Source organism: Anser brachyrhynchus (assembly GCF_964034855.1).
Source record: "Anser brachyrhynchus genome assembly, chromosome: 1".
Lineage (NCBI taxonomy): Eukaryota > Metazoa > Chordata > Aves > Anseriformes > Anatidae > Anser > Anser brachyrhynchus.
In genome coordinates, this window is record NC_137694.1 from 35,629,693 (window position 1) to 36,195,702 (window position 566,010).

At 40.7% G+C, this 566,010-nt stretch overlaps 5 protein-coding genes and 3 long non-coding RNA genes across 20 annotated transcripts; 5 read left to right on the top strand and 3 right to left on the bottom strand.

Moving 5' to 3' along the window:
• Positions 1-20,746: 20,746 nt before the first annotated feature.
• On the top strand, positions 20,747-95,935 carry USP15 (ubiquitin specific peptidase 15). Of its 5 annotated transcripts, XM_080576947.1 has the most exons (22): positions 20,809-20,929; positions 37,032-37,159; positions 42,148-42,278; positions 45,011-45,137; positions 49,504-49,649; positions 51,883-51,944; positions 62,550-62,633; positions 72,943-73,087; positions 83,436-83,609; positions 84,001-84,159; positions 84,838-85,062; positions 86,992-87,075; positions 87,166-87,260; positions 87,438-87,626; positions 88,446-88,561; positions 88,682-88,957; positions 89,255-89,325; positions 89,696-89,811; positions 91,618-91,767; positions 92,158-92,261; positions 92,840-92,928; positions 94,032-95,935. In XM_080576947.1, the coding sequence occupies exons 1-22, from the start codon at positions 20,841-20,843 to the stop codon at positions 94,215-94,217; spliced, it is 2,946 nt and encodes a 981-aa protein (XP_080433073.1). In that variant the 5' UTR covers positions 20,809-20,840; the 3' UTR covers positions 94,218-95,935. The 5 variants fall into 5 exon arrangements, 4 of the variants coding, with proteins under 4 accessions (XP_080433074.1, XP_080433075.1, XP_080433072.1 ...); XM_080576946.1 differs by lacking the exon at positions 62,550-62,633 and having other exon boundaries at positions 20,754-20,929; XR_013945210.1 differs by lacking the exons at positions 92,158-92,261; positions 92,840-92,928; positions 94,032-95,935 and having other exon boundaries at positions 20,747-20,929; positions 89,680-89,811; positions 91,618-91,652.
• A 15,305-nt stretch (positions 95,936-111,240) lies between these two features.
• MON2 (MON2 homolog, regulator of endosome-to-Golgi trafficking) lies at positions 111,241-184,848 on the top strand. 4 transcript variants are annotated; one of them, XM_080592057.1, is made up of 36 exons: positions 112,220-112,329; positions 120,892-121,022; positions 127,085-127,148; positions 130,472-130,599; positions 131,455-131,586; positions 134,166-134,295; positions 136,062-136,159; positions 136,760-136,885; positions 137,648-137,842; positions 138,591-138,715; positions 139,065-139,204; positions 141,694-141,847; positions 143,900-144,132; positions 145,417-145,498; positions 146,193-146,374; positions 147,688-147,800; positions 148,009-148,113; positions 148,357-148,437; positions 148,524-148,597; positions 148,676-148,766; positions 150,101-150,202; positions 153,405-153,515; positions 154,300-154,475; positions 156,972-157,134; positions 157,611-157,904; positions 158,697-158,895; positions 159,742-160,370; positions 165,176-165,319; positions 165,877-165,894; positions 166,159-166,287; positions 168,166-168,356; positions 177,284-177,344; positions 178,650-178,773; positions 179,640-179,847; positions 180,686-180,768; positions 183,191-184,848. In XM_080592057.1, exons 4-36 carry the CDS (start codon positions 130,513-130,515, stop codon positions 183,352-183,354), a joined length of 4,944 nt encoding a protein of 1,647 aa, XP_080448183.1. In that variant the 5' UTR covers positions 112,220-112,329; positions 120,892-121,022; positions 127,085-127,148; positions 130,472-130,512; the 3' UTR covers positions 183,355-184,848. The 4 variants fall into 4 exon arrangements, with proteins under 4 accessions (XP_080448184.1, XP_080448181.1, XP_080448182.1 ...); XM_080592055.1 differs by lacking the exon at positions 120,892-121,022 and having other exon boundaries at positions 111,244-112,329; XM_080592056.1 differs by lacking the exons at positions 120,892-121,022; positions 165,877-165,894 and having other exon boundaries at positions 111,247-112,329.
• Positions 184,849-192,428: 7,580 nt separating this feature from the next.
• On the top strand, positions 192,429-226,472 carry LOC308195177. The gene is made up of 2 exons (XR_013951312.1): positions 192,429-208,419; positions 218,725-226,472. It is a non-coding gene; the product is annotated as an uncharacterized lncRNA (long non-coding RNA).
• PPM1H (protein phosphatase, Mg2+/Mn2+ dependent 1H) lies at positions 223,648-362,836 on the bottom strand. 3 transcript variants are annotated; one of them, XM_080592100.1, is made up of 10 exons: positions 362,235-362,830; positions 300,325-300,490; positions 284,630-284,974; positions 277,316-277,428; positions 262,475-262,559; positions 255,816-255,934; positions 242,641-242,704; positions 240,860-240,967; positions 234,790-234,941; positions 223,648-228,727 (listed from the first exon to the last, which is right to left on the bottom strand). In XM_080592100.1, exons 1-10 carry the CDS (start codon positions 362,480-362,482, stop codon positions 228,580-228,582), a joined length of 1,548 nt encoding a protein of 515 aa, XP_080448226.1. In that variant the 5' UTR covers positions 362,483-362,830; the 3' UTR covers positions 223,648-228,579. The 3 variants fall into 3 exon arrangements, with proteins under 3 accessions (XP_080448226.1, XP_080448227.1, XP_080448228.1); XM_080592101.1 differs by lacking the exon at positions 362,235-362,830 and adding an exon at positions 334,748-334,779; XM_080592102.1 differs by lacking the exons at positions 223,648-228,727; positions 234,790-234,941; positions 240,860-240,967; positions 242,641-242,704 and adding an exon at positions 250,144-251,636 and having other exon boundaries at positions 362,235-362,836.
• LOC308195172 lies at positions 362,338-377,580 on the top strand. Of its 2 annotated transcripts, XR_013951308.1 has the most exons (4): positions 362,338-362,474; positions 366,407-367,881; positions 371,146-371,370; positions 376,500-377,580. It is a non-coding gene; the product is annotated as an uncharacterized lncRNA (long non-coding RNA). The 2 variants fall into 2 exon arrangements; XR_013951309.1 differs by lacking the exon at positions 376,500-377,580 and having other exon boundaries at positions 371,146-373,024.
• A 68,248-nt stretch (positions 377,581-445,828) lies between these two features.
• AVPR1A (arginine vasopressin receptor 1A) lies at positions 445,829-451,481 on the bottom strand. Its single transcript, XM_080577007.1, has 2 exons — positions 450,006-451,481; positions 445,829-448,626 (listed from the first exon to the last, which is right to left on the bottom strand). The coding sequence occupies exons 1-2, from the start codon at positions 451,339-451,341 to the stop codon at positions 448,343-448,345; spliced, it is 1,620 nt and encodes a 539-aa protein (XP_080433133.1). The 5' UTR covers positions 451,342-451,481; the 3' UTR covers positions 445,829-448,342.
• Positions 451,482-518,010: 66,529 nt separating this feature from the next.
• On the bottom strand, positions 518,011-521,101 carry LOC308188269. Its single transcript, XR_013945307.1, has 3 exons — positions 521,032-521,101; positions 519,064-519,088; positions 518,011-518,457 (listed from the first exon to the last, which is right to left on the bottom strand). It is a non-coding gene; the product is annotated as an uncharacterized lncRNA (long non-coding RNA).
• Positions 521,102-549,944: 28,843 nt separating this feature from the next.
• On the top strand, positions 549,945-563,011 carry RXYLT1 (ribitol xylosyltransferase 1). Of its 3 annotated transcripts, none has more exons than XM_080604083.1 (6): positions 549,945-550,965; positions 551,526-551,702; positions 552,675-552,777; positions 558,276-558,590; positions 560,739-560,909; positions 562,016-563,011. In XM_080604083.1, exons 1-6 carry the CDS (start codon positions 550,821-550,823, stop codon positions 562,431-562,433), a joined length of 1,329 nt encoding a protein of 442 aa, XP_080460209.1. In that variant the 5' UTR covers positions 549,945-550,820; the 3' UTR covers positions 562,434-563,011. The 3 variants fall into 3 exon arrangements, with proteins under 3 accessions (XP_080460209.1, XP_080460210.1, XP_080460211.1); XM_080604084.1 differs by lacking the exon at positions 549,945-550,965 and adding an exon at positions 551,200-551,349; XM_080604085.1 differs by lacking the exon at positions 549,945-550,965 and adding an exon at positions 551,280-551,301.
• The last annotated feature ends 2,999 nt before the right edge of the window (positions 563,012-566,010 follow it).

Consider the following 566,010-nt stretch of genomic DNA (forward strand, 5'->3'; position numbering starts at 1 on the left):
GGGAATGAAACACTCTCCTCATTGTTATTCTTCATGCTAGAGTTTTTCTGTGTGAGTAAAGATCTGCAGCACGTTTGATTATTTTTCTTTTCAAAGCAAATACAGACCTAAAGATCCATGCAATCAGAAAGAAAAGGCAAAAATAAAGAAAGAGTAAGGGTGTTGACTACCTAGAGGTAGTCAAAGAGGTAGCAAAGAGGCTGGTAAGGGAAAGAGCAAGCTGGAAGTAGCCCGGTGTGTGGTTGTCACACTGTTGCAGCAGGCACTGCAGTACACATGCCTGGGTGAGAACTGGAGCCAAATTAAAAGCCTGTTTGGTTATAAAGACAAATGTGGTCTTACCTCATTCACTGGAAGCTGATACAATAACAGCACACTTTCCCTAGCTGGTAACTGTGTTTCTGCATTCACAAGCAGCTAAAACAATGCAGAAGGAATTGAAACAACCAGATCTGCAATCAGCAGCATAATTTCAGTATGTTGAGATAGACCAGAAGTAATGTGAATCCACTGGGGCCAGATGTTCCTGCCCCAGAAGTGCGAAATAACTGAGGACCCTGAATATGTAATAGAATAGGGTAGCTTTTACTGTTGCATGGGTCAGTGTAGGACCACAAACTGTTACTAAATTAAAAGTAGCCCAAGTACACCAAAAATGCAACTACAGCAGCTAAAATGCAGCTACAGCAGCTACTGCACTTCAGACATAGCTAGCACCTTGTAATTATAGGAGCACATAGACCTATATCAGCTGCATGTATCATTACCCTGACTGTGTATGGTGAGACCAGAGAATACTCCGTAGTTTAATACTGCTGCCCTGCTGTTACAAGAATTAGGCAAACACATCTAAGACAGATCTGTTATAACCTAGTTAAAACAATACCAACAAGTCACATTAAAAAATAAATAAATAAAATAATTTAAAAAAAAAAAGAAAAAGAAAAAAAAAAGAAAAAAAGAAAAAAGAAAAAAAGAAAAAAAGAAAATTATACAAAGCAATGGATAAGTGAAAACTTGTTCAGGAAAACATAATTATTCCTTATAGTGTGATGCTGCTGCACACAAGCAGTTGTTCTAGATCCCTTTGCCTGACATGTGAAATTCTGAACATGTGCACAGTACTCAGGCACAGGTTGCGTGACACCATGCAGGAAGATGTGCTTTCAGGAAGCTTTTCTATGTTCTTTCATGCCAAGTCTAACACTCCTGGGAGGAACTGAAATGATCCATTACACCTATGCAGTACAGCTGGTTTTACAGATGCTTACTTAGTAAGTCTGACTCATCTCCAAAGGTGCATTTGTGCGTGCTGTACATACACGATATGATAAATTTACCATTTTCTGGAAATACCAGATTGGCTGTCTTTGTCCTACACGGCCTGTATTTATATCTTTCTGACTGGAAAATCCCCAACAGAATGCTGTGGCCTTAGAACGCAGCTCAGTTACAAAACACAGTTATTATATGAATGTCCTCTCTCTCTATCTTTCTTCAGTTTGTTTAGCTTTTGAGTTAGTGTCACTACATCTTACTTTTCATCACTTTGTAGGGCTCTTCTACAGACTGAAAGAAAAGCATAAAATGTAAAAATGGGCATTGGCACTCACAACAGGTGTAATATTTGGAACAACTTCAGCATTTCCATTTCAAGTTGAACATCAGAGCATAAAAAGCAGGGAAATAAACATTTGTTTCAGCGTGTGATAGTTGTATATATGTTGATCTAGCATATTTTTATATGTTGATTTTACCCAGGGGCAGACTTGTTTCTGAGCTTCTAAGTGGTGGGAAAGAAAATGTATATGTTGGTAGACACAAGTAGATTTTGCCTCTAAGAACTGATGAGTTCACTAATATCTACCCACAAGTTTGATCCTTGCCAGTGACGGCACTGCTTTTTAGATTAGTAGTTAGGTTTCTCATTTTGTTCATAAAAAATAGTTTTTTGCTTGAGCCTTCCATTGAGTTATAGGTAGCACGATAAGCAGGGACACCTCAGCATAAGAGACCTACAGTGTTTTAGAGCTTGATGTTCAGCATCAGATGTCCTGTTCTGACCCCTCTTGAGTGTCAGTGCTGCCCTCCAGTGTATTTGAATAATCCCCCCACTTTGGTGTCACCTGCTGGGAGTGTTTGCTACTCTGTCCTGCAGGTTGTTAGTGAGGACTGTAAGCAGATTGACTCCAGTATTGAACGCTGAGAAACGCCACAAGTGACTAGCCACTGTTCATTAAGCCTGGTGCTTCAACCAAATTACACCCACATTGTAAGACATCCAGTAAATATCTGCCCAATTTGGCTGCAAGGGTGTTATGGTAGACCACGTCCAAAGCCTCAGCAGAGTAAAGACAAACAGGCACCGTGGTCCCCTGCCCCTCACTGCCAGCCGTTTCATAGTAGATTTTCCTTGTTAAATCTATATTGACTATTCCAAATCACCTTCTTGTCCTTCGAGTGTGTGGAAATGGCTTCCAGGAGAATTTTCTCCATCACCTTCCTGGGGACTGACCTGTAGTTCCCCACACCCACCTTGCCTTTTGCAAACGGGCACTTTTGCCACTTTCCAGTCATTCAGGGCCTTCTCCTGTCACCATGATGACAGGTGATAGAGAGAGGTCTCACAGTGGCATCAGCCACTTGGATGCACTCAGTGCACGTGGATGCACCTGGTCCCACAGACTACTTTAAGTCCATTTTGTTTAAGAGGGCCCTGTTCTTCCCCTATCAGGGGTGGTGCTACGCTCCCCCAAACTCATCCTCAAAGCAGAGTTAAACAAAGATTAAGAAATCCTGGGATGAATGCTGTTTGTCTAACATGTTGCATGGAATATGATGCAAATGGATCTTTCTTTTTATGCTATTCCATCAAAAAGAGCAAAATCCCCCAGGCTGTAAGTACTGCAGCTATTTTGAAACAGGGATGCTTCCTTCTAGTACTTGTAAAGCACCTAAGCTCCCTAAAGGGAAAGATTTAAAAACTTGCACTCCTCATTTCTCATTTGCTACACCTTGACAAGTCACCACTGAGCTTTTCTTTTTTAGGCCTTTTATATATCATCATAAGGCACCTTACTTTCTCCATGTGATAGAGACTTTGTGCTGCCAGCTGCAGCTTTTGAGTCTTGCTCTGGGTGAGGCACATACCAAAAAGTTAGGTGTTGACATATTTTATGTAGTGACTCCAAAACTTTCTTGAATCTATGTAATCCACGTGGGAAAAGAAAAAACAAATCTGATCAAATGTAAAATAACATTTTGGGGAATAGACCTACATTTTCTGTTGAACATATCACTTGCTTGATTACCTTATGTATCCAATAAGCAGTGTGCCTGTGTTTTATTACACCAAAAGGAATAGTCCATGGCTTTTGGGATGGCTACAAGGCCACCTGTATTGCACAACAAGGGGTAAATGCCAAGAACATTAAGTGTAGTGCTGGTTGCCTATTAGAGCTAGAGTACTACTCATGAGCTTTGGAAAAGCCCAAAATTATACTGAGAAAGAAATTGTGAGTCATTTTTCCTTTGTCTTTTTTTTTTTTTTTTTTTTAACTATTCCTCCTCCTACATCTGTGGGACCCAGCAGGAAATAGAAACAAACATTAAATCAGGCATCTGAAGAAATAAATTGGGGCAGGGGGGAGGGAAGAGGAAAATGTTCATATACATCTGGCCCGTAGTTGGGTTAGAATACAAGTACTCATTCATTGCCCTTATATGCATTTTTCTTAATCTGATACAATATGGAAGTTCCCATTTTGCTGTGTATCAAACAGCATGAGCCCTTACAGCCATGCTTACAAAGAATGTTTTACCCCTGGTTAAACATATGTTAACTTTGTTTCAATTTTATATTAAAGGTTGCATTACAGACAAAATTGGAGGGGAAAAAAAGCAATTTTTTAATTTAAAATTTAGCAGGAAAGTGATGTGCAGGCCTCCTTACCTAATGAGATTTTCGTGTCATTTTAAAACAAATATAATTATTTCCAAAATTGATGTCTTGAATTATTTTCATGAATTAATTATGTTTATATATTAAATTATATTACAGGAAAGGAAACCTTGTGAAAACAGAACGTAAAGCAAACAACAAGTAAGAACACGAAGTAAGGATCAGGTTGATTTTACAAAATGAATCATACTAAGTTTTTTCCGAAACCTGTTTACTGGGGGTAACATATGTTGGCAGATTTGAGAACTCATCTACAAGAAGAATTAAACTTCACTGTAGAGATTCATAGCGCCATATATTATCTCATGATATAGCATTTTCTAATCTGTGTGGTGTCATTTTAAAAACAGGCATCACAAATTCTGGTAAAAAATGGTGTCAAAGCTTATTAGCCCAGTAACTCAGTTCCCTCATGATGGAAGATAAATTAGGGGTCTGTCAGATGTGTTGTTTGCCAAAAAAAAAAAAAAAAATAGTCGTCATGAACTTACCTGGGTTATTTTTTCTAGAGAAATAATGCTGTCTGTTTTATGGTTACAACACAGTCTTTCCAATACTATCATATTAAGTTCAGTAAGGAAATTTAGTGAAGGATACAGTGCATTAAACAGGAATAAGTTGTTCTGTCTCAGTATTTCTTTCTGATTTAAAGTTTTTCTTACTCTGAATTTTAAACACCTATATTTTAATAAGGAAAGGAAAATTACACTCAAGAATGTGCTAGGCTTGTGTATACGCATTAAAAAACATTAAAAGATGCCTTAAAGGTTATTATAGACTTTGCATTTTATGGTGTTTTAATAGTAAGGCAAAAAGAGGTGTATTTTGGTATCATTTTTCTGAATCTTGAGTACAGGCAAAAGTAGATCTTCTGAGAGTAAAGAGCAGAAGTACTATTTTTTAGAATATTATCTACTGAATTTATTCCAAAACAGCATGTAACTTGGGGGAAAGAAACCAACACAAGGGCAGACTACTATAATTTTTAAATGTTCTGAATTGCAGATTTTTAAGACATTTTCAAAACCAGAATCACTAAAAAGGAAGCATTTCTTTTTAAGGGGAGGGAGGAAGGGGAGGAATTAAAGAATCTTTCTGCTTGGATGAGAACAAACAGGTATTAATTCAACATGAAAAAGTGCCTCTGATTAATGAAGAATCAAAAAAAAATCAGCTCCATATATGTAAAAAGTTACATTTTTCTACTTAGAGTAGCTGCTTTTCAATGAGATTACAAACATGTAGCTAGCGGATTGCATAGTAAACAGCCTGAATATAAGGCATCTCTCAGTATAAATATGAAAGCAAGCTGGATGTACCTAGAGAGGATTACTGCCACTTAGATCTCAGGATATGCAGGGCTAGGAAGTCCTACGCCGAATGAACTCTGCCTTCCTCTTTCATCAAATATGTGGTAGGAAATGCTAAAGGATGTGTGGCTTTGACTTTTTTCTGCTTTTGTGGCTCTTATTGTCTGATTCCTTTGAAGGGAGTAAATTTGTGCTCGGCAGTCCTTCCGATTAACCTTGCCTGATTCACAGCTCAGACTACGTGGTGGCAGTGCTGCGATGCCTCGATACACAGCCTCCCTCTGGTGTTACAAACAAGTCTATACTCACCTGGCTGAGGTGGAATAAATACCTGGTTACCCACGTTAAAAAGCCACACGTAGATGGACAGAAATGTCCCCACTTGACTCCCTGTGCCATGTGTGCCCCTGCCTGGGGCAATCTGCCGAAATGCTCGCCCTGCGGGATCGGCTGCTGCAGGGCTCCACCACCTGCAGGATGGCCTCATGTAGCACAATATCAGCTCAAATTCCCATTTCTTTCTCACCCGTGGGGCATGGTAAACATGAGACTAAATCTCCTGGTTTGATCTTGACTGAGGGTAACACTTATTTTCTGAAATCCAGCCCTAGAACAATGTAAGGGTGGTGAGCAATAATTGCGAGAGCCCTGGTCCTGGGGGATGTATCTTGCATGGTCATGAGAATCATTTTGACATTATCATTCTGACCAATGCTTAACCACTTATATTAGTCTTCTAAAATATAGTTTAGGACCAATCCTTTCTGTGTGTCCTTTGCAGGCCAGATAAATTTACAAAAATCAAAATTAGTTTGTTTTTTTTTCTTGTGCTCCAGGCAGGGCACAGACACACATAGCAGCTGCAGTGACAGGCAGGTACGCTGGGATTCAGCACCTGGAAACAGACTCGGTGCTCAGGACTCAGCGTGGAAAAAACTTGCTTTCTGGAACATTTCGGAGGTGTCTTGGACAAAGATGCACAGAAGGCACAGCCTAGGAAGCAGACTCCTCTGCTGCTAGAGTGATAAACCCACTGCGTAAATCTTCTTGGTTTTCCTCCCACTTTAAGCTCCACGGCAGATCAGTCCTTCCCTGCCTGATTCCAGAACTACCTCGTTATCCACAAGTGCCCTGGTTTTCACTGGTGTTAAGCATCCACAAATGTCAGAGAACCACGTAGAGGTATGGGGAGGGGGGGACGTCTGGAAAAAAAAAAAATCAAAGTACGGTAATTGAGAGATTTTGCCGCTAGATGTCAGCAGGCAGAGCACAGACCCGACACATTACCTTAGGAAATCTTGGAAAAGGATGTTTCAGTTCTCCTTCCCCTTCCTTCCCCCTCCTCCTCTCCTAGCACATATATGCATATACACATAGGAAGAAAATCACCTAGGGAATACTTCTTTTTGGTTTATTTTTTTCATCGTAACCTTACACAGATAAATAAAATATATATATATGTATCTAATACCCAGTTATGCTTGAAAGAAAGGGCAAAGAAAAGAGTTGGCTAAAATTTGCAGTGGCTAAACAAACTGAACAATAACAAGCTCTGTGAGCTCTGGAGTTAATGAGGACTTGTTTCCTGTGGATCTTATCCTATGGTTAATTGAAGCTTTTCCTATTCTGGGGAACTTTGAATTTTCTTTTTTTTTTTTTTTCTGTAGGATGACTCCAAGGAGCAGCTCTTCAGAGATGCATTTGTGGCTTTTCTCTCTTCTTTCCAAGCACCTTTCCTTATTGTAACTGAATAGCTTTGAGACTGCTACCCATCTTTCAGATTTTTTATGGTATCAGGAGGGGTTCCAAAATGCGCAAACTTTGCTTCCATAGGAAACCTAGCAAAAGAAAATGCAGACTGCTATTACACACTCAGACTTACAAGGCCATTTATTTTATAGTACAACTTTGCTAAAATTACTTAACACCTGAACTTGCACTGTCAATTTAAGTGTTCCTCTAAATTTTCTGATGATTCCTTATTTTTCCACCCAGTTATGAATTTATGGAATGTGCCTGAATTGACCATTTAGTCTTTGCTGATGAAACCCTAGTTCCTATAACTGCATGTTATTGGGTTACCTCTCCTCCCTTTTTTCTGCCTTCTTTAAAAAACTAAAAATAAAAACAATAAAAAAGCAGATAGCATGAAATACAATTGTTTACATCAAGTTTTGACTTTCCTCCAGTGCAGTGAAACAGGCAGCACTGATAACAGTGAGAGAAGAGCAGATTGGCTTCCTCTGTGTGCTTTAACTCCAGCTAAACTCCAGAATTTCTACAATTATTCCAGAGAGAATAAGATCAAATGCTCAGCATTTTTCTCTTATTGCAAGCTTATGCTTACTCGAGCTCTTTTTGATTGTATGTATTTTTCTATGTTAAATTAATGAGCTTTGCTTTATTATCCTATCACATTTTAAGCTTTGATTAGTCTAGCTCTTAAAATGTACATTAAAAGAGTTTGATTTTATTAGCTATTATTTAAATGATCACCTTAAATTAATCCCTTTCTAGTGTGAAGCTGTTTTTGTTGCATTACAATCGTGGCTTATCCTTCCTGACCTGAGATTATATGGCATCATAAAATTTAGCAACAGATTTTAAAAATTAAAGGGAAATTTTATGAAGCATGAATGATAGCCATGCAGGCTCATTTATACTAGTCTATAATAATGATTCCTTCTGAGCTATTTTTACAGAAAGAGGTCAATGCTATGAAAACTTAGAAGGTAAAGTTTTAACATGACTGACATTTTAAACAAATTTCAGCAATTTCACATTAAAATATCATTTTCAGCAGATAGATTCAGAGCCATTTCCATGTCTGGTAACACAGCTACACAATTAGTAAATCTGTTGTTGGAGTCATACCCAGCAAAACTTCTAAATGCTATACTTGGAAAATGCCCACGTGGATAAGCATGAGCCAAATTTACTCCTTTTGTAAACAAGTTTGAGAAATGATGATGACCCTCGTTCAGAAGCGAAGTCCATACACCTTATTGATTTCCTGGGGTTAGATTTGCCTGGTTTTGGGGTTTTGTGTGTTTTTGTTGCTGCTGTTTTGTTTTGTTTTGTTTTGGGGGGCAGTGTTTGTTGTTTGTTTGTTTTTAATAGCATAATAACACCATAATACACCCTGTCTACACTGGAATAGCATATGCTTGCTCAGAACACCTCCATTCTGTCACTTCTGTTTCAGCCCAAGCTCCTTCTGTCATGGTAAGCTTGTTCTCCCTTTTTACCCTTCTCCTCTATTGTCAGTACTGCAGGGACTCTGGAGTAAGGGCAACTTTCATCCTAGTGTTCATTGATGTCTGCCTTTCTTCCAGGATAATCCAGTACTCTCGTTACATGATGCACATCTTTTGAGGTCAATGGATTCACTCACTAAATGGAGACATCTGAATTCGATCATAAATGCTGACAGAGTATATGAATTTTTAATGTCATAATTTAACATGAGACAATATTTTTTAAGTACTTACACAGGTCTCCATATGCACACGCTGCTCATTCTAAAGAAAAGTCAAACTAATTCATTCACATTTTCTCAATACATTAAAATTATCTTCCCCACCTGCCCTGTTACCACCCCTCAAACAGGTAAACAAGTGGACAAGAAGTGGTGGAAATTGGTTTTCCAACACAAACTGAAACTAAACGTTCTTGGGTTGTCACAGATCAGGAGGGAAGAATAAATGGGCAACCAAGATGGTTTTGCTCTTATAAGAGTGACAAGCTACATTTTGTCCTCCAGTCCAAACTGATGGAAAGCTCGCAAGTATAGCGGTTTTTTAATGTCTAGAAACCCAGACCTTTAACATAAGCAACACTGCTTGAAGACAACACTCTCTTGAACACAAGCAACACTGACTTATACCAAGAAAACAACTGCAATTCAGAAGGCTTTTGGATCCTTCTGAATCTTACTGATATTTGTATGTTTGCCCTGGGCAGGCCTCAGTGGACCATTGTCCAGTATTCTTGTTTGAAGCAATAAAATGTGCAGGTAGCTGTGAAGATGAAAACTCGCCATCTTCTTGGAAACATTAACGGTACATGGGATCTTACCAAAAGTGCCAGGCTGCGGGAGTCTGGATGACAGAAGTGGAACACACCTTCAATTCAGACAAGAAACCAATGCCTCATCTTCAGTTTAGTTGCGCCTAGCTTCAAAAGTACCTGCTTGCATCTTATATTCTCCTGGATATTCACACAGATGACCACAAATAGAAGGCTGGGGGGAGTTTCTGTGGGGCCCACAAACATAATACACTGAAAATGTTCACCCTGAGGGAAAAAAAAAAAAAAAAAGAGTAACTTCATCCCAGTGGTCGTTTTCTCCCATCACACATATGGGTCCTGAGCTGTGAGAGAAGAGCCTTTGTGCACAGACACTGCTAGTTTCTCTTTCATGGTAATATACCCAAGGGAAATTCCCTACCACTCTGGTAGGGTATATTTAGACACAGAGAGATAGGGAATGACCATAGGGAACTATATGATGGACCGGAGAAGTGGTTGGTGCCCAGAGGCTGTGGTGGGTCTGCTGGAGGTGCTGTGACAGGGCTGGCTCTTTGTGGTGGCTGGGGCATGGCTGCCCCCATGGGCCTGACAGCTTCTGCTGCTCCTCCGGCTCACTCCTGCACTGCAGAGGGCTTGTCCTCAGCCAGCACCATCCCAGAGCTCTTCTAAATCACCTTTCCAGCATCACTACCCCATCAGGAGAAAAAAGAATGTTTTATGTATTTATTTGAAGATCCTTATAAATTCTAAATGAATGAACTTAATTTTACAGGGTTCGATGTCAATCAATGAGCCTTTTTATTACATTATAGGTTGAAGGTCATTCCAAATGTCACCAGTAAAATAATTACATCTGTATCTGAACAAGGCATATGAGTCTGACCTACACTGACTGACCATCTCCTGAAGTACTTACTTCATGCTTCTTTTTTCAAGGAAAGTCCTGCATAACTTACAACATTTACATTAAACTCCCAAATAAGGAAGAGCATATCTATATTTCCATTGCTAATGTGTCCTATTTTTCAATAATTTGTTATTATTTTAGTGTCAGCTAGCAAAAAAGCAAGACTGAACCACAGATTTTCACTGTCAGAAGCAGACAGCAGCACAAGAATAAGCTTTGTCCAAAGTGCAAGGTTAAGGTGTAGATTGGGGTTAAAGCAGACAAAACACAAGACACAATCTAGAGAGCCAAAATAGGTGTCTAAACACTTCTTATATATCAAGGAGTCTAGCTACACTGGTAAGCACATTCTCAAAGCCAGATTTTCCCATTCCCACCACCACCCCATAAATCCTCAAGCCCATGTTTTGGGACTGCTTTCTATCCTAGATTGGCTGTTTGAGTTGTAGGAAATACCTGAGATTTATTTTTTTTCTAAGAACATTGCAGCAAATTGAGCCCAGATCACCATTAGCCAAGCAAAAAGAAATGAGTCAGGGGATTTTTTTGTAGGTCTGCTGCTCAGTGTAGGTATACCTGCAGCAGATGAATACTACAACACTTATTTTCACTCTTACAGCTGGATTTCCTCTACTAAATCTACTGTGTGGGCACAGCAAATGCTCCTGGATGTCTAAACCCCTAGACATTTATCATTTTGCAACTCTGCAATTGGGAAGTGACATGGCTAATGATATCCCCGCAGCCAGAAAGCTATAGAGGGGCTTATTTTAGGTCTAAACCCCAAACATCCAAAGCTGAAGGAACCTGCCAAGCCTTCAGTGCTGAACCTGGCAGTGTTTCATGTAAGTCACTTTTCCCCTCCAGTTCTTTACATGCAGAACCCAGATCTGCTGCAGTCCTAGAGTCTAGGAGGCACACTCCCCAGCAGTGAGCTAATGTCCAGGGCTCTCCCTTATTACCTGACCAGGAACATTTCTTGCATAACCCTGTATGCCCTAACAGGATTCGCTGCGTAAGCCTCATCCATCACCCAGTGAGACTCCTGTCATACAGCCAACATCAAGAATATCTGGATTTAAGTAGATAACAAGGTCTGCACACCACTGTACAAATCTCCTTCACCCATAAAGCTAACACTTATCCCCTGCAGTACCTGGCTGGGGGGCTGGAACAAAACCCCCAGCAGACAAGCGGGGAGCACTGTGCCCGTAATCAGTGCACCTCCCTGGGAGGAAGGCAATATAAATTCAAGTCCCTTCCATATTTGGGCAGGACGGGGAATTAAAAGGAACTTTAAAACTGGAGGTAAATGTCCTGGTTATTGTACAGGTTGTCTGTCTTATTCTCCCTTATATTTATTTACTTATTTGTCAAAAAAAAAAAAACTGTCTAAGAAGATGATCTGGTTTAAGTGAGTGCATAATTCTAGGAGTATGTTCACAGCTTAGGATTCTCAGGAAAGAAAACTTGAAATGGTTGTGTGTAATTTCTTATGTTTAATTCTAGATTGTTTCAGGTGCTTCCCAAGCCATGGGTTTCTAAGGCCCCTTTTCTTGGCTGCCGATTATTCACAGGTATTTTAAAGAGGCCCAGGACCTGAACTTGATGTTAAACCTATGTACTGTAACTTGGGATTCTCATATTTTCCCCAAAAAAAATAACCTCTAATACCTTTACATTTCAAATTTTTCAATAACTGTACATTTATAAGTGCGTGTTATGAATAAGACCTAGGGAATGAAACAGCACCTTGAACATTTTCAATATTTCAGTTAAAATGATTTGCACTTTACAGAGATGGAAGGCTACAATGTTGGGGAAGAAAAAAATGAGAAATGGATTGGAATTATTTTTCAACACATTTAATTAATTCACCATTTAACTTGATTATTCTACGTAGGCAGTGGGTAAATGTCCTTTTCCAGGCACAGACAACCCTGCAGAAAAGGCTACACCCTCCCTGCTGGAGCCCCTTTGTTTGCTTTGATAGTAGATGCATGTAATCTCCCTCCAGCTCTTTTCATAATTTGAGGGTTGAAAATACTTATTGAGAAATAATAGAGGTCAAAAAAAATATTATGAAAGTTATTAGTTAATAATGCTCTTTCCCTAGTCTAAATGGATTGTTACACAAAAAAAAAGTTGTGGGTATTATGTTGGAAGTTCACCTGGTAGCTATTAAAAGTAACTAAATTATGAAAGTATGCAAATTCGTTTGTTTTCTAGACTGCACAGGATAGTCTGTAACTTAAGCTTAACTTTTATGGTTTTTCACATATCTGTGTGAGGTACATTTGACTGTTCTTCTCTATAATTTTTATTTCTAACAGAAGAGATAAATAATTATTTTTTAATTAGGAGTTTTGACCTGAATTTATCAGGCAGCTGCTTAATGTCACTGTTTTCTTTATCCCTCAGAAATAACTTTTTTGCAAATTTAAATCACCTTCACCCAGAAACAGCTTCAAAGCTGATATAAATGCCAATCAGTTTCTAATTTTGCCAAAGTTGATTATAAATGGACATTAATATGGCTTTCATCCTTCATAAAATCAAAACCACTGCAGTTTCAACAAATAATCCTGGTGTAAAGCACAATTGCCTAAGGCAGTTTTTGTATTGTTGTTGTCGTTGCTGTTTGTTTGTTTGTTGTTTGTTTTGTTTTGTTTTTAATTATTAATTAATTAATTAATTAATTAATGTGAAGCCACCATTTCAGTCTTCATGTTAATAGGATTTTTCTCAGAAGACAACACTCCATCCTGGGTGCTTAGTTGTTCAAAGATAGAAAAGAGGAGATGTTTCATTTTATTGAGAGGACAATTAATGATTAATAGGAAAATAATACAGGGCTCTTCATTTTTTAAATACATGATGACTTTATGTTAGAAAGAGTACAAGCCAAAGTACCATCATTGAGATAACACTACTTTGTAACTTCTCAATTATTTTGACAGCGCTTGCTACTTTTCAGTCTCAAATTTAGATCTCAAAATTCAGAAGACACATGAAGTAGGACTGACCTCACCAAGCTTAGCTGCCAAACAACTCATTCTCTAAATTCTATTTGTAAACAACTGGAATACACCTCCAGACAGCAATTTATCTCACCATAACACAGAAGGGATGAATCATTCTTTAGAAGAGGCCATCTCTAATTGACTTCATTGACTAATGAAGGACTATATCCAACAAGCTAAGACTAGACATTAACCTTTAGGTATTAAACTGAGATCAGATGAGTCTTATATACGGTGAACTAAGAAAAAAAATATTTTTTCATACTAATACATAGAGGTGGGGGAGAAGTTTTTTTTTTTGTTTTTTTTTTTTTTAATAGTATGTCCATATTCATTCATGCCTTTCAACTCAGTTGCAAATTTGGAGAAAAAGAAATTGAGAAATCAGTTGCAACTGAGAGCTATAGAGCTACAAGCCAGATCCCAGAGGTGCCAAACACCTGCAGTCCCCATTGACTCAAAAATTATTGCCTCAAAATATTATTCCCACAAAAGTGATTAAGATCACCACCTGGTGATCTTTTGAGGTCCCTTCCAACCCGAGCTGTCCTATGATTCTCTGATTATGGTTCATTATTCTTTTAGCTTCTGGGTTATATTGTCTAATTCTAGAATGGAATAAAAGATTTGATCACCATTTCAGACAGTCTGCCACATCTCTGTGTGGTACAGAAAAGATACGGCTTAGCAAATTTCTCTTCTGCGAACACAAAATAAGTTTTTTAGTTACTTGTCATACAATCATATTTTCACCCTTAAACAAGTCTAATTGCAATATGTGCCACAGTTTGTCACAATATACCCCCTTTCTCCATCGGCTATCAAACTTTTACCCTGACTCAGTAGTAGGTACTTGCATTGGACCATTTTCACATGAACTGCTCGACTACAACACATGACCCTTGCTTCTGTTGCCTATTTTACACACAGACTATATTTTCATTGCTACCTGCAACTACATGTCATTCGCTTTCTTTTTCAAATGATTTTCCACTTCAGTTGAAGATTAAACATAACAATATTATATTTATTTTCTTAGAATGTATTATGTTACATTCAGCAGACATCAAATCATGTCTGGAAATGTAATTTACATGTGTGCCAGGAAAATAGACCAATTTATAATAAAACATGATGTTACCTATCAAACAAATAATTTAAGGCCAACACACATAACATAAGAAATCTTTATTTACAAAATAATGAACAATTTTAAATCTTAACATCTCCCATCTCCGTTATTAGTTATGTTAAAAAAAAAAATGTGGATGGCCCCGTGAGATTAAAGTCCGATTGTGGTCAAGACTATTCACAAAGCAAGAGAAAGCCTTGTACCCAGCAATCAGGTTATGTCCAAAAAAACAGGAAAGATAAAGGCAAGGTAAGAGAGAAAGGGGAAGAAAGCCATGGAATAGATCAGTGGTCCAGGTAACAACAGAAACCAACTTCCAGCCTTCATTCCCAGTCCTCAGTTAATCTGACCATAGTTCAACCTTCAAAGAGTTCACAAAGTTGTCTCACAACCATTTGAAGTAAGCAATACTCTATGTGCAAAAAATTAAAATAACAGTCTATCTATACCTACATCTACATCTACAACTACATCTACATCTGTGTCCATGTTTAGGTTTAAATATATCAATATCTGCATCTGTATCTGTAACTTTCTATAGATATCATCATGTTGTTAAGCTTCACAGAGTTCCTGCATCAGAAAAGTTATCCAAGCTTGTCCAAGGTCACACAGAAATGGCATCATAATTTAAATCAAAGCTCAATGAGTGTTCCGGGAGTGCTGAAGTCATATGTGAATTAGTACCATGTGTAACTTAAAAAGAAAAAGGAAAAGGGGAAAAAAAAAAAAAAGGCCAGAACAAGCCACTAGCATAGACATAATTATTTAAGTATAAACTTTGTAATTGCCAGTAATTTATACTAAAGAATTCAATGAAAAATTAAAACCCATGAAGTTCATTAGTTGTTTTAAGAGTTGACATCTTTTTGTGTGTGTGTTAGTCTGGTGCTTTCTTTCCTTACTACAACATAGCTTTTGGTAATGCTATAGAAAGTTTGTTTGTTTGTTTTAATCCAGATACTTTCATATATCCAAGCCCCTATTTATTTTATTTGTAATGTAAAACAGTTAACTAAAGCACACATGCCATTAAAGAAAAGACTGAAAATGGAATTGACAACACAGTTTTAAAACTCTTAAGAATATTTTGTATCTAGACTGGTTAACACATTGGCTTTGTTGTGCTTTTTGCCTCATCTCAAGTACTAAAAAGATACTGCACTTGTTCCCACGCACAAACACAAAGAATAAGACCTGCTACACATACAAGTATGTTCCCTTAGGTGTTGTTTGTATCACCCACTGAAAATACCTCTCCTAACTCATACATCTTCTCCAAGAGAGGTGACAGAAGCATCCTTTCTCTCTCCATGTAGGATGACTTTTCTTTCCTCTTGGCTCAGCTGAAGATAAAAAATAGCCAGTAACAAAAACCCACTGGGGCTTCTGGAAGGAGATTTACACCCATGTTAAGGCATAGACATCACGCAAGTCATCAAGGAAAGGATTTCTTTATCCCTCATTTTTCTTCCTTTTTTATTACAATGCTTACTACTTAAATCTGTTAAACATGTAGCATAATACTTCCTGAGACAAATACTTCTTGACACATTCATTTTTCCATACTTTAAACTCATGTTGAAGTCTATAATATAGCTTCATGAGGGGCAGATTTTTAAAGGGAATACTTTTTGGATATTCAGATACTAGGTAACATAGCATTATTGACTGTAGGGGTGAATGGGCTTGCAAAGACTCACAGGAAGGAGATCCCCTGGCTGTTCCACTTCACACTATGCTGGGAGTGGAGATATTAGCTTAATGGATGTCATCCATATATGTATGTGTTTGTGGGAAAAAAAAAAAAAAAAGATGTTGATCTAATACATCCTATATTAATACATTGCTTCATGTTCTGTTGGAATTCTGTGTTATGAATTCCATGATGATGATGTTTCATTCTGCCTAATGAAATGAATGGTGATTTCTGCAATTTGATTGCTGCTTATGCTAGGTCTGGCTATAAATCTCTTATTGTCTCCTCCCTCTTAAGCACAACATATCTTCATAGAACAGCAGCGTATTTTTGGCACATAGAGTGCCAGCCTTACCAAGTCTACATTATGTTTAAATTTCCTACATCTTCAGCAGCTAATGCTTTAAGCTTACATTATGAATCTTCCTTTTAAAACTTTTAACAATTATGTTAGTTGATACGTTTCATGTACAGTTAATATATTTGATTTTACTTCTTAATTTCAAAACTAAACAGTTCATTTCATAAGCATACAGGAAAAAAATTGGATCCATCCTGATGTGCAAATCAGATATAGAAACTGATAATAATTTTGACATAATCTGTCAACCATGGCTAAAAACTATTGCCTTTTCAATTAATTGCTGTGTTTCAAATTCTTGAAAGAAAAATATTTTTTAAGGAGAAGTACAAAGTTCAACTAATTTGTACTAATTTAAAAATAAACATTTTATGTCTAGATAAAAGCATTGGGTTTTGATCTGATTAAATCAGATCATAAAAAAGTCTGTGTTTCAATCATTCTTCTTTCAAGTCCAAGGCTATTAGAATCGAAGTGTTCAATGTACATTAAACAAATGCTTAATCAATAGAAGTACAAATTAATAGCTAAATTTATTAAATTAATTGGAAACATCATTTTAATAGTGATACACAGCATTTTTACCTTATTACTCCTCTGATTAATTGTATATTCATTTAAGAAGTCATTCTTCAGGAAATTTAAAAATCAAATAAAAGAATGTTTCCTAGTATTAAAAAATTCTAAACTGAAAGGGAAAACACTGTCATTTCCTCCACTGTGATGCAATTAGGAAGACTTCTGGAACACCCTTAGTTGATCCTACTGAAATTTCTCTATCATCATCCCCCTGTATTCTGATCGATGAAATTTCTGACTTAATTCTTCCAAGGACACTGTGTTACTAGACCATGAGATAAGAAGGTAAAGAAGACAGAGTATGTCATGTTACATAAATTAAAAAGTAATAGTCACTTCTCCAGGAGTCTATATGCTTGTTCTCTCATTTGAAAGATTCTTTCAGCAATAGTGATTATTAAAAATGTACTTTAAAATGTAGTAGACTGATTAAATCAACTATATAAATATCAAATTTTAAAATGCTGTTTTTTTTCTTATCTCAACAAAGATGTGTTTTCACAATTATATCTAGCAACTGCAATCCTATCTAGCTACAAAAAAGAATTTAACATGGTCACATCCAGCCTATGTGAATGGAGTAAACCATGTGCAGAGTAGATTAGATGGAATACTATCCAAAAACTCCAGTGCAGTCATGTTTTAACTTTCAGGACAGGATATATTAATTTCCCCACTGCTCTGCCTTCCAAATGTATACCATATTTTCTTTCTCTTTTTAAAAAAATGTACATTCTTATCCGCTTCTATCCCTCATTCATTCCCTGCTTCCTTGGGTCCCCCCATCTTTGTTTAGTACTGATTTTTTTTTCCCACATCTTCCCTTCATATATTTACCTTACAGACGCCCTGCTTTATCTTGCTGTTATATAACTCTAGTCCATTGCTATTTCTGCTTTCTTGCTTTTATTATTGAGCTGTTTCAAAGATGATTGTAATTCTAGCATTTAAGGAAAAATATATATATATATATATATCCAGAAAGTAGAGTATGGAACAAAAACAGCAGTGGTGACACTGATAATTGATCTTTTGCTCCTCTCAGATATTCCAAAAGCATATTAGGCTAGTAAAATTAGCTCTAAAATGGCTTCCATCAGACTTCTCACCTAAAAGTGAAATTACTTATGTTACCTATATGACTATATGCATGAATGTTAAATACACACTCATCTGTACCCATTCTGTTGTGGCAGGCTCTGTGCCTGATGCAGTTCTAGACTAAAAGGGAAATTCATGCTACTACCTTAGTTATAAGGCCACCATATACACGAGTGCTTGGTAGACCATTGGAGTAGAGAAACTGAAGCCTCATTTTCCCCCTCCATAAATTCGTAACTGTTGTACAGAAGGTTTAGGAAGAAAACAAAAAGTGGAGAAGAGATTTTTTTCTGTTGTACCTGTGAGTGAGACTTACAGATGTCTATCATTTCTACAGAATTTATTGCGTGCATGAGTGTCCTCCATTGAGAAGCAGTGCTTCTCATATCCACAAACAATGAAGATATACTTTACATTTCTCTATCCAAGTCCACTAATTGACTTGAAAACAAGAATTGAGAGCTTAAACTCTATGTTGTATTGGGAATCAATAGAATCATTAGTGTACACAGGTTGTTATCTGCAGACCATTTGCTGAATGTCTGAGCCTCTATGCATTGCATTAATTGTTTCCTTTTTTAGGATCAATGTTTAGAACCACAAAAAAACATGTTTAGAAAAATGCATCATATAGCAGTGAAGTCAGGTAACAACAGAGGCCCAGTGATTACTGGAAAGTCTGCCACTTCTGCTAGCCTTACAATTTCCTGCTTTCAGTTATATCAAAAGCAGGAAGACATAAATCTATACTACAAAAGATTATTTTTCATCAGAGAAGGTAGGTGGTCATTCATCGGTATCTCCGGCACTGTCTCTATCTACTAGATTAAGATGAAGATCCTTGGGCACCTTTGAGGATAGATATACTTGGAAACAGTTCCTCGCTAGCTCAGAAAACTTTAGTAAAAATACAGATTTATCACTAATTGGCATTTTTCAATAATTTTGAGCAAAGGAAAGACTACCTCAAGTTTACACTGCTGTTGTACTGTAAAAGGCACAATTGCTTCTTGCATAGCACTGAGAGTCTCAGAGTTACTCATCTCTCCATTTCAATTCTTAGAAAAAGCTCTGATTTAAATGGCATGTCATGTGCTTTTCTGTCTAGTAACTGTAGCACCTAATGTATATCTAGTATCTGTTTTTGTACCATGAATAGACTGACCTAAGGAACAGAAGTAACTGCATTTATGCTACCCAAAACATAGAGGCATAGGTGGCTCCAGGTGAGTCTTTAGGCAAAGCAACCATGGTGGATCAAGAAATATTTTTTCCAAATTGACAAGAAAATATCTTTTTGTAATAATTTAAGTTTGGCATACAGGTAACTTTTGGTGTTTAAAACATTGTATTTGTTTACCAAGATGAGGAGATGGGTGTCTCCACATGACAGATGTCTTTAATTTACTTGTTCTTCATCTTGGAATTTCATATTCCAGCTCCTACAGAAGCTGTGAATGTCACCATCAGTCCCTCCAACCTCTTGGGAGGTATGACTTCCATATCTGTATTCTCTTTCCAGATGCAGGCCCTGCCTTTGCCTTTACTTCAACATCATCATCTTTACTGATAATCCTGGCAAAATATTTACTTAGTTTTGGACTACCGTGGCTGTAAAGGAACTTTACTCCCACTCTTTTTTTTGCCATGTGTGTATCTAAAGAGCAATCTTTAGTGCTGTTTATAACAGCTACATGCTACTAGCTCATACGTGCTAATTAGCCAATAGCTAGTAACGTCCAATAGCTTATAATATACGAGTGGCAGCCTATGATGCATTTCTAGCATTAGTCATACAATTCAGCATGCTATAATGGCTTGGGTGGAGGAAGGGGGCTCAGCATACATCTGCGTGCATTATGGATACGCTGCTGGATCTGCAGGAGGGAACTTTCCAGGTGTTTGTAAGCAGCATTGCCCCCTGACCCCCAGCCCAAGATTTCTGTACAACTTGGTGAAATCTATACACAAGAGAGAAGAGAGAGAGAAAGCGCTCCTCGTTACCGCCATGTAACACGGGGACTCGTTCGGGTTTTGGTGAGGTGCCAGATGTCAGGTTGCAGTGTTTGTACGGACATCAGGCCCAGATAAGAGGGACTGAAACAAACACAACAAATTACGTTGTGGTTTTGTAAAGGTCTGGGAAAGTTAAAGCAAGTCATCGAGCACATCCACATTCCCAACAGCATTCGCACAGTGACTTGGGTTATGCAGCTATCCCAACACCGGGAATCCAAACCACTCAAACCTATGGACAACACATTCACCAGCAAGGCACAGCACCTCACCACGCATACACCTCAATGACAACACTGGAGGAATGCAAGCAGCCCTTTATTCCAGAAAGGCGATCTCCCCTTTCTGCCCCATTCTGAAGCGTGGTCTCACAGACAACGATCTGCACGGGGCATGCCGGGCTCTGGCAGTGTCATGGGGCCACGGGGACACGGGGCCACGGGGACACAGAGCCACGGGGACAAGGGGACACAGGGCCACGGGGCCACCGCCACGGCCCATCCCTCAGGCAAGACGCGGCCCCTCAGCGGCGAGACCTCCCCGCCGCCAGGCGGCCTTGCGGCGCGGCGCCTCCCCGCGCCCCCTCCCCGCGGCCCGTGGGCAGGGCGGGGGCCGAGGGCGGCTCCCCGGCGGCGTCAGTCCCAGCATGCAGCGCGGCCCGCTCCTGCCCCTGCCGCCGCCGCTGCCGCCGCCGCTGTCGCTGCCGCCGGGGCGAGAAGATGGCGGAGGGAGGCGCGGCGGATCTGGAGACCCAGCGCACGGACGTGGCGGCGCTGCTCAAAACCGCCCTCCGCAAGGGCGACACTTGGTGAGGGAGGAAGGCGACGGGCACCCGGGGCTGGCTGGGCGACGCGGGCGGCTCCCTTCGCCCCCGGTGGCGCTCGGCCGGCGCGGGGAGCGCCCTCCTTCCCCTCGGCCCCCCCACACCCCCCCCCCCCACCGCGGGCGGTTGGCGGAGCCGGGGGGGCACGGGGAGCCGGGGGGGGGCGGACACGGCAGCGCCGTTCTGCTCCCTCAGCCCGGATCTGGGGGGCAGCGGCGGCGGGGGGGAGAGGCCGGGGGCGGCCCCGGGCTCTGCGGGGCCCGGAGGCCGCGGGGCGAGCTGCGAGGCCCGGGGAGGGCAGCCCCCCGTCAGCGCTTCTGCCGTTCTTTACCCCGAAGGGAGGAAACGGCTCGGGCTTTTTTTTTTTTTTTTAAACCAGAAATTATAGCTCTGGCCTCGCCGGGGTGTCCTGAAGCCCGTCCGCGGCTGTCATTTCATGCCTTGCGTTTAAACTTTGACGGGGAGCGTGTGAATTCCCCAAGGAGCAGCCCCCGAAGGTGCGAGCAGGCCCGGCCTGATGGTGTGTTCCGCAGCAAAACAGGGTTCCTGGCCAGCAGAAAGCGCTGCTTGGTGGGCCGTGCGGGTTGTCAACACAAGAACCCATGGCTGAAAAGATGTAGGTTAAATAAGCACAGCCTTCCAGCGTGCGCTTGGTAACCCAGCTTCTCCAGTTGTAGTTCTTCGAGGCTAGGTTGCACGCTGTGTGTTTTTTGGGGGGTTTTGTCAGGGTTTTTTGAGGGAACGAAAAAAAGGGAACTGACACTTTTTCCACCGCTCAGCCTCTTCATCTCTTTCCTCGTGAAGCTGTCACCCAAAGACAAAGGCTGAAACGTTAACTTACTGAAAATTAAGTACAAATACGCAAAAGTAGAGCTAACCCACCTCGTTTCAGCTGTCATCACTCACTGTTCCAGTTCTATAAAAGACTATATTTAACAGTGTTGATACTGCAGCATGTGTCAGAAGCATACATTCTGATGCATTATTCAAATACTGCTGAGTATATGTTCACTTTTTGGCATATGAGCAGGCTGCTCTTCAACTGAAAAAGTATAAGCAACTAGAAAAAGGAAATCAATTCGAACGGTAGTGTTGAAAATGACCGGCAGTAGTACAAGAGTGCTTAGGCATGTGATCTTCTAAGCGATTTTTTTAATGGTTTTGTTGAGTATTTCCTGAGTACTAAAAAAAAAAAAATCTTGAACAGTTAGTATTATTCAAAGTGAAACTAGCTTTATGACTGGTTTGCGTAATGACTAACACGATGCACTTATGGACAGAGCTGTATTTTTTTTTTATTACACTAAATATTTTTAAATGGAAAAGTCAGTTAAGTGAAATAAGTTTCTAGACATTCTCAGAAAATAAATATATTTCAATGTGATTTTGACACTAATATTAATCCAGTGTTGCAGAGCTGAATAAGCTATGGCAAAGTCCCATTAATTTTGACTTATGAACTATTACGTCTAGGAACATGAATGCATATACAGGTACATTCATAGGATTAATAGTTAGAGCTATGTATTTAACTTTACAAATTAAGGAGTGTGTTTAGTCCAAGTGCTTTATTCAGAGATATTTTGGTAGTAGCTTTTTATTCTTTTGGGGCATTGGTAAGGAAACATAATAGCTAAAGTGCTGTAAGTCATGATTCAGAATTGCAATTTTCATTCATTCATTCAATAGTAAATATTGCTGAAAAATGTGAGCAATGCTGTATCAGCTTGTTCTGTTTGAGCTTTCAAGCACTATACTTAAATACAGTGCTTTTAAAATTACCAGCTTACACAGACAGTCTCCCAAGAATTCGGAGAACTGTAGCTATGTATAAAGTATAAAGCTTTGGGGGGTTCCCCTTAAGAAAAAAGGAAATGAAGAATAGAGCAAGGGGAGGCAAGCCTGTTACTGTCTAGAGAGGGCAATGAACTTCATCAGTTCTTCACATTTACTGTAGAGAGAAAGAAACGAAACTGGTTTAAATGCAATGTTTCTAAAGTTAGATAGTGAAAAGTTAGTTTGATAGAATACAATTATGTTCAAATACCCTATTTGAACAGACTGTGAGCTGTAAAATTTGCTTCATGGAATGTTTTCAAAAATACCTTGGGCATAGTATGGATAAAAATATATTGCCTCAGTGGATGGACAAGATCAGTATCTTCTGTTCTGTCTTCAGGGACAGGAATCTGGGCTAGTCTGTCCAGGTGGTCTTTTTTGCATTCTTTTATGGGCAGTTAATAAATTAAATGATTAAACTAGGAGAGATTGAGGATTCTTCTTTCCATTTTTCTTGTTTTTCTAAATAGATAAATTAATTAAACATCAAATTTAAGCTTTTCCAAGCAAGAACCTCCTTATTTTATTAGTTGTTTTAAAAAGTGCTAACTACTTTTGTTCGTGAATTCAGCATTAAAACCACATTGTCTTTCCTCAGAACTTGCATTATATATATTGCAATATTTTCCAAAGGTCCTTCAGGTTCTGTGGTTCAAAGACATGTCGTTCTGTTTCAGAAGAGAAGAAATGCTCAATTTCATCTTGTATTTCACAGTCTTAGGATTGCATATGATTACTTCTCAGTGTAATTCTGCTGATGAGAAGTGAGAAGAATTTTTTTTAGTGTTTGTGGAGATTTTAACCTCTCGTTCAGAAAGACAAAAAAAAAATCGGTTGTTACTACTGCAGACAAATGTGAACTCAGTGTCCTCCTATATCCACTCTCAGAAAGTTAAGAGCTGTTGGCGTTCATCAGTTTTTAACCATTGAATATTTTGCATGACCAACTGGTCTTAATGTTGTCATTTAATGCCTTTAGAGCTGCAGTGCTACTCTTAAGAACCTTGCCAAGTTTTTCTGCTTTTACAGTGTCACTGAGATACAGTTTTCAACACTGAAAGATACTGATCTTGGAACAGTTTTCTCCAAGGGTTGCTGAAGACTCTGTCAGTTCTTGTGTGATTATCTCTAATTTTCTCCCTCGTATTGAGGTATAACTTGTTGTCTTTACCTTTAAGACCACTTTCAGCCCTGCTTTCCCTGTAGTTCCTGTTCTGCTGAAGCTCTCTTAGTCAGCAATGTTGCCTCAGTTACTTAAATAAGACATTACAGATGCTTTCATACTCTTTACTTTGCTACCTCTTACGCGCATCAGCCCTCTGTGGTCTAGGCTTGAGACCACATATCTCACCTTCAGGTATCACATGCCAGTAAATGGTTCACTTGGTAATGGGTAACAGTGACTAATAAGGACCAACAACATAGACTTACCAGTGAGTTTCACCAACTTTTCTCTCTCTTTCTCACAGAATTTCCCCAACGTGCTTTTTTCATCTAACAGAAGAGAATATAAATGACATTTGTATTTCTAAAAGCAGCAACTTGGAAAAGAATTAGGCTGTTACAGTGGGCAGATAACTACCGTGAGTTTATTTGGTGTCTATGGGGAACAAATGCAATCCTTAGATGCTTAAATAGGGAATACTGAGTAGCAGTATAGAGATGTACAGTAATATATTGCTGATACCATTCTTGCTGCCCAGTTCTGGTGCCCATGTGTCACAGACGGTGTTCATTTGGAATGAGGTCAACATTCTCAAATTTTAATAGAGGAGGAGAAATCCTTGCCTAACGGAAAAGAACTTAAGAGCCTTTGTCTATTTCAATGGATTGTTGAGTGCTGTGCTGACATACTTACTAAGAAGAAGACATCTTCTAGAATAAGGGTTTTTAAGAAGAAGACATCTTCTAGAATAAGGGTTTTTAAGAAGAAGACATCTTCTAGAATAAGGGTTTTTAAGAAGAAGACATCTTCTAGAATAAGGGTTTTTAAGAAGAAGACATCTTCTAGAATAAGGGTTTTTAAGAAGAAGACATCTTCTAGAATAAGGGTTTTTAAGAAGAAGACATCTTCTAGAATAAGGGTTTTTAAGAAGAAGACATCTTCTAGAATAAGGGTTTTTAAGAAGAAGACATCTTCTAGAATAAGGGTTTTTAAGAAGAAGACATCTTCTAGAATAAGGGTTTTTAAGAAGAAGACATCTTCTAGAATAAGGGTTTTTAAGAAGAAGACATCTTCTAGAATAAGGGTTTTTAAGAAGAAGACATCTTCTAAGCTAAGGGTTTTTAAGAAGAAGACGTCTTCTAGGATAAGGGTTTTTAGGCTAGCACATAAAGATTTCTAGCTGTGATAGCCAATGAATTTTGGTGCCGTTCTTCAGCTTACCTAATGCTGAGACAAATGCTCAACCTGTTCTTGATTTTTAAGACTTGCAAATTACGAAAACTATAGAAGTATAATATTTTGTGTTCTTTCAGATGTGTCTCTGATACACATCACTTCTGAAATTCTGGTGATTCCAGAGAGGTACTACTGTTATTGAAGGAGTATATTTTTTGGAAGGTGAAGAAAATATTCTCATTTTTTGCACTGTAGGAATTTTATTGGCTGTTTCTCATTGTAAAAGTCATAGTCACTGAAGAGAATAGGTAAAATTTTAAGTGGGGTAAAATGCTTTCCAATGAATGATTCGGGAAGTTCATATTTAAAGGATTTCCCCTCCAGAAGGGGGGAACACAACTTTAAAGTGTTTCCCCTAAAAAAAATTGTAAACATTTATATACTGGTTATAATGAAAACTTGAGTCTTGAGTGGGAACATACAGCCCTACTTGAAAACCTTGCAGTGCTCGTCACTGATGATAACCTTGCTGTTGAAGTGCTTCGCTTTAATAACATTTTATACCGTGGTCTTCCTAGTGTTTTCCATGTTTGATCGTCCATCATTGTGCTGTGCATTAACAGACTCTAGATTGAACAGTAATGGAAGATTTTACTTGATTTTGCTGACAGCATGGTGAAGTGTAATGGACTTGCACCTCAGTGACATTTGGAAAAACTTCCTGAACTATTACAATGAGAAACCAGTATGATGAGAAACAGGGAACTCCCTTGTTATTGTTCCAAAGATAGAATTGACATTTGGGTTCTTTTTCTTTCAAATGGGGCTTGAGTTGCTGATTTTTTGACTTCAAGATCTTACGGCTGAAGTTCTGTGTTTAATTTATTTCACTGGCTGTGGAGCGGTGCACCATTTCACCACCAGCTTACGGAGATGTACAAAGTGTTCTGTTTAAAATTCTTCTGGGAGAATGCTTGCAATGGAAATAAGTAGGTGTAAATCTCTTGTGTTGATTGATTGGGCAGGATGAGAAAGGCATGTTTGTGTTAGGCTTTTACCTGAAAACAAGAAGTCAAACGTTGATTTAGGAGTTAATTTTTTTTCTTTTTGGAGAAACCTTTGCTTTAACGGATAATTTGCATATGTATTCAAAATAAGTGCTTCTTAATGTAGTGTTCACAAGTAACTTAAAATTTAACACACAAATGCAGTCATTTGTTTTGACTTACTCAGGGTTTTGGTCAGCTCTTGGTGTTATGTGTGAAGTGCTGCTTAGGCTACTGCAGCACATTATGGGAACTGAGCACGGGGGGCTGTAGCGGGTATTTGACTGAAAATTGATTTGGAAATATGTCGGTGCATTTCATTCAACAAACATTTAATTTCAGAGGAGGGGTGTGAAATACGGACTAAGAGTTCTTAAAACTGATTTAAGTGATTTATTTTTTCTTTCTTTGACCCATTTTTTTCTTGTGGACTTACCTACTTTTTGAATAAATTGATGGTTTAATTTTTATGTAATAAAGTAGAATAATTGCCTTCTTGAACTTTCAAGCACTTGTTAATTTTGAAAGAAATTTGAATTTTGAAGGCATTTGTTAGTCGTGGGTATACCTCGTCAAGCAATTTTGTCTAGGCTAATCAAAGTAGAAATACAGGTACAAACTCCTTATTATCTTTCTTCTTTTCATAGTTGGAAGAAAGAACAAAAATTGGATACTGTGCCTTTAAACAGGAGTCCTAATTTGCTTTCAGCAACACCGTTCCACTTTGTCCTCACTGTTGCTTCATCTATACTCATGCACAGTGACAAGGTTAAAAAAAAAAATCCTTAGCTATATCTCTGGACAATTTGTACAGTTTTGCTGTTAAAATTATGATTGCTTGTGTGCAGAAGATTTGATGTTCTAGCAGTCCACAGTGGGGAAATGAGTGTGTTTCTCCAAAGTATCTCAGTAGCACATTAAAGTTAACTGCTTTGATTTTGAAAGTGAAAGACTGACCTGCTGGGTAGTATAAATAAATTTAGGTTATGTTACCTCTTGTTAATTGTCTCAGTATATAGCTGAGTAATGTATTCAGAATGCTTTTGACAAAAATAGTGTGTACCAAGATCGTAATCATACTGTTCATTTTCCTATCAACCTGTGTGTTAAGGTAAAAAATGAATCCAGTCATACTTCTATGATGCTGATGCTGGGTTAAGGTTTATTGCATCAAAATGTGTGGTAAGCCACGGGTGAAGTTAAATTACACAAAAAGCCAGAGGACCATGAAAGAATTTTAGAAATCAATTAGCAGCTCTCCTGCTAGTTCTATTAATTTCTTCTGTTAAGTGAACAATGCCCGTACGTGGTCACGCAGCAGCAAAATTTTAAAGCTTTAGAAAATTTATTATTAATTTTTATTAATAATTAAATTATCTATAAATTAAACTATTTATTTAAAATTTTATGTAGAATTTTATTATTGGTTATAGCTTTATTTTTTTGTTCTCGTTAGTGTTTGAAGGCTGTTATAAAGTCATCCCAATTTTGCCTGCTCAAATTCTCTACACTTGATCATTCATAAGGATGCAGTCTTGTTGATAAATTTAATTGACTGACCTAATATGAACACACATTTGAATATAATGCACGGCTACCAACTGATAATTATGTTTTCATATTGAACATAGGGCTAAGAGGACCAAAATATTTTTACTGGTATCCATATATTGGGAAAACATACTAAAAGTATTATGTACCATATAATTCGTAGGTTATGGTGAAGAAACTGCAAGTCCAGTAATGAATAAGAGAACGCAAGCAGGAACCAGACTGATGGCCCTGCAGCACAGAGATCAGCAGTCCTTTGTAAATGCTGGAAATATTCACCATCTCGTCTCGCTTTAATGGGACCCAAAGAATAACAACACCTGCAGTGAACCGTTTGCTGAGTGTTGTTGTCTGTAGGAGCTAGATGAGGTCAGAATAACTGATCTAAACTCAGCCTAAATATAGATTTAGTCTGTGTAGTGTCTTCAGCTAAAGCAAGTTTGAAACAGTCATCTTTCACTTTTTAATGCTGGTTTACATTATTTCTAAACAAACCTTGTTTGCTTCTAACAATAAGAATGAAGTAAAAGATCACATGCTTAAATACAACTTTGAGGTATATATTATGTAAAATAGTTTAAGGTCGTAAGTAATGTGTGCCTTGAAAACAACCCAAGCATAGGAAAAGAGGAAGAGGAATAAATATTGCACTTTCTAATTGTCAATACTTTTCAAGAAATCATTCAAATAAAAGAGTTATGTAGAGAAAAATTATACCAAATGGGGAACTTAATATTGGAAAATAGCTTCTGTATGGGATGAGCTAGGTATGACCAACAGTTATCATTGCTTTTTGAGGAAATAGTCGATTTTATGATGTCAGCAGATATGAAGGGACATCCTCATTATATTTTTCAACCCCCTTGCATGATCAGTAAGCTCACAGTGGCCTGAAGTAAGACTCAAAGACAAGTAAATGCAACGTGAGGGCAAAGGGTTCAAATAAGGCCTTTTGTCATCAGCTGCTGAGAGGGGAGTGTTGCTGGAGGTTATGGTGCAAGATTGCGAATTTCAGCTTTTTTGCCTTTTGTGGTGATGACGCTGAGTCCATGTGGTATTGAAACTTGTTGCCTTTCAAAGGGAAAGTTGCATCTCGGTGGACTGGAGTTTAAGTTGTCGCTTGTACGTTACAATCTCCTTCAGACAGACAAACCACATTTTACAAATGGGAGCAGGCATATCTTTCGAAGCCCTCTGAAGCTCCAGTCAGAAGTAGTGAAGTGGGCCACGCTTGAACTGGGACCATTTCCGTGTGTGTTATAGGGTGTTTTCTTTTGTTCTAAGCAAGTAATGTGAGGTGACCGATTTATTTATACCCATGAATGCTGAGCATTTGCTTATTTAAAGTTAATCAGCTCCCCTTGTTGCGAAGTTATCTTGATTTTAAAGGTTTGCCCCTCAGCACAGCATATCTAGGAATCCAAGACAATTTTCTCTTTCAGTCTCGGCTACAAGTCCCGAAGGTGGGTTTGTTAGCCTGTCCATTAGCTTGGCCGCTGATGTCTGAGAGCAAAATGTTGTGTTTCCTGCTTGAGTGAAGTCTTGATTCCATCAGGGACAAGTAGCAAACATAACTTAAATAATGGTTTTAAAAAACAAACAATCCATAGTTCTGAACTTTGCCGAGATGTCTTGGGGTAGCTTCCTCCATCGGCTCCAGAGGTCAGAAAGCTGCTGCAGTATTTGGACTGGTTTGGAACCCTTCCTTGGATTAGGTAATAGTAACAAACATACAAGTGAAACATCGTAACAAGCCTGATGTGCAGGCATTTTCTATCTCTGTTTTACTAATGCATGGTATGCTATTTTTGTATCTGGGACAGTACATATTCAGTGAAGCATATCTAGTCTCGAGTGCATGCTGAAAGTTTTTGATGTTTCCCCTAAAACGTGCTGAAATTCACTTAAGAAATTAGGTTTTAGCAGACATAGTTCTGTTTACTAGAGGTATGTCTTTTCCTCTTAAAATACTGAAGGTCTGTCATAGGTAAATACTTTGTTTTCAGATGGTCGATTATATCATGGGTATTGTAACACTAACAAAAAGATAAAGTAGGTTGTAAGGTTTGCCTGCTTTGTTTTGTGTAGGTGAGTAGTCTTGTTGATCTTGCTGAGAATGCTGCACTGAGTATGTTTGTAAGATCAAAATCTATAGTCTTAAAATTTCTGATTTTCCCTTTTTCCTTTTGTGCTAAGAAGTCTGGATTTTAGTAATGTGCTTTAAGTGCTTTAGGAGATTGATCCCCTAAGCTGAGCATGTTACAATTGTATTTCTTTTGTAGCATAATCTTGAACATGCTAAATCCTTCTTGCATAAAGATGAGGGAATTGTATGGCATTTGAACACAAATTTCCATTTTTCCTAATGGAAAAATTGGGGAAAAAAAAGGAAAAAAATGGAAAAATGGAAAAAAAATCTGTTTCATCTGTTGCTTGAGAACAAGTTCTTGTGAAGGTGCAAGATTACAGCTGCTGGGACTGTGTTCCCTAGTAAATAAAAACAACTTCTCTTACCCGTATCAGATTGCCATTGAAGTGAAAGTAGCCAATGCTAATATGCCTAACATATACAGAACATATATGTACATACATATAGCCAGTAATCCACTGTAAGAACTCGCAGCTACAGTGTTTGTTAACATTTTTCAAAATCTGTCCCTATATCTGTAATTTCTCTTTCTTGGCTACATAATTCACTAAAACCTTCTGTTCTGTGTAATGCGTGTGTTATCTCACAGTTGTATAAAGCTGGTCTACTGAGTTCGGTCTTAAAAATATCTGTCTGAGAATAAACTCCCTACTTGTTTAAATTAAGAAGCATAAACAATGTTGGTGGATCCTGAGTTGATGAAAGGGTATTATCTCTAAATAGAAATTAAATTCATTACCAGACTTCTTATATAAATATCCTGCTCATCTTTGTTCATAAAGGGTGTTAAGAGCTGAATATTGGGATAATGAATAAAGCAGTACTTTCTAAGTTATGATTTCTTGTCATGGGTAGGCTCTGGTAAGACCTCAAAGATCAGAGGGCTGGAGCAGCGCTCCTATGAAGACGGGCTGAGAGAGTTGGAGTTGTTCAAGCTGGAGAAGAGAAGGCTCCGGGGGGACCTTAGAGCAGCCTTTCTGTACCTAAAGGAAAACCGGGCCTGCGGGAAAGCTGGGGAGGGACTCTTTGTCAGGGGGGTGTAGTGACAGGACAAGGGGGAATAGCTACAAACTAAAAGAGGGTAGGTTTCGTTTAGATATTAGGAAAAAAATCTTTACTATGAGGGTGGTGAGGCACTGACACAGGTTGCCCAGAGGCTGTGGTTGCCCCATCCCTGGAAGTGTTGACGGCCAGGCTGGATGGGGCTTTGGGCAACCTGGTCTAGAGGAAGGTGTCCCTGCCCATGGCAGGGGTTTTGGAACTAGATGATCCTTAAGGTGCTTTCCAACCCAAACCATTCTGTGGTTGTATGAAGACATATATAGAGCCTTATCAAATCTGTAATAGTTTCAATCCAAGTTTGATTATTAGGTTTTGATGTGGTCTGTAAGCAGTCCTGATTGTGGCATTGGACTGTTTCTCCCTTAACCAGGAAGATCATTTTGTTAGATCTTCTGTGTTTTGATCTTACTGTTTAAAAATTACTATTCAAGTATAGATATAAACAGCTTCATATTACAGGCTGTATTAACTGAAGCTTTGCCCTTGAGTGCATGCAAATTACATGATCTTCCCTTCTTTCTACATGATCTTTTCATTAGTCTTCAGAATGCATCTTGCAAAAAAAGGATGGAGCCAATTATTTGTCTGCAAGTAATCAGTTTTACTGATGCTTAATAGATATTAACTTATTTTTAATAGCTACAGAATTCAATTTTAAGAATAGTGGTTTGCACCAGTTTAACTTCTTTATTTAATTAGTCATCGTGTCTTTGCCCGTACGTCCAAAATACACCAGCTAAACCAAGTACTACTCATTGTGAATTAAAGCAAGAAAAAAGGAAAGAGATAAAGACAAAACAATTTGAGTAGCTTTCAAATTTTTGGCATTAGTCCATTTTTCATTTTGCTTTTCTACATTGTACTACTAGACAGATTTTGTTCAGATAAACTCAGATTTTGATTTTTTTTAAGATTTGGTTGTCCTTAAGAGGTTTTCTTTCCAGGCAGAGAGCTTGACTGTGCCTTACAGTTCTTACCAGTCTTATATACATCGATGATTTATAGATGGCCTTTGATCTTTTTGTGCTAGAAATATGAATCTATTATTTGAGCATGTAAATACAGGTTCCGAGATTATAAAAGAGGTTTTCTAGGTTTTTGCATTTTTGTGTTAGGAAGCAGAAATGTTAGAAGTCTTCAGTAAGGAGAACTCTTTATAGAGACATTGCAGAGGAGAATTTGGTCAGTAGCAAAATTAATTAATTGAGTGTGGAAGAATAACAGTTGATGACGTGTTGAGGTGGTAATGATGAACATTTGAAATCTAGAACAATGGATCCCAAGCTTTCTTGCACTGTTACGTCCAAAAATAAATTTCTTCTGTTATTTGTATGATCAGACATTTAATGCAAAGCATTTGGAAAGTAATATGGCTCTACAGGAGCAGTAATTTGTGAGGCAGCATGTCCATTGTTTTAATGAATGCCTGTGTGATAATTTCCCTTCTGAGTAAAATTATAGCTTTCCTTTTTTAAGATTCAAAGTTTCATTCAAATTTAGATGCATTAAGTAGAGGCCATAGGGTGGAGTGGGGGACAAGGCTGGCTGGTCTGCTGGGAGAACGGATGCCCGAGGGTGGCTGTGTTCATGAACACACCTTCTGTGGCTGTTACGGAACAGTGCTGGGAGGCCACAGCAGAGGAGGAGAAAGGTGAGAGTGCTGTTGGCCTTTCGGATGCTCGCAAGACTGAAGCTTCTGTGTATAAAGCAAAGGATGATGGCATATCACAGTAATCAACTTCAGTATCCCTTTTTCCATTTACTAAAGAAAAAAGACTCAAATATTAAGAGTCGGTTGTAAAAGGAATTGGGAATTGTACAGGCAGAGTGAAAAAACTGGATTTTTGAAAATGTGGGAAGAACTGCTGCTACTTGTACTTTAAAAAGACAAAGACACAAATACCAATGATTCAATTATCAGCCTTTTTCCTTTGCCCTGGTCTGCCAGGACAATTATCTTCAATATCAGACTCTATATTCAATTACATATGAACTCTGTATAATAAAGTCACTCCATTTAACTTTATCGTACCAATTCAAGCTTCCATGGTAGGGTCTAGTGTGTGTTTTTCTGTTCCAGAAAACAGAAGGTAACACTCATTTGATTGCGATGGTTAGTTATTGTTTAGCGAAAATTTGTTTGCAAGAGATTTGATTTTCTTTTTGTAATTTTCAAGTGAACTATATTTGGTTTTCACTGAATTTTCCAATTCTTATTCATGTGATCTTTTAAATTAAGTAAGTTAAATTGCCTAATGCAGGCTTCTGTCCACTGTATTCTCTCTTCCCCGCTCATTTGTGGGTAATAGATAAATACTTTGCTCATGAATTTGGTAGGGAATCGTTTAGAGGAGAAACTTTAAAAGCCTAATGCTTTCTCTTTTGGGTCTGTACCTCCAAAAACATTCTTGTGTTCATTGAACCAAATCAAATCTGAAGATATCTGCATCTATTGATTTTTAGAAACACAGGTACTTAGTATCTTTGTAAAATTTAAACCTATTTTGCTTATTTTTTTTCCTCCAGTATGGCTTAGGAGGACTTTAAGGTAGTAAAAATATACTTGAGAGCCTCTAGTAACAAACATACCAAATATTTTAAAGCATATAAGGGAGCTGTTGTGATGCTGCTTCACTTCTGTATAATGCGTCACTTCACATTATATACCTGTTCTCACAAGCTTGTCATATTTGATAGTAGAAGCTGACTCTCATTTAATTTCACAAGTTTAAGGTTTGGTACATATGTATTGCTGCAATGGTCATTAACTCTGGTATGGTACTATTGGAACCTGAAAAGGTGAGTTCAGCAAAAGCTTTAACGTAAGAAAGTAAGGCTTTATGTGGATACTTGTGTTGCAAAATGAGTTTTTCTGTGTGCAGAGAATCACAGAATGGTTTGGGTTGGAAGGGACCTTAAAAAACATCTAATTCCAACCCCCTGCCATGGGCAGGGACACCTCCCACCAGACCAGGTTGCCCAAAGCCCCATCCAGCCTGGCCTTGAGCACCGCCAGGGACAGGGCATCCACAGCTTCTTTGGGCAGACTGTGCCAGTGCCTCACCACCCTTGGAGAAAATAATTTCTTCCTAATATCTAATCTAAACCTACCCTCTTCAAGTTCAAAGCCCTTCCCCCTTGTCCTATCACTACATCCCCTGACAAAGAGTCCCTCCCCAGCTTCCCTGTAGCCCCCCTGTAGGCACAGGAAGGCCACTCAGGTCTCCCTGGAGCCTTCTCTTCTACAGGCTGAACAACCTCAACTCCCGCAGCCCCTCTTCACAGGAGAGGTGCTCCAGCCCTCTGATTATCAAAAGATGCAGCCCTGCTGCGTCAAAAGTGTGGCCAGCAGGGCGAGGGAGGTGATTCTCCCCCTCTGCTCTGCTCTTGTGAGACCCCACCTGGAGTGCTGTGTTCAGCTCTGGGGCCCCCAGCACAGGAAGGCCATGGACTTATTAGAATGAGTCCAGAGGAGGGCCGCAAAGATGATCAGCCTGCTGGGGCAGGCTAATTTGGAAGGGTTTAGTATTGCAAAATCATAATGTTAGGTATCTCACCGTTCTGGAGTAGGGCTTCAGCCATGCTGGTTCATGACACATCTGATGTGATGCAGTGTGCCCAAAACAGCCTGTTAAGTCCCTGCCAGTTTCCAAGTTTGGAAAGGGTGGAAAAGGATATTTTTGCAGCAAAATACTTTTCATATACATTTCCCTAATATTGTTTAAACCGAACTTGGGTTTTGTATTTATTTTTTTTTAAAGTTCTGGTTCAGAAAGCAATTTGAGGCCATTGTCTGACTACTTTGCTAAGTTTTTAAGATTACAGAAAGAAAACTTTGCCCTTCTAGTTGTAACAAATGTTATGTACTGAACAACTTCAGAAGAGACACCAACTAGTAGTAGAGAGAACTTTTGACCAGTAGTAGCAGGTCGTGGTAGTAGAGTAGACCCAAGACCACATGTTACACTGCGAGGTGGCTGAGGTACGTGCAGCAGGGTAGGGCTGGCAGTGGTGCGGTGAGGCAGAGAGCTGGTCCTTAGCCAGAGCTGTTGCACTGGCAGACCTGCATCTGTGGCAGTTGAGCCACATCTTTGCCCCTGATATTTATGGCGTTGTACATATGGTTGTTACACACTAAGGCTGTGGTTCGTAATTATTCCTAATGCTAGGAGTAGCTTGTTCACAGACTTATTATTAGTGTTGATGTAATCATATTTTGAATCAAGACTATTTACTGTGTAAATTAGGATGTTGTTGTCACAGATGTTGTAAAGTTGCCTTTCAGACCTTGGTGTTTGATGTTTTTGAAGAAATATAGGGCAAGTAAGCATCCAAAAGCCTGCAGTGATCTCCTATACAGGTATCTAATGCCTCCTACCTCATACTTTCTGAAGGGCTTTTATCTATATATTCATGTGCTTAAGGAGTGCGTTCTACAGAAGCTGAAAAGTTGGGACTTAATTGAGGAGAGAATCTGAGGACTTGACTACTAAGCCTTCTGCTTCGAAGTACTACTCAGGAGAGATCAGTCCTTTAGCAGAAATTTGCTATCAGTCCTTCTTGAGACTGTCTCCAGGCTTGATCAGTGGGTGTAACAGAGAAAAACTGGACCTGAAAAGAAGAAATAAGTCAAGACTTAGGTATCTTTGGTTTGCTAATTCTTATTGTAACTACAGATTTATGGTTCTGTTAATGTGTTTTTTAAAACCTGTTCAGAAAAGTGCGTATCCAAGCAATGTTTTTGTTTGTAAACAACTTCTTCAGTTACAAGAACTGGGAGTGTTACGGGTTTTGTTCTGGGTTCTTCCATGGTACTTGTGAGTAACTCTGACAGGGTTACTAAATGCTTACTAAAGCTGTATGCGTTAGCAGACTGGAATTTGAATCACCAGGAAGCGTTTTGAGATGTCTTAAAGGTTCAGTAGGATGTTCTTGGTGTGCTGCAAATAGGAGCTCAGTAGTCAAACATTGGAGAAAAGAATGAAGATTTACCTATGCTCTCTAGTTTGATGCAGTCATTCATCCTGATAATTGTATTCTGGCATGTCATAGGTTAGTAGCAAAAGGGTTGGTACACAAAAGAGATGAGATGGATGCTTTTAGGAAAAAGAAAGAGTGGAAGTGGAGTCTTTAGGGAAAAACAAATGGGATCACCAAAGAACTTTGGTATCTTAACGAAATTCTATACTAAAAAGAAATATAAAATGTTAGATATCACTGGATTCAGTAAAAGCCAAGCTAGCAATAGTTTAACCTGGGTAGAAATACTGTGAAGCTGGGTTTAGAGAGATTCCTTTATATGGAAGTGTGAAGTTGTTAGTTGTGTGTAGCAGGAACATCTAGTACTGCCTCAAAAGCAGGACGTTTACTGTATGTGTTGATGCTGACTCAGAGAAGAAGACACCTAGACTCTCAGGTTCTTGACAGGACAGCAGAGTTCCAAAGTTTTGGGGCTTGCATATGAATGTTACAAATAAAACTACAGCAGAAAAAATATTTTACTGAAAGTTCTCTCTCATTTGTTAAAGGACTGTCTAATTTTAAAGCTGTAATAACTTGAATCTCTTGAATTCACAAATTGAGAACGGGAATTAAAACTGATGATGTTTCATGCTAAAAAGGAAAATGTTTTTGAAACTTGCTATTTTTCAACATCTGGTATGCTGTATTGGTGGTCTTGCAAAATTGTATTTGCCCACTGTGATTAGTGAGATCTTTAATTCCTCACGATTTACAAGTCTTTTTTGGTAGAAGATGCTGATAATGTTTAGCAGGCCAGGCACAAAAACATTCTTCATTTTCAGAGGCTGATATATACAGGTGCGTTAATAGGAATGATTTGGTCACATGGGGAGTAGTAGCATACAGATCACACTCATCTTTGAATTTTAACTTCTTTTTTTAATACCTGAAGTGACTATAAATGAAAGGTGTAACGGTCTAGCAGCTATGGTAGAAATATCCACTTGAGATGCCACTCAAATTCTCCCTCTAAAATAAAATTATATTATTATGCATAACTTCTAAATTATGTTAAAATAATGTAACTTTGTTTTAGATTTTGCAAATAATGAGCTTACCTGTCTTCTTCCATTTCAGGTATCTAGTGGATAGTCGCTGGTTCAAACAGTGGAAAAAATATGTTGGTTTTGACAGCTGGGACAAATACCAGATGGGAGATCAGAACGTGTACCCTGGTCCTATTGATAATTCTGGACTTCTCAAAGGTAACTGATTCTGTCTGTGTAGTAAGCCAATACTAATGCTTAGTGTAAACTTGTTACAGGTTGTTCATTTTTTGTAGTCAATAGTGTAAATTAATCTCAGCATTTATGAAGGTGAACCTTTGTTGTTGTTTTTTGCAGACAGTGACAAGAGAACTAGAATAGGTTTCCCTAATGAAATAAAACTTTATAAATAAAATTATTTGAACTCCTTTACAATGGTAACAAATATTTAATAATATAAAAATTACTAGTTTGTCATGATGGCTTGGAATACCTTGGGAGATGAAATTTAGTTGAGTAGACAAACAGCTAACCCGAGTTAACCAAGATTTTTTTTAGCTGAACTAAAATGGTTTGTTTAAAATAACATTTTAAGTTGAAGTATAAAATTTATTTTTGTAAACAAGCCCCAAACACTTACTTTGATTCTGGAACATTAAAGGAAAAGGTGTTATATAATTTAGTGATAATATAAAGTGGTCAGAAATGACTGAGGGTAGTTTCCTGATGCTTTTTGGTCTTCTAAGTACGGTTAAACTCTGTCACTGTTTTAATTGCACAGTTCTGGCTGACTCTTGCTGAACTGTCAGATTTGTGGACGTAGGTCTCAGAATTATCTCCCAGATATTTTAAAAAATTAGTCCTCAGGTCAAATTTTATATTCGGTGTCTAGGATTGAAATAGCATTAAAGCTATAATTATTTAATATGTAAAACCTAGTGGATACAAAATCTAATAGCTAACTGGTCTTCATCTTTGTAGTTACAGAAAATATAATAGTAGTACATAATTTATGTGTAGTAATGCCAATTTTTACTACTTGATGGGGTTTATGATGACCTATGACTGACTTAATTCAAAACTTCTCAGCTCTAATTCGTATCTCATTATTTCACAAGTTATGTTAAAGACGATTGCCTTTTTCATGGGATTTGTCATACCATGTTGCACTAGTTGTCACTGTGAGTGCATGTCTGACAGTGACTAATATCAGTGCCTTTGAAGAAGGTGCTGTATTGTCATATGCTCTTTTCACTCACAAACTTGAAGGTCTTTTTGCTCCAGGTGAGTGACTTTTTTTCTGAAGTGTGAGGATCTAGTTCCTTTGTACATTCTTGTAGTAAATCTGGTAGTGAGGCAGGCATGTTCAGGTGACACTTGTCAGTGAAATCAGATGTAGCAACATCCTTTTTTATCCTCAGTGAGGCAGCAACAGCTTATTCTTTCTTCCGTGTCTAACCACTTTGGGGAAAAAAAAAAAAAAGTGACTTCTAGATGTGCGAGGCACCGTGCTGGATTATTGATAACTTAATCTGTGTTCAGATTATGCTTAAAGTTGCTTTGAACGTGAAGTCTGTGTTGGGGTTAGCCATCCAAATCTAAAGTTATATTAGCCATTTTGCTAAAAACTCCTGACAGACTTTTCTTAGTATCATTTTGACACACCCTTTTTCAAAATAAACACAACCTTGGGGTTTATGAACTTCATTGTTTGCTTAGGCATGGTTCTGAAAATGCAGCTCTTCATTGGCAGTGATACCATGCTTCCAATTACTGTCTGGCAGCTATTGTTCCTGTGTGAAGGAAGTTTTAAAATTAAGGGCATTAACACTTACCAAGTAGGAGCTGTGCTTCGCCTGCTGCAGAGCAGCAATACTCTGTACTAGGTTTTCAGTGTAGTATAAATAGAACCTGAAAATGCTTATGTTTTTAATCCTGTCTTTGACACTTAATAAAGCTGTATGTTGTATACACTGGTTGTTGTCATAGTATTCTCTTTCAACCTGATTTACTCATCTAAAATGGGCTTGCTTTCTCAGGTGTTCTTCAGTACAATGCAGTGATAAGGAAAACTATTACTAAATTCAAGAAAATAATTTCAGAAAACTGATGTAGTATGTTGTGCTCATATTACTTAAATGCTGTTCCCTTATTTCCAGAACATGTAGATGAAGAGACAGCAATGTAAATTAACAGGTAGAGATTTCAGTTAATCCCAGCATACTCAGATATGATGAAAGTACACCATCTTCAAAAGAAGAATTATATAGTCAACGTTAGATGAGCAAAGCAAGCAACAAGGAAGTAGTTATCTAGAATAGTTGATTGTTTATAATTAGAAAACTGTTCCATATGAGGGACTGAATTGTCAGTGTCAGAGGGATTCTTTAAGGAAATAAGAATCTGAAAAAAATTATAATAGGAAAATGCTGGAGGCTTCAGAAAGATGGAATGGAATCCAAATGTTATCTTCTACTTATAAACTCTTATAGCAATATCAGGTCAGTACAGAAATGCACTATTAACTTTTTAAAGAGATATTTGGATCTAAATATATGTTTATGGATTTCTCTCCACAATCTACTCTCAGTTACAGTGAAATGGTCTTATGGTACTACCAGCCACCAGAAGCATAGCACTGAGTGGGCCACGTAAGAATTGATAGTGTAAGTCATGAATTGTTTCAGCAAATGTTTCTTGGATACAGTTCCTGAATATAGATTTTCCTAATCAGTGAAAACAGTTTTGAATCAAAATTTGAAGCTCTTGAAAGTTGTTACTTTTGCAGATAGTTTGAAATAGACTGGAGGAAAGAAGAAAGTCTTTTTTTCAAAAGGCACATTGGTTGACATCTCATTTATTAGGTCACATTAATTATATTTATTTCCATAAAGAATTGTGTTTTGATTTTCCTGTGTATTCACTGAGATGTTCATGTGAAATTCCATTTTACATTTTGCTTCAACAGTGTATGTATTATGGCTCCCAAAGTGGAATCCACAATCTGAGGTTGTCTTTCTTTGCCCTCTGTGTTGGGTTCCTGTTGATATCCCTAACATTTACCGTCTCTTCTCTGACTGACCTCCTGAGTCTTACAGAGCTCTTGAACAAATGAGGGGAAGGGTGCAGCAGCCATAATGATTTCTGTAATTCAACCAGATAGGAAGTAAATATCAGATTTATTGACATCACAATATAAAAGTCTATCTTTGTGTAAGCAAATCTAGAATCACTTCTTACCTATACTTCAACAGATTAAACAGTATGTGACAACTTGTCTGTAGCAGTGTTTCCATCTTTGCTATTGCTACTTAAAGTTACGGAAAATTTTAAGAAAAAGCAGCTGAAATCATACAATGGTTTTGAGAAGTAAAAATCCTGTAGAGTTTTAAAGTAGTTAGGAGCAAGGTAGTTAAGCTAAGAGAATATGTTGAAGCCTGTGATTTTTCTTGCTAAAATTGCAACAAATACTTTGGCCATTTCTGAACTTCATTATCCCCTCTTCTAAAATAACTTTATAATATTAATAGCTGCCTGGTTGTATTTAGGGGATGTGTTGTTTAGCTCTTCCTAGTAAGTAATTTATGATTTTTATTGGAGAAAAATGCATGCAAACCATTTGTACCCTCTGACTGCTCACCAAGTCATCTTTAATCTGGACAGTTTGCGTGTTACCAACATCTACCATGTTTTGCTCACATGGCAAAGTACTTGGCTGGAGAGAGAAAGAAAGAGTCAGCACCAGTGGTAAACTAACAGAAGTAGAAGAGTGCTTTTTCCTGTGTTTTCACCATTCTAGTGACTAAAGCAAAAAGTGTTCCTGTTTCCCTCATTTTCCCATAAAGCCACAAACCCTTTAAGCTAACTGAAGCTGTAGCATATACAGTTGAGTAGGGAGATTCCCAGAGTCTTGGTAAGCTGGAATCTTGTTCACTCCTCCCACAAGAAAGTGAACACGCATCTCCTAAATGTCCTCAATAGTGTTGACCTCCTGCAGAAAAGTTATTGTTAAAACTAGTTTTATTAAATTCTTACGCACACAAAAAAAGATAGCTATTATTAAAGGATGATTACTTTTTTAAAATGTGATGGTTTTTGATGCTCAGACTTTTTTTTTTAATTGAGGATGCCTTATGTTGTTTGTTAAATCTGTGCAGAGGGGACACAAGAGAAGTCATTAGTGCTTTTCATGTGCATGTAATATTCAGATCTTATTTTTGTCCTTACAGAAAAATGTAGATAACCATATTCATTTCGTTTAGAAATATTATTTACAAAAATATTTCCAAGAGGAAAGCCAATATTTGAAGCAATTTGAGGTTATTTAGCCTTACTTTTACACTCAGTTTTAATTGTGTACTTTCTACAATTCATTCCTGTAGGACAATGAAAATAGACTGTCTACTTACTACATGTTTTTGTACTTCATTAAACTTGTAATCCTGCTTCATTCTTTGGAGATAAATGTGTGGGTCTCCCTGTTTGATCTCACTCTGTGTAGAGGGATGTTTGCTGCCCTGTAGCTGTATACTTCCAAATGCACAGACAGCTGCCTTGATTGTCCGAGGCTTGCAGTGGTGCAGATCTAGAATCACTTACACATATAGAATAGCTGCTCTCTTACTACTGTAATAAGCATTGAACCAAAGCTAAAAGCATGCTACTTATGTAAGAGGTTGCCAAGCTGTATGTCGTTCAAGTGCTGCCTCACTGAAGAATTTGGTAGGGACTGTGTTTCCAAAGCACGTAGGATCCTTTAAATAGGAGGATTGTACCATGCTATTTTACCAGTTTGTCATGGAGTGAATAACTTTGAACTTTGCCTCAATCTACTGTAGCTTCTCATTCTTTCGTATTCAGTCAAGGCTGTTGCAGTAACGTGAAATGGAAGTGTCCGTGGTTATGTGGAAATACGTGCAAAGGTGGGGAAATGGATTGGATTCTCTGAAAGCTGTGTGCAGTAACAAAATAGGTGCTCGTGATTGCATGTTGTTTTCATCTGCGTTCATGAGAGCAGGAATACTACCTGTAATAGGTATGATATACGTGTACCGGATAGCATGCCGGAATAGTTTCAAAAGTTTTGCTTTGAACGCCATAACGTAACTGTGACTCAGAAAATAGTTTGCTATTTATATGAAAAAATAACGTTTCTTTAAAAGTTTAGCAGAATTAAGTACTGAAGTGAGAATATCTTTCTCTTACAGATGGTGATTCTCAGTCTCTCAAGGAACATCTCATTGATGAGCTGGACTACATCCTTTTGCCAACTGAAGGCTGGAATAGGCTAGTTAGCTGGTACACGCTGATGGAAGGTCAAGAGCCAATAGCTCGCAAGGTACTCTTAAGTTACCCACTGGGATGAATGTGATTCAACTGTAGTCCTGCAAATATGCAGGAATTCCACAGGAATCCATTAGAAGTTGTATTTACTAGAAGGTTTTAAGCCCTGGCCTGTGATGACTATATAGACAAATCCTGCTTTAGTTGCTTATACATACCTAATTTTTATTCATATTTTAGAGACTCAAATTTTGAAAACTGAGAAACAAGGATTGCAAAGAATGTAATGCTTTTTTTTCTGGAAATAAGCCCGCTAATTTTTCAAGATTTTTCAAGAAGATCTTGCTTTAGAAACTTGTAAGTCTATTAATGCAAATGATTTTGTAATTAAATATAAAACCCTAAAACTGTATTGGCTGTATTAGTGAAAAGTCTAGTTCTAATAGTGTTAACACTGGCAGAGTAATTGGTTGTTCCTCTCCTGATGAGCAGAATCTTCTGCGTTCGGCAACTTGCTATGGTAGTTTTTTGTTTAAGCAAAAAACAAAACAAAAAGTTATCTGAATATAACTAGTCCGTGGTACAGTGGATACTGTGACCCTATATCAGTATGAGACTGTCAAAAATTAACATATTTGACTGTTTGCTCTAGAACCTGTCATCCTTATTGTTACGGTAATATAATGTTTTACCAGTTTATTGATGAGATAATCATTTCTGTTTGGATTATTTCTCAATATTTTCAGAATAGTGATTATAGTTGCATCATCACTGGAGTGAATTACTATGTTTTAGAAATGGCAAACATACCCAAATGTATTTTAAACTGATCTTTAGGGCATATTCTTTAAATTAGAGATCTTTATTTCAATTCTTTAAAAGTTGCTGAAAGAATCTATTATGATTAAAACATAGTTGGATATGCTTTTTGATGTAATACATTTTTTTCACTCTTTGACATGAATATGATCTAAATACACGCATGCTGGCTGCTTAATTCAAATGTGTTCCTTTCAAACAATCGCCAGATTTAGCTATAGAATGATTTTTGTCTTCAAGATCCATTTGGTCAGCAAGGAAAGTTTGTTTTAACATTTTCTTTAGTACATTAAGGGACATTCTTTTTTATAGAAACATGCCTGGAATGTCTCCCATTTTTCTTTAGTTCTGTAAGAGCTGAAATCCGTCTGAATGGCTCTACTTTAAAGATGTATATGTATTATCAACTTGGTACTCTTCTTCCTGAAGATGAGTTTCAGCGAACTGAATGCTTTTACATCATCATTGTAAATGTTCAGCAATTTTAAAATTTTAGAGGGAAATAGAAGGAGAGAGAAAGTAACGAAAGTATATTGCTTTGTACTTGCAAGGAAGTGACTGGAAAAATACATGCAGTGTAATGAGTGGCCAGGTAGATTGTCATAGATTCATTATGATCTGCCGGTATGAGCAGTAGTTGTCATCTGAGATACATATTCCAGTTCAGGTAAGTGAGGGTTGTTTTTTTTTTGATGCTTTTCACACTTGTTCTCAATTCTTTTTCCTATCTGTCTTAATGTTTTTTTCATAGTGGTGGCATGGTGCTTTGATACTTTTCTTTTATCCCCTTTGTTACCCCTACTTTTTGGGGTAGGAGTTGGGGGCATGAGGAAGGTGTTTATTGAATGTGTTATTTGACATTTATTCATGTCAAGTAACATGAATTTATATATGGTAATGCATCTACTATGTTGTAAATCTTATTCTAAGAAATGTCTTAGTCATATTCAGTTTTGTTTACTGCAACTATTTTGTTGTTACTCTAGTAGCTGAAAACCTGAGTAAGCTGCTGAATTTAAGATACGTTTTTATTTAAATGTAATGACTGCCAGCCATGATAGTTAAGGCAACTGAACAACAGTGGAATTGTTCACTATTTTTTTGTTCCTATAGCACATACATACAAGTTATATTACAAGTTATATTTGTACAGCAGATAGCAGATCTCTACTAGCTATTAGCTGGTGGCTTTTTTTTTAACCATATTTGTCAGATGTATCACATATCAGGGTGATGGTTATTTTGGGAACAGTCTACATGACTAAGTACTGCAGTTACACTTTGGAAGATCAAAAGGAAAAACATTTAAGAGGTGACCCTGAATATTTTTTTCTACATTTTACTTTTATAAAAAAGGAATTCCTGTATACTTTTGTAATTTTTTTTGTAATAGTTTGTAATAGGAGTTACAAAAATGAACAATTACAAACAACTGTAATGAGTAGCTGAAATTTCAAATGAATGTATTCATTATCAGAACATAGCTGATATTTGTAGGTATTGTCTAAATACAAGATTTGTTTAAAAATCAGCTATGCGATATCCAGAATTTAGTAATGTGTATTGGTATAGATAAGTATTCACTAAGTGTGAAAACTAGTTCTTCATGTTTTGAGGAAGCAGCATACAATGAATTTGTTCTGAAATAAAAAATAACTTTTGGTGTTTATCTTTTGATTAAGTATCTTACCTTTAGATTAAGTATGTATATTTGTGATTTCCACTGTACTTAAGACTTTGAAAGTCATGGTGTTATGCACAGATAAGACACAATGGTTGAGAGAAAACTTTTACTTTTCAGTTTACTGTATTTCTAAAAAGTTATAGTAGAGTTTCAGTTCTAGTTTTTGACATTTATTAAGTGTCTTGCTTTCCCTGAACTTAGTTTTTTTAAGAGGTCTCCAATGTTTTGAAGTGTGTATATAAAAATATGTTTGGACTGATACTTCATGTCAATCTGTTTTTCAGGTTGTTGAACAGGGTATGTTTGTAAAGCACTGCAAAGTAGAAGTATATCTAACAGAATTAAAGCTTTGTGAAAATGGAAATATGAACAATGTTGTCACGCGAAGATTTAGTAAAGCTGATACAATAGGTATGGGCAACTATTTTAACATTATATGATTGTTACTTGTTCAAATAGTATGTTATAGTGAATTCTGAATAGATAAGTCTCTGTATAAAATGATAGGTGGGCATTTAACCATTACAGAGAATGAGACTGGTCTTTTTTGGGTCAAAATTAGAAATTAAACAATTGTAATAGAATTTTAAATACAATTAAAAAAATAAAATGTATTCTATCTAGACAGCTGTGGTAACTTTAGAGATTTGCGCTTTTCAGAAAGTGAGCAGTGTAATGTTTTTCATTACCTTAATTGGATTCCATTGTGCTTTTTCTTGGCTTTTGGTGTGTAAGAAGTGCAATTTTTCAGGTGTTTCCATAGATGTATTTCATTAGTTAAAACTTGATAGTCATACATAAGGAAAAGGAATGAAAACACAGGAATTAATTGGATTTATAAATTAATGCGTAAAGGTGACTTATAAAAGTAAACTTCTTTGGGCTGTGAAGTGGCAGGCCAGACACACTTTCTTAAAGTAACCGAGTCCTGTATTAAACCTGTATCTTATCTTTATTTTGCATGTTCTTTAAACATTGTGTCATTTTTTGAAACCATATTAAAAACATATTTGTCTCTGAAAATAACAATCAGAATGTATACAAAGATATTGTTGATCACATAAGCTCAGTTTTTGGTGTATTTTTGTATGTGTTTCTGAGACAAGATTCTTTCAATGAAGTATATTTGTGCAGTTAAACTTGTGCTTTATGCCAAGGGCATAAAGTCAAGCCCAGCCATTGCTCTTCATTACTTGGCATCAGCATAGTCTTTTCAGCTTTAACTTGTAGTAGTTTATACTTGCTACCCCTTAGTTTTTTGCAGAATGCATGTTTTAAAAACAGAATAATTTTCCCTCATTAGGTTTTAATTTTCAAGTTAAACAGATAATCATCTGCTTGTAATAGAATAAAAACTTAAAAATTGTCAAATCTGTCCTTGAAACAAGGCTTCGATGTTGTATGTTAATTGGCCTTTTTGGGATCTGGTTTATATTGGCAAGATGTACTTCGTTAGTCTCTAAGCAAACGTAGAAACTTAAAAAAACCAATTTCATGTTATCTTTCCCTGAGGACCCAATACAAGCTAGTTTACAGCTATATTGAATTAAATTCTAGCATTGGAATTATAGGTAATGGATGAGTTTCTGATATTTGCTTTCTAATCAGAAACAAGACATTTTGGAACAACCATTCTGGAATTAGTTGGATGTGTGTTCATTTTTTCTTAGCATAGAGAGAATGATAATTATGAGAAAATTCTCATAAAGGGTAACAAGTAACGATCAGGCTCACTGGCAACCCTGTTCCAGACACTGGCCTTATTTGGTTTCCTGAGATGTGGATGAAATGCTCTTGGAAGCCTTAATAACATATCTTTTTTGAAGCTGAATCTTCTTAAGCAGAGCAGAAAGCTGTGCCATCCTAGCCAGGACATCCAAAAGAGTGTATTACAGAAAAAGAACCAGAAAAATCAAGACCAGTTTTAAGAGTGAAAGAATAACTGATTCCTGCATTTCCCTTATTTCTTAATAAGGTGATTTTTTTTTTCCTGTCCTTACATTAAGTATATTTAAGGTAGTTCTAGTATTCATAGAGCTTGTAGCAGAGATGCTTATTGTATCAATAAAGAATATGTAAGAGGAATCTTACAAAACCTTAAATATTGTTCGCTCTTGCTTGCATATGCCAGTAATGATGGGCTGCAGAAGTGTTGTAGTACAGAAGTCAGTATCAATTCCTTTGTTTTTCTGCTCAAGTAGAAACTAAGTTAGACTGTATGTCAGCAAGTTAGTACAAGATAGGAAAAAAGTAATTATAGAGGACAGACCTGATAATGACAGTCACTTTCTTGGGATTGTATTGGACATATCCGATGTGTTCCTTGGACCTTCTTGGAGATCTCCTACAGTTGAGGACTCTCACCTTGGAGGCACTGCATTTTAAAGACTGATGACCAAGCCTTTTTTATTTTATTTATTTATTTTTTAATTATTTTTTTATTTTGTTTTAGTATAAAAAGAAAATGAGTTAGACGTAGTTCAGGAAGCATTTCAGTCTGGTTGTTGCTGATCATTAGGACTTCTGAGTGAATATGAGTTAATGAACTCTTGAGGAGTCTTACTTATATGAATGTATGAAAACAGTTCAGTCACCACCTAATCTGTAGACTTCTTCTACCTTTATTCAAGAGTTTTATGAGTGAGAAAATGACAGAAAGACTGTTGGTAGCCTCATTTACAGATGAGTAAGAGTCAGGTTTTGTCTGCAATGCCTTAAAACAATTCCAAAACTGAACTGATAAACTTCATAGAAGATTACACCAGAGGCCCTGAGTCTATGTTTTTTTGGGATTGTTGCCAGTAAATTATCTTGGCAAATGGCTTTATGACTTGTCTCTGCCATTAATTTGCTGCAGAATAAACGAATGGAAAGCTTGCTGCCCTTGAGGAGAGTTTGTTGTGGGATCAGCCTTTCCCTTCTTCAGGAAGCTGAGATTACTGCAGCTTAGTACAGATTAACATCTTGCAGTTTCCTTCAGACAGTGCTTGTGATAGCACTAGTCCTTAGGAGCCAGGGTGTCTTTGTATTAGGATCCTCTGAACTCAATTCTCACCCTGACTCTTCTACATAGTGTTGCAGAATAGTGCTTAAATCATGCATCTGTTCTCATTTTTCTTTTTTGTTCGTATTTGTACTTGAACAGGCACGTTCATTCTAGACCATAAGCCAGCAGTTCAGTGATACTTGGTGGAAATATACTTCCCAGGGTCTCAGACGTAGTGTATATTGTATCTAATCTGATAGGATTGATGCTTTCTGTCCCATAACAGTTCTCTGAGTGAAGCTGGAATAGGAGATACTAATTTAGTTCTTGCTAAGAATAAGAGCTGAAATGCTCAAATATTTAATTTTCATGGTTATTAATAAGTTAATGAAAAAGTATCTTTTGTGACTATTTTTTTCTAGTAAACACCATTGATAAATCTAGATATTTTTTTTTTTCTGGAAGACTGTGCCAGCTACATTCAGTCTCACATTCAAATGTAGTTTTATGAAACCATTGGTTGCGAACTGGTTCTGACCAAAAAGTCAACAAAAAGCCTTGTTTCTAGCTCCTACCTTGCCTACATGTTATCTTTGTTACAGAAGCAGATGAACAAGTTAAACAGTTGCCTTTATACTAAAATATAAGTTAACTAGTTTAGAAGGAAATCGTATTCAGTTGTCTGCAATATCTACAAATATCATTGGCCGCTTGTCATGCATTTCACAAATCAATGGCTGGATTTTTAAAAGATACTTCTAAGCATCAGGTCTCATTTTGACTTTTCATATTTAGCACAGTGATAGTAGAAGAGGATCTTAAGGGGGCAAGGGGAATTCTAGTGTTTCAGCACTGATGTTTTCATTCTGAGAATAATAGTGTTTTCAGTGATCATCAGGAAGGCAACTGTATGTTTCATGACTCCTGTTTTGTTTTCTGTGCTAGTTGTCACAAGGCTTGACTGCCACGGGGCTTTATGAATGTACCAATTTAAAAACATCGAAGTGAGGTTGCTGTGATGTAGCACTGCACATATTAGTTCAAATTAAAGCACTCTTTCATAAATTTGACTTTGCATAAGGAGAATGGAGTTAATTATGAACTTAAACTCCAGTTGTACGCAATAGTTATGCTACCTCAAAATTATGTTTCTGGCAAGTAGAGTAGGAGATGGCAGACCTTTTTATGACAAATATTTCAGGAACAACAAATCTTCCATGGTTCTTCTAGAATATATTTCTGTACTTCAGTTTCACAGAGTAGTCTTTAATTTCTGTGAGGGTGAGAGTTAAATATAGTATGTGTTTGTGGTGGTCAGTGCTAATTGCACTGGAATGTGGGTAGTAGAAGGTTTAAAAAAAACAGACAGATTGATTTAAGGAGAGGAACAGAAGGACTTGCCCTCCCAGCCCCTTTTTTTTTTGTTGTTGCCAATTTCACATCTAATCATTCCCTATCCACCCACACTCCTGTGGTACCACGCTTTGTGAAATGAGTAGACAGTACCTAGGGGTACCTCCTGTCATCTGTTACTTACGCACTTTTCTTTATTTGGTTTGCTTTGCTAGGAGATTCAGGAGGGAATAAAATACACCTCTGACTATTTCCACCTTAAAGGCATGCCAACTGGCAACTTCCTGCTTTTCTTACAGCATGATGTAGTTGTAGGGCCATTGCTACAGTTTGATCTGTATTTTCAATATAAAAAAATAGTAATTCTGATGCTTTATTTGACTTTATAGTGTTTATCTTGTTAAATGCTAACCTTCTGTTTTCTCCTTTTCAAAACAGATACGATTGAAAAAGAGATAAGAAAAATCTTCAATATTCCAGGTGAAAAAGAGACCAGATTGTGGAACAAATACATGAGTAATACTTTTGAACCATTGAATAAACCAGATAGTACCATACAAGATGCTGGTTTATACCAGGGACAGGTACTGTGTAATATTTCCTTTTTTTATATGTTTATTTTTTGCTTATGAAAATGTAGCTCATTCCAATAAATTTTCTGTCTTTTTAAGTGCAGTTTAACTCCTGTCCTAATAGATGGTGTTAGGGCTAGAGGATTTTTTTTAAACAACTTAAAGTAAAAGTAGTCTTTGGGTGTATATGCATAATTAAAGGTGAGTTTAACACTCCTATAAAATTAAAAGTAAATGAATGTTACATTGCTGACTTGAACTTGGTAAAAACCTGAAATAAAATGTTCCTAGGATCCGGGATATGTTCCTACAATGAAACCTAAATTTAGGATAATAGAAGACTCGAATTCCAGTGTCCAGATTTCAGAAAGAAGTTAAGAAAAAAATCTTTCAGATAAGAACTATAGAGATAAGAGCTCAAAAGCCTGTTTTTGCATGAGACTCCATCATCCCTTAAAAATAGCTTTATAGGAAGATTTTTTACAAGATAATTATTTTAACTTTACAAATGAGAGTAAAGCTGTACAAATATAAATGTGATCTGACTGAAGAATTTTATCGTCAGAATGTTTTTTCAGATTACATTGATTCTTTAGTCTTCAAGTTGGGTTTTTTTCAGCAGCTGTGGTTCATGCAGTCATGTTGCAAAATATGAGTTGATAAGATTTGATGGCAGTAATTGTAGACAAGATTGTGTTAAAATATTTCCTTTTACCTTGAAATACTTGGCTTTGGCCTACTCAACAGCAGTATTTATGCTGTGCTTCAGTTTTCTTTTATGGCATGGAAGGTAAGTAATCAGTGCACCAAAATAACAGCTTGAACTATTGTGCCCTTTAACTTCATGCCGCACACACTTAAACCCTCACACAGTTAATTTTCACAATGCAGAGGTCTTGCTGTAAGGACCCAATAAAGATTTGCGTCAAAGATAAAACATGCAAATAGCCTCTATTCCAGTGAAACATTAACTGTGAAGCACGCATGGTCTAATATAGCCATAAAAAGATCTGCAGGTGACATCTGTACTTTCAGCAGAACAAATATTTTTCAAAACAGAGTTTAACCATGGCTTCTGAAAATGCTAAATGCCATGTCAGAGCATGTGTTTGGGTCAGTTGTACTTGCTGACACACAAGGTTGTTATTTTTATTGTCAAGCCTCCTAATTTAAAGATAGTTATTCTATTAGTCTATCTAATCTAGTAGTTATTTTTTACCATGTAATTATAACCTATAAATTGTTTTGAATTTTTCAGTTTGTTTCTGAAGTGAGCCTTTTAGGATTCCATTGAACTTTTACATCTGCATCTTCCTTCAATTTAGTAGTTTCTGAGAATTAAAAGGAAATATTGGTAGTTTTTTTTATTATTATTATTATTTTAGCATTCAGGACCAAAGATAGCAAACCACTATCTTCCAGACAGAAAATTATTCATGATAGAAGGCTGGTTTTCAGTGGCATGTCTTAATGTGTTCAGACTGAAAATAGGATTTCACCTTCAAATGGCAGCATGATTTATGTAAGGTTTTGAGGACAAGTGCATGTGTGTATGTATGTCTGTGTGTAGACACACAAAGATATAGCTTGGCAGTTAGTGTCCTGGAATATCAGCATAAAATTAGGGAGAATTATTTTCATTTGAAAACTAAGAGTTAGATTCAGTTCAAATATTGGAATCTAGTTGCCATTTCAAATGATCTCGGCTATCCCAGCTGTCAATCCAGAAAGGCATGAGCTTTTTGTAGGTCCTGTGTCATGTCTGCCAGCGTAGGGCAGATATCTCAAATACCCAAAGGCGTTTCAAATGGCACTTGCCTGTGTTTGGGACTGAGTGTTCTGTGTTCCCGTTTGTACCAATAACAACTTGAGTTAAATGAATTTCATTAGACAACTGTCCTGTTTGGAAAATCAGTATTAGATGAATGCTTCTTAAAACAAACAAAAAACCCTCAAGACTGTGATTTTCAGAATATCAAGGCAGAAAATGTTTTTGGTTTTGTTTGTTTGTTTATTTTTTACCTACCTGTGTTGCGTGAGGCAAAATTCCTTTGGTTCCATTCTTTAACAGATTGATTGGCTGTTGTAGAAACATGATCTCTACAAATTCATAGGTTCTGTTTAGGTTGGTCTTCTGACCTCTTTATAAGATCTCGCCATTTTACTCTAAAATTGTTGAGGTATATTAAGCGATGTGCTGAAAGTTGCCCAAAGTGTTTTTACAATTTATTTTTTTTTGTGGTAGGTACTGGTGATAGAACAGAAGAATGAGGATGGAACATGGCCAAGAGGTCCTTCAACTCCTAAGTAAGTTGTGAGTTTGTCACGTTCGCTATAGCTTAACTATTTTCCCATGTTATTTTGCTCTAAAACACAGCTGGTTTTAAAAGTGGCATTCTATTTTTAAAATCAACATTTAGATGTTTCAGCTGAAAAAATGCAGAATAGTGTATTTGTTTTAAGTGCTGTGCATTATAGAACATAACATAAAAACGGTGACTTCCTGCATATGCATTGCATAATTTTGTTGCTTTAGGCCAGTGATACACTTTGTTCTGTTTAAAAATAGGGGAAAAAATGTCTGTAGTAGGAAATTGTAAAACTTTGCTTATTTTAGATTTCTGTTTCAAGTGTAATTGTTGGGAGAACATAGATGCATGCATTTTATCTGTATTTTTCTTACGTGTAAATGTTTTCATCACTATCTTGTCCTTTTATCTCCAGAGCACATAATGTGTACACACAAACATTACTTGAATTTCAGTCTGCATTGCCAGGATGTTGCTTTTGCTCTTTGTTGGGCTGTCATCAATTTACAGATTATGATGTTATTTTTCTTTTCTGTTTTTTTCTGTTGCCATTATGACCAGCACCTTGATAACAGCAAGTAAATAGAAGAAGACTTAAGTGTGGCTTTTTTCATTTAGCTGGATACTTCTAAATCATGTTCTCTGACATATACATAGGTTTTGAAGAACAGTTGGAACTTCTAGTAAACTTGCAGGATACCAGCCATACAAATAGTCAACTGTTTTTTCCCCTTTGTTGATGGGTTCTCAAGCATATATTTTACTGAAAAGTTCTTTTAAGTTCATTTTATTCTTTTTTTTTTATTCTGAATTTATGTAATGAGATTCACTGTTTTTAAGACATTTTTGTAGAATCTTTGCTTATCATTTGAAGGGCAGAGATTCCTAATCTTTTTGGCATTTTATCTCAAGCACTTATTGGGAGCAACAGCTTATATTAAGTTGCTTAATGAAGTTTGAGTTGTTCAATTTAAGCATAATATGAACAGTATAATCTTGCTTAGCAAGATATGACAAAAAGAATTGAGAATGTAGAGCACCAGAAAGAATAGGATGCAAAATAATAGAAGTTTAATCTCTGACTTCAAAAAGCATCTAGTTAAAATGTAAGTTCTTAATCAAATTTTAAATGTAGATTTTGAAGTTTATATGCATTTAGGTAACTTGAGTATCATGGCTTCTTTTGAAAGTTTTGATAGCAAGATATTCTCGGTACTGGTAACTGCTTTGATTCTGCCAAATTTTCGTTATGCTTTTTAGAAGGCGTTGAGAAACAGTATGTAAATTAATGTATATCATCTGGAAAATCTTTGGTTGGGGACAAGTAAAATGGCTATAGAAAGTTCTGGTGTCGGAGTAGGCTTATAAGTAAATCGGAAAATGAGGTTGAATGGTTTTACTGTGAAATGGGGGTATGTTTCTGAGATTCGGCAACTGTCACAAACATTGACATTTGGTATTCAGATGCGTTGTAATAATGGAGGGTTTGCAATGTATAGTAGATTCACATAGAAGCTGTAAACAAGCAGTGATGAGCCAAGGTTTTTACATCTGTCTAAAACCTTGTGAAAAAATATAATAAATGTTTAAAAGGGTAAAAATACAATACACTTGCTTTTGAGTCTTCTGTGTGAGATACACTGGGATTGTTAGTATTAGTTTGTCATCAGTAATAGTATGCCCCCATGCACCTTCCTACAGTCCTGTCATTGAGTACATACATTTCACTGAGAGCTGGGAGTAGTGCTTCGTAGTGCCTCTTTTAGAAGAGTACAAATTGCAAGTATAATTTCTGAGTCCAGAGAATAAAATGCCATATTTAAAAAGGTCAAAATGTAGAGTATTGGAAAATGTGAAATATTTCTAATGCTTGAAAAGGCCAGGATCATTTTCAGAACGTCATGTGAGCTTTTCATAGAATCACAGAATAGCCAAGGTTGGAAGCAAGTCTGGATATAGCCTTGTCCAGCGGCCTGCTCAAAGAATGGTCCCTTGGAACAGGCTGCTTGGGTCTGTGTCCAGTCAGGTTTGGAGCATCTGCAAGAAATGTCCTTTCAGTGTCTACCACTGAGGTCTCTCTACCACCAGGTATTTATACACATTGGTAAGATCCCCTCCAGAGCCTTTCTCTTCTCCAGGCTGAATAGTCCTGGCTCTCGCCATTCCTCCCTCAGTGTGTACTGGTGACGGGGTTGTTCCTCACCACGTGCATGACTTTGCATTTCCTTGTATGAAACTTGATAAGGCTCCTGTCTGCCCATTTCTCCTGCCTGTGGAGATCCCTCTGAATGGCAGCACAGCCTGTGTGGTGACAGTTGAAAATGAGATAGTAAGGTGTTTTGCACATTTCCCCTGACTTTTTCTTCTTAGCAGAAGCGTAACAAGCAGTCTTTAAATTGATTGCTTCTATTGGCAGCTTTTATACCCACTGTAGGTGATGGAAGGGAGGCTTTTTTTCCTGAAGAAGCATGTTAAAGGCATGATCATCTTTTCCTGCAGCAAGAGAACATACTTTGAAGGATGCAAAACTGTGACCTCAGTTTGGTATAGAGAAGAACACCTTGGAAAATAATTCTGATTTTCTCATAATGAATCAGTACAAGTGATTACAAGCTCACTTATTAGTGAGCTTTTTATTACCAAAACAATTGTTTTTTTTTTCTTATAAAGGAACTTGGAGGAATTGATTTTAGGCTTGAGATTGTTTTTATATAGGATGAGAGACTGCTGTGCAATTGAGAATTTCAGCTCTATGGCCGGGCTTGTCAGTGCTTAGATTTGTTTTATGTGTACTGTTCTTCTAACTTCTGAACTTAGGTTATTTTGGAAGCAATTGCAACGCCTCCTGTTTTAAAAACAAACACAAAAAACAAAACCAAAAAAAAAGCCCTCACCTTTTAAGTCTACTGATATCTGCTATTATCTCATATTTTAACACTGCTTGTAAAATGTGTTTTTGTCTGGAAGTATCTGAATGCAGTGTACATTTTTTAGAATGTGTACAGGGTCAGTCTTCTGCCTTGGGAACAGCTGGATTTTTGGCACTCCGCAAGGTTCTGTTTATATCAACTGCTTGTATCAGCTACTGGGATTTTGTTGCTCAGGAAGTTTGGCTTCTGTGAAACTGTTTCTAGTGAGCTCATAGTGACTTCTCTTCAAATGTCTTTACTGTCATCCGTTCCTAAAATAGCTATTATTCAGCATTAATGGATAGTTCTGCAGAAAATTTTGTTAAACTAACTCAGTGTGTTTGTATCCTTCTGCTGAAAATTATTTCACGGGTGCGGGGGTTGGAATGTGTGTGGAAAAATATTTTAGTGGTTTATTGTCATTGACATGTTTTGAACTGAGATAACAAAAATCTCAGGCTGTAGTTTGCATAACTGAAGCAACTTTACTACAAAACCAAACTATTTGTGTTCAGGAAAAACTGCAACAATTAAAATCTTCATACAATCTGTGATTCCAAAACGAGACAAGGAGAAGAAACGAACTTAAGCTTTGAAGTTCCATTAGGTACCAAATGAATAGCCAGGACAAGCTTTCTGATAGTTTTTTAAGACGTTGTTATCTGTTTATATGCAAATATATATAAAAGCAAGTTAGAGAAACATAGAAAGAGACTATTTAGTAAAAACTTATTTTCTAATCTTAGAAAGGCGTTGTATGCCATTTTCCTAGAAAACTTAATAAACAAGCATTAATTAATTTAAATCCATCAGGTTCTTCAAAAATTCAAAAATGCTTCTTACATGGCAAAAGCCTAAGAATTTCCTATTTATCATATATATATCTGTAGACAATAAAAGTAATAAATTTAATTCTGGCCTGCTTTTTTAGACATCACTGTGGAGTTAAGTCTCCAAATAGCTAGCTGCTACTTTGCACGATTTACAGATGGAGTGCTGTTAGCTTTAATACATTTCTATGTAAAAGGGAATACGTTGATTTTTTGCCCATACAAAAATTTGAAACTAGAAACAATCCTATATTTTTCTTTCTAAAATAAGTTATTTTTGTCATATGGTAAGGTGGTTTCTGTTTCCAAACGACACGCTTTTATCTTGGAGAATCACTAAAGGCTCTCAACTGATTTTTGTTGTTGTTCTGTTTTGTTTCTGAGCTGGCTCTCTGTATCTTTTTTACAGAAACAAAAAAGAATAAAAGATAAATAGCTATCCCCTCTGAAATAATTTAACGATTGCATATCCTAAGTTTTTAGGAAGCAAATATCCATAATTCTTCAAAAGAAAAACTGCTTGTGTATTGGAATGGAAAGTATCTAAAACCATGAGTTTTAGTGTTTTTCCCCAAAGCAGTCGATGCACAGACAGGTGTGCCTTTCTGCTGACATTGCCGGGAGAAAGATAATTGTGGAGAACAGAGCTGGCAACTGGGGACTTACTTTTAGGTCTTAAATTGTAAAAGCAAGAGCTTTTCTGCCAGTCAAGAGCTAGCCTGCAGTTTGCTGATGCATAATAACTTGTTCAACTGCAATAACCATGTGTCTGAGCCCCTGTGGGTAAACATCAAACATTGGTAATGTACAACAGAGACGTTTTCATGTTAGTTTAACAAACATGGTCATTAATATCAGTTAATACAGGGTTGAGAAGCTCTAACAAATGCATGCCCTGAACTCAATTTTTTTTTTGGTTGCTGCCTGTTAAAATATCAATCTTTCATACTCCCAAAGAAACACGATTAACTGAATTAATTGTTGGTAGTGGGGTATTTTTTGTAAGAAGAGAATAGTCCAAACTGAAATAGGATAAAAATACTAAAGCTAGCTTTAAGATATTAAATCCTATGTCAGCCTAGTTATAACCACACCTTCACAGAATCAGAGTCCTTGAAGATGGAAGGAGTTCACAAGATGATCTCGTCCAGTCCCCGTCCTCAGAACAAGGGCAGCTAGAGCAGGTTCCCCAGGACTGTGTCCAGTCAGAGTTGGACTATCTTCAGGGGTGGAGAATCCACAGCTACTCTCTCTGGTCAACCAACTCCAGTGTTTGTCCACTCGCGCTATAAAAATGATTGTTTAATCACTTTCTTTTTGTGAACATAATCTTATGTTCAGATGGAATTTCATGTATTTCAATATGTACCCAGATCAATATATGTCCAGGTCTCTCCTGTACTGGGGAGCCCAGATCTCGTCAGGGTAAAGTGCTGAGAAGAGGACAAGGCTCACCTCCCTCGACCTGCTGGCAGTGCTCCTCCTAATACAGCCCAGGAGGTTGCTGGGCTTCTTTGCCCCAAGGGCACGTTGCTGGCTCATGCTCGGTTTTTCGTTCACCAGGACCCTAGGTGCGTCTCTGCCAACTGCTTTCCAGATGGTGGGCTTCCATTCTTCCCCTAGTGTGTATTGTTGACGGGGGTTACAGTAACTTTTCTGTATCCTCAGTTACTAAGTTTGTAAGGTCCTTTACCTCCTTGCCCTTCTCATGCTGGTAGGTGAGCTGTTGTGTATCAAACTAGTTTCAATGTCTTTGACTTTTTGTGGTGAGCTCTGGATGCTAATACCAGCTTTTGTCTGCCAAAAAGGAACAGGTTTTTGACTGTTTCAGTGTTGACAGTTGACCATCTTCAACTGATCAGGATTCGTCCAGGAAAAGAGAAGTTGCACGAATCCTTCACAGATCTGGATTAGGCATGAAATGATGTATTTGCTTATCACTTGTTCAAGTGATTAGTTAATATCTTCATTATAGCCTATTATATCAATTTTAAAGCAGTACTGAATCATTTTACATTATAATTTATTGCCCTACCACTCAGTCTGTTTTGAGAGTGGAGAAACAAGGTGGCTGTTTGTCCCATGCCATGCAGAGATAGTCATAACATATCTCAAGTTAGAAGGGACCTACAAAGATCATTGAGACTTGCTTTTGATCTTAATTCTAATACTTGAGTTTTATCTTGTTCTTTTTGGTGTCTCTAGTTGTTGTGTCAGCTCTGAATTGGTCAATTGACTTAAATGAACTGGTCAAAGAGGGTATAACTTGTGCTGAAACCATTTCATTAAGACAGCTCTTATGATAAGCCAATGAAAGACAAGCCCAGCACAAAACTCTTTTGAAGCCTAAACAATTCCATGTTGTTCACTAGTTTACCTTGTTCTTCTGGATGTTGTCTTAGAATTTATGTGCAGAAATTTGATCTAACGTAATAAAATTACAGTTACTTAGAACACTGCTGGTAGATTTGGTTTGAGGCAATCAGATTTTTCTGTGTTCCTGCTAAAGGTTTTTTCTTAAAGGGTATTGCTTTTTATTATAGGGAGAATTTGACTATTACAATTGTGTTTCAAATTACTAATACATAGCAGTCTTCCCCTATATACTTACTAGACTGACAGTTATGATCTCAGACTTTATGTTTTTATGTAACTCCAGCATTGTCCTTGTGAAAGGACGTTCAGTTATTAGCAATAAAGACAAATACTGCCAAATGTATTATGGAAAATCTTGCATTTACTAATACGTACCATTCTGCTGCAGAACATACGCATTTTGTATGTTTGCTAGGCAGTGCCCTAGTGTTTTTAACCAACAGTAGAGTATCTAAAGAAGCAATATATGCTTGTGCCTTACAAAGGTTTAAAAATCACTTTAAAATGTGTTGAAATCGGGCACAGTGCAAAACTCAGAAACCTCTGAAAGGGTCTCTCTGAAACCCAAGCTTTAGTGAAGAATAGGTTATGATTGCGGGGGGGGCTGTGAGGAGAGGAACATGAGGTACACATGCTATTCTTTCCTACCTTTATAGTATCTGTATCTTCTGCCTCTTTCTTCATCAGACCTGTCCCCTAAGTACACTCCGGCTGGCTTTATTCCCCTCAAGTGTTGCAGAGCCTCTGCTATTACAGGAATGCTGTGATTTGATCACTCACTCTTGATGTTTTCTTTTTTTCAGAATAACTGGTAAATGAGATCACTGTGCCTGGGTTATTTTTTTTCCTCAACTCTTTTTCATTTTTTAATTTTGATGGTGGTCTTCTATTGCTTGCTTGATTATGTGTTTTCAAGGAGCCACATGTGTATGTCTGCAAAGATGTGCTTGTAAATATGAATGAACAGAGTAAGTTCTTTGCAAAGTGCTTCTTGAAAATATGCCTGTAGAAGACTGAAGTCATGGTTCATATTAACAGTAAGAGTTAAGATGGCTTTGTAGCTGATACGCAGGCACTGGAGAACAGGTCTTCGGCTTTTCAGGGAACTTGCTTCATTTCACTGGTACAGTCTAATACATTAGGGTGTGTTAAACATAAAATGTACTCTGCCAATAAGTCCGAAATGCTTTAGGCAAGGAATTCTAGCCAAAACTGTTGTCTTCTATGCATACTGAACAGAAATTCAGAGCAAGAATTGCTCTGGTTTTGCTACTGAGAATCTTTCTGGTAGCTTGGCCATGGAAGAGAGTGTAGTCTGGAAAGCATAGTCTAGCTGCCCACCAGAGTGGATAAAAGAGCATTCTTCTACAATTTTGAGTTCAATTGTTGGCTATGTTACTATGTTAAATAGATATCTACAAAGTTTTGAGATAGGGATGATAAATATTGTCATATTTCTTCTTATTTTTTTCTGTTGTACGAGAGAGAATGCTGAAAGAACTCGTTAATGCTGATTTTTTCTTGCAGTAGGGTGAAGTTGAATGAAAAAAAGAGACCAAAATACTGCTTGTTTCAACTATCTCTTTGTAATTGTGTCCTATAATAAGATCAAAATAAATTCCAAGATGGTGGCTTGAACCATGATGCATGCTTTTAAGAAGTCCATACAACTTGTAACATATTAACTTATCCTTTAAACTTCAGAGTAAAATTAAGTATTCATTGATCACATTCAATTTTCATAATATAATTTAACTAGCAATGACACAGATAAGAAAATTATACAGAATTCTTTTAGACTCAATAACAGAGTCCAATTTTTGTATAGTTGATTACAAGAAAGTAAAGCACATACCACTGTTGAAGCAAAGGTTAAATACATGTGAGTAGTTAATCTGATGGAATGATTTTTACATCAAACATTGAAATATTTAGAGATTTGAAAATTACTGTGGAGCTCTTGCTTTATTTCTTGCTTTATATTACAAATGTTTTTATCATATACATAACGTCTACTGATGTCAAAACGCGCTCAATAAGTACAGATAGTGCAATAATGCAAATAATGCCACTTCAGTCACAGAAAATCTAGGGTTTATTTTATATCTAAATGCAGGAAAGAGTTATTGTACTAACTTTAATCATTTAATCTAGTATATTTGGAGTTAAATTTTTATTTTTTACCAGAAACACAGATTACTAAGTATACAGTTGAGAAATGCTGAACTTAAGAGGAAACATTTTTTTTCCATCTTTGCTTACCGTTTTATGCTCTGGCTCATATATGTTGTTTAGACATCTTTGGTGGTGGTTGAATGCCACAGTAACACTAACACATATTGAATTTAGCATACTCCTAAAAGAATATATACTTTGTCGTAGAACCTTGTATTTAAAACAGAGTTGAATTTTTGTTGTACGCTTGATGGCTCATTTTTGCTTAGGAAATTCCTAAGTTGTTGCAGTTTGTTTATTTTTATTTTTCTGATGGATACTTTTGTCATTCTTTTTATACAGTGTTAAGGAACGGAAGGTAGGGCAGTACTTTCAGCTTTAGTGCTTATTGTCCTTTCAGGGTTTTTTGTTATTCTTGTTTTCATCTTCCTTTTAGTGACTGGGGGGACTTCTGCCAATATTGTTAACAAGTTTTCCGACAAGCATTGAAATGTATTAAAAGTTCTGAAGAGCTATGAATTAATTCCACTCATCTTTGTGCATAGGATTTAGCAATGTAAGCAGCTGTAAGCAAATAGAAAGGCTGCACACCTCAGGGTTGTAGGAATCTCTTACTGTTTTACATGTCAGGTCACTGCACCGAGCCTGTCTGAATTTAAGAAGAGATTGGACTGTGCACTTAGTCACATGGTCTGAACTTTTGGGTAGACCTGTGCGGTATCAAGAGTTGGACTTGATGATCCTTAAGGGTCCCTTCCAACTCAGGATATTCTATGATTCTATGATTCTATGTCATCACTTCATATTTGATAGTGAATGCTGAGTTTTAACTAGATATTTTATCATACTGGCAGAGCATCACAGCAAGGAGTAAAACAACTGTCAGTTTCTCTAAGAAACAAATTATTTTTAGTTTTTGGCTGGAAACCAGATTTTTATTTGTGTAATTTATTCTGGTTTCTTTGAACCATTAGACAACAATTATTATGCATCAAGTTTTGAACTTTAAAACAATATTGCATTAGAATTTGGCTTAAATTACAGAAAAAGCTTCAAATTTGTTCTGAAAATTTAGGTTTCCATTCAAAATGACTCGGTTCAAATACCTTCTTTAAAATAACGAATGTGCATAATTTAACTTTTGTCTTGAATTCAAATAGGACTAAACTAACTTCAGATTTTTATCTTGTGGACATAGTCTGTGTATTTTACTTCTTTGAAGATAATGCTCAAAGGATTTAGATTGATAATGGAAATCTACTGGAAAGCTTTTAAGTAACATTTTTCTTCATGTGGTAATACAGCTTTTCTTTTGGAGAGGTTTATTAATAAAAAGTTTAAAATAAATGTGAAAATGTACTTGGAAAAATTCCCTGTGTAAATATGTCTATCTCCTTGCAGAGCTTAGTGCTTCAAATGTGCTTAAAATACCCTGAGCATGCAGAATTTCTTGTCCTAATGTTGTGAGATGTATTTCAAAGCTTTCCAAGGACAGCTGGAGCTTTATCCAACCCAGCTGGAGTTGCACAGGGCCCACAAAAAAGTAATAAAAAAAAAAAAGGCGTGAAGATGCCTAAAAACCATTGAGCCTTTTCCATGGTTTTCTGTAAGATCTAGAAAAGGAAAAAACAAACAGAAAAAGTCAGCAACGTTGCTGTGTATTGTATTTAATTGTTAAATTAAGGGGGTCTTTATGATTGAAATATTCAGTATTCTTATAGTTAAGAAGAAATTACTTAACCAATAGGGATGAGCATTGATGATACTACTTTTGGCTAAAGAGGTTTTAAGGCTTACTTAATATTCTGCATAATATCCTGGAGTTCTTTTAACAATGTTAATAGGGCAAATTTAATGAAATGGTTTCATGCTGCTGTTAAACTAACCTTGGAATATGTGTCTTAAGCATTTCGATGTCACATCTCAACGTCCGTTCATGGTTAAATTAAAAATCCCTAAAATTTTTATGTTAGAAGACTTGCATTCTAGGTTGTAGAACATCAAAATATCTGTTGTCTTACTGTAAACTGAAAGCATTTTTTTTAGCACAGTGGTCTGTGATTTTTTTGTTTGCTTTTTGTTTTAATAGCACTATTTCTTCAACATGATATGAAACTGTGAAACTTTTTAAGTTTTAAAAAATGGGTTCTGAGAGATGTGTGTCATGAGTATTTTTAGTGCTTTGCCCATTTAAAAAATATATATATTTCTTTTCCATGCTTGTTTATATGCATTGTTCTTTTGTTAGCTTGCTTTCAAGGTTTTTAATATCTCAGCATTTTTATCTAATTTACCATTTTCATATTTTTAAAGGTCCCCAGGTGCATCCAATTTTTCAACTTTACCAAAGATCTCTCCATCTCTATCAAATAATTATAACAACATGAACAACAGAAAGTAAGCAAATATATCTTAAAAACTATATTTAATTGAATCACCCCAGTGTGATATAAACAGATTTCCATGTTACCTAGCTTAAGAATTTTGATTTGTTTGGACAGTATTTGGATTATGAATTGTTACTGGTCACTATTTTGCAGTGTAGGTGTTGTAAAGCATGATAGCAGGAAACAAAACTCAATTAAAATGTTTGGTAACTCTTAGCCCTCAGATGCTAAATACAATGCTGAGCACTGTAAGAAAATATATGAAGACTTTATTTAGATTTTTATCCTTCCAAAAATACATTATTATACTGTCTAGTGTTAGATGGGGAGCAAAAAAGTATAAACTGCTTGCAGTTGTGATTGTTGGGTTTTCCCTTATTTATTGATTCTAAGGTATTATGGCAGCATGTATGATAGCACACACTGACTTGAGACCACGGTAGCTGAATTGTTTTAGCTATAATGGTTGTCATAGTAATTATAGCCATGGATTAACTATCAGCAGCATAAATTCTGTGTCTTAGTGCTAGGAGACTTCAGAGATCTGTTTGCGATTGATGTGCTTAAGTATTGCAATGTACAGAAGCTTAGCAAAAGAGACTTCTCACTTTCAAAGGTTTTCTCCTTTCTGTGACAAAATAGAAATTTTATAAGGATTATGATAAAAATCTAAAAGAAGAGCTTTCATATTCCAGTGGCCAACCTAATGTGTAATTTTTTTTATATGTGGCAACTGTAAAAAGTTGGTGAATATAGAAAAACATGGAATTATTTCACTTTAACAGATACTTGATAGAGCATCTTTCAAATACTTGACGCAAGAAAGCATCCATCTCTAATGTAAGCTGGGGGAAATTAAAGAGGCTTATTCTTACTATTCCTTCAAATTGAAAATATTTTTCCAAACATGCATTATGTGATCAAACATGAAGATGTTAAGTATTAAAAAGGTGATACAAATATTAAATATCTTACACAGTATCTTCCAGTTAAATACTGCATTTATCAGAAGTGATTTTTCATAAGGGGTGACGTGTCACTTGTGCTTCTACCAGTTGTGAGTAGCCCCAAGTCTCAGCTGAAATCCATGTAATTAACTGCTGTCTGTTGTACTCTGTGTGAGTGTGTAGTAAATAAAAAGTATACAGTATCTATTGTCTGAAAAATTACTTGACTTGAGCTGAGCCTCTAGCTGAGAACTAAGCTCTTTCCCCCATTGCATATGCAAAAGACAGTTGTAATGCCAAAAGCGAAGCTCAGCAGTCACTATTTCTTAGTGAGATCACATTTTGAATTGTCAGCATTTTTTTCTTTATTTATACTTAGCGTCTCTGTAGTGATGCTTTAGTTATTTCTAGGAAGCAGGTTTGAAACCTGTTGCCAGCTCTTGCAGCTTTTAAAGACAGTTTCCCCACTTGCTTTAGCTGATTTTAATTTTTGGTTTCTTTTCAAGCCAAAATGGGAGCTGTGGTTGTGGTTTTTGGTTGTGGTTTTGTTGTTTTTATTTTTCAATTTGAGGATTTTCAACAGAAATGCATGTTTAAAAGGAAGTGATATAAAATTGAGATTTGATGAGGTATTGTTTATTTGAAGTGCCTTAAGTATAACATCAGAAAACTTAAATTAGAAATTAGGTGTGTGTGCTCTATAGTGTTACGAAACACCAGCCGTTTTTCTGTTGTAACTCAAACCACTGTATATCTGACAGTTATGTAAAGCAGATACTCAATTCAGAAGCGTGTATTTTTCCTTATAATGCAATAATCTATTTATGATGAGTTTTTAAAATATATTTTTTAAAAAATCCACAGATTTACAATTTGCTAAAATATATAATACAGGAAAATCTGTAGCAGAACTTCTGTCAGAATGTATATTCAGGATGGACTAGGTCAGTAAAAGAGAAGTCATATCCATCAATATACTATGTACTGTTACATGAAGAACTTTTGTCTTCAAAAAGTACATGTATTTAATTACATAATTCTGGGTTAAGAGCAGTTTTCTCCTATTTTCTACTCTTCTCCTAAATACCTCCTTTTCTAAGAAAGTACTTTAATTTATGCTATCATCTTTTCGCTGCTTTCTTACAAAACTACTTAGGTCAGCTTTGCCCGGAATTTATTTTCATGTTTATGCCTTTATTGTCTTTTACATTTCACATCATATTCAGTACAAAAGCAAAATCAGGCATTTGTGGCTTTCTAAGATCCATTGGCACCTCTATATGGATATAAGACACAGTGACTCTAAGAAAATACCAGCATTTGTTTTTGAAGATAATTTCAGCTGACAAAGCTGATCTGTGAGGCAGAAAAAGCAAACAGCAGGTTATGTGTAGCGATAGTTAGAGATGATAGTACTTCACAAGTCTGTTGTTGCAGTCATTATAGAGTGGCCATGTTAATAAAATTGTTAACATTCTGAAAAGCATCATGTTTCTTTATATGGTATGCATTTCTATAAAGTAGAATATAGCATAAAGTTTTGGGTTTTTGTTTGTTTGTTTTAAATTGCTGATCATAGAATCACAGAATGGTTTGGGTTGGAAGGGCCCTTAAAGCCCACCCAGCTCCAGCCCCCTGCCATGGGCAGGGACACCTCCCACCAGACCAGGCTGCCCAAAGCCCCATCCAGCCTGGCCTTGAGCACCTCCAGGGATGGGGCAGCCACAGTTTCTCTGGGCAACCTGTGCCAGAGCCTCACCACCCTCAATAGTAAAGAATTTCTTCCTAATATCTAATCTAAATCTATCCTTTTTTAGTTTAAAGCTGTTACCCCTTGTCCTATCACTACACTTCCTGATAGAGTCCCTCTCCAGCTTTCTCACAGACGCCCTTTAGGTGCTGGAAGGCCACTGTAAGTCTCCCTGGAACCTTCTCCAGGCTGTGAACAACCCCAACTCCCTCAGCGTGTCTTCACAGGAGATGTGCTCCAGCCCTTTGATCATCTTTGTGATCCTCCTCTGGACTCTCTCCAACAGGTCCATGGCCTTCTAATGCTGGGAGCCTCAGAGCTGTATGCAGTATTCTAGGTGGGGAAGTATAAATTTAAAGATGGATAAACGTTAATTGCATATCATCTGTAGAAGCACTTTCTTCTTGTTGTACCTGACACACAAGCAAATAGTATGGGGAAAGTGATGTTTTTAACTATAGATGAGAATGCTACCTTAATCATCTTTCTCCAGATGATCATGAAAAATATAAAAGACAGTAGTAGTATTTGCATAGTGACATACACTTCTGCATCTCCAAAAAACTGATAGAACCTAATTATGCATTTGTTAAAGTGATTGGTCACAAAAACACATTGGCAATATGTTAAAATGGTTGAAATATTATAGAGCTGTGTAAGTATTCCAAACTTTTCATCTTCTGAGTTCATTCTTGCTGCTCGCATTCTTTTTGGAGCACTGCACTGTCAAATTGTGTCATTTCCAAAGCTAGCGATGCTATTCCAAACTTTCTGTACTGTAGGCACACTCCACAGAACTCCAGCTATACAATGGGTGCTCTGCATTACTGTATCATAATCTGAAATTTTCTGGGAGGTTTAAAGGCATGATACAAAGGCTGTACATAAAAGTAATTTCAACTGTTGGACATTCAACTCAAAATTTATAAATTTACAGATAAAGGTAGGTTTCTGAATGACATTGTATTACCATTTTCACTACTCCAAAAATTCTGGCTAGCTGCTCAGGGGTCTGAAGATTCCCCCCACCTCCACGTCTTGCCTTGTTTTTTGAGCAGCAATTTCTTTTAAGAGCCATCAGTATTTTCTTTCCATTCTTACCCTTACTTGATTGCCTCCATTCTTGTACTACCCCTTTACTTTTCCATGCATTATTCCTTCATTACAGGCAGCTTTCTAAAGGTTTTTCAGGAAAAGAAGATGTGGGGGCACATTATGAGAAGTTATTTTTTCTAGGGCATTTCTGTTTGAATAGTTTATGTAGACTTGCCTCTCATCTTTACTTGTTTTCCATTCTTAGCCATTTACTAATGGCTGTTATTAATCCTGTATTTTTGTCCAGTCTTAAAGGAATGAAAAGAAACACAAGGTAGTTTAAACAAAAATAACTTATAGAAAAAATGAAGTTTACGGACTCTAAAAGCTATAAAGAGAAATCTCCTGGTCTCCTGCATATAGTAGGCACTGTATTTTGCTTGATGAGTTTGGATGAAATATCACTGAAACCTGAAAGCTTCTGCATGTATGTGGTATTTAACTCAAAAAGAAAAGGGATTTATGGGCTTCCTGATATCCTCTCCAGTCCATTGATGCCCATTATGATTGTCAGACTTAATTCCTAAATCAAGTAGTACAGTTAATTCACCAGTTAAAGGACTGTTAATCAAGATTTGGGTGCCTTTTGAGAAGAAGAGCTCTATCTCAGTCATGAGCTGTGAATGTTTGATGCAGGAAGCCTGGGGTGCATTTCATGGTCTAACACTGTAGGGTTGCATGCAATAATCAAATGGGTTCCTGTGGCCTTTAAGCTTCAGCCTGTGCTGGGAAGACTTTCCAGAACATACGTGCTATTGATAAGGTCATTTGAATGCCAGTATTTGTGGTGGCAGAATAAAAGTCCTGCTATTTGCTGGTCACTCCCTTATATCCTTATTTTCAGTGCTGTTTCTCCTACAGCTGCTGCCTGCACTCATCCTCCAAGCTTTGCTAGTTCAATGCAGGAACTGGTGCTAGCAGGGAAGATGCAAGATCTTTGTCTGATGTGAATGGGGCATGAATATTTCAAGAATCTCCCTGAAGGCTGCAAAAGCTTTACAATGACCGAAGTGTTGATCCCTGTTTTCTGATTGACCCAGAACTGATTTCCAGTTAGTGAAGCCTGTTTTGAAGGAGGTGGGCCAACACCTTTTTCCAGAAGCCCTAGTCCATGGATGGCTTCATTCCTCCACACCCTCTGGTGACAGCCCTGGTATCAGCTTGGGAAAGTGTTTGGCACTGCCTGGGAGCTGTGGCAGGACAGGTGGATGAGCTCTTTATAGAAAACCACAGTGATGCCTGTGAATCAGGCAAAAAGTCTGGCTCCTGATCCCCAAGTCTGGGGAGAGCCCCAGAAGGGTGCTGGTGGTTTGTTTCTTGTCTGATCAAGGTGGGAGTGCTCTCCAGGATGAGTTCAGTCCCACTCCGATGTCCAGTTGCAGGGAAAGAATTTTTTAGTTCCTCATTATCCTGCCACTTTTGCTCCCATTTAAAATGAAATCCAGTTGGGTGTTTCAGTGTGGCTCTTGTTGCCCTGGCAGACTAGGACACAAGACCAACCTTGCTTGCTTTGTCTCTCCTACTGGGGGCACAAGGCTGCTGATCAGACACCCTGACTGCTGTTCGTGGCTTTGCGAAAGCCTTTTTAAACAAAGGTTTCCCCTTTTAGTGCTTCACTCTCCTTCCTCTTATGTGTTTCAACGCTGTTGTTTTACGAAGAGGGTGAGGAGTATTTAACGACTCCCACCAGAGGACCCTACTCTCAGCTGAAGCTCCTAACTCCCCCCTGGTGGATCAAGGATATGATTTATAAAAGGTGTGCTGCAGGGCACATAGATAAGACACCAGTTATCCAACTGGGAGTGCAGATAGGGAAATCACTAGATGTGCACTCACGTTGTACTCTACACAGTACATGCGTGTGTGTAAAGGACATGTTTCACTCTAATTCCATTTCATGTTTCTTCTCCATCTTGAGGAATGCTGATGTCCTATCTTTATTCCTCACTTGTGATTTGTAAGGAGTTATCAAGATTAAGTGCTGTCCTTTTCTCTCTTATAAGAAGAGAGTGCTTGAGCCTGTTGATTAAACACATCCCTTGCTTTTCCCTGTTCAGGCACAAATTTCCAGACTCAGACTCTGAATGTAATTTCTGTTCTTCCCACACCACGTGCGTGTTGCAGAATTTTACTGTCACATTCCAAACGTGCAGTAAAAACTTTTGCAAGTTATTAACAGTCGTGATGGGTACTTCAGTTTTGACTGCTTTAGCCTTTTGGATTGGTCTCTTTTGGTTTTGTTGATATTTTCTTTTGTTAATGAGAGATTCTAACCCTTGGAGATGTGGAGAAAAATGGATTGAGGCAGAATTGCATGGGGCAGCCTTTCTCTTTGGCAAGTCAAATGGCCCAGGGGAGCCAGCCCCAGAAAAGGGGCCCTCAGCTCCCCCAACCCTCCTCCTCCTTCCACGTGAGAGCATCTTCCAGGCCACTCCCAACGCAGCCGCCTTTGGCCACGCATGGGCCACTCCATCACAGAGGCTTGCTGAGGTCACAGTGGCCACCACTGCCCCGCCTTTGCTCCGGGCCCTATAAAACAGACCCCCTGCAGCTGGCCCACCATTCGCTGAGCTTCTGGGCCCTCTGGCAGCCAGCCTGTGTGGCGGGAAGACGACCAGAAGCAGTAAGGCAAGCGGCAGCCTCCTCGGTGTGACAGGACAGCGATGCAGTCCAAGGAAGCACCGAGCAGGAAGGCAGCTAACAAGAAGAAGTGTCGTGGGCAGAGGGATAGCGCCCGCAGCACAACTGACACCAGTGCTCAGGGGACCTCTGGCACGCAGCCCACAGACACTTATAGGCGGTACCACTGGCACTGCAACGAAGCGGGGAACAGGCTGCCCCCTCAGCCGTACAGCGACAGGGGGCCTGGGCCGAACCATCGGTGCAGTGATGGTGTGGAGCGAAGGCAGGAGCGTCAGCTGGACAGCCGTGTGGAGCACAGGCGTGCCTATCATCCAGAACACAGTGCGGGACCCAGCCATGGCCATAAAACAGATGGCAGTGTCGAACCCATGCATGGAAATCAACCGGACGGTGGCATGGGATCTAGGCATGGATCTGGACGACCCCCTGGTTCGGCACCCTGGCCTGAAAACATTCCAGATGCAAGGCGTCCTGTTTGGGCAGTCCCGGGCAAGGACTGGCTTATCCTCCTGCCAAACACCATGGAGCCCATGGAGATGGATCCACCAAAAGATGTGGAGGAACCAATGGAAGTGGATCCACCTCGGCCAGATCAGACCTGCGACTACCCTGGCATTTCTTCTCTCTCTGCCATCAGAGCGCACCAGCAGCGTCGCAGGAGTGCCCGGCGGGCTCCCTACTCATTGCGCAGGCTCCATCCCAAGCATTAGCTTGGAGCTACCAAACACCATGGATGTCGTGCAGGCTTACCTGCAAGATGTCCCGGCAATAAAGAACTGTGTTGCCGATTCTCAGGGGTTGCGTGAGTGCTTCTTTCCCATCCCCCAGCCCTTGTGCAAGAGGTGGCATCCCTTCCACACAGAGCCTCGAGGAAGAAGACAAGAGAGGACCCAGCTCCCTTCGGGCTGCTGCACTGGGGTGACAGGAGGAGTCCCCGAGGGCCACCATGCGCCTTTAACATTAATGAAAATAGACTGACGGGTGAAAATAGTAGTGTGTAAGCAATTATGGGTGGCTAATTTCTTATATTAGGAGTGAATTTCTATATCTGAGTAATTGGTAACAACAGACATGGAGAAGGCTGAGGTACTCAGCAACTTCTTTGCCTCCGTTGCACTGGTAGACGGGCTTCCCAAGTCTTTCATTTCCCTGAACCTATAGATTGAGGCTGGGGGATCAAAGTCCCACCCACTGTAAGCGAAGAGCAGGTTTGAGACCACCTGATGAATATAAACAGGTACAAGTCTATGAAATCTGATGACATGAATCCCAGGGTCCTGAGGGAACTGGCTGATGTAATTGCCAAGCCTCTCTCCATCATAGTGGAAAAATCCTGGCATTCGGGCGATGTCCCTTTTGAGTGGAAAAAGGGAAACGTCATGCCCCTACTCTTCAACAATTAAAACAATTAGGAGACATTTCTTCTCAGAAAGAGCGGTCAGGCATTGGAAGGGGTTGCCCAGGGAAATGGTCAAGTCACCGTCCCTGGGGGTGTTCAATGAAAGGGTGGACCTGGTGCTTAGGGACATGCTTTAGTGGGTGACGTTGGTGGTAGGGGGATGGTTGGACCAGATGATCTTGGAGGTCTTTTCCAACCTTAATTTTTCTGTGATTCTATTTGTTCCCTGAGAAGAAAAATAAATGAATACACCTGACTCAAGGGATGAATATGGTAACCATATTCTCTAAAACCCTGAAATGTACTTCTGTGGGCCAGTACGGAATATGAGATAGGCATGGCTTTCCATTTTAAGTAAACACTGATAGTTTATATTTCTTACAGCAGACCAACACTGGGGATCTGTCTGCATTACAGTTATCTTGAATTACAATATTATGATGTTACTCAGCTAATTTAAGGAAATCTTTCACATGAATGCACTATAGCCAAAAGACATCAGTTGCATTTCATAGCTTTTTAGTTCCTTCCTAAGATAATGGTTCTTAAAGTTGGGGGTTGGGGGAGATGTAGAGAAGAAAAAAGGAGAGTTTAAAAAAAAAAATGTTTATTATCTCTACTAAACCGATAAAGCTCCTAAAGTTCCCAAAGAGGTCTCTCCTGATAACCATGTGAAATGCATGCTCCTTGAGTCATATGCGGAAAGCAGCAGCAAGCAAGCAGGGATGAGAGTAGAGGCTTGCCACGTACCCTGTATGTGTGCAGTTTGTGAGGAGCGTGTTCCTTTTGCGCCAGTGACCAGACTGTGCTTTTTCTTCCTGGGGGAACTGAGGCTGCCAGTTTAAAAGAGTTGGGGTTGGTTGCAGTGTCTGGGCTGCAGTTACTGAGGGGAGACAGAAGGTCTCTCTTTTCCCTGGATGAACCCTGGTCTAACGATGGGGGAGGGCTGACCACAGAAACAAGCTTGAAAAGGGTAAGGGGGCCCTGGAGTTCAGAAAATATCTTCTCTAAACTAAGTAAGAAGGATAGAAGTTAATCTTAAATTGAACGGGCAGAACTAACTTTACAGGAGCTTTGCATGGAGGATGGCCAGTAAACAAAATGCCATTTAGCCAGTTTTGGGGCAAGACAGAGAGTGGAGAAAATGTTTAAGTATTGAAAAGGGAGGTGTGGATACCTACGGATTAGAAAGTTAACTATTAAATAAAAACAGTCAGATGTAAAAGTTTGAGAACAATGTCTCCAAGGAATGGTAGAGCTATAAACTACACAGGTTTGTGAGGCCATCAAAATATGGGGCAAATTTCTTCCCCTTCTGTTTGAAATTTTCAGTAAATCTTGTGATTAAAACAAAACAACTCGTATTTGTGAAAAGTGAGTAATTATCCACTGTGGGGACAGCTGGAATGCAGGTGGATGTAAAGTGTGTTACACTATTGAGAGGAATAATGGCTGGAGTATATACCAAGGGACACTGCTGCATCCTCAGACTTCTGAAATTATAAATCTCAATTATTTATCATGATTGATTATTTTCACTGTGTATTTTTCCCTGTCATCCTTAACATTTAGCTTTCAGATTTTTTTCGCATTTCTTCTAATGTGAACAATGCTCAGTGACTGCAGAAATGCTCTCGAACTTTAGCCAAAGCTATCAAGCAGATTTAAGTATGCTCAGTGCCTGAAATTGTTTAAGGAAGAGTTTAACCTTTCTGTTTGTTTGTTTTAATCATCTGTGATATTGCAGAGCATCCTCTTACAAGATTCTTCTGCTTTTCTAGTGTTCTCCAATATGTTTACTTTACTTCTTGGGGGGTTCTTCTGTATTTAGTATTTGCATGATTTCACCTGGAAGCAAATTGCTTTGAATCTTATTTTATCTAGTTCAGTCCAGGTTTTCCAAGTAGATGTGTCATAGAGATCGATAAGGAAATTGTTACAAGGCACTTTGTGCATTCTTTTACCTCTCAAGGCTTTCCGGCATTTGCATGCTGGATTGTGCAGCCCGAGCATGGAAGCTATAAATAGAATGCCTGATGCAGTGAGGCAGCTATGCCACAGTGGCCTTGGAAATCTCAGCTCTCACCTGTAACTCTGCATTCACATTCCCACTGTCCTCGCTCTCTTGCAGTAGCAGGATGCAAAAGAGACATAAATGATTGATTGCTGCTGGTGGTGTCTAAAGTCTGAGTGTGTTAAATTTGACGGAGCAACGAAGAAAAGAGTAAGCTGTGAAGCTGCTCCAATCAAAAAGGGGTAGGGATGTAATAATTGCAGTTATTGCAGTACATTAGATTTTGGTTGTTTGCAGAGGTGACTTTTAAACTGAAATTAATGTAATTACCAACTTTAAACTTTTTTTTAAATCCTTTCTTTTTCACAGAAGTTGCTTTAAAATTTGTCATCATTTAATGTACTCGTATGTGTGGAAGTACTATAGAGAGTACATGTTTACATTTTTAAAAGATGTCTTGTTTTTTTACAGTGTGAAAAATTCAAACTATTGTCTCCCATCATATACTGCTTATAAGAATTATGATTATTCAGAGCCAGGAAGACACAATGAACAACCAGGCCTATGTGGCCTGAGTAACTTGGGGAATACATGTTTCATGAATTCAGCAATTCAGGTATGTACTTTAGAATAAAATGAGCTTGTCTTATTATTTGGAAACAAATATGTTGTTATATCTTGCCATGTTTGGAAACTAACATTAAAAGACTCCATTAAGAAGCAGGATAGGATCAATACTGAGAAATAATACAACTATATTTGTGTATTGGGAAAACTGATTTATGTAGCTGCGTTCATTGTTTCCCATGTTTCTTGTAGTGGGGAAAGTCGTCACTGTCAGAAAGAGATTTGACTGGCATTTTAGATGAATGAACGTTTAAGTGGGATTCATTGATTTTGTAATGATTGCCATGCAGGCATGTTTTGAAAAATACTTTTTCATTTTGAGATATGCTAGTGTATTGGTTGTAGAGCTAAGGTGTCAAAAAGTAGATGACCAGTGGATTACTAGGCCTTAATTTCTAATCAATTGTTATGGGCTTTTAGTGCACAGGTTAACATGGAGAGAACCTTCAAATGTATTTCCGCATCACCCCTGTCCTTTGAATAGTCACTATTTCATAGATGAGATATTTTACAGGAATTTAAAAGCTAGTTTCCTTGCTATGGTTGCAATAGAAATACTAGTATACCTGTACTCCTGCCAGGACAAGAAAAAAAAAGTGAAATGACTACTTTTTTTTTTTTTTTTTAAGTGGAAGCTGCAGTGGGATAATCACAGAATCACAGAATGGTTTGGGTCCAAAGGGACCTTAAAGCCCACCCAGTTCCAACCCCCCTGCCAGGGGCAGGGACACCTCCCACCAGACCAGGTTGCCCAAAGCCCCATCCAGCCTGGCCTTGAGCACCTCCAGGGATGGGGCACCCACAGCTTCTGGGCAACCTGCGCCAGTAGCTCACCACACACACAGTGAAGAATTTCTTCCTTATTTCTAGTCTAAATCTACCCTTATTTAGTATAAAAACATTACCCCTTGCCTTGTCACTACACTCCCTGATAAGGAGTCTCTCCCCATCTTACCTGTAGGCCCCCTTTAAAGGAAGTTTGCTATGAGGTCTCCCCAGAGCCTTCTCTTCTCTAAATTAAATTCATTAATGATCAGGAAGACCCAATAATTTAGCTTGTTTCTGTTTAATTCTGGAACTCAAGTTTTTGTCACCAAAGCAGTCTTAGGTCAAAAAACTGTGAAGTGTATTTAAATTCTTTTTCATGTTTTTTCCTATTGAGTATAAGGATCCTGGGTCTTTACCAAGCATACTTCATATTTAATCTCCGTAGTCATCACAGGGGTTCCTGACTTACACTGAATTTCTTCTTTAGCCTGTTCAGGAAAGAAGTAGTTTCAGATAACGTTTGTAAGCTAAGTTTATGAAGTTGCTGAAATTTGTTCAGAGGAAGAAATGTTCCAGAGATACATAGCCTATGTAGGTTTTCTATCTTTTTTTGTATATAAAATCAAAGAATAATTTGGGTTAGAAGGGATCTCAGAATGATCATAGGTCCAGCCTTCTGCATGCATCCATTGACTGTAGTCCTGTCACTGTGTACCTCTGAGAAGTGTCTGGCTCTACATTGTCCATAGCCTCCCATTAGGTAGCTGCAGACAGAAATGCGCTTTAGGAGAGTGGAAGATACACCAGGGGGTCATGCTGCCATCCAGAGGGACCTCCACGGTTTGTATAAATGTGCTGAAAAGCATCTCATGAAGTTCAGCAAGGAGAAGTGTAAGGTCCTGCATGTGGGCAGGAAAAGCCCCAGGCATCAGTAATTGTTTGGTGCTACACAGCTGGAAAGCGGCTTTGGAGACAAGGATGTAGACATCCTGGTAGACACTAAGGGGAACATGAGCCAGCGATGTGCCTTCTCCACTAAGAAAGCTAATGGTATAGAAGGCTAATGCTATTCTTGGCTGCATTAAGCAAAGTATTGCCAGCACGTGGAAGAGGTGATCCTTCCCCTCTACCTAGCACTGGTGTGGCTGCACCTGGAGTATTGTGTCCAGTTCTCGGCCCCCCAAATACAGGAGAGACCTGGATATACTGGAGAGAGTCCAACACAGGGCCACCAAGATGGTGAAGGGCCTGGAGCACCTCTCCTATAAGGAGAGGCTGAGAGAGCTGGGACTGTTCAGCCTGGAGAAGCGGAGCCTCGGGGAATCTTGTCAATGTGTATAAATACCTGAAGGGAGAATGCAAAGAAGACGGAACCAGTGGTGTCCAGTGCTGAGAACAGAGGCAGTGGGAACAAACTGGAAAACAGGAGGTTCTGTCTAAACATCAGAAAGCATTTATTTACTGTGCAAGTGGCACATTATTTACTGAGCACTGGCACAGGCTGCCCAGAGAGGCTGTAGAGTCTCCTTCTTGGAGATCTTCAAAAGCCACCTGGACGTGGTCCTGGGTGGCCTGCTCTGGGTGTCCTTGCAGGGTCTTGGACCAGATGAGCTCAAGAGGTACCTGCCAACCTCAACCATTCTGTGATTCTATGAATAAAATTCTGTATGTAACCTCTCTTGATTATTGAATTGCATCATCATACTACTTACTATAAAGTAAAAAATTAAGAGTATATTTTTGTGTCTAGTGAGTGAGTCAGAATCAACTTAGAGGCTTAAGAATATTCTTAGTACGTAGCAAAACACTTTTTAAATGAAACTTCTCTATCAGGCTAGACTGATTAAAAACAAAGCTAATTTTGATTGTAAAACAGATAAGCTTCAATTTGTATGCATGTAGATATAAAAACTTTTAGGTGAGAATGATTAGCATGGGTTATTGTGCTTAGGTATCTTATACAGCTTATTACACTTTACATCAGCATCCCACTGTGTTAACAGGATTTCGAAAATATATTCTGATGTTTACGTTCCAAAACAAGCCAGCCTTCATTGCTTTTCATTTCTATCTAAAGAATTGAGTGTTTAAATAAGAATTACAAGGAACTGTAGTGTAAGCGAATAAACAGAATTTTGCTGATTCACAAGACAGTGCTGTGGTAAGAAAATTAAAAGGACTCGTGTTTTTTGAGCAATGCAGCTTTTAGTTTGGCTTGCTACCATTCATTTGTCCTTGGCAGTACATTTATTTCAAATGCATTACTTGGCAGCTTTCTTTGCAAGGAAGTGTGACGTATCTTTCGGTTCTATCTACTATATCTCTCAAGGAAAGGATTTTTCAGAGTTTAATGTTATCCAAGAAATCCATGAAAATGCTTTTTATTGGGAGTATGACATGTTATTAACATGCTACAGTTTCATACACTGCAAAGTCTACTGTCTTTTTCCTTTTGCAACCACTTAAATTTTGCATTTTTTCCAATTATGTTTTCAGTTACACTGAAACTGTAGATTTTACTGTGTTAATTTGCCATTACTTCTGCCTTCTACTGTTAACGGGCTAACATTTGCTTATTCAGGCTAAAGGTATTTAGTGCTTGCTTAGTAATGTGTAACACCTATGGCCAAAGCGCTGTGAACACATTTGATCTTGGAAGCAAAGAGGGGATGGGCTCAAAGAGGGGGGGGTGTTGATTGGAAACAAGGGAATTGTGCTTGGGAATATTGGATGCTGTAGTCTTTGACCTGGATGATGGAGTATGCCGTACCCTCGGCAAGTTTAGATATGATACAAAACTGGTAGTAGTGGCTGACACACCAGATGGGTGTGCTGCCATTCAGAGGGATCTCCGCAGGCTGGAGAAATGGGCAGACAGGAGCCTCATCAAGTTTCATACAAGGAAATGCAAAGTCATGCACGTGGCAAGGAATAACCCCCGGCATCAGTACACACTGAGGGAGGAATGGAGGCCAACCATCTGGAAAGCAGCTTGGCAGAGAAGCACTTAGGGTCCTGGTGAACGAAAAACCGAGCATGAGCCAGCAATGTGCCCTTGGGGCAAAGGAGCCCAACAAGCTCCTGGGCTGTATAAGGAGGAGCACTGCCAGCAGGTCGAGGGAGGTGAGCCTTGTCCTCTTCTCAGCACTTTACCCTGAGGAGACGCACCTGGAGTGCTGGGTTCAGTTCTGGGCTCCCCAGTACAGGAGAGACCGGGACATACTGGAGCAATTGAAAGGTGACAAAGATGATTAAGGAACTAGTTAACTCTGTCATTAAATAGTTTGATGTAGAGTTTTAAGTGCTGGAATAATTTCCAGTTACATTCATGTACGTTCTGTTGCAAAAGCTCTGTCTTGATCCCTTCCATTCAGTCAGTGCTGAAGTATATTCAATGTAGCTTCCTGGAACAGAAACAAAGAATAGTTTATCCACTTCTGCTGACTCCCACTTTTCTCTGCTCTTCGTTCTACCCACCCAGCACTGAGATTGCATTTTCTGAAGTATTGCTGTACTGCCACCTGTGGATCTTTCCTATGTATTGCTTTGCCCTTTTGTGTGATGATAGTATTAAGATCTTAGTGGGTAAAGTTTTTTTTTCTTTTGCTGTGAAAACCTGAGAATTCACAGTTTTCACTTTGTGAAGCAAAAATAGGAAAAGATTAAAGTATTTTTTAAACAAAAACACTTCATATGTTTTTTATAATTTTTTTGTTGTTTGTTGTTGTTTTGTTTTGGTTTTGCCATCACTGTGATTATGTATACTTTTGAACAACAGTTGTTGAGAACTTTGAAATGGAGTATTTCAGGAAATGTCTTCAGAAAGCTGAAAAGCATTCCTTTTATGGTTAGTTCATAGAATCATAGAATGGCTTGATTTAGAAGGGACCTTAAAAATCACCTAGTTCCAGCCCCCCTGCCATAGGCAAGGATGCCACCCACTAGATCAGGTTGCCCAGGGCCTCATCCAACCTGGCCTTGAACACCTCCAGAGATGGGGCATCCACAGCTTCTCTGGGCAGCCTGTTCCAGTGCCTTACCACCATCCAAGTGGAGAGTTTCCTCCTAACCTCTAATCCTAAATCTCCCCTCTTTCAGTTTAAAACTGTTCCCCCTTGTCCTGTCATCTGATTGAGCAAAGAGTCACTCTTTTTTATAAGCCTCCTATAAGTACTGAAAAGCCGCAATGAGGTCACTCCGGAGCCTTCTCTTCCTTAGGCTGAACAGCCCCAGCTCTCTCAAGCCTTTCTTCGTAGGAGAGGTACTTCAGCCCTCTGATCATCAGTGTTACAGCTATGATTTTATCCAAACAAAACATAATGCTTTTCACCAAAACCTCAAATTAGTATGTTTTTATTGTTCTGTTTCAGTTGCCATAGGCATACAGAGTCTGGGTCAGAGTGTATTAGCTGAATGTTTTTGTCACCACATCTGATACTAAGCTCTTCAGACAAAAGTAGGACAGACAGGTGTAAAGTAATTCACCTCTTCTACAACTGGGATCTCTTTTTCAGTCAGTCAGCTCTTGGTCTCATATTAGGCAGCTGAAATAGGAAACTTTAGTGTCCCTTGTGTAAAATTTGTATTAAGTAGGGCAGCTCAAGAAGCATGATACCTATATGAATACCCAATGTTTAGCTTAATTTCATGATCTCATTGTCTCCTTCTCATTTCCACAGTTTACTGGCGTAATAGGTAACTTGCTTTGAAGTTTTATTATCACTCCCATATAATATCCCCTATGAGATGTGAATAAGTATTTCCTGGTTACCTTAGTATCATAGGATAATGCAGATTAGAAGGGACTTTAGGAGGACACTGGTGCAACCTCCAGCACAAAGGAAGGTCAGATTTGAGGTCAGAAAGTGTTGCCAAAGGTTTTACCCAGTTGAGTCCTGAAAACGTCCAAGAAGGGAGGCTGCACAACCTCTTCGGGCAACTGGCTCCACTGTTTACTGTCCACATGGTGAAAACTTTTTACCTTGCATTGAACCAACAGAGATTAAGGGTCTAAGCCCATTGTTTCTTGTCCTGCTATTTAACACTGTGAGGAGCCTGGTTCCATCTTCTCACTAATCTCTCTGTAGGTACTAAGAGGTTGCTGTTGGGTCCCCCTGAAACAGTTTCTTCTCCAAGCTGAACAAGCCTTGATGCTTCACCATCTCCTCACAGGCCAAGTGCTCCAGCCCACTGTCTGTCTTGGTGGCCCTCTTTCTTCATACGTTTTACTTCCTTTTTTATCAGTTAAACAATCAGATCCTAATAACTGTAAGAGTGTTCCAGTATTTAAGGTATGGTTTTAGAGGAGGATAGCTTGACTTTTTAGTTTTCAATCCATGTGGAAGTTTGGATGGACACGGATGACAGGTAGAATCACTAACAAGATTAACAAGATAACATCAGTGGGTGACGCTGGTTAGGCCTCTGGGAGAGGAGATTGAAGAAGGGGAAAAAAAACTGCTGGGCAGCAGCATCTGGGAGAGTGACAAGCAAGAACCAGCCCTGTGGGCCCGAAGGTCAGTGCAGCAGGAGAGCAGGAGGTGCTCCAGGCACGCAGCACAAGTTCCCCTGCGGCCTGTGGAGAGGCCCCTGGTGGAGCAGGCTGTCCCCCTGCAGCCCATGGGTCCCACACGGAGCAGATCTCCACGCTGCAGCCCGTGGAGGAGCCCCCGGTGGAGCAGGTGGATGTGGCCTGGAGGAGGCTGCGGCCCATGGAGAGCCCCCGCAGGAGCAGGCCCCAGGCCGGAGCTGCAGCCCGTGGAGAGGAGCCCACGCAGGAGCAGGGGGTCTGGGGGGAGCTGCCGCCCGTGGGGGACCCGTGCTGGAGCAGTTTGCTCCTGGGGGATGGACCCCGTGGTACGGAGCCGTGTGGGAGCAGTTCTCGAAGAGCTGCTGCCTGTGGGCAGCCCCCGCAGGCTCAGTTCGGGAAGGACGGCATCCCGTGGGAGGGACCCCACGGGGAGCAGGGGCAGAGAGTGAAGGAGCAGGGGAGATGAAGTGTTAGGGACTGACCACAGCCCCCATTCCCCGTTCCCCTGCGGTGCTTGGGAGGAGGAGGTAAAATAGGGTAGATGGGAGGAAGGTGTTTTTAGTTTGCTTTTAGTTTCTTACTGCTCTAGCTTGTTAGTAATAGGTAATAAATTACATTAGCCTCCTTGTGCTGAGTCTTTTTTGCCTGTGACAATAATTGTTGAGTGATCTCCCTGTCTTTATCTCAAGTCCTTTTCATCATATTTTCTCCCCCATTCCTTTTGAGGAGGGGGAGTGAGAGAGCAGTTGTGGTGGAGCTCAGCTGCCCAGCTGGGTAAAACCACCACAGTAAAGCACTAAAAATAATCTTTATTGTTCGGTTTCCTGTGCTTCTTAATGCTTCCCACACGCTGCCAGTTACACCTATGCTTTTTAAACAGTGGACTCTGACAGTCTTTATAAATTGTTAGCTCTCCTTTTTGACTCAGTAGTTTAGAGTTTTTATGGACTGTTCGTGTGCACGTACATCAACAGGGAGTACAGTGTTGCATAATGCAGCTGATGCACAAAGTGCATGAAGCATTGTTTTGTCCAGTTGCATTGTTTGATCTAGATTTCTTGGAGGTTGATTATGATCCTCTCATAGTGATTACGTAAGCAGTTGTTATCTGCAGATTGTTCTGCTACAGATTTTTTTTTCCTTTTTCCAAGTAATTAATATGCAGTGTGGAACTCTAATTCCAGTGTTAACCTTTGTCATGTTGAAGACTGATACTTCTGTGGCTTGTCTTATAGTTGGTGATTGGTCTTGGAGTTTCTGCATTGTTGCATTCTTTTTTTTTCCTGTGATCACCCAGCTCAACTACTAGTTTGGGTTCAAAGAGTAAACACTTTTCTTCACAAAAGTTTTGCTGATTAAGTAAAGCTTATGGAGACTGCAGTGCCTGAAATTAAGTGCCATTCTGTTGACTTGTTAGTTCACAAAGTTTTCTGTAGTTTTACCGTATTTGTTTAGCTGTTGTTATTTTCTGTTATTCTTCATCCGTTGGTATATATGCTAGTTTACCTATCTCTGTGTTTTTGAAACAAAAAAAGTAGGTTGAACAGAGCATGTAAATCTGGTGACTTTGCTGTCTAGTAGATTGCCTTGGTTGTAATAACTCCTTTTAACTGATGCTTTCTATAGGGCTTCCTTGATACCTACAATATATTACATCAGAAGGAGAAAATAAGAATATAGGCTTCCTTTCAAATTGGCTTCTGGATGCTTTGTTTCCCCTTCTGGTGTTAGTCATGATCTTAAACAGGCCTTCTTTGCCAGCCTTTTCAAGAAGTAAACATGCTTGCAGCTATTTAGCTTTGTCAATTATGTTGATATGTTATGCATCAGTGGATATGTGGCCAACTGTATTAGTTCTTTTAGGAGTTACTCTTCTAAAACTTATGGTATCTGAGATTGTAGAAAAGATGGCAGCTCTCCATCTCAGAAATTGCCACTTTCAGGTAGATACTTGTGCATTCCAGTTCTTCTGTTAATGTCATCTTACACTGGAATGTGGAAATAGTTATAAAGAAAAAGGGAAATGTACTATAGTAATCTTCCTGCCTTATATGTACAGATATAAATGAATATTCTGAGAAAGAGACAAAACTAATTTTGCAGGTGAAAAGTGGAAAAACATATATTTGTTTTTTTGGTGAAACAACACACGGTCAGCACGTTAAGTGTAGTGCTTTACTAAAAATATATAGAAAAATTTGCTATTTCTGCATTATTTAGTTCCTTGTTCTGGACATTCCTCACACTAAGCTGATCAGCTGAACTGATTTGATCTCCTAAACCAGCCCAAAAGTAATCCAGACCAGAAGAAAAGTGAGGAGGAAAAATAGTTTTTTGACAGGTTAGTGAGATAAATATGTTTATTGTGCAATCAGATGACTATCAGAACCAGCAGAGAACATGCATTTTTATGTGAGCTGTAGTTTATAGTTAGTTTAGCATTGTTTGCACTGTACTGTTTCCAGTTATGTGGCAGAACTTGGAAATCAACCCACTCATTCAGGTTGATACTAAAAATAATCTGTTGAAAGCTCTGACCATTTCTCTGTGGCTTTGAGAGACCAAGTGTTTCTCTAACTCTTAGCTGTGTGGATCGGTTCAGAACTGACGACATAGGTCTGTGAGGTCGGGGGATCTTGGGATGACCACTAACAGGAATAAAACCTCTTTGCCATTTGGCAAGAGAAAAATGAGCTTTTGTCAATGCTCTGTCCACAAGGGCCCATAACATAAGGATATTTTTTGTAATGTTCATGGCTTGTGAAAGCCTCAGGTGATGAGGGAAAGAGAGGAAGGAGTGTGAAATGGCCATGAAACTCAGCTCTCTCTAGCATATAACTGGTTTTTCTTTGAAATATTTCACAAGTGTAACAGGCAAAAAATAGAATAACTTTTTTTGCCCTGCTTAATAAACTTGTAATTCTGCCAGTCTCAGTTGTTGCATCTTGCACAGTAACGTATGTGGACCAAAATTTTTGTGTCCCCCCACCCTTTTTTTTTTTTTTTTTACAGAGAGGCAGGTGAGACTGATGAAATATCTGATCTTTCTTAGAATCTTTAATAGAATAAAGAATGCAGAAAGCCTAATAATATGTGATGAAAAAACTTCATTAAATCTATAATGCTGAGGCATTTCTGAGTGCTGGAAACATTGTTTGTGGTGTTTTTTTTTGAAATGCAAGGAGTAGCACACACAAATTCAAAGTAGTTCCCTAAAATTGTAAATGATAGTGCAGTGATTACATCCTGTTATTTCTAAGTGCTGTCAGAAAAGAGAAACTGGTAGAGAGGATAAATGATTATCTCAGTCTAAACTAAGGCCCTTGCTTTCCTTGAGCTACTTTTAGCAATGAACAGCTTCACAAAATTTAAAAGAACGTTTCACAAAACTTAAAAGAACATAGAAAGGTCTGCGCTAATTCTGATCCAGAGTCTGGTCCATTCAGCATAGTTTATTGTTCTCAATGGCATCTAGAAGCAGATGCCTTGGAGGAGAAGAAATTGGGCAAACATCCTCACGTTCCCTTCCTTCCTACCCCTGCCAAAAAGTGTTTCCAACAATTTCCAGCTCACTTTTTTTTCTGATATTGCATACTTTGATTTAATAAGCCCCACTGGCAATCTTTTCCAAGTACTTTTTATTGTCGCTGACACCTTGTAACTTTGTGCATTTATAACATCTTTCAGCAAGGAGTTTCATAGTGCTGCTATTCATTTGTCAAGAACCACCTTCTGTTTGTTTTGAACCTGGATAGAAATTATGTTGTCACACTGTGGTTGGTTGGTTTACTGTGTAAAATAAATTCTGACATAAAGCTTTCAAGAAACATCATCCATACATGACTTGTGATGATAGCCATAGCCAGTCTTGGTTTAAAATCATTATTTCTGGAAAAAAAAAAATATTTTTTTCCTTTCTGGCAGTAAGCATTACAGTGCAAAGTATTTTTTATGACTACTTTAGCAAACTGCAAATGTATTTTTTGTTTTTTTTAGAACTAATTCAATCATTCTAAAGATTCTGTATTTCTATTTACAGTGTCTGAGCAACACCCCTCCTCTTACAGAATATTTTCTCAATGATAAATACCAAGAAGAGTTGAATTTTGACAATCCTTTGGGAATGCGGGGTGAAATAGCAAAATCTTATGCAGAGCTCATCAAGCAAATGTGGTCAGGAAAATACAGTTATGTTACCCCAAGAGCATTTAAGGTTAGTGCGGAATTTAACCTGAATGTAAAATGTTAGGTTTGTTTTTGTAGTTTAAGCATTCAAAACTTACAAAAATATGCAACAATAAGAATTTGAAGTAATATTCAACTGTGTGTTGTCCATTCATGTATTTAAATATATATCCAAGTGGGTTTGTTTTGTTTGTTTGTTTTGTTTTGTTTTTGTTGTTGATGTTTTGTTTTAACAAACAGTTAATTGTGTCAACTGTCATTGTGGTTTGGTCTTTGTAAATTAATTTTGATTTCCTGTCTCTATTGAAAAGCTTATTTTCTTAAAGTTTTATCTTTTCAACTTTATGCTGTAGCATCTCAGAAGTAGCTGTTCTGTATAATAATTAAGATGCTAGAAGTATTTCTGTTTTTCTTTTTAGACACAAGTGGGACGATTTGCACCACAATTTTCTGGTTATCAGCAACAAGATTGTCAAGAGCTACTGGCTTTTCTCTTGGATGGCTTACATGAGGATTTGAATCGAATTAGGAAAAAGCCTTATATTCAGTTAAAAGATGCAGATGGGAGACCAGACAAGGTAGTATTTTTGGTGTTTGACTTCTTGGTTTTAGTCAAAGCTATAAGTTGCAAGACACTTTTGCATCATTGTGCGTTGAAGGGTTGGGACATTGATGAGGAGTTGCTTTTTCTGGAAGAGACTTCAGAAAATAAGCCAAGACCTTAAAGTGGAGCTCTTACTCAAGTATATGTGTACACTTCTATTTTATTTGAAGGGAAGCGAGGGAGGTTTTAAATGCTTTTTGTTCAATTCAATGCTGAGTTCAGTTGGAAAAACAATTTCCATTCTGTTGTTCCTTTATTTTTATGTCTGTAGTATGCAGTGTTCTGTCTTCAAGACTCTTAGTTCAGGGAAACTCCTCTGGCATTGAGCTACAAACATACAAGTTATTACTCTTGTAGTATGAGGAAGTACAGATGGGATTTTTAGTTTTATGTTCTTATGTCCTGCCCCAAGCCTCCTGAAGTCTCTGTCAGGATTTGCGATGCCCAAAACTGAAAGGATCTCTGTCCTAGGAAAAGCATATGTCATTTGAACTGTGATCTTGGTAGTAGTAACATACCTTACAGAGTTCTTTGGAGTAAGATTTTAATGCCTTGGTGGTAACTTAGACTGTTCCATCAATACCATAATTAGTAATTCTTGCTATTCGTTTGCTACTGCTGTATCATAACCCAAGATGTGTTTTAATTACAGGTGGTTGCCGAAGAAGCCTGGGAAAACCATTTAAAAAGAAATGATTCCATCATTGTAGATATATTTCACGGCCTTTTTAAATCCACCCTAGTCTGTCCTGAATGTGCTAAGATTTCTGTAACCTTTGATCCATTTTGTTATTTGACACTTCCATTACCCATGAAAAAAGAACGCACTTTGGAAGTTTATTTAGTTAGAATGGATCCATTAGCTAAGCCTATGCAGGTAAGCCTCTTAGTTTATGTGTGAAATGCCTGATTCATGCAGCATTAACAATGAATCTGAGCTCCTTTATATTGCTAAAATTTACAAGTACAAAAAGCAAATCCAACAAATTTTTAGTTTTCTGACATATGTTCTGAAATGCCACTTAGAATGTCTGAGGAAGACTATAAATATGTTCTTACATTTCTATCCATTTTAAGGAAGATACTGGTAAGTTATTTATGGCTGTGTTAATAAGGTTTCTTAATCTTTAAAGTATATGTTTTCTTCATTTTTGATTTTAATGTTGCTATAATGGATTTATATGTTTTTAAATATATATATATAGGCTTAATCCAGACTTAATTCCTGAGTTTATTAGCCTCAAAAGAAAAATATCAGAGGACTGGTGATGTGATGCAAAAAAAAAAAAAGGGGGGGGGGGGGGATAAAATGTGTTAGGTTGTCCTGAATTCCCCATGCTGTCTTAATAGTCAAACTATGCTTTGACTTAATAGTCAAAAGAAAAATTTTTAGATGGGATTTCTTTATAAAATAATCTCAGTTGCCTATTTTTTTTGGAAGGATAGTATTGCACACCTAAGAATGGCATGAAAAAATGTACATAGATTAATGGTAACAAAATAATAATGAAATGGTTCTCGCTGTAAGGAAGGATAGGTGAAATAAAATAATACACACTTTAGGCAGACTTGCAAAAATGCTTTAGTGTTTTCAAAGGCAGTATGAGTTAGGGAAATCAAAGGTAAAGGAGCAGGTATTAACTAATGGGAGATGAGTCTGCTAGCAATTCATTAAGTTATGAGAACAGGATATATTTTATTAAGGAAAAAATAAATAAACTTGGGGTGTAATCTGGCTGGATTTGCACAAGCGATGGACAATATTTGAAGATAACCCCTGTATGACATGAGATAGTAATGCAGGAATGAATATAGAGATTGACTCATAAAAGTGCACCTGAACACATGCTCTTTCCAAACTATAAGACTTAATGAGATACCAAATATATGCTGTACGTGTTAATTAATGACAGTTATAATGCCTTATTTCTGATTTTGTTTATATCTAATTAATTGTGTCTTTATTTACTATGCAAATAACTCAGCTATTTGGAGTTTCATTACCAGCTGCAAATGTACTGCACTAAGAAGCCACACAGAGGTTTTCTCTGTTAATTATCAGGTTCTGTTTCTGCAAATGAAATTATGGAGTTCAGCCATTAGCCATTGCATTCCAGGCAGAAAGTACCAAAGAAAAAGCTGTTAACACAATAGCAATCCATGCGACACTTTCAGTAAAGGCCATTGAGATATTTTGAGAATCAGTGGCTAAGACTAGTAATCAGGAAAGAATTCCAGAGTATAACCATCCGGAGCGGGGGTGGGGGATGGGGAAGATATCCTGCATTTTCCTACCAAAAACTTTTGGCTTTAGTTTTAAGAATACACAATATAATGCTTCACTTTTTTTCTCTTACGAAGTTTAGGCCAAAATGTTTTCATAGGACAAGTTAAAATAAAAATAAATTCTGGTAGTATTTTATAAACAATTTGTATTGTGTTCCAAATTAAAGAATATAGTCAATAGCATGCATAATATTTAGGTGCCTAAATAAGTAGATGCTGTTGAAGTACAAGTAATTGGTGCTGTTAGGTCTTCTTATGGAGAAAATAAAATCTGAAAAAGGACTTTATGGACCAATAAAAGCATTCAAAGTGTGCAATTTTGTATAAGTTGTGATGGTAACTACATTTTCAACATCTTACTGAATTTGTTAGTTGATTTAAATACTTTGTACCTTAAGTTCAAGAATGAAAGATGTGTATGAAGTATACTGAACATGTATTAAGGTTTTGGTTTTTTTGTTTTTCTCATGTATCTTTGATCTATTAGGAATTAAAGTGATTTTTATTTTATTTTTTTTAGTACAAAGTAGTCGTTCCAAAAATTGGAAATATATTGGACCTTTGCACAGCATTGTCAGTTCTGTCAGGTGTTGCTGCAGATAAGGTGAGAATAATTTCTTATATGAAGGCACAACATTGAACACTTTAACGTATATCAACCTGATTTAATCGTACATACTCCTTTTTCTTTTAGATGATTGTTACTGATATATACAATCACAGGTTCCACAGGATATTTGCCATGGATGAAAATTTGAGTAGTATTATGGAACGTGATGACATTTATGTGTAAGTACAGGTTACATGCTTCATGACTTTTTTGCAGTTTTAGTTATTTGCATAGATTAAAACCTAAACATAAGATAAAGACACATCATGTCTTTTTTATTATTTTCTTCAGTTTTTTCCCTTGTAGTCTTTTGAATAATAATTATCCTTTGTTTACAATTTTTTTTTCCTTTTTAGGTTTGAAATTGCTATCAATAGAACAGAAGATACAGAACAAGTTATAATTCCTGTTTGTTTAAGGGAAAAGTGCAGGCACACCAGCTACAGCCATAGTGGTTCTTCACTGTTTGGTCAACCTTTTCTCATAGCAGTGCCTAGAAACAACACTGAAGATAAACTGTATAACTTGCTGCTGCTAAGAATGTGGTAAGGTTATTGTTTAAAGAAAAACACAAAAGAAAAATGCTAATAGTTAGAATCAGTAGGTACCTATTTTTTACATGCATTGGTAACAAATTGATTAGATTTCAGTAATTTTTTTATTTGCTTTCTGCTAAATATATTAAATCTCAAATTTTAGCCACTTGAGATATGAATAAGTGTGGATTTTAATTTGTTTTTTATTGTTAGCTTGACCACATCCAAAAATTGAGAGGTAGGTGGAGAGTTAATTTGTCAGTTTACAGAAGTAATTCGTATCTGTTAGGTCTTGGTAAAACAGAGGTGTTTTGTCAGTTAGTCTGCTGTGGTTACACCTCCTGTATCTACTATACAAGTTTCTATTCTAATTTATATTATAAAACTGTATGGTAGGCACTTTTTCAAACCAGACTGGACTAAGTGTCATTATATGGAAGAAATTAGTTGTATAACCTCCAATTGAAATTTATGCTTAATTTTCTGTTGATGTAACTTTCCCCATAAGTGAACCCATATATTTCTTATTTTAAAAATATAGTTAATTAACAGTAAAAGATGTTGTTGCTCGTCAAATAAAAACTGATAGAAGAGTCAAGTTTTATAAAATCAAATAACTGCCAAAAATGTGAGATCATAGAGCAACAGAATTTCAGATGTGCTCGTAACAATAGACGTGTTAGGCAGTAGGTTTATTTATTCTAAATAAATCAGAAAGGATTGCAAGAATACAGTCCATTATAAAGGATTTGCTGTAACGATTTAATTCTCTGGTTGAACAATCAAATCCATTGAATCTTAAGTGTTGCTTTCATTTGTTACATTTAGCCGATATGTAAAAACATGCACTGAAAGTGAAGACACTGAAGGATCCCTACATTGCTGTAAGGACCATGGTATCAATGGTAATGGCCCAAATGGAATACACGAAGAAGGTTCTCCAAGTAAGACTGAATATCCAAACTTGTACAGTATTTTGTGTTCAATTTGAAATTGAAGTTAATTATGTATTGTCTTTCAATTATTGTTATTCTGCCTCATTTCTCCCTCCTCAATTGTTTCAGGTGAAATGGAGACAGATGAACAAGATGATGAATCCAGCCAGGATCAGGAACTTCCTTCAGAGAATGAAAACAGCCAGTCAGAAGACTCAGTTGGAGGTGACAATGACTCTGAAAATGGATTATGTACTGAGGATACTTGCAAAGGTCAACCACTCACGGGACACAAAAAGCGATTGTTTACATTCCAGTTCAATAATTTAGGCAATACTGACATAAATTACATCAAAGATGATACCAGGCATATTAGATTTGATGACAGGCAACCTAGGCTTGACGGTAAGTCACAGGGAACAGGTTGGGCAACATTTGATTCTGATGCTTTTTTCTCAGTTCCACAGAATAATGTTTCATTCTCTCTGTATGCTATTTGATAAACTTTTTAAGAGAAAATTCTGTAGAAATAATTTGTTCTTGTAATTAGGTCTTAGAAATGAAGAAATTGTTTGTACTTCAGTTTTTCATCTTAAATTCATGTCAGCCTTGTTTAATTTATTTTGAGTGTTTGCCCAAAGTTGATACAATTTGATGTAAAACAAGAAGTAAAATTAAGATAAAACATCTTTTTAATCTTAGAAAGATCTTTCCTTGCTTTGGATTGGGATCCTGAACTGAAGAAGAGATACTTTGATGATAGTGCAGCAGAGGTAAGCTTTTCATGTTGCTCCCCTTTCCATCACTAATAAAATTTAAATGTGAAAAATACAACTTACTGATTGTGGCATAGAGATAGTAAAACTCTTCAAAAGAAGCAGCTACGGTATCTTTTTTTTTCGTGTTATTGATAGTAAATGTTACCATAAATAAACTTCATTTACACATGTAAGTAATTACCAAATCTGAGGCTTAGAAATTTAGAAATAAGTCTGAAACTGTGAAAACTACTTTTGCTTGAATGGTTTCTGATCAGTTTTTCCATATATAGGAGCTATGTAGTTACTGTTCATAGTAAGACGACATCACTAAAATGAGTTTTGTTTCATTTGTTCTCTTAACTCAAGAAATACTTCTCTTTAGGATTTTGAAAAACATGAGAGTGTGGAATATAAGCCTCCCAAAAAGCCTTTTGTGAAATTAAAAGATTGCATTGAGCTGTTCACAACAAAGGAAAAACTAGGTGCTGAAGACCCATGGTAAGGACAAAACATTAAAATTTTCCTATTCTGTGGTTTGTGTTTCTCAAATTTTTTCAAAAACAAATATTATCACCGATACCTAATTGATTTCTTATGGTCTTTTTGAATCTTTCCATATATTAAATTCCAAGCATAGTTATACTCTAAAATAATATTATATATTAATTCACTGTATAACTAAAAGTTGTCACTGTATATGGAAGGTTATATTTGTATGGGAGATGATTATTCAGAATTAGAAGGAAGGGTGAGATCCAAAAGATATCATAACCTGTGAAATGTGATCCACAGTGAATTAATAAATACTGTGCCAGGTATAATACAACGGGTCAAACAAGTATTCTTTTCTGAGATGGGAAAGGTTGATGCATACTAGAGGTCTTTTTATGCAAATATATAAATTGCTTTGCATAAAATATGAAATAGGGATGTGCTTCAACAACAGACTCAAAGAATGGGGGATGTCTGTAATCAGTAGAACATTTCAAATTCATGTTCCAATCATATGTCATTAACTTTTTGGTAGAGACTGTTGCTGTGATTCATGGTTGTTCCAAATTCTGAATTGGAAGGATGTCGGAATATTTACAATTACAGGATTCTTCCATAAGATCATCCTTCTCCAGGATTGTTCTAACAGTTAAGAGTCCTCCTTAACACCTGAAGCTCAGAATTCAGTTTGAAAACAGGGTCTGCCACTTCTTTTGTGGATACTTAAAAGTTTTGGAGAATTCCAAACTTTTTTAACCAGAGATCCTCCTTTATTTTGGGCAGGGGAGAAGGCTGACTCGAAACTTCTCATTTTTTCTAGGTTGAGTAGATTATACAACACTGGACAAACTATTTGAGATATAGCTCAAGTACCATGAAGTGCTTCCCTTTTTGCAACACGTTTTAAGTAGAGTGTTGGAAATCAAAAATAAAATGAAATACTGGTACTGCTGAAGTAGAGCAGCTGCTTCTAGATACATTTCACAAGAAGTCATTCATCACATTTTTTTCTTGATTTGTCTGGTCTTCCCAGGTCTCATCACCCCTAGACTAGTGATATTTGTATTGCAGATACCCTCAGACAAATGAGAACACAGTTCTTCAGTCACAGCCTTCCCTTACAATTGGTGCAATGCGGTCTTCTGCAGCCCTTCCTAATTAAGGAATTAGGAATCTTTTCATCTTCTTTTCCTAGATCTTTCTTGTTAGATACCAAGAAGTGGAATATGCATAGGCAGCTTTACAGAAGAGTTGTTTTCATGCATGATTCTTACTTACTTTCCTCCCTGAGCCTTAGTTCTTGAAAGATTCAAGTATTCAAGTAGGGAGCAGAAACTTTTATGATAAGTCACAGCCTTTTTAGCACTTGCCTAATTAGAGAATAAATGTAGAGAGCTTTTGCAGGTTCCAGTAGTCATTTTAGTGGTGAGGGGGATGGGGTGGGAGATGGATGGATTTGAAAACTGAAACTTGGAAGAACCACAGTTGCCTGTGAATTATGGACTCGCTTGTACTGAGTTTTCCTGACCTTTTGTCTTAATGTGAGAAAACTGCTTTAAGTAAAGACTACAGAGACTACGATAGGAGAAGAGATTGCTGTAGCGGAGGGTGATACTAACGTGTTTTAAACACTGTCAAGCTTCACTGTAAGCCTTCTTGCACAGCAGTATCTTGTGTTTTAAACTAGAAGTGGTATCAGTGTGTGTAAGCTTTTGCTCATTCAGTTCCTCCCATGTTGCTGGCTTTCTCTATAGCAATGTATTGAACATATATATGGACTGCACTTATTTAATTAGTATGTTTTTCTTTTAGGTATTGTCCAAACTGTAAAGAACATCAACAAGCTACCAAAAAGTTAGACTTGTGGTCACTTCCCCCAGTACTGGTAGTCCATCTGAAGCGCTTTTCCTACAGCAGATACATGAGGGACAAGTTGGACACACTGGTTGACTTTCCAATAAAGTAAGAAACCTAAGTGTTTTGGTGCTAGAAGGGTAACAGCATGACTAGGACATAAGTTTAATCCAACAATTGTGTAGAATGTTTTTGTTCTCAGCTTCCACGCATGGATCCAGTAACTACTGATGATAAAATGCTTGTAAGTGAAAAGTATGAATTTTATAAAAATATAATTAGAGTAGATAAGTATGGAAGAACTCTACCAAGCATTTGGGGTAAGATTACTGGTTCTGGTTCCACTCTTCAGACTGAAAGAGATGCACTGTCAGTATGGTGTGGTATATGCATGTTTTATGGAAAATGTAAAGTAAAGGGCTCAAAACGCGAAATGGATTAATATATATAGAGAGAGAACTAGTATTTTAATTTATTTTTATTTGTGCTTTTTAACAGTGACTTGGACATGTCAGAGTTCCTTATTAATCCAAATGCAGGGCCTTGCCGCTACAACTTGATTGCTGTCTCCAACCACTATGGAGGAATGGGAGGAGGGCATTGTAAGTTATTTCAAGTATAATCATTTTACATATCAACTTTTTATGTTTATTTAAGTATCGATCATTTTCAGTGAAAGCCATTTTTTAATGATTGAGGGGTAGTTTTTTTTCATTACCTTGAAATGTTTTCACGGGTGTTCTAATAAAAAAAACTATATGAAATGAGCTTTCAAGGATAATTGTAGTCCTTTTACGCTTCTAGTTATGGATATTGTGAAAAGAGAAAGGTTAGGAGATCTGTAAGAGCTACTGTAGTCTGACAATTTATTTTGTCTTACTCGTCTGTATTTTTGTACATTGTACATCTCATTGAAAGGAGAGAGAAAAATGAAAAAGTGACCGCGGGTTTTTATTTCACCTCTCCTTTCTCTATATACATTCTCCTTAGAAAGGGAATGTTATTGGTTAAGTGTTGTTTAAAGGAATGTAAGAAGTGTGAAAGTGTAAACTTTCTAATAGTGATAACAGATTTTTAGTAGTTAGAAGTCAAGTGTTTGACAATTACAAACTGTAGCAACTGATTGCAGTAGATCTAAGAAGATACAAAGTCCTTAAACGTTGCACTTTTGTTGTTCTAGATACTGCTTTCGCAAAAAATAAAGATGACGGAAAATGGTACTACTTTGATGACAGTAGTGTGTCAACTGCATGTGAGGACCAAATAGTGGCAAGTACTTTTTGCTTTTCTAAAACTGACACTGTTGATGATACTAACTTGAGGGAAGAAAAGCAAAGTGTTAGTCATGAACCTTGCAGTACATTTGTAGGGAGTAGATTGTCTCACAGTATCACAGTATCACAGATTTCTAGGTTGGAAGAGACCTCAAGATCATCGAGTCCAACCTGCGACCTAACACTAAGTACTCCACTAAACCATATCGCTAAGCTCTACATCTAAACGTCTTTTAAAGACCTCCAGGGATGGTGACTCCACCACCTCCCTGGGCAGCCCGTTCCAATGCTTAATAACCCTTTCGGTAAAGAAGTACTTCCTAACATCCAACCTAAAACTCCCCTGTCGCAACTTTCGCCCATTCCCCCTCGTCCTGTCACCAGGCACGTAGGAGAACAGACCAACCCCCACCTCGCTACAGCCTCCTTTAATGTAACTGTAGAGAGCGATAAGGTCGCCCCTGAGCCTCCTCTTCTCCAGGCTGAACAAGCCCAGCTCCCTCAGCCGCTCCTCGTAAGACTTGTTCTCCAGACTCCTCACCAGCTTGGTCGCCCTTCTCTGGACTCACTCGAGCACATCCATGTCCTTCCTGTAGCGAGGGGCCCAAAACTGAACACAGTACTCGAGGTGCGGCCTCACCAGAGCCGAGTACAGGGGCACAATCACTTCCCTAGACCTGCTGGCCACACTGCTTCTTATGCAGGCCAGGATGCTGTTGGCCTTCTTGGCCACCTGGGCACACTGCTGGCTCATATTCAGCCGACTATCAACCAGTACTCCCAGGTCCTTCTCGGCCAGGCAGCTTTCCAACCACTCATCTCCCAGCCTGTAGCTCTGCTTGGGGTTGTTACGCCCCAGGTGCAGGACCCGGCACTTGGCCTTGTTGAACTTCATACAGTTGACCTCAGCCCATCGCTCCAGCCTATCCAGATCAACATGCAAAATAATCTATTAACATGCAAAAATAATCTATTATGAAAGCTTTGTTTATCTATATAATTTTAGCTTATGGGCCTAGAAGGAAAAAAGAAAAAAAGACTGATTTTAAATGTTTTGTCTGGAGTCTCATCAGCATATTATACTCTTCTCTTTTACAGTCCAAAGCAGCATATGTGCTCTTCTACCAGAGACAGGACACAATCAGTGGAACTGGCTTTTTTCCTCTTGACCGGGAAACTAAACAAGGTGCTTCAGCTGCCACAGGCATCCCATTAGAAAGTGATGAAGACAGCAATGAAAACGATAATGATATAGAAAATGAAAATTGTATGCACACTAATTAATGGAAGAACTAGAAGCCATAAAAGAGACTTTCTTACTGGGGATACCTATTGAAAGAGTGAAATTGCCCAACAAATTAAAAATAAAAATCTGAGATGGGGAATTTCAGATAACAGAATGTAAATCTTTATTACATTTTAACATGTGCAGTACTTGAAGTGAAACAATAAAACCTTTAACAGAAATTGTCTCTAATGCATTTAGTCTTGTATTCACAAGCTATATATAGGAAATCACAAATAAACCCCTTTTAAGTTTTCTGCTGCTGTTCTGATGGATTATGTTTTCTTTTGTTTTGGATGTGAGTTAATAACTAAAATGTTAAATCTGTGGACTTCTGACATTTATTTTCTTAGTACTGCAAGAATACTACTGCCAAGTCTAGCTCCTAGATGAATACATTCATGTACCTTAGGCTGTCACACAGACTACAAGTAAAAATGTCATAAATATATAAGCAGTAGTTTTCTTGAAACATCAAATTTTTGTTTCTCCCTAAAAATTAATATTTTTTTTTAAATTCGATCATGATAGAAGAAATAGCTTGAAAAGGTGTTTTAACCTTTTGTGATATAGTTGAGCATCCAGAATATTACGTTCACCTTACTGCTGCTGTGGAACAGGTTCTGGATGTCATGCTGCATTAACAAAAAGATTTTCAATTAAATGTAAGTATCCTTTGTTGCTTGTTGGAATCTACGCTGCAGACATAATTCCTGTTATCTTGCTTATAAGACATGCATAATTTTAATCTGATGTCAGTCCAAAATTTAAAATTGTGCTGTAAGTTCTCTCCCCAGTTTTCATAGTCTGACAGCTTGCAAACTACTCTGTAATAGGGTCAGATTTAATAGTATTCTGTATCAATAGTAATGACTGTGCATCGGGCTTAGATGAGATTTTTTTCAATATAACCTGCCTTTAAATTGTTAATGAACAAATTGGTTTTAAAGGTAGGCCTGTTAATTTTCTTTGTGTGTTCCTGATGGAATTCACCATAGCCTTACTGCATATCTGAAAAGGTAACTCATTATAATAAGAGAATTGGCATTTGCATGTTCAAGTCAGAACCTGTACAGTATATAAGGCATAAAAACTTCAAATTGGATTTTAGTTGACTATGTTCAGGGGTCCAGGATGCCAAAATAAGTGTGACAGTTTGAAACATTTTTTTTTAATTTGCTGCTTTCCCTTTGATCTAGTTGGAAGAATGTATTGTTGATTTGTATACAATACTGCCTTTGAGAGGAACCCTTAACTGCAGGGGCACACTTCACATATCTACTACCTGGAGAATCGCTTTGTGTCCCACTGTTTAAACAGATAATGAAAAAAAAAAAGCAAAAAGTATGATGTTCTTCACTTGAACTAATCAAATACAATAGGTTATAAATTGTGTATTGTAAATAAAAGTTCACTCTGTGAGTGCACATTTTGGTAAATTATTTATTTATGTTAGCATTAAAAAGTTTAAAAAATTGCATTTGACCAGGATATAAATGAGGTATGTTGGACATGGCTTTGCTTTATACCTTGATATTAAAACTGGTGTTTCATCCTGGTATTTTAAAGCTGCTTTGAGTTTTTTTTTTTTTTAATGTAAACTAACCTCCTGCATGACAGAGGTTAAAATTTTGTCTGCACTTGAGTTCACTTGGGTTTACATTTGAAATGCGCATGTTTATTTATACAGATTTCAATAAAGCTATTCAAGGCCTTATTTAGTCTTTCAGTTTCTTACAAAAACTTTCACCACAGTATTTGTGTAGTGGGTAGTCTTTGTCTAATCAGAAGATTTCTGTTATCATCAGTTACAAAATGGCTATTTAATTACCAACACAGAATAAGATTAATAGCATTTCCATAAGATAGTATGTGTAAAACATTCTGTTCTGTCATTGTCTGGTTCTAAAAAGCATTTATAAGGAAAAAAAATGATGTGATAAATAAAATTTAAAAATACTGTAATAATTATCAAGTGGGGAAGATATTAACCCTGAATTAGTTTGTGGAATGAGGCAATAATATTTAAGATTGGACAAACTGACATGGTGGGGAAAAAATGGTCTAAGTTTTTTGCTTAAAACCTCATATTTAGGTGTAGAATATAGCAGCCCAGTACAAAATTAAGTACAAAATGAAAACAGCTCATCAGGTGAACTTGCTAATGTTAATAAGAACACTTGAGAGAGGATGATGTGTGGAGTAGAGAAAGCAGTGCTGGAGAAGTAACCACCTCTTTGAATACCACACACAAATTTACTTTCCTACAGAAGGCCCCGTTCATTCATACTCCCATTGGTTTTCCTATGTCACGTTAGCCTCTCCCTTCCTTAGAAGAGTTCGTATTTTACTTCTGTTGGTATTGTAACTTGAAAGAAATTTTCCTAGAAGCTCCATTGCTAGATGTATGTGCCAAATAAATACTACCAGACTGCCTGAGCACCAGGTGTAAAACATGTTCACACATCAAAGATTCATGGAAGGGTTTAGGTTGGAAGGGATCTCAGACCATCTAATCCAACCCATGGGACACCTCCCACCAGACCAGGTTGCTCAAAGCCCCATTCAGCCTGGCCTTAAATACTCCCAAGGATGGGGCATCCACAGCTTCTCTGGGCAACCTGTGCCAGTGCCTCACCATGCTCATCGTGAAAAATGTCTTCCTTATATCCCATCTATATCTACCTTCTTTCAGTTTAAAGCCATTGCCACATACCCTGTCACTATAGACCCTGATAAAAAGTCTTTCTTATATATATTGAAGGACTGCAATGAAGTCTCCTTGGATCCTTCTCTTCTCCAGACTGAGCAACTCCAACTCCCTCAGCCTGTCCCCATAGGAGAGGTGCTCCAGCCCTCTGAGCATCCTCATGGCCTTCCTCTCGACTAGTTCTAACAGGTCCATGTCCTTCTGGTGCTGGAGGCCCCAGAGCTGAACGCAGCACTCCAGGTGGGGTCTCACAAGAGCAGAGCAGAGGGGGACAATCCTCTCCCTCGCCCTGCTGGCCACACTGCTTTTGAAGCAGCCCAGGACACAATTGGCTGTCTGGGCTGTAAGTGCCCGCTGATGACTTATGCTCAGTTTTTCATTCACCAGTATCCTCAAGTCCTCTGCAGGGCTGCTCCCGATCCACTAATCACCTGGCCTGTATTGACATTGAGGATTGTCCCAACTCAAGTCTGCAGGAAATGTTCCCTGAAGAGAATAATCAGAACCCCGGTTTTAGATGGGGGCGTCATGAAATCAGAGTTACTTTGTCCAGTAATTCAGATTTCTTATAGATATAGATGAAACTTAACCACTTTCACCAGAATTCATTTAGACTGTTGACAAAGGAGGAAAAAATCAACACTGGGAATGTCTTTCATGGATCTGCCACTGATATCAAAGGGCTGCAAAGCCCTTTCAAAAAGATGATACCAAAACAGTAAAATACCTGTTTTAACGTGTTTTTGATAGAGGTGCTGATTGTTACAACACAATGTAAGTCTTCTCTGCTTCTACCTGCCCAGTATTCTATCTATATATACACCAAGTGATAAAGTACATACCATCTCTAAATGCTTTATCATACCTATTTGATGATCCTGCCTTCTCTCCCAACTTAATTTCAGGATACCCTGCTAACTTTTGGTGTAACATAACCATGTTAGTCTCAAAGCAATTTTTAACTATTTATATTTAATTTTCATGATTGCTCTTTGTGCTTCAGATCTCAAAGAGGGCTTATGTGGCTAAGGACACCTAGTTCCCCCCCGATGTATTGGTTGGTCTTATATCAGTTCTATAATGTTTCTGCAGCTTCTTTGGAGGCTGCCAGAATGTTAAGATACGGAAACTCAATTTGAGTTTGAAAATTAGAATTTTGATTCAAATTTACTTAGTTAGTTGGTTTGCCTGAGAGGAGAGGACTGTGACTGAATTACTTCATGTGAACAGTATCTACGCATACTACTTAGTCCTCAATAACAAGGTTAAGAAGATCCTATATAGGTAGCTCATACTCCATTTTTTCCTCATTCTTGCAAACAAAAATATCGGTGACATTAATATTTGTATTTTCTGTGAGATTCCTCCTCTTTTTAAGAGCCCAACCTGACATCAGCAACTACAATAAAGAGCCTTGGTCCCTTAAAATAGGTGCCTACTCTTGGTTCTTATTGCATGGTTTAAGATTTTCTTCTCTTGAGTCGTAGGTTTGAGTGGTTGTCATTGAAGAGATCTGGAGCTTGTTGCTGCATTTTGCATGTGGCTGCATATTTCCCTGACTATCTAGTTAGCTGTTAGACATCTGGTTAGGAAACTAATCTTTTTCATACTGCCTTCCACCTGAGGCAGGTGGTGAGAAGTCATTGCAGCAGCCCAAGCACAATACCATTGTAACCCAGCTCTTCTTTCCAGATCATAGTTGCTTTAAGTTTGCGTGACCTGGGAGAAAGAAACTCTTTTTTCTCCCGCTCTTTTTTTATTTCTTGATGCTCCCTAAATGATTTGTATTGTCTGGAAAAGAGAACAGGATGCACAGAGACACATGTACATACATGTTTAACATGCTGGGTGAAAAATTTCCAGGAAGCTTTCTTGAGCTAATGCAATTTTCCTATAGCAATGGCAACTATGAAGATTCATTATTGTGAATCTTGTTCTTCATTAAGTGCTTGAGGGTCTTCTTTGGAAGTGAAAGACAGGCTCACTTTTTTCTTTTAGAGCCTGTTCCCAGCAGACCTTCTCAAAATGCCACTTTCATAATCTGGGAGAGGAGGCAGAAATTTCATGAGGATTCTGTATTTTAGGACATTTTATAAGATGCCCAGGCTAACTTTTGGAAGTTCTTGGAAAATGTCAATTAGAAAAAAAAATAAATAGATATTTTAGTTTCTAAGAGACGTTCTGTTATTTTTAACTTGACTTCTAACACACTGAGTTTGTAAGCTTCCTAACCAGACATAAAAATCAATGACTTTTCTATGTGAATGTCTCAAAGGTTTCCGGGAATTTAGCCAAATTGTTAGTTTGGTAAAATTATTATGTATTCACACATAATTCATTCAGTGTGGACATGCTTAAAATTAAAACTACAGAAAGATCATTATCTTTTACAATGTCTATCAAAAGCTGTTGGCACTCACCTAGTCTTATAAATAGACAAGAAAGTGCTTCCTGCCATTTCTTTTTACAAATCATTTCTGACAAAAAACCTGCAGTATGCTTTCTTTTATTTCAGTTACAGTGACAGCAAGCTTTTCGATGGCTGTAAGAATCAGCACGAAACCAAAAAAAAAAAAAAAGGCAACATATAGTAAACCTTGTTAATGTGAGAGTCACAGAAACAAAATAGAGTAGGAGGCAGGAGACAGCTTGCAATTCCCAGTTGCACTACGGGTCTTTCGACAGTGACTTATTATTTAAAGCTTGGCCAAGGGCAAGGAGAGGTGAGGAGCCGTTGCCCGTGACCTCTTTAGTTGGCCTCACCCAGCACTCTGGGTGCTCCGGTGCCAACCAGTCCCTTGATCTTTTTTGTCATCCATTAAAATTGAAGTCCTGCCTGTCTTCCTGGCACACTGAAGTAACATTTGTGACTTACAGTTGAGATGACAGGCAAGAAAACTTGTCAGATATTACCCTGCCAGATGATACAGGAACATCTTCTGCATCTACAGCTAGCTGCTAATGGGAAGGCTCTACCACTTATAGCCTTGCCACCAAATTCACCCTCTGTTATGAAGAGCAATGTATTTTTTAAGTGAAATCATCAGGGGGAAGTCAGTATGACAGGCAAAGAAATTAATTGGCAGATCTACCAACTTTCCTCGAAAATTATGCCTTAATCTGTGATATCAGGCTCTAATTTCAGAGTATGTTTTCATGTTGTTTTTAAGTGCTAGTTACTTTGACAAAGAAAATCACTACAAATGTAGTAAGACACAATTAATATGAAAGCTATATTTGACAGAATAAGCATATTCTTAATGTGCAGGCAAAGTGCTTTTTTTCCTTCAGATTTTTTGTTCTTTTCCTTGGTTGGGTAAACAAATTGTGAAAACAGTTCCGTTTCCTTATTTCCAGTGTTGAAGGGGCACCACATGCTCCTAATACATCCGGAGGGAGCAATCTCACAGGAAAAGAATGAAATCTTGGAATAGCATGGAAACCCCGGAAGAGCCCAAATGTTACAAATCTGTAGCCAGGTATCCCATTAGGTAGGGAATGAACTGGGTAACTGTATGCCAGGCAGCATTAACAGTCCTCCTGGGCCACATAATGGAAAAGCTGACATAGGACTCAAATGATAAAGGATTCACGTCAGTCAATGTAACTTAATGGAAAACTTTTCATTATTTCTTATTTTTATTTTTTCATTTAGATATTACGGTGTTCTTAAGTGCAAAATAGCATTGATAAATATTATAATACAGGTGCACCAGGAATAAGTTAATTATCACATCAAGTTTCAAGTTGCGTATCATGTGGTATCACCCAATACATTTCGAAAGAGTAAGAACTAAGCAACAGTCTGCAAATAGTTTTCCTTAGGAAATCATTGTGGAGTAGGGGCATTACTGGGGACATTGGTGGCACTTGTTCTTAAATTAATGTTCTCATTCAGTGTATGAAATACTCAGATCATAGCTATAGAAAGTGGGTAATAAACTATATATATTTGTTACTACCCCAGAAAGTAGCAAATACCTGAAATTTCGTGCAGCCCTAGGGGCCAAGTGATTCCACGTGTGAAAGAGTGGCATAAGAACTTCTCCTTGGATGCGTAAGCAGATATAAGAGGGTGGTTCAGCCTTCCTAAGTCTGTGGTAAGGATCCTGGGAAAATATACCATGTGAGTTACGACCTTTTAAATGGTACGATGTAACCTGGGAGACATTATACCAAAAAAAAAAAAAAAAAAAGATACAACCCCAGAGTAAATGTGTGTGTGTGTGTGTGTGTTAAACCTGGGCTGGACACCTCTTCTAGACCAAGTAGAGAGGCAGTTGGGGTGGCACCAGCCCTTCCTCTGCCAGAATGGAGACCTCCATCTGCCTTATCTGCCCTAGTTTTAAAATCCCTGCACCTGCAAACACCACATTCTTGTCAGAGGAATGTTCTTGCCTGTTCACACCAAGTGACATCTCTTACAAGATCTATGAGGTGCTCTGAACGGAGGACCGAACCTGCAGGCATTTCCTCTGAGCTCAATGCAGTTTGAGTCAAGGCCTTCACTCGCTGGCATTGTAGGTATTTGGTACTTGGGGAATAAAACCCATACTCGTACTTCAGAATACAAAATGATTTTTTTTTCCATGCACTATTGCTATTAATATAAATCATACTCATCAAGCTCCACCAAATCCTGTCTGCATGACCAATGACAGCTTTGTTTTTTTTGTTGTTTTCCAAAGATAACACTTGGCCAGGTTACTTCCCAAACTGGCACATGTACCTTCCTTTTTGTTCTTTCATTGTAATGCTGGATGAGCATTACTGCTTTTTTAATGAAATTTCCATTAATGAACAATGACAGATGCAGACATGCCCATGGTGAAAAATACATGGTTCCTCAAAAATAAAAATTAAAAACTACAAATCATGTAATCAAAATAAAGTCTGCTGCTGGGTCTGAGGGCAAGAAACCATTCTCTAAAACACAATGAAAAGCATGGGGAAAGAATTCAAATGAGTTTTGCTTGTTTTCAACATCTGTTGATGCTATAAAACACAAACTGCTCTGGGGGTGTTGTGGAAATGTGTCTCAGCTGAGGAGAAAATGCTCAGACAGAAGGGACAGCAATTAGTAACTCTGCACCAGCTATACCTATTAAGAGCTACTACAAACAGCATGTCTTCTGCCGACTCAGATAGATGTTTCTCGGTGGTATTGAAGGAAGACGTGGTTTATGAGTGCTCACATAGTACCTGTTTCCTTCTGCAACTTGCTGAAGAGAGGAACGGGCACTTGGATCCCGTTGTAGTTCTGCTCCCCCATCCAAGGTGAAGCGGCAGCTTCCACAAGCTCGGTGTGCTCAGCCACAAGTGAGCAGGTCAATAAAAGCTACCCAGCACTGCTGCGCCGTGGTTGCATTGCAAAACCAAATAAAGCACATCATCTCTCGTGCTGACTGATTCTGCGTGACCTAATAGCTGCTCGGTGAACTAAATGCAGTGTCTGAATGACCTATTTATTTGGTGAGACTGATGGCCTGTGTAATTTTGCCATGAGTGACAAGGATCATAAGCAGTAAGCTGAGACGGCGCCTCGTTCACTCTTCAGATGTCCAGTTCTCAAACACGAATAAGGATGAACATGTCTCTGTCTGTTTATCTGCTCGAAAGTGTTGAAATCCCCTTATGACGGGCTGTGACATGCGTCTCATAGCAGGCACCCAGCTCTGCTGCCTCCACAAGCGCTCCCCTGGGGTGTCCCCACGCTGCAGCACCCCAGGGTTTGCTCCAGATGTTCCTGCGCCAGGCGCCACCACCCTGCCCGTTGGAATCAAAGAAACTATTGACAGCAAGGTTTTCCAATACACCCCTGACTATAGCAGGGGGGTTATAGCAGTTTAAGCAGCTGTGGCATATTTATAAATGCTGAAAGGATTTGGAAGCGGGAGAAACTTGGAGTGTGGGCAAAAATAATTTTATTTGCAGTTCTTGTTAGACTTCTGTTCAACTTTGTTAAGTCTATTAGCACGTGCAAGTTTTTCACCCTCAGACACTCACAAAGCAGCAGCTCAAAAACAAATAATCTCATGCACAAGCATTTGTAGAACAGAAACACAGATTCAGACATTTTTCAGGACTGTGCTGGGACTGTCAACAGCAGCACTTTAATTTTCACATATTTCTCTTTAAAAAATTTCTTTGCCATCATTAAGTTTATGGCTACAGACACTATGTAAATGTTTTTATTTTTTACTGTAAATCATTTATATACTAAATATGTTTTCTTTTCAAGTTCTCAATTTAAAACAAAATGCACTTTTTTGTTGTTTTTGTTTTTGTTTTAAGACCAATCCAGTACGCTTCTGGGCAATAAAGTCAATGGAAATGTTTTGATGAAATGTAATAAAAAAAATTGAATTTCTGATGCTCACAATAAACAATAACCAAGATCAACTGATGGGATGGAGGCAATAGAAGTTTCTTCATAAAACATTTATTTTGAATTGTTCAAATAACTTGTTTTTACAGAATTTGAGGAAATTAGCCATACATGTTGATTTTTGGTATAGGAAATTATGACTTAGAAGTTGTCTTCAGGAAATGTAACCTTATATATTTCGGTAATAATTTTAAATAAGATGGTGAAGATTAAGAGATAAATCAAAGATGTTTGTAGAATTACACACTGTGGGAAGCATCCTCTCTCTACAATCTTTGGATTTCTGTTTGGTTAACATCATGCTCAGTCTGAGATTGTCATTTAGAGACCTCATTTTTATGATGCAAATTACTTCCTTAATATCAAGTGTGATGGATTATAATATCACAGTTTTCCCTGTAGCATTTGACAATATTATTAGAATTTGACTGACATGTAATTCTTTCTCTGAAATAAAAAGCCCATATAGACATACCAACTTAATTTATTTAACTCATAAAATCTTCCAAAAACGTTCTATGAACAAATGTGCTGTTAAAAAGAAAAGTAAACAAATGAGACCTAAAAATTTAAATTTACATACTCCATTCCTGAACAAACATATCAAGTAATCCAATGAGATTGTACATTAGTAGGAAGGGAAAAAAAAAAAAAAAAAAAAAGCTCATGGCAAAGAGGAAGAAATGGTGCAGAACTGTGAATGTATATAAAAGCCATGAATCACAGCTAAGACATGGGCAGGATTAAGCAAAAGACTACCACATGAATAGAAAAAATGAATGTAATGAGAAAGTAGCTGTGGAATATTTATAAGGATGGGCCTGGGGTTTCAAATACATTCTAAAAAAAAAAAAAAAAAAACAAAAAGCAGCATCCTATGAATAAAATATAAAAAAAAAAAAAACCCACAAGTCACTAACAGGCAAACAAATACCAACATCTTTGACAGCTATGAGTTGCCTTGTAGAGAAAGAAAACAAAAGTAACTTGGTTCCTAGCAATGGATTTAACTTCTTAGTGAAAGATACAGAAAACTACTAGAAAAGAAAAAATCTACAAGTGATTCTTGTACATTATGAGGTTATTTTTTTAAATAAGACAGTAACAGAAGAGCCATACTATGTGGCAAGTCCTAACCTAGTCTTAACCTAGAAAACTGCAGTTTGTGTGTCCGAGTATTGGATAATTTTGAAAAACAGGTTTACAAAGGAAGGCTCCAAATGTCTTGAAGGGAAAAAACAAAGTGTCAAGTGCTTTGAAACACTGCTGTAACTCTGTCAGTAAGGCTGGTCCTGGCTTTCTATGGTCTTGCCTCCAGCAAGACAAGACATTCAAGCCCACCTGCGTATCCTGCATGCCAAGTGTGGCTGGGCTGATCAGGAGCACAGCCATTTCATGAAGACTTTGTCTAGTCCTGGTTCATGCTGTTATTTTATAACTAAATTGTTGTTGATCAGATCTTAGATCACGGTGAGGTTTTGTTAGGTAAGACAGGAGCAGAGGTGTAAGACCCCTGAAAATAGATGGCCGTAGGAATCTACTGATGACCATGCTGCCAAAGGGGAAATAAGGTCTCAGACTGGCTGCACAAGTTTCAGATGAGCTCCCCACACAACCCACTAAATGGTCCCTTCAGTAGCTCTGGGACTTGGCTTTCTGCTTGGAGCAGGGAGGGTTCAGACCAGGTATTCCCTATGCTCAAGGTAGCAGCCAGCCAAAACCCACCCACACGCTGGCAGGAGGAGGCAGACAAGGTCATCCACAGTGCTCTGTGAACCAATGTCAAAAAAAATAAAAGGCTCCCATTTGGGAAATACCCCTCGCAACTTCTGGAAATGCTCTCAAAATGCCAGTAATTGTTATGAACTTGCTGCACGTAGGCATACTTGGCTACGGACCCACCTGCTTGCACCCAGGCCAGGATACAGATACCTGCTGCGGTACAGCCCTGCTTCATTTGGAATACATGTCCCAGATATGTGTGAAAGTGATCTGCGTAGCCAGCGTACTACAAAGGAAAGCATTTGGCTCTTCAAGATTGGATTTCTTTGGATGTCTTCCAAACACCCTGAGAAGTGTGTTCATTCTGTTTATCTGTTTTGGCTCAACCTGAGTAACAAAATTTCTTTCAGATGCTGCTTATAACCACAACCACACAGGCAGCTATGCAAATATTTGTATAAAGGGCAAAGTTCTTTGAATGAAACGTGTAGAAAGGACTGTTTTAAGAGAGGTCTATACTCTGTACCAAACAACGCCTCTGTACCGAACAGCTGTTCATCAAGATCTCTTCCATGAGAAATCTCTAATGCTGCTTTATAGAAAGAACCACCTGTAAAATAACTGAGTGCTCACACTGTAGTTGGGAGGAACTGCGCTAGAGGTGCTCAAAAGTACACAGTCATGCTGAGTCCTGGTGGTCGTGCCCGCAGCACAGCCGTGGCAGTGTCAGAAGAAAAGAATACCTACATAGTGTGCTGGCCTCTGGGCTACTTAGCTGAGTTTGTCTATTTTTATAGATAATATCTGTATTTGTAGACATTGCTGCAACGTTGGCTACATAGATGGAGGCCACCCCTAATGCAAAGGACCTAATACTCCATTCAGTAGATGGAAACCCTCCTGCAGTAATAGTATCACTCTGAAGCCCCGGGGCTGCAATATGGAACAATTTTCTTTAAGGATTCATGAAAGCCTGGGGAAAGCACACAGTGGCTTTTTTCCCTCTGCTGCAGCAGCCAAAAAGAATTATTTTTACACAGGGGAACACCCTTCTACTCTCTGCTGTTGCTTTGTGATTAGTAGATTGCCTGTAGGCTACAAGGCGTCTGGAAATGTTTCTATATTTCTCATACATGCTGAAACAGAAATAAAAAGGAAATGATTAAAAAGATGCAGGGAGACTCTTGGCAAATAGATGCGAGAGCAGCAAAACAAACAGACTGCAGCACAATGTGTATTTCTGACATTGCTGACAGGCAATTTCATGTTACACACTCTGCAGTCAGAATGAGATGCTCAGGAAAAGACTTCTCCAGAGAGTGCAGCTGAACCCTCTGCCCAGTGCAGGAGGGCTGAATCAAATCACACGGCAAGAATCAGGATTATTTTTGCTTCAACAGATCTATGCCTTCATATCTAAACTGAAATTCCTGACAACAGACATGAGGTTGCAGTAAATTCTCATCAGAAGTGCAATATTGCTGAAGTTTCTTCATCCTCTACCCCTCACCTCATGCTGTGCTAATTGTTCAGCTGGTAGCAGGGATGTTCAGCGTGAGAGTTTTCAGTGTAATGAACTGTCAAGTAAAGTCTCCATCGCAGTTTCTGTATTTCTACATTCCACATTTGGCAGGAAGAAAACACATGAATACACCGTGCTATATACCATGCTGACTCTTGCTTATTGTCTTCCAGAGAAAACTCACAGGTGCTACCTGAACGGATAAATCAGTTATCTAATTAATAATATTATTTTGGAATGTACAGATTCGTTTTAATGCACAAAGGTGTTTTTTTGTTTATTTTTTATTTTTATTTTTTTTCACAGACCAGCCACATACCTCCTGTGTGAGCAGGAAAACATATTTAATCTATTCTGACTTATCCTCAGTTGCAAATACCAAGGGGACGGGAGCTGCTGAAAAGTTCTGGTGAATATCGTGCATCTGTTTGTCTGCTGTTACCCTGCTAGCTCTAAGACAGCAATAAATTAATTCCAGCAATGGACAGCAGTTCTTTCTCAGAAAAGATGTTAACAGGTTCACCTGATTCAATTACCAGTACTCAAAAGGGCAATGCAAACAAACAAACAAGCAAACAAAACCACATTGATCAGAGAATCAGTTTGGACAAGATTTAAGCAAGAAAAGTGGGAAAAGAGCTTTGCTGGCTGGTTACACAGGAGTCAGGAAAGCATCTAAGCCTCTGGCTGAGATTTGTATGTAGCGACTGAAGCAACTGTGCTGTAACTTCGTAGGGAATCATTGCTGAGTGCCTAATGCATGTCATAGGTGTAACATTCTGGGCATTCCCACTTCACATTTTTGTTGGTGTCTGTAAAGACAATATAATATAATTACTGAGAGTTTGCAAATGACAAAGAGAATGAGTCACCGGCAGACAACTGGGATTGCTCTTGCAGTTGACTAAAGAAAATAAAATGTATGTTAACAGGCAAATATATAAACAAAATTTGTACTAGCTTGTAAACACACGCTCATATTTGTGCAAAAAGGAACAGCCTAAACTCACAGGAAGGGGAATTCATGCTGGAAAATAAAATATTCTTCAATGTACTGGATGATCTATCTTCCCAATACAGCCACATCCTAAAGGAACAAGTCTGTTATTCCATTAAAAAACAAACAAACCAACCACAGCTACCGGAGGGCAGGTTATTTCATCTGCTTTTAACCCATTTATGGCCACAACAGAAATAGTCTCTTGCCCAGCTTCTAGTGTTCATAATTTAATGAGTTTATGAAGTGTTCCCATAGTATTGCACATCTTCAGGGCTTCTTTCTGCTTACACAGACCAATAAAATGCATATTTTTTTAGAAAGGCCAACAAGAAGTATTTTGTATTAACCCATCCCTCACTCTTTGAATTTAAAATTTAAGTTTGCCTTTTGATATCAGTATCTATGTTCAATCTACTATGAGGCAAACTTTTCTTCATCATAACTCTTAACTCTGCAGTGGCAAAAGCACAGGAAATGTGTACAAACACCTTTACTTTATGGTGTATAAGTTTATGGTATCTCATATCCTGAAGATTGTTTAGTACTGTGACTATGTATAGATCCACAGTAGTTACAAAAGCACACAGGTGTATGGGTAAAACAAACTCAGAGGAAAGACTACAATTCTTCCCATCAACATGAAACCACTTCTATTAACATGTTGAAATCAGTCAGTTTTCCTTCTCTGCATTGTGGCAACAGAACCCTGTTCTTGTATTCAAAGTCTGAATCTGTAAATGCCTATCAGGATGGATTAGAACTAGGAGTAGACACCTGAAATTAATACAGCTGAGTGCCATCCCATCTTTAATTGAATCAGAAGGACTGATGCACATCACTTGGAATGAACACGAGCAGTGGTGCTGAGAGGTAATTGAATGAATCACAATAGGTCTCATGAGCATTTTTGTTGGTAATTAGGGCAATAAAGCTACAGGGAACGATTTCAATCACCCACTGCCCATCACAAAATAATACAATTTAGTATCAAAGCAAAAAACAATATAATAATTACAGCACAACACAAAGTTAACTTAACATCTAACTAACATTTTTAACTTGCTAGTCAAAACATGCCCTCAGAAATGTTCCAATACACCTGCTCTACTTTCTGATTCAAAAGGTACTTGAAAAGAAATTGACTTATTTAAAACATATGAAGACAGGCTAGTATTTTTACTTAGGGTTAAGAGTACGTGCAATAATATCAATTGCAATGATATGCTATTACAGTCAGCAGCATTCACACCTGATTAAGTGTCATTCAAAGATCCTGACTAGTTTAGTTTAACCACTCTGCTTTTGCTTAACTAGTAAATCTGCATTTACAAAAGGTGTACATCAAAGCAGTGAGAAAGATCATCTTATGTTTAAGAGACATGCCAGAGATTCAGGAACTGTGCAGTTCCCAATTCTGGTATTCAGCAAGTCTGAAGGAGGTTACAATGCTGCACGCACTTACACGATTCACCTCCAAACCTGTGAGAAATCCTGCCGTATTTGGCTGCCTACACTGAGCAGACCGAGTGTCAAGGCCAGCAGGTGAAATGATAATGCACGAGAAAAATAAATGACAAGAAGTGAAAGAATGAAAATAGAACAAATCTTAAACTAAATTGCTGAGACGTGAATGTCAAACACACAACGGCCTTCACAGAAGATACACAGAAGACTGTACTTAACCTGAAAAAAGCAAACTTTAATTAATAGACATGTTGCTTATTAAAGTTATTTTATGCCCAATTACCTAAAACCTGGAATTACAACAGGTCACAGCAAATTCAGAAGTGCTCCACTTGATTCAAATCACTTGATTTGAATCACTTTTCTGCTTATACTGTGTCACCACATATAAGCAGAAAATGTGATATTAAAAAATAATAATCTCAATTTAAGCAGCAGAAAAAATTCCCCAGAATACACTGTCATGGTATTTTTTAAGAATAATTCTGAATTCTTGTACTGTGTGTTGGGTACTATTAAAATTTTATGTCCAGTTTTCATTTGACATAGATAAAGGAGGGTGCTGTTAATTTGCAGAGAGGACAGGGGACAACTAAAAGCTAAATACCATGCATCGTAATAGACAACTAGAGAGCTACAGAAAGACTTTTTTTCATTGATCTCAACAGACCAATAAACCTGACGTAATGTAATGAGAAAATTATTTTAAGACTTGAACGTATTAATATTTTTTGCATGTGAAAAGAGTAGCATATGGTCCTCTTTTTCCTGATCTGCAACACTGAGCATCAAACAAATTAAGACTAGTGAAAAGGGTGGAACATCAGATAGAAACAGCTTTAAAAATTTTTTAGATGGTACATTTAAGAGAGGTGACAGGGTTGCTGTGAAGGTGTGGCGAGTACAACAGGCCTGTGGCATGCTTCCAGTTCTATGGCAATACATACCTAAGATACCTACATACATAAGAAAAGACGGATAATCAACAGATATGAGCTGACATTATAAAAATAATTAACATTGTTAAATAGTCCGCTTTTTTATTTTACTCAAGAAACCATAATTTCACACAAATAGTATTAATTACAACACAAACAACACATAAAACATTTATTCCTAAGAGAGGTGTAATATTTTACATTCCCAAATATTTATTGCTACTATTCTGAATTTTTTTTACAGAATACTTATCAAAAGAATTATACACCAACAACTTGTCAATTTTACACCAATGCAGTAATCATCTATTCCCTCGGTAATTTTACTTCAGAAATAAGGTACTACTCTGTGAAGAAGGGTGGAAAACCAACTGCTATGGCTTTGATTAAAGAAAAACTCATCTATCTTCCATACACGCTAGTTGAACAGGCATTCACAATGTAAAAGCAGTCCCCCACCTAAACTGGCTGTTTACAGTATTCTTGTTTCATTAAGCTAAACACAAAGGCCTGCAGGAAGTACATACATACAATCAAATACATACTAATTTCCTTCCCTTAAATGTGATTAATCTCAATTCTTCTTACTTGTCTCACAATTGTTAATAGGGTCCTAAGGCTACATGTCATTCTTGCGCATCTCCCTCATTTTGATTATTGGGATAATAATAAGAGCGTGAAACTCTAACTCAAGATGTCACATTCAAATTCTACCCAAAATACCCGGTCCCTTTTCTTTAGAAAGGCAGTATTATAAAACAGTTTACAGACCCTTATTCCACAACAAATTATTCATTTTTACTTGGGCAGACAGGCAGACTTGGTGAGTATTGACAGGCCCACAGCTAACAGTGTCCATTAAGCTGTATAAAACAGACAGGTGGAAATGTCCAAACAACAAAAAGGAAGTACACAATTAAAGCTTACCTAAGAAATACCTATGCATAGTCATAAATTGACTTAATTAATTTCCTCATTCTCCAAGCAAACCATCCTGGCTTCTTATCGAGGCATTTGGATTGGGTTGTGCACTGCCACTGAGACTGAAGCCCCGAGTGTAAGCGCTTAGGAAAATCCTTGGGAAAATGCTTTCTGGTTAAGCACATACACAGTCCTACTGAAAAGACTTTTTTGTTTGTTTTAAAATTAAACATATAAAAATCAAAGCCTTTGAGAACCCACAAACAAATGCATTTTGAAACCTTAAAAATGCTGTAGGCTCCTGTTTTTTATTTGACCGACCACAGGTGAAATCCTGAACTGCTTACCTGAAGGCACTGATCTTAAAATCAGTTATTTATCAAGCAATCCTGCACTTTTTGCTTCTTAAAGCATACCTTAAAGACTTGTGTCTACAGATGAATGTGCTTACTAGGAATAGTAACACCGTGCCACTGGCAGCCTGTTTACGGTATGGCTTGCAATGTGTATCATAGTAAATGAACCCCAACAAACTGCTCAAATTTATGACAATTTATTTTCCTTTTTTTTTCATGAAAAGACAGAAAACAAAACAGAATCTTAGAACATTCTTTGAATAAAACTGGAGACTTCAGGAAAATCTGAAGACAATCCATTATTTAAAATAGAATTATTTCAATGTTATCCCCCATTTTGCTTAAGACAATTTTTCAAGACTCTTAGGGTAGAAAGTATGGACCATAGGTAGTTTTTAGTTCCCTGGAGTTAGGGAATTACAAGAGAATCGCCCTGCATTACAGGCAGACAGCCTTTGAGGCTGAAGACGTAAAGCTACCAGAATATGGAGAAATCGCTCTTTCAGGAAGGACATTTTGTGAAATTTAACCGCCAGGACGGTCCCCTCAGAGAGCAGCTCCAAGCCAGCCCCATCCTGCGCGGCAGCCAAGCCTTTGCGGTGGCTGAGGTTACACGGGGAGCATTACGAAAACCAACGGTTGGCGGCTGAACATCTTTTTGCGTGTGTTTTCGGGGGACTACGTTTGAACCAAAACACTTCGTAATTCCCTAATTCCCGGCCGGGCGGAGGCCGCGGCCTGCTGCTCTCCCCGCCCCCGGGCTGACGCGCCGCGCTGCCGGCGCCCGGCATTGTGGGAGCGGGGAGGCGGTGGCTCGGAGGAGGAGGAGGGGGAGGAAGGAAAGAGGGAGGAGGGAAGGGAAGGGGCCACGGCTGCGGGTTCCGGTGTCGGGCGCGGACGTGTCGGCCGGGGCCGCGGAACCGCAGGCGGTGCCCCGTCCCCGTCAGCAGGAGTAGCAGCGCCCGGCCCTGGCGCCGCCATGTCGGGGACCAGCAGCCCCGAAGCCGTGAAGAAGCTGCTGGAAAACATGCAGGGGGACCTGCGGGGCCTGAGCCTCGAGTGCCGCAAAAAATTCCCCCCCGTCAAGGAGGTGAGGAGCGGCCGGGCCCGCTCTGGCGCCCGCGGGCGATCGCTTCCAGGCCGGGGGCAGGGGGGGGAGACGGCGCCGGGCGAGGGGAGCGATCGCGGCGGCGGCGGCCCCCGGAGCCCTCCCGGCGGAGCCCGGGGGATAAAGTTTGGGGCTGGCGGCCTCGCATCCTCCGGCCGGGGGCAGGCGGCTTGATGCGGGAGGGGTCCCCGGGGAAGGTGTTATCACCGGGGGGAGGCGGGCCGGGGGGCCTGGGGGTGCCCCCTGCTGCCGCCTGCAGCCCACGAAGCCCGGGCTTAGCTCGCTTGTTCCTCCCGCTGTCAAAATTGCTGCTCGTGTCGGCTCGCTGCCTCAGGTCTCGGTTTGCTCCGCGAGCATCCTGAGTTTAGTGGTCTTAAAGAAGAGGGTTACTTGAAAACAGAGAGAAAAAGTCTATTTTCCCCTCGTTTTACATATACGTCTGAACTGCGTGGTTCTCTCCTCACGCAGTCAGTTCAGCTTCTTCCCAGTCAGTAGTTGGTCACTTGTCGGTTTGGAAAATATTTTTGAAGGAAAAACACTAACATATTTACCGGGATTATACCCCAGAAGCAGAAGGGTAACTGGGAAAATATGAAAAAACCTCTGCCAGTTTGGAAGAAAGTAATTATGTCTGTAATCTGACGTTCGCTCCAATTAAGTGATAGCATATTTAATGTCCCATAAAGTATTACGTGCTTGAGCAGATGAATTGAAACTAAGTGGCCGTGCTCGCTGGGAAAGGCTCGGAGGCACATGCACTGTAGCAGAGCATGATACCTATGGTTATGGGTTGCAGGGCATTGCCAGTATGATTTGAGGAATAGTGTGTTGTCATACAAAGCCAAGAAACGTGGCAGTCAGTTGGACAGAGATCTGTGTGTGTTTTGGGGGCAGGTTGGGGTGCCTCTTCCATGGTCTCCAGTGTGTTACTGTGTGACTCCAAATGAGTTGTTCAGTCCCTGAACAAGTTTCCCCTCTGTGACGATGTTTACTGTCTTCAAGATCTATGAAGGGGATGGGCAAGATAATTCTTAAGTTACTGTTTTTGATATTGCTTCATTATACTTGCTGTGCTGTGGGTTAGAATCACCACTGCACGTGCAGTTCCTGGTTTGAGTTCAGCACACTTAAAATTTTTGTGCAAGTACGACTTTTGTGTTCTTGTTTACATCTCAACGGAAAATTTGGTTTGCTTACTTTGTTAACGAAGTGTTTTGAATGAAGTTGTTGAGTTGCCTGGAGTTCGGGTAGGTTTCCTTTACAGAATAGTGCAGAAAGGTGTTTGCAGAGAGGGGGAGTTTGTGCCGCTGTGAGTCGTGGCCTCCTGCGGGAGGTCTGGGTGAGCAGCAGTTCCTGCAGGAGGACGGCGGCAGCAGTTGCAGGAAATGCTCCGACTTCCTTGCTTCTGGAAGCCTCCCCCAGCCTCTAAGGGAGCAAGTATCCTTCTTTCCTCTCTAACAGCAACTGCTGGACAGGTATTTTAATTACATGCATTTGTTCTACTCATGATTAGATTTGGCTAGAGCCATCAGAGGAATGGCATGCTCTTCCAGCTGATTTGGAACAGCACCAGCTTTTTGAACTGCGTTTAAACATAGGCTTTTTAAAGTAAATTTCTACTACTTATAATCTCAGCTTATACTTTCAATGTAATTAGACTGTTCTCACAACCACCGCCTCCAGTGTAGTTTATGAGCTTACCTTGCAGCTAATATGTATGTTTCTATGTAACACTGTAAAGTCCTACTGTCATAACTTAATTTTGGGCTAGGAGTTTTTCAATAGGTTTGAGCTCTGCTGTAGTTGCTAGTTACATTTGATAGCTACTTCATGCAGGTAAACTGCTTCTAATAGTCCTTTCAGTATCTGAGGTAATCTAAAACTTTGCTCACAGCTATTTGTTGCTGTCACCCCTTTCTGAAATCATGGATGTCTACTTTATTTATTTATTTATTTATTAATATTGTTAAAATTCTGCAAAGTGAATTTAGCTGACAGTTTTGCTGCTGGTAAAAGTAGTGGTGTAGTTCTCAAATCTACTTGTTGCTCAAATGATTTATTTGAACAAATCCTTTTTTTGATCAATACTGTAAGAACATAGGTGGTATGATCAGAAAAATAGTGTCCCTTTAATTCGGTTGGGCTTTAGGTTTCACTTTTTCATGGTGCTTCTAATGCATATGTTATTAAGAACTAATGCCATATTTATTAGGTACAAAGAGACCAAAACACTATAAAGTGTTTCTTTGAACAGGCAGGTAGATGACACAGCTGAGGAGCTTTATGGGATTTTGGGGCATGCCAGCAGAAAGGGGACAGCTACTGAAGTCTGTAGCACTGAGACCTTATCCTCTGTTAGAAGACTGAAGTAAGGTCTTAAACCTTGTTGGCAATGGAACATGAACTCTTTACTGTTTTCAGTGCTTTGATCTCATATTTTTCGATTACTTCTGAGACTGTAAAGTTGTGGGTTTTTTTTGTAAGTCGTATTTATGTGGAAATCATGTAGTTGTAAGTCTGATCACCTAACAGTAGCTTCTAAGGTTGATGCTGATACTGTGATAATCCGTCAAGAAACCTTGAATTTATAATTTTTTTTTTCCCTCTGTGTTAAACTCATGACACAATTATGAGGAAAACTTCTTTCCTTCTAGTTAGCATATCGTTTTTAATTAAGAAATAATGGAATAATAAAGTCCATTATTATTTCACGTGAATGGAATCCACACCTCATCTTTGCTCCGCGTGACAGATCATGCCACGAGCACATCAGTTGGTTTTCCCAGGCGATGTCACTTGGTACATTGTAAAATGGGAGCTCCAGCAAGAATCCCTCGGTTTGAAATTTGTGTTGCTGGCAATATTTGGGGACTAATTAATGTAGTAGTCTTACTGTTTCTTAGGAGTGCAGCAAACAGCGATTACTGCTTGATTCCAGATCCTCATCTGTTCATCGCTAGGTGTTCTCTTCTGCTTCTGTTGGATAGGTGCGTGAAGTCCTGCATGATACTTCCTCACATCAGCGCTGACTACAGACGTGCCGCAAGCATGAAAGTTATACACGGTGACCAAAGAGTGATTTGCTGGTTATGTCTGTCGTATGCCAAATCTGCTTATATTGGCAGATGTACAAGGAATGACGCTGCTGGAAAAAAAAATCGTATTCTTATTTGCACAGTTTATTTCCATTTCCCAGTTGTAAAAGTAGACACCAGCCTGGGATGTGATTGAAGCTGTCAGGGCGAGTGTGAATTAAGCAGTAACCTTGGAGTTTGAAATTACAGAGACTGAAGCAGTCTTCAGTACCAGCATCAGTTGCGCTCCTGTTATCTTAAGTAATCTGACATTTCTCCTAGAAAACAGAATCGTGTAGCCATTATTCTCTTGTTTTTAATACTGTGGGCTCTAAGCTTCTGCTCCATGTTAGAGCATTGCAGCACTTAGCTTCTGACTCTGGACTGAAGTGTGTGGTACCCGCGTGGAGCTGGACAGACTGTTTTAACCTGTTAGTGACTGAACTTTCAGTGTCCTTTGCTGGGTGTGCGGGAAGCTGGCTTATCGGAGTTTGTGCTGTCATCTTTAGTGATTTAAGAAAGAAATTCTTTACTGTGAGGGTGGTGAGGCCCTGGCACAGGCTGCCCAGAGCAGCTGTGGGTGCCCCATCCCTGGAGGTGCTCAAGGCCAGGCTGGATGGGGCTTTGGGCAGCCTGGTCTGGTGGGAGGTGTCCCTGCCCATGGCAGGCGGTTGGAGCTGGGTGGGCTTTGAGGTCCCTTCCAACCCAAACCATTCTGTGATGTACTTCATGGCTGAATTTTAAACAAACAAACAAAAAAAATCTTGAGTAAAACAAGCCTTTTAAACTCAGTGATCTGGAGTAAGGATTTTGGCTTATCAGGAGATAGACAATAGTTTAGTGTGCTAAAAGTTACCTACTTTTGTGTACACTGGATGAAAATACTTATCAGTAAGTTGCGTGTGAGTTGGGTAAGTGGTTTCACAGGGCGAGAAACTTTAGAAATATAAGGAGAAAATATTTTTATTAAGCAGAAGTGAGCAGAAAGGGGAAAACTTAAGCACATTAAAATTCTACTCTCTCTGAAGCCCAGATTTGTTTCAGCCATAGCTAACTCCTTGATATTTAGGTAGATCCAGTCCAACCATCTAAATAGGCTTGTAGTCTCTAGGTTGACATGGGTTGGCTTGTTCGTTTAAAAGTGAACCAAGCTTTTTTTTCTTTTTTTTTTTTTTTTTTTTTTTTTTTTTAATAAATAAGTAACAAATCTGATCCAGCTCTGCAGAGTTACAGAGATGCTTGTCTTGGTGGGAAGGAAAAGGGAGGGAGCAGGCGGGCTGGGGAGTGTGGGACCAGCAGCCCAGCAGGGCAGGAGCGTGCTTTGTGCTTGGTGGTCGTGTAGTGGGCTGCGTGTTTTAGGGTGTTTGCTGCTGGAGTAATTTGGAGCAGTATGTCTGGAAAAAGAATAATGTTCAAGTCCTCTCGGCCTTATGTGGCTATTGGAAGAGCAGCAGCACTTTTTTTTTTTTTACCTTTGAATACTTCGGTCAGTTGAAGTGCCCTCTAGAGACTCCTGAAAGGTAGCTTTTGATATCCTCTCTGTGCTGTCTCTCTTCCAGACCTGTGTTTGAGATGGAGCAGGATTGCTCTTGTATAAAACTCAATAAATAGTTAAACACCTTTGGCATACTGAAATATTTTGGGGACAGTGTTGTAAATAGATCTGCTGAGTCTAGGAATAATAACAGAATCCAATTTTGCAGTCTTATTTTCCTTCTTTTATTAATAAACCTACTTGCAGACAAGCAATATTAAGTTACTTGAGTGAAAATTAAAAAGGTGTGAGCAGCTTCTGAATAAAGCAAACATTTGTTAAAATTCTTTAATTGTAGTAGAAGTGACGTGGGCTAGCTGAGCAAAGAGATTTTTATTTTTATTTTTTTTCTTTCTGAGGGGCTGTCTGTTGTGTCTTGCGAACACAGCTTTAGTTCATGCAGTTCTTCCCCGTTGTCCACTCCTGCCCATCGAGATCCACGTGGCAGCTCCATTCGCTGGGTTAAATCCATCCGCTTCTGGAATGAAGCGCTGATAATGAGCACATCTTAGGGCTAAAACCAAAACCTTAGTTTGGAAGCCTGCCTTGGTAGGGAGTCTCTCTGATGTCACTGGGTAACTGTGAAACCACATGTGTATTGCAAAACGGAAACGTATGTTAAAAAGATGCAGAACTGTTCATTAGGTTTTAACGTTGAAGTGATAATCAGGTTCCTAATGCAACTGTCAGGAACAGTTTAAAATAAAAACTAATGTTCAAACAGTGAAACTTGTGCTGTAACAGCAACAACATTTCAGAAAGCTTGTTGAATGTAGTGCAGGACACAAGTCAGAGAAAGCTGAGGAAGAAAGCGGCATGCTGGAATGCCTTGTGATGTGGGTATTTGAGTCACTTGACGCATTGCTAGCATTGACGGGTTTCTGAGAGCTCTGTGTTCGTGCTGGTCTTGCAGAAAAAGGCAAGAGCCAAACAGACCAGGCAAAGAACACATCTTTGTACATAGACCATTCCCTACAGTAGTAATGAAGTTTTTGGGGTTTGTGCTTTATTTTGCTATTAAAATGAATTAAATAATTCTGAAGTTACAGTCTACAGGGAACCTGAACTATAGTGAGCTTTCAAGGTTGGTTAATTTTCATGTCTTCACAGTATTAGTTTGGAAAAATGCAAGCACTCTATAGAGTTTTCTTTTTTTTGCTTGTTTGCTTTAATGGGTATTCACTTATCTCACATTTTGAAGGTTCATTTGAAATAGAGCAAGTGATCTGTAAAATGCATGTTGTCAAAATTTCGGAGCTTGCACTCAAACATATGTCTCGTGCATGTGACTGGAAATTTTTTCTGTGGCATTCTTTGGTTGCCAGCCAGTAGCTGAGCTGATAACTTGCAACAGGTGAGTGCTGATATTTCCTACGTTTCCTCTGTAATGCTTAACCTTTACCAGTTGCCACTTCGGTTAGCTTCACGTTTGGGATCTATCAATTTTGCAATTTTTTTCTTCAATATTGCTCTATATGCAGTAATACTTTTTCAACGTAATTTTTAAAAACGTACTGCTATGTTTCTAGGGGACTGCCGTCTATTCAAATGTGTTCTGAGTTTCAATTTGTGAAAATTCTAGGTTTTGTATCATCATTTTAATCTGTGATAAGAAATACCATGTTTTCAAGAATGGCTGACACTATGATTATAGATCCATTTCCCCCATCACGTAATACCTTACAATTTAATGAATGAATACATGAGCAATATTTTCCATGCCTCAGTCTGTCTGTAAACTTTTCAAGGTAGACTGCAGAGCAGGTGCCTAGCTGTGGGTGTCTAAGCTCCCTTCATCGACCATACAGGGTCTCTCTGTTACGGAGATACGGTCAATGGAGCGGGTGGCCAGGGGGTTGGTTTAGTCTGTCACCAACACATTCACGTATCTTTGCCACGTGATACCTAAATGTTTCTTGTTTAGCTTCCAGCAGCCGGTCCAGAAGAACACAGGCCTTCCGTCTGCATGCAGTTGTCTCAGATACGGAGGTCTAAGCTTAGATGACTGCATAGAGCCCCTCCTAGGGGGTCAGCTGAATTAGTCCCAGCTGAGTGCTTCTTAATTCTTGAAGCCTCTCCTTAAACCACCTCCAGTGCAGTGGAAGTCTAGATGCTTAAATTTGTGCACCTTCATCCCTGCCTACATTCTGTGGCTTCCTGAAGACTAAACAGGAAACCTGTAGCAGAAATTGGAAATACTGGGTGACTTGAGCTCTCAGCCTGAGCCCAAAATGTTAAATGTTTCTTTTCACCAGGTGCCAGGCAAAGAGCCATCGCTGTCATGGGCCTGCAGTCTGTGACTAGGTGATCGAATCTCGTATTTGTGGTGATGCCTCAGAGGTTTCCTAGTGCAATCTGTTCTGAGTGACAAGCTGAAGGCAGAATTAGTTTGAACTTCAAGTTCAAACTCCTAAACCTCTGAAACAGGTTTTTATGTGCTGATGAGTGTTGTGACAAAAGTATATCATGAAAATTCAAGTGCTCTGTTCCAGTGATTTGTAGTCATTTGTGTTCTGCTTAATGGGTCTCTCAGAAATGCATGAATGCTTGACGTGGGCACTGTCAAGATGTCTGTACACTATATATAGATATAATATTACTGTAATTTATACTTATAATACAAAACTAAATATGGGGTAAATCCTGATTCTATATTACTGTGCAAGAGAGAAGTGTAACTTAAGAATTTGTTGCTAACTAGCTGTATTTCTTCCGTGTCAAGTCTTGGTTAAGTTTTTTTTCCCCTCTGTCTACATCATTGCTGTTCAGTAATGGATTGTTGTGTGTTACTCGTTCTGATTTGTTCTATTGATTTATATGTGATGGCTTTCCAGCTGAGGTGTGTTTCGATTGTCAAATGAAAACTCTTGATACAAAATGTTGGCATTGCATTTTCTTTACCTCTACATTCATGTCAAGTGAGTTACCTCCAGAGGTATCAGCTCTGAAGCAATTTAGATAACACTGGCACCTCTCCTGGCATTACTGATGATTAACCTTCAGGATTCTGAATTGGCTGCTGATACTGCAAGCTGACAATTTCGGAAGATTAATGGATCAGAGGAGTAAGGGTTCCAGTCAAGTGAAATAGCTACTTCTAACATCAGGGCAACTAATATAGTTGCACGGAAGCTGGAGTTGAATTTTTTTGTTAATTATAATTAAAAAAAAAATCTGCAATATCATATCTTGAATTGGTGGAGAAAGTGTATAGCAGAATCACCTAGTGTTCCTGTAATTGAGACTGGCACCATCTTTGAGCAGAGTCAAGTCTAACATGAATTAGTTTGATATCTTCAACTGTAGTCCCTGTTCTTTGGGCAGGAAATGTAAACTAATTATTTTCTTCACTGAGTGTTGGTAGATCATGATGTAGAATAAACCAGAACAATTTTATTTCCAGGTTAAGTGTGAACAGTTAAAGAAACTAATTTGTATATAAATAGGGACTGACCATCTGCTGCAATTTCTTGTCTCTAAATGTGAAATAAAGGTGATACGAACTTTAAAATGGAAAGCATAATAATTTCTTGTTTAATGAGGGCTATTTAATGATTCATACAAATCACAAATTCCAAAGTTAAAGTTGAAAAACTAGCTGCTGCAGCTTTTGTATGGAAGGTTTTGTTATAGTGAAAGTGGTTTACTGAAATGCAGTCTTCAATTTATAGAGCGAGAAACTTGTGTGAGAATTACAGAATTAGAAGTGGTTTGAAATAATTATTGTTTTTAGTTTTACCTGCTTTCTTTCTCTGCTTGTACATATATCCAGTGATAAACACATCTGAGCAGTGATTGTAACAGGTGCACATTCTCTACAGCCTCCCATTAGTAGTTGTAGGGATTAACAAGCGCTCCCCTTAACTTTGTCATCTTCAGGCTGAACAAATGCAGCTCTCGCATCGTCTCCTTATATACTGTTCTCTACCCCTGTAGACCTTGGTAGACCTTGACTGGACTCACCCCATCATGTCAGTGTCTGCGTGGGGAGCCTGAAGCTGCACGTTGTACTCCAGCAACACTCTCACAAGAGCAGGAGCGAGGGGGAGACTCCATCCCTCAACCTGGTGAATACACTTGCTCATACAGCCCAACGTGCAGTTGGCCACCTTTGTGGCAAGATGTTAAATGGTATTAACCCCACTGTCCCTCCCTGAGGAGAACCACTAGTAACTAGTTGCCAGATGGATTTCATACCACCTGTAATAACCCTTCGAGCTCAACCGTTTAGTCAGTTTTCCACTTGCTTTATTGTTCACTGTCTTTCTGATCCAACTATAAGAATACTGTAGGAGATTGCATCAAAGGCTTTGCTGTAGTCACACTATAGGGTATGTGCTGCTTTCCCATTACCCACACAGCCCATCATCCCGTTTTATGAGGCACTTGGGTTGGTTGTGCTCATGCTAAATTCACGTTGGCTGTTCCTAGTCTCCTTGTCCTGTGTGTGCCTTGAAATGCCTTGCAGGAGGATTTGTTTCATAACCTTCCCAGGGACTGATGTGGAAGATACTGGCCCGAATGCTCTTCCTTGGCCTCCTTTGAGATGTGTGTGGTGCTTAGCTCACCCCACTCCAAAAACCTACCCCAGTCCAAAAACCTTCCCAAGTCACCATGGGTGACTGGTAGAGGGCGGCCTTCCAGTGACATTGGCCCTTGGGCACGTGGGCTCCTGTGTTGAGTTGACTGAAGCACTGAGCTCACGTACTCCCAAATTGTGCCCACCTTTCCAGCGGGTGGTGTTACATTCCCAGAGGCTTTACTTGTACCTTTGATCCAAACCAGCAGAATGTGAGCAAGCTCTAGTCCAAGCATGTTAAATCATCCAATATAATAATTCCTTGTGAGAATCTTCATCAGACCAGGTTTAACTTCACCAGTTTAAATCACAGATGGAATAAACGTATATGAAAGGGAAGGGTCTGAGCAGGGATTGTACTCCTGAGGAGGCGGATAAAAACGTGGAAGGAAGGTACAGCGCATTTTCACACAGATGTGGTACACTCGAGTGCTTTCGTGGGGTTGGTTTATTGTGGAGTTTTTTGTGTGCGTGTCCTTTTCCAAATAATAGTTTAGCAGTGCAGTAATGGTCCAGAATGTGCTTTTGCAAAGCAAGCTGGAATAACATTGATGTGAAACTGCACTTTAGGCAGGAGAATCTCTTACCTAAGCTATTGGCTATAGGGTTAGTGTTCCGGTTAGAAAGGCAAAAAATGACAGATAGGAAAAAATTGCTCTTTTTATTTCACGTAATGGCTGCGAAAGTGACCATAATAACACACATTATTCTCATCCAATCTTAGTAAAAGGTTTGCAAACAGTATGATGTAAATGCCAACACAGGCCATCCTACCTGAAAGGACTGAATGCTTTTCCTTTCAAAAGAGAGGAATCAAAAACTTGTGTGGCAAATTTTATGGCAATTTTGATATCTCTGGAGACAGCAGTTTGCTCTGAGCATATAATTGAAACATCGATAGTCATTCGGTGCACTCGTGGTGGAAATGTTGGGGTTTATAGTGTTTTGGTAAGAATACTATCCAATCAGAAGCTCATGTGAAATATATATTTAAAGTTGAATCAGTCTTTAGTAGAAATTAGTACATGCCTGGCTGTTTGCGTGGTAATATCATTTTTGGTTTTAAATAAAAAAAGGCGCTGACTTCTGGCTCTAATTGTGAGATGCCACTTTCTTTGAAGATCAGCAAGTTGACTCTTCATAAAACCTCTTAAAAATCTTTTCTGAAAACTTCTAAAGATTGCTGAAACATTAAAGATAAAGGGAAAAGGGCTGCTGATGAGAAAGAGATTCAGGATTACAATTTCTTGTTGTCTTTCCCTTAGGAAAAGTAGTCATCTGGAGTTGTTTCTCAGGACGGGTAGCTCGTTCACACTTACACCAGATTAAGAGCGTTGGGATCTCTGTGGAGCAGCTGAAGTGCCATCAGATCCCATCCCAGCTGGCCTGGTGGCACCTTGCTTCCCTGTCCACATGCATTGCCACTTTGCACTAGGGCTTCGACAGTGGTTTTGTTTGTGAGAAGCGAACCACCACCCTAAACAATTACGCAGTTATGAATTCAGGCGCACTGCGTGCCGTTATTCCTTATGGCCTCTCTTTCCTTGGGCTGCCAGGTAACGTTATCATCGTGGTGGTAGCTATACTGGCATCTCTTGGTAACGAAGGCTGATCCACAGCAGTGAGGTTTGAGAGCTTTCAGTCCCTGAGAGACGGATTTGAGAAACTGGTGCACTGAGGCGCAGCTGTCACCGGGCTGTGGAGATTGGTGGCTTCCCATTTCATTCAGTAGAATTGCATACCTTAATTGTCCTAATGTTTAATTAGTGAGTTATAGATCTTTATATTCCATACACGTGTGATTTACATGGAGAAGCTTACATCTGGGACTTGAACACTGCTGGTTGTTGGAAGATGTTGGTTCTGCCTGAGGCTGAGTCAAAGGTTTGCCTGGCAGTAGCAGGGCACTGGAGCAGGAGCAAAATCTGTGCCACCCGCTTGGTGCTTCTGGCCCTGTATAAGGCTGACGTTGCCAAAAAGCTGGAAGATTCACACCATGCATGTTTGAACTGAGGACTGAGAAATTCATGAGGAGGGGAAGAGTTCTGGATCTGAGAAACTCAAACTCTTGATTTTTGTTGATAAATTCTCCACTTGCGTTTGATTTCAGAGAATCATGGAATCATAAAGGTTGGAAAAGACCTCCAAGATCATCTGGTCCAACCATCCCCCTACCACTACTGTCACCCCCTAAGCCATGTCCCTAGGCACCACGTCCACCCTTTCCTTGAACACCCCCAGGGACGGTGACTCCACCACCTCCCTGGGCAACCCGTCCCAGTGCCTGACTGCTCTTTCTGAGAAGAAATGTCTCCTCATTTCCAATCTAAACCTCCCCTGGCGCAACTTGAGGCCGTTCCGTCTAGTCCCATTACTAGTGATTTCCAGGTAACCAGCAAATATGTGGCAAGTGGCAAGGAAGCAGAGCGATGGTGGGACAAGTGCTTGAGCCCAGAGGATCCCGATGGGTTTTGCTGTGAGATTATAGACTGCTTGATTAAAAGCAAATCAAAGTATGCAGAAGAGATTCATCTGAATACAGGCCATCACTGAGAATCCACCTCTGCTCCTCACTGATATTTCTGCCGAAACTGAATGCTACAGTTACTGCAGCAGAAACACGAAACAAAACCCAATGGTGGCAAGTGGGCATTTGAGGCATTTGATTTCAGTCCATTTCAGTTATTAGGGTGGCAGAATTGGAAATCTAATTGACTGAAGTTTTCAGGTACACTTGAGTTTTTTTATGTTACAGGAATTATGTATGTATTTGCTGCTTCTTAAAGAGGTAACTGACTTGCTCATTAGACTGCTGTTAATTGTGGTGCTAACAGAAACTCTGATTATGTTACTTTTAAAGCGGTGACTTCCTAAAAAAAATCAAGCCTTATATTTACACGAAAGTAATTTACTGTATTTACACCAGTAGATGCACAGGTTGATGCTGGCCATCTCCCTGATTAGTGGTTTTATGGTATCCTTTTCTGATGGGGCAGTCATCCGTAGAGTGCTGCAGGAATGCTCAAATTGAAGTAAATTTGTAAACATAGTACCTATTATTAATACGTATTTTCTCTTGCCAAGTTAAACTGAGGCTATCCAAGTACACTTTTGTACTGATGTGTATAGGATAGCCAGATAACAGTTTATAGTCTCATTTTTTTCTATTGTTTATTTTTCCACTAAAGTCCTTTTTTGTAGATGTTATGTGGTTATTTTTTACATATGTAGTAAAGTGTTTGTTTTTTTAATAGGGTATGTGCAGTGTAGTTAGTTTTAAACTGTAAGCAGTTTGATTTGGAATTCTAAATAGAAACTGGAAAACAAAGCATAACCCAGAAAATCACAGAAATTCCTATATATTTTGGAGAAAAACTGTCGTATTCAGAGTGGTAGTAAAAGCTATAAGAGCTCTTGTTTTGTTTTACCTTTTTTTTTTTTTTTAAATTATGCTATTTTACGTGAAAGGTAACAGACAACTAAATGGGAGATGTTCTGTTGTAAATCAATTTTTTCCTTTTTTCGTGCCATGTTTGGAGTATGTGCAGATGTTATGTGTGTGGCAAGCTCATTGTTTGTTTGATTCGGAGGGAATTTGTCAATACTGGCAAGAAATAAATCACTTACCAGTAGATGTGATGAGGCTTAGTTTGAAGATAATTGAAGTTGGACTGTGACGAATCCGTCATATTAATGAACAGGAGCAATTTGTTGTGACAAGATTTCCCCCCCCCCCCCCCCCCATTAGTTGACATTTATAAGTGAAGTAGGACAGGGATTGATTTAAAACTTAGACACTTCAGCACATTAAGTTAACATAATTGAAATAAATGAGAGTAGTCTTTGGCATTCCTCATTTTCATTATGTGGAAGATCTATTTGCATCTTGCTTTGTGCTCATTTGAGCGTGTTCCCTGTTACTTCAGACACTGTTGATACTGTTCTATAAATATATATATATATTTTAAAGTAGAAACACTGTTCAGCAAAGCTTATGTAAGTCCCCAGAATTTCACAAGTGTATTGAAGTGGTGGTAGGCCTGTGTAAAGTCTTCCTATGTTTATGTTTGGAAACAAAGTAAATGGTGGAAATTTAAGTTCCATTTTTTAAATTTAGCTCATTTGAGAAATGCAAAATCTTAATGAAAATACTTGATTTTGAATTTACGCAGTCATCTTAGTCTGGCTTTCTGGGAAATTTTATTGGGACAGTGTTTCAATGGAGGGGAAATGTTACTGCTTGGTAGAACTACATACGGTTGCTTTCATATTTCTGCCGCCACAGATTGCTTCTCTACTTGGTTTCATACAGTGATAGCACACTTTTCTGAACAGTGATGTAAAATCCAAGGAAAAGTGGAAAAGCTTAGTGTGTAATGTACACAGAAACATGAAGCTGAGTTAGAAAGTGCAAGTGTGCTTTAAAATTTGGCTGAAAAATATTCTCCAGAAGCACGTGTCCTGTCATTTGGGAAAAACGGTTGCATTTATTTTTGGTGCACAGTGTGCTCATTGAAATTTCTTTAGTTGTTTCCAGAGGTTTAAGATGTATTAATGGAATTACAAAAAATGGACAGGAGCCATTTGCAGTGTATTTTGAATTTTTTTTACATAAAACTTGACAGAAATCATAATTTTGAAAGGGAAAGAAAGCATCAGTGTTAAATTTTCAGTTTGACTTGATTACATTAGGAAACAGGACTTTGTGATTTATGCTGGAAGGTGTTCGTGGAGGCTAAGCGGGGAGCTGCTGATACCCCATAGTGGTATGTGACCTCCTTGCTCTGCCCTTCGGTACTGCGCTGGTGCTCAGCTCCCACGCACATCCCTCCCACCCAGGTGTCCGGCTGGGATTTCAGGTAATGCTCGTGGGGAGGTCAGGGCGCTGTCAGTGTGGCATGGTGGCCAGAATTGAATATTGTTAGGAAGGCTTGTAGAAGTTGGACGTGGTGCTGCATGGGGTTAATTTGTATGGGGAATTCCAGACACAAAATGCATGGGAAGTTGGGTTTCCTTCCAAAAATGTTAGTAAGAGTGTTAGCTTGCAAATCGAAAATGCTCTTACCTGATCTGAAGAACAGTGGTAGAATTCGAGTGTAGTGTACCACATCTGATTTATTAACTGGATTTCACTGCTTAAGTCTTATGTATTAAACATTGATACAATTACTGATATTCACAATTCCTTCAGTATTTCAACCTGATGAATGTGACAGGTTATAATGTAACATGGTAGATGTTTGACAGGTTGAAACTGTATGAAGGCTACTTGCCATTTTTTTTTGTTAGTGAGTTTTCTCTGCATTCTTAAGACTGGAAAATAATTGAATGAAAACAGTGTCTTCTAAAAATATCTACCCCACAGATTATACCCCTTTCTGTACAGTTCTGGAAAGGAGTTTCAATTCTACATTAGCGCTGCTTGCTGAAAACACTAGAGATATTTTTTTCTCTGAGACTGTACATTTCTATTTATCTTATATGTTTATCTCTTTGCAGATATTGATGTGTGAAATCGCATCTAAACTACTTATTTTCCTTCCCCTACAGGCTGCTGAATCAGGAATAATAAAAGTGAAAACGATAGCTGCACGGAACACTGATATTTTGGCAGGTAACTATTTGCAGTACAATGGGAAAAATAAACTTGGGTCACATATCAAAACATTAAAGATGAGTCTTGGTTATGTGTTATAATCCTAAATGCCTTTTAGTGTGTGCTACATCAGTGATGCTTGTTGGCACCTAGCAAAAAAATCCAGTAATGTTGAAAAATTCTACTTCTCTATCATGCTCAAGCTATGTTGATGCTGAGAAAGGTCTCCATTTTCAGTGGTGGTTCTACAAAAGGAATTATCCACTTAGAAAAATAACAAGAAATTATTAGGCTTCAAATTCTCCATATCTTACTCATTGCCTACATTCACCACAGCTGTTGTTGAGAGCTCTGTGTAGCATTCTGCAGCGTGATCCTCATCTGTGTGTTTACTGTGAGAGTCTAGCCTTTGGAGACTTGTACCCGGCAGGCAAAAATCCATCTTAATCTGAGACAAGGTCGTTCAGTTTGAGATGTACCATTGCCTTGAGGGACAGGAGAGCTGCAGCTTTGTAAGTGCTTAAAACAGTATCCCTTGACTTTCTTCAGCTGTATTAAGTAGTATGTAAATTGATGGCTTCTTACCAGTTGCTGGTAAAGCCTTTGGCCAGATTTGAATACCCCCGTATGCTTGAGTGTCTACCCTAGCTGTAGTCAAAATCCTTATGAAGATAAATTATTTTAAAGGTCCAAATTAAATAGATATAAAACTATTTCTTTCTTTCGAGGTGTGTAAATCAGATATTGTTAAGGAGGCAATATCTAGGATTACTTGAAGTAGCAGTCCCACCCTTCAATATTTCACTTTAATGCCTCTTTTTTATTTGTTTATTTTCTTTGTTTTTCCTGCTGTCATGAATGCTGACATAAGTGGGAAAGCTATGCCAGGTAATGTCAGCTATGCATCAAAATCTATATATGAACAAGAGAAATCTCTAGTTAGCTATTTGGGAAGTAGCAACGTTCTTTGGCATATTACTACGTAAAGATTTTTACATTTTAGAAAGCTAGTTCGTGTTCATGCAAGGATTTTTTTTGTTTGTTTGTTTGTTTTTAATCTTCATTTCAAAGTGCAGAGATGCAAAAGATTATTGGTTTGGGACATGGATAGGCAGTCATTTATCTTTCGGAGGGAACACCTTCTGGTAGTTGGTCAATTTTTGTCATTAGTTTTCATTTGTAAGGTTTAAACTAGAATGTAGTTAGCATTTGTTTCATTCATGAAAAACAAAACAAACAAAAAACCTGAACAATGACAGTAGAGAACTAACACTGTGTCTGGTGATGTGCTTAACTTGCCGGAATTCTGAGGTCACTGATGTAACTTGTCTTCTCTTAGGAGAAGCAAAACAAAACAAAACAAAAAACAGTATCAGTCTTCATTCTTGGCAGTCTGCATGTGGTTTATAGTTTATTTATGAGGATTTGAGTAATTCCAAAGAGAAGTGAGCCTGCGATTTATAGCATGGCAGACAAATGTGAGAAATTATTTCCGTGTGGCTCGGAGATGTGCTATTTTTAAGTAATTCATGCTTTTTGCTTTAGACATTCTTTTAAAAAATTACGATTATGATCTTTCTGATGGAATGAAGTAGTAAGTCTTACTTTCCCAAAATTTCTTTTTCGACATGGTTTGTTATGATAGGTGTCTTTTTTAATACACTCTTTGGTAATTTTGGTATAGCAAAATGGAAGCACAAACAGATATAAGAACATTTTTGTATGTTTTAAGACTGAAACTGAGGTAGCAATTGGTACCAAACTAGATCGACCAAACATTAATTTCAGCTTTATAAAGTAAAAGTGCTTATATAGGTCCTGTTGTGAAGTTGCTTCTAGTGGCTTATAGGAAAAATACCAAGTTTGATTTTAAAATCTTATATTAACAATAAAAGATTTTTGGTATCTTTTTAAAAAAATTTTGCTTTCTTCTTTCTGTCAGTTTCTGACTTGGTGGCAAGTCGGAAAGTTGTATGAGTAAGGAAGCTTTTGTATCCAGTCCAGCGTGAGCTTCCTAAGCTCTCTCAGCTGTGTGTCGTGGGATCTAAAGGCAGCTTAGTCCTCTTGTTCACACTAGACACTGACGGATGCCTAAAATTACATGTCTTCATTCATGTTTATGCTCACATTTTAATTGTCTTCGGTGAGGCATTTGGTGCAAGGTCAGCCTCTGTCAGCTGGACGTGAAGAGTCTGACATAACTATGGACTGTCTATGTGTCAGTATTACCTTGTGAGAGCTACTACATTACCAAAAAAAAAAAAAAAAGAAAAAGGCATCTATTTTAGCCTGTTGTTTACAAAGAAATTTGTTAGTCATGTGCTAGTACTTTGGTTTAAAGTATTATTAAAATATGTTTTTATAGTTTTTACCCTGATGTTTGCGTCATTTTTTTTCAAGTTGATTATAGTGATACTTAATAAAAAACCTTCATGAGAGACAAACTTCAAATTGTTTAAAAAAAAAAACAAAAAACTTGATCATCTTGCATTTTTATGTGGGAATATATGTTTTGTTTGTTTGTGGTAAGATCTGTGCTCTAAAAATGTGTTAGTCTTTTTCATAAATGTATGTTTATTATAACACAGACTAAAACACATTGGATGACATTCAGTGTAAGAACACAATCAATTTTCAGCTGTGAGGAAATTTTTAGCATCTGAAACGAGCAGCTGAACTCCTAATAGTTTTCATGAATGAACAACAACATATGTGGAATGTTATATTAATTGCAAATTTTTTTCTCCTTTAAAAAAAAATATCCTGAAACTCGTCATTTCTCATGAAAATGCTTTTTTTTAAGAAGCTGCCATTCCTCACTGAAACGCCGGTTGAAGGTGTATGTATCCAGGATACAAACATTCAAGTCTCCTTCTCCTCCTGCTTTATTGATGGCATTTTGTTCTTCCTCTTCCTTCTGAGAACTTGGTACTTCTTGTGCCATGCATTGTGTTGCTTCTGAATTTAGTTCTGAGGTGGCATAGAGCAGAAGGAAAAGGCTAACAGAAGGAGATTGGACAGAGAGAGTTTTGGGGTAGGCAGAACCTTATAAACCTCACAAAACCAAATGGATTCTAAGTGGACATTTTCGATTTGGAAAGAGAAAGTTGCTCAAAGAAAGGTGAGATGTTGAGAAAGGGGAGAGAAGGTGCTTGGAATTAGAGCATTAGGGTAGCTGTGGAGGTGAGCCTTGGCAGCCGGTTGTCTTTCTTCCCTGTGGTGCGAAAGTAACTCTCAAATTTCCAAGACTGGAGATTGCTTTTTGTTAATAGGTATGATTAACAAATTTTATATTCTTCAAAGTGTTAAAAATTGACTGCTTCCGTATCTCTTTTCATAAGCGTTGAAAGAGAACAGCTCAGAGGTAGTTCAGCCTTTTCTCATGGGTTGTGGAACAAAGGAACCAAAGATCACTCAGCTTTGTCTAGCAGCCATACAAAGGCTCATGTCCCATGAAGTTGTTTCAGAGGTAAGATCAATCTTCATATAAATACATAAATATTTCAATGTGAGAAACACAGGCCCCAAATTGATGGTGAACACTTTTTTTTTAGGAGATTGTTTATATTACAATGAACATAGTTTGCAAATTATATTGCTCTTATAGATTTAAAAAAAATGTAATTTAAAAGAAAACCACCATTTTAACAATGAAAAAAAAAAAGAGTGATTGGGAAAAATACTAATTTCTAGAAGGAGCTCATGAGAGTTCAAAACAGCTTATTTAGTTTGTATTCTTATAGCGCAGGAATGGAATGTGTAATGGTCCTTGATAAACATCATACTTAAGATTACATCCATAGAAGTTACCGAATGTGATAACGCTATATATTGTGTTTGTTACATATTACTTTCAAAAACAAAATAAAATGGGTGTACATTTCCTGCAACTTTAAATGTTTGTTGATATATTATGGTACCGCATATAGAGTGTGGTATGAAGTTGGTGAAAATAATAGCGAAATATATCTTTGATTCTGCTTGCATAGTATAAAATTAAACTGATATTTCTCTGATATGAATGAATTTTGAGGGTAAAGTCTCTTCATACTGTCTTTAATGTTTCCAAATAGACAATGAAGTATATCCATTTTACCTTGGACTAAAAATTAAGAGATTCCTGCTGTCAATTAAAAATACATGTTTTGTGAAGACTGTAACAATGAATTTAGCTTTATATTCTGAAAGTAGTTCTGTGGTATAGACAAGCAGGCAAATTTGAGTGATGATACGCAGTTACAAGAGTGCTATTCTTACATGTGTACACGATATAAATAGTATATAAACATCTTAATTATTGGCACAAAATATTTTTTTCTTGTAGGCTGCAGCAGGAAACATTATTAATATGCTTTGGCAACTGATGGAAAATAGTCTTGAAGAACTTAAATTGCTTCAGACGGTTCTTGTACTTTTAACAACAAATACAGTTGTGCACGATGAAGCACTGTCCAAGGTAAGAATTTGTTACTGCCAATTAGAGTACTTATATCCAAGAGGGGAAAAAAAGGGAGAAATTCTACATAGGAAGCTTTTGAAAATAATGGAAGAAGAGGGGGATATCTTGATTCTGTTGTATCTATTGGCTTTATGTTTAGACTCTGAAACGGAATTTCTTCTAGCTTCCTTTTTAGTCTGTTTTTTAATTCCTCCACAACAATAAATTCCTGACCTAATGGGGACTTTAAATAAAAAAAACACTGAACTAGTGCTTATTCTTCTGATCTACTAAATTAGTCTTTTCTCTTTGTGAAATCAGAGCACATGACACAGTGCAAGCTGGCACTACTACAGCAGATATTAGAAGCTGCCCCCCCACTCTGACCTGAATCTCTTACCTAAGTAGTCCAGTTATTGCTCTTTCAGTCTGACCTGAAATAACATTATGAAAATTTTAAACATACACAGTTTCGGATGTTATGTTACAACTAAGACAAAAAATAAGTGTACTTATCATTTTAATCTTAAATTATATGACGAGGAACAACACTATTTACCCATCTGTGAATTGTAAAGTTCTGTTTAAGTTCTTTCTCTAGACTACATTTTATTTGCTTTCTCTCCAACATAAGGTAGATTTTTTAAAAACAAATCATTGTGAATTACTGTCTTTGTTATGCTCTGCATTCAGTGTGTCAGTTTAATATAAGAGGGTTTTTGAGAGAATAGAATTCAAGAATATTTTTAAGGTGTTATGTTCTGATGGAGTGATTTCAGTTTTTCTTTGCTTCAAGTTTTAGAGAAACTACCCAGGTTGTTAAATGTGTAGATGTTAAAAGCATTATTAATTTACTTAAACAAGGAAAAGAAAAACATGAAAAGAGAACAAAGCCAGGTTATAAAGTTCTGCTGAACACAGGATGATAATGGAAAATTTAAAAAATGTGTAAATGAAAAAATAGAAATTAAATAGAAAAATAGAAACTAAATAGAAACTTGGTGAGGATTGAAGGATTTGTCAGTCAGTTCATTTTAACTTGAGAATGCAAACTATGTCAGGCTCTTCATCACCATCTTGTTTCTTTTGTTCCAAATGATGCTCATTTTCGAAATTAGATTCTGTGTTCTAGGGCAGAAACATCATTTTTGAAGAAAATGGAATTCATTTAGAAAATGGGATTCTTGGTCTTTAACTGGGTAGCAGATGTTCTTTAGCAACCTGCAATAATGTTGTTTTATCAGGTTTGAATTCAGGAGACAATTGCTGTTTAAGGCTACCATAACTTTCTCTTCTGCATATCCCATATCTTTCGTGGCAGTGTAGTACACATCTCATCCCTTGTTTATTCTGATTCCCCTTCCTCTGTACCCTTCCTCCTTCCCCCTTAGGTTCCTGGTATCTACATCCTAGTTCACTTACTCTTTTTTTTTATATATACATGTGTCTCCCAAACACATTTTTCAACATCCCTTACTAATTTCTTCATATCTCTCTTGAAGGTATGGAATTACTAGAGTTTCCACGTTAACCAAATATGAGTCTTACTTAACATGGATTGGTTTGTTGCTTCCCCCCCACAGGATACTTCCGGGATTTTTTGAGAAGTATTTGAAAGTTATGTTGTTTTTTTTTTTCCATGTTGAAAAGTTCTTGGTGAAAATGAATGTGAGGCAAACGTGTATTGCATATTCATGTTTCAGCTTGACTGGCTGAAATTAAGAAAGCTACTGGTAAACCTTCTTGTAAAGGCCCTTAATATAGGCATTGCAGTTAGGTTAACCTACGCAGTCATGCAATGTCTTCTTAAAGTCTAAAGGTGTATGATGTATTGTAAAATTTCAGACTAAAATGTTGGGGGGAGGATGCCAGAGTCCACAAGAAAGGGAAGTTGTGCGTATTGTGTGGCTCAGAGCATACAGCACCATGGCTGGGCGTGGCTCAAGTTTGTGCAAGAACATGAAATAAGGACAAAAGAACAAGAAATACAGGTTTCACCACATACAGATATTGAATTTCAAAATTAATTATAAAATAAATAATTATTATGTGTTAGAGGTAATACTAAATCCAATGGGAAACACTATTCAGGTCACTGCTAGCACAATGACACATTAAAATATACACCTTAGTGAAGAATAATAGCAGCACAACCAACATGGTTGTTAAACTATTGTGATTTAATATAGGAGAAGAATGGTGTAAGATTATGTCCATTTTAACTTTGGAGTTGCCTGACCTTTCTACAATTAACTTTATAATTCCAATGTCTTTTTTTGGCGTTAGTATTCATACAAGTTTTATGTAGTGATTACGATGTATTTTCTGTATGGTGGTTACTGTTTTATTGGTGCATCATAATGTCTTTAATACCATTTCTAGTTTACTTTTAGGAAGGATTACTAAAGAGATTTTTGGCTAGGATAATCCATAAACATATTCTGATTCTTCAGATTTAAAGTTATTAAAGAATTTTTTTAGGCAACCTTTTGACAAGCTATAGTGGAAAATATTCCCCAATCGGCTATCTTGACTCCTAGCTAAAAGATAAAGATATGGTGTTGTAAGATGTGTGTCTTTTTTTTTTTTTTCCCCAGGCAATTGTACTTTGTTTTCGATTGCACTTCACAAAAGATAATATCACGAATAACACTGCAGCAGCTACAGTGCGACAGGTGGTTACTGTTGTATTTGAGAGAGTGGTTGCTGAAGATGAACGATATAAAGGTGGGCATACTTCTTACTCTGCTTGCTTTTATTAACCTGTTGTTTGGACACACATTAAATGTTTATCTTTTTCAGATAAAGTAGTAGTAAAAAAAAATCTATAAACTTTATAAAAACAATCATAGACATTATTCATTTTTAAGGACTTATATACATTTATTAGTATTCAAAGGTGATGAAATCATCAGCCACTCTGTCAGTCAAAGTCAGTACACTATATATACATATATAGATGTATGTGTATACACACACGAAAAATATATAAAATCTATTTTTTTTTTCAAACTGTGAGAGATGGTCTTCAGGTTAGTATTGTGAAGGAATTTGTGGTGAGGGAAGAGCAACTGACATCATCTACTTGGTCTTACACAACGCATTTGATACTTTCCCCCATGATATCCTTGTCTCTAAATTTGGAAAGACATGGATGTGATGGATGGACCACACGGTGTGTAAGGAATTGGCTGGGTGGTCACACTCAAATTGTTGTAGTCAATGGCTCAATGTCCAGCTGGAGTTCAGTAACTAGCGATACTTCTCAGAGGACAGTATCGGGACCAGTGCAGATTAACGTCTTTGTTGGTGACATGGACAGTGTGATCGAGTGTACCCTCAGCAAGTTTGCCGATGCCACCAAGCTGTGTGGTGCAGTTGACACTCTGGAGGGCAGGGATGCCATCCAGAGGGACCTGGGCAGGCCTGAGAGGCGGGCCTGTGCAAACCTCATGAGGTTCAACAAGGCCAAGTGCAAGGCCCTGCATCGGGGCCAGGACAATCCCAAGCACGAATATAGACTGGGTAGAAAATAGATTGAGAGCAGCCCTAAGGAGAAGAACCTGGGGGTGCTGTTTGATGAGAAGCTCAGCATGAGCTGGCAATGTGCGCTTGCAGCCCAGAAAGACAACCGTGTCCTGGGCTGCCTCAAAAGCAGCATGGCCAGCAGGGTGAGGGAAGTAATTCTTCCCCTCTGCTCTGCTCTTGTGAGACCCCACCTGGAGTGCTGTGTTCAGCTCTGGGGCCTTCAGCACAAATAGGACATGGACATATTAGAAAGTTCAGAGGAGGGCCACAAAGATGATTAAAGGGGTGAAGCACCTCTCCTATGGTGACAGGCTGAGGGAGTTGGAGTTGTTCAACCTGGAGAGGAGAAGGCTCTGGGGAGACCTTACAGCGGCCTTCCAGTACCTAAAGGGGGCCTACAGGAAAGCTGGGGAGGGACTCTTTGTCAGGGGGTGTAGCAATAGGACAAGGAGTAATGGTTTTAAACTACAAAAAAAAAAAAAGGTAGATTCATATTAGATATTAGGAGGAAGTTCTTTACTATGAGGGTGATGAGGCACTGGAACAGGTTTCCCAGAGAAGCTATAGATGCCCTGTCCCTGGGAGTGTTCAAGGCCAGATTGGATGGAGCTTTGAGCTACCCGGTGTAGTGGGAGGTGTCCCAGCCCATGGCAGGGGGTTGGAATTAGATGGTCTTTGAGGTCCCTTCCAACCTAAACTTCTATGGTACAAAGTGAGGGTAATTTAGATAACTTAGTATGAAATGAGCAACAGTAGCGGTTCTAAAGAGAATGTTCATTGTAAAGAATTGCTTGTTATTCATGATCTTTGGTATTCAATCTAATCCTTATTTCTGTAGAAATGGTAAGTTGTTGAAGAATTGTCTGGCCATTCTTTTAGAATCTGTTTGTTTGTAAGAGCACTTAATATGTACTTGATTTTGAACAGTTCCGTTGTTAACAAAACTGACTTCTGCTTTTACACAGACACGATCGAACAGCCAGCTGCGGTTCAAGGAAATAGTAACAGAAGATCTGTCAGTACACTGAAGCCGTGTGCTAAAGATGCATATATGCTTTTTCAGGTAGTTGGGCAGCATATACTTAACACATCTGCAGTTATGATTGGGTGATTGTGTGTCTCTGTAAGAAATTTCAGAAATCTGCGGTTGGCATATTGGTAAGGTCCTTAACCAGAGCTTCAGGCCTTCTTAAGTGTGTTTATTTTAGTTGACAATGATACGCTGTACCTGAGAGGGATGACTGGAAAAGCTAAGCATGCATGTTGGCATTAACTTTGAGATTCTCAGTTGCCTTCGCCAAACACTGCTACCACAGTCTTAGTTCTTGTGTTGGTACTGTATATTAATATAAAATGTATAATGAAAAGTAGTAATTTATATTCGTCGTATCAATAAAAATCTTCTTGACTTAGCAAATTCATTGATTTTGAGATATCTTTGAGGGCAAGAATAAACACAATTCCTGCAAGGATACCAGTAAATTTACAAATTTTTTTTTTGCATTATAATTTAAGTAAAATATTTGAGGAAAAATTATGTTGAAGTGTGAAAATTACTACTTACAAAGAAGTTGGAGAATAGATTTTTTTGTAGACTCAAAAAAAAATGATCACAGTAAAGGACTGTGCAGAGAATGTAAATGTTATTGTATTTCTTTTTAAGGATCTTTGTCAGTTAGTTAATGCTGATGCTCCTTACTGGCTCGTGGGTATGACGGAAATGACCCGAACGTTTGGCCTTGAACTTCTTGAGTCAGTCCTCAATGACTTTCCGCAAGTGTTTTTACAAGTGAGTAGTTCTTGTAGAGAAAGTTAGGAAGTCTTTTCTTCACATGTGTAGTAATCTTTACACATCATTAACTTCTCTTTAATTTAGTAGGAATACTACCTTCAAAAGGACCTGTAGCTTTTACATGTTCGATTTTTCTTTTTATTTGATAGAGAAGTATAGCATGCTTCTTGTCCACTTTTTTCTATCATTCATACTTTGCGCATTTTGTGGAACATGTAATACTATATTATACTTCTTATTTTGCCAGTTGCATCCCCTCCAGAGTTGTATTTTCTTATCTTTCATCATTTGTGACACTGATGATGATACAGCTCTGTAATTTAATTTGTAGTATCTCAGTGAAAACTGTAGCTTTGCAACACTTGCAAAGCAGTAGCAATCACAACTATGATTTGTGTGCATCTACAATATATAAAGGCACCATAATATTACAGTAACACATTTTAGCAGACACTAGATAAATTAAGAAGTTTAATATATAATAAATGATGTTTTAGCAGGCTATTTTAATTTGCAAAATACAAGAAGAGGAATGTACATATGAACTTGACCGTGTGATTTCATCATGTTTTTTGGTAGCTTTAAAATGGTGTCTGCCTTTCTTCCGTTTGATTTCATGAGCTTTTAATTTATACCAAGATTTACATGACTTCAGAGTACTTGATCTTAACAGTAAATGTAAATAAGATGCATAATCAGAGCTACTGAAGTCAACTGAAGTGTATCTGTTTATAATTTGTTTTTTTTTTTTTCTTTCAGCATCAAGAGTTCAGTTTTCTTCTTAAAGAAAGGGTATGCCCTCTTGTTATAAAGCTCTTCTCCCCAAATATCAAGTTCAGACAAGGTTCTAGCACATCATCTTCCCCAGCACCAGTGGAAAAACCATATTTCCCCATCTGTATGCGCTTGCTGAGAGTAGTTTCTGTTTTGATTAAGCAGTTTTACAGTTTGCTGGTAAGATTATGTTCAAATTTTCTTTATGCAATTCTGTTTTTCTAGATATATACTAGTACTGTGGTGAATAATAGCATTAATTACCTGCTGGGAACTGTTGACATATACTGAGGGAAGAAAAGTCTAAATATTGTCTTCGTCTTACATGTGTTTGTGTTTACATGTATTCTACACGTATTATTTTATTAAATGTGGGCTTATACAAATTCTCTGAGTAGATTAACTGTTGTCTTTTCTACACTTCACTTTCTTTCAGTTAAGATTTTGGGAACCTTTTTAATCTTCCTGTATTGTTTGTCTGGCTTTAGATAACATTGATTACTGTATTTTGACAATACTTGCTAAGAGGCTTTTGACTCCTGTTGCTAAAGCTGTTGACAGAATGTTCATTAAAAACACATGTTCAGCTGTTCTGTACCTCCCAAGTTTTAGGTATTTGCTTTAAAAAAAAAAAGCTTTTTTTTTTCATTTTCATTTGTTTACTGTAGCATATTTATGATTTTTGTTCAAATACCTTTAAAGAATTTAACTCTTTCAATACAATTGCATATGTATTAGCTTGGCAAAACAGATTATTAGGTATGTTTTTTGCATAATTTTGAGTAAATACTTAGTGAAGGTATTTTTTAGATCCTGTGCAAAATTTGCACAGATAGGACTCCTAAGATGAAACAGAAGATTTTTGGAGAAAATATGCTGCAGAAGGCTTTTTCTTTTAATCTAATGGCTATAAACAATATCTTTTTAGGTAACAGAATGTGAGATCTTTCTGTCATTGCTGGTTAAGTTTCTGGATGCAGACAAACCACAGTGGCTAAGAGCTGTTGCGGTAGAATCTATTCACAGGCTTTGTGTGCAGCCTCAGCTATTAAGGTATAACATACATCAAATTTCACTTTTACTTACATTTTAAGAAATCTTTTTATTTTTCTCTGGTGGAAAATGCTTCCTAAAACGTCATAAATGTCTTGAATCTTGAAATTTACATGCAATAAACTCTTCAAGATAATTTTGTATAAATCAGTAGGCAATACTTATTATCCAGGAAGGACTGAATTATAATTATCCTCATACAGTGTATTCTAAACCCTCTCTGTTTCACCAGCATCAAAGAAACATTTACTCAAAACTGAAGTTTATTCACCTAAATATTTGCAGTTAAAATGTGCTTTTAGTCTCCAAATTGTCAAATGCTTATTATATTCCCTAAAATACTTTTCAGGTCCTTTTGTCAATCCTATGATATGAAGCAACATTCCACGAAAGTTTTCCGTGATATTGTGAATGCTCTGGGGTCCTTCATCCAGTCACTATTTCTTGTACCAAGCACAGGGAATGCATCAGTGACACCAAACCAAACTGGTAAAAGCCTTGTCCTTGCTCTCATTAAAAATTTTTTTTTCTTTTGTAATGATCAAATTAGTTTTTTTTTGGTTTGATACAATTCTCTAGCATTCATTAAGCTAGTTTTCAGGTCTGTTACACTAAATGATTTTACATCTGTACCTGTGTCATGGAGAGGACTGCTCACAGCCAACAGAGTAGCAGTCCTACTGATCTGTATCTGCTTCTACAAGCTCCTTGGTTTGCAACTTTTCTGAGGGAAATTATGAGGGATGTATCTCTAATTTCTGACTATTATAAACTTGACTGAATTCTGTCTGATTCGGGGTGGATGTCATTGAGGGCTGCATGCAACTGAAGTTAGTTAGACAGTTCCCTTCCTCTTTTGAGAGGTGATAGCAAATTTGTCTGGATTTTTAGGGACAAAACTGGACGGAGGAAGCTAAAGGGTAAACAGACGGATCTGTGCTTTATGGATAATCTTTTTCTGTAAGCTGAAAACAGTCGCTTACTGAAACTAAACTTAATTATCTTTTCTTGCAGCCAGGGTTGTGGTGTTTCACAGAGTATATTTATATTTGGTATAAGGAAGAATCGTTTTCCTGTTAATCCCTTTGCAGGTAGTCACATCTGAATTAGGGCTTTCTGCTTCTTCCCAGGGTTCTGGAAGCAGAAACCTCAGCAACAAACAACATAAGAATTTCTAAGGCTGTCTTTTGACATGCCTTCTTAAAAGAGATAATTATATTTTAATTACGTTTATTATCTCTCATGTCTACTACTAAATTAGCAAACATTAAAAAGTCGGTGTTTAGACTCGTACATCCCAGGATTCCCTCATGAAGTTTGAATTACAAGTTGGTGTTAACATTGCTTCCGTGAAGAAATTTATGTCAGTTGTTGTTTGATAGTTATCTGTATAGAAGCTGATAGAAGAATTCTATTATTTCTAGGTTAGTTTAATGCACTTAAGTAAATTAGAAAAGCATAAAACTGCATATTTTCATCATATAACACACACCACACACACAAGAAGCCATTCACCAAATCCTCATTCTCCTCAAAACTTACATTTTTTTTCCTCACGTGAAACAGCATTGCATAAGGGACATACCCTTAGTGCTGTCACTATTTTTCTGGATTATCGTTCCAGTTTGTTTGTCCTTTACCTTTTCAATTCCTCTTGTCTGAGCATTTTTCATGTCTCTTTCTTATGCATATCTCTGTGCCTCTTTTCCTTCTGTGGCCATCTCTAACAAAGAACATATCAATTCTTAATTTTTGAACTGAATCTTCTGGCCGCAATGGTAGTCCTGTAGCAGCAGGCTGTTTTATTCAGTTGTGGTTGACTTCAGAGCTTCAGTTTTGCAATGGGTAGCCATTTCATGGGAGAAGGTGAAAGCTGCATCTGCCTAAGTTTTGTGTCACTATTATATTGGTGTAAGCCTTTTTACCACTGTAAGGAGTTAAGTTGATTTAAAAAAAAATAGTTTATAAGTGTGACTGCTTGGTGAGATCGCAGAAAACTGCACCAGTGCAATTGTGTTCATGTCAGTGGCAGTGCTTGGTTGACCACTTTACCAGTATGGTATTGGTTTTTAACTTGTTAAGCTTTACTGTGTTGAAGTGTATTCCCATATGTTTTTGCATGTATTCATATTGTCTGGATTTAGCAGTTTAGCCTCTCTACATAATTAAACGAGAGCACACCAAAATGGCAGTTGTTATTCTGAAGTTAGGTGCTGTGAGTCACCTTTTTGGGAATCTGCACTTGTGGTACCTACTCCTAGTATGTACAGACTTCTTTCGATGTACAGGAAATGTATTTATACAGACTTCCTTGTCTTTTCATCTGTGTTTGTTTGTTTGTTTTGTATTTTTGGCTTTTTGCATTGGAACCAAAATTTATTCCATCCTAGCTGTTGTTTGGCATGTTGTTGGCTCTTCCCTGATGATGTTAATTTGTACCTTGGGATGGCGCAAATTCACACACTGGAGTTCTCTTTGAGTTTCTTCATGTGGCTTTTCATTTCTGAAATCTTTAAAGTTTGCGGTAATCTTCAGTCTTGGAATGATTAGCCTTACTTTCCTGCTACTTCTAAATGCAACTATTCAAATAGTCCTTAAATTTTATTTAAATATGTGTGAATCTTCAATAAAATATATATTATTTCATTGAGTCTATTTAAGTTCGCTTTATTCAGTGTGTTATGAATGCTGCTGTTGCTATGCCTTTCACAAAACATTTTATTCTGACTGAAAGTAGGGCAGTTAGTATCAACTACACCTTTAAAATTGATTCTTTTGCACATAATACCATGTTGCAGACAGCAGGGGGAGCTCAAAAATAGTTTTTTGTTTTGGTGATGGTGATGTATTGAGCAGGGCATCTCAGATAAATCTACATGTCTCAACTTAAAATAATAAGTACAGAAAAAGGATGTTTGCTGATCACTAAAATTAGCCTCTGGGAATGGTTAATTTTAATACTTTGGTTTCCTGAACAGGAAGCAATGCATCTGGGAGCACTGGATCAGCACAGACAAACCCTGGAGTGCTTGGAATGGGGGGCGGTGCAACTGTATTACCTGCCTTCGAGTACAGAGGAACTTGGATACCTATCCTGAACGTAACAGTACAAGGCAGTGCTAAAGCTACCTAGTAAGTACCATTATCTTTTTGTATGTAACATACTTTTGTTTATAATTTGTCTAAGGATTTTTTTTATTAGTGATGATTGAGGTGTTCGTTTAGCTGGCATTGAGGTATATTATGGCCTTTCTTGTGCAGTGGGGTGGTCTGATTTTTAACTGTTTTGTCCAAATGCTCTGTTTTCTGATCCAAACATCCCCTATGGCTCTAGCATCTGTTGGATTTTTTTTTCTACCATACTGTTGTTGTATAACTCTTCTCTTTTAGGCCTTGTTATAGTATATAACAATTTTAGAATGTATTCTGGTGGGCTCTGCAATGACAAACATTAAGGACATTAAGCCATCAGTGGAAGTGAAAAAACAGTTTTCTTAGACCCGCTTTACTGTATTTACACTTTTTATTGAACAGGATGTTCTGGTAGATATTGGCCAGGTTGTCATTCCAAGCAATGTATTGACCTATAGATGAAGGTTAGACTGTGAATACTTCTTAGAATGACCAATTACTAGTTTTTTCCTGAAGATTTTGCAGAGTGGAAATGTTTCTAAATTTACAGAGCTGTGTTACTAGGTTGCAATGCTTTTGAAATAGTGAAAAACAGTGAAAATCTTTTCACGTCACTCATGACCACTGAGGGTCCATCTCTTCCAAATTATTATACAACCTCTTCCAGATCATTTGTACAGCCAGTGAAATTTTGGCACACTAATACTCCGTGAAATCAGCAAATAGCATAGATCTCTACTTTTTTAAGGTACTTTATCTGCCTTTCAGATTTAGAAGGACAGATTCATCCTCAGATTTCAAGACTTTAACAGCAAATATGTGTTGACTTTTTATTCCAACAGTGACCATGAATATTCTTTTAGGTTGCTTGGCTGTTCTCAGGAACTGAAATTTTTTAAACAAAAGTAGATAAAAACTATTTCATGCTTTGTCCACCTACTGCAGCCTCCTGCTTTTCTACCTTTTCATTTTTCTTAATTGTTAACTCTGTTTTTGTGTCTTAACTACCTTATTTTTGTCGTTACTGTTCCTGTATGGAATGAGTATTGTTTCTTCCACCCCTTTTTAAGCTTGCCCTGTCCCACTATAATAGGAGAAAAAAAAAGTTGAACATATGATTTACCTATATTGCATATGCCCTCAGATATGTCTGGCAGCCATCTTCAAGAAAGTTGAAGTAATAACTGAAGTGTTACATTTTTGGAGAAAGAAAGCTTTTTGGGCAGAAAGGAATAATGGCACTACTGTATAAAAGTATCTGGTATATTGTAGCTAATATGTAGACTAGGAATGCCTAGTCTGTCTAGCAACGTTTTGTAAAGTAAACCATGAAATAGTAGTTGTTGGGGTAGCAGGTAGTTTCTGTAACAGACCACCTTGCCTTGTGCAGACGCTGCTGCTGTGGCAGCTACAATCTGTTTCCTGTTGGATTTTTAACCCAGCAGTTCTTTTAAAGTAAAATATGAAGAAAAGTGGCAGTGAGGCTGCAATTCCAGAATAATGATGGTTTAACTGCGTGGTATTCAGCAGTGAATCATGTAAACGTTTCCTCTTTGTACAAGTAACTTACATTGTCTACCTGTGCATATAGGTGATGGATATTTGGTCATACATTATCTTCCTATGGCAGGCTTTTCCATTTGTGTGAACTGAAAAGATAACGATCATGAAACATCTGACTTTTTATCAATTTATTATAACAATATTTACATTGTCATGACTTTCTGACCTATCATCTCTGTTATTGCTATGTGCTTCTGTTCTTTGGAACAGCCTTATAAGTAAAACAATAATGAAAGTCGAATAATTCATTCAGTGATACTTGCTTATGTGTGTTAATTTCTTAAAATATTTATTGACAGGTCTAAATACTGTACTCAGTGTTTGTTCCCTTTCATTTGCTATTTTATTTAATGACTCATTTACTCTTTTCATTAGTGACTTAATAGTCAAGTAGTTGATTTTCTTGAGTTGAGAATGCTTGTTTTTGTCACTGTTCTTACTCACAGTTTTACTATTACATGATTGCTTGTCATGCTTTCAATTTTTCAGTTTGGAAATGCTGGACAAAGTAGAGCCACCTACAATTCCTGAAGGCTATGCCATGTCGGTGGCATTTCATTGTTTACTGGATCTTGTCCGTGGTATCACTACCATGATTGAAGGAGAGTTGGGAGAGGCAGAAACAGTCAATCAAACCACAACAGAGACAACTTCATTACCAGCACAAGCTTCAGAGCGGCAAGACTTGCAGTCTGTATCTGACCAATCAGACAAAGAGCTAGGTATTTGAAAATGCAAATATTATATAACATACAACAATTTTATGTAAAGCAGGAGTAAGAGAGTTGATGCTTTGTTGTTTGAATTTACTGTTTTGAAATCTTATGTAAAAACTTTTAATGAAGTAAGGGTTTTTTGTTTTGTTCGTTTGTTTTGTAACAGAGCAGCAGTTATCTTAAAAAACTTGACCTGATATACTGCTTCTGTCCTGTTGCACCTTAGCCGTACACTCCTCATGGTGTATTAATGCTGTTCTACAGCATTAATACCATGTAAGTGGGATGTGAGGGAGATAATAGACATTCTGTTCTCCAGAACTACTCTTCTGCCTTCCTGTGTCCTTAGCTTTTAAGGGACAGCCTGAATGAAAGAAATGTGGCAGTTACGGCCATAGTACAGAAAATTGTATTTCTGCTAGCAAGATGAAAAGACAAATGTTTTAATGGAAAGACTTTAAATAGCATGCAAGTATTTATTTAGGGAAGAATTTACCTTCTTTAAAAGTGGAAATAATACCAACTACGTCTTGTATTTGTATAGCATATGAGGACCCTGTATATCTACGTACAAAAAGACTTGGGTCTTCAGTGATTTTGGCTTGTGTACAAGGAAGCTGAGATTCTAGAGCCGAAGTTTGGACTGAGGCATCAGCTCCACAGAAGGGAGAGGAAATGGGTTTGTCTGGAGCAGGGTCTGCGGCCTCAGCAGTGCAGAGCTCTCCATGGTGCTGCAGGCAGCTCGCGCTGTGCCTGGGGGCTTGCCATGGCCTGGCAGAGGGAGGGAGGAGTGTGGGAATCCATATGGGCAGATTATAGCTCTGTTAGGCTATATTGGTTTTATACTAGAGAAGTGAAAAAAAAAATCCAAGAACCTGGGGAAATGTAAATGTGAGTGGAGAGAGATTTTTCCTTCTCTGAAAAATTTCAGTAGCGTATTTCTTGTTTATCCGATGTCCTGCACTTATGCACTTATGCCTGCTTGTTTTTGTAAACAATGATTAAAAATAGTTCTATATACCTTCATAGGGTTTTTAAAATGTAATTTAGAATAAGTATTGCACTGGTGACATTTTTTACTTCAGCAATATTACTTCAGATGTGACTGTTTGAGTAGTAATGGTGTGTGTTTGTGTACACATGTATGTGTGTTTGTGCATACATATATACATGTGTACACAAACTTGAAAAGTTCTGGTAGCAAACATTGAATGTTCATGATAATATTTGACTTTAATAACTTTCAATTGTGCATTTCTACTATAAACAAGTATATGTATTTCATTGAAGTTAACAGAGCTGTCTGGGAAGAAATGGTCAATGCCTGTTGGTGTGGCCTTCTTGCTGCATTATCCCTCCTACTTGATGCAAGGTATTTGGTCTTCCATTTGTCTTGATTTTTCAATTCCAAGCTGTATTTTGAACTGAGTTTTTATATTGGTTGACAGTTGTTTGAGAGAGCTGTTTGTAGTGCGTAAGTAGAGAGGTGTCTGTGGGTTAGTGATGGCTAGACTGAGCTGTTACAAGTAAACTACATGAAGGTCCCCAAAATACTAAAGTAAACCTTTAATATATTTCAATATAGAATTAATCAGATTTTCAAAGACTTGCATTTAAACTATTTAAATGAATTTTATTCCTTTATTACTCTGAATGTTTCAACATGTTGAAGTGATTCTACTCATGTTGTGACTAATGTTTATAAAAGCCTAAATAATATCTCAGTACTTGTTTTAATGTACAATTCTTCAAGTGGAAGAGCTGTTTATTAAGTAATAACCTTGGTAATTTTATTGTTGCTTTCAGAGAGTCTTTTGCTATCAAACACTATTTTCTTAAATTAGTGTTAAATATCTCCTTATAGTTTCCTTTGCCAAGTCATTCATAACTAAGGACCAATTTTATAGGAAACAGACCTGGAGAATTCTGTTGATTGGTTATGCTTGCTCTTCAGTATTTATAGCATTGTCAGTTTCAAAGTATGAGTTCTCATTCATTTCACTTTTGGTTAGCTGCCTTCTGTGCCACGGGTTAATTCTTACTAAATGATGTATACTGTTTTTCAGCACTGATGAAGCTGCTACTGAAAATATTCTAAAAGCAGAATTGACCATGGCTGCGCTTTGTGGAAGACTGGGTCTTGTAACATCAAGAGATGCCTTTATCACTGCCATTTGCAAAGGTTCCTTGCCTCCTCACTATGCCCTTACTGTATTAAACAGTACAACCGCGGCTCTGTCCAGTAAATGTAAGTATATGGATTTTCCTTTATTATTTAAATGTGTTTAATTTTGTTCCATATATTGTCCATAAATCTAAACCCCTATTTTTATCAGGGTATGATTGCAAAGACACACAACAATATTATTGCTTGGCATAAAGCACTTGGCTGTACTAAATTTACTCAAAATCTATAGTCAAGATCTAGACTGCCTCCTTTCCAGAACTACTTAGTCTTGCAGCATCTGCTAGGTATCATTCTAGTCAACCTAAAACTTCCCTGGATGCTTAGCATATATCAGAAGTTCATATTCTAAGGAGATCTGTCTGTCATCCTAAAGATCTGTTAGGATATGTAACTAAGGCATTCAAATTTCAAAAAAGTCCCTGTCAAGAAACTCAAATAATTAGTATCTGACTAGAAGATCCTACATTTGTGGTGTGCTACAGTCTTTTCTACAATTGTATAGTGATTGGGAGTACTTACTAACTAAATAGAAGGTCTTAAGTTCTGAGCTCCGTTGAGCTTCAAAGAGATTCAATCGGTGCTTCCCATATCCTGAGATAATGTTGTAAATCATGGGGCATGTCAAGTGAGGATATACTGTTTCTGATTTTGAAAATTAGTTGCTGTGTAGCTCGAATTCCAACTACCTGGTGAATAGGCAGTTGGGTTTACTATTAGACCTCTTAATATGAAACAAAAATACCGTAGTATTAAAACAAGGAGTGGAACCTTTTCTCCAGCTCACAAGCTAAGTGTATTATTAGATCACAAGTCTGTGAAGCAGTACATGTGACTGAGCTACACTAATCTCTGGGGAGATGAAGCAGTGAACTTAATACTATTTTAGTTAGGTTACTCTTCTTTTAGCAAGTGAATTATAGAAAGGGTTGCCTGTAGTCCTGCATTGGGAAGACTTCACTAGGTAGCACTTGTGAAACCTTAAATCTGAGAACACTAGTAAAGTGATATCGCACAGTCATACCATTTACAGATAATAACCACAGGTGACTGAGTTGAGACATAATCTGAGGCTTGTACCTTAGCATCTTAGCACTAATATTTTAGTCTCGACACAAAACATATTAATATATTGCAAAAGAGAGGGAGAAATTACTACTAGTTCCTTTAACCCCATAAGATAATAATATAGTAATCTAAATATAACTAAAGGTTTCAATGAAGTATTTCAATGAAATGTAAGCTATCTTAAAATTAATACTGTGAAAACATTTTTAGGAGTATGTTTGCTGTCACTCAGGAGTGGTGGTGGTTGTTACTGCATTAAGTACTGGATTTAAAATTTGTTTGTTTTTTTTTTTTTCATTTTCTTCTAGCATATTCCATTCAGGGACAGAATGTTCAAATGATCAGTCCCTCAAGTGAGTCTCATCAGCAAGTTGTAGCAGTAGGGCAACCCTTAGCTCTTCAGCCACAGGGAACAGTAATGGTAAGTACAACTTGTAAACAATCTGTCCTTCTTACATGCTCCTTTCTGCATCTCAGCGTGTCTCTGTTTTCGTCACAAAACTAAAACCCATCAGGTATGAGCCACTATGAAGAAAGTTAACTCTATCCCAGCCAAAACCAGCTCACCTAGAAACACTCTTATTACAGAATAATAAAAAACGTGTTTTGATTTTTTTTTTTCTTTCCAGCTGACTTCAAAAAATATTCAGTGTATGAGGACATTACTCAACTTAGCTCACTGCCATGGAGCTGTTCTTGGTACATCATGGCAACTTGTCCTGGCTACTCTTCAGGTATGATTCAAAATATTTATGGTTTCTGATTTCTTGCATTTCTTTGTACTTTAGTTTTGAGATTTTATGTGACTAACCAAAAAAAAAAAAAAAATTCTATTAATGGTGTACTTTGAATTGTCTTGAGTAAGTACTGTAGTATTTTCCTTGAATTCTGGCTAGTTGGAAGGCTGTAAGCTAACTTGAGTAGAATGTTTGTTTCATCTCAGCTTTTCTGCTGAAAATCATCCTTTTGTATTTCAGCATCTTGTGTGGATTCTGGGGCTGAAACCTGGTGTTGGGGGTGCCTTAAAACCTGGAAGAGCTGTGGAAGGACCCAGCACAGTAAGCATGATTGTACATTTTATAGTTAATGATTATGCAGTATTTTCTGTTGCAATCTATGAGATAATTATCTGTCTCTTTTCAAGGTTCTGACCACAGCAGTTATGACTGATCTACCAGTTATATCCAACATACTTTCAAGGCTTTTTGAAAGCTCACAGTAAGAAATCTTATCTTACAATTAAAATAACGCGTGTGTATCAAACTTGGTTGGGTTTTGATAGCTGTTATTTTTCAGGTACCTTGATGATGTGTCTTTACATCACTTAATAAATGCCCTTTGCTCCTTGTCTCTGGAAGCCATGGATATGGCCTATGGAAACAATAAGGTATAAAAAGAGTTGTCTATTTTCTTCTTATGTGCCTTTGTGAAAAAAGCAGATGACTTCTGCATTTGTCTTTTAAGCTAACTATTTCTAATGTTAAAACAGTAATACATTGGATTTTTTACTCCAGAATAAAAAATAAATTATGAACCAAAGAATGTCTTGTTTATAATGGCTTCTATGATTACTAAATCCTGTGGGCATTCTCATCGTGTTATTGCTGTGGTTTTTGTTCGGTAAGGAATAATGTCATGTGTTTCCATTTATCAGATCATGGATGGATAAAATTTTAAAAGTCCTTGTAATTTCAGAGGATAGGTATTCTGACTGGCGCAGTATGTTCTGTGAGATGCTAATTTTCAAAAATTTTTATGATATATTTCAGGTAAAGCATAACAATTTAGATATTAAATAAAAAGGTTTTTCTCATTTACCTGGGAAAATAGTAGTATTCCTGTTGGCCTCAGAAAATAATCTTTAGCTCAGAAAGTTTAAAGACTGTGTGATTGAAGAAAATTGAATATGTCTTCTAGTCATAATCTAATCTCAGAGGAGGATTTGTGAAAGTTTTCACTTGATCTATTACACTAGAGATAATGATGACAAAGTATACTTGATAATATTTGACAATTACAGTAACAAGGCAAAGAAAAGATAATGAATTAAAATAAGATCTTTTGTGTGCTTAAAAACCGGTTGAAAATGAGAATAAAATATCAGCAGAAATGTGAATGGTGAGGAGCAGAATAATTCCAGTGCAACAGTCAATTTTGAATATATGTCTATTGATTTATTGGAGCTTATAGAAAATATTTGCATGTGTATTTGATGAATGGGAAATGTACCATATTCCTGCAGGGCGTTGATGAAGCAGATGGAAGATAGAGCATAAGGGGAGTCTTAAATGTTGTATATGAACAAATAATATAAAATTTTAACTTTAAAAGTTGTGATGGAAAGAAGGCTGGTTTGCTAGTAAAATATGTTATAAAACTGGTTGGAGAGGGGACTATGTAAAAATGGGAGTTTTGATAGGATTATTATGGCTCTGGTTTATTGTTCAAACTTGGAGAAAACTATTTAAAAAAAATATGAAAAAAATATTGTTCGTGATAGGCTGTTGCTACCCCCTTGTGGCTTCTCATGAAGTACTGCAGAGGCTGTGGAAACTTCCCAGCCATACTACCTCGGCTGTGAATGCTGTCACAACCGCTTGTGAAATGCAGTACTCAGTGGAGACTTAGTTACATCTTAATTTACAAATTAGAACGTAGTGAAAGGCTCTGACATTATCTAAGTTACCTCAAAGTCATGTGTTCAAATTCCCTTTTACTAAGGAACCATCGCTTTTTGCTGTTGCTAAATTACTGGAAACAGGACTAGTTAACATGCACAGGATCGAGATCCTTTGGAGACCTCTGACGGGTCATCTCCTGGAGGTAAATAATTGCTTTTATCAGTTGTCCTAGAACTTAGTTTGTAATAAGGAAGACCTTGTGGCAATGCATTTTTAAAGAGTAAATATTTCTTTTAATCTGACGTGTATTTAGGTGTTCTGTTTCATGTTAGTTGTTTTTGCACTTTGATTGCATCACAGCTTGAATTTAAAAGTTAATTTAAATATTTAAATTCCAGTATTTTGTAGTTCTTACTGACTGTCTTTATGTTGCTGTTGGTCTTTATATATATGTGTTTTACTTATGGTAACACAAACAGGCTTTATTTGGGATTCATCTAGGGAGATTTTAAGATATGTTTTTATGTCCATACCAGATGGATTGGAGCCATTAGGTATACTAATGAAGTTTGTTTGTTTTTAATAAATGTAAATTAACATTTAAAATGGTTTCTTAAAGAGAATACTAGCAACATAGGTGTCATAATCCCATTTCAATTTGTAGAGTATTTTGACTCTTCCTTGGAAAATGTGTTTCAACAAGGAAAAAATCTTAAATTCTGAATTTGAAACTAAAAACAAGGGAAAGAATATCATTGTAAAGTTTTATTTCTTTACAGGGCTAGGTAGAAGAGTGAAATACAAGAACAGGGTTAGGTTTACAGAGGGTAAAGGACTGTAGTGCGTTAACCTTGGCAGGCTGCAAAGTGCCAACACACCACCCTCTCCCTCACCCTTCTAAGCAAAACAAGGGGAGAAAATATGATGAAAAAAGCTCATGGGTCAGGATAAGGACAGGGAGATCGCTCACCAATTACTGTTAAGGGCAAAACAGACTTGACTTGAGGAAGATTAATTTATTGACAATTAATAACAGAGTGGAATAATGAGAAATAAAACTAAAAGCATCTCTGGCCAGCCCCTCCCTTTTCCCAAGCTCATCTTCTCTCCCGATTTTTCTACCTCCTTCTCAGCCACGAGCGGTGCAGGGAGTTGGGGCTGTGGTCAGTCCATAGCACTTTCTCAGCCACTCCTTTCTCACTTCCTTCCCTTGCTTCAGTGCGGTGTCCCTCCCTTGGGATACAGTCCTTCACAAACTGCGCCACTGTGAGTCCCACGGGCTGCAGTTCTTCAGGACTGCTCTAGCATGGGGCCCCCTATGGGCCGCAGTTCCTTCCAGAAAACCTCCTCGAGTGTGGGCTCCTCTCCACAGGCTGCATTTCTGGTCAGGAGCCTGCTCCGCCGTGGGCTGCAGCTTCCTTCAGGTTGTGTCCACCTGCTCGGGCATGAGGTCCTCTGCTGCAGCGTGGAGATCTGCTCCATGTGGGACCCATGGGCTGCAGGGGGACAGCCTGCTCCACCAGGGGCCTCTCCACAGGCTGCAGGGGAGCTGCTGCTCCAGCACCTGAAGCACCTCCTCTCCTTCCTTCACTGATCTTGTTATCTGCAGAGTTTTTCTCTCTCACATTTTCTTACTCCTCTCTTACAGCTGCTGCACAATGTGTTTTGTCCTTTTTTAAATATACTGTCACAGAGGTGTGTCAGCAGCATTGCCAACTGGCTTAGCTTTGGTCAGCAGCAAGTCCCTTCTGAAGCTGTCAGGAACTGGCAGTGCCCGCCACAGGGCAGCTCCTGGCCTCTTCTTACAGAGGGCATCCCTGCAGCCTCCCACCCCCCCACAAAACCTTGTGATGTAAGCCCAATGCAAGCAGAGAGATTTTCTTCCTCATTTTCCAGAGTGTCAGGTGCTTCCTTTGAACCACTGTGTTATTTCAAACAGTACGAAGGATTGGCCGCCTCTACATGGAGATCATATCCACATAATCTTTTATCTAGGAAAAAAAATTCGGATACTTAAAGGTTTAAAGACTTAAAGCACAACTATCTCTTTCTCTTGTCCTTTCTTCATCTCCAAGACAATAAGGTTCACCATCCACATCTTGGGACACCGTGTTTTCATCTAGTAAGCAAGCAGCCTGTTTCAGTCTGTTATCCATTTTGGATATTTGTCAGTGTTTTGTAGGAAATGCATAGTCTATATCAATTTATTTTAAAGTACTGCCTTATTTATGTTTAAACCTTTGTCTTTGTGGTACAGTGAGGAAGGAGAGAGCACCAGCTGCAAATTCAGTTAAAAACAGCCTGAGGGAAGAATTTCTTCTCTGTCTCTTAAACTGATTATCTGATAAGATTCGGAGCACAATGAAGTATTTCAAATTTTGTCATCTTATATAAAGTAACAAAAAAAAAATCAGTAGAATAGCTATTTCTTCATTTTTTAATACGAAGCTACCTCTTCTGCATAGCTCTCCCTTTCAGTTTGGCTAGTGTCCAATAAGGAGACAGCCCACCAACCCAATCCAAACCATCTGCCTTTCTTATCATCCTGCCTTGGACTTTGAAAGGTGCTGCGTTCTCTCACCACCCGAGCTAGAGCTGGAAGGGTGGATATCAAAAATTATATAGAGGTCAATGAGTCTGTAGATACCTTATTTATTTGAGGGCAACAGATACAGGATTACAGTTCATACTGTGTATCTATGCAATGGGTTTGCACAGTGCTTTTATTTTGTTCTTTTCTAAAAAAAAAAATTAGAAAAAATACTAGGTTTAGATTACAAGAAGACAAAGAGAAGGGAATGAAGACATTTGAACTTAAGTGTGAAACAGTGTTCACTGTTGTTTTGTCAAGTTTTTGAAATAATGATACATAAACACTTATTTTACATTCAATAAGTAGTCACTTTTTGTATTTGGGACCATTGAAAAGCAGACGCTTATTGAGTTGATTAATGTGATGCTTCCTTACGTGATTATGTAAGTTAAGCTGTGTGTGTGAAAGATGAAACTTTAGAATTTTATAGTAGCTTAAGGGTGAGTTAAACCTAAGAAGAGCTGTTTGGTACCTTTTAGCCCATCAATATCTGAAACAGCAGTTAGTATGTTGATTTTGGAGAATGTATTGACTTGAACTGCTGTGGTTTTCAATTTGTTTCCTTCTGTGTCTTTCACTGCTTCCTGTTGCTTCCTTATTCAGAAGGTACGTCCATTCAAAAAATAATTTATTATTATTTTTTTACTATTAAATTTAACATTTAGAGATTTTTTGTATTGTTGTAAAATATTTTACTAAAATATTGTATGTTAAGGTCCACTACAATTTAAATACCAATTTTAAATATTATATATATTCAAATTTTGGTTAAATAAAAGTGCCTTTAAACAGAACACTGTTGTGTTTTCAGGTCTGTCAGCATCCCAACTCCAGAATGAGAGAATGGGGAGCAGAGGCTTTAACTTCTCTCATTAAAGCAGGTCTGACATTCAGCCATGATCCTCCATTATCACAGAATCAGGTAAAATAAGTTTATGGAAAAACTGCTTTCCTCCTTTTCTGGAACTTATAATGAACATAAAATCAAAATCTTCCCTAGAGGAAGTTTTCTGCAGTTCAGTGAATAGGAGGCATTCATAAAGCAACTTTACCATTGAGTTTATAAAGCCTACAGCTGTAACATTCAGTTATAACTATTGAAAATCACCTCGTGCATTCTAATGAGCTACCCTCGCCTTCCTTTTTCAAATACATAACAAAGAGTGGTGATGCTTGCATATTATGTCTGTTTGTTAGAACAAATTGTGGATCACCCTCATGAGTGCAAAACAATTCCAGAATGTTTTGAAGTATGTATGTGAGGTAGTGGCATGTAAAAAAAAATAAATTGCCTAGCCTTCTAAATCACAGCTATTCAACCCGTTATTAATAAAACATTGTAATATTTTTACTGAGGTTCAGTGGATAGTATCTTCAAGGTCTGTTTAGTAGGAAGCTGAGTCTGGCCCTCCTGAATGAGCATAAAGTTGCATGATGACTTTTATGCAACTGTGACAGCATGCTGTAGCTGCTCCCTGAGGAACCTGAAGACCTGGTAGAAAAACAAAGAAAAAATGCAGATTTCCTGCTGAGATCCTTTACAAAGAGCTTTTTTAGAAGGGCCAGTCTAACACTTGACTTTCAGCATTAAACATCTTCTTAAGAATCTTAGATTGATATTACATGGTTTTACATATTACACATTAAAATAATTAAGAATCAGTTAAAGCTTATTAAGGATGATAAAACTTACTGTTTACTTTTAGAGACTGCAGCTGCTTTTATTGAATCCACTCAAGGAACTGTCAAATATTAGTCATCCTGATATCAGGATCAAGCAGTTGGAGTGCGTGCTACAGATTTTGCAGAGTCAGGGTGACAGCTTAGGACCTGGTTGGCCATTGGTCCTTGGAGTCATGGGGGCAATCCGAAGTGATCAGGGGTAAGTGGTCAAAATAAAATTTTAAAATCATGTAAAATGACAACAGTAGAAAGAGTCCTGCTTTTATTTTCATAATTTAATAACTACTTTGATAATAGCATCATTTTTGTTGTCATTTTTAGCTTATGAACAATTTTACTCAACAGGCATACAGTTTTGGTAATTTTTGATGTAGTGCATGCTTTCATTTTACCGACTTACTCTTTCAGAAGACCAAAATAATTGTTATAGCTAGGGAGTATGACTAGTCTTCTTGCACACAAGGGAAAGTAAGAGGTGAAGTTGCAAGAAGTTCTTTTGAAATGAGCAGTGGAATGAACATCTGACCCTGGAACTGTAAGCATCAAGAACTATTTCTGCACGATTGGACTGTATTATTCCTTCTTTGGTATTAGTCATGACTCTGTGTACCATGATAGGTCATCAGAAAACTTGGGTATTGAAAGAATTCACTTTGGCATATATCTCTTTTCTGTCCATCTTAGTTTCTGTCTTCTGGTCGTATGAGCACCTCTTAAGTCCCTTCTTCAAGTGCTTGGAGGATTTTGCTCTTGTAGCAGTATTGCTTGCTCTGACGGTAATACTTGCCAAAATCCCCAAGGATATTGGCATACTTGGTTGCGAGCATCTTCTTTTTGATAGCCATGCTTCCCTTCCTATAAAGAACATAGAATACTTTTCTTCAAACACATAGCATTGTTTGACCACCTCATATCAACTACTGTAGGAAAAAAAGATTAAGCAAGCCTTCTTTTCCTTGGGAAACAAATAAATATTTTGCTTTACTTATAGCTGTGATCTCAAAGTGTGGGCACTACTATACTCTAAGTATAAGCTGTTGACTATTAGACTTTATTCACAAGTGTCTTCCTTCTGCTCTGAGAACTTCCTGGAGACCAGGGTAGAGATCCATTTGCATTCCAGAATGTCTTGGCAGGCTGATATAAATACAGAAGATGCCATTTTGAGAACCACTGATCCTGAAGTCACTTCTGATTGCACAATGCTAGCCTGCAAAACAAAAGGAAATCTTCCTTTGAAGAATTTCTTTTCAATGGGTTGTCAGTTTATTTTAAGGGTAGATAAGTCACTACAGAATATTTCAAGAGCTAAACTTAGGCTGCTTACATTTGTATTTACCTTTTGGGTGGCTATCCATAACATTAAGGACAATTTTACATTTTGATCAGCTGTATTGCTGTTCCAACTTGCATGAAGAGCTTTGAAACCTTTCTCCAAATGCATAGTGAGGACATTAATTAGGAAATTAACTTCTTTGAATTTGTTCTAATGGCCTTGCATTTGAATATAGAAAAAGAGGTTACTTGCCCATTATTGCAGTTCTTCAAAATGAGCTGTGTAACTATACTTTCATTTCCTGCCTCCTTTCCTTTTCCTATAGAGTCCTTGAAGATCACATACCTGTGAAGTTTTGTAGTGGAGAGGGAACTGCAGCAGTTTTGGGTGTGTTTCACTTCATAGACTCATGTAATGAATGCAAAGGAAAGTAGTGTGTGAAAATTTCCTCCATAAGTTTAGCAAGGATATATCCTTTGATCTTAATGTGGTGGGATGGGTGCCTATTTGCAGTATGCATATTATTACGTAGAATTATTAGTTATACTTTTATTGTCCATGTGAACTTTTGTGTGCATTTCTCTGGCTTCCATCTCAGGCTGGCTGTTACAATACGGTGGTCCACCTATGATACTCATTTTGAATTAATTGAAAAAAAAAAAAAAGGTTCTTTTATTTGGGATTCTGAAATAAGTAATTGACATCTCTACTCTGATTGTTTTGTTTTTTTCTCCCTGGAATATATATTCTGAAGGACACTCATTTTCTGTGTCAAAAACCGTTGGATTTTTCTTTTGTACGTTAAATATTAAGCATTGTAAAAACTGTACTTAAATCTAAATACAGCTGTAGCAGTTTGTCTTCCCTATTTTGTATTTACCTTTACTCCACTGCTCTTTTATGATTCCTTCATTTTGTCTCTCACTAAACAAGATTTTGGTTGTGGATAGTCTTCCTTCATGGAGAACTCCTTCTCACAAACCTTTTCCAGACCACATTTTTATTTTATCTGTTTGTGTTCAGAATTTAATTCTGAAGGCAGAGTATTTATTAAATACGTATTTAATGGCAGATATTTTCAAAAGACTTTGACTAACATAATACAGTATTGAAGCATGTAAGACTACCTTTGTATTAGCATGCATCTTTCCTAATAAATAAAAATACATTTTTCCCACCCATTTGGCATACTTTAGGTACATACTTTAAGTTGAAACTTAAACTGAATGTCATATCTCAAAAAAGTATAGTTGAAACATTTTAAATCTTGTAAATTCATTTCAAAATTTATATATATATATATTTCTTTTCTAATACTGCCATCTCCTGATGTACTGTATTCGAAAAGTTTCTGTGCTCTTGAAGAAACTTGAAATTAGAGTGTGTGTATGTGTTTTGTTTTTGTTTTGTTTTTTTAAGAGAGTCCTTAATACGGACTGCATTCCAGTGTCTTCAGTTGGTTGTGACAGACTTTCTTCCAACAATGCCATGTACTTGTCTACAGATAGTTGTTGAAGTTGCAGGAAGCTTTGGACTTCACAATCAAGAGCTAAATATTAGCTTAACTTCAATTGGTTTGTTGGTGAGTTTTACATTAGCCTACAGTGATGCTGCTTCTAGCTTTTTTTTTTTCAAATGAAAATTAATCTGTAGTCTGTTCTACAAATGAAAGCCAAAACCCGTTTTTCAAATCGTTACTGACATCCCATGCAGTCATTTGGAATCATATGTAAATTGAATGAGCACAGTTTATCTTTAATCTTCCTGACTCCAAGGTTGTATAAAACAAATAGTATTGTGTTGTAAACATGTTCACCAGTATCATATTTTTAATACAAACTTTTCCTTTTTGGTATCTCACGTATAATTGTGGCTTAAAAGCTAAGGCTGAGAAAATTACTTTCTGTACCTTACAGCATTTATGTGCTATCTTATTCCATCAGTGTAGGGAACCTTATAAAACACTTTTAAATGTGAAAATGAGAAACAATTTATTTCATGATCGTTAAGTGTGTTGTAATATTTTTATTGTGCAACAACGTCTTATTTTTTTTCTAGTGGAATATTTCAGATTATTTTTTCCAAAGAGGTGAAATAATTGAAAAGGAACTAAACAAAGAAGAAGCAGTGTTGCAGAAACAGGCAGAGGAAAAGGGGGTAGTGCTGAACAGACCTTTTCATCCTGCACCACCATTTGACTGTCTTTGGTTATGTCTGTATGCCAAACTTGGAGAACTCTGTGTGGATCCCCGACCTGCAGTTAGAAAGAGTGCTGGGCAGACGTTGTTTTCCACTATTGGTGCTCATGGAACTTTATTGCAACATTCAACGTGGCACACAGTGATATGGAAGGTATGTCGTGTGAGCTTCTTCTAAAGGTTTTTAAAATTTAATTCTCATTCTACTAACAGTTGGTGTACTGTTTCAATGTCCATTAGCTAGTTTATTAACATTCTTTTAAAGATAACATATGGTTGCAGAAGTCTGACCTCTCATTTTATTTTTTTACACTTTTCTCTTGTCTGTAAAACCTCTTATGAAATGCAATTTTTCTATCTTGATCATTTTTTTCGTACACAGGAGTTGTATAAAAGGGCTATTCCTTTCCTGCACAGATTAAAGACTCCTCCTGTTGTGTGAAAATATCACCATATTTTGAGAGTCACCACATTTGAGATTCATCTGATTGGATTGATCTTATATTAGATTGAGCATTGCTTTGCCCTCTGTTTTGTCTCCCTCCTTTGAGAGGGTCAGTCAGATACCTTGTTCTAGATCACAGTCATGTTGGTTGTGCCTTGTGGAAAAATTGGGCTGTGGTTGAGTCTATTGCCTACTGCGCCTGTTGTTCAGGTATCTGAGGTCCATAGATTAGTACAGATCTCTAACAGTAGCCTTCTGTTAGTACTAACACTGTTCTCAGTGGTTCCGATCATGCTGTTTCTAACTCTTCTTAAGTGAACATCAGTTAGCTGATAAGTACTCTTAGCTGTTGCAGGGACTGTGTAGAATAACGGAATTCCCAAGATGACACAGGGACATAAAGGATAACAGAAAATTTATTATTTTTGTTGTTTTACTGAGAATATAACAATGTTATTTTAAAAGTTGCTCCTTTTTTCATTTTTTTTCTGACTATTGCAGGTTTTATTTCACCTCTTGGATAGGGTTCGAGAATCTTCTACTACAGCTGACAAAGAGAAAATTGAATCAGGAGGAGGGAACATCCTCATCCATCATTCAAGGGATACAGCTGAGAAACAATGGGCAGAGACATGGGTGTTAACACTGGCTGGAGTTGCAAGAATATTTAACACCCGGAGATATTTACTGCAGCCTTTAGGTAAAATTTATGGTTTAAAATTACTGAAAGATACAGTAATGAACTTCCAGCTTTGTATGTTTTTTTCTGTTACAGTACCAGGCAAGAATCTTAATCTTAGGTTGGAAGTGTGTTTCTATTGTCTCACCTCAAATGTGATGACAATTAGAATTTTTAATTCATACTCCTCAGAGCCCAAAACCCTAAATACCAATTTCCTCTTCCATGTCATGGTACTTGAGATGAAATCTCAGTAGTTACAATTCTGTGTGCCAAATAACCTGAACTTACAGTAGCATGATAGCAATAATAATTTTTGTGTTTGGTTGATTGCCAGAACATATTTTTCCTCTTGTTAAGGTTACAAAGGTTAATGAAAGGTTAATAAAAACCTCAAACTCCAAAAACGAAACCTTTCTTTACAGGTCAATTATAGAATTTAAAAATTCCTTATAAAACGCATTACTTGACTATAGATTTGACCCTTTATTCCTTGTGTATGCTGAACACTTTGAAATCAACAGGCATCTGCTATGCATAAGAAATTTTTTTCACTATCCTGAATAAACAAAACATTTTTTTTCTGGTATGACATATGATACATGATATATTGCTAGTAATTTTGGTATAAACACTCATATATTATTGCGTTCTTCATATATGTGTGTTGCATTTGTTGCATTCATTCTCTTTACTTACTGTCAAACTGATTAATTTTGAAAGGCATTGAAGCAGTCCTGTAACTTCATGAAATTTCTCTGTGTTAGAGGAACAAGTACTTGAAGAGCCTTTCAGAGATGGAGTTGGGTGGGGAGTGAGACAGCAAGCGGATACCAAGTAGATTTTTTTTTTTTCTATTTTTAACAGGAGACTTTTCCCAAGCCTGGGATGTTCTTCTTGATCACATCCAATCAGCAGCGCTCAGCAAAAATAATGAAGTTTCCTTGGCTGCTCTGAAAAGCTTCCAGGAAATCTTACAAATCGTTTCTCCTGTCCGAGACTCAGAGAAGCCTGACACACCACCTGCTATCAATGTTTCTGTACCTGTGGTGGTAGGAACAACAACTGCCACTAGTCTTGGCAGATCGTTCATGAGAACTGACTCCATAGGGGAAAGAATGGGAAGATACAATGGATCTGAACTACCTGTAGTAACAGACGAGATCGAAGATTTGAATCTTTGGTGGGCAGCTTGGAACAGCTGGTATAGGATTGGTTCAGAAAGTACAAAGCCTCCAATTAATTTTGATAAATTGACTTTCATTCCCAGCCAGCCTTTTCTTACAGCTTTAATTCAAATATTCCCAGCTCTTTACCAACACATCAAAACTGGTTTCAGCATGGATGATCTCCAAAAGCTGGGTGTCATTTTGCATGGTGCTGTTTCAGTTCCGATCAGTTCTGACGCTTCCCCTTTCATCCTTCCATCTTATACTGAAGCAGTTCTGACAAGTTTACAGGAAGCAGTGCTTACAGCTTTAGATGTTTTACAAAAGGTAATAATGGGACTTCAAATGTGTGGTGAAAGGTAAACTACACTCTCTCAGTTCTTCTTCTTGGAAGTATAGTGCGGTGACTTAAGTGTTCACTTATTTAAATATGCACAGTGTACTGTTTTATAACAATCAGAATTCCAGTCCTGGTGCGACCGAGGTGTTCTGCATTCAAAGGAGTGGTGTAATCTTTATGGAATGCATTTTTGCTAGGTTGCAGAAATACCTTAAGTGTGGTGCTACGTTTATATCCATTTACTGGTCTAGCTAATATTTAAGTATTGTACTGTTATGAGTGTCTGCACATGGAGCTGGGGAAATAATCTCCCAAATGGTATTCCTTATGTTGCCCAGGCACTACCATGAACAAAGTCTAGAAGAGTGATGATCATGAGAATTTTGAGTACGTGCAAAGCATAAAACCTAAAAAGGTTTCTAGCAGACTACCTTCTTAACTCTTATTAATTAGTCATTTAAGGAAAATGGCACATCTCTGCATAAAAAATTCTTAATGTAGAACTCATCCTTGCACCGTTCATGCAAATTAATTTGTAGACAGCAAATTAGGGTGCCCTTTTACTAGGTAGTAAAAAAACATAAAAGTATTCTTTTTCTTGCTGGAGTAGTAAAAGACCTTGCAAATATGATCATTCAGAAAACATTTATTCAAAAGAAACAAAGTTGATAATGAATGAGATCATGTGTTTAGATTAAGCACTGCTTTAAGAAAAAGACTTGAGAAATGCCAGAATTAAAACTGTTCATGTGACCTGACTTTAGTCACTTTGGGCTTTCATGTTATGACTGTTTTGCTTAACTACTTGGACGTACCTTTTTTAAAATTCTTTTGTCAGACAGGATCCTGTCTCATTCAGCTCAAAGAATGTATGGTGCCTACTTAATGAGCAGCGGTTCAGTGTCTTGTTTTCTTTTTGCTTAGTGAGGGTTGGCTTGTGTCATACTTATTTCAACCCCACAAGAAAGGCAAAATCATTATCTTGCAGTCATACCTTTAGTTTGTGGGTTTAAGAAATATGAATGTATTTTGAGAACGGAACTATAAGATTAGAAGTTGGTATTAAATTTCAGTGTTGTATGTGGGAATATAAGTAACACGAAGCTTTAAGACCAATTGTATCCACTAAACCATCACCCTATTCCAATCAGGTTTACCCTTTTTGTCTCTTTTCCATTCCAGCAGCTCAGCCTTGCTGAGTTAAAGTAAAGGCTTCTGGCACTTTTCACAGAAAAGGTTTCCACAAATTTTAATATGAGGAAAAACTGCATATTTTTTTCTAGTCTTGTTCTTGTCACGGTGCTAAACTGTTTTAGCTGAAGTTTTCCAAAATGGCAAAAACAACTGCAACAAATCCCTGTGAGAAAGAGACATGTCTACGTTACAGGCCCAAGCCTTTGAAAATACAAATAGGAAGTCATTGGTACACTATCAAACAGTACATCCCATGGTTGGAATATATATACATATATTACTAATAGAACATCAATAAGGTCATTAAAAACTAAGTTAAAATATATTTGGAGATTAGCAAGTTCTGTGAAGTCTCATGATCTTCCCTCTGAGCTGCGTAACCCAGTAGAATTCACATGACAAGGCAGTCAGCCAGTGCTATGTGTGAAGCAAAGGCTGGCTGTGAAGTGGTTTTGCTGGATGCTTCAGTGTCTTTTTCCTGTGTTGAATTAATGCTCAGGAATACTTGCAGGTTCCGGTGGGATAGTTAAAGAAGAGCATGTAAATATTTGCCTGCTTCAGTGTTCAAGTGTGGGATCAGATTAAAGTTTTGTTCTTTGTCGATGTAGAAAGATTTAGGTTTTCATTTTGTAAGAAGTTCTGGAACAACATTGCAGCTGGAATAGCTGGAAAATGATATGTTAAGACCGAACCCCTGGCTGTCCTGATAGAGATTTTATTATGTGATTGCACTAGCAAAGGACATGCTAATGCAAGAACACAGGAGTGGAAGGCAAGCTTAGTAGTTCTTGTTTCAGATTTCCATGTGTTGAATCCATTTTAGACCCTTCGTTCATTTTCTTTTTTATTCCTCATTAGAATTTGTTTTCTAGTCTTCCACTGTTGTAGTCTAAATGCCTGCTTCATCATATTAGCTCAGCTAAAATTTGTACCCAAGCCTGAATTCTCTGACTGTGCTCACTGCCTACCTACATTCAGTCTAGGTCAACGCTGCAGTGAGCCAGCAGGCTCCTCAGACAGAGGAACACAGATACATATTTGGTTATCAGATACATTTGAATTCTGCTTCTGTAGGCAGTATGTATGTAAACCTCTTGAGCTGTGGGTGTGGTGCTCAAGGATATATTTACATTTACAACAGTTAGCACAGACTTAGCCACTGAGACCAGTAAAAATAACTGTAGTCTATGACAATAGCTGCAGTGGGAGTTGTTAAATAAATCTCAAACTATACAAAAATTTGAAGGTTTGCTTCAAATTACTAGAATGCTTTAAAGCATAAACTTCTAAAACTAAAGTACCGTATCCATTTTTACAGCAAACAACGATCAGCCAAGTATTATGTTTTAGGGTTTCAGTGCATTTTATTGTTACCTGAACATTACTTTTTGTTTTATATGTGTCTCCTTACTTAAGGATGTAAAGATGCACTCAATGCAGTAAATACTACTCTATTTTATAAGCAGCTCTTAAAGATACTTTCAGCATCCTTGGTCACACACTTTACTAGGCCATTTTTGCATTTTTCATAATGATGCATTTTTTATTCTTAGATAAAAAATACTTGGTGTCAGTCAGAAACATAAACCTCTTTGAAAATCAGTTCTAGATAGGTGACTTTTCAAAGTACGGATGGAGTACCAGGTCAGTTACTTTTAATATTATACAGGTAATGTTAAGAGCTGAAAATACCTAAGTAGACTGGACAGAAAATGCTTCTATTTGTAAAATAAAATTTTACAAGAGTTTCATAAAATATTAAGAACAAGAACCTACTGATGCACAAGCTTTAAGTAGTAGTTATTGCTTTTGTTCACCAGTACAGAAAAAGTAGCATCTGCAGAAGCTCTGATCCTAAAATGAGTAATAATAACAATAATAAAAATCTAACAAGCTAGAATGAACAGCAAGTCTATTTGGAAGTTTTGCCGTTACAGATGTTAAGCGAGTCTTCTGGGGGTGATGTTGAAGATACGTGTACATAAGTTAGATCTGTATGAAACTCATATAGGAATTTCTGGATGCTCTTTTTCCCTTTCTAATCCATGTGGTGTTATAAAAAATAATTTCTTACATCAATTATTTTGCATTAACCTGTTAAGATTTAGTGTAGTGACTTTGGTGCAGCAGCATATCAGCTGAAATGGTCTTGCAGTGTGTCGAGTGCTTCAGATCAGCAATTAACCTTCAGCATTCAGCCACACAGGGGAGCATCTAGCATTCAAGTGCCTTTTTCTGAGGTCAGTACAGTCTTGGACTTGAGAGAAGGACAGCTTTCTTAGGAGGAGCAGTATTCCACTATATTCATAATGTTGGTTAAGTTTTGGGGAATTAGACATGTTTTGAATTGAGGGAAGCTGTGGAAAAGAGGCTATTAATGATTCATGGAGTGCTCTGGTGCACGTTGTAGATTGCCTGAAGGTGCAGCTTGGTTTTAGGATGATCTAGAGATGGCAGTGTCTGTAACCCCTGATGGCTTGCTCCCTCTCACGGCTGAGGACTTAGGATATTTTCTAGCCACTCGACCGTCATGGCTCGACACAGCCTCAGCGTTGAAGCTCTGTTTGAACAGCTTCAGAGCTGGTGGCACCTGGAGTGAGTTTGGCCACAACTTGTCATGAATGAGCTTCGGTTAATGGAAAAGGGTTTGACTCCTCCCCAGAGGAAAATGACAGTACAAGCTCAAGACCTTTTTGTGGAGCAATAAATAGACTGTGTCTTGAAGCTTTGAGAGGAGGGACCTGGAGAGGAAAAGCAAGACTTTGAAAATGACAGAAAATAATTGGAAAAGCTTCATAGAATCTTTGTATCTGGCTTTGAAAATAGATGCCCTACCTTTTCCTTGGGATTTATTTTGCAACAGGAAATTGTTACGCTATGGCAACATGGTATTTCTTTGACATCTTCTAAGTACACCCTTTCTAAAATGTTTTCCGTTTTAACACAAGATTATGTGTTTCAGCTATGCCAAAATGATATCATTCTGATTTTATTTATGTAAGACACAAGTTTAACTACTTATAGAAACTTTGTATGAATTACTTCTGAGATTTAAATGCTTCTTGAAGTAGAACTTAAAGAAGATGTGTCTGAGTGAGATCAGTAGTCAGGACTTGTATATGACCTATAAATATGTCATGTCAAAGCAGAGTTTGTAAAGAAAATGTGTCATTTATTAGACAAAATGAGATACCTGGCCATATATAGATTAGTAAATACCACTATCTTTCCACATAGTTTTCTGTAATAAAATAACAAAACTTATTTTAAGTTTAATAAGAACTGTAAGAACTAAAAGTATTAGAACTATACAATTTCTTTTATACAGCATAAATCTTGCATGGTCCAGTTCCTGCATGACACTGTAGTAATCATTCTGTATTTATGCACTGAGATTATTTCATACTGATTGTGTTGTTACAGCTTTAGCATTTTGTTGGTATAGTAAAATAATTTGTGAGCTAAGTTAATAGTAATCCTTATAATTCGCAGAGGTAGCTAAGAGGCAGATATGGGGATTTTTTTTGTAGGAGCTCTTTGGATTGAGGCAGGTTTTTAAATGCTGATGCTCAAGCTTTTGTATTTTCTTTTGGTATAGGCTATATGTGTAGGCTCAGAAAACATGCAGATAATGTATCCTGCAATCTTCGACCAGCTATTGGCCTTTGTCGAATTTTCCTGCAAGCCTCCCCAGTATGGACAGCTGGAAACAAAGCACATTGCAAATGCAAAATATAATCAGGTAATTTATTAGAAGTCTCACTTGTTTCATTTGGCTGGTGAACACAACTCACCTTCAGATGCAGGTTGTTTAGCCAGATACACTTATTCTATCTGTAAAAATTTTGCTGTGCATGTTGTGTAGTAAGTTGTTTTATTAGTATTTTTACATGCTTTTATCTTCTTTCACTCCCTTTGAATTCTACTTTTTCTTTTCTTTTCTTTTCTTTTTTTTTAATATTCTGTATTCCTCCATGTAGGAAGATTCTTGCCTGGACACCAGACGTGATGAATGTGTCTGAATTTGTCCAGTGAATTAAACTATCTGCTCGTATATTTGATACTATATTAAATAGAAAGGCACCATAGTTTTGAATGGAGAAAACTCCTTCAAACTGCACATTTTTGAATTGCACATGCAGGAGAGAAACGGGACATACTCAATAATTCTTTATATCTGTGTACTCTGCTGTTCACTGAGCATGAGCATCTGATTCGGTGTAATCTAAGAGGTAACTGTTATGTATGTATTAATTCTTCTTATTCTATTTGTCCTGCAACACAATGGAATCACACTAGATACAACTATTTGCACCGGTGAGTTAAATTTCCTTAACGATTGTCCTAATGTAGTTGTCTTGCCTAGATTGCAACATTTTTCCTACTTAAATGTACTTTACTTCAATGTGGAGTACATTTTCATAGTCAGACCACACTGTATTTGCAGTTTTGTTGCTTGGACTATATTCTTAGCAAACCTTGCATGCATTAAACTGAGAGTTCAACACAAAGCATACAGTTTTTGTTCCTTAATTAATATTTTCTCGCAAATAGTTCAGTAATTTACTATTTTTTCCCTAGGCTGAATGGGTAGCATTGAATTATGTACCATTTGCTGAGAGATCATTGGAAGTGGTTGTGGACTTATACCAGAAGACAGCTTGCCATAAAGCTGTTGTAAATGAGAAAGTTCTTCAGAACATTATTAAGGTAAAGCTTTGTCCTGCGTGTGCTCTGAATTAAAGAGTTTATTTTGAAAATAAAGAATTTGATTTTGAGATCGTGTTGATAAACACTTTCTGGAAAGTTTAAAATTTTAGTTTAAAAAAAAAAAGTAAAGATAGGCAGCAGATAATTTCTTGTGATGCTACAAACGCTATTAATTGGGCTGTATGCATTGGTCTTCAGCTGGATGATACAGCATCAGTATTTCAATATTATTTCAATATTAAGACAAAAATCAACAAGTGTGTTTTCAGCCAAACAATAGTAAGCTTCGAAAGTATTATGCACCTGAATCTGAAATGCAGGCCTCTTAATAAATACTACTGAAGGCTAAAGACAAAATTGGCATATATATTTTTTGTGGAGGTGTGCTCTAGCTAGTACTTTTGATCTACTTTTAATGGCTTTGTGTGCCATTAATGTAGCTATAACATGTTATGGGTGCACAGATGTGCCTTTAAGGTGAAAGTGCCAAACTCATATTTTTTAACCCTGTTTTTGCAAATGAATTTGGCAAATAATGGAAGTAATGGTAAATGTCTGGGAAAAACTATATGGGTCCTAGGTTAGTAATGACTTGGCTGACTTCAGGTTGTTCCTGTATAGAAATTTAGCAACATGGATGTGTTTAAAGTAGTTACATGGTATTCTTTGGAATCTGTTACGAATTACATGCTTGTGTTTCAAAATTAATACATTTGGTTTCCACTTCTGTTTTAATGGGCTAGGTGAAACTAATATAAATGCTATTTTTCTCTAAAGTTCACAGTTGATAATATTGTGGTCTACTGCAGCAGATGAAAAGACTTCTGAAATGACTTTTCATGTGTCTGAAGCTCATGTTGATATTAGAATTAGATTTGACTCATGAGCAATAGCATCAGAAGAAAGTATTCTGTTTATCTCTAGGGTTATGTCCTAGCTCTGATAACTATTGCAAAAAATAATTATAATTAACTTAATCCTGAGAGTGAGTTCTCCCTTTGCTTTCCTCAAATCAGAAGCTTCCCTGAAGGTATTAGGGACGTACATGTAATGCCCAAATTTAGTTAATATATATTTGAAATGTAAATTAAAGAATTAGATTTCCAAGATAACTTGGTATCAGCTCCTAGTTAGTTCGTTGTTGACTAACAATGCTAGAAGGAGTAGATATAGTTCTAGTACATAAGCTTGAAGTTTTAAACATGTTATTGAGTTTCTTTTATAGATACTGAAGCTGTCTTTCTATCCAGAATTTGCTGTGTTTTAATCTGCTATACATTTGTGCTGTCTAGCAGCCTTTATCTTCAGAATTTCATCAACTCTTTTTGCTTTTATGCTTCCTGTGGTTTAACAGTCAGCAATCACCAGATGTTTTGCAGTGATTATGTGTATAGTTCAACTTTTGCATTTTAGGAAAAGTTTAAATTTAGTGTGGCTTTTTTTTCTTTTTTTTTTCTTTTAAACCTTTGGGAGCACTTGAGAGAACTTTCTAGGTACAGAACCAAACTCTGCAGAATATACTTATGGCAAAGAACTGCCAGCAATCTTGTAGGTGTTAGGTAAGCCCATTTGTCAGAGTTGGCAGAAATGGTGGATGGTAATACAGAAAATTAGTAGGTACTTTCGTAGTGTAATTGGTAATGGATCAGATCTGGCTTCTAACCTTGTATTTGTTAATAGACCCATGCTTTAGCCAGCTGGCATGTGGTAAATTGTCTTTATAATTATATTTTAAAAAGACCATCTCATATTACCAGCAGAAAAGATAAAAATGTGTACTATCATCTATGTAAATGTCTGCTGAGATCTACAGAAATCTGTCCTATTCTTTGATTTCTCTGAGCAACTGTGAATTTTATTTGAACTTGTATTTTGCAGACACTGAGAATACCTCTTAGTCTGAAATATTCCTGTCCTTCGGAAAGCACATGGAAGCTAGCTGTTTCCTCCCTTCTCAAAGTTCTCTCTATTGGACTACCAGTTGCAAGGCAGCATGCATCTTCTGGAAAATTTGACAGTATGTGGCCAGAGCTAGCCAATACGTTTGAAGATTTTTTGTTTACTAAAAGGTAAACACTTTTTTTTTCTTAGCTGGAAAATACTAGTAAGTAATTTGTTCACTAAAGTAGTAAAACACTGTGCCAGTAGAGTTCAGTATAAACAGCCATATCAGTAGTTATTTGAAGATGATTCTAAGGAATGAAGGAAAAAAGGTAACCAGTTTTTCTACTTTAAAAAAGTATACTTTCAGAAAGTAGTAGAAAAAAAGATCATTCAAGAGGTGAAATGTCAAAGCAAGAAAGAGCTAAACAGCTCTGAATACAAGGTATAGCCATGCTGGTCAGGCCAAGAAATTCTGTATGGACTCCCAAGGATGCTTGCTGTGAATTTGATAGAATTATTGATGTGTACTCAAATTAATCAGAACTGCAGCTATATATATATATATATATATTTTTTTTTTCAGTTTAGGTGAACACCATTATCTCTATGTCTCTTGAGTTCTGTCTTAAACTACTCCACTTATTATGAATTTTGGAAAATTATTTCTTATCTTGCTGTACACTTAGAAGCCTGTATTTATCTTACATGTTTCTGCACAAGATAAATTTATTGCAACTTAATAAGTATGTTCTATTTATAATACTTTGTGAAAAGGGTAGCAGGCAGACAGGTGTATGTACATAATCTCCCAAGAATGGAACACTGGAGATGTGGACATGTTGAGAAAGTTCAGAAAGGAAAAATGATGATGATCAGACATTAGACAATTTGACCCATGGATTTGTTCAAACAAAAGAATATATTATTAGGAAGACACATTAAATCTTGAGAATATGGTAAAAGATTGCTCCAGAGAATAATTCTTTTGCTATAAATAAGGTTAAGTACTGTAGAAGATTGTTTAGGAAGGATAAGGAACTTCCATCTCCTGTGAACATCTGTGGATGCTTTCAGCAGTAGTTAAAGTATATCTAATTGTGCCTCAGATTAGAGGGCAATATGGAAAATGAAAAATTTAATTCCCTGATTTTCTGTGTATGTTGATTTCAGTAGCAAATTAATCTGTCTTTTTAATAGGAAACAGTAGGGTTCTTCTGTACCTAATGCTAATATTCTGTATTTGTGTTTGCAGACTTTTGTGTGCAAACACAAAAATCAGCAACCAAATACAGCTGTATTTATTAGTGATGAATAAATAACAGCTTATCCAAAACAGACTAAAATTAGATGCCAATGAAATTTAATTTTAGAGGCATATCTGTTAGTAAAAATGTTTGTAATAATGAGTGTTTTGGGAATTTCACCAGTAAGGTTGTAAGACAATTGAATGAAAACCCTTTATTTTGTCTTTACATTTACTTGAAAGAAATAATACTAGATAGGAGGACCTGAAAATCAAGAAAAGATCATTGAGACTACAGAAAAGACTCTGTTCACCACAAATTTTTGTTTTGATGCTTAGCTGTTTCTTGAATTTAACGTAATCTTTGCAGTATTTTTTTTTGTTTTGTTTTCAGCTGCGGTTAGTAGTCCTGCTTCCATTCTGAGACAAGCTATCCCAATCAGCTAACACTCTATAGACAATACCATTGTTCAGTTTAGAAAACTAAAATGAAGATTTTTCAGGATATTTAGGAAAGTGTATGTTCACTTGGAAGTTACTTTGGGAATACATAACTGCTATTTACTGTAACTGGATTATTTCTGAGTATCTGTGAAAAAGATGAAATACTCATTTTCCTGTTTTCAACTGACCCATATTGGTCCTGCTACAGTTTGGGCTATTAACCATTCTTAAGTCCAGGGAAGTAAGATTATCACAGATCTTCAGCATAATTCAGGATAACCCGTTATCATCTGCATGACTTTTTTTGGCCAAGTACGTCATCAGTTTTTCTTAAGTGAGTGATTTATACTTTTCTTGAAAGCTGTTCCAACCATAGAAATTCCATCTTAATATGTTGCTTGCTAAAAACAATCATTATCAGTATTAATAACTTTTGCCAGCTGCCATGCATGGGAGAATATTCTCTGGAGGTAAAGGAAACACAGTACTTCTGTGAATGTAATGCACAATAACTTGTTTGTCTTTGCTTAAAAGTCTGATTTTCTCTCTTTAGAGACCAGAGCATATACTATAATTTTATATATAATTTTATATATATCATATATAAATACAATATATAGATATAAATATATAATACATAATATATATATATAATGTATTTATATATAAATATAAATATAATTTTATATATAAGATGTGCACATAAAGGAATAGAAGAGATCAGCATTTCCATCAAAATTAAAGCTTTCTCAGAGAAGCTACATGAAACTTTTTAGCTCTCTCACTTCGAAGCTTTAAGGTTCAAAAGAATTTGAGGGACTAAGAGTAGGCCGGTGATTCATGGCACCTCATGGAAACACCAGGGTAACTTCCCAGTTAACCAGCCTTCCAGTTAAAGGCCTGGGTCGTTTCTCCTTCCAGGGTTGTTATCCATAGATGGTTTTTTGCGTATATAATAGTGTGGTTATTGGAATATCTGGTTTTGGTTGTGTTCCCCCCTCCCCATCACATCCATCTAGTTTGTCTTCCCAAGTGGATGCTCCTCCTACTTACAGTCACAGCCCTATCCTTTGGTAGCCTTCTACCTTCCGCTATAGGATAGATAATCTTCCCGTTCCCTCCATCAGCCTGAGCCAAGTAGTCCTAATATACGTTAAAGCTAGGAAGGGAGCATATCTGCATTACGGCAGTAGTCAGGAGGATTAGCAATAGCAGTCATTTCTCCTTTTCTTCATCCTGTTCCTCCTCTTCCTCACCACAATGCTCCTGAAGTTTGGCTCCCTCACTGTGATGCAAGCAGGGTTCTAGAGATAGCTGTGGAAGTTCCCCACATGGAGGTAATTCTCTTCTGATTTCCTTTGGTTGAGTCCTTCTGCACGTCTGTGCAAGCTGCTGTGAAACAAGCCTGGGCAAATAGGATAACCTGTCCCTTTTGGTTTAGAATTTTCTAAGTTGTGTCTATTAGTGGATTGTAATTGGAGTATAGTCAGTGTCTTACGTTTGTAGTTGTTTCATGAGGAAATTCAATTCAGAATTTTCAAATTAACATGTGTTCTCAGTTTTTTTCTTTGTTATAGTGCTAGTAATAATATATATGTTAATCACAGTGGTGACTTATTCCAGAGTAATTTGGGAGGATCTGTTATGGTTTTGAAAGTAACAGCCAAAATTTAATTATTGAGTTGAGGTACATGCCAACCTTCAGATTATAGCAAAACACAGTGGAAAAGTACTTGCTAAAAACTGTCCATGTTGGTCCTTCATTTTAGGTCAGCCAGGTGTTATAAAGGCTGTTCTTTAGTGTACTCACTGTTTTATTTATGTTAATAATGAGTTGTAGTTTTTGAAACTTTTGGTAGTACCTAGATTTTTGTCTGTATCCCCAAAAATGAATTAACCAAGCCACAAACACACCCTGTGCTCTCAGTTAGATTAGTGACTTGTTCATTTGACTTAGTTTTAGTGATCTGGTGACCATAACTACAGTTTACAGACTCACAGTTGCAGTAGCTTTCCAATGTGCAAATAGGTCATGCAAGACGAGGTCTTTCTTAAGTCAAGCGTAGAACTGTACAAATCTGACGGCTTTGCTGAAGACCGGCATGGACTGAGAAGGTTCTGGAGCTCCAAGCATTTGGAAGTTGCAATTCAGAGATACCCAGGAGGCTATCAGTGAGACATTATTGCATTATTTGGATTTTCACTATTATCTAACATGTCTAGTTTCTCCTGTCACCCCTTTTAATAATGACCTGAATACAGTTAGAACTGAAAATTGACTTTCTTATTTCACCGTTCTATAACTTGCCAAGCTCTCAGCTTCAAGGAAACTGAAACGTTTTGTCAAAAATAAACTTATTTTTCTTCCCTTCCGTGACACCAGTACACTTTCCCATACACTGCACTTTCCACTATTTAGCACTGTACATGTTACATGCTGTTTTCTGTCCAGGCTTCATTCAAAACTAGGTAAACATCTTCCTTCTGTACCTGCCCCTCAGACCCTTGTTCTTCAGAGCTGACTTCATGCTGCTGGGATGGTTCTAAATATGAAATGCCTGCATCTCTGTAAACCTTGGAAATGTCTTTCTGTATTCAGTCCTAACAGCAACACTGCAAAACAGATTTGACTGATTTTTCCCTCTAGCTTTGTTCATTAAAATATCCCAGTGTATACTGTCTCATTTTTCTATGCTCATCTTCCAAGTCTACCTGGCTGAAGAACCCAAAATTTTCCTAGTGTAGAGAGATAAAACTATTTCTATTTCACTAATGTTTTTAACAAAGATCTTAAACTTTATTCCAATTTAATTCTTCTAATCACTGTGGTCCTAGAAATCACATCTGTAGATCTCCTAATATCGCTCCTACCTGTGAAATGGAGTTGGTATTGGTTAGGCAAGAGTCACTGTGGTAAGAACCCTTAAAAATCTCTGAACCTCTCTGTTTAAAATAGTGAGCCTCCTCTGCATGGCCTTTTGGACAGGAGCTGGTTTTCAAGCCAGCAGTGGGGCTGAGTGAGAGGAGATGCACATTGATGTTTGGCATGTACAAAGGCAGCAGAAATGGTCTTTGCAGCTTTGTACATCAAGCAATTATAAGCGATATAGCCAAAAGAGCCCAGGTAAATGAAAAAGGAAAATGTTACTGTCATAGAGAATTAACAGCTTCCAAGCAACAAGCTCCAGCTTTTTATTTTGTTTTGTTCGTTGTTGTTGGTTTTGCTGGTGTTGTTTTTTTCCTTTAAGCAAGCTGCAGCTGAGGAGGCTCAATAATCTTGATTTTTATTATAAATCAAAGTGACATTTAAAAATTAATACATTTCATGTAACTTAATTTACACAAAATTGTCTTCTAGTAAGAGGCTGGTCTGTTTATTATTTCATATCATACTTCTTTCCCAGAGGCTTTCATGGAAGCATGTCAAGCCATTATATAAAATAAAATTCAACAAACGTGCATATATATAATTTACTAGAGCAGAAGTATGTGCTCACATGAGGGAATTAAATCAATACTTTCCAAAAAGATTCTTGAGAGCAGAGTGCTGCTGTGCACAGCAGGACTCTCAGTGCCTGTTAGCTCTTTGTTGTTAGGTTTTAAAGCCCTCCCTAGACAGTGGGCAGCAGCTGTGGGAGCTCTTTACCTGGGAAATCCTGCACAGAGCCATAGTGTGCATTGCACTGCCTCTGATCTGCACTATCTTGACGCTTCCCGTACGGTTTGGCTGTATTGCATCAGACAAGCAAAGCTTTTTCCCCTAGACAGATGTTTCATATGGACGCTTTACCTAAAGGGGGCCCACAGGGAAGCTGGGGAGGGACTCTTTGTCAGGGAGTGGAGTGGAGTGATAGGACAAGGGGGAATGGCTTTAAACAAGAAGTGGGTAGGTTTAGGTTAGATATAAGGAGGAAATTCTTTACTCAGAGGGTGGTGAGGCCCTGGCACAGGCTGCCCAGAGCAGCTGTGGATGCCCCATCCCTGGAGGTGCTCAAGGCCAGGCTGGATGGGGCTTTGGGCAGCCTGGTCTGGTGGGAGGTGTCCCTGCCCATGGCAGGGGGTTGGAGCTGGGTGGGCTTTAAGGTCCCTTCCAACCCAAACCATTCTGTGATTCTGTTATAGAACTATGCCAGGGAACGTAAAGTGTTTGGGCATACCCCAAAGGCAGCTGAAATGCTGCTTTGGCAGGGTTTTGGTTTAGAGTGGTTTTACTTAGGAGTAATTTCCTACATGAACAAAAGTATGGAATAATTTGTGGCGTATATGGTAGGTCAGATATGGATGACTGGGTAGAAAGATCATAAAACGTCCTTAAATAAACCTCAGCTCAGAAGGTCAGTCATTCATAAATTAGGAAGCGTCAGAATGAAAGCTTTCCATGTAATTCAACATGACCTGCATAAGTGCATGAACATCTTAATAGTTTGTGTTACTGTTTAAAGGGTTCACATAGTTAACTTTTTATGTTACAAAAGGTACAGACTGAACAGCTACTTAATATTTTATTCTTTGCTTTCAACATGTAACTCCAAACTTGCTGACAGCCTAATACACAAACTGATAACAAATATTACTTTTTTTTTCCTGTGTGTGTCTCTGGTCATACACGTAACACTTGAATATTTCACAGATAGTGGTGAAGTTATCTACATAAAACCCCTTTGAGGCAAGGAGGTATTTTCAAGCAGGAACATTAATAGATATTGTCATAATCATCAGAACTGAACATTAGCTGTAGGTGTGCAGGTTGGACTCCAGGTGTCTCATGCTAAGCACCCAGGAGACAGAAAAAAAAAACAAAACAAACCTACTTTGCAAAAATCTCTTACTTGACTTGGTCAGCATCATATAAGAGCACTGGGAGGGGAAAAAAACAAACAAAAACCCAACAAACTGTTATCCAAATTAACCAGATTTAAATGAAACTTAGAAGACTCCAGCCTTTCATGAAAATGAGAGTGGGATAGAGAAGACAGGCCCAGATGAGTACCCCCGTCAAAAAAAGGCTGGCACAGGTCCATGGTCATATATTTAGCAGCTGCCTTGCCAGTGAACAAGAAAAAAAGACCTACCTCCAAAGTACCCGCTGCACCCGTCTGCTCTTTCCTGGGGAGGGGTGTGGGGGTGGAGGAAAAAATCAAAAATATGGGGGTAGAGGAAAAAAAGGGGGGTTGCAGAGGGAGTTTGGAAACGAGCCAAAGGATGCTGGTCTGCTCGCCGCTGCCATACTTGACTGCTTCCTCAGCGCGCAGGCCAGCTCGCTTCTTTGTTCAGTCCAGGGCTCTGTTTTCCTTGCACCTGCCTGTGTGCTGCAGTAAATCAGGCAGGGAATGTGGCAGATTGGCCATCTCATTTCCCTTCCTTTTCAGTAGTGACCATCCTGTGTACTTAATCAGATGGTTTCTCTAGAGAAAATAAGGCATCATCTAATATAAGATGCATTGTAACGTGCAAACATACGCTACAGTAGCAAGTTGAAGTACCACAGGCAATCTTAATTCCAGTATTTCTAACAGTTCCTTTCAAGTGGTCAAGTTTCCAAGCTCTTGCTCAGCTTGAAGATTTTAAAATGTTATTTAAAAAAACGAAAAGACAAAGTCAAATTATGGGAAAAGGAGATAATTTAATCTGTGGAATTATATCGAATTTTTATGGCTCCTCGTCTCTGATTTTTGTTGCTAATGCTGTGAGTCATTCCATTAGCTTGAAGAGAGTTACCTTCCAGGCAGGTCAGACGCTACAGGGACACTGAACCCACAGTCCAGTGAGTTTTGCAATTGTCTTTAAATTTCAAAGGGACGTAGGTGTGAAGATTTTGACTTCTGCTCTATGTCAGAAAAATGAGCAGCATACCTAGGTCAGAACAGACAGGTATCTAGACCTGTATGCTGTTTTGGAGGGATTACTGGGCTATCTACTGAAGAGTACAAGGTGACCACAGAGTGATGTTTTCATGAGCTCCTTCAACCTCCTAGTTTCTGTAGCTCAGAAAGTTCCTGTACCACAGGTTGTCGTTGGCTCTTAATTGATTTTTCTTTTAATAATTTGGCTATTTTGAGTCTGTGTAGATTTTAGCAGACAAATCCCATGATACAGGATTACAAACAATGTCTTTCAGAGTTTGTCTGTCATGTGAAGTATCTCCTTTGATTTTTATTTTGTTAATCTTTTTTTCTCTGAACCTGCTGCTTAGTTCTCTGCCTTCAGTTCCTTATTTGTCAGCAGAAATTATATTTAAAGTACTTAATTTGTATTAGTAAAAACAGTAAAGTGCAGTAGGAGCAGGTCTGTAAAGCAAAACAGCTCATGATAGAATCATAAAATCATTAGGGTTGATGAGGACCTGTTACCCACAGAGCGCTCACTTTATGTGCTTTATTTTGGAGTGGCTCTAGTCTGGCTTCCTGTCATGCAAATGTCTTCTAGAGCTTAGAGCTGTAGTCTTTTGGTTTGGTTTCATCAAAAAAGAATCCAGTTCAGTGCGCTCTGAGAACCTAAGTTTGTAAACAGGGATGTCTGAAAGATTAACTTGAAAATCCCATGTGGGATCCAAACTAAGACTGATGAAGGCACATCAGCAGAAATAGTCGATTGCTTAGTAGGAAGCCCTTACTCTTTCTGTCCTGCTGAGGAGCTTGGACCAGTAACTCAACGGTAGCATAGTCCAGCAAAGGAAAGAGAATTTGAATCCACTTAACAGGTGGATTAACGTAGGGTCTTGTAAAGTATGGAGTAATATTCCTGGTTGAATTACTTCTGGACATTTTATCTGTAAATAGATTTTTATATAAAATGGAAGAATTGCAGAAAGTCCTGAAATTCTTCAAAATTATTCTCTGTAAAATGGGTTTCTCTCTTCCTAAAATTGATTATGAATGAGAATAAGTATCAGTTGTCAAGAAAAAAAAATGTCCTGTTAATGAAAAGGATGTTTCATTAACACAAAATGTAAAATTAGTTCTTTTTCAAATAACTCCTGAAAATCAAAAATCTCTCATAATCCTGCATAGTGAGAGGAAAAACTAAAAAATAATGAACTGGAATGCCTAGATGATACTTTCACAGATGCATCTAAACAATTATTATGACTTTTGCACATATAAGACAAAAGAGATTATTTTGACATTCATGTGAAAAATGGTGTTGGTGTTGCAAGTCCTTAAACAGGCCCATCAGCTGTAACTCTTCAATTTAGTGCTTACTGCTGTTTCCCTTAGAACCATTTTTAGCATTATTACATTTTATTAGATTATTAGATTATTTATTATTAGATTATTTAGATTTTATTCTGAAATGTTAATCATTATCATATAACAGTACCAACTTGATACATGTAATAACTTTAGATGTACTGCATTTTCCCTTGCTTAGCTCTCTACACATTCTGTGAATTTAAAAGTATAATGTAGTATGTTTTTTTTATAGTACACCTCCTGATAATCTCTCAATCCAAGAATTTCAGAAGAATGAGAGTATTGATGTTGAGGTAAGGAGACTATAGCAACTGTATTATGCTGTCAAACATACAAGGTTGTGACGTTGACAGGTAGCATTTAGTTCCTAAATAATTTTTGGAAAAGTTTCCCATTCATTATTTTTTTGAGATTTTTTTTCCATTTGAAAATGAGACAAGAAATTCAGAGGCTCAGAATTTGGCTGCTTCAGGGTTTTGCAAAGGATAGAAAGCTTCATACCGAAAACTTCATGTCCGCTTGAGTTCAAAACAGCATTGAGTGGAAAAACCAGAAAAACAGAATGTCTTTCTTTCTCTGACCCATTATCTGATTCTTACTTATTATGTTATTGCCAAGCAATTACACAGGTAATTGTAAACCAAAGGAAGCTGATGATTGAAGCTAAAGTGAATGCTTTCTGTGTTGAGGGGTGGCATTCATTGTTGCCGTCCAGATGTGTTCTCAATACTAAAAAGCTTGTGCAAAAATGGAGAAATGATGTCTTGTTTGTGCAGTACAGAGACCACTGTAATCGTAAAGGAAATCATGCTTGATTGGATAACACTGAAGAAAATTAAGAAAGATAATACTTGGAGTGAAGAGAGACTGGTCCTCCTTTACTCCAGGACAAAGAGATGTGTTAGATCAGGGATGGTTTACAGAGGAAAGGGAGTTGCAGAGAAGGCATGGCAGTATCTGTGGGTTTGATCTCCTGTCATCTCTCCAGAACGGCAGATAGAATGTGAAGATTTCTGGATAAAAAGTACGAACAATTCTGTCTGCAGCGGGCAGAACTCTGAAATCTAATACATTAACTTACAGAGATGTAAACCCACTTTGTTCCTGTGTGTGAGCATCAAGACCAAAGATAACAGCATTTCAGTTAACGTGCCTTGCTTTTAAGCTTGTTTAGATAATAACTCACATGTTCTGTTTCACTGATGTCACATTGTAAGCGTGTGATATATGTGCTAATGTCATAGTGAGGATATTGAATTGGGTGGAGGGAGAGGGAGATTTCTAACATCAGATCTTCTCTTTTCAAAACTGTAAAGAATGTACTTGAAGAATATACTTGAAATGTCAGTGGAAATCTGAATGATAACTGCTTCAGAAACTCAGAAGTAGGAGAAAAACAAAGTTGATTAGTCTGAGTTTAATCTGTTACACACATCCACAATTTTTAGATGTATTTATAAATTATAAAACCTATCATTGGAATATTTTGTGAAATTACATTAGGCATGTCTCTTTTGTTTACTGTTTCTTTTGCCTTCTACTAGAATTGCAACTTTAATATTCAGAAAACCAATATAAATTTCTTTAATTTATTTTAGGTGGTTCAGCTTATTAGCACAGAGATACTACCGTATGCTAATTTTATTCCTAAGGAATTTGTTGGTCAAATAATGACTATGCTCAATAAAGGCTCGATACACTCTCAGTCATCCTCATTTACAGGTATGGTAGCTGAATGACAAAAGATCTAGAAAATGATGTTGAAATAGTCTACTAGAAAATAACAAAAATGTTGGCAGTACTTATTCTAATAAAGACTTGAAATTCCATGACATGTATGCGCTATAGACAATTTAATATGCAGCCTGTTTTTATAAACTATATTTTGTCTCATGGAAGTTGCAGAACATTCCTTGCAATTTTTTAAAATTATTTCCTTACTTTTTGGTCAGTATCATGTATAATATTGTACTTGTGGTTTTTCTATAGTCTTTTCTGAACTTTCTGTGTAATTTGTTTTCTGTTATGCCAGCTGCAATTGTTGACAGTAATTTCAGGCAATTGTAAGACAGACATGATACCCAGTTCTTAAAAATTAAATGACCGTAACATAACTATATAGTGTACCTAACCAGATACTCTCTTTGTCTTTAAGAAAAAAACATTTATATATTTATATATATGTATTTTTGAAAGTTAAAATGACGTAAAGCATTACAGAGAAAAACAATTGGATTGTACAGTACCAGATATTAGTACTGGTGATGTGGAACTGGGGTTGCCGTTACCTTTTTCTTAAATAAATAAATTTGCTTGAATGTATTTTGTTATCAAAGCAGTGTTAAGTAGGTGACATGTTGCTGAATGTATTGAATATTCTTCCATTTCTTGAACTGTTGTGAATATTGCACAGTCACTTTTTCTCAGAATGTGTTCTTAATATATGTTGATATCACCGTTAATCTTAGTATCTTTAGTACTACAGGAGTGATAATCTTTTTGCAGAATATTATTAACGGATTGAAATGCATCATTTAGGGTATCGGCATGCGCACTACACAATTAAATATGATGTTTTACTTTGACAGAAGCAGAAATAGATATTCGAATGAGAGAGGAGTTCTCTAAGGTGTGTTTTGAAACACTGCTCCAGTTTTCATTCAGTAATAAAGTCACAACTCCTCAGGAAGGCTACATCTCTAGAATGGCACTTTCTGTGCTCTTGAAAAGGTCACAGGATGTATTGCATCGCTACATAGAAGATGAGAGATTGAGTGGCAAATGTCCTCTTCCACGGTATGTTCAATGTCTTTAGGAAATGAAGGGTATTCCCAGTACTTTATGGGAAAAAGGCTGCACTCAAAATATGTCTCAGTCATGCGTGTGTGTTTGGGGTGTGGGTGTTCTAGGTCTGTGTGAAATTTAAAGCCTAAGAAATATGTGAGAAATACTACAAAGAAATGTTGATACCGAAATTCTGTTGACTGGAAAAAGCTTTAAAAACAATGGTCATGCTCGGTGCTGTTACGGAGAAGATAGGGGTATGACTCAGTAATAAATATTTTCAATTACTGAAACAATGTTTCTGATATCTCTGATATTTCTGAAATCTAATTTCCCTTTATTCCTACCTGAACTATTTATAGTTTCTAAATTGAGAGGTGGAGAGTCTCCTTGAAAATAAGACAAAATATCCAAATAGCAATACTGTGAATCATTACTCAAGTAATTGTTCTTGAAACAGAAAATTGCCCTAAGTACCAGGAAGTTCTCTCAAATGGGAACTTATTTAAATTTCAGTTAACTTCAGCTGAAATGTTTTTTGAAGCTTTTGATCATGAATGATGCAATTGATTCTTTCCATGTTAGTTAATCATGTACATGAATATTTTCAGATTGAGATATGTATGCAGTTACTCTTCCTAAACATCAACTTGAAAGCCATCCTAGCTGGCAACAGCTATGATGGTTGGAAAGTTAAAGACAAATGATAACCTTATTCTCTTAATATCCTTTTTTCTTGCTAGGCAGCTGTTTTCATTACATTTTTTTTAATGTTGTGTAACTTTCATAAAAATTTTATAGTCTTGAAACAAAAATAAGTAGTTGACTGTTTGCATTTTTCCCTTTGTAGGCAACAAGTAACAGAAATCATATTTGTTTTAAAAGCTGTCAGTACTCTCATAGATTCACTTAAAAAAACTCAGCCTGAAAATGGTAAGTTATTGTTAAATAACCTGGTTCCAAACAATATAAAATTGTATCTGCCACAAAGATTTATTTATTCCTTCCTGTAGTGCTTTTAATACGAGTTGGAAAGGAAAGTGTATTCTGTAAGATTCAGTGTTGTGTAATTCTATGTATATGTAGGTGGCAGGTAGACAAAACGTTTTTTTTTCCAGTATAGCTAACAGTATATAAAGTTCTAAGAAATGTTTAATAAATAGAAAATTTCAATTTCAGATGTCTTTTATTAGATAGAGCTTGCTGTCTTTTAAAAACAAACAAAACTTCCATAAAATGTTAACATAATTCTTAAATATACGTAATTGTATTTGTTAGTTTTGCTACATTCTTTTTTTTTTCCTCATGATACCTCTTTAGGCTGCCGTGGATCTCATTCCCATAGGTGTACTCTGCAGTAAAAGGGGTGTACAGGTGAAAAATGAATGGGCAGGCTGTTAAATACCTAAACATGAAGTCTTGCTTTCCTTCCCTTTCTGCTGTAGTACCTCCTGCCCCCATAATGAGAAACATGCCTTCTCTCATTGATGCTAAGTGATGTTGTAAATGTTTGACAGATGTATTTAAAGGACTGATTAGAATGGGGGATCTGAACTTCACTTATGTGAATGTGTCCTGGTCCTCCTGTCAGCTGCACCTACTGTATGTGTGGAGGGTGCCCACCGGAAAACTCAGTTGGAGATACTAAATCAACTTCTGATAAATAGATACCTTTCTGTTGTACTCATGGGTTGTTTCCCCTTTCCTGAAGTTGCAGATACTCAAGTTGTTAACAGATGCCTACGAGGAATGTTATTAGTATGCTCATACTGCTTAGTGCTGTCTCTTTGTTAAACTAGTTGTGTTGTACTCCGCAGCTCTGACAGAATAGCATATATATTGGTTCCCTCTACCTCCTTTTTTTTTTTTTTTTGATATTGTGAGGAAGGGAAAAAAACCTTGTCAGTCCTGAAACAAAGTAGCCTTTCCAGAAAAACCTAGGTGAGTGGATTTTCGTTTGCAGCATCAGTGAGCAGGCATGTTGATAGCGCTGTTTCCCAGGCTGACAGCAAAAGGCTGAGGGCAGACGATGATCAGAGGGCTGGAGCACCTCTCCTATGAAGACAGGCCAAAGGAGTTGGGGTTGTTCATCCTGGAGAAGAGAAGGCTCCATGGAGACCTTGTAGTGGCCTTCCTGTACCTAAAGGGAAAAGCAGGAGAAAGGAAAGCTGGGGAGGGACTCTTTGTCAGGGGGTGTAGTGATAGGGAAAGAGGAAACGGCTTCAAACTAAAAGAAGAAAGATTTAGATTAGATATAAGAAGGAAATGATTTATTCTGAGGGTGGTGAGGCACCAGAACAGGTTGTTGAGAAGCTGTGGATACCCCCTCCCTGGAGGTGCTCAAGGCCAGGCTGGATGGGGCTTTGGGCAACCTGGTCTGGTGGGAGGTGTCCCTGCCCATGGCAGGGGGTGGAACTGGGTGGGCTTTAAGGGCCCTTCCAACCCAAACCATTCTGTGATTCTGTGATAGAAGTACTCCAGAGAACATAAAGTTTTTGGGCTGAAGTGCTACTTTGGCGAGGTTTTGGTTTAGAGGGGTAAAATAGCCAGCTCAGCTGGACTATTTCCCATATCCCTCTTCCTGCAATGAGAGACATTCTACATTGATCAGCATGTGGTAGTGAGTCCCAAAACTGCGGCGTACTTTCTTATAAGAGGGCCACTGGAGAATCACTTCACACCCACTTGTCCTAGCTTTTAATCATTTTATTTCTGTAATAAAAATGCTATCTGAAATCAGGGTTTTGTTCTCTCTTGAAATGAAGATAAAACAGAGACAAATGAGGAAATGATGTAATAAATAAGATTCATTAACAATGTTTAATTTCACTTGTTGGACTAATGAAATTTACCATGGATATTCCTGTGTCTTGGTACAGTGTTTCTTCCTCTGCTTTCTATAGTTCTTATAGCCTGGATTGCTTTGAAATTAGTAGGCCTCATTGATGACATTTCCAAAAGTGAAGTGTGTCCAATTCAGCTTTCTACCAACAACTGAGAAAAGCAGGCAGAAAATGTATGTGCGTTATGGACTTAACAAAAGTAGTATCTTCAATTTGTCAGTTATTCTTCATCCAGAAAACATAGTTAATGAATTGTGTAGAAACACAAGTGTGTGGTGCCGTTTTATGGATATCCCATCTGGCTTGCAGCTGCTGCTGCAGAAGGGTATGGCTCTCCTGCAAATCCTGCATCATGGCTGAGGACCATGTAAAGATGTCTTAGTGTCTGTATAGCACTAGGTACCTGTGTTTAGGCATCTGAGCGTGTTCTTAACTTACTTGTGTATCTACAAATGCATTGCAAGAACTTGGATGGTACGAAGTGATCTAATCTGTTCTTTTCTTCATTGCAGTTGATGCTAACACATGGGCGCAAGTTATTGCCTTGTACCCGACTTTAGTAGAATGTATCACCTGCTCCTCCTCGGAAGTGTGCTCTGCTCTGAAAGAGGCACTTGTTCCCTTTAAGGACTTCATGCATCCACCAGCATCCAAGGTACAGAACGGAGAGTCTTGACCCCATAAAACTTTTTTTTTTTTTTTAATTTTTGAAGGAAAAAAAGTATCCAAAAATGTTTGTTCCCAGGTGAAGTTTCTCTGAGGAAATCTCTTGTGGCTAGTACTTGGCAACTAATGTTGACTGCCTTTTAACTGTACTAACAAGAGCTCAGTAATTCATGAGTACAGCCTATATCTCAAAGGTTCCAGAGTGAGTAGCAGTGCAAACCTTTAATAAATTTAACTGAGTAGTTGGAATCATTTATAATCTAATGTACTTGCTACAGTATCTTGAAGTGGTGATTGAAAAGTGGGCTTATGTACAGCTTGTTGTGTATGTGTTAATGATGTAATTAAAAATATTTCAATTCAGTCAGATTTATTAGGCTGGTGTTTTGCACCCTTTTTTGAAGTACGAATTGTACTAAAATTTTATGCAAGATGGTACTGTAACATTCCATATATCTGTAACCAGCCTTTGTAAACAAAGGGAACTGATATACTTGTGTGTATAATAAATGGTACAGTTCTGTATAAAATAGTTGCATTTATTATTTAAATTCTTTTTAAAATATTGATAATGTTAAATGCTTGAAAATGTATTTATTATAAGTTGTACGCTTGCATTTTTACTTACAGTTTGCCTTCTAAATTGCCAGATATGATCATTCATATCTGATCATGTTCTTAGTTTTTGCTTAATTGAATGTATCTTCTCTGTGGCCATTGAACATCTAAATGAAGAGGTCATACGACAAAAGATTGCAGCAAGCAGTCAGTAGCCTGTTGATCTCAAACTTCAAAGTAGTTGACCTGAAATAAGTTTGAATATGCAGAAATCCACTGTAGCACTTCAACACTACCATACCTCACTTCATAAAATATTTAAGATGTTTGTTATACTCAAATCTATCCACTTTTGTAGTTGCAGCCTTGCTTTAAAAAAAAAAAATAATACTCGGGGGTCATTAGCCTTTTTTGACCTTACTTGCAGATATCATAGTCTTTGAATCATGACCCAAGAAAGGTGATTTCAAATATCTGAAGTACTTGGCTGTAATATTTTGTTCAATAATTTTAAGTGCTTTGTTTTGTAATGTCTTTTAAACCCAAATTGTTCTAACCTTTTAATTATATACTGTCTGATATAAAACCATGAGAAGTGTATTTTTGAAGTTAGTTACTCATTTAGAAGTGCAGTAAAATTTGTCATTAAATAAATGTGAATTTTCTTTTACTTTCACATAATACACAATTAAAACAAAACACTTTTAATAGTATTGTTTTTAAAGTTTGTAACATAGCATTTAAATTTTTATTTAATGAATTATCTCAATAATGTTTCACCTGTATTCACATATTTTTAAGCTGTGATGTGAAAGCACAAATGCCAAATGTTTTGAGAGAAAAAAAGAAAAGACGGGTGCCTTTCTATTGGTTTCAGAGCTTACCTTTAGGTTTTTGTTCCTTGAAGTTTTTTGTAGATATTAAAAGTGATTATCATGCATAAGAAGTGGTATTATATGTTTGCTTTACTGTTTGCTGACTAAAGAGATATTAATTGGTACATGTGAATAGATGGAGAATTTGTAGGAGCTTCAAGTGAGGGTGTGAGGAACTGGTCAGGGTTAGAAGTACCCCATGTGAAATGCTGTTACGCAAGCACAGCTTTGAAGAGCTTGCTCCCCTAAGACTCCAGTTTACGATCCTTTTAAAAAGGATATTAAAGAGGCTTCAAGAGCTTGCACATATGTCTTTGACAACATTGCATGGAACTTAATCTTCGAGTGTGGATAGTTTTTAAAAGAACACACATTTTACATTAAAGAAACAAGCACTTTCCAGTAATAGAATTTAAATCAAAATAGCCTATTTGGAGAAGCAGTTCCAGTATACTGCAGACCTGGGTCCCAGGTACAAATAATAACGTTGTCATGCTCTGAAATTGAAAACCTTGCAACTGCTCTACTACTTAGTGAAAGATAAGACAAGGCCTATTGGGTCCTTAAAGAAAATAAGCAAGGGGTCAGGCAGGGGAAGGGTATTAATTTGGTTTAAAATCTATCTATCTGCTAGAAATTCTGGCAAAAGGCATGCAGACCAAACTGTGGATGAGTTTGTTTCCAATTAATTTCTAATTGTTTTTTTTTCAGTGATAACAGATACATTCTGTCTTAAATGAAGCATGTCTTCACCTTTATCTATATTTTAAAAAGAGGGTACGTGGGTGTGTAAGTCCTACTCAGCTCTAAAGCGTAGAGTACTTTACCAGCCATGGATATTAATCTTCTAAAGACTGAAATAAACTACCAATCAGTTAAACTTCCTTCCTTTCCTCTTAATTACCACATGAAAAATATTTATTCTATTTGGGGCATGTTTTGGACATACAAGTTGAGGCTGACCGTACTCAAACTGCTTTCTTGTATTTTGTATAAGTATTTTGAGAACTGAAAGCAAAGATACCTGGTTTAGAAAATACGTTTTTAATTGACTAATTTTGTTTGTAAATAAGAGTTATTCTAGTTGCTTTGCCTTCTTACCCAGCACTAGAATATTTCCTCCAACTTTGAAGTATCAGATTCTTGTTTCCATTTGTACTTTTGGCTAAATATTCTTAGGGCCTCTTTGATGCAAACAGCATTTTTTGAATATTTAAATTGCATAGTTTTATATCCATTCCTAGCAAGACAAATCTTGTTAATTAATTTAATTAATGCTGCCCATCAAGTAAACCCATGTGCTCAATTCTGTAGGTTTGCCTAGGCATGTGAAATAAAGCAAACAGGCATTTTCATGATTGGGGTCTGCATTGTGTTGCTGAAATCATCTAGAAAGGGGGCTCAGCTGATTGTACAGAAGTATGTCAGCTGGAAACTAGGGGATAAACGTTAATTGCTGAATGTAATGACATTCTTCAGCTTTCTTCTTCCTCTCCCCAACCTTAACAAAGATTCATATTGCAAAACAAAAGAAAAAATGTGAGGGTCTTCTACATTATTACAAGGGTCCATATCAAAATTTTGGATTATTTGGGAAAACTTGTATGTCTCGGTGCCAAGGGATTTGAGGGTATGCCTTGGTGTACGCAGGGATTTAAGATGACGTAAGTAGCTCTAAGAAAAAGGAATAGATGGCTCAAACTGGGAATTTTTAATGGAAAAAATATTCTTAGAAGTAACATATAGTAGTTAATTTGCTTATCATCAGACATGCTTATCTACCAGGGCATCCGTTTTGTTCCCTTGTACGTTTGCTTGCTTCCCTACTGGCTCTTATCAATGTCTTGTTCACAACATCACAGAATGGATGAGGTGGGAAGGGACCTCTGGAGGCCATCTGGTCCAACCCACCTGCTTAAGCAGGGACACCTCGAGCAGGTTGCCCAGGACCACATCCAGACAGCTCCAAGAAGGAAGATTCCACAACCTATCTGGACAGCCTGTGCCAGTGCTCAGTTACTTGCCCAGTAAATAAGTGCTTCCTGATGTTTAGATGGAACCTCCTCTGTTCCAGTTTGTGCCCACTACCTCTTGTCCTAGCACTGGGCACCACTGAAAAGAGCCTACTTCTGTCTTTGCACCCTCCCTTCAGGTATTATTGTACATTAATAAGATTCCCCTGAGCTTTCTCTTCTCCAGGCTGAACAGTCCCAGCTCTCTCAGCCCTTCCTCATAGGAGAGGTGCTCCAGGCCTTTGATCATCTTGGTGGCCCTTTGTTGGTCTCATTCTGGGGAGTCTAGAACTGGACGCCTAACTCCAGGTGTGGCCTCACTAGTGATGAATATAGGAGAAGGATCACCTCTCTCAACCTGCTGGCAATGCAATGCCTGATGCAGCCCAGGACACCATTAGCCTCCTTAGTGGCAAGGACACACAGCTGGCTCATGTTCAACTTGGTGTCCACCAGGACTCCAAGGTCCTTTTCTACAGAGCTGCTTTCCAGCCAAGTGGCCCCCAGCGTGTACTGGTGCCTGAGGTTGTTCCTCCCCAGGTGCAGGACTCGGCACTTCTCCTTGCTGAACTTTGAGGATCCTATCAGCCTATTTCTCCAGCCTGTCCAGGTGCCTCTGGATGGCAGCACAGCCCTCTGGTGTATCTGCCACTGTTCCCGGTACGTTACAAGACATTAAGCCACGTGAAATACATGGTCACTATTAATTACACCTGCAAGTCGGAGCATCTGAGATACTTCAACAGTTTATCATTATATTCTTTTTTTTCTTTTCCCACCAACACCTAGGTTGTTCCTTCTTGCCAAATGGCAAACCTTCATGTAGCTGGCCTTGAACTTTTCAGGCAAGACACTTTTAGTGAGATCGATAACTTTTTTTTTCCCTCAGTATATCTCTGCCCATGGCAAACACAAGTCCTAGTCAGCAATGTAGTTTACAGAAAATTGTTTAGATGTTCAGGATACTGCTGTTGTTGGAAAGGAAAAAACAAAGCAAAACAACAAAAAAAACATGTTTTCTCCTTATCTGTTCCTGTACAGCTCATTTCTGTGTCTTTTACTGTTTGTTCACATTGAATTTGCAGCTTGCTATTTATTTCCTGTTGTGGGCAGTCATCTTCTGCAACCTTCAGTTTGAATCCTCATAAGATGAGGCTCTCCAAGTGAAAGAAGGAAGTGCTGCACACAGTTGCACTGTGAGCGGTGCACATTTTGACTGTAGATACTGCTATGGTGCCTATAAGGATGTTTAGATTGGAGTATTTCAGTTTCCGAAGTGTCAGAAAGGTATAAATGAGGCAGCTATGGTACAGGTTTTGTGGATCCGAATTGGGATGCAAACTAATGGCAGATGTAGGCTACATCCGTACAAATACAGTTCCATCAACAAAATATTAATTGACAGAATATTTGTATTCTCTGAGAAAAGCAAAATTATAGAAAGTAATCAGTTGAATTTCTGCACTGGTTAAAAAATTTGCCTCTTAAAACATAGGTTGGTGATAACTTCCAGTAATATTTTGTGCTTTAAAAATGTGATAAATTAATGCATTTTACGGTGTCTTCAGAAGCAGTAAGTTGGTTTAATTCATGTTTCATTGTATTCAGTGGAGATTCTACTGTGTAACTTCACAAGGGGAAAAAAGATGATCAACACTGACTGTGTCAAAAGATCATAGTCTGCCACATCTAATTCTTTGGAATTTCCTCAGTTGTGTAGCCTCAGACTCCAGTAACTTGGAGTATATCCATAATTCTTGAAAATTACTTTCAGATTACGTGATGACAACACTAGGACACTGCAGCTGTGTCCTTACATATAGCAGCGAGTTCTGCTGCCATGCTCTTTTATTTTCCTGTTTGGATGTGGTTTTGTTTCTTTACTTCACAGTAATGTGAGAAAAAAATTGGAATCATTTAAAATTGGAGTTGAGATAAAAGCATCCTTCTGTTGTACCTTTGCATGTAACTCTACTCATAATTTTTTTCTCTCTGTGTTTTTGACGTTTTCTCCACTTGCTCTGACAAAGGGGAGTAGATTTATATTTATAGTTTGCTATATGTGCCCTGGTACTCAGATAAATTGAGTTGAGACCTTGCTTAGTGTAACAAAGTGTGAACTAGCAACTCTCCTCAGGGTTCATCTATTTGTTCTCTTCTTCAGCCTAAAGCAATTGTAACAGGCACTGTAGAGTAGTGTTTAGCCTTATTTTTAACATTATCTGTCTAAACACAGCTATAAGGGAAGATTACAGAAATTCTAATTTTTTTTTCTTGCAAATAGTACTCTGGAATTGTACTGTATGTGATTATTGCAGTATATAGGAGTAAATGAAGTAAACATGTTAATGTCTAACATTTTGAAGTAATCTTTACAGTCATGTGGAATAACAAGTAAATTCTTTGTAATTCCTATTTCATTTAGAATTTGGGTCACACAAGTGATGAGGTTCACACAAGCAGCTAAGGCTCTTGTAGCAGTTATTTAGCCTGTGCGACTAGATAACTAGTGGGAGACAAAATATGTATTGGGGAAGCAGAGTGATTTGTTACTTTCCATTGCTTGACACCTATGTCAGCAATGCAGAAAAAAATAATAATTAAAAAAAAAAAACACACTGAAGTATGAATTTCACCTGTTTGTTTGTGTTGAAAAGGATATGTATTATTCCACTGGATTTTGAGACTACTTTCAATTGTTCCAAATCTGGCAGTATAAAAGTTTGTTTCTTTCACTTTTGTTCATTTTACCTATTGAGATCAGAAGGACTGCATGAGCTGTGCATATAAGCAGGAATTCATTCCAGCCAAATAGTTGCTCTTTTCTCCTTAAGTTTTTTAAAGCTAGAGTTCCACGTTGCATTATTTTTTTGTTTGTTTGTTTAGAGAAAAAGTATCCAATTCCTGCTGTATCACAAATGCAAGCTATTGCAAGCTTTTACCACTAAGAAGCATTTTATTTCCTGTCTTCCCAAACTAGTTACCAACTGTCTTAAGAATGGGATCTGTTCATGGACATTTGTTTGATCTCTTTAAATGACTTAACAGTAAGTTGATAACTTTTACTGCATTATCACTTACTATTTTGCCATCTGATCGGTTACTTTAAGACACCATGTATTGAAGAACGATCAGGTATACCAGTATTCTTTCCTTACCCTTTGTTTTCTGCCCTTATTTTTCTGACAATACTTTTCTGGTGTGCACTTTCCTTCAGTTGTAAGTTGTGGAAGCAGGGACACCTATTTGTCTACACAGTATTTTTCATATCAGGGCAAGTGCAATAAAAATGACTGTAATAGTTCATGTAAAACATAGGTTTCATTTGGGGAGTAAATACTCTTTAGGTTTCACAAGTATGTTTCAGTTATAAATGTGTGTTTTGCCATATTAATACAAGCATATTAGAGTTGTGGTGTTTCCTTCTTGAATGCTGGAATATGTATCAGACAAGGCTACTCATTTCTTGTGATGAAATACATTAGAACTCAGCATTTCTTTGCTTCTTACAGCCTTTAGGTTTTATTCAATTGAAAATACAGAGATAATGATGTAGGCAGGATGTCCAAAAAATTCTCTTTAGATTTTGAATTACACAGAAGTCTTTCACCAAAAAAAGGTGAAATTGCATGAAAATTAGTATTACAAGTAGGCTAGAAAACAGGATTATAACTCAACTTCTCAACTGGGAAAATTGTCACCCAAACAACAGGATGTAGTTCATCCAGATGACTGTAAGATGCTGCACTCAAGTAGCAGAGAGTTCTTTCCATTTAATTTTGCCATCTTTATTGAATAGGAGGCTGAATTTCAAAATAGTTTTGATGGTTTTCCTTAGGAAATTGCTCCAGTATAAAAATGCTTATCTGTGCATACAGCTGTCATTAACACTATCAAAACTAGCTCTGAAAACATGTTTTGCAGCAATGTCTGTTAATAGAAGTATAAGTCAAGTCTAAACATCTTTTTAAACAATTAAAATTTAACATTTTATATAAGCTTTCTCAGCTGATAAATTTCTGTGCATAATCCATAATTTAATATTATAATTTTTAATCTATACAATTATGGTGTAATTGTATTTAAACTATCTAGTCAAAACTTCATTTAGAAAAATGTGCAGTTTTCTATTTTCTGTCAAATAAATACTACTCACCTCCTACTCACTCTGTTTTAAACTATTTCAACTTAATGGTGTATGTTAAGTCTCAAAGAATTAAGATGTATCAAAGACAGGAAAGAATTATTGAAATAAAATAGTAATGAGTGCTACTACCAACAGGGTTTTACTTTGTTGCATTGTAGAGTTCATCATATAGAAGAACTACAATGCATTAGTTACCATTCACATTCATTTTTTTGTGTGTTCTGATTCAGGATGTAGTAGTTGTGTCCTATCAGTTCGACAGTAACATGCTAAGAACTGATCCTTCTATTTCTGAGTTTCTTATTTAAGCATTTATGTCTTCATTATGAAACAGATTTGATTAAAGAAAAAAAAAAGGTACAATACCTGCATGTTTTGGCCTTATCTGAGTGTATTTGCTATGCTGTCTGCAGCCAAGAAATGAGTGATCATTGCTCAAATTTCCTTTATCATCTACATTTAGGGAAATTCTCAGATAAACTCATTTTTAAACTCAGTATCATAGGCTTTTCATGTCAACACGTTTATTCCCACCAGTGGTCCAGCTGCCCACCTTATGAACTTCTTAAGGAATCTCATTTGTCAACACTGTAATCCTCTTTTCACCTGAAGCATGTTCCGAACAGAAAGGATGCACTACCATGTTATTCTTTGATCAAAAATACTCCATAGTTGAAACATACTCAAAGGCCTCAGCCTGTGCCTGGAAGTTTAAGATTGTTGAGGAGGGTCGTTGTTGGGTTTATTGTTTGTTCATTTTTCCCCCTTAGTTTTTCAGGAGGGATTGCCCATAGGTAAGTAAGAAAGGAAATCACTTGTAAGTCAGATGCCTGTTTTGCTTTCGCACACCCTGGTATTCAAGATGGAATGATAACTACTGCTCTCTGTGTACAGAATGTCTGCTTTAGACTTGCCATGAGCCAAGCGACTTGGCCATGACCAGTAATATTTCCAAAGTTCACAGCTTCAAGACTGCAGAGGCTGGTGAGGATGACAGACTGTTGGGAAGTTGAAACTTGACATTGCCTTGTCTGCTGTTCTTAATGTTAACTATTTCTTACTTGGAACTATTAAAGTTGTCAGAAAATTGCTTATTTTTCTGGCTTTCTTGCCAGAGGACTCCCACTTCTTTCCCCCATCACATCACAGACTGATGCCTGGTCATATCAGGGAAGGGACTCAGAGGCCCCACAAAAAATGGCAGCCAAAACTGGATTGCTACCAACAAAGGGCCTTTAAAAAGCACAGAGAGAAGTCTGGTTTTGATCAATGTCTTTCATGAGGAAGCATGGAAGGGGACTAGGAGTATTATGTACGTAGTACTACTCACATGCGCATGTACAAAGAACTGGTTTCTGGAGTACATCAGAACTATTAGAGTTATACTTACTGAATATCTGTTCATGCCTCTGGGCTTGGCATTGTAGCATAATATGGCACTGCCTTACCACTAAAATGAGCCCTAGAGTCTGCAGACAGTACTTCCTAGAACAAATGAGGAAAGATAAATGTTTATTTTAGAAAAGACTGATTTAAATTAAATATTTTCCCTTAATATATGACATCCCCTGTTAAAGCTGTGTGCACTATAATCTCTTAAAATTTTAAGCAGTTACATGTTGCCAAAGCCTTAAAGAGAACGCAGTGAATTGATGAATCTAGTATGCAGCCCTGCCTCTTTAGAGAGTAAGAAGCAAGTTTTTAGAGCTAAACCATGGTATGTTTGCAGTAGCTTCTTCTTTCAGTTCAATTTCACTTTATCCAGCTCAATTCAAACAACCAGTTTGGAGAAAGATTAGGAGTTAAAAAAGTGGAAAGCTTGCTTTTTCCTCTTCCATGCATAGGATAGATTTGTGAGGGGAAAATGTACTGTGTCTAAAAGCTGAATGCAGTGCTAGCTAGAAACAATTAGTTCTGTCTTCTTTGTAACAATGTGTGTTTCCTGAATGTATCCAAAACATTCAAAATAGACCAGTCTAAGAAATAATTATTTTGAATGCTATTCTCCCTATAATTCTACTTTGCATCCAGATAGAGCTCAATGCAAACTAATAAAATGTTAAATAATCAGGAAAGATGTATTCAGAACCATTTTCTGATAAAATAAATTGTAACCATATAGAATCTACTAAATAAGCTATTCAGTTGTTAAATGTGTAAATGCATTTCCTAATTAGACAAAGATTGGCAATCTCAGTGCAAATACTACATTTAATTGCAAAACAACATCTAAATAATTGCTAATGAAGTAGTAAACTTTTAGGAAAGACAAATACAGATGCAAAATAAGGTAAAAAACATAGTTCCCTGCTTATTTGTCATTGTTAAAAACAGGTCATTCACTATTTGTGGAAAAGATTCAAACTCAGGAGACGCTCTTACCAGAGAGGTAATCTAGAGTATTTACTTTAAGAAATACAAGTTGGATTAATCTTCTAAAAGTTTGAGTTGCACCCCAAAATTAAGTAGCCTGGCTTTCATTTACAACTAGGGAAGACGAATAGCTAGTCCTATCAGGACATCCATTCCATCCTAAAAGAGGCCAGAGAAGTTATCATGTAGAAGTCCCAGTACATGCTATGGGAATATAGGACAACTACTTTAGGGTTAGACATCTGCTGTTTTATGGTTGTTTGTTGGTTTGTTAGTTTTTATTTTATTTTATTTTTTTCAGTTTACTTTAGGCAGCTCAAAAGAGGGAAGATGAATCTCACCAAAAAATAGTAGCCAAAGTAAATGCAGCTGACCTCCCTACTGCAACATGTCGATGGTGCTATAGTTTTTTTTGATCTACCCTAAGAGCACTTTGTTTGTTTGTTTTAACACATCCTTTGCAAGGGCCTATTCCGAGGTTTGGCTCTTCCCCCCCCCCCATATTTCTTGTAACCTCTCTGTGTGCCAGGGTAGGATTCTCTGTAGTCATGGCATTAGTCTAAATACTCAGATAGGAATTACAAGCTCTATAGTTACTGTTAGTGTAGAAAATGTGGCCCTTTCTCAACCTTAAACTCTCCTTGCTACTGATCTGCTGTGGTTTTCCGTAAGTTCCACAATTTGGATGAGTAAATGACAGTATTAAGTTGTTGTCACGAGCTCAGTAAACTGAACTGAACATTTCAAGTCCTGCTACATTTTTGCACACTCCTTACCAGAGATTTTATTTCTTTTAATACATTTAACTGCTGCTTTCAACCGAGTTTCAGGTCAACAAGGTTACAGTTACTTCTGATACATATAACTTGGTGCCTGAATGCTTATTTTTGGCATCTGAATTTCTCACCTCTAAGGGAGATGAGAAAGTATTTGCTACTAAGCATGACTTCTTTGAAAGTCTTTACACATTCACATTCTCAGTAAAGAAGACTTGACTTACTAAAAGTAACTGAGGGCATCAACCCTCAAAATCTTTCAGAGCTTTGCATTACAGGGTGTGGGACAGTGTGAGGGTATCACAGAGGCGCGTGGCTCCCACAAATGCCGTGGACTGGCAGCTTGCTGCTTGGTGCCCGCATCCATCTGCAGCGTTGCATGTGTTCCAGCCTTTTAGTTGCTTTCCCATTACTTTCCAGCATCTACTTTAATAACTTCTAGATTTCAGATAAATGTAAATCCCAAAAGAAAATATCAGTGTAGTTGTTCTGGTTTGACGTATTCTAAATTTGTGAATTATGCTATCTGCCATTAGCTTTTAGTTTCATTTTAATTCATTTCAGTTCGTTTAATTAATGAATGTAAAAGGTACCTTAATTCAGGAAAAGGAGTCACCAAGACATGACTTTTAGAAAAGTCGCTTAACATTATATAGTTGAAATATCCTTAGAACAGGAAGGAGAGGAAAATTGTTTGTTTGTTTGTTTGTTTGTTTTAAAGCCAAAAAATAATCTGGTCTTAACTAAAAACTAAATATTCTTACTATGTATATAGGATTTTTTCCCACTAGTAATAGCTTTTGAAATATAATCTTGGTATAAACAAATCTATCTGAATTTTTGGATAGGGGGAAAAAAAGCCATGGAACTAGCAAACTTTTGCTTTTCTCATTTTTTTTAAAATAAACATATTTTATCAATTTTAGATGGTTTCTTTTTCAGAATTGTTTATTCATCTGTACGCAAACTTAACCGAGTAGGACCAGAGCCTGCATTTACTTAGTGCAGCCATTTCTTTGTGATACTTTGCTGCTTCTGAGCTGACCCCAAAGAGCAGAATCACTGACTCTTGCTGTCCCCGTGAGAAATACCATCACATGGCTTTACAGAGGAGTCGGGAGAAAGGGGGCTGGAGGCACCAGGAGCTGTAGTGTTCTTCAACTTTGCAGTATCAGAAACCTACATACTTTATAAACATACCAGAAACTCCTGGTCCATTTTCTCCAAGATGTCACTGGTTTAAATGACGTTTAAACAAGCAATCGATGTAACAAACCCTGTTGCCTAATATAGGTAGCAACTTTAAAACAGCCAACTACGGGATCATAATGAAGTATTTTAATCTTTGGCTCTCCAGTTTCTTTAAGGGGGCAGTGTTTTGCCTGCTTTCTGGTGTGACTTTCTCAACTACAAATTTGCTGCGAGTTGTCAGCGAAGGCATGGATTTTATTCTCGGACCCATTTGTAGGTCGTTTTGCGCTGGAAACTCGGAGGCTATTGTGTTTCGTTTGGCGGTGGCTGGAGGCTGGGTTATATTTCCACATTCTGCATCGCTGATGCTAGCACCATCTTCCCAAAGCGAACTGCGTCTGTGGGTTTGACTCTGGCAGCCTCCTTCCTCTCGTGTATCGGTACTTATTCTTCTGCTGCCCCCGCCACCCTGAAGGCTGGCAGCCTGGGGACCGGCACGGGCCGAGGTGCCGCCCGGGGGCTCGCTGCTTCTCCTCGCAGACGTCCCCGGGAGGCCGCCCCGGGTGGGGGTGCGGGGTGCCGGGTGCCGCCTCCCGCCCCGCCCGCGGCTTTTCCCGCCTCTCGCGGGGAGCCCCGGATCGAGAGCGGGAGCCTCTCCCTGCCGCCACCCCCCGCACGCCAGCGTAACGCCCTCCTGCGCAGCCCGGCGGGAAGCGAGGGGCAGAGCTGCGGCGGCGCGGCGCAGCGCCCTTCTGTGAATAGCGCCCCCCCCCCCCCCCCTTCCGCCGGCCCGCGCCATCTTGACTACCCGCCGGGGGCAGCGCGTCCCCCCCTCCCTCTTCAAGATGGCGCCGGCCGGGTGAGTGACACGTCCAGTCACGTGGGCGGCGGATGAGCCCCTCTCTCCCCCCGCCCCGAGCCATCTCCATGGCTCGGCCGGACACAGGCGGCGGCGGCGGGGGACGGGGACGGAGCCGCGGCGGGAGCGGGGCCCCCCCGCTTCGTCTGCGGCCTCGGCAAGGCGAGCGGCTCCCCCCTGCCCGGGCTGCGCCACGGCGGCTCGGCGCCCTCCTCCCCATCGAGGGGGGGAGCCCCGGGGAGGGGACGGGGGGCTCGGGGCGGCGGTGAGGGCAGCGGGCAGGGCAGGGGGGGCTGCCGGGGCTGCCCCGGTCCCGGGCGAGGCGGACGAGGAGGGCTGCGGGGGGCTGCGGGGGCTCGGGGTGGTGGCTGCCTGCCTGCCTGCCTGCCTGGCGTGTGTCTCTCTTCACCCCCTTCCCCCGTTTCTCTCTCCCCTTTCCTCCCTCCTTCCTTTCCCTTCCCTACCCCTCCCCTCCCTTCCCCATCTGTTATAGGCTGGCGGAGCCGTGGCTGTTTGAAACTAAACGCGATCTTTACTGTACCAGCTGGGGTCTGTAATGTATCTGATAAACGGAGCGCTCGCCGCCTCGGCTGCAGGTCATGCAAGGAAAAGGGCAAAGCTGGGGAGGGAGCTGGGCGGGGTTTCCCTTTGCTTTCCACAGTCAGGCGAGAGGAGTCTGGTTGATGTCTGCAGCAGATAAAGGAGACAAGAGGATCATCAAAAGACCCCAGAGCCCTTTTATCTCTCTGCTGTTTCTTCCCTCTAATTCCATTTGCCGTAGACGCGTTGTCTGTCTGCTCCTTTTCCCCCTTTCAGGAGGGGCCGGGCGCACCAGGGCCCTGGCTGAGGTAGTAGTTTGTGCTGTTGGTCGGGTTGTGACATTGCCCGCTGTGGAGATAACTGCGCAAGCTACTGCCTTGCTAGTGCTGGTGATGATCAGCTGCAGATGAAGACAATGGCAATGGGAATCCCCTTTGTTTTCCCGGGATTGCATGCTGCTGAGGTGGCAACAATTCCTTCTCCTCCTACTCCTGCAGGAGCCTAGCCTTGGCCATGAGACGCGTGGGGTTTGACCCTGTCAGTAGGATATTGTTTCTTTCGCAGGCTGGATGAAAAACCATTAGTTTCACACTGTTCGGAGGGCGCTTGAATTTGGGCTGAAGAGCGGGTGTCTGCGTTTTTTTTTCTAATGCTTATTATTCACATGGCACCACTGAAAGGTGGATTTTCTATTTCGTGAAGACAAGAGATCAATGACTAACTTGTATTTTCTGTGTTCTGATTGTGCAAAACTTGTATGTGTGATCTTAAATGCTCTTATTTGAACAGTAAAAATTCTGAGTGTCTAGCAAAGGTGAAAATATGTAAATTAGCACTTTACATTGAAAAGATAGTTGTTCTACAGTTGTTAGTGTTGACTAATTGTACAGCTTGGAGCTAACAATTTTTACAGGTGAACTTCTGAGATGCTTTTCTTTTCTGTATTGTGATTTACTTATTGTGAAAAGCAAACCCATGAACCTGCTACTGTGAATTAATTAAAATTGCTGGTATGTTTATAGTGATGGCTAAGGGTATCGTTTTGATTGAACCTTAGTGTGTTGACCACTTATTACAATGGCTTAAACTTGAAATGCATTAAAACTTTACAATAAATGTGCTGTCTCTTATGTTTTTAAAAATGAGTTAACGTTTCAGTAATTAAAAGATCTGAGTGCAATTAGGTGATGGTTAATCCTTTGAGTGCATAGTGAAAGTTTATAGCTAAACACTTTAAGATAAGTTGGTGCCTTAGTACTGCTTCTAATTCACAGATCTAATGTATTTATAATGTTGGGAAGAGTTAGGTAAACTTACAGATATTTCAGTTTCTTTGCCTCATTTTTGAAGTTTTAGAACTCTTTATGGGTTTAGACCATATACAAAGGTTGCTCTTCCACCTCTGCTGAATGTGAAGTGCCCTGCAGAATGTAGGGAATGTTGTTTTTGCTGACAAATTTTATTTGATAATACTTTATTTGTATGCTGTGCAATATGTTATCTGGTAATTCAAGCTCTGCTATAACTTAAACTTTTTAAAAACTGCATGTCCTCATGCTCATTAATAACATGCTGAGCATTCTTGCTTGTAGATTCTCTTGGGGGGGGGGGGAGGAGGGAAAAAGCTATCATGATTGTTTGCTGACCATCCACAAACTTAAACATACCCTGGCTTTTTTTCCAACTGTGACTGAAAAGGGCATTAGGATACAATAGGTGCCTGCTGTTCATACCCAAAGAAACATTTCCCAAACAGAGCCCCTTGAGGTTTGCTCTGGAAGTTACGGTGGTATTTTCACCATCTACCTTTAGGCATCTATTTTAACTGGCTAATCCACCAGTCCCTCTCTCCTCAGCGGAGGAGGCAGAGCTAGATCCTTGATGCAAATGATGCTTTCAAGTGCCCTAACATAATTTTATCTGAATTGTCCTTTCAAAGGAGCTTGTCTCTGAAGGTTGATTGCAAGGGAGGTGAAGGAGCTTTTCAGCTAAGCGAAGTGCCTGTAGGTGGGTGGTGTGAAATTGTCCTCTATCTTGCCTTCCCTTCCTATGCTCAGGGAACTTGGGTAAAACTAGGACTTGGCTTCCTTTGTCACTGTTTTTTTTTTTTTTCTGGGGTGGATAGAATCAATGGGAGATGTTCCATATACTACCATTGAAGACTTGTTCACCTCCTGTGTAGAATATTTCCCTTAAACTTTGTTTGCTGCCTGAGCAATCAATTCTTCATGCTCTGGATGGTGACTTGAAAGTTCAGGAGAATGTCAAGAGCCTATACTAAAATAAGATAGAACTACTAAAATAACGCAGGTCAGAGGAACTACTGCTGAGGTGTTGTGTAATGCGTGCGGTGGTTTGTCCTTATGGCCATGTAGGTCTTGGTTACATATGGCTTGGTGGGCTTTAGCAACATACATCAGCTTCCTCAGGGAGTTGCATTCAAGAGGTTTAGCTTTGCTTTAGGGATATCCTTACATTTCTTAATTCAGAAGACTTCTCAGTATTGCATTCAAAGTACAGAAATGAGAGTCCAGGCAAGTTCATTCTTAGCTTTGTCACAGTCTCAGTATTTATTGCTTAACTGTCCAACTTACACAGCTTATTTATATGAATAATGCTGCGACATCATGCTTCAAGGCAAAAACGATTAATTCTTCAGTGGAACAGCCTCATCTCAGTGATGTTGCAAAATTGAAGCTGTTCTTTCTGAAAATGCTGTGGAAAAACCTAAAATGGAAAGAGTAGCTCATGTCTTGCAAATTCAGTGATCCTTTATTGTGATTTGATGAATTAGTTTGGAAAGAAAAATTGCATCATGCCAATTAAAAAGCTGTACTGCTGGCACATTATTGTCTATGGCATTGTCTCTTGCTGATTTTTTTTCTCCCCCTTTTATTCTTCAGAGGTTTCACTCAGTCAAACTTCTTGTGTGAATTTGTTATAGAAACATTAAAATAGGCACATGGCTGAGTTGATGGAATTTCTGTGCAAAGTTATTTAGTTTATAGTATCCCTATTGTGTATTGTTTGCTGTGCTGGATGAGAAAGTACTGCAAGAAATGTTCCTCTGTAGCTTTTCTGAGCACTTCTTTTGACTCATGGAATAATAAAAATGCATTGAGATTCACAGCATAGTCGATTAAGCTTTAGATGCTCTTATTCCCTGGTTTGATGTCTTTTTGCGCTATTGTCTTACCTATTTTGTGAAGAACAGTCACCAGCTGCTCACCCCTCCAGCTACTGTCTGTCAATGCTGCTTCTAAAGATACTGGCACACATCAACCTAAAATCTTAGATTCCAAATAGTCGCTTCCCTGCAGGGTGCGGTTGCCCTCTCTCTCACCAAGGAGAGTGCTGTGTTCCCATGCTAGCAAAACTGGGATTTGAGAACTTGCCTTCAGCGGGGGCTGCTGCGGTCCTTCTGCTTTAACAGACCCTGGGCACAATGGGCGAGACCTCCCGCTCGCCTGGGGAGCCGCTTAAGACAGCAAGAGGAAATGCAAGTTTCGGGAGAGTTGCATCTATTAGCACATGAGCACTTAAAGTGTAAGTTACAGGTCCAATTTGTCCCTGGATGCTTTCAGTTCTCTGTCAGAATGAGTACCAAATTAGCATAAGGAAATGCTGGCACTAGTGACTATAAATACAAAGAATGCAATCTACTTTCATTTACATTGGAAATACTGTATATAATGACTGGTTATCGGATCCCTTCCTGGTCCCTCATCACCTTATTCTGTCTTTCCACCATCTCCACAGTAACTTTTGTGGCCAAGAACTGTCTTCTTTCGCTTGAAAGAAGGTTGATTTTATTTTATTTTTTAAATGATCATATTCTTTTCACTTGCATGAAAACTTTTAAGCATCTCAGCACTAAAGCGGTGTGGTGTTTCCCCTTTCACCTGAAGACAACTCAGAGTGCCTCATCCCGTTCGGAGGGTTGCTTTCCCTGTGCTTCGCTTCATCCTTTGCAAGGAGTGGGGATTTTGCCTTAACGCGTCTTAAGCCTTGTCCCATGAAGGAATTAGTATGAAAATGCCAGCATTGAACGAGCTGAGGTAACGCTTGCTCTGCCTCCTGTGTGAGGGTTTGTGTGTGTCGCAGGGAGAGGGGCTGGTTTTGCTTTTGGTTCCCTTTTGAAATACCACAGGAGGAACTGTTAAGTGACCTAGCGTTACCTGCGGCACGTGTCCCTGGAAGGATACTTGACGCTAAGACTTCCGACCTGACAGGCAAGTGAAATCCTGGTATGCCACCTGCAAAGAGGAAACAGTTAAGTGTGGAAGCAAAAAAAGTATGGGAGCAGACTTCCAGCTGTTTTGAAATCAGCTTCTTAATCTAGTTTCTGGTTTATCTGGTAAAAATCAGTGTGCCGTGGGGTTTTTGTTTAGATTTTGTTTTGTTTAAAGCAGCCGCTGATGCCTTGTGTTTAAGTCTGAAGCTTAGTTTGCAGTCTAAAAGAGATTTTGTTCATTCCCAAAGTTTCTAGACTGCGCTCTAAAAGGGGAAGCTTGTCCAAAAACTGGAGTTGGCAACTTTGAGCACTGAGATCGTGACTTGATATAAAATATATTTTGTTTGTTCATCTTTTGTCTGTGCTTCTGTGTATTGCAATGTGTGTAAGTGTGCAGTTGAAGGAATCTTCTTGAAAATTAAAATAAATCTTCTGTTAATAGTACATTTTAGTTGTAAAAAGCTTTGATTACAATCGCTAAATGCATTTCAGTATTTGAAGTAAGAAGTAGTGACCATAGGTAGGTTTAAGTGAAAGCTGTATTGCTTTTGTCCAATAAAATGATATTTTAGGTGAATTGTGTTTCTGTAGAGGATGATGGGATTCACCAGTCACTGGTGCATGCAGCTCGCACAGTCAGGCGAACACATTTGTCTCTCATGCAGTGGTGAAGTGCGGCTGTATGCCTAACAAGGAACACCAAGGGGCCAAACATGAACTGAAAAACTGATGCATCTTTTTGAGAGCCTCAGTGTTGTTCCCTCAGCTGGTATGGATGTGTGGGACTTCCAGAACCGTCTGAAAACTTTATTGCTAAGTTAATGACCTATGGGTCATTATAGGTACTAATCCATGTAAAAAAAGCCACCATCTGGCTCCATTTTTTCTATTCCCCATGTTGACTGGATAAATCTCATTGTTATATAAATCGTGTTGTTACATGTTTCTTTGAGTGATATTTAGATACGTTGTAGCTGAACTGAGAGGTATGCCTGAAGAAAGATGAGGCCAAGGAGGTAGGCATTTAACAATGTGCTCTCTTCTTGTTCTCTCTCTTCCTAAATCGAACACACATTTTAGAAGGAAGGGGGATGTGGGGCCAAAGTACAGCCCTCTCTGAAATGCTGCACCTGCACGGTAGATGCATGGGCGAAGTGATCTGACTCTTCGTGGAGCCGAAGCCCTGGGCTTCTTCCAGATTAACAGGTCACCTCTGTACTGCAAGCCAGCAGCTGTTCTTTACAGGGGGAAAGCTGATCCCAAAGTTCTTGCTAATGCAGGCTGTTACCGTGAGGGGAGTCGCTGTTGCATGCCTACGGACTACACCAGCATGCACAATTTACGTAAGGGTCTTATATAAACCACAGCCCTTCAGCAAGTCTTGCAGAGTTGATTCGCAGCTCTGTGGCATTAGTTTTTGCTGCTTGTGTCTAGCAATGACAGCTTCAAGGCCATCTGCATCATGTGGGATGGCACAAGGTCATCTACAACGATGTAGTTGGAGTTTGGATCATAGGTGTTCTGTCATCTTAGCTTTCAAACACTAATGTCTGCAAAGCTGCTTGCACCTCCTTACAGGTCTGTGCCGTGCTACAACTTGTTCTTTATCAAGAGGAGAGAGCCTTGCTTCCTCTAGTCCTGACCACGTGGACAGCTACTTCAGAATACATAAATCTGAATCTGCATCGCTGGGTGGCTTGTAGCATGGTAATGCAGAAACTTACCAGCTGTAGGGAACTACGAACTGGATCTATTTTTCTCTATGTTGTCTTCTCTAAAGGCCTCAGGCTAGGCAGAAAATAAATCACTTCCTTAAATGTTCTTACCCACCTGCATTACCTCGTTAGGGACCGCTTCTGACATATACAATGGGCTGTACTGAGTATGTGACATCTGTGCTTCCTGAGGTCTTCTTCCCCAGGTGGTAATCACAAGTGTTATCAGGTTGTACACATGCATTGCCACTGTCCATATCTATCCTGCGCTGCTCCGTGTCATGTAACAATGTCTGATTTATGCAGTGCTTTCTCAGATGCTGAGGTTCTGCAGCCTAGTGATCTACTGTGGCAGTGAAGCAGTGATCTTTTGAGCTGGGCTCATTGTTGGTGCCATCAGTATCAGTGTGGCCTTTCATACAGCAAAACTTGAATACGGAGCCAAGAAATGCTGCTGTCAGAAATGGATGCAGTAGGTTACCTTGGTGTAACCTCACACAGGTTTGGTTAGAAGGCCTAGAACTAAGGCTGACAAGGTACGTATGGTACGGTCGGACTTGATGATCCTGGAGGTCTTTTCCTACCTAAAAGATTTTATGATTCTGTATGCTTGCACGGTATGAGAGCTAGCACTGCTGCACTGTGTTAAATGTTTTAGGTTTATCAGCCTGCCAACTACAATGCTTTCATTTCCCAGGTCCCTTAAATTTGTTCCCATTTGTTCCCATTAGCTTTCCCACTGCTCCCCAGCCTCCTGAACATCTTTCTCCTTTCTACCACCTGAAAGATTGCTGCGTAGTCATGATGGTCCTTGATGTTGTGTGTGGTCTGTTGTGCATCCTGTACCCAGCTGCTATCTTTGCTACTTTAGTACATGATTATAGGCTGGAGTAGAATAGAAAATGGGGAAGGATGCCAGAGGAAGCAAGTACTTAAGTTGTACCATTTTTTTTAACAGTTGAAAAGTAAAAATAGTTTAGTAAGGAAGCAAGGTGCAAAGGTTAAAGTAGATAAATAGTGTTAACAATCAAATCCCAAACAAAATGATCAGTGCAAGGTCTAGAAGGAACAAAGGCCCTTAAATATTTCTGCAGTATGTTCTCCCCTCCCTTCCCTAGGCTTGTACTTCCAGCAGCCCTGCTGCTGTAACAGCGTCGTGGTGTTTAGGATGTCACGTCTCCTGATAACCCCCAGCACCCACCACGTGAGCTGCAACTAGCTAAAGTTGAATTTGGAGGCAGCACTCAAACAGCTCAGGTGCCATTAGGATCTGCTTCAGAAAAGACCCAGTGCAGGTGGCTTACCTGGTCACAGTGATCACAGTAAGCCTGGCCAGATGGCTTCGGTCAGCTCATGTGAAGGCTGGGCTTGGCATTTGCACATAAAATCCTTTACGGTAATTTTGAGATCTTTGTGGTATCCTCCGCAGCCCACTGTGTGGAAGGAGGGGTTGCAGGCAGCTGTGGAGCAGGAAGCACTCCTGCTCTACAAGAGGATGAAGAGGGGCAGAGAGTGAACATCGCAACCGAGCAGCGTACAGGTCTGCTTCCCAGCACCTCTGTACTCTGGCAGTTGCATCCCGAGGCCCAACCTTGCAGTTCTGTGTATGGATGCCAGTATTGTTCAACCCAGTTACCAATGGTCTACAAGGCAAAATGCAGCCTGTGGTGATAGCTGCAGATGACACAGTGACTGATAGGACAGTACACGGGGAGCATTTACTGTTACAAAGCCATCCAAAATGTTTTATTAGTCACAGTCCAACGTATTCAATGTTGTCAATTGTGAAGTACTATATCTACTAGCAAAAAAAGTAGGCTACATCCACAGGATGTGTTGTGTAAAGACCTAAAAGTAGTTTGAGGTAACAGATGGCAACTCTGTTATATAAAATTATTTGTAAACGTCAGGAAAAAAAATAAAAATAGATTTAATTCAGTCAAAAATTCCTACTGGTTTAAAGAACATACTGAGATTATATCTGATGGATAATAGGAGTGTGTGACAGCAGAACAGTGAAGTGGACCTGCTCTTTGGAAAGGTAAGCCTAAATGGTAGAACAGGGGGGCTTCCCCCTCTTACCTCCTTCAGAATTCATTGAGTAAAATGACATGCGGCTTTACCTGCAAGTCAGCAGCAAGGTGGTCACCAGACTTCAATCATGATGCACTGGAATCACAAAGCCTTCAGATTAAGTGAAGGCAGCAAGGACTGAGGTATCTTACACCTTTACTCAATTTGCTGTAGTCCCAACCATGACCTGAAATACACGTACTTGGCTACTTTGCTTTACCCCTTTGTGCCTTCATCTTTCTTTTCTAGTCCTGATTTTTGCTTTCATGTTAATGAAGTCCTGTTAAATTAGTCAAAAGCTTGTCTTCTACAACCTTGAGGCCAGGTAGAAAATAACGTCTTTGATGTGATACTAGTTTGGCCAGAGCTTGACATCACAGAAAGATGACACTTGGCTGTAGTGGCTGGTTTGGAAGAATTTGCAACACCAAATGGCATTATCTTATTTGTTTAACACTTAGATATTTTATTTCTCCCTTTCTCTCATGTTATGTTTGTGCTTCCCTTTCAGCTTCATGGCACATATCTCTAGGCTATTTCAATTTGTTTTCCTATCTCTAGAGACACTGTCAACGGTGTCTTGGTTTGTCAGGACTGTCAAAACAGAAGTGTTTTTTCTGTTCAGCATTTTGTATACCTAAAGTAACAGGAAAGGGAAACAAATGAAGCTTTAGGTTATCCTTCAAATGATTTAACTGGGTAGGATTTGTTACTGCATCCTCCACAGTCTTCATAAAGGGCTCCTACTTTTCTAGTATGGTTGATTGTGATAAAGTATGAGAGTATGAGACTGTTGGTCTCATAACACTGACATTTAATACTGTTCAAGATGGTATCATGTTAACTGCTTTGTACCGATTTTGGCAGGATGCATGGACCAAGATAGTCAACACAGGGGCTATGTATCATAAAGCAAAGACTTAAAAAAATAATGAACAAAGCAAACAAAAATAAACAAACAAACCAACGATCTGGCGTCATTGTAGTCTGCTCGCTGTGGACTTTTGCTACTGTGCTTCAGTACACAGAAAAATGATTGTTGTGCTGAACAAAACCAATCTTCCCATCGTATAGTATTTGATTATTGCATATTGATGGACTGATCTTAATTCAGAAAGGAAATGGAACTATTGGAGAGAATTCAAAGAATGAAGTGTTCGGGGAGGGGGGGAGTGTCTCAAGACGCAAACCATACACAATTGCAGCAGATCAATGGAAAGGATGGAAGGTAGCACAGCACTTAAATATGGCAAAGCAAACTGATCATGGGGGGCTTTTAATCACACAGGGAGGCATGAAGATCCAGTTGGATCTTATGCCATTAATTTCTATTGTTTGAGTGTTAGGAATAATTAAATATTTGAACAATTGACTGGGGAAAGTGGTAGAGTAGAAATATATTATAGGTCTTACATATCTCTTCTAACCACATGATATGATCCAGAATATGAAAAAAATGATACGAGTGTAGTACAGAGTAGGTGATGACAGTGGTACTGGTAGGCCGAAGCTGTACCGGGGAGTAGCTGTCTTCAGCATCAGACTCCAGGCTTACTCAATGGCTTCTTACTTCATGCGGTGGGTGCTGGACGTCTCTTTCTTATGACTTCGTAGTCCTGCCATCCTTACTGTGCTTCAGTTCCTCAGCTCCATTGAGTCCAAAAGGTCAATGACCATGGTAATAATGGTCCTTCTCTTTCTGTAGTGTAAAAATCTCCAGAATGCATATGGCTATTAATTGAAAATTCAAAGTCAGCATTTTCCTTTAACTCCTTTCCTTCTGTCATCGAGAAAAATTAACAACAGACTATGGTAGTATTGTAAGCCACAGTTTTCTCTATAAAAAAAGAGTTACTGCATGCCTGTCACTAGTGTTTCCTTGGCTTCATATTCTGGTGCTATCACTATTCCTAGAAATCATGCTAAGCTCACGTTCCTGATTCAGGTTCCCACATGTCCACCTCTAGCATAGGGACGCTTTTTTTCCCTGTTGGAATGAGTCACTTCTTTCTGGAACCTTAATGAGTCTTCTTCAGTGTCATCCTTTCTGCTGGATGCTCTTCTGATGGTCACCTCAACATATCTGACAGGGCTGTTGGCTATGCAACATGCTCTGAGCTGTCCAACCTCCAAACCCACTTTTGGAGACCTCCTTCCCTGTATCTGGGCGGCCTTCTGCCCTCCCACTAGCAACAGCACCCAGGCATAGCTTCGTCTGCAGGAGCACAGGATCCTTTGGTCTCTTCTTCTTGAGACAATAATGTCCACCCGTCGTAACCTACACAGGGATGGACAATCTCTTCCTTCCCTGAGCGGTTACTGAGCTCATTTTCCTCTGCTCATCATCAAAAGGTGGGTTTTGCCAGTACAAGTAGGGTGGTAGCGAGTGAAACACACTTGGCCCGCTGCCTGCTGTAAGCGTACTGAAATGCTTGGACAGCTACTGCTGCAGCGTGCTGGGAAGGACGGTGGAGCAGTGGGCAGCTCTCAAAGGCAGCTCTCCTGAGCATTTTTATTCCAATGACACTAAGTTGTTTTTTTTTTTCCTCTGCCTTCATATGTTGGACTGTGGACAGGCTCCGGAGGAGGTATGCTGTGACTTTAGAGGAAAATGGCTGGTGAGAACAATTCTGCAAGGCACAGTATTTGCATCACTACTTAGATGTAGGTGTTCTTTGCTTGTTTTAGTCAGTGGCAAATAGCTAGTGTAAATACCTGTTGGTGTTATAGTTTAAAGACAATTATTTCTCATAAATGGAGAGTTTGTATGCTGGAATAAAGACTTGCCTTACAGTAGGATGGCTTTGGCAAATAGATTACAGTGTTTTGTTATGGCATGGCTGTACAGAACACTAAGGCAGCTTCCTTTGCTATCACTGGCTTGGGTTGTGGATAATGCGTTGTTTCTGTTTGGGTGCTTATTTGAGCACTGCTACTGCAAAGGTCTTTGTTTTAAAATTTTTTACTTAGGTTTAAAAAAAAAAAAGTTCTCTGCACCAGGAAAGTCTGTCCTCTCAAACACTTGGTTTTGTTCTCTTCTTTATTCTAGCAGGTTTTGTTTTCCAAATTACTGAAAGCATTAGAATCACTCTTTGTTTAGCACTGTATATTCCGTGTAAGTCTTTTTCTGCTATAGAAGGCAACTGTGCAATTGCTGAACCCACTGCTGGGTATGGTCAGTATCCCTTTGAAGGAATGCAGATCATATGCTCCATTTACGGAAGCATCTGAGCTGCTGCTACAGCAAGAAACTATTGCTTAATGTGGGCCATCAGGTCAGTCTATGCTATGGTCTGCTTCTCACAAAAAAATAATAAAATAAAAACAGCAGAAAAAGGATGTGATAAAGGCTTATTTCCCTAGATTCCTCATTCTTTTCTGCACAGATGATATATTTATTTTTAAGTATCTGTGTTTGTGCCAACAGATTTTTTTCTTAAGCTAGTGCTGAGAAATTGCTCTTCCTCTCCAAGGACACTCCTCTGTGACCTACTGTAGCATAACCAGCTAAACTTAATCTCTGCCTTGTTCAACACTTGAAAGAATCCATTCACAGAATTGTTCGAGGAGCCTGGACTGAGATTTTTCAGCTGCCCCAAGTGAAACTGGGGGATCAGCAAGAGAACGAGGACTTGAACAAGATGGTACACAGATGAGTCTGGTGGTTTGGAAGAAGCAGCCTGAAGCTATGGCAAAAATGACTAACCTTTTCTATTGAAACTGTAAGTATTCTTCTGAGGAGTCTGCAGCCAGCTGCCACATCATTGTCACCTAAACCACAAATTGGTGCAGTGGCTGTATTGTTAGGCTGTATGTTACAACGTATTGAATCTGATCAAGAACATGGTTTCCTGTTTGTAGTTCAGGGGCATTGCTGTGTAATGCAAGTCAGCTGCGTTTCTATTTCTGCAGTAAGTGCCTGTAGAGCTCTACATGCCTTAAAATCTATAGAAAAAAATATAGAGGAATGAAGAAACTCTGTCTCACTGTCATACCTGAGATTATCAGAGATGCCTGTGGATAGTAACTACAAAAACGAAAGGAGGAACTGCTTGAAAAGCAACACATATAATTATATTTCTGTCTGTCTCACCTCCCTTTTCTTATCTGTACCCAAATCTAGCAGGCTGCAGGATGGGTTGCAAATCATTGCATTTAAGATGATACTTGCAAATGATGGAAGGAAATGTGAGTTCTTATGCTGTTTGACTTGACAGCAAATGAATGCTGCTCCATGTAAGAACATGCTGCTTTATATCAAGAAGTATATAAATAAGCAAGTCTTTAATAGTTGCACAACTGAAGGAAGAAAAAATATTTTTTTCAGCAATAATTCCACTTTTCTTTTTTCAAGAAAAAAGGATAAGAATTTCTTCAAATTTTCTTTTTATTTACAAAGTAAGTTACATTCTCCAAGTGATTATGCAGTTTGGAAAACAGATCTGTACATACACATGGAAAATACTTTTCTTATAATGAATGCATCTATTCAAGCGCTTTTTCACAACTTCGCTGATGGATCTTTTACTTTTTTTAATGATTTTAACCATTCCCATGAGATGATTTTCATTAGTCTTTAAAAAAAAAAATACTGTATTTGAGAGAATCCTAGGTTCTGAAATCAGAGTAGTTTCATACATAAACTAATGAGGTCATTTTCTTGCATAAAATACATGTTTTTTTATTTTTGTTGGAACAGTATTACCTTACTGTGTAATGGATGTAAAATGTATCTCCTGAGTCAGTGTTCCTATAACATAACCCTTTCTCCCTTTTCTGAATTTGGTTACTCCTTCCTAATAGGACTACATTGCATCTCTGGTGATGCTTCTGCCTATTTCAGGTGACTTCTTAATTTATCAGCATGATACTGTATTTACAGTGACTAGACTTTTGCTCTATTCCATTTCAAACAATTTCAGTAAGAATCTGTTTTTTCTATGCCACCTCACAGTTGTTAATAAATACATTGAGAAGTGTGTTTTGGGAATGGATTCTAGTAGAACATGTTTCTAAAACTCCTTTAAGTTAATACTAACGCTAGTGCATTTCTTCTTTCTGCAAAGTTTGTTTCCCTATCAAACAAAGCTAGTTTAGTTAGTTGCACTTGATTGATGATGATGAAGTTTACTACTTAATTATTATCTTAATGGTGCTTGAAATTCTCATGGTAAGTTTAGTGTTTCATAAGAAATACAGAACTGTAAGCCCTTATACACACATGCTGTTATGTTTTAAAATAATTTATGTACTTGCCATTTCCCCGCTTTCACCTCACTTCACCTAACTGTGATCATGTAGAAAGACTGGTGGATAATTCCAGTTAAATATTGCTACTTCCTTCACTTCCCTACAAACACACATCTCTTTAAGAGAAATTCTACCTACAGCTTGTGACAACGACATACGTTTTGATGTATCCCCAAAGACAACAAAATGGGAGTGAAAGAGGAGAGACTATTAGATGGCTGAATTTTTGTATGTTTTGAATTTATTTATTTATTTATTTATTTATTTATTTATTGTATTTACCAAAAGAGAACAACTGCAAAAAGGCAAGCAACTAGTGGAAGTGATCTTTTGAATCACTGGTGTGCAGTTCAAATTGTTGAGACTGGTGAGTAAAGGAAAAATAAAGTTGGGGAACAACTTCACTTTGCTTTAGTGAGGGATGAGAAAAAGAGAAAAAAATGAAATAGAGTGGTAGACAATAAGGGGAGCGAAAGCAGCTTCAGCACAGAAGAGGACAAAATTGTGATAGTAGCTAGCACCCAATGAGTAGTGAACATGATGAATGGACTGTGAAAGACAATAGATGATGGAATGGTCTGAAGACAGAAGAAAGAAAAGATGGAGAATCTAAGGAAGGTGTAGTTAGTATTAGAAAGAGGACGTGTGTAACTGGAACTTCCTTCTAAAGAAAAATTGGTAGGCTGTAATGAGAACAGGTCCAGAAGCTAAGATAAAAATTACAGATTTGGATCTGAAAACAATAATGTTCTAATGAACAGAAGTGTACAGATTTCCTAGAAACTTCAGTGGAAATTCCCTGTTGTCTGAAGAAGGAAGGGTAAAGTTACGTTGATCAACAGATGACTCAAGAGTTGGTGCTTAGAAAAACGTTGATGGGTCACTGAGAACACAACAGAGAGTATTACTCAATGCATATGCTCAGAGATACTCTGAGATTCAACTAAGGCCCATGTAGAAGACAATTAAGTCGAGATAGAACTGTATTTACATATCATCCATGCCTACATAAACAGAAAGGGGAAGACATAGGTTATGAAGGTTCATCACATAATATGGCATAAAGACAGGCATGTTAGAGCAGCAGTGATTCTAGACAGACTTCTGGGATCAGGGGAAAAGCAAGAGACTAGTTTTAAGAAAACATTTTGTAAACTCATGAGAAGGCTTATTCAAGACAGTTGCAAAAGAACAGCAAGGGATAAAAAAAGCCCCTTCCTATTTTATGCTCCTAAATGTTTATCTAGATGTTCTTCAACTGTTTCTCTTGATCCTGACTTACAACAACTTGTTTTGGTTAACCATTGTTTTGTCATGTCATGCTACTGTTATGTGCTTTTTATTGCAGCCAAGTAGTTCTTAAGCATTTCAGCCTTTCCCATGTCTCTTGAAACAGGAAGGTAAAACAAATCCATAGTCACATGCTTGTCTGTTCTTTTTCTTTCTCAGAAGCTTGTTCTCCTTTATAATTTTACTTGCTTTTTTTTCTTCCAACCTATTACTTGGCTATGACTGGACACTTTTAACCTGACTTTCTGAGAAAACAAGATCTATGTGATTGTGCATCTGCCACCCCTTTGTTATGAACTTTGAATTCACTGGCTTATTTCATCCACATTTGGCCAACAGTGAAAAATATTAATTTTCTGAAGAAGTACAATTTCATCTAGGCATCTGCTACTGGAAAGACAAGATCGCTCTTACCAGATATCTTAAAATCCACGAGAGCTCATTTTATAGGCACAAATCCAGAAGAACCAGGCTTTACTGGTTCACATGCTCAAATCTTTCAAAATTCCTAGGCCCCATGATGCGGTTGCACCAGGTGGTGGCATTTAAGAATTTTAGCCTCGGAGACCTGGTGTTCTCAAGGCATGGTTGGGAGACCTCACCTGACAGTTAGGTGCCTGACTTTAAGTATTACTGTAATGGTAGCCTAGATATGGTGCAATGGTGGGACATTTAATGAAAACTGCTAGCATAAATGAAGCCATTTCAGTCTCTGTTGTGCCCCAGACTCTGAGGTAGTTTTCATTTTTTGGTTTGAGAGATGTTGCTGTTATATCAATACACTTTTTCATATTCTTCTATTTCCTGGCAAATCTTGGTCTCATTGTTCTGTGGTTTCCAAGTTTAATTAGTCTGATGGGGCAGAAAACATGATGAACACAGGAAAAAAAGCAGTCTAAGAAAAACACATGAAACTTGAGAGCTTTGCTAAACTAATAGGATACATGCATGAATCATTCTTGGTCCTGGTTTGAAATACTGCTGCTCATCCCCGTCTAAGGGAGTATCTACAGAAAGCATGCCAAAAATTAGCATAGGCTTTCTCAGCAGTAGTCAATGGTGAATATATATCCAAACAGTCTCTGTTCAAAAAGAAAAATTCAGCTGTTAGTAGGAAAGAGGGCATGGTGAGAACGCAAATATTTCATAGTGGTTCTTTCATAAAGTGCAGTTTTTAAGAGCATAGGATAATTATATTGAAGTTATATCTTTGGGAATTTTATTGTTACGAATAATTTCTTGAAAATTTGTATCCTCATTTGCCTAGTAATGCCGATGGCCTAATGCTAGCCACAAGAACTGATTGCGAAAGCATTGATGGTAGGAATAATGACATTAGAGATGAAGCATGTTTCCATTAAACATTGAAATTTCAGTTAAATAGCTCTGACTATATATACAACTGATGATAACCAGCAATTAGTTCCTTTCCATAGGGAAGAGACTGAAAGCAGGAAATACAGGATTCAGCATTTTTCTGTTACACGAATTCATTCCATATAAACAATCTATTTCCTTCTTCTGATCTAAAAGGCTGCTTTTGTGCATAATCACATAGTGTGTAACACGTTTATACTTATAGGTAATAGCTGTTATCCAGAAGATGGCTCTTCGCATATGAAGTGCCATCAGTGCCTTCATCCTAAAGATAAACAAGATTGATCATACATCTTTGATTTTGCAACCCTACTTTGTTTGCTACTCCTCCACCAGTTGTGTACTGTTTTCCATCTGTTGCAACATCATGCATTTGCACTCAAGCGCCTGATCACTTACAAACACTCTCTAACAGAACCCCAGTGACCCCCTCCTCTCATATCTATTAATGGCATCACTTGAAGTTGAACAAAATTGTCATTGACTTTGTGATGCGTCCTTGTGAAAGCAAAATGGAGGTTCACAAATTTTCTACCTTATTGCAGTCCTGCAGCTTCCAGACTCCACTTCGAGGATTTCTCTTACTTCTTTATTTATAAACAGTATGCTCTACACCTGGCTAATTATTAATACCTTGTTTTGTTTGTTTGTTTGTTCGTTTCTGTGGACCAAGTCAGGCTGGATATGTTATTGGAAGTAAGTCTTTTTCCAGGAAATATCAAGTAATGTTAGATCTTCTGCAAACAGTTCCACGTCTTAATGCAGTTCCATAAACTTCGTGCTAGTGATTTTCCTGATGTTGAAGGGTTGCCCAGCTGAATGAGTCCAGCGTTCCCATCAGCTGCCTGAGTTCGCTCTAGAGCTGAGCCTGCAGAGCAGTGCCATGTTCTTCCATTTAGCTCCAAGCCCATCATCTCCTTAGCTGCGGAGCTGGCGCCGCCCTATGTATGCAGGACAGCCTCTGGTCACTGTCTGTAGGCCCCGTGAGGTCCCAGAGATCAGGCGGGTGCCTTTGTGTGTCCCTGCTGACACAACACGAGTGTTTAACACATATACACCTTGGATGGAGCTGTGAGGGGCAGGAGGGCACCGTGGCAGGCTTTCTTTCTCGTTGTCACCCCTACCCACCCCACTGTCCTGCATCTCCAGCTCAAGGAGCTGCCACCATTTCCCTCACTCAGCCTCAGTCACTGAGGCAGCAGGCTTGTAGCAACCCCGCAGCCGCAGCCCCTGGGCGATCAGGGGGTGCGCGGGGCTGCAGGGTCGTGGCTGGGCCCTCTGTGAACCTGTGGGGTGCGGCCTGTGGCAGTGCTGTGGTGGCTGAGCCCTGCCAGCCCTGAACATCAGCCTCCCTGCTCCTGCCCTGCCCTGTGGATGCAGCCAGTCACCAGCTGGAGTGAAACTGTGCAAGGCTGGTGGCCCTGAGGTGTCTTAAAATGTCACCAGGGCTGTTCAGTCACATGCAGCATCTCATCCATTCTCCTCAAAATAAAGGCTGAGTCAGAAGCTGCACAGCCGTGGATGAAATGCAGCTGTGTGTTGGGTCCCGGCTCTTAGCTTGTCCCAGAAATGGGCTGGCCCCACCCATAAATGTGCTGACTCGCCTTTACAAAATGATTTCTGGTGATTTGGGAACACTGTAATAGGAAATACATAGAAGCTAGGATCCCTCTTTTTTTTTTTTTTTTTTTTGCCTTCACTGGTAATGCCCAGACTGAAACATCACACAACTTTATGCTTATTAACACACATATGCTCTTGTATCATACATCTGGCCTGCAATATCAGGCAAATTCGCTTCTAGTTTGCATAGTTTTGCACAGTTTCTTTCCTGCTGGTGCCATCCTTGCCCATAGTGGTTGCTCTTCTGCGGTGCAGATGTTTGCTGAAGCCCTGGAGCTCACCAAGAGGCTACACCTCTACATGGGTTTTAGCTGTGTGAGCTGGCTTCCGGGCATATCCTCCACTTGTGCACTGGTAAGTAAGCCACAACACAAATTCAGCTTCTCGTGGGCACCAAATTTGCTCCTACTACCCGACCCACATCAGTAAATGTGATATTTAGCTGACAGTTCTAACTCTCTCGCACACATTTTATGAATTTCTGTGGACGTTACACTTCACTAATAAGTTGCATAGCATTTTGTCTAGATTGTGTAGATTGTGTTCTATTTACTCTGTTCACTCCTTAGGCAGAGCAATGCTTTTCTTGTTCACACAACATAATCTATATATCTGGGGAGTCCAGCAACCCCCCAGTGTCCTTGTTTAAGCTATTGATATATCTAAGCTATTGCATTTTTTGTTGTGTTTTGTATGCAATTATCTAAGTGTGACTTTAATCACAGTCTTGGCCAAGCAGAGATTTCCTTCTAGCATTTTTCAGGGGAATCCCGTTTCTGGTCTTTGTAGGGGCTGGGTGTGGAAACAGCAAGGCAGGCACACTGTAAGGGAGAGCCAGAGGGTGTGCTCCAGATCTAGGAAGCAGCACAGCATCAAAGGAAGGGGATGTCTTTCACTGGTTTAATGGTAAACACACTGGCAGGTCAGAATATTTGCCTGCAGATTGGTCTTGCAGCAAAGACACTTTTTTTCTTTTTCTCCCCGCTCCCCCCCATTCAAGTGGCTCTTAGAAGTTCAAAGAAAAAGAGGAGGAGGATGTATAAGCCCGATATATCACCTCATCGGGCTTGTCAATTGTTAGATATTTTTCCAAGTTTTGATCATCTCAAATGCTCTCTCAGGTTCTTGCTAATGCAGGAATACTTTTGCAGACATACGAACTGAACAATTTTGTTTCTTAGTTGTTAATTTTCTTCCTTAAATAAATGCATTAGAAGCCAGTTGTGATCATGTATGTTCTAGTCCTGAACTGCTGGTGCTTCAGCAGTAAGTTACATAGGTTAGACTCTGAGATACCCATTAAACCATCTTTGTGACTTTTAAACAAGACAACTCCAAGACGAACAGCATTCCAGTATGTCACATGGAATATAACCCTTAAAAGACATTTTTTTTTTCCTGTGCTGATAAGTGAAGACTAGGTGTACTTTTAAATGAACCTGTAAGACTCGTTTACATCTCCATACACAGTAGTGTTGTTAGAATGAAATCAGTGCTAAATTAAGGGATTAAAAATAAATAAATAAATAAATAAATCCATATCCATTTGCTGAAAAGCAGTCATTTAGAAGTGTTCTTGATGTCTGTGCTGCTATATATGCTTACTTGTAATTTTCCAGAATTTGATCAGAACCTATCCAGACTGTGCTTTAATTGGGAAGAAGTAACCATCGTTGTTCTGGGAGGTACAGAGATGTGTTTTTAAGCAGGTCAGTGCTCTGAAGAAGAAAGCTCACTTTATTTATTTAGGAGAACCATTTCACGGGTAAAAACATTGTGTAAAAACATTTTGTATGATACATTAACTATATTTTCCCCATTAATTTGAATTTAAATAAAATAATATTGCACATAATTTATCAGATTCTCCTAATGTCTCTGTAGTGTGCCATAGGGAACGACACAACTGTGTGATGATGGCAGGAAGTGCAGGCTGACGTAGGTCTTTTTGTATTCTGCAGGTCCGTAATGTGGGCTTCAGCTTTGTTTTTATTTGCATGGGTTTTGGGTGTTGTTTTAATAGTTACCACTGGCCTCCCAAACCTTTTAGTGAAATAGGTAATTGTGTATGCATTTTTTCTTCATTTTCTTGACAATGTATATAAGATTTGTGTGGGGGAATAGCTTTTCTACATAGCTGATAATTTATTATATTGTCTTATGCTGTCTTTTCAGTTTTTAAAATAACTGTTATTATTTCACACTGGAGGGCTTAAATATTGTTTTCTGCCTTTTTTCCCCCATTGTTTGGAGAGTAACTGGACTACCTCAGTTTCAGGTCAGATAGCATTTCATCAGAACAGTGAAATGACTGTAAGCATTCATCCCCAGCGGATGAAATTCTAACCTGCAGCATTTCAGTCTCCCACCTTGAAGAGTGGCAAGACAATTACTGAGATCCTTGTAGATGGGCTTTAAAGCTGGGCATAATCCAGCAGCGAACAAAATGCATAACCCTCCAAATCAGTGACATTTAACCCAACTGCTCGTCAGCCCAGGTGAAAAGATAAAATTGGCACTCAACTGTTTCCAGCTCACTTTCCTGGTTAGTGCTGTAAATATAGGAAATAATTCTGGGGAGCTGATTTTTGTACATGTGCACATGTATGTGCCAACACACCCTATTCTGTATTCAAATTTTCTGGTGTAGGTAAACTTGTAAAGCATCTGTATTTCATTTCATGCTCCCCTTAAAAGCAGTTGTTCTGCCTGTGGAGAGAGCATTCACCTTTCCCTTTGCCTTTCATCCTTTCTGGTCTTATTTGTGCAGTGAAATTGCATCACTCAGTTGTGACATTTCAGTGGTGGAAGCTACACTCATTTTAACCAAAAGAATATCCTTCTGAAACAAAACCTAGGTATATGTACATGTCAACAGATATGCTCTATAACTTCTGTAAAGAGAACTGAATGATAAAAATAGTAAAATATGTGAAGCATTTAGGTAGTTCTGAAATCTACCCTTAAAAAAAGCAAGAGCCAGCAATCCCTTGTACCAACTTCTTTTATCTCTTCCAAAGCTATTTCTCATTTACTGTAATGCTTAACAATCCTATTTCACAGTGTGCTTTAGATTCCCAACAACAGAAAAAAAAAATACTTAAGGAAAAACAACTTGCAAATCCAAGACCAGGCATGTATTTGTGTGCAGTTCTAAATGAAGCTTTACCATTTCTTAACTAATGAGGATCTTCTCCATGTGGAATAAATTCTTAGTACTTAGCAGCATTAGTAATGCTTCAAGAAAAAAAAAAAGTATTTAAAATGGTTCAGTTGCCAACTGTCTTTGACTGTCTCGGTAAGACGTTGAAACAGACCTTCTGCTCTAAATTAATAAGGCCAATCTCAAACACACAAAGCCCAGAATGACCGATCATTCTTCTGGTGTCCTCGCTATCTTTACTGAGGTCAGATAAATCACTTTCAAGCTGTTAAATCAATGATCATAAATTAGGGCTCTGTTTTTACAGCGCCTTGTGGGAAATTCTCATGGTTAAATTAATCTAACAGCTGCAGTGAAGAGCACCTCCCACAAGATCATGTCAAAAGTTCTCTCCCCCCCACCCCCTTTTTTTTGTGTTAAAGGGGAAAAATGCCTGAATTATTTGTTTTTACCTAGCGCACAAAATGGAATCCCTCGGTCTGTCCCTGCTAATTCATGTTTCAATTGTACCCAGCTGTTTAAATTGCACTGCGCAGAGATTGCCTTGATCCCCAGGTGCTGGTACTCCATCTGTGCTGCTCCGAGAGACTATTTACAGCAGAGGTTAGGCCAGCGATTGCTGGGATGGAAAACTCATTTCTCAGCCTGGCTTTTATTTACACTCTTATTAAAGATCCTTTCACTCATGCTGGAATGGCAGCTAGTGGCTGCACTGAGCATTTGGCGTTGAGCCAAGCAGCGAAATTACCATGTCGATGAAAGATAGCCCGCTTCCATTTTAACCTTTCACTGTTCTCCCCTTTCCATCTATATTTGCATGAAGAAGGATGATTATTGAAAGAGATAGGGGGACAAAGGGATGAGAGAATCCTTGTCAGCTGAGCTTTTCAAGGGATAAGCCAATGGTTTGTGACCAATTTGGAAAAATCTTTACTGCCTTATTAATTTCCTACTCCTTTCCCTTAATTGCTATTAGAGTTTATTTTCACATGAAGCAACAGAGCTGCTCATGCTCTGCTCCTTTCCTCCCCCCACTGCTTCCCCGTGCCTTATGAGCACAACCCTGGGATATGTCTGCAACGTTGAGGTTTCTCCTTCATCCCCAATGCAGGTCACACAGAGCCACAGCAACACCCACAAAACGCTTTTCCTATGAATATGCCTCTTAGAAATGAATCGCCTTCCTGGGAGCAAGTGGCTCGTTGCTCACAGCATGTCACACCACCGGGGAGGGCAGGGGAGGGTGCGTGCACAGTTGGTGGGGGAGGCTGGCATGTTACAGACCTGGCTGCACTTAAACAAATGAAAATAACTGTTTATCCAGAAAACTCAGCACATCTGTTTTGGGGAGCAACACAGGCTTGGCAAAAAGCACCAGAATCCACCTCAGCTGTTGTGAGACAACAACCCACCATCCTGAGCGCCAGCTACAGCACAGCACAACGAGGACAAGAGCCCCAGATCCTCAAGCCACGCTACCAGACTCCATTCATGAGACAGACAGCCCGTGCACTTCAGTATAGCCATGCTGCAGGTTCTTGACTGCTACCAAAGCAGTGCTTGTCTTTCTCTTTACCTTCCCGGACAGCAGGAGAGGAGTCTATTTTCCATTTTCCTGGGTGGAGGAGCAGAGCAGTGGCTGTACTGAGAGGTTTACAAGACTTGGTGTTCTTGCTCCTGATCCTATTTTGGATAGTGTGCAAATATTAGCTTTCATATATTAAAAAAAAAAAAAAGAAAAAGAAGAAAGAAAAAAAAAAGGCAGTATTTCCTGCAGGATTTAACCTTCTACCTAGCTGCTTCTGTCCTACTGTTGTTTAGCCACGCGACCACTCTTTAACCTCACAGGTCACCAACAGTCATCTCTGCTCATGCCCAGGAGGCTCAAATGCCTGCTGCTGGCCGGGTGCCAGCGGCTGATGGGGACCAAGCACCTAAAAGATGGAGGGTTTGTTAACAAAAGCACAAATGTGGACGTGGTTGTATTCTGGGTAACAGATAGCTAAAAAGGGGGTGTTTGCAGACCACCGCTTTCTTTCAGCCCCTGGAACATGCACAAACAGAGCACACTTTCCCATATCTTAGTTGCTGTTCAAAGTTCCTTGCTATATTTTTTCATACATAGATGCAGAAAATTGAATTCATAAGTCTATATAAAATATGTTATAGATAATACATACAAATTATATAATTAATATATAAATATAACATTATGTATGTGCTTATTTACCAGCACTCAGTCTGTGCCATTCAGCTAACTTCAGCACTTCAGGTTAGTTGGGTTTTGTCCTTTGCAATTCCCAACTGATCGAGTGCCTGAGCACCCCTCTGTCTGCTTTCCCAGTGAAGCTATCAGCAGGGAAATTTTGCAGAAGCGGTAGCAGAGAAGCATTACTTGGAAGTTTTACATAACTGTAATCTTTATTTTTTTTTTTTTTTTTTTTTTTTTTAATTTTGGAGCTAAACAGACCTTCTCTAAAACACCATTCTCAGAAAAATGTAACCACAGAAAGATTTACTGTCTGAGCATTGTGTTTAATATTTTTCCCATTCATAAAATACTTGTATGTCTGGACATGAGACTCAGTTTGAAGGGTGTGTTTTGCTTCTTGTCTGGCTCATTTAAACTGCTTATATGCTAGTGCTCAAGCAGAGAAGGGGGAAGAATGATGTCCCATCTCTTATAAAATATTATAAAGGCTCAGATGGAAAATAACATTGCATGACTGCTGGTAGACAACAAGTACTAAAAGGTGTGTGCATGCTTGCATGTGTGTAAAGACCACCAAACTATTTATTTGGCTGAGAGCAACGTGAACTTCTTCCTCAGCAAATGCAGCATAAGAAGTTTATTGCTTGTTGTTGGAGTACCTTGTTCTCAGCGAGCTGAGGTGCAGTTGACATTTGGCTGCCAGCTTGGGAGAGCTGGAGGATGATAATAAGATGTTTGGTGCAATTACCAGTGCTACCTACCCAGGAACAAAAGTAAACAGGCACAACTCGAGGATGAGCGCAGCTTTCAGCGTCAAGGTCTAACTCACTTGAGGATGTAGCAGTTCCCTGCTTTTTGTACATTCTTTGGCGATTTCCTACTTAAATAATTGGTTTGTCTGCTTCTAGATCTAGGAGAAACGCAACTGGATTTGGCATCCTCTCGCCTACCCCATCCCATCCCAGTACGTGCTAGGATATTGCCCTGTACTGTGGAACAGCTGCCACAGCCCACAGCCGCTGAGGCTCTCCAGCTGCAACGGGGTTTAGGATTAAAAATTGAACTAACACACATTTCAGAGCTCTGGATGGGCAGACGCAGTCTGAATTTTGGAAAAGAGCAAAATGACTGCAGGTGTGCCAGTTGCTTTTACATCCCTGTCTTTTATTGAATATTATACTGTGCAGCGAAACTGAGGAACAGTTTGTGCTACTTGATGAAGAGGCTGTCTTGTTATTTGTCTATAACAGCTACTTTCATGGGAAAAGTGTGTTTTCTTGTAATTTTACTTCAATATATTGCAGTGTCTCTATGCTTGTCTTACCTTCCTAAAGAAAAAAAAACAGCAAAATTTCATTGTTTTCTGCTTAGTCCCTGAAAAATTGTAGCAATAACTACAGAAATAAGTGACAATTATCACACTGGAAGCCAAAAGCTTCATCTGAGCTTGTGTGGCTCTTCCAGCCAGCTCTTCAGTTACTGAGAAGTAGTTTCCCTACAGAATAGTTGGGCCGAAGAACTGGGGCAACAAGGTTCAAAAATAGAGCCCTCCAAAAATCAACTAAAACCCATAAAAGTTTTCCTTTTAAAGTAGGAGAATTCACATATTACATGCATGTATGGTTTCATTTTGAGGTAATGAGCCACATTAAGTAAAAGATAAAAAAGGAATTGTTTCCCTTTCCGCTGGGCTTCCCTTCGGCTAGCAGTGGTTTCTGCGTTGCTGGTGAGCATCAGCTGCCACGGGAGATGAGAGGTGGGGAGAGGTGAAGAGCCAAAGGCTCAGTGGTTCTTCCAAAACAACGGCTACCTGCTCCAAAATATTTTAAATTAAAGAGGAGCATGGTAAGGAGAAGGAAGGAAGGAAAAATAACACCCACAGCATAAATGAACCCTATGCTGGGGTAGAGCCTGCAGGGAAATGTCTTGACTTACCATAGAAAAGAAAAAATAAATAAATAAATAAAGACATACACACACAGAAACACACAGAGTGGTAAATCCAGGGATGAGTGTTGGGTTTAGGGGCGATACCAGATCATTACAGTCAGTTGTAGAGCTGTCTTTACAGAACACCATGAAGGATTGCCTTCTATTGCTTGAGGGAATAACTGCTCAGGAGTAAAGGTCAGGGACATTTTGACTCTTTAGAGACTGAGATATTATGCAGTAATACGCCCAAGAAAAACAATGCAGTTCTAATCTTAGGTGGCCTAAAATTCATGAGGGTTCAGAGATCTCATCAGTCTATGCATCTAAATAATCAGTCTTAAATTAGCTGCAGGAAAGATCTAATTATTTTTTCTACTGCAGCTTCCTCCCTCTCCCCTTAGTATTTTGTGGCAGAGTGCTGAAGAATATTCCTGCAGCTTCAAATTCATGATTAATTATTCTTAAATTATTAAACAGGAGTCTCTGAATCATCCTTTCTCTACCTGTAGACACGTTTTGTCTACCTTGATCGTATGCCTTTTATTAGCCTTGTCCTCAAAGCACAATATTTCCTCAGGTCACTGTATCTACCTAAAAAGTTATGCCATCCTCTGTTTTGCAAACTGGAAGAACCTACTTTAAAAAATAAATAAATAAATAAATAAATCCTTCATCTTTCCTTCTAATAAGAACAGGATGTGCAGTAACTTCGGTTTACATAAGCATTCCTGGAAAGCACGAGTGTGACTCTGGAATCAATAAAAGCTGCAGTGTAAGAGTATAAAAAAGTAAACTTTTTGTGAAGGTATGTTGCTGTATAGGGGTACATTAAGAAGACAAAACTTCAGGCCTCTGTTTTACAGCAACTGCACAAAATACAATAAATTACTGGGCTTGTTCCCTTCTATAGCTTTAGGTAACAATGTACATTCAGTATAAGAATATGAAAGTATTATTGCACTTACTGCATATAGGGATTATAGAAACTGATGTCCACATCTGAAGACTTGTATCTATTACCTAAAAATGAAAATAATGAGCCTTACTTGAGCTACAGTCTGACACAATTTAGGGTCTAAGAGACGCAAAAGCAATAGCACGATGCAGAGCATGCTCCTTTAGGCGCACTTGGCGTGGGACAGCACCCTGTCACTGCACACTACCGACACTGATTTATTCAGCTTGCACTAGTGAGGCCGGCAAAGCTACTCCAAAGTGTATTTGGACTGTAATTTTAAACCTGACTCAGTGGTCTGAGTGCAGTAGTAAATGGTAGGACTTAGAGGAGAGTAAGAAGAACCAGGCTGAAAACAACAAATCCTTCATCCTTGCTCTGTTACGCTCAGTTAACACACCGGGCACATGCAGCATTTTAAAAACTGGGGTAGCACTGGTGACACAGAAGAAATGTGTTCGCTGCTCTTAAAATAATAATGGGGAGAAGTAGTAGTGCTACAAGGCAACATCTGAAGAGGCAAACAGCAAACAGCACGCCCAGATCTCATCCCTGTGCTACATAAGGACATTGCCAATGGCTGTGCTGGTACAGTGCAAAGAGGCAGGTGTTACCTCCCGCCTCTTCTGTACCTTCAGCTACAGCTTTGGTTGCTGAATTACCATGACGACTTGCTTCGATGGAATCAATGAATCGGCTTCGGTTTCACTCTAATAAAAACTTTGGAATGGAATTTGAGATGGTGATTCCTGAGAAACTGGGGAGGAAAAACATATCCCAACTGCACTGTCATTTCAGAACTTGCACCCAATTTTTCATACCACAGACAGCGGAGAGCTGAGCACTCTGCATAGCTCTTCATTGAGTCAAACACAGCAGCTGGCAACCCGAGCAATGAATCATAACCTAAAAGCAGCGTGCAGCTCACAGGGCTCTCCTACAGCTGAACTCCTCCGGATCACCCCATACGCTGAGGCACCTCTCAGGGATCTACTTCGTTAGATCTGGTGTGAGAACTCTCATCAAGGACTTGGCCTTTCCCTGGTAAAACACTGTGTGCTGCTTGACTGTGCTGCGCAATTAATACACAAGGAGACTCAGGTACTCTTCAGGACAGTCAGAATAATAATGGTTATAGATATAGATGTATATATATAATTTAAAATTTTATTTAAAATTTTGCGCATACACTTCTTCAGCATCCTCCTCTTTTTTTTTTTCATTGCACTGAAAAGTTTCAAAAAACACAAAATATATCCCTTTACTAAACATTTTTTTTTGTTCTTAGGTTACAAAAAGATTAACATTTCACAGTCACAAAGCATAAGTACATTGGTCCAAAACATCTTCCTCCAGCAGGTCCTCCATTCTTCAGGACATATAAAACCTAGAGAGTTTTACAGGTCTCAAAATAAGATGACTTGTCCAATGAAGGGAAGAAAACAGTGACGGCTATTAAAAAAAAAATCCCAAACAAAAATAAGATACCTATGAAAGAACATCACCAGCAACAGTTAAAAAATAAAAAGAAAAAATAACAATAATAAAAAAATGAGACTGGAGGTGGACAAGGGCATCCTCCTTCAAGTACGTCACAGGTAGAAATACAGCAGCACAGTTACAGCATTGTTTGGTCACGCTCTATGACAGCCACATCACTAAGTCTGCATCTAAGACATGTGGAGGAAAACTATTTACACACCGAGAATGTCAGGGAGGAACAACAGTTCTGCAGAGTTTGCAGCTCCTGTTTGATACAAGCGTTGAAATTATTTGCACATAAGATAAAAAAAAAAAAAAAGGCAGCAAAATGCTGATGCAGGAAGAAACACAGAAGATTGGCTTGGAGTGTGTAGTGTTCTTTAAAACCTAGTAAAAGCTCAAAGCCAAAACATCAAGTGCAGTTCTTAGTTCTTCAAAAATATCTTGGAGACACAGAGTCTACCGCATCTCATAGACCTCACCTGTCGTATTTTAATATGGAATCAACTTCAACATGAAAAAGCATGGCTAATGGCAGGCCATGACCGCTTTCCTTTAGCTTGTTAGACCTGTTGCTCTTCAGAAGTCCTTTTATTAAAAACATTTTCTCTCTCCAGCATGAGGCCATTGAAAATTAGCCCACTTGGACAACAAACTTCTGTGTTCATACGGGAAGCATCACTGCATTAATTTTACAAAAGACAGTTGCATGCGTCACTTAAGGTGTAAATGAAATTCTGAACTGCTGTCTTCATCTAATTAAGTAAGGGTGAGTTCAGGCTGTAGTGTGAGAGAAAACCTCTGAAATGTCTGCCCTACATTCTGCAACAGCATTCACAGGGGAATGGTAGAAGCTTCTTGGGTCTGGGTTTCTAGAAATTGGACTGGACCAGGCACCAGAAGGCAATGTTAGATGGCGTTGTCTGCTATTCTGAGCTATGTGGCATACTATTTCCTTCCCTTGCTGGCGTCCAAGGAATGAAAACTTGCCTAGCTTTCTGAGCAGTGCCAACGCACTGGCAAGGATACAGCACTGTGCAACGGCAGCGCTAATACAGATGTAACTCAGGGCTGAGGCTCCTTGCTGCTCACACTTAAACAATTTTGGATACTAAGAGAACTTCAATAGCCAAAAAAAACACCAACAAAAACATAGTGCTGACGGCATCAGGCAGTGACTAAGATGATGTGCCAAGGACCTAAGATTTGGACTTGGTGCCTAACTTGCTCCAGTTCGAGATGAGCTCCTGATTTCAGAGATTCCCTGAGCAGCAGAGCAGCTACAAGTCTGAACGTGGCCGTATCCATCCTGTGTCTAACTGAAAAATGGCATTGTGCATTGTGGACCACAGCAACCCTTCCTCCCTGCCGTCAGTGATTTCTAATGCTGTGACTCCCCAGTAATGCACTCTGTGATGAAGTAGGGAATGCGCTTAGTTATACCAGCTTCACACAAACCTCCCCAACAAATGGCTCCTGCTTCCTAGTCGTGCCATGCTTTGGCGTGTAGATGTATTCATACCATGCTGTGAAGCAGAGCACAGAGCACAGTGCAGGCATGTAGGAAGCTCCTAATGAAGGCGAGTAGAAGTGAGAGCCCAGGTGCTAAAGCGGCGTATCAGAGATGAACCAGCGACACTCAGGGTAGGCAAGCCTGTAAATGTGTAACGGGGACTTTGTAAAGAAGCAAAACAAAAAAACATCACAGCATAGTTTCAGTCACATACATCTGAGTAGAAAGCTTTTTATTACTCTTGAAAATTTTCAGAATTGATGCTAATTGATGTTAATTGTTGATCCTGTGCTTCTGCCCTTTCCAGGAGAAGAGCTCATAGCTAACACAACTTGACTCAGGTAGGCGCAGCAGCTGCAGAGAAGCAGGCTGACTGATGGCAATGCCTCAGGTGAACAGCAAAACTGGAGGCTGACGCACAAAGCCATACTAGTGCCTGCGAGATTTTGCTCTGAAAACTGATCCCTGAATTTGCTCCCACCGAGTCATGCACTCTGCTGCCCCATCTCTCTAGGGGTACATTTAAAAACACCACTGAAAGAGAAGATGCATTTTCCATTGCCTTGAAATTTCACTTTTAAATTTTGGCTGATGCTATCCCGGAAATTAATTTCTACCACATTGTACTCAGTGGTTTTATAATGACTGGTGTGAATGCTGACACCATGTTACTGAATAATGAAGACTAACACATGGGTACCAAAATATTTGACTCTGGCTTGTAGCTGGTAAGAGCAAGCATCAGCTTCTTTGCTGTTCACGTGACTTCGGAGGAATTGCCATTAGTTTCTTCATTAAAGAGGATCTTTATTGCTAAAGGACTACACAACTGCATTTGCAAAGAGACAACAGGAGTTACACAGAGCATGAAAAGCATGTTTACAAGTTTATTAGGCCAAAAAAAAAAAAAAAGACTGCAAGAGAAGATCTCTTGCTTGAACTTCAAAACATACGTGGGGCCATGTGAAAAATACTCTAGACTCCAAACCTGCCGATCTCTTTTCACCCATTTGCTCATACAAAAAGATGTAAAGGGGAAAAAATAAAAAGGAATAGATAGTGTGATAACACATAATCAGATACACGGTTGATTTATACTGAAGCTCTAGAACATAAAACCTCAGTGTTCTGCACAGCTTTATCATATGCAGGCACTGGGGCATGCATGGAAGTTTCCAGGCTAAAATCATGCAGTTTGCTGCATGTGTGAGCCATCACACACTCCGCATCGGCTCAGCTCATCTCTGAAACTCCTACTGGGTCTAGAGACTTAGAGAAGGGCATTTGAAATTCTCTGAGAATGTTGCACACGTACTTTTGGATGCAATCAAATAAAGCATCTGGGCAGCTATACCAAACAGCACTGTTCTTTGTTTACATAGCACGTTATAAATTATAAAACTGGCAAGCTCTAAGCTACTCCTGTTCAGGAGAAAGTCTGCACACCTCAGGGAGCACAAAGGACACAGCATCCTCCTCTTAGAGCTGGCAGTTTCTCCTTTAGAAAGGATATAACATTTGTGAGATGCCCAGTCAGTGCTCTGCAATTATGTCAGCTCCCTGTCTTTTGGCTATTCAAGAAGTAGCTTTTATGTACAAGCCAGATTAGCAGCTCCAAAAGAACGTGGTCTGGGAGCAATTTAGGTTGAATCTGGCTCCCCAGCTGACACATCTGCCTATATATGAGAACCTTCCTTTTTTTTTTTTTTTTTTAATTGCAGCCAATGAAGTGAAGAGCTGTCTGTCTGAAGAGCAGGCAGCTAGGTTAAGCTGCAGATTTGCTCAGTTGTTACTCCCTTGGACTTGCTTTTACTCCAATAACGTACTCAGGTTTTCTTTATTTAAATCAATTCAGTACTGCTAAGAAAAAAGCTGATGAAGCTAGTGAAGGGTGAAGGGCTGGTAACTATCACAGTGATCTTTTGATCCTCAACTACAGTCCTCAACAACTGAGAGGACAGAAAGTTATAAGCTGACACTTTCTGATCGCCAAGTCAAGCAGGAAGCAGGAATATGCTGAATAGTAAGTGAGGCAGGAAGAAGTGAAATCATTCTTAAACAGATCACTATCTGTGTACCCAAACTGATAACCAGAACAATATCGTCACTTCAAGTAGAAATCCAGCCGAAAATATACTCAGGAGCCCAAATAAATTTACCGAATCCCAGCTGATGCAAAAGCTGTGTGTTCAGGGATCCTTTCAACAGGATAAGGCAGACAGACCCATTCAATGAATGAAAATCTCTGATCCCAAAGAAACCACGACCTCCAGGTAAACATCACATAAAGCTGAGTTTGCTTGCTCTGTATAAGCATGGTATACACACAACAGGGAATCTCGACAAATAATTCCTCGCATCAGAACAAATCTTGCAGTACAAGACTGTGACCTATTTCTCCTGGACAATTTTGCAGCTGGCTGTTTTAGCTGCAGTAAACAGGTATAGTCGCACTAAAAACGATTTCAGTTTTCCTACTAAAATACAGGAGTATAGTCTACTGAAGAAGAGACGAGAGGAAAAATGGGGATTCAAAGGATTACACGAGTTTGCAGTTGTCCATAGGTAAGTCATGAAAGCAACTTTTTGGAAGAAGAAAACTTTTGAGTCTCATATATATATATATCTATAAAAGTACTTTTAAATGAGATGTAACCCAAGTCACTACTCTGAATATCTGGGGTTAGACTTCAGGAGTCTCCATGGCTTCTGATACCCACCTCTACTTTCAGAACTGAAATGGCTCTTCCAAGCTACATAGTAAACTGAAAAAAATTAACTCATATTTCATGTCTTCACCTGGAGGGATGACAGAATCCATAATATGCTAGCAGCATTTAAATCCCATTCCCGTTAAGCACCAAAACCTTTTCTATAGGGGAGTTGTAATCTTAAGGGTTATCTTTAATCATATACAGTATATGTGCAGAGCCCTGCCTTTCGGGCAGAAAAATACCCCTCCAGCATTAGCTTTGAACAGATTACATCAGTTGGAGATGTCCCGGTCAGATCACCAAAAACACATCGTCTCTTAGAGGCCCTTCCTGAAAAGATCCCCTTTCCGCAACCGCTCCCGATGCTACTCTCACGACTGCTTGTTCCCGTGTATTAAAGGAATGACGTAGACAGAGATGTCATCTCCAGAGCCCAGCCTGTCGTTGGAGATTCGCCAGCCCCGGTCCTTCAGCACTCCCCTGGCTCGCATCACCAGGTCCTGCGCCGCCAGCGTGTACCTGTGGAGAAGGCAGAACACAGCCAGGGAGGGCGAGCGTTATGACCCAGCTTGGTGAAGAAAGCCTGGAGACTTACATTTGTCAGGTACAAGGACAAGTTACTCAGAAGCAGAGAAATGGTAAGCACAACATCCCCACAAAGCAATTGTTCATAATTCAGTAGCAGTTTTTGTCTCAGAAGGTATTTCACAGGCAATGATCAATCAAAAAGCGACCGGTCATTTTAAGTGCCCAAATTCACAAGTTTTCAGAAAATATTAAAAAAAAAATGCTTTAACAAGTTAAGTTTCTAGGAGTAGTCCAAAAAATTGAGGACACAAGTAACTCTGCTTGTTTACTGAGACCTACACTTGGGGACTGAAACACCTGGAGATAAATATGGGTTTACTCATTCCATAGACAAACTGTAATAAAGAATGTGATTTGAAAACAAGCAATATTTAAAAATAAAATCCGAATTGCCCTTTAAACCAAGTAGATAAGCTATTTTCCTTGACTATAAGAATGATTTTTGAATTTCTTTTATAGTGAAACCAGAAAAAGAAACTTAATACAGCCAGATTCACAGAGTCCACAGTCCATTCACATTTATGAGTTCAATGAAAACTGTGTGAATGTGAGTTGTCAAGTGCTTAATTTAGTGAAATATTGACAGTTTCATGTTCCTTCAAAACTCCCAGACTGTGCTGGGCTGAATGGCATTGTATTTATGGGAGTTATTTTCTGTCCTTAGAAAATACCAGATGCTGCTTGGAGGCTGAAGGGTATCAGAGCACAAGAAGTGGTGCAGAGATAGTGCTCTGCCCTGCGCCAGCCAGAATGGAGAACCGGTTGTTTACAACTGGATTATTTCTAAAATGAGTCCTTATTCAACAAACCTTAGCCCAATGCAATATTGATCAGATATGTCATCCCATATCGTTTTACCTGCTGTTACTAGATCAACACATCTGTGTGCTAATTTAGAAGTTTCCTCCGAAAGAAATCTCATTATGGATGAACAAGTACTCCAATCAATCCTCAATCCAACACCTGCCTGAGATGTTTTGAATTTAGTTGGGTGGAGCCAAGCTTCTCTATGATTTGCTGATTAAAAATTAATTGAACAGTTAAGAGACTCAAAAAAAAAAAGGAACAAAAAAGACACACATTCAATATTGTGTCTGCCTGTATTTTATTTAAATCTTAAGTATCAGCCTGTGATGTGATGAGGGGCTCTCTGTAAAGCCAAACTCACAGACAATCAGAAGCAGAGCGCATCTGCATAATTTAAAGAAAGCAGGAAGGATGAGAAGGGTTGGCATTTCAAGACTCCCTTTCCTAGGGAGGATCCTTGTCCAGAAGTGATCTGCCCAGATCTCATCTGAGGCATAGGAAAGAACAGCGCCTCCATTGATCATAAGCAGTGGACAAAAAAGGGGTTTATTAATTGAGTATCCAAGGAGTGTTCTAACGCCAGATAATTTCACCAAAGAATGAATTATTAAATGTAAATGCTATCAAAAGAGACATTATTCACCCTCTTGGGATAACAGAAGAGAAATACCCAATTTATTACGTCCTGTTTCTACAATTTTGGTTCCTTAAGCTCAAACAACTCCTTTGAATCAGGAATAGATTTACTTGCTCTACTAGAAAGTTACTTTTACTGCAAATAAACCAATGTTTCACAACACAAAAGGTTCGATGTTAAATCCAAATAATGCTCTGCGAAGCAATGCACTACCTGCTCCTAGTGGTACTGAGGGAGTGGTAACATTTCCAGGTCTCTCTAGTTTTGACACAAAATTTACTTTTAGCCATAAGAGGAGGGCCCAAGGGTCATTTTGCACCAGTCAAGTCACGAACTCTAACACACACACTTGCACAGACGCTGTCTGCAGGTTCCAAGATCTGTCTGCACCAAAGACCTCAAGGTGTAACAGCAGGAGGTGACAAGAAGCACTGATTGTACTGTCCTAATAACGACATGAAATTTTGTTTTCCAAGGGGAAAGAAACAAACATACATTACTTGCATTCCTCAGTTCCCAAATCCCCAAATCAGATGCAGGGCTAAGAACAAAAGGACTCCACGTGGCAGGCAAGAAACTGAAATATTTATTCACAGCATGTCTGATGCTAAGAGAGTTTTGGCTAAGAACATCTTTTTCAAGGGTTTCTCAGCTATTGTCAAAATTTAAGAGAAGCAAACCCATCATTCTGGGAGAAAACTTTGCCTTCCTTCTTTTTCTAATTAACTAGGGCTCCCCACATCTAAAGAGTACAAAGGAATAAGTACTGCTCTTTATTGTGTAAAGATGTGCTGCTTAATGTGTGGAGAGGGTAAGATAAAAAATAAAAAAGTCTTTACGAAGCCAGAAATCCTCCTGTACAGACTGTGAAATACACAAGAAAACCAGCACGTTGAAGTGGAGGAGAAGGAAAAGGTGAAGGCAGCAGCGAGGTAACGTATTCCTCTCCCAGCACAGAGCTGAATTGAGTGACGCTGTTCAGCTTGGCACTAGAGGAGATGGGGCGAGTTTCTGGTACCTGGAGATGAATAGCAGCAGCAGTCCATTATTGAATGCTTTATTCTCCAGCGCTCTGAACTTGGGATTCAGCTGTCAAGACAGCATTAGAGAACTGCTGAAGTAGTTTTAAAGTATCTACTTCCTCCTAATGAACAGCCTCGCTGTAATACAACTTCTGTGTTTTAAGAATAAATATATATATATTTTCTCTGGCTCAAGCTTTCAGTATTGATCAGTGAAAGTACTGCAGGGGAAACGGTGGCAGTGGGGGCAACAAGCTGTTGTCTGAGCAGCTTCTTATCCGCTCACACACAGCAGAGGTGGAACAACTCCCCAGCACCCTCATAAATCTCCACATGGGGTGAGAGAGAGGAAGGACAAGAGGGAGGATGAGAAATAAAAGATTCCCAAGGTCAGTGTGTAAGCGTAAGTGCAGCCGAAGGAAATGGTCAAGATTCATGCTTCTCTTCATCTTCATACTTTCTCAGACAGATGATGTATGAAAAAGCAGCAGTGTGTCGCTACCACCTGTTCTTCGCTCAGGGTCGCCTTCATGCTCTTGTGGGCCACAGTACCCGTAAGAAATGAGCTGGCTAAGAAATCCAGCTCAAGCCTGGCTCCTTCGCTCCATCGCAGCATTGCCCAGCCCTCGCGGAGAAGCTGCTCTCTGATCAAGTCTGTTCTCGTCACCCGCTGCCCAGATCCCCTGAGGCTGTGTCTGCATGGCTGGGTGAAGACTTCACTCCCTGTGCACTTGGAGATGCCCAGGCACATGTTACGTTTGACAGGATTCAGAAATGTTTTTCTGTGGGTAACAAACACTCAGAGCTCTGACAGTAAATACCAACAGGAGAGAGTCCCAAGAGCTTTCCGGAGGGCTATGAGCTCTTATCCATCAGGCTGTAAAATGACTTCTAATTCAAACGGGAGGGATATTGTTCCCTAAAAGAGCTAATTACATAATAGATAAGTACTGTGCAGCTCTAAAATCTTCCTATTTTTATTTTCCCCTTTCTCTTTGTTAAATATGCTGCTGTCAGGGAATAAGTAGGCTACTGGGTCAGATGGATCCAGGGTCCAGGGGCTGCTCCAAATGGTGGGTTCTTCAGAAGACCATGGCATTACCAAGCCCAGGGGGCAAGCCCCTTACATATTGACATGTTTTCTGCATCCCTAGAGATTTTACATTTCCAGCTGATCACCTCACCACAGACTGTTACTGCACCCATCACAGAACTTGACATTTTGTGGGATAACATCTCCTTTAAACACAACACTGATAATGCTGCAAACACGATTTTCCTGTCTCTGAGTAGGGAGAGGAATGAACACAACTCCATCGTCTGAGCTGCTATGCTATTGTAAATTCATTAGTTATACCTCATTTGGACCACTGAAGTAATTACATAAAACCTCTCACACAGTACTTTAAACCCTTTAAATATTCTTTATAACCAAGCAGCAAGAGCAATTCCACAAAGGTAATTTTCATAAATATCATTGTAAACTATATGAGGGACTGTTCTAATTACCTTTTGCAAGCTAGCGTGAGAAATGTCTTGCTACCACTATTTGTAAGCCTCTAAATGACCTGGCACAAAGTTACTTAAAAGAACAAATTAATTTTCGATTCAGATGTCCATTCATAGACCAATAGGTCAAACACTAATAAATGTGTTTGTTCTAACTCGTAATACAGCAGGCCCAATTCTGGAGTGTGTCGTACTCACACTGGTACAAACGAGACTAATCCCCCACAATTACTGGGGCTAAACCAGCATAAATAAATCTAAATCAAATAAAGAAAACATTTTTTCTTCACTAAGACTTCTATGAGTATTCTATAATGGATGAGAAATTACACACCTTGAAGGTCAAGCAGATTGAACAAGGAATTCCCATTCCTACTGCAACAGAAGTGTTGGCTATCTCCAGTGCTGGAAACACCAGAAGGAACAAGACCGACACAGTGCACCCAGACTGTGTTCACAGCTAACAGGCCCAGCCAGGACTGTAGGAAGAGTCAACCTTTCCCAATTACCAAAAGACAATGGAGGCAGAGTAGGGCACAGGTACTGCATTATACTAGCTGTGTTTGCAACAGGAGACTCAGGGATGCAGAATTCAGAGCAAAAGCTCCCTACCACCTCTGAACAGTGCTAGGAAAAAATGGGAAGGCAATTGGGTTGGTCTCCTCCTACCTTCACTGAACAGCTGATCTGCACAGCACAGTGCCAGGTGCCCTGGAAGTGCTCCTCACTAACCATGCCTGATCTCCTCCCAGAGGGAGGGCAGAGGAACTTTCATGGCTTGCTGAAGTAGAGATGGGCCTGTGATTTGGAGTGGCTGCCACCTTAAAACCCAAGTGGCCGTCAGGGTGTCCGCACCCACTGCGTCCTCCCATTTGATGATGGAGAACAGGGCTCACCCCGTGAAGATGACCACTCAGTAATAATAGAAACATAAAGCATTTTGAGACTGGTTTTCCCCATACCCTCAAGAGCCGCCACATCTAAACAAGTGAAACTCGAGCTCTCACACAGTCCTGCATGTTCTCGCTTGGCTGCTGAGATATCCCACTGCTTATGTCCCAAACTCCACTTTCCACGGGTACAACTGAGGATGCTTTAAGGGCTCTTTTCACCCATACTCATCCCAGAGAGAGGGTAGAAGACAGCAATGGCTAGCCAGGCCTAAAATCAGGAGCAACAGGCGCCTCCCTTTCAGAACAATCTCTGGAGGAGGATGAAGCTATTTCCACTTTCATCATCCTCCCTTTTAGGAGCGAGAGACTTCTGATCTCCGGCTTGATGTTTTAATTCACAGTGACACTGAACTCGGCAGCAGACAGACACTCCAGGCACACACTGCTCCAGTTAGTTTGGGAAGTTTTTTGCTTGCTTGATGGTGTATTTTAAAGGGAGAAACTGACCAAGAGGAGATAAAGGCAGGAAAATGAAGAGGATTACATGGGCTACAATTATGAAATTAAACAGAATCCAGCTACATGAAATAGAATAAAACTCTGCACTTAATTTGTCACCACAGCTGTCCAGCAGCTGACAGGCACTGGGCATCCCCTACCAGAGGTGGGTTTAAAGGCCACAGCATGACTAGGAATGAGTGGCACCCACACCACGCAGTATTTATCCATAAGTATAGAGTGTAAGAGAGATACCGATAAGGTCCTAGCAAGAAACAATTCCTTAGTGTTAAAAGACTGTCCAGAGCAAAGTTAAGTGTGACTGCTGGAGACAGAGACCTGTTGTCATGTTCTTCTAAGACCTCAGCCTCCTTCAGTTTCCATATGATCTATTATAGCACACAAGATGGATCCTGTGCCAAGATACCATGATCCCACAACTTTCCTTTGAAGGTAGGCAATTCTGAGTTATAACTGGAAAAAACAAACCCAAATCACATTTGCTGTAGGGACTCCATCCAATGTATAAAAAGGTGCATATCTGCTGCATATTATCTACATCATATGTTCTACACAAAAAGCACTCTTAATTCCAGAGACACTAGAAAGTCAGAGATGAGCACAAACCTGTGAGGATCATCAGGGTCACAGTTTGGTAGGAAGTTAGTGACAGCTTCTGCCACTTCTTCGTTTAACAGAACATCCCAGAGTCCATCAGTAGCTAGGATCAGAACATCATCCGGACCATGCTCATACTGCAGGAGGTCGTAGACTCTCACCTAAAACACACAAAAAACATCATGAGAGACATCCCACAAGCGTTGACCCAGCCGGGATGGACCCAAGTGTTCCTGAGCGAGGCTGCTCAAAGCAAGCCTCTGATCAAAGCAAAGCCTCCCCCAGCCCAGCTGCCTGGTCTGCATGCGAAGCTCTTCCCTATCGCTGGCAGGGCTAGTCAAATGGAAGCTGAATAATTCATTTGATGAATTTTTGATATTTTCTAATAAAATATTCACAAATAATTGTTTTCACTATTTGTCCAGACCCATTTAACTCTGCCAAATAAATTGCGTACGTTGTGCATAGCAGAAGGTATCTCATTCGCCTTTCCAGGCCCGAGGCAGGCGCTGCGCTTCCGAATGATGCCCGGGCAAGGGAGCAGTCCCACAAAATGGAGAGAAACTATTTACCTGCTCGGCTGTGTGCATCTCTACGGCGTTCAGCGGGTAGAGGCTCACTTGAGACTTGCACAGAAGCGAACCCCCAAGCTTATCTGTGTTAGGCTGTTTTGTTAAAATGCCGGCTGGCTTCAGCACCACAGCCAGGGTGACGGCCGCTGCCAGCACTGCCTCACGGCCCGTACCGCGACCCCCGGCCCTCTCCTCACTGGGGCCGGGGAAAGCCAGGAGCGGGGGCAGAAGCCTCAGAAGGGGCTGGGAGGCCACCAGTTGAGCCCAAATATGAGCAAAGGTCATCATGAGCATTTTAAAAAGAGCCTTTTGGTGGCTGTACCTCTCCTTCCAGCACACGCTGTATTCCAGCTGACAAAGCACCTGCTCTTGCGATTCCCAGGCTCCGGCAGGGAGCCCTTACAAAGCCCTCCCAGAGCACTTCAATTACCACAGCAACAAGCCCCATCTGAAAGAAGTGTGGCAACCCCGGCACGGCAGACAGGAGGAAACGATGATCTGAAGTTTGGAAGCAGCACACCTTGTCACACATCCTGCTCCAGCCTTGGGCTTCACCGACAGCAGCAAATTGGTCAGACAAGCACTTGGCATAGCCAGAAGACATGGAGCTGTTTTATTCTCCCCCCTGGTGCACTCTCCCCTTAGGAGCCATGGAGCAGGAAATGCACATAAAATGCCTGGACCTTTTAATGTAATTATGATTTTATGGGACTGCAAGCAGCTCTGGAGAAACAATCATCTAGACCTCACTGCTGATCCTTACTTGTTTGCCTTTCACTCAAAAGCACAAAAAGGTCATTTGTAAAATGTAACCTTCATTTCATTATCTAAGGTAACAGCTGAAAAAGGACTTTGGAGAGGATTAAAGTCAAGGCAAGATACTCTCTTCATTAGAGCATATCTCCTTATTCAGATTGAGTGGGAATACTATTATAGAAAAGATCCTTATATGCAGCACAGCTCTCTTTTCAAGCCCCCTGCACAAAAGGCAGCAGTTGTCATCTCCCAGAATTTAGTTAACCTTTAACAGCCCAGAGTTTACTGGGCTTCAGGGGATAAACTGGGCAATGCAGCAACCAACAAGCGTACCACACATTCTGGTCAAGTCTCCTAGGTATAAGCAAGTATCTCAGATAGCATCGTGGCTAAAGCTCAGGGATCCACTGAGCAGCAAGCACCTCGTACAAATAACCAAGCTTCTAACATCACAATCTTGTACATTGTTGACAAAAACGAGCTGTTTTAGAGCTGTCCAGTCTATCATAGGTTCAGGTTATGCTTACAGACTGCTTGGACCAGGTGCAGAAACGAGCCAGCTTCCACCTTTCACAGAGCCCTGCCACCAGCTCCCCTGAGCCTCCCAGCCCCTTCTACTGCCCTGGCAAACTTTTGCCCTCTGTAACATCTCTGGAGCAACAGGACACCCCTTGAAGGCTTCCAGTTAGGTCACCATACTTCTACCATCCACTGATGTCCTATTTGACGTGGAGCAGCAGAACTGGAGACCTGTGAAGTGGTTCAATCTGACTTCAACAATCAGCGAATGCGAAAAGCCAACTACAAGGAAGCAGCACCAACACCCGTGACAGTAAGAGTTGGGTTACACCACATTTTCTCTCGACTGGTACTTACAGATCTCTGCTGAAATTCAGCAGTGGACACTCGCCACCAAACCCACAGTCACACACAACACCTTTCTGAATATGCATTGCGCAGTTCGTCACACAGTGCCTTTTTTCATTACAGGTATTTCTTTCTAATGTTGCTCGCCTACTCGCAATTAGAAGTGCTGAGTAAAATGCTTTGGGCAAGCAACAAATAGGCAGGTGGGCCAGTTTTATATTTACATTTCAAACAACCTACCCACTGGACAAAACCTGTGTTTGGCTCATGCAAAGGACCACACCAGCGCTGCGAAGGCGCTGAGACTTGCCAGCCAGTTCTGTTTGTAAGAGGCAGCCAACACGAGTCCCTGTGGCGTGAAAACTGTTCAGACAAAGTGGCACAAGAGCCTGCAGCCTTCTGAGGTGCTCCCAAGCAGCCTGCCTGGGGGAATTCAAGCCACACAACAGTCCGCATTCAGTTGCCTGCACTATTGATCAACTCAGTCTCTTCAATAAATTAAACCCTTTCTTAATTGTATTGTCCCTTTTTATGTGCAGTGTTATCCAGTGCGGCTCCACTGGCAAACGACGAGATCTTTCAATACCACCCTCCAAGTAATTTATATGTAAATAATAAAAAGCGGGTCCCAACATTGCTCCCTGCAGCACTCACCAATTAATCTCCTTTTAGCTTTTTACTGCCACCCTTTGTTTCCTGCCCTTTAGCCAATTTCCAGTAGACTGTGCCAACTTTCCACTTAGTCTATAGCTTCATATCTTTTATATTAATAACCTGTGATGCAGAACAGTTTCTCAAATGTTTTTTTCAGAAATCAAAGTGCTCAGGCAAGATCATCTACGGCATTTTTATTTTTTTAATTCTCTGGTAGACATAACCCTGAAGGACTTCAAGCTACTAAAGCGTGATGTTTGCTTCCTTAAACCACCTTGACTCCCTTTGATCAAAGATTACTTCTGTAAGTACTTGCCTCACTTGTTCCTTTAAACACTGTAATTCCCCAAGATTTCTCCAGAAGGCAGATGTGAATCTAAAACGGCTTCCTTTGACATATTTGTGAAGTCATCACAAAGATTTTATTAACGTGTTTGGATGGGGAAGAATTCTCCTTGGTTACCTTCTTACCATTTGCTCTGAGTGGTGGCGTTGGGTTCACCAGTGGCAAGGGCCAGGTGCTGTTGTCGGAGCCACACTGCGTCCACCGAACGGCTGAGCTGCTGCTTGAAAAATTTCAGGATGAAATTCTGCTTTTCCGCTGCAACAAGAAGGCTCTTGCTGAGCTTTAAAAAGCAGAATTTCCTGCTGAAAGCTTTCAAATGAGCTGTTCCATTATGAAAAATAAATATTTAATTCCATGCCAGAGAGCCTCAGCCATAGCTTGCCTGCTTTGTGCTACTCCAGTTCATTATAAAAGGCTCAATTCTCTAGAGCTCACCAACCTGCAGAAGTCCTCCAAATCTGGTCTCGTAACAGCTGAGCCACTGAATCCTGATTACATTTGTCAGTCTTGGCTACATGACTTCTCCTCCCATAGCCTGGCGCTCTATCAAAATGTAAATTCATACCACCCCCAAATTACTTCTACGCCTGTTTCTGGATATAGTCACACGGACGCTTACCTTGCCTTCAGATAAATTTTGGTGGACACGCCATAACAGAGTTTTGTCACCCTGGCAGTAAATACACTGAAAACTCACCACCTTGCCCCCAGATTTGGAAAGGACTCTGTAATTACAGCACGGAAACAGAAGCCAGACTTGGATTCTCCCCATGTCACGACTCACTGTGAGGCTTCACTTCCTGTGCCTCCCCTTTTCCAGGTCTGGAAACCAGACAACGTGCCTCCCTACCTCTACAAAGACAATTCCAAATCCAATGCTGCACGAAGGCCAAATGTGACTGCTGCCTGAGGCCACTGCACTTCCAAGCGCTAGGCTGCCCAGATGGCAGCATAAAGAGGTTGTTTCTTAATGCTGGTTTCTGTGCAAGGTGTCCACATATGGGCAGAACAAGTCAGAGAATGTGAGGAAATAAAGCACTGGAGCCCTCTCTGGGAAGAGAAGGAAGAGATGGTTAAGAGAAGAGGTGTAATGGAAAGCAAGTTGGAACATATTTTACTTCCTAATAAAATTCAGGTTATGTTGTGTTTTTTTCCTGCTTTCCCACATCTCTAAATTGAGGTGGCAGGTGCTCTGTCTTTCCTCCTGCTGCCCTAGTACATTTCTACTGAATTTAACTGAGAAGGGAATATGGAAACAAAGCTAATTTTGCTTCCCTTTAACAAAGTAGTTAAGAGATCCTGAAACGTGGATAGCATAGGAACTGAATGACATATTCCAGAATTTGAACATGCGCTCGCACACACGCACTACACACAAATCAGAAAAGCCCATGAGAAGCTTCGGTTTATCCACACAGACAAATACAGCAGCAGCAGCAATCAGCAGAGATGGTACTGCTGAGATACTGTGCTGCAGCTATTACATTCCCCAGAAATGCTGGGTCTCAGCAAGCCAGAAAGAAAAAATAAATAGGTAGAACTGCATCATTGCACTGGCACTAAGCAAAACCATCAGAGTGATGAGGGCAGAGCTGCTGCCTGCCTGGCTGAGAAGTACAGCAGCAGGTCCCCAGTGGTGGGCACCACACACTCAAAAGGGGGAGAGGGAAGGGACTGGATTGACAGCAAGGAAAAGCGAAGAAGGGGCTGTCTCTGGATCGCCTCTTTTTCCTCAGGGCCAGAATCTCTCAGTGCTTCATTTTGAAATACTCAAAGATGTTCTAAGCAAGGTCAATTTAATACTTTTGTTCCTTTCTAGCAGTGTTATGCCATTTGTGTATTTTCATTCTCTCACGCTGCTGTATCAAGCAATAAGTTCAAGGTCAGATACTGGGTATGGTTAAAACAATGGAAAGGCAGCTCACAGTGGACGGCTCTCAGCATTTGGGCCATGGCAGCAAAACCTCCTCTTTTCGTGCTCTCATAGGATGGTTTGCCCTTGCTTAATATTTTATTGAAAATGTGTCATCTGTTCCCTGATGTAGGAACATGAATAAAGTTCCAGAGAACAAAGTGAGGTTTGAATGCTTCTTGTTAATAACCAAACACATTCAAACCCATTTAAAAGCCTTTGTATCCCTCACTGCAAGGTCTATGGTGGTCAAACACTAGAATTGTTTGTGTCGAGGCAAGTCAAAACAATGGAGGCATTTAAAACTGGTTTCCAGACAGGTGAGTAGCAGGTTCACTACCCCTAGTATAGTAAATATTGCCTAATCTCTTTTTTATGCCATCATTTGGGAATGCACATTGCCATTTCTGACACTATTTTGGGTTTGCACAGAACCGCCATTTAAAATTTAGTACTGGATGTGAAGGGGCAGCCAGATGGAAGCATAAAGCATTCTTCCAACGCACTCTTGGCGTTTTCCTACTTAGCAGTTGGATCTGGTATCCTCTGCCTAAAACAGGATGCCATGCTACCATGGAAGACATCCAATGCTCCCTTCTGCAGAACACTGGTTTGTCTCAGCTTCTGTGAAGGCTGCATGATCCAGGCCTCAGAGCACATGAAGATGGGGAGGGATGAGTGTCTGCCACGCAGAATGTCACACTAAGGACAAGAAGGTGAGAAGACATCAGTGCTCTGCCTGGGATGTGGAGCAACCAGAGGCAGGCACACAACTGGAGCAGGAATTGTTAACATTCATACTCCAAGGGAGTTACTAACTTTGGGTATCACCCCACGAGCACCTTTAGGAAGTGCAGTGTGTTACCGAGATTGGCCACAAGAATGGAGTCAGATTTCGGAAGAACAAATAAGCACAGTAAGTATATTTGTTTCTCTCCCACAAATCAGATAGTCAGAGCTTGGCTGTTTTACCTCAGGAGATGAGGACAGGAAAGGTTTGATGTAGATATTGGAGTCATGCACCTTCAGGTCGTGGTCTCCCAGTCCTCGTGTCACCCCAATTGTTGCCATAACCCGAGCCTGGAAATAAAGAAACGGGATCAAAACTTGTTACGTGCATTGTGTCGACATGGAAAGAGATAACATTCCTACTCCACAACTGTCACAGCTAGGGATGAACTCCCCTTTTTCTCCCAGAGGCTTGAGATCTAACATAGCTAATCAATGTAAGAACTTTTCACACATCATTTCCATTTCTCATTTTGTATTTGTGCACATGCCAGTCTAAGTATGCCCATCTTAGACTGTGACCATCTGTAAGGGACTGGGACTATGGAAATCTAACTCAGTTGCCTCACTGTCCCATGGTAATCAATGAGAGCACTCCTTCAGCAAATTACACTGTTAATATGAAGTAAACAGGTTTTATAAAAGGAATAAGGAGCCTAATTAATCACTTAAGAAACCTGTGGCCTCTTCCTTTTGACATATTGCCACATATTTTCTTCATCAAGGCAAATTGCCAAAGGCCACCTCAAACTGCTGAGTACACAGAGTGCCAGTGCCCACTGAGGTCCCTGTGGAGAGCTGGTCCAAATCAGGTCTGCTCTTACCTCACATCTAATGCTTCCTTCGCTAAGCATCCTCCTTTGAGACAGGAGCTGTTTCCCAAGAGGTGATGGGCTCTTCTTCATTAAAGCTTCTCCAGAGCCTGACCAGGCAGCCTGCCCCATGGGCACCCTAACTCCCTGCACATCACCCCCCCAAAACACTACCTTTGCTGCAGCAGCTTCTGAACAGGAGAGCTCACAGCATCAGTAACAATGCAAGGCTGACTCAAAATTATTCTGCCTCCCTAACCCCTGGCTCCATAAGGCAAAAAGAGAGACAATTAAAAAGATGTGCATGAAACATTTTGCAAATAATTATAAACCTAACCAAATTCAGAGATAAGCTGCAAGTCCGAACCTTTAAAACTTGGGGTAATTCTGAAGAGCGTGTATTTTTGCACTGAGATAAGAACCTAATGCAGCAGGGGAGCACTATTTAGAAACACAGCGAGCATACGAATATCGGCAAACTGACACCACTGCGTCCTTGTATTGATCTTATTGCTGCATCCAGCTAAGCTTGCTGGGATCAGCACTAATGATCTCACTGTTCTTAATCAGGGAATTGGAAACAAAGTTCACCCAAATGGAAGGGTTCGCTTCTTACTTTCAAGAAAAACTATCAGCAATCACATCAGAAAAATTCAACAGTGAGTTCACGTACACTAGCTGAAGAAAACATGTTTAAGGGCTGTTATACTTCCTAAATCCCGCCTTGATCCCTCCCCTTCCTAAATTAGGGTTTTTGCATCTCAGAGCACTGTAAAATATTTTTAAACATCCTCCTGCTTCATTTCTGGCAAACATGACTTATTTTGCTATCTTCATCCATCCTAGTTATATTTTACAATCAAAACAGAAACATTTAAAGTCATCTATTGAAGACAGTCTCATTGCAGCCTAGTTACTTGCAATGAAACAAAACCAAAATGAAACTGAACAACAAATGACTTCTCTCCTCTCTTCCCTCCACCCCAGACATGAGACTGATTTATAACAGAACCAAGATATTCTTTCAAGCTGTCAAAACAATAAAATAAAGAGATACTGAGTGGAAAACAGTGGACTGCCACAGGCTAAATCAAGTGGTAAACAGCAGAGAATTTGTTCTTCCTTTGGTCTGAGGAAAGCACGCGTGCCCACCTTCTTGCCTTCTCCATATATTAGGGGAAACTTCAAGTCGTCTTCCTCAATGGTTTTGTATGCCCTGTGGGGGGGGGACAAACAACGTTTATAAGGCTTGCACTCAATTAGTGACCCACTGCCCTGAAACAAGCAGATGTGATTATTTAATTATTATTATTATTATTTTTAAAATCATTATTTTTCCTAGGGACTCTGCCTTTGATCCGAGATGTACATTTCTTTTTCCATGGAAAGATTTGTCCTGAAGATTTAGTCCATTTCACCACAAAAAAAAGTGACCATGAAGTATGTAACGTGCCAACCTGCTCCTACTGCCTACAAGGAAAAAGAGGTGGACTGGAATAGCATCCTCATCAGGTAACATATTGTGGGTTATGGCAGTAGCTATACCATAACACAGTGCCATTAAAGAAAAAGGAACAAAACGAAAAGCCAAGAAACCAACCAAAGCCCCGATTCACACCGTTAATGTGAAATGGTGAGCAACAACTGAGTGTGTATGTGGTCGAAGTGTGAAACAGCTCTCTGGTCCTGTTCTCACCTTTCAGGACTGCTTAAACTAAAGGCAAGCTTCACATGTTGAAGACTTTTAGAAGGCTATTTAGTGCTCATTTGACCTTGACTGCAACATTCAAGGTTGTCAGAAATTTTACATTTTGCAGCAGTTTTCCAATGGCTGTGAGACAAGAGAAGTAAATGTTCATGCTCTGATTCTGTTCGCTTCATGCCTGCGTACTCTACCTTTTACACATCCAGCTGTTGACACTGATGAGGTGAGAAGGTGAGCAATTTTGCAAGTGAGAAATAAAATCAGAAAAATAGATGGCTGTCACTCTCACAGCCACAGAGCCCTGTGGCTTGTGTAACATAACCTGTGGTCCCTCTTTGGTCAGAGTACCTCACCCCATAGCTTTGCCAGAAGGACACGCTTCCCTTCATGCCACAAAATTGTTCCTCCCCATGCTTTCCCTGGGTGTTGTCCTCCCTTTTGTTCTACCCCTGCCCCCAGTCCTCGGGGTGATACCAAAATCATTGTCTGAGAGCACGGGTCAGCACTTTTTGCTGACGTGGAAGGGACAAGCAGGAGAAGGGAAGGGACAGCAGCAGGTCTCTGCCAGCCCCTGCTGTGTGGCTCTTGAGCTGGGCTGCTTGCTTGAGCTCAAGGGAGTTGCATTCGATTTAAGCAATGGGACACAAACCAGCAGGAAATTAAAAAGCAAAGGTGAAATCCTAGATTGTAATTTACCTGCCCCGTGCCTCACCAAAATACGGCACAGACCTGGGATCAGTAAATGGTGCTGGATTACACAGCTATGCATGCTGCAGCATCTAGGCAAACCTCTTAAAAAGAAAGTAGAGTAGACCCACTTGAGACCCCCCTTTCATTTCTTAGTAACCATAGGTAGGGTCCATATTAGGGCTTCGGGGTAGGGGGAGAAAGGAGAAAAAGAAACCAAAATCCAAAGACGAAACAGTAGTGGAGGACTCCACTCCCACGCTATAAAACATCACTACATGGGAAATCCCTAAGTGGAACCAGGTAAGGTTTGCAAAACACAGTGGGTGCTTCACGGGAGACCAGAGAGTCAAGAATATCTGGGGTACGTGGGCCAAGGGATGCTATGGAGAAGGCACTTAAATGGCTTCTGTACTGCGGGAAGGGAAACTACAGCTCTTAAACCAAAGGCCACAAATCACTACACATAGCGAGCATGGTAAAACTTCATTGACATTTAAAACTTGGATTGGCATTTTCTTGGGAAGGATGAGTCAGTCAGTCATGGGCTTTGCTCCTGTTCCTCTTCTTACATCCAACAGGCAATAGATAAAGTCTACGCCTCCCTCACCAATTGGGATATCCTGGTTTGAACAAGGAGGATAATTTTACCATCGCTCTATTTACTCCCTGACTGGTCGCGAACACACCCCAAAGCTTCCAGTTAGAACCACAGCTCTGGAAGCCCTGGCAAAACCTCCCCGAGGAGGAGTCTGAATTCTTCTCATTCCTTTCCACAGAGGCAGTTGTGCTCCGACACCAAGAAAAACGGTGTCAGCTGAGTCTGTGTTGGTCATCGGAGTCAAATGACTAATCCAAACCATAAGCCCAAGAAGACAATTCCTATTGGATTTTTACACTGCTGCAGATATTTGTTATAAAAAGCAAATACGACTAAGCTGATGTGACTTAACTATTTACAACCCCCTTTCTAAAGGAAAAAACAAACCCATTCTTTACCCACAGATTATATTATCTGCATGATAACTAAAAATACTGAAGACTGAAACCCCCACTTCACATTGTAAGTAGCCAAAACAGGGACCAGCTTTTCATCCCACTCTCCCCCCCTCCTCATTTTCCTTTGTAGCACCTCACACCAACTGTGCTTTAGGAAGAAGGGTAAAAAAGAAGGGAGGATGGAAGGGAAAAAAGCGTCAGTTGTTCCTGCGTCCTTTGAAAGAATGGTCCCCACGGTTAAGTCCAGCATCTTTTATGGACCCACCAAAAAGACAATCATCTTCCACTGTGACACAACGGTGCAGGGATGTTGGTAGAGGCCATGTTGCAAGGGCTGAAGCTAACTTGTTTCATCAACAGATTAGGAAGGGCATCTGGCTGGCCTATGACCTCCTGAAGCTATGTGACTCAGTCAGAGATGACCAGAGGGCCACAGCGATTTGTTTCATGGTTTCTCACAAGCAAATCATCTCCTGGGCTCAGAATGTGGGTGTCAAGACTCATCTCAAATGCACCTTTTTTCCTATTGATATTGCTATTGCCTGAAAAATTATAAGCCCTTGAAAAACAATGCTTAGAACTGCAACCACAGCAGTGGAGCTGGCTTGGATACACTGAAAAGCAACGTAAGACACTTGAGAGAAGTACCTAAGCCCTGCACTACTAGCGAAACAGAATTAATAATATATGAGCCTGTGGTTTCCTGCAAAAGAATGATGAAGGACAGCTTTTCAGCTAGCAGCTCTGCAACTGCGCCGGGGCGAAGGAAGGAAGGAAGCTATGAAGTTCCCGGTGATTTATGCCGTGTGAAACCTCCTGTACTTTGTACATGTGTTTATTTCACACAGGCTACAACCTTCTGGACTATTTCACTTGACTTTATGTAGAAAAGTTGCATTTATACCTTCCTGTGCTCTTTAGAGAGAGAGTATGCTGTATATAAAGATGTAATATGGCAATAGGTATATCAAACACAGACATATGGAGAACCTGAGGGGGTTGTTTGGCTTTTTTAATGCCAACACAGCCTTATTCAGACATCCCTGTAACTCAGCCTATCTCGCTGTTTTAACAAACATAAAGGCAGGGTTGCGGTCCTCTGAGCTCCCCATCCTCCCCTTCGCCATCCCAGAAGGATTCCACAGACAGCAGGGCATGAGAAGACAGGTTATAAGGTTATAAGGACAAGGCCATACTACTGCTTGCTGCTCTCAACGAGCCTAAATCCTGTCAGTGCTTCTGCCACGTAAACCTCTACTTCTCCAAATGGAAAAACACAGGGGGTGGAGAAGGGGGAGTAGAAAAGGCAAGCTTGTGCCCAGCTAAATCTAGCTGCATTTTTTTCAGTTAACTTTGTTTCTTCTTTTCGTTTCAAAAGAATTATGAAATGCTACTGCTGTCCAAAAATACTGAACTAGGGCTTGACATATGTACCACCCACAAAGTTACATTTGGACTCAGGATCAACATTTTGGAAAACCAGGCCAAATCGCACCAGGAGCCAAAAGAGATGTCAGAACGAAAGAACTAGGACTGACATGATGTTACTCGTATGCAAACTGGAATCTGCTCTAAATACATGGCGAAAAATCACCAGAAGCTGATAAATGCCCAATACGATCTATGAAATAAATTTCCTACAATACCTGCAGTTGTTAGCAGTGCTTTAGACACTTGTTAAATAAGAGATTGTCAAAATTACCTGAATATTGCTGGGTCAGAACTTAAAAAACTAGTCAGCTCCCAAACACAAATTTCAGAGCCAAAATCCTAGATAATTTCTTACATATGTTAAGCATTCTCCTGACATATAATTTGTTCTTAAAATTGGTCTTCTGAAAGCAGACACAAATTCATGTAAGAGTAGAAGTTGTCAGTGACAGAAAAAATAAAAAATCTACATTGTGTTCTCTATTACAGCAAACTGTGCAAGTCTACTGTTCATTGAAGGTATTGCATTGGCATCCCCAGGCACAACAGATGGTAGCAAAAACACAATCTATGCTGACCTGGAAGGCTCAGTTCTGCAAACAACAGGAGAATCCAGACTCCATGCCCACTGTGTGCTCTGCTTTTCCACAACACTTGGCTTTTGAATGTTTGCTCGTTTTTACATCTCTGCTAGTGACACTTGATAGTAAACTGAGGAACAGCAAAAAGAATTGCCATCAAAAAGGCTTTAGCTTGAAGCATAAAGCAAAACCCACTTGTGGCAAGCACAAAGAAAAAGCACTACACCATCAGAAATGTCTTAGTTTATATTGAACACAAGGATGAAGATTCTCCTTTGAGACATGTTTGTGGATGCAGTGTATTTCTAGTACTACTTTGCTATTACACTGTAAAAAAAAAAAAAAAAAGACAAAACCAAACCAAACACAAAACAACAAGCACAACAAAACCCCTCCAGCAAACCAACCAGCCTCCCATCATCCTGACCTGTGTTACTCAAGCTCGACCTTTCTTGGTCATACCAATAGAAAACTAGATTTTTATCCTTGAGCAACATAAAATTTGAAAGAAACAGTTCCCAGTTCCCCCTCCCCTCCCAGTCCTCCCAAGCAATCAGTGGACTGGAGCTATTTTTGAATAACAGAGCTCAAATCACCAACCCAGAGGAACCAGTTTTCCTTACTGTCTATTGAACTACAGGTATCAAACCAATGCAAGTAAGTGCTTACTACCAAATTTTCCAAAAGGAGAAATGATATGTAGCACAGGTTAGGCAAAGAGCCACTGAAAATCTTGCAATTTATGTCTCAATCCAACCATAATTTTTTTTAAATGTCCTTACACGTGTGCTTTGCGGAGTCAGGCTCTCTAAATCCAGAGAGCGCTGTCTGATACTAAGTACCCTCTAGATATGTTAGTTTTAATGTTTCAGTGCTTCAGTGTCTTTCCCCTATTACTCATCTGACATAGTTTAATGAGGCAAAACTACAATATACAAATACAATAAAAGCACGCAAACTATAGCAATGTTTATAAGAGAAAGGATGATGGCAAACCCAGATGGATTAAAGAAGACAGGCATGTGCACATATGCACAAAACAGTTTTTAGGGAAACATCTATTCTAAACAAAGACACTCTAATAGGGTTTCTTTCAGGTAAAGAGGAAAACATACAAGTTTTAAAATATCTCTTTTTCCCAGAAAAGGCAGCAACCCCTTTTTCTAAACTGAAACTTACAGTGTTTAAATTTTGCAAATTCCAGCTCTGTCTACACATGTATACATTTAAAAAAGTTTAAAATCTCACAGCATGGCTTGCATAGAGATATTTTCTCCAGTTTGGTCAAATCAGACTGGTACTTGAGCTGTGGGCTTTTTCTGGAGAGGACGTGTCCCCCAAGTACCAGGTACTGCTGTGGAAGTAACTCCTAAGCAAAGCGAACTCCACCCATCTTGGTCAGCCCATTTTACAGACTCGAGCGTTGGCATCCTCTCTCAGGCACTTCCCTGAGTGTGGCTAATTTTTTACTACATTTGTCTCTAATGGAGCATTAAAAGAAAGTGGCGGAGGAAAAGTTGGGGAGAAGGTAGCCAAGGACCTAGGGAGGACCTTGTCCAAAAAAGGGCAAATCATGAAAAAATGTAACTGAGGGTAATTTATAAGCACCTTCCCTTACTACTTTTGTGTTCAGGAGGACAGGAGGGCCAAGTGTATTGCAAGCACTTTGCCCCACTGCTTGCGACCGGCAGAGCTTCTCCACCTGCAAGCAACTCAACCATGTGCAGACACTGCAGTTAACACAACCAACGGATTCATGTTCTGCAACAGTTTCAACAGGTCTTTCTCTTTCCAGTGAATTTGCTGACTCAAGTACTTCTTAAGATTTACTTCATCTCTTCTACTTTTAAAAGACAAACAGGAAGGTTTGTCAGCAGCTCACCCTGAAGACAGAGGGATAGGGGAAGTGGGCTGTCAACACCCTATGGGCATAATTCACTGTGATGGACAGAAGAACTGCTTGTAAATTCACATTTTGCTGCACTTCTTGCTAAAAGGCTGGGGTGAAGCAGATGGGAGAAAGACTGCTTGTTCACCTGTAGTGTTTGCTCCACACTGGCTCGTTGGAATCATCTGGAAGGAAAGGAGGTCGCTGGTAAGGAAGGATCGTGGAGTAAACTCTTCTGAGAAAGATTCCTGTAGTATAGGATGGGGTGGGCAGCAAGACAGCAAGCAGAGCCCTTGCCATCCCACACAGCAGTGCTGGAAGCTCCTTTGGGGAGCACGGGGCCTCCTCTCAGCTGGGAGCAGAGCCTTCATCCAACCCGAGTGGCAATGGAAAGGAGGACTCCATGGGAACCCAGGAAGGTCACATGGAATATGTGCAGCTCAAGAAGCCAGAGGAAGCTTCTGGACTAGAAGGCAGGAGTGGGGAAAGAGACTGCACCTCCCCAGGAGGAAGACTTGTTTGTGTTTGTTTTCAGATTGAAGATTATTACCGTATTTCAGTTTAGTTTCTGGCTGATAGAACTAATTCCACGAACTGGGAGCCTTTCGGTGTCATTGCACATGAAGCACCTGATCTTGCACCAAGGCAAAGCCCAAGCAGAGCTGTACAGCCATGTAGGGACAGGTCTTGGATAAACTGCTTGCAGAAGATGCTTCTGCAGGACACGGCTCAGACCAGACACTTTCTTGCCAGGCTCTCTTGGCCTCAGAAAGACCATTTACAAAGACCTTTACCTCAGACTTAGTTTCCCCCTTTGTTGCAGAACTACTACTTTTTTTTATTTTTGCTTTCTCCTGCCCCAAAGACGCCGGCTCAGCTCCTGTGGCATGTGTTCCCCTGGGGACCCTAGAGCCATCCATCACTGCCAGGAGACGTGCTGTATGCAGCAGGCCAGCTCCCACCTTCCGCTGCTCCTGCAGAGAGGGCCGAAAATCCCCAAAATGCTGGGGCTGTGCACGCCGAGTGCCTCGCTACGGGAGTGAAGACAAAAAAGCCAGGCAAGCGGCCGCACACTACGGTTCCTGCTGCAAAAATGACACCCTCTGTCTCCTTTCTCTGGAAAGGCCTAATGCTGCTAAGGTGGCCCGTAATCATTAAATTATGAAAATGTAAATTGCTGGGAGGAAATTAATACCAGGAGTGACTCGGGAAAAGGCTGCTTTTTTTGTGAAGTAATTATGAAATTAAAATTTGATCTCTCCCTGATGATTGTGCAAAGGATACGGCTGAGGTCTCAAACACAACAATACTGCCGGGGTTTCAACAGAAGAAGCGCAGAAGGTTTCACTCGACAAAAAAGCTCAATTAAAAAATGGGGGGGGGAAGGGGAGAATGACTTTTTGTAAATTACATGAATTTGGCTAAAAGGCGTAATCAAGCAGGTTATGGCACAGGGTCTGCAGACTTCCAATTACTTTTTACAAGTTGGAATCAAGCTGTTAGGAAATGCAGCTTATCTGAATAAGACTAATAATGCTAAGCTAATTAGACCCAGCGGCATTAGCCGGCAGATAAATTCAGGCAGAAAGAGGGACAGTGTCACTTTAAATGCTGCCTTGGGATCGGTGGGAAAGCTAATGAGGAGTGTCAGTCGGGGCTGTTTTATTAGGTGGCTCTCCGGAGGATATAGCCCGAGGTTTCTGTAGCAGGGCTTCTGTGCTTGATTCAATAAATCAATTTATATTAAACGGGGGTGCAGCGCGGGCGCCTGCTTCATAAAGCTCCCGGTGGCATTTCTCAATCTGCTTACGCGCTCCTCGGCCGGCCTACCTGAACGCGCCGTCAGAGGACATGGAGCGGGGCAGCAACGAACAAGCAGCCACACCAGCAATGTTTATTCAGTCGGGCTCACGCATTACCAAGCAAAACATGTACATTGGCTCCTGCCGTGGCACTCCGGATCCCCAATAAGTGATTAATGAGACCCTGGGTTTTGTGAGCTGGAGCCTGAACCGCAGGCCGCGAGGCAGGCTGCACAATGAAAGCAAGAAGCATCCATCCCAGACCAAATAAAATGGCTTGAAAAGTGAAGTTGCTTTTTTAATCAGATGCTCAGAGGCTGAAAGACATTCCCTGTTGGAAAAGAAAAGGGCGAGCGCAGAATAGGCTGGCGGCTTGCCAGCAAGTGGCCAATATTGACTCTAGAATAAAATGGTTTTTGCTTAGCACCAGCCCCAGGGCACCAGCCTCGCTGCTTGGGAATAAATCACACGCGCAGCGCTTCCCCAGAAGGGGCTGGCCGTCGGGCGGCTGGTCACGGGCGGCTGGTCACGTACCGCAGCAAGGCCTCTGGAGGCACAGGGCTGCTGCTAAGGGCTCTGCAGCCCCTGCAGCAATAGGGCACGCTCGGGTGGAGCATGCGGTCCTCCCGCTCGCTGCGTCCTGGGGCTTCAGCCCAAGACGCGTGGCTGGGGCTGCGCCGGGTTGAACCGCTTTTCATGGGTCCAGTTCAACTCCGTGCAGTCCTGGAGGGCAAAAGAAGTCACAAACAAATCAGCTCTAAAACCGGACTTTTGTCTGGGGCTGTTTTGCCACTAAAATCTACTGGAGTCAAAACACTGAAGCTTTGATCTGAAAACAAGCATTTAAAGAATCCTACTTTAATGAGAACAGCAGAAAGGCCACTGTTTACGTTCCAAGGAGGAGCAAAAGACTAATTTTGAAACCACAAAGGCCGATGCCAACTGGTAGTGTCTTCTGGCTGCCTCTGGTTAAACACACTGCTGTACGGATGCTCTGGCACTGCAGGAGGCTGACGGAGGAACACTGGGAGAAGCAGCTTTGTGTGTACACATGCCTGTAAGGGGCACAGTAAACCAGAAAATCACCGACAGGTTTGAGGAAGATGTCTCAGATACATTCAGAGCAAAGCAGAATTGATCTCACTGGACTTACCCAAGTGTAAAGGAAAACTTGCCAACCGTGTCTTAAATGCTAAATAAAAGGAAGAGACGGAAAACACTAATTCTGTGCAGTCCTTAAAAGGAGCACAGTAATCATCAGGCCTCTTTCTTTCCCATAATTTCTACCTCTTTTAGCACTGGCAACACTTTGCTCTTGTGGTCAGAGTCCTCCCTGATGCTTCTGTTGCCAGGACATGTCAGTGTCACCAGAAGTACCCTCCTTTCTGATACAAGCTTAACCTCTGCAAGCCACGGACTGAAAACCCTAGGCCAGAGATCCAGCTGTGAAAGACTGTTAGTAACACAGATGTCTGCCAGCAAATTACAGCTCGAGACAGCTCGGAGGCTTGTTCAGCAGGAGACACAGCTCTTAAGACGCCTTGCCAGCTGCAGTACGCGATCTGCAAGAGTTGCTCAAGCACGATGTGCGGGGGGCGAGGGTGCCAAAGGGGCAGCTCATGGTCAGCTCCCACCTAGATGGGATTTATTTTATATATATTTAATACAGCAGATTTCCTGTCCCAAATCCCACAGGAGTGAAGGGAGAAAGGGTGAAGGGTGGGAGAGCTGGGGGGAGAAGGGAAAGGCTGGTCTCAAAGCAGTTACGGGCAGCCTGGACTAGTGATGCAGCACACATTGCTGGATCAGTGGTTGTCCTAATGCTGTGGGGAAACTTGGCAGCTCTGCTACCACTGTGGGCTGCTGAGACAAAGCCAGTGTGGAAACTTCACAGGGAAAAAATAAAAAGAAAGAAAGAAAAAGAAAAACGAGAAAAGAGAAAAGAAAGAAAAGGCCAAATGCATTATGACAGACCCAAAGACAATAACCTTTTGTAATCCAAACGAGCTGGGCAAGCCAATTCATTGTTGCGAATCTGAAAAGCTCCAGAGCACAGGAGAAGGGTAAAAAAGGAAAAAAAAAACAACAACAAAAAAACCACTCATACAGCTTCTAATAGAAAACACAGAAAGTGTCCTGAATTTTAAAATAAAGCAGTTCATTTTCCTGAGGAAACATCACATCACTGAGTTTTACACCCTCCCACTAAAGGATGCAGTAAGTCAGTGTAAGAGCGGCTGCTTCTTCCCGACATCACCTGCACCTCTCCATGGGTACATGCAAACGTCAACACACAGTGAAGTCACCGACCAAAAAAAGACTCAGACAATTGATCTTCTGCATTGTAAGTGACAAAGGTTTGGCAACATTTTAGCATACCGGGCTCTGGCTGGCCAAAGTAGCATCTGACGTTTTCTAGAAAAGGAATATATATGCTAATTTATTTTCTGTGATAGATTTTGTCCATAGAAACAAATGGAGAACAGATATGTCCATGGCTGCTGGACCCTGATGCACCAATTAATTCTAAGAATTAGAAAGGGAAAAAAATAAGAGCAAGACTCTTGAGGTAGAAAACAATCACTGAAACGCCAGCCACCTCAAACCATTACCTCTGAGGGCCCATCACGCTGGAAATCTAACATCTTCTCCACAATATCAACCAGTAAAATTGACCCAGACTTTTGGATAAATAGAAGCAGATTGCATTTCCTCTGCTTAGGTGCTCACTGCATGCAATTCAACAAAAAACAACACTTCCTTGGGCACACACCCTGAGAGAAGAAATGGATCCTTGTTTAAAAGGACTCTGATTTAAATAAATCTTACAATGACAGACCAGTTCAGGACAATGAAATGGTGAGCGAATCAAACAAAGAGGTAACAGATACACTAGCTGTGGGGTACAGAACAGCTAGAAGATTCTGATTCTTTTATTTAGGACAAGAGTGCAGCCCCTATTTTCCACTTCCTGCCAGAAGTCAAAAGGAACAGCAGGGAGAGGTAGCATCATCACAGTCTCCACATGCATTTGCTTGGCACAGGCCACCTGGGAAAACACTGAGGTGAATTTAGTCTTGAATTTTCAAGTCACAGTTTAAGTATTTGTTCTGGAACAACTACTTACAGCTAGGTGTATTTGTGTTAAATCAGTGATAATCCTTGCACTGACCACATTAGAATCTGTAACTGGATCAATGTGTGTCCCATACTTCAGGAAATTCAGAAAAATCAGCAGGAAAATCAAATCATTTCTCCCACTTGCCATATGCTAGGGTTAACAGAGTTCACACATCAGTACTGAAAAACAATACATTGAGTCAAACTGTAATCCATTTAGACTTACCCAATCTCTTCTACTCACTATTCCACATTTAAAACATGTTCCTTCTTATTTATCTTTCTTCTATCGCCAAACAACACTAGCTGTGCAATAACCATTCTGAATAAGTGCTATGCATAGATTCGCAAATAAGGCACAAACTGATACGCAGAATTATCCCTTTGTTTAATTTTTAACCATTCCAACCTTGTATGGACCCCAACATCCTGCTTGCAAGCTGAACTTGCGCTGCAGTTTCTGACATGGCTCTCAAGTTCATTTGGAACGTCTACTGTGCAAAAATAGTTATTTTTCCCAACTCATCCTTTACTTGCTATTTATCAACACCAAATTTGATCACTGTTATGCCTATTTGTGTAAGTTGTTTAAATCTTCTCAGTTCCTCACAGCCCTTCTTGTTTATTAGTAGAAGGGCTGTATCACCTGCAAATACTGCAACTTGAACCGTTCTAACCACATTTCCTTTCCAGACATCTAACCAACTGGGGAAAGGCCAAAACAACTCCTATGAACCTGGAGAAACCCTCTTTATCTTCCAACCAGTGAAAGACTTTTGCTCTTACCCTCCTCTTGGCCCATGATAACTACTGTAGCTCTCCCCAGAATTAGTTGGGTGGTTTGGCTTTTTTTCTTTTTTTCTTCCCCCCTCCCCCCCCCGCCCAGTAGCTTCTCACATCTTGGAAAAAAGCTTTCGGAAGTCTACATGAAGCCATTCTTTTCTAATGTCTTCAGAAATCTATGAGTTTAACAAGAAAACTCTCCCTTTGCAGAAACTGGGAGACTGTCTCACGATCTTCCAAATACTTTACTGTTCAAGTCCTCAGTTGAGGCAGTGTTCTCATTTTGTTCCCATTCTTTCACACATGCCTGTAGCCTATTTAAAATGTGCAGCCATAATTTTCAGGGAGAGATTAGGTATTTCTACTAGCAGCTGTTCAGGATGATGGACAACGATGGTTATTCCCAGATTAGCATGTTCTGTACAGTACAAACACTCCAAACTATATTATAAACTTAGGTCATTATTCTGTCATTAAAACATCATTATATTTATGGTCTGTAAAGTATCAGACAATCAGAAGCATGTGGAGTTGTAGTTGTGTGAGTACATCCAAGTTTCCAAACATACAAGAGCTCAGGTGTTTTTACCCCCTCCATCTTTTCCTTTCCTGAATGAACATTTTCTAAGGATGCTAAAACACAAACAGCAAGGAAGTAAAGTCCATTTACATACACAGGGCCTGTTCCTTTATAGGTCGTATACACAGTGCTCAACAACAAGGAGTTGGGCTTCTCTAAGTGAGAGTCACTTGAGAAGGAGCCTCTTGAGCTGACACAAAACAATGAAGTCATTTAGCCTGAGACAAAAACCTCATCACTCTTCCTGTCAATACTGTTCATTGAAGCCCTTCATTTTCGGATGGCTATGACTCCTATTCAGATCCACCTCTAAAACAGTTCCTCAAGGATTACCCAAATCAGGTGTTAGCTGCACTAGAGCATGGAAGGTAGCTCTTCCCTTTTGCAAGCACTTCTTGGCATGCAAAGACACGGTTGCCCACTGATCCAGATTCTGTAAGAAGCTACTTGCAAGACAGGAGAGTTGTTCAGCTTTCACGAATACCCCCTGGCATATCTTCCGCTTTAAGTGTTTGCTCTGCTTTGAGTGCTCACACGCTAAAATGAACTGAGGTCCTGGCTGTGGAGGGAGGTCAAGTCATTTCAAATGTTAACTTCTAAAAGAAAAATACATCTGAAAGAAGAAAATACCTTTCCTTATAACACACAGGTGTATACCTCCACCTTTGATGCAGTTTAATCAAAGATGCATACAAAACAGGCATGGGTAGAGGGGAAGATTGACCCCATGCTGAGAAGGGCACATCCTTACCAGCCAGTCATGTTGAAGTCACGGTAGAGCATCCTTTTTCCAACTTCCTTGCGCTGCACCCTCCGTGGAAACTCTAAATGTGTGAACTCATTTCCCAGCAAGTGGGGCTGCATGTAAGCCTGTGGGCAAAAACCAAGCCACAGATACCACATGAACATCATAAAACAAGACATCATCTATTTTTAATGAGATAGCATTACCATCCCTTCTCACTCCCTTCCCACACACTTTTTTTTTCCCTTTTTAAACAAGGAGGACGACAAGCTCTGCTTTGTGAGGTGCACATACACCAGTTCTCACAATATCTGGTGTCTGGCAGTGGCCCTACTGGGAGTAGTCCTCTGTCCCTCAAAACCCCTCATTTCTTCTCACTGCTTCTCAACATTTGGGATCTCTAAAGTACGCTTCATCCACTGGCCCTGAAGGAGTCTGCAGGGCTTCGTAAAGCAGAACATATCCTTTTGCACGTTGGTGACCTGAGAGAATGAACGGTCAAAGGACAAAGCCATCGAGCAAGCAGAGACTTGGAGGGGTGCATGTGGAAAGAAGCTCAAGCTGTTTGACACACAGTGCACCTATGTTGACAACACACGCAACCTAATGTTACTCCAACACTTGAATTTTCACTGTCTCCAGAAAAAAATGAGCAATGGTTCTGCTCCTTTTTACCTGCTCAGCCTGCTGCACCCCACTGCACAGACACCGCAAGTAAACGTGAACTGCAGAGCACTTTATTTTGGTTTTTCTAAAAAATACTTCCTTCATACAGGATATGACTAAAGAAAAGCAGCGACTGATGTTTTTGACAGTGTGAACGTTCAACCAGTGCTGCTGCTGTCCCTTCTGGTGTGCTGCTCTCCAGATGCTGGGAGGCCTCCTCAGTGGAGCTGAGCCCAAGGCCTGTGCGCTTCAGAGCTGAGCGTGCTTGAGAACAACGTGAGGCAGCTTCAGCTCTTTGTCCACTGCACACTTTTATACACAGATCACCTGACGCAATAGGTTAATCCTTAATCATACTGCATTTCTTCCTTCTGAAATAAACCTCACTCGTTTTTCTTTAACAAATGCATAAACAATCCTTTCCCCCTCTCTCCCCAAAGCCATGCCGTGAGTGCGCTTTTCTGAAGATAGAGTCAAATTGGCTATGGAACAACAAAAAAAGTTGCATTTCTCAACCTTTCTGCAGATAACTCTTTTTCCTTATCCAGCCAGTTAAGGCAATAACGTCTGTCTTATCTTCAGCAGCAGCTGCCATCGGGGCAGACCAAATGAGCATGCTTTAGTTGCTGGGTTTGTCATAAATCTAGCGCTCATCAAAGGTGAGCAGCAGGAAGCAGTGGAAGCCCTTATTGATCTACCTGGCAGCTATCATGCAGATAGTTCACAATAAAATATTTCCTGCATTTAAGGGCTGAACCTGCTCCCACTCAATTTAAAAGGAGCTGGATCAGGCTCAGCGCATGGCAGTGCTAACCGTCCATCAGCCTGTCCCCGCTCCTTTCACAAAACACCTCCCAGCTCTGCTGAGATGGGGCCGAGGGAGATGCTGTGTAGCTGATAAGATTGGATTCTGCTTTCAAGAGGCGGCTTTCAAGCACACAAGTGTGATCTTGACATTGTGATCCCTTCCTGAAACAGGAGCTCCATCAGATTATTTCCGTGCGCAGTTAAGGGCATTACATTTTTTCCCCTGCAATCTACAGGCACCCAGGGTTCCCTCCCCCACCCAAATATTTGTTTCAAGGGCCCTCTAATTGGATTGCTGCTTCTCAATACAGATATGGATGAGAAGCACTACTGACTTTTGAGTGGCCTAGCAGTATTAGTCCAGATGAGGTTTTCCATACTTCCAGAACTTTGGATTCCTTATTGACAAGTATATGTAAACTTCGTGTTCATTTTTGCTCAAGTTGCAAAGAAGTTGCAACATCCCTAATGATGTATGTATTGTTATGCACAACAGAGCTGCGTTTTAATATTTGTTCTTTCTAATCTATGACTTTGTAAAAAAAATGAAGCTAACAGTCTGCTTAGAAAGTGCAGTTCAGTTCACTTTTGAAAATGCATAGCCTACCTTGATTGAGTCATTACAAACCACTTCTAGCTAAAGACTGGTGTCATCTACCTACAAAAAAACCAAGCCTTACTTAAATCAAAAAACCTCATACCTGAAATCAAAAGCTATTTAACCCTTAGATTATAAGATTACTTATTAGGCTAGATCATAGGTTCAGAAGAAATAAAGTTACAGGCTTTTAGCATTTTTCCCCTTGAAAACAAGAATTTCATTATTGAAAAGGGAAAGCGATTGGGAGAGACTGCATTTCATAAAGATTTACTCAGATGGAAAGTCTGAGGTCACAAGTGAAATAAGATTAATAAAGCTGGCAGAGTTACCAGAGGACTGCTAATGTTCAAATAAGATTTCTCTTCCGCAGCCAAGCCTCAATGCTTGATTTACAATCTAGGGATCTTAACTTGATTCTAATATTTTTGGCGTCAGTGGAACAGAGGGAAAAGAGCAATTTGGAAGCTTCTGGTGCTGTGAGCTGAATTCTTATGTGAAGAAATTCATTTTTGGGGAGGTATTTTTTAATTTTTATTCTCTTTTTAACAGTTATTCTTGATGTTTCACTGGTAATTCTGCAGAGAAAAGAATGATACATTATAAAACTCAGCTGACTTTCAGTCAAGTTTGTTGAGAACTGTTCTCCATTTACTACAAGGCAGGGCTCTTCTCCCTTTCCACACTACCCAAACTATGCTGAACCAAAAAATAAATATAAAAAAAATAAATAAAAGCAACTCAAGTCTACAGGTCCTTCAAGTAGATACACAAGCAGACACTAAGAAATCCCATGACTGATCAAAAGAGAAACAAAAACAGTAAGTTAACTAATACCAGGATTTCAGCTGTGATGAGGCACCACATTTTCTACTTTTCATTTGTTTAGTCACAATTTGTAAGAACCTCAGATTAGGAACATCGTCCAGAGAACTTAAAATGTAATAGAAACAGTGTCCGTCAAACACTTTCTATATCCTTACGAGGCATGTTCAGACAACTTTGCTATTCTGTGTTATGAAATGGGAATATTTTCCATCATTTTTCTTTTAGAAGCTGTTACAGTTTTTTTGGCATAAATCTGGCACAGACTGTATCATATGTTTGGTACTCAGCCATTTTATGGTGTATTTTGTGGCTGGATGTATTACATTCAACATTAGCTGTATGAAATGGAGTCTGCTCAGGGAAATATTAGTCACGCTTCTTTCAAAAGGCCATTTACTTCCTGCAGTGTTTCCTAGTGCTCAGCAAAGCAAACATGAAATTAAGATAAACCTAGACTTATACACTTGTATGCTTGCTAATTAGGTTGCAGGGAACATCATACATACCTTATCATACCTTGCAAGTCTCTTTCGCTCACCCCTCTTCCAGCTCCTCTGGCATGTGCTGCTCTAGGACATCACTGGCACTAGTAGTTTCACTGCACTTCTTGGCATTTTTAGGCTTACTGTTGTCCCATGCATCAGCCATACCTTACAATGTCATCCTCTTATTGTATCGTACCATTTTCTCCTGTAGGATATTCTACTACTTGGGAACACCTCTCACAACCACATGTACAGCACAACACATCCAGAGGTTCTCCAAATTACTCAGCCAGTACCATATGGCCAGATTCACGTTGAGCCGAACGGACATAACTAAAGGTGGTGGTGGTAGAAGAAAGGAGGAAAAGTGGGAGCTGAATCCATCCCTGGATTGGTCCTCCCTTTGTTACAAAAGGCCATTCCATAAAATCACGTGCAGCAATGACATCTCTGAAGTGTGACTTTGGTAACTAACAGAAATACACCCACCTGCAATAAGCTCATTCATCACTCGTTTTAAACACGTTTTCCAAGGGGATAAGTAACAAAATCTAAGCCATTTACTGTTGCAATTTAGACTATCATGACTGAAATTAATAGCGTCCTCAGAACATGAAACGAAAATTGCCTCTGGCACTCATTGCCCGCACAACTACTGCACATACCAGAGCAGCTCCCAGTCAATGCTGCATTTCGTTCTTTCTCCAGATGTACTGATACAGAAAGCCAGAGATTTCCTTGAGTAGGCACTGTGCAAGTTCTGCCAGAGCACTAAAGACCCCAAAATTCAAAACTAAAGGAGGAGCATGAACGCCTGATGGTGGAAGAGAAGCAGTGTGTGCCCTGACCCTCTTTGGGAAGCCAAAGAGCCAAGGGGATACTCATGGCAGGTCTTCCATCATCCCACAGGAGGCCCCAAGGAGCTGCGTGCTGGGCCTCCCACCGCAAGGACAGGGTACAGGACGCAGAGATGAACGTGCCCAGAGTTGCCCAAAGGTCAGAACGACTGGGTAGTGACCTTGTTCTTTTGAAGCTGCCATGCCAGAGGTCATCTGCATTAAAACACGAGCTGGGTACAGAAAGCATTCGTTTTCCCCTTGTTTATTCAACCAGCACTATTTGGAACACAGCTGTGTGTAGGACCGGGATGGAGGGCTTTATACAGTGATACTCTCATGACTGAACAGCTCATTTTCCCCAAGATTTCCTTACATGTGGAAGTTGAGGCCCAGAAGATAGAGGATGAATGCAGAAGGCACCAGTTAACCTAAACCAACACCTTTTGTGGCCAAAGTAATCAACAGGCACTAAAGGCAGAGGAAGGCTTCTTCAGCCTGCCTATGCTAACAGTATCTCCACAGGCTGCTGCCATTCAGGAGCCTGCCTGCTGTAAATTCATACCCTCCATCTGCCTTCACAGTAACCTCCCTGCATAGACAAGCCCTGAGCAGAACGGTATCTCTGCATTTAGCAAGTAAAATATTTATGCTAAAATGATTAAGCAACTTTCTTCCAATTGTTCAGCAAGAACAGTGCAATTTGTTTGGAATGGGGAAATTCAGCCTTAACTGCAAATAAGAAAATAAATTCAAAGCAAATCACTTTCGGGTAGGAACAACAAGAGATACAGAGAGCAGAACAACAGGAGAGTAAGCCCAAGGTGAGTAAGGGGAGTCCTTTGGGGTGTAATCAATGGGACAGATGCAAGAGCGGAATGTAACATTCCTATGGTAATATGTATATGTAATGTTTATGCCAACCTTGCAAGGAATTGGGGGTCGATTTTTTAAACACTAGAGTAAAAATGTTACTAACAGAATGCTGTGTTTGAAATTATCTCTGATTTTGTTTCACGCTCTTGCTGCCTTGCATGTATTTTCTTTGAACATGATACCCATAGTCCTGGCATATTTGTTACATATAGAAACAAAATAAACAAACAAAGGTAAAAAAAAAATCCAAAGGAAACAGCAGAAATGCTTTTCAGATCAGCTGCTGTTTTCAATATAAGCAAGAAAGGACATCAAAAGAGAAAAATATTCCTTGTAGGCAATGTTTTATCTTGTATTTCTTACAGAAGCACCAGACTTGCTAGATACTAAAGATACCTTTTATTTTAAAGGCAAACAAATTATTTTACATGTAACTGGAGTGTAAATATTTATTAGGCCTCTTTTCCATTTGGCTTACTGAATATGAATACTCCCAAAGTAGCACTTCCTCTGAAATTTTCAGCCTCAAGCCAGTGAATCTGACTAAAAACTAAACATGATGGTTGTAGAAACATCTACAATTTTCTTTAAAATCTTCCACCACCATCTTCAACTCCTGGCATTTTGTCTAGTCTCAAACTACAGCGCTCAGGCCAGGTTGAAGATAGAAGATACCTGAAGAGCAGGGAATGCCACCAGCCTTGGCCTGTCCACCTTGCTTTAGACAAAGCTAATAGTGAGCCTGCCTTGGCTTAGGCTTGAATTCCTAGGAGGTAAAAGCAGGAGGCCAGAGGAAGCAGAAAAGAAATCTCTTGGACGCGTTAGGAATGGCATTTTGATAAACAGCCAACCAACTTCAACCAAATGATCTGACTGTCAGTGAAACACTTGAAAAGCAACAGGATTGTCTGCATGGAAAACAACATGCAGTTTGACTTATGTTGACTTGGTGTATAAAGCGTCCTGCATCCCCTCGGGTAGTCGCCCTGTCACAGCTTTATGGGTGCTCCTACATTACACAAAACTTGTCTTTCTTCACCCATCCTATGCTGCAGCTACTAACGCCCGCTGAGATCACCTCTACGTTGGACTTCTTTACTTGAGCTGGTTCTACTGGCATACTATTACAGCAAATGAATAAAACCCTGCAATACTGTCCACATGTGTGCGTAGAGCACTCTGTGGTATCTTATCCTGTCACAAAGTAAACACTGGGATGTACTGAAATACCTCTGTGGCTTGTTAGCTGTGTGTCTGAGCTCTCATTATCCAGCACCAACGAGCTGCTTAAGGTCGGCAGCTGCACAAGGCACATAAGCACAGCCATGCCAACCGATGGCCTCTACAAAAAAGCTAAGATTTGTTTCACCAGGATTTGCATTGTCAGGCTTTTCTGCATATTTACTGATGGCTAAAACACATATACACGCATAGTCAACCACTAGTGTTCAGCAGATGTGTGGTCCTCCACTGAGCCCCAGTAACTCAGCTGCAGGTTTCCGAACCTCAGACGTTCCTGGGGCAATGCTCAGCAGCAGCAGCACCTGATTTGGTTCTCCAGTCTCTTACCAGATACTGAAGTCGCTGGCGTTCAGTCTCTGGAGTGAATTCTGAAGACATTGGAATGACTTCACCATTTCGGATTATTATAGCCCTGTAGGAGTAATAAAGCATCATTAGCAGAAGGAGGGGAAAAATGTAAAAACACACAGAAAACCACGGGGTAGGGTCAGACTCTTACTGTCTTCAGAGTCACAGTAAAATAAAGCCATTTCTTTCCTACCGAAGTTCTCAACAGACAGAATAACAATTCCTGCCATGCATCCTTTAGTCTGGATAACAAAGTATATTTGTATATGCCAAGTTCATTTCAGAGCACACAAAAACATCCAAGCAACAAAGGCAAGAGTTATTTTAGCTGATGTCTACTGGGTATCCTTATTAGTGAAATGCAGACACCCAGAGGAGATGCTGCAGAATCACTGATTGCAGAACAACTCTTTGCAGGTTTTAATCCCAGCTGGGGCTGACACTGTCTGAAGCACTGGCTTCAAATGACTCATGCGAGCACTTTCCAATTATTGATTGGTCATATGTCATGTCAGAACATTTCTTCTCCAACAGCAAATGGAAATGGAAAAGCAAATCCAGTTTAACAGAAATTTAACTAGCTACCTGCCAAAAGCAGACAGGTAATGGAATGATTATAGATCAGTGGGGAGATTTCACATGTACTTCTGCAAATGGCAGAGAACAAATGCTCTCAAACACCTGTCTCTTGCCTTTTACTCTGCTTTGTTGCAAGCAAAACATGGCCTGGTCCTTCCCTGGTGTAATTCCACTAGCTGAAACACAGTTAAGAGAAGGTAAAATTTATGCAGTGTTCCTCCTGCATTTATTGGTCATATATTGACTCACAAAATTGTATTGCTTTATCTATTATTTGGACAGTTCTGTAAGTACAGTAATGCTTGGTGCTTTCAAACAGCTGGATGAACCCTCTATCATCCCAAAGATTTTAATACCTGATTTGGAGCTGTTTCTCAACCATCAGTTGATTAATTCAGTGTTTGGGTAATAGCAGCATGCCTCTTGAATTCGCACAGAATTTGCTGTGGATTAAGCAAGTAACCGGCACTCGGATTGTACTTTCTACATGTCTTCTTTTATCTCCTTTGTGTGCTCTTTTAGTCTTGTTGATGTGATATTTACATGCTAGCTTAATTCTCTTGATAATTTGATCAATTTGCTGGTATTGCTTCATGCCAGGTATTCTGATAGCACTGCAATCCATCCAAGGAATATGGTAGGCGCACAAATACTAAAAAGTTAACCTCTAAAGTCAAAACATAGGCATCCTGAGAAAACCAGCTCTGATACAAAATAGCTTTGCAAAATCAGCGGCACTGTATAATTTTCCAAGTGCCACGGATATAATATTGGACTAACATAGACTCTGAATGATCACCTAATATTGGTACTATGCAAATGGTAGGAGCATTACCACAGAGGAAAGGCACTGCTCATATTTCTAGAGATTCACGTGGTAAAGAACATACAGGTACAGGACTGAGCTGCACTGGCTGAGGTGGGAAAAGGCTCCAGTGCTGAGGGGAAAACAGCTCTGCTTTGACAGGTAACAAATTTACCACTCCTGGACTTGCAGCACTCCCTTGCAAATGATCATTTTGCAAATTAGAGGTGGCAAGAGCATAATCCTACACTCTGCAGGATCCCACTGGCCCTCCACTGCTACAATTAAAAACAACGTTGCATGCTTGAAACAAGGCAGACATGGTGGTTGTAACTCATTAATTTATTTAGAGAAATTTGTGCAGAATTTTTGGTGGAAATCCCTCTTTATGGAATCTGAATGCATTACAGGCTTACAAAAATGTCAGTTTGAAGGTTTGCTGATTTTTTTTCTACTTTAACAGCACACTTGGATTTCTGAGACAGTCCTTTAAAACTGAAAAAAGACCACCACTGCCTTTTCTGCAATGACATCTTTGCTTTTATTTTTGCAGTTCTTAAGGTATTCAGATGTGAACCAGGCTCATTTAACCAACAACAGTGGCATGTTTCATAGGTAATTTGACTCACTTGAGTAAGCTCAACTTGGAGGGACTGTGGGTTTAGTACAGAGTTAAGTACTCTGGCAATAGCCTAGGCTGGACTGATCAAAGGAGCTGATCAGACACAAACCCAATTTTACATACTAGTTTAAGAGAGTCATAAGGAATCTCTTGATCCTGTGCTTGTCTGAAAGAGCTAGAATAGAAACACAAAGTGACCTAACTGCTAGCGTGTCAAGCTAATTTTTAAATTATCCTTTGCTTCCCCTTTAATCACCATTTCACAGGAAATCCACATTTTAAAGACCACTGAAGTCTGGGGTTCAGCTTTTTCTTTGTGCACACTGACATACTTCCTATATATGCTGATGGCTATCCTTCTCACTTCTATGGGTAGAATTGGGCCCTAAGGGACCAACATCATATAAAAAGCAATTCAGAGGTGAGTGGGTCAACCTTTCATGGCTCAACTTATTTTCACTAGAAATTGCAGCCACCTGGGACAAAAAAGTACAACCCGGCACCGAAAACCTTTGCGGGGGGAAATAAAGCAATGATGTTGATATGTGATTAAATAGAGACTCAGTTTTATGTTTTTCATTAATGCTTTCAGCAGTTAGATTTTATTCAACTCGAAAGTTACAGCTGCTCATAAGAGTCGAGTGATTTGATCTGAGGAGTTAAACAGCCCCAGATATTAGCAACGGGAGGGATGCAGACGCACACATACAGGTCGCTGCTCTGAATTCAGCTCTGCTGGGCTTGTTATCCTGTTAGCAGTCTCGTTAACTTTCCACACCAGCTGCTTAGTAGTTTCCTGACAGCGAGGGATATTTCTGACCGTCTACATGACAAAAACGGACATATTTGTTGGCAGCCTCACCGGAGAGGCCGGGTGTGAAAGCCTGGCCCGGGAGCTGCTGCACTCGGTGGGATTTTTCCCTGTGATTTAAGAGGTGCCGAATCAGTCCCTAATTGGGCTCAGAGACCAAAGTGCCCTTCCAGTGACCTGGCAATGACGGAGCTGGAGCAGCGAGGCTGCCAAGTGCAGCCTGAAGGCTTTTCCCATGGAGCAGCCTCCAGAGCCCCACATCAGCACCACGGAGGGAGCCTGGTGTCAAGAGCAGCCCCAGAACTGCTTTTGAACACCCACTCTATGTAGCTCTGCAGAACAATTAGTTTTGGCTTTACACTTCCTAATGGACCAACAAGCAACATCGTGTTACTTGGACATTGCTGCTACTGCCACGCATGGAAGATGCATGCGTGTCATGAAATAGTGCTCTGCAAGCATTTAGCTCCCTGTGCGTCGTGGAAGTACGAGCGTATTATTTTATACCAGAATAAAGCTGCCCTATTAAACTGTCAAAAATAGCGACGTAGGAAGCCAGAAAACTTGAAGAGATGCAGTGCTCAGGGAGCATCTGATTCTGCCATGTTTAATGGTGACATTTTAATTTCAACCACACTGGTGAAACACATTATAGCACGGCCACAGGGCAAGCCTGCCAAAGGAAGCCGGATGATTCATGTTTGTAGGGAACAAGCATGTCAACACTAACAAAATATTCTTTGATGACAAGGTTACTTCAGCACCATACCAATCATTAATTTATATCAGCAATGAAGAAGTAATAAAAAAAAAAAGCACAATAGTGTTTTTTTTTGGCAGCAGAGGAGGTCAGGAGTCACAGATCTGCAGCCCTAGGTGCACTGCCCTCCAAGCTCTGTGGCTCTGGCACCTTCTCCATGTAGCATCATCTCAGCGGGAGAAAAGGGAAACTGTTCTTAATGGCCTCCATATCCTCACGGCTCACGTCAAGCACTTTTTGATCATTTCTAAAAACTAGGGATCTCACCAAGTCCCCTCCCCTCTTTTGAATTTAGCTACCTAATGCCCAGCGCAGGGCACCACCCGCACGGACTGCAGGACTGCACTTGCCCTGGCATTACATGGACACATGCACCACACAAAAAAAGAAAGTACATTCACCAGTTTGGAACTGGTAAATATTCACAGGAAACAGGAAAACATTGGGGAAAAAATCAGCCAAAGTAGTCTAAAATGGAAGAAACAATCTGACTTTGTATCTCTTTCCTGGCCAATTCACTTTGAGGATTTTCTGATTTGGAAAACGCCTGCCCTTAACAATGATGTGGAGCAAACGATGTGCCCGTGCTTCAGTGTGTGAGATGGGGCTGACAGTCACGGCGAAGTCTGCAGCAGGCTACATCCCCCAAGTCTCACACACATGAAAAAAAACATTATGAGCTTAAAAGGCTGCATACAGATCTGCAAAAAATGTTACATTTATCTTTTAGATCGATATAGCTACATAGTCCATGGTGCACAAGTAAATAATATTCTGAGTATCTCAGCATCTTAGGCATTTACTTATTTTCTATATTCAGATTTGATACTTTAAAACAATAAGTGGTGCTTTAGTATATAACCCCCTTTGAAAATAGGTGGTGAGTGAAAACAAGCAGAGTAAAAATCTGCCAGTGTGCTGTAGTGGAGCTTTCACACTCAAGATATAGCAACAACACACTAGCCCAGGGAAAATATCAATACAACAATTACTTCTGCATTTTTAATATGGATAAAACAGCCACCCCTCCTTCAAGCAAGCAGGGTTGGTTGTTTTTTTCCTTTTTTTTCCTCCCTTTCTTTTGTGAAGAACACAATCAGCTGAGAATTGCACAGCATCCTTTCTGCGTTCCTTATGAGAAACAAACAGGGGAAACTCATACATTTTAGAGGAAGCTATTGTTGGTTACTCTCACTTAATCATACAGAGAAAGAAACACTTTAGTGAACAAGGTCAAAAGTGTAATTTCACTGCTGTCATGGGCCCATTGGGATTCTGGTGCTCAAAACAAAGAGGCATCTCCTACTGTTAGGAGTATTCAGGGGATGCCCTGATTCCATTACACACTTTTCCAGCCAAAAATGATTTGAAACGCAACATTAAACTGCACATTCCTACAACCAAGGATAAAAATCTGGTAAAGGTGACAAAGAGAGACCATTTGGAAAACGCTTTTTGACAGTGTATATCAATTCTGAGCCACAGGGAGGATGTATCTGTTTTGTCAAAAGGTGTTAAGCATTGTGGATTCGGTACAGACGAAGCAGAAAGTGTCTGGCCTGTCTGGAGAGGTATTAGAAATGTGTCAATGGAAAAGAAAGAGGGATTAAACTGACAGAAAGAATAAGGCAGGGTTTTATTACATTCAAAGACGGAACCAAGCAGTAGATTTTAATTAGGTGTGTCACAAAATAGCTGAGGAAAACAAAATATAAATCCTAGAACCGTGGAATTGGTCTAGGTGGGTGCTTGTTTACTACGGTAACTAAATGCATGCATTTAAAGAAGCCGAGGAAGCACAATGCTACTGCCTGGTGAGCTTCAGACTGGTTCCGTTTATTTATGTTTTCTTAATTGCTACAAAATGAAAGAGGAGTGATGATAAAAAGATTCAGCATAATGCTCACCTCGTCTATAAATTAAGTACTGGAACTTCACCGTTATGAACAACGATTATGATTACTGCTGAGTTTTAAGACCTTCAGCCCTGGCACCTCGGTTTCACTTACTACTAACTGGATCACTCTCCTTAGTCCCATGCAGGATCATTTTCCCATGTTTACTTAGAAACCAGGTGAACAAATACTTCATTGCATTGGCCATAATCATGGAACTATAGTGCAAAGCCTTTAAACGATTTCCTTAATTTTATGAATTAAGTCAGGCTGGGGATAGTGACATAAGCCATTATACAACGTTTAGCTGGCATTAAAACAGGCCCCAGTGATGACATATCCATCACCGTAAAACCCAGAGGTGAAAGCAGCAACCCTCAGCAACACGAACAGCAAAACACGCAGCTGCCTCCCACCTGTGATCCCCAAGGTACGTTTCATATATGCCTCGCTCCTACTTCGCATCTCTACCAAAAAAAAAAGCCACAAATGGGGAAGGGGTACAACTATTAAATTTGCCTCTGCCCTTAGTTTCGATCTACTGCCACAGAGTCCTGCCACCCTGCTTTCTTCACATTTCTCAGTGTGAACATCAGTGTGATCATCAGGCTGTCCACAGCTCCCTCAAGCCAATAATACAAGGTGCAAGAACTTAGGGGCTGCACAAGGGCAGGGTTAAAATAATTTCCTGCACCAGTGTCCTTTGGCATTCCCTGCAGGAACCATGAAGAACCCTCCCAGGCTTTCGGGAAGGCCCTGGAGGGCCATGAGCCCTCCCAGCAGCTGGGGTGGCCACGTCAGGGGCACTGGTGTCCAGCACACCCGTGCTCCAGGAGGACGCCAGTGCTGGGCTTCAACGGGTATTGCATCCAAGGGCCCCTCTTCATTTCCTTGCACCAGGACTGAGCCAGCCGTGCTGCACCACCTTGGGGTGCTACAGGCATCTCCTCTTGCTTTTGCAAGAAACATGGGAATAAGTTATAAAATTCAGTTTCTGTAAGAAACCTCGGGAGTCATCTTTCAGAGGCATCGTACCAGCAAGCCAGCTGCTCCTGTAGCACGTTTGTAGGGCTTTATGTTGTTTCCAGTTACCTGATTCATTGTATTTACATTTCTAATGCTTATTTGGAGATTCCTGTGAAGAAGGAAAAATGAGGAATTTTTCTGGGAAAAATGAGGGTGCTGATACACTCTACAGCCACTATTTTGCTGGTCTGATTTAATAAATAATTGTATTATTTTTAATAAAGGATCATGACTGGGCAGGTAGAAGCTATTTCTCAAAGCAGGATAATATTCATAGCTTTCCATGGAAGTGTTTACTCCTCATTTATACCAGCAGCCGAGCCAGTCAGCATCTTCCTTACTGCCACTAAGAGCAATAAAAATCTGAATTTTTAGAGCTCTCCCATTCCATCTTGTGTATTCAGCTAACTTAGTAAGCAGTTAAAGGGACTTCCTACACCCGGCAGCCTCCCTCTGCCCCACATATTGCATCCAACAGTGAGAGGCACTTGGCCGTCACCAGCACTGTTACTAAACTTCTTCAGTCGTTTCTGCATAACTGCTCACTCCCTGGTTTTAAATTAAATATAACACTGGGCTTGTAGGCTGTCCACAGATGAGACAGCCTGGAGAAGACATACTGGCCGGTGATTTTTGACCCCTGGAGCTCAGAGACTCTTTGGCGGGATGTACCTCTGTTCCTAGGAGATTCTCCCTTAAATTCCCTGCTCTACTTTAGGTCCTCATGTGGACTGCTTCTCTGAGCCAGTCTAAGTATGGAGTTGTTATTATTAGCAGTTGGCTAATTATTAGCAGTCAGCTTTATTAACAGGGTTTCATTTTAAGGGCTAATTACACTTTTTTTTTAGTACTCCTCCCATCAGTAATGTGATGGTGTTGGCTATCTGTATGTGATTTTTTTCCTTTATTTATTTATTTTTGTTCATTGGGAAAGTAACTTTTACTATCAAAATATCCACCGGTGGTGCCTTTGTATGTCTACCTATCCATATCTACCTTGTACTATTTGCTACTCCAGTACCAGTAGCATGACCCCAAAAGCCAGCTAACTGCACTGAAACATTCTGTAATGAATTGCATGTACTTTCCTGTCGCTTTACATCTGAACGCACTGATCTTCCAGCAGCCAGGAAGCCATTACAAGCCAGTTTGCAGGGAGAGGACACTGCTAGCCCACAAAAACTGCCTGCCAATGGTTCCAGCATGCTTACATTGGAGATTTGCTGCCCTCATGGGATTTATCTTGCCTGTGATGATTTCAGCGTATTCTTCATCTGAACACTACCAAGTCCAGGGTCGCAGCGATGATAGCACCACCACATCTCTGCACTGGCTGAACGTGCCACCCATTACTCGGGTCATGCCAGGGAGATGAGCAAAGCAGCGCAGTCACATCTCTGTGACCAGCTCTGTGCCTCGGGACCGGTATCTGTGGAATCGAAGTCTGTTTCTCTGCTGTCCAGGATATCACATTCATCTCCAGGACGAGTTACTATGGCAACTAAACCTGGGCTTAGGGATGAAGGCATCGCTGTGCAAGCCAGTGCTTGCTTTGCCAGTAATATGGCTGGGATACAGCTGACCACAGAAGATGGAAGAAGTGCAGGTTTTTTTTGCCTGCTGTTCAGCGACTTACCACTGAGGATGTCAGAATGATTTTTGCCCCTAAAGCATTACATCTGCTTTGATTTCAGCTTTTCTGCTTTCTTAACTTAGCAGCAGAACCTTCCAACACATTTCAGACCCCAGGAGACCAAGCAAGCCTCGGGTGCTCCCCCTGGCTCCCCTCCTGAGGTATGGATGGAAACTAGGGATGGAAGGTGTCCAGCCTGCTTGGCATGCCTTGGTGCAGGCCCTGTAACACTGCAAGCAATAACCCACTGGTCTCTCTCAGGTCAGCTAAAAAGGCACAGATTAGGAAGACATTTCTGAGCTCAGCTCTGTGCACTGCGACGTATGGATTCTGCTGTGCTCCTTACATCACGAGCTGCCTGGACTCAAGATCACAGGCTCTTTACGTATCAGCATGGTACCAGTAAGGAGTGGTTAAAATTACGCCTTAGCACCCTTTGCTCATCTTGCCTCAGATTATGAACTCTACAGGCTACACGCAGAAAATACATGTGAGGATATTACACTGTGAATTTTGTCCCTGATGAGTGCTTATATGCACCAATAAAACAACAAATGTTTTATGTTTGTTTGTTTGTTTTTTTTCTGGCTTGGTTAGTTGTTGTTTGTTGTTGTTGTTTTGTCTTTCAAAAGGCTGAAAAAAACAAGGAGGATGACAATTTATAGAATCCATTGCTCCTGGAAACTAATACCAATGAACTGTGGCTTTGCAGCTTACTGAGAGAATTTGAATAGCAAAAATTTCTGTTCTTCCTCATAACCTGAAATGTAAAGACTTCATGGATAGAAATCCATGTGTGTGATAGAAAATCCTGTGTGGTTAGGACCGAAGACTTGACTGAATGTACCACACATAGAAAGTGTTTACAATGGCTGCAACACCTGCTAGATTGCCATAGACATTGCTAAGGCATACTCTCTCCCAGAAAAAACAAGAGTTTGGAGAAGAGGCAGGACTTTTTTTTTTTTTTTTTGTGGTCTTCAAAAGCCTATGAACACTGACTGCCAAAGTAATCATTTCTGCCAAGTCAGTGCTGGATAGCATGTGCCAGTGCTTTGGAACTCGTCATCCACCGCGTCGTTAGAAAACACTCTCTCCCGTCACTGCACTTTGAGTGCAACAACTTATTTCTGATCCAACACTTTTTCTCCACACCTTTGATAAAGTGCTTCCTGAAGTGCCTCCAAAAGCTTCACCCAACACGAAATTCTGCACGATGATCTGAGGTCACCGCTATTCCTGTGAATCCTGTGCTCTTACTTCTCCTTGGAAGGAGGCCAAGTGGCAGAAGGGAACCAGAAGTGTTTGGAAGCCTGACTTGCAGGCCCTGCAGAAAGGAAGAGAAGCTGGGGAAACAGTGAGATGCGACTTGGCCGTATCTTCTGGGTCTGACTAAGATGTCACGCTCTTTTCCAGCATTTTCTGCTAGGCAGCAGAATCAGACTTCTCCACCTACCAAACTGCAGTCAGTGAAGTAGAATGTGCGTGGGAGAGACTAGCTTTGTTTTGAATCCAGTCCCTCTTCACTTCACAGCCTCCTGAGCAGACCAAGCAGAGATTGTCTGTTGCCCTGGGAAGACTAAACACTTATTATTTTTGAGGGATTCCGCCAAAGAATTAACTATCATCTAAAAAAAGGAAGTGCATGCAGCTTGGCCAAAACGTGGTCTGTAGGTGTTGCTCTTGCCTCGGAGGGGACACCACTTGAAGATTTGAAGCAACGAGAATTTTCAAAGGTGGAGGAAGTGTCACCACGGATTGTCTGGTGACAGGGCAAAAGAACCCTGTGCATGGCTCAGATTTGCAGTTCCTCTTGTCTCACTTTTAGGGGGAGACAGGAGTAAGAATGCTGCTCCAAATACTGCAGATTGAAGAAGTGCAGTAACTGAGTTAGTCTTTCCTCCAGGGACCTCTAAGGCGAAACACAATCATTGTTTATGCAGACACAGATGTAAGGAGAGTTTAAACAGACAACTAAAAAAAAAAAAAAAAAGGAAAGATACACACAATTTAGATTAGAAAATGGCTAGTTAAGAAAAATCTGAAAATTAAAGTTTCTTAAAAGATACTGTAAACGAAAGACAAAAGCAAACCAACTCTACAATAATAATATACTAGAACATTGCTTGGCTTCCACCCTTAAATAATGTTAGAACTTCTGGCAAAAATCACCCTGCTGAAGTGCCTTGAGGAAGAGGTCAAATAACATGAACCACAAAAATGGGTCAGAATCTTCAGTTCTGATTTCTCAAAAATTCTAGTTAAGCTACAGTGTCAGCCAACAAATATATTGCTGCTTCCATGCTTTGCTCATTTACTTCATAAAACCACGATTCCCCAAATTTTACCCCCTTCAACGAGAACTGCTTATGAGAGAAGCAGCTAACAAACATCATGACACAGAAGAAGTATAAATGTAGTGAGATTCAACACAAGCAGTAAATCTGGAAAGAATGGAAACAGTAAACACAGTAGAATTCCACTTTCGATTTACTATTATAGTGCACTGTGAGAAGTCAGTGTTAAATACACATCTGGGCAACTGAAGCTACAATGAAACTGCTTAACCTGTAGCCACATGGAAATGCCACAAAACCATCTATTCAGTAAGCTCCTATCATTTAGCTATCCCAAATGCCTTAGCATTAGATCTACAATCGCAAAAAAGAAGAGAAAATATATTCTGGATATGAGGCTACATGTTGAAACAGAGGGTGAATATACCCTGAAAGATGAGCACAGGGAGCAAAAAGCAAGGAAGAAAGAAAATTATTAAAAAAAAAAAAAGAAAAAAGAAAGAAAATAGAAGGAAAAAAAAAGCTGATGAAGTAGAGCAAAAAATCCAGTGATCCTGCAAGTCTATGAAGCCTCCAAAACATCAGGCTCTTTGCTTTGATGCCATCTTATGCCAATAAATCAAAAAAGCCCAAGAACTCATTTGCAGATTTAACGAGTGTTTCAGGGCCTATGGAAAAGTCCAATCAACTTGTGATGTTCTGCATCTTATATAATGATAAAAGCACTGCCTACCTAAGTGGCTCCAAACACAGCACAAAATGGCAGTGCCTGCAGTCTCTGAGCAGCTCCTTAGCCAGACAACATGAAAGCCAGAAGAATGCTTGTGCCAAAGATGGTTAATATGATCATATCGCATTAGAGTCATTGGAGTGATATTGGGCAAATGTTATGTTGCGTGAGGCTATACGGTAATGGGCAGTAATCAGTAAAAACATTTTAAGTCCTTGTTTTACTACTGCTTCATCACTAGCTATAAAACAACATACTAATAAAGAACATAAAACTAAAAAGAACCGAGATTAACAAGGCGTGTTATGGCAGTTTAGAAGTAAAAGTCACTTTAGCAATATAAAACTGAACAATACTACTTAAAAGGATGAGTAGAGATTTACTACTCATTATTAAAAATAAAAAATAAAAAATCAGCTATTCAGAGAGTCCACAGCATATATATCAAATTGGTAAGCAAAGTACCAATGCTCACTAGAAAGGCACTATAGATCGGATAGCTGACTACAGCACTGTCAGTCCCTGCCTAAACAACCTTGCATGGACAATGTTAACCATTGAGAGGGGGAAAGAGAGAGGGAGGCATTAAAAAGCTTTGGCCAACATTCAGACATAAATTTTGACTGTACAAGTAGGTATATTTATGGCAGAGTTCAAGAATGATCAGCAGGCCATTAGAGAATGAAAGTGGCTCCCTCCAAGTTGTTTTTATCAGGCTCTGAAGACATCACCTCATTTTTAGTAGGGTTCTGGTATCATGTGCAGTTAACATATAATTATTACAGAACTGTGATTGCGTCGTTAGCAGAAGTTTAATTATATCATTGACATTAGTGATGCCATAACATCAAGCTCAACAATAGTTCATAACAAAACGTACAATTAGCACAATTTTTCTCCCTTTTACACCAACCAAAAGTGTTCAGCTTGGAGAAGCCTAATAGTCCCTACAGAAGTGAGCTAGGGCTGAACCTGAAAGGATTGCTGGCTGGTAATTTAGTAATATGGTAATTAAAGTCTTTTCATGATGTAATTACACATCAGCTACAAAAGGACAGCTGCTATACAACAGTGCCAGGGTACGTGGCATGAAATGATTAGATTTGAGAAGCTTTAGTGGTTAAACTGAATACCACAGACATAAGTCTGAGGTATAGCTGGCACCACATAGCACATTATTATTCAGGTCTCACACTTGGCGTTTCCTTAGTCTCATTGTGATAGTAACAGTTTGTTGTATGTACCTTGGTCCTGTGACAGCAGAAGCTGTTCAAAACCCACCTTTATAAACTTCTGCTGTTTTGAAATTGCCTGGAATTAGAAGACCAAACCCTCTTCTGGGCAGAAGCGGTACAAATGAGGTTTGCGTAAACTCAGAATGTTCATTTCTCACCCCTGCAGCATGAAATCTCCTCTCATAGACTAGTCTGTTGGAAACGTAGCTTGATTTATTTGCAGTTGTTTTTTTCTTCCAGTGTGGGAGTGGAGAAGGTAGCAGAATGAGGATTGAGAAGAGCACAAATGAATAGGTGAACTCAAGGAAACTAAAACTCCACTGAAGAACGGAGGGTTTTGGCATGTAGTTCCAAAAGCAAAAAGCACAAAGTCCCCTGTTTGGGAAAAAAAAAAAAACAAAACCCACTCTTCTCCTCAAGAGTATATAAACATTTTGTTTAGTAGTTTCCTCATAATATTTATCGCTGCCCTCATTTGTATCTGTACAAAATACAAAGTTGACCACACAAGGCATGAGACAGCAAAAATGCACATATTTTTCCACTAACAAGAATAAGAGCTTGGCTGCAGACTGGGCTCTTAAAAATACAATAATGCACTGTGCACTCTGGCAGTAGGCAGACAAGCTCAGAACTGCTTTTCTAATCCTAAAATGTCATTTTAGAGATGATAAGCAACTTGGATGTTTCACAGACAACTGCAAACACTCTTCTGAAGCATGGGAAGTAGTGGGAAAGATCAACCAGTCTCCTACGTTTTAAACCTTTTATTGAATATATTTTCTTCACCTAGGAAAATCTACAAACAGGCCCATTTGAAAATGACACTGGAACCACCTCAAGACGACCATCAATAGGAGTTTCTTCCCATGAGTACCAGGAGGTAAGAAAGGAACTGAGACTGCTCTCAGGGAGCGGAGGAAGAACCCTGGGGAACTGGAAGCAGCCCATCATTTAAGAATCAAGACCTCAGCTACTCAGAAGCAGGCCAGTTTTATACCACACAGTTAAGAGACAATACAGCAATTCAGCTAACTTGATGGAAGAGATTCAACTTTACTTCAATGGACAGAAGCATAGGAAAACATGATTATTTTCAATTTAATGGAAGAGAGCTAAAATGTAGTGCAGCTAATGGTTCTGATGAGCGGATAGGTGGTCTACTCAAATGTGTCTGCAGCCACCCTCTGTGAGGACTCATTTGCTGTTTGATGGGAAAAGGAGAGTCAAATTTGGCACTTGTCAGAAGGAACCTGTTGAGCAATTTACAATTTTATTCAGCAAATTCATCATATTAAGAACAATCACCAACAAGAAAAGAATAGCAACTTTATGCACAATGGATTTGTCTTATCTCCGACACATTTTAAAGCAGCCAGAGGCAATAAGAAACATATTTGGTTTGTTACAGAACACTTTGCTCTTGAATGTTGTCTCTGTAAATACATGGCTGTACACAGAAAAAGCAGGAACTGTCAGCACTCAAAACTCAAAAAACATGAATGCGTAACTGTAGCAGTCTTCATCAGAAGACATGACTCAGTACCTGCACAGACTTTAGTTATTCAGCTGCTAACTAGCTGGACCCAACTGCAGACTGTGTCCTGTGGAGAACTACTCTCCCTGGCCTGCTTGTGGAGAGCGCTGCCAGAAGAAATATGTGAAGGTCTGAAGTCTTGCAAGAACAGCCATTTTCTCTCTGGCAGTGGTATGACCACAGAACAATAGAGAGGGAAAGTATGCTTCTAGTTGTAGCTGAGTTAGAAGACAAAGCAGCAGCTTTTCATTCACGAGATTTAAAGCATCCAACTTATAACTAAAACAAAGCGACAACTCTTGAACTACAGCATTCAGTTCTGAGAAATGGGCGAGTACACAAGTCAGAAGAGGCTATGGTAAAAAAACAGCGATAGCCCCTCTCCCTCCCCTCCTCTTCCACTGAAGGACTAGAAGCTATTTGTTTACAGGTGACTACCGTCAATTATATCAAAATCTTGATAGATGAGATGGTGTCAGGTGGTTTGCTGAGGCTAGGCCTACGGACAGGGGCCACCAGACTTCCTATCGAACCAGTCAGCCCCACCAGCTGATCCAGATGCAGTCCCCTTGTCAGTGTTCAACACACATTTCTAGTACAACATCTGTTTCAATGGCTCTTTAGTGACTTTCTACTTCCCTGCAGCCATCACCTCATTCAGAAACAATAACAAGGAACTGAAAAAGAGTCAACCTACCTGAGTGCATCCACCACTCAGTTAGATACTGGAAGCCTGTCGCTGCCTTTCGCATTAATTTTTGGGAGAACTGTCAAGAGTCCAGCCAAAAAACAGAATCCCCCTCGTGATAGCAGTTGCCACTAAAGAAATCAGTAATGCCAGATCTTGGGAGTTTGGAGGTGAAAGTTGGGGAGACATCACGCTCACTTACCTGCTATCACCAGCATTTGCCACGTACAGCTTCCCCAATAAATACACCACCACAAGGGCTGTGCAGCCACCAGAAATATTATACACGGTCCTCTCTCGTTCTATTTGCAAATCCTATGGGAGAAGAGAAGAAAAACGTATAAAGAGAGCACTGCAATTAATGTTTTGGAAAATGAAGACTCCTCTAAAAGATTACAGTCTTCTTTAAACTGCAAGTCCCTCTGGCTTTCTTTATGGTTACAGCTTTGGCCACATGGTCAGGGAAAAGAATGAGAAGTCTTGGACTAGCTACTACTTATACAAAGCTGAGAAAAAATCAGGACAGGAGACTGTAAAACATCACACATCAAGGAATAAATGGCAAGGCTGAGGGATGCAAGAGATTTTGCTATGGAAAAAAACACAATGGAGGCAAAGATAAATGTAACTTCACAACAGGTACCTGGTGGTATAATTGGAGAGCACTTTACATAGACAGCAAATAATTAATGAGACCTAGCTCTGACATGAATAACTACCTGCTCTCCAAACAGGGGGCTAGGGTTGTGGAGCGTACACCTTTACAAACAGCAGCAAAACACATTCATGCCACTGAGCTACCCTTCAGAAACACAGAAGGGAGGGATGCTAAACTTGTGAAGGGAAACAAACAAAAGGTCAATAAAACAGCATTTACTGAAAAACACCAGGCATTCACAGACTTGCAGGATGAACCATAGTATTTAAGGCTGTGTCTTATTTCACCACTATTATGAGGCCCTGGAAAGATTTAATTTATGCACATGCATGGGTGCAAACGTAGGGAGGTAAGTACCTACCCAAGCAGTTTTTCCTGTGTTTAACTTCCAACTGATTCTGAGTTTAATAAATTATATACATTAATACATATAATATATATATATTATATTAATAGATGTGGAGGGCACAAGTCACACCTGTCTCTGACAGTCAGTCAAGCCCAGGAATATGCATTATCCCAAGAAAGACTGGAGATCGTGAAAAAAAACCAGGTAAACTAGCTACTTCCCAGTACTCTGTGAATCTTAAACAAAAATTGAATTGTATGCCAATGAACTCATTCTGCTGCCCCTTAGTTGGTCTTGTGGTAATAACCCAACATGTTACAAGCTACCCTCCTCTCCCAAGTCCAGAATCAAGCCCCATTTCAAACTGGTCTTTCTCTGTGATATTGGATTCAGACAGGGATCATCATTTAACGTGGCTGTTGCAAATACTGGCAGATCTTTCCAGCTAAACCCTGCCTACTTGTATGCATTTTTTATTATGAATATATTTGCCTCTGTGTGTGCTCTACTTCATTTTCATATTTGCACTGAGCAACAAACAGCTCAAATTGTCCACGCCTTGGGGTATGGGATTTAGAGCTTTATTTCAGAGCTAAATTTATCCAAAGAAAAGCACCACAACAAATGCTAGCCATGACAGCTGCAATTTGATTGAAAACCTGCAGCGCCGAAGCAGGCTGGGACCACTCTTTGTTTCCTACAAATTTCCGGAGAGGGAGGTGACCGGGGGCAGTGGCGGGGATGCTCGGCAGTGCTCGGCTGCTGTCCCGAGCGAGCTGGGCAGGGAGGGCTCCCATTTCTAACAGCGCCTGTCACAAATAATGCTATTCCTGGCGTGCAGGCAGCCCGATCCCATTTGTGCCATGGGGCGGGTGGCGGGGACAGCGAGAGATGTGCAGCGCTACCCGACGAGGCCATCCTCCGCTGCGCAAGGGAACTGCACACTGCTTTCCTGCGGACAGCGGGGTTTGCTGCAGATCTTGCAAGTCCATTCGAGGATGGATTGTTGGGGGGGGGGGGAAAGCTGTTGTTACTGAGTTGTTTGTTTGTTTTTTTTTGGTGGTGAGGACCAGGAGAAAAACACCTCAAAGCTAAAATCAAATCTTGCAGCGCCTTTGGTCACAGACATGGGCTGCTTGCGAATGCCAATTTATCTAATCTTGCCATAGAGAAGCTGATTTTTCCTCCCCGTGGTTCCTATATATTTTTAAATTAAGCTGAAAAGAACAGTTCAAAGGAAGCAGACGTTTCTAACCATCAAAATAATTTAAACTTACAAATACTACAGTGGATTTTCCAGGCACTGCCAGGAATTTTAAAATACCTTCATCTCTGCTGCTCAGGGTATCCTTTGAGACCTTGAAACAAAGTACAATTCCTCACCTGGCTTCAGCCCTGTCACACGTACACTTCACGAGTGCTAGAATACCTAAATTAAAATTTATTTCTTTCAATAAGCAGAACTCAGAAGCATTTATTATGGGAGAGAAGATGGATAATCCTTAGGGCCTCATTCACAGAGTTTCCTTGACTTAAACTAGATCTGTGTACTGAAGGTGAAGGTTTCCTACATATCAACAAAATTTGAGGGAAAAAGGTAAAACTAAATAAAGCCCACAACTGCCACTAACTCATTCTGATGTAGAGACATTGGCTTTTAATGAAATACTTTATAACAGTGCTTCTTGGAAAGTAGTGCAGCACAAAGGGGGCAGAAACTCAAGAACCCCCTGAAGCCTTTAGAGGTGTAAAGGGGCTCATTCCAGACAAAGCCCAAGTACGTACAAAGCTTTCCTGACTTCCCACCTGGAGAAAGATTTCAGAGCAACTTTTTTTCTTTTTTTTTTTCACCTCCCCTCTTTTCTGGAGGATGCAACTTATCTCTCTCTACACAGCAATCTGCCTGCTGGGGAAGAGCTGAGCAAAACTGAGCTGAATCAACTGATGCCTCGTTCAGTCCAAGGGGCAGCACGTGGCGCACTCTCAGACCCCGATGGAGCTGGGAAACTTCACTCACCAAGTAGAAAATGGATGTGAAGTGCAGGCTGGCAAACAAAGGATGAAGAAATAGAGGGCTCATTAGTAGCTGGGACAACACCTCTCTTTTAGCTGTGAAATTGTTTAAAATAAAGAGATTTCTGTATCCTGTGTTCAAAAGGCAATCTTTTAGTGCCAAGGAAGCAGATAATTTAATCTGTGCTCTGTTCTCCATTTTAGGGAGGGGAGCAGGTAGGAGCAGGGTGCCCCCGTGGTTGCCTCACACCTGGCCCCACCAAGTGACGGCGCACAGGGGAGGACGGAGCCAAGCCTGCAGAGGACACTGAAGTGCTGCGAGGCATGTTTCCAGAGCGGGTGATGAAGAACTGCGGTCACTGCTCCGCTGATTACAGAAGCAGCCTGAGGACGTAGCGTGAGCCCTGGGACAGACCATCACCGCTGCCTGGACCACCCGAAGGTGTGTCCTCAGCATGCTACAGCTCAGACCTGAGCTTCCCAGAGCAAAAGCACTGGTTCGTCATGCTACTTAACAATCTCTTCCAAAAAAAACAGGAAGATTATGCCATGAAGCCCGTATCATTCGCTCAGTCGGAGGCTCACGGCGGCTTGCTCGTGCCACCTCGTGGAGACCTGGTGGAGGGGCTCGGGTGTCTGCGAGCACAGCGTGGGCCGGTGGTCTGGGGGTGCTGCGGGACCCCACCTTCTCCTTGCCCCTTCTTCCAGCAGCGTGTGTTGGACACAGCTGATGCAGGATCGCACATGCAGGCTGCTGGCGTGCTGCAGAGGCGGGGGGAGAGGGTAAGAAAGCTGCAAACGTGGTGGTACGGAAAGCAAGCGCCAGCCGCATCTGGTGCCAAATTAAATTTGGCATCTTGAAAACAGAGGTAGGTAAACTCATCAAATCGCAGCACCAGCATTTCAGCTAGTCATTACACTGCAATAACTACTAACGAAACTGCTTGTCATCTACATACATCCTCACTGTAGGCCCTCCGGGACATTTATCTTGCTATGACAGCAAGGAGATTTACTCCCTGTGCAAAGGCTACAAGGTGTCTGTTAAAGGATAAAAATAAAAACAAAAGACCACGTTTCAGAGGGCAAAAAATCAAAATTCACTCCTTAAATTGCTTTAGCTCTGTCAAAAAGGCACCAAAATGCCTGTAGCACTGCTGCAAGCTTCCTTACTTCTATTTTCTATTTCTATGTGGCGATTTAACCAGAGGATTTTTTTCCAAAAGAAAACCATACAACATATGCTGCTCTCAAGATTGGTGCCATTTTCATTTGAAGCATTTTGTAAAAGCATCCCTCTAGATTTCGTGTGAGTCAAATGAATTTCAATGAAGAAGAAAAAGCATGGACTTGGAAGCATGGACACAGAGAAAGAATGGACGCAAACATATACCTTCCGATAAATAATGCAGCCCAGTTCTGTGCCATTTTTTCCTGTCCAAAATTAAATAGGGTTCAGTGTGGAATACGTGCCTTCTCTCACAAGACTAAAATAGATAAAAAATTGCAGTCATACATACAAGGTTAAATTCAGGGAAGGGATTATAGTTTGATGCTTCTAACTAGAACTGAAGAGCACTTGCATGTACCCTCCTGGTTCCTAAAACTGAATCTCTAAATGCACATCTCAACACCCAAGAGATGAAATTACAGGATTTGATTTACTACACCTTCAGAACTTGAGCTAATTTATTTCCACTTAACTGAAGTAACTGTGGTCACTGACAGTTACTGACATTGAGAATTATCATTATTATTATTACTATTTTAAACGGGACAGTAAATTATCAGAGAACACCCCACAGCAACTTGCTAAACTCAGTTTCAACACAGAGAACACCACCTAGAAGTACTTCAAAGAGTGGAAATCTTAATTGCTTAAATTTCCAAGTTAGGTGATGACTTAGCATGTAGCAGCTTCCTACAGTGTTTTGGTGCACGTAGCTGTAAGACAAACACTGTCCAAAAGAAAATCACACCTGACAAAGGAAAATAATTTTTAAAAGCCATTTGATAGGAATAAATTGCATTTTGTCTGTCACTCAAGGCTGAAACAGGGAGAGCTTAACTAGAATTCAAAAGGACGTCAGGGAAAAAAGTAATGGCATGCAGAAAAAATCTCCCAGGAAAAGGGGACAAAACCCTCATTAAATAAACCTGTTAGGCTGGACTGTTACTTAATAAAAAAATAAAAATAAAAAGGAACCAGATCTACCCAGCATTTTCACCGGGTTCAAAGGGTTCCTTTGCAGTGCTAGGTCTTTCAGGAAACAACACCGAGAGGTCTGCCTACGTGTCCAGGAACATGAGCTTTCCCCAAGTGCCAGGTAAAATGATACACCCTGCTGGCACTGAACCCTTGGAAATGATGCAAGTCTCCGCTGTGCTGAACTAATTCAACAACATCCACGATGTTCCAATACAAAACAGGACCAGATAAACAATGTACTCTGGAGGAGAGGCCCAAAGCCTTCATCCAAAGCCTGCTAGGAGTATAAACTAGCAGAAAGTTAGAGAGAAGTGGGATTAAGACAAATCATTGCAGGCACAGCTGAGTCTCAGGAGTACTGACCGTATGAACTGCTCCCCTACACAGACGTTTGTGCAAAAGAAAATGGTCCTTTGCCTAAACCAATTATGATCACAAGACACCACCTAGAGTTTAAAGTAGATATAATTATCTAATGCTTTTCTTAGTCTGACTTTTTAATAAGGCTTCCTTTTAAAGTAAAAGATAAGGCCAGGATTGTATTGCATTGTGATAGCCACAGTTGGAGTCAAAGTAAAAGTGGGAATTAAGGTACCTGACCTGTAGCATATGACCAAAGGCACAGGGAGGAAAACGAGATACTCTGGACTTCAGTTTAGAAAAAGGGAGGACAGATTACTATGGTCTGTACATGGAATACCCAGCCATCACATCTGTAATAAGTTATCCACGGTTTCTACATTTCTACTGTACTACAGCTTTTCCACTGCTCAAGGAAAAATGCTGTAAGAAAAATCCCTGGCCACACACTAGGGTAGCATCCTTTCTCAACAAAGAAGGGAGCAAGCTAGTCCCTCTTTCTGAAGGGGACATGGTAAACTGGCAGGAGATTTTCACGTCTTCTGCTTTCCTTTCAGCTAGCAGAAACTTAGCCCAGTAACTGCAGTGCGCTCATCTGCTCACATGCCACGCACTGTCTGACACCTGAACTTTGGCTGTGGGTCTTACTCCTGCACATACCCACCTAAAAGTTGGATGATGCTGTCGAGACGCAGTTGGTGGATATGTTTCCCTGCACATCCTTGGGAAAAAAGGGCAATCCAGCAAGATAACTGCCATTCAGAATTCAAAGTGAAACACCACTTTGTAGTAACAACTGCAGTCTCTAATTAGATGCATGTACTAAACAAAATTCACATATGTCAGGAAAAGCTATGATTGAATCCTGCCTTTGTACTTCTTTCCAGACAACAAATAAAACCTCTGGGAAATGCTCATTAGTTCAAAAACCTTCTGCTCAAAAAAGAGGCATAGAGAGAGAGAGAGAGAGAGAGAAAGAAGACATCTCCCAAGACCTTATCCCACGTGTACTTGCTGGCAGACCAAGCCTTTACTCTGCCTGACAGGAATTATTTTTAAGACCGTGAAGAACTGAAGGGGAAAGTGCATAGCAGTTATATCAATTACAAAAGCTCAAAGAGAAAACACAGCCTTCCATGGGGAAATTGGAGGATATTCTGTTTGCACAGGGTCATGATTTCTTCTCAGATATCGTTGCTGTACACAAGTCAAAGTGAGTGGTAAGAACATACTTCATGCCCCGCTCACCCACTCCCAACCAACCTCACCCAAGAACTGCAGGCACTCTCCCCACAGACACTGCCTTATGAGCAACCCCAATGAACTGCAGGTCATTAGATCAAGGAAGCTGGCTTTCATCCATGTCCTTGATGTGATTTTAGGACTCATTTTTGTGCAGTTGTGGGCGATAACAACAAGTGTCTGCAGTGCAAGGGATGCTGAGGTGCCTTCGCTGCTGCTCCCATAGGGCAATGAGGCTTTCCAAGGCGCATGTCCATATGTGTAGCCTGATGGCAATGGCCAATTCTGAATGTGCTACTATGAGGCAATGCTAATTTTTAAGATTAAAAAGGAAAAAAAAAAAAGAAGAAAAGATGAAAGAAAGAACAACAAACTTCTCAGTCTTTCTAGCAGAGTAAACCACTAACGATGTGGTCATGGCGCTACCCGGGATTTAGGATGTTGCTCCTGTTTGTCCGCTAGCAAGCCTGGCGGCAGCTTTGACAAAGGGAGATAAACAGTTCCCTGCCTCACAGAGACATAACAGCTAAACTCTTGAGGCTCTTAAATACCATCTATGTATGGACAGAATTATTTAAGTAGAGAAAAAAAAAGTGAAAAAAAATCCCTTGAAGTTCATTTTGTCCAGGCCATGTGGCTCACTGATGTATGCAATGAGAACTTCAACACCCAAAGACGCACGTACCATTTCCTTGAATGCACTTTCTATAGCCCCAATAACCAGGCACTCATGGGGAATCTTCTTCTCGGTGAAGAAGCGTGTTGGAGGGGTGCTGGGTGAGCCCGGGGCCCCCACGCCGCCACGCAGGGAGGCCGCCCGTGTCAGTGTCCTGCTGTTGGTGGCCGGGTTGTCAGGCTCCTCTCCCAGGCAGGTGGGGGGGAGGACGGCCGTGTTCCTCAGGATGTCCACGATCTCCTGCAGCTGTTCCAGGATATGGTGCTGCAGCAGTTTGGAAGCGACCACCGCTGCTCCTGACCCAGCATGTCCATCGAACAGGGACCAGTAGTACAGGCTGATCCCATCTGTGTCCTGGGGAGATGGGAGGGGAAAAAAAGAAAGGAAAAGAGACAGTCACCGTCATGCAACCACAAGTTAGATAAGTGACGGAGCAGCCAGTGGCACAGCTGCAGCACGTAAAACGCAGGTCACTTTCCTAGAAGTGATCTTTCTACTGAAAAGGAAATAACCCAGCGTGTTAGTACAACTCTTGCAGGGAAGAGACATGTATTTTTGCCTATTTTTTAACCTCCGCAAAAAATACTAACAAAAAGGTTGAGCTTGCAATCTTTTTGTACCTTACAGTCATCACAGAATGCCTTGACAAACACAGCTACCCCTGTGAGACTGCCTTCATCTCCTAATGACTGTGTAGAGGAGAAGTACTGGAGAGTCACATCTTTGACATATGATGTACCACTGTGCCTAGCTAGTGCCACGGTGTGACCCCTACCTCCGTGACTGGCAGGTAAGGCCCACCCATGCTGACAGAGGGGACAGCTCAGGCTTTTCCTGTCTGTGTCAGAACTGGATCCAGCACAGAGGTCCTCAAGGATGGTAGATGCAACTAGGTCCAGCTGCACTCTTCCTGTACTAGCGTACACATTCACTGCCTAAATATTCCCAGTCCCCCAAAAAATTTCTTGTACGGTAGTGGAGTTACACGTCCCCTGATCAGAAGAGCTATGGCAAATGTTTCAGGATGGCTCTCAGCATGATAGCACACTTTTAGATCTCACATCTTACCTCAGTTCCTAGCAGGCTGGTCAACACAGTTGTTCTCATACAGGCAGAGAAAGTATCTAAAAAAGTAATTTTTTCTATACGTTACTAAGAATAAGGTGTATGTGGTAATGTAATATATTTGTTCAGCAGTTTTTGATCAACGATATGATTCTAAAATATTTCTTCACTTCTGCTCTACACAGTCTCCTTCTGATGGGTGTAAGTCATCTCCGCTCTTGCTCTGATTTGAACAGAAACCACGTTCTCATGGTGGTGTTCAGTATCACTAAGATAGGGCCCATTAACCCAGGCCTCAGGGTAGACCAAGTTCTCAGCAGCACAAGCTCAGATCTGCCTGAAAAAGCACTAAGGAGTCATACCCTAGATAACCCCAACTCTTCTGGAAAATTCACCTCAACATCCTCAGTGAAACGTTTAAGGACTAACAATACCTGTCTTTGCATGATAGCATATTTGGCAGCAGCCTCAGGAAAGAGTATTTCCAGTCTCTTTCCCCCTCTGTTTCTTGTTAATCCTGCACCTTTTCCCAGCTTTACTGAAAAAAACTGTTTGTGGGGCTGCCTTGCAAGCCAGAAGGGAGTGGGCTAATAAAGATTTTGAAATAAATGATTTTGCAAGGGACATGAATCAGGCAATTCTGTTGCAAAACACCAAATACTACAAAAGCATAACCTATATCTCAAAGCAGTCAAATAACTTCAAAATTATGTCTGAACTTTGTGCTAACTATGGTCTAATTTAGGATCGCAGACATCCTAGCAATAGCTCCACAGCTAAAATGCATATTTATTTCATTCACCCAAAACTGCTCCCTTACACAGCAGATCAGCATATGGTCTAGACACCACCTGAATCCTGTTACCCCATGTGCCAAAAGCACTGCTTATTTCAGAATTGTGCACAGGGTTGTGAACCACAGCTCCTTTTACTTTTTGCTGTTCCAGCAGCTCCGAAAAGGTGCCAAATACTGGCAGTAGGGCAGAGAAAACAGGTTGGATTAAAAACGCCATAAACTATCATTCACAAATCCAAAAGTAAATATTCATTGCTGACCTGAGTTACAAAATCTGAAACTTAATGCAAAATGTCTCATTCGGCAACATGTATCTAGACAATCACTACAAGTTCATGCTGTTCAAAGTTGTGGAAAAATTGCCTAAGGTGACTTGAAAATTAAACCGATATTCACGTTTTAACAAAAAGGTACAGCACTGAAGAAGCTTCCAGGGCGCAGTGTAGCTGTGCTAACAAAATGTTCCCTAGGCTCCCAGCCTTAGATGCTATTGCACCGGGGGAACCTGGTGTGCTGACTCTAAGGAACAGCACGGAGTGTGGAGCGGTGTGGAGACACCGCGGCTGGGCTCTGTGACCAGCTGGGGACTCCATTGTTCTTGTGCACACCGAGACCGGTCAGCTGCCCTGAGCCAACCACCTACCATGGTTTTGACAAAATGCTGTACTCTAGTGAACTTTGCTCATTATAATATCATTATAATGCCAAAACACACCTCCATCCCAAAAGCCACCCACCTCCAAGGTGCGACCACCCCTCATGGAGCACGCGCTCTGAATTTCTCGCAGCCTATTCCTTTAAACAAAAGCCAGAAAACTTTGCACCAATCATATCCGAGACATGCATGACCAGAGTCACTCAAGCTCCACCTAAAAGATAGAAAATAATATAAATTGGCTTAAGGGAGAGAGGATGTGAGGGAAGATACCATCACGAAGGATACCTTCTGACTTCTGGGATCAGTCGACAGGCTGGACCTCTCTTCCTCCCCCCACTGGGACACCTCTGGGTAAGATCTGAACACTTGGTCACACCAAGTCCCGCCCCCCCGGGAAACTTAGAAATCTCTATAGGGTCTTTGTGCTTTTTAACGCATTAATAGCCAGCCTGTGTTACTCGTACTTCTGGCATTTGAGTGTGCTTTGCAGACAGTGAATTTATCACCAGCAAGCCAAAGAACCTGTGTACCTGTTGCTGCAATAAACTGCACTAGATTGCATTGAACCTAGCTGTGACAGTTCTCATTGAACGTGACCAAACTCTTTAAGTGTGGCTGTGGCGGTTCGTGGAACGTGACTCGAGTGAGGGTGTGCTGCGTTACGTGTGAGTCTGTCATCGGGGTAGCTCGGTACCCTAACGCAGCCGGACTTGTAAGGGCTAACAGGTCACCCCTTTAACGCAACAGAAAAATTGCCATAATCGGCAGGATCGCCATGTATAAACTGCTGCAAAAATACAACTGTGCCCCTTCCCAGGTTGCGAGGGAGTGGGCTCAAAATTTTTGGAAAGGTGGAGAGAAATTGGTAGAAAGCATTAAGCAGTGCCAGGCTGCACAAAAGATCAGAGTGGGAAAAGTTAAAGGTGCAATTTGTGCGGTGTTAGGAAACTGTTTGTCTTCTGCTCAGCAAGGAGCTAAGGAAACTCCTGCTCCCAAACTAATTTCTGATGTGGAATACACGGCTTTGAAATCAGAAAATGAGGCGTTAAAGTCATCATTGGCCTTTGAAAGGGAGATGGGAAAAACATTAGGAATCAGTGTGGATAAACTTTTGAATGAGAATAATAAACTTTTGAATGAGAATAGTCATCTTAAACAATTACTGAAGAAGTATAATCACCTGTTAAATAAAATAAAGTCTTCTGCTCTAGTTAAGCAGGTTCATAGATTAATGCATAGTGCAGACCCTGAAAGCTGGAATGGTGATATTTGGTTTGACAGTGATGATGAGGTCAAAAAGACTGCCAATTCTGAACCTCAGTCGATTTCCTTGAGACCTTTGGTTAAAACTGAGACCACTGTTAATGATGGAGATGAGATCCACACTACAGTGCGAACAATCCCATGGTCACCAGCAGAGCTGATAAAAATACAGGAGAAGTTCTCAAGGTGGTCAGGAGAATCAGAAGTCAAGTACGTGTGGCGAGTTTCTCTTGAAGGAGGAGATCAAATTATGTTGAGTGAGGAAGAAGCAGGAGGCTTTTGGGGACCAGGAGTATTTTTAACCACCACACCAGGAGACCATAATTACTCCTTAACTGCACGAGCTGCATACTGGGCAGGTCGTATAGATCCCCAGGAGAGAGGGGAACCACTGGAAATTAGAGCCACAAGCTATGCTGACGTGGCTATTGCAGTACAGAAAGCAGCCTGCATTCAGGCGATATATGAAAGAGATGAATTTAGGAAATCCCCGATGTTGGCTCCTATCAACCCAGCTCGATTAACCCCTCTCATCCGTGGACTCCCTGATTGTCTTAAGATGTTTGTAGCAAATACCCAGGGTCGCATACAAGCTGCTCACAGGGATGGTGATCGTGGTCGTAGGCGAAATCCGTACTCCCCCATTCCTACCTGGAGTGAATTTGTACAAGATATAGATAAGTATGCACGTCGAATGGGCTGGATTAGTTTGTCCCGTACTAAGCCCCCAGATTACTCCTGGCGAGCATGCCAAATCCACACTCAAAACCCCAAATACCCCAACTTTAAAGAGACATTCAAACATCATAAAGAACGGGCTGAGTTGTGGCGTAAGGCCATAGCTTTGGGTGTACCCCGACCAATTTTGCGTTGTGTCCCTACGGAGAATCTCCGTACATTAGTCCGATCTCTGGTTAAGAAAAATATTCCCAGTGGGGAGAGCTGCCTAACTGGAAAGCCCCCAGCCCATAAGGAAAGCACACCTCCTGCGCCAAGCCCAACTGACAAGGCAGAGTATCAGCAAAAAAACTCCTGTCCCCGGGGAGGGCAGCAAGCCACCCTGCTTGGCGGGTATTAGTAATTTAATGGCTCTCTGCTGAATACTCTGACCCTACCATTGCCTTCCCGTTGGACCCCCAAAATATTGGTAACCTTTCTCCTTGATACCCAAGCCCAAATGTCTGTAATTACCCATGAGACAGCACAAACCCTGGGCATAAGACCTGGTCAACGCAGGGTTAAATTCACAGGAATCGATGGTGTGGAAAAACAATGCCCCACCGCAAAAAAATTCACTCTGGCTGCCAGAGGTACAAAAATTAACCAGGGCAGAAGTGTTAGTCGGTTCTGCATACACTAATATAGATTGTTCAGGAAAAGTACACCAGATTCGCACCTGGTGGATTTCACCCTCTTTCTAACCCTGCCGGTTGAATACAACCGAGCATGTTTTCTTTCCTTTTGTGTTCACAGGAATCCCGAGTGAATTGCGTGTGGACAGCTGGAGAATGACAAATCAGCAGTTTGGATTGATAATGCTATGCTTTACCCTGACCTTAATGCAATCCCCTCTGGTTCATAACCAAAAAGACCCAGAACGGCCGTGGTCCCAAGCCCATGCTAAATACACTGGATTATGGGAACACATGCCATCAGGGAAAACTTAAACTTAGCTACTGTGGTTGTGCATGGAGCTGAGGTGTTTCACCGTGACATCTCATAATGACCCTTGGACCACGCATTGTCACAATATAGTGCAAGTGTTGGAACACTGCAACTCTTTAACCTAGCTGGTCTCTAAAAAGGATAGAGCTATAACTGTGCATTAATATCTCAGAAATCAACTCAAAATGTACCACCTTTTTGAGAACTGCCTATACTGGATGGTTAGCATGGTTACATGAACGTTCTCTGAAAAAATCTCGGTGCACGCCACCAGATGTAACTGGGTTATTTGGAACAGGATTAGGTATATTAAATAGCATTGATGCTGAGGTCCTAATGAGCTGAATAACTGCTACTACAGATGACCTAAGGAAATTGGAACGTATCCTTATTGGCCTTAGGAGCACGTCAACGGCTTCTATCAGACATTTTACCCCATTGGGAACAAACTGAAGAAAATGATCATCAATTAACTGTAAACACCCTTGGGAAAACCCAAGGTAATACTTCCCTTGCCTTGAGCTGCATCCAAGCACAGTTATGAATACAGTCTGTAGCAGCAGCTATTATTAGAGAGGGAGAAGGAGGAACCTTACCCACTGAAATCTGAAAATTGATTTGGGATAATGCTTCAGAATTTGAAAAGGAGTTTCAAGCATGGTGGCAATTAGTCAACTTTACCCATTATGCAGAAAGTGATAAAATATTGCCTTAATAAGCAATGACACAGTATACAATGTATATCCAATCATTGCATTAGGACTCAATCATAATGGAACTATACTTTATTCTAAGGAACATAAAGTATGGGCCCATCAAAAGGGAGGAAAGTGGCAAACAACTGATGTAAATGCATGTATTGTGCATGACCAAAAAGGCTTCATTTTTGAAAGTAACACGCTTGAAGCCCAAGACATTTGTTCTTGACACTGAACAAAACATTTGTCACTTTGAGATACATCCTAATGAAACCCTTGAAACTATTTGTATATATTGGGACAGGCTGTGTTTGCACGAGAACCCATTGTGATTCTACAGTCATAGATAATATTACTTTAAGTACAAGTAATGACTCCAATGTTCATGTTTGTAACTTTACCAAGATTCTAGGATGTGATTTTAGTTACTCAGCTCCTGTCATCTCTTACCAACTTATTACATCCAATTATACTCTACTTCATGATCTGCTGTCTACTCCTATTGGAATGAACCTTACACTGGTGAAGAAATTACTGTTACATGAAGCTTTGAAGCAGCTGAAACGAGTTTGAGAAAATGGACAAAGGACTCTGATTATTGTCCATCATGATATAGAAGAAATACATCGAGTGATGAAAAGAGTAAAGAAAAATGAAAAACACCACTGGTGGGACACTTTGTTTGGATGGTTGCCAACTGACACAGGAATCTTCAACAAGATGCTTCACCCGGTTGTTGTTTTGTTAATACTCACTGCATTATGTTTTATACTAACAATTAGTTTGTATGTTAAACTTTGGATTATGATACCTACGAGACATATATATACTCGATAAACCTCACCACAAGAACATACATGATACACCTGATACATTCCAAATGTCGTGAAGCTTGAGTGACTATAGTCATGGGGTGGATTATGTGGAATAATTGCCTAAGGTGACTTGAAAATTAAACCAATATTCACGTTTTAACAAAAAGGTACAGCACTGAAGAAGCTTCCAGGGCGCAGTGTAGCTGTGCTAACAAAATGTTCCCTAGGCTCCAAACCTTAGATGCCATCTCACTGGGGGAACCTGGTGTGCTGACTCTAAGGAACAGCACGGAGTGTGGAGCGGTGTGGAGACACCGCGGCTGGGCTCTGTGACCAGCTGGGGACTCCATTGTTCTTGTGCACACCGAGACCGGTCAGCTGCACGTTTGCTGCCCTGAGCCAAACACTTGCAATGGTTTTGGACAAAATGCTGTACTCTAGTGAACTTTGCTCATTATAATATCATTATAATGCCAAAACACACCTCCATCCCAAAAGCCACCCACCTCCAAGGTGCGACCACCCCTCATGGAGCACGCGCTCTGAATTTCTCGCAGCCTATTCCTTTAAACAAAAGCCAGAAAACTTTGCACCAATTGTATCCGAGACATGCATGACCAGAGTCACTCAAGCTCCACCTAAAAGATAGAAAATAATATAAATTGGCTTAAGAGAGAGGGAATGGGAGGGAAGATATCATCGTGACTTCTGGGATCAGTTGATGGGCTGAATCTCTCTTCCCCCCCCACTGGGACACCTCTGGGTAAGATCTGAACACTTGGTCACACCAAGTCCTGCCTCCCCAGGAAACTCAGAAATCTCTATAGAGTCTTTGTGCTTTTTAACGCATTAATAGCCAGCCCGTGTTACTCATACTTCTGGCATTTGAGTGTGCTTTGCAGACAGTGAATTTATCACCAGCAAGCCAAAGAACCTGTGTACCTGTTGCTGCAATAAACTGCACTAGATTGCATTGAACCTAGCTGTGACAGTTCTCATTGAACGTGACCAAACTCTTTAAGTGTGGCTGTGGCGGTTCGTGGAACGTGACTCGAGTGAGGGTGTGCTGCGTTACGTGTGAGTCTGTCATCGGGGTAGCTCGGTACCCTAATGCGGCCGGACACATAACAGCTATATGGTCACCCCTTGAATGCAACAGAAGTGCAAAAAGTTCGTTGCTGAATAAACACTATTACTTAAAACCCTATTTGAAATGCACTTTCAGAAGTCTCAATTATAAATATTACCATTTTATTATTATTATTTAAGCTTATGGCATTGGTGCTCTATGTATAGAGCATCAACTGCATGTAGTAAAGTTCAAAAGTATCCTTAACCACTGCATCAAGAATATAGTCCCCTATACAAGGGAGCTCCTCCAAGCCTGACTTCTACCAAGAAAAGGAATTCAGCAACCTATTGTGCACACTGTTCATTTCATTATTGAAATGCTGAGAAATGGGAGGATTGTCTCGCAGTACTGGATTACTCACCACAGTAAGTATCATACAGGAAACATCCTATAGTTGTAGGGGAAAAAAAACAAGTGCACACAGCTCTGAATGCAGCTCCATATCCAGTCCCACCCACTTGCCTAGTCTGGTAAATTCATCAAAAACATTATATGAATTTTTACCCCCGAGGGCATGTCTGGCAGTTGTGCCAGCTCACTCGTGGCTCAGAATCACTCAAAGTCCACACAACTCCTGGCTGTAAAGTTCTGCACTAAGCCATTTTTAACAGATAACAGGATTACTGACCAAAGAATCTGTTTGCAAAAATAGTTTGCTATTCATGCAAAATGTGAAGTAGTTTGCCAGCAGAGACAAGTGTCCCAAATTGGTAGTATTTCAGCTAGAAACTGAAACCGTTTATTCAGAATGGCAACACTGCCTCCTGGGAGTTGGAGATCAAGTTGCTTCTGCTCCCATTCCTCTCTTAGGGTTTGGTTCCCTGGCCAAAATCCCTCTCTTATGATGCACCATGGATAATGCTTCCACTGTTTATATCTTCATACCATTCATAAGGTGCAAGCCCTTCACAGATGTGCTGCCATTGCTGGTGAGGTTTGTGTGTGTACACATAAAGGCATTATATCTTGTCCTGTTTCAGCTAGGACAGAGTTAATTTTTCTCCTAGTAGCTGGTATGGTGCTGTGTTTTGGATTTAGGATGAGAATAATGCTGATATCACACTGATGTTTAATTGTTGCAGAGCAGAGCTTACACCAAGCCAAGGACTTTTCGGCTTCTTGCTCTGTCCTACCAGCGGGCAGGCTGGGGGTGCAGCAGGAGGTGGGAGGGGACAGACCCAGGACAGCTGACCCAAACTGGCCAAAGGGGTATTCCATACCATCTGACGTCATGCTAAACAATATATAGGGGTGGCTGGCCGGGGTGGGGGGCCGGCTGCTCGGGGATAGGCTGGGCATCGGTCAGCGGGTGGTGAGCAATTGCATTGTGCATCACGTGTTTCGTACACATTATTATTAGTAGTACTATTATCATTATTATTTTCCTTTCTTTTCTGTCCTAATAAACTGTCTTTATCTCAACCCACAGGCTTCATTTTTTTTGATTCTCTCCCCCATCCCAGAGAGGGATTGGGGAGGGTGAGCAAACAGCTGTGTGGTGCTTGCCTGCTGGCCAGGTTAAACCACATCATATCTCTAACTCTATTTGGAACAGAAATATTTTACCTTCCACCTAGAGGATTTGAATTTTGATAGTGCCCCCTACCCCAAACAATTTCTATCAGAAACCTACAATTAAGAGCTAGTCGCTAAAAATAAATTATTGAATCTTCCAAAGCAAGCCCCCAAAGTCTGTATTAGAGCTGTTCAGAAAATAAGGCAGAGCACAAAGTAATTCATTCTTTACTAACACAACAGTCATTTAGGATTAGCATTTACAAAGAGGTGTTCATACCAAGCTACTCTTTATCCCATTCCTGCTCTGCTTTCTCAGCTCAGTTCTTGTGGCTGCAGTCACCTCGCTTCATGTGCAAGGTTTCTGACAGTGCCCTTGCCAAGCAATACACAGCAAATGGCCATGATGAGAGCAAAGCTGCCTCACCACCTGATTCGGGAGCAGAGCTAAAGGCTCTGTTGCTGGAAAAGACTAGTCAGAGCCAGTGCAGCTCTTTGTTTCACTGAGCAGTGGTGTCTTGAACAAGAAAACCTTCAAGGCAGAGAGAAGTTTCCAAGCAGGAATGTCCGAACACCAAATACCAGGACACAGATGGGAAACTTACTGTCATCCACGCACCTGCTCATGCCTTATGCCCCTTGTTCCTTGGTCTTCTGCACACTACTTTGTCATCCCTCACACTAGAGGGAAGAGAGTGCAAACCTGGAGCTCCTTTACCTCACCATCAACCTTGAACCTGCACTACAGTGAAGGTGGTAGATCAGAAACAATAACACACATTTTTGCAGCAGGGCTGAAAGACCCTGCTCCAAGAGATCACCTCTTGAGTTCTGCTCTAGCCAAAACCCTCATCTTCTCCAGAGGATGGGAAGTTTTCTTCCTCTTACCCACAGCTGTGCCAACCCTGCCACTGTAGCCTCTGGTGTGCATGGGCCAGATGTGATGCTCCAGTACCTACTGGATACCAGACTCATGTCAGCTTAGCAGTAAAATAAGGTGTCAAAGACCATAAAGTTTTAAACAGATCTGAATGACAGGCCATGACAAAATATGAACCTGAAATGTTATCATTTGTTTCCCCTAAGCCACTGGGAAGCATGCGTTAGCACAGAAAAGCTCATGTGGGCCCCTGCTGCATTCTCAGGCTGTCATTGACCTGAACATGGCATGGTTATGTCAGCTCCGGTGGTTCCTGTGTACTTCACCTAACTTTAAAACAAGACAGTGTTGCTACCAGTTCAGCTAAGTTCAGACATCCATACTGCACATTTCTAAGACAGTTCCCTAGATTCCCCTTACAACCAGTGGAAGAAAAAAAAAAAAACCCTGCACTTTCAGACTATCCTCATCTTATTCCAAAGTGGACTTATTTCTTCCTATAAACTGTAGAAATAGCCTATATAACTGAGAGGTCTGTATTATAAAGTTATGGGAGATGACTACCACAACATTTCTCTTATATTATAACTTTGATCTTATCTATCATATCTTTGTATGAGATGCTCTACTGCCTTAACTTCAGCTGGGATCTGCAGGCACTACTGTAACAAATATTAGTCTCCACAAACTTGTATATATTCCTGCAAAGCCTGATTAACTTCTGAACTAGCAAAAAGAATAGCCATTAATAACCTATTAGCTATCTAAATAAGGAAGCAGAAATGAACTCATTTTCTACCTCCCTGAGAATAAAAACAGCTCTGTTTGAAAAAACTGAATTATCCAAAACCCGTGCCAATTTGCTGAGAATTAAATATACAGTGCAAATAAGGCAGAAACTCAGAGAGCAAACAAGAGTTGGCAGCCGGGACAGCCAGATGAGACAAAAGGCACAAGAAGATCCTCGCTTTTCTCCGACAGCTGAGATGCCTTCTGTAGCCACCATGCTACTATCCATTTTGGTGTGCATACACAGGGCTGTTCTCCATCTCTCTCATTCGGGGAGCTTGAACTTCCTTCCAACACAAAGGTATTATCATTCTTCAATGTCTCAGAGACATCCATTTCTGCTAGCTCTGGTGGTATTTTGTCTTTCAATCATGAATCTCCATTCATTCATTCAACTGGACAAAGCCCTCAATTGGGAGTATGATAAGTCAACACACCCTGATTTATTTTAGATTTTCCTTCGTTCAGATTTAACAGCATTCTAAATAGCTACAAGACACAACAGGAGAAAACAGATCCTTCACTGCACTGACCTTACAATTCATTTCCAGTATGCACTAGGAAATTTAATAAGCTTCAGACTCCACATCTGCTGACCTTGCGCTCAGGCACATGCAACAGTCTCCTGGGTTTTGTAATTGTAAAACGTAATTAAGACATGCAAAGTTTTGGGTCAAGCAATGGATGAGAAATCATGACAGCAAATGTGTATAAATAACTGGAGGTTGGTTATAGTAAAAAGTGGGCAGCTTTAGAAATATATAGCAATCAATTTCAGACATATTTTTCAGGTAAGCTAGCCAGTGGTCCTGCATTGTAAACCTTGAGAGATTTTTTATGCAACTAATTCCAAACAGACAGATGAATCACATTGCTATTCAAGAATTGTTCTGAAAAAAACAAAACAAAAACAAAAACAACCAACCACAGTCCACCCTACTACTATTGCACCAAATAAGAAGTACAGATACAAAATGCAATGGAGTAAGTCTTGGGTTCAAATAAAATCGCAATTGGGTGAGCAGCTGCCATCCCATCCACAGAAGAAAGCCTCCTCGTGGCACCGATGGTGTGTTCAGCTACATACGGTAGACAATCAGGCTTGCGTCATACAAAACAAGCACTCCTTCCCATCTTTGTGACACAGAGAAAAACTACAGCACTATTAATTATGTATTTCCATGGTACGATGACAATTAATAATGCATCACGTTAAGTCCTGCCACCTGACCGTCACTATGACAAGACCCTGGCATATGACTCCCATTTCACTCACTGATGGTCTCCAGCGCTCGCCACGGCAGTACCCCTGTTAGGGGGCACCTCAGCCACGTGGGTAGGCCCTGCTGACTTACAGGTTGCCACAGGGCCGCCTGTCCAAAGACCATGTAGCAGTGGGGGAGCAGGACATATTTCCCTTGTGAGCCATGCTTTAAAATAAGCAAGAACCGAATTTTTTTTTTTTTTTTCCCCTCCTTTGGACAAGTACTCAGTAAATCACTTCTCTCATCCCTTCTTTCTCCAAAATTTCTATGAAGTGCTTCACTACTCAGGTATGATTTCAGATCATGCATTACAGGAATGTCCCCAGAAGGCATTTACAGAATTCAGCCCCTGGCTTTCTTACTGAACACTTGCTGGGACGATATCACAACATTCACCGGAGTGTCTCAAGCATGTATTTCTGCATCCTTTTGATACAGAATAGTTGCATCCTCATCATGTTTAACACTGACTCAGATACTCTTTAAAAAATACTTGCTTCCAATGCTAACAATGTTATATGAGGGCAAAATACAATACTATATTTCACAGCATAAAAATACAAAAAAAAAGAAAAGTATAGTAATTATAGAAATAATATTATCATTATTTATAATCTTTTTTTTTTTTTTAATATTTTCAAGTAGCAAAAGGAAGTACCAAGTACCAAGGAAAAACATCCTATCAATTGCTAGTGTAAGACTGCCCTCTAGTAGAGATAACATTCTCCAGAAATATGCTGCCTGCTTTGGGAGAATATATTACAAATTTCTATTCACAAGCTGTGGTCTAATAACATGGCAGAATAGGTTTTACACAGCTAAATAATGAGTGTTACAGCACCTTCAAAGGTCACATAGTAAACAGGAAAATCTGTAGATAAGAACATATAAAAACCAGGATAAGTGGCATGGAAACAGTACTATACTGTACAGATCAGCTGGTTCTTCACTTCAGATGCTATGCACTCTTCTGGTCAAAATGTGTAAGAAATAAAAGAAAGTAAAAAGATTTGAAATAAAAAGGTTTCTCTCATGAAACCTGAAAGGAAGTAGTTATTTATGCCAAAATGGAGATGAAAGGTACAGAATCAAAGTAGGAAATACACTAATAAAGAGAAGAAATTGGAGAAGTCTATGAGCTTTCTCATTACACAGGGCAACGGGATATTTGATAAGGCTAACAATCATTTAGTCTAAAATGAATAAAAAGAGCAGCTTTCAAAAATATGTACTCAGTTTATAGACCCTACCATTACGGTGCCATAACAGTATGATAACCATAATGTTAGATAACATCAGGGCTATTGAAGACATCTTTCCAATAATGAAATAAGTTTTATATTCCTGTATTTTGCATGCAATCTAAACATATTAAGTACTTAATGTTTGGACAAAAATACCTTGTGGGGAAACTGATTAACTGTGCAGTAAAGTATATACAAACCTAGCATGCATTTTTACTCTCTTGGGAAGAAGCATCTGATACTACTCAAAACTGGAAGTTAACTGGACTTGCGAAGCATCACTGTGAACCTTTATGTTCCATGCATGCTCCCAAAATATGAAAACAGAGGCAAATTCAGTACAGCTACATCCACCCATGCCATGGATTCAGAGGTCCCTGATCTGGTTTCCCACAAGCTAGGCCTGGAACTTCAATGAGGCGCTAGAGCAGCGCTAGCGTCCCTACACAGGTCAGGGTCTGCTCCAGGGTCCTTGTAGTGTGCTATGTGCATGACAGCAGTACCTTTGGTGTCAAACAAACCCATCACGTGGACCAAATACATTGTTGCTTATCTTTGTGTGGTTTACACATGTGTATATGTACTGTAGTCAGACACTTGCTTCATTAAAAGCAATTAATGCATACAAAAATTAAATACACTCGTTGGAATCAAGCATTTGTGTAGGTCAATAGCAGAGAGTTGCATGGTCTTTCTAGGACAGACAATTTTTTTTCTGAAGACAGACTATTAAAAATACTTTTTTGCCTTGCGTGTGTGTATGCAAAACTGATTAGTCTCAGATTAGGGCACAATTCTTTATCCTGGAGGGTGTAAATATGTACTTGGAAAAAAACATTGTGACAGTCTGAATTCAATGGGGAATATCAGCACGCAGGAACTAGTACAGATGATTTTAGGAAAGATTTGAAAGAGGAAAGGACAAGACTATTTGCAAACCTCAGTCTGAAGATTTTGCAGCAATAAGGAAGTATGAAACAGAGCAGGGGGAGCACGAGGTGAGGAGGGACACGGTGCAAGAGGAAGTTCTTGTTCCTCAGGACCTCAATGACCCCTGCAGTCATCAGGTGTTCACCAAGCCATGGGGTTTTGGGAAAGAAACTGAAGCAGACTTCTAATTATTATATGGTTTAAAAACAAACAAACAAAAAAAAGAAAAGATGTTCTTATAGTCCAACAGAAGACTAATCAGTACTTAGGGAGAAGCTGTGCTCTCCCAACAGCAGAGAGACAGCATATCCACATTGTCTGACTCCAACATCCAAAATTTAGGGAGTTTACATGTCTGAATCTAACACAGTATCAATCGTTGCTGGAGCCTGAGCCCATGCTAAAGAATGGATGAAATAAGACAGACGAAGAACAGAAGATGATTACCAACAAAGAAGTGCATGATGTACATCACTCTCCACAGAGAGGGCTGCAGTCCATGATCACTGAATTCAGGGTGCTGGAGGACCTTAACCTACCTACATAAACCAAGCTGGTAACACACAATCCTGTTTCAGTAAGAAGAACCCAAATAAAGTCCAACTCTTCATAAAATGGTGCAACCGTATAAACAATGATTCTGTTATGCTTGCAGTGACCTTCACTGGACAAGATAACCACAACCATTAAAGTCAGTATTTCATAGCAGTAAATTTTTCAGGATTATGTTTTCATAAATGAATTATAAAGGAAAATCCAAGGAGTACTCCCTTCTGCATATTTAAACTAATATGCAAGGAGCATTTTTCAGTGAAAAAAAAATCAAGTAGTAGAGCTAAGAAAAATTTAGTTAGGTGTTCTGCATTTACACAGAAATAATATCATGTAACTGGAAACACATGAAACAGTAAACACTTAGAGTTCTTCTTTCGGTGTCCTATCACCACATCCCTTTATTTTTATTTTGTACTTCACAGAAGTCTGCTTACCGAGTTGTCTTTCAGTTGGAGACCTTCTCCGTTCGGCAGTGACGACCTCCGTTTTGTTGAATTCTTGTTTGGTGTAGAATTCGCGCCTCCAGATTTCTTCTTGACAAACAGGACTTCACAGCTGGCTTGATCTTCATTGTGTGTACTCTTCCCTGCATTTATTACCCTAAAGGGAGAAAAAAATCAAAAAAGAAATTAAGGGACATAGTCCAAGTTAGTGAAGCACAGAAGCCTCCAACTGTATCTTATATATGACTCAACAGGTAGTATTGCAAATACCAACTGAATTACAATACCTGACTTTTGTATACACATACACCCACACACATGCATACTTGCTTGTTTCCATACACCTACATTTGGCATAACAAGCATTTCTCACAGAACTATATGAGTAAGAACCAATGGTATCACGAGCGTGTTTTACCCTTAGGCATGACACACTTTTCTTTACAGGGACTACCCGATGGTCATGTCTGACATCATTTATGCCTCCCTGTTGAAACAAGAGATCCCCAGTTGCTTTTCTACAGCAATCTCTGCGATGCTGAATAATGAATCTGTTGGCTGAGGGTGTGTATTTGGTCAAGTTCTGAATCTTGCACAAACAAAATACCTGCTATAAATCTAAGAGTTGTTAGCACTAAAGGTACAAAAGAGAGAGAGGAAAAAAAAGGAACTACTGTTGGTCTGTTTAAAGGACAAGACTTTGCCTTGTATTCCAACAGGCAAATTGCACCACGGCAACACAGAGATGCATGGTGAGACAATAACCAAGACACCATTTGTTTGAGGCGGCGTTTCCAGCACTAGACAACCAGTTTCACGTCAGGCACACAGTGTCTTGAAAAACAACTGCTGCCTCCCCAGAAAGCACAACAGCTTGAAGGCATATCATAACCCTGATGGCAAGTTGAAGACATACGTGAATTCTTGATCTCTAGTGTTTTGATTACAGTAAAATTTTACATAACAAAAAACCTTGATAGAAGTTGTTGGAAAGCAAAGAAAACAAAAATGGAAGGCAGGCCTGCAGGGGACTCTGCATCAGCTTTTCTCTTCTTGCGGAAATGTCAGTTCTGTGTCAGTCTCGTTAAAGATAAAATACTCTTTTGATTTTTTAAGAGCAACATGATACTGTAACATGCAAATGAGCATTTCTTTCTTCAAATAGAAGAAACGTGGTTATACTCTATATGTGCATCCACTACAGTTAAGTGCTTCCAGAAAGTTTCCTTGCAGTGCTGAACATCACACGCTGCAGTCACACAGAAGAGGGGTTTTATTTGCAGTTAACACCTGTATGCATAATGCCACCAGTTGTTTACAAGTATTTCATGTAAATAAACACCAACTGTAGATAAAATCATTTTTGGAAACACAAAGCAGAGATTAAGGAGCCTCTAGTTGGGAGGCAACTGTGCGTGGTTTAACCACGCGCATTCTGTAGTCCTTATCGTTTGAGCAAATGAATGGAGATACTGATAAAAATACTGATGCAATAAGCTTCTAGTTCGAAAACTTGACATATAATCAGAAGTAAAAATACAAATACCAAAGAACTGAAATCAGCTGACCAACACTTCTTTAGTTTGAAAGGCTATGAGCATGATTAGAGTATTGCAGCAGCACAGAAAGAGCAGTTTTACAATAAACACTCTGCTCAACTGACTACTTTCCTTACTGATGATGCTAGCTGTTTTCAATCCTTTTTTTCTTATTAAAAAAAAAAAAAAAAAAGGGAAAAGACAAATTGAGCCAAGAGCTACTCCTTACAAAACCCACTACACTCCTTAGCACTTCTCATTCCTTACAAAAATCCCTGAGGTGCTGGAGCTGCTCTGGTCTCTGAGCTTGGCAATGGACTTCAGGACTTCAATGGCAGGAGATGTTCTAATGCTCAATGGTGTGTTAAGTTACACACAATATGGTATCATTTTACAAAGCTCTTACCAAGAAAATTTGTCAAGGCACTGAATGCATGAGAAAACCTACGAGAACAAAGTGACCTGACAAGCCAGCCTGGCAGGCAGCTGCTGTGGGACACAGCTGGCAGCTGAATCTGTGCATTGAACACCTTGCTAGGAGAGGGCATGGCCAAAAGGAACCCGGCAAGACTGAACACCAAAAACACATGGGGGTTGGGGTGTCAGTATATTGAGGTGGGAGGATTGCGGCTGTGAAAGACAAGTTCCTGCCTACTATTCCAGCTTTTCCAATTATTTCGGAAATAAATTAACCATAACGTCAAAACAGTGCTTATGGGCACTACAGGCAATGCAGGGTCCAGATGATAGGAGGTTCCCCTCTCCTGATATGGGCACTCTTCTGCCCTCACATCCTACTTCATACCCCAGCTTCTGGGAAAGGGCTGCAGAAAGCCCCACGATTTTTAATCTCAACGTTTGACCTACGTGTTTGTAATTACTAACCCTGATGCCTAACACAGAAGCTAGTAACACCTTCTGCTCCAACAGTTCTGTGTCACTGCTGTCTTTCGAAATCATTTTTTCTGTGTAGTTTCTTAAATCCCTCCTTGAGGCACTTCTTTCAACCAGCGTTCCAATGCTGTTTTTACTGTAGTCTGTGAGAGCAAGGAGCAAAGACAAAGTCGTCAGGATAAAAACCACATCTGAACTGCTTAACAAATAACAAAGCAGAACTAACAGGTGTTCATATCTCTAAAAGATAACTTAATCACACATCTTTGAAAATTTTTATGGAAAACCTACCACCCCCCTCCATCAATAGAGGAAATGCCTCAACTTCCTAAGCTTTTCAGTTCCCCTTCATATTTCTTTCTGTCCACCCCCCAAAAATGTTATCCTCCACTAAAGTGAACAAAATGAGATCAAGCATTACCTTATCACACTTAATAAAAGAAACACCCTTCCAAAAAAAATCTCCAACCATGCAGTTGCCCTCACGTCCATTATGTTATGGATGCAAGTAATAAGAAAATGTTAGAGGAAAAAGGGGGAAAAAGAGATAAAGGCCTATAATTCTCTAGCTTTTACTCAGACACACTTTCAAGGATTTTTTTTTCTCTCCCCATAACAGTTCCTGGGGGAACTGTTGAATTAGACCTGTTCATGACCATCAACTCCTTCCCTCCTCTTCCCCATTACCCATTTACCTGTTATCCAATCTTTTATGAAGTTCAACCCAAACAGCATATCTACTTTGGATCAGAAGTCCCTCTTTTTACAGTATTGGCTGTCTCTATGGTGTAAAACACATTGCTCAATAATAAACACACAATCCTATGGCTTAGTCCACGGTACAGTAGTGCTAGCAAAAATACATCCTACTTTGCAAACAGGAGCGTCACGAAACCTGCGCGGCAAGATGGTAGGATTTCATCACATTTACAGAGATACCTTGATAGACACTTCAATACGTTACAGACTGATCTGATTCGCTGAAAGCAAATCCCCCAGATATGAGCCAGCTAGTTTGTCTGGCTCACAATTAGCATTCTGCTGGTACCTCACAAGACCCCAAATCCCATCTGACTGAATGGAGATGTAGGTCACACTGTGCTTCTATTCTTCATTGAACAGAGCTCAAACTCCTGCTGCCAACATCACTGATTACAAAATCCTAAATTTATGTTAAAAGAACAAACCAGGACAGTCAAACAAACCCTGGACAGCTTCTCCGTAACCGTTTCCTAACAAAAACACAACAGCCACATCTTAGGTCTTCTGAAGCATTCTCATTCAGCCCTCTGTTTTTTAAGTTTATATCAATACATTTACGCTGTGGAACACCTTTGGCTGTTTTACTCTTCTCTAAACCATACTCGTTGAGATTGCATTAAGTTGTATTTGCTCCAGCAGAAGCTTCAAGCTATGCTTTAGGAGGACTGTTTTACGCTGGTCTAGATCTCAAACTCTGAAAAAACTTAAATAAGTAGTCCACATACTTTTTTTTTTTTTGTAAACTCAGAAGTCTAGCAAAACTTATGTCTCATATCTTGACAAAAATATCTGGGAAACGCAAACAGTTTAGCAGAAATACTGAATGATGCATAGCTACAGCAGTGTTCATAAAAGTGCTTTTTGAAACTTAAGGACTATGAGAGCTCCAAGACTTCTCCTTGCACCAGGGAGCCACCATGCACCAGGAGAAGCACAGGAACTGACTCCACACCTACTCCAGACTGGCCCCAGCTCACAAATAAAATTCATTACCAGGGCCCTGATCTACCCCTTCAGTCACTGACAACCACTTGCAACCACATGATAAATCCCAAACCCTATCTGCTTCTCTCTACCACAGTTCCTCTCTCCAGTTACTGGGCTGCATCAAAAGAAGCGAGGCCAGCAGGTCAAGGGAGGTGATTCTCCCTCCCTTCTCTACTCTTGTGAGACCCCACCTGGAGCACTGTCTTCAGCTCTGGGGTTCCCAGCATAAGAAGGTCATGGACCTGTTGGTGAGAGTCCAGAGAAGGGCCACAAGGATGCTCAGAGGGCTGGAGCACCTCTCCTATGGGGACAGGCTGAGGGAGCTGGGGTTGTTCAGCCTGGAGAAGAGAAGGCTCCAGGGAGACCTTACAGCGGCCTGCCAGTGCCTGAAGGGGGCCTGCAGGACAGCTGGGGAGGGACTCTTTGTCAGGGGGTGTAGTGATAGGACAAGGGGGAATGGCTTTAAACTAAAAAAGGGGAGATTTAAATTAGATATTCAGAAGAAATTCTTTACTATGAGGATAACGAGGCGCTGGAACAGGTTTCCCAGAGCAGCTGTGGATGCTCCTTCCCTGGAGGTGCTCAAGGCCAGGCTGGATGGGGCTTTGGGCAACCTGGTCTGGTGGGAAGTGTCCCTGCCCATGGCAGGGGGTTGGAGCTGGGTGGGCTTGTCCACTTCTGATAAAGATACAGAAAGCAAAGCCTTAAATAAAAGATGAGTTGATGTTCTCAAGTTACTGCTCTCTTACAGAACGCTTTTCTCTGTAAACTTAGTTTAGAAAAAGCCTTGACTCCACCCAAAAAAAAAAAAGCTGAAAGTCCCATAAGATGTTAAAAAAATACCTACATAAAAAAAGCCCTGCAAAGAATTTATGTCCTTCAAAATAACCCACGCCTTTCGAAAAATAAAATCTTCCAATCACCAAAACATTTTTTTCTACTAACCACATCTTTACCTTTCTTCCCTCAGGATGTTCTCTAACTTCATCATTTATCTAATTAGTAGACACGTAATCCTAAACATCCATTAAACTTTACAACCTGGAACATACTCCTGTCTTCTTCATTATCAGTTTTCAGATTATCAACAATTCTAAAGAGTTATTCTGGGAATAGTTCACTATCCCAGTATTCTGGGAAATTTTTCACTAGGGAAGTAAACAATTCTTTTTCTAGGAATTAATGTCTTTATTCAATAACTACAAGAACTAAGCAATGATACCCAAGAGCTTTTGTTAAGGTTATTTCTTTATTTTCTGTGGATCAAAGTGACTCTCTGCAATTCCAGCATATATAAGTTTCTGAAAAAAATAAATCAATTTGTTAACCCTCAAGCAAATAGAAAAGCTTTTTATACCCTCCTTAAGGCTTATCAAAAAGGAGGTAGACAAACATGGATATATCCATGGGCAGCTCATTGTTTATTTTGATTTTCAGTTTAAGGCTGAGGACTGAGAGTGCAGCAGGTACCCTCAGCACAGAAGTCTGTCCATGGTGCAGCACGACATCCTTCCAGGCTCCAGCAGCTCAGAGGAGCTGCAGCCAGCCTCCTTCCTTACTCCAGCTGGGGTACGCGTGTGTAACACTGCCACCATCAGTGGGACAACAGCTTGCAGCCAACCTAACCAATGACACAGAAGTAGCCCAGGTTAATTAATAGTGTGTCTGTGAACGGCAGACAGTATGTTCCTACAGTTTTCCTATATAATTCCAGTAGTCATCATTTCACTAGAATGAGGATTAAAGATACAAGTACCCTCTTTCATAAACGTGTTGCTGGCTTTTCTCCCCCATCCTCCATACCCACCCTTCTCTTTTTCTTTTTTTTTTTATTTTTTTTTCCCTCCCCACTAATGGATTAGCACTGGAGTGGATGCCACTGCCTTTTTCTGTGACATCTCATTTATAGTCTTAGATTTCCAGGTAGGTGGCTGCTTCCCCCCCCTTCACCCACACAAGATTTATTTCTGCATTGGGAATTGACTTGAAAGAGATTTCATTCTATCTGCTCAAATTCTCCCACAGATGAAAGGAAGCTTTTGAAACAGGCTAAACAATTTCATTCATTCATTACTGTAACTGTGATATTGCTCACATCAAAAACAAAATACCCACTAGTATTGTTTACTGTGGGCAGAAACCAAAGCCATCTATGAATAATTTGTCTGAATCCATGGGGTTACATAAAATCTTTATTTTCTTAAACAAGCTGGAAGTGAATTTTTCGCCAAAAAAGATGAGTCTTGCGATGCTCCAGTGTGAAAATGTTTTTTTGTGTGTGTGTCAGCAATCACACCAATATACAGGGCCAAACCCGCTTTAGGACTGAGCTAGAAGCTATTACACCTGCCAGACTGATAAGGACTAAATATGGGATTAAAATAGGCAAGGTCCAAAAGAATATTTTACATTGAAATATAAGATAGAAGTCAAAAACAACGCCAAAAAAAGTTTTTAAAGTTTCCACAAGTTTGGTGTAAATGAACACAAACTGGTAATGCATGCATGGCACACCACCCACCTACACTTTCCAAAAAGATAAAATACCGTACAGAGCAACTAGAAGCTACAAGGCAGTTTTAGGTCACAGTAGTGGAGCAGGCTCCATGATCACTAAACAGAAAGGGACGAGCAGCAGCTGTGTTAGTAATTAGGATGTAGGAAACGACATGAGTAATGCAATGGTCAGTGAGCCTACAGCAGATGCTGAGCTGGTCTGGTGGGAGGCACATGTGGTTAAGAGTGATCTCACTTCAAGGCTGAGCAATCTCAGCCACGGCTGGAAATAGAAATGCCCAATTCTCCTTCCTCACTCCTCTAAAGGCTATCAGCACTGGATGATAAGAGAATAATAAGAGATGATAAAAGAAAAACAAACAAACAAACAAACAAAAAACTAAGCAAGAGACCTGGAGGATAACCGGGACAAACAACTTCAGGCTGACCAGGGTCCTTCTAACCCGATGTCCACTAACACACTGACTTCCAGCTTTTTCTTTTTGGGAAAACTGTATGTAAAGATATTTCTACAGTATACAGGAAGAAATTACTTTGAAAGTTCTTCACTGATGCTTCTTCTATGAATAGCATACTCAGTCTGGTGAAGTCTGCCTTTAGATGGGTTTATTTGCACAAAATCTGAAGATTTTCATGCATAATTGGATTTTTCTAGATTTTTGTTGTTTGTAACGCAAAAAATGGTCATCACCTTTGGCTACTGTGACAAGTCAGGGACTCAAATTGAAGCAGAAAGCACTGAACAACAAAACAGGTGTGAAAAGAAAACGAACCTTTATACAGGAAAATACTTCAGCGCTGTTCATCAGCATGAGAATTGCTCTTGGGCTTCATTTTACACATTAGGATGGACAACTCCTGAAACTGAAGCACCCAGCTCAATGTTCAGAAGTCATGCTATATGCACATCGTGATAGTGACTTCTGAATGTTGTTCCCAACCACTTTGCCACACATGACTTGTTAATTCAGCCTTGAAGGGTATTACTGAGAGTTCACTGACGAACAACACTTGGCTTTTGGCTTCGCACCGAGAAACAGCTCTGTGGATAGTAGTTTTGAGCTGTATTTTGATGAGAAACATCTTTGGCTCAATTCTTCAGCCCACACTCAAAGAAAAAACCCAGCTCTTCCCTTCCCTTGGCTCTGACGCAGGGGAACAGCAGCCACTCCTGTGCCTGTTCCCAGGAGCTGTACAAGTCCTTACGGGCACGGGGCTGAGGACAAGCTTGAACACAAGCATTGGTTAAAAAGATGCAGAGGCAGGGACAGCAGCCTGCCCCATACCCCTACAGAAAGGGGCCCTCGGGCCTCACAAATACTTGCTTTGCCTACAAGCCCCACGCTGCTACTACTAAAACAACAGCCCCACAAACAGAACACCCAACCAAATGCTCGATTTGAATTCACAATATTTTATTGTGGCGCATAAGTGAATGTTTGCACATGGCAAGGATGCATGGAGAAAACAAAATACCATTTTTTGGTGATTTCTTTTCTGAAGTTCTACTTGTGAAAGCACATCCCAAATAAACCCTTTCTTCCCTAGAACAATGCCAGTTAGATGCAAATAAAATCTCTCCTTATACTTACCCTGAAGCGAGTTATATGTTTAAAGGACTTCAGTAAATCCCATGCCATTAGGCTACGCTGCTGTAAAGCGCCATCTCAGCTCTCTCAGGGTTAAGAGAAATCACGATAAATGGCTTATGCAAAACTGGTTCAAGCTTCAAAAAAAATTATCTCTCATATTTAGCATGTGTGAAAGTTAACTGCAACAGTTTGGTGGTGACAGTACCAATCCCTTTTATACAGCTGTCAACTTAAATTAGCCCCAAGCTAATCTTGGCAAGTGTGACAGAAAGCGTACACACTTCCACAGATAAGCACCAACGCTTTATTCACAATAACCCTCTACTACAGCTGGTATTGTGAAACCCCTATAACATGAAAGATGTCAATTTGGTAATTTATTCTCTAAAAGTCATTATAGGAAACTCTGTATGTATGCAAGTACACAAATGCAAGTCAAGAAAAAAAAAAGGAAACATTATGTACAGCTTTGTTACCAAGAATCCGTAAGTAGAAAATCAATTCAAAGCCATTCTTATGCTGGTTATTTTTAGGAATAGCTTAGAGAAGACATACACCCTGCTGCTGGAGTTTTACGTCTGTCAATTCTCCTCCAGAGAACATCAAATGGCAGATCTGCAGGAAGTGGCCATGTGCAAACCACACTACAACGAATCTTTGCCACAGAAACATGCCTCAAAAGTCAATCTTTTAGGTCTACTATTTAAATTACTTTTCTAGACCTCATCTTTGAAGCCATTAAGATAAAAGCTTGGTGTGATCAAAGGCAGTTGCAATCCCTGTGAGGTCTCACAACAGGTACGAAGTCAACAGCAGAACCAGCTGACTGCTGCAACTTGTACACAGACCTTTCCATTCCCCTCAGGCCACCGGGGAATTAGAGTCTTGTCAAGATCTGTAGAAAATACATATTAGAAAATGATAAAATATTAGTGTCCCTGCACCCTGCTACACCAAGGAACAGCTTGTATTCAAGAATTATAATTGCAGTTGCACAAATACGAAATATACACTAAGGTAGCGACTGAAATTGGAAGTTCAAGAGTAATTAATTAACCCCTTGACAAGACTGCAAACAAACACTAAACAAAGCTGTACGTGGACTGAAAAGAAAACCCTGCCGAATGCAACAGTTAATTCTGAAAGTTAACAAGGGAGTCAACTTCTCAGGCAAAAGAGGAAAGGTGCACTTTCACACACATCCCCCGTCTTGGCTTTCCCTGTGTAAGCAAACCTCCACATGGCAGCGTGCTGCCCACAGGTACACCTGTGCAGCAATTTTTTTTTTTTTTTAAACCCAAATCAACATATTTCCAGAGCAACACTGAAGAGACAACATGAAGGCAGAAAGAGCGGATGATGTGGAGGACAGGTCCTGCTTAAAGGAACATTTCTGGAGAAAATAAAGGTTATGCAATTGTGTCTGATGAGCTGAGGAATCTAGCAAAGGAAAAAAAAAAAAGAAGAAGAATCATAGCTTAATGCTATCTGTCTGCATGTTATCAAATACTAATCTGTAGCTTCCTTTGGAAAATCCATCCATTCTTCCTTCTTCGGAAACTAACTTTTGCCAGAAAGCAGTACAGAAATTCACAGGGTGACGAGAAATATGGCTGCTCAGACAGGTTTGCCTTCAGCTTCGAGAAAACAAGCCCAGAGCACTTTCACCTTGGTGCTCACCGTTGCAGCAGCTGCACTGAGCCAAGTATTTTTAATCCTCTTAGGTGTCTACACGTGCCTACAGTCACCTACATGTGATGGCTGCTACAAGCATGGTCCCCAGAGGTGAGATCTGTTCAGATGTCCACGGTGCAGACAGCTAAGTCCGAGCTAATCATCCGGACTTTATTTATAAGCAAAGAGAAGGAGGACATCTGGGGGCATGATTCATCTGACCTATTTTAGCTGTTTACATTAACATGAAGTGGCTTTTCCTCTTTGTGGACAATAAAAAAGAGCCTAGACACTTACACAGCAGGTTGCCCATATGATGCGATCAAATGATTCCCACCTTACATGCCTGAGCTTATGTGGCTGGGGGCAGCAAAAAAACGAGACGCCAACTTCTCTTTCAGTAAGTTTCCTTGCTGTTTGAAATGCATTTTCTTAGTAAGAGAAGTCCCGTGGTGTGACTAATAGTGCCACCCAGTGCAGAGAGCCAAGGCTGAAGGAGAGGTGGTAGACAAAGAATCAAATGCAGCAAAAATGATTTTTAAAGTAAAGGCCATGGACATGTTATGAGTTGCCTCAAATCTGGCTCAATAGCTCCTGATGTGACAAGTGAATTTAGCATGGTGCAGCAATTTAAATGCATCTAAAACAGCTGGTGGGATTCTCAAACACAAAGAGAGATAATTGTCAACCTTATTCACAGCAATTAAATCTCTATGGACTGAAATAGAACCTATTGTTCCCAGACACCCTGGGACTGGAGCCAGAAGGAACTTCAGTGGAGCAGGAAGTTGGCAGTTTGGAAAGGGGCAGAAAACTGTGCAATTCTCTGGCATAAGAAAAAAAATCACAAAAAAACCAAACCGACCCCAAAGACAAGCTCAGAGATTTATAGAAAAAGGCTTTCCTCTTGCAAAGTAATAGGGAGACACCAGAAATTAGCACTGAGATAGATGTCAATATGGGCTTATCTCAGTGTGTGCTCCACACAAACGGAAGCGTATCCAGAAATTTCTTCTACTGACTTAAAAGAAGAAAGCTAGAGATTATTACTGCTATATTTAGACACTTGCACAGTGCCCAGATATGTTTCCTCTGGAGTCATCTGAGCACATGATACTTAGACAGACACAAGAAAGCTGGATAACTGTTATTAAAAGGCAACCACTGCCAATACAGAAACAACCATTAATCTGCTCTCAATTCAAAATGATCACGAAGAAGTGGCAAAAGTTTTGTAAATCACTTGCCAAGGACAAAATACCTCCAGAGCAGCATCAAGAGACAGCTATTAGACTGGGAAAGCCACAAAGAGGTGGTGCCCGAACCATACAAGCGATGCACAGGCTGCCACACGTTAATCAACGTGCCCCAAAAAGACCGATGGTTGTGTTGGCTGGGTTGGGGGCTGCAAGGGCAGCAGACAACAAATCTTTCTTAAAGGTAGAAAAGAAAAAAATCCCTCCAAACCATTCAAAGGTGTGCCTCTCCTGACCAAAAACCTGAAGAACTCAGACCAGGGGTGGGCCAGAGCATGTTGCAACCCCAAGTCTTCTGCTCGCTAAGCCTGCATGCAGCTAGCTATCTGCTCCTTTACAGGAAGTATATTAAAATGTAAAAGAAGTTCAGTGTTGACTTTAAGGAATGAAAACCCATCTGCTTAGGCCTCTGACAAAGCGGTCTGATGGAAGAAATGCAAAGCGTAGGCTGAAGGATGTACCAAAGTTCCCTGTGCAGGTTCGCATCCAGCCCTGTGACTAGGCCAGGCTGCTGAAGGCCCTAGGGGCAGCTCGCTGTCACTGCTGACACTTCTGGTCCTGTTCTTGCCTTTCCTCCAGCATGAGATTTTGCCCTCTCCCTGCACCAGGTCTGCCCTTCTGAACCAGAAGCAGCAAACTCTGCACCAGCTCCGTTGTGCAAGCCTCCTCCTGGGTTCCATCTGCATTGCTGCATACAGCTGGCCAACCTCCAGCCCAGGGACCAAGGGACACGGGCTACGCTCTTCATCCTCTCCCAAAACCGAGTCTCTGCATCCACGCTGCCTGTACAAAGCAGCTCCTGGCTCAGCGCTGCCCATGTTGCTCCTGGGTACCATCTGGAAAAACACCAGACTGTGGGCCACAGCCGTGCTGGGGACACAATAAGAAACAAATTTGTGCAAATGCATGACGAGCTCCTAGGCCAACATCGGCTTCAGCAGAGTTTCATAGCACAAACGCTGCTCTGGAAGCCAGAATAAGACCTGCAATGAAAGGCAGTTTTCCTCTGATCTGCAAACTTGGGAATTGCTGCACCGTCTTTTAAGGTCTCCAGTGCTGGACACTGTCAAATGGGATACTCAACTATGCCTTTCCAGCTGAAAAATTCTTGGGAACCTCATGGAAGCAAAAACAAACTCAATTTTTTCTACACAATTTCTCTTGAAGAGACAAACTACCCCACCATTATTTTGCCATATGATCCACCTGATACACAATTCTGCAATAAAAGATGAATACAGATAGATGCCATTATGCATCACAAACACTGTAATTAAAAATCATTAATCTTCAAGATATCTTTCTCCAAAGCTTCAAATGCATTGCATTATTCATTGAAAACACTTCTGTTGCACTCAGGGAAAAATAAAGTTAACCATTCTTCCACAGCGAGAACATTTCATACAGTGACTCTTGTGTAGTGCAGAAGAAGCCCGGGTAGCTTCTGAATTTACTAACTGGGATGTTGTAACCGAGTCCCAGCAATAAAAGGTGAACAGTGAATCAGCGAGTGCCAACCTCGTTGGGAGACAACAGCGCAGCTTCATGGTGTCATGGTGATGGCAGGGTGAGAGCTGCTCCTTTCTTAACACCAGCCTTGCGGATCCCTGGCTTTGGCAGAGATGCTTGAAGCTCCTTTTGATCTTGGGTGGCTCTAAGCCCTGCTCGCAACACCGACCCAACACAGGCGCTGTCCTGGCTGCTGCCTGGCTCTGAACAAACACTCCTGGTGCTGTGCCCCAGCTGCTTCCTCAGGGTTCAGGTAAAGTCCTCCTGGGACTTCAACAGATACAACTACAATGCTACGCTGAGTCATTTTCTTTAAGCTTGCACTGTCTTGGGTTCCTCTACTCCTGCCTGGCCCCTTGGTTAAAGGGGTATGTTGTGGTGAGGCCACATCGCTTCCTCCTAATCCCAAGGATAGCATCAAGCTTTCAGACCCAATTCTTCAACCTTCTCTAGTTGGATCTCATCCACCGTCAAAAAACTTGGTTCTCCTTTCTCATTACTAGGAACTTTCTAATCCTGCAGCATCTTACTTGAAAGGAAGCTGATGGAAGCATCGCCTACTTTCAGCCAACGCTGCCCAAAGACACTGCCAATAAAAAACAAACAAACACGACACTCCCCAGTCCTATGGGTTAATAACCAGCAGTAAACAGAAACTTCATCAGAAACCAACATAAAAATACTACTCTTCAGCTGCTTCTCAAAGTTACCCTCTGGTTCTGCAAGGCTGTCTCCTAATATCGGGTAGTACAGCAGTTTAAGATGCATTACTTCTTGCCTTCAAATATCTTAACACATTGTACAACACATTAGAGCGATATAGCAACCAACAGGTTTTATACATACAGCAAACAGCTACAAAGTAAGAACAAAAAAAAGGAAAACATTTTAAGCATGAGGGGAATTAGCTTAATAATAAAAATATTTTCTTTATATAATACTGCAACTATGCATAACCACTTAATTGTATTGTAACTTACACACAAACACACAAATAAATATATCTTCAAAAAATCTTTAAAATAACTACTGAAGCAGTCAAAACCTTCCATTTTTGTTTTCAATTTCTCACTTCTAACTTGCAAAATCATGATATTAACGTCATTTTCCACCCATTTACCCATCAACCAGCTTAAATTGCCAGCCTTTTCCCACTGAAGTGTATGCATGTGTGCGTGTAAAGTATTTCACTAAGAAAAAGGAGATCCACAGACTCAAACAGACACAAAATACGATCATACCACCTCCTGATTTGTTTTTTTTATAACTGGTTATTGTAACCACACTTACAATAGTCCAATCTTCTTTGGACATATATATATCAATACATTTAAGTGCATACACACACACATTAAACAAAGATAAACCTATCTGGCTAGGACAGATTTTATTTACCAAACAAAGATTAAAAAACCCAATGTCGGCAGTTCTCAGTGATGAAATCAAACACCCCACAGAACACGAGTAATCAGCAGAGCAATTAGAAAAAAAGATTTAAAACACAGAGGAGTTGTACTCTATTGGGAAGAGGAAGTAAAAAAAAAAATAATAAAAAGTTTCCATTCCTCTGAACTATTGATTGTATCAGTAAGTACAAAATGCAATCTTACAAAGGAAACAGCTGTGAGTAATTCACTTCTGAGCAGAACAAATCCACCTTTCCGTGGCTGATGAACAGACGGTGGCTGCAGCGGGGCAAAAGATCCTCGGGCGTCATTACCTTCCTTTACTGAATTGCCTCAGTACAGCTCTGCTGTCCCTGATGTCCCTGCTCTGAAGTACCATTCTGGGGAGAGACAGCACGGAGCAGGTAGAGTAATAATGCACTTTTCTAATAGCAGAACAGCTTCCAAAGGAATTTTACCCTCCTACAGTAGCCCCAGGACCAGACACCTCAGTGTAAATGCCAAAGGAATTGCCCGCTTCCTGCTCACTAGTCTTGTACCGACATTACGGCTTCTGCAATCTCAGTTAATCACATTTTATCACTCGAGCTCAGATAAATACAGCCCCCACATATATAACTCCTTCCCTTCTTGTGAAAGTTTTGGCTGGCACTTCTTTCCTTTTATAAAGTAAAGAGGCTTTTCTAGGAGGTTGGATGCTGAAGGGAAATTGCTTGCCTTTTTTTTTTTTTTCTTTGCAAGCAGTATTTCTGCTTAAGAAGGCATGTTTTTTCAATTATGGTAAAAAAAATGAAATTGTTTAATCCTCTTATTTCCACATGCATGAGAATTTGCACAGTCTTCTGGATTTACTGCACTTTTTAGACCATAACTACCCATTGAATATAAATTGAAGTTCTCCCATAGAGATATCAGTGGGTGGCCATGGGACTAGCATCCCATCTTCTCCAGTTATTTGCACATGCAAAAACTTCACTGCACACTATTTTTTAATCTCTACAACAACAATTCTATTTCCCCCATCTCTAATTTCTCTTCTGCTTACCAGCACAAACTGAACTACACTGAAGCAAAAAAAAAAGAGTCTAAATGCCTAATTAAAACCATCAAACACTCCAGTTGGTAGTTGGCATTACTGTACATCATTTTTTTGCATTTCTTTCCTCAGATAACAGATCTTTGGTCCAATGTGCTGTGAAGCGTAGCAACTAATACCCTCCTAGGATCCTGCATATTTTGAACGTGACCCAAACATGTAGTAGATATTTTCTCTAGGGATGAAACTTAGTGTCCAATTAACATTTTGAGTAGCCTCAATAACTACTGCAATGAACAGTAGGATGATAATTGTATCCATTAGACTTCCACGCTTCAAGCATATTCATCTGCCTATGACTCCACAGTGGCCTTCAGCTGGGCTTTAAATATGATAATAAAAACATTAAGCAAGAACACTGTTGCAGTTGACGCTCAATAGCACATAGAACTTCAAAAATATTCTTGACTAAGAGAATGACTTTTACTCTACACTAACACACAAATCCATTGTTTAGACATGGGAACAATACTCCCCAAAATGTTTAACTATCAGACTTCATTCTTTACAAACCCTCCTCAAAACATGAAGAGGGATATCTTCTGTAAAGAAAAAAAAAAAATCACTTTATTAACAACACGTGAAAGCAAGGAGACGAGGACCACACTCAGCTTATCTGCTTAAGAGTATTTCCTGTATTACCACCTCTCTGTAGGTATTTATGACTTACTGCATTATAATACAGGCAAAATAATGTTCATTTTGAGGGGCTGTTTTGCATAACATTTTTAAGTACACACCGTAAGCTGAGCACTCCTCAACCCATTCTAATTTGGGTCTCCAGCAGCTTAGTAGGGTCTTGATGCTTATCTACTTTCTTTCAGAGTTGCCTGAAAAACAAGTAGCCCACCTTTACATCCATTCTGTGATAGCTGCTTAATCAAAGAGAGGACTATTTCTGTCACCAAGTGAGCAAGGAGACTTTACATCTTGTTAAGTCATAGTGCTTGAAACGCTCTGATCGTAGGTTTAACGGAAGGAAGGAACAGCTCAGAGATATGCACAGAGCTTGGGTCATCTGTGTGTTGTGCTTATTCCTCACCTTTCTGTTCAACACTCACAGCTCTAAATGTCTTTAAAAACAAGTCAAAATCTGTACATAAGCCTGGAGTGTACTAATGGTACAAAAAGCCTTAGCTGCTTACAAGAATAACGAGGTTTACAATTCTTTGGGAGGGCCAAAGTCAGGGCCAGTCCCGTAAGCTCTGTGTCCTGCACCGCAGCCAGGCTTACCAATGACAGACACCTACGGGAGCTTGCACCGGGCAACAACGGGCAGCGCAGTAAATCCCTAGAGGTAACACATGGTAACAAAAGACATCCCAGTTAGCTCAGGTGCTGCAGAATGCAAGTCAGTCCATTTCACTGCCGTAAAATAAGCCTCCAAATAAAGCTTTCTAACATAAAGCTGGTGGAGTAAGGAGGACAGAGCAAGGAATGCTGACTTGAGGAAAGACAGATGAATTCATCTGATAATTAAAAGCATTATTATTATGACTAGGTTTTACAGGTCTTAAAGTGGAAAATAAGTTTTATAGACTAGTACATCTATCAGCATCTGAACAATTAAGAGGAACAGTACTTTGAGTGTTTAATTAGCTTTTGATTTAGAGTACCTCTCTAAACAACTATCTCAGGAACTAGTACAGATTGTGATCTTGCATTTAAAAACATGTATCTTTTCGTTGCTTTTGAAATATATAGTATTAAGCAGAAAATAATTCCTTCCCTCACATCTCTTAGATGAAAGGACTGTAAAAATGCACATTTCTTTCAGGGTCTAAGAGTAAAAAACAGCCCTTTTCACCTACATGAAGGTCATCTAGCCTAGGCGAAGAGACAAAAATATTTCCCTGTGCTGAACTCCCCACAAAACTAGGCAAGACGGCTTTCCCTTATCTGGAGTTTCCCTAGTCTGTGGCGACACCTCTAGATAGGCAGTTTAGCCAAAGATACTCCTGTTAGGAACGTATCTTTCGAGGTTCAAGATCTCTGCTGGCTGCTCCTAATTATTTAGGGGGTGGGCTCTTGGCAAAGCCAAGCTGGGAAAGGAACTTGAAGGCAACTGGGATTTGCTCCCTGGTGGTTTAGGTACCTTGTCAACAGCAGCCTTCGGTGTCACATTTTGTTGGTTTCCCCAGGCTGAGCAGTGACACGCAGCCGGTGACAAGGTGCTGATACTCAGCCCGTGGCAGTTTGCCATACGCTGGGTTTGCAGCTTTCAGGACTGGGGAAGCCACTTCCACAGGTCAACATTAATTGAGGGTTCTCTGGATGACACTGCTGAAGACTAAGGAGTAACCTTTCAACAACCTCAAAAGCTATGATAAAAAGGCCAAAAAGATGGAGGACATGGAATACTCATATTTTAAACTTAGGCCCTTTTCCTACGCAGTCCCCAAGAATATTTTTTCTTTTTCTTTTTGTAAACAGCTGCTTATACGTTTATAAAAGTTTCCTTTCTCCCGACTATAACTAAAACTAACTACACAAACAGCCATAAATATAAATGCTGTGTTGGACCACCAAATCATCCCCTTCTGCGAGGACAGTTCTTCACCTCAAGAAGGTCCAGCCCTAGGCAAAGCAACCCCCTGACCTTTGACGGTCCCTAGTACCCAAACTGGAACTTATTTCTACAAGAAACCGGCAGACCAGCTTGGAGTAAAACTGAAAAAACAAGTGCTTTTCCCTGTGTGCTGCTCCACGTCCCTGAGACATGAACCGAGTTAACTGCTTCCTTCTATTCCCTTGAGATAGGGAGTTTCTCCTCTGTGCCCCTGGAAGGCCATATGGGTAGCTCCACAGAGTCTCTCCTCACCCTCCTCACCTTTTGCCTCCAGCTGTAGTGGTGAAGTCAAGTGAAAAAAGGACTCCAGCAAACTTTTTCAATATCCAGCTATATCTGCATACCCCAGGCAATCTCCTATGCAACAGAAAGTAATACTAAAACTGTTTTTTAAAAACAAAAAGCTGGCTCCCATTCAGTGTCTTGTTTATCAGCAGATCACAGATGTTCTTAACACACATTGGCAAATCAGGATAAAATCAGCAAAATGCATAAGCATCTGCAACCAACATTACGCTGAAAAAGGCAACACAATTTTTATGTCATATCAGTCAAGCCCACAGAGGTTTACCAATCACAGCCTGCAATCACACTGAACATATTGGTTGCCTTAGGCAACCGTCTCTTTTGCTTCAGCAGAAGAGATAACCCAGGTATTGAATCAGATAAACCGTATTTTTTGGTCAATAAAAGCCTGTGTGACAGGTTTTTATCCTCCCATCCCATCAAGAAATAACTACGTTGAAGCAAAGGCTCAAGCAACAAGCCCTCATGGAGCTGGTCTCACGAAACCGACTCACCTGCCCAGAGAGGCTGATGAGCACCCTCCGGGTGTCTTTACCTCCTTGCTGCTCCTGCACCACAGCCCACCCCTGCCACCATCCTACGGCCTGCTCGCCCTCTGCCAAACCAACCTCTAAGGCTGAATCACAAGCCAACGTGTGCAGGCCACAAACCCACACGCTATGATGCTGGGTGTTTTCATACATTGGCTGTTACGTTTTAAGGAAGTTGCTTCCACTCAGGACAAATTTTCAGTTTATAATATTGACAAAAATGTGAAAAAAACATATAGCAATAGATCCTAGATACACCAGCCACAATAACAGCCTCACTTCAGGTGAAGACTCTAAGTGCTGGCGGACCAAATACGAAAATTTCCCTTCCATCGCCTAAAAATTCACAGTAGGATAATGTAATAGCTTGTTGTTTTGTTGCCTTTGTCTTGTTGGACAGTTGTGTTTGTACGTATGACAAGAAGAGAGAATTAAGGAAGAATGGAAGAAGTGGCTCAAATGTGCTGTTCCTCCTTGAAGTCCTTCCATTATGTGGTTTCAGGAGATGAAACTACAACTTCCGTGCATTATATTGTCTCAGCAGTTATTTCTCCACATCTGCACTCAGTAACAGAAAGCACCTGTGCTGTTCTGATGAGGCCTCAGGATATGAGAAGGTAAACCGTGCCATTAATAATATTAATTCAATGTCTGACTGAAGACTCTAGCAGCCAACAGAAGCCGTAAGACAGAGAAGCCAAAGAAGATAAGAAATGAAACAAATGTCAAACTATTGCTTCTGTGTTGTTGTTATTGTGTTGGTTTTTTAAGCTAAAGTGCAAGGCTCGGGTTCATTGCACCTTCATCCTGGAAGCTATCCCATCTCCCACTTTGCAGACCACAAAAATGAAACGTGCCAGTTCCTCCATTGCCCCAGTTCACATCCAGCTCTGAGTACATGGCTGACGAAGGTAAATTTATGCTAAGATGTTTAAGTGTAAACTGAAGCAGCTGAGGCACACGAGCTCTTTCCAATCTGCCAGCAGTGCTTCAGGGGGTTTGTTCAAGTAAACAGTCTTGTCCCAGCTTCGCAGGCAGGTTTTCCAGCTTGCACTAAGCTGCAGACTGCTATAAGCACAAAGCACTTACCTGGTTAGCTTTCTGCCAGCCACACTGTCTGCAGTCTAGGCACATCTTGGTACAATTTTTCCACTTAGCAAAACGTGGATTTAAGTCTAGAACTCCACAGCACAGGGACAGGCATGAGCCAGGGCTGTGGAAGACAGCTGTTCTGTACTGTACAAGATGCCTTGTTTTTCGTGTGACTGTGATATCAATCAAATTTCAAGATGTTACAAGAGAAAACATTCCTCAATACTGAGAAAACACATTGGAGAGAGACGATATCAAAGTGGTTAGAGGGTCTTTTTAGCTTCCTGCTCCTTTAAGCAGCAGCTTCTTTCAGAGGATCCATTTCAATTTTTACAGAAGGTGAATGAGGAGAGGTGACATGACAAAAGGCTTTGCCATTTTGCAAGCTAAGGACTTGGAACAATTCCTCAGTGTAAACCTGCACCTTTTTGGTCAGGTCTTTCATCAGCAGAGCCCGAGTGTTAGTCTCTCCTTCCCCAGAAGTATTTACTGACGCTTGAAAAAAATGCAAGTGCCATGGAAAGGACGGAGTTTGAAGACATGTGCCTCATGCCCACTGAGTTATTAGATTATGCCCACTGAGTTATTAGATCAGTAACTTCTCCCTACTCAATTAATGTTGCTACACAACATGTAGGAACCTCACTACCTCTGAGAACTGTGAAACTTGGCTGAAAACAACCAACAGGTTTCAAATTTAATAGAGATATACACATAGCATTCACACAGACCTCGTTTCCATAGAAAACTCGGTGAGTTTTCCTTGGTAAGAATCAGAACAATAGCAAAGATTAAAAAGCTGTTACAGAGTTCAACAGGAATGGCAGGTTTTGGGTTTGGTGGTTTTTTTTTTTCTTTTTTTTTTTTTTTTTGAACTAGAGGAAACAATGTGTTTTTACTGAAACAGCTACAGAATGAAGAATCGAAGTTGCACTGTAACTCCAGTGCAGTATGATACAGCCTATGCCTGAAACACCAGGTTTCAATGCTTTGCTTTCAGCTTCCTTTGAAGCTTAAAACTGTTTTAATCAGAAATCCCATGTCCACACACAGCTAGACATAAGCAGTACTGTAACGGATGCATCAAGAAGCAGGTTTGCTTATGTACCTGGTACTCATTTGCACACCTTGTTGAATATAGACTCCTAAGCAGGTATAGAGTCTATCTTTTATATCCCAAAGTATGAATACTGCCTAAATGAAAACAGATTTGTATAACTCATTCAAGAAAAGCAGCCTGAGAGTCATGCACTTTTTTCCATGCACTAAATCTATCAATTCCAGTTGTACTCCTAACAGTATCCTCTAAGAGCCCATCTTCCCTTTTTAAAATCATCTCTGCAAATGGCAGGAAGACAGGTTAGTGGTTCTGAAAACTCATTTTCACTCTGCTGTAGCACATTTATTTTACATATGTTGCTTACAGAGAGAAAAGCTATAGGTATATTAAGCTGAATATGTTTAATACCCCTCTACATCTACTACATTGTTTTATATTCTACACTGTGAAAATGTAATATACTATGACAAATATCCAATGCAAAGCATGCTTTCTAAGTGTCTGAGGTCCAGCAGGGGAGATGTGCTAGGTGAGATACACAACAGCAACTGCAGTCAGCGGAGCCTGAGGAAGTGGAGGGAAATGACTTCATCTCCCACACCAGGAGATAACAGGCCAGCACCTCGTGAAAGCAATGAGGATGGAAAAGTCAGCACATTCCTCGCATTTTAAGTGTGTGCATGTGGGGGGAATAACTCAGAGCAGCCGTTCTGGCTGGCTGTAGCAAGCGCCTTCAGAGGGACGTGTTACTTGGAAGCAGGATACAGAAGGAAGACACAGCATTAGGGACTCTCTGGGGCATGTCAGCCCAGGTGTGGGCTCATTAGCCACCACTGCGCACCAGTCAAAATGCTGAAGCAGCTAAGAAAGAATCTTACGGTAAGAAAAAAAACTTGCATCTGAACATAAACGTAAAAATACGTTTTGATGCATCATCTTTTTACAAGTTTGAAAACAAACTTTTCCCATAATGGAGCAAATAAACATATTTTTAACTCTGAACTTTTACTTCGAACCAGTCTGGACATGTGGCACACAGCAAGGCACGCCATCTCCAGGGGCATGGACAATGCTTAGGATGCTCACATCCCATCTGAGCTCAAGGGTTCTCAGAGGAAAGCACTGTGCTCCTTCACTAACCTGGAAGGGCCTCTAAGGGTTGCACGGGTCAGTGCAGGGATTTGGGTGGAGAAGGTTTGTGTGACAAGCCATGGACATGCCACCTCCTCAGTACTCAGCAGTTTACTGCAAAATGCATCTACACCTTCAGAATCCTGAAGGAATTCTGCTAGGCATGAAGCTGGCATATGAGTCATCAAAACACAGGGCAGGAGGAAGCTTTTAAATTCAGCTACAGCTTGATTTGAACTGACAGGGATGCATTTTTACTTTGGTGACCAAACGAAATTGTGCTGTTTTTGACAAATAATCTGAATTGGTTTTACCTTGCTTTACACTTCCAACAGGTTGCTGTCATGGTCCAGAAACAATAATGAGTTTAGAAGTCATTAGAAGAGGGAAGGGGAAAATTTTGTTTCAAGATAACATTTGGGATGTTGCAAAATCATCCCAGGGCCCGCTCAGAAATGTGAATGCATATCCATGTACACTGCTGAGACAGATGTGGTTCTGTCTTTAGTCATATTTAAGCATGTTTAAAATTGCTTGCTGAGTAGAATGGCACAACAATCATAACAGCAGGAAAACTTGAGGGAGAATTCCACCCTCCCACCCACCCTTGAATAGTTTTTACTGATGATTTGCCTCAACATTTGTCTTGAGCACCAGCGAAGTTCGCTCATTTCTTTTCTGAGTGAAGAAACACACTGTGGGAAGAGAAGCACGTACTTTTTTTCCTCTCCATAGCATTTCAAATATTTCCTAGAGGAACTTAACAAGTGTTCAAAGTACTTTGTGCAGATTGGTTGCACACAATGTACTGTTTAATATACCAGACAAGAAAATACCTGATTTCTTCCATTCTTGGGGTCCATACTACCTGCCAGGCAAAAAGCAAGCACACTAACACTGACAAAACACGCTCAACCACATCTGAGCAGTAGTGGATTAGGGACAGCAAAAGCACATCCCAGCTGCTGCCTCCTCTCTCCAAGAAGAGTCCTTCACTGCTAGTCAAAACACTCCTCTGATGCTTGTATGTTGATGTGGCAGAAGGCTTGTTGTAATGACCTTGAAAGCTACTACCAGCTGCGATTATAAAACTTGGAGTTAGGGTAATACATGTTGGATAAAAGGTGAAGATCAAAGAGAAGAAATTCACTGGCCACCAAGATAGAAGGGTGATAGCTGGCCATTTGCCACTCCTTAAAACACAAAACCAAAACAACCGGATGTCATGGTTTTAGCTGGGATAGAGTCAATTTTCTTCATAGCAGCTGGTCTGATGCTTTGTTTGGGATTTTTGATGAAAACAGTGGTGATAACACACCGATGTTTTAGTTGTTGTAGAGCAGGGCTTACACAGAGCCAAGGACATTTCAGCCTCTTCTGCTGCCCTGCCAGGGAGGGAGCTGCACAAGGAGCTGGGAGGGGACACAGCCAGGACAGCTGGCCCCGATGGATGTCTCATACCACACAGCATCGTGCTTGGCAATAAAAGATAAGAGAAAGAAGGAGAAAGAGGATAGGTGGGGTGGAGGGGGGGAAGGGACATTTGAAGTGGTGGCATTTGTCTTCCCAACAAACCGTTATGCATGAGGAGCCCTGCTCTCCTGGAAGTGGCTGAACGCCTGCCTGCCAACGGGAAGCAGCGAGTGAATTCCTTGTCCTGCTTTGCTTGTGAGCGTGGCTTTTGCTTTACCTAGTGAACTGTCCTTATCTCAACCCACGAGTTCTCGCACTTTTACCTTTCCAATTCTCTCCCCCATCCCACCAGGGGAAAGTGAGCTGTGTGGGACTGAGCTGCCTGCTGGGTTAAACAACAACATAGGGTCATCATTAAAGCAAGCTCCAGGATAAAGATAAAATAAGTTTAAGATTTTTGCAGTACATAGGGAATGTGGGAAGAATCTAGTCTAATATCCAATGCTGAGTAAAATCATTGAGGCTTCTTAATTTCCCGTCTGCGACAAATTCCTATGGAGGTCCTGCCATCAAGAAGTGATGTACTTTTTGTCAAAGGCTTGGTCTACAGAGCCCCACAAGCAATAATAAAGCACATGAAAAAGGGCTGTCTATTCCCCCATTAATTAGACAAACACAGAAAATGTTCATCAGATAACACTCAAGAAACCCAAGGAAGAAAAAGTGATAAAAATACACTTAAGAGCATCCCATTCCAGTTTCTCTACATTAGTGATTTTTCTTAAGTTCTGAGACAGAATGATACTGAGAAACCTTTTTTTTTTAAAAAAAAAAATTGAAGTAAGAGTACAATCTTGCTTTCAGTTTTCCCAATTCTTGGCCTAATGCTGCATTCAGTGGACTTATAAAAATGATGTGTAACAACATACAAAAACTCTTTGCAGGATTGACTTTCAGAACTGAATTTTTTAATGTTTAATTATAGAGCAACACGCTTTGTGTAAACCTAAAAACGTTTTGTTTGGACAGTAACAGGACTTGCCATAATGCTTCAGCAGCCTGTATCTGATATCTGTCCTGTAAAAATACAGCGCTTCAAGTCATTAAGACACTGTATATTGGAGAATATAAGTTAGAATTATTTTCACTTGCCAGCTGCGAAGCATTTGCTATTTATGCTCTGCTGTAATTCTGATGTATACACTCCATCTTAAAAACCCATAAATATGTTTGGTACTGGATTAAAAGAGGAAAAAAAAAAGCTTCAGCATTTAAATTAATTTAATGAAATCACATTAAAGCAACCACCACCACCGTGACCACCATACCCCCCCCCTTTCCCCCGACAGATAAGGAAAACCATTAGCACTGTTAGATCAAGTTGTAACGGGTTCATTTGATGAGAAGTTAAAAACCGCAGGGCTTCTGAAGGTGATACACAGCCCTGTAGCTGCCAAATGATCAGAGCAGAGCTCTCCCAGGCAAGGATTTACAGCATCAAGCAGTACTGAAGCACGCAGTTACCCTGGCTGCTACTTTCACTGTGAGGGAAACAAGGCAGAACTATCACTAGACTTACTTTAAATACAACCGTCTTCTTCTGTGAGCTCTTGGGAACTCATTTAAACTATGTCCAGACCCAGAAGGGCCCTACTTTAATTACCAAGTTCCCCTACCCTCCTCCTCCCCACCATCCGCTGGTAAAACCAAGTGACACAAACACAGCTGGGCCTTTCCTGCAGAAAGCACCGCATCCATGTCGGGCCCAGCCTGGTGGGCCTGGCAGCAGGTGCCTGTGGAGGAGCACAAGGAACAGCACGGGCAGACCTCTCCGCAGGTACTCTGTGACTTTTTAATTCAGCTTGAACTTTAGGATTTGGGGTCACCTCTTTCCTCTGTTGGAAACTGTTTTAAAATAAACGTGGCAGATGTGGAAGCCACAGCTATTCATGGCAAAGTCAAGTCAGAAGAGGGCTAGTGCTGTCAGCGGTGGGGTGGCCCCTCATCACAGGGACCCAGAAAAGCCACCTCCAGCTCCAGGGAGAGGAAAGACCCCTTCTCTTCACAGACGGTGTGGACAAGATGCACCTGAGCACATCTATCGTGAGTCACAACACAGCTTGGGTATTTCAAGAGGTACAACACAGCCCCAAAACGTGCAGGATGGATAAATCAGAATAAATCAAACTACACAATTTAAAGATTAGTATAATTGGATGACGTGGTTGTAAATAGTATGTTTCCACTTAAAAGCAGTAAGTAAAGGATATCAATATTCAATGCTCCCAGAAAGCATGATCTACTCCTACAACATGCAGCAAAAATAACTCCACAAGCTTACATAAAATCCAACATAAGAAGATATATGAGGCTTATCCTGTCAATGAAAAGGCTTTTTCATTGTAAAACTCAAGAGCCAGACGAGCAAATACAGCAACAGTGACATCCCACTCTCAAGTCTGAAGACAAAGAAAACACATTACCTGCTGCCATACAAGAAAACCTGAAGCCTTGGGTTAAAAAGAGAAGTTCATTCACCAGTTTTATCTGCAACTCCTTTTTTTCTTTTTTTTGGGGGGAGGTAAGGGGACAGGTAGTGTTAAAGCCCACTGCTTTAAGATACAAGGATGAAGAGCAGAGCAGCAAGCAATCAGCTTTGCAAACATCATCTCAGGGGGCCTGGCTACGAAGCAAGCACATTGAGTTCACGAGATGGAGGTAAAATTTACACAATAATTGCTTGCCACAGCAGAAAAGTGAAATAAAGAAGTATACTCCTTCTTTTGAAGGTTACTTTACTTTCACATCAGGTTTCTGTTTTAAACTTTCAGCCTAAACCTACAGTGAGTTCAGGAGAGACTGCAATGGCAAGATACAAACTTAGGTTTTCCACATGCGGAATAGTAAGGAGTCTCCACACTTGTTTACAACACTTCAGCAAGTGGAAGAACATCTCTAATCACCATTTCTTTAACTAGTGTCCCTTTAAGAAAAATCCAGCTAGCATCATTTACTGATCATGAGCTGTCAAAATCCTAGGACAAGTTAATTTCTCTGCACCAAACAGTTTAATACTATGGGGGAGAAAACAAAATCAAGCATTGCACATACTTGGCAATTATTTAACTTAGACAGTGACATCCCTGCATAATAATCACGTATTTCATTCTAAAAAATAAAACTTCTAGTCCAGGGATTGAAGGTAATAAATGAACTCATGTTTTGCTACAAAAAAGTCCTATGCTTCTCAAAGTAAATGACTCATCTGTACCAATACATTTATGATCCACCATTTTCTAAGGAATTGTCTTTTCTTTTTTAAACCTCAGGAGAATACAACTTTGAAACGAGGACTCATGAGGCAAGTGATGACAGAGGCATGCAAGCCTCTTAAGACTGCACATGCAGATAATTAAAGCAGACATTACAATTCTGCAGGATTACAGTCCAAGGAGTGAAACAAGAATGTAAACCTCAAGCTTTCCACAGGAGTTGCCTCTGGTGGCTTTTGAGAAGTTGTGAACTACTTTATGAGTAGATATAGTGATTCAACTGCTTGTCATTTTTGCTTTGTCTCAACTGTAAAGCGTTGTCTTATTATACCAACTTCATTTAAAAGATTCAAAATTCATTGAATCAAACATTTAAGAGGTTATTGAATTGTGCTGCTTTATCTCCCAGCTATTTACCATCTCTAATAATTTGAATTTCCATCCTCTTTACATTCAAGGAGTGAATAGAATTCAAGACAAAGTCTTCTGCCTGACTCTTTAAATGTAGATTTGCCGAAAGCATGAGAAAAATCCTAACAATTACAGATTTTTTACACAGAGAAGGTAATAGGCTTCATCAAGTGCTACAGACAAGCAAAAAAAATCAAACCAGTTCTGATGGTACTAAGTAACCATGTAAGAAATTTGGCAGGAATATAATCCCAGTACAACTGAATATCAGACTATGCAACACATGTTACCACTTGATTAATAGCTTAAGGATATCACCAAACATAAAACATCCAGTGGAAAATGACCTAAACTGGCAGTTCATCCTCAGTGCTCTTGTCCAAGAAGTCATTATCCCTGTATCTGGTTCCCCTTCCTCTCACTGTCCCCACTATGGGGGATTTGGGATTCATAGTCCCAGGGTCTCTTCTGGACAAACATCAGAGGACGAGAAAGCAGCCCGAGGCTGTGCCATCAAAGCCTCCCCTAGCAAGACAGCTGTCTCGCAAAGCTGCCAGGTTAAACAGCTTAATCAAAAAAAAAATCCAAAAAAAAAAAGTGATATCTTTCCCAAGCTACAAAGTGTAATCACCTCATTTCACCACCGTTACACTGTATCTAGCATAATATAATCCATTTTCCAATCTGTAAACAGGTATCTGATGGTGAAGATGTCACAGGTCTACACAGTGTGAGGGTAAAAACCACACCTCCTAAAACTAATTATAAAAAGTCATCAAACAGCAGGAAACGTGTTCTTCTGCAAGGTCCCACAAGACACTGCTGCTGCTTACACCTGACAAATTTTTCCCCTGTGAATTACTGCTTTATGATTCGCCTTAAAAATCAAAAGCCTGGAAGGCATTTAGGCTGTTAAAAATTAATGAGCAGAGGCCTTTCAGCTCTTACTTTATGCTCAAATATCAAGAGGTCCTCTATCAAGGATTTTATTAATTTGAGCAGAATTGATGGAGGCTGTCCACACGGCATCTCCTTGCCAATTATAAGTGTACCATAGTAATTGTAAGAACGCCCACTCCCATTCACACAACATCGAAATAATGCTGTCATGTGCGACTGAGCCCAGACAGGGAAGTGCCCAAATCTCTGTGTACTTGCTTGCAGGTATGTCCTAGCTTCTGAAGAAAAAAGCTCCTTTTTCCTGCTCCCCAACACACATACACACACTGCTCTTCTCTGTAAATGACTCTTTAATAAACTATGAATGAGGACTAAAACTGGAAACTTTATCTTTCACATGATTCGAATAATGAAGTTAGGCAAAATGTTTGAAGACATGAATTATACTTGATAAGCATAAATACCCAAGAGACCCATCCACAGGCTAGAAGCAGATCAGTGTACTGATAAATAGCATAACATACTGTTCAAACACGAAATTAAAAATAAGTGCACACACCTCCATCCCATGCCCACTCCCCTCCTCAAAATAAGTAACACACAACTCTCAATCAAAACAAACAAAAAAAACCACTATGGATTTCTCTCCTCCATGTTACTGTCCCTCCCAGAAATACCCACACAACAGTTACGTAGAGCAAGGCAAATATTTTTCTGGATTGTTTCCACCCTAAAGGAGAGTAGGTAAAAACGTGGGTCGTAAAAATCCCCAATCCATGCAAAATTGGCTGAAAAATGCCCTTTAAAAATATACTGACTGAAGTTCAATGATTTGCTTGGAAAATGGGAGTATATTGGACTAGCCAGCAGCTGACATTAAATCGCTTCACTGGTCATCGTCAACACTCCTGCAATAGTCCATACTACAAGAACTTAGTCGCAGCATAAAAATGCCAAAATCTTTCAGATTCTCAGCTGCATGAGACCAGAAATCACCAGACTTTTCTGCACAGTCAAATGCACTGACCAGCCTGGATGACTGCACCCACATGTTGCCTGGTGTTATAGGAAAGAACAACAAATTATTTAACGTTTCCTGTATTTTCATTCCTTTGTCCCTCTCCCCTTTTCCAAAAACATATTTTCTCCTGGAATAAGTTTCATACAAATAACACTTCCAGAAATTTCAAACGCTTTGAAGCTCTGTTCCTTCCTTAACTAACTGCCAGAAGCACAACTTGCCTTGTAGGGGTGTTGGAAGAGCCTTCGAGTGAGGAGCTGTGGGGATACAGAGAACACCGCAGTAATAAACATCCTGAAGAAGAAGTGCAGAAAGAACTAAATAAGATGCTAACTTGGAAACACTGGGCTGAATTTCAAGTTTTAGGTTAAAAGTGCAAGTCTACTGCTACACCGTTATTGCGGTATGTGCCCTGACCCAGGTGAAGCAGCCTTTTTCACCTCTCTTGAATCACTCCCACACATTCCTCCTCTGAATTTCTTTATTTCTCAAAGAAGAAACCACTAGTTAGCTCCAGCGTGGTATATAGATGCACCTGGAGCTTGGGTTAAGACTTCTTTCAGGCATAACAAAGAATTTACAAGCAAGTTCACAAAACCTCCTAGTGTTGTTTCACACCAGAAAACCTGCTGCACCTCTTGCTGGATGTTCTCATACTGTCTCTGACTCCTAACAAGGAACAGCGAGTGTCTGACCTCACCACCAGTTAACGTTATGCTGAGTACCTCAGTAATATCCATCATTGCCTCTTCCACTCAAAAACAGATTTACTCCCAACCTCACTTTCCTCCACAGTACTAAAAGTCCTAACCCTGAGCCCCACATACCAGGCTCTGCAAGATATTCCCAGCCCCTAACCACTCATTCCTGACTGTTGGTTTTTACCAAGTTCCATCAGTTTATTATGAAATACACCCCTCTGGTTTTGGCTGCTACACGACATCTCCTGTACCTGTACCAGCTCCAGTCCCCCTAGATGCAGGGATCACACCTGTAATTCCCCCTTTAGTACAGTTTTCTTGTTTGAAGCCTCTCCTTGTTTGTGCCTTTCCTTGAGAGAAGCTGCCATGCACTTAGAGCCAGGTCTCACACTGTGGCTCCACTGATCATAAAGGCATGTAAAAGACAACGCTGAGCCAGTCTGTAATCACTGGGAAAGGCAGCACTTTATGCCAATGAATTACCATAATCTTTGCAATCCATGTGGCAACCACCAGTGAATTAGCTCTCAGCATCAGCCACGTAAAAATGTATATATGGAACTTGCTAGTTCAAGTTTGGACTACGCGGAGTTTATCTGCTTCTCCGTGCCCAGCCCAACAGTTGAACTCACATTTTTTTCATTCACCACTGGAGTTGTTCTCTCACAAGATGTTAGGTTCTGCCAACTGGGCTCTAAAGTACAGACCCAGAAAGGCACGTCTCTAGAGCTGGATCTGTCACCAAGACTTCCAAGGACTGAACTCACTCGGGCTCAGGGAGCTTGCCAGCTGGCTCATACCAACCAGAGGAGATGACCTTCATGGTTTTGCTTGGGATGTCTTCTGCACTGGGGAAGAGCCATCCTGGAGGACATCTACAAGTTTGTGACTGAAGACAAGTACTGGGGGAAGAAACATTTTGTGTCTTGTTTGTTTAAGAAATTGTCTTTGTTCCAAAGGCGATGGTGTTAGGCTGCAAAAAACCAGATGTGCTCAGCTTCAAAGCTAAACTAGTATTATTGCTAGTAAACAACATAAAGCAGACAGCAAAAATGTTAGATATCGACTGGCCTAGAAAGTGCTAACAATCAAACAAGGAACAGCAGCAAAGTTCTGCTTTCTGCCGAAATGCAAACCAGCAACCTGAGATACAGGTGGCCCGTGTTTTAGCCTGGTTGTCCCCAGCTCAGCATGTTACATCAGCCATAGACTCTTTGAACAAGGCTTTCCTGTTCCTCTGACAGGTGTTTCATCATGCAAATAAACAGGTTCAAGCCAGTTAAAGATAAAAGATAAGTGAGGAACTCGTTCACAGGAAAAATGATACTGAGCTGCCAATGCACGAAAATGCTCCCACCAACAGCTGTGCAGGCTGCAATAATTCTGTACCTTTACCACATAGTCCTGGCTTGGCACATGCCTATTAATGCCACAATGCTGTGGCAGTACAGGACAGCCACATCCAAGGTAAATCCTACAGAATAATGTCTGCAAGTTAAGCAACAGTGCCAACTGGAACTTACTGCCATTTCCCCCCCAGAGAACAGTTATCTAGACTTCACAACAAACAAGAGAAGAGGAATGCAATTAGTGAAATCAGTAGATAGTTGGCAGGGATGTCACATGGGAGAATTAAAGAAAACAAAAACGACCTTCAATAATCAGGTCAAATATACAATACAAAAGCTGGGTTATACTACATAGGTTACTCAGCCAGCCAGCTACAAAAAAGGTAATCAGATCATTGAGGTTTCCTCTTCTCTTTTTAAAAATTGCTTTTAAAATAGTTGTTTAAGAAGTACTGACAATTTGTACCTACTCCCTCGCCCCTTTTGTTTTCTTAAAAGAACTTGGAGAGCTTGGGGCAATAGGTTTCTCCCTAGGAAATTTTATGATTGTTGAAATAACCATACATGCTGTAGTACTCTCCTGAAAGCGTGGAAAAGACAGATCATCCTACATCCTGCAAAAGATAGATCGTACTACAGCCAGTCCTAACATTTGTTAGCACACAAACACCAGATAAAGTCATCTTTATAATCATTTCAGGAGCCCCAAATTAATATTTCTATAATCAGTGTCAAATACTAATTGAACAGGGAGGTCAGTCCCAAATACTGCTATTAAGGTCTCTCTCTCTAGTGTAAGGGAAAAGGGATACACAGCCTAGAGATCTGAAGAAGCAGCGTAATTAATCATTATTATTAAGTCCTAGGCAAAAGAGATCAAACACTGCACTGCTAAGGAGGATATATATATAATCTGAGCCTCCTGAACTTCACACACGCCGCTCGGGATATCACCAGCTGTAACTTCATTCACCGGCAGGGAACAGAGAGGATGGAGGCTGGCTACAACCCCTGGATGCCTGAGGCTCCAGTGCAAAGGGGAACGGAGCAGCACAAGAGAAAAAAGGTGCACTAAATTAAATAAACGTCTACATACAGAAAGGGCTACGCGAATGTATATTTCCTATGCCTTTAAAGGTGTTCAGAAGTACAAAGGTGTGCTGGTTTTGAAGTAAAGCCCTTTTCTGTGATGCTTTCAAGTTCTCTACACAGCTCGGTCAATTCTCTTCTAACTCGGTCAGAAACTCTCAATACAGAAGGTGCCTACCTTGTAAGAAAACGACCCCATAAAACAAGAAGCAAAGCCAGGACCTTTCATTAGAGGCAAGAAGTCCAGAAAACAAGTAAGTTCCCAATTGTACCAGGATTGCCATCTGTGATCAGAACATTTACAACATTGCCTCAAATCATAACAGGAGCTTTTGAAGAGAAAGGCCAATTTGGCTCATTTCTCTGCTTTTCAAAAGTTTGACGGGCAAGCAAAATGATTTGATTGATCCAGGTCTCCTCCACTCTGTGCCTACCATTCTTGACCAGACAAAAGGTCTGGGCCGGGGTAAATAAGGAGGAAGAAAAGTTGCTCCGATAGGATGACAGTGTTAGGTGGCACTGCAGAAGTGGGGTCACTACAATTCATCCCTCACGGAGAAAACAACACTTTTTTGTCAACCAACTAACATGCCAAAACATAACACAAGGCTTTACCGCTGTCATGGTTCTGGCTGGGATAGACTGAATTTTCTTCACAGAGGCTTGTGTGATGCTGTGTTTGGGATTTTTATGAAAATAGTGGCGATAATGTTTTAGTTGTTGCAGAGCAAGGCTTACACAAAGCCAAGGACATTTCAGCTTCTCATGCTGCTCTGCCAGTGAGGGGGCGGGGGGTGCACAAGGAGCTGGGAGGGGACACAACCAGGACAGCTGGCCCAAAGGGATGTCCCATAGCACACAGCATCGTACTTGGCAATAAAAGCTGGGAGAAAGAAGGAAGAAAGGGTGAACTGTCCTCACCTCAACCCCTGAGTTCTCACACTTTTTCTTTTCCGATTCTCTCCCCCATCCACCTGGGGAGAGCGAGCAAGTAGCTGTCTGGAGCTGAGCTGCCTGCTGGGTTAACCCACAACAAGTAAATTTTTGGAACACAAGCATGTTTGGATGCAACAGCTGAGTGAAGCAGCTGAAACTCTCAGTTCCAGCAAACGAAACTAAAAATGATGGCTGTGCAGTGAGGGATGCGCACTCTCAAAGTGAGAAGGGAAGGAAAGACTCTGCCAGGTCCAGTAAATTTTTTAGAAAGTCTTAAAAAAAATGTTTAAAATCAGCTGCACTGACCTCCACGTAACCTTTTTGTGGTCTTTAGGTTTTTATTTATAAAAGTCCAGGCTTCTTCAGAACTCTGAGCACATTACTCTGCAGCTTGGCTGATTTATTTCCTTTGACCTCATCTCTCTGTCATTTACCCTTTCAGCCTGGGTTCAGGGCTGGGAAACTGGTACCTGCAGCTCCTCTCACAAAGGATGCGGCAATTGGGGCGAGCTGTTGTGCCAGGAGCTGTGCTGCAGCCTCCACGCGGTGCAGGAGGCCGCTCCCATTCCCCTCCCGGCCAGGATTGTTGCAGTTATCGCAGCCAACACTCAAGTGCTTTTGACCAAGGATGTTATAAGCTAGAGCTGATGCTGAAACCTACCCATACTGCTGAGCTGCATGCTATCTGATCTGCCCTGAGTGAGGGGGATTAAACAGGAAAAAAAAAAAAAAACTTCATTAAAACTTTTCCCTGAATTCAACTCTTGTTGCTCATGTTAAAGCTCTAATTCAGACCTTGCCAGTTGTAGGAAAAACAAGATAGGAGATAATGCTCTAACTACAAAGCCTACTCTGTCAGCTGGCCATCGGGCTGACAACCTGCAAACTCCCTGCAAGAGTTTGCAAGAGGCAAATCTGTGACAGGACTTCATTGTTTGAATTTCTGTATATTTATTTGAAGCAATACACTATCACTTAATAGGCTGGTCTTTAAACTTTTTTGTTCACGCACCCCATGATTAAAAAATACAAATAATTGACTACACCAGTATACTTGTGTTCATCTCTCTGATTACATAATTTCACTACTGACGTTCTAATATTTTCTTCCTGCACCTCACTGGATCATCTCATTCAGTCAGCTTTGAAGACCACTGAAAAAAGCCATTTATTCAGATTTCAAAAAACGTTAAGATTGATTTCATGTTAAATATGTTAACACACCCCTTTTCCAGAAGCATATCATTTTCTCCACAGATTCTACACAGAAAAAGCAACTTTACAAAGATTTTCACCAGGTCTAATGACAGGCAAACAAAATATTCCAAAAGTCACCAAAACTAACGAACATTTGTCTCCTCTGCAATATTGCCCAAACATCTGGAAAAAAAGAGTTCCCATACCTTATACCCAAGCTCATTGGCTTTGGCTGGGATAAAGTGGATTTTCTTCCTAGCAGCTGGTCTGATGCTGTGTTTGGGATTTTTGATGAGAATAGTGGTGATAACACACCGGTGTTTCAGTTGTTGCAGAGCAGGGCTTACACAGAGCCAAGGACGTCTCAGCTTCTTGTGCTGCCCTGCCAGTGAGGGGGCTGAGGGTGCATCAGGAGCTGGGAGGGGACACAGCCGGGACAGCTGGCCCAGGCTGACCAAAGGGATGTCCCATGCCGAGTGCCATCATGCTCAGCAATAACAACTGGAGGAAAGGAGGTGGAGAGGGGGCATGTTGGGGGTGCTGGTGTTTGTCTTCCCAACAAACCGCTGTGTGTGATGAGCCCTGCTCTGCTGGAAGTGGCTGAACACCGAAGGGAAGCAGCGAGTAAATTCCTTCTGCTTTGCTTGTGCACGTGGCTTTTGCTTTACCTAGAGAATCATCCTTACTTCAACATATGAGTTCTCACACTTTTACCTTTCCAATTCTCTTCCCTATCTCACCTTGGGAGAGCGAGCAAGCAGCTCTGTAGGGCTGAGATGCCCACAGAGGTTAACACGCAACACCCAAACTAGCCACTGCTATCTAGATAAAAAACAATAAAACACAGACATGCATGCAGAGTCCACTTTTAAAGTGTTGTATCATTGTATTTGTAGTTTTTACACTGCACTTTTTTCTCTGGGTTTACAGATGACGTTTCTGTTTTCAAATTGCACGTTCCCTTCCCTTCACATGGGATTTTACCAGCTACTGCTGTACTACACAATTTCTCACTGAACCATATAATTAGGTTACAATTTTAGCCGACTACATAAATTGACCTTCAGATCTAACAACTGCATGTGCAAAATGACATTCTGGACACACACAGCTTGTCTTGGCTGTACCCTGCTTTCACTGAAACAACTGGCAAGGCGTCCTCTTGCTTGACATACAAGTGTTTTGTCTAGAAGAAAATGCAGAAACTGTAATAAGAGGACAAAGTAACAATACTAGTTACATACATTTGCCCCCCCCCCAAAAAAAAAACAACCCCAAACCCCCAAAACAACAGACCAAAACAAATAATCTCAGTGAAAACTCACCGATATACCAACTGATGACCTTGGGCCAAGTGCTGACTACTTTGGAGAACCGTGGCTCTACAGTCGATGCAAGCAAGCATTACAAATCTTACAAATCATCAGAGAGGCACGTACAAGGTTCATCTACGGTTTTGATGTCTTTATCAGTAATTACAATTCATTTTCCTAACTCATTAATCTATTTCACAAGAATAAAAGGATCCTGCAATTTCTTGTCTCAAACTTATTTCTGCTAACTTGAAATTACTATCATTTCAAAGACATAACGCCTTTCAAATTCTTCAGCTGGAGAACAGACTGAAATGACCCTTTCTGAGGGATTAAAGTCTCAGATGCACATTCAGTCTTGACTATGAAACTACAAAAGTTTAAAAAGGATTTTTTTTTAATAGTTATTACAGATATTTGAAATTTAGGCCGTATTATAGGAGCCTCCCCCTTATAAACACTTCCCACCAAAGGATTTACTTCCTGTGACATGCTTCGAGTCTGCTCCTACAGCCACTGACAAGCTGATCTTCTGACTTCTAATAATACCTAGAAAAATGCTTCAGTGAAGTGACCTGAGCAGTTTTCCTGTGTGAGCCTGATATGATTAATTCACAGATTTATGAATGTTTCTCTGTGGCCTGTATTCTTCTTTAACAAGAAGAAAAATTTGAAAAGGCTATTCTGTGTATCTCAAAAGAGTAAAGATACTTCTTCCTAAATGCTTTCTAAAACCATTACATGAATCTGATTTTCCCTTTCCAGGTCTCTGCAATATCAAAGTGATAAATCCTACTTGGTTCTAGACTTAAAAGGTATGAAAGAAATTTTTCCCCCTTGACGAGAGGCCAGTAGAAACTTCTGAGTCCCTCCACTCCACTCTTTAATTCATTTCCCACCACTAGCGCACCCATCCAGGTGTAGTACCACAGTAGTTGTTCCCACCTCAAAGATTTTGGGGTATAATAGGACTTCAGGGCAAGAACAAGGCATCTGCACTGGTTTGGAGGATACTTGTTTTCTAAAACTCAACCCAAAAAAGGCCAATCTCAAAGCATGGCAGGCCCAGCAGCTCTGTACTGACACCCAGCCGTCTTCTCATCACAGCCTTGAAGGAACTTGAAGAATGACTGAACCCTACTGACCAATGTTGCCATTTTATGCTTGCTCCCCCAACATCTTGTGAGCGATTATTAGGAAGTTAACGTGCTTGGAGTGGAGATAATTTCCCTTATAGTCTTTCTACAGTTTCTTGTTAGCTTTTGATAAAAGCATGCTCTTAACTCTTGAGGCTGTGTGTCAAGTAGAAAACTTCCTTCACCTCATAGCTTGTGGCTGAGTCTTCTGTCTTCACCCAACCTTTCTCTATAGACTGTTTTCCAATTGCTCTGCCTTTCCCTCCTCTTGTCTCTTGCTTTTTACAACTATTGTCCACCTGAGTGAATACAATGATGCCAAGCCTCTTTGAAACAGCACAGCACAACTCAATCGTACACCCAAAATTCTCTTCCCTCCACTCTGCTCTGCTGTGCCTCAGGATGGCCTTATCCACACCACCTACCAGGAGCAGGTACTGTCTGGGGATTGCTAGACACTGTGACCCAAAACTCAGCCAAAACAATGGAGACACCGGGCTTGGGACCTGTGCCACTGCCCCACTCCAGACAGCCGCACCAACAGCCCACACAGCAAGAGTCTTGGCCTGCAAGGCATCCCTTCTGCCCTCCTTGTGCCAGCCACCAGGCTGCTGCCCCGTTTGTGTAACACCTTCCAATTATATTAACCCAGACCACATCACAGCCCTTTCTTTCCCTCCTTTGCATCCACTTGCTTCCTACTCTCCCCAGCTCTCTAATGGCAACAAACCCGGTCTCCTCCTCCATCCAGCCCGTCTTACCAGCTTGGAATTACATTAAGAAGCCTAAGTTTTTAAGCAACTCACCTCAGTCAGATCATTTCTAGTTTTGCTCTCATAGCTCTGCACAGCACTGCTGCTCTGCGCCTTCCTACTTCAACAGCTGTCATCACACGCCTGTGGCCAGATGAACCATTTAACTTGGATAATGCAATCTGAAGGACAAATCTCTGCATCCCATCACGGTGGGATAAACAGATGCAACTTCTCTGCAGCAAGCCTGGCCTCTGCTTTCAGCTGGCACAGCACCTGCAAGCCACTACTAAAGAAGCCGTAAGGGACAAACGGGTTCATTTGCCATTAAGAATGACAGATTGCAGCGCTCTGAAACACTTTTCCAGCACTGACTGAACAAAAACAGTGATTAGCAGATCAATCTAGCAATCACCCACTATCAACCCAGGCTGTGGATCAGCTGCTTGCTGCAGCTCCTCCCAGTCAGCCCATGCTCACTGCTCCCTCCCACGGCCATCACCCAAGCCTCAGGCACGACTGACCGAAGCAAGGCTTCCCCAGAGCCACTCCATTTACCTCCTCCATCTGCAGTTGTCTGGCTTTCTCTTCTCTTTATTACTTACTCTACAGATATTATTAGTTATTATTAGCAATTTGTTTTCTTTCTTTCCAGATTAGGAGAAACGCAGCCCATTTTTTTCTAGGAAACCTTTTTTTTTTTCCTCTTCCTGCTTACCTGCACATCACCTCCCACTGCCTTGGTCAGAGCTCTTAGGCCAGCTGGACAACCCAGAACACCACATCAGCCATGCAGCAGAAAGAAAGAAGAACACTTCCCAGCACGAGTTTGTTTTTAAAATCTAGTCTCTAGCCCCCATACCTAACTCATGATTACAATAGCATTTACCACTGCCTCCTAGGGGCTAAAGCAGCCTCCACGTAGGTGCTGGGGGGACCAGCACAGCCACCCAGTCATCACAGCCACACCAGCCTGGGAGCCCAGGCACTGTGCAAGGGGGAAGGGCACAGTCCCTTCAGGTCCCGCCTGGCCTGCCACCTTCCCTGCTCCTGTCACACTCCAAACATCCTTTAAGGTTTGTTTTGCTCTTGTACCTCCAATGAGAGGCTGCTCACCTCTCCAGTTCTCTAACTGAGCAAGACTGGGGTACAATGCTTGGGATAGCCAAGGCCCTCCCTGGTCATCCCAGCCACAGCAGGACACCTTCTCCCATCCCTCAGGAGAAACCCTCTTATTCACATCATGGTAGTGTTTCCTTTAGTAGTAAGAGCAAAGAACTGAGAAGGAAAACTGGGGTACACAACAGTGCAAACCACACACACCCCTTTCCCAAAGGGCTGCCAGCCCCTGGTGGCCACCAGGCGGTCTTCAACTAGTGGCAGCCACAAGGGAGCCATCCATCGTTTGAGATCTCCCAAATGCCTCCCAGCAAAATCTCCTTTGCGTCATCCCTTCCGAGTCTGTTATGGCTCTCCTGATACCTCACACCTACAGGATTTGTCCTGGTGGCAACTCAGCAATTCCTGGGCACCTGATGATAAGTGTCACCATACCCCACCCGCAGGCCTCTCTGGACAGGACACCGGCCTTACCACGACAAGCTCCCAACAAGCAGTTGTAGTGATATCAAAGAGCCTCCTTCTATCACCTTCACTAAAACAAGAGATCCGAGGACAAAACAAAAAGTGGTAGGCTTCCATCTTGCTAAAGACAATCACAATTAGTTCTTTAGCAACATGGCACGCTCCGTGTCCAGACACCAAATGGCACGCTGGGCTACAGGACTACAAATCAGTACGCACAGCGAACGGGTTTCAAGCCCACACTGTGAGGTATGTCATCCCAACAACATGAAAGGTTCCTAAAGAAACACGAGAGCCTCACGTGAGCCAGGCCATGTGACATGGGACAGAGAACCATTTACAAAACAGTCAGCATCATGCTCCTGGAGACCTTTGAGAAATTAAGCTTCGACCCCATACATCCTTTTCCAATTTCACCATTAAACTCGCACTTGATAATAGCACTCCATTAGAAAAAATAGAAATAGTAGGGATTAATGCACACTGATTAAGATACCTGCTACCATACACGCAGAACCTTTTTGTAGATTTAATCTGTGCTGAGTTTTCAGGTAACACAAGTATAAAATATTTATTCCCGGCTTTCCCATTCTTAATAAAATCATTACTGCCACAGATCGAAGTGATAAATACAGCTCCATATCTAGAGAAAACGCCCCAGGTGTTCGAACTTCGGAAGAGGTCAAGCAGCATTCAACTTTCAAATCCATGATATTACGTTACAACTGATTATGGCTATAATCACTTTTGGTGAGTCATGATACTAAGGCTAGTATGGACGGTATGTATTTTTGTTGCATATTTTGTTAGCTTATGCTTATTTTTAAAATCCAAAGGTGCTGATTGCTGTATGGAACATTTTTTTCTGAAACTGAAACAACAATCTTCAAAATCTTGTAGGTGTTCCACACAAAGCAAGTACTGCAATTGGAAAACAAAACCAAAAAACTTAGCGAAACAGTTTAGGTTTGTAATTAGCTGATGTCCGAGTTCAGAAATAAATGACCAGAAAGCATTTGGAAGCATTAAGTATTTTAACAGAAGTAATTATCACCAGCTTTTCTACTTTTTTATTATTATTTAACTTCATTTCTAATTTTGATCAGGAAGAAAAGGGAGATATCTCCAATCCCTGCACTTTCTTAACACCATAAACCAAACTGGAACATAAAACGGGTACTTCTCTCCTCATCTTGTAGCATATAAAATATCTTTTCACTTGGAACCTCTGAAGTCCTAGAATCAATATTTTTAAATGCATAGTCTAGCAAGTTATAAAAAGAATTCCATTAAGAATAGATTACACTTCAACATAATGCTAAAAAAGCTTATTTCCGATATGTTTTATTTCTGCTCTATGATATAAACCAGACCTTACTTTAACACATCAATAAGTAGGAACCAGGGGCATTGATGATCCCTTGAAGGTCAGTAAATGGCTTCACTGTCTCCTCTGCAGTGACTGCAAAAGACTGAAATGATGCCATCAGTGCTCTCCTACTGTTAACACTGAGATACAGTAACTCTTTATGTGAAACCAAATATCCACATAGTTCTAAATGGCAGAATATTAAAGCCTCCTATTCATCATATAAAATTTTTTACTTCCTTCAGGGGAACGGCGGTCTAGGAAAACGATGTTGAGTCCCACCAGTAGGCTAGCTGAGCTGACTGCAGAAGCACCAGAAGCCTTCACCTTTTGGGAGGTGCAAGCTGAACTCCTGTTCTCTTACAAAACAATTCTTGATCTTCCAAGATTAATTCCAGCTCCTTCCGCACATCCTTCCTTGCAGGGGCAGAGTCTGCCTGTGTTACATTCAAATCCCAGCTAAGCATGTGCTGACTCACCAGCCAATATGCCCATCCTGACCAACGATCATGCCTGGCCAAAGAGAATGGAAAAATTAAGATATTGCTACGACTTCCTCCAAATCAGGTTTTCCTGTTCCGGCTCTCTCTCAGCACCCATGCGTTTTCAATAAACTTGGGAGTATTCAACTCAGCGTCCTCCTCCTTGGACAGGTTTGGCTGAAATTATCCTCCAAAGAACTTCCAACTGTGGATTGGCCTCTAGTAGACAAGATAATCAAGCATGCTTCCCTCCTTCAAATCACTGAGCTTCATTTTGCCCATAAAGTTTAAAAAAAAAAAAAGTTACATTTTAAAACAGATTTTGAGTCAAGGAAAGTATCCTACACTTGAATCTTTCCACTCCATTTATGGTATTTCCAACCCTTGTTATCTGTAGTAAGATAATGGAAGAAAGACTGGCAATGAAAATGCTAGTCCTTACAATGACAGCAAGAAGGTTAAAACATCAGCCCTGCCTCCAGCCAGCTGTCCTCAAGGCTGCTCTTCTGCTCCCAGCAGATGGGAGATGTCCAGATAGCTGATTCTCTTGATGTGTCACATCTTGATGGTAACTTACTCTAAAACATGTATCTATGTGTATAAACACTCATACATATTCATGCAGATATATCTATAAATATATTTACACTTATGTGTGTGTATATATATATATTTAGAGAGGAAGACAGACACAAGGCTCCCTAGACATTGTTTCTCACAAGAGAAACAAAACAACACCCTAGGCAGGCTTTTCTTTTCATTGCTCATGTTACTAAATGACACGCACAAATTAAACTAAAATAGGGAAGAAGAAATTCCATTAATGCAGTCACCTCACAATTAAGTATTTATGTAGATACTGCAGAAAGCTGGTGGATATTTTATAACCCCTTGGGGGCCGAATAAAAGGAAATCAAGGGGAAAAGGAAATGGGGTGACGCAAAAGCTCGCTTTAATTAATCAAAATTAACCAAAATATAAGTCAGTGTTCTTCTAGCAGTCAAAGCAGCTCCAGGGTAGATATGAAAATGTGGTAAATAACCCATCAGAAATATAAATGCTCTGAGTACAGGCACCCGTGTACGAGGGGTGTACTATTTAATTTACAATTAAAATGTTTTTTGAAACCCCAAACTGCCAAAGATATGTTTTTGCAGACCCCTTTCAGACAGGTGTTTTTCAGATCGGTTTTGAGAAATGCTCAAGAATCATTTGTAAATCTCAGCCTTGCTGGCATCGAACTGTGGGCTGCTGCTCCTCTGGAGTGGGATGGCTGCCCCTTTGCACGGGGTAAAGCTGCGAGCATCGCTGTGTCCACATCGCCCTGCAAACAATTCTTGAGAGCTGGTGTGGCGGCGTACGGCAAGGCAGCCTTCCGCAACACCGAGACCGAGTGCAAGGACTACCTTGCACTTCGATTGTGTACACACACGGCATTTGGGGGTTTGACAACTAATTGGCTACCTGCTTAATTACAACCCCAGCTGAGATAATCTTTTCTAAATGGGTGAAAGTGCCAAGCATCGCCACAGCTACTAATAAGGCTGATACAATCCATAATCAGAGCAGTGTAAGCAAGGCTGTGTAGTTACATGTGAAAGACTTAATTTAGTCAAGTGCTATAACCAGAAGAGATAATTGCTATCAAAGTAGTTTTATCTATTAAAACGGGTTTTCTAAAAATATATATTTATAAAAGGGTTTGAGGCCAGAAGTTTATTGTCCTCTAATCTACCACAGATCTTGATATGTGATTGAAATATCTCTGAACCAGTATGAGTAATTTGTGTCTGCATAAACTCTGGTTTCTCAGGAGTATTCACTCCTCAGGTTAGGACCCCGAAACAGGACCTTTACCAGCATCCCTGACAGAGCCTTGAATTACCTACCACCCCGTGAAAGACTTGTGTTTCACATTCAAATCAAGTTTTAGCTTCCAGGCCGCCTCAGCTCCTTTTCTACCTTTTTTTACCAGATTAAGAGAGTCCCTTAACAAGGCATTTTCCCCATAACTGTTTTCATAACCCTAATCAGATCATTTCTCATTCCTTTGGCCAACGAGATAGAGTACATCCAAGTCTCCTGCTTTAAGGCACCTTCTCCGTCTTTTGAATAACCTTATCAGCCCCCTTCTTCAATCTGCAATTTTTTCAACATCCTTTAAAGGATGCTGACACCAGAACATCACCCAGTACCCCAATAACACAATACGCAAAGGCAAAAATCTTGCCCACCCTATACTTCTGGGGCACGTTATGAGTGCAGAGATATGCCAAGGCTGTCTGTACAACACTAGGTGTCTTCACAGACTTCTCAAACCCATAAGCAGGGCCCAAACTATCAACATCTCAAAACCCCCAGCTCTGCCCACTAATGCTGAGCAGCAATTCATCTCTAAAACCTTCTGCACGGTCCCCTCTTTGGCTGTCTCGTCTCTTCCTTGGGAGCACACCAGCTCAATATCCCCATGCTTCTGCTGAACTCCCCATGGAGGAGAGATGAGATGTCTTTGCTGAAGTGATCTGTTCTATCCCGCACACACTCCCGTTGGGTACATCCCTGTAGCTTTCTTGATAGCCTGCTCTGATTTTGTTAAGGTGAATAAAAAATGGCTTGTGGCTTCAAAATAGAGTATTAAGTGGCAAGCATAGTCTCTGTACTCTGCAATCTGGAAATATCGATAAGTGAAAGAAATCCTGTAAAGCAAGTCTCTATTATTTTAATAGACTTTCCTTGCTAACTGCAGTCTCTGCAGATTTACAGACCAATCTGGTAGCAGCTCCAGTGACCGCACTGCTGCACAACAATAATTACCATTACCAAAGCAGGAAATGCTCACTAATACATAAACAACTCATTGTCATTAAAGATACATACATTTCATGCGAGGATGGAGATATTTCTTTTTGCCCTTCTCTTCACACAGCAAAGAAACCTTCACCCCAAACCAAGGCAGTGCATTACAAGGCAGAGCTGCATGGGAACCCTGTGCAGCACGCAGCTCTGCTGGCAGGTGCCACCAGGGAGCTGGGGAGCCTTCAGCATGTACTTCGGGAGCACCCCTCACACTTTTTAATTACTCAGTATAAGAAAAGCCCAAATTTGAACTAAGTAGCAACAGTTCAACAAAATCTCTTAAGAAGCAAGACAGCTCAATCAATCATCAAAACTTTCTCATCTGCAAGAACGGCGTAGAAATGAAAATGCACAATAAGGAGTTTTACCAGCCCCAAACCAAGGAGGTCCCAAAAGATATTACAGTATGTGTCTGCAGCAGGAAAACTGTAATGTATCTCTATTTAGAATATGCATGTGCGCCTATTTGCTCTAGATGCATGTATAATCATCCCTGCTATAAATTAGAAAACAGATGAAGGATTAAACATCAATTGCCTGTCCTCCTACACTTCCCATCTCCCTGCCAGGTCCTGAGCAACAGAAGGCATGGTGGCAGTGGTTGGAAACAGACTCTGAAATTGGAACAAGAGAGGAAAATATGCATTTTCCTTCTGTAGCAGAAGGAGAACCTATAGGAACCACTCGTGTTTCACTCTCAACAAATACACCCATATTCTAAAATTACAAATCACTTGTGGCTTTAACAAGGATCTTACAAGGCAGCATAAATAAGGATCACAAGAATTTGCAGTTGTAACAATTAAATTTGACAATGGAAGCAGCACTGTTATGCAAAGAGTTGTTTTAATACTAGTGAAGCATCGTACATACTGTAACTATTTCTGAGAGACTAGGAGAGTTTTACACAAGTGTAACCTTTGCTAGCTTCACCATCTGGGAGTGCACAGACAGCACTTAATTCCATTGGCTTTTATCCAGGAGACTTACAGTAAGTCTGTGGTATGCTTTTCTCTTAACAATGAAATGAGAGGTTTATTTTATTTTTGATTGTGGCTTAAAATAGCCCACCATCAAAATAATAATAAGGAGATTGAATCTCCAGACAACAATAGCATCTTTTATGAGACCAACTGATAGAGCTGAAACTTTGCCCAGTATTTCCACCCAGGTATGTACACATTTCTTCAGAAATGAGCAAATGCAGAAAACTCTAAACTAAATACGGATAAACAAAGATGAAAAGTCAGAAAGAAACAGCCTGCTGACAGAACATAGGTCACAAAGAGGCAAGAGAAGTGGGTCAATAGCTTGTGAGATAACAAGAGAAAGGATGCACTAGAAAAGAAGAGGGCGAAGCTAGAGAGAGGGGTATAATTACAAGCCACGCCATACAGCTATTATGCATACCTTGAGATATCCCTATTATTTTGCATATGTGTATCTCTACCATTATCCATTATGCATATCCAGGAGAGCTGCAACAAGTTCAATTTCTCAAGTTCATATTTATACTGCTTTCTTCGCCCCTCTCTCTTTTTTTGTTTGTTTGTTTTTCAAAATAACTGGAGGATCGAGGACAGGAAGAAAGTGGGAAGATACGAGAGATGCTTTCCTGCTAAAAACAGAGAGTTCCAGTCCTTTACCAACTGTCTGCAGGAAAGCATCTGGGTGTTAATGGCTCTTTAGAGTCACCCACACAATTCCTGTGATAGCTCTACTGCTCTGGACTGAGTCTGTTGCATTCAAAGCATATGTAGGTTTCAGGGATTCCTACAACTCCGTTCTCTAAACATTTAATGTGAACATATGCTATTCTGACCCAGCGTGGTTTCACAATTATTTTTCATCCACTGGCAGTTTGTTCCTTGTGAAGACTTTGGTAAGGCTGATGGCTTTTCTGAGGACTCAAGAAGCAGGGGCAGATGAAGTATGTGGGTTGGGGGTAATGGAAAAATTTATTTCAAGGTTTGGTCTTTTGATTCTGGCTGAAAAATACTCACTGATCTATCATGGTGACAGAATAGATTGGTAAATAAAGGAATGAACAATTAATGATAACTTCTGTTCCAAATGTCTCGTACACAGGCACAGCTTGTTTAGAGAAGCAACCAGAGCACTCTTCTCATGAAGGAGGGCTCTCCCTACAGCAAGCGCTGAGCACCCAAGTTGCAAACCACCACCTCTCTGGAGTGTGCGATGCCTGCTGGTTTTGTGGGGAAAGGCTTCTTGGTCTGTGGGTTGGGCCTCAGAAGCTTGGCAAGGACAGAGGAATCAAAGTGTGATAACAACTTCCTTGGCCCCCAGACTCCACTGTGCAGGTCAAACAGACAACACGGTCATGCTGGACATCACCAACTGAAAGCTGCCAGAGGAAAACAATAACAATATTGGCTCTCTTCCGACATAATTCTCCTCTTTTATGCTCTGATTCACCACACAATTAATTAAAAGGATCAAAGGTCATGGGTGTACTTCATGAATTACACTTCTCCATCACACTAGATGATCTGTCCAGCTGGAAAGTAGAGCAATGTGGCTTTCCTATTTCAATGGGTACTCAAAGTGTGTCAGCACTCTTAGATAAAGATAGAAGTTTTCTGTTTGTTGAAAAACAGACAGTGGCTAATTTCAAGTGATCAATTTGACAGGAAGGGACAAAGTGAAGTAACAGGCAAAAGAAAACAAAACCCTTTCAAGGTCTCCAAGACCTACAGCTTGTGGGGCATGTTCTGAATGCGTAAAGGCTTTTGTTTACAAGACCATGAATTTGCTTTCTTTAAAATAAAAATGCCTAAAATGGCCTTCTTGAAGGCAACAGAACAATTTCCTTTTTGAAAATATCACGTCACAGGTCACTGCCAATACACACAAATGAAACCTACACCTCAGCTGTGGTACATTTCCCCTAGCTGCTACCACCAGGTAAGGCAGATGTTCACACAGTCTGTATTTGTAACAGGGAAACGCTAACAATGGTCCTAGACTTCAATCAGGTGCCAGCTTTTTTATTTCTAGATTTCTAGACTAAATTTCTATTCTGAGTTGACTGAGACAAAATGTATTTCCCTAAGTACCTTGTCAGACTACTTGGCAGTTTGATGGCCACATTTCACTCTTCAGTAATAGCAACTGGTCCCATGAAACACGGAGAAAGAGATGGACAGAAGTCAGCTTCGCAGTCACATCACCCCTCCGTACAGGATGGAGATCTGAAGACATCCTACCGTCCACGTGAAGAGACTGTAAGAAGCCAACGCTTTCTACAGTGCATTCCTCTTGTCCTCAGCTGAACAACACAGATCCAGTTTCCCACTCCACAGCCATATTACCACTGGTTTCCTTGCCCACAAAAATTAACAGAACTGCTGCAAAATTAAAGCTTTTGTAAGTCTCCATTCCCCAGGGCAGCAGGTGAACAAACACAGGAGAAAGGGGTACCTTTCCTACAAGCCACCCAAAGCAGATCAAGTCTTGTAGAAAGTGTAACCACAGATTATACAGCTATTTGGAAGTGTATTACACATTTCTTACATCTGAGGTTTTTGTTCAGATTCCATGCTGTTTCTTAAAACTACAGGTTAAAACTCTTTTGACATAAGTTTGCGATTACATTTTCTCCCATATCCCCAAAGGCTGACTTTCTGCACAACTAAATTCACACAGCTTACCAGGTTTATTTTCTATTTGATTTACAACCAAGTTTGCTGAAGAATATTGCATAAGCTCTTATCTATAGATAGCGTTTGCTTCACTATTTCACATGTAAGAGAGTAATAGCTCATGAAGATGCTCTAGCAGCAGCGTTCCCAAACAAGCTTACTTCACGCCTGCTGTATGAAAACTCCACCGTGTTTTTCCATTCCCTGAAATAACACTGCCCCCATCTCTGCCTACACAAACATCCTTTTAATTCCGGTTAAGATGAGCTCTCCTGCAAAATGCGACGTTAGCTCCATACTTGACTTATACCCCTCACTGCTGCGTGACACACCACTGCCAGTGCCAGGTGCTTTTGTATTGCAAGTGCCTCTCAGCCGAGAGCAAACCCTACCTGCTCCACGCTGCTTGCTAGTATGACTTTCACTGGAGATATTTTGGTTCCTTCAGGTCTTGTTAAAACCCTCACACAGGAAACAATTTTCAAACCCCATTCTCATTTTAAAACTCAAGACCATCTTGCCATTCCTCCAGATTCTTTCTGACTATTCCATTCGTTACTCACGCACCTTTGTGGTATCAGCCTTATAACTGCCTGTAACAATGCTTGACTGCTTACAGGTGCAGTAAGTTCATTTTATTTTTGTAAAGTCTTTTCCTAACGGCACTTCTGCAAGGCTGAGGGGAGCAGTGTGGAACCTCACAGCTCTGTCACACTGTCAGAGGCTGGAGTCTCAACAGCACATCCAGAAAGATAACAGAAGAGGACAGCTATTTGCATATATTTCTTTTGCTTTTTTGTTTCAGGAATGCAGACTAAAATATTGCACAAAAACAGAAAGATGAAGAATAAGCAGCTAGAGAGCTTGGGAAAAGCTCTCGTTTTAGGATTCCATAAAATAAGCACATCCATCCCCAAACAAAAAAATTGCTTTCTGCAGTACTTAACTATGGACTACTAAAACAAAGACTTGTTAGCCTACCCTTAGAAGACCTTCTGTTTAAGAAGGAATTTCCTTCCAATGCAGAATACCTACACACTGCTTTTCAATACAGTGTGTGCTGCCATTTTTGATTTCTGTTGCAGTCTCCACGGAAGGGCCTTCTCCCACAGGTTGGACTGTCATTCTAAATAGAAACACACTTGGGAGGATTTCTCAGAGCAGCTCGGTTTGTGCCCCCTAATTGCACCCTGCTTTCAGCTGCAGACTCGCTATTCCCAGTGGAACTCTGAGAAATGCCAGGTTAATGCAGGAATGAACCCAGCCATAGCAGAGCAATTCCCTCAATGCCCAGTAGAGTCATCTGCCAAGCAGCAGAGCATGAGACGTTATATCTTCTTCAAAATACATTAAAGAGCCTCTGGGCTTTCATGACACCTACCTCTAACAATAGTTTCACCGACTGATCCAAGGCCTCTGGGCACTCTGACACAGAAGGCCCCGACCTGTCACAGGCCTTTCACCGCTGTATGTCCTCACACAACGAGTTCTGTCTATATAACTCTAAGTTACAGAGAGAAGCATCATCTTTTATCACCGTTTACAGCCTGTGATAAGGGTTTCTATTCCTGTTAAATGTTTCCCCTGATACAAAAATATTTAGCCTGCCTTCAGTGTGCTCTCTCCTGGTTTCATAAGGCTTGATTTCTATTCCTTCTCTTCCAACTCCTCTGCATTTCCTAATTACTTTTTCCATAGTCATTATTTCTCCTTTTAAGCTTTGCCCATAATTAAGGGTGAACACTATTCTCAACAGTGTTTTAAATGCAGACTTCTACAGAGGCTATTTATTTTCCACTATTGCATCCCACTTCCCTTGTATTCTAACATTTTCTTTGGTTTTTTGACTACACCCTGAGCAACTATTTTTGGTAGCTCTCTAGAAGGATTCTAAAGGGGCTAAGGTAATTTTAAAATGCATACCTGTGTAGCTAGTTCAAGTCAGCTTTGCCAACCACCACCACATTTCTCCAAGATTACATCCACCTAGTCTTTCCAAGTTCGGCAAAGTTTCAAAGACAAAAGAAGAACAAAAACTCTCCCTTCAACTATTTGTTGGTTTTGTTTCTTTATTTAAAGCCACACATTTATTTACATGATAGCCTCAAGAAGTGTGCTTGCAGTAGAGGAGGCTGTGAGGGAACGCAGTACTAACACCACATACCAAACTTCTGTAAGCAACTGCAAGAGAAGCAGCGTGCCTTACACTTCCTATTAAACTAAGTGTAAACAAGGCAGTCTGGCACAACCTCTCCAAATACCAAATCGACTAAGCCTAACTGGTGACAGGATTAGCACTACAGCATTTTGTTGCAGTTTGCAGCATCGTCTCTCCCACCCCTCCTACCTTTTGCAAACATTTGAACTGCCATGAGGGGACTGACACCTGAGGCCAACTAAGCACCAAAGACAAAATTAATACTCCTTTTTAGTCAACTTGGTGACTCTGCTCCCACTTTGCATTCCTTCAGGGAGCTGGATGGGCAGGTTACAGCCTGGCCATCCTTTCAGTGGGGCCTGCAACCCTCTGTTCTCCCCAGGACTTGGGGCAGGCACCATCAGGGCCTCCCCACCTAACACCATCATACACACACTGGTGGGAGAGGGAACTTGATGGGAAAACAAGGGGAAGCCTCAGCTCAGTGCAGTGTAGAGACTGAGAGAAACTGCACATCTCTAATTTGCTGCTTAAGCAAGTAGTGAGCTCGGTTCTCAGGTCTCACTCCTCTCGAGAACTCACTCTAGAGGTCTCGCATAGCATCTGACTCTGAGATTAGCCACCCTTATTTTCAATTTGTCCAGCAAATGAGCAAGATGTGAACAAGGTATCTTCCTGTCTGCTCCCACAGATACCTCATACTTCATCCTTCAAGCCCCCTGGAAACTGGGACAAGCCCCAGCAGTGGCAGTGCAGAGGACCCCACTGCTCCCAGAGGCCACCGCCTGTCCCCCAGACAGCACCCAACCTTTGAATGCGACCAGTTGTTGTTGGCAAATGATGTGGCATTGAAAGACCTCCATCTCAGGTTGCACTTCGCGTTTCACACAGCAAAAAGATGATCTTCGTCCCCAGAGCACCTCATTGTTTGTGCTCTGCTGCCCTTACACACAGCAGAGGTATTTTCCATTCCTTTCATGAAGAGCCCTATGTCTCTCCCACCCCAGCAGGGTTGCTAACACCTCAAACCAGCCTCTCAAGAGAAGTCAGCATACCTGCCCTCTTAGCACTAAAAGGAAAAACACGCACACCAATGGGAAAAAATTCCCCAGGTCATTCACTTCATGCAAAGTTAAAGCTTTTATTAAGAGACTTTTTTTTTAATGCAGACAATGGACCAAACAAAAACAAAGAATAGCAATTTGGTCAGCAGCAATAATATATTAGCAAATAATAGTATTCTAACATAAACCTTTGGGTCTACAAAGCTCCAAAGAGCAGCTTGCAGTGTATGTATAAGTTGCTTCTTGCCCATGTTTAAACACACACAGCTACCTGAAAGGATTATGCTCCTTTTGTGTTTCCACTTCCATCCTCTTGGTTTCAGATTTCTGAATTATGCTAAGCAACAAAGAGTAGAAACAAAGTGCGAACTATGACAGTTCATTTCTCTCTTGCCACTGTCTTTTTTCAAAGACAACCAGCTGAGTAGCAAAACAATTGCTAGCCCCTCCACAGAAGCCCTTCGGGTGCTCCATAGAGCTAGCTGGTGATGTAGGCATCAGGCACTTCTCTCAAACCCAGCAAGAATGGGATTACAGTTAATCACATTAGCCTATAACTTTTTTTCCCTCTAAAAGCAGGATTACAGCCAGAGATGTAGAAATTCCCACATTTCTGCATGCCAGCTGCATTCTTCCAGGCTTCATTTGATTAACAGCTAATAGAATTACAATCCACAGACCTGGGTTTTAGGGGATTATGCCAGAGGGGTTGCTGAAGGCGCTCGTTCGGCTGTAATTCCCAGCTTTGCACTACTGGAAAAGGACAGAGACCTTAAAATGACATTGAGAAGTACACTGGAGGGAGCCCCAGCCTAAAGAAGTGGTCACATGTATTTTCTCATCTAACATTTCCTGATAATATTGGTGTAGAGCACATGTGCCTGATTTAAGTTCTTGCCTTCAAAAGATGTAAGAGAATGGTTGAAAACCACTTTTTTTTTGTGGAAAAGAAGGGAAGATGGGAGGAAAATATTTATATTCTGCAAATATTCTGAAATTGCTCATTTCAGAGCAACTCAAAAAGCTCTGATGTATGTGATGATTTAAGCAACCATATTCATTAGAGTTAGCTTTGAGATCAGAATTTCTCATTTCTGAACACCTACCTATCTGAATCAAAAGGTATACTACATCCTCAGCAGCACCAAACACACAGTGCAGGTTTCACTCTACAGCTCTTAAAATTTCTGAAGGAAAAGTTTTAAAAGTTTGAATTTAAATCCAATGAGGAAGTCCTTGGAAAGAAATGGGGGGGGGGGGGGGGGGGGGGGACAATTTCCTTTTTCAATCAAGACACCTACAAATAAGTGCAGCATAGAAAAACAAAAACTAGCTTGAATTGTGTTGTAGATTCAACTTCAGCACAAAAATTCAGCATTCACACCTGAAACAAAGACCTTTAAAATAGATTTGGGTAAAAAAAAAATCACACCACTTTCTCTAAAATTTCAGAAATTGTTTCAAAACCACACACACTTATAAGCAGTAATTTAAGGAACTCAGTTTTACTGCACAGACTTCTGCAAAGCATCACATCCTGCCGAACAAATAAACAAAAACCTAAGACCTACACTCTAAACGCCAAGGAGCTCACACAGAAGCTGAGCCAGGGAATTAATGGGGTCTGAGGGCAAGGGGGCACTAAACCCCCTGCACATCTCCTAAAACCAGTGGAAATGCAGGAAAAGTTCACCCTTGAGCACTTTCGCGCTGCTCAGCAAGCCTGGCATGTGCAGGCAGCTGGGATGTGATGGGTTGAACACAGTGGCTCTCACCTTGAAACACTTTGCAAACTGCACTCACGGGACAGGGCTCGGCTCCCAGTGACAGCCCTGGGGCCTGCAGCCATTTCAGGAACGTACTTCCCAACCAGATACTACAGGAAGTCTTGCTTCTTGCTATTGGACTCGCAGCTTCTCATTTTCTCCTCCTCATGACCAACCAAAAAAGGAATAAAGTCCACAGCCAAGGAAGAAAAAAAAAAAAGCAGCTTCCCTCAAGAGGGGGGAATTAAATAATGATAATCATCATCATTTCATTCATTATCATTGCCACTTTGGGAAACTCTCTGACCTGTCAAACTGCATCCTCCGAAACCTAACAAAAAGCCTCCATACTCAGAGCAGCAATACCTACAGCGTTTTCTCAGCCTTCCAAGTGCCGGGCAGCTTGCAGCACAAGGGATCCTGTTTCACCCCGGAGAAGGTGTATCAAGTGTTTCACAGCTGGGTAAAGGCTGAAGCTGCCATTTCTGGAAGACCCGACGGATGCCAGCCAGCAGCATGTCTGTCCGCACGGTGACCTGCTATAGCTGAAGACAGAGACCTCAGGAGAACACAGGGGTAACGTTTCTTCCCTTTAGACTATTTCACAAAACAGACCACTGTCCCAGACGAGAGTTGGAGATGTGCCCTCCATCCTACTTCAGACCTCACCAGGGACCAGACCATTAGTTCTGCGTGGTAGATATTTTGTGACATTACGACCATGCACTATGTATCATCTGTTTCTAAGGAGGCCTCTAACACGTGCCTAAAGACAGACAAACAACACTTAGTCTCAATGAATCAGTGTTGGCAAAAAAAATAAAAAATAAAAGAGCTTGCTTGGCTGGAATTGGATTTCTTGCACCTCTCTGCAGGAAGCTTGGAGAGCAGAAACTATAACAGGCCATAAAGGACAGAACAAACTGGGAAATTCGGAAGGGCTCATGGGAGCAGCAGGAGCAAAGAGAGACCTCATCTCTGTCGGTACCTTTGTGTAAGGGGGCAGAGGCACAGGCAGGACAGCATAAAAGTAGCCTAGCTGCAGGACCAGCAGTTTAATAGAAGAATTTAACTGGGAAGACTTCGTAAGCAGAGCTATGACTACAACAGGATCCCTAGACAACCTTGGAGACCTCTAACGCCAGTCCTGGACACTGTCATAAGATTTTGGAAGTAGTGGTATGCAGGACATCAGAATGCAGTCCACAAAACCACTGTGGACTAACACACAAACAGCAGTTGTTCTTCTACTCCAAAGCACACAGATGCTGCCCCCCTCTCCAAACTAATTGTTTACAGTGCAAAACAAGAGTAGCAAAAGATGCAATCAAAGCTCAGGCTTTCTTCTCCTATTAGAGCAGAATCCCACATGGAAAGCATACGCAAGGCAGTACATGGCTTCCCACTCTTCCCCCAACCCTCTCTCCCTGAAAAGCAAGGCCCATCTAACTGCACCAGCTCTCGATATCAGGGGGCTATCACAGCTACAAGCCACGCTGAAGACAGCCTGAATGGCATCAAAATCAGTCAGCCAGGATTAAACACCTTATGGTAGCAGTTCAGAAAGAAAATGTGGGTCAAAGGGGTGAAAAAAGGTTGGAAATGATTATCCACCTCAGCCACAGTGACCATCAGAACCCAGGGTCTGCTTCCATGAGAAGAAAGTGTGCAGAGCCAACGGGATCTGACAGCATTCCTCCTCCAGCACAGGAGATGCCCAGCAAAGTTAAGACCAACCTGACATTATCAGGAGCGAAACCGATGGGACAGCCTGATCCTGATCTCTCTGCACCAGAGGAGAAAGAGGTTGATGCGACACTGCTGCTTCCTTGTGGAGGGCCAGGCCCACTCAATCCCTGCCTGTCTCAGAGATGGTAACCATCTGGGAGGAGCACCACCACAGCCATCACAAACGTGAGGTGTTAATGCAACCTTTGGTATTAAAGGAAAGAAAGATAAAGAAATGAAATGAAGCTGAACACAAGTGATAGTAACAGATGATCAAATACAGATCCCATAAGAGGAGAACTGCCACCCTGCTTCACGCCAGAGAGGCACGCCTGCCACAGCAACACAGATAACCCTTTTGTGTTTTGTTTTTTATTGGTGGTGGTGGGGGGTTGTGTTGAATCAGCATGAGTGTGGAGCAGTACGCAGGTCCATATTTTGGTTTTCCCCAGCTACACGTTGCCAACACCAAGGCTCAGAGCCTTGCTCCAACCTCTGCATTTACCACTGTCAGCTGCTGCCTCCAACTATGAGCACGTTTGGCAGGGTATAACAGACGTGCTGCTGGAGGGGGGACCAGGCGAGGGGGTCATGGGTGAAACCAGCAACACCACTGCCATGGACCTGCTGGCCTCCTCTTGCATTCTTCAAGCTCTTTAATTCCTATGCAGTAAAAATCCCACCCCGTGCCTGTTGGGTTTGGATTGCAGGGGTTGGACACAAGCTGGGACCTCTCCACCATCTCCAACAGTTTTGTAGACTGAACACTTGAAACCACAACCCCTTCCACTCCGCCTAACGAGGGGGCAGGGAAAATGCTGGGGACAGTGCCATGTACTGCATGCAGCCATCCTAAACGTAAACCCTACTTGGTGAATGTAACTGGCCAAATAGGAACCAAGTCTTACAAGTCATCTTCCTCCTCCTGCTTCACTGGGAGGAAAAAAGGTCCTCAGAGAGTTAGGAGATGAGAAAAAGCACAGTTAACACTGAGTTGCCTGGCACAACGTCTTGCATTTTAGAGCAGCGAGTTCAATCACGAGTCATATTCAGGGTGCAGCTCAATACAGAGCTGACCAACCTGTCCTTAAACCCACAAACCATATTTCTTCCTCACGCAATACACGGGTCCTGTCACAGGGATGAATTGTGCTTTGCAGCTCCGCTTCCCTTCAAGGTTAACGCGAGCACGTTTCATTTGATCACATTCATGGGCTGGAAGAGGCTCACCCTCGGGGGCACAGCCCTGTCAGGTTTCCTTATAGCACGTACCTTCCCGAGCAATGCAGCTGTACTGGAGGGAAAGGAGCCAAGCCAGAGCGCTCGCCGACCACTGACAGAGCCTGGTGAAACTGGACAAGCCAAAACTGCCCAGGAAGACACGGATGCCCTCCCATTTTGGGAGCTGGGACCAAGCTCAAGCAAGCTCCTCAAACAGCACCAGTCCTCAGCCCCTGGGGCCAACAGCACGAGACAGCACAGAGGGATGGATTTCCTATTTGTCTCTTTAGGAATCATGTGCATGCAATTTAGACAACATTAAAAACACCAGAGCACATGATTTACCCTTTCCCCCCGTGCCCTCCCTCCCGATTAGTTCTAAGAAACCAGAGACCACATAGGAAAAGCCAAGCACAGAAAGGCAGGAAAAATTGTGTCGTCCAAGCACGCAACTTCGAACACAGGACTCATTTTCCACATTCGTAACACCCCCCCTTGCCAGAGCTTATCCTCGCTGCCTCAGTTTCTTCAGCTGAAGCAGCAGGACATTTGCACATGTATATTCTTCTGCGAGGTTGTTCTGAAGTGATTATTTGCAAGACACTTGGCAGATTAGAGCCATTACATAAATATTAAATGTTATGGTATCAGCTCTTACACAAGGAGAGGGATTTCTGAAGCTCTTACAGCTACCATGAGGTTTCTGAAGGCTGTTTTATATGGGCCCAGGCTTAATATACATTGCCAAACTCTTATTTAAAGTTAAGATTATATTATGCATAAAAGAATAATTTGTTCACAGGAAAAGCGTTCAGGCTTCTTTAGGTACACATATGGGACTTGAATTTTTAGCTCATCCATCAGGTCCTATTCAGTCCTGCCTTCTGAACTACAGAAAGAATTAAGGAACATGATTTTATCCAGATATAGGGGAAAAAGTAAACAGTATTTTTAAAAGTTTAAAAAGGAAAGCGATTCGTTATTTCTGTGTATTCAACCCGAGGAAAAAGGCAAACAGAACAAGACAAAAAAGGTATTCCTTTTTCCGGGCATGCTATCCCCCTGAAATCTGTACCAAGCAGAACACACACAAGAAACCTGTTTACAGGCAGGGGATGAGTCATGCTCCCAGCTGACGGTTCGAAAGACTGGCTCCCAGAAAGGAGAACATAACTTGCAATTCACAGGAGCCAAATGCTGCTATTAACAGGCGATGGGCATCAGAATAAGGGATCGGGAGCTGCAAGCCCTCCGCTATCCGCTGCCACGCTGCCCAGCTCCGGCCAAGCAGTTTCTGCGCTTTGGTTTATCCCACCTCACAGACGCGGTGAGCTTCCACCTACCTCAGAGGGTTATTGCAACGCTCAGCATTTGTACAAACAGTTCAGTCTAGACAGAATGTGAAAGGTACTTCAGGGGGAAAACGACTTCTCTGTTATTTTAACCCCCAAAATCAACAAGTTTGGGCTTGATTGTGCCAACCTAAAATTTCTGACGACTGAAAGTGGATGGAAAAGATTTTAGTAAAAATCCTTCGCTCAATCCTTGCATACATTCATTTCCTATAAGCTAAGTAACACAGCGTGAGAAAACGTGCTGCAACATCACCAGCCTTACCAAACAGCCAGGACTTGGAGTGGAAATAAAATCCATAAGCTTCCCTTCTCCCTCCCACCTTTTGCCTTTTTCATTTTAAGCTTAAGTTATTGCTGTAACAACGTGCCTCTGGAATAACACTGCAGAAGGACACGGTCGTCAGACTTCACCTACAACTCTGCATCCATTACGGGCCAGTAGTCACCTCAGCACAGAGCAGATGTAATTGCCACTGCAGGCCTGCAGAGAAGAGAAACCACAGCATCGCAAGACTTCTGAAATGTAACATTACGGAAAAAAGAGCCCGGACTTTGTGGCTCATCAAACGAAAGGCACCGCTGGGATAATAAATTGATTTTATAAAGCCAAGACGCATACACACCACAAAGGCCTAGTTTCTAGCTACCTATTATGACTTGGAAATGGACAGATATCTAGAGTGGCATTTAGAAAATAAAAAAAAAAAAGGCAAAACAAGCCCTTGCATAAAGTCACAGTCAACATATGAGCCTGTTTCCACATTTCCCTCAAATAATCTGTTAAGTGCATTTAATGGTACCTTTTGATACTAGTCTCCAAAGAGATCATTGAAAGGTAAGAGTAGGGAAAAGAGAAGAAAGCATGTGATAGAGAAAAATCTAGCCATGATCCCACCCCCAGGACTCATTATTTAGAAAAGTAATTGCAGCACTAAATTATGGACCACCAGAAATGCACATCCACATTCAACAGAGATGAAAAATGACTCAAGTTTTGTTTTTCTATCACAAAATGTTATTCAGTTGCAGTTTCTCTGCAACTTCACCAGAACAAGGCTATTTCTTTGTCACTTTCAAATTTACGATTTTTTTTTTTTATGTGTTATATGCACTCCAGGTAATTCAATCAGGAGAGGAAGGCTCTGCTCCACCCTACTGATGCTCTGTTTTCAAAGCAGGAACAGGATAGATAGAGAAAAAGATGAAAAAATAATGTTACAGGCAGAGTTCAGCCAGATGAATACCACCCAACCCATTTAATGCTATGTCCTCCAGCTCTGCTGCTGCCTCCACTTGGCCGGTTACGTTTGGAGTTTAGCACTGGGGCCGATGGCAGCTTGGCAGACAGAAACCACGGGAAAGAGGTCACAACACACTAAAGCCAAGCAGAGAGAGGGACCACAGAAGTTTTCCTCCCGGTAACAGCGCAATCCAAGCAGATGCTCAGAAACTAGCTCGAGGTGAAGATCAGAGGAGCTCTTCAGCCTTGGGGCACAGATGCCTTTGGAGGGCAGGGGGGCAACAAGCAAATGCAGTGTCAGGGGCGACTCCCCCCTCACTCAAATAAATCACTGAACTCTTCAGAGAGCAGCAAATCTCCTTACCCCTCTGGATTAAAGTCAGACTTAAAGGAATGTTTGTTAACAGACTGCTCACTCCCTGGGTCATTCCCGATGCGTGTTAGCTAACCACATTCAGTAGTTATGCCAGGGATGTCCTTGGTTTAAAAAAAAAAAAAGAAAGAAAAGTATTTCTAAACAAATTGATACCTCTAAAGACAATTAAAAAGCTTACTAGACGTGGGACAACTTGCATTTTCTTTCTATGGAGTTTGTCCACCACTAGAAGACTGCCTGCAGTATAAGAGTATCTCTTTTTGAAACATTATTGCCTTCTGCTATTCTGTAGATCAAGAAGAATTGAAATTCAGGGTCTCAGGTCTTCCACGGGAGTAACAGGACAGATGTTTTGGAAGGCAATTTTCCGTCTGCTCACTACAGAAAGCTGATTCCCTATGGGATTCCCACTGAAATTTCAGGAAGCAATGATATTTTATGCTAGCATTGAGTATGTTTTTGAAGATTTCATTTGCCTGCCTACATGCTTTGCATAATAATTATAACACTGAAAGAGGGGAAGCTAATAATAAAAATTAAATGCTAATTTACATTTCACTGCATAACACCACAGAGATAACTTATTTTTTAAATTACCTACTTAAAATATATGACATGGATGAGCAATATTGCAAAAATATCTATTACGAAAAAAGCTCAGTATGAGCAAAGATAGAAAAAGGGAAGGACCAGTGCTTGTTCCAGTGGGACAAGTCTGATGAACAGGCATATAACACAGATGCTAAGGAGAAGAAGAAAAAAATAGGGTGGGTTTCTTTATCACTGTCTAAGGTGGTAAGAAATCCCTATCCTCGGGAACCAAAGAAACAAGAGGAAGTCCCTGAAAATACATATATATATGTATGTATATATATTTAGTGGGCTTGGACTGCTTTAGTCCAGCACAGGAACCAGCTCTAACCCCGAAACACATTCTCCAGCTTGGATGAAACACTGACACGAGGACATGAGGGAGCTCCAGTATCATCAGCACACTGACATGCTTTTACAACTAAAGAACATGAACACAGCAAACGCCTTCCTGAGCCAAGGCATCCAGATGATCTGTTCTCTGAGCCAAAATTTCCTCCCAAAGACAGTAAGACATGCACTGGCACTGGGCACAGAGCATAAATCCAGTGACTCCAACCCTGCTGTGCACAGCCCATGACACCAGTGAAGATGTAATAAAGGCAGCACACACCTTCTCCAGGGCTAAATCTCCATCTTCTAAGGCTACAGCAAACCTCTCCTTAACTTCAAGGAATAAAAAAAACCTCAGAGCCCAGAGCTATCACTGCCAACAAACTAGTAAAACACAAATTAAACCGCTGCCCTTTGCATGTCACCAGCTGCTGGTGAGGACACCAAGCCTGCCCCTGACATTCTTGCAAGTGCTCATTTGTACTGCACCAAGAGGCAAGCACTGCTCTGCCAGTTTCCTTAATACAGATGCTAACACAATGCTAAGTAATGGTATAAAAGTACTTCCTCCCCCACATCCCTCTGAGCAAACAAACTTGAGAATATGTATAATAGTAATTTGACCTTCCTGTTTCTTTTTTTCCCTTTATTTTCTCTATATAATCCAAATGCAATCCAAAAGGAAAACAGATATTTTCAATATATACCACCAAGTAAATCTTGCAATTATTTTCAGACAGCCTGGTAACAGCTTGAGGGGGGGAGTGTTGGGAAAAAAAAAAAGTCAAATTTGGCAAAACCCAATTTTGTCCTTATTTCCTTCTTTTTCTTTGTGCATTATGTCTGTTGCATTGCTTCACCTTTGGATGACAACATAATTTTGGTAGCCCTGTTTTCTTCTTAGCTATAGCGCAGTGAGCTTTTTGACATCTTCTGGTTACAACCAAGCCCCATTTTGGAAGTGCAGAGGGATGTTTCTGGGATCAGCCTGGTAACACTTCCACAAGCTCTTCTCTTCCCTTAAGGCAGCAGTACCCCCCTTGAGCTCTGTTCCACACAAGTCAGTTACTGCAGCCAGGACTGCACTGAGAGGGGATGAGATAAAAAAAAAACAAAACAACAAACAGATAAAGCAAAAGGCTGATCTCTTTTCACAGAGATAACAGTAGGAAGGGAGAAGGCCAGTTACTTTTTTACGCCTTCCAACTAACCAAACTGCTCGAAGCTCAAAGAAGTATTTGAAAGTGATCCTGGCACATTCTCCTTTCACTATCGCCAGAGCTGGCTACCCTGTCTCCAAACACTCCCCCCAAGCTGTAGGTTTCAGCTACAGGGTCTCCCCCAGCCTTCCCCTTCCAGCATCCTCATTTTCCTTCCCTGGCAGTCCCGGGCAGAGGCTGCCGGTAGCGGTGGATGCGCAGACCTGGGAGCCGGAGAGCTCCCTCCCGCTCCGTCACCAACCTGCAATTACAGCTGCTCGCTGAAAGCCACAGCACCTCACGTAAGCTAAAAATAGCAGCACTTACTTGCTTTGGTAAAGAACTGCTTTTGAAGGGACTATTACAGTAGCAGAACAATCAGAGCTTACTTTTAAACATTTAAACTTATAGTTCCTGGGGAATTCGCTCAGCAGCGTATTCAACTCCTTAATAATCTGAGGAGAACAATCCAATCTGAAACTCTTTAAAACTCCCTTCCTATTTCAGCATCCCCAATGATGCAGCAACTCATATGAACCTTTTAAATAAAGCTAGCAATCGCTCATTAGCAACACAAAGCCTTCGCCGTCGTGTTTGCAGCGGCTTTCTGGGAATTCACGGATGCCCAGAGAGACAGTACGGCAAAAGAGCTGGTGGCTCGGAAGAGCTCCTTTGGTGGGACTTCAGCAATCTGCCAGGTAGGAGTGATGTGGACGGTACGGTACAGTCAGGACTTGGAGACAGCAGCAGGGAGACATCAAATACTCGGCCCTGCTCCCAGCATCACTAAAGGCAGCAACGTGTGCTGGTACAAGAGTCAAGTGCAAGGACGTGCCTTGCCTCCGCAGCCGCTGCCCTTGCCAGCGGGATGAGGAGCTGCATCCAAACAAGCGCTGCCCTTTGCCTGCAGCCGGTGCTGAAGGAGCGACCATGTCACTCGCGCTCAGGGCTACCTCCAGTCCCAGCTGGGCACCCTCCAAAGCAAATAGCGTGACACGTATCAGAGCAACGAGCTGCTGGGGAAGCCCGCTTTTAGGATTGTTTCCATCAGTTCAGAGCTCGTGTCCCTCGTGTCTTCCCCCAAGCTGGGGGCACTTCGGGGAGAAGCAACCAACCACCGCTGTGTGACTTCTTGCCCGCTGGGTGCACACGAAGGTGCCCCCAGACCCCATCCCAGCCCTTCTGGCTAGCGGGAAGCGTCCGCACAAGCCGAGCTCCCTACCAACAGCCCCTGCATTCCCCAGCCCCGGCTGGGCACAGCCGGTCCCGGCGGGGCTCCGGCCTCACCCCCTCCTCCTTGGGGGGGCACCAACGCTGGGGGGGAGGACAGGGCACCGCGGATGCCCCCCCACTGCCCCAAAACCGACTACCGATGCCCTTGGGCGCCGTGCAGGCCTGGAGGGGGGGGAGAAGAGCCGAGCCCCTGGGCTGAGGGCAGGGCAGGGCAGGGCAGGGCGGAGCAGGACGACCCCGGCCGCCCCCCACCTGCCCGCCGCAGCCGTACTCACTCGGCGTAGCCCGTGGTCCAGGGCAGGCGCCGCGTCTCCTTGCTGAGGATGAGGATGGGCCGGGCGATGTGGTCGGCGGAGCACTCCACCTCGTCCGGGGACAGCCCCAGGAACTCGGGTCTGCCGTAGGGGAAGCGCAGGGGCAGGTCGGAGCCGCCGCCGCCTCCCCCGCCGTGCTCGCCGCCCGCGCTGCCAGCCATGATGCCGCCCATGAAATTGGCCACGGCGGACTTGACCCGGGTGAGCATAGTACCCCGCCGCAGCCGCCGCCGGGGAGCCCCCCGCAACGGGGGAGCCCCCGCCGCAACCCCGCACCGGGGGAGGGGGGCTCCGAGCCGGGCCGGGCCGGGCCGAGCCGGGGTGCTCAAGGCTCAGGGGCCGCGGGGCGGCGGGCTCATCGCGGCGGCAGCAGCGGCAGGTTTCCCCCTCCCGGCTGGACTCAGCCCGGTGGCGGCGGCTGCTGCTGAGTCATGTGATGGCGAGGCTGGGTTCGCCCCGGCGCTTCCTGCTCCTCCTGCGGCACCGCCGGAGCTCACGGCCGGCCGCCGCCGCCCCCCCGCCTGCCCCCGGCCCCCGGCAGGTGCGCGGCGGGCGGGGCCGGGCCGAGCGGGGCCGCCCACGGCTGCCGGCGGCGGCGCGGAGCGGGCGGGCCCGGCACGGCCGCCCCCGGGCAGAGCCACCTGGGGGCCGCCCCCCGCCCTCCCCGGCCCCCGGAGGGGTCGTCGGCTGGTGCCGGGCATGAGCCGTGGGCGCGGGTCCCTCTTGAGGGGTGTGCTCCGGCCCCCGGGTGCCGTGGTGGATGGAGCAGGGCGATGCTCAGGCGAAGGGCGAGCCCGGGTGTCCGCAGGTTTGAGGACATGGAAGTTTTATCCAACCCCCCCCCCCTCGCCTGTCTGTGGCGTAGTGACCCCGTCGCACTCCTGCACAGAAATCTTGGCAGGCCTCCTTCAGGTGGCGGGCGGCCAAAGGTGTGGAGAGGTTACGGGGCTGGGTGTGCCAGGCTGAGGGGGAAACGGGGCTGAGATGGCAGCAAGAGCATTTTTAGGGGGTCCGTCCCCTCCAGCCGGGCTGTGTGTGTGCCCTGTTACGTTGCAGTGCTCCCAAAATCCTTTAAGTCACCAGAAAGCAGCGACCTGTGTGGAGTGGAACGAGCCGCGAGGGTGGCACGGCACTGGCACCCAGCAGGGAAACGCTGGTTAGTCCTCGTCCGCGGCCAGCGGGGACGATCGGCTGTCGTCAGGTTGGCTCCTACCAGAAACCAGCTGGCGTACCTCCGAACACAGCCACACGGCCTTGGAGACTGAGCCCTCCGAGTTCTTTTGGTTGCTGGTGGTTAGACAACATACTGGGCTCCAGCAATGCCACGTTTCCTCCCAGTTCCTTGTTTACAGACGTGAGAAGCGTAAAGGTGCCGTGACGGCTACTAGTTTTTATGACAAAGCTAGCTATTAATAAAGCCTACAGAGCCGAAAGTAGATTAGTGAACAGGGATATTAAGGATGTGTTAAGGGCTAGTGAAGTAGAGTTGGGAAAATTTCCACCCCAAATTAAACACTGAAGCAGATATACACCCAGGTCTCAGAGGAGGTGGTTATTTTTCAGGTCTCTTATTTAACAGTTTCCTGGATTGGTAGAGATATTTTGGGGAACAGTAAACCTCTCCTAGGTCAAAAGCTACATGATATTAATAACTAACCAGTTGATAACGATGTAATGGACACCTTGTAAGTCTGCCATTCACGCATTTCTGTTTGCTTTGCTTTGTTTCCTGGTTATGTTGCAGAGGTCATTACTTTAAAGGAGAAAAAGAAAAAAAAAAAAAAAGAGAGAGAGAGAGAGAGAGAAAGAAAAGGCTTGTTAAAAATATTTAATTTTTTTTTTTTTTTTCCGGGGTCTTTTGTCTGTGTGCTGTAACGGGCAGCTGTTCATCCAATCCACGCATTACAGAGGAAGGCAGGTCTGAGGTGACCAGGGTTGACCCAAAACCCCTGGTTACTCTATTCAGTGGTCTGTATAGTATTTGATTTGCCCAGTTCAGTTCACTGCTGGCCCCGTTCACCTGAGGATAATCCCTCTCCTCTCCTTTGTCAGCTAGATGGCCAATGTTTTTCCTCAAGCAGCAATCCAGTGCCAGTTTCCTCACTAGTGCCGTAACAGCCTGCTGTCTGAGGAAGACAGTGAAGAGTGAGAAGAGGGACACGAGCAGAACTTAACACGTATCCTGAAGGGGCTTATTTTTTCTGTGTAAAAGCAGAGCTCCTCACAGGTTATCACATACACTCCTGGAGAGGCTATGCCAGCAGACTAAATTTTGCAGTATATCTGACTCATGGCTTCAGAAAATACAGTTGACAAGTCCACTGACAAGGACTCAGAGAGGATGAGTGTTTGTCCTCCTGCCCCTCTTGTGGTCACCATTCTGCACAAAACGTGAGAGAGAAATGCAAGAGAGTATATATAGGCTTGTTAGAATTTAAATGATTGTCTCTGCAAGATGAGAAGGAAAAGCTCAGATCAGACATATGGGGAGACAGCTTAGCAGCTCACCATTCAGAACAAATCTGTGCGCTATTTGAAATTCTGGGGTTGTTTGCCTCTGACACAAGAACGCTATGCGGATAAAACAGTTATGATGTGACCTTTCCATAATGAAACATATAGAGATGCTTTGATTTCAGTTCTCTTTGAGGAAAGAGGATCGTGTTGTTCACTTCTGAGTCAAAGGTGAAGCCCCACTTCTCGAAGTCAGGCCTGGCAGATCTGAGCAAGTTCTTCAAATCGCCCAGCCTGTGGTCCATCAGGTCCAAGCCAGACACCTTTGGTGGTGGGCAGACCTTGAAATGTCTGGGTATTCACTTCACATCAAATTTTCAGGCTAAATTCTCAATGTCACTATTTGAAAATTGACTCTCTCTCTTTCTGCTATCCCATGACTAATGCAAAGAAAAGATGACAGGTTTGATTTTTATTTTTTTTTAAATGCAAACGTATTTGTGAAATTGAGATAAATATAATTTTCTCTCTGAATGGCTAACCACGTCATGGAGCTAGAGACACATTCACACGCAGCTCTTTGAAGGATCTGCACTACAGTAAGTCACCTTGCCGTGCATTATATTCAACATTTGACAAATTCAACAGCATTTTACTCACGATGAAAAAAAATTTATGCAGAGAATGCTCAAAATCTTTACAGAATAATAGAATAATTCTGATTGGAAAGGGCTTCTGATGATCACGTGCTCCAACTTCTTTGTCAAAGAAGGGCCAACTTTAAAGTCATATCCCATTGTCCAGAATCTTGTCCAGTTGAGTTTTCAGTGTAACCAAGGATGCAGATACCACAGCTTTTCTGGGCACTTTTTAAAGAACCGTAACAAAGTTCACTTTAAAAAATGGAAAAGCTTGCAAGATCCGTGTGGCTCTGAGGAGTTTGGTTCTGTCTCTTGAGTACATGGAGTGCTTGAGCAGAGGGCATGTTGAGAGGAGTGCTTGGACCAATGAAGGTGCTTTGAGTCAACGTGTTTGCGCATTTTCTAATTAAATGAAATGTCTGGGGCAGGCCCTTCTTTGTTTCTTTTACAGAACATGCAAGTACTGTCTCATAAAAGGCACCAGACTATGCAAGCCATTGGATATATTCATGTTTCCTAAAGGATTATGGAATTTATTTCATAATGTATTAATAAATAAAAAATATATATTTATTTCAGTGTGATTCTTGTACTTGCCTGTACATTGTTTATACCTTACATTGCTTGCCTGCTTTAGTCTTTGTTTGCTGTGCTTTTTATGCACTGTATAAAAGCAATGGGAAAACTCCCAAGGACTTCCCAAAGACTCCCAAAGCAGTAGGTTTAATGTGGGATGAAAGGAGCATTTCTGCTGGCATGAACTTCTGTGCTGTTGTTAGTATTGCGTATGTGCAGAATATCGACGGTGTGAACTCTGCTACTGGCTTAATTCTGAGAGTATGTCAGAATACGTATCTGGCATTATGGTGATGAAACTGTATCAGCAGGGTTAAAAAAAAATTTAAAGGAAGAATTGTTTGTTTTTCTCAGTTAATCCCCCGAAAGAAAAGCACTTGGAGCCTTATTGTTGCACATGACTCTGCTTAGGAAGATCACCACGTCATGTGGTGATCAATGAACTTATTCTTACCTTTTCAGAAGTACAGTACAATCTTTAATAGGCATGAGGAAGCTCTTCATCTCTGGAGAAAGGCCCTTCAGAGGCAGAGTGCCTGAAGCATCACAGAGACGTGGAGGGGAAAATGCCTCTTGTTAAGACATCAGTGCTACTTCCTGCAGTGCCCGATCTCCCCTCCATGCCCTTCGCTACCCACAGTGTTTCTAGGCTTATCGGAGCTGACAAGATCAAAGCCACTGGTGCTCTTGCCAGTTTGCAAGCAAGAGCACCAAGTAAATTAAAAAATAAACAGCAATACTTGCAGTGATGTATTTCCTCTGTTGTACCTGATTTCTATTTCATCCCTGAGTCTGTATTTATTTCAGATGTGGTATTTCCTTATGAGAGACTTCCGAGGCTGAAGTTCAAAGAGAGCATCTCCTGCAGAACATGAGCAGCGCCACGGTCCCACGGCTTGGGGACCCAATCCAGTCCCCACAGAGCGTGATTCGAGTGGTCCCACTGAAGGCTGCAGGCTACCCAAAGACACCAAATCCACAATGTGGCACCAGGGCCAAACCACCCAAATATCTCATTCTGAAGCACAAAATTTAGGGCAAACTCTTCATTTTGCATCTCTGCCCTAACCATGACGTGACCAAAACCAGTAAGTACGATTTGCCAGGCTGCAGCATCTGTAGCCACCCTCACCAGTGTGGCTTGGGGGGTGAGGGGGATGAGAAAGCATCCAAGGTTTCCTTTAGACTAGGGAGAAACTAGGGATAAAACCTGTATTCATGAGTTTCATGCTGACAAGCAACAGGGGCCAGGGGCCCTAGTGCATAGCAATTGTAACCAGGCGATGAGGACCTCTGTCACAGCCCTGCCCTTACTCAAAAATACGCTGAATAGTTGCATGGGGAAAACATTCAGGCCAGAAAAATGGCTTCGTGTTTCTTCTCACGATGGAGCACTAATAAATGCACAATTCTGAGCTGTATGGAAGTAGCCCTGGTTTAGGTACCCAGGCAGGAAAAAGGCCCTAAAGAGGGGTCTTAGGTGACAGGCGGTCACAGTAAAAGATGTCACAATACCTCATAATGGCTTGCAATCTGTGTAAGTATAAATAAATACTTCAGCATAAGCTGCCTGTAAGCCCGCAAATTTTCATATTTGCTAAAAACTACAGGATGACTTTTTCTGCAAGAATCTGTATGCAAGTATCCTGAAGAAATAAGCATCTAATTTCACAATAAACACCATCAACAACATTTTGCTTCTGTAGCCTCCTCTTACTTTCCATTATCTGCTCCTTTTTAATGCCTGTAGCTCAATCTGCTAATAACGGGCTGCACTGGGGATTAGCTTGTTTATGTGCTCCTCTTGGCAGCTTTACATGGGGGAGGTGGAGCAAAATGATTATATATCCTCCTTGTGCTCCTTTGCCCTGGTTCCTGGGAAAGAACAGCTTGCCCGGATGATGCCATGAGATGCTTCACAGTGTCAGCTGTAGCTGGTAAGGAGGTCTCAACTCATGCCCAAGTTAAGCATGGGTTAAGCGCTCAGGGAAGTGTTTTGTGTTTGCAAAGTGGTGGGGAATGTTTGTGTAACCTGCCAGCTGCTTTCACTGGCTCCTTACCTGGGGTGTTTCAAGAGTAAACGGGATGGGCAGGGGCTGCCTGGCTGCCGGTGGGGCAGAAGCAGGTGGCAGGCATGAGGAGAGCATCGGCTGGGGCATGGGGTACAGGAGAGCCAAGCCTCACCATCACACCCTGCTTTGACTTTCCTTCTTTATTTTCCTTGTTTTTTGTTTGTTTGTTTATTTTGTTGTTTTTTTTTCTTGACATTTTTTTTTCTTTTAATACAAATTAAGTGAATGGTTCTGGCAAACCTTCAAGGTTTTAATGTCAGTCTGGGCATACAAAATCACAGGTAAAGCTCTTACGTGGCACTCGTTCTCAGGCAACATTGCCAAGGGAGGAAGTGGGATTTTTGAACAAGTTGTCAAAACCCCAGGCTCCTAGAGTTGAGGCTGAAGGTTTACCAGATGTTTTGTACTGTCAGAAATCACAGTCCTGGTTATTATGAATCATGGCAGAGAAAGAAATTACTCTACGTTTGCATTCAGCTCTTGGATTTCTGTTTATCTTCTGTAAGCAGGAGTATGGAAACTATTTTCTCCATTTTTTTTTCTTTTTTTTTTTTTTTTTTCCTTTCTTTTCTTTCCAGCCCTGCTCTTGAGGTGCATGTGGCCCTGCACGGTCAGCCTGGCTGCCTGGTTTCCCAAATATGTGGCATATGTGGCATTCTGATATTAACGTGTTATCGTTCAGATTGCTATGGGTAATACCCAGAATCCCATCAATACCTGAAGGAACAATTGCAAACAAGGCAAAAACAAACATTTAGAATTTACTGACACTTCCAAAAGTCTTGCAAAGTTGTAAAAGTGTGTATATAAATATTTATTAAGTTGTGTTGGAGAAAAAAAATGTGAAAGTTCAAGACTTCAGAGCTCTCCAGTTTCATCTGTGTAATAAGGTGCTATAAATGTTGTCCTTTCTTCTGCAGCATCAAAGGTCTCTTGTTATAGGATCTGCTGCTTTGTCTGCAAAGACCTGTGTCAGTAGCGGGGGCTCTAATCCATTTTTGAGTTGTGCAAGCACATTTCTTTTTTTTTCCCCCACAGTTGTTTTATAGCTTGACCATTTCCTTTTATTAATGCTTTTAACAAGATTGTTTAAATGGATTCTTTGTCGTCTTGTTTTATGTGTGGGGTGGGGTTTTTTTTGGCTCGATTTGTCTTTTTTTTTTTTTTCTTCCTTTTTTACTGACTAGAAGCTATGGCTTTTGACAGTCTTTTGTAGAGGAGATTTAAAAATAATAATAGAAAATGAACTTTTTTTTTTTTTTCGCATCTCTTCCTATAACAGATTGCCCAACGCACAGAAATTTCACCTGGGTTGCACTGCGACCATAGTGCAATGTAAAGGCTGCTTTGAGATCACACAAGCTGTTATTTTTTCAGATGTCCTCAACAAAGAAAAAAAAAAAAGAATAAACTGGAGGCCAAAAATCAGACTGAAAATGTTGTGCTGGGGAGAAGTCGGTCCAGCGCCGGGCTAGCTAATTAGGGAAAAGTGCAAACAGGATTATGTGAACATCGCTGCTTCCGCAGCAGACACAGCAGCAGGAAAGGTCCCCAACAAACACGTAGCCACAACAATAGGCAATCTGCACGGCCTGCTGGTTGCTCCAGCTGAGCTACAAATCTAATTAACCTCTGACTTCTCTGGGTCATGGCCTTTCAACTACTGTGCGGAACAACCTAGGAAACTTGATAGAAAAGGTGCTTTCTGTCAGATTTCAAGCAATAAAGAAAGCCTCACAATCTCCCACTAAATAGCTGACACAGAATAAATATGCTGACCTTCTGGAAATATCATTATTTGTGATGAACATCTGTGTTTACAATTTTTATTAATATAGAGTGTTTAAAAAAAAAAATCAACAGTTTCTATGGAGCTGTAGCCCCTTTGAAGAGTGACTCATGCACCTCAAATGCATTTAAGTAAGGTAAGTAAATAATTAGCATGCCATAACCTACTGCCGGTCACTGCCAACTGTTCCTCAGCTTAGCCACTGACGATAAATCTCACCGTGGTGCAGAGGGGTTCCCTTCATCCTGTGTCCAAAACTTGCCACCAGCATAGGTAAAGCCCGTTTTTGTCTCCCTGAAGGTGGGAGTAAAGTAACCCTGTGACTGCTCACTGCCTTCCCTGGCCAGGGACGGCGTGGGGCTGACAGTGAGGGTAGTGGGGCAGCTTCAGGGGCTGCTCAGCCCCCTCCCTGCACATCCAGCCCTCAGACAACCTGTGCCAAAACCCAGGAGTCACTGGGCACTCACTTGTCCTCTGCATTTTGTATCTGTACTTTGAAATCCCGAAACACAAAGGGGTTCCCTCCGCAGATTTCAGGATAGCACAGGTTGTGATGTCTCCATTTGCACTTTTGTAACGGGACTGAGTGAGCCACGGGAATCTACAGCCCCATAAAGAGACTCATGGTTAAGAAAAATCTGGAAATGTACTGTCTGTATTTCAGCATTATTTGCTATTAAAAGATTTAGGGGTGTGTGGGGAACAACACATGATAATCTGCATGATACAGAAATACGCCTGCTGTAGGAAGCCCCAGTACCTGAACCCCATAGCCATCAGTGAGAGATGCAGGTCTGATAATCAAGGTCAAAAAGTTGCTCGGCGCGATAGCGGGGAGAGAAACCAAAGCTTGAGAGGAGACTGAAGAAAAGTGTCGACACCACAAAGGCAGCGACAATGCTCCATTAAACCTGATGAAGCCTGAAATCCAAAGCTGGTAGGAAAGGCTTGTATAAACTGCACAGGAAGCGCTTAAAAATGCTGATAAGCAGGTATCTTTCTGACCCTGTTGGCAGCTGCATTGATACACATTTCCAGGGACAAAGTTCCTTTGGAGAAGTTTCTCAGGAGTGTTTGACGTGCCAGTGCTTTCAGGCAAAACCAGGCAAAAACCTCCCTGAAGCTCAAACAAACACGTTTAAGGAAAACACCACGAGCACTGAACTGCTCTGCTCCCTGCTTTGTTTTCACTTGCTCCTCATGGGGGATTTTGTGACAGGGGATTATATAGCTCCCATGTGCAATTATCTTTTTATTCTAGATGCCCTAAAGACTTTCAGTGACTGTTTACATGCTTTTTTTTTTTTTTTTTTTTTTTTTTTTTTTTTTTTTATACAAAGAATTGAAGCTGGTCTTTTGCACTGCAGTATGCCTAGGCTGCCACCTCTCTCCAGAGCACATTGACGTGCCCCAGGTTCCTCATGATGTTCTTCTGGTCCCAGGAGCCTCCTCCCTGAGCACAAGCTTGAAAACGACCAGAAATCCTCCTCAGGACTGACACAGGGAATGGTGCCTCTATGGGGTCTCCACCCTTTCTGAGAAAGGAATGAGGTGCTCAAGACCGGGTGAGAAGTGCTTGTGGGGATACCCCACAGGGAAAAATGGTTGAGGTTTTTAAGATGGGGGCAGTGAGGGGTTAGAAGCAAGGCAGGAATAAAAGAGGAGTCTGGGCGAGATGGAAAAAGGCATCCAGGAAGTGTAATGATTTATTAATTCAGTGATGTGGATTATGATAGTTGCAGACTATTATCATAGTAATTCCATTGTTAGTTCCATAACAATATTTCAGCAAAGACTCCAGATCTTGATGAAGATGAAGTTTGGAAACTATTGATTTAACGAGTAACAGGAAATTTGGTAAATCACTGTAAAAGCTGTTGTCTGTAACTTTGTAGCCACATATTAAACATTGCTATTGATACCTCACGGCAGGGAATTCGTAGCCTTTCACCTTACCTTCATGTTGTTATTCTGCACAGCACAGCCATCGGAGCTCACGGAAGCTCTGGAGGCAGAACTTGTTTCTAACTACTCCTGAAGCTGCCAAGGAAAGCAAACCTGATTTTTAGAAAGTTCTGCCCCTTGACTTCTGCTGCAGTGACCATTCGGCTTCAGTAACATTTGTGTGTCCTCAGCATCTCTGAGAAACAGTGCATTTCTGTCAGGTACCCAAAGAGGTGTTGAAGAGCTGGAGGTCAGTACTTGGCCTTGACAGTCTGACAAAACAGCATTTTTCATAAAACGTCCTAGTGACTGTATTTCATCAAAAATTGGGGCAGATACTGCCGCCTTCAATACTTGCCCTTTCCTGTTTGTATACTAGCACATACATCATCAGCTGTGTCTTGAAACACTGATTTGGAAAAATAAATTTACTGTACTGTATTAACAAGGCTGCAAGGATGCATAAACCCAACTACATTTTTATATGACAGTTTGCCAGGGTTGCTCACCCGTATATAATCACTGACATGGTAACGCCGGTGAGATTAGGGCCTAATCATGCCTTCTGTTTGGTGACATCCACTATAGCAAAGAGAGCCGTAAAGGAGTGTTGAGGTGCATGTAGTTTTAGTTTTGATAGCTTGGGTAATAGTAATGGCCACCGTAAAATGAAATAATGCAGGTGATGGCGTGACAGAGGTACTGGGGAAAAATCCAACATCCTTGGTAGTCTCCTCACAGCCTGTGCTGAAACACAGGCCGCTGCTCTCCCCAGTGAAACCAGGGCACCCAGCTGGGGTCACCCCGATGAAAGCTAGCACAGGCCCTCTGTAACAGAGGATGCCAGACCCCAGCAGCTGGTGTTCCTCAGGCTTGTGGACAGTCGCATTTTGCAGAAACATAATGTTCAACACGTCTTCATATGAATCTTGTGTGTTCTTCCTCTTCAGTATCTTCCAAACAAGTTCTGGGTGTCTCTGCATATCACTTCCAGCTGGTCATTAACAGGGTAGTTGCACATCTTGTATAATTTAAACTGCATATCAGCTCAGAATGCTTGTAATAAAATATAGATTAATTCCTTAACAACAACAACAAAATCTATGCGGAAAACTGTTGCCTTTACAACAGAGTGGAACTTCTTGTGAGAATCTCCTTCAGGGCAGTGAAATGATCTTTTGATATTTTTTCATGTAAATCTCTGCAGACTTTTTTTTCCTTTTCCTTTTGTAGAAAGAAAATAAAAATTTTAAAATAGCCAGAAGGCAAAATATTAACACATTTTAAATTTGAACAAGTTCTTCTGGTTTCTTTCATAAATACCATCAATGCCAAAAGGGAATTCTGCACTTACATTCTGAAGCATCAGTGTGATCATATGATTCACACTAAAATGCAATCTGAATAGCAATGTTTTAATATGGTATTACAAAAAAAAAAAGCTGCCCCAAGGCTGGCAGCTTCTTCTTTGCAGTATGGAGAAAGAATTCTCTCTGTAGGACATGGTATAAAGCTGTATGAACATGGTATAAAGCCTTATTATACATGTGTTCAGGTACCTGCACGCACAGTTGATGCAAGACACCTTCTGCTTTTGTCAGTGGAGTGTGACATATTCAAGTGGGAGAAGCAGATTTGCAGTCAGGACAGTATGACTGAGTCTGTCCTGGTCTGAAAGAGCAATGTTTGTGTACACGCATCCTGCCCATGCCCTCCAGGGCTGTCTGAAGCCACCTACTCCTGTGCATGGGGTGACAGGGCTGTGCCTGAGCAGCGCCCTCCTCCCCACAAGCACCAAAACCATGCCATGCATGCAGGGCACACGGGCTGCAGCACTGACCAATGCTCTCTTTTCCCTGGCAGGCTTTATTCTCTGCAGTCCTGCAAAGTGCATGTGCTTGGGCCCTTTACCCCCAAAGGCCACCTGTTTGCAAGCAACCAGACCAGTCCAGGCACTATCCTTGTATACACATCATCATGCAGACAGCTTGCTCTTGTGTAACGGGCCCAATTCTCCTCCAATTTGACATGTTTTGTATCCGGCAATGCAAGGGGATTGATGCATGTGTGCAGAAGCACAGAGCAGGTCCGGATCAGGCACAATTTCTGTTTCTCCCCAGCATCATTGCCAGTGAGGCAGCACAGTTTGCAGAGGAAGGTAGCAGAAGTGTAAAATATCACAAAGATCACAGCTACTGCACTGTGGAACAGTTTGGGTCCACTTACAGCTCCCTGTAGACCCAATCCATCTTATTCCTTTGTGATTCAAGGTTACAAGCAGAACAGCATCCCCCGTAGCAGAAAGGAGATGACTCTGCTGTAATTACAAAGGGGACTTTTGAGATCAAAAGATGTAAGCAGCTTCTCATGAGTGTGTTATCTTGCAAATTCCCCAGCCAACTGGATGCTAAACTGTGCCCTACTGGGATGCAAAAAAACTTTAAAGGTGAAGAGCAGAGGTCAGAGTGACGTCTTTTTGGGCACTGGCCAAGCTACTAGCGTACAGTGAGCTCATGAGGTAGCCCAAGGCTCAGTGCAAGCATCATTCATACAGCTGGAGAGGCCCAGGAGCACGCATCACACCAGCCTTGGGGACAAATCTGGATGCCCACACTTTGCTGGCTGGCAGCCCATGCAAAAGGGAGAACCTCCAGCAAGAACAGGGCAACAGAGCTGCTGGTTTCCATCCTGGTTTCCATCCTACAGACCAGAGCTGTGGCCCTGCCACCTGCAGGGCTTGTCTCAGGTGCTCACGTGTGGGCACGCCTGTGCCAATTTCATGAGATGCTTGCACCAATATGCACACTCAGACCTAACTATTCTAAAAATGTGTGTCTCAGCCCTCCACCGAGGCTTTAAAGAGCATTGTTAACTCCATATGTGTCTTTTGGCTCCCTGCTTTTTACTTCTGTGTTTTATCTGCTGGCACCCTCAGAGTGTTAAAAGTTGCATTTAACCTTGTCAAAGGAGGACTGCTTCTATTTTAAATTGAAGCATTTTGTGCACAAGTCATATTTTACTTGCAACATTTCCTTATGGCTAAATATTTCTGTTGGAATTCCCAAATGACAATGTAAAAACACTCCAGTGAGCTGAGGAAGAGCAACTTCTGCTCTGGAAGGGAGTTTGATGATATCCTTGATACCTTTAATTGAAACTATTTTATATCCAAGACAAATGAAGGGTTAACAGCAACATGTATATTCGTGACAGATTTAGCCTTTTAATTTATTTTTACAACATTTTTCTGAGCATATCACGATTCCCTCAAATTTCTGTGATTAAATCTCTTGGGCTGTTTTATTGTACAAATTGCCTTATTCCGTGGAGTGAGTGACAAGATTCCCCAGGCTGAAGCATCACCTTCTCACCCTGGGGCTTAGCTGTCACTGCAGAGGCAAGTTGCCCATTGCAGAGGCAAGCTGCACATTGCAGCTACTATTCTTTGCCTGGGCAAGTGTGTACTTCACCTGCTTGGATTTATTTAATTTATTCCTTTATTATGTCAGTGTGCAACTCTAAGATTTACTTTCTCCTGGACCTGACTGGGCATTCTCAAAAGAAAAAGTTAAATTTGCAAACTTCTTGCACTGAGAGGAGTAAAGTAGAATAGATTGTTTTGGATTTGTTTAATCTGAACTACAAGCTCAGTGCTTTGGGTCCTTGGAATGAATTTCTTTGTTATCATGCAGGAGGGCATCTGTTCTGCAGAGTCCCATAACAAATCTTGGCCATTACGTGACCACACGCCCAGAAAACACCTCTGCTTTTCTCAACTGCAATTCTTTGTATGTTTTCTTCCCATAAAAATTGACTTCAATTTGATTTGAGAAAAAATAGGAAAATATCCAAAATCTCCCAAAATAAAAATCCTGTTTGCTCAGCTCTCCTTCCTGCAGAGATCTGTACCATAAAGCTTTAAATAAAATTAGTAGAAAGAGAAATAGCAGAGGGAGTAGCATGACTAAGCAGATCAAAGAGAACATCAGTGTCTATCTACAGTATTTTTCAACATTTGTCCTAAATCTGTGTTAATGTGTATTGGGAACTGCTATATTCATGCAGAAGGACAACAAAAGTGGCCTGAAGTGATTTTTGCCCTACAGACCTGACCTTTGAATGCAGCCTGGCTACGTAAAACCTGGCCATCAGCTTTCAGTGACTATTAGGAAAACAAACAAACAAACAACCAAACATATTTTCTCATTGTTTTGAAGCTCTTCAAATATATTCTTCTTGGTCTTCAGGTTAAATTAGAAAATGCTACTGTCAAATGAACATTTCAAACCAAAATAGAACTTTTTTCAATTTTAACTGTAAAAACTAAGAAAAGCTATTGTCTCTGCCTAAACATAGCGGTAACAAAGGACACCAGAAATATATTTGACACAAACTAATCTCTATCCCTTTGAAATAAACAGCTACCTGATGGAATAGCTGCTCTTTTATAGGTCTTCCTTTTGAATACGTATACTGAATGAATCCTCATTATCTATTCCTTCCATACTTATTCAAGGAGTGAAAATATATGACAGGTGGGTACAATACATGGAAGATGTATTACTGCATAGCTGTAATCCAGTACACTAAGGTCATTACTTCAGCAGTGACTTAACTTGGTAATGGATATAGAATAAACATGAAAGAAAAGAACAGTACTTTTCCTTGAATATCTCAGAAAATAATACTGTATATTGCCTCAGAGACAGCTATGTAACTACTTTTTTATTATTATTTTCTTCTCCTGCAGAAAAAATATTGGTGTAAAAAGCAGCCATTAATAAAACAGACCGGTTTCTCCTGGGCTGAAAAAGATATGATGAGGCCAAGATTGTTCAGCTGATGAACCCGTTTCTATAATCTGTTTTGGATAATATTGTTATAACGGCACCAAAATCATGCCTATGTGAAAGATATTAATGATTTCTTCTGAAGCAAAACATGAAGTAAAAGAACAACTGTCTGGAAAGAATGTAATTGATCTTATATTACGGGGAATTAAAGGCAGTGGTGGGGGTGTTACGAACTTTTCATTACATTAAAATGAAAACCGGCCATTATGGGATGAGAGGGATTGAACTTTATACTGAAAACATCATGCATTCATCTATTTATTTAAACTGTGCTTCTCAGATGACTCAGTCCTTTGTTAGGGCTGTCTAAGCCTATTGCCTCCTTTTCCAGTTGCCTTTTTTTTTTTGTTGAGAAATTTCAACTGACTGAGCTGTATTTTTTATTTGATCTCTACCTCACCCTGAATTTTAACGTTAAATGTGATTTTAAGAAGTTCAGACATAACTGAAAGGAATGCTAGGACCGGGAGGCAGATTCCTCAGCACCTGATGTATTTTCCACTATAAAGTACTTGTGGTAAGCCTCCTGTTTGGTGGAGGAATATGAGATTTGGCAAGGAACTTGGTGCCAGGTTCACTAGGCTTCTGTTATTTCCTGGGGCGACACCTACCTGTATTAGAAACCCCAGAAAATCACAAGCTGTACAGGTTTTCCTGCGTTGCTCAATGCAGATGAAAATGACAGCAGCCTTAAGGCTACCCAGCATTTATGCTGAAAGACTGGACCTGCTTACAGACATCCAGCCATCCATAAATTTGCAAGACTGAGATTGCTGTTTCACATAAAAATGGCTCCGTGTGCCATTCCCAGTGCTCTCTGTTCCACATCACACATTCAGGTATGTCCTTCATGACTGTAGGATGTATTGCTCCATCACGGTCGTACACAAGGACTGCAAGACAAATCGGCTATTTGGCTGTTACGGTGATGGAGGACATTCTCCTGCTTCTGTATTGGATGACAAGGATAAATCTTTAACTGTGTGTAAGTACACTTCACTTGCTGCCAGCAGAATAAGAGTACATTAGAAAAACAACTTGATAAGCATATTGATTAATGAGCACTTGGAACGGTTCAGTTAAAGACTTAATTCAGATTTGTTATAATTCTGATTACTATGCACTCATACATGCTATCATAATCCATAGCTATAACCAAACTATTAGAGAATTAGCATAGTGAGACAGCAAATGAGCCTCTGGATCATGCTGACAGCACGCTATGCACTAGTCGTATGTTTCTTTCCCTCTTTTAAAACAATGATCACTGTAGGATTAAATGGATCAAAATGATGAAGCAGCATAGGTTTGAAAGAATTTCCATTTCCTGTGTCACACCAAATGGCTGGCTTGCGGAGTGTGCTATTTATCCAGTTTGCCTCTCTTTCCAGGTTTTAATCAGTTTCTAAATAATTTTGTAAATGTTTGGGGAACCTATTTCAAAAAGTTACGAGTCTTCTGATCAAATGTATAAAAAGACCAAAATTGAGATAAAATTAAGACAAAAGAGGATTAAAAAATTATACCACCTTTTAAAAAGTAGTAGTACTGAAGTAGTACTGAAGTAGTACTTCAATACTACTACTTTCAATACTAATTGATATACTAATCTTTCAATACTGCTACTTCCACCTCTAACTGACCTGGATGAGCTTAAAATGTAGGGCTACAGAGAGAAGAAAACACCTGATCTTCCTTCTCCTCATCTCCTAGAGAGGACCTGAAGCCTCCCATCCTGCAGATGCCTCCCACCTGCATTCAGGGTGTGCTGCTGAGGAGCCCACACAGAGGAAAAGGCCTTTGGGGCCTACCAGCAAGCATGGGGAGGTGGGGGGGTCAGCTTTGGGAAGGCGATGGTGCAGAGTGGAACAGGCCAGAGAGACAGACAAAAATGCAAATACTTGTCTGACTTTGGCAGTGAGAACTGGCCTTTCTCTGCTACCTCAGGTACCAGGTTTTCACAACCTCACCTCTGAAGAGCATCTCAGATGGAAACCCAGATGCCAAAGATACCTATTTAGAATGGATGAAGAGTGCTGCTGGATGCAGCGTGGTGTTTGAACCCACAGCTCTTTCAGGTGTAGGACCTGCTCTCAGAGCCTGGGAGACGGCAGCCCTGGGCAAATGAGAGCCCCAGCTCTGCCACTGTGACACCCACAGGTGAGGCTGCGTCCTGCTCAGAGGACTGACCCTCAGGAAAGCGTGCAGGTCCTGGAAAGGTCCCACCAGCTGCTCTAAGTCAGCAATCTGCTGAATCCAGCACATGGGTCAAAGTTGGCATGGCTTTCTGCGTAATTCTGTTAATTCCTTGGAGATTTGCAAAGCTTCATGAAAAACGCCGTGCTTTCACAGTGGCCATCTGTTTATGAGCACATAAGATTGCCTGTGCTGGTGACTAGCAGGTCAGCAGCTGGATGGTGTTTGTTATCATATCCCTTCAGAGATGGGATCAATCTTCACAAAGTGTCCGTAGGATAGGATAGGATAGGATGGGATGGGATGGGATGGGATGGGATGGGATGGGATGGGATGGGATGGGATAGGATACAATACAATACAATACAATACAATAGCTCTGTTGGAAGGGAACTACAAATGCCATCAAGACCAACTGCCTGACCACTTTAGGGCTAACCAAAAGTTAACGCACACCATTGAGGGCATTGTCCAAATGCCCTCATCAACCACCTCTCTAGGAAGCCTCTTCTAGTGTTTGACCACCTTCATGGTAAAGAAGTTTTTTGTAATATCCAGTCTGAACCTCCCCTGACGCAGCTCTGTGCCACTCCCATGCATCCTGTTGTCATTTACCAGGAAGCAGAGACCGACATCTCCCTCTCCACTTCCCTTCCTCAGGAAGCTGTAGAGAGCAATGAGGTCACCGCTTAGCTTTCTTTTCTACAGACTAGACAACCCAAGCCTCCTCAGCTTCTCCTTGTAAGAAGCAAAAGTTCCTCTCAGATCACATCCAGATGTTCATTGCAGGCGAGGAAATACAGACCACATGGTGGTGGCTCTTCCAAGTATCACACTTGACCAGGCTTTGCTCAAGTGTCGTATGAGAAATTTTCCAAAGTGAGAACCAGCGGCCACAGCTTCTCCCAGCACGCTGTGTGGGGGCTTTTCAGGAGACGTGACACAGGCACCTCCGTGTGCTCTCAGAAACGCACATGCCGAGATCGGAGCTGCTGTTGTTGCAGCTGCTGCCTCACACACACAGCACTTTGAAGCCTGTGTTTGAGCTTTTGGTTTGGGACGTGTCATGGGCCAACTCAGAACGAGGACGGGAGGATGGCTCGAGGTTTGCATCTTGCCTCACATGGGTGAAAAGATGGGGGTGAGGGCTGGAAATGCAGGTAAAGGAGGAGGAATGAAAGAACACAGAGTTCAGAGGGGGGCGCTTGGTTGCAGGAGATAGGGAAGAGTAGGGAAGTGGACGGAGATGTGGGGCTGGGGTCCTGACAAGACAGATTAGATTGCCATATAAGTGGTCAGAGAAGCTGATACTGACAAATTTGTTTTGGGAAGCTTTTGTAGGCACTTAGAAGGACGCCTTGCAAAAAAAAAGTGAACAGCTCAAGGTGCTGTTGCTTTCTGTTAACCTGGAATTCTTCTACAATACCTGGCTGGAGACTTGCATCCAGGCACTAAAAGGTGACTAGTATGTCATTCAGTGTTACTCAGATTGCTATATCATTCCTATAGCTATAACGTTCCTATTTAGATAGTATCACGTTTAGTGATAAAATGAATACAGAAAAGCCTCTGGTGGGTCTTTGTAGTTGCTCTTATTCCCTAGAGACAGGACTTCACCCATGCAAAACCCACTTGGGTAAGACAGCAAAGAAAGGATATTTTACGGCAGTACAAACCCTTCTGCAAGTCATTCTTTCAACAATGATTAGACAACTCTTTTCCTAGTGTTTTGTCTGAGTCTTCTGTATGCATGGAAAACCTTTCGCTGGTTGTCAAATGACTATTTCTAAGGCTCTAAGGACCTGTTATGTTTGGAATAAACCTACAAATTGCTTAACCTCATTCTTTCTTTGCCCTAAGGCCTCAGGGCTGCTGGAGGCGCGATGTAAAAGCGCCTTGCCAGGAGCACATTCACACTGGGGAGCCATGGCAGGAGACAAGGCTCCCGGTGGCATTGTGAGGAGAAGCATATGTGCCTCCTCTTTTCAGCGGCACCTATTGGAAGGCACTGTTGGATGGGTTCCCAGCATTAATTTGCAATAATCACAATCATTTACATTCAGGCCCTAATTAATGAATATCTGGATGTGTATGGGATGGGGTGATGTGGAGAGGATAGGCAGGGTCTATTTCTGCCCCTTTTCATTCTGGTAAAACTCTGCTCATGACTCACTGCTCATTACCGTCTCCTGGCAATGTATGAAGAGAGAGATGTACAGCAGAACAAAATGTTTCTTATCATGATTATTTGCTTCTTTTTAACAGCCCAGTACCTCCCTTACCACAGCCTGGTAAATGGGTTCCTTACAATTTTAAATCCTCAAAGTGTTTATTTAAGGAAATGTTTGAGCATACGACTACCTCAAGGTTATCTGAGTTTTAACAAGTTATCATCTCAGTGCTAACTGGTTGTTGGAGGGATAAGGGGGTAGAAAGTCCTTTTCTGTGGGATGTGTCATCCCAACCTGGCTGCTGGATCTATTTAAAATCTCTGACCTGGTAACCACGGAAGCCCACCTATATCTCTGTGTGCTGTCTTGCATGGGTGCTGCTTCTGAATGCCGGTCAGGTATGCCAGCGGCATCCCTCCCACCGCACAGGAGTCCTAAGGACCTCTTCCAGCTCTATTTGCTGGTCCAGTTGAAGAGCACAGGGCACTGAAGGCATCTCAGCAGCATGGGCGCAACAGAGGAAAGGTGACCTGAGCTTGGGTCAGGCCATCTCCCAGGGGAGAAGCATCGATGTGCCTATGGAAACACCTCCAGTGCTGGTAGAGCTGGGTTAGGGGGAAGAGTGCTGGGAAGTGCTGGGACGATAGCTGGATACGTGCAAAAAATACATGACTGGCATCTGGTCTGACTAACAGAAACACACTGAAATTATCCCAGGGAAGAAGCATTTCAAGTTACTCATTTACAGCTGGCACACATTTTATATCTGACAGTAGGACAAAGCACTGTAAAAATACCCTTAAGAATGTGAATCTCTGCTCTGATTTGCACTTAAAAGGCAACATCTGATTAGTGTCTGTGTTTTATTAGCAGAAAACTGAGAGGATGAAAGCTTCTCAGATATTACCTTTATTGTACCAAATAGTTTTCATAGTATATTGTGGAAGAAAATGTCACATTTCATTAAAGCGGATCATTCATATACGACAAAAGACTTGGCAGTGGTTTATAAACCTAGTGGTAATTTTCAATGTTGCCCATTTTTTAGTCCTGAAGATTATTTAAAAAATGCTTCTGATGACCTCAGACTAGATCAACTGGGGCTCACTGGTCTGTTTGTTGATGTGTGCTGTTGTGCACCAGCTGTGGGGCTGCTTTAGGTATAAGCAGCTCAGTTGCTGTGTCAGCAGTTATCCCACAGTTCAATTGTAATAGGCTTGGTTACACAGCACATTCCCAGACCTTCCAGCTGTGCCTCATCAAAATGTATGCTGACACTCATTCTGGTCTCAGCATGACCCTTGCTTTGGTGTTACTTTATTATTATTATTATTAATTATTATCTATTGTCTATTATTATTATTATTATCCTACTTACAAGTAATCTCAGTGTTTCAGATATATGAAATGTCAGACATGTTGAGGATAATCTCCCATCATTGCAAGGTTTCTCCTCTATTAGTTGTTTCTGTGTGCTTCATTTAATCTGTTTGCTACCCATTAGAAAGGCTAGCAAAACATTTGGTTTTTGAAGAATTGAGTGCTTCATTTTATCTGATGCAACTGAATCAGCAGGGCAATAATTTACAATGAAGAACTTGTTTGGCAGTCTTGGGCTTTTTTTTCATGGATTGTCTTTGAACAGATTGTAATTTTCTTGAATTTATTAATTATTCAAAATGTTAATGACTTTGGGGGATTGATTATGAGCAATTTTATGTGAGTATTTGGTATTCAGTATACAACTTCTAGGGCCATTACTTCGTTGTGTAGGTAGATAAAGGAGCATAGTCTTCTCTGCTTTGTTGACAAAAGATGCTGAAAAAATGTCATGAGAATTTTGCTCAGAGGATAAGAGCTTGGGAAAAGACAAGAAAAAAGATCAGAACATTTCCCCCTAAAATCCTGGCAGATAAAGTGTTTTCCTAATAATAATTTCTGAAGTAAAGGTTATTGTCAAATTTCTTTTTTTTACATATAAATGTTCATTTCTTGTGATGACTTACACACAAAGCAATTGCGCTTGTAGTCCTCGTGAGGGTGTACTACAGTTTAGGTCACGGTTGCCTTGCGCTTTGGTGAAAGGTATGTTTCTCCACACAGTATATTCTGCCATTGCTGCCAGTCTGCAAATTTATCTCAAGGTTACCGTGAAGGTGAAGGTGACTGGATGCCGTTTCCAGTTCTGAAGAGTGCCGTCAGATGCTTGTGCACTTTGCTGGTCTCTGAACATTTGCTTTCTAATTCTACTGAAGCACAAAAGGCTTTAATTCACAGTTAATGAGCATTTTGTGGGATAACAACCTGAGTTCTTGAACAGCAAGTGGCTTGAAACAGGTGTTCAACAAATTAACTTTTAAAGACATTTGAATAGTTAATTAGGAAATATTTGGTAATGCTTCCTTTGATCTGCTCTTGTCTACTTTTGCTTTAAGGGGGAGAGGAGAGAAGGAAAGCAGTTGCTGTGAGGTAGAAGTACATACTTCTTGCATCATTTAAATATACATCTGAATGTGAGTATGACACTGTTAAAAATTCACATTTTAATTGCTGTATATACTTACTGTGTATTTAATTCCCATTCTCTTGCCATTTTGGCCAGTCTGGAAAGTGGCTGTGTGACTGGCTGCTGCTGGCTGGAGCTTTCCCCCTGTACCAGACAGGAATCTCTACAAGCTCTGCACCTCCTTGGTGTAACTTTTCATTGCTTTGACTAGCAGCTTTACTGATGAATTTCCTTAAAAAGCAGACTGCTACCCAGATCTTAGAGTAATGTGCTGCATGCTGAGGCTCTCTGTAGCTGTTGAGGTGAATGAAGAGCACTTTCATTTCTTCTTCTGGCTCTGCACAAGCGAAGCTAAATGAAGGGTGCAGTCACTGCAGAGGACTGCCAGCTTAGCACAGGAAGGAGTCACGGCACAGCCTGTGGGAGCATGTGAGACCTCCCATCTGCAGTTCTTTCCCAGTCATGCTCAGGATGTTTTTTTTCACTAAATGTCCAGTTGTTGCTTTATTTCTTTTCCCACAACCTTCCACCATCTGGCTTGTATTTAAAAGACACAGTTTAGTTCAACACGTTAAATTTCAGCTATGCAGGCTGCAACTAGCTTCTGCTCTCCAGGAACTGGTAAAGCATCACATGTCAGCTCTCAGAGAAAGACAAGGGTTAGTTGGTTAGGAAATGAGCAGAGAAGCAAAAGCTATGTACCTTAAGGTTGATAGAAGTTAATCCATTTTAAACTTCTTACATCATTTAAGCCTCTTGGGACAGGGATTTGTCTTTAAGTCCCTGTAAAATATCATGTCATATCCATTCTGCTCTGTAAAAAATGAGTAAAACCCACAAAATTCCTCAGTCACGCCAGAAATCTATGGGACACCTACATTTGGTTTGCGTTGAAACTTCAGTAAACCAGATCTGGTTCTTCACAGTAGACAATGAAGTGAAAATTCATCAGTTAGCAGTGCTCTGGCACTTCCCTAGCTGTACTTCAGAAATAGGCTGAACTGGGTATGCTTTATGGAAAAAAAAAAAAAAAAAAAAGGAATTCGTCCAATTGTGTTCAAGATTATGATTTCCAAACTAGAGTATCTGTATGTGAGCTAAGGGCATGCTGCAGGTGCTTGACTGCATGTTTCTGCAGCAGAGCTGCTCAGTCACTCAGCTGTGGCAATCTGTGGCCACACACGGGACCCCCAAGTCCCCCTGGAGTGGCAGGGCAAGCCAGGTCTGATAATCTGGAGCACCTCACATGAAGTGCATTTGATGTCTATGTTTGGGGCAAATGAATCCATGATCAGGTATATAAGCTCCCACTATAGGCAGGGGACATTTTTTCAATGCAGGTGAGAGAAAGCCTAGAGAGCAATTTGGTCACCCTGAAGTAGACTCCTAGGTGCTTGGGCCATTTTTTCTCGTCTCACCATCAGCCTTTCTAAAAACTGGCCAGAACCACTCCTTTGAATACCGGAGCTGGGCTGCACCTGGCAGGATGGCCACGAGTCTGTCTGCGAGGTGCAGAGAGCATCTTCCAGCCCCTCGGGTCTGTCGTATTCACCGAGGCTCTCCAGTTGACATCTGTCTAGCTACATGCCACAGAGGGGTTACTACATCTCTAACATTATTTTTTTCAAACATTGCTATTGCAACACACATTTTTCTGTGTGTGGTCTTCCTTCCTGACAAAGAACAAGGTAAGTGAGCAAGAATGTTAAGTGTACAAGTATAAGCACGTACTTGTGACTGTGGCATACGAATACTATAAGGAAAACAGCAGTTTCTGTTGCCATTAAAGCTGTCTAATAATTTCCATTTCCTTTTTACAGATGTCTCTGGAGCTGAGGTTTATATGAGTTAAATCTTTGTTTGCAAATTCTGCAACAGACTCTACTGATTTGACTTCCTGTGCTGTAAAGTCCTGCCTCTTCTATGCACATACTTCTGGGCCAACCGGAGGTCAACAGATAGTTCCTAAGAAAGCTCTTGATGGCTTTTCTTTTCTTTCCTTGAAACGCAAAGTTCTCTCTCTCTGAACATTACAGAAAAAGTGCAGTAACAGGAAAGGTACAAGGAAAATGGAACTGCAGATTTAAAGGTAAAAGTCAGGGGTAATCTCTCTCTATTGTGATACAGGGTACACACAGCTGGCCGACTGGCTGACTTTTGGAATGCACTGAAATATAAGCAGAGGCTTGTTCTTTGTCTTTCACTTTTAACTTGACAAGATCCTCAAATGTATTTTTATAGTTTCCTTCCTGGTATGCTCCCAGAGATAAGTACTTTCTTGAAGTAAATGGCAGGCCTGCACTAGCTGGAAGAAAGCTTCTTACATTCTGTAATAGAAGCTACAGAATTTGCTCCTGATTCCTTTGTTGAGCCACCAGAGATCATAAAAAGAAAAGCCAAAGCAGAATGCATTTATAACTGGTGCACTCCTGGTTACCCTGCATATGGTATGAAGAAATTTAAAAGCTCATACGCAGTGCAATACTCAATCATGCACTTGATCATGAACTCTAATAAATAAAGGAGCATTACAAACTCTTCTTTGTTTCACATGGGAAAATGTTTTCTGTTTCATTTATTATACTGAGTTTTCCTGCATGGATATTCCTAATACAGGTCTGCTGTGTTCCTGCATTCTCTTTCATATTCACGTCTTTAAAAAAACAGACCTTTTCTGATATATTTAAAAATTATTCTTGCAACAGCAACACTTTTCAAAGCAGTTTGCCATTTTATTTAGCTCAGGGACTTTAGGGGGAATTAGCTCAAATGGTAGAGCGCTCGCTTAGCATGCGAGAGGTAGCGGGATCGATGCCCGCATTCTCCATTTTGCACTGTGAGCTGGCTGAAGGGAAGGAGCCAGAGGGTCGGGGTCAATGGGATGGAGCCGAGTCGGAGTCCTGTGTCTAGTGGAGTCCCTCAAGGGTCGGTACTGGGACAGAGTTGTTCAATATATTCATCAATGACTTGGATGAGGGAATGGAGTGCAAGTTTGCTGATGACACTAAGCCGGGAGGAGTGGCTGACATGCCTGAAGGCCGTGCTGCCATCCAGCGGGACCTCGACAGGCTGGAGAGCTGGGTGGGGAGAAACTTAATGAAATATAACCAGGACAAGTGTAGAGTCCTGTATCTGGGCAAGAACAACCCCAGACACCGGTATAGGCTGGGGACTGCCCTGCTGGAGAGCAGTGAAGGGGAAAGGGACCTGGGGGTCCTGGTGGACAGCAGGATGACCATGAGCCAGCACCGTGCCCTTGTGGCCAAGAAGGCCAATGGCATCCTGGGGGAGGTTAGTAGGTCGAGGGAGGTTCTCCTGCCCCTCTACTCTGCCCTGGTGAGACCACATCTAGGATATTGTGTCCAGTTCTGGGCCCCTCAGTTCAGGAAGGACAGGGAACTGCTTGAGAGAGTCCAGCACAGAGCCACAAGGATGATTCAGGGAGTGGAGCATCTCCCTTATGAGGAAAGGCTGAGGGAGCTGGGTCTCTTTAGCTTGGAGGAGACTGAGGGGTGACCTCATTAATGTTTATAAATATGTAAAGTAGCTTGGGAGCAGCGCCCTACCATGACTCCTAGAGAGGGCAAATAAGTGGCGTAAGGCTGTGAGGCAGCTGCTTCTGCTGGAGTGCTGGGAGGAAGCTGTGGTGAGGGATGGCTCCTCCCTCACGCAGGCACGTAGACTTCAGCAGCCCCATGAGGTGCCACTCCTGGATCAGCCAGGCTGTCTGGGTCTTTGACACTGTAAGAAGCAAATAAAGGAGCAGACTTGCTCATACATGCTCAGGGGTTTTAAGTGCTAGATGACCCAAGTCAATAGCCAAGGGGGACAAAGTCCACTAAAATCAACGAGAAGACTAAAGAAAGGTAGGAGAGAAACTGCTTTAAACAGAACTTTTTTTTTTTTTTTTTTTTTTTTGGAGCTTACATCTTTACTGAAGGAAGTTTTCTTACCAAAAGGACCTACCTACCTATTACCATCAACTAAAAGTTAGCATGAAGGCTACTTCCCTTTGACTTACACAGCAGTATTTGTGTAGGAGAACAAGAGAGAGGCAGGAAGCTGGAAACAAAACCAACACTGGAGTTAGAGGAAGGTAAATAAAGCAAGTCCCTGCAAGTTAGAAAGTTTAGAACATCCTGGTTACACAGAAAGTAAAAAAGAGCCAACTTCCCGCTTCTCAGGGGAGGCATTAGATACACATTTGGAAATGTTCACATAGCACAGCTTTCATTAAAAAGCAACTGAGCTGCTACCATCTTCTTGAATCAATGCAGAACTATTTTACCTTTTCTAGTGTCATTTCAAATGTCGCCTAATGTAGCATCATTAAATGCAAATGAAGTTGTTGTTATGGAGAATACCCTGCGGTTTCTGGTAATGATCCAGATCTGGTTAGAAGGTGTGCTTGCATGAAGAAACCAGAAGGTTGGTATTTATGTCTCTGTAATGAATGAATCGCATCTTAGCGGAGTTAAGGGAGTCCAAAGATGAGCAGAATCCTGCTGCTTGCCTTGTCAAGACAGCAGCTGTGGAATAAGTAACCAGGGAGAAAGTCATCAGAGATCAATTTACAAAAATGACAACAAGGTATTAAGAACCTCCTGAAACCTGTAAAAGTGCTGTGGATGCCCCATCCCTGGAGGTGTTCAAGGTGTTCAAGGCCAGGCTGGATGGGGCTTTGGGCAACCTGGTCTGGTGGGAGGTGTCCCTGCCCATGGCAGGGGGTTGGAGCTGGGTGGGCTTTAAGGTCCCTTCCAACCCAAACCATTCTGTTATTCTACGAAGATGTTTAACAGTTTCAGCATAGGAAGTGAGTATCTTTATATATAAGGTACTTATGGTCTTGGGGTTTAGGAACTGAGAAGAATTTTTTTCTATTCTCAGGCCTTCCTTGTACTTTGCAATAAACTAACTAACTAACTAAATAAATAGGCAGAGCCTAAATTAGTGCCCTGGCTTCATCTGGGGTAGAGTTATTTTTCTTCCTAGTAGCTGATATGGCGCTGTGTTTTGGATTTAGGATGGTGGTGATAACACACAGATGATTCCAGTTGCTGCAGAGCAGGGCTTTCACAGAGCCAAGGACTTTTCAGCTCTGCCAGCTGCCCTACCAGCAAGGAGGCTGGGGATGCACGAGGAGCTGGGAGGGGACACAGTGAGGACAGCTGGCCCAAAGGGACCAAAGGGATGTCCCATACTGTATGATGACATGCTCAGCACTGTAAGCTGGGGGAGCTGGCTGGGGGGCTGCTGTTGCTTGGGGACTGGCTGGGCATGGGTCAGATGGTGGTGAGCAATTGTGTTTTGCATCACTTGTTTTGGGTATCCTTTTTTTTTCTTCTTCTTTTTTCTTTTTCCCCCCTCTTTCCTTTCCTATTAAATCATCTTTATCTCAATCCACAAGTTTTATTTTGTTCCCCGATTCTCTCCCCCATCCCACCGGGGGTAGGAATGAGCGAGCGGCTGTGTGGTGCTTACCTGCCTGCCAGGCTAACCCACAACAGTCAGTCAGTGGAAGTCAAAGGGCCAGGCTGGGACTTTTGCACTTCTGAAGTGCTCCTAAAGTGTTATTTAGAAGGCATGAATGAAAATCCAACAGTACATAGGCCTTACATTACAGCCTTGCACTGAATGAATTTTGCCCTGAATAGTTTGCTATTGCCAGGCAGAAATCACTGTGAGAAGCATCATTTCTGCAGAGGAACATCATTATAGCAGGAAGAGAGGAGATTCAGCTCCCCTAACTTCTGTGATCTCCAAGCTGGGCACCGGGAAGACAGGCAAGAGACAGGCATTTCTCCTATCAAAGCAGGGAGATGTCAGACCTCCCATAGCTGAGTGATTCGCCCCAGTCTAAAGAAGGCACCTGAGACAAATCAGACGAGCTGCTCTCTGGAGACGCCTCTGTCTCTCCACTGACAATCGAGAGAAACTGGACTGCAAGAACAGACACGATGCTGAACTCTATGTGGCTACGATTACGTGACAGAAATTCTACCTTTCACAAGCAATGACTGTGTTTTAGTGTAAGCCATTTAAGACATATTATAAACATATAGGAAGAAAAATATGAAATACAAATGAGGAGAAATCATGCATCTTTGTGCAGAGAAACAAGTATTAGAAGGTAATATACTTACAAGTCTGAAAATCTTGAGCATATAGATCATTAGGTAAATAAAGAGTAATGCATGCAAATAAGGAATAAAGAGTACATACAAGGATGCTATCCCCACTGTTTTTTAGGACAATAGCAACAAATCTTACTTCTGGTGGATGCTGCTTTCTTAGCCTGCCCTTTTGCTGGCTGGAAGCTGCCACCCTGGGCCTCATTACAGAGGAGCCCGTGGTGCTCCTGGACCCCAGCACCTCCCCGAGCTCCTGGGGCTCGTGGCCTGGTGGGAGGCATCTCAGCAAAGTCCTACCTCAGCTCTGCCGCTGCCTTAGCACCCACACCACTAGCAGCTCACCCGGGGGGTAACTTTGTGACCACGTTACTTCTAGCCAGCCTCTGTGGAGGAAACTGTCTTCAAACCTGTCATCTCTGACACTTGCCACCTGCTGTTTCCCTTTACTCCGTTGCCTACTAATGTGCCATATCAGTCGAAGTGGCTGCATCACATAGCCTTAATGCAACCACCTCTACGGAGACCTATATAGTTCAATGCAATATACAGGCTACCAGCTACCCACAGACTAAACAATGTTTGCTGTATTTATGTCACCTATGTATAGCTCCCTAATTTTTTTTTTCCTTAATTTTATGTAAAATTGCAAATAAAGCTACAGGTACTGCATTAGCATTTCATTAAAATTCTTTCTGCCTCCTGAGTGGCCAAACTCAGGAAAAAAGGGAAAAATGTTGACATGCTATTTCAGAGGAAAAATTTCAGACAGTACACAGGTGATTAGATGTTGAATGCTTGTTATTGATAATGTGAATGGCTGGTTTAATTCCCCTGCTATCACACTACAAAATTACCCTTGACATGATCTTCTGTAATGTGCTGAGCATTATTTTATAGACTGTGTTCCTAATGAATTTACTCTGATGAGAGATGTAGTGAAAAGGAAAAAAGTCTGCACCTCTTTTTCATGCCTGATTCCTTTTGTGTTTCCTTCTTGAGGTAATGTCTGGATCGTGATTTCTTTGTTGCTAGTGCAGTACATTAAAAATCAGCTAATGTAGCATTAACTAAACGCTAATAGGCCATTAAAGACAGACTTTCATGCTGGAGAAAACAAGAATGTTTCAAATGTAAATATAAGGCAATTTCATATGCGCAAAGTTTTGCTGTCTGATGCCATTTGTATTAATAATTAATGCACGTGCTTCACTGGGGCATTATCAGTCTCAATAGATGCCCAAACTTTCTTGGCTCAGTGCTGCTTCTTGTCCTCCCAAATGGCACAAGAGGCCTGGAAAAGGTTGGCCATCGCTTTGTCCTCCCCTGCTGACTCCTGGCAAGAGGATGGGCCCAGCCGAGCGGCGATACTGGCCGCACCACAAGCGATCCAGAAGCAAATAATCCTTAACACGTATCCTGCTGTCACAGGTCCTTATAATTTGCATGATGATCAGCAAATGTTTTCTCGTATCTAAGGGCACGGAGTTGTACTCTCGCTGCATTTATTCAGAGTGCAGATACACGCACAGCCACCCTGTGCCGATAACCCCGTTATCAGCACACACACACACCTCTCCAAGCGCTAAGGAAATTTCCATCGTGGATCTGATTCAACCCCTTCCTGCTGTGGTGTTCATCACCAAATCACAGGCTGGAAGGACTCGAGTGTCCCACAGCCAGCAGCCACGAGGCAGGGCTCCCATGCCCATGCAGTTGGGCTGGCCGTGGCTTTGCCGAGGTCTCCTGGGATGGAGGTCTGGGCTGCCAGGCAGCTGCCCCATGCTGCCTTCCCTGGAGGCTGCCAGCACCTCCTGCATGGCTGAGAAATGAGACCCTTGTGCACCAGGCAGCCTGCTGAAATCAGTGGGAATACCTGCTGTGCACAATCCTACAGGCGAACCGTGCTTATAAGATCTGCGCTTACGGCAGATAGAGTTCAAGAGATATCTTTGAGGATATCCATCTATACAGCTGACACGAGGAGACAGAGAATGAGAATGGATGGTGAAGATGATGGCTTTCATCTCCTAGAGCAACTCTCCAGATGATTTCTTAATGAGAAATTCTGTTTGAGTTGTTGCAACTAAATAAGCTATTGTGTTTTCCTTTGGTATAGATAATCATGATAATAATATTTGCCCGTAGCAAAAAGCTGTTGTAAGGCAGGGATGTGATTTCCATCTGTCTTTCTCAGATTGTTTTAACCTTAGCAAAAAATCCTGTTTTTCAGACAGAAGCTGCTCACACATGATCTAAGTCCAAGACACATTTTCAGCTTTAGTCTACTGATTGTGATCATTCAGTCACTTGCCTTCCCTACACTTGGATGGATCTTTATTAGAGAGAGTTATCAAAATATTTGTGTTAGCATTTAAGTATGTGCATATCTACCACATAACCAGAAAGAGGCAGAGGGGATTTTTTTTCCACATAAAAAGTAGATAAGACATCAGAACAAATTTCTTGCTCCAGTAGAGCCAAATACAATTTCAGTCTAAATCAAAGCACAAAAAAATTAACTAGCTCATTTCTGATCTTTGCCCATCCAGCCTGGTCTGAGGTGGCAGAAGGGGCATGGCTCAGAGCTTGGGGTAGTTCAGGCTTTTCCAAGTGGCTTTTTTTTTTTGGGGGGGGGGGTGTTTGATGCAGCAGAATCAGGACACCCCTATGGATCTAAAAGCCTCGTTGAACAGACGCCTTGGTTGTCTTCTCTAATTATTGCTGTAGTTAGTTGGAATGAAACCTGGTGAGCCAATACTTCCAGTTTAAGGCCACGTGCAGATGAATGGTTTCTTGTATTTGAAATATTAGAGTAATAGATGCATTGTTTGTGTCTGAGACAGGCCAGTTTTACAAGTGTCACATTTGGAAAATAAATCTGCTCCTGTGCCCCCTCAAGGCGGCATTAGATGATGTTAAGTGCTCTCATTTTTCTGCTCCTTAAGATATTTTTATCTGCATGAGTCATTAGGTATTCTGGTCACTCCTCTTACAGATGCAGTTATGATTCGAACGGGGAAAATGTCAGCACGACAACACCTCTCTGTGACAACCCTTCTCTTTTTTTCTAAGGATTTTAGTCCTCGTGGAGTTACAGAAAGCATCCTGGGTGTCACGTCGGCCACCCCCTTCCCCAGGGCAGGCTCAGCGCTGCCTGGCCAGCCCTGCCGGAGGTTCGCCTGACCTGCCCCTGGAGGCAGACAGCCCTTAGTTATTCCTGCAGCTTGAGACCGGTGTTGTTTAACCTAAATCTGCTGTTTAGGCACTTTTTAAGAGTGTTTCTTCTCAACCTGTGACCCACGGCCTGCAGGACAACTTTATAAAGGTGGAAGCTTTTAGTATATTTCTCCTCTGCTTTCTCTTGCCTGAACAGCCCCGATGCTCTCTGTTTCATCTCAGAGATCAGGGACTCTCAGCCTTTAATCTTGCTGCTTCTGCTCCGGCTTCTTTCAAACTGACCCCATGTTTCTCCAAGCAGAGCTGAGACGTTGCCAGTGACAAACAGGGCAGAAGGATTACTTAGCACATCTTCCACACAAATCCTTTATTTCAGCGTCCCGCTGCGAAGCTGTGTTCTTGCAGCAGCTCAACATTACTGACTCGGATCATGTGCTCCCACGTGTTCATGTGCACCCCACAGCCTTAAATAAAAAACAGGAGCTTTGTTCACCATTTCCTATCTGTATTCATACAGTCATTTTTACTACCTATGTATTGTGCTATTTATTTCAGACCACTTCAGTTTTTCAAAATAAATTTGAAGTCCAACCCTATCTTCTACCCTGTGTCCTGTACTACACGGCTTCGTTGTCTTATGTCCAAACCCTTAAATATTGTATAATACCAGACCCTGGAGAAATCCTAGCACAAATTTACTTGTCATTTTCTGTAGAAGTATGATTTTCCAGCCAGTTGTACAATTTCACAGTGGTTTCAATAAGACTGCTTCCTTAACTTGTTTATGAGAGTCCCGTGGGAAGCAAAGTCAAACAAATCAACAAATCTACCACTTCTTCCCTGCTCAGAAGGCCTCGTTTCCTATCTCTATATAACATTAACCTTCTTTGCCCTTAGCAATGAGCCTTTTTTTTCTTTGTCTTCATAGTTTACAATATGAAGAATATTTTACATATTTTACAAATGTTCTTTCATGATATTTCTTCTATTTCTTTTTTCTTGTTCCATTCTGTGTTGATTCTACTTCCTTCTATGCCCTGGCCTTTCTGATTTTGTCCTTGTAGGTTTGTGCTAGTCTTACATATATCTTCTTAGTAACTTGACCTACTTTCCACGCCAAATAATTTTCAGGTTACTGAAAAACTTCCGAGTTAGCAAAAGAGGTTTCTCACTACACTTCGTGTGTCTCCTTTCAATAAGAATAAAGTGTGTTTCTCTCTTTGAGGCTGCCTTTTTAGAACTTCTTTCTAACCCCCCTATTTTACTTCTGCCTTGCTTATTTCTCAATTCACAATGTAGTGATGTTTCTTTTTTTTTTTTGAAATTATTTGTTTTATGTTGCTGCTTTATTGCTAAATGTCAGGAATACCATTCTTTGTGATCACTTGCACAAGGTTGTGTTCTTCAAGATCTGGGCCAACTCCTCCTCTGCTCTGCAGAAATGAGATCCAAAGGAGCCTTTACCTTTTTGAGAACCAGATAGCAATCCCCACTGCAGCAAGGCTACTTCTCCCTCCTCTTTTCATGCTCAGTCTCTCAGCATTTCTATTGCCTCCAACTGCTGGTGTTCACAGCAGGTGCATGCAACTGCCTTGCACACCTTGAAAACGTGCCTCTCCCACTCCCCCTGCCCCAAATAAATCACAAATGTATCAAGCCCATTAAGCCATCAAATCAATTAAGACATTCTTCTGATTTTCCCGTCTCCTGGCTGCCCCATCCTCTCCAGGTGCTGGTCCCTGCCCCAGCCTTGGCCCTCAGCTGGAGAGGCTGGGGGGAGCCCTCAAGCCTCCCTCCTGCATCCTGCAGCTCTCACCTGTCCCAGGGGCTGCTTTAATGGCAGAGGTTTTCTAATATCTCAGATCCAGGCTTTCTGGTGCCGTGCCTTTTGGGATGTCAGGTTAGATCTGGAAACAGACATCTTTGTCACCTTCATCCTTTTTCCTTGGCAGACTGCCAGTTTTGCACATCTTACACAAATGATGCGTGACCATCCTCAAACACTACTAGTGATGATTCCTCACTTGGTACCAAGATTGAGCATGGATATCTATGTACATTGTCCAGAAAAAAAAAAAAAAGATTATTAAACTGTAATAACATAATGACCAAACTGTATACTCCCAGCTTTTGTAAGCATTAGAACAGTTTCTTGCCAAAGGCCATGCCACTTCAGTATTTTTGTAACAGGGGACATTTTTACATCCCTGATTCAACTGGATGTCTAACTCCAAGCACAGATCAGCTCAGCTGAGCCACCAAAGCCGAAAATCAATGTCTAAATGATGAACAGATGCCTGCTGTTCATCTGAGTCTAGACTAATGGCAATATGCAGACATACTTTCATACAAAAATAATCTGTGCTACCGAATACCCTGAAAGTCAAAGGTGCGAACAAAACTGCTTTCATTACCAAGTCTGAATTTCATTCCAACTTGTAAAATGTTGAATAGTTTCTCTTTGACTCTGTTTCTGAAAATCTTGGATTATGTGAGTCTCCAAGATTTTATTAAAAGCTCAGTAGTTCCTTATGATTGCAGGGGGAAACTTGAAAATCTGCACCTTGCTGGTTCAGCAGCAAACCAGCAAATCTAAAAGGCTATGATTTGTTGTTTGCTTCATTTATTTTAATCCTATTATTTTGAAATGAATTCTGTGACTAATGTTTTTGAAATATTTGCACTTGCCACAGTACCAAATAAGTGTGGCAAATGTTTTCAGGATTGAGACCATTAGCTGAAGTGGTCCATTCTGTCCTATTTTCTTACCTGCCTGCCTGAGAAAAAAACACAGTAGAGATATAAAATAATAAGCTATCCAAATATCAGTGTTGTGGAGCCAAATTCATATTGGTGGATGAATTTGACCACTTATTTTACTTAGGATGAACATTTTTTTGTGTGTGCGCCATGTTCTTTGGCTTTGTAGTCTCTTTATCCAGTGACAAATTATTCTCTCTTGGTTTGTCACTGATAAAAAAGCCAATCGCACATTAGGAAATCAAGTATAATTTCTCCAAGGCTCAAGCAAGCAACATTTTCTATGGATTATTTCCGCAGGAAAGGAACCTGCAGATAACATGGCAAAATGGCTCTTCTATTTTCCTTAATGGAAGCACTAGAAATTCTCTGCTATGCCAGTTCCTACTTGCAAAAATTAATGTGTTTTAGGGTTGGGAGGAAAAATGTCAGCATCCTGATATTTAGTGGAATGCCATTATTCTACATACTGCTAACGAGTACATCGTATTTCTGCTGTTTATGATAAAATTGTGCTGCATGTCAACTGCAAAGTCACCTTTTGCCATTTCTAGGGAACCGGTATGCATGGCTGAGAAGAGCTGGAAGTAGTGGATGTCCCTGCGCATGAACTTCCCTGTGCGTGAACACTTTCGATGATAGCCTGGCAGAGTGCTGATCTCTGTGGGCATCCCAAGAGAAGGATGGGATGAGAAGGGTGTGAGAGCTGTATGGTGGCATAACTTGTGCTGTCTTATGTCTGCACAGAATTGTAGAGTCATGTTAGAGAAAGAAGTTGCCACTTCTGCTTTTTATCTGAGTAACGATGCTGTCTCTGTGTCGGTTGTAGCAGCTTCAGCTTCCATGTGTTACATCCCCCTACACATCCTGGTGTGGATCACTTCTTGGGGCCAAATTCACCTTCACATCAACATGCACATGTCTGAGCAGAATCCCTCAGCAGGAGTTTAATGTAATGACTGGAGCAGAAGTAATTTGGATAAGGCATGCTACTGGATTGGGGCCATAATTAAGTTGTACACAGTGCAGGAAAACATTTCTCGTCGTTATCCATCATCATCTTCACTCTCACTTGGAAAGTATTAAGCTAACGTATTAGGTTATTTAGATTGTTAGTCAAATAAAGAAGGGGCTCTGTTATTGCTGTCTTGGAGACTGGTATTTTATCAGCCAGCAGCAGTCTTCTCATATCTTAATAAAAGCAAAGGCCATGCTCAGGGGAAAATCACTATATTGAGGTGAAAGAAAATGACCCTGCTACGTTCCTAAATTTCCCCAAGTCCTAGAAACTCCCAAAGGGAAGGGTTATTACACCAAAATATCGCCCCATCCTCAAAATGAAGATGATCTAACTATTTTAAAAATCAATTTTAATTATGTTTTATTTTGTTCTTTACTACACTGTAATAAAATAACTACTGGAGCCATTCACTTGCTTTTCCCTTGGAATGGGGAAAGCTTTTTGGACAATGTAGAGGTATACAGCACTTCAGATTTGAGAAGGCAAAAGGAATTTGTTAATAGGCAGAGGGGTTTTCTTTTTCCTACAGTGATAACAGGCATGAACCTCACAAATGTACAAATGAACTAGATATGGAGCTCTAAGACCTGGGTGCCTACAAATAAACACTACCACCATCTACTAAATGCAGGGGGAAGGCTGTGAGTGGAGAGCAAGTTGCCCGAGTTGCCTCCTTTTCCTGGTGGGAAAGAGCAAAACAAATTCAAAGAAGCTGCCCCATCTTTTCCGTCCCCTCCATGCTTGGCTGGACGAGGAAGGGCCATGGCACTAGGAGCAGCCTGGTTCCTCCTATCGACCAGGGCAGAGCAGATTGCACAGCAGCCCTGGGAGAAATGGCTTCTTCCAAGCGGCTGGAGCCGAGCGCTCTCTTGGGTGCCCTGGCACATGGCAGCGCAGCTCAGAGCTGGGCACAGCCATCACATAAAAACGTGTGATCTCTGCAGCAGCTGCCACTATTGTTTACATGGGATAATAACAACAGAAAGCACTTGCAGTAAAGTTGTAGCTTTCACTGTGACTTAGCAGCTCACTACAAGGAGAAGCACCAGGCTGGTGTGCTAGCCAGCCCCCCAAAGAACCACTGCTCTGGATTGGTTTTCATAGCAAGAATCCAACCAGTTTCCTGCTCTGCCTGTCACTGTGCCTTAGTGTGCTGGAAGCTAGCAAGGGCTGAGGGAACATCTTTCAAGCTCTGTAATTTCTGTCCACACTGCCAATTGCTCCCAGTGCTGGGAATTCACCAAAAATTGGGATTTGCCGTGTAACCTGCCTCTTCATCAACTACCATGCTGTTTTTTTTTTTGTTGTTTTTTGTTTTTTTTTTTTGTTTTTTAATTTACTCAGCCAAGGCAGTGTTCAGGCCTGTTTAAGGCACTGAAGAGGCATCCACTTGTGTCCCTGCTAAACAGGTGGGATCAGCCTGGTTACCACAAACTGATATTAGGTTTGCCAAATGCATACAGATACAACTGTGCTAGCTTCATTTTTTTTAACAAAGCTACAGAGGCAAAATGCTGGAAGTCAAAACTGTTCCAACCCAGAAAACTTAGCTCAAGCCTCCAAACAGCTCTATAGATTGCTACTGAGCACTGGGAAATAGTCAATTTGGAGTCAAATCAACTCCAATTTTAATCCTTGTTTCTAAAGACCGTTAGCATAAAGCACTCAGAAACAATGGGTCATTTAGTGCAGTGCCTAGCAAATTCCTACTGGGGCAGAGTTTGGTATTTTATCTTCCAAACAGTTTCACTAAGTACAGAAAAGCAGCTGGAGAGATTTTCCTACAGAGGGTACGATGCTTTTTCCATATATTAATGAGAAAATAGGATTCCCACTAAGGTATTACCGTTGCCATAGAAGAGTACTAATGCCCAAGGCTGTAGGAATTAAGCGGACTCTTTGGTCTGCTCAAAGTTAAAGCTGAAACATCTCTCTCTGTCCTCATTTATGGTGTATTGGATTTACTTGGCAAGGTTTTGGTAGTGGGTGGTCTGCAAGGGTGGTCTCTGTGAGCAGAACCCAACAGCTGCCCCATGTCAGATAAGGGCCAGCTCCAGGTGGCTCCAAAAGAGACCTGCTGCTGGCCAGAGCCGAGCCAGTGAGCGATGTGCGTTGGGCCTCTGGGAGAGCAGACTGAAGAAAGGGAATAAAAAAAAAAAAAAAAAAGTGCAGCACAACAGCAGCTGGGAGAGAGAGGAGTGGAAAAATGTGAGCAAAACAGCCCAGCACACCCCAAGGTCAGTGCAGCAGGAGGGCAGGAGGTGCTCCAGGCACGCAGCAGCAGTTCCCCTGCGGCCTGTGGAGAGGCCCCTGGTGGAGCAGGCTGTCCCCCTGCAGCCCACGGGTCCCACACGGAGCAGATCTCCACGCTGCAGCCCGTGGAGGAGCCCCCGGTGGAGCAGGTGGATGTGGCCTGGAGGAGGCTGCGGCCCATGGAGAGCCCCCGCAGGAGCAGGCCCCGGGCCGGAGCTGCAGCCCGTGGAGAGGAGCCCACGCAGGAGCAGGGGGTCTGGGGGGAGCTGCCGCCCGTGGGGGACCCGTGCTGGAGCAGTTTGCTCCTGGGGGATGGGCCCCATGGTACGGACCCATATTGAAGGATCCATATTGTCTTTTGGCAGCCCCCCCAGGCCCAGTTGGGGAAGGACGGCATCCCGTGGGAGGGACCCCGCGTGGAGCAGGGGCAGAGAGTGACCGTGAAGGAGCGGCGGAGACCAAGTGTTAGGGTCTGACCACAGACCACAATCCCTGTTCCTCTGTGCTGTTCAGGGGGAGGACGTAGAAGAGTGTAGTTGGGGGGAAGGCGTTATTACTTTGTTTTTAGTTTCTCACTGCTCTAGCTTGTTAGTAATAAGTTATAAATTACATTAGCCTCCTTGTGCTGAGTCTGTTGTGCCCTTGACGATAATTGTTGAGTGATCTCCCTGTCCTTATCTCAACCCACAAGACTTTTCCATTGTATTTTTTCCCCTTTTTTTTCATTGGGTAGGGGGAGTGAGAGCATGGTTGTGATGAAGTTCAGCTGCCCAGCAGCGTGAAACCAGCACAACGGGGACAGCATGCTGCTGGCTGCAGGAACGGCGAGGCAGCACCACCAGCCTCCTTGCCCAGCACCCTGTGGCAGCGCTGGTGTAGGCAGAGGCAAAGCTGCCACAGCTGAACACACGCATGCACAAAAGGCTGTGGGGAAAAATGCAGATCCCTTCTGGATCCTAAATTTAGCATTTCTAAATAAAAAGGATTTATACGGCGGCGCCTCCTTTCTCCTCTAAGACGTAGCTCCCAACAGATGGTGAGGAACAGCCTGGAATTACAGCGTACCCCGCTGCATTGCTAGATGCCTTTTCACAGCACAACTCTCTGGGTTGCGTCCTTACCACTTACAGCTACAGAGTGGTAATTTTAGTTGCTCACGTCATCTCTGCCAAAATGTGATTTCAGCTGGAGACACTGTTTCTTCAGAACAGCCAGATGTACACGTTTCCACAAGGCTGCCCATTGGCAAGAAGCAAGGGGCTACAGCTCAGCAGGGTCACAGCAGGCTCAGGTTTGTGATTTACCTACAGAGAACAAAATAATGTTTCAGGGAGTGACTTGCCTGCCAAAGATTTCATTAACAGAATGGATAAAACCCTTGAAAACTAATTGGAATGAGTAAAATGCCTTCCAAAGGCTAACCACTCCTCAGGTTGTCCACAGTGAGTCCGTGTCATGAGCTAGGAGACCAAAACCCACCTTTTCTCTTGTCAGCAGAAGTCCTTATGTGTCACTGAAAAAGCAGTTAGTGAGCATCTTCCTTTTGCTCTCTTGTGCCCTGACTGATAGATTAAACTGGCAGAAGTGATATACCTATACAATTAACCATGCTGAAATGAAACCTCCAACATTTATTTCTTGAATTAAGCAGATTGAAAAGGTTTTTCCTCTTGGTTGTGAAAAACAGATATAGTCGGGGCTCAGTTTCCCTTTGAATAGTGCCTTGCATTCTGATGGTCTTTTAGATTATAGCTCCTCCTTGGGTGCAAAGATGCTTTCCCTTTACATTTAGGATGATACCACTTTTCTAACCACTCAGGGATTCACAGTCTATTAGTGTAGTATTTTAGATAGCTGGTTTGTCATTGGCACCTGCTGTCCTCAGCTTTGCAGATGAAGTTTGTTCCTTGAGATGCCCCACTACTGTATGGTGCAAGTAGGTCTTCTGCCTGACTCAGGAGTGCTGAAAACTGAAACTTCACCTTTAATACTTTGAAATGAGCTATGCTTTCCCTGATAGTTCTCTAACAACTGAGGGGAAAGGACTCATGCCTCTCTTTTTTTCCCAGACGAGCAGGAACTGCTTGTGGTAACTGATAGATTTGGCTTAACAAACTGAATGCTAATGATTCTATATGACAAATTAAGTGGAACAAATCAGGGATGTTTGGGCTAGCCTGTAATTCTCCTCAGCGAAGGAAGAGCATCCAGAAGTACCCAGTTTAGGAAGGAGAAAAAACTGCATACCGAGAAGCAAATTCACTCCTCCTTCATCATGAAGCCCTGATATTCAGAGAAGAGATTTCTGCCGGGTAAATATAAGAGGATCTGGGCAATGCTATAATTTGGAGGTTCTTTACAAAAAATATTTCTCTCATGTATTTATTTATAACAAGACTCAGACACGTCAAATGACACTAAAGATTTATTCTGCTTGTTTAGTTTTTTGTGTTTTTTTTTTTTTTAATTTCTTGATGATAATGATAATTGATAATGAGGAATTTTATAGCAGGCCAACAATTAAACCAATGCAAGTAAGCTGCATTTTCAAGAAAAAAGAAGATGATAAGAAGTAAGCAAGCTGGCGTACTCCAGAAGAAAATAAAAACATGGGGAGGGGGTGGGGGTGGGGTGGGAGTAGAGGGAGGGGAGCAAATGGTTTATAGCCCATGTTAATTGCAGCCAGAGGTACATCAGGGAAAACCTAAAGATTGAAAGTAGTAGTATACATAAGGAAAATACATATCTTACCAGGATGGATCAGCAGCTCCAAAATGATCAGTTAACGTTTTAAATTTCAGATTATGAAATGTTGACAATTAAGCTGTTTTTTCCCTGCCAGGATGTCAAATGCTGCTCCTTGGAGGCTTGGCTCATTAGATAATTATGTAAGCCAGTCAGTCTCAGAGAAATTTCAATCTTGAAATAAGCTTGGAGCTCAGCAGAGACATTAGCTGTTATTGGAGTAGGACTTTTGGTTTGATTTTTCACTAATTCGCTGAACACAATAAGAAATTGGTGGCCTTCTCCTTTACAGCTTTTATTATGCTCCCAGTTGGCACCAAATAATAACTGACTGTGCATATGCCTTCTGATCTCTTCAGATTCCCTTTATTGTTTATAAGCATGCTGGGAGCCTATCTGTGGGCATCCCAAACCAATAGCAAAGAAGTTGAGCAGTGACAGACTACCAACTCTAGCACTCTGCTTGCTAATAGGATTTTCAGATTATTATCATTTGGTTGCATTGATTTAAAATAATGTATATAATAAAGGGCTACAAAAAGGAAAACATTTTATATGACCAAAAAGGAACTGTTTTCCTTCTGAACTGTTTGCCGGCTCTTGCTTTTCAGTGCTGGTTTACCAGTTACCTTCTACAACACTCCAAAAGTCCTTTCCCTCATCAGCCAGCTTGCTGCTGACATTGCAGCCTCACAGAGGACCTATGCTATTACAGAGCAACACTCCAGAAAGTCTCCAAAAAATAGTCCAAATCCACCTATTTTAAAGAGATAGGCTTCAACACTTTACGTTTCCACAAAAGCAGGTTCCTTAGTTTCTGAATGCCTATGGTTCCTATGTGTGTGTTTAGGGATGGGTAGTGTGGGCTACCTAGGGTACGACTTTAACCCAGATATCTCCTGACCTTTGAGGCTTTGAGCCTGCAAATGCTTAATGGCAGACAGAACTTCTATTTGAGCAGTTATTTGAGTAGTATTTGAGCAAACACAATGACTGCAAAGACAAACACCGTAAACTCTTTGGTTACAAGACTTTCCCCTCCACTCAGGCTATCTGCAGAAATAATTTTCAAAGGTCTCTCTGTCTCAGCTTTGTAGGCAGCACATGACACTCTCATAAAACTGTGGGGCAAACTATGCTGGCTAATGCCTGAGTTCACAGATACCCCCGTCCTACCTGGAAGGTGTGCTGTCTGCATCCCTCTGCACCCTTGTCCTCATCCGGATCCACTCAACGTATGCAAATGAGCAAAATGTGCCCCCTGCATAAAAATGAATGACTCCTGGAATGTCTGGATGGCCTCTAACTTCGAGAAAACATAGCAGTTCTCTCTAATATTGAAATAACACTCTTCCTCTTCTGCCTGGCCTGCAGGAATTTACTGAACTGCTCTATAAACAAGACCTAACCGTGGATGTTTATTCTGCTCTCTCTTCCCTCCCTTCCTGGAAAGCACACTGAAAGAAGGACATTCAAAAATAAGAGTTGAAGGAAATTAAAAAAAAAATAAAATTGAACGGTGTTAAACAGTTCTATGTGATCTTTAAGAAACTGGAAGCAGCAAAAGACAACTATTAGCCACACGCACCTATATATATATATATGTAGCAATTATTTTAAAATTAAATTAGTCCCTTCCCCATTGTTATCCTACTGTATGTTGAAAACAACATGATGTTATCACTGGTCAGAAATTGAAAAGCAGGCAGATTGTCTTCCTCCCAGTGCCAGTTGCACCAGCTGTGCAAGTGGGCTTTCTGTAATCCCGCATCAAGATAATGCACTTCTAATCTTACCCTTTAAATGTGACTCCTGAAAAAGGACACTGCATCCCTTCTCTATCACTGCTTTTTCTGCAAAACACTGGGTTCTTCCTTTCATGCTTCAGAAGTGCTGTGCTGTCCTGAAAGAGCCTTGCATTCACATGATCTTAATTTTCTAATAAAAACTGTCATTATTTCACAGCTGCAGAATCAAACACAAAATTGCCTCACATGTATAACAGAGTTATCTAAGCAGAAGAATATCCCTCCAAATCTGAAAACTAATTACAATGCCTTCTTTTACATGCTCGAAACACTGACCCTTATAACCTGGTGCTAGGATCTTGTTACTCCTGTTAAATTGGGATTGCCCCAGGAGAGATTAAGTCCCAAACCTAGTCTGTAGTGCTTAAACACAGGATTAGTCACACTGATTTCTTCAATTTCTTACCTGTGTCATGACAACAAGATCAAGCTACTGATTTGTTTTTTAACCTGGATGAACAACAGTCATATTTCGGGTATTCCAAAATCCATTTTGCCATCTTTGCCATCCATCTATGTCATCCCTGAATCCGTGTTTTGGATATGCTTACACCCCTGCTGAACTGTGTGCATAGGAAATAGTCACAGACAAGGTCTGTCATCACTGCTGGTAGCCTTGAAATGACGATGGTCCTCACAGCCCCTGGCTCCCTGGGTTGCTCCTTTCCGGCTTATTTCCTGTAATAACATGCATCACCCCAACACCTCTGAAGGTCTGAGCCTCCAAATGGTACATAGGTGGGCAAGAGGACTGAGGAGAAGGAAAGTATTTTCAGTTTCGAAAGCCCTTTAAAGCACTTCCTAATCCCGCGCGAGAAGGACACCAGAACAGCCTTGTTTCAGTTTTACAGATGAAGAAAATGTGACCAGGGATTTTTACTGAAATTTGCAGAAGTCCGTTCGGGGTTGGAAGTGAAAGCTCCTCCTTTCATTCTTGTGACGGATCATGTCTAAAATGCTGCTTTCCTTTGCCAAAAACTGAAGTTGAGTTAAATTAAGAAGGAGTGTGTGATATGAATGCAGTATTTTTAGAACCCCAGCAGTGGATGCTGCACAAACCAAACAGGCCCAGGGTTGTGTTTCCTCAGTGCTTTCTGTTGTCAAATCAGGCAGACAAGGCAGCTGCTTGTACGGGAGACTGGGCCCAGCGTACCGGGAGCACTGCTGCATTCAGCTGTTTTCACATGTCAGGGACTTCCCAAAGCAGCTTTTAAAATGTAAGGTGATGTTGATTCTGGAGGCCAGCGGTGTGGCGGAGCCCAGACACCAGGGCCACCAGCAGTGCTGCTGGCAGAAAACACGGCTAAGGCCCTCTCACATAAACTTTTGTCTGAAAACAGGCTGCAATTTTCTGACGTACAACCAAGAACAAGGGGATCTATGAAGCAAGACACAAGTCAATGGCTAGGGGTATTGAAACCACTGGTCCCAAGGACGGCATTTCCCGGTCTGCAGAGAGCTTTGCCTGGACAGAGGTGGCACAGGGAATGAGGGAAGCAGAGCGGTGCCTTGCCGGGGGTTCAGCGGGGAGGAGCTGCCATTACTCAGAAATCCCACTTAATTCCTTGAACTGCCTTGTTGACACGGCCTCCAGAAGAGTACACACAACATTGCCTTTGGAAGCGAGCCAGCTCCTCACTGGGAGCCGAAGGAGAAGTGCCTCCCGTGAACGTGCTGCCAGATCTGCAGCCAGCGCTGGGATGGCAGCAGGGTCTGACATGCCAATGGGGCACGGAGTGCACCGGTACCCGCTTGGTGCTGGCTGGGTGCCCCGGCCCGAGACGGAGGAGCCCTGAGTGATTTCTGTGTGGTTTTTAGTCTACCAGGCTGTGAACAGGCCATTCTGCACATGCAATACATGCTATTCTTCCCCCCGCGCTGGTGAGGAATGCTGGAGCCCCGGCCGGATACATGGGAGCTGGAGGCCCCTTCAGGGCAGCAGGAAAATGGAAATTCAGCAATAAAAGGGATGCGGGAGCCTGCACAGAGAGCCAGGGCTGCTGCTGGGTAGCACTGGACACGTGTGTGTACGCAGGCATGTGTGCACGTCCCTGGGTTTTCCTTGGGGGGATGCTTCATCCAGCCAGAGTTACCAGAACAAGCACTGCTAGTGAGCCCACGGCTGAGCTGGTGTGGACAGAGGCCAAAAATAATAAACAGAAGCCAGCAGGGTCCCTTCTGAACAGACCTGGGACACTGGGGCTTTTTGCAAGCCCTTCATAGGGGATGTAGCTGCAGGAACTGTCCTCCAGGGCCATGAGTAAACTCAGAAATGCAGGGGATGTAGCTGCAGGCTGTACTCCTAGGCCATGAGTAACTTCAGAAATGCAGAGGCAGCCAAAGGACTTAAAGGGAAAAGTGCCTGGCAAGAGAAGAACTTCTCTAGGTGCTTGCGGAGGAGAAAACGTGCTGATGGAGGGAGCAGGGAAAGAGGCAGGGGGGCCTGAAGGCAGAGCAGAGATGCAGCGACTGAGCAAGGTAGCAAAGGTAAAACGCTGTAAAGGAGACCAAAAGAGGGACTGCAAAGTTCTTCGAAACAGGGGATAAAGAGGAATAGGAGAGCGGTACAGGGAGCCCTGAGCAAAGTGATCTCTGACCCTTTTTGTATAGGGATGTTTTGCATTGCAGTGAGTCCAGGGACACCTGTAAAATCTTAAAACAAGTGCAAGGTGGGAAAAATGCATCCCTGCTTCTCCACACAGAGAAGGTCTAGAGAAGGTAGAAAATGAAAAATAACATGAAAGAGAAGTTGTATCAACAGAATAAACAGTCTTGATAAAGGCTGATATTTTGAAAGTTGCCTGAGGGGGTTGTGTTTACAAGTATTTCCTGACACAAAGGGAAGGGACTAAATAAATGGATTTGTCCGGTGCAGGGGGATGAGGGAGAGTATTGTAAAGTTAACACATTGTGCTACTTAAATGTATAAGGGAGGGTCATTCCTAAACTGCGCTGTATTTCCAAGGCAGAAATGGGACAGAGTGGCTGCAGTTCTGGGAGAAGCAGGAAGACTTCGTGAGTCAGCTCTAACCCTTACACGTCAGGAGAAAATGCATCGTGTTTTCCATCCCAATGTGAATCTTTGGGAAGGAATGAGAGAGGAGGAAATGTCTTATGCTTTAGGGTCCTGATAAAATTACAGGATTGATGGATGATGAGGACTTACATTGTGTAGGCCAGATTTTAGGTATGGAGACCTAGTATGAGGCACTTTGTAAATGAGTTAAGGGAAGGTAACATGCCGGCTATCAGGGCTCAGCCACTTTGGCTTCCTGAGTCAGCCGTACACATGGACTGCTTTAGTCTTCCCAGACAGTATTTTCAACATCCTAAAGGGAAGAAAATGGCTACTGATAGCTGTTTCTTCAAAAAGTAAAAGCATGGTCTAAGATGAGAGCGAGGTTCTCCAGAGTCCCACATGTTATGGCTCCCCTCTACCCACTAGGGTCAGGACCGTCGCAACAGAGAGCAGGCACAGGCTGCTGCTTCCACAAGAGCATGGCAAGGTTGGTCAACCAGTTGCCTCCTAGGGGACTTGGGGGAGCAGTGGTATAAGGCAGTGACTGCTAAATTACTGTCATATTAGGAAAAAACCCACTGCATTGATAGAAGGTATAAAATGAATGTGCTGTGCAATGGCTACTTCGGTCAAGAGGCTTTCCAGTGCTAGGAGCGACAACATTTGGCTTCGTGAGGTTGGGAAATTTCTTGAATACAGTTTCTTCAACAAAGTGAAGTGAGAGCACCAACCGCTGATAGGAAACTTTTCTAATAAAATGTATTGTTCCAGTGAATATGGGTCAAGAATTCTAATTTTCTCTTTGACTTCGTGTAAAACAGAACTGAATTTATCCAACATATAAAGGTGGAGAATCTTTATTTTTGGAGTTTTTAACAACAGATGAGAAAAATACCCGACAGCCATTATTTAACAGAGTTGCTTTTCATTTGGGCTGGTCTTGCAAGACCACTCAAGGTCCATTCCCAAATGCAAAATATCAGAATCTGTACTTAATTTTCACCTAATGTCAAGGATTATATTTCTCTTTTTCCCCAACGTTTCAAATAGAGTATAATAATTTTATGATTATAGGTTAATTGCTTTTTTTTATGATCAAATCAGCAATTAATCTGTAAGAATAACTAACAATTTCCTTGCATCAGCCACAAACTCCTTATCTCCTCTCATTTCATGCTTAGCAAAAACCCAAGCATTCTTAATGGTGTAAATGTTATTGCTAACGAAAAGAGTGTATTATGGGCTCCTCAAATATATCCAGAGTGCAGATTTTGTCATAATTTCTCTGCTGTTCCACTCTGCTGTCAAGACCATTTCTTCTGTCGTCTGTCTTAATCTGTGTTAGCATCTTAGTTTCAGCAGCTGGAAGAAAGGTGCAGGAGGGCCACATGACTATCATCTTTCTGTGTATGACCCAGAACACTGATCCTACAGAATTTTCCACTGTGCTGTTTGAGAACCAGCGTTGTTTTAAATGGCAAAGCTCAAGCAGTGTGTGTTCTTTAGATGTCAGTACTATTTAGATAATGAGCAGTAGCTCAGAAAGCTGTGAAGACTTTCATTACTGACTGAACATACTGCTGGTAGTACTTTAAATGCAAATGGCACCCAGTCTACCAAGCGTATAAAAGATCTGAAAAACTGGGCAACACAAAAAAATGTGGCTTCATAATTTGAGCATATAGACCCCTGAAAAGAAACTGAAAGAAAGCAAATCAGATCATGTGTAACTCATGCCATCTTTGAACACTTGCAGAAGATTCATGCTACAGAAAGCCAAAAACTCTTTAGGTTCTGGAAATGCTATTTAATGTGTGTGAAGCAAGAGATTAATTTTGGTGATCCAGTTGAGGACAAAGCAAACATCAAGAGGGGATTTACCTGTAATTATAGTTACGTTATGGCTATAGCACTCCTCTTACTAAGAAGTCTTTCAGCACTACCGTTTAAGCCTCTAAGGTATGTAACAGACAAGACACAAGTGATGCTCAGCAGTTACATAACCTGTACATCTCCAGAGACTATCACAACATGCCTTGAGCCAGGTCCTAGCACGGCAGTACTACATACGAGGGAGAGTGGGAAAGATTAAATGGCTGACCAAAGGCTATGTACTAAACCAACAGCCAAACAGTATTAATTTTTATTGCCTGCATAATCTTAGCCTATTGAATCGCTCAGCCTCCCCACAGATGTAGAGTTTCAGGAATCATGTCCTGGAAATTGCCCCTCAGGGCTTTACCTCCTAGACCAAAGACTCATTATTGCTTGGAGTAAAATATTTACTACTGCAGTAAAGGATGGACAAACTGATGGCCAGTCCAGGTGTAGTGCTTTCATGTTAGGATGTGTCCATAGCTGAGCTGGATGCAACTTGGACGTGTCCATTTGAGAAGGCTGCTGTGATTACAGCCATTTCCTGGGCTGCCTCTTTAACCCCCTCAGTGTATCCAGGCTGTTTCTCTCTCCTCCACCTCCACCCTGACAAGCACTCCTAACCCACAGCACAGTCTGGGGGACCCAGAAATGGAGACTCCTCTCAGATCATGACCCCTTTCCAGCACTCTGGAAAAGAGCTGGTCCAATGGGGAATTGCATCAGAGCTGGACAAGGGGCTGTCCTCTCCTCAGACCTTTACAAGTCCAGGCTGGATTTAGGGGACCATATCAAGGGCTGGCTAATAGCAAAGACCCTTGGCAGGGCTGTGAATTTCAGCACCATCTAGAAAGCTTGGCAAATTTAGTTGTGTCTCAGATCCTTCTAAAAGACACCAACGAATGCTATGGCCATGCAGAATAACGCCAAAACAGGAGGGCACAAAGGACTGGCTTAAAGACTTGGGACTGTAAGCACCTCATGAAAGTAAAGTGTCACAACATGCACATCTGGGACTGATACGAGCTTTCAGAAACCTCTAGGCATGACTCTGTAACCTCTTTCTCAGATGAACAGTGCTTATTCAGGCAAATAATTGCTTTTAAATCAATAGGAAGACTGGTATGAATAGTAGCTTTCAGGTCTTGCTGCTAAGATCTGCCCACATCACTTTACACCATACTGTGGGACTGCTTATACCCCAGTACGGTAAGGGCTGGACACAAGCAATGCCTGGGGAGTCCTGTCCCCTGCATACCCCCAGCAGAAAACTTACTCCTGCAGGGCTGCCAGCACGCCTCGTGTCACAGCACTGGGAGAAGGGCTGGGCAGCTTGCAGAGATGTATCAGAAGTGATTTGTGTTGAGTCCATACATTCAGCCTCAGTGCACAAGAGCATGGGGCAGGGACCAGTTCATTACTCTGCATGCACACCGCCTCTTTAACACAGGCTCAAATCAATATGCGTTGTTTCAAATATGACCTTCATGGTGGTTACTGCAGCATGAACAGCACATGATAGCTCTTACATCAATAAAAAAAAAGAAAAAGAAAAAGAAAAAAAAGCTTAAATAGCAACTTTTAGCTGTAGTCAGTATTTTATATCATGGGTTGTTTCCTGAGGCTGTTTGTGTTGCTATCTCATACAATCTTCCTTTTTAGCCACTGAGCAACTTCCTATACTTAGTTGATGAAGCTTCTTAAAATATCTACTCCAAGAGATGAAAACAGAGCTGCTGATGTGTTTATCTTCTAGCCTTTTAATGGGATGTGCTATGTTTTAAACTGAAACAGATGAAATTTTTGCTTCTGCTTCTGGTCCTTTTCCTGTCTTTTCCATCCCAGTCTTCACTCTTTCTTTTTTTAACCACATTTTGCCCCAGATAGCACATAGCTCAGAAGTCATATCTGACTTGAGTTCTGAATCTGTATTATTCAAGTGACTTTGTTGTTCCCATGAAATAAAATGATTTTGTTCCAGAGCTTTTGATTAGAGAAAATGAAAGATCAAGTCATTTGTCATTGAGTTAGGATGCTGACGAGGGCCATGATACTTAAGAAGGAGAATTTCTAAAATGCCACATACACCAAGCTGTTTATTATTTTGACAGTCTTGCAACATTCTTCTCCATTAACACAGAATGATGCATTATTTACATAAAAATCTACTGAAATTAATATTATTGAATGCTCAAGACTTGCATAAATCAAACTGTTCCTGAGACTAGCAAAAAGAGCATGAAGTTCAGCTTATACTTTCGAAGAAAAAGATCTGTTAGCATGCTGTTCTGGAGCAATAGGGTCTGCACGGTGTCTCTGCAAGACCAGCAATCCCATTTTCTATTCTTTGCATGACTTCCCATTGCAGGGCCATGGAAGCCCCTACTTTCCCTTTGGCTTGCCCGGAGTAGATGGCAAAGTCTGTCCTCGTCCCACTGATGCTGCAGCTGATGATGCGGTGGGATGCCCGGCCTCCCCTCAGAAGGAAGAACTCCATGCTGACACGTATTTTGTTTCGAAGTAGAAGACTATTTCTGGATGCCACAGGACTGACTCACCAGCCTGAGTTCAAATCCCCAACCACAGGATTCAGTTCCTTTTACTTTACTGCTTCGGTTTTATTTCTTCAGAAAAAAAGAAGAAGCTTCTGAACACATGCTGAACATATCCTCAATGCCTTCCCTTCTGTGCTGAGCACAGGCTCACCAGAAATATGCTTTTGCAGTTTAGAGAAGACAACTGCCCTTTTTTTCCCGTTGTCCCAGGACCATGTTTTTTGAGGCAAACACCTGAGAGTCATAAATAAAGGGGTTCTTCACTCATACAAGGTCCTTACTGTTTGTTGATGTGAAGGACTGCATGATAACTGCACGATCTGCTGATCACCTCATTTTGTCTTGTATGCGGGTGTTGGCAGTCACCTGCTGCTCACAAGCTGGAAGCTTTAATTTCATCACCGTGAAGAATTCCCATGAAATGCTGTGTGAGCACAGCAGAACTGGAACCCATGGAGCTATCCTTTGAAGATCTGTCTTCAAAGCACTTTTAAAGGGGGCTCTGGCAAGCTAACGATCCTACAGGCCTGCTGGATCACCACTTCCAGTCCCCTGCTGTCATGGGCAATCATGTCTTGTCATTTCTTTAATTAACAAAGATCTACATTTAAATTAATCACTTGTTGCCCATGAGAAATGGAAGCATTTGGGAGGCCTGGAAATCTTTTCCTGAGTTCCGGCCTAAATTTTATTTACAGGCAATTTATACCCATCTGTTTTTGTGCCAAGAATATGCTTCATCCTGAATAGCTTGTCTCCCTTTACATTCACCCCTCAGGGTATTTATAGTTAACTGTCATAGCTATCCCCAGCCTTTACTTTCCTAGGACAGGCAAACTGTGCTGTTTGAGCTTCTTTGCTTTTCTGTTCATCACAACTGTGGCTCCATCTGTGTCTATTTGTCTTTTGGATAGTCTTCCTTGATTTTCTGACACAGGACTGCAGGTGAGTCTCACCTCCAGAGGAAGTCTCACCTTGCCCTTCTGTTGTGTTAGAAACACTTTTTCACAGATAAGATTCCATTCTGGATGGCTTCTGTTTTTTTTTGACATCACATTAGCAGCTTCATAGTCATACTGTAACTGATTAAGGCACCTGTGTCTGTCTCCTCTCCCGTCATGCTTCCGTAATGAGAGTGAGCGTGCACATCAGGGGATGGACTTCACCAGACTGGTGCTTGCATTCCCTCTCTTTCAAGTACTCGGGTGTTAGTTAGGTTAATGTTCATACCAGGGAGCAAGGCAGGTGGGCACAGCAAGATGTGTGACCACAAGGGACGTCTCTGTGTGGAACCTCCAGGCTCTGGTTCTCACCCCCTGTGAGGCTGGTGAGGTGCTGGCTCAGAGCACCTGGGAACAATAAAATATTAGGAGAGGTTTAGCAAACCTGAGCAATTGTTAGAAGCAGCATACATGAAGTTAGCTTCAGATAGGCTAACAGAAAACTAGAAAAACATCGGAGGGAGAAGGTTCAGGAGTGAAATATGAGCCCAAGCCTTTATCTGGTAGAGGCCAGAAAGCAAACTTAGTTTCATCTGGTCAATAGCTACATCATTTAAGGTGCATCGATTAGGATCGGACGTTACTGAATTGTGTGCAGTTACTTTATGTACACTAAGATAATTTGCTGTTAGTGGCAGTAGTATGAAAGGAATAATATAACTCTCTTTTCTCCCAGCAAACACGTGGAAGTCAGCATTTCCTCTCACCCTGCTCACTGCCCCTGGGCTGCTGCAGAGTGGGAAGGCAAAATTCTTTGGCCAGGAGGGGAGCAGCCTACAGGAAAGTACCTCTGCAGAGCACCGTAGTGGGTATGCAGCCACATATCAGGAAAGCATCCTCCAGTTCCAGCCCCTGCTGCCTGGATTGACTCTGCGTCTTGAATTAGGCAATCATCTGCCATTTATTTATTTACATATTTATGTATGTACGTATGTATGTATTTATTTATTTATTTTCACACTGATTGAAATAAGGTTTTCAAAGAGAACACCAATAAACGCTGAAGGATGTGCACTCATTTTCAGATGTTCTAATTTTCAGGTTAAAACTACAATTTCACTCTTCACAAATCTATTCCTGTACTCTATTTCACCCAGCGTTTGACCCAAAAGCTTCAGAAATGCTGTAACTATTTTTGTCTTTCCCTTGTTTCTATTTTTTTTCAATAATTGAATGCAGCAAAGTGATGAATAACCTGGGATTTACTGACCTCTAACGGCTAAATTAAAAACTTCTACCTCTTCTGTAAACGTGACACTAAAATGGAAAAATACATTCAGGATCCGTTTTTTGTTCGTTTGTTTGTTTTTGAATCAAGACACTCCAGCTTAGAAAGCATGTCTCCTCCTTCTGGTGGCAAATAATTGCTTATTCTCTGGGCTGAATAATATTTATATATTTTGAGATATGAGTAAATAATCAGTCACTTTGCCTTTCCCTGTAATTAGCATGAGAAGGGGAAGACAAGAAGCTGGGGTGCCTGGCTTGGTAGTTTTCATCAGTTGTGCATGCACTGCTAATGGGAAAGAAGCAGTTCACCTCGCTGATTTTAAGCTGTTTACCTGTGGACAGATTAGGTTTACCATATAAATACATCACTGGGTGATTTCACAAAACACTAATGTGGGAAATCAGGACACGAAGAGGTGAGGTGTGCATCACGAGAAGCGTTTGCAAAGACACTGGTTTACTCTGACCTCTGGGGACCAAAGATGCAAATCCAAATTCCAGCCAGTGCCATGCTGCGCCCGGTCAGCCCCTCAGTCCCCTAGCTGCATGCAAAGGAGAAGGCTAGCAGGCGACATAAGGCATTTTAGGTTAAAATACAATAAAAATAAGACATGATATAATGATAGGATCTAACCAGCTGGACGTATTTTGAGTGCAAGGTGCATTTTCCCCATAAAGGGCAAGCAAAGAGCAGATCAGCCCTTGTCTATCACTCCCACTTCTGCTGAAAAAGAGCTGCCACTGGGACACACTGGATCTGCCCTCTGACACCCCTTACCCTAAAGAACCAAAAATTACCATTTGTGTTTATGGTGATGGCACGTGAGGTGCTAGCTTGTTGCCAAGTGAGCAGGCAGAGAAGATTACAAAAATAGATAGACAAATATTGCTAAAAGCAGGATAACAATTTGTGCACCATAACTAATGCGCACCATCATTTTTCAAGAAAAGCATTGTGTTTCCTCTTGAAAGTTTAACTGCATAATCAGAATGAGCAAATAATGGATAGATTACACTCACCTAATGATGTGCTTTTATTTTTTTTAAGACAAAGCCCTTCAAAACATTAACAGTAATTTTTTATTTTTTTTATTTTTTCCCCATTTTGCCTATGTAGCACCAGGGTGATATTACATCAGTATACTACTGAATTAGAGGAGGAAACACTGTGATCATCAACTACTTTAGCATATAGATTAAAATCCCGTGATTTTATCAAAATATCACTCATCGTAGATCCAAATTTGCAGTTATTTTGTTTAAGACTGCTTTCTGGAGTCAGCAATGTGCAGGTAACCTTGTAGTTTTTGAGCTCCTTTGTCATCCTCATAGGAAGAAGGGGAGCAAAATATCACAGGTTTTGTTTTGAATTTTGCCCATCTCTGAGCATCAGGACTTCACAGATGGGTGGTTTCACACAGCTGTGCTTAACCACGTCAGATCCCACAGGTAAAATAATACCTGCTTATTAGCAGCGGCCTTCAAGGCCTCCCATTGAACTATAATTTCCTTGTGAACATATGGTGATGGCCCCACAGAACTTACAGAAACCTGTAGTACAGACCTCTGCAGGTCCTTAGGATTTTTTTTCAGTCAGCAAAGTTGTTTTTAGGATGCAAGTCTCTCACCCATTCAGGACACCTCCTTTAGGAAGCAGACTACATGAGTTTGTCTGAGGTGGAGAGCAACTCCAGTCTGTAAATTTCTTCTTTGCTGGCAAGATGAGATAGCTGATTTTTCTTTACCTTTCTTACTTCTGGTCATCAGGGGTGAAGTTTGCCTGTGATTTCTAAAAGTGCTCTTCAAATTGCTGAAGAGAAACAGCTTCTCTGGGTGTTGACCATTTCAGTGCTTCTTGTTTTCAGTAGCACCAATTTTCTCCGCATTATATTGTGAACATGAAGTGTCCAGAGGCACAGGAGTAAACCTTATGGAGCCATTAGTTGCCACCTATGAAGCGCTTCTCTCTCTTTTTAATCTTTCACTGGGCTGGGAGCGCAGAGCTAGATGGAGCAATGTGACAAGCTGGCTGTCAGCGGCGAGATGCACTGCAATGTGGGGCTTTCAGGCACAGAAAAGCACCAAGCACTTCCTCGCTCTGCTCGCTTTTCCTCAGTTTGGTTCCAGTCTTCTGCATGGAGAAAAGCAAAAGAAGAACAGCACCTGTCAGCTCTAGTACCATCATGCAGAAACAATGAATTTATGCAGCTCTTTGTACACTTTTAACACTTCTAACAATGATCAACTCTAGTTACCTGTAGTCTTGGCACGTTCACTGAGCCTCTTGCAGACTCTCCACAGCTACTCAGTTTAAAAGCAGGGTCTGCAGAGCACACCTTGTGCTCCAGTGAGATACTTGCATTCAAACAAACCTGTACCTGAAGTGATACTGCTCAAAGTCAAACACTAGATTTGTCATACCACTAAAAATATAATTTCAGTTCAGGCTGTCCCTTCTGCCATTGCTCAGCCATGTTCCGCTACCTACATTACTGAGAAGAAAATGTTTGCGTATTTTGACATGATTCCCATCTTTCTGATGCATATTATCTTAGGCCCATTTCTAAAAAGTCCTTTTTTACAGCCTACAAAACCAATCAGTGCTGAGCTAATTTATTGGGAAAAGAGTTTTTTTTAGGCTTCTAACTCATAACTGTAACGCTTACTTACCAATAATCCTGCTTTGCTCTGTGTCTAAAATGCATCTTCATTCAAAATGCAACAGCTCTTCTTTTACCAGACACGTACCATTAGCCCCGTTGTTCTTTCACTGATTTACCATCAGGTTGCATGCTGATTCACAGCCTGCTTCACTTACAGTCAAAGTCCTGGGCGGGGGCTGCAGAGCTTTCACCAGCTAATCCACTCCCTGACTGTGCCTCTGAGGGCAGGGCATGAAGGTCCACGGGTTGTTAACCTGGGTCAGCTGGAGATGGGGGCATGTGGCAGCTCCGCTCTCCAAATTACATTACGGGATTCACTGCTCAGTCAATGTCTTGGCACTAAACATAAGGCTAAGGAAATACTGGGTCCCTGCAGAGTGCATGCTGATAAATTTGTTTTGTAGTCATCGGTTCAGCACTCTGAGACCCAGCTGTGAGGTACACTACAGAAATGTAAACAGCTGGAGTGCCTTCCCTCAAACACTGTCTGGTCTTATTTAAAACACTTTAAATTACAGAATTTACATTGCTTCCTTTGGGACGTTGTATCACAGTCCAATAATCTCTGTGCCAGGCAGCTCCTGAGATAGCCAGGCACATTTCTGTGCATGCGCTACTCCCTGTAGCTCCAGCAATTTGTAATTCACCTTGACATTTATGCCCTACAAATATTACACACTACGCAGTTAGAACATAGTAAAATAAATAAATAAATAAATAAAAGTTGATGAAAACCTAATGGCAGGATCACCTACAGTTCACAGAAAATGGTAAAGGAAGCGTTTTTTCCTGGCTGGCTGCAGTGGTGGTGGCTTTGTAAAGCACTTCCACCCAGGACAAAATCATCTTTCTATGAAGTCCAACACTTCAATAATAGTTCTTTCTAAATGAATCCCTGCAGCCCCTTAATCCCTGTTGCTCTTTCCATTACTTTCAGGGTACTTACATCTTTCCTCTACTTAAGTGGTTAGGACTATAAGCAGCTTTTAAGGGCAATCTCAAGAGGGAAGAGCAGAAGGAGTTGATTCCCTGCTGACTAACACGGTTACTACAGCCCATAATCGGAGATCCTGTTTGCTCTTCTTTAAACAGCAACATTTTTTTGGCTTGAGGATTGTCCATGTAAAGAAGAAAGGGGAATATATCCAAACAAACCCACTGGCTAATTTTATTTCAAATATTATTCAATAAAGATAATCTAGCTAACAAGAAATGATGGGGAGTGTCTAAAAGCTGTTTTTTTCCTGTTGTCAAGCCAGGATTATTTTAATCACAGGGTCCTTACTATGCCAGGACCCTGCCAAATTTACAATGTGTGAACAATATTTACCATTACTAGCCATTACTCTTTCATGAATTTTTAAAAACAGAGTGAAAAGAAACACAAGTGAACAGTAAAGAACTGCCATTTCTGGCAGTTTCTTGTTGGGACAACTCTTCTCTGGATTTAGATGTGTACCTCTCACATTGACTGTGAGCCTTGTCTCAGTATATATCACCGAAAAATAAAGTGGTTTATGGATTAAACAAGAAATATCACTGAAAACTTGATTTATCTTGTTGGGGTTTATATAAATATTTAACATATAGACAGAAATAAAAGATTACTACTAAGCCATATGAAAGAAATAACAGTTTTGAATAGGAAAGAAAGGATTCTGAAAATAATCTGGAGGCAGGCAAACTGTAATTCTTAAACTAAATACCACTATTTCTTTCTGCTCATTATGGTTTGCATATAATTCTTCCCTGTAGCCCCCTGCAAAATGTTTTTAGCATTTTGTTTCATCAATAATAATTATTCAACCAGTCTGAAAGCAGAACAAGAATATGAAGATGAATCAGCCCACATTTTCCCTGTACATCACCACAGCTGACAGACACCTTTGGGAGTGGGATTTTGGTGGAGCAGCCTTCTATCAACACAAATGAGCAATATTTCAATACTGTTTCAAGGGCTCTGAATGAACAATAATGAGTGGAAAGATTGGAAAAGAAAGTTGGAAAGTTGGAAGATGATATTCCTCATTATGTTGTGAGGCCTTTTCTTACTTCTTCTTCCTTGTGTATTGGGTTTACGTGGCAAGGTTTTGGTAGCAGGGGGCTGCAGGGGTGGCATCTGTGAGAAGAATCCAGAAGCTGCCCCATGTTAGATAAGGGCCAGTTTCAGATGGCTCCAAAGGGACCCACCACTGGCCAGAGGCCAAGCCAGTGAGCGATGCTGGTTGGGCCTCTAGGAGAGCAGATTGAAGAAAGGGGAAAAAAAGAAAAAATAAAAAAAAAAAAAAGTGCAGCACAACAGCAGCTGGGAGAGAGAGGAGTGAGAAAATGTGAGAGAAGCAGCCCTGCAGACCCCAAGGTCAGTGCAGCAGGAGGGCAGGAGGTGCTCCAGGCACGCAGCAGCAGTTCCCCTGCGGCCTGTGGAGAGGCCCCTGGTGGAGCAGGCTGTCCCCCTGCAGCCCATGGGTCCCACACGGAGCAGATCTCCACGCTGCAGCCCGTGGAGGAGCCCCCGGTGGAGCAGGTGGATGTGGCCTGGAGGAGGCTGCGGCCCATGGAGAGCCCCCGCAGGAGCAGGCCCCGGGCCGGAGCTGCAGCCCGTGGAGAGGAGCCCACGCAGGAGCAGGGGGTCTGGGGGGAGCTGCCGCCCGTGGGGGACCCGTGCTGGGGCAGTTTGCTCCTGGGGGATGGACCCCGTGGTACGGAGCCGTGTGGGAGCAGTTCTTGAAGAGCTGCAGTTTGGGAAGGACGGCATCCCGTGGGAGGGACCCCACGTGGAGCAGGGGCAGAGAGTGACCGTGAAGGAGCGGCGGAGACCAAGTGTTAGGGTCTGACCACAGACCACAATCCCTGTTCCTCTGTGCTGTTCAGGGGGAGGACGTAGAAGAGTGTAGTTGGGGGGAAGGCGTTATTACTTTTAGTTTCTCACTGCTCTAGCTTGTTAGTAATAAGTAATAAATTACATTAGCCTCCTTGTGCTAAATCTGTTTTGCCTGTAATGATAATTGTTGAGTCATCTCCCTGACCTTATCTCAAACCTTGAACCCTTTTCATCATGTTTTCTCCCCTTTTCCCTTTGAGTAGGGGGAGTGAAAGCATGGTTGTGGTAGAGCTCAGCTGCCTAGCTCAGTAAAACCACCACACCTTGTCTTCTCCCTGCTGCTGTCTGTTTATCAGTGTGCAGTAGTGTTGCCTGGCAGAGGCACTGACTGAAATGAGCCAGCTGTGTTGAATGAACATAACCAGATTAGCAAGAGACAACAAGTGTTAAGCAATGAGATAAATCATTATAATAATACCAAGTGAAGAGGACTGTACGCTCCAGGCTTGGGATCCAGACTGCAGGATCACACTAGAGGACATCACTCCATATCTGCCTGCTCTTCTGGCTCATCCTAGTCATCTATGGCTGCTGTTTCCCAGAACTGGGTGCTGGATGGATGGGCACTGTGAATGCCTGCTTTTGTGGTCATACGACATGAGTGAGCAAGGGAGCGCTCAAGAGGATGGCAGATTTTACTTATTGTTGTTTAAACCCCATTCCAAACTCACTTATTTCTATCAGAGGTCGCTTTCATTTTTAAAGCAGCCTGGATACTTTCAACATCTGAGAAAAAAATAAATAAATTAGCTGTTGAAAAGATCTCTGGGAGATTCAAATTTGCAAAGACAGCCTCCAACTGTGAGGAATCACTGGGAAAGGAAAAACAGCATCCTAGGAAATTTCCCATTTTCCCCTGTGAACTGTTTGAGCAATTGCTTAAATATCAAGAGTTCATTCTTCAGTTTATCCTTCATAACTTGATGAAATAATTAGTTATTTGACAATGCTGACGTATTTATCAACATATATTGAGATATCCTTTTATGTTAGCGACATGTAACACTTGCATCTCCCTACCTGTAAAATGCAGAAAGAGATTTCAGATTGATTGGTGAATTAGACATTACTGACTGGGAGGCATTGTTGTACTTAGAGTGCATTATTTGAATCAATATTTGGATAATGTCAAGAGTAAATGGGAACCACAGGAAATAAGATCTTGGTCATATAGAACATATATCAATCATTAAAACACCTACCCCACCAGAAAGCAGTAGGGCATAGGTGAACAGTAAGTGTTTGGCTTACATGCAGCTTCACGATCAGCCATTGGAAAACTATGTAAAAAAAAAAAAAAAGAATCACAGTTAGTTACAATATGTGATCTGCAGCAGACAGTTACCATTTTTCTAAATTACAAGCAGCCAGCTGGCATTTAATTACAATAGATTGATATTCCTAAAACTGTCAGGAGTTTCAGCGGTGAGTAACTCATTTTAATAAATTTAGTGAAATAAGAAAAGTCTTTGATCTTGAAAGGTGATCAAGCTTTGACATTTAGGAGCCTATCACCATCCCTTTGTTGAGACAGTGCCAGTAACAGAAATCTAAGGATGACAAGTCTTAGACTGGGACAGAAAGGAAATTAATAACCAGATCATGCTTGATGAGATTTCTTGTTTGATGGCAGTGTGCTGGATGACATCTGGATGCTATTTACATATGATATTTGTAAGACACATGAAGACTACACTTATTGTATGGACAGTCAAAGTCATGGTCCAGTGCAGGTCTGATTAGGGTGGTGGGTGAGTACAGGATTCAAGAACCAAGGCCTACCAGCACCTGCCTGCTTCAGGTGGGAGGCAGGGATGGCGTGTAGTGATCCAGCCAGATAGTGACGCAGTCATCGCTCTCTGGAAAGCAAAATATTCAACATTGCCAAGTGGCTGTCACTGTGTTGGTGCCAAGTTGCTCGTGATGGCAACTGTGTGCCCAGCCACAACTGGGATTGTTCTGCTGCAGCAGCTTTCAGGTACTACACACAGCTTCTTGTGATGTCTGAACATCTGCACTATGGAAAGATCCACCCTGCTGCATCTAGTTATGTCCTGCCCTAAAAACTGTATCTATATTGGAAAAGCTGAGGAAGCTCCTTGTGGGTAAATGTGCAGAAATCTCTGGTCTGCCACAGTCTGCAAGAAAACGTGCACACGCGTGGGTGTGGGTGCTGGGTGCGAGGAGTGGGGCTGCTGCTGTGGGCCAGCACCACAGGAGGCCAGGAGCTGGCACAGGAGCTGCTGCAGTGCTACCCAAAGTCCACGGTGTGGTGCCAGCGCGATGCCGGTCTGGGCCTCCTGACGCTGGTGGCAGCTTCTGAGGGCAGCCGGGGCCTGATGTTGGAGTGTAAGCATCGAAGCAAAACGGCCTTGCTCTTCGGGTTGTCCAAGTGCTGGCACAGCTCGAGGTGCTGCTCTTTGAGGGCCGCTTGCCTCTGCTTCCCCAGTTATGTGGTGCTGTAAGCCAGCATGGCTCAACCACCTCAGCTGGGTACCGGGTCCTGTAGCAGTGTCAGCACCCCTGGAAAGGTCAAGTCCAAAACCCGACCACAATGAAGGACACACGAGCATCCCCCAGCACTGCTACCACCCCTTGGGCTGTGTGACGCGGGCTCCCACCAACGACTGCAGGAGACCTGGCAGAGGAGGGTGGGGTGTGAGCTCCCAGACCACTCCTGGTGGCAAGACGGGGTTCTAAATACTTTCACCCCGAGTTTTGGCTTTGTGCAAAAAACCACCATTTTGTCTGAAAACAAAACCTGTTTTTGTCTGCGTGAATGCAATGAGGTAGGCAGGCAGGTTATTCAATCCCTCCTGTGGTTTGAGGAGCATCCTACCAGTAACAGACCTTTTACGTAAGGACACTTAGGCCTCGGGTCTAAAGGCGAAAGCAGGTAGTGACACACCCAGGAGACACAGAACCTCTTCATTTTATGCTAAACAAAAGTTATTCTTATTTATGCAGAAAACCTTTTGCAGAGCAGAAACCATGATGATGGATGCTGGCTGTACCTACACAAGCTGCTGAAGTGTCCTGCAAGGCACAGACATCTACACTGAGGCCTTGAACAAGCTGCAAGTAAATGCCTTACTGGTATTTCTCTTTCAAGGTCTCTTCAGATCTGAATGAGCTTTGCTAGAGGCTCCTTGATGGTGGGTTGAACAGGCAAAGTGTGTTAGCACTCAACGGAGAGTTTAACAGACAGAGGAAAGAGGCCCAGTTTGTTTTCCTTGAGCCAATACATCGCTCTGCAAATGGTATCTTAAGTAATGCTAATTTATGCTATTTGTCCTTAGGACTTGTTGCCTATGTAATTAGCAAAGGCTGACTTGCACTTCTGCCGTGCAGACCTTCACTTTACACTGTTAATCACTGCCTACAAGACAGCTTTCCAGAGACTGTAACAGCTGTAAGGTGGATGCCCCTGCCCTAGGATTATGTAGCATTGGACCTCTACAAGCATAAACCAAAATGTTCCCCACCTCATGCACTGATGTGTATTGGGAAAGTTCCTTTGTTATTACTATGGCTGTCAGTTACACAGTACACTCGGTCTGCTTGGCTTACAAATATCTAGTGCATGGTGTTTTGCTACCAAATGTAATGTAAGCATCTACAAAAGCCTCATGACTTTTAATGAGCGTAACCCAGAAGATAACTCCTCAGTACAGTGTGAAGAATGAATGTTTTGTGACATAGATGTGCTGCAACACATTTCTAAACTAAAGAGTTGTTTATAAATATCAAAATAAGATTTCAAAGGCAATGAGGCATTTTTGCAATCTGTAACATAATAAAAAGTGTCCACAGTAATACATCATTACTTGAAGACATCTACTGTATGACTATTCTTGTTTCTGTTACTGGGGTAGCTGCATGAGGGTTTTTTGTAGGTACAATAGATATCTGAGCATCAAGTCATGGTGCATTTAAAGTCTGGATGAAATGAGTCTATATGATTCACAGCTTAGCTCTGGCAATACATTCTAAATCAAGGCCCTCAAATATGTGAAGAATATAGACAGAATATCGCAAGGTACACTAGGAAGGTATATGTGGAAAACACCAAAATCTGGGTGCAGCTTTAAAAAAAGTTGTGGGTGGGTGTTAGCAGCAGGAAAAGGTGAAGAGGAATCTTTAACAATAAAGTGGTATATGTAATATGAAGGGGTTCCTGTGTAGAAATAGCTGTGCAGAAGTAAGAACCTGTTTCTAGAAGAGCTGATAGAAAATCAAATTCCATGTTTGGGAATAAGCAACTGAAAGTAGACAGATGTGAGCTTATAAGACACAGGGGACTCAATGCTTTTGGTGATGTGAAGAGGTCTCATCAATCATCCACCTACACTGTCATTTGCTGTTGTCTGATAAAGACTTGAATCCTCTTCCAGGACTGGTGGGGAAGTGTCTTGTATCTGTAATGGAAGCCAAGCAGGGATCTTTCCAAGGATGTCTTCTGCTGACTGGAAATGTAAAACCGGATGCCACAGGCACCGCATGATGTATTAGGATGCCCAGGTGAGCTTTGTGGTGTGGACCCAAAGCACAAAGCCACTCCCCAGTTAACTAGCAGGGGTGCTGAGGGAGCAGCTGCAGGACTGCCAGCTGCCACTACTTTACCACTAACATTTTGACATCAAGCATGTTGCTGATGTCAAAGGCTTTTTCCTTCAGCAGTTGTTAGCACACTTGTGACCTTAAGCACCTCAATTTTCCTTTCTTCAAGGAAGATTCAAGCTCTCATTATGACAGTGAAAACCCAGTCTCATAACAGCTGAACAAAACACGAAGCTAATTTCCAAAAGCTGTATTTTTGTGTTTGCTTTTTGAAGTTGTAAGAAAGGAGGCTTATGTTTTGAAAGAAAAAAGAGAAAATGTTCAGCTGCATACTGCTGGAGGAGAGTTGTTGGAGGAGTGTTTGTTTCATTACCACGTTGTGAAATGTTGTTTTGTGTGTGTGTGTGTGTGTTACATACAGTGGGAGGGATGATGTGATCTGTAAAGTTAAGGTTTAATTTAATTTCAATAAAATGTCACCATACATACAAACATCATAATTTCGACTTTTTTTTCATCTAAGAAATCTGTGGCTTCCTGGACAGAATGGCAATTACAGACATGAAGTAGATAACAATTGTTTTAAAACTGTAAATGAACATGCCCACATTTTTCTGGTTCAGCCATATGCCTTTTAATAACTAGGGTCTGTGTCTTGTTTACAGAATTGTCTGTGTAATGATGAAAGCCAGTAATCTTCTGTAAGTCACCTAGGACAGATGAATTTCCCTGTAACAGGCTTTGCAAGGAACACTGCTTTGCAATTATGTTCTTAAACTATTAAGCATTTTGATGCTTGAAAAATGACAGTAAATTAGGCCAATATGGATAATATTTTATCTGCTCATTAACAAAAAGACCTAAATAAAGAGGAGGAAAACTGGAAGGAAAGCTAATCCTAAGCCCATAAGAGCTAAAGATGCTAGTAAGGGCTAAAATACATGAAACATGCATGGGTGCTTTAATAGAAAGGAAGACAAGACCTTACATATTTTTCTGTGAAGATGTAAATGCAGATGACACATTTTGTTCAAATGTTTTTACATTCCCATTCATGATGAGGACTGGGTGATGAGGGAGGAGTTGTAAAGGTCATCTTTCAGTTTGTAAAGTTTATAATACTCCATTTTTTATCTTTTGTGGTTTTTTTGCAAGCTACTTGCAGTTAGTAAGATCATCACTGCAGTTCTGTCAACACTGGAGTCTGCTGAGCTCCACTATATTCACAGTTTCTGTGTGTGTACATATACACATCCATACCCTACGCTCACACACCATCCATAGATGCACAAGAACAGATCAGAGAAGGAAAAACACCACTAAACTTTTTAATTCTACTGCTGCAAAATACCTGTCAGTTCTGCTGGATGCCTCCCCAGAAACTCCAGCACCCAGATACAGCGATGGGCACGGGGTTCAGGAAAACAGCAGCCAGCTGTGAGAGCCCCCACAGTCTGGTTTCAGAGTCTGTGAACAGGAAAAAAAGCCATGACAACTCTAAACTGTATGAAAGGATTTTATATGTTCGGCATTCAAAGGTGCAGAGACCCCTTGCTGTGATTTTTTGTAAAATGTGAAAACTGAGAGCCAAAGTTGCCAAATGCTGTCCTTAATGTGTGAAGACTTCTGCACCTCGCACCATGGGTTTTTTCCTTCTCATAAAATTAAATTGGTCAAAGAAAACACATACAGAACTGGAAAACGTCTGTCTTCATAAGGAAGAAAAGAATCTTAAGCAGGCTTGCTTGACAAGTGGGTTGTCTAAACAATGAAGAGTTTGAATGAGGATAACTTTTGCCTAGGAAGCGTGAAGTTTTCAGAAAGCTCTGAGTAAAACCTGTTGACTTAGAGTCTTGAAAAGAAATTGATTTGTAGGTTAAAAAATGGAAAAATACAGAATTGGGTACTGGTGGTAATGACTACACTGTGTGATGGAGAAAGTCCTTCTCTCCCAGTTGGGGGTACTCAACCCAGCTGGATCCTGACAGTGCTTGGGGCAATGCACATCATCCTTTCTCCCTCTCTCCCATTTCCTTTAGAAATTGAAGAAGAAGAAAATCTGGCTGCATAAGAAATTGAGATGATCAAACCTAAAGAAGATTCTGTTGATTTATCCTACCAGTTCTTGCAGATTACTACCTGAGTAGATCTGTACACATCCTTCTCATGTATCCCAAACCTTTTTAATTCTCTGCACAGTGAACATTACTGTGGAGTTCTGGATCTGAAAAAGTTGCTTGGAGAGAGATATTATTGTGAATTTATGCAGACATGAGAAAGTTATAGTCTGGTTACAAATTCGAGTACCATCTCTGAGTGCAAAACGAACTAGCTTAGACTGCTGCAGAGGTATCCAACTGGTAGACTGCATTGTTAATCCACAGGTATGTGTTTGCATACATCAGGCAGCTGATGAGCAGGTTGGAATTTCTGAGTGAAAAAAACAAAAAAACTTGCTTGGTCAAAAATCACAAATATTTACTGCTGTAAATTGTGTTACATTCAGTTCTGTGAACTACCACCCCCATTTTCTGCCCCAAATTCCCAAATTAAAGAACCTAAAACATTACATAAAGTACAATCTTTACCCTTATGGGAAGCAGAGAGAACAACCTGTCCATCTTATTTATCTGTTTTGCTATGATCCTAAAATAAAATAAATAAAAACAAACAAATAGCAACCAAAAAAACAACACAACAAAACAAAACAAAAACCACCAAAACTCAGGAACTGAATTGTTTCAGTTTTTATTAAGACAGTTAGGGACAACATTCTGGAGTAAAACTCCGATAGCATACAATTTTGGGTAATCTTGTCTATTCTGTCTTGGCCAAATGTTAATGGAAAAATCAGGTATAGAATTCAATGTTTGTTAGGAAAATGGAAAACATAAAAGTGATGCTTTGCTTTTTATTTTTTTTTTTACCTTTACAATTTTCCTTTGGCTAGTGCTATCTACCTTGTATTAAAAAGTTAACCCTGGCAAAGAAGTTGTGATGATTTTACACAGTCATATATTTTGTAAACAAAACCAAGGAATGCAATATTAGACACTTGGAAAATTGCTCTACTTCCAGTCATTTTGGAACTTTCTGAGCAAAACCATGTAGAAATTAGTTTGAATGGAAACCTATTTCCCCACTTCACTGCAGCACGGGAAAACAAGGCAAGAGGAAATATGTAACAGCCACAGAGAAAGGCAGTCTGGGAACCTGGATTAGCATGGTTTACAGTGAAAGGGACACAGATTGTTTAAAATCTACAACAACTGACATTTCAAAGAGTAAATATAAAAATACACTTTTCACAGTACAAAATACTCCACCTCTACTAGATGCACAAAGCTTGGAGATACCCAAAGAAAAAGAAAAAGAGAGTGTTACGACTGCCTGCCAGGAGGAAAATGCCTTCACACGGCTGTGAGAGGAGAGTAAATCCATAGAGAAAGTGTTGCGTTCCTTAAATGTTTTCAAATTCTTTGTAAGGTAAGTTAGAGCGAAGCACCACCTTTATTAGTATGAGTACTGAGAGGAGCCGTGAGCAACTCTTTCGAAACTCATTTTCCTCTAGTTGTTTCAGGTTTCAGTATGCAAATTTACTGATGGTAACAGTATGCACGTCTTGAAAGCCTGCCAAAGACTATTATATATACCCTGGCATTGCAAAAATGTTAATAGTCTGTTTCACCACTGCTAAAACTCACTCGGCACTTGACTGCTATGCAGGTTGCGAGAGGCTTGCCACGACAATGCCCCCATGCCCTCTGTGTGGTGGGGGGGGGGAGCACACCCTTCTTCTTCACAGCTGTTTGGGAGTACAAGGCAGCAAGATCCCAGCAGGCCCCATCCACCCCAGGGATTGTGTCAGCATGTGGAAGAGCAGCCCCCATGTCCCACAGCATGGGGAGGCTCCCAGGCATGCCTGAGGTTGCAGCCTAAAAGGAGCCATCCTGCAAAGTCAGGTGTACAGATTCCTTCAGGGTGAGGGATAAAAACAGCTGGCTCTTCAGGTTCTTGTTTATAGGCTGGGTATCCCCAAAGCATTCAATCATTGCCCCCAAAACTTTGGAAAAATAAGAGGTAGGAACCTCACTTTTCTATAATTCTCACAGGGTCTAGCAACTGCAATAGCACCAACTTTATTTAAAAAGAAGACCAAAAGGAGTATGTGGTAATACTGAACAACTGAAGCCATGATCGCTGTGCAATGATGCGGTTGTGGGCAACCTCTGCATGAGGAATTTCTTAGTAAACCCCTGTTTTGTAGGAGGTTTTTCTCTTGCTTTTTCTGTTGGAGAATTGTTTTTAAGGAATAAGATAGATCATGCTGATGTAGCCTTTGTGACAGTTTCTGTTTTTGAAAGGATATATATTGGTAGTAACTCGCTTCTGGTGGGGCTGCTACCCTGATGTCCTATGGATCCTCAGTGTAGGACTGAAATGCTCCATAGAAGATGCTTTGGAATTAAGAACAGGACTTTTTTCTCCACATTGGAGAAAAACAATGACAATTGTAAAGTGAGAGGATGTAGCAGCAGACCTTTTTTTTTTTTTTAAGACTTTGAAAGAAAACATTAGCAGCTAAAGTGAAGGAGAAAATGACCTCTTAGAGTGCCCTATCCAGTCCTCCCTGCAACCGAAGACATCTGTACTGTGTTCTGCTTCACATGATTTAACAGCATCCATTTCAGAAATAGCCTCAATACCTTAAAAGGAAATATCCTTTAGACTAATTGCAAATTGGGGTCCTGAATAAATGGCGTAATTCATAAAAAGCCTGAGCAGAACACGAAAGCTTTCAAAAGAAAGAAACAGCTGGTGAAGGAGTCTGAGGAAAATTACTGGAGAAGTTAGCTATTCCTCTGATCACTGGGTTTTGGCTAAGAAGTAATTGAATACAGATACATATTTCTTTAAAATACTGGTTCTGAATCATCAAATGGACCATAAAAAGCCCTTATCTAGAGGAGAAAAATGTTAGAACCGCAGAGACATCCCTGTTTGCTGCTGAGGCATCAGATGCCCTGAAAGATCCAAATGAAAGAAGCTTGACAGCTAAATTTTATTCCCCATGCATCAAAAGTATATAATGTATAAAGCAGGGTGATAAAGGAAAATGAACTCTCTTTTAAAAGAAAAAGCCCTTCCCAAGGGCTATAGCTTTGCTTTGCTTTGTTATTTGGAAATCCTGAGTAGCTAACATTTAGTATGATGGGTCAGCATAGATGTGTTTCTTCTCAGGATGACAGTAATAAAATCCTTGTATAAATGATTTATTATTAATATTCCTAACAAGGCAGGACTTCATCTGATTGACCCTCCAGAGCCACCTCTCTTATGTTATGGAAATTATGACCCTCCTGCTCAAAACTCCCAGTTGCATTTGACTTCATTAAACAAGTGAAAAAATGAATGGTGAATGGTAAATGAATCAGTAAATTCACTGTTTTTAACTTTTACAGTTGTAAGTATATCTGTAAAAACACACTGCTGTGTCCTATGAAGAAATGTCATGCAACTGACTGAAAATGGATGTCAGAAGATAATTTGCCTGCTTCTCTATCCACCAGTCCATCCATGCACCCACCCATCCACGCACCCATCTATTCCCGCACCCACCCATCCATCCATCCATCCATCCATCCATCCATCCATCCATCCATCCATCCATCCATCCATTCATCCTTTTATCCTTTTCTAATCTTGTAACAAAGATACAGTGATACGTAATTTAAGTCCAGATACTCTATGGCATTTCCACTCTATAAAAATCCTGAGTGATTTGCTTTATGCCAATAGAGAAGGGAATTTTTCATAGGTTAAGTTTTCTCAAGGCCATATGGTGCCAGCATAATTCAAAGCAAATCTAAATGAGATTTCATGTCTCCTCTTTGATGAGAAGCCCCATGTTGATTGAAGTATGTATGTATGTCCTTTTTATTATCAGGACGACAGTCTGTCTTTCCCCTTGACTCCTCTTGAACTTTCTTGTATAGAAAATCCAATGTCTTGTGACCTTTTTATTTATTTATTTATTTATTTTTGTCTACAATGGCATATACTTATAGACAGAGTTTTTGAAAATCACCTACAAAGGTCTCATCCAGTAGTGGAATTATTTTAGAGGACAGGCAGTAGGTCTGGATGTCACTGACCTGTTGCTTGCTCCTATCAACCTACATCTCTCACTACAGACCAAAACATTTCACAGTGCAAGGGAATTTTTTTTTCCGTGCCTAGCTGTGCACCCTGTAGCCTAAAATGTGCGGCAGTCTGTTGGGATGCTCGGGATCACCTTCTGCTGCAATAGACCATGTGTAGGGTAAGCATCTTCTGTCTTGTTCTTCAGACCCAAGTAAACTGGGTCACTTGAATCCGCAGACTGCCTCATACCCAAGAGTCTCTATAATTTGCTTCTGTCATCTCCAAACACAGGCTGGGCACAATCTGTGATCCACAACGTCCCAAATGTCTGCACATTTGCAGACATAACCTTTTCTTTGTAGGATATCCTAGGAAGTCACCCAAGCACCAGGGCCCCCAGTAGGATAGTGCAGACAGCTGTTCCCTTCTTCGCACTACTCACGCCTCAGTAACACACCACAAGAGCTTGGGACTTTCTGGAGGGGTGCTGATACCTCAGCCATCATAAAGGCATTTTCTGGGGAAAGTGTGTGTCACAACCAACCTAAATCCTGATGATCATCGTCGTTAGTGAGGGAGGGTGGATATTGTTCTGAGAGGGTGCACCTCACGTGCCAGCACCTCTGAGCTTTCCTAGGAACTGTGGGGAGCTTACAGCCTTGATAGCCAAGTGACCGTAGAGTGCCATGGGTGACCTGATGGAGATTATCTGGCACACCTCATGTGCAAAGGGCTCCACAATCCCAGTTTGTAGTCCACAGGCAAGTGGCAGAATGTGAGGAGGAATTCCAGTTCCCAGGGCAAAATTGGATTTGCAAGTCCTTCTATTTCACTTCATGGCAGGAGACTTCAGTTGCTGTAATCTGTGATATAATAATTATGCTACTGGCCTTGTTACAGTAGGTCTAAATCATGGCTTTTATCTGTCTGAAAAATACCACTCATGCATTTTTCCTTGCTCCTTTCTAACTTCCCCACTGACTAGAATAAATGCAGCCCTCAGATAAGTTGTAACTCTCCTGAATTCTCAAGCAGCAAGTTTAACACTTTTATTCTCCTTCAAGGGAAAGAATGTGATGCACAGCCTTTAACTGAAACAGCTGATGGTTTGCAGAGAAGTCATCAAGAGGGCATGAAAGTAAAGAAAACCAAGCCAGATGCCAAGTGTTGGCCATTTGCTTCTCCTTTGCATTGGAACGTTGATTTCATAGATTGTACATTTATTTGCTATCCTATTTTTCCCAAGGGAATAGAAATCAGTTCGTTTATGCAACAGATTATCTCTCTGCTGAGAATAGCTCTCATAAGTCAGAGATGACTTGTCCCCAGGGAGAAGAGGAAAGAGAAAGCTTATGTGGAGAGATTACAGAGTTCATGTGTGTGCTCCAGTCTGCTTCCCGTTACCAGTCATGACCCAAGAAATTAGGAAGAGTCAGTTACTTTCATATTTACAGTGAAAGCCAAACCCAATTGAAAACAAATAATAAATATAGCAGTGTGAGCAAGGAAGAGCAGGGTTTTAAGGTTTGCTCGTACCTCCAGCTTCAAAAGCAGATAAAATGCAGTTGCAGCATCACACTGACTTTGGATGGACTTATTCCCTCAAGGCTCTTCACTCATCCGAAGACCCTGAAACAGTCCTTGACTCATATCCCCAAAGCTGCTTCTGTTAACCAGGGACCACATAAGCTTCACTTACCTCTGCAGTGACCCAGTAGCCATGCAACCTGCTGCTGTAGCAGAGCCCCGGGAAATGTGATTTCCCTGCTTTCACCCCTGTAGAGATCTTCAGCAGCCTTTAACCATTTGATGCATGAAGAGTTGGTATGCCAACAGTGAACAGAGCAGATAATTCTCAGGAGACCTTTGCTGCTTCCCAGTGACTTCCTCAGTAGTACCCGTATGCCAAGCCATTTGCTATCTTACAGGATGAGCCCCATCCCCGTCTCACAGAGAAGACCCAGTTTTCCTAGGGAAACCCCAAAGAGGACATAACTATCTCCCTCCTACTAGCGTCTGCCTGAAGTGCTTTGGTGCTGCACTAGGATCCAGCACCACACAGTCCTCAGCTCAGCACTGTCCAGTACCAAGAAATGGCACTCATGTCTGCATGATGCCCTTAAAACTGCACGCACTGGATACAAGCTCACTCCACCCCAACATTTGGCCCACCAGACACAGGGGGCTCTGCTATTGCCCTTCCCTTTGCCTGTACCACTGTGGTAACAAATGTCGCTTCTTCAGAAGACAGGATGGGGTCAACCTGACCAAGCCTTCCCCTTGCACTGCCTACCTTACCGTGAGGAACTGATCCCCAAATCAAGCTTTTAGCTATAAAATATTTAAATATTTGAAAGCCTATTTGACACTAATCACTTCAGTTTTCCCATACATATATAAATGTCTACCTCTCAGCTTTCCCAGAGTGTCTAAAAATTGTTGGATATTGCAAGACAGGTGGGTCCCTGGTTCGTATTGCCACCAGACACTACGAACAACACAGTATCTATTTATCGTTGTTAACCAAAGCAGCATGTGAGCACAGATTCCAAATTCAATGTTTTACAGGGTTGTCTGTACTGGCAGTTGAGTCACGTATAACAAATTTACCAATCGTATCGCTCCCAGGAAGATATTTTCAGGATGTGAATTTCCACCCCCCACCTCATGACTGACTGATTTTAACTAAGGGGCGGTAATTCTTAATAACAAAACTCCCTAAAAGTTCACACACATTCCTCTCCTGTTTTTGACAAGTTCCCTAAGAGATCTTGCCTAAGTTTTCAGTTTGTCTTACCTTGATCTGGTCTTGAAGTGGACATAGTGTTCTTTTAAAAAATGGGAAATCATTTAGGGTCATCTTAAAATTTCTACTTATTTTCAATTCTTGAGCACTTGCTTACTATCTGCCATCTATATCTTCTTTTCTGTGCATGTATTTCTAACTATAAATATACTTACAGCAGGGAGGAGAGGGAAATTCCCCAGTGGATTATGACTTGCTTTTGTGGCACTTGTAATTTGTCAAGCACAACTGGTTTATCCGAGACTACTGGATTGCTATTTCTAAAGGGAATTCACCTAAAAAAAAAAATGTAAGGAAAGAAAATGTATCCTTATTTTTATGCATGAATGTAAGCAAAAGCAAAATAAAACAAAATGAAAAACCCAACCCTGACTAAATTAATCAACCTCTACCCCTGTTTTTACATCTCAAACTAAAGAGAAAAATGAGGGGAAGAGAGCACTGGCTTTATTGATATTGCAAAGATTTAATGTAACTGGGAATCAGAATTTGGCCCAGAGATAGAAGGATTGAGAATTTTTATGAAAACAATATTCAAAATAGTCTTTCCTCTCCTAGTGTATCCCCACTGAAAATTTCGTTGCTCATAAGGATCCACTGCCAGAGGAGAACAGGCAGGGCATCTCCATAGGTTTTATTGGCTGATCCTTTTTATAGTCCCTGAGGTTGTGGGAGTCTCAATCCTCATCATGAGGACTGAAAAACTCATCCATAAGACTTTGGTGCATGATGTTTATTAGTATTATAGTATTATATTAGTATTATAGTATTATAGTATAGTATTATTAGTAGCAGTGGGTGCTACTAATAATAAGAGGAAGACAAAAAAGCAACAACAACAACAAACCCAGTACATATTCTGAAAGGTTCATAGGCTTCATCTATAATCTTTCAAGTAATCTCTCTTGTCCTGAATTGTACAGGACCAGGCATGAAAAAACCCTCCTCTTCACCTAAGGGGTTCTGCAACCAGCAGCATGCGATGATCCGTGCCGTGGCTGGGCTCAGACACTGAGTTACACAGCACTGCATCTCTGCTGTCAGTTTAAAGGAAATGTTTTTGGAGAAACAGCCAGGAATAAGGGGTTGTGTCCCAGCAAACTCTTAGCAGAGGTAAATGCTTTTAGTGTACTTGTGAGAGGAAATTTTTTTAAAGCAACCAAGAAAAATTAGGAGCTGTGCATCTTCAAATACGCTTTCCCACAATCTTACAGGAACCCACACCTTGAGTTTCATCAATTTGAAAAGAGAAGCACTAAATAGTAATTATTATTTATAAGATGACAAAGAAACATTGCAGTAGCGAAAAATACCTTTAAAATCTGTATCATACGTGTTAGAAAGAGCATTATGATGTCTCTGACAAGGTCGATGTATGCAGAGAGGAGGGTATAAAAGTCTGGCACTGTTTCATATCCCATTCTCAGAGATGATCTATGTCCCCAGAGCAGCCCAGTGCTAGGAGAAGACAAGAATTACCCCAAATCTTCCTGCTCTGGTCTCTTCCTCCTCCACAGATTCTTCCCTTTTCAATAACTTTAATTTTGCAGTTAACATCATTTAAAAGACTGTCTGCTAACATTTCCAGTTTGATTATGAATGAAGAGAAGCCTGAAATCTGGATCTAAGGGAACAAAATTATTCCAGGCTTTAGCAAGATTCAGACATATATAGCCAAAATCAAAATTTGGTCAAATTAGTTTTGACACAGAACAGTTGCAGGTTACTGGAAAAGCTGGTGATGATGTGTCTTTTTTATTTCTCAAATCTAAAATGGTTTTGTTTCTGGTGTTTTTGTTGTTGTTGTTTGTTTGTTTGATTGATTTTGTGTGGAAGATTGGATATGGTGCGTTTGTTCCTGCTTTTACCTTCTTTCATTACCCTTAATATCCAGAACATATCCAGAACAAAATTCAGTTGCTGTCCAAATGTCCTTTAAACCTCATTTTAATTATTTCAGGTCACAGGTACCCGAAGTGAACCCAAGTGAAAGGGTTTTAGTGTCCTGACCCTTGAGGTGACTATGGACCAGCTAAACCAGTGAGATCCTTCTGAAAACGGAGCACCGCAGCACGGAGTGCTTCCCTCTGCTTTCTGCTTCAGGGCCAATTTGTAGCAAATTGCTGTAGCACAGTTCAGTGTGAGGTCTCACGGAAGGGAAAGGTGACTTGACTTTCCTAAATCTCCAAGTTGTTTGTTAGCCACTCACGGGCACAACATACTCGTGTGCTCGGAAGCACTGGCACACACACCCCGGGTTAATGAAGAGGAGCTGATGTGGGGTTGCCTTTCCTGCCCTTTAGAAGTGGATGCTGTTTGCGATCTTTTGCCTCGGTATGTCATCTCCTCCATCATAAGTCTTGTTTTCCTTATCTGTTTATTTTATGGCTCCAGTCGTGCTCTTTATCTTCTTGTCACCTTATCTTAAGGTCAGGTTGTTCCTCCTCTTCCTTTGAATGAAATCACACACATAGAGCTATTAATCTTACCTCCCCTGTTAAACCTTGTTCTCCTGTTAACATCGGCTGCTTTCACACAAACATTTCCATTCAAAATTGACCAGTCTTAATATTTTTGCTACCAATCTCTACAAAGTCACTCGACTGCAGCGTGGTGCTAACGCTGGTGTGCCCTGTGCAGGATTGCATCCAGCCGTGGAGTTGCAGCGAGTCCCCCGTCACCTCCTGCCAACGTGCCCTGGTGGACCCTGGTGGATGGAGGGACTCCGCGACACAGCTCCACATGGCCGTGGATTTCCCCGCAAAAAGACATCCCCAGCAAACTTCCAGACACTCATCAATAGGAGCATGATCACTTAACCCCCAATTGATTTTAATATAGAAGACCGTGCAGGTCTCTTTTGCTCTTTTTGGAACAGCCTTCAGGAAGACACCTGTCTATAGGATATGGGCCTGACACACAGGGTTTGGCTAGGCAGATGACCCACAATTAAATGTAAGGCAAACAAAAGGTCATATAAAACCTCGATTCAGATGGCTGAGAAAAGCACTGAAATTAATTCACAGCTGCAAGAAAGCAAGACCTCATAAAAATGCATCGTGCTGGAATCAGTAACCGAAATGTTTCATTTGGTCACGCATGCTCATTCAGTTCTTAAGCAAAGCCTGGCTAAAAGAGTAAGCACAATAAAAACCAACATTTTTCTGAAGAGCATTCTTTAACAGAGTCTCAAAAAAAAAAAAGAAAAGAAAAGAAAAGAAAAGAAAAGAAAAGAAAAGAAAAGAAAAGAAAAGAAAAGAAAAGAAAAGAAAAGAAAAGAAAAGAAAAGAAAAGAAAAGAAAAGAAAAGAAAAGAAAAGAAAAGAAAAGAAAAGAAAAGAAAAGAAAAGAAAAGAAAAGAAAAGAAAAGAAAAGAAAAGAAAAGAAAAGAAAAGAAAAGAAAAGAAAAGAAAAGAAAAGAAAAGAAAAGAAAAGAAAAGAAAAGAAAAGAAAAGAAAAGAAAAGAAAAGAAAAGAAAAGAAAAGAAAAGAAAGAACTTTAGAAGACACCACTGAAGCCATAGAACTGGAAACTGAGAATTCACAGTCAGGAAGGCTGTGGTTTGCACCACTGCCATGTATTTACTGTGAGGGTCAGGGGGCAGTGGGTGAACATGAGTTTGTGTGCTGTCCTCGCTGTATGCACACAACATACTGAAAAGCCCTTTGGTCTGTTAGTTATATATTTACCTACTGCATCACCTCAAATGACACTCATTTGAGAACAGCTCTGAGGACAAATGAAAACAACACACTTATCACATCCCTTTAAGTCTTTCTCAGGTTTTCAAAACTGAAGTTTTACTTACCCCTAGAGTATGAGTATAAGCCACAGAGAAAAATAATTATGTCCAGAAAAATAAATAAATAAAATATATATATTTAAATAAATAAATAAATAAATAAATAAATAAATAAATAAATAAATAGAGTGCCGAGCTCTGAGAAAAACATCAAGAACAACCGAATAACCTTATCTCAGTGCTGGTGCTGTTGCACAGCCCCGCTGCCTTCAAGGAGGGCAGGAGATGGGAAGGTCTGCCCATGGGGAGACCCTGTCTGCCCTCGTCAGCTGTTCTGGGCTAGGACACTAGCAGTTTACCTGTGCTGGCAAATTGGTGGCATGGACCTTGTCACAGATGTGGTCTGTGGCAACCCGAGTAGTAGCTGAGGTCTTAGCAAGAGCCAAGGACCAGAGCTACATTGGATACTTTGGAGGGAAAGTGAATTTTTGTGTATGGACTTCACCATGTCTCGGGGCTGAAGGCTAGAAAGAGATGCCTGGTCTGTGTGTTTGTTTGTTTGCTTGCTTTTTACTGACACAGAAGAAGCCAGAGAAGCAGGTCAGCTGCTTGCCGAATCTCTGGTTTTTCCTATCAGAATCTTGCTTTTAGCCCCAGCAACCTTATTGTCATACCCTGGCCTGCGAATGCTGAAGGCAGCAGGTAACAGCAGAGCTGAGCAGCAGCAGTGAGATGGGCAGGTTTGTGGTGAACATCTGCACGAGACGACCTTCTCCCCACTCCTTGCCCCATCACCCCGAGCATGGTCATGTGTGCTGCCATGAGGGTGAGCAGTCCTTCACCCCGTCCCCTGCTTCTGAGCAGGACAAGGGACACTGCTGTGCGAGGGCTCTTCAGATGTCCCAACACTGGGGGCAGGACAGTGGTGAGCTGAGGAAGCCCAGCTTCATCTCCATTCCCCGGGGTGCAATAGCATCCTGTTTTGAGTCCCCAGCTCAAGAGGGATGAGGAGAAAGTGGAGATGGCCAAGTGGAGGGGTGCCAAGGTACTCAGGGACGTGAGGAGAGGCTGAGAGAGTGGGCTTCTTGTCCTGGCAAACAGGAGCCACAGCATGCTCCGGTGGCTGCCTGCAGTCCTTGTGCCGTGGTTGCAGAGAGGATGGAAGCCAGCTCGTACGAGGAGTGCCACACTCTTCATCGTGCAAAAGCCTTCACTGGAAAGCACTGAAGAGATGACTCTCACCAGATGAAAAACATGGTTGCACAAAAAAATCAAAGGTAAATGAACATAAGGTATGTCTACAATATGTGCAGGATTTTGCAATTTAGGGGACAGATGAGCATAAAAAGCATTGTATTATGCTTGGAAATATTTCTGTAATATGATGAAGTATTCTGTCATGCTAAGTACACTACTTCCAGACCGAAAAAAATCTTCAAGTTAAGAAGATTAATAAAAAGACAAAGAATGAACAGTTTTAAATGGTATTCATTTCAGCTTGGTTCAATTTTGAAAAATAGATACCCTCTTTCTGTCATGTAATGCCTCTAAATTACAGAGCATGAAGAAAGCACATTATGAAATATTTATGTTTTATAACTGATGAATCCAAATGCTTGGCATATGCTATCACAGTGTTTCTGCTAATTAGCAATATGTTAGTTTGCTTTGGCTCTTTTACTGAAATAAGAGCCAGCGTCTGAGCTTGAGGACTCATACCAGCTAAAACATCAGCTATTTTATCTCACTGTTGCACTAGAACAACATTTCCACTCTTGCTTGAAATTATGCTCCCTGATCAATTTGGAGAGATCTAAAGGAAAAAGCAACTGGACCACTAAGATGTGGTTAGTCATAAGCCACTGGCATCAGAGGACAATATTAATAAATAAATGGTTTATATTCTTGTCCTAACAAATTATTTTTCGAAAAACCCTGAGCCTCCATCATCAGAAAATGATGCTTTAAAATGTTACCTTGAGTGTCTCATGATTAGTGCTGGTTAAAAATAAAAGATTAAAGACAAAATATGCATAGAAATATTGACTCATTTTTAGTCTGCTCCTAATGTGAGAAATGGTTGGCAGTATCATAGTGCCAGGTCAAGCACAGAGCTCAGCAAGACTGAGATGTGTGAGTGCTGGGTTTTGAACTGGCAAAATTGTTTTTCTCCTACGAAATACCAAATATACAGAGATCTGCTATAAAACAAACAAACAAACAAACAAAACCAGAAAGAAATATCTATTAGGTCTTGTCCCCAAGATATTTTTCTGCTTTATGCACCTGCCTCTCTAAGAGTCATAGAATGGCTCGGGTTGGAAGGGACCTTAAAGACCATCTGCTTCCAATCCCTGCCACGGGCTGGGATGCTCCCCTCTAGGTCTGGTTGGCCAAGGCCACATCCAACCTAAGATCAAGCTTCTCATTGCTGAGGAAGTTCACCACCATTTTTGAAAGCATTCTCATCCCACCTAGCTGTCTGTGTCTGTCTGGAAAGGGATTTTAACCTAAACTTGTCTCCTGAAGAAGACCCAGATTGGCTGCAGGCCTACACAGAGGCAAGGAAGGATGGGTACCTACATCAGTGGTGTGGAAGCACTTGTTTGAAGGCACGTCAGCATACTCCCAGGGCAAAGAGGCAGCCTGGAGCCTGCCAACCTGGAGCTGAAGGAGCTGAGGGAAGCATGGTCCTGCATCCCGCTGCCAGCCCAACAGCGGTGCAGGTGACCCCTGTTCGTTCCCTCCTCTTGGATCCACGGGGAAGGACACCAAGAACTTTGCAAGTGTCCTGGGGAGTCTCTGTGTGCCCTTGTAACTTTGTCTTCAGAAAGATTTAAAGCTTGTGATGGGAAGATACACTCAGGAGCTCGATCATATTGGGTCATGAAGGGTTAATATTGTACAACCTGAACGTCTTCCCAGAGGGAGCTGGAGTGGGGTGGGGAGGCTCCTGGTTCCTGCTGTCCTTCACCGGGAAGCCAAAGAGACCCCTGGCCTCTGCACACAGACCACAGGGTACACAGACTTGGAGGCACGCAGAGTTTATTTATTTTACAGCCATCTGACATCTTTTGTGGAAAAAGGACATTTTTCATCAGAAGCCAAATTTGATTTTTTTTTTCCCAGTAAACTATTAAATCACTTTCACTTTTCATTTAAACACTTGGGAGGGAAATCTATTGACCAGAATTAGTGCTTCCTTTTTTACTACCACTGCTTCTGCTCATGTTGAAATCAGTTGCAAATTATTTTATACTGATAATCTTTCCAAAGTTTTTTACAATTGTGCTGTTTCTTAGGAAACCAGGACATCACATGCTGTACGTGGCAGAGATACCTAACGTGCCACTCTCGCTTTCCTTATTATTGCTTTTCTTTCCACGCAGTATTACCGAAAATTTTAGGCACTATCCTGAAGTTTTATCTCTGGTCTTAACTCTATGTGTAATAAGATATATTGCTTTCTATATTGCTCATTGACCCTTAGGGTTGTATTATCTGAGTAACTCAGAGAGTTCTGCCTAATTAAGGATTTTCTCCGAAATCCACCTTTAAACACAAAGGAGATGAAACCTGAAAAGGTTCAGCATACACAGATGGGACACATGGGGAGATTAGATGGAGAAATCATTCCCTGTTTGTAAGACCATAGATGCCATGTGGGTGTGAGGAGGTAAACTGATCTCTAACCTCATTTCTGTTTTGATCTTTCTTGTGACACGACTAACGAAGGCACCCAGCTGGCAGAATCCTTGCCATATGAACTGCCCTTTCTTACCTATTGGCATAGCAATGTCAACTCCATTTCAATTAATACCATGCTACTAGGTGGTAACATTTTGTAGTTGCCCTGAAATAAAGTAAAACCCTGAATTTGTACCATGGAGGTCCCCACTAAGATATGAAAAAACCACCACCACCACCAACAACAACAATAAAAACAATAACGGAACAGATCAAAATAATAATAATAATAAAAAAATAAACACCACCAACAAAAACAACAGCACCAGTAGAGAGCTATCTCCAGTATGGGTGCACAGATCTAAGCTAGCTGTCTACCTGCCGTTACAATGAATGAGTAGTCTTCTGGCCAACATACCAGAGGAGATAAGGACCGCATTTGACTGATCGTATATTGACCTCTCCTATATAATGACTCCCTGGATTCCAAAAACTTGCTCTGCCTTATCTGCAAAAACGATCACTCTTGCTCAGATGGACACACCTGCACTCAGGGAGATGAATTCCGCCTTTGTGTCTTGCAGCTTTGAGTGCCTATATTGAGCTGCTTAGGTCACAAATTTGTAGAGAAATGAGAATCAGTTGTCTAGTTACACTAAGCTTCACTCTGTAATCTTTGTGAGTTGTCGTGATGAAAGAGGGAGTTAAGCTGGGATTCTCCACGGTGCCTTGGACCATCTCATCTCCAGTGTGGTGTGTTTAAAATACAACTTTTCAGTGGAATTGCTGCAATAGATGCAAAAAAACACCAAACAAAAACCAAACACAAGAACTAAGTCAGAACTCTGTGTTCATTTCCCCAACTTCTATTTAGTTTAATAACCTTATTAACTGATAAGCTTCAAATGTATTGATTTAATTAAGAACATCTATAACCATGTATCAGAACTCAGAGTTCTTGAGCCCCTGAACTGCTGCTTTGAGGTGAGCTGGGTTGTCAGACTTACGTAACTAAGTCCCCGCTCGTATCTTTTGAAAAAGACAAGTACAATCTTGTTTGGGAAATAAGAGTACGTATAGAAACACAGATGTATCTTTTTCTTTTATTTATTATTGACTGCATGTAATTCTTTACTGCCTTCACAGAACTTGGAGTACTGGAGACTGTGGGACTCCAGAAGGACTGAAATCCAGATGAATGTCCAAGTGCCTTAACAAACTCAAACCTTAGTTCTTTCCTACCAATATTATTCATTTATTTATTTATTTGTCACGCTACTGGCTTCTGTTATGCTGGAAGCCTTCCTTTGCTCCCATGGAAACACTGACACATCCCACATTTAGAAATAGTGGCCATTTAATAATGTCCGCTCCTTTTCTGAAGAGAATTGCTTGAACAAAGTGCATGGCAAATTAGTCTGATGATTTGATTTCCTTCTTTTTCTGATCTCAGCTAATGATAATGTTTTCCTATGTGGTGACTGACAACTTCAATATTTCAGAGGTTCATTTGATGATGGTTACCCCAGTTTGTTATACTGCATGACTCTGCCTGCTTTACAGCGAGCCAGGAGACAGCATTTGCAATCCAGTTTATAACTACTATCCACTACCTTTTGCAATTAGTATTCTTACTTAGAAAAAAAAAACATTTGAGCAGCCAGCAAGCCAGTTTCTCCTTTTGATTAAGAATGTTACAATGTTAAATGACTTCTTAATCCTTTGCATTTTCCATCCTCTGCTCCTCACTTCCTCAACATTTCCAATCAAAAGTTTTCTAAAATAGTAGGAAGTCTGTTGCCTTTTATACTGGAGATTTAGGCATCTGTTATAACATTTAGCCTGACTTTATCACGTTTCCAAAAAGACAGGGTTAATATTTATCCGTCTTCCTTTCTCCTCCCTGAAATCTCTGTGGCTGCCCACATTTCCCACAGGTCATCTCCGTACTGGGGGCCAGGACCCTGCAGGTCACAACTTGAATGCTTGACCTGAACAAATCTTTGGACAAAACTTGGTATGTATTTTTTATACATAGCCTTGTAGCTAGCCACCTCAGCAGAGAGTTATTAGAGTAGAAACAAACTTCATGCAGCTACAGTTCCTGGAGATAAGGGGCTCTTTTACTAAATACATTACAAATATCTCACAATTGCAAAATGGAAACCATCCTGATGCTTTCAAATGGTCTTTGTGCCAAGATGCTTTTTTTGCTCTCTAACTCATCAGTTCATCTCTCTCCCAATACTCACTGTATTTTTGTTGTTGCTGTTGTTATGTTTTATTCCACATGACCCACTTTCCAGGAGTTCAAAACAAACACATGACAGACAGCTCTGTTTTCTGCTACTCCTGAGGTCCCTGTCCCCATCCCTGCTGCTGCCATCATTACTAGGGACAGGAGAGACTGTGGCAGGGCCAGTCACAGCTGTAGTGGTGGAAGAGGCCAGGACATCCTCTGTGCCAGTCTCTGGTTAGCAGTTCTTCACCTTCCAGAATGAGCTTCATGCCCTGAAGAACCAAGTAGTTTGTAATGACAATTTTGTCATGTTTTGTTTCGAAGGTGTAAAAGCTGATGTGCCACCTACAGCCTGCATTTCCAGTATGCTGATTAAGAAGGTATATTGAGCTCATATATAGCATTTCTTATCCATGTATCTGCGAGAACTTATGGAGGAAGCCAAACATCATCACCCTGAACTAGAATAACTCAGGCACCAGTAAATTAACATGACCAGTACTGGATATGTGTCCACTGTCACGTGGAGGAGGCATGACTCAGCGTCCTGTCAGTGTTTGAACCTTTGTAAGGGGACTAAACAGCACTGAACGAAGATCAGCAGCTGCTCCCTTCCTCTGTCTGCCAGCCCTGCCGAAGAGGAATGAGACAAAGGGGACCAGCAATGGCAGGATGGCTTCGTCAGTAAACTTATGTCCATATGATGTCATTGCTGAGGATATTCGTGCCCTGCAGGAATAATGGTTAATAATATCTCCAGCCTGGTCCTGTGACTGTCTTCTTCTTGTTGTTTTGTCAGAGTTAGACTGAAAATTCCTTGTTTTAAGGGCCACAACTTTCTGTATTTGTGCAGCACTGTGCAGATAATAAATAATAATAAACCTATAGCTAAGAACATAAGCCAAACCTACATTAGTAAAAATCTCCGCTATCAAGCAGTACTAGGCAAATAAATAAAAAATCGTAGGTCTTGGAATGATGTATATGTCAAATGGGACAATATGGAAGAAACATAGCCTAATAGGTCATTAATAAGCCAAAATAGGATCCAAAATATGTGGGCTCTTTTTCTTCAGTTCAGATTGGGCTGTGTTGCTTGACCTGCAGCAGAAATAAAAACCTCATTACTCTGGTTAAGCAGGTCTCACAAGCCCACCACATTTGTGCAGGAAAAGTAAGACGTTATAGTCCTAAACATATAAAATACTGCCACGGAAGGAGGGCTGTGATTTCAGTAGCACTTTGTCCTACTGTAGCACAATCAATTTAGCAGTGTACAGTCATGAAATGGTCATCCGTATTTCTGCAATCGGAGAACATTAAATCTTAATTCCTGCTTATGCAATTTTTAATAGAGTTAGCACCTTACAGAAGCCCATAATGAATCACAGCTGTTCGAAACTGTTCCCAGGAATGACTTAATTTGACATGAAATGGAAGGGAAGACACTCTTGCATTTAGCTCATCAGGAAAGGAAGAACCTAAACCAATGAAGAGGCAAGAAATTTATAGACGACCTTCCGCTGATCTTGACGACAAATTTTCCCGAAAGCCATTCATCCTTTGCTGGCACAGCACTGAGAAATTGCCACATCCCTTTCCTCCATAACCCCTAAAAATAAATAAATAAAGGAAAAAGGCTGGAAATGGGCAATCTTCCCTTTTCTCTGATTAGCTCTACCTGTACCCAACAGCATCTTGGACCACCTGGAGGCCAGGAGACACCTGGAGACTCTGGGAAGAGAACTTTGTGCTCCAGGTGTCTCCTCACAGCCTTGCGTTTCAGAAACAGAGTAACCCAATGGACCGTGTCAGGAATTTGGCTAAAAATGTCCTTATGAAAACCTAAAGCTAATTACCATGTAAACTGTTACTCCGAGCAAGTTTACACTAAGCCATGGCAAATTACTGAGCAGTTGCAGCAAAGCAGCAACACAGCAGTAAGCTGTTAATGCAGAACCGATCCAGTGTTTTTTGCAGGACCAGTCCTGGGAGAGGCAGACCCAGGCTGGCTGGCTCTACCGAAGCTCAGCAGGGACCAGCCATTTCTGTTGTTCCCTGGCTTTCTACATACCTGCACAAACCATTCTGCGTGACTTACATTACCTTTGGTAATTCCCTGCCTTTTTCAAAACTAGTCAGACCTACTCTTGTGTGAGGGATGGTTACCTGAGCCAGCCAGGACTGCTCCCTGTGGAGCAGCTGAAATCTATTCCTGGACCTTGAAACCTGTTCATTTATATGCCCTGTAATGCCTCTACTTGATCAGTGAGTGCTACATTCTCCAGTAAAATGCACTCCTAAAGAAAAGGCCAGAGCACTACCTTGTAACAACAGCTGAAGCTCCGAACTAGTGTCGAAGCACACTAGCTCTTTTCTGCACGCCCCCCCCTCCCCCGCCAAGTCTACCAAAATCCTGCACAGAAGGCACTGTATGAGTGAAACCTATGCTGGCACTTTTTAGAAGGACAACCTATTTAATTAGTCCTTTCTGTAGATGGGGGACTCAGGCTGGGCCAACTCTGTAGGAGCTTCCCCTGCGCAGTAAGTAACTATATTTCAGCGATAGCTCTCCTCTAAGGTATGGGTTCACTTTCTAAGGCTGGGTCACCAGTACCTGCCCTTGGATGACATAAAGGGGCTTATAAAAGAGATGGAGAGCAACTTTTTGCCCAGTCAGATCACAACAGGACAAGGGGGAATGGTTTTAACCCAAAAGAGGGAAGATTTAGATTAGAGGTTAGGAGGAAATTCTTCACTCAGAGGGCGGTGGGGCACTGGCACAGGCTGCCCAGAGCAGCTGTGGGTGCCCCATCCCTGGAGGTGCTCAAGGCCAGGCTGGATGGGGCTTTGGGCAGCCTGGTCTGGTGGGAGGTGTCCCTGCCCATGGCAGGGGGGTGGAGCTGGGTGGGCTTTAAGGGCCCTTTCAACCCAAACCATTCTGTGATTCTACGGTTCCATGATTTTATGATATGGCTGCACAGCTCCTGTCCTTCTTGTGCCCTGGTTTCCTTGTGCACAAGCTGGAAAAGAGCATATGTGCACTTCAGTGAGGTCTTTTAATCTGTACAATTAGGAACTGGCCATGAGCTTTGCTGCAGATCTTTGTCTCTGCAGGATTGGGCCCACATGAACTTATGTCTTCTTGTGGACATTGGTCTTGTTGTGGTAATACAGGAAAAAAAATAATCAACAAAACAAAGAAACAAAAAGCAACATTTTTTTTTCTTTCTAAACAAACTATTTGCTTACCATTTTAAAAAGACATGAGTACATGAGTCAAAAAAGCTTTTTTTCTTTTTTTGGGGGCAGGGGGGTGAGGGGACAAGGAATGTGTCCTGTTTAGAAGAATAAAATCCTTTCCATCTTCTCTATCATCACATATGCTCCACTTTTTGACATCCAAAAGCTGCAATTTGAGCATCCCCAGCACCAACAACACAGTGCAAGCTCACTCGCTCAGTCTTGTTTTTCACTAGAAGCTTAGTATTTTCTTCCTTGAAACCAAAACAAAAAAGCACCACCTCTAGAACACGACTGAATGCTATGTTGCATGTGTTAACAATACTGGCAGCATATAGTGGAAAGCTGACTGCACATCCCTTCTTTGGACATGTGTCCTTCCTGCTCTGTGTGTAACAGAAAAAACATTTGAATTTTGTTAATTACTTAAAGTCACGGAATAACTCATCAAAATTAACGAAGAAATTTCACATTTTGCAAAATACATGGAGCATCATCAAAAATGTGTCAGGTCATGCAAATCTAGTCAGGTGAAAGAAACAAAATGTTTCTCATCAATTATATACAGGTTTATTGGAGCAAGTTGTCATGTTTTAAACATGCAATGGTTTCACAGTTTCTTGTTTCCTTCCATTCTCATTAGTGTGCCCTCATGACAACCCAAAGCAGTTGTTAAAAAAAAAAAAAGCATCTCTACAAATGAACAATTATAAAAATATGTGCTGTTATCAATTCCAGGTTACAATTATGTGAAAAAGAAAAACAGCAACAAAAAAACAAAACTCAGTATTTACAAAAATGCCTGGAATCCAAATAGTCCAAAATTATTTTATTAATTTAATTACAGAAACAGAACACTCATGGAGTACATTTACACTGACAAGCCCAAGTGTAAGCCTAGGTTTTGTAACATACTTGGAAGAAACTGAAAATTATAATTTTGAATTGGTTTACTCTTTTTATTTATTGGTCATTACCCTGCTTAGTTTTATAATCAGTATTATTTCTCACCATCTTCTCCGTTAGAATAAAAAGTGTAGTAGAAAAATAATTCAGCAAACATGAAAATTTTCTTAGTACAGCTAATTGTTTTTAATATATATTTTATGTACAGAGAAAGTAGCAACACAAATATAAAACTAGGCAAAGAATAGTGTACTTAACTTGAAACATTTGCAATTTCATCAATTGTGAATTATCGACTTGTGAAATATATGCAGTATATATAATGTGCTCAAATACACTCACACAACACCACTGCGTGCATTTTTTTGGACTAAAATACAACTTCATTGTCATATACCTCCACCCATAACTGCTGAGAACTGTTGTCATATCCATGTCAAAAAGACAGCCTGCTAAATAAAAGCCCTTCTGCCGTGCTGTCCTTTTGGTTCTAGTGTTTTGGACACCACCAACAAAATACTAGAACAGATTGCTCTCCCGGAGAGCAGGAAATGCTGACAAGAAATGTAGAGAAAAGAGCTACGATTTTCTTTTGTGACAACAAAAAAGCATTTTCTTCTTTTAAGTTTTTATTTTTGAGCCATATTTTCCGTTCTTCTTTGCCCGGAATAGTCAGTGATACATCTGCCAGCTCCTGAAGCAAATGATGTGTTGTATATGGCCTTATCTGTCTCTAGTTCTATTAATTTCTGCTACCATTGCTGAGAGAGGCATGGGGCCAGCACCAATCTCAGCGAAAGCCATAGCTGCAGCCCCTTGTTTTTCTCCTCAAGCAATTAGGAAAGCAATCTTGGTTGTCTGACTTTGGGGGAGGGAGGGCAGAAAAGAAACGTGCTGCTGAGGTTCCTGCCGTGCACGTGCCCCACTGCTCTGTAGGGCCAGCTGGAACCGCGCCTGGAGTCCTGCGCAGCGCCAGGGGAACGACTGGATTTCGGGACCCGGACAGCTGAGGAAAATGGAGCAGATGGGTAGAACAGAGGGAGAGCATCATGCAGATGCCCACTGAACACCACCAGGTCTCTTTTTGGTTTCACTACTCTAAATGCAGAACACCTGAGAGAGATCCTCAGGACTTTGAAAACTCAGCAGAAATTACTCAAGGAGCTTCAAAATTCGGTCCCCAGGTAAAGCACAGTCTCCATAGAAAGACACAACAGGATTATTTAGAAGCTGTAGGAGCTATGTTTGGTTTGGCATGCATTGTACTGAAGACAAGCACACTTCGAATGCTTGATTGTAAATGTGATGTGGTGACTTTATTGCAGTTTACCGCCGTTTTCACAGCCTACATTGTCATGACCTGCCACAAATAAATAAATAACATTGACAATTTTTACATATTTCCAGAAGATTTGCAAGCTTGATTCCCAAATCTGTGTCTTGGAATGTACTGATTCTGCAGCCATTACCAAAGAGCAACATCCCCCCACATTTACGGAGCTATTTTGCTTAAAGAACAAATGTGGCTCAATTCTAGCTGTCTTTGTGAATAGACAAACAAAAGATATGATTCTTTCTCACAAAGCAAGCATTTCTGGTAGTCAAGATGAGTTTTCTTGGTGTGTCTGTAACAGTGCTGAGCTAGTCATAGCTTACCATACTAATTTATCAAAATATTTTTTTAATAGTTAAAAAAATTAAAGGTAGGTGCAACAATACAAACAAAAATGCCATATAACTTCCACCAACATGAAGGGAAGAAGAAATGTCACCCTAAAAATCAAGCTCCACAATCCACATGCAGACACTGACAGCAGTTACGGATTTTCCTTCACAAGGGCTGTTATATTTTGTCATTAAATGAGAATTGCTAACATTTTGAAATTGCTTTAATGGATAAAGCAGTATGGTCAATGAGATTCCCAATAATTTAGAGCCTGTCTAACCATGTTCCTTACCTGGTCAGTCAGGACTTTCTTCCAACTCCTTCCTGTTTGTGTTTAAGACTAAAGTGTGATCTTACTTTTATCATCTTCTTTCTCTGTGTAAGAAGTTATAGGCATTAATGCTAGAGAGCGGGGTTATCCCAAAGTATGTTAACTCTGCTATTTTTACTGCTTTGAGCAAGGAAACAATGCACTTATTTTAGAAACAAAAAAAATATGAATAATACATTCTATTTAGAAAAATAATTGCTTTATTATTGTCACGCCTTCCTGACGGGTTGCCCAAGTCCTAGATACCTTTCATACAATAATTTACAGGCTGCAGAACAGCTTACTGAGCAAGGCAGAACACTTCATCTTGGGGCCATCTGAGCTGTTCCTTGTTGCCACGACCAGCGCCCTTGGCCAGCTTGAGGTGCTCTGCCGTAACCTTCCCGAGCGCTGCCACCGGGCTGTGGGGCCTGCCCGGTGTCTTCTCAGGTGGGAATGGGGATGAAGCTGGTCGACTTCGAGTGGGGCGACTCCCTCCAGGTGTTCAAGCTGTGGGTTGGGCTCCTGTTGTTGGTGAAAGAAGTCTGTCGCCTGCTGTTGCTGTTCGAATCTTCCTTACTCAGCGTTTGCTTCACTTTTTGGCAGCAAGGGAAGCTCTGTATGCAGTCTTGCAGGAGATGCCCGCTGAAGAACATGTAGATCCACGGGTTACAGCAACTGTTCAGGCTGGCCAAGAGAGCAGTGACTGTAGTAGCAGTGTTTTCAGAGTCTGGGGGGGAAAGAAAGGGGTTTAACCATCAATGGAACATGCTCAGCCTTCAGTCAGTTGCTTTACTAACTCTTTTTTCCTTTTCTTTTTCAGTTGCTGAATAATCCCAGTTCTACAAGGTAGCGTACTGACTTCAGCAACGGTATTTGAAACAAACAAGGGTATAATCAGGAAAGTTCCTACTTACGCTAAGCTCCCATTGAAGTCAACGGGAATTTGTCTGAATAGACTTCAGGAACCCATGACAGAAGTATGGGGCAATCCAGCACAGCCCGCAGGCACGGAATAATGCTTTAGCCCTTTTCCACTGGTGTTTATCCATGTGTTGATAAGTCTGTGCTTATATTTTAATAACAGACTTACTTTTTTACAGTTTTTATTCAGATTTTTGCTTTAAAAAACGGTTACCTTGGGAAGCAACAGCAAAATTCCCACAGCTTTCTCACTGCTTTCAGTAACACGGGGTTTTGCTGGGTACATTTGCACACTGAAATTTATTCAGAGGTTGAACAAACGTTACCGAAAGAACAAATGGAAGTTAGCACTATGCCGCTGAACAGTTATGCTGTTCTACTTTTGCTAATTAGTTAAATTATCGAGTGCTGTAAATATATGGTCAAATCAATTATTAGTGCCCTCTCTTTGTAAAGACTGAAGCACCACAGAAGTACAATTGCTGTGCTATACAGTTTCATGAGATTTAAAGAATCTCTTCAAACAAACCCACCAAATACCCTTATGTTCAAGCAGCCTTGCATTTCTTTTTATGACTTTTGAGGTATGTAAGTAAATAAATACATATCTGCTTGTCTACTGCAAGCGTTTATTTCTCTGTACAAACCTGCACCCTAGGCTTGTCTTTAGTTCCGTATTAGGGGCAATCAACGATCTCACTACATAAGTGATAATTTGGGGATATTCAAAAAAATAACAAGAAACTATGACTTCCAGCGCTTTGATTTGCATCTTCCTCATTATGAAGAACCTGGGTGCGTGTTGCCACGCTGCCTGTCATGCCTCACGCAACACTTCGAAGCTCACCAACTATTTCCAGCAGGGTTTCACAGAGGGTCGGGCACCCCCGAACCAGTCCCCACCGTGCCGCGGCAGCCGGTGGCTGGCAGCAGGAGATGCTCGGGGGCGCCGGCCCCGTCGGGGTGTGCCGGAGCGGGGAGTGGGACGGCCGGGGGGGCACCCCGGGGGCAGGTGCCCGGCTCCCCCCTCCAAAGCCCGGGCGGTGCCGGCAGGGACAGCCCCGGGGGCTGCAGCAGGGACGGCTCCGGGGGTCGGGGCCGTTCTCGGGACGGCTGAGCCCGGGTCGCGACGGCTGAGCCCGGGTCCCCCCCGGGTCCCCCCCCTCGCCCCCCGCCGCCACCTACCGAGCCAGGGGAAGCGCTGGTCCCAGACGGACCACATCTGGATGGTGAAGAAGGGCGCCCAGCAGACGACGTACGCCGAGACGATGACGAAGGTCATCTTGACGGTGCGGATCTTGGCTCGGGAGATGCTCCTGACGCTGCTGACGCAGGGGGCGAGCAGCAGCCCCCGCCGCGGGGCCGGGGCTCCCCCCCCGCCGCCGCCGCCGCCCGCCCGCCGCCCGCCGCCCGCCGCCCGCCCCGGCCGCGCCTTGCCGCGGGCGTTGCGCCAGATGTGGTAGCAGATGAAGCCGTAGCAGGTGGCGAGGATGAGGACGGGCGCGACGAAGATGCCGCCCGTGATCCAGGTGACATAGGCGCGGGGCCCCCAGGGCATGATGAAGTGCGCCCAGCAGTCGTAGACCCGCGAGCCGCGCTCCACCTCGCTGAGGGAGAAGATGAAGTACTGCGGGGTGCTGAGCAGCAGGCTGAGCGCCCAGGCGGCCGCGATCATGCCGTAGGAGCGCTTGGTGGGCTGCTGCAGCGTCTTCAGCGGGTGGCACACGGCGATGTAGCGGTCGGCGGTCATGGCCACCAGCATGTACGCCGAGGCGAACATGCCGAAGACCTGCAGGTGCTTGACGACCCGGCAGAGCCCGTCGGGGCCGTGGAAGCGGTGCGTGACCTCCCAGCAGAGCTGCGGCAGCACCTGGAAGAAGGCCACCACCAGGTCGGCCAGGCTGAGGTGCCGGATGAAGAGGTGCATGCGGGACGCCTTGCGCGGCGTGCGGCGCAGCGCCAGCAGCACGCTGCCGTTGCCCACCACCGCCACGGCGAAGGTGACGGCCAGCACGGCGATCTCCAGCTTGGCCAGCTCCTCGTCGCGCCCGAACGGGTCCCAGCCGCCCAGGCTGCCGTTGGGGGATCCCGACCAAGCCTCCGCGGGGCTCGGGCTGCTGCTGCTGCCGCCGCCGCCGCCGCCGCTCCCCCCGCCGCCCTCCGCCGCCCGCCACCGGCTGCCGTTGCCGGGGGGGGAGCCCCCAGCCCGCGGGGACCCGGCGCCGCCCGCGAGGCGCATGGAGGGGGCTGCGCCGCCCGGCACGGCGCGGCCCGGCCCGGCACGGCCCTCGCTGCCCGCCCAGCGGCTCCGGCGGCGCGGAGCCGAGCGGGGGCCCGGGGCCTTTATCCCCCGCGGCGGGAGGCGAGGCGAGGCGGCAGCCGCCGTGCCAGTGGCTGCCCGCCGCCTGACGCCAGCCCCCCGCCGTCCCGCCCCGCCTCGGCCCCGCCGACAGCCCGCGGGCAGGCCCGGGGGGACGGGGGACGGCCGGCAGGGTCCGGGAGGGAGGCGGGGATCCTTCATCCCCCGGGAGGGAGGCAGGGAGGGAGGCAGGGAGGCTTCCTCGACGGCAGCCGTCCCGCAGGGCAGCCCGCGCCGGCAGGCAGAGCGGTCGGCGTGAGCTTCCCTCTAAGGGGGCGCTCGGAAAAACCCACCCGAAAACCCAAAGTACACTCAAAAAAAACCAACCTAAAAACCCCAAACCAAAACCCGCGGCGCAGAAAATGTGGCTAAGTTCTCAGTAAACCTCCTTCTTTAAAGGTGCCGTTCTTCCAAAGCCCCTTATTTATTTATTTATTTATTTATTTTGTGAGCAGCTCAGGGCCCTACTCACGGCTTGGTGCGCATTCCCTGCTGCACTGTGAACGTTACCAGAGGTACCGGTAAGGATCCATTCATTCCAAACCCGGTTTCTGGGCTGTGCTGTTGTGGAGTCAAACTACTTTACATTATGGAGTCAAAAACTTTGTCAGTCGAACTCACATTCGCACACGGCGTCCCAGCTTTACAACAGCAGCTCCAGGACATCGCCTTAGCTGTACACTGTATTACACCCAGGAAACCTTATGAGCCACACTGCACATTAATGTGTGTGATTGCAGGGCTCAGGTCATCTACAGGGGGAATTCAGTGTCCCGTACCACAAATCTCACAACACACGGCTACCGAGTGCTCCTTCACGTCTGCAGCTTCATGCCCTGCCATAAGAACTGCAGGCAGGTCCTTGCCTGTACCTCCAGCAGGCTTTACGGGAGCTGGACACTGCATGAATGAATGTTGTGATCAGGGAAATTGCGCTAACGGTTTTTCTGCTGTGCAAACCACGTGAGTATCATAAAGCTCTGTTCACTACTGGGTATGCCATTTCTGTAACAGAACAGGTGAAAGCTTCAGGTGTGGCAGACATCCCTACAACAGCCAGACTATAAAACAAGGGTGGTCATGCTAGTTCTGAGTACTGGGAGTTTGTCAAGCCCACATCTTCTCAGACAGGTCCCTCCCCAGCCCAAACTCATTTCATCTGGGCAGTGCTTGTTGCTTTTAGAACTGTTTCCAGAGGAAAAAGCTGAAAACTTGCCTCAGCATCATTACGCAAGCCTGTGCTTAGTGATCATGGGCAAAGTTAACATGAAATGGGTGCTGATTTTTGCTGTCTGTCAGACAGAAGTGAACTGAGGCTAGTCATTATACTTTCTTTCCCCAAATTAGTCAATAATAATGATGTTTTTATAGGTAATATATCTAACCAGGCTGTTGCAAATTTGTTTCTTTCTACTGATCTAGGTAATTCTGCGGAGGGGTTTATTTATATTTAGTACTGCAAAAATGTCCTCCTGCTCCAAATATTAAGTATATTCAGGGCTCCTGAGGTTTCTATACTAGTGTAATCGGAGTCTAGACTGCTTTTGCTTACTGAATTCTAACAGTATCTGTGTGTAGATAGAAGTCTTAGATAAAATACTGGTGTTCAAATTAAACAAGAAATCAGTGTAGTTTTCAAAGTAGATACCCTTTATTAAGCTGAAGCCAAGTAATGCTCCCCTATCTGACCAGACAAGGAGAGAGTTCCTCCGCCTACAGAAAGCTGTAACGTGGGGAGCAACTTGGGAAAAAACAGCTAACAGAAAACTTGTAGAATACCCTTCTAAAAAGAAAAAAATATATATATCGTTGGGAAGACTGCTAGAGGAAATGAACATCTTAACCCTGTGATTCACCTGGAGCTCAGCTTGGGACTGAAGACTCAGGAAAGAAAATTGAGGTTGCCCCTACAGGAAGCTTTCATTTGTTCTATGCATGCACTTTTCTACAAAAATGTCTAAAGATGGCAAGGATTTCTGGCTTACTCTCTGCTGGCATACAGGTTTCTGTAAAAATGCTGAAAGGTTGCCAGACATCTTTCAGTATGTTGAATTCATTAATGACTGAATGGACTATATAAAATACTCCAAAACGTAATTGGAAGAGGACCTGGTTTGCTGCCAAATGTAGCTGTTTTCTGTTCTTGTGTTGTGGTGGTGGTGGTGACTTTTGCTGCCTTTCGACAGTCCTAGGCTCTTCTTCCAGGGCTGAAAAACAGTGCTTCAAGCAAGCCAAAGTCTCAGGATTTTAATCCTTGGACATTGGTGATGATTTGTATTTTTAAGCTAAGTTTTTCACCAAAATGTAAGGGGGTTTCAGTGTAATCTTTTTCAAGAAAACTGACAGTTTTTAATTGTAGCTGCTCATAGTCAAAACAGATTTGTCTGCCAGGTTTGTAAAGAGTTGCTCAATTCATTAGAGTTGCAAAGAAGCAATATAAGCAAAAAAAAAAAAAAAAAGGTCAAGCTCCTCATGCAGGATCAGGGTTAAGGCACTGCTAAAAAAAGGAGTCCTGGTTGTTTGTAGAGGACTCAGCCATCCCGTTAAATAGCATGTAAAGCCTCTTCATAGATACAAAGAGTTGTCCCCTGTCATCTGCCTCCACATCCTAAGCATCCGTAGTGCTCTTTTACACAGGCACTGCTTAGTAACTGAGGCTCTTTGTGATAGCCCTTCCCAAAGCCACAAGATGTAGGTGCTGCAGACCCAACCTTTAAAATCAGAGCGATGGAAACTGAGCATGGGAGAAAACCTGCATGGTAGGTGTGGGACTGCTGAAAGCTGGGGGCACCAGGGATGCTCCATCCATTCACCATCCACAGGAAGGAGACATCACCCGAGGGCAGACAGGACATGTACATCTAGCTACAAAGGCTGGGGCTCTCCTAGGCTTCTACAGAAAAACTGGAATAGGGAAAAGAAAGCTTCCTACTGCCTTATAGATGCTTCCAAGGTGGGGTGGCTTCTCAGCCAGAGCTGTTAGACGGCTGTGTGATATGGGACTCAAAGCAGCCTCCCCAAAAAGTGCCATGTTTGTAACATGAGTTAGTCTAGCTTGTTGGTTACCAGAGCCAAACTGAGAGGAGAGTTGCCCTTCTTCAAAACAGAACAGAAGTCTGAATTCGTGGTTCTGGGAAGTTTGTTGTACCAGACTGAGAAACGAGTAGGACTGAGGACAAACTCCCTCTCTGGAAAACATGGAAAAAAACCACCACAGTAGACAGGCCTTCAGGAGTAGCTCTCAGGATTCAGTTTGCAAAGGCCCATTTCATTGTCTGGAAATGTCTAAAAGTGGCCAGGAAACACAGAACCTTAAGATTACGCTCCAGTCTGTCTGTCTGTCTATCTATTGTTTGTTAATTGAAACCACATCCAGATCCAAATTCTTATATTTTTGCAGACATGAAATTGTGCCTGGCTATCTCTGTCATATTGTTTCTCTCTTTCCACAAGGGAGGTTGAGTGTGGCACTCAAAGTAGCATTTCAGAGCAGCCCGTACAGCTAAACGTCACTTGCAGAACCAGCGAGTTGCCCTCCCTGCTCTCTTTGCCTCCTTCGTTATGGTCTTGCTGACCTGGCTGATAGCAATCAGGATCCTTGGGAGTCAGAGAGTTCAGCCATTCCCTACAGAAATCTTCATCCAGCAGCTCCCTGGCCTGTCCGGATATCAGGGTAGGACAGGAAAGGGGCATCTGGAGGTTCAATGAGCCTTTGCATGTTTATAATGAATCACCAGAAAATCCTAGTGCAAGCATTTGCCTTTCCCCACTGTGTCACGTCGTTCAGACTTTCAGCACATCCAAGCCATAACAAGAGCTATCTGAGACAGTTCAAGTAGACCCTCAGGCAACAATCTCTCCTGTAATCTGAAGGATTAAATTCATAGGGGCATAAATCCACTGAATCATTTGATGCTGTCATTGGCAGAAAAGGAGAATTTAAAACTGAGTTTTCTCATGTTCCCTAAGCATCTACCTTGTGAAGTGGTATAATCTCAGGCTTTCCAGACCTGAAAGAGAATTAATATACATTTTGCACTTTCACAGATACCACATCAGAGTTTTTGCTTTAAGCGCATAATCAGTAGTTTTATCTCTCAGTTCTCTTATTTCAGAGAAGTTAAAGGCACTTGTTGACGATCTTTCATACGCCTTGAGCCAGTTTTTAAATCACTCCTATCTAAAGTTTCATAAAACATATGCTTCAGGTCTCCAGCAGGTCTGATAAATGCTTCCATCTGTAACCCACTATTTGTAACACTGTTTTAACACCTACCTTATGCTTTTTTACGCCTTTTATAAATTTTGATGCATCTAGGGGCAATTTAATAATGATTTTGTGTTCTCTTCTAGTTAACATACGCCAAGTCAAGCTAAGGGAAAACATTTTATAAAGTTTGGTGGCAAGAGTAATCAGTAAAAGTGAAGTGAAATGAATGTTCTTGGGTTTTCATGTGGTTTCTTCTTAAAAAACACTCGATGTACTGAGATGTGACTCTCAAAAACATACTAGTAAAAATTATCTTCAGGCATTTAATACAGCAGGAAGGAATACAGACAATCTATGCATGGCACAGTATTTCAGAGGGATTTAACTGCAACTGACAACGACACTATCAACTGATTCTAGGAAACAGTCCAAAATATTTGTGTAGAAGCTAGTCCTTGTACAGAATAGCCTTATTTATCCCGGTACTACGCCAAGAAATGAAAGCTTACGTTATTTGAGGGTAGGCTGGCAGAGTGTTACTGCTTCATAATTGTAATTGAAAGACAGAGGCACTTAACATGTATGGAATAAATGGAATAATGCTTCTGTTTATGCCAATGTACATTTTAGTAGCTCTCCTTAAGAAACACGTTCTAAAGCATTCCAAAATTAACTGGTTTTGAAACTGTGTATGTCAGCAGCCATGTGGTGATCATTTGGAAGAGTTTGCTGATATGGGACATTGGCGATCGATGCAGGATACTAATGCAACTCTTAAAGTAAAGAAAACACTGCTCCAGTTTTCTGTACTGAAAATATTGTTGTAGCTGCATTCTCACAGGCTTGGTAGCTCAGGACAAGAGGAGGTCCAAATTCCAGCTAGCCTTATGGATGCTTACAGGGCATTCATTTTTCTACCCTGTATGGGATGGTCCTCTTACTGTGAGCCACAATCTGGAATGGAACTCACTACAACTGTTTTTGTCAAAATGCACTTTCAGTAGAATGCCAATTTGCCAAAACTTCGGTTTGTCAGGGCAGCCTGTATACTGGCTTTTGTAGGAACCTTTTCCTCATTCCAGCTCACATTACTGGTGAAAATGTCAAAGGTTGATGGAGAAGGAAAGAAATATTGATATGCCCCAGGGGTAATTTTTAATTATGCCCATATTGCAGGTGGAATTTTCCAAAGCTACTGTATTGGCATGGTGCTTTGCATCACCGACTGAGGAAGCCTCTAGGGAGGAGCAGGATGCACAGTCCATCTGGCTGAGTCGAACTCACACTTGATGTTATCCAGGTTTCCATCATGGCAATCGCTGTGCCTCAGAGCAGGTCACTAAAAAAAGGGCTCCAGTCCGTGGATGCCACAGAACTACACAAAACTTTGATAATTGAATGGACGTGCAAATGCTTCTTCAAATCCAAACAGATATAAAAAGCCCTTTAACCTGAGTTGTAGCACGTACCATGTTCAGCACGCAGAAGAAGCAAATAGCGCATTCCCTAGTTGCTTCAAGAGTGTTTTCACTTATCACATCTGCTTCTTATCGCATCTGCTGTCCCTATCCAAACCAGCAACAGGCTGGCAATGCAGACAGCGTAGTCTCTCGTCTGCTCAGGCCTCTCCAGAGATGATAAAAACAAGAATGATACTGGGGAGTGGAGAGAAGGAATAGGCATTGAATGTCATCGTCAAAAGAGAGGAAAGCTGAAATACAAGGTGGGGAGGTTACTGGATTTCTGAGCAGTGTGGGAATGTGAAAGGGGGATGCAGACAGGGTGAGGAGCACCAGGCACTGGCACAGCAGAGAAGCCCCAGCACCTTGAACTTAGTTTCTCACACTGGTGACATAGGTTTGGGGTCTGGAGAACACTGGAAGAAGCAGAGAGGAAAAGGGAGAATGACAAATGCAATTTTAATGGTGCATTGAGTATCTTGGCTGTTGTTTTCTGTTTTTTGTTTGTTTGTTTGTTTTAATTTTATTATTATTATTATTTGCTTGTTTGCTTGTTGTTTCTAGATCCCTATGGGTAAAGAATGACACTCAACAATTGTAGGTGAATCTATGGCAAGATTTCTATGTAGGTATTTACAATTTGCAAGTTAAATTGTACCATGACAAGTATGGTGGGGAGACCATGACAAGATGGGGAGAGTTTCCTGATGTTAATTACTACAGATTAATGTCCCTGTGGGGTATTCTCACTGTAAACTTTAAATAAGCATGGTTTATCGTTTGCATTCCAGACAAGTTGTCTGCCTCGTGGTTTTAAGCAGTCTCTCCTTGCACTTCCCTCATCTTCGTATGTACCAACTCTGTATCATGTAACATTTCACTTGTTCCTTTTGTGAACAAAGGAAAATCTGCATGCCAGATTTTTTTTCTAGGAGAAAGAAGAATAACAAAGCAAGAAATTTTAGGGAATACGAAGTGTTAAAAAAACAGGTAGCATATCAAGAGAGGAGAAGCACTCCATGAGATACAGCCAAGCTCTAAGCCAAAGTGTGCAATTTTGTGTCCGGTGGATAAACATTTTTCAATGGTTTCTTGGTAAGTTTTGGCATTACATTGTCAATAGCAGGATTAGTAATCCATGTGAAATGATTTGTCTGAACTACAGAAAATAGGTTTTTAATTTTATTTTTCTGCCAGCTATATAGGGAGGAACACAGGTGTTTGGAGTAGAGTAGCTAGATGCAGGTCACATACAGAGTGTGCAGATTGCAGGAAATTTTAAAAAGAATTCTAGAGTTAGAGGCCAGCACACAGAGATTTACCGAATTTTTCTTATGCTTCTAGGAGGATTTGTATTTGGACCTTTTCAAAGGCAAAAGAGAAAAATCTTTAATTGCATTTGCTGAAACCACAAATGAAATCTTCCTAGAACTGATCCTAGGATTGATGGAAGGTTTCTATCAGTCTTTGTTCCCAGTGTCCTCCCGTGAGTGTCTTCAGTACCATTTATTGAAGAGCAAATGACACTATTTCATACTGCTTGTGATTTTCTCTGAATCCTTTCCTACTGGTATGAAAATCACCGTGTTACACACTTAATCTAAGGAAGTCCTGGGAATTACCAGGAGAGAATGAATAATGAAGATTGTAGTTCATGTACAAATACATGAACTAGTAATGATGTTGTTCATAATTAACCTTCAAACATTGTACAAGTTAATTTCAATACATTATAACCGCAGGATTAGCAGTAAAATATCCAACCTCTTTGTGCTCAAGTTCTTGGTGAGGTCAGAGCATGAATAAATTAAACAAGCCAAATGAAAGAAAAAAAAATTAACCTTACACACTTCACATTTAAATCATCTACTGTTACTTTATTTCAGTCCTTCTGTCCTCTGTCTACAACATTACAAGCCATTTAGACTTTATTTTTAACACTTATGTGAGAATCTTGATTTTCTCCCCTTCTTTCAACCTGAATAACATGGGTCACCTCTATCTTATTATCTCAGGTGAGTTCAGTGAAATGTTTGTTCCTGTTTTGAACAACTCAGCATCCTTCATCCCCTTCTGTCATTGCCACTGCCACTGTCACCACCATCACCATTATGAGAGGAGATCCAGGTAAAGAAGGTGACCTGATCTTCCCTGGGAGGCTGACTTTTTTATTTTGGGGCTGCTGGAGTTCTTTTCCACAGAACACTTCTGTTCTCCATCCTACTGCCAGTAAAGTGATTCAACTGCCTATTCTGTTCATAGTTACTGTTAACATTTATAATCTATTCCTTTTTAATGTTCACATTTGATTTGTACTACTATTACTTAAGTATTAATTCTTGAATCGACTAAGATGAGTATGCTGCCATTTTCAGTCCTTGGACATGGTACAATGTCTTTAGCTCTTGTTGGAGTACAGCTCCTACTTGTGTGTGGCTCAGTGTAGAACCCTTTTAATAGAGCCTTTCCTTCTGGTGCTTCATTATTTCCTGGTGCATAACAACAATTTCAGAGTTACAGAACTAGCAAACACCGTAGCAGCAGAAATCAGCAGCTTTGTAAAGAAGTCTCTTCTGGCCCACTCCCTAGAGAAACTAAAAACTTTTAAGTAGCTACAAAAGATGACAAAAACCAGCAAGTGGCAAAGAAAAGTTGCTTAAAATGAGTTTTCAGGAAATGTCAAGTTGTCACCTTATGCAGTAAAGCAATAAGATAACCATGATCCAAATTAATTTGGGGTTAGTATAGCAAAAGAATCTAGCACATCAAGTGATTAAATGATTTAAATTTATATCCTGTTGGCTTATGATTAGTGAAGGGCTTTAGAAGATTTTTATGCTTTTTAACTGGGAATTGTTGTAGCTTTAAGCCCTGAAAAGGAAGTCTTCGATAGCTCTCCGAAGTTAGCAGAGCCAAATCTGGCAAACTGAAGGCCTGAGAGCTGCTAAGGCAAGAGGTGCAGATACATTTACCTGGTAATTGTATAAAGAGGATTGACCAATCAACTCACAAGTTATTAGGTATATGCAACGAGTTCAGGAATTAAAAAAAAAAAATAAAGGTCAAGAAATGATAATCCCAAATCCAGGAAGTCTTCTATGGCTTATGGGACAGTCCAGTGTTGCCTCAGTCATTAATGACACCCACGAATACTAGCTTGGAAAATGAGACTATATTGCATAACGCCTTCTTAGCAGTCAAGTGAAGTTCATCTAAAAAGAGGGACATTGTTCTTTTTCTGACGGATTTTTGTTATTTATATTTGTTATTATAAATATAAAATATAATAAAATATAAAATATTTGTTATTTTATAAAAGTAATTCTTGTTTTTTAAATAACTACATTGCAAGATTGTGATTTAGGTAGCTACATCAGCTACCTAAACTAAAGAGTATTTCTGAAGCTCTGAAAGGGTGTATACGGTGTGTTCACACATACAGTTTGGGAAAAACTCTCATTAGAAAGGACCTGGGATGTCTTGGTTATTCTGTGGTATTGATATCAGACCATGTGCCATTTACTAGGAAATATAAGCTCTTGACATTCTTCCAGCTTCATATTTCTACAGTCCTGTAGTAAAATATTCTGAAGCATGGACATTAAAATATCTGGTCCTTCATGGTTTTTGATTGCTTATTTTATTCCAAGTAATTACAAAAAGTTTTAGCTGTTTATTGTACTAGAACAAGCTAAGTATTGGCAAGGCAATGTTTCCTATTCCCATAAAACTCATTGACATATACACACTTTAAAACTCAGCTTTTATGAAACATCTTGCTTTTACTTTTCATGGTATGTTTAGAAAAACATATTAGCAGAGAACATTGGTTCCATAAAAATATGTGAGATCTTTATTTGCAAATTGAATTCAACCTACAAATAGTAGGCCATAAACCAGTTACATTTGATCTTATACAAGAGGCATATCCTGCTCTTTATCTTTTTTTTTTTTTTTTTTTAAGATAATATAAAATGAATAGGGAATGAATAAATGCTTTAGAGAAGTCTTAAGATTTTAAAAGACTATAGGGATAAAGTTTTTTACCAAACTCTAAGAGATGAAAGCCAGAGCGCATTTTCAAAGGCTCTAAAAATTTGGAGCAACTCAAGTTTAAAATTCTGAGATCTCGATTACTCGTGAGAGATTATTCTGAAGTTATTGTACTTCTAGTATAGGTAGAAATGTTTCACACACTTAAAACAGAATTTTCGGTTTTAATGATTTCCAGTGGAACTTTAAAAGACTGAAACAAGGAAAATGCTAAGCTTAAGGCATCCTTTTATTTTCTTGTTGAAATGTTAAAAGTAATATAACAATTAAATTGCAGAAAAGTTACAAGTCTGGTGAATATATAGTAACAAACTGCATACTCATGAGCTGAAGGTATTCACATGGAGGTACTGAACTACTGAAAAAGGACGAAAAGGGACTTTTTTTTTTTTTTAATAAACCAAGCTATAAGATCAATATAAACTTCCAATTCCCAAAATATTGTGGGAAGAAAAAGTAGAGAATCTCCAGAGCTAAAAAAGTGGTTCTTCATTACACTTTCTCCTCTCCGCTCAGCATGTTTCTACAAGGAAGACAGGAAAAGAAGAGAGGACAACTGCAAAGCATCAAGATGAAATGAATACTTAGGCTGACACTGTTTCTGCAGCTCAAAGGTATCAGTTAGACTGCAACTTCTCAGATGAGCTTGCCACAACACAGCACAGAGGTTAGGTTAAAGATCTTCCTTTAGTGATTGTAGCATAACATAAAAGATGCCTCTCTAATTTAAGCATGAACAGAAATGTTCATTAACAAAATTCTGTTTTGAAAGTTGACATGAACTAACCTCAGCAGAAATTCTTAACAACTGTTAATTTGCTGAATAAACTTTTTAAATGTCTCCTTTGGAGTGACTGACTTAAACAGTTCCACAGATGCTTTGGAGAGCATAACTAGCAAAGTGACAGGCATGTCCCTGGATAGACATTCAGAGAGGTCATTAGTATTTGGTCTGCTCTCTCTTACTTCTCTGGCTGCTTCTGCTGCATGCGCTTTGAGTAGGATTACTTTGCACTGCATTAACACATCCCCGCCTGCCTGCTGGCCTTAATACAATTCCTATTGAAATCAACTCCAGATAAATTCAGAATGTGCCAGAATGTGCTTAGTCTTCACAAATTTTAGCTTCTTTGATTATGCTGTAGATGTTCTTTTAAGATGACAGATAGCCAAATTAGTATTGCCTCGTAGATTAATTAAGCAATACCGCCCTTCACAGCATTATTATTTACTTTTCTTTTGTGCACTTCAGCTCATCAATATGCAAGATTTTTGATTTTGAAATGTATCATGGAAAAACATGGCCTGGTTGCTCCGTATGAAGAGGAAAAATCTCTCTCAGGCGTCTGTTACCAGGTTCTCTTAGTAACAAAAGTATTTTTCTGAAAGGATTTAGTTTATCTGCAGAATGGGGCTATTTATTCTCTAGTAGAAATAAAAACAGATAAAAATTATGTTGGAGTATACAGATCTCTTTAGACTTTCTGGAACCAAATGATAAGACAATCCCCAAAGAACTGTCGTGCATCTTGCACATTGCAATGAAAAAAAGCAGATATGCAAAGGCATAGAAAGAAACAGAATGATTTTTAATATAAGTTAAAGTCTTGGTGGTTTTGTTTCATTTCCCAGAATGGGAATTAATTTTTTGGAAATGCATTGGGGTCTTTGGATACAAAGTGAGCACTGGCGTAATAGATGATTGTACAAGACACAGTGCTAGGCAGACTGACCCATCCCAAGTATGTGCCTTCTAATATTTTTGAAGAAATATTGTAGATTTTCTTGTGATACTGCATCCAATTGTTATGTATGGGAACTCTTCAGAATATTTATTTCCTCAAACAAAATTAATAAATATGTCCAATCATCCTGCAATATACATGCAGAATTTTCATCTTTCTTTTCTTGCATAGATTTCCTGTCTTCTTCCTGTTTTTGTTATAAAAAAAAAAAAAAGACTTGGAGCAATTGTTATGTACGTTGCACATTCTGCGTCCACAGAAGCAGCCTCCCTGCATGCCTGCAATTTGCAGAAGCATATGTAGATTGACCAAGAGCTTTGAATTGTTTTCTCTTATTTATCATTTGTCCCCTGATTCAGGAAGGCACTGGGACAGCTATGTAAATACTCTTGCAGAAAAGAGATGCTTTTGTAAGTTAGGAATTCTGATAGCAAACCCCTACATAAAGGCTGCTTATTTCTAAACCAACACTATATGCTAGGTATGAAGCACTGTAGAGATGAGAAAAATCACTTAGAGAGATGTGAACTATTTGCCAGAATGACACATGCCTAGCATCTTGGGGACTGACTAAATTTAGAAATATAATGTCCTAATTCCTTTCTTCTGCCTGATACAGTAGCTCAAATGTCAATTATATAAGCAAATGAAATATGGCCTGTTTGTAAAGTACAGTTTGAAGAGTCCAAGCTTTGATTTGCAAATAAAAATTTCACAGATCTTGTGGGTTTGAGATTATGTTCTATTCAGGCACGGAATTTACCCAATAAACTGAGTCTGGAGACAGTATGTGGCACTGAATTTGAGAGAAAAGCGTTTCTATTTAAAGATTCCAAATCTAAAGCCCAATTATGACATTAAGGGTCAGTATGCAAGTATTTCACTGTTTATCATTTTAATAAGGGATAACAAGCTGTTTCTGGTTAAATCCATTTTAGGAAGGGAATGAACAGTGCTACAGTGAAGGAAATGCAGGAGTGACAGGAGAGGAGACAAGAAACAGGCAAGAGGTAGGCAATGAGAACAGGGGAAATGAGGGAAGATGAAACACAAATGGAGGACACTACCCATAATGAAATAGTTGTGCTTTTGTAGATGTAATGGTCAGAGGTTACAGGAGAGGCAATATTTGCAGGTGATATCATTACTAATGATTTATAACGGTTTAATAAAATGTATTAGCTTTGTCTATAAATGGGGCCTCTGACAACCATCAGAAGTAGCTGAAAGTCTTCTGTCAGAAAATTTGACTGGCTTGGGAATTTGTCTATTTGTTTTTGTTTTCTTTTGTTAAAAGTGTATTAAGAAAATATTCTCTTTTTTTTCTTTTTTTCTTTTTTTCAGGATTGTGTGGAAAATCCTTAATCCTAAACCCCTCAAACTTTACATTTTCCTGTAAAAAGCTTACTGTGAAAAACACTGCTAGCAACAAAAAAAATCACTGAAAATTAATGTCCCATTTAGCCTAATAATACATGTAATTTCTCATTGAGTGCCATCAAATGTGACAATATTTATTAAGCAAAATTTTCAAAAAATCAGCAACTAACATCATTGAGTCAATGGAGATCATTTTCTACCCAAAAGACTGCCCCGACTCACACGACCCACCTTCTCTTCTTGTTGCCTAACTGCTGTACTAATTTGTGACTATTTCCTAACGCCACTTCTGAAGACAAAGAGAAAATGACATAGAGGAAAGGGGACTGCACTAAACAGCCCCTGAGAGCCATGTGATAGGGATCACACTGTCAGGAGCTGCATTGCAGCTTTACAATGTCTTTGAGAAACTACAGAAGATGAAGCAGCAGTTGCTGGAGAGTATCTCAAACAGCAACCAGATATGCCATCAAGATGCTGTCCCCAGCACACATAGGGAACAAACACAGATGGGTATATGCATCTCACAAAGAAGATGGATCCCATTAGGACCACCTGCATTGCTCAGGGTTACCCCAAAGTCAGGAGGTTTCTTAGAACCTCTTCTCCAGTCATAGGAGTGGATCTTCTCAGCATCAGACATGCTCCTGTATTACCATGCTCCAAGGCATAACTTGAAAAGAGAAAATGGGCAGGAAATTCTTAGGGACTGCAGCGTTGACTAGGGTTGTGATGGCCACAGATGGCTTCATGTTCTTCACAGTGATGTCTGTTGCTGAGATAAGGGAGGAAAGTAAGGCCAGAGTAAGCACGCAGGGCCTGGAAAGCGTTAGTGATGCTTCTGCTGTGAGGTACTTGCACTGGCTGTACAGGCATTAGGGGCAACGGATGCAGTGGCCATAGCAAGTCTGTCCCCCAGCATCTGTGTCCAGCTGCCCAGATCTCCATCCCACTGAGACCCTGCAGGGTGCAGGGCCCAATATCACTGTGCATGTGGCCTGGGCTCAGAACTTTATAGGACTTTTGCCAGGGTTGCTTACAAGTAGACATGTAGCTTGGTTGCAGCCACCTTTGTTTGGGAGCAGCAACTTTCAGTATATGGACATAGTCCGAGCTGTACCTCTTGGCCAAATGGTCGGAAACCAGTGCCACGCTCCTTCTGGTTACTAGTGTAGGTATAGACGTTGTTCCCTTGCACACAGCCAAGCTGATATGTGAAAGAATCACCCTCCACTAGACCACCCAGCTGATTTTAGCTTTTCTCGACATATTGCATTGCTCCATCTCTCTCTATGTGGGCCTTTGAGTTTGTGCTGCTGACTCATTTCTGTCATCAGCCATGGAAAAACGTGGCCTCGAACTTTTCAACACCTTTGGCCCTTCTTCAGGAGTTGCAAGGGGTTAAAATAGCTTTTTTTTTTTTTTTTTTTTTTTAGCAACTGTGGCCTCCGCTCTGTATCCCATATATGTCAGAGTAGAGCATGGAGAGAAAGTGACAGCAATGCATCTACAGACAGCATTGCACTACTATAGCAACAATCAAAGCAGAAAGCATTACCTTACACTAGATCACCCTTTCAGATCCTATGAAAAGCAAGGAAGAACAGGGAGAAAAGGAGACTCTTTGTGAATGGCAGGTGAGGGTCAAGAATACAGGCACACAAAGAGCATCCACACACTTTTTTTCTTTTCTCCTCTTCTGTGGAGATCATGGAAGGTGCATGATCATGGAAATGTGTACGGGGCTCAGCTCGCAGGGAACAACTCTGCTAGATCAGAGGGGAAATAGTTATTCCAAGAACACGACATTTCATCTCCTTCCTTTGCTGTTCAGGTAGGATTATGATAGCTTCTCAGCCAGCTTTAAAATTAGCTGAAATTCTTCAAGTCAGTGCTATTTAAATTAAATTTAACATTATCCTTCTGCACTGTGGAATAAAACAAGTATTTGTCAGTGTTCTAGGTGGAGAGGAGCTAAGATCAAATATGCTCTTTGGGTGTAGAAACCTCTTTCAACAACAATAAATACAGCAAATTCAATACTTGTCATGTACTAAATTCTTACAGAGATTCCTTCTCTTTCAGTCAATTTCAACAGATTCACTGGCCCCCAAATGCTTTGTTATAAAGACTGATAACTGCCACTGTAATGTAAAGCAGACCCATCCATCATCCAAATAACTTTACATACAAGCACTAATATTTTAATTCCCTTATTAGCATTCCAGGTCATCTTCATGTTCTACACGAGCACTCCCAGCCCAAGTTCCTGGGGACTGAGCTGCATCTGCATTTTCTAGACTGTTAACACTTACACGCATGACTTACAAGATTTTAAGTGAAATTTCATATTAACAATACCAGAAATACAATGTTTTGTTACTGAAAGGAAGATTGTTTCACACATAAAAACTCTTAAATTTTCTTCCACTAAAGTTACAGTATTCCTTATATCTCCTAAAACTGAAGTAACCTTCAGTTTTCTGCTATTAGAACATATTGAAAAAATTAAGAACTCCCTTCTTGTATTTATTTGGCCTCAAGCTTCTATATTCCCCTCTTCTGCCCATTCTTCTGCTGTCAGATGATATTAGCAATTTTCCCCAGTTTGCATATTCTCAACACTTTCTTTGCAGATGGTAAATTTGATACTACACTTGTGGCACGAAGGAGATTTTTTGTGTCTAAAGTAAAATATAGTTGTATGCTCTAAATGTTGCCAATATGCAATGACTCAAGAGAAAAGCATATTGTTGTTCCAAGGCTGAAGGTGCTTACGTTGGAGTTCAGAAAGGTGACTGAGAAAATGATGAGACCTGGTCACTGGAAGAAACAATTACATTGTACTTCTGTGAGAGTTTCCTGCTTGTATTTGACCTGACATTTCAGAGGAATGAACGTGCCCAGATTCCTACATGTACTGATCTGGCAGTGGCAGAAGCAAAACCAGCACACCACGGCTGTGTTTTTGAGGATGTGTGTGTATAACAGAGTGGTATAAGATGCCTAGTTCACAAGGCAGCACTTTTCTATCAATGTGAGTGTTCGCAACACATCATAAATTACAACAGGGCAAGATAGGAAGACTACTTTGGTATAATATGACCCTAAGCAAGAAGTTATTATGCCAGGTAGTACTCCCTTGACTGTGCTGTAGGTGCAGTTATACACATGGTCACATGGTCCTTTGTTATCAACAGAAGAAAGCAAGATAAATATTTATATCACTATTCACTTCTGCTACAGTCATCACTTCTCTGTGCATTAGTTTCAACAGGGAAGGAAACCAAAACCAAATATGATTTAATAACTTGAAAAATTTCTGTGGGAAAGAAACTTTCAACAATTTACCAAAGGTCATGGGAATCTGGGGAGGTCCCTGCTGACTGGGAGCTAACCAGTGCTATACCCATCTACAAAAAGTGCATGAGAGAAGACCCAGGAAACTACAGACCTGCTAGTCTAACCTCAGTACTGGGAAAAGCCATGGAGAAGATTATTCTGAGGGTTACTGAAAGTCAGTTAAAGAACAAAGCTGTTATCAGGCATAGTCAACATGGAGTCATCAAGGGAAAGTCCTGCCTTAGGAATTTGATCTCCTTCCGTGATAAGGTATTCCGCTTGGTGGATGAAAGGAAGGCAGCAGACATAATCTTTCTAGGTTTCAGTAAGGCCTTTGATACTATTCTTCATGGCAAACATGTCCTACATGTCCTTAGGGACAAATTGTCCAGCAGGTTCACACTAAGCTTGGTGAAGAACTGGCTCAACAGTAAGTCTCAGAGGGTTGTAGGGAACGAGGCTACATCTGGCTGGTGGACAGCCACCAGTGGTGTACCCCAGGGCTCAGTTCTAGGGCCAGTTCAGTTCAACATTTTTACCGATGATCTGGATGCAGGACTGGAGTGCATCCTCTGGCTGGAGAGCAGCTCTGCAGAAAGGGACCTGGGGGTGCTGGTTGACAGCAGGCTCAACACAAGCCAGCAGTGTGCCCTGACAGTCAAAAGGCAAACTGCATTTTGGGATGCCATAAGCACAGCATAGCCAGCTGGTTTAAAGAGGTGATTCTCCCGCTATATTTAGCACTGGCTTGGCTTCACCTTGAATATTGCAGGTGGTTCTAGTCTCCACAATATAAAAGGATGTTAAGGTCCTTGAAAGAATCAAGAGGAGGGCAATAAAGCTGGTAAAAGGGCTGGAAGGCATGTCCTATGAGGAGAGGAGACACTTGGGTTGTCTAGTGTGAAGAAAAGAAGGCTAAGAGGTGACCTCAGTGTTCCCTACAACTTCCTGAGGAGGGGAAGCACAGAGGGAGATGCTCGTCTCTTCTCCCTGGTAACTGATGACAGGATGCATGGGAATGGTACAGAGCTGCACCAGGGGAGGTTCAGACTAGGTATTATGAAAAATCTCTTCACCATGAAGGTGGTCACACACTAGAGCAGGCTTCCTAGAGATGTGATGCCCCATGCCTAAAAGTGTTAAAGAGGCATTTGGACAATGCCCTCAATAACATGCTTTAACTTTGGGTTAGCCCTGAAGTGGTCAGGCAGTTGGTCTTGATGGCATTTGTAGTGCCCTCCCAACTGGACTATTCTATTCTAGTCTAGTCTAGTCTATGCTGTGCTATGCCCTCCTATTCTAAACTTCCTACCTAGAACATCATGCATATATCGATCTCCAGAAAAATGAAAAAAGATTGAAGAGAAGTTTGGAAATGAGGTGGCAGCCTAGACATCTGGCATAAAAACTCCAAGAGCCTTTTCTCCAGGCCACCTACTCCCTGTGCTGTCTACCAACAAAGCAGTTACTTGCTGACTTATTTTAGGAAGAAATATGCAAAAGCTAAATATATCTCAGTCATAACTGTTTATATTTGAAACACCTGCACAGCTGGTTACAAAACAAATGTTCCCCATGAAACACACACAAAACATGCAGGAACCCGTGACATGGCACCAGGAGCTGCAATCTGGGGGTATTCTGAACTCAAGAAAACACTTTTTTTTTACTCTGAGTGTGGTCAAACAGAGAGGTTGCGGAGTCACCTTTGTTGCAGAAGTTCAAAACCTGACTGGACACAGCCTGGGCTAACACCTGCAGTCCCTTTAAAAGAAAAATAGGTTCACACATCATGCGAAGTCTACCCACATATATCTTCCTGCATGAAAGTGCAAAAGGAGCTCATGCAGACCAACAATCTATGATTCCCAGGTAACTAACTGCACAGATTCTGGGGCATACTATAAAATAGGCTGAAATAACATGGCCTTCTGCCTTGGCCTGCCTATTTATCTTACTGATTTTTCTCCTAGTTGCTAGTACTGACTACAAAAATCCTGAGTATTAAAGACAATACAGCATCATTGTGTCGTTACTGTAAATACTTCTTCTGGGAAGTGTGTGCAGCTGCAGCACTGTGTGCCGTGGGGAGGAGGGACATGCTCACTCATGCTCTGCGTCAGAAAGAAAACACAATCTTTCCCCAGTAACTATTTCTCATTTCCATTGCATGTGACTCAGACCTCTTAGAATTTTAGTTAAGGCGTGCAAATACCTTAAGCATAAGCTATAAAATAAACTGCTGTTGCTCTTCAAATACATGATGTTCTGAGTGTTCATCAGTCCTCACAATTGTGTTTCCTTTTCAGAATATTGAAAGTCTAAGGGAGCTTTTAATTCCTCTTCACGGCACTTGTAATGACAAATAGCCTGATATTCACAAAACACCTTGTCTGCACAAGCAGACAATTTACCTGCCACCCCTCAGCAGTATGAGGAATGTTGCTGTCTCAGGGGTGAGTGGCCCTTCCTCTGTAAGTGTAGTCCAGCTGCCTTTTGACTTCTAGGGTGGCCACGTGTCTGCCACTTTATGTGGGAAGAACCAAAACTTGGGACTGTATTTGGTATGGAATTTACCACCAAATAGTTTCTTTCAGTGCCTTTTATTTTTCTAAGACAGACACAGTTTCTGCAATGCTGCTCACGATTTCATAAATTTCGGTGATATCTCATCCCCCTGGATTGCTCTTTTCCTGGCAATTTGGTCATTCCTTGTACAAATCACATTCCATATTTTTGACTGATATTCTGGCCTGTCTCTGTAGCCTTTTGGTGTGTATCATACTTTCAGAAATGGAACAACAGAAATATAACATAACGTTTCAAATAAGAGCACACCATCAATTTACACAGCTGAGCAACAGTTTTGCTCTGTTCCTTTTCTAATCACTCCTAACATTCAAGTGTTTTCTGACTGTTCCTGACTTATGCTAATAGTTTTCTGGAGCCACTGTAACTCAAAAACCTTGTTCCAGTTCACGGCCAACCACCATGTATGCAAATTCACAACTACTTTTCCTGTGTGCGGGAAATTTCTGGATTGCATCTGCCATTTTCTCATTCAGCCATTAAATCTCACACTGTCCTTCTGGAATTCCTCACACATAGCCCATCTCTGTGTAATGTCTCCAGCAGCCTTTTCCACCTGACTGCTTACACTTTCTTATGGATCACTGGGAATATCTAGGACAATAAAGGTACCAATGGGACTGTAATGGTAACTCACTGTGAAAACTGACCACTTATTGTGACACTCTAATTATTTTTAACCAAGCACTTATCCATGTGAGAAACTCCCCTTTTGTTCCTCAGCAACTTAGTTTTAAATCCCTTTGGAAGCACAAATTGTCGCTCAGTTCCTGACAGCCCCACATGACAAAAAGGTCATTCAGCAGAAACAGCAAAGGATATTTTCCCCCTGGATTTGTTTTTAGCCCAATCAATTTCATGCTGACTGTATTTTTTTTTTCATGAATGCTAATGACAGCTTGTGTTGGGCACCTGCAGCTAATCCAGGAACAAGACCTTCCCTGAACGGCATTGAAATGATTGCAGACTCAGACATTTAACCTGGGAACTGTGAAATTGGACAAATCTATGTATAAACTATGAGACTACCAAGGGAACAGTGTGTTCACAGTAACGTAGCAAATTCATGACATTCAAACACAACTTGCATAGGATGCTAAGACTGGGGCTAGATGAGCAACGATAGGATGTTACGAGGTACCTCCATCCCCAACCCCTATGTCTGTTTCTAACCACTGCCAGCAGCACCTGGAGGGAGCTGTCAGAAAGGTCCCTGGGATCTCTCTGTGTGGGCACTTAGCCCCTTTAAGGTCAGCCCAGGGACCCAAGAGCCCAGCACGCACCAGATCAGTGGCTGGGTACCAGGATCTGGAAAGATTTCAGATCCTCAAGACCTCAGTAGGAAGGACGGGGCCTGCAGTCTGTGGCCAGAAAGACATTGCAGGCCACAGTTTCTGCTGTGTGAGAGGGAGGCAGAACAGCTTGGGTGCATGGGGAAGTTGGCCACTGAAAGTAGACACAGCATTTGTCAAGTCCTCTGTGGTGGCTGGACCAGATCTGCCCTGCCCCATGGAAGGTGAATTGAAGTAAATGGCAGGGAATGCAGAACGATCATCTTTTCTGAGCTTTATTCCTACCACTTTTCCTCCAGAAAAACTAATTGCTGAATCTGAAGCACACAGATCCCTCTCCTCCTACCGCTTATGCACAGCAGTACCCAAATGACTAAAATGAAGCAAAGTATAAGCACATGCACAAGTCATGCAGTTTATCAGCAGACAGATGTTCAGTGGTTCCTGAACTGATGCTGCTTGGGGCAGTACTGGTGTGGGCGTGCAGGGGACTGGAAAGAACAGAAGCGCTTCTCTGGAATATTCTTATGTCAACTGCCTTATCTTCTGCCTGATTATTATGCCATTCACCATCTCAGTAACACAAATGTCATTTTTACATCTAATTTTCTGTTCACAACAGTTTTTCCTCCCACCTCCACTCCACTCGCTAGACCCAGATACCTGCTGTACTGATGAAATTTAATGTATGTAAGCACAAATACAGGCTGGGCAGAGAATGGACTGAGAGCAGCCCTGAGGAGAAAGACCCGGGGGTGCTGGTTGATGAGAAGCTCAGCATGAGCTGGCGTTGTGCACTTGCAACCCAGAAAGCCAGCCGTGTCCTGGGCTGCATCAAAAGCAGCGTGGCCAGCAGGGCGAGGGAGGGGATTGTCCCCCTCTGCTCTGCTCTTGTGAGACCCCATCTGGAGTGCTGCGTTCAGCTCTGGGGCCTCCAGCACAAGAAGGATATGGAAGCATTAAAATGAGTCCAGAGGAGGGCCACAGAGGTGATCAGAGGGCTGGAGCACCTCTCCTACGAAGAGAAACTGAGGGAGTTGGGGATATTCAGCCTGGAGAAGATAAGGCTCTGGGAAGACCTTACAGCAGCCTTCCTGTACCTAAGGGGGGCCTGCAGGAAAGCTGGGGAGGGACTCTGCCAGGGAGTGTGGTGATGGGGCAAGGAGTAATGGCTTTAAACTAAAAGAGGATAGATTTAGATTAGATGTGAGGAGGAAATTCTTTACTGTGAGGGTGGTGAGGCCCTGGCACAGGCTGCCCAGAGCAGCTGTGGGTGCCCCATCCCTGGAGGTGCTCAAGGCCAGGCTGGATGGGGCTTTGGGCAGCCTGGTCTGGTGGGAGGTGTCCCTGCCCCTGGCAGGGGGTTGGAGCTGGGTGGGCTTTCAGGGCCCTTCCAACCCAAACCATTCTGTGATTTTTTAGATCTATAAATCTATGTAAATGACATATTGTACCTAAAGCCATTATTGAGAAAAGGTCTATTTTTTATAATACAAAGAGAACATTTGTAACAAGAAGTACTGGAGGTGAGAGCTACAAACACACTAAGATTCCCACTGAAGTGCTTCAATTATTTCAATCAGTGAAAAAACAGTTCAGAAAGGAGGATCAGCCTAAAAGTTGGGCAGGGTGGGGGAGAAAGCTTTCAGTGGTTTCTGATGAAAAGGTATTGAATTAAAACAACAACAAAAAGAAACAACCATAAAAATATCTCAAAATAGATTGGAAGAAACAGCACAGAAAAAATATAACAAAAAATCTTTGGCTAAAATTTGTCATTTGATTATTTATTTATTTATTTTTACTTTAACCACCAATTAGCTGAAATTTTTGAAAGAGCTATAGAAGCTTTTCTAACTTTATTGCAAAACAATTGCTAGGCTTTAGGGCTTCAACGTTCAAAAATGTGCAAACCTTTCCCATTGGACACAGGCCTTATCTTATTTGCAAGGCATAGGAAGTAGATGAAACTATGGTGACTATAGGTAGGTATTTAGGCTTGCAAAAATAAACCTAATACCCTGTATGACAGCCTTTCAGGAAGGCAGAAGGCCTCAGCTGCATGTGTGAAAGAAGGAAAGGGCAAGATTACTCGTGTTGGTTATAACAAACTTTCAGTAATCACACCATAATGTGTGGTTTCTGTAAATGTCCTGTTTCTTGAAGTGATGTGTCCCTCCCCAATGCTTTTTTGAATTCCACTGTTGGAAGTGGTGGTAATAGGGTCAACAGTGTCACTTAGCCCGCTCCCAAACCTATACCTGCCCCCATAGATATTGTTCCCCTAAACTGCCGTGAAAAATTTAAACCAAATTCCAGAATAAGGGGGGATGGCAGAAGAAGAGTTTGAGCCATGGGGTAACACATGAGCTTTCTTTCATGTGCTCTGGACAGGTCAGGCAAGGTCAGGACATAGCATGCCACAGCTCTGTAAAGAACTGAGCTTTGCTTTCCCTGTGCACTAGTGGCCACCAGTGTGAATAGAAAACTGAGCACACTGAAGTCAACACATCCCCATATCCCCTTCCCAGCACATTTTGTACCTCATGAACAAGCCATTTTTCAGAGACCTGTATACCTTCTTTGACACAAGGCAGAACCCTGTCAGATATTCCTCTGTGTAAAGATGGAAATATAGCATAATTTATACATGAGTGCTAAGCATAGTCAAGAGGCAACTTTCACTTTTAATGATGTCTGATGTCCAGAACAATTACTAACATCTCCATTTACTTTTCACTTTTATCTGTATGCAGCAACAATGTTTAGCTTCGCAACAGATTAGTGAATGCCACAGCTTCTGAAGATTTAGTAAAAGGTTACCATAAGAAAGCATTTAAATCAAACTCCACTCCCCAAATAAGGCACCAGGAAAAATGGACAATTCTATGGCCCATTGTTAAAGAAAGTTAATGCCTTCCTCAGCCATACTTGGAATTGATGTCTGTCTGCTGACCTTGAACAGCCAGACATATTATTCCACTTTGCTCTCTGCCTGCCCAGTAATTTTTTCCTTTTGCTCTTCATCAGCATTTTGTCATATCAAGCATGCAGCAATAGCACAAATGTTTATCTTGTTGAGATCCAGCCAAGCCATGAGGCGCTACAGGAGACATATTAGTCCTCCAGTGCTATATACAGGTAACATCTGTCACTGGCAGGTGAGTTTTTCCTTGCCTGGAGCTGTGCTTTTACCCATCAGATTCACAGAAATGGCTTTGGCATTGCCCTGCTTGTGTATTCTAAAAAATTCCTGCCTCTAAGGGTAAGCATTTGCTTTCTCTGACCAACCAATATTGAAGTAGGTGAAACGTCTGTAGTGATCCCACTGTCCAGGTGACGCAGTCCTAGCTGAATCAGCAACTTCGTCCTTTACGAAACGCCAGGTGGCATTTGCTTAGCTTCAGCTCCAGGCTCAGACTCCAATATGTCATCAAAAAGGATCATCAAGACACATATTAATGGTAAAAGGGCCGCTATTCAGGAGGGACTCAACCAACCTGAAAGAAAAAGGCAGGTTCTCAAGAAGTGTACAAGTATTTTCCTTGTTGTTCAGGAAGTAACACATACAAGGCCTTCTTTGGCCTCATCTGTCAATGCAGGAGTGTGGACCTCTGCCTGTTCATGCATTTCCCTGCCTACTCTGGGGAAAGTCTGGTGTCAGAACATTTTCACGTTCCTGTGAAAAGAACTGCAGACATAACCTGACTTTTGGATGATGGCAGTTCTTAAATCTGTTGGCTGGCTCATGGAGACAAGGCTGGGACAGCGTGCAAGGGAGGCTACACCAGGAGGAAGAGGCCTACAAGTACAGAGCAGATCTATTACAGAAGACTGCTGTGAGTAAAGACAATAAAAAAATGCTTCTAAAAATACATTAGCAACAGAAGAAGGGCTAAGGAGAATCTCCATCCTTTATTGGATGTGGGGGGAAACACAGAGACAAAGGACGGGGAAAAAGCTGAGGTACATAATGACTTGTTTGCCTCACTGCTTATTAATAAGACCAGTTGTTTTCTGGGTACCCAAATCCCCTTCCAGCTGGAAGAAAGGGACAAGGAGCAGAATGAAAGAGGAAATAGTTAGTGACCTGCTACACCACTTGGATGAACACAAAGTCTATGGGACCAGCTGGGATCCACCCAAGGGTACTGAGGGAGCTGGTGGAAGTGCTCACCAACCCACTTCCCATCATTTATCAGCAGTCCTGGCTATTGGGGAGGTCCCAGTAGACTGAGGGCTAACAAATGTGATGTCCATTGACAAGATGGGCTGGAAGTAGGACCCGGGGAACTACAGGCCTGTCAGCCTGACCTTGGTGCAGGAAGGTTATGGAGCAGATTATCTTGAGTGCCATCATGCAGCACATCAGGCCCAGTCAGCACAGGTTTATGAAAAGCAGGTCCTGCTTGATGAACCTGATCTCCTTCTGTGACAAGGTGACCAACTTAGAGAATGAGAGAAAGGCTATGCATGTTATCTGCATAGACTTTAGTAAAACTTTTGACACTATTTCCCACAGCATTCTCCTGGAGAAACTGGCTGCTTATGGCTTGGATGGCCGTATGCATCACTGGGTGAAAAAATGGCAGCATAGCTAAGCCCAAAGAGTTGTGGAGAATGGAGTTAAATACAGTTGGCAGCCAGCCACAAGTGGTGTCTGTCCCCCAGGGCTCAGTACTGGAGCCAATTCTCTTTAATATCTTTGTCAATGATATGGATGAGGGTATCGAATGCTCCCTCAATAAGATTGTAGATGACACCAAGTTGGGCAGGAGTGTTGATCTGCTCAAGGGTAGGAAGGCTTTACAGAGGGATCTGGATAGGTTGAATCGATGAGCCAAGGGCAACTGTATGAGGTTCAACAAGGCTAAGTGCTGGGTCCTGCACCTGGGGCACAACAACCCCATGCAGCACTACAGACTGGGAGAAGAGTGGCTGGAAAGGAGCTGGGGGTATTGTTCAATAGACGGCTGAATATGAGCCAGCAGAGTGCTCAGGTGATCAAAAAGAAAATTAATCACAAGAAAGTTAATCATACATTATAAAAATATAAAAAATCATACATTATAAAATATAAAAAACTTTCCTTTTCAAATCAAGCATTTGTGATAGCTAACATATAACTTTGCTCTCCTCTTCTACTTTAACCGTAGCTTTAGTCAAGTCCTCACAAAAACAGTGGGAAATCAACATAGTTTGGGGAAAAGTAAACAGTATACAAACTCAATATACATTTACACTTACAAGAATAACTTTTATAAGAACAGATTTTATAAGAAAGTAAAAGAAAGCCAACCATGTAAGCCTTCATCTGTTAGCTGCACAGACTGGCATTAAGTGCTTTTGCCTCTATTAATCCAAAAATAGATATTTGCAAACATAAAATTTTGGCTGTCCTATTTTGCAGTTCAGCTATAGTTCCAGTATTTTAAATTCTGAAGTATAAAATACTGATTTTATTTATTCTTTTTTAGAAAAACTGGACTTAAATCTACTTGACACATAAAACGTAACAAAGTCCATATGGTCACTCAGTCTGTTCTCATCACATAGCCTTAATACCTGGCAAAGGAAATTTCAGTTGCAACACAAAAGTAAAAGCTGAACTCAAAGGCAAAATAGATAATGTTTAAAGTCTCTTAAGGGACATCACTAATGCACCTAATTAAACAGGATCTCCATCATGTGTGATAAATGGCACACAGATAAAAGAATGCTTGCCTCATGCAGAATTTTGATCAGCCGAAGCCTTTGGGGCAAAGACCAATGCAGTAAAATACCAAGCTATTACATCAAGTATACATCTTATAATAAAATTAAATTCTAACTGAAAGATTGGAAAGCAAACAGAACCGAAAAAAATAGTACACATTACTTTTATGTCCATAGAGCACAACATCAGGGAAGTCCTCTCATGCTTTGACTGTGAATGATGGTGTAAACAAAACCAAGGAAGGCAAATCTGCTCTTCTCTTCAGTGCAGTCAGGCACAGAGAAGTGATGAAGTTGTACCCTGTCTGGAGTCAGAATGCCATCAGAAGGGGCACTCTAAACCTTCCCAGCCCTTGGACCTCCAACCTGTTGTAGCAGAGAAGTCTTAGATTAATTTAGGCCAGTTCTAATGCTGCATCCTCAGAAGTGCATTCCAAAATGTTTTCTCCTTAAGCAAATCCAATAACTTAATAAACTGTGTGTAAATCACCTAGGAGTTACTGCAGCTAACTACACCAAAGTGTTTCTTAATGTGGTGGATGGCTGCAGAATCCTGCTTTTCTGCAAAATATATGAGAAGTGCAGTGTAAAACTGTATGCCATAGTACAATCATCACACATGTGGAAGTTCACACAAGAGGCTCACTTTGCTCCTTGCAATTTTACAGCATCATCTGGAAGATGGCAAGTGCAGACAGATGACAAACTAGTGATGTTTTATTCTGAAGAGACTTTCATAGAATTACAAAATGGCTTGGGTTGGAAGGGACCTTAAAGATCATCTGGTTCCAACCCCCCTGTCATGGGCAGGGATGCCACCCGCTAGACCAGGTTGCTCTGGGCCTCATCTATCTGGTCCTTTTCATTTCTCTGCTGTGCAGTTGCCCTGAAATAAAAAGCAATTCTTGCACATGTTCACCGGGACCCTTGTCTCAGAGAGTCCCAGTTCTTCATCCCTCTGACACAATTCCCTTCAGTCTTATCTGGGCCTTGGTGATCTACTATGCCTGCAAGGGCAGACTGCATGCAATCCACAACAGTGTAGGTCAGCAAAAGCTGCTCTTCACCCAGACCAAAGGTATTCCCTCCACAGAAAAAACAGGGAGGTGAAGCATTCTTGGAAAGGACAGGCAGCCTAGACTGAATCAGTGGAGTGCAGCCCCAGAAAGTGCTCAGGGGATATTTCACTATCTCTATCTGTAATGCAGTTCAGCATTACAACTCTAGCTGCATGATTGAGGTTGGACACATGAGTAGTTGAGATAAAAGACACCGACCTTGTCTAGTTTCAATTCACTGAATGAAATTAGTAATCCCCACTTGGAGTACCGCATCCAGGTCTGGGGACCCCAGCACAAGAAGGATGTTAATCTGTTAGAACAGGTCCAGAGGAGAGCCACAAAGATGATCAGAGGCTGGAGCACCTCTCCTGTGAAGAAAGGCTAAGAGAGCTCGGGCTGTTCAGACTAAAGAAGAGAAGGCTCTGGGGTGACCTTATTGTGACTTTTCAGTACTTAAAGGGGGTTTATAAAAAAGATGGAGAGCAATTTTTTCTCAGTCAGATAATGACAGAACAAGGGGGAATGGTTTTAAACTAAAAGAGGGGAGATTTAGATTAGAGGTTAGGAGGAAATTCTTCAATCAGAGGGTGGTGAGGCAGGAGAACAGGTTGCCCAGAGAGGCTGCGGATGCCACAAGCCATTCTATGATTTTAGGATTCTATGATGACCAGTTTAAGGGGGCCATCTCCGACTGCCTAATGGAGGACAGATGAATCCCGGCCAGAAACCACTGGGAAGTCATCTGGATTAGTAGTTAGGCATGTCAAGATTCAGAACTTGGACTGCAGTCACACGGCTGAAGTGATAATCCCTCCGACATCTGTTTCCTGAGAAATGCTGGGAAGAAAGCAAGGAGTACTTCAATCTGTAAGTACTGCTTACAGATTGACTAGTTGAATATGATTATCTAGTATTCCCAAAGCTTTGGGGACTTAGCAGCAATTTTATGCCTTAGAAAGCTACAGATATTGCCTCTGCCTTTCTAGATTGCAGACAGTAAGCATAGTCTACTGCGTTTCTGCCTGTTGTAATAGCATTAGCCAGGCCTGATTGGAGTTGCAGTTAGCTTAAAATGCTCACCGAGATGTTTGTTCTCAATTCCCACTATAATGCGCGGAGGTGCAGTGACAAGCTTGGCTGCTGGAGTCTTCCCAGATCACCTTGCCTGTACTGAATTTGGGGGTATGGCTGTGGAGGCAGGAAGTACGCAGTGGTAGAAATAATATACTTTTACTCCCCTGATCTGCCGTGCCCAATAAACTCCCAACTGGCTTTTGGCAGATGGGAGAGAACACTGAAATCTGAAATGCTGACGGGTGCTCAAAGGAAGTGACACAGACTACCTACCTGCCTCTGCTCATTCCTTTAGCAACAGGCCTAAGAGCTGCACTGCACCAGCTACTGTCCTGTCACCCCATGAACAGGGAAAAGCAGATCCCATGGTCCCATCTCCTCCTGGTTGTGCTGCACCCAGCCATGTACCTGAGGCCCCCCTTTGCCTGCTCCGCACCCACATGATTACTCAGACTCCAACGCTTTCTCAGTAGTCTCCCAGGCACCTTTCTCTCCTCAGCCCATACAAAAACATCTTGCAGCCCAGAACCATAAAAAGTGGAAATTGAAGATTTTATTAGAAGTAATAAAAAATGGTATTTATGTTATAAGAAGCTACCAATTAAGCAAATACAGCTGAGTTACAACAGGCTAAGATTAGCTTTAAAATTAATAGTGTATAAGCATCAAATTCCAGTCACTATATGAGAGGAAGCTAATAAGGACATAAATGTTCGTCTAGACATTGCTAGATGTCAGACTCCGGAGATACCGATGTATTTTTTAGTAGTATCACCGAATATACTAATACTGAATCATATTCCATTATTAAACCACAAACCATGTTAAAAGCCAAAAAGCTTCATTTCAGTTAACAGGTAAAACCTACCTCTCATTTTATGGGACTGTACGTTACAGACTTCAGAAGGGTTTTTAAAAATATCTTCTACATGTCAAGTGAAGTTGTTACAACATCATACTGAATATGAACACACATCATTTTCTCTGCCTAACACTGGCATGCTTCAGGATGCCACAATGTGCTCCATTAAAAGAACAAGGAGCTCTCTCTTCCCTTCTTTCCGTACATCTTCATGTCCAACATACTTCCTTTCCATTCCTCATGACAGCAGATTTGTGTTGCTGTTATCTTTATAATTAAAGATTAAGATAAGACAGCAACTAAGAATATCTCTGATCGTAAGCTGATGTGGGGAAATGGAAAGAAACAATTTTAATAAATTTTAGTGAATTTTACAGAAAATCACTCAGCATAAAAGATCTGTCTTAAATGCAGCCACGGGGAAGATTTTTTTATCTACCATGGCACTAACAATGAGCAATGCCTTTCCATGCCATTGCTTGCAACTTTCAAGACTCAGCTACTTCAAATGGACACTTTCCAATGTCTTGTAAAGCATGTGTTAATTTGAGATACATAGATATCTAGTGGGTAATTAGTTGCAATTAAAGCATTAAAGCGTATAATTTCCTACTGGTGTTGATATCCAAATTGTTTGGGATTTCAGGATCATTTAAACCACCTACTAGTAATCTTCCAGCTACATTAAAATTATTGTTCTATGTTCAATGATAGTTACTCCTTCTCCACTCCTAGAGAAAGGTTGTTGCTGTTGCCTGGAGTATCGAAACTGTTTTGATTACTGTTAACTCAAGTGATTAAGTCTCTTAGCAGTCCATTTGGTAAGACATATGGTAAAAGAACTTCATTTGCTTAACCAGAGTGGACCCCTTTCTCTATATTTCTTGCTTGCGCATGCTCACTGGAGAGATTCATTAGTATTCACAGACTTTGGGAGGGAGAAACAGGAAATCTGAGTGACAAGGGAGAGGAGAGTCAAGGGAAGAACTCAGAGAAGAAGCAATACTCCTGAGACATCATAGATGTGTGGACAAAAAACATAGATGCATATCACACGTCTATTCCCCTTCTCATCACAAGACAGCATTGCCACCATAAAAGTCAACCTCTGGTCAGGCATTCACACACTTAATGAACTTCACACACAGCAGTGTGAAGTGAAGACTACGGGGAAAAACAGAAAGCCAGGAGCAAAAAAAAGGTTTTGTTGAACTATTCACCTTATTCCAAAAAACAGAGAAGGTTCCTGAAGTGTAATTGAACCAAAGTGATTTTTCCATTGGCAAACCAGCAAGCATAAAATTGTGAAGATACAAAACATGCATATTGAGGGAAGAGGAGTGAATTATTTTTACGTATGATGTTTCAGTTCACATAGAATTGAATTTTAGATTGTTTTGAACTTTGTGTATTGAATTTTACACTGTGCTTCAGTAGACTCCTCTAGCAAAGTCATGTCTACCGAGACGAATCCCAGCACTACTGGGGTTTTGGATTTAGTCACTTTCTGTACATAAGTGCAGGCAGCTTGAAACTTTGACGCGAAACTAATTTATAAATATATTTTGAGTGCATAGCTTGTGATTGAAATACATTATTAATGTGCTTTGCAGGTTGATGGAGAAACCGTATATTACCAGACTACTTGTTGCAAGCAGCAAGTTAAACAAAGTAGGGAAATAAATTGTTGTCTCCTTGGCCTATGATTGAAGTGTAGGAATATCTCTTACTCCTTTTACACCGCAGGGATGTTCCATCATAATGAGTGCTGCCAGAATTGTAAAATGTTTTGAAGGAACTGTGATCTTTTATTTTTAAGTCATTAACTTTCCAAACACATTGTTTTAACTGTACATTTATATTATTATGAAAGGATGCAATTTATCTGTAGACGCAAAGTTTGAACATCCCTTTTAAGAACTTAGTTGAGGGCAACCATTATGTGTTATTTTATATTGACCAAAACATAGCCTATAGATCCTGAGCAGAAACTAACATTAATCCCAGTAAATCCTACTTAAGGAAGATGGTCATTAACATTATTAAATCCATATGCCATTAGGGGAACCAGCAGCAGCACAGGAACAGTGGTGACATTATTTATTAGTTGTGTCCAAAATGAAAACATAACCATAATGTCTCTATTCCCTGGGCTCCCAGGGATAAATTGTTGTTTAATTGGGTGCCGTCATGGTCCAGGAATTGATTTCCAAGTAGGAGTAGTTCCTTCTGTTTGCTCCAGCAACATGATTAAGAAAAAGCAGGACAGGTCCTGGAAAGTCTGCTTTACCTGCTGTCCTTGATTTGCCATCTCCATTCCCATCAGCTTTGGAGTATGACTCCTCAAGAAATACCTTCATAAAGCAGATGACACCTTGATGGCAAGTCTGGGGATGCAGCCAGATCCCTGCAGCAGTGAACAGCAACGACCAGCACACTCACTTTTCCCAGAAGCAGTCTCCTGGCTCAGCTCAGGAGCTCTCTAGCTGCGTGCCATGCCAGTCAGGCTGCTGGCATCTCATCTTGTGTCCCCATGCGCATCATCTACTGGTAGCTAAAAGTGCTTTATACAATTCCTCATGATCTAAAGATCTCAGACTAGACCTTGCACAGTTTATAACACAGAAGAGCTTTCTGGGAGGTGGGTAGTATCGCAGTCGATATCTGGAAGCCATCCAGAGCTTTGCAGACTTTCTGCAGGGCAAACACTGAACAGTACTGCTATCTCTGAACAGCCAGCTACATCCTGTATGTACATTTGTACTGTTTGTGTGGTGCACGCACACACACTTCCACATTGCTGAATAAAACCGCACCGGGGAGTGCATTGGAGCACAAAACCCCAGTTTCCGACACTGCAGAACTGCTGGTTTGGTCTCAGCTTTCACGGTAGGGCATCAAATTAAACCCCTCTGAGGCAAAACCCAGACACGCAGCCATTCCTACTCTTCAGCACGACTGATGGCACAGCCGACAAGGAGCAGCCTCTGGGGCTGCATCAGTTTTGTAAATTCAAGTGTGCCCAGGAATGTTCTTGGCACTGGAATAGTTTATTGTGCCAGTGAATTGTCAGAGGTACCTGGTGCTAGAGTTACGGTACTTCGGGGAAAGCAAGGCACCTCCTCTTAAGGACAGCCCTTGCTGCTTGCAGAAATCTATTTCCCTATCGACTTGCCTGAACAGCAAATCAATTTGTTGTTCTTGGTGGTGGTGGTGGTGGTGTTTTCCTAAGTAAAGTGCATATGTGCTGTAAAAAGTTGAAGTTCACGTTGTGTTTGTTCGTTGAATTAAAAGACTGGGGAGGGCTGGCAGGCCTAGAGAAGCTGCTGTGGGCGTGTAGCAAGGCATGGCAGGGGAGACCACTGTGGGGCAGAGACAAATGTCAAGAAAGGCATGGTGACAGGCAGGAACTGTGCCTCGTGAGCATGGTGGTGGCACGTTGTTGAGGAGCTCAGCTTGCCAGTGGCAGTTGGTGGCCCACCAGGCACAAGGGCCTGTGGAGCAGCTGCCTGCCTGGCAGCCCCACAGGTGTGGGAGCACGTCCTGGCCTGCTGTCATGGGTGGCCTTGGGAGGAAAAAGGCCTCACATGCTTCTCCCTACAAGAAAAGAGAGAGATGTCAGGAGTTTAAGGGCAGTCAGGACTGTTCCTGGGAACAGCAAATGGCTGCAAGGGCACTAGGAGGAGAATGGTGCCTTTTACAGGCATTATTATTGTCATTAATAAATTACCAACTCTGCCCTTGGCTATCCCAGCAAGCAGTGCAGGCTCTTAGGCCCTCCTCCGCCAACAAACCATGCAGAGCATGCTGAATGCACATGTGGTACCATGCTGTGAAAGTACTGCTCTGAGGGGTGCAAAGCAGCCTTCCCCTTGCTTGTGTGGATTTCAGGGCTAGCAACAGCAACTTTGCCCAGAGGACACTGTGGGGATGTGCTGTGATCCAAAGAGACAGGTGCTTTACTGGGGACACAAAGGACATGGCCCAGAAACAGGATGTTCTTCCTGGATGCCCGCTACAGGAAGACCACATCCCAGGCTGTGGATCCAGGCCATTCCCCAACCACTGTGCAGGAACAAATTTCAGAAATGCAAGTGACTTGGGGCTGGGGGGCTGGCCATCCAAAGCACCAAGCAAGTGCAGCTTGGTGTGGTTACTGTGACTACACTGAGCTGCCCTGGATGGTTGACTTGGACAACGGTATCTCCTCACTGCCTATCTCCCCAAGACCTAGGAGCTGCCGTACTGCCAGATCACCTTTCCAAAATCACCATGTCCCAGCTTGGGATAGCCAAAGAGTACTCAGGAAAGAGTTGCAAACCATTGTTGAGGCCATCTCCTAGCCCACCTTAGTCAGGAGCAGAATGATGGTGCTTCTTCTCTGACCTGCCATTCTGTTTAATCCACTTTAAGTTTCCTATAGTGCATTTATGACCAGAGACCTATAAGTATTTTCGCTGGAAGCTGTGATCCTAAATAGCTATTTGAGACGGAGGAAGTCAGATCAGACTAATCCAATTGCACAAAGAAAGTCATCCTGTCTCCCATCTATTTATAGCAGAGCTCACTTCTCTTTGTGAAGATGGAGGATGTCTTAGAGGTTGCATGCTGACTAAGCAGATGGAGTGGCAGAGCAAAGACAGCAGTGTAAGGGCAATCCCTTGAGCAAGAATATCTTGGGGGACTCCGGGGTCCATCTAATACAACATCTTTGAAGTTGTGTAATGGCTTGAATGCTTTTCCTGTGCAGCAAGAATGTCTGATCCTATGACCCTGATCATCTTCAAACTGCTCGTAGTCACATGGAATAGGTTTGTAGACAATGCAGAGCTGCCACTGCCTTGTTGAAAAGGCAATACCATAAAGATTAGAGCAGATGTAGGGCCCTAGCCTGTTTTCTAGCATATATTGTCAATACTAACAGAAAGAAAAGATGACTGAAATTATAAATCTGGGGCTTCTTATCTGTGTGAGACCCCATTAAACAGGAAAATGGCAAAAATTGAATTTCTCATGTTAATTAAGTCAACAGTTTTCCATCATTAACTTAGTTACTGTTACAGAATCCTCAGAAGAGAAATATGGGAGACATTTTGCAAATGGCAGACAAATAGCAATCAAATTACATCCAGAAGGGCTGATTTAGTAATCAACTTCTCTTTAAGGTCTAGTCTGGGACTATATGTATGTAAATGTTCGCATCTGATGGTTGTTAACATGTAGATAGTTAATAAATAAAAAAAAAAGCCAGAGAGACTTGACACTGAATGGTGCATGCTTTGTTAATACTAGGAGATGCAAGAGGAAGTTTTGTCTCATAAAATGGAACGACAATTTATTAACCAATCAAACCAGATTGACGTTTGGTCTAGCAAAACAGCATTCTTATCTGCTAGGAAACAGCACCGTATCTGAGTTGGTTTTCCCAATCAATACTTCAGAAATCATGGCAGAAATGTTGCATCCGCTCAGGTATCCCAGGGGAGTAATGGCTGCAACCTGAGATTTATCAGCTGAAAAAAAAAGGTGGAATCCATATCAGGATGTGATACTACAAGATGTGTCAGCACCAAAGAGCAGACTTCGGATTTGAAGACAAATTGTTCCCACCAGTTTCTCTTCAGTCCCTTCAGAGCAAACCAATTAGCTGTGTCAGAGACAACAAATTTAGGGGTCTCTCAGGAATTGTTCTCTATAAACAACCCAGCCAAAATAAGAGCAGTTTTGCTTCTTCTGTGAAATGAAGATCTCCAAAAGTATCCTGAGGGACTCTGCACGTTCACACGCTCCATGTGCCCTCAGGACATACATGTGACGTGTCTACATCACACATACGCTTTGCTATCATGCAGTATGAACGCTACTCCTGGAGCTGGTTCTGTCTTGCCTACAGATGTCCACCCTGAATCAGGAACCCACAGTGGTCAAAAAGAGCTGTACAGTCCCAGCAGTGTTGTCAAATGTAGGCCTCCAACAGTGGCCAGAGATGGTGGCCTCTCAGGCCTCCATCACAGCAATGCGTACAGCAGGGCCAGGGTGACAAGGTCCCAGTGGAATGGCAAAGCTCTTCTGCCCTGACACAGGCCCCACGAGGGGCATATGGCTGCAGGATAGCAGGAATACCTCCTGGCAGAGCACTTCAGGTTCAGACCTTTACATCCACAAGTACTGACCCCTCTGTCATTCATCCAGATGTATAGTGCTACCTAGGCCCCAAATGCCCATTTTTTGGTGGGGCATAGCTCAGGGACAGAGAGTCAGACAGGCTGGTCCACCACTTGGCAGCCAGTTTCCTCCACGTCATGGAAAACCAGTGCCTAGAGGGTGGTGAGATATGTCAACATTACAGGACCAACCTTATGGCAGCACACCTGGTACTAGCACACAGGCTAAGCAACGTGCTTGAGCAGTTGGTAAGGTTTTTTGGGCAAAACAGGTGATAAAGATTTTTCTCTGATGCAGTCAGGACAGGCTTGAGGAAGGCAGATAGGAGACACTTCTCAGTGTGACGGGGAGTGAAACTTGTTTCCTGGAGAAGGTTTTAACCATGGTGACAGCTCCATGGTGACTGTTCTGATTTTTGTTTTGTTAGAGCAATATCAAAGAACAAACCTCCCCTGAGGAATCTGATCAAATGATGTTCATCCCACTGACTCAAGTTTTGGAAGCCAGCAGAAGGCTTTGTATTAATTCCTATACTTTGGACAGGCAGGAACATTCCGTTCAGGATTGGTGCATTTATGTGTAAAGTAATATATTTGCAGAAGCCCGTAGTTCAGTAGAAAAGCAGCAAACCGTGAAAACTGAACACCAAAGGGGGAATTAAAGAGAATGATGCCTACAGCCAGCATCAGGGCCGGTACTGCAGGCTCTTTGGAGTTCTGCGGGGGACTCCAGCCATACCCTACAGCTTCAGTACGCTGACTGCTTTACAAGGATAAAAGACTGCTCCTTACCTAGACATCAAAGAGAAAATGTATACAAAGAATGCTAGAGGGCTTGAAGTGATGTTAATACAAATTACAGAGCATGAAATCTTATTCCTAAATCCTGCTAAGACACATATAACAATATTATAAGTTAGAATTTTTAGTGCAATCTGAGCACAAAAAATGTGAAAGAAAGATAGCTTGAGAAAAATGATCATGGATGACAGGCAGTAAAAGCAATGAACTTTTCACCTCAACATCTAGAAATGATCACAAAAGATCACCCAGCTACAGGTATTGAAAATCAGGCTAAAGGTTAGTTCTAATGTGTTCAGAGTAGGAAGATAAATTAAATACCTCTCCTTGACATATCTCTTATATATTTTTCCTCATTAGTAATTAAATCCTCATTAGTAATAAAATTTAAACAGAAGAGCTCTGCCTTGATATTGAACTCCTCTGTGTGCTCAGCAACCTATCCACACAGCAAAGTATTTTCTTCCTTGTAACTTGTCATCTGAACTTTGGATGAGATTTATTTTGGATATTTGATGATTATTCTAAAACACAAATATCTGAAAATCATAATGCACAACTCTTTTATATTTATAACAATTATAAAAGTTATTTATTGGTTTCATGTTTCATTTTTATCATAATAATTTAAAACTGATTTGATGTAGCTCATTAACATTTTTAGCAAATTTCTTTTGTAAATCTCTTCTTTACAGCACCTGGTTTCTCCGGAGTTAAGTCCTTGAACACTTGTGGTTTCAAGTTCATGTCAAGGGTTCAGCAAAATGTTCTAGGGAAATAAATGTTGTGAGCAGAAATCACTATAAACACCGAAATTTCCCAAAGCCTTCTGACTTCAGAAACTTGGGACAAGTTGGAGCAACATTACTTCCTTGATTAACATTTAAGTGATTAGAGTAGAGGTTGTGAACTATTAGATAACTGCCTTAACTTGAACTGTAGGAAACATCACTTCTTTTCTGTTTGACTTGTTTTTCTTTTCCCCTCATCCCTTAGAGCATTGCAGTGTGTTTGATGTTTGGATGTAATTATGGTTGCCACATTACAGATAGTATTAAAAACTGATAAACTGGAATATAAGATTTTTTTGCATGCGAGACCATTTCATGATGTCTCAATTGGGAGCAAATGAGAGGAGAAAGAGGATTAGAGAGAGAGAGAGAGGAAGGGAGGGAGGGAGGGAGGAGGAAGAGAGGTTCTTGGTCTATTAAAATGCATTCATAGGTGCCGTGACAAGCAAAATAGTCAAATAGACAAGCAAATACATAATAGTGGGCAACAAACCAGATCTCCAGTCACAGAATAAGTTTTGTGAGACAGAAACATAGAATGACACCTAGCTGCCTAACCTCAGGGAAAATCTAGGCCCATATCCCAAACCTGCCTATTAATTTAAGTGAAAAGCTTGTGGCTAAGACATATGGAATAACATTTTTGAGACTTCAGGATCTAATGCCCCTGCATACCTTCTTGCAGTTTCTGAGAAACTGTTGTTTCCCCAAAGAAGAATAGACAATATCCTAGATTTTAAGCTGTGTAACAATTCTTTACCAGGTGAATTAGCTCTCAGTTTTTACTTCCTTATGCACAATACAAAACTTTCCCAGCTGCTCTCTGCTGTTCCTTTCTCCGCAGACCAATTCTTACTTGCTCAGTTCTTCTCCTGCCATGTATCTGGAATGGAATGGAATGGAATGGAATGGAATGGAATGGAATGGAATGGAATGGAATAGAATAGAATAGAATAGAATAGAATAGAATAGAATAGAATAGAATAGAATAGAATAGAATAGAATAGAATAGAATAGAATAGAATAGAATAGAATAGAATAGAATAGAATAGAATAGAATAGAATAGAATAGAATAGAATAGAATAGAATAGAATAGAATAGTTCAGTTGGAAGGGAACTACAAAAGCCATCTGCTGATTCTGCAGCTGTAACAACAGATTTGGACAATTTGGGGCTATAGTGACTGAGCTCATCAGTCTTCATTCTCCAGCATTTTCCAGCATAAAATTCACTGAGTCTTTTTACATGCGAAGCGTGTGCAATTATGTCCTTAAATTTCCCTCCTTCCTGACTTGCCTCCATGTCTCTGGTCTCTGAGTACTTTGCCACACAGTGAAGGGCGGAGAGAAGCTGGGTGGAAAACGACAAGGAATTCTTATGGCAGTCTCTGCACAAATTAAATATTCCCAAGAAATATTTCCATTAGCTCAATTCAGAGGAGCAAGAGCTCTTCTGAACTCTGAAGAACATTCCTACAACAGTCCTTGGACAAACAGCCTTGTTCTTATTGTACCATTTCTCCTCAATGAGATGCTCTGCTAACTGGCTGAGTATTTTCATTCACTGCTTTTTCTCCAGCTTTGCCTACTCATAGCTCAGCTGTGAAGAAATGCAGCTGTCCCTGAGAGATCCTTGTTTGCTTTTTGCTTTTATGGAAAAATCCATTTCCACTGTGTAAATAAAAGGCTGCTATTTCCCACACAAACAGCTGCTTTCAAAATGGGAAAAAGAGGGCATATCAAGTGGAGTATCTTTCTGCATCACTGCTGTACCTAATTAGAGCCTTTGGTCTCCACTCCATACCAATTTTACCCCAGTGTAGCGTCACATAGACCTGAAGGAAGGCTGTTTTAAAACCCTGGGCTTTCCCGGTCAGAGGGTACCTACAGCTACTACTGAGGCTATGCCTTGTCACACTACAGCACAAAATGGATGCACAACACATATATTTTTAAGCTCTATGGCCAGCTCAGAAGATGCACGGCTCTCTTGTGATGATTAAGGTAAATCCATAGCATTCCACCACTGGATTATATCACCAGGTTAAAATAAATAATTGAGATATTAACAGAAGTATCTTTAGGTTAAAATAAATAATAGAGATATTAACAGAAGTGACTTCCACTAATGGCCTACTGTCCAAGCTATCTCATGTATCATCAGAAGACTGTTTGTCATCAAAAAAATCACCTCTGAAATGGGTCCAGTTCTTGTGATTATGCTGAGGGTTTGTTTATCTAGCCATTATAATCCTGCTAAAGTGATATATTTTCCAGAAGTTCATGCTAAGCATCCATCTTTCATTTGTTGTTTGTTTGTTTGTTTGTTCGTTCATTTCCACACTGCACCAAGCTCACCCTCTCACTCCTCTTTTAGGACCTTTACCATTGTCCCAGAGCTCTGTACATCTGATTCAGATTCAGCGTCCCTGTTTTTAAGGCTTGTCATGCATACACCTATGGCAGTGAACTTGCCTTCTTTTATAAACCATCGCTTCTTATTAGTGTCTTCATCTCCAGCTCAAAAGCTATGTACTTCCTTTCTTGCTGCCTTACAAGTCTGAAATGCCCACCCTACATCTGTTCTAGTTACATGGGTCTTCCGCTGTCCCTAATCTTCCGCTGTTTTCTTAAATTAAATTATTAGGCTGGTTTCAGTGCAATCAAAAGCTAATAAAAACTTTGTCATATAACAATCACTCTCTTCTCCGGTTTTCCAGACACATCATGGCACAAATCAAATCAGAAATCTTGATCTTTTTGCTGCCTGGGGACCTTTACAGCCAACCCAAAACTTTTAACTTGCCAGTAAGGTATATAGAGCAAACACGTGGTTTCTTTAATTCTTGAAAAGATATTTTAATCCTTCTCTTGCCATCCTTTGTTTGAAGTGGAAGAAAGAAGTGTCTGAAAAAGGGCTATATGTACCCTATTAAAAATAATGTTAAAGATGAGACATAGGAAAGGACAGTCAAGTTAATAAAGTTTTTTGGAATTATTATTAAGAGACCGTGGTCTTCCATTTTCCTAATTAGAGTCTGAAGACTCTTCTTTCAGATGCCCAATTAAAAATTATACAGACAATGCTATTCTGGATTTACAACAGACTCTGTAGTAACTGTAGTATGACTATCTCATAGTAGTGAATACAAGAAGTATATACATAAATAATCTGCAAAATGCATACGATTACCTATAAATAATGCATATGCATACAAATAATGTGTATGCACATAAATAATACGCAATAAATTGAAACTAAAACTAAAAAGCACCCACAGAGTTGAGTGCAGTCACTCTGAATTCTCTGAAGCTCTAGGGGCCTCTAAAACCCAGATTACTCAACTTTTGTCATTTTGCCTAGGATACTGTGGTGGCTCAGACCTAGACTGAATTATGGAAAGTTTGGCAGGGGGGTAGAGACCTCAAGATAACATATGGCTCTTCATTTCCTATATATATTAAGCTAGGTACCATTTACATACCAAGAGTATAAAAAAGAGTCTGATCTCTTCTGAGACCTTGCCCAACAATCATGTAAGTAATAAACAACAAAGATCAAGATGAGGCTCATGTGTCATATAGAGCTGATCTGGGTCTAGTCCTGACCCCTAGCCGTTCAGGCAATTCACAGGGTTGTTGTAAACAAATACGTTTGACAAGCTACCTTCCTCTTAACCTCCAGCAACATGACCCTCCAGTCTCTCTAGCAGCTAGTTCCCACCTGTATTTCTTCCTGCATCACTTGGGGGCTAGAGGATGCTAAGTTAAATGCTGCATCATCCTGGTAGCAACATTCTTCAGGTGTTGTTCCACACCTAGAACCTTAACACTGAATACCAAAAATTTCAATGCCCCATTTACATGATGAACCTTCATAAAAAAGAAACACATTACAATGTCTCATTGTCTCATACTGTCAAGTCTGGGATTTTGCTCAGTTTCACAAAGCACTTCTGAAATTCCAAAGCCGTCTCCAAGAGTCAAATTTGTGTGAAACAAGATATCTGAAGGGAAGGGCACAGAACGGTGTCTATTTCGCTCCACACTCTAGAGATAAAAATGGCTGAAATCTGAACAAAATTCAAGCAAATCAAAATGTAACAATTACACTTTTCTAGTTTTTTATTGCCCCTTATAATTCATGCTTTTGTTTTGCTGTCTTGAGCAACATTATGTTAATTAACAATACATAATGTCATTTTAGAAATATTTGTAATTATCTTGTCCTGTTGGGTTAATAATTAAGGTTGAGTTATGGCTTTAACTAAGGGTCTTGAGAAATGAATCTCTGCTACATATTCAGACAGGTTTTCTCAAGTTAACCCAGACTGGCACTGCAAGAAAATCTTCATAAAAATCCATACACAATAACGACGGATGAAGCATACCTTTCCACCCAATAAATGGGGACAAAAAAGTAATATTAGCATTCCCAATAGACCCCAAACTGCCTTCTATGTTGGTTATTGCTTGCAGATACCGGAATTCATGAGCATATAAGTATCCTTACGGGCTAGCAGGAGAAAAGTCCATCCAGAAAGCAGAAGGCTTGGTAAATGCCAGTGCAGTGAGTCAGCCAACATACATTTATTTCTATAAATGTTAAAGGGCTAAGGAACCTTGCCAGAAAGAAAGGGGATTTTAAAATAATAGCAGAAATAAATAATAGCAAAGATAAATATAGCAGTATCCCATTACAATAAACCAATTTGTAGACCAGTGACAGAAAATACCTGATGATGACACAGGCAGAGCCCTTATAATACTCCTTAGGACTGTCAGTAGGAGAGGGGCAAAACTTTCATTATTCTGTCATTTGCCCTTTCTTGTAAAAAACAAGCAGCTAGATACTGATAAAGGACGTATTTATATCAAAGATAATCTGAAGAGAACATCAACAATAGCTTCTATATTCATCCACATCCAAAGACAACCCTCTAAATATTTTAGGGTAGTAAATAAAAGAAAGGGAAGAGGAAGAGAATTTCAGTGAGGCCATAAAGGTGGACTTTGATAGCCAACAGTTTGTTGGGACAGGATCTGAATGGTGTTGAGAGGATGAAGGATTTTGATCATAAGTACTATATTTTCCATGCTAGAACTACAGGACAAATATTCTGGGATTGATATACCCCATTTCTCCAGCACTTTTGTAAATCACTTAACTGCAAGCTCAAGAGAGTGAGATGATAATAACTAATCAGAATTATTAAGGTTGTTAAAGACCTCCAAGATCATCTGGTCCAACCATCTCCCTACCACCAATGTCACCCACTAAGACATGTCCCTAAGCACCACATCCAACCTTTCCTTAAACACCCCCAGGGACGGTGACGCCACCACCTCCCTGGGCAACCTGTTCCAATGCCTAATCATCACTGTATCTGGCATTATTCAGTTGGGAATTGACAGGCTAATTAAATACATATAATAACTTGGGCTGCTTAAGATATTTAAACATAGTTTAAATAGTTGTAATGCATTAAAAAAAATCCAGGAGAAAATCTTAAGACCCAGAGATAAGAATAAGTTAAAGCATAAATGTGAAGTATTCTTATTATTAAAGCTCTTTTTCTTGGTAAATGAAACCAAAAGCAGAAAGGAATATGGTTCCCTCAGTTTTGCTGTTAAGTATCAAAATATGTAGATTCCCAAAGTTCATGAGAAGATACTAGAATATGAAGCAAACAGGATCTCTCATGAAACTAAGCCAATGTAAAGAGTGTTAATGAGAGCTTAGGCAGACAACATAAGAAAAAGTCTCATAGGATAACAACCCCATAGGGATACGAGAGATCTGATAACTATCACAGATATGGGAGAGAATGGATAACAGAGTAATACTCAAACCAATAATAGAAAAGCAAAGAAAGTTACTGCCTCAAAGATCTGTCCTTTCTTTATTTAAAAGCAGAAGATAGACAATTCTGGGTATCTCATATTTCAGGGAAAAAAAAAGAAAAAAAAAAGAAAAAAGAAAAAAAAAGGAAGCCTTTTACAGTATTTTTAATGTGTGCATTCATTTATTTATTTAACAAAATCAAACAATGAGAAGTAGCTTAAGTCCTCTTAAATAGCAGCATGGATGGTTCAGATGCCTAAAGAGGGGAGAAACTGGACTAGCTGCCTTCAGCATGAGCCGATGCTATTAACAAACGTTGACACAGAGATTCTTGCCAATATGTTTGGCAAATTAAAAAAAAAGTGAGTATATCAGGGTTATGTGCAGCCAGATAAACCAGGATTTGTACTTTGCTGACTTTCCGCAGCGTGCAGTAAGAAGACCCTTGAGCAATACTTAATTTTCAGAAGAAACCTTGCAGGGTATTTTAGGTTCTGTCTACATGACTGCCTATCCTGTTCTCATGCACTGAGAAGAGGGTGATAAGCTGTCTTTGTTGTATTTGATCCCAGACATTCAAAAGCATATTGGTATATTCATAGTAAACACAAATGCATTCTTGCCTAAAGCAGATAAAAAGTCTTTCGACCAAGTAGAACAGGCTCTGAAGTACACGGACTGCAGAAAAAAAAATATCTCTGAGGATAAATTGAGGATTTTAATTCCACCTTAAGGACTGCAGGACTTCTGTTTGAGAGAGTGAAATTATCTTAAATAGATTTAAGCTAATAAAAAGTACCTGGCAGGGTGCTCTCTTTCCCCCACTGGGACATGTATCTGAGCCACAAAAACTTTCATCCTTATTTACTTATTTTACATCCTTCATTACTGAATATCCTAGACCTTCCCGCATATGGAACAAATGTCAGATCAGACCCAGATTGCAGCTTTATGTAGACAATTGCTACTTTTTGTACAATGTCCTCTGTTTTCTTTGAAAGCAATAATATCCTTGTTAGATCTTATCTTTGGTTCAATTCCCATTTCATTGCAGATTCCCCAGTCATCCACACAACCTAATGGTGGATTCTTTCAAACCTGGGGTGAACCAGGCAGTCCCTGGCAGAGAAACTTGGTGTTTGAGGGTGAATCTGGTCATGTTTCACTCCTGCCACCTGAGGTTGCCATCCGGTAACATCCCAGCACATCCTCTGAGTCATTCATCTCCTTGCCATTGGCCAAGGAGTAGAAAGCATTTCAGAATTTTTTGGAAGTGAAACAGGAAATCCCCATGTGCTTTACCAATCAAAATATCACATCACAGAATACCTGTAAAATGATCCTTTAAAAGGCATAGTACATAGTAATCCAAAGAATGTGTTGCTCTTCTGTGTCACCATATAACTAATGCATCTGGTATCTTGAGAATGAATGAGTAAACCCCTGATTTGGAAAAAGGAAACAAACAAACACAAAAACCCCAACCCTGTTCCAACAACAACTGAGTATGTGCTTTCTGCTCTAACTTTTCTATGCCTGAGAAACAGGCACAGCTATTCCTTTACTTTACTCTTCGTGAGTAATACTCTATGCCCCTACCACCAAGGCAGCAAAGGTACAATCTATCAACTTACCGAGCTGTTAGTCAAATTTAATTTGTTGATTTCATTTTTTGTAGTCATTTATACCATGACAAAGGTGATCATTAATTTCTCCTTCTGACAAGTGATGGTTACAAGCACAAGAGTTATTATCCAGTCTTCCCCTGTGAATATTCCAGCCATTACTATTCTAGTCAGAGCTAGCAAGTACTTTTGACAAATTCAGTGCATCCACAAACAGCTTATTAAATTCTGTTAAAATGACATTTGACATTACCAAAATGTGTTGCTTTCCTTTAAACAATCATGAAGGCCAATTTCTTTGAGAACAGAGCTCTGCTACTGCATCTATCACTCAAACATCACCCTACTTAAGCCTGGGATGCTGTGCTCTGCACTCAGTGCACAGAAGTCCCTATGAAGACAAAAGGTGGGGCACATCTACTTGGCTGGGACAGAAAAAAGTGATCTGACATGTTGGGAGCACTATGCTGGAATGCCAGAGCTGTGCCCATGTGTGGTTCTCAGCTACAGAAGCAGCATCTCTGTGCTCACATGAGTGAGACAGCCAAGAAGCACAGTGTGTCAGCTTAAAGGCAGCACCACACAAAAAACAGGGACTCACCAGCTCAGCTGAGCACAACCCTATTGCCTGGTGTGCATACAATGCAGTGGTGGTGGTTTGCCTAAGTCCACACTAAAACTCAGACGGATCACAAAGCTGAAGCAGATAACTACCAGAAAATCTTAACCCACCAGCCACCAGCCTTTACTTCCTCTTTCAAAGGAGAGTCGTAACTCTGAGGGTTATAAACTATCATGAAATTTGATGGGTAGAGTAGGGCCTTACAAACAAGGCACTATCGTCTTTCTGGGGCTGGGCTGTCCAAAGCTGCTCAGCAGGGGTTTCATTCAGTGACACAACTCAGCAACAGTAGGAATAAGATTGGGCCAATGCTGAGCATTTACAGAAATTTAACTGAGATTTTTAAAGCAAAAATTTATAACTATCAGTTCATTCACAGTCAAAGGTATTTAGGAAAATTACAAGAATCTGCACAGTGAGGTCTTTTCTGAAGCTGTCACAGACTGACCCAAGCCTCCTGGATCATGATTTGCACCAAAGACACTCTGGGCGCTGTTATTTCACCAAAAGTTTTTATATGTTTCCACCACAGTTTCAAGTTAAACTTTGATGTTAACTTGAGATGAAAGCACGGATTTGACAAAAAACTGATTAGGTCATTATACTTACTGAAACCAGTTCAGATTTCTCCCAGGTATTTTTTTAAAATTCTGGTGTCTGCTGTCTGTTATCAGAATCAGCACAGAAATTTCTCCACTGTGCCTGGAGAATATTCAGTTCTTTTATGAGAGTCTGGTCTGCTGTATAGTTTACCCAGCTCCATCTACCCCTTTTACTGCTGTATTTTGATGTATTCCAAATAACTTCAAAGATGGAACTAGCAAAAGTAGCATCTTATTTAGCAATTGAGTAACAGATAAAAATTGCAGTCATTTTTTATCTTTTTACTTAAACGCATAAATGTGTGGAATCCTTTGCTTTTCAGTGAAGATTTCTTCTGACTCTCATTTTAGAAATGTTCTACTTATTTTGTTTTAAATCATATTCAGTCTGCATAAAATACAGTCCTGAAAGCTTCATTTAAAATAGTTGTGTTCATCTGAAGCATTTGCTTTGATCATGACCAATGGCAATAATAAAATTAATAAAAACTCTTTATAAATTGACACTACCTGCAAAATCATGATTCCTACAATACTAATGCAGAACAGCAGGTCCCATGCTTCCTTCCCCTTCCCAGCAGTGTTACTCCTCAGGTAGGAGGTGTGAAGCATTTTTTGGACTATTCTTCCCAGTTACATTAAGAGGAGGTAATAAAAAAATAAATGGCACTTTCATGATCATATTATTCTGGATTCACATTCCAAGAAAGAAACCTAGACAATTCTTCAGTCCAGGCTATATACAAATAAACAACATACGTAAGATATATGAGAAACACCCAGAAACAAGCCAGAACTGTTTTCTGTCAGAACATTTTTATTAATGTGGTGTACAAACATTTCTCTTTCCCATCATGATCTCACATCATTCCAATACTATAAAGCAACACATAAAAATGACTATCAGAAAGAAACACTGGGGGGAATAAAACCTTTTTGGGATGATATCCTACCTACTCCACCAACCTCATTTCTCCGGGTTTGGTGTGGTATGTGTGGCATGTGTGCAAAGGAGTCTCTTTGCCTTGGTGTGACCCCAGGAGGGGTGTCAGATGGCGATAAATCTGCCCAGGGTCAGAGCAGGAGGCCCATCTCTGGCGCACACGAAGGGAGGAAGCATGCAGCTGAGTCCAGGAGTCACCAGGGTCTGCTGGTCCAGCTTCTTCCACTGGACAGGGCTGCATCTGCTCCCCTAGAGCTCCCACTGCTTGGAGTAGGTCAACGAGGAGAAGACTTCAGTCTATTTTCTAGTGGTAGTTTTTTTTGTCATCCTATAGGATTGGTGTTCTTTCCCTCAGAAATGTGTACAGAAGGGATGACATGCTTCATCCTGGTGCTACCCTAAAAATACATACCTGCTGTCTCCTGATGACCCCATAGAATAAAACCCAATGAGTCTGAGAGGGCTGCAATGGCTGATCATGATAATTAGGTATGAATTCTGGATGAAGACTTCCATTACATGTGCAACAGGATCAACAGATAGCAAGACCATCTCCCTGCAACAGTTCAAAGAAAAATATTTATTTCGACCAATTATTGTTGAGGGTCAGAAGAAAGATGCTCTGGATTTCATTGTTTTCATCAGCTATCTAGGTTCATAGGCAGGTAATACAACACAATAAGTTCATCTAGCATCAGAAGGACCCGTTTTTTCCTCAAGGGAGTTAGATAGCCATCACTCATAAAAATGTTACATTCAAGAACCAGCCCGATCTGGGATTTGCAATGGTTTGTCTGACTGTGGGCACACTCGAATTCACTGATGTTTATGTTGGTTTTAATAGCCACTGTAATCAAGAAGAAGATTAAATTAATCCACTGAGGAGGAAATGAAGCAGCCAATACATTTCAAGATATTGTTAATAGAATAGACCTCTTCAGAACCTTGCAAATTTGTCCTTGATAAGGTGTAGGGAACTGTTCAGATATTCAAAAAAATTCCATGGACTCAGTACACAGTTTTGTATAGAATGTTCTGAAGTGCCAAAAAATGATTTAGGACCTGTTTCTCAAGAACAACGCCTGTAATTTCAGCAGTGTGGTTGCTTTAAGCTGGTATTTTGCTGAAAACAAGACTATCCATCTAATGAATGGGACTATTTGTGTGAGAGGAGTAGGATTTGGTTTCAAAAGTGGTTTTAAGCTATAAGCAAACTGGTTTAGTTACAATTAACAACAAGCTTTGAAACTGAAAAGGAGCAGATGATGAAACCTAAGCAAAAACTAAAGTACATTTAATCTGATTAATTATCAAATTGTGGGACTCCATAATACACATTTATAAAGTGTTTTTCCATAACATTTGTATTGGAATGATGTTACACTAAAGATTAAAAACAAAACAAAATAACAAAAACAACAAAAAAAAACAATAAGATTTCACCATTAAAAAGTCTATGGGGTCATCTGACACTCTGCAAGAGCCAGTAATGGTCACCACCTGAGAAACAGACATATATAATTCAGCAGAATACTTCCTTGAGTTTCATGTCATCATTCATTAGAAATTAAGTTTACTTTAGATGATTAAAGCACAAAATAATTTTCAGCAATAGACTAAGCCGTAAACTGTAATAATACAGTGATTATACCTTGCTTTTGAGTAGGTATGGAGGTTTTTCTTGGGACAGAAATCCCCAACCCTTCCAACAGAGAATGGAGAGCAAAGGAATGTTCAGCCAAAGATGATGAATGAAGAGTAGCTTATTTAATGTGGAGAAGAAAGTAGCACTACTAGGTCAGCACAGAGATAATATAAGGATCAGACTGTCTTTATGTTGCTTAGCCAGACAGTCACCGTAAAAGGAATTGACCTAGCAAGTATCTGGTACAATGCTTTTTTGATTCCAGTTCAGCAAAGCATCAAATTTATTCTTATATTCAAACACATTTTAATACTTTCCTGTATTGTGGTGGTGTGGTCTAACCCAACAGGTAGCTAAGCAGCCAGTCGCTCACTCCCCTCTCTCTTCCAGTGGGATGGAAGAGAATACCAAAAAAAGGTAAAGGTGCAAGAGCTTATGGGTTGAAATAAGGATAGTTTAGTAAGAAAGAGGAAAACAAACAAACCAGATAATAATAATAATAATAATAATAATAATTAATAATTAATAATAATAATAAAGATGCACAATGCAATCCACCACCAGATGACAGATGCCCAGCCAAACCCCAAGCAACAGCAGCCCCCTGGCCGAATGCCCCCAGTTTTATTGTCCAGCAGGATGCCATCTGGTATAGGGCATCCCTTTGGTCAACCGGGACCAGCTGTCCTGGCTGTGTCCCCTCCCAGATCCTTTTGCATCCCCAGCCTCCTTGCTGGCAGGGCAGCATGAGAAGCCCCAAAGTCCTTGACTCGAAGCATGCACTGCTCAGTAACAACTAAATCACCAGTGTTATCGACATTATCTTCAAACTAAATCCAAAACACAGCACCAAAACAGCTACTATGAAGAAAATTAACTTTATCCCATCTAAAACCAGGACTACTTGGGGCTATTTGGATTCATGTGGTGTCCTACAGCTTCTAGTTTTGCAATACAGTCTGTCTGCTGACAGCTATGCCATAGTTGTTCCAAACTGATCTGTAGTTAAATCTGAAATAACCATTTTTGTTTATAAGTGTAATAAACATAGAGGTAGTTTTGCAGTCTGTTCCATGTTCATCTGTAAGTACCACCAATAGGCAAAGAAACGTGAAAATTTTGAGAAACTGTAGATGACATGAAAACAGGGCAGAAAAGCAGTGAGACAGAACAGTAACAGAGATTCTAGTTCAGAAAGGGACAAAAGTGCTTAGTTTTGTGGACTTAACTGGGGTTATACAAGTGCTTAAATTTAGGAATATTTTTAATATATTTCTGGATATGCCAGAATGGGGACTTTTTCTGTATGAAAGTTACATTTCAGACACTTATATAAAAATATTATCACCCATAAGCTGCTAGGTATTGCAACTTAATGTTTTCTCTTCTCTTTGAAATACAGCTAATGTGTCTCATGTCTAGACACTCTGTGGAAAATCTGGCCCTTTTATAAGGACCCCGCACTGAAATTCACATCCCCAGGACCCAGCTCGATACTGCCACAGAAGTGAACTGTTCTTGCTGGAGTCTCTGGGCAAAGCCACAGCTGAAATACAGATATTTATACCAACATTAAAGTTTACAGTGATGATTTATAGCAAAGTAGTTCTTTCTCAATCGAAGCAATAGTTCATGAGCTAGTACAGATACCACTTTCCTTCATGCTACAGTTTTCATTGGATTATTCACAGCACTGTTTCAGGGTATATCCTGAAAGGCTTTTCGTTGCTGCTCCTGCTTACATATGTGAAAATATTACTTAAGACTGTTTTGACTACCCACCCTTAGAAGCTTCCGTATAGAAAAGAACAAGAGGATGTTAGCAGAGTTAGTTGAGATGTCTAGACATAGTTAGATGTCTAGTCTAAGGACTAGGAGGCCCACTATTATTTACTGAACCATGAAATCGGTGAATAAAAAATGAAAAAAAGCACAAAAGCAAGGGCAATATGCAAAAAGTATATTCTCTTCATTCATTTTGACAAGTGATTTCATTAATTCTAATATACCAGACTGATCCGGATGATGTATTACATATTGTGGAAATACAAGGACCATGTTAGAGCTGTGTGCTTAAAATTGAATCTAAAGAGTAGTAACCAACAGCAATAGATTCTACTGGAAATCCTGTAGGATCTGTGAAAAGAAGGTGTCAGCCCAGGCTGCTGCTGACAGCAGTTCTGTAGGTCTGGCATCCATCCTGTCCATCGCTAGAGAAGCCCCAGGACAGGGGGGACCAGGAACAAAATGCCCATATTACTGAGTTGCAGCAGCCTCTCCCCAGCTGCACACCCTCCCCAGACCAGCCAGTGCAAAAGAAAACCGTGTTGCAAACCCAGCTCTTCCAGGTAGCCCCTGTCCTGCTTCACTGGCACGGGCCACCCAGCCAGGCAGCTGAGAGTGCCGGGGAAGGGGGGCAGCAGGGCTCTGCTAGAGCCAGCGAGTTCCTCTGCACAGGGACCCTGCTCTGGCCACAGAGGGGAGAACAGGTGGGCATGTGGCTCTTTTCTCCCTCTCAAAAACATGGACACATTCCTGGCCAAAAGGTTAGCTGCCACAGACCATGACAATTTTCCATTTGTGTGTAAAACATGCAATTTAATTATTGATTATGTCTTTATAAACCATTTATAACCTTAATATCCCATAACCCTACCACCAATTTCATGCCACCAAAAGAGGAGAAACTGCTTAGGTTGGAATTCACATGAGAAAACAAAAACAACAACAACAAAGAACAACCCTGCCTAGAATTTTTTGGCCGTCATCAACATCTTACTTGTGCTGGTGTCAGACTATCTTTTCAATAATATTAGAAAAGTCAATATGTGTACAGGCTGTAACCAGTTATATGGAATGCCACTGAACTCTAGTACATCTCTTATTTTGTTTGGAAGGTAAAACATATCAAATAAGAAAGGCAGGATATTTAAAAAATGAGAAACCTTTCTGTTATGAAAGTTACTGTGGATGACCAGCTCTGTGAGGTTTCAGAAAGTTGTGTTATGAACCAACAAAATAGTGATAAATATTATCATATACCAACTTAAGAGTTCAAAGAACTTCTGAGGGAGGGTGAAGGTAGCTTGCAGGAGATATCACTAAGATCTGTGACTATTTTTAGGACCAAACAATTGTAATTTTGCTCAGTTCTATTTCAATCAGATCTGAAAAACAGACAATGTTTCCAGGATTTGCTGTTTCTAAATATAAATATTTTTCATTCTGCTGTATATTGCATCACAATATTGGTAGGAAAGACTTTCAATTATTAACATGAACCATCTCATGTAAAATATATTGCTGGTATCCTGAGCTGGTGGAAGGGGATGGGGAGCAGGATGTGGCCCTCGCTATCCATGAGGGAATGGTTGGTGACCTGCTACAACACTTGGATGTACGCAAGTCAATGGGGCCGGATGGGATCCACCCGAGGGTACTAAGTGAACTGGCGGAGGAGCTGGCCAAGCCGCTTTCCATCATTTATCGGCAGTCCTGGCTATCAGGGGAGGTCCCAGTCGACTGGTGGCTAGCAAATGTGACGCCCATCTACAAGAAGGGTCGGAGGGTAGACCCGGGGAACTATAGGCCTGTTAGTTTGACCTCAGTGCCAGGGAAGCTCATGGAGCAGATTATCTTGAGTGTCATCACGCGGCACTTGCAGGGCAACCAGGTGATCAGGCCCAGTCAGCATGGGTTTAGGAAAGGCAGGTCCTGCTTGACAAACCTGATCTCCTTCTATGACCAAGTGACGCGCTTGGTGGATGAGGGGAAGGCTGTGGATGTGATCTACCTTGACTTCAGTAAGGCTTTTGACACTGTTTCCCACAACATTCTCCTCAAGAAACTGGCTGCTCATGGCTTGGACTGGCGTACGCTTTGTTGGGTTAAAAACTGGCTGGATGGCCGGGCCCAAAGAGTTGTGGTGAATGGAGCCAAATCCAGTTGGAGGCCGGTTACTAGGGGAGTCCCCCAGGGCTCAGTGCTGGGGCCGGTCCTCTTTAATATCTTTATTGATGATCTGGATGAGGGGATCGAGTGCACCCTCAGTAAGTTTGCAGATGACACCAAGCTAAGTGCGTGTGTCGATCTGCTCGAGGGCAGGAAGGCTCTGCAGGAGGATCTGGATAGGCTGGACCGATGGGCTGAGGTCAACTGCATGAAGTTCAACAAGGCCAAGTGCCGGGTCCTGCACCTGGGGCGTAACAACCCCAAGCAGCGCTACAGGCTGGGAGATGAGTGGTTGGAAAGCTGCCTGGCCGAGAAGGACCTGGGAGTACTGGTTGATAGTCAGCTGAATATGAGCCAGCAGTGTGCTCAGGTGGCCAAGAAGGCCAACAGCATCCTGGCCTGTATAAGAAGCAGTGTGGCCAGCAGGTCTAGGGAGGTGATTGTCCCCCTGTACTCGGCTCTGGTGAGGCCGCACCTCGAGTACTGTGTTCAGTTTTGGGCCCCTCGCTACAAGGACATGGAGGTGCTTGAGAGAGTCCAGAGAAGGGCAACAAAGCTGGTGAGGGGTCTGGAGAACAAGTCTTACGAGGAGCAGCTGAGGGAGCTGGGGTTGTTTAGCCTGGAGAAGAGGAGGCTTAGGGGAGACCTCATCGCTCTCTATAGGTACCTTAAAGGAGGCTGTAGCGAGGTGGGGGTTGGTCTATTCTCCCACGTGCCTGGTGACAGGACGAGGGGGAATTGGCTAAAGTTGCACCAGGGGAGGTTTAGGTTGGATGTTAGGAAGAACTTCTTTACTGAAAGGGTTGTTAGGCATTGGAATGGACTGCCCAGGGAGGTGGTTGAGTCACCATCCCTGGAGGTCTTTAAAAGACATTTAGATGTAGCCCTTAGTGATATGGTTTAGTGTAGGACTTGTTAGTGTTAGGACAGAGGTTGGACTAGATGATCTTGGAGGTCTCTTCCAACCTAGACAATTCTGTGATTCTGTGATTCTGTGATATTCATGTCTGGTCTGGTCTATTTGTAATAAATAAGCATCTGTATATTCAAATTCAAATAACTGATTTGTTTTACATAAGTAGAGTATATGCCTTCTTCTGAGCAGTTTCTGGAAGTAGGATCTGTAAAGCCATAAAACCTTCCCTGTCCCCTTCTTAATTTATATCTCACTGGTCTAGTTTTTGCAACATGATTTCTTTCAGAAAAGCTTCAGTCCAACCACCAAATCAAACTCCTTGTAACTACCTTGAACCTCTGGTTCAGTCTCTTACAAAACATCATGCTGCATTATTCTTTTGGTGTACAGACATGCACAAAGAAACCTTCTGAGGCTTTCTGCAGCAACTATTTTTGCATTAAAGCACACTAAAAAGAAAAATAACAGAACTTTTTGGAACAATCATCAGGACCATTTTTGCTCCAGTGTGATACCCAAAGGAATAAAACATTGCTTTCTTTTAAACAAGTCCTTGAAGTTCAGTTCATCGAGGAGTCATAAAAGAAAAACAGTATTAGAGAATTTTCTGTGTATAGGGACTATCATAAACTCTTTTGTCCATCAAATTCTGTGTTGCAGGGTGATCAATAAATTTGATTACTACATTCTGATTGCTTCTGAGTTTGGACAGAATCAATGAGGAAGAGCTGCTAACCAGCTGCCAATGATGGTCTGAAGTATTCTTCTGAGGGGAAAAAATAACAGAGAAGAACTTGGAGAGCTCAGTAGCAGCAAGCAAATATTATTTCTTACCGAATATAATCTTGCTGAATCTGCCTGTGGTCACTGCCAGTAAAACAGCTTCATTTCTGAGACTGCAAATGAATGTCTCTGCAGCATCAGTGCTGTACACAGGGTGCTGCATTTGGCAGTGAACCCACCCCGCTGGCTCCCAGGCCCTGTGTCATGGGGACCAGAACCCACCGCCCAGCAAAGCTGCAGCCCAGGGACATGTGCTGATGGCACGAGCACAGGGCTTTCCGGAGCAAGGCCACTGGTAAAAATAAGGAGCAGTTTTGACGAAAACCTTTGCAAAGAAACTTAGTGGAGAAGTCCATTTAAGTCATGATGTTCCAAAAAGAGGGTAGGAACCAAACTGTGTTGCAGCACTGGCATTTTGTTGCCCTACTCATCATTTGTTGCCTACTCAACCATTTCCACCACGGCAATCTATAAGCTGCTGTCATCTTCATGCAGGGCTGCACAACAGGGCTACATAAGGCCTGGCAATGCATGAGTCCCAACAGGAGTGAAAATGTTTGGAACATGGTCTGAAAAATTAGCCCACTTGTTCACTCAGTTCCTGCAGGCATCCCTACTGCAGAGCTACAGCTTGTAGTTCAGTAACGCAAGCAAAGAATGGAGATCATTCGTTGTTAAACCAAAGAGCGTTTCCTGAGCTGAGACAAGGTGTTGAAGAATGCTGCTGAGCCGCAGCACTGATCCTGCTTTGTTCTCAGACTACCACCATGGGTGGCAGCTCCCCCAACAGTGCAAACCAAGCTGACTTCAGAAAACCCTGATGACAGAAATTTCTTAAAACTTTCTGATTCTCTATTTCAGTCTTCTGCTGCAATTAAAAGTGCTGAACTGTTCCTTCATTGACCTAAACGCCTTCTCATTTACTGAATACATACAAGTCAGATTGGTTGACGTGGTCATGCCTCTGTTGACCATGTCAGAATATGTGTGGCTTGGAGAACTAAAAACTGAGGCACATGCCTCTGAAAGGTTTCCATACCTTAATAAAAAGTGGTACAAGAACTCTACAGCTTTTCCCAATTTTTTTTGAATCCATAATCAGGTAAAAGACAAGTATACTAACATTCCTTCCAATAAAACTTTTTCCTGGTTAAAATATGAAAATAATTTTTAACTCTGAAAACAAAACTGTTATTTTTGATCAATAGGTTTTGCATTAGTATCCATAACTATAATAGATAAGCTACCTCTTTCAGTAGATCATTTGTTTAATAAACAGATCTTTTAGAAAACTAATTACTTCATTATGATGCTGTTAATCTTTCAGTTTGATGTCTATAATGACCTCAGCTCTGGCATTAGGAGGAAAATACTTGTGAACTCCTAGCTATAAGCCATTTCTCTTTATTTTCAAATTTTATTAAAACTAAGAAAAGGTTACTGCGTTTAGTTTGGAAATATTAAACCCAGAGGAGAAGTTTTAGCAGCAAGAACAAAAGCACCAGGGTGCAAGCTAAACAAAGTTATTCTTAAAAACAGGTGATATATTATTTTACCGCAACCAAAATGTTATGCAATAGTAATTTGTCTTTACGAGTAAGTTCATAGGGCAAAAATATCAACCAGACTGTGAGTCATCAAGCGAACAGTGAGCACAATGACTACAGGGACTTCAACTGAATTAATTTGTATTAAGTTCTTAGGAAACTTTCTCTAAGTTGCTCTCAAAAAAAACCAAACAGCAGAAAAGTGATATTAAGTAACCGCTTTCTGTTGTTGATTCTGAATCATGTGCAGAGAGCTAAAGCAAATACTTTCATCAATAAGATACAGAAGAATTGCAGAGCGTCTTGGGCTCATTGACCTGCCGAGCAGCGCCCCAAATGGCCAAATGCATTGTCCTCCTACTGGGGCCATGCAAGACAAAGCGAGGTCGAGCTGGCCAGGTGCTCCAAAGGAACTGCCAGCAGACAGAAAGACGTGTGAAGCAACATCAGGTGACAACTAAAGAAATCTCAGAGGAAATTTATATATATATATATATTTACATTCTTTCTTCTATGAGGAGAGCTTCCCTGAACAAATCAACTGCTTTTGTCCTCTCTTGCCAGGTCACCAAGGACAGAGATCAGGCATTTTTACCATGGGCCAAACAGCCTGATCTCCCCAGTTATCACCCTCAGAAAGCAAATGAAAAAATAGTTTCTTTGCATAGAGTCATGGCAAGTGCACCGAGACTCCCAGTAGCATGGTTGCAGTATGGATTTAGTTGGCAGCCGTTAAGACAGAGATGGCTAAAGCTCTGTGGAAGTCAGTCACTGAACTGTTACAATATTTTACAACCAATACATTACTACATCCAGTATTATTCTGAGGTAAGGTCTTCTTGTTTTTAATTCCTTGTGTAAATTTAATTACTGAGTTCAATTTATTTTATATACTCATAGTTTTATGTAGCTACTCGTTAGGAAGAAGGGGATTCTTCCCATGGAGATATCAAATGAAAATGATCTGAATTAATTTCTAGAGCAGTCTGATTAAACTGCACCAAATCCTCTTGGGAGGCCATGCTTTTACTGGGAATTAAAACAAATTGAATTAATTTGCTTTTTGTTTTGGAAACAGAATATAGATGTTTCATTTCTGTATGACAGGATAGCCAAGAGCATAATGTAGTGTAACTGATCCTCTGTAAATTCATATTGCTACTTAAAGCAGGGAAAATTTCTAAGTTCCATCCAGTGACAGGACTGAAGCACCTACTCCCTCTGTCATTAATCACCAAAAAGCTGTGTAATACTAAAGTCAACACACAGGCACTTTGTTAATCGATCACCTTTTGTTTTAAAAAGGCAGTAAGTAGTACTAAAAAGACTGACATTTTCTTTTAACTCATTGATTTGTCTAAAAAAAATTACCATATTGCATGCGGCTTGTCGAACTCTTCAGAACCCGTCTTTATTTCTCTGCTAGATGTAGGAGCTTAGTTTTTCAGTGACTAAACAAATCACCAAATATTGACTGCACCCAGTTATTTTTTGGGATAACTCTAAATTTAAGCCTTACTGATTTTTATAATCACTCACACAATAATACTATTCAGTGTAGTTACTTAGATGTATAAAATTTTAAAAGTCACTATCTCCTAATTCACAGAATCACAGAATGGTTGATGTTGGAAAGCATCTCCAGAAGCCATCTGGTCCAACCCCTGCTCAGCAGGGACACCCAGGACCATGCCCAGGCAGCTTTTGAAGGTCTCCAAGGAGTAGAACCTCTCTGGACAGCCTGTGCCAGTGCTCAGTCACTTGCACAGTAAATAAGTGCTTCCCGATGTTCAGATGGAACCTCCTCTGTTCCACGTTGTGCCTTTTGCCTCTTGTCCTGGCACTGAGCACCACTGAAAAGAGCCTGGGTCTGTCTTCTTTGCACCCCCCCTCCCCCTTCAGGTATTTATGGACATTGATGAGATCCCCCCTGAGCCTCCTCTTCTCCAGGCTGAACAGGCCCAGCCTCTCCTTACAGGGGAGGTGCTCCAGTCCCTTTATTTCCTTGGTGGCCCTGTGTTGGACTCTCTCCAGTTTGTCCAGGTCTCTCTTGTACTGGGGGGCTCAGAACTGGACACGACACTCAATGTGTGGTTACACCAATGCTGAATAGAGGAGAAGGATCACCTCTCTTGAACTGCTGGCAATACTTTGCCTGAGGCAGCCAAGAATACTGATAGCCTTCTAAGCAGCAATGGCACACTGCTGTCTTGTGTTCAACTTTGTGTCCACCAGGACCCCCAGGTCCTTTTCTGCCAAGCTGCTTTCCATCTGGGTGGCTCACAATGTGTGCACGTGCCTGGGGTTGTTCCTCCCCAGACACAGAATTTGGCACTTCTTGTTGAACTTCATGAAATCCTTGTCTGATCACCCCTCCAGACTGCCAAGAGCCCTCTGGATGGCAGTGCGGCCCTCTGGTGAATCAGCCACTGCCCCCAGTTTTGAGTCGCCTGTGAATTTACTGACAGTGCACTCTACCCCATCATCCAGACCGTTAAGGAAGATGTTAAAGAGTACTGCTTATTGCTACCTACACTGTTATGTCAGACATTATGGTTGCTTTCTTATCTAATTACAGAGAAAAACCCTACCATATCCCTCACAATTTAGAAATTGTGAGAAAATATTCATATTCAAGAAATTGACACTGTATATCCAACTGACTGGTTTGTTAACCGGGGCCGGGCCATCTTTACAGTAAATACAAATGATGAGGTTGGCACTTTCCCTCTTATATTGATCTAGCACATTAGTAGGTTCTTCTGGGAAGATAAGCTGTCACCCTTTGAATGTCAGAAATAAATACAGCAAATAACCAAATGACATACTGTCTGTCCTCATCAATACTCTGACTCACTTGCTCCCAATGCTTAGATCAAATCAAATCGCAGTTTGTATTCTAAATTTTGTGTCCAATGGGACTGTGCTCACAGGAGAGCCACTTGACCTTTCCATTATAAATGTCAGACTGAATTATATCTCCCACAGGTAGATACACCCAGGAGCTCTACCAGACCACTGGGCATTCACGGGAGTCCACATAAACCTAAGAATGTTTCTGCCTTAGCTACTGAGGTAAAACACCATGGCAGGAACAAATCATTACAGATTCTAGAAGTCTCCTATGAATTTATGGGACCTTTCCTAAAACATATTCTTTCTTTTCTTTGAGTAATTTAAGTCCTAGTAATTTCAATCAGCCTTTCTTGTAGGTGAGAAGACTGAACAAAATCAGTAGGTCAGCCCACAGGAGTGGGCTGGAGAAATGTCTGGAGAAATCTGGAGAATCTCTGGAGAAATGTCCTCCCAGTAGAGATGATGCCCGGAGGAAGGGACATCCAGAGCATCCCCCAACTAGAAGCAAGAGTGGAAATATTTAGTTGAAAGGTGCTTGTTCTCACAAGGCACGGCCTTCTACTTCTCAGAGACATGCCCTAATCTTCACTTGTCAGCTTCCACCCTGTGATTTTCTCCAGAACAACAACGTATAGCACCGTGCTCATGCGGGGAACAGGGCGACAGAATTAACTTCATGTTTTTAATTGGAAGTTGCTCTAAACCCTCGGTACAGCCCAGATAAAGGACTTTAAAGAAGCATTTAATTGATTTGGTGTCTCAGCTAACAATCCTTCCCTTGAATGTCCAGATAAATTTTACTCCATTCATCCTCAGTTTTCTACAGCTGGTGAAAGGCTGTGGAGCAGGTTGTAAAGTCCTGACAGCAAATGAACCATTAGACGATTTTGCAGATTTGCAGATCTTGTGGCCTTTTCTGAAATTTCCAGAATTATTGCCTAATGGTATTATTTGACAAGCCCAGAAATTATCAGAGAGCATTTAATTCAAAAATGGAGTTGGCCTTTCTGGTACTTCTTTGACAGTGCTTGGCACTTTGCAGCCTGGGGTAGCTGGGAGATTTGCTGTTAGATCAGTGCCAACAGAGAACAAAAATTAATGGTGCTAAAGGAGACGTTTTCTACATGTCACCTCATGGATTGCTCTAAACTTCCATCTGACCTATGTTACATCCTATGGTACCTGGCAGGAGCCAGGAAAGATCACTGATTAATTGTCTGAACTTTCCACTGTTTCCTCTGCTACATTAAAGCAGCTTACAGCTAGTTTCTGTCCTCAAAACTGAACCCAAAATAAATATGCTCCTTATGCTTTTTTTTCTTTTTTTTTTTTTCTATAGAGAAAGCCCTGATGGAAGGGATAAAACTTGCACTACTATCTGCTCAAGTTTATTCTGCCCATGAAAACACACAAGAACACACAAGAATTTAGCTTAAAAATAAGAAGTTTCCATTTCCCTATTACTTTTTCCTCTATTCAGGATGTAGATTACAACTAGATACCTATGAGAAGCCTCTACAGTTAGGAGACAAGTCCTCCCCTTAGAAAGAGCAAGCCACGAGCACAAGGAAGATGGGTATTGCACAATTTCAAGTTATATTTCAGCTAATTCACACCAAGAAACTTTTTGGTATCACAAAATGAGGGCCTAGAGAGTGTCAGAAAAAGAGAAATGGTCTCCAATATCCTTTACTGAGTGTTATTTTATTTATGCGTGGACAATTTCCAAGGTGGGAACATAAAGTACATAGCAATCTGTTGCAGGAACTAGGACAACAGCACAAAACTTTCTTAATATCTTGAGAAAATTAAAGGCAGAAAGCCCCATTCCTCCAAAGCAATTTCTTAACATGGAGGAATCAAGCTGCCACTGAAGATTTCTCTAAGCAGAGTTTCTCAATCACTAGGCTGGTTTAAAAAAGCATATTCCATCTCTGCTTTTGTCTTCCTGTTATTGTTTTATTTATCTTCTACATCTGAAGCTTTGTGTCTCCAATTTCAATTTGCTGAGCCTTTCCTTGTGAGGCAAAAAATAGACCGTAACTTTCCCCAGACATCTCATGACAATATAAGAGCAGGGAAGCCCTGGAGACAGCAATGTCTATGACGCTTATGGCATAAGGAGGCTGGAACTTGACCCAATGCCTTTGTTCTATTCCCAGCACATGAGCAGGAACTGGCAGGGCCTCAAGCTGTCCTTCAGCTGCCACCCAGATGTTGAGCATCCATCCAGTAAGATGTGGCCATAACACTTGGCCTCAAGCATGACCTTCCCAACCTTCTGCTTCTAGTTTTCCCCTGTAGGGAAACAGAGCTGCCTGTCTCATAGCTCTTTGGGGTAGACACCCACTAAACCAGCTGGACCCACGCTTGCTTACCAAAATTAGTCTCTGTCAGATTTGCAGAAGAAGGGAAGCCTATGTAGATGGGTTGTGGGGCACCTAGAGCACCTGAACTGTTCTCTCTCCATCTAGGATGGAGGTGCAAAGCCTTTCCTCTCTTGCCTTACACTTTCATCAGCCTAGATGTCTCCCTAGAACTTCCATGGCCTTTGCCACCGTAAACCCCACATGGAAAGGAAGCAAAGAGAGGTCTGTAGGGACAACTTTCCAAAAAAATTCCCCGTAGTTTCAGGATTTGGCTGGCCGTTAGACAAAATCTTGAACTCAATATTAACCTTAATATTAGTAATAATGTTTGATATTTTCTTCAGAAAGCCTTTGTAACAGCAGAAATTGATGAAGCTGGCAGCCATGGAGGAGGCAGGAGGCAAAGGCTCACTTACAGTGGCTGGCAGACGTTTTGTCTTCAGCTGCAGGAGCATTTAAGGCCTTGGAAACACCTACATACTTCTTTTTTCCTGTGCCTCACTATTCTGAGCTTCCTTTGGTATTTAGTACTAAAGTACAAAGGTACACGTACACAAATGTACCTTATAAGACCTAGAGGAAGAAAGGAACATAGTAATCTGCAGTTCTCTTTGGAGTTGAGGACAGAGCAGACGTCCTGGATTTCACATCTTTATTGACTATCTGATGACACTCATCTTTGTTCATGAAAATTTCAGCTTTATGGTCCTCTCTGCTTCAGTTTTCCTGTATTGTCCCCTTGTTATGTGTTTGCATCTGATAGTATCTTTACATATGCATCTTATTCCATCTGCTATATAAGGAGGGTAATCTGCAAAGGAAAAGTTATGCATGAATTTTCAGCATGCAGCAAGAGCAGCTTACATGCTTATCAAGAAATAAGTCTGTCTCAGCTCTTATGCATAATTATGTTTTCACCCTTTATAACTAACCCTACTAAGCAGATGGGGCCGAGTGGCTTCAAAGAGCTGCAAAATATTGCCTTAAATATACGTATTGTCTTTAGACATCATATTTGGGTTGTCAAGAGAACCACATTTTCATCCAAACAGCAATATTTTGAAGACTTTTTGTACCTTTCTTTTCCTTTTAGATTGTTTTTCATTTCAAAAATGGCACAAGTAAACACAACAAGATGGTGGAGAAGAGGGATGCCAGAATGGTGGCTGAAGGATCTATATCTTTGAAGTTCAATGCCTTTCAAGTTGCACTAACTAGCACTAGTTCATGCCAGTAACTAAAAATCACAGATATTTAACTGATTTTGTGGAATTCTACTTTCACTTGCAACAAGAGTACAGGCTTGGTCAGGAAGCATTCTTGCAAATCTGTGTTGCTAAATACTGTTTTATATTTTTTGTCCCATCTCAATTATTTTCCTTGATTTCTCATTTAAAACTTGAAATTAATCTATCTTTTACTAGCCACTTCAATAATTTCATGATTTCATGTGTCAAACTTGTATACTTTTTTATTGTTGCTGTTTTTGTTTTTACTTCAAAAGAAGTCCATAGAGTTCTAGTTTGTTTATTTCTTCGTTTCTCTATCAGTATTTTGAAGACACTGTATTTTTACATCCAGGATTTTCAAAGTAATCTAATGGATGCATGAGTTTTGATGAAAGTCTTTAAGGACTATTAAAAATCCTAACCTAGTGTCAGAGCAGACCAAACACTGGTTATTAAATTTTCGTGGCAAAAGTACAAATTGAATTTCATAATACACTGGACTTCTAATCATCATTAGCATACACAAGAAGAACTACAATGGATATATAACTACCCTAGAGTTACAGGATTTTATTCCTATTACAAAATGTATAGACAAAGAACAAAGCAAAAACAGATCAGAGCCAATGACTGTTGTGGGGTTTTTAATTATTATTTCTAAAGACTTGTTGCTGTAGGTAGCATCTTTATTCTTTCAGCAACACCACATAGTCTTCGTAAAGCCTCAGCTGTTGATTTAAAAGACTGCCTGAGGAGAAAAAATATACCCAGAAAAGAATATATTACCAGTTCTTTTCTTTTTTTTTTTTTGAAGATCATAATATTTGAATGGAGGTAATTTGCAAATATTACCATATTGTACTCTATTGTCTCAGAAACCTAAGCAAACAAAATGAACGAATCATTTTTTTGCTGTTTTTGACTCTTAATTTTTATGTATATCACCTCATTTGGGGATTGATTTATGATTTTTCCACTTCTAGGGTTAAAAACCCTCTAAAACTTGACACTACCCCTCACTATTTAGTCCATCTTTAAAATTCCCATCCATTATCAAGATGGTAGATGACACTTGTATGAGAACATTAATCTGTGTTTGCGTCTTTTGAGTTTAGCAATATACCATTTTTATTTAGTTCTGCATTAAACAAATCATGTACAGCTATTTCAGCTTCTTAATGTGATTGAAGTATCACTTTAAGAAAAAAGATATCTGGCTATGCTTGAAAAATGTGATTTAAAATTTCTTTGAACATGAAAATGCCTCATTAGGTTTGAAATGTGTTTCTGAATAACAATGATTAAACAATAAATCACCATTTGAAGTCAGCTGATTCTCAAAGATACTAATTAAATACAATATGTTTTCCTTTGTGAAGAAATTTAGATATATTTGAGCATAACCATTACATTAAAAATCATCCCCTTCTCAGTAGGGTATATAAGGCCTAATTCTTGCTCCATTTAAATCTGTAGCTAAACTTCATTAAACTTGACAAGTGCAAGACTAGTTTTACAACATATTACAATGTTTGATTCTTTGCTTTTTAGTATTTTTTATGCATGTGCCTGGATTCGCTCCATTAGAATATAAAAAAGAATATTCTAATAAACTGAATGGCTTTCCTCTAATTAGAAGCACTGCTTCGCTTCAACACTACTGCTGCTAGGTGGAGGAAGGATTTGCAGAATTTTTGTGTGCCATCAACAGATACAACTTTCTAAAAAGGATGAAAGTTTTCAGGTTTAATTTGGCTAGCATGGCACCTCCCAGATAATGTCCATTTATTTCACTTGTTTCATTCAAAAGATAACTTGACTGAAGTCTTCGTCAATCAGAACAGACAATTAAACATTAACAAGTATAGCATGAAGGGCAAGTCTCATCTCTTCTCTGACTAAGGCTCTCTGAAGCAAGGTAAGCCTTAGTTAAGATGTCTCAAAGCTCATTTCCATGCTCAACCACAAACTGGATGCAACTCAGACTCCAAAAGAAGATGATGTCCACCACCAGGCCAGTAAGCACTATATTCAGTGTTTCTGTTTCTAAATAGAATGAGGAAATGTAACAGCTGTGAGTTTGTGTTGTATTTTGGGCTTGTGGGGGTTTTGCCTTTTTTGCCTTTTTTTTTTTTTTTTTTTTGGTGCTGCCCCACCTCTACAAATCCCTCCAAGCACAGATGTTTCTTCCCCTTTCTTATCAGGTCTTTGCCTTGGAGGCTACCCCCCTGGCAGGCAGCCTGAAATATGATTTTGTCTCTCATCTCTTCTCAGTTATCCAGTTATCAGGCAGCCTCTCTGCGTTTCAACTACAGGCTGGACATGAACTCTGGGTTTACAAAAAAAAAAACAAACAACTAAGCAAGTTTAGTAAACAGAAAGAATTACTTACACTATCTGCACCTGAAACTCTGTGTTGAATGTTCCAGGAAAGGTCACCTAAAACTTACAGTCCAACACCAGCTCTATAGTCACATGGAATTTTACTGCATTTAATCCTGGAGTGTATAAAATTTACGCCATCCTACTTCATATGTACAAGACCCTTTTTCACTGTTATTTGTCAGAAATCTCAGCATGAGACTTTCACTACTTTAAAGTCAAATTATTTTTACCATTGACCTGTAGAATAAATGCTATCTGGTGGTTCCTCAGAGCTAGTGTGTTTCCTTATCAACATTTTGCCAATATTAGCTCCAAGAAAGTCATAGTGTAACTCTTGGGTGAATCCAAATATGCTGTATGGTCTCTTTAGCAGAGGTAAGTTTTGAAATGCACTGTAAGATGGCACAGAGGTTTATTTTTCAAATAAATACTTTATGCTTTTGACATACCCATCTTACATATATATAAACCCAGAAATCTTAATGTACACTTAGTTTTCATAATTTGTCCCTACAAATTGGTTACATATATGTAACCAATAGTCTACACACTAGTCTATCACTAATCTATGACACTTTATGGGAAGCATAGTGTAAACCAATACAAAAATGTATTTTGAAATTTTATTTTTATATTTTCATATGCAGTCCACAGGGATACTTCTTATGTAGCCTCATTGATCATAGTATGAAGAATCCAACCAGAAGATGATGAAATAGGACATTCAAGTGGAAATGAGAAACATAATTTTAATTTGTGAATGATGCCATTAGCATATTTTATCAGGCAATAACATGTTTAATCTCTTTCAACCTCAAGCTATTAGGCTCATGACATTTACTTTCTGAGCACAGCAAAATGATTTCAAGTGTTGCACGTGCTCCTGTTGGAAATTTTGTTGTCCCTACAAATGTACCTACATTTGCTGGATGACAACATGATCTTTTAAAATCAGTGCGTGTAAACTCCTCATTGCCATCATAATCATCACTGAGACCTTTAGGTCTTACCTTAATAGAATAAAGATATTTACAGAGTATATACAGAAAAAGATCACTATAGGAAAGAAGATCTCAAAGAAATATCCAAGAGAGACTGGAGGAAATAATTCCAGATATGAAATCTCTGATCTAACACCTACTGAACCCAATAAAAAGTAGGGAAAATTAGATGTATATGAAAGGTGATAAACCACAATAATCTCTACATACAATATTGCCTCTTCATAATTCTTCATTAGACTTGCGAAAGCACGACTGCCAGAGTTTGTTATTTATTTATGTGTTCTCCCAGACTTTGAGGGTTAGCATTACAGTGTATGACAAGTAATGAAATTTGCTTTCCTTTCCTCTATTTTTAACGGAAACTTTGCTAAATTTTCAGTCCTCGGCACATATCGTCACTTTGCACATTTTTCTGCATAACACAGTTGGTGACTGAACAATGTTAAGAAATCAAATGAAAGCAAGGAAATCAACATAAGTAGAGCCAATATATCAACATAATTACCGATAACAATGACACCAGATATACCACATTGGTTATCACCAAAAAGCACTATTCTGAACCATGCCATCTAGGGCACAGTAGATAAATTGTTCTTTTATTCTTATAATTAGGAAAAAGAAAATTAGAACAAACAGAAACCAAAGCAACAGAAAAGAACATTTCCACTAAGTTGAAAGTATTCCAAAACAGTGTACATTATTCCTGAATGTACACAAAAATCTTCTGTAAGAGTTGCTAAATATCCCATCCCTTGCACAGCATCAGGACACCGAATAGCCATGTTCTTGTGCATTTATGTCTGTTCTCCACTCTGAAATATCTGCCAGATGGAAGAACCAATCTTCAACTTGGATGTTCCCCTACAGTCTCTATCACCTCACAGAATGAAAAGCAGTATCTTGAAAATTAGAGCCAAAAAAAAGGGAAGGACGAGTGCTGTGTCATGAATGTGGAACAGTGAAGGAATAGCACCCTGGAACACCTGCTGTCAGAGTTTCAGCACACATATGCACAGGCAGAAGATATTAGTGAGGCAATGACTGCTGGGCAGGGCTGGGAAGGCCACTAAACCTCTCAGGCTTTGAGAGGGATTACTATACCAATTGCGTTTCTGAGAGCTGCCCAGGCAAGCCATCTAATCCAGTCTCAGCTGCAATTTCACTCAGCCAAGAGAATTATCCCTGGGACAAGCCCCTCGGCCATCCCTGGGGCAAGCAGCTGCTGCCTAGGTAGCGGCACCTAGGAATGAGGTGGGGTTGGAGGAAGAGGTATTCAAGAACAAAGAGGATGAAGATAATTTAATTAATTTTATTCTAAATGTCTTCTGCCTAAATATGTGTTTCCCTTTATTTAATTAATCAGTTTTGTTGTGCTGAATTAATACTGGCAAGAGTATTCCTTCCTTCTACTTTCAGAAAAAAAAAAATATATATATAGATAGTGTAATAATGTTGAGTCTCCAAGCTGAAAATACCACATTGCTCAATATTTTTAGAGGGCACTTCTTTACTGTGAGGGCGACAGAGCACTGGAACAGGTTGCCCACAGAGGTTGTGGAGTCTCCTTCTCTGGAGATATTCAAAACCCGCCTGGATGCCATCCTGCACAACGTGCTCTAGGTGATCCTGATCGGCAGCGGGGTTGGACTAGATGAACTTCAGAGGTCCCTTCCAACCCTGTCCGTTCTGTGATTACCTGCTCTCACCACGAACTCAGGTGTAGGCCTGCATCTTCCTTTAGAGTGGCAGAGTGAGAAGTCGAAGAGCTCTGGTGTTAACATCAGCTGCTAGTTTAATTTGTTTGTCTTTCGTTTCGTAGCATGATTCTCATGAAAGTACCATGTGAAAACATACTCGGGTTTTAATTTCAGTAATGGATGTAAATAAAGGCATTAGCAATTTAGAATGAGTCAGGTAGGAATTCAACCAACAAAGTTCAAATGAAGAAGAACATTTATTGTCCAGTACTGGAAAGGTACCCTATAAATACTAAAACCTGCCCATTTTAAATATGGTCAGGAGTAGAAAATCATTTCAAGGACTGATATTTTATAAGACTTTCAAATAAAGGTGGTGAAGAACTCCTCTCAGCTCATTCTGCAGTTGCAGAATTGATAATACAGTTGCAAATTGATATCCAGGGACCACCTAGCTAAAGTAGAGGTTTATTCTCAGTAAATCTGGGATAATCCAGAACACCTTATGGCATGACATTATTAACTGAATGTGTTTGTTTGAAAAGAGTTCTTTGCAGCTAAATATATTAAATCCACAACATTCAGCCCAAAGCTATTAATTTAATTTTAATGTGTGCTTACCAAAAATACAGCAAGGCAGGCACATGCTAGAGGTTTTTGTTTGTTTGGAGGTTGTGAGGGTTTCAAGGGGGTTGTCAGGTTTTCTTTTTATCCTCCCTAATAACAAACAAACGAGGGTTAGAGGCACATTATAAATAGCAGCAGAAAAGCATTTGATCATGGCATCAACTAGCTAAAATGCTGGTTTGTTTGTCTTGGGTGATGACAAGATCATTCTTTTCAAAGCACACACTTTAATTATTCAGTTGCAAAACAGTCAGTTTTACTGAATTTCTCCTGGCACTTTCCAAAGACATATGCTGTGAAACTGCTGGAGGAAGTATCCCCTCACTTTGAACACTCCCATGCAATATGCCCAACAGTGATACACGCGGTTATGTTCTTCAAATATGTTAGAGTATGTATTTCATGCACTACATAGCTATTTTGAGAAGGTAAGTTGGTTGTTGTTGTAGTTGTTGTGTTTTCCTTAGGGATACATCAAAACTTAGCAGCAGCCAAGTGAAAAAGGGCTTGCATGTCAAAAGTCTGTCTTTTTTTTCCCAACTATGTGAGATGACTTAATAAAAGATATTACTTCTCCTTGCAACCTAAAACCCACAAAACATATGATAAACACACTTTTTGAAGTCATCTCCTTACCTCTAAAAATCCTTACAGTTTACAAATAGTAGCATATGCTTATGCTATTCATGAGAGCACCTTTTTCTGTCTGGCTGGCTGGTATCTGCAACAGACAAAATAAAGAGGGAAGGTGAGGCAGGACTCCCAAGGCACTGTTAGGCAGTGTTCCCTGACTGTCAGCTCAGGAGCAATATTTGTCATTTCTGAATGTCAACCTGACATAGACAGAGTTAATTATTCCACAGTCAGACAGTGCAGGTTGGTGTATGTGGACTGGTATACTGATCACTTTTAAGCATTATTTTGTGAGGTACTTCCCCACTCCCAAATTCATTTGAAGCATCACTTTTAGGGTGTTATTCACAGCGAGTCTGCAGGGGAACTGCACTTTACAGGCTGCAAAGTTCAGCAAAATCATCAGACCCAAACAATTTAATAAAGTCTGTTTCTGTGCATGAGTGGTTAAGAACTAATTTCTAAAACATTTTCCACTGAAATAGACATTCTTGACAAGAAAATGATATATTCATTAATAATGGTGGATGAACTACATCCTTGATCTTCTTTCCATGCCATGTTTCTTCACTGGCTGAGGAAGGGGGAAGCAGCATGCAGAGACGTGCAGCTACTTGGTGCTGCCTGATGCTTTCTATACCCAGGGTGGGCACTGGCAGCCTGAATGTAATATTTCAAAAAGAGTTAAAAGAGTATTCTCAGGAAGAATCTCTGCACTGCACACCCTAGTTCTGTGTCGTGCTAATGAATGCTGCAGGAGCTGGAAACTGTCGTGCAGTTAAGGCAGCGAGGTGCACTTTTGTTGGAAAAGCTTCAGAAAGTGCTCGTAGCCATCACACACAAGAGGGCACGCTTTGTGGGTCTCACAAGCCTGCCTGACAGCATAGCAATTCAAGCTTCCGTCTTTTTATTTAGTTTTCACTGTTTTTTATCCATACCACAATGGAAGCTGCCATGGAGGGAATTAGCGTGATTGAGGAATGGATTAATTGAACACCAAGTGCAGTATACCCCTCAAAGGGTACACCTGAACTCTTATGAAGACCTTACCCAAACAGAACAAATGACACTGGGCCTGTCCTTTGCCTCCTTTGCCCTGAGAATCAGCTGAGGGCCACGGGCGGAGCGAGTGCTGCTTTGCTCTGCTCCAGCAGCCCTGCGCTCGTCTGAACTGGCACGGGAGCCAGCCTGCTTCCAGCTCTTAGTGTTGCCAAAACAAACCCAAATAACTGGAGTGAACGGTTTGCCTTGGCTCCTATTTTATTTACAAACCATGGAGCGAGTGGTTTTCCTAAATTAACATTTTTTTGCTTACGCCAGTTTCGTGGAGTGAGTGGTTTTCCTTGATTCACTGTGTGTGTGTATATACACACAGAAAAAGCCATGAAACACCCCTGCTCATCCCACCGCTGAGGCAGCAGGCACCCGCTGAGGTGTTGTCACACGCTGAAATCGAGCAACGCTGGCAACGCGTGGGACTTCAGCACGACACCGCAGGAAGGCCTCGGCCCAAGCTGCTCAATTAAGTTGCTAAGCACTGTCCTCATTAATAACTGACCAGTAATGTTAAGAGGGAAGCGGCACGCTTTGGAAGACTTTGACGTGTTGCGTGAAGCGGGCGCTGAGTACACAAAGAGCTTTTAGGCCGGGCAGTGCACTCGCCGCCAGGTTTTCCCCAGCCCCGTTGCCCTGCTAATGGATTAAACTGTGGCTGCGTGGCTAAATATAAATACTGTGCAAATGGCAGTGGCTTCGACAGCCAGGGCCTGGAGCCCGAGGCACGGGGAGGGGGACAAGGAGGCCATTGGGCCCTGCCTGCTGCCCGCCGGCTGGGCCATGTTCTCCAGGCCCCAGCACTGGGGGCTGCTCTGCTCCCCTCTCCCAGCGCTGTCCAGACGCGTGGGGCCCAGCACACAGCTTCATCAGCCCCGTTAGCCTTACCCACAGCTGTCAGCGGCTACTCGTGTAAAGCCGAACAGGCAATGTGCGGCCCCCACTTGCGAGGAGGTGCCCTTCAACCCCGTTACTCACCAGGCGGTCAGTCACAGTGTGCCACTGGACAGCACAGATAAAAGTCTTACCCCGGGGAAGCAGAACCTACAGGTGTTTTTCTCAAGCGCAATTAGTGCAAAGCATTCTTTCTCCTGCCTGTAGAGTGCGATTGAGGGTTGCCTTTGGCTGCAGGGCTCCATCTCCTGGTTTTAGGAAGACATTGTACAGCATGAGGAGATAGCTTATATTCTAAAAGCCTAAGGAATAAGGATATTATTGATATACTGGAGAGATACTGATTTCTTGGGTTAAAACCTGTGTTATTCTGTCTTTCTGAAGTAGTGTAAACACTGCCAGAATTTCCTGATGTGTGCTGCTCTATGGATCTTCAGTCTTGCTTTTTTGAGATGAAATGGAAATCCTTTGGCCACGTGGTTTACTCCTGTTGATAACAAAGCAGTGTTTTGAGGCTGGAAGGGACTGCTCTTCTGCCCTAGCCTTTGACTACTTGCTGTAGCTCCCTGACTCTCTCTACACTGAATAAAATAATCTAGTTGTGTTTTTTTTCAGTCCTACAAGAAAATAAAGAGAGCAAAATGCAGGTCACAACACTGCAAAGAGGAGTTTCGCTGTGTTTTCCCTTTGATGGGACAGGGTCACTGAGGATGTCACCGCAGTGGTGAGGAGTGAAACGGCTCCTTGAGGACATGCAGTTTTCCAGACTCCCTTTATATTCCCCAAGGCTCCACTTCGCTGGTACCCCCGGCTCTGCCCAGATGTGCTGGAAATACTGGCCTTCAGCATGGGAAATGTCCTCACTAGCATTCACATACCAAACAACTTTGAAATCCACTCTCTCTGTGATTTTATTTTAATTAAATGAAAAGAATGGGAGAATCCTTTAACGTACTTGTCATCCATATGCTACTCAGAGGCATGTAAACATCAACAGATTTAGTTCATACACCTGAAGCTGGTTACTAGCATAAGGATTGCCTTTGTGCAAACACTGAGCAACCTGAAAAAATAATCACAACAGAATGTAGGATTTGTGCAAACAGCTCTAACAGCAACCACTGAAAGAGAAGCAAGACCCATCTTTACTCCCACATACTACAGTTCAAAATCAGTTTTACACATCCATAAAACATACCTGAAAGGCAGGATGAAGGGCAAGCCTTGAGGTGATCTGCAAGGGTAATGTCAGTGGAGATAATGTAGTATATGCAGTGAAATGAATAAGACAACCTGGTATATAAGAAAAAGCAAAGTTTAATGGAGATCACCCAATGTAAAATTCTTGCCTATTATTTTTAATAATTAATGAGAAAGATTTTTTTATTTCAAGCTACATATTATTAATGATGACTCACAGTGCAATATCAGAGGGGGCACTGAGAAAAGTCAGTGCTCATACCAGTCATTATTTACAGATAATGTTTGATCATCAGTCCAAAAGGCAAAGCATGTCAAGCAAATAGCAGATCCCTACATCACAAACCTTGCAGCCTCACTTTCTCTCTTTTCATCTGTCATTCACACAGGCAGAAAATTATTTCAGTTCTTCCTAGACAATATTCTCCTTATCTTCCCACTCTCTCTGAAGTCAATGGAAATTTACTGCTTTTCAGCGCTGATGCACCTAGTCCCATCTCTTTAAAAATACCACTACCAACAGGAATAATGATTCCTCTTCACAATAGATAACACTCCACATGGATCTGACATTTTCAAAGACTGGGGAGGTAGATAAACAGAATTTAAAAACATTTGATACAAATTTCATTTTGCCCTCTCCTCTTGGTCTCCTTGAACATCACACATTTTTCATACCGTCACAGATACGAAAAAATTTTAATTTTCTGTTATGAGGCGCTGTTTTTTCTATGTTGCCAGGCATCTATTTTCCCCAAAGAATATTTTGTATATCAGTGGATGACATAAATATAACTGATGGTGTGATGTTGAAAGGCAATTTCAATGCAAATGAGCTACATGAGAACAAGAAGATTTCAAATGTTCCTGCATCTGTAATGCACGACAGGTTGCCCTGCCCAGTGATGTTAGTATGTGTTGAGGAATATTGTGGCAGTTAAATATGTTGAGATTTCAGGCATATTGTAACATAGTAAAGGGAGCATTAACACACATTTCAACAAACCCTTTTGGTCAGGCTCTGGTACTTTGGACATACAGTGTTTTTTGGTGCATCATTGACATTGAGACATGAAAAAAACATTGGAAAGAGCCACCACATTTGACCATACTGTAGTTTTGTCTTTTCTTTTTTCTTTTCTTTTCTTTTCTTTTCTTTTCTTTTCTTTTCTTTTCTTTTCTTTTCTTTTCTTTTCTTTTCTTTTCTTTTCTTTTCTTTTCTTTTCTTTTCTTTTCTTTTCTTTTCTTTTCTTTTCTTTTCTTTTCTTTTCTTTTCTTTTCTTTTCTTTTCTTTTCTTTTCTTTTCTTTTCTTTTCTTTTCTTTTCTTTTTTCTTTTCTTCTTTTCTTTTCTTTTCTTTTCTTTTCTTTTCTTTTCTTTTCTTTTCTTTTCTTTTCTTTTCTTTTCTTTTCTTTTCTTTTCTTTTCTTTTCTTTTCTTTTCTTTTCTTTTCTTTTCTTTTCTTTTCTTTTCTTTTCTTTTCTTTTCTTTTCTTTTCTTTTCTTTTCTTTTCTTTTCTTTTTTCTTTTCTTTTCTTTTCTTTTCTTTTCTTTTCTTTTCTTTTCTTTTCTTTTCTTTTCTTTTCTTTTCTTTTCTTTTCTTTTCTTTTCTTTTCTTTTCTTTTCTTTTCTTTTCTTTTCTTTTCTTTTCTTTTCTTTTCTTTTCTTTTCTTTTCTTTTCTTTTCTTTTCTTTTCTTTTCTTTTCTTTTCTTTTCTTTTCTTTTCTTTTCTTTTCTTTTTCGTTAGTATTAAGTACAACCAAATTACAAAATGCTATTTCTTATCACCAACATCTGAAAAAATATTTTGACAAAAACTTTTCTTTTTAATAACTTAGGCATAAGACCAAATGGAGACAAGAACTTGATAATACCTTGAAATCAGACCAGCCTTAGATTCACCTACAATTAAAATGGCAAGTGAGCCACTGGGAACCAAACCCTCCCAAATTACAATGGCAAAATTTTTATTAACATCACCCACTATGCAGTTTTCAAGTATTACCTAGGGTAATTGAGGGTATTGTAGAAGACTACCATGTTCCTCTAACTTCTACATTTCATTGTTGCCTAAGGCAATGGCTCTGCCTTCTCATGACTCTCCAGAAATTGTGTCAGGGCTGGCTTAAGCAAACACACGGCTGAGGACACAGGGACAGGGCACTGCGCTGCAGGCTGGCTGTGCCCTTGCCCACCATCCAGGCTGTGCTCTGCATGGATGATTCTAACGGTAAAGTGAGGGGAAACAGCCTCTACCAGCAGCCCTTTCAGAAGTCCACGCTCATTATGAATGTCAGGCAAGCCCAGATCTATGTTATTTAAAATCTCCTTATGGGAGTTGGTATCAGCTTTTGGATGATGTTCCTTATGAAGCAGAGCTGTTGCTCTATCAGTGTACAGACAGTCTTATGAAGAGCATGTCACCGCACATGATGAGGAAAACGGGAACTGCCGTCAAGCAGAGAGCTGGAGACTGAATTCTCAGTTCTGTGACAGCAGGTAGTCTGTGCTTCAAGCTACAGATCAAATGTGTTACATGCCATAAATTCTCCCACTTCATTCCCTAATTATACTCATGAGTCATGTAAAGATGAATTGTGAAAATGATGGCAGTGGTGTATGATGCTTAATACTTCTGTAACCTGCATACGATGCTACACTGATTCTATTGTGGTGTTGGTTTCCCTTCCCTTCCCTTCCCTTCCCTTCCCTTCCCTTCCCTTCCCTTCCCTTCCCTTCCCTTCCCTTCCCTTCCCTTCCCTTCCCTTCCCTTCCCTTCCCTTCCCTTCCCTTCCCTTCCCTTCCCTTCCCTTCCCTTCCCTTCCCTTCCCTTCCCTTCCCTTCCCTTCCCTTCCCTTCCCTTCCCTTCCCTTCCCTTCCCTTCCCTTCCCTTCCCTTCCCTTCCCTTCCCTTCCCTTCCCTTCCCTTCCCTTCTCTTCCATTTTTGGTGTTGTGGTGGTTTTTTTTTTGGACACATTTTTATATACATCTTTTATTCTGTGCAAAGTTTTGAAATGCATAACAAGATGCCAAAGTGCAATGAGATCACAGAATTATAACCTCAATTTTCCTGATTTTATTTACTACTGAATTTCAGAATGCGCATTTTCTACTGCCCTGGGAATAATGCAACTCAACAGAACTATTTAAAGAAGGTGGGGAAATCTGTACAATGTTTTCTTTTGTTCAAAAGGAAAGCTGCATTTGTGAATCACTACTTTTCCATTATGTCCCCAGACCATCGTTACTTGCCTTTCCTCCCTACTGTGTATTCTTCTCTGACTTCTTGGGTGTACCCAGGAATCAGTATGTGGTTCCTACAGGCAGGTGTGAATTTTTTTATGCTCTGGTTGAAAGGGGTAGTGTACAATTCATTCCTGCATTATCTAAGCCAATATTTCTCAAACAGTGGAGATGGGCTGCTATCAGGATGCACGTCAGTCTGCAGTGCAGATAGAAGCCCATGGTGGTTGAAGCCTTTGAGTAATCGCTCAATATTTCAAGGCAGACACCAGGCTGCTTTCCCAGGCAGAATCCTTCTTTCCAAGTGTCAGCTGTGGGTTTTGTAAATAAGAAGGACTGGGTCAACCTCTTCACTTTTGTTTTACTTTTTGTTTTCCACATTTCCAATAGTGCCGTTACTATGAGAAGGAAGGGGAATATGTTGTATAATCACACTCTGTTTGTATTTAGTCCTTGCTAAAACAACAGTTCAATTGCCTACAAGCAGCTATTGCACATCTAACATGGTGACTTACAGAGATAAGTGACAAGTTTTCCTTCGTTTTTATGGAGCAGCTGATTGCAGACCCCACCAGGCACGGCCGCTTTGCAGGGCAGCCTGGACGAGTGGGCTGTTGCAGGGAGCGAAAGGCTTGCAGGACATGGTGCTGTGGGCGTGCAGAGCAGGTCTGGCTCCGAGTCCCCACGTCTCTTCTCCTGCACTCTTCTTCAGTGCTGGAAAAGCACCAAGTAGAGCAGACCAAGAGGAGAACCTGCTGGGGAGGATGGGGAAAAGAAAGTGTCAACCTAGGCAAGTGTGTGGCTTTTGTCTGCTCGTGTCTGCATTGGTGAAAAATGTTGAGCATGCTTCTGACAAATATCTTTGATAAATGAATTATTTTAGAGGGAATTTTGCTGCTTTTCATTGGACACCTACTTTTGCCTGATGTTCTTCTTTGATTAATTTTCTTTACTTTCTAGTAAATACAATATCTTCAGTCAATAAGGGTGAATATTTTGAGGCTACTTTTTGTGGCTAGATTCATGTAAAGTAGTTTTGGTGTAATCAGGGCTCCAGCTCTGAGGTCTATTCCCTCGCTCAATCATGTGGCTTATGGAAGGGGCATGCAGCTCATGGACTGAAGACAGATCTTTTTCACATTGCTCCCTTAAGGGCTCATTTCGATGCTGGTGAGTAAACATTTATTTCATAGCTTACTTCTTGCATAGTACAGAGTTAAAACAAGCCAGAAATTACAATTTTACTTTTATGAGCCCCAAAACATACTGCTTTAAATACAGACGATTTGGCTATTTCATTATACCGCAAAAAATTTACATAATGGCTTTTGAAACTGATTGAAACTTATTCACATAGGGAACTTAGGTATGAAGGTAAGTTCTCATACCCCTTCCAGCAAAGAAAGAAATGATCACCCCAGAGTGTAAAGAAGCATAATTTTGCTCAGTGCGCTACCAGACTGGTTCAAGTGTTAAGATGCAAATAAGAAAATCAGAAAAATATTATACATATATTTTTTTCTGATTCTGCACCATTCTTGAAGCCTCCCAGTGCTTTGTTCAGGTAATTTTGCCTTCTGGAGAAAAGAATGAGACCGCGGGGAGGTGCTGGTGCAAGACCAATGGGAATCTCTCTCAAAACTGCTTACATATTTCCACCCTCCATGCACAAAGATGATTTCAGTCCCCTGACTCTGTCATTCAAATGCCAGAAAAGACACAGGTAAGCAGTAAACACTGGAGACACTGTGAAGACTTTTATGAGATGGGGTGGCATACCTTAAATGCCACAGTAACTATGATGAGAGACAGAACATAGCATACACAAACATAATTGAGTTCCAGTTTTACCACAGAACATTTTTTATTTATAGGGTATACTAAATATTTATTTATTTTTTTTAAATGCGTCTTGTCATCTAGGCAGGTTCTGCAGAGGGAGACATTATATTTTTTTCACAATCAGTTTATATAGTTGGAAAAAAATGGGCACGTTTTCTTGCTCCAAGTTCCTTCATTAGCCATGACAAGTTGCAAGTCCCTGCTATTGCTTGTTCAAATTACTTTCCTTAACAGTGAGGGGGAGGAGAGAAGAAAATGGGGAAAGAGAAAGAAGGGGTCATGGAAAGGTGGCACAAAGAAATACGTCTGTATTTCCATTGTGGAAACTCTTCATTTCTTTATTATTTATCTATCAGAAGCTGTCTTTACCAATTTTTCTCTATATACATGTTTATTTCAGAAGCTTCAGCAGAATATCCTCATTTGATTAGAGCTGCAGTTAGAAATGTTATAGAAAAGTGTACAAGAGGAGTTATATGGAAGTATACACAGAATGTTTATGATCTGTCACTAAATACTAGTTCACACTAAACCTCAGATTTTCAGGAAAATGTAGAAAATGCTGTGTTTGGGTTCAATACTATGCATTTCTGGATGCTCAACTCTTCTCACACTTCAGAGAAGTACACTGGTTATGTGAGCCTGCATCCCTGCTGTCAGTCATTTTAGGACTATAGGGTATGTCTGAGTTCATGCTCTTTTATTTAGTTGTGAAAAGAATCACTTCAGCTTTGTTATTCTGCCATCAGTTTGCAGTGTTCTGGTTTTTGAACAACTTAGTTTCATGGTAAGATCCGTGCTTCTTCTCCAGCCCTCCATGTTACAAAAGAAGGATGCAGACCATAAATGAGCCCACAGGGAACCTTCCCCTGGCAGGACCCAGTGAAAATCAAGTCTAAAACTGCCTGCCAAGCACATCCATGGTCCCATGGCACAAAGCACTGCAAAATGTTACATACTGCTACAAGCCAAAGAGACAAAGGTAGCTGCATAACTCACACCAGGACTGTGCCCAGCTGGAGCTGCCAGCACAGAGGCCCCTCTTCTTCCAGTGCTGTGGCTGGATGCTCACCCAGAGCATTTCCAAATGTTAGCATCCTTTTACATTCTCCAAATCAATACAAAAGGTTTGCATCCTGAGTATGATACAGGATTTGCAGAATTAAAACAACTACTTTTCAATTCAGTCCATTTTAAGGTGGCTACTCTGCCTGAAGGCATTTCCTCCCCCATACATGAGATACTGAGACTGACGTTCACTTGAATTCAGTGACTGGAACAAGCACAGCCTTCTCCATGAGTGAAAGCTGTCAACACTCCTTTCTTTGGGCAACAGTGTGAAATTCATCTTTGCTAATAAAAATGAAGCACTGGCCAGGCTGAACTGAACATTAGGTCTCACCTGGCTCCACCACTTTCCCAGCTGCTGCATTCCCAAATAAGATTTCATTGTGCAACTCAAAAATTGAGGAGTCAACGTGCAGGAGACAATGCCTTTCCCAGAGAACAGCTTCACACAGGTTGTTGTCATTTCCCAAGGCTGACTTTGTGAAAGTCATCTCTCAGAACAGGATTTCAAATACTCAGAGCTTATTCTTGTTTTCATTTAAATCCCTAGATGAACTCTTATTGACTTCAGTGGGATCAAGACCTAGCCACCACAGTACACATACACTCACTGTATGTATGTGGTTCCCCAGCTGTAGTTATCCTTGAAGGTAGCATTCTGGGGAGAGGGGGGACAGCCTCATAGCTCCTATACATATTTCCCAGCAATATCGTTATGATTATGGATAACAATTTAATGCTGACTGTCAGAGCCTTCAAATTTGGGCATACTTTAAGTAGAGGAGAAAACCTAGACTATCGTGAAACTGACCTCATTGAGGCCTCTTATTTATCTCCATCACATTACAGGAACTCAGAGGTGGGATTTGCCTCCACTTACGGCATACAAATGTAAATGTCAACTTGCAGTTGTCTAAACAGCCAGCCTACTCCACAAAGACCTAGTCATTGGGGGCCAGAGAGTGATTCAGCCCTGGGGCCTGACTCTGCGGCCCAGGCAGAGCCACCTCATGCTCTTTGAGATGCCTGGAGGTGGCTGAGGCATGTGCCTAGGCCTAGGAAAACTAAGGTCCAACATGCACAAGACCTGTGCTGTTGTGGAGAGGTGGCTGGTGGCCAGCCAGGCCCCCTTGTGCCTTCCCCGGGGCACTAGGCGCCCATGAGAGGACATAGGTGGCTCACTACCACCTGTTGACTGTGTTGGCTGGATCCCAAGGACTACGCTGGGAGTTTTGACACCCACATACCATCTCCTATGCTGAAGTGTATGAATCTCAAACCAAACACTGCTCTGGAAATTTTTAAGGCATGTTTGCCATGTCTCCCTTTGCATGATTGCAGCTCTCTTTGAAGAGGGATTATCAGTTTTGATTAACTTGTTAATTCCTTTTTGTTTTACCTGGTTTCATGAGGATTTCGGAGGTAGATCAGGCATCACTGTTACCTACATCTTTTAATGATAGAAAATTATTATAAAATATTCCTATCATAGAGCTATCACATACTGACTTCTTAATGCTTAATCTAGCACCATCTTCGAATTACAAAATGAGCTGAAAATACATTGTTGTACAGCTAAAACATGATGGTCCAAGTGTTGGTGTTGTCTCATGGAACAAGGCAGCAGCTGATGCACCACAGGGCTTTGTTCTTCTTGTCTGAGCAGTCCGTAGGCCTCCAGTAAGCTAACCCACAGAAAGGCTACCGGGTAGAAACAGTGTAGAAAAACTAGGTAGAAACTGGGTAGAAACAGTGGTCTTGAAATGGTTGCCCAGCTTCAGTGGAATATTTGTAGATTTGTTAATGGGCAAAAGAGAACGTGGTGAGTTTCAAAAGAAGGGATGAGTGTTTGAGGAAGCGCTGCCCTCCTATAACACTGTAATTGCAGCAAGAACTTCCTACTTGTTGGCAGCTGGTGACATTATAAGGTCAAATCCTCATTTATGTTGTAAACTGTCTTGGTTGGGTAATACTTTAAAATGAAAAGAATGTTCATAAAATACATTTACTTCTATCCTTCTTAGCTTTTAAGGTATTAGAAAGTCTATTTATTACATAATTCAGGGTGCTATATAAATTCCTGTTACATTAAAATAGCACACACTGTTTTCATTAAAAAGCAACTAGCTTAGGTTTAATTGAATGAAAACAAAACAAAACAAACAAAACAGATTCTTCAAAAGTAAATAAAACTGAAAACTCTAAACACCATTATAGTGTTTACTTATAGCAGAACCTGAACAAAAAGTAAATAACGTACACTGTTATGCTCAAAATAACCCAATGTCTGCTATAAAAGCATTGTTAGTGTTTTCTGTTTCATAAAACAGCTACTGTTTTTCTTAAAGATATTTGAGGCATTTTCTTTTTTACTGCATCAATACTGCCTAGACACAGATTAATTAAAACGTAAATAACCTTTCCCCACAGGCTTATTAAATTATGTGGGAAAACACTGATGAGACCGATGCATTTCTGCAATGTGGTGTTACACATGGTACATGTATGCTGTGATGGAGAGGTCTTCTCTGCTAGAACATGAGAAAATTTCAGAATTAATGAGCAGCTGCATTTTGTCTGTATCTGAACTTTCTACACCTGAGATGTTTGCACCCAGGATTTCAGTTCATCCAGAGAGAGGGACAAATGCTAAGCCTGTACCTCAGCTGCTTAAGTATTCAGGAGTGATGAGATTCATTGTTATCACCTTGACCCAAGCCTAATTTACCGCTGGCTGCCAGGTCTTTTATGCAAGATCAGGCTTTAGAAGATGAGTAATAGACGTCATGGAGAAGCTATTGTTTCAGTGAAGGCAGGTTCTTCTCACCGTGGAGCAGCCTGCAGTGATAAATATGTTTCTATTTTGACCTTATTCATGATTTTAGCTCTTTTTTTCTGAAGCCTGTTGAGGGCCTTTTCAAGTACCAAGCTCTCAGGCCATCCTGATGGTGTATAGCACTTATCTCAGTACACATCTTGGGATCAGCTGCTATGATAATTCTAGTGTAAGCAAAATATCGAGATTAGAAAATATGAAATTGGAATCAAATGATCATGGTATCAAAGATTTAATGTAACTCCTCAGCATTCCTTGTCAAATCTTGAGAATTACAAGTTGTTTTCTCTTGTATTTAAAGCTTGTGGAAAGCAAGTAACCTTACTCCTACTGACTGCCTTATCTAAACACAAGAACGGAAAAGTCAGACATCTGTTCACAGACCTTCCCATCATAAACCCTGTTATATTCCTTATGTCATTTATAGACTGATTAGAAGATGATTACATCTAAGCATATGTAAAGTAGCAATAGCTGAGGTGAAGAACCTGTCTTTCATATCAGAAGGGAAAGAGAAAAAAAATCTATGAAATTCAAAAAGTTTTGTGAAGTTATTTTTAACTTCATTTTCTCTGATCAAGTTTAATTCAAATCTTAATGTATTAACTGCTAGTAGAATTAATTGTCAGGCATGTGAGAGAGATGAGGCCTAATCAGTTTCTACGCCATATCATCCAGCATTCATATGCAAATGTGCCCATTTGGATCACTTCATCAAAAGAGATATTGTTCCTTAATCAAGCTACTGAAAACAGGAACCCTGCTTAGAAAAAGGAAATTATCCCCCAGATAAGACAAAGCGAGATCTTTTCAATTCCAAATTCCTTTCTTTCTTTTAAACCTTACCAAAGACTTCTTATGAGATATTTTAGGAAAGCTAAAAGCACATATATTGTATGGCCTCTGGATTTGTTTTCATAACCTTTCTTTTAACCCGATCATTCTTTCCTTTGTCCAACATTCCTGAATGATCAACTGGAGCTCTACTTATCCACCTCTGTTCTCTGTGTGCTCTGGGGCTAGACAGCACATCAAGGAGGTTATTAGAAACATCATAATTCTGTGGTTAAAATTAATCATGATTAATTAGCTAATCCAGTTTTTAAAGTAAATAGCTGATGGATCAACAAATAACGTGTTGATTTGTAAAGCATTCAAAATTCTTTTTTAGTTTCCATAAAATTTAATTTCTTTCTAGACTTGAGTTATCAAAATAGGAAACCAAGAATCAGAAAGGAAGTCCACGTTCTTTTTTTGGGTTTCTTCTCATCTAACCTTGGCTACCTCACAAGAGCATTTACATCTGAGTTTGTGGTACAGTCTCTCTAGCAAGTGTCAAGAAATATGCCTTTAGGGAATGCTATACATGTGGTCTATTTTGTACATTTACATTCAGATGAGTAAGCGATATCCCAGGAATGCTGATTTTCATCAATTAGGTAGAGTGGAAGACCGCATGATCAGCTCGGTTGTAAACATTTTAAAGCTTGTGAGATGACCCCACCTTTTTTTGTGTATATGAAAATACACACATGCACACACACACACAAAGAAACCCCTTATATTAGAAAAAATAGGACTTAAAATCCAGCATCCAAAAAATGTAGATATGTAGAGATTATGATGGCTTCAACATCTTTCATTTGCCCATCGTACATGAATGCATTTTGACATTTGCCCATTGTACACGAATGCATTTTGATACAGACTTTAATTACAGGACCCCATCTCTTTCTCCCAAAAGATGCCTCCTTCACTCTGTGCACAATTAATGGGCACTCATTCAGTGACTGAGAAAGGGAACAGGGGTTATATGGAATAGACAGAATCCTTTAAACTTGGCATTATTCAGCAATTTGATAATTAAAACAAAAGCAATTTGGTACACAGAGAATGAATTTTAAAAAGGTGTTGACAGGTCTCAAAATAAATGTATAAACAGTGAAGCCTCATTAAGGGCATGTACTCTTCAGGCCACGCTGAGGTCAGTTCTTGGCCTTTGCATTTTGATTAATGATCTGGAGGAAATCAGAGAATCCTTACTGATTAAAGTTTACATGTGACACAGAAAAAGAGTGCACTGAAACAAATAGATTCATAAACTGCTGCAAGCAAATGATATGTGAATCAATACAGATAATTGTAATTCAACAAAATTCAGAAATTATGCACATAACGAGACGTTATGTTGGGAACAGTGACTGAAATGATTGGGGCATCATGTCAGTCAGCTGGAGATGAATTCCTTGTACAGGATGTAAAGGGAATAACAGCAAAACAAAAATCCAGTTCTGGGATAAATGAGCAAATTAATATTGAAAAGTGTTAGAGAGGTTATGTAACCTGGCAAGTCTTCTTCTGAGATGCTGCATGCCGTCCTAGCCCACAGCTCAAGAAGGAATAAATTGGATCTCTTGGTTCAGAGATGAACCAAGAGAAAGATTAAAGGATTGGAAAACCTGTCTTAGTGGAAAAGTGAAGTTCAGTCTCTTTACCTTCGCAAAAAGGCTAAAGTGTGCCTTAATCACAGTTTCTAATTGCCTCTAGGGGGAATAGAAATTCAATAAATTGAGGGCTTTTCAGCCTGAAAAGCACAAACATAACAAGATCAAGTGGCTGCAAGTTGAAAGCAGAGACATTCAGAAATAGAAATCACATTCATTAGTATTATGACAATTAACCACTTCAATAATTTAACAAAAACAGTGATAGAATGTCCATATTGTAAATATTTAAATAGAGATTTTATATAATTTTAAAAGAGATGATCTAGTTAAATATCATTCAGGGAAGAATTGACCTGTGCTACACTGGAAGTCAGGGTAAACTATCATCTCTGAAATTAGGATTCTATGACTGTGTCACTTCATTTCATTCCTTAGTGGGGGACCTACATCTTATTTACTGTACATTATTCAAAAACTGATATGATTATAAAAATATTCTTTTTTTTTTTCCATAGAATTTATGTTACTGTGTTTTCAAGGTGCTTCACTGACATTAATTTGTACTACAGACCAGTTGGAACTGGAGGAGTGGAATTACTGGCATTTTAGGGAACCAAAATGAGATTAAGATTGAAAGCACCCGTTGACTGTGGATGAACAATTTGAAAGGCTTGTACCTGATCTTTCAAAATACTTTGCATTTCTGCACAGCTCACACATTTAAAACACAGCTTCTCATGGCATCAGCCACAGCACTGAGGACATGGTTGCTGGGTTGGCGTACGTGGCGGAACCACGTACTGGCAGTGTTGTGACACAGCTGGGGACACCAGGCTGCTCTGCCACCATGGCCTGACCTACCAGATACACTATCTTAACTTAACTACTTTGTATTTGCCATAATATTTTAATAGAGTGAAGGTGCCAGGGAGGAAGAGACTTTCTCTAAAACGCAGGGAGTACAATCTGCCTGACTAATTTTATGGGTCCCTATTGACAAAAGGCTTTATCTTTGCTTTCTATCCAGTTAACTATAAATCTCTGTATTTGTGAGTTTTGACTCATGGGAACCCACATAATTTAGTTTGATAAATTATTCTCTGTTTTATGATGAAATCTTTTGGTAAGATGTCCTAATTCATTTCGTGGTAACTAATGGATGACAGATAACACAGCACAGAAATAACAGACTGTCAAATCAATGGATAATTCAAGGTGAGATAAAGCCTATACAAGCTTCCAGTTAAGAATTAGAAAGTGCCTTTGTAACAGTTCAAAATCCAACACACGGTGTAAAAAATAAATTACAAACAAATTTTCAGTCAGTCTCCGTCCCAGAAGGAGAAGGAGAAGGAGAAGGAGAAGGAGAAGGAGAAGGAGAAGGAGAAGGAGAAGGAGAAGGAGAAGGAGAAGGAGAAGGAGAAGGAGAAGGAGAAGGAGAAGGAGAAGGAGAAGGAGAAGGAGAAGGAGAAGGAGAAGGAGAAGGAGAAGGAGAAGGAGAAGGGTTTAGAGAAAAACAGGTTAAAATCAGAGAACTCTCTTGCCAGCACTGCAGCCCAGGTCAGTAGTGACCCAGAGAACAGTGACCTTGGCGCAGAGATGTGCAGGGATGTACAGTAGAGCAAATGATTTCTTGTTCTGTGTGCAGTTCCTTAGGTTACTTTTCTGACACAACTGCACGTCTACATCATGAAATATGAGGTTAGATGCTCTACCGCATAAATATTTCCGTGACATTTGCCACCTAATTAGTATGCCATTTGACTCCTTACAGGTCCAGAATTTCTAGAAACTTGTATGTCAAACACCAGTTAATGACTGCATGAATACTAGTCTCACAATTTAGTATCAAGATACTTTTACTTTCTATACAGAGGCTTTCAGAAAGACAACGTTTCTTCATCTTATGTGTGGAAAGGTCAAAATTGCATTGCAGAGGATCCTGTTGGTATTCTTTATATATTCAATATATGTTTGAAAACAAAAGGTATAGACTATGGCTGACAGTCTAGATAGATCAACAAATGTTGATACCTGTAAATAAAGCAAGTCTTCCATAATTAAACCGTAAAGTATTCAATTGTGAAAATCTGTTTAAAAATACTGAGTGTTTCCCACCCAGTAGATTATGGTAGTTCTACTACGGTTCATTAAAAACGCTAGCTAAAATAAGAAGCAATTTAGAAGCTTTGATTTCTTGCTGCTGCAATATCTCCACAGAGAGTCTCCCCATGATCAGCATACTGATTTGAAACTTGTATATAGCATTCATGAGTAAAGACTTTGTCTGAATTTTCTTGTATATTAAGAGATGCTTCCCACTGCAAGCACTTGGTCCCTGTGTCCCATCAGCTGGGCCAGTAGCCACTTGTATTCTGAATACTACATAAAATTCCCTTACTCCTACTCTTGGATATATTGACCTTTACAATGTCCTGTGAGAGAAGCTTTCCCCTATATATGTATATATATATATATATATATTTCTTCCAGTATATGCATATATATATATATACTGGAGAGCTGGGTGAATTACATTTGGAAGCAGAGGTCTTATATTAATGTAGATGCCATCAGTGTAAGGGTAGGGCATGTGGTATAAGGGAGATGATGGGAAGTTATGTTTTAAAACCTGTTTTCTACATTTAAATTACCTTTGCAATCTTCTCAGAAGAGCATCTAGACACAATAAAGACTGATTTTAAACAGAATTAATAAGTGAGCAGTAAGACAACTGTTTGGGGAGTTCACTGTAGGACTGTTATAAAAGGGAAGTGAATGCCTGTGGTGGGACTTGAGTATCTGATTAACAAAACTATCAACAGACGTTATGTCTCTGTCTTTCCTCCCAAGAGTAACAGCTCCTGCTGCTGTGGTCTCTGTCCTCAGCCTTTCTTGGAAGAAGAATGTCTGAAAACACAGACTGACCCCTAGGAAGGAGTCTCTGGGGGAAAGCCAGATGCTCTACTCTGTTTCTGGGGTCTCTTGCAAAATGAACTGCCTCAAGTGGATTGTCAGTCCCTGTATTTGGGAGAACGAGCAAATTAGGCAGGTCCCAATCCTCAAAGTTATGCTTTTCACAGGCAATGTTTACAAATGCCTTTTAGTAAACAGAAAATTCCTTTAATAGAAGCATCAGAAAGAAAATATTTATCTACAGTCATGCTGGTCTGTGCAAGTGGTCTCAGCGTTACTACAGAAAAGCTTCCTGCGGTGTTGTTAGCATTTGACTCAAGTGAGAAATGAACCTGAGCAATCCAAGTTCGGCAGTCATCTGGATGCTTGTTGTCAAGATCTCTTCTCAGGGGCTGACATTTATACGAGCCAGTGTGCGGTTTGGCTCAACGTGATCCCTGACATGAGCACAAGTATTTGCCATTAACAATCCCTGTACCTCTTCTGCCAAACCATTAACAGTAGTTAACTCCAAGGACTAAGTAAAAAGAAAATATTTAGGCATTTTATTACCTTTGTAACTGGCTTCAATTACTGAAATCAGATGCTATCCACAGGAGTTTGGATATTTTTATTTGTTATTTCGTACAGTTAGCGATGGGGCTGTTTTCATAAACACAGTGCAAACTACTGCCTCATGTCCTGCCCTGTGGAATGACACTGGCAACGTGTGTCAGAGGGAGAATCATCAGCCAGAGGTCTAGAGGGCATCTCCTGCAAGACCAGACTGAAAGAGCTCAGATCCTTTAGCCTAATGATGAGCAGTCTAAGGGAAATATTACCAAAAAGTACAGATGTGAAAAAAGTTGGTAACACGTAAAAATTCAGAGGAAAAAAAAATAATGATTTTTTGGCATAAGCAAAAAACTTGTCTTGGATGCTGAGAAAACCCTCCTAATGGTGTGAATAATTAAAGACAAGAATATGTGACATAAAGTGATCAAATAATCTCCATCTTTAGAAATTTTACAGAATAGATTGAATAAATCTTTGAGTGGTATGGCTGCTTATGTCTTAGAGACTGACAATGGCCTAGATGCATTCTCAAATTTCCTACCTTACGTCTCCTCTTTTTTACAATGTTGTGACCCAGGTATGCTTTTCATAATGCTTTTTCAGAAAATGAATGAGCGAATGAATGAATTGACAAGTAAATGAATAAAGGCAAAAGGAATGAAAATGTTTCTCTCCATTAAAGCACCCTAATTGACTAATTATGAGCTCAGGAAGAATAAAATAAATGCAGTGTACGGGTTAGTAATCTGCTTCAAAAGTTACATTGCAGAGAGCCACCAGCAGCCAGCCCGGATGACTTGCTAGTCAGAAATTAGGCAGCCAGGCTCCTGCAGCAGTCAGAGACAACCAGTTTCCATTCTGCTTCTGTGTCTCTACAGAACTGTTTCTCTTTTGAGAAATGGTGCAGATTCATGTAGCCCTCCCAGGGCATGCCAATTACGCTGGTCATGTTAGTGATTCCTGCTGTTGTGGCAGGGGGTGCCACTAAACAGGTGTCTGAAAATGATGTGGGTAAAAAGGCTAGCAGATGCCTGGAGAGGAATCATGGTACACACCTAGTCCCAGATTTCTTTATCATTAACTATTGAACTGCGCAGACTCTTCTTGTGAATGTACCATTTATTTATTCAGTGGCATAATGATAGTTCTGCTTTGTTTTCTATCTCCCCCATAATAATCTCTGATGTGAGGCCTTCTTGACCTTCTCTGAGCATTACACTGATTTTTTTAGAGTACTAGCCATGGTAACTCCAGATCTCCATGAATAATAACTTATTCAGAGACAATCGCTATGCTAGTTAGAGAATTTCTATCTTTTTCAAACCAGAAACATTAACTGCACTCATTGGCACTGAAATCGACCTGCCATGCTGCTATGCAGTTATTCAGAGCACACATTATAGCCATCCAAAGGGCTGAACTGAAACATGATGTAACCCAGGGAAAAATCTCTCTCTCTCTCTCTCTCTCTCTTATTAACCAGTGGATTTTTCTCTTTCACAGAGTATTCTAGATGGTCATCTCATAACCAAAAACAACTGAGTTATATTCAGTATAACCAAAGGTTCCAGATTTAAGATGTGCTGTATTTCTTCAGCTATTTTGTATGAACAAAAATTAAAAATAAAACTCTCTCGACTCATTTTATTGTTAGAACATATATAGGTGGCATTCATGCTATACTGTATTTGTTAATAACTCTCAACAGAGTTCTCAGAAAGCTGTATCTTACTGAATAGTGATAAAAATAGTGTTAATCATAATGGAAATGTTCAGAAGGTTATTCCATTGGCTGTCTAAGTTTTTGTGAGCAACTACTGTCCTGGAAATTGAAGTTTCTCTACATTTAACTGGAAAATAAGGGAACAGGAATTTAAAACAATCATAGCAATGACCGAAGAATGCTGTCAGCTGACTTTATACCATAACTTTTCTACCAGATTTAGGCTGAAATTTTTAAACTGTTTATGGGGCCATATTGCTTTCAATCCTAGTACATAAGCACATGCCATATGACTTCCAGCTACTACATATATATAAAAAAAAAAAGAGAGAGAGAGAAACATAGCATGCCAGATGTTACCTGCTGGGATATCCTGAGAAAAAGTCAACTGTTGCAGCAATGTTTAACACTGATGATTTCTCCTAGGTCATAGTACCCTAGCAGGCAGATGAGACATGTAGTGGTGGGAATTAAAGCAGTGACTAAGATACAAGATTTTCCCTCTTCCTTTTCTGAGCAGTGTGCACTTTGTATATGGACGTCATTCACCCTCCTGGGGACCTGGCATTACCTGAGCCTTGGGGAAGTTGCCCTTGCAGGCACTTCAGCTTCAGCTGTGGAAACTCTTTGCTTCTGAAACCATCTTTGCCAGCAATATTTGTGTTTTCGTATCAAATACCATTTATAAGCTTGTGTGGACACAGGCAATTTAAGCGCTTCCTTAAGTCTGTAAGGAGGCTGTCACAGAGATGTAGAGAAATCTCCTCAAACTGCTAGAAATGCAGTAGATCACTTCATTCATTCAGATCGTCTTGCCCATGAAGCCTGAGGGACAAGTCTTACCACAACACCCATGAGATGCGTGCAGAGAAAGTGAGCCTGTTTACCTCTGGTTGATACAAAACACGCAATGTTAAAAAATCAGTGCCTTCATTATACCAGGATACCTGGCATTATAGCTTCAGCAAGAGAACAGATTTGACCTCCTGCTGGAGTGTCCCCTACCCGATGTACATAGAAGACAATCAGAGTCCCATTTTCATTGCATTCACATCATAGTTTTTTCTGTTTCACTGACTTTTATAATGCCCCCTTGAAAGCGATTTCTCCCACCTGCCATATTAAAGGAGAAACATTTTGTTCTGATTTAAATAGTTTCTCTTCCCCCATAACTTACTTAATCATTAGGGAACTGTGAGATTGCATAAATAGATGCCATTCAGAATATAAACACTGGAGTCACTTTGATTTGTTCCCTTTGGGCAGAGTACATCTGAAAGGATGATAAGCAAAGATAATGTATCTTGAAATTCCATCCTAACAAACAATAAATTACCCTGCTGAAAGATGACTTTCAAAGTATGGTTCACACTATTTCTCAGCCCAGCACACAGTCAGATGCCTTGAGGCCAAGGAAACGAGTAAATGACAGGTCAAGCAAATAGCCAATGATATGAGTATCACACGAATCTCTACAAACAATAGCAAATGAATTCCATTACAGATTCATGTTCAAAGTTTCAGAAGAGTAGGAATTCTGAAGATAAATACCAGTATTAATAGTAGTCCCCTTACTATCTATCCAAGGACTCTTTTAGAGTTCACCATATAATTAAAACCTTTCAGTGGGATGAAAGATCTCAACAGAAAAAAAAAATGTTCAGAAATAAAAAGGTGGTTTCTAAATATAAAATCATAGTTTGTTACAGATTTCATAATTAGCTATGTTTTAACATAGCTATTAACTCACTTCCTTCTGGGATGCATTCAGAAAGGCTTCCATTATTTCCACGTCTAGCAGGAAAAGAATATAAAAATTAGGAAGACAAAATAGACACAAAAGATTTTATTTAGACTGCATACATAAGTAGAAGGGCACAGCTGCATTTCCTGAGGTAATTCTGGTATAAATAACTGAGAGTAATGCTCACAATCTCAAAAAAAAAGATGAGTTAGTGTTTCAAAAAATGATCTATCTCCTGCTGAGAGCTGCCACTTCTCAGCTAAGAAGCGGTTACTAACTGATTACATGTGCCTCCTTAAGACTTGTATGACGGGAAAAAAGATCCACTTAAGCCACCTTCAGGCTGACCATTAACATGACACCCAAAAGAGCTGGGCCAGCAACTCCTCTAGGTGCCCAACCCAACTAGCTTATGGAGGGCTGAAACGACCATGCCAAAGGAAGAGTTTGTTTTGGTTCATCTCAAAGCATTTTCTTTTGATTTATTACTACCAAAACCCAACCAACCACCACCAACAAAAAAGCACAGATACCTTCTCTTCAAAATGATTTTTTTTGTAGTGGGTCCAAAAAAAGACTATGAGCTGGAAAAGAATATGGTTCCTGTCTCCTTCCTGGGGGGAGGCAGCAGGGGGCAATCATCATTCCGAGGAAGATGTCAGGAACTAAAAGAGATATTCGCAGGTGAGAAGCACAGCCTCCTAGGATTCAAAGAGAAGTGTGAACCTTTGTATCCTGGAAAAGGAGAGACCATGAACCAAGCTGGTAGAAAAGGGCAAAGGGAACAGCAGGAGTGCGACAATCACAGGCACCCTACTTCCTAAGCCTTTTGACAATTGTATTAGGTGAAGTTCCATTCTGTTAAATAAGATCTATCCTTCACAATCCTTTTATGGGTGTTTGCACCTTACTAAGCATATAATCAACCTAGTTCATTCAACCTTGTTCATTCATCTATATAAGTCTTTTAAGTCATTATCTCTATCTACTGGTCTTACGGTTTGGTCTTCTTCCATTATGTTTCTAACTGATTGATGTATATTATTGTTTTCTTTAGGATAGTCCTCTGTGTAAAGATTCCTTTCTGTTTGTCATGGAAGTCAGTTATCAATTAAATGTATCATGATTTAATATCGTATTTTAAAATAGGAAGATTATGAGTGCTTTCACACAAAAAAAGAGTACATCCCCGATTTCTGCAATTCAGGTAGAATACTGGTGGCATTACAATTACACTTACACACCCACCCATTCCACTGCGTGGGGGCAGAGGACCAAGGCAGGTGCCAAATAATGGCCAAAGCAGGCCAATACCCAGGTGGTGAAGCCACATTCTTAAGTGCACTACCAAGTCTTGCAGCAGCAACCATTACACTGGCATGTAATGTAATGGTTACATGCCTGCCTAACATTAACTCAGTGAAAGAGCAGGTGTTTCTGGTACCATCATTTCCAATCAGCTGATGAGATGAAGCACGGACAGCTCGGGTAGCCATCTGCATGAGGCTGCACTCCAGCACAGGGATAAACTGTGCAGAGTATAATCTGCTCCAGAGCTGAAGAAGGAAACACCCTGCTAGGGAATAGGGTGCCTGATCATTCTTCTTTTTATTTCCACTCCCGTCAGCTGGCAGGGTCCTACCCTTTTGTGAAATACTCAATACTGGCAAGTGCAAGGCACATAAAAAACATGCCCATTACCAAGGGCCACAGTGCCTATTTGGAAAGGTACCTAGATCTGTTTTGGGAGACTGGTATGGGAGCCATTCTGTCACCAATGCACAGTTGAACTGTGACGTTAATTCATCCTTCTCCTTAGGAAAACTTAGTTGTCCTACATCTAGAGCTGGGTCTGTAAAGAAGTGGAGTAGGAGTGACAGAACTTCAGTACCAGCACAGTGTACCAAAATTGCCCTTAAACTCTAAGGAGATTAACCTTAACTTAAAGTTGCTGTACATCACATGGGGATATCTTTTTGTTTTCTTGCTCAAACATGAAACAAAACAGCCATCTCCCAGCCTTCCTGGTGAAGGAGGTGCAGCTTGATCGCTGTGGCAGATCCAGTCCAAAGTCTCTAAATGCTCGGTGCTCCCAACGCCTTTATTCTAATTGCATCTGTTGGAAGGTTTTTTTGCATGGTGTATGGGCACTGGTGAGAACATCAGTGTTGCGGAATATTCACCCTTCATTCTGAAAAAATAGTCACGTTCAAACACATCTAGTTACACCTGAAACTATATTCTTTCAGACATAGGAAAGGTAATTTCAGGGATAATCTTTCTTCCTGAGATTAATTCAACAATATGCTCTTCAAAAGCAGCATTTCTTAATTCAACAATATGATCTTTAAAAGCAGCTTTCTTTTCTATCTTTCACATCAATTGGGAAAATATGCATTTGTTATAGTACATCTTCCCTCAAACCATAGCAGCACGATCGCGCTTCTTAATGCCATGTTCTTTGTCATGCTTTAGAGATGTAATGGCTGTCTGAGCACTTCCCCATCCACTGATAAAGGATTATTCCCTGAAAAGATTACACATAATGGGTTTGGATTTATGTGCAATCACATAAAACATTACTTATAAAATGTCCTGCATGAAGTACCCAAGATATGGCTCTGACCTTTGTATACACAAGAGATGGAGCAGGAAAAGCAAAATGGAGTGGTATTCACAGGACTGCTCACATGCCAGGAAAGGTCTCCAGCCTCTGCTACTGGTGTCCTTTGGGGAAAATTCAAATAAGCCAAACAGTAATCTGAGTTGCTAAGCAAGCAACTAAGATCAGGAAGAAGCCTAAGGAAGATATAGTTCAGACTAGATCAGGTTCAGAAGAGTTTGATTTAAACATAAAGACAGCAACTTAAAGAGAATGTTTAAAATAAGGAGGCACAGGGCTACTGAACATCTGATTTTTTCTGTCAGAGACAAGGCATACCAAAATCAAGATGAGTAAAATCAAATCTCTATAGCAGAGCCCCATGCTCAGCACTGAGACTAGCAAAAACACAAATGAGAGAATGTCTTCAGGTTAATAGATTTCAATTCATTCAACTTTTGGCAGTTTTGGGAATTGAAAAGATTTCAGGGGATTGAAATCACATTCCAGGAACAACAGAGTCTGACCAGTTAGTAACAACTAATTCTTCCCCTTCCTCCAGTATGGAAAACTGTCGTTATTGAAAGAAATGGTAAACCCAAAGTCATCACATGAAAGAGAGTGGCTACTACAGTGACTAACGTAAGCCATCTAAACCGAGGATAATCCTAAAATGTCCCACAGATGTGAATACACCCAACTTCTCTAAATAGTCCCTATTGCTTACACATTGTCGGCTGTCTCTCTTCTTCTAAGCCAACAGATTTTGCCCACAAATACTGAAATGAAAAAGTTGTTGAAACACTGTTTTCCTTATCATCCATCACCAGATTGTCTCTTCTCCATCTGTCAGTAGACCCACATTTTCTCCATACTTCTTTTTGCCACTGTGTACATGGAATCCTTCTGTTTTTCCCCTTACATGTTATTTTTTCCTTCAAATGAGCCTTGGACTTCCTGATTTCAATTTGACACGTCTGAGTAGTTTTTTTACACTCAACATTTGTAACCTGTTCAAGTTTACACTTCTTGAATGCTCCTTTTTTGATTTTTCGTTCAATAAGAATTTTTTCTCGGAAAGAGTAGTCAGGTATTGGAGCAGGTTGCCTAGGGAGGTGGTGAAGTCACCGTCCCTGGGGGTGTTCAAGGAAAGGTTAGACGTGGTGCTTAGGGACATGGTTTAGTAGGTGACATTTAGTAGGGGGATGGTTGGACCAGATGATCTGAAGGTCTTTTCCAACCTTAATGATTCTATGATAAAAAACATCTTTCTATAACTTTTTAGGCGAGAAGGCCTTCTGCTGAATCTTCCAGTCCTCCCACACAACAGGACAGTTTGTTTCTGAGTCCTCAGTATGTTTTCTTTAAAAATAAGCTTATCATAGTGAGGCACCTTTCCACATTATGGCAGCTGCCCAGGTGATTCTGTCCAGAATCTACACAGAGGCCTACTCTCCTGAAGACCAGAGTCCTCGCTCCACTGCTTAACATTCTGTCCCTCCTCCAGCTTGTAGGTGTATGGGGTTTTACGTGGCAAGCGCTTGGTAGCAGGGTGCTGTCAGGGATGGCCTCTGTGAGAAGATTCCAGCAGCTGCTCCATGTTAGATCAAGGCCAATTTCAGTCAGCTGCAACGGGACCTACCTCTGGCCAGAGCAGTCAGTGAGTGACTCTGGTTGTGCCTCTGGGAGAGCAGATTTAAGAAAGGGAAAAAAGAACTGCTGTGTCACAGCAGCTGGGAGAGAGGAGTGGAAAAATGTGAGCAAAACAGCCCAGCAGACCCCAAGGTCAGTGTGCAGGAGGGCAAGAGGTGCTCCAGGCACGCAGCAGCAGTTCCCCTGCAGCCCACGGGTCCCACACGGAGCAGATCTCCACGCTGCAGCCCGTGGAGGAGCCCCCGGTGGAGCAGGTGGATGTGGCCTGGAGGAGGCTGCGGCCCATGGAGAGCCCCCGCAGGAGCAGGCCCCGGGCCGGAGCTGCAGCCCGTGGAGAGGAGCCCACGCAGGAGCAGGGGGTCTGGGGGGAGCTGCCGCCCGTGGGGGACCCGTGCTGGAGCAGTTTGCTCCTGGGGGATGGACCACATGTTACGGAGCCGTGTGGGAGCAGTTCCTGAAGAGCTGCTGCCTGTGGGCAGCCTCCGCAGGCTCAGTTCGGGCAGGACGGCATCCCGTGGGAGGGACCCCTCGTGGAGCAGGGGCAGAGAGTGACCGTGAAGGAGCAGCGGAGACGAAGCATTGGGGACTGACCACAGCCCCCATTGTTCCCCGTTCCCCTGCGTGGTTCAGAGGAAAGACATAGAGGAGTGTGGATGGGGGGAAGGTGTTTTTAGTTTGTTTTTAGTTTTTCACTGCTCTAATCTAGAGTAATAGGAAATAAATTATATTGATCTCCTTACACTGAGTGTGTTTTGCCCTTGACAATAACTGTTGAGTGATCTCTCTGTCCTCATCTCAACCTTTGAGCCTTTTTCATCATATTTTCTTCCCCTTTGCCTTTGAGGAGGGGGAGTGGGAGATCGGTTATGGTGGAGTTCAGCTGCCCAGCAGGGTAAAACCACCACAGTAAGCAATTCATTGCTCCAAATAATTATAAAAAGCCATTTAAAAACAACATCAACAAACTGAGCTTAAGAATAGGTTAAATTCTTCAGTACTGAAGTCACCAGACAAAGAAGGATTAAATCCCCAAATCGACAAACTTTTACCAAGCTTTGACCAGGTCAGATATGGATGCAACTTCAAAAATTCACAAAATTTGTCTGCACTTAGAGCTAACTGAAATTTCCAAACCTAAACTTAATAAAGCCTACTGGAAATCTGTGGTACCCAGCCTGTAAGCCTTCCCTGACTCCTGATAAGTCCCCAAATACAGGCATTGAATAAACTGTAGCTCATCTGAGTTGCTCAGACAGCACACACTGCTGCCCTTTGCCAAGTGCTCTGTGTTCCTATCCTTATCACTTGTGTAACTGCCATATAAATGAGGCACATACATGAATATCACAGGAGATGGTACTGATCAAGTGCCAAAAACAACCATTTGTGTCCCAGAGGGAACCACAAAGCGCAACACTAAGATTCCTTCATGACAGACTACAATGTTTGCCCTCCAGAAATTCATTTTTAAAGAAATTACAATTTCAAGTGATTTTAAAATGGCCCCACAACCATCTTAATTAACATAGAAGACTTTAAATGATCCTTTTTTCCCATATAGGTCATGTGACAGAAATTCAGAGTGACATACATCCCAATGTGATATACCAATGTAGTTTTATTTTAAAATATGGTCAAAATTCCTGTGCATATATAACTTACTTCAGTTGTTCCTATAAGAATAAATGATTTACCTTGGAATCTGTTAGATGGATGTGACCTACAAATATATTTCTTTATGCTACTAAAACAAGAATGCAGGGAGGAGATTATAATCCCTTCTATCCACAAAGCAATCATTTATACTATTCAGAAACCTTTGAGATTTATGCAAATGGAAAATGTATTGCTGTTGGTTTTATAAATATTTTAATATATTTGTCTTAGATTTGTTCTTAAAATAGTAAAAGATTGTACAAACAGTGTTTTTAAGACAGTGTACTTGGCCTATTGCAATACTAAATGAGCTATAACGCTTTTATTTGGGTGGGAACATCCAAAGAAATTTTAAAGGAACAGGGAACTGACTTTCATTATATATTAAGTTAACAAAGTATTGTATATGCAACAGTTATGGGAACAAGGGAGACCATGGTTGAAAGTGGGCATGGCAAATGCCAAACTCATTTGGGTTGTTGTCTAACCTGGTCCTGATGTAGATGTTTGTTGTGGTTTAACCCGGCAGGCAGCTCAGCACCACAGCAGCTTGCTCACTCCCCCCCGCAGTGGGATGGGGGAGACAATCAGGGGGGAAAAAAGTAAAAGCTTGTGGGTTGAAATAAAGACAGTTTATTAGGACAGAAAATGAATTATTATTATAATATATATAACATATATTAATATATTATTATAATATTATTAATAATAATAATATACAAAGCAAGTGATGCACAATGCAGTTTCTCACCACCCGCTGACCAATGCCCATCCCATATCCCCCGAGCAGCTGGCCCCTCCTGATATAATGTAAAATGTAACGAATGCAACGCAGGAAGAAAGCCTTTGGGTTTCTAAAAATGTCTCCAGATAGATACGCCTTGTATCTGAGAGAAACATAGGAGATTGGCAGTTAGGTTTGCATTTCATTAGGATGAAAGAACAAAACAAAACAAAACCTTTATTTTGACATGTCTTCAGTGCATCAGTTTCTCAGGAAGAAGCTGTTCGCATTTTAACTCAGAAACTTCGAGGCCACAGGTGGACACCTAAGAAGGTTGGTTGATCCTGCTGTACCAACAAAAGAGGTCGCCGCCCCTAATTTTTCACCACCATCAGCAGATGCTTACCATCACCTCTCTGCCAGAGGCAATCACCCCGTCGAGGTAACAGTTCAGCCAGGTAAAACAAAGTTAACCTCAGCCAGATTCTGCCTGAAAAGTGATGTTAGGGTGTACTCAGACAAAGCACAGCCAGCAGTATTTCCATTGATCTAGCACTAGGGGCTGTCATTTCTCTCACCACAAGAGACCTATCCAGAGGAAAACCTCTGCAAAGCCCAAGAACAGGTGCTGTGATCTGTGGCCAGCAGAAAGGCCTCTCTCTGGTTACATTTCTTTAATTGCCTCCTGCAGACTTTTCCCTTTCATTCAGCCTTGTACAATACAGCCTAATAGGAGACTCTGGCCTTTGCAGAAAAATAATAATAATAATTGCAATATCAGCTGCCTTCTACATTCTGCAAGTAGTACTAGTCCGCAGGGTTTCTGCAGACTTCTTAGTTAATTCTAGTAATTAACTTCTTAGTCCTTAGCAGGACTAACGGAGCAGTAATTATACCCCAAAAGCTTTCCGTAGAGATTCTGGCAATAACTGTCTTCATTCCGTGTTCTGATTAGGTGTCTAACTGATCCTTTCCTTCATTCTAGCTGTGCCCTAAAACCTTGCTCAGGTCTGCCTACTTTACATATTGATCAATATAGCTTTCTACAACTTCCCGGTGACATCTATCAATCAATTCCAACCTAACAGCAGAGACTAAGATAAAACAATTAACACTGTAGAATTTAACAACAGCATTTGTTTGAAGGGTGTAAAGGAGACAAGAGAATAATTTATTCTAAGCAGTCATGAGCGCTGGAAAAAAAAAAAAGAAAGAAAAGCAGGAAGTATTGTTTTTTACCGTAATATGTACAAAAAAAAAAAAAGTACTATTTACAGAAAAGAAAAAAAAAAGTTTACTTCTACAGCTGGTTACTCAAAATGACCTGATGTATAGCAGAATGTGTTCTGACAGGCTTCCAGCCACATTCATAATAAGCATTTTGAAACTCCAGGTTAACTTTCATTTGTTGTAATAAATTCTTGAACAGAACAGGCATTTGTTGAATGTACTTTACAGTTCCTCTGTTTTAGGAATGTACTTTACAATTCTGTTGTTTTATGATTTTTCCATGTTTCATTAGCTGCTGCTGTTGGGCTTTTTGTCCTCTCTTACACTGCAGGATGTCTGCTTCTTAGTATCATCTAGGAGATTTAAATATCTTGTTTGTGTTTGTCCAGGACATTACTGATTCTCTGTTCCTCTCTTCCAGGCTTTTGGTCTTCTACAGCATATCTGAAGTTTGCCACAGAGTACTAGGAAGTAGTATATGCTATGCCTTTGTAGGCTGCCACAGACACTCCGTATGAAGTACAGGCATCTCCTAAATTTGACATCTGCTGCATGATTTCCCGTGATTTCAGGAAACTCCATGGTTAAGGTAGTTCCTTCCAGTTTTATGTTCCTGTAAAACTTATCACTCTATAGTCACTGGACAAATCTCCTACTCTAAGATCCCTGTTCATCAGGCCTTTTGTTAACTCCACACCTCCCTGCCTCCCATATATTCTTAACATTAAATATGTTCTTAAGTCACAGCAGTTTCTATGTCATTTGAGTTTGCATTATAGGAAAGGCATCTATTTGAGTCTGTACTGAACTGGCTGGATATTTTGCACAAGTGCCAAAGCTCTTTTCATGAAATGAATACATTTTTACACTATTTATAGCTTTTTCCATCTTGTTCTGCCCATGAAATGAACAAATGCAACTTGCAAAATGTAAAATGAATTAATATAGGTAGGAAATATAAGATTAAAATTTTATGCTCATGAGTATATGCTGTTCCTTCTCACAGCTATTTTCGCTATATTTTCTGCATTTGATTTTCTTTCCAAGTGATCAAATATTGTCATCTACTCTGAGGCCACAGTCTACTACGGTTGCAATAAGACTGTTTTAAGTCCTTCTTAATTCATTTCTATTGTTCTCTTCTTCCCTTTTGTTTCTACTGTTTAGCATACTTTTATTACTGTATTCTGTTTTAAATTAAATAGTAAACTCTTTGCACAAGGGTTTCCTATGAAGTTTTGCAGCTGAGCACATGAATGCAGTCACTGATACAGTCTAGAAAACAGGCTGCAGTTAAAGTTGAAGATAGTTTATTTTAATATCAGTCACTATAGATTCCATGTCCCTGGTCTTCTCAAAGTTTGTGACTATGCCACTTCACTGTGTATTCACACAGCAGGAGGCAAGAGAAAAACTCAGTCATCATTTTGAAAGCATTTATCTGGTGTACTTTTCCAATAAAATTACAAATCACTATAGTGAAAGGAAAGTGGCCATGATGCCTAACAGGGAACAAGCCTACTGACCTTCACTTCGGCAACAGATTACCACCAGTCTTGATAAATGCATTATATGCAGGTTTTAAATGAGCAGAATTACACAGGGTTAAATTCAGGGCTAGGAGCTGGGCTAAAAAAAAATGAGTCAAGCTGACACAAACCATCAGAACAGGATATCAGAATAAAGGAATCATAGCTACCACTGTTGGTCATCAGGATACGTTTCTAGTTCTGTGAGTGTGTAGGTCATTACATTACATTTAAGACTTGGCAGTGGGCTGACTGTAAACCTGTCTCAGTAGGCCTGCTAAGACAACCGGGTACATTTTGTTTGGGAGCAAGCAGAGGTCCATTCAACAAGTTTTAGGTCAGAGTTAGAGCAAAGTTTAGTGTTTGTAAGGATAAATAAACAAACAAACAAACAAATAAATAAAAAGAAGAAAAATGCCTAGATCCAAAATAGGCTGCAAGGTTGCATTATAATCATGCTGTAGCAGTCCATGCTCAGGGTAGGTGAAGGGCACTATGCTTTGGCTATCATTAGGATCATGGTGTTAGAAAATAGCCTGGTAGTGGCTTTACAAATACTGTAGCATCTAGCTTTAGAGAACTGATACTTAGTCAAAAATTCCTTCCTTTCTCATTTTTGCCTCCTGAAGCCCTCGGGGGGAGGAGGAGAGCACACCGCAGCAGCTGTAGCGCCTCGCCTGTGGGGCAGCAGCCGCAGCCCGCAGGACTCGGCCATGGCCCGGCCTCCCCTCCTGAGGAACGGGGCGAGAAGATGGTGCCGGGACTCCTCAGGGCTGCCTGCTGAGTCCGATGGCGGGGGCCGCCTCTAAATCTCTTCGCCAGGGGACGCAGCCCGGTGCCCGGCAGCGGGCGGCCCGGAGCCGCGGCCGCAGCCCCTCCCGCCGCGCCCTCCGCCCGCGCCGGGCGGGATGCGGGGCGCTCGCAAGCGGCTGTGCTCCGCCTTGCTCCTCGCCTACGGCCTCTTCTCCCTCTACGCGGCCTACACCGTCTTCCTCCGGCCCCGCCGCCCGGCCGCCCTCCGCCCGCCGCACAAGGACCGCCGCGGCCCGCGAGGTGAGAGCGGCGGCCGCCCCCCGCAGCCGCTCCGAGCCGCCCGCCGTGGGCCTGCCCGGCACCAGCGGCACGGCCGCGGGGCCGGCACCGCTCCGACGGGGCCTGGCGGAGCCCGACGGGCCCGGCCGGGGGAGCCCGGGCAGCGCCGGGGGCTGAGCGGAGATCGGGGCCTAACAGCCCCCCCCGGGCCTGCGCTGGCGGCCGCCATTTTGTCGGTGCCCCGGCCGGGCAGGGCGCCACCTTGGGAAGGGAAGGGAAGGGAAACCTGAAACCTGAACCTATCTGGGAAGGACATGTCCCAGTTTTGCCTTTAGACCCCTGTCTATAAAGCAGTTTGTACACTTCCTAATGAAGATCACATATCATTTGTTTTTCTGCTTGTCGGTTGGTTCATTTAGCGTGTATAGAGCTATGTCATTGACATAATTTAATCTATTTTTCATATGAGCTATGTTATACTAAGAGAATATTTGAAATTCAGTACTGACCAGAAAAATTGTAAATATTCTAAATTTGTAAGCGTAGAGTTTTTATATAAATTCTCTTTTTGTATTTCCTAGATATAGATCATGTTTCTTTGGGAAACGAAGAGTGGAATCCCTGGGAAGCCGATGAGAAAAATGAACAGATTGCTTCTCAACAGAGATACGAAAATAATATTAAGATGATAAAAAATGCAAGATCTCACCTAGAACAAACCAATCTTAGAGTGCAGATTTGGGGAAAAGCAGCAATTGGTAAGCAGATGTAATCTAGGCCTACAAATCACAACTCTTCTGATAAATCATTTTGCCTTTTTCTTCTTTAGTTGACTCATATGTATATGATTAAAATAATGCGGATATCTATAAATGAAAAGTATTAAGGAAGTAGAAGCTGTTACTCAAAAATATGTTAATACCAACATAAGAATAGTTAGATACCAGTTTCTTTGTATCAGTTCTTTTGGGAGCTGTTTTTCATTTCTATCAAGGGAAAGTCACATAAATGGCAAAGAAACACGGTTACTTTTTAAAGCCAGTCTAGTTTACAATGCAACACATAACCAGGCATCTTATTTGGTTAAAACAGAATAATTGTCTCATATGTACTTTATGAACTAAAGCATTGTACAGTGAGAAATAAGGCATTCTGTGTACTGTACTAGTATAACCACTGATGAAGTTGAAAAATGTTCTGTTGTAGAAGACAATGAGAGACCTCTCTACATAAACTGGGGGCCAAGGTCCTCTTAAGATTTTTAGCTACTGCTGAAGACATCTCGTTGTTTGTATTACAGCTTTTTTAGAAATGCAAAATTTCCAGTTTAAGTTGAACTTTTATGTAGTGTTGCAGAACACATTGGTATTCTGTCATAAAATTTGGTGTATTTCACTATAGCTTAAGAAAAGTATGGTTGTCCTTAAAATGGAGATTAATATTTGTTAATTTTTACGTGTTAACTGTACCAGAAAGAGATGCTAGCAGAAGTGATAGTGTGGTATATCTTCATCTACTGATATTTTGACAGCTGAAGAATCTTTTCAAATGCCTTGATGTTTGAAAAATTCATCTTAATTACTAAGTCGTATAGAAGTTGGGGGGGCAATGTCTGTATTATATAGGAAGCTTTGACATTTCTTATGCAATTTTTTTTGTTTTGTTGGTAGTGTAGAGTAGGCAAAATATGTGCATTCAAATTGACCATCATATTTTCATCATTTATGTAGGTCTTTACCTTTGGCAACATATTTTTGAAGGACATCTTGAGCCAGCTGATGTGACTGCACCATGGAGAGAAGGAAGCCAAAAGGCAGGAAAAACATACTTCAGGTACTAGCTTTGTGAAGTTGACTTTACATGTGCTAAATTTAGCTTTCCAACGCATAGTTTGTTAAAGAGCATGATAAGATGCACCGATGCATTATTTTGTCTATCAGAGTTGCAAGTATTTTAATACCAGTTGCAAATGCTTTAATCTTGTAGTGTTTTGATAACAGAGAAGTATGCACACAACTTCTCCTTTAATATTATCACAAGAAATGGTTACATTAATGGAAAAACATACTTGATAAAAACAGCAAATTTTAGTGCAAACACATTGCCATTAAAAATCAAAAGCTATGAAGCAGTTCCATCAGCTATTTTGCAAAGATCTGTGTCAAATACTGTGTCTGTGTCAAGAACTGTGAAAAGAATCACAATACTGCAAAGAAGGGCAGCCAAAGGGTCTCATAAGTAGGGAGAAAACAGCCCTGAGAAAAGGCTAAGAACTGGGACTTTGGGTTGGTAGTTGACTGAAAGAAGCTGAAAAGAGTTGTGAGGTAAGAAAATTTCTCCTGCTATTTGGTTTATATTGTATTTAGGGAAAAGGGACTTTACTCATTCATTCATAAACCGGATTGTATCAGAAACACAATTTGTTTCTATTTATAACAAAAACAACCTTCTAGACCTACCAATCTGGTTAACCACTTGATTTGCAAAGAGAAATTTTATTTGTAAAGGAAGATGTTTAAAGGAAACAAAACATGGTTTGGTTTAAAAATAGATTTTGATCCGTGATCATGCATATTTTAAGGCTGTAGTCAAGCATTTAATATTTTTTAGTGAATTATATGAAACTTTTCTCTAAGGTCCTATTCAATGCCATTTTTGAAGGTTTACTCTAAAGATACGTGAAAGCTGAAGGATTTTTCATCTATTTGGCCAGTTTGCCAGTCTGCCATAGTAGCTTGCCTACAACATTTAGTCACTGGCACAAGGACCCATCTCTTAAAAAGTTTTCTTTTCAAAGCATAAATGACACACTAGAGTGAATTTAACTTTTGAAAAATGTTTTGCTTCAGAAAGGTGTTTTTTCTTCACACAATAAGACAAGGGGTAAACATGATTGTGAATTGAAAGCTTTTATTAAGTGACCACAAAAGTTTTTATCACTCTGAATTGTTTTTCAGTTTATCTGACCACGTACATGGTACAGGTTGTAGAATTTCTTCAGTAGTACCAACATCCAGTTTATAAGTATTTAAAAAGTCTTCTAGGAGGATGTGTAGGTGTGATTTAAACACAGCAATTCTCAAAAAGTCAATCTTATATCAGAGGAAATACATGAAATCACACTTTTTTTTTATAGCTGTTTTCCTTGTCTGCAGATATGCTCTAATACTACAAGATTATGGAATCAACTATGAATGGTGCTACTGCACCCTTAGTAATCTCCTTGATGGAGATCATGATCAAGAGATCTTTCCATTTGCAGACTCAGAGAAAGAATATGACAATACCTTTTTTCAGTAGGGAGCAATGCGTGTAGTGTTTTCTTGTTGGGAAGAGACTTTTTTTTTTCCTAGATATGAAGTCTCAAAACCAATATAAATCATTGACATTCTATCATATACATTGTCTTCTTGGTATGCACACAAGGATATTTTTCAAGACCTTGCCTTTCGTGTTAAGAAATAATTTGCTGCATGTAACTGAGACCATCACTTGACTGATTATGGATATTTTCTCTCTGGTCTGCCTGTTTCAGATGAATAATAACCTCACATGGTTCCTGTGTGTGTGTGCATCTTCCAAAGAAAGACTTACATATTAGCATATAAATATCTTCTTGTTATATTTAGAGGAGTTGGAGATAATAGCCTTTATTTTAACTTCAACTTGAACATTAAATCCTATGAAAACACAAAGTTTATATCAGGTACCAATATAGTAGCAGTTAATATTTGACAGGCTAGTAAGAACTTCTTATGAAAATTACAGAAAATATGTAAATATAACTGTGATTTTAACGATTGGGATTCTGAAATGAAATAGCTGAAGTTCTACATTTTAGTCAAATTGGAAATGATAATCTGTAGCTTTTTGTGAGGACAAATTAGTATGATTTTGGCTGCTCACTCGTAAAAATATTTTCTGGAATTGTTGACTTCTTTATTGTCTGGCTGAGGTAAATTATCTCCATTTGATTACTAGATGAGGCTAGAGGGAGCTAGCGGAGGTGACATTTGGAGAATATGTGCTGCTGTGCAGTTTTGTGGTAAGTCTAATGATTGTTAAAACATAGAGCTCCCATGAAGGTTTTTAAAGAACATCAAATCTGAAGACACAGAAATGCCAAAATAGCACTTGAACACACTTGCATGAATAAGCCCAATGCACACTTTTATGGTGGAGAATGCACGTTTTGGTGGCTTTAAGTTTTTACTCTAGAAGTTGCCTAAGGGATACTGAAAGTGTCAACTTCTACATGAGCTTCAGGGACATATACATAAAAACAGAGGTGAAGAAGGAGCCGCTGAGCTGTGAATTTTAGTGATGTGTTGGCATATTCCTCCAAGAAGCAGGAAAAGAGCTTCCTTGGCGTGAAGCGATTCACATCCTTCTCTCTCTTGTCGTCCAGCAGGATATTTGTAGAGAATAAAGTGTCAAACTTAGCATTAAGTAAAAGCATTCCTAAATTTTTGTTCCATTGAGAGTCACAACCCTCTTTATTTTAGCATTCAGAGCTGCTTTTCTCCGTTCCCTGATAGACTTGGTTGTTCAACAGTTTTCTTCTGCCCCATTCTCCTGTACTCTTTATGCAAACCGCAGCCATGCAGTGCAGGTACCTGAATGAAAGCGTGTTGGTCAACAAAACTAACAAGGAAAGACTTCTTTACCTGCCATATGATTTCCCAAATGGTAGCTTGTGGCAATTTAGATTCCTTAATAGCCTTCGTTGAATTTTTTTTGAAAATCCAAATACGCTATTTCTACTGGATTCCCTTTATCTGTATTCTTCCTGACACACTCACGGATCTCCATTGGATTAGTTAGACAGGCTCTATAGGAGCTATGTTTACAGCAGTGTTTATCTGTGTGTGCGATCAGTGATCTTACCTTCTGATAAGATCCAGTGATCTTACTCTTTATTATAGGTTCTTCCGGAGAGGGAAGTCATACTGCCTGCTCTGTAGCTCCTGGAGTCCTCTCCAGATGTTTTTGTAGGAGTGATGCTGAGAAACCTGCTTTTTGTTAGGCATGGTGTCTCTTCCTAATGACTGCTATGCATACTTTTGCCAAGCAGTTCTGCAATTTCATGTTTGAGTTTCTTCAGAACTCTCAAGTGAAAACCATCCAGGTTCAAGTTCTTCATCTGATGTAATATTTCATGTGTTTGTTTACCTTTGTATTTCTTGCTTCAGATAATATCGGTGTGGGAATCTTCTCTGCTGTGGCTTTGTCATCCCTGAGTATCATTTTCAAACCATTACCATAAGTGTTCCCACCAGTTCTGTAGTTGCCTTTTTGATATATTTTTCATATATTTTGTTTTTCATATATTTAAAGAACCTTCACCAGTCAGCCTGAACAAACTTTTACAAGGTGCTCTTCAAATTGCTGTTTAGCCTTCATCTTCTGTTCACATTTCATCTGCAGTATTTTATGAGCTTTGCTGTCCTGCTTGTTTGGGCTAGTTTTTTATTGTTTTCCGTGGTGGCCTTTACCTTTTGACAGTCTTCCTAACTTTTCTATTAATTCTATTAATTTATTGAGTAAAAAATGTCATCTCCATGTATCACCAGAGATAGTCTGTATGTGAATAGTGAGACTCTCCTAGTGCTACTGCATGTCTTCATTTTGTAACTTCTGTAATCTCCCTTACATTTCGCAGTCATTATTGTATTCTGACTGGGAGTTAATACCACAACCTTAGTACCATGTTTTTTTACTACAGTATCGGATTTTCATAGTGTTCCCCCTCCAGTACAGTTTCATGCTGCTAAACTTCACGTTTTCATACACACAGACCATTGCTTCCCCCCCTCTTCATCCTGTTACTCCTGTAAAGTTCGTAGCCTTACAGCACTGTGTCCATAGACAGAACTCATTTCCCCCAGGTCTCTTTTACAAGGTGGTCATTGAGGCAACTTCATATCCTTCTCACTATTGTAGGCATTTTGATGTTCCGTCTTGTGAATCTCAGTGATGAGGATGTCACTGTCCTTGTGCCCTACAAAGTCTTTTGTCACTGTATGTTTGGATTTAAGTATTGGCCTGTGAAAATCTGTGAAAAGTCTTAATTCCAAGTCATGTGTCTCCTGAATCTTGGCTCCAAGATGTGCCGCTCCCACTGAGGCAGCCCCATGACAGCCTAACTGAGGTTTAGAATATGCTTGCCGAAGGCCAGTCTGTTTCAGGTATCCTCACTGGAGTAGTTTTTATGGCTTTTGATGTGAATTTTTTTCTTCTCACAAAACACATTTGAACTGAAACTAGCAGTCCGTCTCAGCATTTCATGCTCATTCTCAATTAATTAAAATTCGCTTATTCTAAATTAAGTACAAGTGGTAGTTGAAAAAAAATGTAGTAATGCTGAAGACCTAGAAAAGTAAACACTTCATTGATTCCTGAGGGAAAAAAAATAGTTTTTTTTTTTTTTTTCTCCTCCACTCTTTCCCAAGGTGTGTAATCACTAATGCTTTGAGTTCAGTCAACGGTCAGTTAAAACAGCAGTTAACTGAAGAGCAAGAGCTGGCAAACACTGGTTTGCTTAGTGGCAGTTCATAAAAGCTGTTTATGTACTTGTACTTCAGATACTTGTAAATTATCAGTGATGTACTGATTTTACTACGGTTGAAATTCCTTTGTTAAATATATTGTGATAGATCGCAACGTGCAATTGTATACCTAAAAATGTCTGTGCTACAAAACTTGTATCAAAGCCTGAAATTTGACCTGGGTCATACAAGCATCTTAAGTTTACCTTTAGGTACCTACCTCTCATGTTACAGATTTTACTGAATATCAGATGATGCCATCTCTTGTTTAGTCTAACCTTAGCATGACCAAAATTTCAGAGAAAAATAAAACACCAGACCAGCCAAGTGTTCCTCATTTAGACACCTTTTTAGTAGACTCTTATAAATTTGGGGGAGATCATCTCTTCTTGTTCTAATGCAGTATTAATTGGTTATTACTGGCGTGAATAAAAAGTTTGACCTTAAGCGATCATCAAAGCAGGTTTGTTTTTTTTTAGGTTGATTAGTTTACCAACATTTGTATGTTTCAACATGATAGTATTTCTGATTTATTGACAAAATACCTTATTTACATTTAAGTCTAATTCTTCTTTTTTCCTGAATAAAGCTGAAGGCAACTTTATTTCTGTGTTATAGCTGTATTTAACAACAGAAACGGTTACAGTTGCATAGGTACTTCACAGCATATTGCATTTAGTTTATTGAAGAAAAATATCTCTGGAGTGTTGTAAGGATGTGCAGAGGATTAAGGTCAATAGTTTGTCTTAAGGTTGTTTACTGTTTGTTTTTTGGTTTTCACAGCTTCATCACTGGTCCGTCTGTAGTTCCTGGCTACTTCTCAGTTGAAGCTGAAAATGTTGTGCTAGTTCTGAATGGAAGAGAAAAAGCAAAGATCACTTACGCCACTCAGTGGTTGCATTACGCGCAAACGTTAATCCAGACTCACAAGATACAGCATGTAGCTGTTGTGCTGCTTGGAAATGAGCAGTGCAACAATGAATGGATTCAACCATACCTGAAAAGACACGGAGGATTTGTAAATCTGCTCTTTGTAACATATGACTATGCATTGGTAAATGAAGAAGATATTTTCCAGTGGCCTTTAGGAGTAGCTACGTAAGTGCTGTAGACAAAAATTACAATTGAAACTTAATTGTTATATGTGAGGTATGGAAAATACATCTGCATGTTACTGCTGGTTCTCAAAACGATTAAGTAAATTGTAGAACTTGGTCCTAGTAATGTTTTTCTAAATGAAGCAGTAGAATCTTTGGAAATTACATTTCACAATTGAAATAATAACATAGAAAAAGAAGGCTAGGATTTAGAGAGCTTAAAAAAAAAGGAACCTGCGTCTAGTGGGGTTTTCGGTTTGATTATTTCTTCTTCAGTAGATTTGCTCTTGAGATTTATTGTAACTGCTGATGTAATATGTGCATGAGGCTTTAAAAAGTATTTATGTAAAAAGGTTCCAACTACTGCTTGTTTAGGACAGGGAAGCCTTGGTACTGGCAGTACTTGTTTTAACCCCTGCTTTGGCTCTCAAAAGGAAATTGGATGCCTCCCATTTGGGATTAGTACACGCCAGTATCACAGTAGCATAAACTGGCTTAACTGCTTACTCACAAAACCTTTTTGTTATATTTAGTGCTCAGACTGTTTATGTGGAGTAGGTACCTGTTTGGTTCAGTTAGATGCATTCCTTCCTTGTTTACTCCATATTAACAGAGTTAATACAGTTTTGGCTACTTACTATGGTAATACAAGAAGAAAAGAATTTGGGATTATTTTCAAAGCTTGTGTTGTATTTGAATTTAGTATCCTGTAGTCTGCAGTCTGCAAATTGTATGGAGTTTTATACATAGTTGAACGTGCTCGCAGTGCCATTGAAATATACTAAATCTGAATTCTTGATAGTGTCAGAGAATTGATGGTGTTCTCTCCAGTTGAGTGGGATTTCATAAGCAAAAAGAAGTCGAGTTTTGAGATGCCAAGATAAAGAGGATAGAGAAGAAAAAGGAACAACAGTTAGAGTAGTAAACTCAGGTGCAAAGCTGGATGGGGTAAGATAGATCAGGTATCAGAATGGGGCTATGTCCTTTGTACACGAACAGTTGCAAAAATTGTTAAAATTATGCAAATGGGCCAAATTTTCCAAGGGAAGAGGGAAAAGAAAGATGTAGGATGCTGCAAAAATATTTGGAATGAAAAAAAACGGTTCTCTTAGAGTAGGTAAATTAACATTCCTCAGGTAGAAGAACTAGGAAACAGCTGTTCATTAAAAATATGGGATGGTCAGGAAAGTGAGTATGCGTTCAGAACTATTAATGACAATTAAGAAATCACTGTGAAATAAAAAAGAGAACACCTCTGAAAACAATAAAGAGTTGGTATCAGGGTGTATTTTTTCTTCCAAAAAAAAGAAATAACAGGGAAGTAAAGAACAGTGATCCCTCTAAAATAATGACATTGGAAGGAATCTCTATCTTAATTTGAGAATGTTAAGGAGCAGAAAAAAAGGACTTTTTACCATTCATCTGTTCCAAAAATATAAAATAAAACTAACTTTATTTAATGAAAAAGTTAGTGCCAACCCTTCTGCTGAAGCAGTTTTTCACTAGCTGACCAAAATTCCTGACATAAGATTTGAAAAATCAGTCAAAAAAAAAAAAAAAACAACTTGACATAATGAAAATGTGTCTAAAAAGATAACGTATAACTCACATTGGATCCCAGGATTTCGTTTTGTTGAGTCCTAAACGCAAAGTTGAATAGCTTGTACAGCAAGCTGTTTAGTAGCCGAAGATTAATGAATGCAACCAGGTCACCGTGACATTTTTCCTTTGAGAGGTTGCCACTGTACTTTCAGCTGATGAACATGCCCAGAGATTCAGGTAACTGAGACTTCAACTCCATAATTGCCATTGTTCTGGCCTTTTCAGTCAAAACTAGTGGTTGCATCCAGAACAGAGGGTTTCAGAAAAGGGTGTCTCTGAAGGATGTTTGTAGCATGCTTAAGTAATTTCTTTGATGTCAAGACAGGACAGAAGTCTTCAGAGACATCGAGAAGAGAGTGTTTGGGACAGAGGGAATGAAGACCAACTTTTAGGACAGGACTTGCACTGGTTTGCTTATAGATACAGATTGGTAACAAACAGGTGTTTTTAGTCTTAGAATCTTCTATGGTAAACATGAAATAGTGCAAAATGTATTTTCTCTTGACATAAAACATGCCATTATTGAATGTGTACATTGTTTTTACAGCTACAGAAATTTTCCGGTTGTAGAACCCAGCTGGTCAATGCTACACGATCCAAGGTCGTATCTATGTAATTTCCTAGGAACAGTTTATAAGAACTCTTCGAGGGAAACTCTAATGGAAATACTGAAGCAGGATGGACTTGATAAGCTTTGCTGGATTGCAGCCAGAGAACAGTAAGACTCTGATTTACTTCATGAAAATACTCTGACATTTTTGCTTAGTTCATTCATTATTAACAATCCTTTCTTGAATTTTAAGAAACAGTGCAATTAAAGGTAACCAGTCATAATTAAAAGTAATAATAATAAAGAGAGAGAACATTGTCAGGATTCTTTGTATAAGGCTTCATATCATTACAACCTTTCTGCTGAAATATTTTAAATAAAGAATATTTTAAAATACCTAGAAAAATCGATGTATACTGCATAGGAAGAACATCTCTTTTTTTTTTCCTTACATATATTTGATTACGATAGGAGAAGAAATACTTGTCTTGCACCTTGTATGTCTTAATATCTTACTAGAAGAAAAAGGCAGCTATATTTTGTGTTCCATGCAAGGGTGATTTAATCTGAACAATACTGCTCTTTTTTGCTCCAAATAGGTAGAGCAGATGTCTTGAGTAACAGGAATAGGGTTCTGATAGTTTTTCTTAATTTTGCCAAGCAACACCTGTAAAATGATTGATAGTAGGCACAGCAGTGCCTAGGAAAACTTCTGCTACCCTGATGAAGAGCCTCAGGAGATGAATAGTGTCTGTGGCATAAACCCTTACCTCACAGACATTCTGAGGCACTCCAGGCAGACTGACAGTTAACAGACTGTTTACATCCTTCTGCTCTAGCATGTAAAAAAGCAAGCCTCTACTGATTTGAGGTATTTAAGACCAAAAAAAATTCATTGGGAAGTTCATCAAGTGTTTCCCTGTATGTCTACTGTGAAGTAAATTGACATATGCATCATCCGAGTCACGCATAATATGTAAAACAGAGTTTCAGTTTGCTTCTTACAGTTCTAAATATTAATAATTTCCTAAAAGGACTTTACCTAAATTGTGTTGCAATCTGTTTTTAAGTGACATTTTCAATAAAATTTTTAGAAGACTCTTTTAAGTATAGTTAAGTAAAAAGTAAAAGCCTATTAATTGTATGTATAATAGGAATTTTTTACATTCACAACACTTCTGATTTTATAAATAACTGAAATGAAAGCATATCTCTACTTTTCATTGTAATGAGCATGGGAAAAATATTAATGTTCAACCCCTTTACTTTCCTAGGTGGCAGCCTCAAGAAACAAATGAAAGTTTCAAAAACTATCAGGATGCCTTGCTGCAGAGTGATCTGACGTTGTGCCCAGTGGGAATAAATACAGAATGCTATAGGATTTACGAAGCTTGTTCATATGGATCCCTGCCTGTTATAGAAGATGTAATGACACCTGGTGATTGCGGAAATTCATCAATGTACCACAGTGCTCCATTACAATTATTAAAAACCATGGGGGCTCCATTTATCTTTATTAAAAACTGGAAAGAGCTTCCTGCTGTTCTAGAAAAAGAAAAAAAAATGAGCTTACAAGAAAAGATTCAAAGGAGAAAAAAGCTTATAGAGTGGTATCAAAACTTCAAAGCATGGATGAGACAGAAATTCGTTAATACTTTGGAAAATTCATTTCTGCCCAGTGATAAAGGATAAAATTCCCTTTTGAAAATCTAGAATAGATTGAAAGCTTAATTTCCATTAACCTTCTGAGGAAGCTTTTATTCAAAAAAAGAAACCTCACAAGGCAGGTGCATTCCTTTTGAAGTCAACAGAGTTGGGCTAGCTTAGCCCGGAGCTATGTTTGGCCCTCCATCCGTAACAATTTCCAGAGAGAATGTTAATGTAGAGGGATGGTAGCCTGTAAGGGTGGCAGCAATTGTGTGTCTATTTTTACAATTTCTGTGCTGATGTGTAACGTGGTAAATTTCTTTAGGAAAATATCTTTGAGCATGTCAACTTGTTAAAAATCCAACGTGAGAACAACATTTGTTTTTGAGGAAAAGATAAGAAGGAAAGCTGTGTTGAACAGAATAATGTATTACGAATGCTGAAAAAAAACGTATTGTTATAACAAAATTACCAGGTTTAGCACAATCAGTAAGGTATCTCCTGGTAAGCGTTGGTTTTGAAAATGTGAACTGTTTACTTGATTGACATGTTTCATTTCCAGGAAAGTGGTCATAAAGCTCATTAAACACTGTGGAATAAAAATGTATATTTCAAGGTAAAAACAGAGAACTCTTTCTTTGAAATATTACCTCGCAGTGTATTTCCCCTTTAATTTCAGATATCAAAATGTCTTTCATTTCCGTGTAGTTTTAGGACATACCTTTCCGAAGCTCTGCTGAGGGAGCACTCATTACCTGCAGTTACAGCTGCGCGTCCTGAACACTTGGCCTTCAACATGAACGTGCACGTGGCTTATCTGATTTCTAAAACTCTGCTGAAACCTATCGGCTCCAAAAGATGACAGAAATGCAATATCGCATGTTTATGACAGTTTTCATTAAACGTAGTGAAAGGGATCTGTTATTGTTCTTGTACATGAGAAATGAGTACATGCTATTATCTCCTGTGTGTTTGGCTGAGCTGTTTTTTCTGCATACACAACACTGGCATACCAAAAGTGGTGTTGCAGCCAGTTTTGTGTCTTTGAGTCAGTGTGCCATATGGGTTTGTTCTCATATAGGAATCTAAAAGCAGTGTGACTGTTCAGCTAAGTGGTATTAATTAGTGTAACAATACTATCTAGTTCTGGAATATGTATCATACAAGAGCACTTCATTAGTATTCTTTTCAATTTTCTTGCATCCTTTCTGTTAAAAAAAACATATAAAAGCACTGGGTTTTAGTTCACCAACAGCAAATGATATACACAGTGGCTCCAGATCTGCAATAAGGTATGGCTCAGAGCACATAGATTTTTAGGATCTTGCATTCCCAATGCAGTTAGTAGACAAACAGACATTCTCAGAAGACAAATAAGTTAAATTCAAATAAGCTAAGCTGCATGCCTAAGATATATTTCCTGTGACTATCCCCCACCCATTCTAGCTGAAGCATCATGCAATTGCAGTACAATGCAAATGTATTCCATTCTGCCGAAGCTGGAAGTACAGCTATTACAATTCAGCACTGAGCTGATGAACCTTGCTTAGAGGAGGAGCTTACTGGATCAAATTTCCAAGAAATTTCCATACTGAGGATCTAAAGCCACCATCTGCACAGTAGTACACACAGCATTAAGAGGGTTAGAGAAAGCTTGGTGCTCTGCAGTAGTGCAATGTCATTGCTGTAATTTCCCTGTACTAGAATCTTTCTCCACAAGCTACAGAATGTGGAGCAGTGATCTAGAGCAGTACGTTTTCAGTACGTAACAGGCGCTCCTGAAGGATCTAAATGGACTTCAAAACAAACAACAACAAAAAAAAAGCTGAGAGTCTCTTATCAGTCAGCCTAGATTTTTATCTAGTGTTGGTAACTCCTGTAAATTTGGTGGTGTGCAAGGTAAAGTTTGAAAAGCAGCTCAGTGTGTTAGTCACCAGTAGTGCTATTCACGTGTTCATTTATAAGTAAACGTGTGAAATTATTTCTGAACTTGTGTGGCAATTATATCTTAAGGGAGAACACTAGGTGCATCAGAGTTTTATCAGAATTTCACACAGCTACTTGCCCGTTCTTGAAGTTGACGGAGAAGTAATTCACATTTTATCTATGTTTAGCCAAGTCTTGACACTTCAGATTCACCTGCTTCAGTCCAACAGGAATTAGTACTAAAAGTTTTTTCCTTGCGTTCTATTTCTAATGCTAATGGAGCAAAGAGAGCAAACCGTCTGCAAGACGGGAAGGTTCTTAACACATCAACCAGGTGCTAGTATTTTTTTCCCCCTTATTCCACTGTATAATTTGTGAGGGAGATTGTAGTTCTGTTTTTACTTCCTAATCTTTTCTTGGAAAAAAATGTCAAATCTGCACTCTGTTTGGATCTTCTCACTTCTCTTTCCTTACCCCATAGCCCCATTGCCTTATCTCCACCAACTCCAAGCACTTTGCTCCATTATAACAGCCCCGGAACCTTCTGCCTGTTCTAAGGCATTGCCCTGGTGGGGGCTCTGCAGGGAGCTGGCAGGTGAGCGATACCACTGGGTTCTGCGTGCCTGGGCTCGTCACATCCACTGTTGTTCGTGCAGGCAGTGTTTTGTGCAAGTGGGAGCGTCACAGATCTGGAAGTGGGAAGAGAGAGAGCTCACATGATTGTGATTGTTCGTAAGGACCGATACCCCACTCCAAAGTGTGGTTTTTCCCTGGAAGAGGGAAAATTTGAAGCAGGAGGAGCAGCTTGTTTTGGTAGCTCTGGTATAAGATCCAACATGCCACAAATTGCAGAGGAAGGTGAAGTCTGTGCTAGTGCATACAGGGTGGGAGGATAGAAAACAAGAACTAGCAAGAAGCACGGCATAAGGGACCTTAGCAAAAAATGTTTTGAAACTGCGGGAAGAAAGAGAGGGAGGAGTGCAAGAAATTGGAGATAAAGCCTCATCAGTGGTAGAGGAACCTAGTTTAAAAGAAGGGAAGCAGTTAAGCCATTGGAAAAAAAGTTTACCAGCTGCAAGGTGTGTCCTGGTGGGAGTACATGATATCTGCTGATAGTGAGAAGTTGAAGGATCAATTTAGTTGTTTAATACGGAGAGGAAAATTCATGCTTTGTTTTTGCAATTAGCCCTCTGGTTCAAGGTTGGGTTGGTGAAGTAAGGATTTCCAGAGCGTGACCACACGTCCCACCTGTCAGAGAGGCAGCACTGAGGAGAACCAAGCATTTCTTGAACCAGGAATGCTGACTGTAGCATCACATATTGTATGATTGCCTTGCTATAAGAGGAACCAGATCTAGTGTCTCACAATTTGCTCTACTTTTTGTCTCCCTTAAATGATTCTGAACCTGTTAGGAATGGCAGCGAACGCATGATTTGAGCTGGCTAAAAGGCCAGCTCTAGAGCAATATATTTCCAAAGAAATGTTACCAGTCTTTATCACGGTTGGTAGTCCTGTAGATAAGGCAGTACCTTGCAAAGGGTCAGGCTCTTGATTGTTTTTCATTCTTGGACACTAAAGTTGGTGTATATTCCAATATTTATGTATTTCAGTGTTGTCAGATATCATCCTTCAATGACTGAAAAGAACGTTGCAAATGGAAGTTTTGAAGAAGCCTTTCTCACAGCAATTGTTCAGT

What these genes read in the sequence shown, in the direction of transcription:
- USP15 (XM_080576947.1), top strand. Translation starts at nt 20,841, where the DNA reads ATGGCGGAGGGAGGCGCGGCGGATCTGGAGACCCAGCGCACGGACGTG. An exon ending in TCATGAATTCAGCAATTCAG is followed by an intron (nt 73,088 to 83,435) that starts GTATGTACTTTA and finishes TTCTATTTACAG; the next exon opens with TGTCTGAGCAACACCCCTCC. An exon ending in CAGATGGGAGACCAGACAAG is followed by an intron (nt 84,160 to 84,837) that starts GTAGTATTTTTG and finishes TTTTAATTACAG; the next exon opens with GTGGTTGCCGAAGAAGCCTG.
- MON2 (XM_080592055.1), top strand. Translation starts at nt 112,219, where the DNA reads ATGTCGGGGACCAGCAGCCCCGAAGCCGTGAAGAAGCTGCTGGAAAAC. An exon ending in ACGATGAAGCACTGTCCAAG is followed by an intron (nt 131,587 to 134,165) that starts GTAAGAATTTGT and finishes TTTTTTCCCCAG; the next exon opens with GCAATTGTACTTTGTTTTCG. An exon ending in GATTTTTTGTTTACTAAAAG is followed by an intron (nt 168,357 to 177,283) that starts GTAAACACTTTT and finishes TTTTTTTTATAG; the next exon opens with TACACCTCCTGATAATCTCT.
- PPM1H (XM_080592100.1), bottom strand. Translation starts at nt 362,482, where the DNA reads ATGCTCACCCGGGTCAAGTCCGCCGTGGCCAATTTCATGGGCGGCATC. An exon ending in TATATGGAGAAGGCAAGAAG is followed by an intron (nt 240,968 to 242,640) that starts GTGGGCACGCGT and finishes CTTTATTTCCAG; the next exon opens with GCTCGGGTTATGGCAACAAT. An exon ending in GACCCTGATGATCCTCACAG is followed by an intron (nt 228,728 to 234,789) that starts GTTTGTGCTCAT and finishes CCTTCTCCACAG; the next exon opens with GTACACGCTGGCGGCGCAGG.
- AVPR1A (XM_080577007.1), bottom strand. Translation starts at nt 451,341, where the DNA reads ATGAAGGATCCCCGCCTCCCTCCCGGACCCTGCCGGCCGTCCCCCGTC. An exon ending in CCAGCGCTTCCCCTGGCTCG is followed by an intron (nt 448,627 to 450,005) that starts GTAGGTGGCGGC and finishes TTTCCCCCCCAG; the next exon opens with ACTCTGAAAACACTGCTACT.
- RXYLT1 (XM_080604083.1), top strand. Translation starts at nt 550,821, where the DNA reads ATGCGGGGCGCTCGCAAGCGGCTGTGCTCCGCCTTGCTCCTCGCCTAC. An exon ending in TTGGGGAAAAGCAGCAATTG is followed by an intron (nt 551,703 to 552,674) that starts GTAAGCAGATGT and finishes TCATTTATGTAG; the next exon opens with GTCTTTACCTTTGGCAACAT. An exon ending in TGGATTGCAGCCAGAGAACA is followed by an intron (nt 560,910 to 562,015) that starts GTAAGACTCTGA and finishes TTACTTTCCTAG; the next exon opens with GTGGCAGCCTCAAGAAACAA.